This window comes from Apus apus, chromosome 13 (assembly GCF_020740795.1).
Source record: "Apus apus isolate bApuApu2 chromosome 13, bApuApu2.pri.cur, whole genome shotgun sequence".
NCBI classification, from domain to species: Eukaryota; Metazoa; Chordata; class Aves; order Apodiformes; family Apodidae; genus Apus; species Apus apus.
Genome location: NC_067294.1, coordinates 3,661,820 through 4,204,821, shown reverse-complemented (window position 1 = coordinate 4,204,821; position 543,002 = coordinate 3,661,820). Strand labels below are relative to the sequence as shown.

Below are 543,002 nucleotides of genomic sequence, written 5' to 3'. Positions count from 1 at the left end.
CCTTGTGCCTTGTCTCTACATCCCTCATAACTTATGCTGAAAGAAGAAAAAGTGCTGAGATCTCTCCTTTAAGTCTAGAGGATGTTTTCTTACCAGGAGGTGATGTGTTGAGGATATAATATCACAGGTTTTCTCTTTGCTTGACCTGTCCCCTGAGTTGGGTATTTTGCTGAACAGCTGTTTTTACACTTAACTAGTTCCAATGTTTAACACACTTGTTTCTGGCAAAGTCTTGCAGCTTCTGGTGCTGAATGCAGGAAGGTAGGGCCCTGTGCTGGGATTGTGCTGCTGGTGGGAGGCCCTGAGGTGCTGCTGCCGAGGGGCTCCAGCTGGTTTGGAGGTGGGGGTCGTGGTTCTGGCTCCCGTGGGGCTGTCCTGGGGGGGGGTGATGTCTGGGTGCTGACACAGGCTTTCTGGGCAGGACCCGATCCTGAATGGCACATCAGGTGGTACTGCTCTTCTGGTTCATTTCCAGAATGTTATTTATGATTACTTCCCCCCCTCCCCCCCTCTTTTTTTTTTTCCTGCTTCAGCTCTTTCCCTTTGTCCCCTGTGTGCCTGTGGTGTCAATGACAACAAGCCCTGCAGCTGGGGAGCACGATGCGGTCCCCGTACACGTGCTGGTGGCAGAGGGGACCCAGGGGCCATGTCCTTGTTCACACACCCCTGAGCTCCAGCAGTGGCTGAGGAGACAAGTGTCAGTCTAAAGGGTGGTGCAGAAAAAGGTGGAGGTCAGGAAGCACAATCAAGGACAAAGATCCCATCTTCACAGGAGGATAGATAGAGATTACAAGAGATTTGTCAGGGTGCTGTTTGTGCAGTGAAAAGTATCTCTAACCTGAAACAAACTTTTTTTTTTTTCAAGGCTGGAGGTAGCATTGAGATTTAAAAAGTATGTAGATGTATTAAGCTTGTACAGAAAACCAGCCTTAAACCCTCATCCATGAGGATACCTAAATCTGTGTAAGGGAAAAGGGACAGTTTTTTCAATGCTTTGTGCAGAGAAAGACAATTCACTTAGTCCCTTCCCTCTGCCCTTGTCTTTCATGCAAATCTTGTAATTGGGTTTGCCTTTGGGGGCTTTTGAGCTTTAAGGTATAGGCTCTATTGTCTTGAGTTCTGAAACTGAGAATTGGTTTTTCTTTTCCTCGATAGAAGGGAAGAGTCACTCAGCTTCCCATGTCCTCCTGTGCTGGAGTAGTGCTGGTCTCCACTGCAGTGGTTTTGACATTGCAACAGTGCTCTAAATAGTAATTTTTCTTATGCAGCAGCCATCTAAGAATAATTAACAAAAAAATCTCTGTTTTCTGTGTGTTTAGTAATGGTTGATTAGTATGTTTGATAGTTACTAATACAGCAAACAACTATTTCAGGAAAATATTAATAGGAATGGGTTAACATGTAGAATATAAAATGGAAAATAGTACCAGCTTCCCCCTGACTGAAGCAGCAGAAACAAAGGATTCCCTTCTGCCACAGCTGGTGCTTATCCAGTGATGCTTTGGGTTTTGCCAGGTGTGTGGCTGGAGATACTGGATATACTCAGACAGCTTCCCACTGACTTTCTGGACCTGCTTTTATTGCAATGCCTGTGGCTCTTTGGATTTGTTGGGTTGTTTGTTTGCTTATCTATTAATGCTGAAGTTTCTCGTGCAGGCAGTAATTTGGGTCGAGGCAGGGTAAATGTCTGTTTTCTCTCATGCTCTCAGGGTGCAATCATCCCCAGCCTGAGGAAGCAATCACTTCAGCCTAAACCTCTTTGAATTCGTGGCACTGGGTGGAAAACGTGGCAGGGACCTGCTGGGTTTCGTGTCGGGATGAGGTGCCGGGATGAGGTGCCATGCGGGGTGCCGGGATGAGGTGCCATGCGGGGTGTCGGGATCATGTGCGGGATGAGGTGCCATGCGGTGTGTCGGGCTCTGGGGGTCAGCACAGCCAAATAAATGAGCGCAGGGCTGGCAAGAGCCGTTGGCAGTGCAGGGTGTCTTCCTGAAAACAGTACTTGGGGGGGGGGGAAAAACCGGTGTCATTTTCTTCTCAAGCAGTGCAACTTCACAATCCTGCCACCTCTGCTTTATTTTGCATATAGATTGGGAGCAAAAGTGCTGCAATACAAATCTTCCCTGCTCTGTCTTCCAGCTTCATTGTGTCTGAGCCCCTCATTTGATGGCACATGTTGAAAACAACTTGCAGACAAGAAGCAGGAGTTCTTCAGGGTTGTTTTTTTTTTAAGGCACTTAGTGTGTAATCTCTATTCCAGTGTGAGGTGCTCCACAGGGAAAAAGGCATTGGCACTGGGAAGGCTCTGTCACAAGGGATCTGCAGGAAACCTTCTGGTCTGGACAGATTTTGGGGAGCAATCTCCTCCTGTCGCGTGTTTGATCTGCACAGAGTTGTACTGTGCATATAGCCAGGGTGTGTGTGTATAATGATAGATATAAAATGCAGATGTATATACAGAATTGCTTCCTTCTCTTGATAGAACTGTTCTCTGTCAAAATGCATGGGGAAGGCTGAGGAAAGGGATCATGTAGCACAGTAATTGGAGAAACTGGGATTCACACCAGGGCATGATGACCACCTGTCTGCTGGGCAACTGTGACTTCCCAAGCTCTTTTTCTGGCTGTTTGCTGCCCTACAGAGTTGTTCTAGCTGAGTGTTCAGCAGATGAGGGCTTCATTCACAGGGGGATCTCTTGGTTGTCTGGGTTACTTGAAGTCCCCTTTTATTTCAGTAGAAGCTGAGTTTTGCCCCATCAGCACTGCCCTCAAGTCTTGTTAGGGAAGAGAGACACCGTGCTGGAAGTGCTTGGTTCAAGCATGAACAGAAGGAAGCTTGCTTTTTGGAAAGAGTGATTTGGAGAGCCCATTAGACAAAGAAGCAAGATGGATGTTCTCCAGTTGCTGAGTTCTGGGATTCAGATCTAATAGGAACATAATTTAAATTTCAATCACAATGACATCACACAAAATACGCTCAGCTCTGTAAGTAACATTTAGACATTTCTGGAGGTGAAAGTTGAGCATGTACAGGTTGTTGCAGGGCAAATAATTATTCTTGGATGAAATTAGAGCCCCTTATTTGTTTCAGTATTCTTCCTGCCTTTGCTGCCTTTTTTAATTTTGGAAATACAAGCTCCAGAAATAAGGCCCAAGAGGTTATTAGCATCTCACTTTTCTATCACAGCACAGAAGCAGGCATTTCCCAGGAAAGGACTGATTGCCTGTGCTGTCACTGCCTTGTTGATGAACCAGAAAAGCTTCTATTAGTTTATGGAGATGATGTTTAGACTTACACAGAAGCTTGACACCATGCCATGTTTTTAATTAGTTTTTTGAAAAGATATGTGAGATGAGACATGCATACATCACTGGTTCTTAACGTGGCTGGTGAGGAAAAGATCTTTGGTTCTGAAATGTGTATATTTTTTTTGCAGTTAATGGTTTCATAATTGCCATTTAATCAAATTGGGAACGAATTCCTCTAATTTTGCTCTCCCTAGAAACTACACTTCTTCAGCTGGCTTTTAATGAGAGATTGTCCAGATTTGATTCCAAGTAAATGTAAAAGCATCCAGTAAAACCAAGACCTGACACTTTAGTTTTAGAACGAGTTGAGCCCTTTCAATTAAACAGTTTTCCTTGACATTTTTAATCCTCTGAAGTTACAACTGATTCCCCATATCTCATGATTTATGGATGGGATTATTAGTGAAACCTGGTCTTGTGGCTTCTTGAGGGAGTGACCAACTTTCTTGAGCCCCTTTTTGTTTTGTGGAAGGGAAGCAGCTTTTTACAGGCAAGTCAATGTGGGAGGGAAAAAAGTAACTTCCACTGTCTCATCACCTTAAAATATCCTTTGAAATGTTCATGATGTTTCAGATTCTGATAGATTACAAGATGAGAATTTGTCTTTTGGTTATGACCTTTGGTAAATCCAGTTTTAATTAACTGACATTTTAATAGTCCCTGAGTGGACACTGGCTTAAATAAAACTTAATTTAATTTGTTGGGCATGATTCTGCACACGTGAAGTCTGTAGCCTCGTGTTCTCACTGCTGCTGCAGCAGTGCCAGGCTGCCATTGGTCTCTCACAGTGTCATTAAGAGCTGGTCCGAAGCCCAGATAAAGGCAGGGTAAGACAGCAGGAGGCTTCACAAGCTCTCCATGTGACTGCAGATTTGTAAACAACTGAGGAGTTAGGTTTTTTTGGTGTGGTTGTTTTTTTAATAATTAAAAGACAGATTCCCTGGAGGAGTCATGCCTGGTTTGGGGTGGTGGCTGGAGGGGGGGTGCCTTGCTGTGGCACTGAGGGCTGTCATGCACATCAGCACAGCTCTCTCCTCCCTCCCTCAGCTTAATATCAGCCCCAACCAACTGTGAGGGACCTCCAAAAGACACCTCAAAAAGGCTGGTTTGCAATCTAGCAAAGGTTTGAGGCTGGCTTTCTAAAGGGATAGAGAGGGAAACCACCACAGCCTCAGTGCTGAGGCATCTCCAAATTGCTGAATCCTGGCTATGTCAGGGGGATCAGTTTTCTGCAGAGATAAAAGTTATTTGAATAATCTTCTCTAAAACAGATATTAGAAACTTAAAATCGTAACCTCAAGTCTCTTTCTCATTAAATATACCTTGGATTCCACTTTCTATCCTGCATCTGGGCCCCAAGCCTGGAATACAGGCCAGAGAAATACCCCCCCTGCCCCTTTAATGCCAGTCCTATTTGTCCTGTGGAATGAAGCTGTCTGTGGCTGAAAGATACACAGGAGATGTGCAGAGCATGAGCTGTACAAATGTTAGCACTTGAGTTAGAAGGCTTCTATTAAATTGGCCCACATGTATTTGCATGTGTATTTACCCAAGTCTTTCCTTTTGCCAAATATATTCAGCATGTCAGGGGAATGTTTCTCAGGTTTCTTGCTGGCAGGTCAGCTGCAGCACTTCTCACCTACCACTGGTGTTGCATCAGTCTCTATATGTTGCCAAAGGTGCTGATTTATGGAGAAGCTAAAATGCTGTGCTTGTAATGGAAAAATTAATTCAGTGACTTAGGGGAAAAAAAACAAAACACCACCAAAAAAATAAATAAATCCCTGTGCTTGACAGCTTAGCTGTCCTGGTCACTGTGCCTCTAGATGGAACAAATACATGTTTTTCTGTATACTTGTTCTTCTTAATGGCCAGAGAGTACAAAAATGTTCTATATTGCTGGCAACTGGTTAGATAATGTTATGCTTCATGTAATGCCTTTTTGTTCTGATTGTGCTGTAAGAAAGCTTGTATGAGCTGATACAGAAGTAGGTTTAGACTATTCATTTTTACATGTCTGTCCTTAGAGCTCTTGAAAGGCACATTCAACATCTGGAAGGAGATTATCTTCTATGGGAGGGTGGAAGAATCTTCTCAAGAACCACCCTCTGCAAGCAGGTACTATTCAATGTGTTGTAAGGAGAAATGGTGTGACATCCCATGGTTCTCTGTCATAGCTACAGTGACCAATCATTTGATGAGCTTGGGAAGGCCATGCCAGCCCTGGTGTGATGGCTTTGCTGTGTTGGGATTCATCACCTGTGTCACTTGGAGACAGTTTCTCTCAGGCTGGTGCCCTCGATGGCTGGTTTCCATCCTTCACTCCCCTGCTGTGTTGACTGATCTCTCAGCCTCCTTCCAATGGGGTTTATTTCAAACAGTAATAATGGAATTGGAATGTAAAGGAATTGGGAGCAACCAGGGAGCTTAAGGCACTGCCAAGAAAAACTATGGGATGAAAAAAAGAAAAAAGGCAAGTCTGCTCACAAAGCCCTGGCTAACAGGGGGATTAGCAAACTCAGCTGCTGACAGGTAGTGATTCAGCAAGTGAAACTCTTACCTCAGGACCAAGTGTCCTCTCAGGCAGCAGATCCCACTTCTCTGGTCATGCAGGTGGGCGGAGGATGCTCACCCAGCACCTGGTGATGCACTGGCAAAGCCCCTTTGGAGCCCCTCAAGGCCATTCACTATGCACTGGTGTTACAACCAAATACTTAAGTACTAAGATTTCTCAAATTTAACTCTTAGTGCATCAAAGATTTAGAGCAAAAATGAACTTCTTGACCCTCTTGGTGTAATAGTGCTTCTACAATTCTTCAGCAGAGATTGGGAAACCTTGTTAAAATTCTGGATATTGCAAAATGTTGCCTCTAACCATGCAACTTTTTAGCACGCAGAAGATGAAATTAATGAATCTGATGATAATGAAGGTATAACTGAATGAGATGAGCATTATGTGTAGAGGCTAATGATCAAGAAATTCAATTGAGGCTGCAATTATGAGATTAAGATTTGTGTGATAACATTGTTTACCTTTATATAAACCAAAATCCAATACTCAATAAAACAACACAAAATGAAGTTAAAGAAAAATAAAATATAGGGAGATTCCCCCCTACTCTTTATCTTTCACAAAGCAGGTAGATTTCATTAGCTGGATTTGTTGTTCAGAAAAGGCTGAAACAGAAGAAAATTTGCTTGATACCCTTGGGGAGGCAGGATCTCATCAAAGCAGGTGAATACCTGGTCTTTTTTTTGGTTCTACTACCCTGCCCTGTGCAGGGGACAGGAGGCAGCCATGGTGACAGTCCATGGAGCCCCTGGCTCTTGGGTTTTACCTACACATGAATTTTAGTAAAGCCAGAAATGTTCCCACTGGTGGTGACCCAGCTCCCACGCTCTGCTGAGGAGCTCTGCCAGCCCTGTCCTGCTCTCTGTATTCTCCCCCTGTATCCAGGAGGGTTATTAAGAAGCAGGATGTGGAAATGAAGGCATTTTCTCTCTTTGTCATTCACCCAACATGCTCACTCACACGCAGGGGAGGTTTTTATTCCTGATGTCACTCAGCTTTTGCTTGTTGATAGGAGAATAGCTCATCTGGCCTATGCTGGGACAGTGAAATACACCTTGTAGCAGGTGAGAAGTACCTGCTGCTACAGGGGCTGGAGCTGTAGGGAAGGGGAGTGTGGGCAGGAGGGATGGAAGGCTCCTTCTGCAGGGGTTGAGGAGATGTAGGTCTGGGTTAAGAAGGTCTGTGGAGGCCTTAGGGTAGATGGTGAGTGTGGCCATCTCAGTAGATGGAGGCTTGATATAGAGTCATAGAATGTGACTGTTTGGAAAAGACCTTTAAGATCATCAAGTCCAACTGTTAACCCAGCACTGCCAAGGCCACCACTAAGCCATGTCTACATCTACACAGCTTTTCATACCTCCAGGGCTGGTGACCGTTTTCCTGTGAGTTGGGATGTGTAACTGATCACTGATGGAGCAGTAGGGAAAGGTTTTGAGGAAGGGAGCTGGATCTGTCCGTACCTCTCCTGATCATTCTGTCCCCCAGCACACATCCACAGCAGAGCATCCCAAACATTCCAGGGGCTGGTACATGTCACAGCACCAGCCACCCTGGTGATGGGGACAAGGAGGATGGGGTGAGGATGCTCACTTTGGATGTCAGGTGTGGTCACACATTGCAGAGGAGGAGGCAGGACCAGACTTCTATGAAAGGATTGAATTTGGTGCATTGGAAATAAAATTGGAAAAAGGTGAGAGTGCAACATCTGAAGGTGATAGATAGGAGGAGAGAGATGCACAGAGCAGGGTGAGGGATATGCTGCTTTCCCTGAAAGAAGCCAAAAGTAGGGCAAAATGCCTGAAAGTAATGAGTTTGTGAGAGACAGACTCAGCAAAAGAGAAGAAATTGAGTCGTTTCATGCAGAGGGTGGGGGTGCTGGAAGCAGCTGCCTCAGTGTGTCCCTGGAAGCACCGTGGGTGCAGGTTTGGTGCCTCAGCCATGAATGAGGCAGAAATGAGTGTGTAGTTCCCATTTCTAAAAGCTTACACTTCAGCTAATTTCACAGTGCTGGAATAACCGTTTAGAGTTTAATAGAAATACAGATCTGAAGGCTGGGGGTCTGGAGGAGAGCCATAGATTTGGAATATAGTCACTGCTCTTGTAACACTGAGTTAGTCAAGGTTTATTTCAGCTATTAAAGAAGCCTGAAACCATCAGGAAAAAGTTTTGTTTTTTTTTTTTTCCCACCACAAGATGGCATCAATTATGCAGTGAAGGAAGGAAAGAATGCAAAGGGACCTGAGTGGAGATGAGTGGATTTGAAATAAAAACAACGTTTTAAATTTAATAGCAGACTGGTACGAAACAAGCATTTGTCACACAAGTGTCTCTGACAAAATTGTATTATCTAAGAGCTTATTTTTGGATGCATAAAATGAAATTACCACTCATCAGATTAGCCAGTGCAGCTGCTGACTGTGATACTACTGGCATGAACAGAATTTTGCTTGCAAATGCTTTTCTGCTGCTTGTGCATAGCAGATCTGAGAGGGTTTAATGTTCCCTCACAGGCCTCCTAAAGCCTGTCAGTTGTTAGCTGTAAGCTAACAACAATATTTACCCTTGTCTAAAACTCATCTAAGTTGTTGCTAAAGGTCTTTATTGCAGTCTGTGTTATGGAAGGTCCTCATTTAGATGTTCGATGCTTCACATGTCTTTTTTTCTTTTTCTTCCAGTCCTTTTTCAGGGCTCAGAGTTGTGGTTTTTTTGGTTTGGGGTTTGTGGTTTGGTTTTTTTTTTTTTTTTGGTTAAGTAAAATTTCTAAAATAATTTTTCTGCCCTGTACATGTGTTTTTTTTTGAAGAGGCAGAAGAGGCTCTTTGCAGCACTGGAACAGCCAGCCCAGGAATGGAACCATCCTTGGATGTGTTCAAGAAATGTGTAGATGAGGAACTTCAGGGCATGGTCTAGTGGCTGAGATTGTAGGTTGTGTGTTATGGGTTTTTTGGGGGTGTGGTTTTGTGGAGTTTTGTGGTTTGTTTTGTTGTTGCTTTGTGGTTTTTTTTTGTTTTTTTTTTGATTGGACTTGATCTCAGAAGTCCTTTCCAACCGTGACTTTTGTGTGATTCTGCATGGCCACATTTCTATAAAGAGCTAAGAAATCTCATTCTTTCCTCTCTTAAAGATATATATTTCTCTTTTTTGCTGATTTGTTTTATAAAAGCAGTAGTTAACAAAATGTTGTGCTGGAGACTATAACTCCTGGTGTCACAAGATGGTGGCAAGGCCCTTTGAGGTTTATCAAGTGCTAGCCATAGGTTCCCCTTCATCCTCTTTACAACTTAGAGCTGCCAAAAGGTTTTTCTTTTTTTCATCTGTCATATGTGTTGCTTCCACTTTTATAGGATTCATGGAATTCATGTTTTACTGTCTTGTTTTTAGAAAAAGTCAAGGGTTTTAATGTCTGACTTGTGTGCTTATGGTAGGAGCATAAGCTAGAGGATTGTCTTAGCAGCCAGTCCACTCTAACCAGCCAAGCTGTAAGGCATAAGTAATGTAGGAATTGATGCTGAGCCTCTGTTCAGTGGTATGGTAACGTGCAGGCTCTTGTTCCTCTTGCATTTATCTCTTTCTGAAGCATGAAGTGCTTTTAGGAGTGGTATTTTAATGATGGTTGTGCTTGATCTTGCACTTCACCCATGGAAACTCCGCTGAAGCCGACGGGTATTGGAGCTGCAGGGCTCCCCAGCCTGCTCTGCTGTTGCTATTTATGACAATATTCAGCCCCTTAAAAAACAAACCCAAAATATTTTGCTTGACTTGATATATCTTCAGCATATATATTGACTTGATATATTTTCAGCATGGCTGGTGCTGGAGAGTTGGACAAGATTAGACTGACACAGAGATAAGAGGCTTTTTAAACATGGAGCCACTTTCTGTAACAGTTAAACCCTGACTCCTCAATCTTATTGAGGTGGTCTCTGACAAAATTTCCAGATTAGCACTTCAGAATAACCAGGAGGTGGTTGCTTCCACAGCATTTTCCCCTTTGTCTCTTTTTCTCCCTATTTTCCTCTTTTTCTGCAGAATTTGAGGGGGGAATTACAGCCGGGGTGGCTTTTTGATGATCTGCAGCTGTAGATTCCCAGTCATATCTTCAGCTTCAGTGGGCTGGCCAGCAGCATATTCTTGAGAGAAGAATATCTTCATTTCTGGTGACTGTAACATTCCTTCCTGCAAGAAATGTTTCTTTTAATCTACCTCCTGGGGCATTTAAAACAAATTTAAGTCTTTTGATCTCAGAAATGTTTGACGAGTCCTGTTACCAGCCTCTTGCTTGAAATTTGCTGGAAATAGTCCTGTTGTTTCACCTTCAATTCTATCTTCCTTTCTTAGTCCATTTTAACTTCTCAATCCTGTAGCTGTTGTGTCATTTTACAATTTCCCCCTCTACGTGGCCACTTACTGGATTGTGACCCTTCTTAGTTCAGGGCACTTTTTATTCAATCCTTCCTCAATATTTTTTGAACACTTATTCTCTGCTGATTTTTAGAAAAGGAGATGAGAAAATAGAGGCAAATGATATAATTGCAAAGTTCTTTTGGCATCAAAGCTCTGGCATCTTTGGCAGAGATCCTGCAGGACTCTGGCACACGACAGCAGCTCCTCCAGCAGCATTGCACATTTGCATTCATGGCACTATCATGACTGGTTTAGGCACAGCTTAGGGCAGATTTTGCTTTATTTCTTGCAGGAGCACTGCCCCTTGGACAGCTCCTGCACAACCTTGTGTTTCATGCTATGACGGTTCACTTTGGTTTTAGTCAACTCTTCACTAGTGGCTGCAGCAAAGGCTTGGGTGGCTGCCTGTGGCTGAATGTGTCCCTCCTGGTTAAGTTGCATCTGATGGAGAATGTTTGTTTTTTCAAAATATGCCACTTGTTTTCTGACAGTACAGAGCATGTATTGCTTCTTGCTAACCCCCCTGTGCCATGAAATACGTGTTCATATTAACTTCATAAAATTCCTGTATTGGGACTGAGCGTGGTAGGAAGCAGGGCAGGTAATTTGGCTCTTCCCTCTTTCAATATTCAGGTTGTTGTTTTTTTTTTTCTTTAACTCCATTTGTATAACTACACCCTCATACATAAGTATTCTGAAAAATGTATTCAGGTTTGAGCTGGCTGAGCATGGTCCCCTGAGTTAGAACCAATGCTACTTACAACCTGGTACTCTGATGGGTTGTGCTGGGGCTATGGGAATGGATCTCCTCCAGGCTTGGGAACGGAATCATTACTTTCAAAATAGCAGGAGGAATTCCTGGAAGTGTTTATGGGCTTCAGAGAAGCAAGAGGAGAGCATTGTCAGGATTGGTCAATGTGCTGGCAGCACTGTTTTGTGCAGGAGGCTGGATGCTGAGGGAGATGCTGAGGTCAAACAGGGCAGTTTGAAACCTGAGGAACTGCTTGGAGATGCTAATTTAGAAATGAAAGTACTACTGGGGTAGCTGTAATTCTAAGGGTTTAAACCCAAAATAATTAGAAGTTTCTATGGGCTGGCACATTTCTACTGAGTGCTGTTTGCATTACACACCTGTATTCAGTGACCATCACCTGCAGTCATTGGAAGATGTTCTGTTCTTAGTTATTTGTTAATAATGAAAAAGAGCCATAGTCCTCCTTTGACAACTCCTTTGACACCTCCTCAGGCAGAGGTTTTGTGTTATGCAGTTTTGTACCCTGCTGCTGCCAGGTGTGATGGAGGTAGTACAGATGGTGCTGGCACCATGGTCACCAAGAAGCTCATCCAGAGTCTCCTCCAGAAACTGGAGGAGAAGGACTAACAGATCCCTCTGCTGACCTTCACTGGTCCCCTGTTTTGCTGAAGACCCCGTTGCTCGGGTAGAGTGGCTGTGATGTTTTCCCCTGTTGCTGGATTGGAAAGGAAAGCTTTTTCATCTAACAAGAGGACTTTTCCTTGCTAATCAGCAAGGGGCTTGGTCAATCCCTAAATTCTTGGAACTCACTTTAAAGCTAGAGATAGGCATATGTTTGTGATTACTTTATGCCAGTATCATTTTGTAATGGGATTGTTGGCAGTAGCTTTTATTGGGAAATTTCCCTGTATTAATTTAAACTGAGACTCATCCAATTAAATTCAACCAAAGGATGATGCACTCAGAGTTCAATACCCTTCCTCTCTTCCTTTCTCTGCTCCCAGTCCCACATATAATGTGAATTTCTGAGCCCCTTGGCCAGCAGCCTTGCTCCTGGCTTGGCAAAGTTTTCTCTTTTTGTGAGAGGAAGAGTTGCAGACAGCCCAGAGCAGTCCCCTCAGGCTGGCAGTGTGCACAGCACAGGCAACAGATGCTGGGGTTTTTTGTAAACCCAAAACCTAATTATGCTTGGAGCAGTCCCACAGGTCTGGAAAAAAAAAACCACCACAACAACAAACCAACCTGATTTATGGATTCAAGTCATCGTTGCTGGTTTTAAAGCAGCAGAATGTGGTTTTCAGTGGTGCTCCCTCTCCTCCACCCCAGGAAAGTGGGCAGGGGTGTCAGCTGAGCAGGCAGGGGATGCTTTTGGGGTCTTCCCACTGCAGGACTGTGCCTGGGGACTCTCCATCACCTGTGGGAACATGAGTCCTCTCTGGGGCATGAAATGGGAAACCTAGTGTTTAACAGACGGGCAGGTGTGGTCCCAACAGCTTCGTTCGGTAAGTGTCTGGGGCTGAGAAAGCTGCTTCTGAAGCACTTTTAAGGATACTTGTCATGTTACAATGTCAAAATCCAGCACGAATCTGCACAGCTTATTACTTTTGCTGTTCCTCCAAGGATACGTCTTGTTTTCATTTCTATTGAACAGACACTTTGTTCTTATCACAGCACCTGCCCTGCAAGCCTGGATAGCTGGAGAGCCCTGACCCTTTTCTGATCCAGGCTTCCAGAGACTCACAGCCAAAAATTCGGAAACTGCCTTTCAAGAAAACGTAAATTTTAAAGTGAATAACAATTTTTCCCCACCAGGATACAATTTGTGTATGCCTGAAGCAGGAGAAAAACTGCATAGAGTCAAAGCATTTCCCAGTGCCTTGAGAGGGCTCGCTGGCTCCAATCAGCTTCCAGTTCAGCTGGACTAACAGCCCATAGCAGCTTTTGGATATCTCTTGTGTCTCTGTAGATCTCATTTTCAGTGCAAAAGGCTACTAACAGATTTTTTTTTTTTGCATATGGAGGCTGAAAGATTGATATTCTGTGTGTGCTGCTTGTGGCTGAAGGAGAGACTTTGCAGCCTGTAGAAAAGTTCATTGGAATTGAACTTGCAAAACACATTAGCAAGAAGTAGAAAGTAAAACAGCCCCTTCTGGGTGGAGGTGTGGAACAGGACTCCCTGGGAGGTGACCCTGTGTGCTAGGGAGGTCTGCGAGTCACCAGGAGGGTGTGGGCAACTCCTCCAGCACAGGGTGGGCCTGAAGGTCTGACAACAGCTTTTGACATGAGGTCTTTAGGTAGAAGCATCTCTTCCCCCCTTGGAAGGGTTCAGGCTCTTGAGATCTGAAGCCTCACTAGAAGATGTAACTGAGGCAGGGACTTGGATTTTTGGGGGTAACAGCAGTTTGCAGAGGGGTGAGCACTGGCTGGGGTTAATGGCCAATTACAAATCTGCTCGTTAAGGAGCTTGTTTGCCCAGGAAAGCCACGTGCTGATGGCTGTGTCTGCAGCAGCACTGTGGCTTGCATGAAAGCCTGCTGTTGGAGAGAATCCCCTGATTGTCTCTGCTTCTCGTGCCTTGGCTGGCATGACAGAGACATCTCCAAGTGCATGGAGCAGATTCCCTTCAAGTCAACCCAACTGGTGTGAGCAGCTGGGTTATGCTCCAATGCCAATGAGCACTGGGGCAAGACATGGTCTGGAGCAAACCCTTGCAACATCTGTAGGTTGACCACTGGCCCCAGCACCAGCTGTCCCACTCTGCACATTCCATGGTAGAGCACTGCCATTAGGTACAGCCTTGACATGGCTGTAGCAAAGCTAATGCTGAGACAACAGTTGGACAAAGCAGGATCAGGCTTTTTAGCACCCTGGCATGATTTGTTACAGCTGAGTCCTTCCAGAAAATCCTTAAGATTTTCAGCAGCTAGAAGCTTTTGATAGCAAATCAGATTTTTGCACCCATCTGCTTGAGTGATTATAAACATGCATCTCTCAAGTTGGCTTGTTAGGTTTTGTCAGTATTAAAAAGAAAACCCATAATGTGCAGTGGAGTATTCATCTGTATCTGCTTTTGATGACTTAGGCCTCTTGCAAATGAACACAAATAGCCAAGAAAATTGGTTTGCATGTGAAATCCCAAAGACAAAAACATCAAGCACAGCAAAGCAACAGGTTGGGATGTTGAAAATATCAAAGCAAGCTGACCATGATTGCTACTCTGACTCAATTGATGCACTGTGGTGCAAAAAAATGCTTCTGGGAAATTGATAGTGAGCTGTTTGGTTTTTGAGGGTGTCAGGCATCCACTGGGCTTGTCAGGGTGACGTGCCTAACTTTTGGCATCTGTATCCAAAAGTATTGATCTGGGCCTTCAATGTGTGCCTTCACTGAGGGACAAGCAACACTAATTAATTTTCCTCCTTTCCCCTAAATTGAGCTAATTTAAGAAATGTCTCGTTGATTGTGATTTTTTTGGCAAGTTAAATTTGTGTTTTGTGCTCTGTGAACATAAGGAGAGCAGTTTGCTGCCAAGGGCTGCAGTCAGTGGGAGCATGTTGCTGCTCCCTCAGCTTGAGAGAGGAGGAGAGCTCTGCTTGCTGCTCCCTCCTGCTCAGCTGCTGAGGTTTTTGTTGCTTGGGTGCCTTGTTGTAGGTATTTTGGGCTGATTCAATGATCACAGCTACGAAGGGTCTGAAGGATTTTTACCACTAAAATCTAGCAGAGCAGCTGCAGGACAGTCCCAGATTTAGATCTCAATGCTGGACCAAGATACAGTCCAAACATAGACATAAACCAGGAAGAATTTGAAGCTTAGTCCCATTGTATTCCAAAACACTAGACATTTCTCCAGGTTAAGGTGCAGAAAGGATACACCTGACTTGGTGCAGTGCAAAAGGGGAAGAGCCTGGGATTGGTGTGAGGTGGCTTGTTAGTCTACATGTCTAATCTTCAGGTGACAGTTGATACTAACTTCTGATTTTGGAGCATTTAAAGTAGAGAATTTCTGATGCTCCAACACAATTTATTGCAAGAGCATTATTTCCACCAGGCAAAGAAATCAATGGAATGAATGAGTCAGGTTTAAACTTCTGTCCTCCCCATCCCTGTCCGAGGGAATTCTGGAGGAGTTCAAGCAAAATGTGGTCTGGAAGTGTACAGCTTCTGGCTAGCTGCCTGCAACTGTGCTTTAAGGCTCATCACCTGTAGGATCTAAAGTGCCAGAGAGGGAGACTGCCACATGTTGTGTGAGATCTTTGAAGGGGGAATTTACTTGGCAGTATAGGCAACACTTTCCAAGGCCTTTCAGCCTGCTCGGCAGTTCCAAGCTTTTTATAGCAAGTCAAATTTCTTCACCCATCTGCTTGTCTGCTTATGAAAATGCATCCCTCTGGTGCACTTGTTACATTCCATTACTGTTAAATAAAATAAGAAGTCAACACACCTTGCCTGCTGGTGTAGTCATCTGTATCTGCTTTGGATGAACTGCATCTCACATAAAATGAAGACAGATGTTCTGGACTTAAATATTGCTCCTTCCACAGTGTCCAGGCCCTCTAATAGCAAAATCAACTTCATTAATGATGAGTGTAAAGGTAATTCACACCAAACAGAACAGCTGCAGCAGGGAGCTTTCCAAGTGGAAATATAATGGATGCATGATGCAGATGTTGTATTTCATGAGCAATTAAATTATCCTTCCTTACATCCTCCTGAGAAGGAAACATAGAAAAGGAAGCAGTATTATTAATAGTCAGCTTTATTTCTGATTTCTTAAGTGCCTTTACTAAGATAAGAGTCAGCAAAAGCAGTCAGTAACAACATTTGAGTGGAAATGTTAGATGTTTGCTCCTGCCTCGGACACTCTATCAGAGCCATTTCCCATGGTCCCTCTGCAGCTCCTTTGGGTTGGTCCTCTCCTGGCTGGAGCACAGCAGCCCTGGTCCTCAGGGACAGCATCAACTGCTTGCTCTAATTTTGTCTCAGTGTCTTTAAGGTCTTAAAAATTAAGAAGGCATTTTATTGCTCTGTGTGTAAACAGTCAACCCCCAGTGGGAAAGTTAATTAAAATGGCCAATGCATCATATTACCAATCATCTGAGGAGTGCTCAGTGCTCTCTGGTCTGCAGCTTTCTGAACGTGATTCAGCCTGTACAGATGAACACAGAGTCTTGTAGGATGCTTTTTGTCATAGGTTCATCATGTGTTAAAATATTAGTTGTTGTTAAGACATCTCTGGTGTAGTCCAATACCCTGCCATAGACTATGACACAGCTAATGAAACTGTGCCTTAGATGAAATACTAATCCCTCCCCTTTCCTTTTTACTTTCACTTTTCCTATGTCTAATGATTTTCAAGTTTCAAGGCCCACTTGCTTGAGGTTAAAAGGACTTAATTTAATTGTTTTTCTTTCTATACCTTTCCATCATCTTAATGGTTTTTAGTTTTCTTTTTTATATTTTTGTCCTTTGCTGACATTTCCTTGGTGGCTAAAGCGGATTGTTAAGAACAGCTGTTACTGCTCACATACAGGCACTAATATCCACTCACACTGGCTTCCACTTGAGGTGAGAGCATTCTGCCTGCCTGCATTTCTTCATCCTCAGATTCAGGGATGGTGTCTCTTTCATCCTGAGCTGATTTGCAGCTGATCAGCTGCCACATTTCTGTGGCTGGCAAAGTGGTTCCTGTGGGTGTTTAATTGGAGCAGCATAGTGGGTTCCTTCAGTACAACATGCAAGTGGAGGGGACACCCTGTGAATGCAAGATGATGCTCTATATTCCTCAACTCATAAGGATCATTCTCTGTGCACAATCCAGTCACCTAAGTGTGTCTCACGGAACACTGAGTTTTATTTAACTCGATTTATTAGAAAGTTCTTACCCAAAGCTGTGGGCTGCAACACACACCTTAAAACCAGGCAGAACTAAAAGTCAATGCTACTATACATAAACTCACCCAGCCTCCCCAAACACAACTGTTGTTTTTCCTTTAAATAACCCTCCCATGATGAAGTGATGATCAAAGCCAAGGTGTCTTCATTAGCAGCTGGTGCTGCAGTCCTGCTCTGGGATGTATTCTGGTACAGTAGCCCTCCTTCTGCAGGGGGTAATATAGAAAGCTATGCCTGTGCTCTCTGTTTATTTATAGGATCAAGATTAATGTAGTGTGGATGAAAAACATGTTTATTTATAGGATTGTGTCTAATGGAGTGTGTGCATTCTACATCAGTAAACATTCATGAAAATTCCTCGCTGTGAGGCTGAATAAGCCACCAGCCTGGTGTATGGTTCCCTCATGAGGACACTGCAGTGGTGGCACGAGGTGGTTTTGGCTCCATCAGACGACCCCATGCTACCAGACCCATCAGGAGGCCAGAAGCCAATGTTTTCCATAGTGAATAATGACTTGGGGTACTGAGATGTTTATTGAGATTAACCTGGGATGACATTAAGCCTGTGGGATGGCACTGATAGTACAAGATCTGTTTTGTTTGTTGTTTTTTTTTTTTTTCATGTAGAACCCTTCAGAGTTAAGATATTTCACGTGACAAATGAAATCCTGAGTGCCTGGGGACTGGTATGGCACATATACCAGTCAGTGTGAAATGAGGTGGAAAGCAATGAAAGATCTGGAAGAATCCCCAGAAACCATGATAATGTTGCACCAGCCCCCAGATGGAACCCAGTGGTTCTGCCTCAGCCTGGGCTGCAGTTGCCTGTGTGCAGCAGGTGACCAGGATCCTCACTCCTGTGCTGGTTCTCCTGGCACCACCCTACTTGGGAGCTTAGGGAGGGAACAGGGAAACAATTGTTCTTGGAAAGTAGTTCTGGTCCTTGGCCACAGTTTGGGAAATCAAACAGGAGCTTCCCAAGGGTGGTTGTATTAGGGAACCTGGGAGGAACAGAAGGTTCCAGCCAAGGGACCCTGCTGCTGGTGAGCCCCAGCAGAGCTCCATCCTGGGTTGGGTGTAACAGCACCATGCTCCCTCGTTCCCCATTAATGTTTTATCCAGCAGAAGAAGAAAGTTTTCCTTTGAAGTTATACACTAGTAAATCAGCTTCTTGTTACAGCATTAAAATAGTGCCAGTTTTGCTTGGGGGAAGGGGAAGCAGGCAGCCCAGCTATAAATACTGTATTGGAGCTGTTAATAACTTTAGGAATAAGCAAGTGCTACAAACTAGAAATTTACTTTCTGTGGCCCCTAAAGCTGAACCTGCAACAGCTCTGATCTTGTTAGTTCGTTCTTTCATCCTCGTTAAGCCTAATGCAAGCCCTTGAGGGACAACTCTGGGGTTAGATAGTACCAAGTACTAAGGTACCATAAAAAAGGACATTTTAAGGATGATGTGCTGGACTGCTTGGGAACAGAGACAGAAACATACTGGGCTTAGACCTAGCTTTTTCTATCACTCTAATACAGGAAAATGTGTATATATCTTCATGGTGTAGTTACAGCTGGTCAGGCTAAAAGCTTGTCTGGGAAAAAAATCTCTTTCCTAGTGGACACCAAGGGAAGCACTTTGGAAAGTATAATAAAACCTGACCATCACGCAGTGTTGTAAAGATGAAAAGTGCTGTAAATGTGTTGCTACCTGTTATGGGATTTATATGAGAGATTTGTAGCCTTTGAGACCAGCTGCCCAGAAGGAGTAAGTACATTGGGAGTTTGGGAAAGGGGATTGTACTTACAAGAGGATTGGATGTACAGATCTGGGTGTAATCCTTCCCATGAAGAACTTACTTGAAATCTCTTATTAGTGGCAAGACAGTACAGTTTAATACAGACCCATTTGATGTCCAGGGCTATGTATTTCCAGGGTCAAAATAGATTGTAGAAGGGCAAATCAGCTGGAATCACAGAGAAGGAGTTGGGAAAGCCCTTCATTCTCTGGATCCATGCAAAGGCCCTTGTTGAGTCTGGGCAAAAGTTGGACTGACTTGCTGAGCAGGTAGGAAAAACATTCAGAAGCTTTTAATAAAAACTAGTTGTCCAAGCAGTGTTTTGCAATGAAATCTCTTTTGATGAGTTTTGCTGAAAAGAAAACTTCATGCTGATCAGCTGATGGCAAATTTAATCTCGCGTTCCCTCTGGAGGCCTTGTCTGTCCCATTTCATTATTTCTTTGCAGTTTGTTCATTTGGGAAGGATCTTGTTGTCGTTGCTTTTGTAACTGCATGTTTGCATAGCCACTGGCTTAGCCCCGGGTGGATCTGTCAATAATGACTATCTCAGAAAGTGCTAATTGAGATGAGTCCTGTTCAGGCACAGGAAAGGGTTTGGGTGTCTGAGACCTGATGCTGTTCCTGGCCAAAGCTCCTGCCCCTTTCCTCAGCCTGGCTGAGATCCCAGCTCTTTCCTGGCTCTCTCCAGCAACATTCTGGGGAGAAAAAACCAATATGATTATGCAGATTTCACCTGTATCTTCAAAGGCATCTAAATGTTTAGAGCTGAAAGCTTGGCCTGTCTTATCCCTTATCCTATCTAGTTAATGTTCTATCCTTAACAAAAACGAACAAGGTAATCCTTAAAGTTATTAACTTCAAGAATCAGTAATAATTCTAGATGCCACGATTTACTTTCTGCTTTCAGATTTGGCTTAGTAATCTACCTTCAGCTCCTCTGCTGGAAAATGGCCAGAAGATCCTCTTTGAAGTGACAAGCTCTTTTATGGCTTTTTATCTGCTGAGAGTATTTATAATCTAATGGAGAACAACTTTCCAAATCTGTTTGAAATATTTCCAAGCTGATTATCATGATGTACCATTGTAATCCAGCACTAATTCACATTAGCCAAGGGTTGGATTTTGATCAATAGTTGCAATATTTAAGTTTATTTTGCTAAAACATTGGCATTGGAGTTCATAAAATCCGCGTGGAGTTGAGGAGTTTTCTTCCACATTCCCCTTGTAACTTTGGACCAATTTGGTAATTCATGTACAAAAAATTAGAATGTATTTTCATTTTTATATTTTTTAGGTTTTATCATTGGGCTTTTTTGGAGTAGTTTGTTGTTTGCTTGTTTTTTTTTAGGGGGGTGGGGTGATTTTTGTGTTGTGGTTTGTTGTTTGTTTTTTATTTATTTATTTTTTAAAAAAATATGTGGGCTCTGAATTAAAACAAGGCACATATTTCCTTGGTGCCAAATCTTCCTCTCTTGCCTTTTTCAATCCTGAGAGAAAAAAAATAGTACTGGGACTGAGATTTCATGCTTCCTTGCATGTTTATGGCCAGACTTGCCCTGGTGGTAACAAGCCCAAGGTAAGGAAAAGTGACAATGGGCAGATCAGAAAGTGCATTTCACAAAGCGCCGTCGGGCTGAGTTCAAAGCAGCTCCTTTTTTACCATTTCATCCTCTAAATTACTTGAACAGGATTCACTCATTCTCCTGGCATTTCTGTGCATATTGCACAAGTGCCCCGCAGTACGAAACACAAATAAACATCAAAGCAGGGAAAATAATTTGCCTTCCTCATCTTTTTGGATGTGTCTTTTTTTAAAAAAAATACATCATTGCTAAAGTGGCCTGTGGCTTCTATCAAAGTGCAAGCATTTGAAATAAAGTGACTGGGGTTTATCTTCCTGGGAAAAAAGGAGTCTTCTAGTCTTCTCGAGTGATGTGATCAGAACCTGAAGTCTGAAAAAAAAAAAAATAAAAATTCAAGAATGGAGAACAAGCCTTAGCTAAAAATGGAAATATTCCTACTTCAATCTACTTCAATTGTTTTTCTTAATTTCTGTGTTATGGGTCAGGACTTTACCAGCTTCCCTGGGGAGCAGGTGGATGAAGGAGAGACCAGAAGCACCTGTAGCTCTTCTGTAGTTCTTGACCTCTTCATAACTGTCCTTTCACGGTCTCACACACTCCTGTTTTAGGTGGTATCTGTGTCCTGCCAGTAGCTGCTCAGGACCCAGGCAATGTTCCTCATTTCAGGGTGGTGACTGACATCAATGCAGCAAGAGTTTTATTTGACGTGGGTATCAGCAAGTGGTATTTTTATGGAAATGGTTCACATGTACTCATTTATATAGTGCTTTTAAAAGAAGTAATAAAGGAAAACTGGAAAAAAAATGTGCTGAGACAGTGTGAGGGTTTGGAGCAGGGGTGAGCATGGCAGGGCTGTTCCCTCTTGAGGGGCTCACTGCCAGTTAACCGTCCTGCTCCTGGCAGCATCAAGTGTGGGGGAGATGCACAGGGGTGGTTACTGTGCATTGACACCCTGCAGGAGAAATGGAGAGTGTTGGGCACTGTGCTGCATGGTGGGGTGTCCAAACCAGCTATTGGGGAATTGCTGAGAAAAAGGGACTTGTCAAGAACTTCCTCCTAGAGGAGAAAGCAGCAGAGCATCGAGCTCCTTTAGTACTCCTGTGCAGCTGGTGATCAGCTGCTGAGATTGTTTCTTGCCTTCAGGCTGTTTGGTCTGTGTTTGCATTTTCCCCATCACAGTTTAACTCCTTGTACTTCGCTTTGCCTTTTAGGGTTATGAATGTGGAAGGAAGCCTGAGCATCCTCTGGGGAACCTCTGTTTGTGCCTGCCCAGCAGCACACACATCTCACCCACGCTGCTCATGTGTCCCTGAAGCCCATTTGGAAACCTTTCAATGCAGGGGGGTGAGCCTGGGTCTGGCCTCCATGTACATCAGCACTTGCGTGCAGATGGGACGTGGCACCCTGTGGCTCCCAGCCCACCCTAGGCTGTCCCTGGGTGCCAACCCTCCTGCTGGCCTGTGGCCATGGCAGAAGCCCCAGGCTCACCCCCTCTGTCCCATGCCTGCTGCTGACCTGGGCTGTGCCTTCCCTTGCCTATTGCTTCTGCTCAGCAGCAGAACAACACCTGGGAGTCACAGCTCTCCCACAAGGGCACCTGGAGGAGCTGAGTGCCTTTGGGCACTCTGAACCATCCTCCTCTTAGTCCCATTTTCACATCTTCCCTGCTGCAGTGGTTTGGGCTGTGTCCTCCCCTGCTGGGCACAGAGCTGGCTCCAGGCTCTGCATCTCCACCAACTCACACCTGCCACCCCTTCAGCCCATGCACAGTTCCCCAGTAGCTACAGCTTTGATATCTTCTGGCTCGAGAAGCACAGAGTGATTTAACTCTAGGTGTTTCATTACTGAATTGCACTGGGGAAATACACTGTTTAATGGCTTTGTGTCACTTGATCTAATGGTCTCCCCCTGGGCCGTGTAACATGACCTATAGAAATGGTGTTGAATTTGCAGCCTACTAAAATTTTTCCTTGTCCTGCTGGGACTTGCTCTCTCCCATTGCTCACCAGTTTGCAGGGGGTGACACTTTGCTGCTCTGGTGAGGAGGATGGAGCTGTTCTGGCAATATCAGTTACTGCTCTGACCTCCTCTTTCCTTCCCATCTTCCTACAAGACAGAGTAGAAAATTAGGTGGCTGCTTTCCACAGGCAACTACAAGTTGGTGAAATACAACAACTCCAGTAAAGAGCAGCTTGTGGTACTCTGCTTTTCAGCTTGGCCTATTTGCTTGTTTACTTACTATTTATTTTTTTTTAGCCTCAGCTACTTGCAATGAAATCTCAGTTATTAGCAGGATTCAGCTTCTTGGCTTTCCAGAGCAGGCTTGTTTGCTTTTGCATAAGCTGTGTGTAAATATGTATTTGATCTGAATGTAAAGAACAAAAAATCTGCAACAAATATGGACGGTGTGATATATGCTGTATTGTCAGTGTAAATCAGTATATATTTTCATGTCAACCTCAACCAGATCAACCCACTGCAATGCTGTCATCTTTCCACACTGGTTTTCACCTTATGCTAACAGGAGCTTTCTGTTTAGGTCACCTTCTTTCCCAAATGCACTCCAGGAGCCATGATTTCTGGGCATCCAGAAAACAGCTTGGGGTTGTTAACCCTGATGCAATGCAGAGGGCTGGTGGGATTCAGCTGGGAAAATAATGAGAACTGCAAAGAATGCTTGATAAAATTAAGAAGAGGTTCTCCTGGTAGTGTTATATGTTCCTCACAGCTTTGTATCTTATTTATGGCAATATATTTGGCAAGGCAGATTAAATAGATTCTCCTTGCAATACTCAGATTTGGAGCTGGAAAAACAGTATCAGTGTGTCCATGAGCAGCTGCACATTGAATGCTGAGATTCCATGGGGTTTTCTTGATTTTTTTTTTTTAGGCAAAAAATCACCCCATTTTATATTCAAGTTAGCTTTGTGTATTTCGAAGACCTCATTTCTCTCTGACTTTACTGTTTGAAATAGAGGCTTTCAACTCTCATTTGGTTTCTTCTGTAGTGGCTTTGAAACCATGTGTTGCTCTTCCCTCAGCCCTGCTCCCAGGGATGCTTCTAGCTGAGTTTTGGGCAAGCAAAGGCAGTTTACTCTGACTGGGGCTAATATGGCTCTGGGAGCCAGGCACTCCCTTTCCATCTAGTGTTGCTGCAGCATTTTCCTCCAATGATAGCCACAGTCCTTCTGTCATCTCCAATTCTGGCAGGGAGGGATGTACACAGAGGGCAGGAGCTGGAGTTGTAGATTAGTGGGACATCCTACAGACTGTCATCTTGGGTTGAAGGCACGTGTGGGGTGCAATAGGGGGTGTTCCTTACCCAACCACGAAGTGTTTTTTTTACTTCTGGTTTGATTTAGCCAGAAAATGTGCAAAGAGCTTCATGGGGTTGGAGGGAGGGCAGTGTTGGCTCACACTGCGGTTTTATGCTGAGCTAGGGGATTTTAATAGCCAGAACCCAGATGTCTCTCTGCAGGGACCTGGGGTTTGGGGAGTTCACAAAGAGAAAATATCAGAGATTTCGTACCTGCTTAGTAACACCTTTAGCATCAAAAAGCAAAGGGACTCGTGGTCTGAAGACATTTAGAAGTGTAGAAAAATTTCACCCTGAATCAGATCTAGATTTTTTGAAGGCTGTGAACATGCCAGAAATAAATAAAAAATTTAAACCTAGGGGAGATCAAAACTAAAAGAGGCTGCACCAGCACCTGCCAAACCTATGTGAGGAAAAATACCAGTCTTTTCTGTATCTTATATCTTGTACATAAAATTTCCACACAATTTCTGCTTTAATAATAATAAACCTTTTTACCCAAGAGATTTATCAGGGCTCTGGTTTACTGATCAGCTTCAGACATTAGTGAGGTTCAAATCGGGTGCTGGGCTTCTCATCCTAAACAAGCAGAGGTGTGAGCAATGGTTGACAACAGACTGATTTCTCCCTTGACTCAAAAATATCCGCCCCCCCCAATTTCTTTTGGCATGCTCTGCTCTCTTTCTCTCATTTTCTGGCTCACCTGAGCTCTAAGAGTATTCTGGGAAATAATAAGAGAAAACATAAATAGTTGATTTAGTGCTTAGTAAATATTTGAAGGAGATCTGTGCATGTGATTAGAATTTATTTGTTCTGTGCTTATGTGGCAGAGGAGAGTTTGATGTAACAGCTGAGAATATATGTGGCAGAAGTTGCTGAAGAAGGTTTTCAGTGTTGACAGACTTATGAATTTAAAATTAGCAATTGCAAGTCATGGTTAAAGAATCTTTTATGGGGCCAAGAGGGATTTCTTACCAGTGTAGATGTGCCTAACTTCAACAGGCACGAATCCATGGTGAATGATTGCAGGCAATTTGAGGTGTGCCAGAAACACCCCAGGAAAAGCAATGGGGAGAAGTGTTTGGAGAAAGAAGAGACTATCCAGCAATTTTGAAAGTTTTCCTCTAGTCTTGTTGGGCATCAAGCCCCATTCTCCTTGGGCTGGGGAGCAGTGAGGGGCTGCAGCCCCAGAAAACTGAATTCTGACTTGGGCTGATAGTCTCTGAAGCACCTTCTGGACTTATGTGTGCATGTGAGAGGCTGAAAAAGCTGAGCTGCTTTCATGTCCAAGCTGCTGGTGCTATTAGCGTGTTGTGAAGCAAAGACCTCATTAATCTGTGGTGAATGAAATGCAAAAGAAGAGAGGAAAGGAAGGAAGTCAAGGGTGATGGGAATTGGAAAGAGAATTAAATAAAGAGTATTTAGACTATCCCTGTTTGAACAGATAGTCTTGTAAGAAGGTGGTATAAAAATAAACTTAATTTGCTTCCTAACATGACACTGCAGCAGCATAAGGTTGGAATGAATCTTGAAATGGTTTTTGGAGAGAGGATAGAGTAAAACCTGATCATTTTTGTGTAAAGAATGAAAGAATATGTATGAAAATTGAGTTTTTATTGAAGAAAAAGTCTGTTCCAGAAGGCAGAGAGACACGTGGCTCCAGTTCAGCAAAGGCTGCCAGTGATGCTTTCATCTCTCACTGCTGAGCATGAGGGGACTTTGTAATGAGCCAGCAGGAAAGAAGGTGCAGAGTCAGACCTCAGACCAGCTGGAAACTGAGGAATTGGGTGGATCAAAGGGACTGGGGATGCCAAGAACATGGCCACTGCTCGCTGGCTGCAGCAGGGACAGAGTAGCTGTGGTTCATGTGGCACCTCCAGCATCTTCTAGAGTTTGCTCCTGGGTGAACATTTTCTGATTCCCAAAGGGACATGAGAGCAAGGAACACATCTTTGTCCTGCAATTATAATATTGAAAATATACCAAAATTTGCTAACAAATTAATACCTCAAACATTTAAAAACGTTTTGTTGATTCTGGTTTTTGATTGCAACAGAATCTGAGAAACTAAGGAACCACAGTTGAAGTGAGATATTGTTAGCAAGGTACAGTGGTTTTTGTCAAGATTTATGTATGGCAGAGAAAAAAAAACAAGAGGGAGAAAGTATAGTGAGCCAGATGAGCTGTCAGACCTAAAAAGTGTCATCGTTCTGGGAGCAGCTGAAAAAAGTCAATAGAAGACAATTGACTTCAGATAAATTGTCAAAAAGCTGTCAGCACTTGAGATTCAGAGAAAGGCCTCTTGACAATGGGAACCTATGTGTTTCCATGATAAAAGTCTGTTAAGATTATTAGTAATGCATTGATAGAAAGTTTATAGAGCAGCTTTGAAAATAAAAGATGAAAGGCAAGTGACAAAGAGCAGCTCTGCCAGAGGTAGGAGAGCTACTGGTCTGTGGCAAAATTACCTCTGGTAGGGAGGGAAGAATGGAAAGCAAATCAAATATTTTTTTCCTTTATTTCCACTTTTTTCACGATCACAAAATGCTATGATCTAGAGTGCACAAGAAGTTTCATAGAAATACCTAATTCCTAAAAGAGAGGAAGCCCTATGGAAGTTGAGATACACAAATGAGTACTCTAGTAACAGTAGTGCTTGACCTCCAGAGATTCATTTTGCAATCTTTGCTTATAATGGTGGCTGTTTACTTGTGTGAATTGTCCTTTTGCTCTTTTCCATGGGCTATAAAAAGAGTGAGAAGGAAAAAGAGAGCTTTACAATATTTTTATTCAATAAGCCTGGGGTGCTGCAGTGCACACTGAAATTCATACAGAAATCCCAGGTGGCCCAGGTTTGTGAGGCTGTAAGTTGGGATACAAAAAAATCAGAGCCTTCTTTAACCTTCCAGAAAGCAGTTTGGGGAAAATGCTCTCCATGGGATTCTCTGCTCCTGCCAAGCAGAGCTGAAAGCAAGATGTTGATGTAGTCAAAGTGGTCCAGACATTCCTGTGGATGCTGTGAATATGTTGAGAGGAAGGGTTGAAACCATTAGTCTGCTTTGGAAAACAGGGCAAGAATTGTGGAAGGGGCTTAAATGCTCTTATTCCAGAGCCCTGAGCTTTGACAGCAGCAGAACAGCTCCTCACAGCCAGGTTCTTCTGCCTTCCCCTGCAAGAGCAACACTTGCAGAGAAGGGATGCAAACCTGAGTGGACTGCCCGTGCCCACCCACGTGCTGGTTCCAGGGATTCACATTTAGTTGGGTCCAAATTCTTTATGTGGGGCTTGCTCTGCATCCCTTGGAAGTAGATTTGCACACAGAGTAAGATACAATGGTTGAAGGACGCTGTCTTGATATGATTTATTTAACTCATGAAAAATGTAGTGAGACTGAGTTATACTGGGATCATATATCATATTGCTGGGTGAAAAATTAAGATATATTAGTGAAATTTAAGTGACTATTTTATCTCTTAATTTGCATTATGATTGGCCCAGCTGTCTCTAGTGTGTGTTGCCATGAGCATGAAGAAGAAAGCAGCCAGGGTGTCAAAGGGCTTTGGGAACACCAAAGCAAAGCACCTGCAGAGGGGGGTGGCTGTTATGGAGTCATAGCTTATCTGCATTTTGATATCAAACTTGATAGAGTGGCAGGAAAAAACTAAGAGGGAGGATTTGCAGTAGGGAGGAGAGCAGGTGTGAGGCTTGAAGGGGTTTGTTCTAGTCTGAGGAACAAAGGTGAGGCAAATTGCAGAACAAAGGGAAATTTCAAGTGTGTTCTCTGAAATACTGTAATTTGTCAGTAACAGCAGAAGGGGAGAAACAATTCCTGTAATCAGCAAGCGAGGAAGAATTCTTAAAAAAAAATCAAGGGTCTTCTTTTGCTTGTTAATAAAAATCAGGGAAGAAAACCTAGCTAATTAGCTCTGTATTTAAGGTTGTTTTCTAATCCTAATTTTCAGTTATGTATTTTAATTCTTTTTTCTAAATACTTTCATGTCCAGTTCCCAAAGGACAATCACCTCAAATAGAAACAATTCTAATTGGTTTTAATTGCATTCTATCATTCTTCAACTAATATTTTTCTACTTAGGCTTTCATGAGACACATTTTAATTCTCAAGTCTTCAAAACCAAATCTGTAATGTAGAAGTGGTGTTTATTAGTCTTACAGTCCCTGCTTTAGATCTTGCCCCTCGTGCCATGTGGTTGCAATTCCAGGTTTCTGTGCCTGTAAAATGGTAGGTAAATGTCATGGTTCCTGTTAAACCATGGCTGGATGCTGCTGTGCTTCCTCTCCCTGAGCTTTTCCCCTGGTGCTGCCTCCTTGCTCACACTGCTCTGCATCAAGGCCAGGTTTTGAAGAACTTCTTGAAAATGTCATGTAAGATGCAACCACACAAATTACCAATTCAAAGGTTATGGATAGAAAAGAGCTGTCCAAGGGAAAACTCCATCATGTTGGAAATCTAGACTAAGTGGCTTAAGAGGGCAAAATTTAATTAAATGCCTGGAGCCAGCCTGAACAGTTGGGAATAAATCTAAATTAAATATGATTACAAAGTGATGTAATAGAATGAGATAAGTTATACATAAATTAGACACAGCTTGCATGATAGAAACAAATCAGCAGAAAGTCCTTGAGTGTAGATCAGTCCTAGCACATTTTTATCACACAAATCAAAATAGGATGAGAATTCCTGACTGTTCTGCAGAAAGGAGCCTATAAACATGATTGACAAATCTGCCAACAAAAGTTGAGTCTGGGCAGGGTGGAGATGGATCGTGCATCAGTTTCTGTATAACATCCTCTTAGTTGCTGAGAGGTTATAAATTATTACAAAAAAGGCTGGGTTGCTGCTCGGGTTCTTTTAATGGTTGAAATGGTGGTAGATTTAAATGGAGAACACTTGATACAGAAATTAAATGTCACTCCCAAAGGCACACTTAATGGTTTTACCTCACTTTCTGCCAGGAAAATGTGGCTTGTGACCTCAAAGATAAGCTGGAGAAATTGTTCACTAAATTGGAATACTCTTTGTGATTAAGCCAGGTCACAATTAACAGAGTAATCCATGGATTTGATCACTGATAGAAACATTTTTACAGCATGTTTTTTGTGTTAAGAAAGGGAAACTGTAATTATCCTGTAGCCATTGCTTGAGTAGAACCAATAAATAAATTGAGGTTGTGGCTGCTTAACAAGTTTTATCAACAGAAAGACAAACCAAATCAAAAGACACCTCTTCTGTGACAAACATCAATGTTACTACAGCTGGCAAGAGCCAGCTCTTCCCCAATGAAAACAGCTTCAGAGAGTTCCAAGGCTTCTAACCTTAGAAACAGGGAATGTGTACAAATACAGCAGTTCTTCTTGTTCAGCCTGTTGCCCTTTGAATATTTGTGCCTTAATTATTATTTCTCTTAGCGCAGTGGTAGGTTTGGGGGAGAGAAGCATATAAAGAGAAGTCTCAATGGGAAAAAAGGCCAATTAAATAAAAAGTTTGAAATTTGACTATTTTAATGGTTTTTAGAAGGAACAGTGAGCAGAGGAAATGGCAGGAGTGCCAGGAGGCAGGTGAGGCTGAACATGGAAACATGGCTTGTGGGACAGCGATGTGCAGCTGTCTGATTCTGAATGGCAAAGCAGCAGAGTTAGCTGGTATCAGTCCACTTACTCCTAAACAGATGTCAGGATCAAAAATACACAGGATCTCTGTTAAAATCCACTTGGGAGGCTCTGAAGGTAGCCCAGAGGTAGGGTATCCTGGAGTGCTGTGGGCTTCAGAATGGCCCTTCACTGCAGGTTCTCTCTTTGGTGGTGTCAGATGTTGTGCAGTGGGAGAGAGGATCTTGTTCTCTATTTGCCAAGGGAAGCCAGAAGTCTTTCTGAGATAAAGATGACATCTGCTGCAAAGCTAGAAGAATACATCCCCATTCTCTGGTCTGGAAGTGCCATGTTGCTTGTGGGGATGGACCTTGGGATGGTGTCATGTTCTTAACACCACGATACCCACGTGTGGGTGATTTTTCTCATCCTGACCTGTACAGCACAGGTATTCAGCCATTCCCTGCTCTGAACCCGAATGGTGACTGGGAGAACTAGACCACACATGGACCTCTGAAAGTCAGTATAAGAGAGGTCAGGTTCCTTGTGAAATCCTGGCTCTTGCAGCCTGTGTTTCATTAATTGGTTTCACAGCCCGTTGCAGAGACTGATGGTCAGCAAAATAAGACTTCCAAGTCCCTCCAAGCTGTTTCTTTCTTTGGAGTAAAAGCACGAGGTTGCCTTTTATTTTTTAGCCCTTATCTTGTTTTTTAGTACAGTGTGACCTGGTGCAGGCTTGAAAAAACAGGATGGTTCCCTGAATCAGCAGCTATGGGTTTAAGAATAAATAGGGCTTCTCTGGGAATCATATTAGTCTTAGAAATAGAATTACAATGTGATGGATAAAATATAGAGGAACATAACCTTGTGCAGAGAAAATGAAGCAATCTTCTTCCCAGTCTTCTGCCTACTTCTCAAAGTTGATTCCAAACAATCTTGAACAACTATTTCCTCAACATCCTTTTAGTCATTTTTACTCTTATTTAAGACCTTTCTCCATTTTGCTCTGCCCCAGTGTCTCCCATGTCCTCAGCAACTGGGTGTGCTTGTGACAATGTCGCAGGAATAACTTCCTGGCTGTCTTTAGTGGTAGAGGCAACTGTGAGATGAGCATTTTTAAATGAGGATGACAACTGAGTGTCCTCTGCAGGAGGAGCAAGGGGAGCTGGACAGTCAGCAATTGCCATTTTGTTTCCTTTTCCTGGCTAGCATGGAATCTGCTCACTGCTCTGAGCAGGAAAAATGTCTTTTGGGAAAAGGCTTCACAAATCACACCCCCATAACATTAAGTAGCCTCAGGACTGGAATTTGTCCAGTAACTGACGTGACTTGATTTGTACTTTACTTGCACAGCTCCTCTCACTCTTATTTTAAGCCCCAGGCTCAGTGCTGAGCAGGTCAGTGCTGCTGTGCTGGAGAGTGATGCTCAAGCCATAGGGCTGAGCAGGGGGGTGGGATGTCCTTCAGGAGAGGTAGATGGAGGCAGCCCTCTGCAGTTGTGGGACCCGCAGGGCTGGACATCAGTGCTTCAGAGGTGCAGCTGTTTCTTCAGATATGATCTTCTTCTCTCTCGCCTGCAAGTTAGGGAGCTGAGCAAATGCTTTCTAATAGCTCACTTAGTTGACAAATGCAGCCTTTTTCCCTGTATGAGAGTCCCTAAGTCAGCTGCATCTTGAGTTTATGGTGTGGTTGATGGGTAGAACGTGGAATTGGAGCTGTGGTTTGTGATTGCTCACCAAACCCAGACTTTGCTGCTCAGCTGCCCCACCACATGTCCTACCATGGGGCTGCTGCCTTACAGCTGGCTTCAGGAGCTGGGTGAAGCCTTTTCAAGAATCATAGAGTGGTTTGGGTTGGAAGGGACTTAGAAGATCATGTAGTTCCAACCCCCTTGCAAGGGCAGGGACACCTTCCACTAGACCAGGTTGAACAAAGCTCTGTCCAACCTGGCCTTGATCACCTCCATGGAGGGGGCATCCACAACCTTCCTGGGCTGAATATTTGATGAAATCTCAGTTCCATGAACACCTGAGGAGAGAAAGCACAGAACTGGCACAAATGCAGCTGATATGAACTCATTCAAATATTTGCTGAGCCACCACAGAGACGTTTTTTATTGCTTTTGTATTGGAATCCCTTTCCTGAGACAGCCTTGTTTGTTAAAGATATCCATACATGAAAAATGCAGCCAGATTTACAGCTGACTTTGCTGCCCTCCTTTATCTGGGGATTTGTCCTTCTGTACTGAGGGAGGGGAGAATTGTTCCCAGTCAAAAAGCAGAAAAACATGTTCCTAGGTTGGCTATAAAATGAAGTTACTTGCAAGGCATTAGTCAGTCTCAGCATTTCTGGTAAATAATGTCATTGGTAAAGTTAACTATTCTTAATTCAAACCCAGTGAAAAGCCAGGATAAGTAATTGTTTCTTGTTTGCATCTTAATTTTGGAGCTCAGCTCAATCTATTTGGTTGCTTGTCTCATGGATCTAATAATTACTTTATTTGATATCCCTAGCCTAGTTTGTAATCATTCTGTAGTTCCATTACAGAAAGCAGGATATCAAGATAAGTGAATCAGCCTTTTCTCTTCATCATGGGACATCTTTCTCCTGCAGGGGAAGAAGCTCTTTGTCCCTTGCTACATTTTGGCATCCCTTAACTCTTTACATTTTGGGTTGCTGCTGAACTGCCAGCCCATGAGTTCACTGTCTTTGGTGCAGAAACTGGTGGACTTGGCAGTTTGTGGTTGGACTCCATGATCTTGAAAGTCTTTTCCAACCTCCATCACTCCAAGTTTCTATGAAGCTGTGGCACATGTTGTCAGAAGAAGCTATAGCTGCTGCCTCCGTTAAAAAGAAAATACTGTGCTGAGAGTGTCCCTGATCCTTCCCAAAGCAAAGGCTCAGGCAGAGCCTCCAGTGCCTGGCTCTGATGGTGCTGGAAGGGAGGATGCTCAGTCCCTGCCCCCAGGGGCTGGGGCTGCTGGCATTGCTCACTGCTGGCCAAGGTTTGGCAGCAGCTCTGCCCTGGGACCTGATTTCCATTTTTATTACTGCTGCACTTGGGGAAAAAAAGAAAGAAAGAAAGGAGGAGAAAAAAAGGAAAGTAGAGTCAGTTGTATCTGTGTTCGCATTCATGTCTCCATTGTTAGCCATGATCTGACAAGTAGTATTTTGCAGTTGCAGCACCCAAGTGAAATTGCATTTCTCAATAAGAAAACTGGGCTCTATGGAGTTTGGAAGGTGCTCTGCAAACATGTAATAACTGCCTGTTTACCTGTCAAAGTGGAAAGTAAGTTTGGTTGTTGCTTTGAGCACAATTTTTGCTGTTTCTGGGCCATATTAGACTCAGGTTTAATATTAAATAAATCAGGATTCATGAAAAAGGCTGCTCCTTTTTATAGCATTGAATGGATTTTGTATACTGTGCTGAACTGACAAAAATGGCACTGAAGGCAATGATTGCACAGACTGCAGACCTTTAGACTGCAATTGAAAAGGATAAAAATACATTTGAAAGTTGGTTTTCAAATATTTGTATATTTTCTTACTCCTTCCTGCCTCACTCTCTCTTCCCTCCCCCCTCCAAAAAAAAAAAGAAAAGAAAAAGAAGAAAATTTCAAACATGTTAGGAAAGTCTTGGCATAAATATATGTAAATTTTAAACCTGTTTTAAAGGGGATTGTCAAATATTTTTCTTCAGTTATTTCCAGCATCTTTGTTTATTTCTCTCACTTGCACAATTTGCAGAAGTGCAAAGATATAACCCTCCTTGACCCAAGAAAGCCTTTTTCCATTTATCAAACGTCGTTGATTTTTGTATTTCTACTAGAGCTTGAAATGAACAAATGTGCTGATAATTAAAATACAAATTATCATAGCAGTAGCCTTTTGATATGTAGATCACTTTAAGCATGTAGGTAGCTGTCTGCAGCCTTTGTGTCTCGTTTGTAGTCACACAAGGGAAGGAAACTGGATTAATGCAATTAACTAGGTTTTTTTATTGGTTAAGGAAAACACCCCCACCATTAATGAAATGTATTAATCAGCTGGGTGAAATATTTGGACGAAAAGCAACACTTAGTGACCACCCACCTCCCCTTTGCCTGAAGAGAGACAAGGCTCCTCGTGGGATGGTGGGACCCTGGTTGGCAGCAGGTTGGTCCTGGGCCTGAAGAGGGGCTGGTGGGCACTGGGGTCTGCTGGGGCTGTTTCTTCACAGCCTTCTGGCTTCCTGCAGAGCAGAAAAACCTTTTCCCTTTCTAGTGTGAACATTTGTAGGTGCCTTGCTGCCTCCCTGCTCTCTGAAGTATGAGAGACTCTGCCTCGATCAGGCAAGAGAAGTTCTGATGGTTTCTAAGGCAACCATCACCTGCACATCCATTCGGACACATTGCAGGAGGCAGAAAGGAATGAACCCCACCCTGCTTTTCCAGAGCTGGGTAGTAGAAAATCATGCAATGGTGTGTGCACACACATCACTGTTGCCTGAGCATGTTCAGGAGACCCCTCCATGTGTTAGCAATAGTGGTGAAAGTAAAGATACTGAAAATAGTTGCTTTTTTGGGCAAGCAGGGTCAGCTTCCATCAGGGGCTGGATGTGCAAAGGGCTGGTTGGGCTGGCTGCAGCTGCTGGGGACAGTCACCAGGACCCAAACCCTGAATTCCTTGCACTTTTGGACCTTGGATCAAGTTTAAAGAAAAGGTTTTGCCCCACGTGAAGTGAGTATTGATTTCCCGAGGGCAAGTGGGAATTGCACTATGGACACACTTTCTTTTGCTAAGATAGAGAGTGTGACTCTTCTCCTGGGCCCTGGTGTTTCTCTAAGCAAGCTCTCTGATGTCTTTAGTTGTTAAGTGGTTGGCTTTCAGTTTAGTAAGTGATGGAAATGAAAGTGTGATTTCAGTGTTCCCAGTTGCACCACCCACCAGTTCTGTGTCTGTAAGATTTCATTAACGTTAATAATACAATAAAAAAACCCCAAACCCTTAAGTGTAATAATACAGTAATGATAGAAAGGGACTAACTCAAAGCAACTCGGAGCACTCCTGTTGTTACTGCATCCATATGAGCTTCTCTTTAAGTAATTCAGAAAGCAAAGTTGCAGGATTCATTTGGTTCATTTTGGCACCTCCAGGACCGTATGTGCAACCCTGTCTGGATGGGGACGAGTTTGGCTCTCACTTGTGGTAACTGACACAATGGATAAATATGTCAATAAGCAGATTTCTGGCTGAGAAGATCAAATGAGTATGATTGAGCCCTTGCAGAAAACACTAAGGTAAATAAATAGTATGTCTTGAGAAAGACAGGAGAGGCACCAGAAGTGCACACAATGGTCTAAATGAAGAGCTGTAGGGTCACAGCCCACCCTGACCACCCCCAACCTTCAAACAAGGAGTGATGCTGCTGGTTCATCACTTCCCCCTGGCAGGGCACATATGTTGACTTCTTTTTCACAGCATGGTTTATTCAGCAGTCCAAGGCCACTAGGAAGCTGTTTTATGCTCTCCAACGCTTCTTGGAGATAAGGTTTTGTCATTACTGAGATTTAACACTTAATACAGCCTTGTCTTGAAATTGTCTGGCCCTGTTACAAAACCATCACAGCTGTCCTTTCACTGTGACCAGCCTGTAAAGATGATTATTTGTAATATATTTTTTGCAACAGAATTACTCACTCAGTGTGAGCGGGGAGTACAATTTTGCAAGGCTGATTTAACTTGTCTTCTAGTTTCAAGGACAGATATAATCCTATATTTACAAAGTAATTACATGGTCCTTTATGTACAATACTTAGTCTGTTTGTGGAAGCTATTCATCATATAATTAAATGAGTGGTGACTCTTTACAACTTCTATTTAACAGGTAAAGAGTCCTCCAAATTCGTGCACTGTCATATACAGCTTTACCCAACCTGCAGATGCTGGTTAAAGTGACCAACTGTTTTGCTACACTTTAATTATGTATTCTTTCCATTGCTTTTCTTTTAAATTAATTCAGGTCTGTGAGTATTTACCTAGACTTTGGGCTTTTTCCATTAACTGGTGTGATGAGGGGGGTTATATCTGAAACAAAAGATTACAAAATAATAATTTTGCATCCTCCTAAAGTGCCCACATCACTCCTGTCTGCCCTGTAATGCCCAAAGCCTTTGCCAGCTATTTAGAGCATTCAAAACAATGATAACGATTTTTCATTCATTTGGTAAAAGAGAGGGAGAAAATGGAGGAGATGAAACTGAAGTGACCTTTTCTGGTGAGCAGAAATGTGCCAATATTGAAACACAATTATCTGAAGAGCCCGTGGGTACCAGCTTCCTGTTGATAACCTGTGCTGCTAATTACCTGCAAGAATTCAGGACAGTTGTTTGTGACTTGAATTAATTTCGTCTTGGGAAAGACAGCACTTGTAGAGGCTGTTGGGAGGAAGTAAGACACAGGAGCAAGATGGGGAAGATGCTTGTGGTGATGATGAGGCCTTTTGGTTCTGGTTGCCACCGTTCTCTACCTGTGTGTTTGTGCTGCAGCCTGAGTGCCTCAGCCCATCTGAGATACCCTGTTTTATCACACTCCTTTGACCTTCCCACTGATCAGAAATGTAATTTTGTAACTTTTCCATTTCTTCATCTCTCTGTAGCCTTGCAGACCTGTGGGGCAGAAGCAAGGTGGCCAGTTAATCAAAATACAATGTACTGAAAAGGTCAAAATTGTAGAGCAGACTCAATATATTTTTCTAGAATGGGAGCATTAATGTTCTGTGTCTTCCTAGACCACAGTGTAATGTCAAGGACTGCAACATCTAAGCAGAAAAAGGAGAAAAAAAAAAACCACAATAAAGAAATGGATTCCCTTGACAAAGATTTTAATTAGAATGAATAATGATACAAAACTAATCTGGGGTTTTTGCCTGCCTCATTTTGGAAGATTCATGGAATTCGTTTAAGTGGCTCACAGGATACTTTGTTTTGAAAAAAAAGCCAACACCAAACAATTTGCCCAGTGCATAAGATCAGCAATTTTTGGAGAAAGAGGTGCCCAACTGCTCCTGGGCTGGAGGGGCAGCAGGTCAGTGTCATCTCTATGGCACGAGGTGCCCGTGGTAATTTTGTGCCTAAATCCTCCTTACTCGTTCCCTATAGCTGAGCTAATTTGCACACATCCTGGTGAAGAAATACACTGGCATTACATTTTAAAAGAGATTAGGGGGGATCAGGTTGTTTTTCAAAGACCTGGGTGCTTACCAGGGTGTTAAAAAGCCAGCAAACTTTTTTGAGGGCTTCAGTCCTACCACCTCTGAGCATCTGGCCATGGAGAGCCCCAGAAGATGCTACATAATCCAGGGATATTTTGCAAAGCTAATCTTTACTGCCACGGTGAAAAAGCAGCTTGGTTGCTTCCCCATAGCTGCTGGAGCTGTGCTCTGAGCTGCAGCAATGCTCTGCTGCCCACAGCTCAGCCCCTGCGAGGGCACCAGCGTGTCCGTGCACAGCGACTGCAAAGCTGGGGGAACTTCATTAGGTACCTCTGGCTGCTTGCTAGTGCAGCCTGACCCTGTCCTGAGTGGTATTCCTAAGGTCACACAAGTAGGCAAAGCTGGGATGGGCTGTGGGTGTGCTGGCACCGTTTTTCTGACCTGCAGCTCCTCTAAGAAGGTGTTTTGGCTCCTGCTCCCAGCTGATGCCCCCCCCACCCCCTTCACAGGGATGCAGCGGGGCGAGCAGAGCAGGCAGGAGGACCAGCCTTTCCTTCTGCCCTGATGACAGATGGTCCTTGCAGACAGGCCAAAATGTGTTATTTCTACTCCCTCTCTCCTTTTCAGGATGTCTTTTATTGATTAGTCCAGGCAGGTAAAGCTGAGCCTAAAGTAATTACCTTCTCATTGTTTCGTATGGTCCCTGGGCCCAATATATTTTAATGACTTTCCTCCCCTTTAATGGATATCAAATGACTCCTCATGATGTTCATCATTTCTCCTTGGTGACACCAGTGGCTGGCTACAGCTGGTTCAGACAATTCTGGGCAAGCAGGCCTTTTAAAGGTAATTAACATTCAAAAAGGTCAGTTATCCTGGCAGTTCAGCATGCTGATGCTGGCTGTGAGTAAGAGGGCTTTGCTGCCCTGTGTTACAAACACCCAACTAAAAAACCCTCAACACAGACCAATCCACCTGTAAGAACACCCCACACAGGTGTGGCTTTTTCTGCATGCTGTATGAATATTGAGCTTTTATTTCTCCCCCCCCCCATTTCTCCTACCAGCAAACTGCTCAGCTGTTTCAAATCCCTGCAAATTGTTTATAAAAATCAACTTCTCCCACTGCCTTCTGTTTGCCTGCCCCAGTGCTCACCTCCTTGCTGTAATATTTGCATTTCTTTGTCCCTTGACAGCATCAGTGAACATTTAATTAGGGCTTCTGGAGCTCTAACATACGAATCTAGTCCTTGTTCATGGTCTCCTTCCACGCTCCTTGCTCAATGAAGATCACTCACTCCTGCCCTGCACATTTATCAGCCCTGACTTGGCTCCTTCTAGCTGTGATTTATGGGGAACAGGTCCAAAGGAAATGTCTTTGAAGGTCAGATGGGAAGAGCCATTGAGCTTGTCAGGATAAGCAATAGTTAAGGCAGTCCCTTCACATCCTTTCCTGTGTGTATGTATATATATATATTTGCAAACACACACGTTATGTGCATATGAATATATAGGGCTGAGAGCAAGCATCAACCCAGGAAGATGTGAAGGCTGGAGGGATGGGTGCTCCCCTGAACTGCTGCTGTGAGGGGAGTTGTGTGTGTGCTTGGAATCCAGTGTCTTTACCAGAACCTATATATGGAATTGCAAGGCCTGAAAATGTCTGTTATTAGATGGTAGAGCAGTTTGGCAGATACTGTCTTTCTATTTTGGCTGAAGAAAATGGCTTGGTCTTTTTTATTGCATTTTTAAATGAGATTGAGGCAGATACAGATTTAACCCAAGTTGCTGAGGTGAAAGAGTCCCAAGACTGTATGGACAAAGCAGCTTTCCCAGAGAATGGTTGCTTCCACAATTTTTCATCTGAACCAAATGAAAGTGCCCATTAGAAACTGCAAATGGGAGCACTTTCTGAATGTAAATCCTCCTACAAACTGAACCTGAGTTGGGATTTTTGGTTCTTGAGAAAGCTCTGTTTAAAAAAATAATAATTTGTTACTGTTGTTGCAGCAGTAACTCATTAACACTGAACTTCTGTGCTTTGTTATTCCAGCACTACACGTTTATCTGCCAGGTATTTTCCAAAGGGGACTGCTCCATGGACATGGAAAGCAAAGGGAAAGTGTAGTTGTCAGGAAAGATGGTGAGCTCTGGCCACCAATTAAGTGTCATCATGTCCATTGTATCTTTGATTTTCTTACTGTTCAGCCTGTGCTTTGCTTTGCACAAAACTTTGTAGTTCTCCTGATTCTGCATCCACAGATGGCACAGCTTGCAGGCAGCTGTGGTGACTTCAACAGAGGCATCTTAGGCACCAGCAAAACCAGTGGAGGTGATGGGTGTATAAGGCTTGAGTAATTTGGTGACAGTCAGGGGGCTGTTCTCAGGATAGTTAATATCTGCATTTTGGAATTTAACGGTTAATGTGTGAGCTTACAGACCTATAAATAACAAAATGACAGATAAAAAGGTTTTTGTGCCATTTATCTCTTCTACTTCTGTCACTTCTGAGAAGATGAAACTCAGATCCTGGCCCCACCACAGGCCCTGGCATTCCCAGCCTTGTCTAGTGGGGTTGTAGAACAATGCAGCCTGACCAGGAGCCACCTGCCTTGCCAGGGGACAGCCCAGGGCTCCAGGGGTTTACAGTTTTGGGCATCCAGATAGTCCCAGCAATCCTGAGGGTCACAGTAAGGGGTGGTCATTTGAGAAACAGATGTGGAATTTGTTTTATTTCACAAGACAGAGCAAACCCATGAACACATGCAACCTCAGCTCCTTTATCCCTGCTGTCTTTATTTAAGCTACTGCTAGAGGTGAGCAGCCAAAGCTGCTCAAATTACATGGGTGACTTTGGGAAGGTCACTGCCAGCACCAGCCTGGACACTGTGTTACAGCAGGAATAGGTGTCACTTCTCCATTTTGTTCCTGCTGATAGTTATTGCTGTCTTCTGGAAACCTCCCTCCCACTGCTGGCTGATCAATGGGCTTGGCATCCCTCCCAAAGAAGTTGCAGGGCAGTAGTAAAACTGCAACAATTAGCAAGTTTGCCCTTTGTGCCAAATAATGCAGCATGTTTGTCCACCTCCTCCCTCAATAGTCAGCTTATTGAATTGTTCCTTTTTTTTGACACTAACAGATGGTTCCTAGTGGCTGGCATCTGCAAAATTTGGGAGCAGATTGATGGAATTGATAATGACTGGTTTCTGCAACAGATGGCTTATAGGCAGATCTCTGTGTAAACTGAGAATGTTGCATTTAAAGAGAAGTTTCCAATGAACCCACGCATTACAACTATGATCACAACATTATTTAGACCCTGAAAAATGGATCCAAGCTTAGCGTAAGAGCCTTGCAGTGTCTAAGACAAAGGTTAAGAAAGATTGATTAGATAATTAGCATCGCGTTATTAGCTTTTCACCACATCTGCACAATGCTCTTACATAAACATTCCCTGCCTAAAACTGCAGTGATGATGCTTTAATATTTATTATGCAGATAGGAGGGAGCTTGGTTTATTTTGTGAAGTACAGTTGCCTCAGATTTGTAAACCCCACTGAAGAGAATATTATGCACAGCAAAAGCAGAACATAGCAGGAGTGAGCCCCGTGCTGTGGTGGGGATGGAAGCATGTGGACTGCAGCTGTGGCTTTTCAAGCCTTCTCTCACTCATGGGAGTGGAGTAGTATCTCACTTTGCAGAGCAGACAGGCCTGGAGTGTTGCTGTGGCTGCAGTATTGCTCCTGGGTGTTGGTCCTCTGCTCACCAATAAGGTTCTCCAGAGCCTTTCAGATCAGCCACGGTGTGTCCCCATCTTTGGATAGCAAATGTAAGCACAGCCCAGTGATGTGGTGGTGCCAGCACTTTGGCAAGGGGTTTTGTGGCATGAGTGGAGCCCAGGTTTGGCAGCTGCAGGTATCTGAAATGTGGCTCCTGGGTAGTGAACACTGGCACAGATTGCCCATAGAGGTGCTAGAAGACCCATCCCTGGAATCATTCCAGGTCAGGTTGGATAGGACTCTGAGCAACCTGATCTAGTTGAAGATGTCCTTGTTCACTGCAGGAGGGTTGGACTAGGTGGCCTTTAAAAGATCCTCCAACCTGAATCATTCTCTGCTCTCCAGCAGGGTGGCCACCTTTGTTGCTTTTCTTCAGAGGCTCAGGCTGGAGCACTTTGTGCCGTGATGGAAGCACTAAGGGGTTATGGTCCCTCCCTGGTAAAACCCAGGGCACAGGGCCAGCAGCTGGTGACCTCTGAGTTACCAGAGAGTATCTTTGGAGTAAAGGCTGAGGACTCTGTCAGTGGTAAAGTGGTGACTGCAGCTTCGTTCATCACAGGCTCTCAGCCCATCAAGAACCCCGAGGCACAAAGGACAATAAGAATTGTGTGGGGTCTTGACCTTGCTTGACACTGGTTTTTCCTGCCTTAATCAAGGACTCTTGACTCTGTGAAACAAATCATTCAAACTTGTCTGGACATCTTAATTTGTGTTGAAGCTCTCAGAGGTCAACAGCACCAGAGCTGTGAGGCTGGTCAATGAAGATGCAGGGGGTGTGCACTCCTCGTAAATCCACCTGCCTAAAAAGCCCCATCAGGGTTGCCTTGAGTAGATGGGGACAGGGACAACTCTCCAGAGGGACTGTATTTCCATCCTTGCTGGTAAAGCTTGTTGATTGCTACCCTGGCATTGTTTTTCTAGCAATGAGAGAAGTGAGATATCACAGAGGGTACCAGCACACCAGGAACTCAGCTTTTGGTTGGTGCAATGGGCACTGTGGGATGGTTTGGTGTGTTTCCTGCAACTGTACTTTTAAATCCAAGCATTCTTCCTGTAAGCTAAACTGAAATAGTTTAACTAAAATGAGTGTAAAGTGAAATAAAAATGGAGAAAAATCCCTTAAGGAACAGCAGTTTAACTGAAAACAGTTCCTCTGGTTGAATTGGACAGACTTGGAAAATAACTGCATTGATTTAACCAGGTAGTCCTGGGAACAGGAGTTTTGTTGGTGTCTCACCATGCAGAAGTGCAGTTAGTTAAAGTCCTCTGAGCTCTCTGCCCTGCAGAGCTGCATGTCTGGACTGTACTTCCCAAGAGGCTTTAAATAAAGTTTATTCCTTCTGATTTTTCTTCCTTTTTTTAAATAAAAAAGGACTTTTAGAAACAGCTGCAGAGGTACAGGTGGCTAGGGAAAGTGTTGGGATCTTGCAGGAGTAACAGCTTCCAAACTGCCCTTTTCTTTGTGGCAATCTCAGAGCTTTTTCCAAAGTATTCTCAGCTCTGGCTCTGACACACACGTTGTGATTGATGGGCAATTTTCATTGGGTTTAAGTGAATCTGACAATTTGGTATCAACCTGCAATTGCATTGGTAAGCACAGAATTGAATTTGGCTGCAGCTATTTGTATCTAGCATCAGATTGTGGAAAACAGTTGTCCACCAAAGAAAGCAAAATATTAAAATCCTTGAAGCCCTTTAATCCTTTTAGTTCTTATTTTCTTCCTCTCATATGAGGTTCCTTCAGTGCAGAAAAACAAAACCCTTGTGCAATACAAATGTATCAAAGCTCTAAGGTTAGTTTATGTATATAAAGGCTGCTTTCATTGTCTTCTCAATATTATTTTCAGTGCAAATCACTGTTGCTTGGGTGTGCAGTGCTTCTAATGATTCAAAAGCTGTTATGGCTTCTGCTCCAAGGGATGATCTACTTCTGTAGCAATGCCCAGAGATATGTTCTGCTTCCTAATTGTTGCTCAAAGGCAGCTAATTTGCTCTTTTTCTGGTCTCAGGAAAAACAAAGCATGTTTGCTTTATATTTTATTTCTCTGGATTACATGGGCTAGGCAGAGTGAGGGAGATGGGGATGGCTGGTATGCATGGAGGGTCCTGCAGGTCCTTCTCAGCAGGCTTCTCCCCAGGCATCACTGCACCATCACTGGGGACATTTGGGTCCCTCCTCCAAGGCCCTGCCCTTGCTGGTTGCAAAACTGCTCACATGGCAGCTTGGGTTTGGGCTTGGAGGCACATTCAGGTCTGAAACCATCCTCCTGAGGATGAGAAGATCCTGTCCTGGGTCTGAGTTTATTCCTGTTCTGCTTTCTCATGGGTTCTGGCTTCCCACCCACTCAGGAAGGTGTTTTCAGCACCCACCTACCCTTGGTGATATTGGTCGGGACGTGTTCCTGGAGCTAAAATTGAAGCTCTTCTCAGTCTGCTGTTATCTTTTCGATCAAGCTTTAAGGAAACCTTGTTTTATCACAGCAATCACAAGTCTGCTCCTCTCCTTGTTACTGATCAAACTTTAAGGCAGTTCTGGGGAGGGATCTGCATATCTTCACCACCTCACCAGCAGACACTGTATGTCAGCATGTGGTGAGGTGGCTTATTCTCTGGTTTGATGAAGGTAAAATAATTCCATACAAGGATAAACTGGAAACTAAGATACTGAGAGCATTTTTTTTCACCTGCAAAAGTGGACCAAGTGGGATTTTACCTCATTTGTGAGCCAAGGATCTAATGTCATCTTTGCAGCACAGGATTTAACACTGGCTATGGTGTTTCTTCTTCCTGTATTTTAAGTGCTCAATTCTTCTTTCTGGCCTTATCAGATGACAGGCTCCCAGGCTGGGAAACTCATACCCAGAAGCAATGGGAAACTTGGGTTGATTTTCAGGAAGAAGGAGGGGAAACTTTTGACAGTAACCACCTCCTGCTGCAGAAATAAAAGAAAAAAAGGCTTGTCTGGAGCATCAGTGATGGTTTTGATGGTTTGGGGCTTTTAAAGGAAAACATACAAAGCAAAAGAGGCACAAGTAGAACGATTTCAGGCAATTTTCACAAATAAGATGTTGTTTGAAAACTGTGGCTGCTGCACTGGATAACTTGTGGGTGATCTGGTGGCCACATCCCACAGAGTTGGTGCAATCGCTGCACACTGCTCCCACCCCTCCTCACACACTCATACTCATGTGCAAACCCACACAGTTGTGAGCACACACAGGGGGGTTGAACCATCATAAAATATCAACAAGAAAAGGCTTAAACTCTATTGCAGAAGAAATTTGGGCTCCAATAAAAGCTAGAGGCGTGATGTTGTAGTGAATACTGATCTGTGTTCTGGGTTCCCAACTGACAACCTTGAAAGAGGGCATATTAAAAGAGCAGCCAGTTCTTATTACTTTCAGCAGATTTCAGGGACTGCTTTCTGGCTATCACAATGAATAACAAAAGTAGAATAATAATTCTATTTTCCTATTTGCTTCTTCTGTCCTGCTAAGTCCCTAGAGCACTGTGGAATTAAAGTGCATCTCTGCTTGATAGTGGCAAGAAAGCAACTGAATGGAATTTTTAAATTGCTCTGAGTGTAAGATTTATACTAAAAAACATACTTAAGGACTGTTATTTCTTGTTAGTGAAGGAATTTATGGTTTTAGTATGTAAATGGTGAGTGGCAGCCCAGCAGAATGGAGCAGGTCTCTGTAGGAGTCTTGCCTCAATGTGGCTGCAAACTAAGGTCCCAGGCAGGTCTCATTCAGGCTCAGTAAAGCCACATTTGAAGAACTCACAGGACTAAAGTTTTAGCAACAGATCTATTTTATTTATTTATTTTTTGGAAAAGACAGAATTTTACAATATGTTTCACTGGAACAGCTGTTGCAGCAAAGGGTGGTGAGACATTAAATGAGAGGCAGCTTTCCAATGTTTATTAGTATTGCACTGATTTCTTTCTGCCTCTGTAATGATCTGGGTAGGTACCAGACATCTCCTGGAAGGTTTATTCCCCTAGAAAATGTGTTCACATCCAGAGTCAAAAGGATTTAGGTAATTACAAATTATTCTTTAACTCTGATTTGTGTTTTTCAGATACAGCTGGTGTGTGCAGCTTTGGAAAGGGGCAGGAGAAAAGCCCCTTTTCCTCTTAAGGGCATCATCAATATATGAAATTGGCTGCACTTCTAGTGTCTCGAAAAGGGTTTTGTTTTAGATCCACCAGGGCAGTGGTACTTAATTAACACTTGATTGATAAATAATAGCTATTTTATACATATGTATAAATTTATCTATGTATAAGATGTCAGCAGGTCATGTTTTCTCTGGACATGAAATGATCTTTTCCCACTATGGGCCATGGGATAATAAAGGAGGTGCTTACAACAGAGAGGCTGAAGGTGGCAGAAAACCAAGGGTGATTTGCCCGCTCTATCTACTTTTATTTATAACTTGTGGCTTTTTTGTTGGGGGTAAAATGGATGTTTTGACTTTCCAGTTCTGGATTATGGAGTGAAGGGTCAAAGCCAAGTTTTGACTTGCTGATTCCATGACCTGCAATAACGTAAGAAGAAGAGCAAAATGACAAATTGCCCTTTAAAATGTATGCAGGTGTCACTGGGAGTAAATTGGGCACAGAAATTGATTTCATGGTATTTGCCTCCTACATTGAGGTAATGGCCTGAGCAACTTATTCAGTTTGTCAGTAATTTGGGGCACCTACATGTCTCCCCAGACTTGCAAAGTACCAGGTATATCTTATAAGTAACAGCCTTACATCCTCCTCAGTACTCAGGAACTAACCTGCAGCTGCTGCCCACAACCAGCAGCTTTAGTAAAATGGGACAAAAATGAGTATTTACTACTCATACAGCTTTTGGTGCTCTCCTGTGTGCTTGGGAGAGGACCCAGCAAGGGGCTGTCCCAGGACTGGGTGTGTCCCCTCCTTCTGCTTGCCATGGGCTGAAGGCACAACTTAATGCTCACTGTCACCCCTTGCTCTGAGTTTAACAGAAATGTTTGGAAAATGAGCATGTTTAATCAAGATTTTGAACTTTTGTACTGATGGGAGAGGAACCAGGTTGCACAGCTCTGGACTATCTTCTCCCAGTCTCTGCTCTCTAAACTGTCTTTATCAGCAAGTCTTCCTCCAGGTGGGCACTATTTGCCACATTATCATGCTAAATAGTGCACTGAAGCCTGCTAGAATAATTAATAGCAAGAAAGAGGTGTATGGTACCAGCATGCTCTGTGATAGATGGTGACGAGGCTGTACCTTTCTGAGGGACATCTCTTTTGTCATGGTTCAGGGTGCTGGGAGCATCTCCTGCCCAGTAAAAGCTCTTGTGTTGGTTTTGGTGTTTCTGGAGCAGGAACAGAACTCCTGAGATGGGCTGCTGGTTGCTGCTCCTTGCTTTACTGGAGAGGGATTCTGTCTTTCCTTGTCCTGCATGGGCAGAGCCAGGTGGCCTTCCCAGTGATGCTGGTGTTCCCATGTTGGAAAATGAGCTGTGCACCCAAAATGGCTACATGTGAAGGGTGAGAGGTAGCCTGGAGCTGTGTTCCAGCCTGGACATGTGTGCAGTGGCTGAGAAGGGAGTGGAGACAATGAAAACAGCTGCACTCCCACAGGGGCTGCTAATCCCCCTGGGGTTATAAGCAACTTCCAAAACCTTAATTCCCAAAGCTATGTAATTTTCCTTACTTGATCTAGAAAACGTAAATAACTGATTCTGAGATCCTGGCAAACAGAAATCATCATTGTCACTCCTACACTTCCTTGTCTTTGCCTGCCCACTCGGTGCTACTGAATTTAAAAAAGGACATTGGCAGGTTTCTGTGTAGTTACCTGGAGTCACAAAGGAGGGTTGTGCTGTGGTGTTATGGCAATCACAGCAGAGCAGCAGCTCTACTTGTCAGGCTGCCTCTGAAATGTAGCTTTTGATTCTGTGGCAAATGTATCTAGTTAACAGATTTTCTTAAGCAGATAAAATAGGTCATGTTTTTAAATGGTAAAGGGTGTTTTCCTCTGCTAAATAATGTTTTCTGATTTCAGTCATTTAAGAAGATTTGCACTATAGAAACTGGTTCCTAAAAAAAACCCCACACCCTCCTATTTTAAATTTATCTTTTATCATGACTTATTTTTATAACCGTAATAATATCCTCATTATTGTTCAATTTAACCCAGCAGGTCTAAGCAGTTATTTAGCATGACAAAGATAAATCTGTGTTAGCTCTTCACAAAATAGGTCAAACACATTAAAAGAAACCTTCTGTAATGTGACTTAATCTTCAGATACTGACCTGGCTTTATTAAATACAGACACTTTGGGAAAACAGCTTGGGAGTCAGAAGTTTTACAAAAGTGCTGCCTCACTAACCACAGGGTGGTTAGTGTAGCTGGTGGCAGACACGTATTTGTCCTTCCTGCTTGACATACGAAAGCTGTCTTATCTTCCCAAAATAGAATATCTGGGACAGAAACAGATGTGATCTCGTTTGGGGTCAAAACTTGTGGCTCTTGCCCTACCCGGAGGTTGTCCCGTTGTGCTGATGCAGCCAAGAGGTGGTGTTGCCAGGGACCTGCAGCACTTTCCCTTGGCCACATCCAGGGAAGTGCTCAGCCAGGTGCTGAATCCAAAGCTCACAAAACATCCCATTGACTCTCTCTGGAGAGCTGGAAAACACTTGAGTGACAAAGTGCATCGCACTGTTGGCTCAGACAACAAAAGCTCACACCTGGCTCTGAGAGGCATCAAAATAGAAGGGGATGAACCAGCTGTATTACACACACAGTCTGGATGTGTATGATATTGTTATTTAAAAAGTAACTTTAGCTGCAGTGGGAGTAGAGTGAGAGTCTGGGAACAGAGCCAGTGGCTTCTTGACCTTCTTCTGAAATGCACGGAAGTTCTGCAGCTGTTTGCTTGTTCGTATGTTTTGGTTTGTTTTCAAGAACTTCAATCTAGACTTGAGTTCTGTGGATGCAGTGATGTCCCCACCAGCAGCACAGCCTCACCAGCCTGTACCACAGCTATGGAAACCTGCAGGTGCCTGTAGCTACAAGTGCTTGTTACCCAGGGAACTTGGGGTTGCCCTGCCCCCTGTTCAGGGATGTGGGTACAGGGCTCCAGGGGTGCAATGTGAGGGCTGCTGGGTAAGAAAGTGTCTCTAAAAAGAATTGTAGAACCACAGAATCACAGAATGGTTTGGGTCAGAAAGGACCTTAAAAGTCATCTAGTACCAAGCCCCCTTCATGGACAGGGACACCTCCCACTAGACCAGGATGCTCCAAGCCCCATCCAACCTGGCCTATTCTGTCTGTGATAACCTCTTCCTCTGCAGAAGACAGGGCAGTGAAAGGTCTTCAGTCCTCCACCCAAGCGTGGTTTGCAAGGCAACTTACAGCAGAACCAACCAAAGGTCAAGCTAACAGAAAAAGACATTTATTCCAGAGCAAAATCCCATGGTGTTGTGCCTGGAGCACCCCTGGCTTCTCTCCATCCCACCCCTCTGCACCTGGATGTGCTTGAACCTGCTTCCACCTTCTCACCTGCAGCTCTGCCCATGGTAGCACCCAAGGGCTGTGTTGGGTGGGCAGGGATGGACCCAGCACAGGTGGGTGGTGCTGAGGGTGAGATGCTGGGGAGTTGTGGGGAAGTGCTGAGATAAATGAGTGGGAATTTGGCAATCAAATTGGCAGCCTCCATCACAGCTCTGGACGTGCACAAGTGGGACTGATGGAGTTTCCTTTGCCTGCTAAAGGAAGCATGAAGCAAATTATTTTATGTCTAAAGTTTGTAGTAGAGCTGTGAGGAGTTCTAATTAGAGAGCTAATATGCACTTTCCAGTGATTAGGTAAACACAAATTTTTGTTATTTATAATAGCTTCCATCACATGGATTCAACTAATTACAAAAACATCCCTTGTAGAAACCATTTACAATTTTAATTCCAATTATTTTTTGATAATTCGGAAACATTTTTCTTACTATTCATCAGAAAGCAGAAAGTTAATCCATTCATTACCACACTGAATGGTTGATTTGAAACCAACCGTGGATTGCAAAGTCAGACTGAAGGTGAAAAACAGGACTTTGCTGTGGAGAAAGTTGGGGGAGGAAACAGCTGTAGAAAAACCAACAACCCAATAACATACTCCTGAACAAAAATTAGGAATAATTTGCAGAACTACAGAAGGAAAGCAGGGTTACATTTGCAACATGGACATTTCTGTGTCAAATGAGCCCTTTTGTGATGGGAGCAATAGAGGGTCAGGGGCTTGCATGTCCCTCTAATACCCTCTCTGAAATTCCTACAGCTCAGGGATGTCTGTGCAGTGGGCATGAGTCAGCTCCCACAGAATCACAGAATGTCAGGGATTGGAAGGGATCTCTGGAGATCATCTAGTCCAAACCCTCTTGCCAGAGCAGGGCCACCACAGAATCTAGGGCAGGTCACACAGAAAGGCATCCAAATGGTCTTGAAAGTCTCCAGAGAAGGAGACTTCACAACCTCTCTGGGCAGCCTGTCCCAGGGCTCCATCACCCTCACAGTAGAGAAGCTTTTCCTCACGTTGAGGTGGAACTTCCTGTGCTCTAGTTTGTATCCATTGCCCCTCATCCTGTCACAGGGCAGGACTGAAAAGAGATTGGCCTCTCCTTCTTGATACCCACCCTTCAGATATTTTTATACATTAATTAGATCCCCTCTCAATCTTCTCTTCTCCAAACTAAACAGCCCCAGGTCTCTCAGCCTCTCCTCATAAGGCAGGTGTTCCAGTCCCTTCATCATCCTCGTAGACTCCATTGGGCTCTCTCAAGTAAATCCCTGTCCCTCTTGAACTGGGGAGCCCAGAACTGGACACAACACTCCAGATGTGGTCTCACCAGGGCTGAGTAGAGGGGGAGGAGAACTTCCCTTGACCTGCCAGACACATTCTTCTTAATACCCCCCAGGATACCATTGGCCTTCTTGGCCACAAGGGCACATTGCTGTCCCATGGAGAACGTGTCCACCAGAACTCCAAGGTCCTTCTCCACAGAGATGTTTTCTAGCAGGCCAGCTCCTAACCTGTACTGGTGCCTGGTGTTATTCCTGCCCAGGTGCAGGACTCTGCACTTACTCTTGTTGAACCTCATTAGGTTCCTCTTTGCCCACCTCTCTGGTCTGTCCAAATCTTGCTGAATGGCAGTGCAACCTGCTGGTGAATCAGCCAATCCTCCCAGTTTTGTACCATCAGTAGTGTCATCCTAGTAATATCAGATCCTCGTGGACTTCCATGGGGGCTACAGGAATTAAAAGGAAGAAAAACTGAGGCTTGTATGTGAAAACACTGGGTGCAGTGATGTGGAAACTTTGCCCAAGGGTCTGTTTTGCTCTCTCTGCACTCAGCCGCCTGATGGGCAGGAGGTGGCCCTGGCTGCCTCTGGGCCAAACCAGAAATGTTTTTGATGTAGCTGGTTTTGCACCAACCTTAAGGCAAGTGGCAGTGGTGGGTGGGATCCCTAAGGGTGCTGGAGGATGGAGCTTGTTGCCTTTACATCCCAGAGACACACCCCAAATCCCACAGCCCTCTGGTGGAAATTCTGTGTATCTGTCAAGTGATGGCTTTGCCTTTCAAAACAGTGGTTTTAACTTACAACATAAAAGGTTAAAAGTCCTTAAGCACTGTGAGATGACAGTAAATCTCCTGGGGTTCTGTCTGTTTCAAAAATTACAGGTTGGGTCCTCCTGGTATGCATCTCCAGAAGTTATATTCTTCCAGTGGAGCTGCACTGATTTATGGCCCTGACCAAGGAGCAAATAAATTTCTTTTAACCTAAATGACCTTTTTTAATGCACCCAGTCTAGGAATTAAGTATCCCCTCTGATTTCCCATTTGTAATGTTCTTGTAGAAAGCTCTAAGACATGCACAGATTTTCCTCTGGAAAGTGATTATGCTCTTCGTTAGTGTCATATAAAATCCTCAAAAATTTGCTCCCGACTCCCAGTTTTGTCCAGCAAATTTCAAACTGAGAGCCCTAGTTTAACTAGTTTATTGAATTCAGTTTGAAAAGCTTCAATTTCTGAACATAAATACTTACATAAATACTTCTTACAAGGCAGCTGCATGTCTTTTGAAGGCATAAATGCAGAAGGTCCATCTCAGCCTGGGTTCCTTAGCTGGGTGAAGCTGAGATGTTTGGGAGCCATCTGTGCTGACACCAGGGGACTGAGGCACCTTGGAAAGGGCTTTGCAGGGAACAAGGCAGAGGCAGGGAGGAAGAGGAGGAACATGAAGGATGTCACACATGAGCACAATGGGAGCAGATTTGGCTTTTTGATCCTTGAGAGACATACCCTTGGGATTTATTCCAAGCACTGTTACCTACACTCTTGATGGGTGCTCCAAAAATAGGCACAGAAAGGAGAAAGCAGGAGACAGCAAAGCATGAGGTCTCAGCCACTTCTCTGGGAGCACCAAACTCATCCAGCAGCCTCCACCTTTCTGAACATAAAAAATGGTTCCATTAACATCTGTTGTCTCACCCTCCTTGAAGCCTTTCAAGCATCCCCGCTGTTCTGTTTTGGTTTATTTTTCAGTTTGGAAAGAAGTGCCCCATCTCCCTGTTACTGGTGCAGTTCTGCCCAATTAACTGGGGCTTTGGTGGAGCTGGAGCCTGATTTGCTTTCAGCAGTAACAGCTGCTTTAACCTCCTTAACACAAATCCCCCCTCACAGCCTTGCTGGACAGAATAAATCGCATCACAGGAGGAAAATGCTCTGAGGCTGTAGGGGTTAAGAGACAGAAACCATGGAGGAAAATGAGTTTAGGGGCTGCAGCAGAGAAACTGCAGCTGGATTCCTGCAGAATAATGGGCCTTAAAGCCCAAGGGTGACAAGGTTCCCCCGGTCCCAAATATCTCTGAGCTGGCACTTCTGTGTATACTGTGCTGTGTCCCAACACATGGCTTGCTCCTTGTCTAAAGTACCACATCTCTGAAAACGAGCCTCTGACCCAAAGCAGTCTTGGGGAAAAGTCCTTTCATATTTCTTCACTCTGCTCTGGTCATGGTTGAGAATAAAACAGGGGAGATGATTAGCTCTGCACAGCTCAGAGCTGCAGATTCAGGTTGAATGTTGCAGAGCGTTTCCTGGGGGTGCTGGAAGCACAAGAGACTGTGCTAGAGAGCCAGGGCACGGGCTGCCCTGTACTGGCAGCTAACAGAGGCAAAATGATGGCTCAACACAGCTGAAGTGTTTGCCAGCACCTTGTCTGCATTCAGCTGGCTGACAGAGCTGTGTGAAGCAAGGGATGTGTCAAAGACGGCTTTCAAAGGCATGGGTGGCAGCAGGTCTGCAGGAGCCAAGCTCTGGACCTGGCATAGAGACCACAAAGAGAGCAAGTAGCAGTAAATGTGTTTGTTGTCTCTTCAGGTTTTTGGAGAGCCACCATCTGTAGGAAAGGCCAGAGTGCTTCAGTGAATGAATAAATGCAGGTAATGAGTCCCAGAGCAAAGCATGTTGGATGACTGCCTCGCTGGATGGTGGGAGGGTTTTGTGCTTTTTGGCACTGGCCTCTGAAGAGCTGATCCTCCTGCCTCACTGGCCTGGGCACAGCAGCCTGTAAAGATCCAACAGCAACAGCCTGACAGCAGGAAAAAAACCCTCACTGATGTTAATGATCAGAGGGATAGATGAGGCTGGAGCTGAGGGAGTGAATCTCCCAGCCCCACCTGAACATGGAGCCTCTTTGTGACAGCACTTTGCTGGAAAGGATCCATTTGCTTCACAACCAGGCAGGGAGGGCTCTTTCATCCTCATCGTTAAAGGTGATTACTCAGAAGAGAACATCATGTCTGGACTCTGCCAGAGCAGGCAAGGCTCAGCCCCCTTTTCAACCCTCTTCAGCAACCTCCAGAGGGACCCAGCACCACTGGCTGGGAGGGAGCAGCACTGAGGGAGCACAGATAATTTCCAAAAGTTTCTAAAACTCCCTTGGGAGGAGAGAAACCACACCAAGAACCAAAGTGGACTTGATGAGCAGGTCAGCAAACACTCTGGATGCAACGGGCATGTTGTGCATGTAAGAGACCTGGATTATAAATCTCCATAGGAAAAAGTTTCACAACTTTTTTTCTCTGTCCTAGAATCAGTGTCATCTTAAAATTCTCTGCAAACAGGAGAACAAATCGTGCTGTCAAAAAATAGTGCATTAGAAACAAATTATGCTCTCTAAATGCATGTTGGCAATGTAATTGATAAACTCTGAGTATGCAAAATAATTGAAAAAGTAGGGGGGGAACGTGCAGGAAAAATTACTAAAATAGGAAAGTAATGAACACATGTAAATAAGAGTCACAAACAATAAATATAAATTATGGTGTGACACACTGTAAATAATCAGAGCATTTCAGGCCTGAAATGTGATCCCTCTTCAGGGAAAACTTGTGTTGGCAAAGCTGCAAAAGCCTTAGAGAGGAAAACAAGAAGAGATGAGGTGATCAGGGCTCTTTGAAATGGCAGGCACGATGGATTAGCCCCTGGATTCATTACTCAAAACCTTCAGCACACTGTGGAAGTAAGATGTGTTACCAGCCCTCTTCCCACCTCCACCCAATGTACAAAGGATCCTGGTAGGAGCGATGCCACCAGCCTTTCACACCTCACTATGGATGGATTAAAAAAAAGGGATGGCATTTATCTTCTCTAATTTAGCCATTTAGAAGGGGATTTTGATGGTTAACTGTCCTCCTGGTTCACTCCACTTTCCCCTTCCCTCCCTGATGTCTTGGGAATCGTGGTGATATTCAGACTTAAATGGTCACTGTCCCCAGCTTCTCCTGCAGATGCATGTCTCAAGATGACTGTTTGTCCACTGTGTAGGATTTTAACCCATCTTTTTGTTTGCAGGTCCAAATGCCATTCCAGATCCTCAGGATTAAATTCTCATCAGGATCCTTCAGGGTGAACGGGGCTTCAGCCTGGACTGGGGAGGAGGCTCAGCCACTGCAGCAGAGGTTATGAACCAGCCAGAGACCAGAGCCAAGGCTGGACTTGTGGGAAAAGATTTGGGATTTACACCCTGGCTTCCTGGGTGACTCTCAGCTTCTGGAAACTGAGATGAGAGGTGACACTCAGATGTTAACTTGCTGTATCAGAATATGCATTGTCTTTAACTCCTTGCCCAGAGCACAGCAGGAAGGTCCCTGCTCACCTGCCTTCCACAGGTGGACTAAATCCCTGTGTGGTTGGTGAAGTTGCCATGGGTTTATGTCCAGCTGGCTGCAGGTGGCTTAGTTCTGAGAACACACTTCTTTAGTGGGTAGAATTCAATGAATATGTTTGCTGCTTGCTCTGGCTGAAGCTGGTTTGGGAAGCAGGCTCAGGAGCAGTGTTTAGGGCACAGATTGCACCCTTCCACTTTGCTGCTGCTGCCCTGCAGAAGGTATCATGTGGTGGAACTACATCGTGCTCCATGTCTTGGGGTAATAAGAAGAAATTATATTAAAATGCAAACTATTGTCAGTGGTAATTTCCATGGATGATCCTTTTCCATTTAATAGCACCAAATCCATCATGTTCTGCCTTATTTCAGCCGTGATTGCTCCCAAGGAAAGATGCAGGTCACGTCGTGTGGAGCTCAGTGCCTTTGGGAAGCTCGTGGTGTGGTTTTCAGGTAACAGGGAGGAGGGTTGCTTTGCCACTCTGTCTTACAGCTGTGTTGGCACTCACACTTGGCCAAAAGTGGTGGAAGAGGCTGGCAGCTGATATGGGCTGTGGGGCTGTACCAGTCCCTACAGCTTAAGCCAAGGCTGGTGGTGTAAAGCAAGAGTTTACAGCAGTTCTGGAGTTTGCAAACACCAGGAGCTGCTACAAGGGGGGTAGAGGGAAAGAAGAACGAGAAGGTTTGAAATTTTGGGGTATAGATGAAAACAAAGTTCACCTACAAAATTATGTATTTCTTCAGCAGCCCGAGAGACTCGTTATATTGATGCTGTGCCGTGACTTGCACCACAGAACCTGGGGAGATGGAGCAGCCAAAATGTCCTGATTTTAATGTAACCCTACAAGCAATGGTTTGGGACATAGCCTTGCTCCAGTTTATCAGAGGATTTAATGAGACTCGATTAGCAAGGTTATTAATTAATCAATTATGTAAAACAGATGAGCAATCAGATATCTCGTTCTAGTGTGATACAATTTATTGTTAAAACTTAATTAACTCACAGGCTTGGGGATAAAATAAAATAAAAAAAAACCTAGAAAAAACTCCCCACAACCTACTGAAGAATCAGTTAGGAGAGAATGATTCCAGTTTTATTTCATTTTACTTTCAGCCAGTAGTTACTTAGGATAAGTGGATACATGGCCTGTGATGGAGCAAAACTGTGTTTGTGTGCTCCTACTTGTACAGGCTTTTCCTCCAATATATCTGCATTAACTGAATCTGTGATACTCACCATTAAAAAAGCAGTGTCAAAACCTATGAATCTCTCCAAACCTGCAAATAACTTCAGAGGTAACATGTTTTCAAAACATAACCCACTGTGCTTCTGGCCTTTTCCTCTAACAGTGTGTTCTGGGGTCTATTTTCCTGTGTTTAAGGGCCAGGTTGCAAATGTATTGGCTGGGAATGGAAGCAGAGTCATGCTCCAGCAATGATTTTTATTGAGTAACTACAGATGAGAAAAGGCAGTTACTGCTTGGCAGAGACCCTGCATTTAAAGTTTTCTCTACCAACTCCCTCTGCCCAACCCTTTAGAGTAGAATTGCAGGAATTTATTGTGATATGTGATTGCAGGGATTTATGGTGATGTGAAGGAAGTTGATACTCAGGACCAATAGCTGCCAGACACCATATTTCTTGCTAAACTTGGTGTCAGCAGAGTGGTGTCCTGCCTGGGCTGCAGCTGGGGTGGCTGCACAGCCAATGAGTGCTCACACTGGAGCTTTCTACGTTGCTCTGCCTCATTACTGGGCTGACACAGTGCTGGCAGAATCTGAGCTGGCTTCTGGCCTTGATCTTCCCTCCCTCCTGGAGTGCACCGGGATTTTGTGTAGCTTTTTTAAATCCTAGTTTTCAGGGATTCATCTCAAGAACTTGCCAGATATTTCACACAAGGCATATGAGAAGTCCAGCCCAGAGTAGAAACCTGCCTGTGCAGTTTCTGGGCTGTGATGATGGGCTGATCCTGACGTGCTCCAGTCAGTGGGGATTTTCCACTGAAGAAAAGTAGGCTGTGTCCTGAAAACAGCAGATACAATTGCTCTGCCCATGCCCAATGGACCTGTCTTTCTCATTTAAAGCTTTACCCAAATCTATTTGTTTCTCCATGTATTTATTTTTCCTTTTCCCAAGACTGCACAAAGCCTGTGCTCTGCTCTGCTCCAAAAGATGGTCTAGCTGCAAAGATGAGAGTGCTCAGAAAGTCAAAAGCTTATTAATAGCTCTCTGCCTCTTTTTAATCTATTCAAAAAGCTGTACAGTGTGCAAAGCTGTTGTGACGTGATTTTTCTTTTTAATATCTCACCCTTTGGCTGTCAGTATTTAAGGAAAAATGAAACTAATCATCAGTGAAGGCTGTAATGTTCATGTTTTATGTAGCTGATGTGGATCTCAGTGGAAAATTTTGTAAGAGAAAATACCAGCGTGTGTGTGTGTGTGTAAATGTGTGCATGCATCTCCCAGTCAGGTTTCACAGACCAAACCAAGACATTGGCAAAATAATAGAAGGAAAATATGTATTGGAAAACAGAGGGGAAAAAACTTGCTATTTCTTTGAAGATGGTTAATCTTTTGACTTTGTCATGTGTGACCTTTTCCATGCAGAGGGATCAGCCCCTTCCCTGAGGCTGGCAGGTTTTACTGAGGATGCCAAGTAGCATGTGTGGGTGAGGAAGGACTCCCCTGTGCTCCAGGCAAGAGCCATCCCTGCTGATTGTTTTACCTGAAGCCTTTTCCCATTGCTGCAGCAGCATTTCAGCCACTCTTCAGTATCCCTAGGAAAACATAAGCTGCGTCCCCTGGCAGGGAGTTCATGACTAGTAGTCCAAGATCCTCATCCAAAATGGAGCACAGAATCATGGAAAAGCTACATATAAATCAATGCAGCTTATTAGGTGGGACATAATAATCTGTGACAAATCTTTTAATGTGTGAAACCAAAGTGCCAGTTCCCAGCATTTAGCCCAGTACAGGGTGTTACAGAAGAGATTAGCGTAGTGTGAGGTGATAAAACACCAGATCAACCCTGTACAAAGCATGGAAGGAATTCCCAGAATTAGACATCCCAAAACAGGAGTGTTTAAGATGATTATGTCCAAAGCAGGGACGTGGCAGCAGGAGGGACCTGCCAGATCCCCCAGAGAGTGTGTGTGAGAGTGTGTGTGTTGCTAAAAGGCATATTTAAAAAAAAAGGTAAAAAACCTCCAGTCATTAGCTCTTCCTGACAACTAAAAGCTCATTTGCAGCTGACACACTCTTAAACTTTGAATTTGTTCTTTGTTTTGTTTTATTTTGGTTTTTTGTGTTGTTGGTTTTTTTTTTGCCTTTCAGCCCTCAGTGCCACAGAACCTGACATCTGGCACAGCTGGATCATTTAAACATGAAAGATCAAACATTTCAAAGGTTCCCAGGGTGGTTTTGGAAAGAGAAAACCCATTTGTTCTCTGAGTCAGGTAAAGCAACACACTGGAAGTAACGTGTGGTACCAACAGTAAAAAAACCTAATGGATACAGTCAGTATAACAGGAATTTAAGGCAGGTTCTGACCCTGGGTGACACAACTCAGCCAACAAGGTATGGACAGACAAGTTGTAAATGTGTTATCTGGTGAGATCATAATTGCACAAATGTTTGAAAATAGGTTTCATGTTTTCATGTGGCACTTTAATATTGTGCATACAGAGGAAAGCTGATAAAAATAACATCTTAAACTCTGCAATTAGCACTGTAATAATGTTGGTTGTTTAAATTAGTTAATAGTATTACAAAGGAGCTCTAATTTAATAATAGAGACACAAAACCAGGTATTTCTAGGTGAGGGTGGATTCTCATCAATTATATCCAATATCATTTTGTCTTCATTTATATCACAGATAATGGCCAGTGTAGACTGTGGTTGTTTATAGAATTGCCCTGGATAACTTCAGAAGAGACAGGAAAACTGGGGAGGAAAGAAAAATGAAAGCTTCCACTCCCCTGCCCATGCTAGTGCCTTAAAAATCAATTTTAATGTAATTTAAAAAGTTCTGTTTTAGGTACAGTTATTACTTTCAGTTTAGTTTCATTTCTGCTTTTAAAATACAGCTTTCTAGAGACCTTACATTAACTTCACAGATTCCAGCTGACATTGAACAGAGCTATAAGGTATAAACCAAATATGAAAGACCATCCATTTCCATGCATGATTAAATGCTGACTCAAGGTACTGCAGGAGTTTTGATCCCCAAAGCTTAATAAAATTCAGGACAGGCAATAAGGAGTCGCAGACAAATTAAAATTTATTGACAGACAAAAATGCAACTATTTCAGACTACAGTTAAGCATTTACAGTTAACCCAAAGGTAGCGAAATGCTCACATTCCACTGAACTCCTTATGGAAAAAAGCATTCAGAATTTACTATGCAATTCTAATTACTATGAGAGGCTACATCCATCTACAGTAGGGACATCAAACTGAAACACATAATATTTGGAGCTCTCCTTACAGATCTACGCATTAAACAGTAACAGACATCAACAGCATTGAGAAAAGTATAAAAAGACCAAAACCCACCTACTGTAGAAAGGGCTTTTTTGATGTATAGGAACTGTACAAAGCAGTCTATGTATTAAAGGAACTTGAATGGCATACAGAAGGGACAGCAATAAAAGCCAACAAATGTAGGGAGCAAAGCTTGAGCAGTCTGGGGGTCTGTACCAGGTGGTGACCTTAGATCTATGTCATTTGCTGCTTGAGGGGGAAATGCTACAAAACTTCTAATATCAAAATATTCCCATGCCAGAAATGTACACTGAGACTAACAGACTAGGCTGGAGAAGCACTCACTAACAAACAGGGTTGTTTTAAATATAAACTTTACATTTTTCAATATAAACTGTAGAATAAATATCAAATAAACACTTCAAATTGCTTAAAATAATAGTACAGAATAGCTTAAAAAAAGGCAAAGCAAAGGAAAAGGATTTTCTGTGTTCACAGCAAAGGCCAGTAACGACCCAAAAAAAACCCCCAACTGTGCTGAAATCTGAACTCAAGGAGCTTTCGATTTAACCATAGCAGTTAAAAGGACACCTTGAAACATAAAGCAATGCCTAACAGTATTTCATAGTCTCTAATATGAAAAGAAAATGAGATTAAAAATTGTTTTTTGTCTCTAAAAGAATAGGACAACTCTGATTCCATTTTTCACAATGAGAAAATGTTTGGCAGGTCAATGACTTGATGTCAATGGGAAGTCCTGCTACAAAAAAAAAGAAAAAGGAAGGAATTAAATTAAGCTGGAAGCAAATTAAATCCTTTACAAAGCATGAAAAATGGAAGGGGCTTGATCTGGAAGAGCACTGGTTTATTTTAAAGAAGGGAAACATTTTCTTGACGCATCTTGTCAGACTGGACTCAGACACATGTATGCACACGGACATGTATCTATGTGTATAAATGTATATATACACAGCCACAGACATATATGCATATGTATATATAGGCTGCAGATAGCTCAGCCACTGGAGGATGCCAGTGGATCACAAAAGGGCTTTGCTAAATAACTTTGTAATATTATTTGGGAATGTGATGCTAAAACAATCCATGGTCTGAGCTGCCCTTCCCAGCTTGAAGCCTGTATGTCCTGCTCCAGACCAGGCTGGAACACCCTGGGATGGGACACTGTACTCGTAGTTGTACCCAACTGAACTAGTCAAGAAAATGGGGGTGTGTTTGTCTCTGTGTCAAGGGACACCTGCTACCAGGGGTCAGCAGAACCAGCCAAGGCACTTGCCCTCTTGCCCAGCTGTGCTTGGCACGGAGCCTTTCGCCTGGCACCCACAGCATGCTCAAGTTGGTGAGTCTGAGACCATGGTAACTATTTAATTATTTAAGATTTAAAACCAGCCACAATGTGTGAGAAGCAAGCTACTGATGGTGTTCTTATCCTAAATAGTAAAATTTTTGCTTTTTAGAAAATGATACTATTTAGAGAGACAGAAATGCAGGTTGGAGCTGATCCTCTTTCAAGTCAGCATCATTTTCTATGAAAGGTGAGCAGAACAAAGTGTGTGTCTGTGTGTGCTGTGCAGCTCTTGGACAGTGATTTTGTCAAGTAAATTGTCAGAAGCTATATGAAAACCAAAGGGCTTGCAGGCAGGGTGGGTTGGAGGCGCTTTGCAAATGACTGTGATGGCAGATTTTTGGGAGGATGGAAGGGCATGAAACCACACAAATTCCTCATGGTTTTACACATCCTTCTGCATTAATAACAACTATACAGCCTTGCTCTTTGTTCTCAGGTCATTGATCTAGATAACTAGGAAATGAAAGAGGAGAAAACAACTCAGCCCCTGTTTGGAATGAGTTTCTCTTCTGTATTGCTCTTGTGATTTTGACTGAAAGCAGAGGTCCTGCACGGAGTCCCTAAGAAGTGACTTCTGGCACCCAGCACAGTATTTGTGCACTTTTGAATGAGTATGTAACCACCATGGTTTGACTCCATACTCTCTCCACCTCTATATCCAACACTAACTCATAGGAAAAATAGAATTTAAAGTAATTATTTCCTGTGTGATAAACATCTCTTTTTGTTCTGCAAAATAACTCAAAGGCTCTGCTAAAATTCTTGTGTCTGCAGCCTAAAGCAAGGGTGGGTGAAGGGACCTCACTGCTTCTGAAAACAGGAAAAATAAGAGAAGATAACCACAGTACATTCCTGCATCAGAGACCTGCAATGGGAAAGGACATAATTTAATGTCAATATGCTGTGATACAGCTGCAGAGCTATGAATGTGTGGTAGATGCTGAGGGACGCATGGATTGTATTTTAATTTACATAATACACACAATGTTACGTGTGTGTATTATGAGTGTGCAGCTTTTCACACTGAGCAGAAGGGTTATGCTTTTGAAACGTGACCACCTCAAGTTGCTTTTTGAAGCAGGCCAAGTAAATATTTACTACTTAAAGAAATGACAGATTATTACTTTTAATGGTTAGTGTCTTGTACAGCTTTATAACTTTGAAATGCGGGATGGCTTAGAGCAACTGAAGGAGTTGGTGTGTGAGCAGGACACAGTGGCAGTGTTGGCACAGCTCTTGGTGCAAACAAGCTCTAAGAGAAGCTGAGGACCATCTCTTGAGGTGATGATGATGCTATAGATTCACAAAACACTCTTTCCTCAAACACCTTGAAAGGCAGATGGACTCTGGTCCCTGCCTGTAGGGCTTGGTCCATGATAGCTGCAGGTTCTCAGCATCTCTTAAGATCAGGGCCACGCTCCTTACCCACACGAGCAGTGCCAGTGAGGTGAGGAACACTCTGCTGGAGCTCTGCCTGCTGGACTCATTCGCAGAGAACATCAGGAAGAGAAAAACCCACCAGCGCGTTTCTTTCTGGATTAAATCCCTGCTGCTGGACAGCCAGAAGTCACTATCCAAAGAGACTTATTCTTTACTGGAATGTAACAAATATGGACTAGAAAATGAGGCACCTGCTTTCCTTCTTCAGGAAAGAAAAAGAGCTGTTTCTGACATGATCCAGGTAACAATTTAGCGCACAAATTCTCTAACATCAGAAGGGCTTCTAAGCCTTGTATTGGTTTGCTGAGCCCCTTCTGTGATTCTTCTTTCACAAGATATATTTCATCAGCTGTGCAAGTGAGGATTAAGACATGAAATGGTTTTGAAAGAAAACTCCTTTCCCCTGTGGATAGAACAAAAATCTCCCAAACCAACTGAAAAAGCTGTATTCCAAACAGTCCTTGCTGGAAAAAAAAGTCTTCCAAATTAAATACACCATACAAAACTAAACTCAGTAGAGAGGGAATATTTGTGCCAGGTACTCTCAGATACAATTGCAGAGATATGATGTGACTTGCAATATTGTGCAAAACGTGAGTTCTCATTCTGATGGGCACTACCATATATAACCAATTTCATCATCCTTATCGTCATCTTCATCTTCATCATCTTCGTTAGCTGCTCTTACATGAATCTTCAGTTTTCCTTCTTTGTCTTTTTTTGCTGCTTCAGGTTCCTCTTCCAAATCATCCAACAATACGACAGATCCACCACTGCCAAAATCCCCTGAGGTTTCTTGCTCTTCTTCTGAAACAGGTGAACAGGAAAAGTCATTCTCTCACACGAAACCAAATTCCTTGTTCATCACTACCCTTGCCATGTTACTTGTATAATTCATTGCTTCTGCTATCCATGAAGCAACCTCTAAATGCCAATCTTCATCCTGAACTAGGATAAAGATATCTCAATTTACTCTGAAAAACTGACTTGCATAAAAAACCAAACTATATATTGCGCTCATCCCAGAGACTCAGCTAGGGAGTCATTACTCATTTGTAAATACTTCCAACCCATCACAACTTGGTAAACCAGGCTAAAGATATTCCACAAGTTGACTTTGAGTGCATAAACCAGACTCTGCAAATGCAGTTATTGAGCCTAACATCTGGGATGTGATTCTGGGCATCTCAAACCTTCTTGGTCTCTGCTTTTTCTCTTCCTTCTCAAAGAAGAAAGCTGCACCCCCAACTGGCACTGAAGCACTTGGAAGGAATACTGCTGAATCTTGCTTGCCAGGCTGTAAACAGCTAATTTGTTCTTCCACATATCTACACAATATTGTCCTGTCAGCAGTTTTATTGGACTTGGTTGTTAGTTTATAAAATTTCACACATTTAGGCCTTTCTGTGTCTGGAAAGACACTATTCATGAGGTCCCAGTAACTGGGCATTGCAGAGTATACAGAACAATATAGTTAATAACCACATATAATCCCGGAGCCTTAAGTTTAACATCAAATACTACATTTTTCCAGGCTGGTAGGAAAAATGTCATATCTCCCCGCATTGTTCTACAGGACCAATACATATAAAAGGGCCTGATTTGTTGCCTGAACATAAAAAATCCAGGAGCATTTTGAACACTGGCAGTCATGTTTCCCTGTTGTCCCTTTTGTTATCGTTCTCCATTGTACAGCAATGGCAGGGCCTACAGCAGGGTTAATTCCTTTGTTGTCTGAGGAAAGCACGTCATTACTCACCACAACTCACTGTCCCTTGCTTTCTTGAGCCTGCTATCTCATTCCCATACTTATCAACACACCAGCACTGCCCTGTGCTGCCATGGCACTGCGTGGCTTTGTAATAACCTTCTTCATTGCACCGGGGGATGAAAGCACCTGCATAAAATATAAGGTATAATCAGTAACACAAGCCTTTGTGGGAGCCAGCAGGTATATGGAGTATTGTGAGTTGTCACTTAGTTGCATGAAGATCTTTATAACACTGGCAAGAAAATGCATGTGATTATCTGGTGCCTAAGGGGGAGCAGAAATTATATAGGATTAACTATTTTCAGCCAAGCTGGTCACTGCACAGTGGATAAATGTTTGTGCATATATACATAGGACATGAAGGGTGATGGCATATGGTGCTAGAGAGAGCTTCAGCCTGTCCCTGAATGATTAATATTCCCACTGAGCCACTTCCAGATTTAACTCCTGGTTTTAAACTTTTCTTCCCCACTGGATTATGACCCCAACTTCGTTAATTCTGTATTTCCCTCCCATTTGCACTCCTTCAGTGTTTATGATAGAAGTCTTTCCACAACACTGTAATTATCCCTGGAAGGTATCTGCCATCTGCTTGCTATTCATATTCATCTCAAGCAAAACTTCTGACTTCCTAAGAGTTCCCATGTATAAAAGGAGAAGTAATGCTTAAGCTTTACAGAGAGGGACAACAGGATTTGTAGTCAACAAGTCTTTAGAGTTGAAGCCCAAGATTTTTCTCACAATAAAACCAATATAGTTCAGCCTTGTAGAGCGTGGTTCATTCTGGCTTCTGCAGAAAGGAGAGCTCTCAGGAGAAACCTGTTTTATTGTTCCCACCATTTTTAGCAGATACAGCAAATATACTTCAATATGAAAAGCTCTCTTGTCCTTCGAGATGAGTTAGCTTTATTCCCAGGGGAGGTCAACATAGTCATTTTCCCTTCTTTGCAAATTGCTTCAATTTGAAACATTGCAGAAACCCACCCTTGCCCCCAGATTTCTTGACAAATGATTTTTGAGAAAGTATTTTCCTCCTTTGTCAAAGATACCAGTGATTTACTGGTCAGGCAGTAAGTTTTTTAACTAGTTTCACGTGTATAGCATCTCTTCAGACAGTTCACATGTCAAAGGAGCTACTTCCATTACATTTATCACAGAAAAAATGAATGATAAATGTGCTGTCCAAATGTCATCAAATTTCCCATATAAAAGCCACAAAAGTGGAAGTCAGTCAATCTGATGCACACACACACATCTATATGAAGCGAATCCTTGAATTTACAAACCCATCCCACTGCAGATCTTGTCTATTGTTTAAGAGCTGCTAAAGAGGGTCTGGAAGAGAAGAGAAACCTTTGAACATCTGCAGAAATCTTTGTAGGTCACATCAGTTTTGGAGACCACTTCACATCCATTAGTGAGAGGATTTGAAATAGCTCCAAGGCCTGATCTTATAGCAGGTTTGCTTATAGGCACCACCATTATATTCATGTACAAAGGCAAGCATTCTGACAGCTACCAAAGATCCATTTTTACTGTTCATAAATAAATTGTTTCAATAACCACATACATGTATTTGTCTTTCCAGGTTTTTGTAAAATAAAGCTTCATGCTCAGTCCTCTATTTCAATATTGATTAAGGTTTGTTGGTTTTTGGGGTTTTTTTGTTTGTTTGTTTGTTTTTTTCATATTTATGCTCAGGTTCTCTCTCTGTCAAGCACTCCAGGTGTTTATCAGACTCTACACAACCTCGGAAAAAGTGTTCAGTGCCAATTTTGTGCTGGTGTAAACCAGCAGAGCTGGACCCGTGTCACTAGAGCTCCCCAGCTACATCAGATGAGCACCTGGTGCCAGGGAAGAATCCAAGAGGGAGCCTCACAGCATCACAGGGTGAGCACAGAGCCTCATCTACATGTTACATTGTCTCTTTTTGAAGCAGTCCCCTCTGTGTAGTTTCACTGTGTTTCTCGTAAGGTATTAAGATGTTCCAAGCTGCCTGTAAAAGCCATAGATTTAAAAATAACTTGTGGCCAAAACTCCCTGCCAACATCACTGTGTGGGGAAAGGATTCACAGTTTGGGTCACTGCAAAGAGTAGAAGGTGCTTTTCCTTGGGAAATTTGTGCCAATTTGTATGTAACGCTGAAGCTCTAAGTATTTAGCTACACATACCAATGTCATGGTATTTGACAACCATCAGAGGGAAGATCACAACGTCCTCTCCCATGTGTGAGGTGCAGGCAATAACCTGGTGTGGGTAAAGAGGCCCTGGGAGTAAGTGTTGTACAGCGTGAGGATTACTCCTGTCAATCCTACACAAATCAGTCCCTGTGTTGGTTAGGAACAAGCTCTGGCTTACAGCCCTGCTCTTCTGGAGCACAGCAACCTGGCAGCCCACTTAGTGGGAACGTTTCACCCTGTAATTTGGTTTGGCATCAGGGAACACCTGCAGGGTTTGGAAGGAGAAAGGAGCTCACATTCCCTCTCCAGAGGTTCATGCACAGACTGTGTTTCCCCACAAGCGTAGAGAGGACTGCTGGTGCAACAGCTTTACTATCAAGCACTACAAAATGTTAGTGATTCTTCACTGAACTGCCTCAGGTTAGTCAATCCTGCTTCCCCTGTCTCTCTGTGTCCCATCAAGTATGTAAGTATTCCATACGAACTTGAACAGCACTGTTGCATCCATATCCTTTTTAGGGATCCAGACCTCTCTCTATATACTTTTTTTTTAAAAAAAATTATTATTTTTCCCCATAATTTCCTTATCTATATAATAATTCCCTCCCTCAGAGGATATGGGGAGAATAATTATATGCTAAAGATATTGGAGCATACAGGTAAAAGCCTGGCAGAATTAAGTGCTAGCCAGCACACAGCTCCCTGGGTTGGCTGTTATGTTAGCTGAATTCACAGGGCTGATACAGGAGAAAATAGTGATGGGAGCAGAAATTTATTACCTTAGTGATGTGGGAGAAGCATTATCAGGCTGCACAGTTGTATGCTTTAAAAGTACACTCTGCAGTTAATTGTACTCTAGATAAATCTGGTAGGAAAAGATGAATAGTGCTGTTTACTTTTTAATTCAGTCCCCTGGGATGCTAGACTGTATTTGAAAGCTTCCAAATTCAACGTATCTAATGGTAATGGCTTTGAAGTACTTTGTTGCAACTGTCATGTGTTTCAAAAAATATAGAGAGAACAAAATATCAAAAGTCATCATTTTTATCAATGGATACAGGTAACACGAAGAAATCTTTGTTTGTACTGTCCAGACTGCAAATCTTGTGGTCTGTATTTCAGGAATAGAAAGAATAATTAAAGGCTAGTCTCTCTGAAAACATTAATCTCTTTCTTCAATCTTTATTGTGCTACAAGTGTGGTTTTTGTCACGTGTAAGCTTTGGTTTCCATTTGCATGATTTTTCAGTCAGCGAAGAGGAAAGACAAGGTTTTCCACTGTATAAATAGCTATGAGACCAGATTAAAATCTCACCGACAGGTGCCATTATGCAGGCAGACTTTCAAGGTAGGTGAAGCAGAGTTCCTCTCTATATTATAATTTCCTAGCTTGTGGAACAACCTATGCCTGACACTTCCTGATTTGTGAGCTTAGCCACTTTCATCCTTCATTTTTTAAATACAGTTGACTAGAAGTTACTTGTGGTAAAAGACCGTTCTTACTGCTTTTACTTTGTCATTTTACTCCTGCTACTGTGGTCAGGTCCAGTGGCATGCACTACAACTGCCTGCATGTTGTACTATGGGCACTAGAACCATCATTTCCCCCCCACAAATGAGAACAAACCACTTTTGTTTCAACCAAGATGACATTCATTGCATATAGCCCATAACAGGAAAGCATTAAATAAATATGGGATAGCCAAAGCTATCTATTAGGATGTGGGCTTCTTGTCTTTTAGGTGGCTTTGAAAACTATGACACCCACAAGACAGGGAACATCGTGGTTCCCTCTGCCACGACCTGCATTGGAACACAAATGCAAAATATTTACTGAATGGAGCACACACACAACTGAGTGATTGATCCTCACTCACAGCCATAAACAGGAGCTATAACTCTGAAACAGCTTAATCTTTCTGTGAACTTGCTATGAAAGGATGATGGAACTAAACCATAGTCTCTGTGGCTTTGGGGAATGTTCATTCCTATTTTAAACCAACAAATCCAGGTTGGGATTGTTTGTAAGGAACCTGGACCTCGAGTCCAGCAGCAGTGGCACTGGAGAATGGCAGGGTTTGGCAGAGGTCAGCTTTGCAGGAGCTAGAAACATTAGACTAAAACCTGAGAGCAAGCTGAGAAGCAGACTGCCACCTGAGGAGAACTTCAGCAGAGCTGATGTGCATTCCCTGTGCTGCAGAGGGTGATGCTGTAAGAGCCTGACAGGGGATCCTGACGATGGGCCTGACAGCCCAGGTGGCAGGTGAGCCAGGCTGCCAGGGTGGAATGTGGAGCTTTCTGTAAACAGAGACTTCAGCCTGTGCTGATGGGCCTATGTGGTTTGTCTCTGTGCACACAAATGTGCTAGGACAGAAGTTTCAATAAGACACCACAACATAAACACTGGGCTACACAGCACTGTAGGGTTTTAGGGTATGGAATAAGGTACCTTAAATTTACTCGGTTCAACAACCTGAGTTTATGGCAATTAAATGGGGAAATGCCATATGGGGATTTATTTCACCCAATTTTAGATATCCATCAAAGCAGTGTAAGTTATGAATCAATTCAGACTCTCCTAAGAGCCAGTGAAGAGAGGGGCAAGCATTACCTTACAGCATGGAGCTGCCTGCAGGGCTGCCTGAAACGAGGTGGTAGGAATTCCTCTTTTCATATACACAGAATATATTCCAACATTTTCAAGGGTGATTAGACAAAATTGAACCCGAAGGAATACATGCATTGCAGCACAACTGGAAGAAGGCATGAACCCATTGGCTATGCACTGTGGTACCTTCAGTCACTTTTCAAAACCAGGAGCCTTGAATGCCAAGCAGCATCCCTCCTTCTTCTACCCTACGAGGTGATGAAGGCAGCATTAAGCTCTGTGCAGACAAGGCTTTACATTTCTAGAGAGCTGTAAATGAGTTCTGAACCTGTTGCCATGCTGACACCTGTTCTGGGTGTTGTTATCTCATTATTTGTTCATTTTCATAGTGTCAGGCCTACACTCCATGGGTGCACAGTCCTGACTCAAAACATTAGTCTCTAATTGAAATACCATGACTGTATACAAAGTTACAATAATCACAGAAGCTTTCATTAGTTGAGCAAATGGATAGCAAGTAATTGAACTTACCCAACAGACTCTTCCCTCTACTTAGCTTTTGAATTCTATTCATTTCGTTCTGGCAAGGAAGACCTAAAATACAATGTATGAGAATCAGTTTCCAGATGGTACAGGCCAGGCTCTGTACTGACTGGCTTCAATGTTGACAGGAAATGTCGACTACTGTGCACCTGGGAACTAAAGAAGCCCATATGCTGGTACTGTACTGTAAAACAAATTGATGTCATTAACTCCACTAATTAAAAATAAAAAAAAGCAGCACTCCGTAGTTGAGAATAGGGTTTGGAGGCCATTTTCACTGTTAAACCATTTCTCTCCTCAGCAAACTGACATAATGCCAACTCTTTATTTATGATTTGCTAATTGACTCATTTCTACATTAATGAAAGGGTAAGATCTTGAGCTTCCTACCAGCACTAGAGCTTATTTCTAGACTACGTGCACTGGCACTTTCACTTCTGTTTGTTTTAATGATCAAGGGATATTAATACAGTTAATTTGTGACATTAAATATTGTAACATGATGCCCTTTCACACCAGTGCCAGGCAAAATAAGCTTTTTTCAAGCAAGCTGACTGCTAATTACCAAACCACTTCTGTAAGTAGATCAAACCAACCTGGAACACAGGAAGACCCAAGCAACTTCTTTCTGCACTGCAAATTGCACAACTCACCACCTGGCTTCTGGAAGCAGTAGCACCATTCGTTGTTGGAAAGTTTTCCATCTTTGAAGGAGTCACAAGAGTTGAAGAGAGGCTTGACACAGGGCTCGTACTTATCCAGATAAATGGCACTGATCTCGGAGGGATCCAGCAGCAGGTCATAGTTCATGTCAAGTTTGTTGAACATCCAGCCTAAGGAATCCTTACAGATTGGCAGGATGCTGGTGTCAAATCCTGTAGGAAGACAGGGAAATATCCCCAACTGAACCCCAGCACACTCACTGCACAGCAAGCACTGCTAACCTGAAGCCTTTCTAATTTTTTTTTTTTTGCCTGGGCTTTGAACATCAACCTGACTTGGCCAAAGCAGAACAAAATTCTAAGACTGAACTTGTGCTCTAGGGAATCCTGCTGTAGAAGGGGTTGGACTAGATGATCTCTGGGGATCCTTTCCAACTCTGATGATTCTGTGATTCTGTAACTGATTGTGTAAAGCTTAAAACATGGCTACAGACTAGAGCAGCAATCATACTCCTTAGGAGCTGTGGGGTGGGGAGAGCTGAGATTCATAGCTGATTACTGTAATTCAAAGTTATTTCTGCTAAAAAAATTCTCACATTTTTTTCCTCTTTTTTTTCTGTCCACAGTCCAAGTGGATTGGCCTTCTTCCAAGGAACTGGGACAGGAACCTGCTTGTGCACTGTTTAGTCAGCTCTGGGCCACACCAAGAATCCTGTCGGGCTTTTCATTTTGCTGCATCTTTCATTGAGAGAGGTCATGCTTAGCCTTATTTGCTGTAAGTGTCAAGACCCATTTCAGAGTGCTGCTTTGTTACAGTGAAATCTAAGATGTTGCTAGAATCATACTGACAGTTTGTCTGAGCTCTGCAGCCTACCTGCTATTTTAACTAATAATCCAAAGGAGGGCAGTGCTTTGTGCTGGAAGCTGTGTTTTTTGTATGCAGCTGCAGCTGAAGATTGTCAGTGACATGGAGGAACAATCCAAAGGGTTAACTAATGGGAAGGTTTATGTCATTCATAGTACATGTTTCTCTAAGAAGGGAAGAATGTAGCACCATTTCTTCAGGGCTCAGGCAGGGAAGAGAGAGATTGTGCTGAACATTTCATCACATTTTTGCGTCGTTATCTCCTCTAATGTTATCTAATCAAGTTTGAGCACAGTGAAAAAGAAATAGGCCATGTGAACAGATGTAGGGAGGAAGCCTGCTTGCCTTGCTGGAGCAATTAGGACTATTGACTTCAATTATTTTATTCATCTGAACAAGGCAAGCAGGATTTGGTCACTTTGCAATCTCTTGTTGAGTGAAAGGATTTAAGAACTTGAGGATTTAACAACCCTTGCCTTTACAAAGGCCTGACTTGGTACATGGTTCAGCTATTCCAGTTTACCAGTTTCTAGGAGAAAAACACAGGGATTCTCCCTTGGCTGCTCTTTTCCTGCACAGATGCCCTTTCTGGTGATGGTCTTTACTCCTCATCACGACACTTGCTGCTGAGGTGAATAACTACCAGGTTTGTTGTACACCTACAGGGTCTGCTGTAACCCAGCTGTGCACGGCATGTGTTGCTCAGCCCTGTGGGTCTCCAAAATCACCTGCTGACCAGCAAGGATCAAGGCAGGGAGGAGGAGATCCTGGCAAGAATTTGCACCCGACAGTGTCTGCAGATCATTTCTGACTCATTTTTCTCCCTGCTGGCAACTCTTTATCTCTGAGTACAACACGAGTTCAGTGCTACAGCAGCAGCTGCCCTCAGCTCCCATCTGTCTGAGCAGATCACAAGATAGTGACTGATGTGCTTAGGAAGCTGCTCTGTGACCTGCCATCAGGGCTTAGGTGCAAGATACGATCATGAAAGGTCACTTACAAAGACAGTTATTTGCATTTGTTGAAGAGTTTTTAATTGTGATTTCTAATGAATAAAGGAGCTTTCACTCTTGTGACCAGAGATCCAGAAGAGGTTTAGTAAGAGGCTGTTATTACCCAGAGCTGCATTATTAGACAGTGTGCTCTGGAAGTCTTTAACTATTACAGTGGTTGGTGCAGCTTAGCTAGATGGTTATTAGGAATGAAAGGGTAACTCTTGAATTGCCCCTCAGTATGTGGCTGAAGGTGACTACCAATACCTACTTCCAATTCATAGGGTCTCCTAGTAAAAGCTGCTACCTGTAAATCACCTTTTGCAACACTGCATCTGCAGTCCAAAGCCAGCAATCCTGGGTGCTCTGGCACCCAGCAACTGGAATGAAAGCAGAGAGTGACCTGAGTGTGCAATGCAGGCTCTGACTCGGGGTGTAACCAGGGCAGCTGATGGAACACGGTTCTCAGAGCTCTTCTGCCTTCACTGGGAAGTCACTGCACTCCCATCAACCTGGTGAGGCCAAGGGATGCTTGATTAACTCCTTTAATTATCAATTAACTCCTTTCTGGAGTCTTTCGATATACTAGCTCATAAATATGGGGCAGTATGTTGGATGAAGTAAGCCACATAGTGTAGTTCTGTAATGAATTCTGTGCTTGTAGCCCAGCAGACCCAGCATAATATTAACCTCAGGAAGAACTTTTCTGCATCTTTCTGTGCACCAGCTCAGCCCTGAAAGGCCTATGGTGGGAAGCACAGGAACAGTACAGACTCTGTGTCCCTCCTGCTCTTGGCTCCTTGGCAGAGGATGCCAACTGATGTCCCTTGTGGTGGTGGTTGATCTCATTGGAACATGCTCACAAAGACCTGGATTGAGCCATCCCGTTTCTCATTCCACCTGAGAGCTGCTCAGCCTCCTAGCAACTTTCATTCACTACAGATCTGGAAGGAAATCAAACTGCTGACCTACATGTGATAGTCTTATATCCCATTAATACCTAAAATGTTCCACCTCCTTTGAATTAAAATTGAATTAAATTAAAAAGAGTCTATAAGTGAAAATCCTAATTAAAAATAAACACACCTTCTGGCACATAAAATTATTTCCTCCCTTCAAGAGTTGACTTATATAAGCCAGTTTTATTTTATTAAAGTACACTACAATTAAATTAACAGGGGAATACTTAACCTAATTTCCCCCATCACTTAAAATAAAGGGGAAGGAGAAGAAATGTTCACCAGGAAAAATCCTTTACATTGCTTAGATCTCTAGTAAAAGAAAACCTCCCACTCCAACCAAAGAGACTATGTAGATAGGATATGGGGATGTTGTGAATTCCCAACAGGCTCAGGAGAACTTTGAATCTCATCTTACTACCTAATTAGTTTTATTTTTTCCTTATGTCAAAGCATGTCCCCAAGTTGCTTATATTATTTATTGAGGAGATTTCAATTGTACAAAGCCTGCAGAAGACAAAGTTCCTGACCTGTGGTGGTTTGCTAGGATCTGGCAGATAGCTCATTGAATTAAAGTTTGAGAATTCAAACACAATGACTTGTCCTCATTCCTTTTCCTTCCAAGAGAGTTTAAAAAAAAAAAGAAAAAAAAAGGTCTACTTTTTCCTTCACCTGGGGGTGAACTTAATACACTCAAAAAGCTTATTTACACTCACAGTAACATCTTGAAAATTTAATGTACCATAGAGAAATCTCTGCTGGAACACCTTCTCTGGACAGCTGATGTGTCTGAGGCATCTTAGTCATTGCATCCCACCATCTGTTCCTCTCACTGCCCCAGGGGAATACCAAAATGGATTACTTGGAGGATGTGAATGCCTTTTAAGACTTTACAGACATAACCAAACCGGTTCTGTTTAATGAAGTGATCAGCCTGGTGAGGAGGGCAACACATGCAGAGCAATAAAAAAAAGGGCAATGTGTACATCAGAGCTTATTTCCAGAGCAGCATGTGTCCTGTTTGCCAGGATTCACACAATTATTATTTTTTTTTCAGCTTGGGTATGTGAACTTCACTTTGAATTATGTTTAAGGTGTCTTTCATTTTTACAGATGTTTGAGGTTGAAGGTTGAGGAAGCCAAATACTGCTGTCCAAACTCTGTGCCCTTTCAGGGCTACCAGAGTGAACTGGAGCTGCAGAATTTGACTCATGCAGATTAACTCCTGAACAATGTTGCAAACTTTAAAAGAAAAACAAGTTCAAGTTTTGTGGCATCCAAAGACTATTTAGGAATCTTAACTCATAAAGCATTTCCCCCCTCCCCCCTCCTCCCTATACAGAAGAAAATAAGAAAACGTGCCAAACTAAGTCAACAGTCTAAAAATGAACATTGTTGAAATCAAGTGTTTAGGATCATAGAGGCAGCCTTCCATAAAAAAGCTGTCAGGAATCAAACTAAGCTAAAAAGAGATAACAGCTCCTCTGAGAATCAGAGCAAACACTGCAGAATTACCAGGAATGTTTTTCTCACTGAAATTGCTTCAGCTAAAAAAAAAACAAAAACGACTAAACACCTTTAGGAATGAATTTGGTGTTTGGCCTTTGGTAAGCTCCTCATGAGCAGCTCACAGGTTATCTGCATGAAAAAAATCCTTTTGATAATCTGATGAAATGAGATTTCATGTCGTGCTGGGCCCAAAGGACTTCAGACAAAGTTTTGAGTCTCTGGTGTTTTCTGTCATGGGGCCTGAAATGAATTCACATCTCGAAACCAAGATTAGCTCCACATCCAGTTGTCTTTTTGCACTATAGTTCAGCTTCCTCTGCATGATAATATCCTGTTTTGGAGTACGTTTAAGAAATGGGTAGAACATATGGTTTTAAATATACTAACTTTGTTGTAAATATTAGTGAAACTACTTTGGAAAAGTTGACACGGAACATGGCTTGTTATACCACACAATTTTAAGGTACAATTACAGGGCATTAATGAGGTTTGATGCAGTTTTGAGCAGTAGAGCCTGTGGTATATACTGTCTCTTTTGGAATAGGTAATTTATTACTACATGAGCTCAGAAGTAGCACAAAAGGAGAGGGGCTGTGGAGACGTGGACCAACAGACAATGCCCAACCTGATGTGCTGGGTCAGCTCGACTGCGTGTTTGGCCTTTCCAGCCTCCCATGACAGGTAAACAAGGCACTGGGGTAAAAAAAACTGTAGAAGGGAGCAACTGACTGACCCCTTTACGTTGTGTGTGTGCAAACCCTGTCTTAAGGCAGCTTGTATCAGAGAACTGGGGCAGTGAAGCTGAGGTGAGTCACACACCTAGATACAACTTGTGCATCCTCCCTTGCAACCCAGGGGCCCACCTGTTTTGGGACATACTGTTTAAGAGGGTTCATGTGTCCTTACAGAAAATAAATGCACAGCTTCTCTCTGATGAACATGACCTCTTTTGATGCTGTTATCTGAATCTTTCTCCTCCCTGGTGGGTAAATTACATCAGAATCAGTCATTTTGGCTTAACTATGCCAGTTCTTTGGCTGCAATTCAGACGTTTTTATCCTCCTTTCTCTTATGTAAGGTGCTAGCAGGAAATTGGAAAATAAAATCCAGGGGAGGCTTTCCCAACATTGGCTTAATATTCCCTGTGATTGTAAGCCATGTCTTTGGCTCATGCCACTACCATTGGGTCAATGCTTGGCAATGAGCTGGGAGGTAGGCATACCCCAAGAAGCTATCTGGATGGAGTCATGCTGATTTGGAGGGTCATGGAGTTTAACTATACAGACATGAACTATGTCTCATGCTCGCTAACCTCAAAGCTTGAGAAAAGTCCCTGAGCAGATTTATTTACTAGTATAGATGTGACCTCCGTGGCCTTCAGACACAGTTATTTGCCTGATTAACTTGTAAAGGTCTCTCTCTCTCTGCCTGTCAGTTTTTAGAGCAGTTTGGGCAGAGAGAGAGCACAGAGTGACTGCAGCTCCTTCAGGAAACAGTGCAGAGATTTATTTGCTCACTTGCTGGTACCTGCTCAACATGCCACTGTGGCACTAACAGTGGGGCTCAGTTCAACACTCTCTCAGGCTAGAGAGCTGCCTACAACACTCAGTATTCAACTGGAAAGGTGTTTACTTACTGCCTTGGGCAGTCTCCGAGCTTGTTGGTTTGATGACACGATTTGCATCCTCATGGAGAGCACCAAACCAGTCTTTTAGTCGGGAAGCAAGACTCCTCAGCTCTTTGTCTGTACAAGCTGGAAAAAGAACAAAGGATCAGGCTGAGTCAAGAGCATGAGCAAAAAACCTTTCTGCAGATACTCTATTTAAAATATTGTTCATGGTTGTAAAATCCTTCTCATGAAGAAGTAAAAGAGAAGGTTAGGGAAAAAAGATGCAAGTTACAAAAGGACGTGTAAGTCAGTATGAATTATAAGTGGTACTTCAGCACCTTCTTGGTAGCTGACATGATTTGTGATGGAAGGAGCGACACACAGAGCTCCCTGCAGGTGCTCAATTAGACCTATGTGCCTATTTAACTTAAATGTTTTCACCTTTTAGGATTTCAGAGAAAAATATCAGTCAAACAGATGGGGAGGAGGGACGTACTTACCTAGGCACACTACTCAAACAAGATGCTAAGAATAATTTATAACCACATTTGGCTTAGTATAAGGCTATTATCACAGCAATAGGAAATATATATACTTATTTATATACATAACAAAGAAAATTGTTATGTTGCCCTAGTTCTACTGCAAATGAGACACTGCCACCTCTGAAGGTTGTCAATTCCATTTTGTTAGCTAGGCAAAACATTTCTCTTCTTACAAATTTTTACTGAGAAATGCATAATTTTTTTCCAGAAATTTCCTCCAAAAGATTAATGTCCAAATGAAGCAAATATTTTTAAGGAAGAAAGCTGCATTAGTCACTGGTTTCTGTCAGAAAAAATATTCTTGTTTCTGTATCATGTCTAGTGCTTAAAATTAAAATGCTCAGACAATTTTATTGTTCCTGCTGTGCACTCATTCTACATTTTGAATGACATTTCTAGGAATACAGAGCAAGATGTTATGGCACAGAGACAGACAGACATCCTTCCCAGGACAAGCTACAACATGTCTTCTCCAATTCACTGCACATTATTACGTTCCTCCTTCCACCTTATGGAAGAACAATTGAGTCCCACAGCTTGTCCTCCCAAGTTAAACTCACTGCTCCAATGCCTGCAATGAACTTGCTGATACCTCATGGCTCTGGTGAGTATTTGTTCTCACAGGGTTTTATTGGGGGGTCAGAAATAAATTTGAAGTTTTAAATAGGACATTTAAAAATATGAAGATCTCTACCCCCACTACGGCTGAGTCCAGGTAAGTAAAAATCAGATCTTAAAGAAGCAAAACCAACAATGAATGTAAAAGAAATGGAAGACAATGCCATGTTAACTGTAAAGTGGCTTGCATTCCTGAAAGAGCAACTATATTGTCTCACTTAAAGGAATATTGTATTTTACTCATTGTAAAGTATCTTATCTTTGCAAGTTAGGACAAAAAACAGAGTGACTGGATTTTTCAGCCCACCATGCCATCTGTTCTATAAGGAACACCTCATGTTGCTATTGTTCCTTGGCTGTTACTCACAAATAAATTCTTTTATCAGAGAAAATTCATAACAGAAGAATTAGCAGAACAAATTCCAGCATCCTGCCTGTAACAAGCCCCATCAGGAGATGTTGCCTGAAGCAGTGAGAGGGTAGGAAGAAAACTAATTCTACAGGTAATAAATATTCAGGAATGAACTAGCTCTAGACAGGCACGAGTGATTTCTTATTTTCTGAATTTAGATCCATAAAGATATAGACATTTCCATCATGCACCAATTTCAAGAGGAGCTGGGCACCTAAATACATGTTAGAAGTGATTGAGATACTTCTTTTACATGGGATGGGAGATGTTGTTCCTGCATCCCCTGTTGAATTGTCACCAGCTGATTTTCATCAGAAATAATTTTTGCCAAAATATTATTAGGCAACTATGGCCAGAGGAGAGACCACAGTAGCCACCTTCTCAATAACCTGTCTTCACAAATGTTTTCTGAGAAGGAATGTACTAATAATCCCATCATCTCTCAGAATTAAAAACAGGCAGTTTCTTTTCTTTCCTGCATCCTTGTCCTTTGAAAGTCAGTTTTTCAGAGGAGAAAAGAGAAATATAGTACATAATAAGTAAGTGTTGCTTAGCCAATGTGTCTTACGTGACAGGTGATCCATATGTTCAGAGTATTTCACAAATGCATCTCCAGTCAAAACTGCACACACAAACACAGCTTCGCCCACTGATTTTATCAAGTGAGTCAAAACAAAAAAAGAGGACTTATTTATCCAAGAAATGAGTAACGTAGCTTTTTTTTTGTGCAGACCTGAGACTTATTACAAATTTATTGTGGCACGTGACATCTTTAGGAAGCCAAGGCTGGAGCTCAACTACAAACATCCATTCCTGTGCCATCCTGACAGCCACATTGTGCCTCCTGCACAGGAACCCTGAGCGTCATGGGCTTGATCAACAAGTCACAGGGAAGAAGAATAATATCAAATAAAATACCATCTAGGGCTGCTTTCCTTATTCAGATTTGTGTATTTCTGATTCCAAAGACAACTCAAGACCCCACAGAAACCGAGGGCAAGTCAAGTGCACTAAGGGAGACCGTCTTTGCTCTCCAACGCCCGATGCTATCCCGCCAGTGCGGAGCGCCGGGCAGCAGCTCAGAGCACAATCACCTCATGCAGAATGGCCTTCCCACTGCAAAACTAACCTCTCTGAAATACATTTCACAAAGTGGAATTTGAATCCATGCTTTTTAGCTGCAGTAGAAAACAGGATTGAATGCACAGTGTGAGTGGAACAGAAGATGATTAATTAGCAGTAAACATGACTCGAAATGATTTTGCTGTCCAGTCCAGCCAATCAAATGTGTCAGGATCTGTAAAACAACTTTTTGTTTTCTGCTTCTCTGTAATGCTAGACATGTCAAGAATCAGTTTTTACCTAGTACATTTCTCTGCCATTACCCAAGTGCTGCAATCCATGACCCACAGCAGCTCGATGGAGCAAGAACTTTCAGGCTCTTCTGTGCCCCAGGTTCCCCAAAGGTTGCTTCATTCCCTCACTCTGAGGGCAGCCTTTTACAGGGGAGTCTGGATGATGCTTTCTCTTGTTTGCATCAGCAAGTCTGAAAAATGCCACAAATCCTGCAGCTTTCTTTTGGAATTTGGTCTGAGGCACAACTTGACAGTAAGCCCAAGACTGGAGTTTTCTGCATACTGGAGAGGTTCTTTTGTGAATAATTGAGATGTTCCTTAAGCATGTTGTTTAAGGAAGACTCAACAATTATGTTGAGGTTCTCTCTCAGGTCTGCAGGCTTTCTTCATGAGAGTAACTGCTGTTCCGTAAGTAAAACAGGGACAAAATATTCTGTTGATATGTAGTGAATAATAAATTCATTCACGAGACTTCAAAAATTTAACGCAAATTTCAATTACATTTCTATTCAAGTATTTCATACCCTCAATCTTACTTTCTCCTGCACATTAAAATAGAGGAACTGTTATTTGGCATTCCTTGTATTAAACTTTATTTTAATGCAAGATAAAAAAAGATTCTGCCTGTCTACCTACTGGAGCTGCATCCCATTTAATTTATTTTATTCTAGTATTTTCAGGTGTCTCTAATAATTCTGAATTTGTTTGGTTTGGGAAAAGTTACTTGGACCCTTCAAAGGGGGTTGACATTCAGAAGGCATGAGTTTAACACACACCAAATCTGGGTATTCAGGAGCCAGACCATTTACTGATAAAATTCTGGTGATAGACCCCATTAGTTACAAATCAAACAATTAGGAATCATAGCTCTGAGGAACCCCAGATCTAAGATACTCATCTCTAAATTTGCATTAGTATAAGTTATAAAGCATTTTTAAGAACCCTCTTCATGAAAAATGCAGTGCAAATGTACCTCTTTACTATTAATAGAAGTTCCAAGTAACATTTCTCAGATGAGAAGAGTAGGGCTGTAGGAGGAATAGATGTGATAATGGGTCTCTTGCTATTTGAAGATCTATAAGGAGAGAATACGTAGGTTGCAAACAATATGGATATTGATATGACTTGAAGCATTGATGAAAAAATTCGGGATGAGGAGAAATACCAAGGGAAGAACCTCTCCACAGCCTTTCTCTAGCAACTGAAATCTATCCGGTCAACGGTCAACAACCATGTAAAACTCTGCTGCTGTGAAAAAGACAGAAGTGCAAAGGTATGCAAATATGCATTTTCACTCTGCATTTGCCTCAAGATAAGAGAAGCTGGCTTCAATTCATTTTCTACACCTTCTGAAAAGGGAAAGAACACAATACTTCATCCTTGTTATTTTATGGATGTCATCAAAGGTCTTCCTGAGAAGCCCTCTGACACCAGCTCCCCACATGACATTAATTCCTGGACCCTTCACTGCTGATATGTTTCCATGCCATCATTTCACAGCCCTCGGCTCCCCTGCATGCAAGGGCTGGTGTTGCTGTCTCAGAGAGGAGTGGGGAGGCAGGTTGGGGAACAAGCAGCTCCTCAGCCTGACCCCAGAGCACAGCACCCTGCAGCTGAGGTGGCAGTGGGACTGTGAGCAGGGGCAGATCCTGCCAGCCCTCTGAGCATGGCAGTGCCAAGGCAGGAGGAGGATCCATGTGCTGCTGGACCCAGCCAACACCCTCAGATCTGCATCTGCAGATGTTATGGATCATCCTGCAGAAGTGATTTAATAGCAAGTACTGAAAGTGCAGATTTATTCCCAAGGGTGAAGCAATTGGTCCAGCAGTTATTCATTCCTAACTAAAAGCACTGTTGCTAAATACCTCTTCTCACCCAGCAGAACACATTCATCCGACCTAATGGAAAGCCATTAGCATGCTGGAGAGGCTCAGGTTTTTATAGGCATGCTTCCATTATGGACTCTGCAGATATTAATCTGTATACACGGGTGGTGAACATTAACAGTATAATATTTAATTTCACTCTTTCAGGGGGGGAATTTCAGAACTGCTCAGTGCCAGAATTCAACATTTAAACTGAATTTACCTGTAGAAACAGAAGATTAAATCAATATTGAATGTTCTCTAGCATCCCATTTTTACTCCAGCCTAATGCAGCAGCACTGTAAAATCTCCAGCCACAAACAAAACAAGCTCTGAAACTTATACTGCATTTATCTCTAAACAAAACTTAGTACCAAAGAAGTACAGAACTGCATTACTGCTTTAATGTCTCACTTGCTGCTGTAATGTCCTGGTACTGTGTGACAAGCAAGGAGTCCACACTGTCCAGAAAAAAGCTATAGTGATAAATGACACCTCGTTTCACAATAACCAAGCCATGTGACCAGACTCTCAGAACACCCTCAACCTGGTTTTTTCATCATTTGACTCCTCTGCTATCACTCATCTATCTGGCATGTATCTGTTGCTTTATAATTACTGTTGTTATTATTACAATCATCATTCTTACGAACAGCACTACACTTTAACCAATTACACATGGAGAGAGTGGGGGTTTTTTGGGTTTATATTATTGTTATACAATAGTAAATAGTCTCTTAAGTAGAGATTGAGGAGCACATTCCCTATTCCCTGAATGCCAAGAATGTATTTCTTGAGAGCTGGGCTAATTTCCACTGTTTCTGTGCTGCAGAGGAAACTGCAAACAGAGAAATCAAAAAAGAAATGTACTAAAAGCTTTGAAAATGCATATTTATCATTGAAAGCAAATGCCTTTTCCAACTGCCAGGACGGAATTCAGGTTAGAAACATGTCACTAATTTTGAGGCACCTGCTTGAAAAGATGCAAATGTCCTGATATGGAGCACAGCAAATCTGTTGGGATTGAGGTGGCCAACCACACGATGTAAATAAAAATTGGAAAACATTGCAAGAGAGTCCAACTCCATCCACAGTCTGCACTTTCAGACCTGGAGTTCCCTGAGAAGGAAGAGAAGTGGGTACATCAATGGAAACTTGGCTCACAAGCAGAAAACCATCTGTATTTGTAAAATACATCAGTCGTAACAAGCAGTTCTATCATTTGTCCTGTGAGCCTGGAGGACAAGTCCATTTAGTTTTGATTAAAATGTGATGTAGCATAAACCTACATGACATTGCCCAACAGTTGCTATTATATTCCTCAAATCAGAAATAGGACAGACAGTCTTTCAACAATTCAGAAGGAAAAGGTCTTTTTTTTTGGTATTTTTGAAGACTAACAAGACAAAGTCTTATGGTAAAATACATATTGAAAACCACTGTATTAGCACTGCATAGAAAGGTTTGACATAAATATGTCATAGTATGGAAGCTGATAGGAGATAATGCTCATCTTTTGTACTAAGTACTATTTTTTATATTCTTTGTACAAAAAGAAAATGTGGCAATTTTAATCATGCTTCCTCTGAGAAACATCACTGCATTTTTTTGCTTGTAGGTAAGTCCACAGCTTCTTTCACCCTGCTGTAATTCTGTGTAAGTGTGTGGATTACAACAATAGGCTTTAAACCTAAAGTAAAAGAAAAAAGTGTCAGCTTTTAGGCTTCGGGGAGTGAATCTGCTCCCAGTCATGAAAAATACAGTGTGTTCTGAAAATGCTGCTGCAGGAGCTGACTTGAAAATAAGCATCAGGATAAATTCAGAGCTGTGCTAACCCTCCACTTCAGATGTAACTGCACACACATGTATAGAAATACACACGTGTATTTAAACACACACACGTATGTGACCTGTAGATAACTTCAGTGTTTACTCTGATATTTTGGTGATGGAACTGTGGCAATAATGACCTTCTCAAATATTTCACTGCTCTTGGTCGGAAGAGACAATGCTCTAATTTGCTCTCTTCCTTGAGGCCTCAGGCAACTTCTTATAATAATAATAAACTAAGTATTAGGCAAATAATTGTATGAAGTAGAAAGGAATGGACTGTTTACTACTACTATAAGGAAAGATACTGCATTCAAATGTGCCTTGCTGGTTCAATAAATGAAGGTCTTTCCTTTAAAATCCCTCCTATAGTCACCAACTTTCACAGCAAGGTTCTACATGGGTGTATTTGTTGTCCACTGGCTATTCTTCCACAGGGCTGACACCTACACTGGTAACCACCCCTGATCCTTCTGTCACTTGTTTCACCTTGTCTTATAAATACAGCAGCAGATGCCAAGATCCAGCAGTTTAGACTCTGAGATGATTACAGGAGCAACTGAATTATTGGGAAGACAAAAAAGGCTTTGATCTGAAGCTCCCTTAAAATGGTACATTTAAACCACAAAGCTCAGCTAGAACTCTATAAACAAAGATTGAGAGCTCCACAGCTCACTCTCCAAAGCTGGAGGCAAAGGGTACATCTGCTTTCAAAGTATTTAATACTACTTCCTTTTGTGCTCACGTTAATTATGAAACCCCTGGAAAGTTCATCTTTGCCAGGTGCTTCATGAGCCTGGAGGTTTATTTTAAATACATCCAAACCATAATGATGCTGAGGGTCTGTCAGAACTGGGTGGGAAGGCCTGTGGAAGGCCTCTCTCCTGACATTTTGGCCATGTCAGGTACTAATTAAAATGCTACTCCCTGCTTGGTTCTTAGCCTCCCAAACTTAATTTGCCAGCTCACCCGAGTGTTCTTAGTCAAATTCTGCCATGTCACCTGAAAGGAGGAGGAGGAACAGTTACATCAACTGCAGAGTAAACCAGAGCAAAACAAAATGTCAAACTGAATGGACTTTTTAGCAGAAGTTCATGCTGTGCTCTGGATTAAAAGAGTCTTAGTAGAGTCATCACCTCTCGCCTCCCTTCCTTCCTCTCTGGTTTTTACAGTCTACTCTGAACAGATGTCCTTGACCTGACATGTGGGAATCCAGAGGTTGCTTTGCTCCACTTTCTAGAGCTGAAGAGAGAGAGACATTTTAGATTCTGATCTTCAATAAAAATGTTCTGAATTACAGTAGCTGGAACTAACTCAAGCTGTTGACGATAAGGGCAGCTGCTAGCTTCCATCATGAAAATGGCCTTGAGCTTGAAAAAGCAAAACTCAGGTAGTAAAATTAGTAGTTTGACAGTTTTTGAGAAGAAATGGGCAGATCTATGTATGTTCAATCAGAGCAGCAGCCAAGAATATAAAATAAAAAAATATATATAGACAGAAAAAAGTAAACCCATCAGATGATGCCACAGAATCCCAACGTTAGAGCTTTGCAAAAAATAAGTTGAAATTATGGCTACATGTGAAATTAAATGGAAGAGAATTCTAACTTTTACAGTTCTTGTGCAATCACTGATGGATCTAAACTGAATTAGGAAAAAAACCAACACCAAAACAATGTCCGTAGATAATTTTTGTGAAGCGTCATAGTAAACAGGGATATTCATTATTATTTGATACCATTTTTTAAAAATGCATGAGTTTTTGAGTGGTTCTTAGGATAAAATTGCTTCTTTTTTACAGTTCTGTTCTTCTGACACTACTCCATTTCTGTAAGTTTGTTAAAATCTCAAATTAATGAGCTCCCAGATGGTTATTGTTTGGTTTCTTTTGTTCATTTGCTTTCATGAGAAAAGGCATTATTTTTATGGCTACCAAGATCTCAACAGCAGTGTGTGTTGGACTGGTAGATGCTTCTTCTGAAGGCACATTTTGGGGTACTCACCCTTATGGTAATGACTTCTGCTGCTACCTGAAGAAACTATGTGCAGAACATTGTAGAGAAATGCAAAAGCAGCACGATGTGTGTCTATCACAGAGCAGGGAGCACAATGACTGATCTGCTTGCCCACAGGAAAAAAATCTACCCCACATCATTCCCAGAGTCCCTGCTGTGATGTAGGATTCTGCCTGAAAGCTGCAAGAGAGACCCAGGAATTTATTAGAAAGACACCTTTTTTGCCAGGCACTGCTACTCAATCATACATATAAAAGGGGGAAGCAACTGAGTAGATTCACTTCATTTCTGCTGGAGTCCACCATCTTTATTGGCTTCCTCAGGGACCCTTGGAAAGTGATAAATCCAATTTGCCCATGCTTGAGCAGGATGGAGAGAGATACTTGTGAGTCAGCAAATGCTGGGGGAAACTATTTTTCCCCCTCATTAACTTCTTTGCACATCGGCTGATTTTTATTTTTTACTGTGTATATCCTTGTACTTATTTCCTATGTTCCCAACTGAATGTTATCACATCTGATATAACCAGGACTTCATTAATGTAAAATGTTGTCATGTGGTGAATTATTCTTAAATGAGAAAACACAGACAATGTTAGAAGAGAAAATGAGTTGTTGGACAGCATGGGGCTAGGAGCATTTGAAGATGTCCCACAGGAATTCCTCTGGCAAATTGTTGGGAAAACTGATTGAAATTCAACAAGAAAGTGCAAATGAGATAACACAGCTCCCCAGTGAATTGCAATGATCCCCTGGAAGGAAATCAGAACTCTTTCTGCACTATTGCATCTGGCAAAATCAAGACATGCATAAATCCTGCCAGGAAATACAGGGTAGGGCAGCATGAAAAAAATCAGGTGAGGGAAAAATTTGAGCAAGGGAAGACAACATATTTTGAGAATGAAATTTGAATGGGTTTAAGATCTGAACAGGATTTTATTGGAACCAGTGGTACACCAGTGCAGTACCTTTAACTTCAAGGAGCAAATGGCAGTCAGTCTATTAGCAAACACATTTGTCTGGGCTGGTTCATCAGTGCTCAAATACATCACATTAACAAAGGCATTTAGAAAGACATTTCTCACTGCAGGTGACTTTGAAGATGCAGGGGTGCATCACAAGTGGGGCTTTGGCTTTTGGTTAGACAAGTCTCAAATCCTGTGTTCAGTTTTGAGCCCCTCACAACAAGAAGGACATTGAGGGGCTGGAGTGTGTCCAGAGAAGGGCAATGGAGCTGGGGTGGGGTCTGGAGCACATGTCTGAGGAGGAGCAGCTGGGGGAACTAGGGGTGTTCAGCCTGGAGAAAAGGAGACCCAGGGGAGACCTCACTCTCTGCAACTGCCTGAGAGGAGGTTGGAGGCAGCGGGGGAAGTGGTCTTTTCTCTCAAGTAACAATTCTGATTCTCTAACGGTCCCCTGTGGTATGAGCAACAGGGACTGTGGAAACTCCCCAGATGATGGGATCACCTCTGGGTGTGAAGTGAGGGAGAACTTCCTCACAGAACTGGTGCTCGGGAAATCTCTTGGATTTACACTGGCAAAGTGGTGAAGTGGCTCAATTTTTAACAAGCTTTGGGGCTTTTGGCTGAGGTAGTCACTGATGGTTCAGCCACTAGGGCCTCTGCTTCTGAATGGAACTGCTGGGGGGCTGCCAAAGCACCAAGCAAACTCCTCTGGGATTAACAAGAGGCTAGCTAAGTCAAGCTGAGTGTCAGGGAAGGCTGTAGATAAAAAAAGGCTCAAAAGACCCATGTCTACCTACAGTGACACGTATCTCCTATAGCTACAAAACTTCATTTAACAGTATGAAGAAAAGTATGAGATGAACATACTAATGAGCACCTGGCAGCTTAGCTGCTGTGAGAATCAATAACTTCACAAAGTATGAAATGGAGTTGCAAAAATCTCCAACTAATGCACATTTTGAAGAACCATTTAAGGAAATGTTGATTCTTTTCTCAGCCCTTCATGCACTTTTGTGTATTTTTATAGTCTTTTAGAGGGAAGATTGAGTTTTGTGTATTCAAGGATATGATTTATTGAAAAAGTCCTGATTTTTTTTCCAGTATTTGCACTATTAAAATATTTAGCATTAAAAAAAATAATAAAAAAGCAGATCAAAACCATCCCATGGCATTATGACAACCATAAGCTGAGCAATTCTGAAAAGGATAAAAATGGCTTGTGTGAAAGTAATTTGTTGGATTTTTTTTTTTGGTTAAAAAAATGACAGATTTGGAACTGTGGCTGAGAAAGCTTTGAAAGTGGCCAGGCTGACAGAGCGTATTGTAGGGCAGTTGTAAACCTTTGTAGAAGAATTATTATCATCTCTCTAAAGCACAAAGAAGTTTGCGAGCAAAAAAAGCAAAGAAAAGGAGGAAAGGCAGGCTGGGAAGCAGAGCCCCTTTCAGGACTAGATGATTACCTGCTCATGGCTGAAGCCAAAGTGAAAACAATCTGAAGCTAAATTAAATTTCAGCCATTCTGCAGAAAATTAAATAGCTGGGAATGCACCTGTGGAAAGGAAAAGACATTTACCTTGTCTGGAGAAGGCTCTGGGGACACCTTCTAGCTGCCTTCCAGTACCTGAGAGGGGCCTACAAGAAAGCTGAGAAGGGACTTTTAATAAGGACTTGAGGAATGGCTTTAAACTGGAAGAGAGGAGATTTAGGTCAGATGTTAGGAAGAAAGTCTGTAGTGTGGGGCTGCTGAGACACTGGAACAAGTTGCCCAGGGAAGCTGTGGCTGCCCCATCCCTGGAAGTGTTCAAGGCCAGGTTGGATGGGGCTTGGAGTAACCTGGTCTAGTGGGAGGTGTCCCGGCCCATGCAGGGGTTTGGAACTAGATGATCTTTAAGGTCCTTTCCAACCCAAACCAGCAATTCTAAGAAAGAAGGGGTGAGGGAAGAAAAATGTTCTGAGGGGGCAGGGGGGCAGTGGCACCCATCTGGATGTGAATCTAATGCTGTTCTTTTTGAATATACTGCTCAGTATCCCTTTGAAAGTAGCTTTTGTGCATTTTACATTTCATGATTCCTTTGCTGCTTCTTAAAGATGTAAGGATTATGTATTCACACTTTGGCTCTTTTAATTTTAATTTTGCTTTGTTTTAATTCACTACAGAACTGGAACTTACTTTTCCCATTTTGTCACAAATTCTTCGACATTAAAAGTAGGACGTGAAAATATCTGCAGGCTTAAAGGCCTTTAGTACAATATTTGCTATCCCTGTAATTTTCAGAAAAAGCAGACTTTAAATTAAAGGAACAAAGTCCCATCATTTCATTGTAAGCTAATAACTGGCCAGCTGCTTTGTCTGTGTCTCATTGCAAAGGATTAAAAAGAATTTCCTACTGTGCTTGCTATGAATGATCATAGTTATTTCTCTATAAATCTACACACTCAGTCAGTATAATTCTACTTTTCTAGTAGAAAAGTCCCAACTTTCAATTCTCCACTAGCCCATGGGCTCAGAGGGTAGCCAGTGGCAGAACTGGGTTGTTTGATTTTTGTGTGACTAACAGAGGATTGTAGTTTGGTTGATAAATTTGGTCCCTGAAGGACTCAGTAAATTTGATAATCAATTCTTGTTTAAGAAGTAATCTGTGGAATGGCTTAAAATATTAATGCTAAAATTGGATGAGTAAATCCAAATGAGTGAAACTACATATGAACAATCCTAATTGATGGTTAAACCTATATGTGAAGCTGGATAAATTTACCTAGTAGGCAAATTAAGACTGTTCTGAGTAATTCGTTTTGAGGATGTTTTAATGCTTCCCTTGATATTCTAGTGTTAATCTTTCATCTGGAAAAGAAACCCTGGAGCAGGGACACAGCACTTGTGCACTTGTGGTGGGCATTAACTGAACAGCATTTTGCAGTCATCTGTGGGGACTGGGGCCATGAACTGGAATAAACATTTTAACAGTGATGCCAAAGTATGAATTTTGTTTCTTTAAACTAAGTAAAACTCCACAGTTATGTCCTGTAGTAAATTCCAAAGGTTGTTTTCTTCATCTTTCTTCCTTTGATTTCTGGGCAAGAGATGATGACCAATAACAAGCATGCAAAAGATTTGTACAAGTGGTTTTAGGGGTGTTTACATAAACATTGATAGTAGTGGAGTTGGAAGGGTACTTTGGCGTTTATCTAGAAAAGCATTTACACTGAGAGACTCAGGTACCAGCTTTGAATGTTTCCCCAATAAGTAGCCATGACTGTAAAATGTTTTGAGGGAGTTTGGGGAGAAGATGTTGACTCATTGATGATGATGGATGTTGGATCAATTCTGTGAGGAGGAAGGGGAGAAAGGAAAACCAGGGTAATATTTTATAGACTTGTGATGGAGGTTTCAGGGTGTCTCTCCTGTCCTAGGGCTGTAACCTACAGTCTAAGTCATTAGATCAATAATTACCCACAGCCACACAGACTTGTAGCACGTGTTCCCTTTTCGCAGAAGCACTGGTGTGTATTTCTACAAGCAAACACAGCACAGCCAACCAAGCACCTGAGAAAAAACCTCTTGATACGCTTCAATGGCTCAATCACAACTATTTAAGTATCTGCACTATTTGTAAGTGAAAATATTTGCTTTAAACTGGGGTAAACTCTGTGGAAGGAAGCAAACATGAGCAATCTGCTGGTACTTCACACAGTTTGATACTGCTGGCACTTTACACAGTTTGTTTGCAAAACACAGCATTTCCTTTATTCCACAGTGAAGGTGAAATGCACAGAATTACACCACATATAGATCAAGTGGACTAGTTGAGATTTACACTCACATAAATTGAATAGTGTAGGCTTCAGCTCACTGCATAGTATTTTCTTGGTTAATTGGCTGTAAAATGGGTTTGCAAGTACTATAGTTGAGGCAGAGGAACTGTGCCCTTGTAACAGGCATTTCTCCATCCTGTTCCCACATTGCAGCAGTACCAAAGCTTTTCAGTGAGAGAAATGAAGCTTGACTTGTTTTTTTTTTTCAAGCATGAAGTTCTCTAATGCTTTTACAAATACCAGTTTTTGGAAATGTTTTGTTCATTTGCTATAGCTCTAAATAACTAAACACAGGAGAAATGTTTATAATGTGATAAAAATCTTAGATAAATCACTGGGAATTTTTTCTTTTCTTCTTCCTGAAACCATCAATGACAGCAGCAGGAGATTGGATTTAAGTATCTCTGTAACAACAGGTGAAGGACACATACATTTACTCCTTGGCACAGCAGGCAGAATTACAGAGCTACTGCCATACAAGCATAATGCCAAGAGGAGCCTACTTTAGTTGTCTTAAAGTCAGGTAATAAAGAGGAAAAAAAATATCCACCTGTCTGTAAAAAGCACTGCTGAAAGCCCAGTTATTCTGATGGATACTGAGGAGAGACAAAAAAATAAGGACTTATGTAAATTACAATGAAAGAACTCAATGTATTTCTAAAAGTGTCTCAGGAATTTACAGTAAATAATACTTTCAAAGGAAATGGTAATCATTCTGCATTGAAAGCTTCTCATCTTACCATCTTTACTTCTGAGCACATTAGTACTGTGCACCATTACAAGAACATGTTCTTTGAAGCATGTGTACTCCCCATCCTTCTTCAATTCATCATAAATACCCTCTCTGTGGAAGCACACTTTGCCACCGTGCACACATTTTTCTCCCTAAGATTTATATTCCTTTCCTAAAGAAATGTCATGCAGAAATCAGTCTTGCCAGTTCAAGTTCATAAGGCATGATTAATTTAGCTGATGATTTATTGACAACTGTGAGATAGAAAATAAGTGAATGTTGTTATTAAAAGCAACATTACACATATATAGAGAGGATGTTAATATTCTTTCATGAGCAAGTGATGCATTAAGAAAAGAAAGAAGAGAGCTTGCTGTGGTTCATGGTTGGTTTTCAGCTCCTATTCCAGCTTCCTCTTTGTACTCTCAGCTCATGTTATTGTATTAATCCTGAACTTTGCTGCTGTTGGTTTCAGTGAAAAACAATAGCTTGTAGAAAAAGATAAGAAAACAAGTGTCCTGCTATAGAAAATGTAATTTTGTTTGATATTCAAACATGAACAGTTCTTCAGAGAAAACGTGAAAGTTCAACCAAAACTGTATTTGTAGCAGCCAACTACAGTAGTTAATGGCTTGACAGCTAATCTGGAAAGTATTTATCTAAGCAGTGTCACACATGGGAATTAATGCTTCTCCTCCTCCTCCCTCTTTTCTGTCTCTTTTTCACCCAGTGCCAAAGAAAGCTGTGTTTGCAGCTCTCCAGACAGAATACATCTTGGATTTCTTCATATGACCTAGATATAGAACCTTTTTATTTTCTAATAAACGAGATATGCAGAAAAGAACCAATATGATTCTATTTTTCCTTGCACTACATATATATTATATATTCCATAAGCATGGTGGGATCCTAGGGTATCTCATAAAATAAAGATTTCCCCCGAGCTGTCTTCTGCTCTCCTATTCATCATGACTAGAGTAACAGAATGTGACATTCAACATGATAAATACTTTGGTGTCCCCAGCCCAGGTGCTGAATCATCAAAATTTTAGTTCAATGGCTCCTGGAAGAGTCCAAGCCCTAATGCTCCTGACTCAAAAGTACCTGCACACACCCTGGGCAGAGAGCACCTCATCTTAGCCAGAAGCACAGAAACAGTTTTGAAATCTTGCTTTTTCCCTAAGGACCAGGGAGCTGGGACTGACCTGGCAGAGAAGTGTCCTGTGGGCTCCAGATCAGAAGCCCAGAAGCCTTGCAGGGAGCTTGGTACACGGGGGCTCCTGCACCGTTTGAACTCCCAGAAAGCACTAATGAAACGTCACAGCACTGGATTAGAACTCGGTGCCTTTAACTAACCTATTGTACTAAATACTCTGAAAACATAAGAAAAAACAGCTCATGCATGAAAAGGTTCATGCTCAGATTTGCTTTTGGAAAAGTAAACCAAATCCTCAGTCCTTTATATTCCTGAGGAAATTATCTGACAAAGAGCAGGAAAAGAAATTATTCCCACAGATTTCTGAAGTGCAAAGTATGAGTGTTTGACATGCTTCATTAAACACAGATGAAAGTCTAAAGCATTTTGAAAACAAATGGTTGAATAGGATCTAATATTTCCACAGGACTCCATACAAAAAACAAACAAACAACCCAGGAAAAAGAAAGGATTAAAATCTGTCCCCAGCAAGGTAATTCAAACTCAGAGTAATACATTCCTTCCCTAGTAACCAGTCTGCAAATAGGATGATTTAACTGAGGCCCTCACAATCTCTCTAACAGAAAAGCAGGAAAACCTGATGAATCCAATTTGCTACACAGCACTGTCAAAATTTTCAAGTGAAAATATTAACTCAGCCTACAAGGCCTTTTTACTGTGTGTCAGGATTTCAGTAGTAATTTAAAAGAAAAAATCTCAAACATCCATATTCATGGAAACAAATATATTTTTCCTGTGCCAGAGCTCCACTGAACAGGAAATCCAGGAGATCCAAACTCGGGCACTGGTGTGTTTGCAGTGAACAGTCACAAGGTAGCAGCAGAAAGTATTAGTCTAAACAGTTCCTTAAAGATCCTCCAGAGATGGAGGTGATGTGGCATCAGTCACCAGGACACAGCTGGCAATGTGGAGGCAACATCACTTACTGCAATTAAGCACTTTGTGGGGAGTAAGTTCAGTGCTGGGGTAGCCTGTGCTAACCCCTGTGAGCCACCGACCAAAGCTCAAGGAAAAGAATAAAAAGAATGGCCTTTTTTTTTCTTTTTCAATTTACTGCAGATGTGAGATGTGTTATATGAGCCAACATCAGGGCACAGTAAGAGCAGGGAACAGAGAACGTCTGGTAAGGTCATGGAGTGGAAACTTACCCCTGGCAGTATCTCACAAATTGGTTGCTCAGTTCCTGAGCTGACCTGCTTTCCTACAAGAAATGATTGTTTTTCCCTTCCAGTACCCTATCTATGCATATTTTAAAAGAAACAAAAGGAAAAAGATGCATATATATAAATTCTCTACACATTACATCACGTATACAGTATGATGGAATCTGTACACATGTACAGTAACTTGGAATTCTCAAAAGCAAGTAAATTCATTGCCTAGAAAATAAATGTAGAGGTCACTAGGTGAAGAAAGATCAATAAAGTCATTCTTGAGCTCCTATGAGGGGAAGAAGCTCTCAGAGAGATGAAGTGAGATCTGCAGTGTAGCTGCAGTTGAACATTCACAGATTTTTCAAGAGCTGGATTTTTTGGCTGTTGATCTGCCTATCACTTTTTCTGTGAGAGGAAATTCAGTTGCCTGTATCCCTGTGAGCTTTTTTCACCCAGTTGCTTTTGTGGGAGTTGTGTTTGTTGTACATTCGCATCTTTTACGGCATCTCAGAATAAAACATTCAGCAGCTGCTGAGCTGAATTCTAAAGATCATTATTCTACTTGTTTAGAAAATGAAAATGATCCTTGCTTTTCTCTCACCTTACTCTCACCATCAGTTCACTTTCAGTTTGGTATATTTTACTCAATTAAAACCAACGTATCTTTTGCTAACTGGTGTTGCCTGGGCAAATGCTGCAGATGTTGCCAATTATGTCATTGTCCCTGTCACCACAATACATTTGTAGAACTTGCAAATAAAAGCCCTCTAGTGTGTGAATCACTATGACTTCTCCCTTTTAAAATGTGAAATCATTTCTCATTACAGTTCCCCCACAAACCCCAGGGACCCCCTCATTGTCTGAAAACTCACTGCACTCCCTGCTCAGTGCCTTGAGTCCATCCCACAGCACCATCCGGATTCCTCTCCTCCTCAGCATCCTCTTTCTGCACCTCAATAAAGCCAGATTTGTTCAGTTCAAATGGCCTGCGTCTGGCTAACGTTGATGCCAATTACTCTTCCTCTATTTCTTCAACTCTCAGCTACCTTCAACACAGTTTTCTCAAGAAGCTTGTTGTCCCATGGCTCTGCCTCCCAAGTTTTCCTGCCTGTCTCCTACCTGCCCCATTCGTGCTCCCTGCAGTCTGGCAGAGGTCCTCTGTCCTCATCCTGCTTTTGTCCTCCACAAACACAAACTCAGTTCACTTCCCAACACATGCACATGAAAGACTGATAGATTGACTTTTTCCCATCAAATTGAAATTGCTGCCCATGTTCCATGCACCTCCTCACAGCTGCCAACTTGTCAGCTTAGATCCCCGCAGGCAGAACTCATCTCGTTCTTCCTCTTTAGTGTTCAAACCCTTTCATCAGTGATCTTCTCTCACTTCTTTCTGTTACCTTTAAGTGGGGCTGCAGCCTTTCCTAGGGAGGGGTCAAACTTCAGCTCTGCTTAAATTTTTTGCAAAGCCTCAAGTAAATGACAGTTTAAAACATGACTTTTCCAATCCATTCTCACATGTAAGCAGCTTTCATCAGCTTTCCTCCTGACTATTCTCATGCTCTTTCCTCTGACCTTACTGAATCCCACCATCTCCTCTTCATATCCTTTCAAAACACTTAGGCAAAGATAATTTTGCAAAGAGAATGTAGCCCAGCTCCTCACACTGCCCATGCCATCCTCTGCTGCCTGCATTTTCCCACCAGCCTCCCAGTCCCCATCACACATAAGCTCTAAACCTCTGTTTCAGGACCCTTTACAGTTTCTCTCTATTTTACTTTTAATTATACCTCTACTAAGTCATCACTGACTTCTCTCTGTTAATCATGACAGCCTTTATTACCCAGTTACTAAATTCTGAAACAAGTATCTTCAGCTTTTCTTGTCATGCTTGTCAGATACTCTCTGTAAACACCCACAAAGTCATGTCAGAATTCTTCTTAAAACTCAGCTTTAACATGATGCCAACACAAACTCAGACAAATGCAGGATAATTAGGCACTGACTGTAAGATTGCCCATACTGCTGACCTGTACTGTCACATTTTTAATTAGCACTGCCAGTGTTGTTCCTTCTCTTCGCTTTAGGTAAGTTGTAAATTTTTACTTATATACCATCTTTTTTATCCCACTTCCATGAAATGGGCAGAGCAAATATCTAACTTCCTCACCACCTCAGGCAAGCAAATAGGTGAAAGAAAGCTATCTTAAAATAGAGAACTATATAACCCCTTCCAGATGTATAAAATATATTTTGCAAAGGATAAGAAAATAGTATAACAACTTGGTGTCATGTCAGAAACGCACTAAGTGGGAGGGATGAGGAACAGGTAAAGAGAAAACCCAAAATTTGTGGCATCATTTACTTCACTGTAAATCTGGAAAAAAAATCTAGCAGTATCAGTGAAATGATTCCTTTTTGTTTAAATGAGGGGTGCAGGATGCAAGTCAGCCCTCTGTGCTTGGCCCATCTGTACTTAGAAAAGCACCTTTCTCCTGTACCACACGACTCTGCTGTCAGACTCTGGAGCCGTTACAAGAGAGGCCAAGCAGTGCAGAGTGGCAGATGACAGCACATCAATGAGACTGTTAGCTCAGATTGTCTTCTCTTCGGTCCCTTGGAGATGCACTTCAAATCAAAATTACTAAATAAATCTTCCTAAGAACTCCTTGAAATCAACTCCTGATTCCTATTCTGAACATGTATTTCTACTCTTCTAAGGGAAGGACAAACTGCTACTGGCAGTCAATAGTTCTATATAAAAACTAGAAAATACATGGTCCTCCAAGTAACAGAACTAGCAAAGCCTGCTTTGCTTCAGATTGGTCTCTTATGTCCCAACACATCAGTCCATATGACTCTGTAATGCCACATTCCAAAGCCATCCTGAAAATCCCCCTACAATATTTCCCTTCCCACAAAACTAAATCTCCGAGGAGTGGCTGTGGGGACCTCCCTGCTGTCCATGTGGCTGGTCACAGCCCAGCCTTTCCCTTGGCTCTCTCTTTTCAGCCCATCTCTCAGTTCTATCCCAAACCAGGCAGGAATCACCACCTCTACTACTCTGAGTTGACTTCTCAGCTCAACAGGTATGAAAGGGAATCCAGCAAACAGGTTGTGTTGCCTTGGTTAAAAATGTTTCCAACACACCTCAGTGCAAAAAAGGAAAATAGTGCTTGATACAGACCATTGCTCTCTGTGGGTTTGTTTATTTTGAAATAGGGAAAAATTGTTTTGAAGCCATTAAACATAGATGTTGAGGCCTTTCCCCCCCTCTGAGATTGCTGCAAGGAAACAGTATTTCTGTGTGGAACAAGGCAGAGGAACAGCATGTGCAGCAGCACTTGCAGGTCTTTGCCATTGGATGTCACCTCCTTTCATCAGTTTCCTTGCCTCTTTAACACATCGACAAAGGCAGCTGCAATGAATTCATAGCTATCTATTCAGAAGAGTGGTCTGATACAAAGCATTACTGTCAGAGAGCTACATCCACACTGCAAAGAAAGCAGTAAAACTCACTTAGCCAGGAATTAATACATAATGAACAACTGACTATAATTATTTCCATATAGTGTTCCTGACCTGCTTCAACACTTCTTTCCTTTATCTCTAATCACATTGTAGAAGGTTTTGCACTTGATTTCTTAACCATACAGCACTTAGTAGTTTGTATTTTCCATTAATTCTCTATATAATTATAAGTATCACTTCCCTCTGAGAAAGAAATGGAAATGATTGCAGCTTTTTTTTTTAATAATGAGAATGCAAACCTTGTGACTTAGGGCTCAGCAGAGCTCAACACACCTCATGGACCTTTACTCTGATCAGACTTTGCTCCAGAATGAGAGAATTCAGTGAAGTGTGGTAGCTGTAATTAAAATTGTGTTATGGTGCTGATCCACAGGCAGATAAATTGTAGAAGCATTAAATTGCATTGGTTTGTTTTTAAAAAAATTGGCTGTTCATTTCCTTGTAAAAAACGACATCAATTTAAAGGTGATGAAATATAAATCTGAAATGAATTACAGTAATTTACAGGTTTCCCAGAATAAACAGAGTCTATGTACTCCCCTACCAAGAGACTTAACACTCTATGCAGAGTGCAGTGAACCAGTTTAGTAACAATTACAAGCTGAAAGGATCTACAGGCACAGATTGTTGATTGGTGGCATATTAATCCACTTTCTTCCATCCAGAGTATAAACTTCTTAATGGAAAATACAGAGATTTCTGGGAGCAAAGGTCACAGTTTTAAATCAAAATGTTACATTTGTAATTTTTTTATTTGCCATTCACTGAGACAAATTTGATTAGGTGAAAATAAGCCTGGCAACAAATGTCATGGGGTGGGCTCATAATCTGTTTGCTCTAATTTGAAATAAAATTTCTGCCTATTTTCCTTGCCTATTAATGGCCATATTTCATCATCGTTACGTGTCCAACCACAACGTGCTCCAAGTGGAATATTACAAACCAAGAACTCTGTTTATTTTTCACATGGGCTTGTAAGTTCCCAGAGACTGCCCTTTTGGAAAAAGTTATCCTTTATCACCTTTATCAGTCTGTGAAAATGAGAGTAAAAAATCATCTGATGTAATTGTCTAACAAAACACTAACACACACTCTCTCACAGCAGCAATTACTCACAGGGTTGTAGAGATAACGGGAAGAAACTAATTGAAATGACTTAAAATACACAAGCAAATTCTTGCGTTAAAATCAGATGGAAGTTAGATAAAATTGGAGCCATTTTTAGGCTGAAGCCATGTAATAAATTTGTTCTTAATGGGCATTCATTCCTTAATTCAGAAATGAGTATTAGCTCATACTGCAGAGCATCCCTCACTGATGTACCTGTACAATGACGTGAATAACATCTATTATATATTTTCTTTAAGTCATTTATGATTAAGATCATGGAATCATACAAACATTTAAGTTGGGAAAGACCTTCAAGATCACGGAGTCCAACTGCAGATGAGGAATAATATAGATTGAAGATTAGATAGGATTAAATGATTAGGAAGCAGGATAAGAGGGTTGAAGAGCTGGAGTAGCTCACAGGGAGAAGGGAAGCAGATGGACGTTTTCAAGAGAGATTCTATTTATGAAGTCTTGTGTCCGTGAGATGAGAGGCAGGATCTAACAAGTGGATGTGGGGAGAGGAGAGAGCCAATCTGTGTGTGCTCAGGTAGTTCCCTGGTTATGAATTAGGGCTTTTGGTGGCACATGACAGATGCTGAGTATAGGAAGAGTGAAATTTTTGCCAGGAGACCAGGTGGCTCTACAGCTGGGATAGCAGCGTAGGAGCCAGGGAGAGAGGACAGAGCAGGACGGTGACACACAGAGTGTCTGTGAGCCAGCTGAGGGGGGACAGAGGGAAAAGGAGGAGGCTGAGGTGCACAGGAGGACAGGAGCATGGCTTAGGAAGGAGGGTATAATAAGAGAGATGAGGAAACACACATTTCCTTTCTGCTTCTGCTTCATTGCCACACACACATTGCCTCAAATCTCATTTCTTATTGATTTTCCGACTAAAATAAACAGCTACATGTTTACGTTTAATGTCACCAGTTCTTGAGAGAGTCAACTGAAGTCTTCAATTTCCTCTTTTATTTAGACTCTCAAAGTTCCCATAGCTAACAATAGGGCAAAAATATGGAAATATGGGACTTTCAATTTGGTAATATCAAGAATTTACAACATTTTTCACTTTCATAGTTATATCTCTGGCAACCTTTCTTTCCCTGCAGGAAAAGAGAACATAAATGGGCATTTATTGCTGATACCTGAATGCCTGCCTTGCCCTTTTTCATATGAATTTTTCATATACACTCAAATCTTGAAGGAAGTTTCCATTCACCCTTATCTGTTGTTTCCATTTATTTGTTTTCTGGCAGATATCTGCCAGTTCCTTAAATATGTCATTTATTACTGGGCTTTTAAAAACTTTGTCTGCAAATCTATGCTTTTGTTTTACTGTGTCTTCCCAGAATTCTGGTAGAGTATCAGTAGGAGCTTGTTTAGACATGAAGTTATTTATGGACAGGAAAAGAACACATCTGCTTCCTCCAAGAATAATTCCATGTGCAGATAAACCCAAGGCTATACTATGTTCTCAAAGCATTCACAGAAAGTTAGCAGAAGTGGTGAGAAAATGCTTCAGGGGAAAGTATCTTGGTATATTTTTTAGAATTAGACAACAGTGATATGAATCTTTTCCTTCTTATCTCCATACCTATGAGACATCTGAAATACTACTGAACCATTTCTGGAAAACACACTTCAGCCTGCTGAGGAGAATACAAAAAGGTAAAATCCAGGTCACTAACGGTTTTGAGAGAGCAACTAGTTGCTCTCTTTTAACTCCACCCTGTTTTACCAACCTGTTTTTCAAAACTGTTGACCACAAACACCACAAGGCTACCTGTGAAAGTGTTTTTGTGGTTATTCTGCTGAAGTTAATACCTTCTAGAAGCAGAGGGAAATACAGGAATATCACTGCCATAGCTGCTTGACTTGTTCACCTGGAAGTCAATCAATTCTACTGGGTCAGTGAGGCTCTTTCAGCTCATCCCCATTACTGTGTACATTTTAGTCTCTTCCTCAGAATAACGGGAGGAGATGAACAGAGTGCAGAATAAGCACAGCAGGTAACAGGAGTGTGCAAGTAACACAGGCCTGCACACAGACTGTACATCTCTGCATTTGATTCTAAAGCATGGACCAAGCTAGACTCAAAGTCTTTGTTTTCTCCATCTAGAAGACTGTATGGATACCAACATATAGAGCCCATCAACACAGGAAATGGAAATTAACATTAAATTCCCCCAGGAGCCCAGGGCAGAGGGAAGTTTAGTGCTGCTTTGCTTGTTCTTCACCTCCAAGTCCGATTAGGAGGAGCTGTGCAGTGACACCAATCAGGGTCAGAGTGGTGAAGCTATTGGCTTATTTACATGTTGAATCTCTTAATTCCAGGAGTGCCAAGGTAAGATAGGTGCCAGCTTCTACCTGGGGAGTGTTCAGTCCTCAGCCTGAGCATGACCGTGCTGTGGATGCTGAGCACTTGAAGCAGCACAACACTGCACCAACCCAACAGGAGATTTGGTGTAAAAAGTAATATTTGAATAATTTCCCACTCTTGCTACAATCATCAACATAAAATCAATTTATGTTGTGACATTTTTAGTTCCCATTATAATCTCTGTCACAAGAGTGAGGTTTTTAATCCCCCATAAAGTCTTTAACACACAGCAGAATAATATGCACTAAATGCATGGTACATTTTCTAATATGACCTTTTCATGGTTCTTCAGTTTGACTGGTCTCCCCTGTTCTTTGGCTGCCTTACTAAGCTGAGAGGAACAGGTGGAATGTAAATAATCAAAACACTGAATCTTTAAAGGTTAACTGCTTACTCTAAGTGACTCTTTTATAGGTTATACATACTGTATGTTCATATTCTGCAACTCAGAAAAAAGCTAGGAAGAAAAGTAAATAACAGACTACTCCTGCTCACATGACGGTGATAAAGATTTCTCAGGAAAGGAGTAAGATGGCTGTGTGAGAGGTACTAATTTTATTCTGCCTGTAGTTCACATGTATTTAAGCAATGTGGAACAACTGGCTCTTTACAGAGATGTAGGGAGCCTTAGTCACCTTTAAAAGGTCTAAGAGCCTCAGATAGAGAATGGTTTTGAAATTGAAAGTATATTTTGACCCAAAGATAAACCTCTTGCTGCTGCTGTATTGTTTTTCAGTTTGGTGCTTGTTGTGGGGTTGGGGTTTTTGGTATTTGTTGTTGTTGTTTTGTTTGTTTGGGTCTTTTGTTTGTTGTTTTGTGTGGGTTTTTTGTGTGTGTGGGTTTTTTGTGGTATTTTTTTTTTTTTCCGTATGAAACAACTTAAAAAACCATCAAATGTTAAGCTAGTCCTGAGTACTTTGTAAAATGGTAAGTGGCAGGTAATCCTCCTTGTTATTGTTTTCAGCTGTGGCATTAACTGCAAAGGGACCCAAGGTCACACAAGGAAAGAGAGGATTGAAAGTGCTGTGAGAAAATAGGGAGAAGCCAAGATACTCCCTCAAGGAGAGCATGGAGCAAATGGGGGGGATATGACCCATCATCCAAGTGTACTGCATGAAAATTAGAGAACCTCCTTCTGTCTCTTTGGTGCTGCCCTGCCATTACTTTCCCATAGCCAAGCACAAGAATTCTCCCAGGAAAAGCAATGTGGATACAGGCTGAGGAGGTCAGTGCCTGGAACAATTCCTGTATCAGTAACAAACCAAACCAAAATAAACTTGTAAGAAGAGCTGGACAAACAGTATAAAATATGGAGTGATAATGTAACCCCACAATGCACTAATAGCTATATAGAAACATGGGAATGGCAGTAAAGGTGCAAATGAATTAACAAAAAATACAAAAGCCCTATATCACAAAGATGATCCTTTACTATATTGTGCCTTCCTTACAGGAAAATTCTTAGAAATAAACAGCAACAAAAAACCCAGAGAGAGAAAACTCTTCTTTAATAGGATTTTAGAAAGAATCCCATGATACAGAGAGAAGTGCAGCTGTGGCTGGAAGGGTCTTTGTGTGGGCAGAGCCACATAATGAAGTACTGCTGAGTTTGTCAGTGTCTGGCTTGAAAGTGTCTACGAAGCTCCAAGACTACATCCTAGTTACCCTAAGAAAGGGGTGATAGGGGTTTTTATGTACTTGAAACTCCTAAGCAAATTAACTCTTTGCTCATGCATCTGGGAAGACTTGCAGAAAGGGGAAAAAACCACAACCAACATTCATAGAAGCTACTCTATTCCCTACAAAAATGGTGATAATCTCTGTTGCCTTGTAGCCTAGAAAGCAATAAAGAGCTGCTGAGACTAATTAAACTCTGAATTAAACTCTGAGGCTGAAATGTTTAATTGATCACCAGTGCTGTGTTGCCACTATACCATTCATAAAGATTATTATATAGCAATTCAAATTACAAAGCAAGACATTTGTAATACCAGAAGGGCATTGCTAGTCAATTTTTGGATATCTATTTCCAGATATTGAGGACCTGCTTTTTCAACAGTATCTGAAAACTGTTAACAAGTTCATTTCATGCTGACTGTTCACTTCAGTGTGGGTGCTCAGCACTTCTGCAAATGAAGACTCAGAATTTCAAACCAGGAACCTGGAAAATTGGAAGATGCAGGTAGTGACCCTCTGTGAAAGATCTGGCTTAGCACAATGAGCAGCGTTACAGAGGAAACCAGTGCCAGGAACTGCACAAGAATTAATTTCTCCAGGGCAACACACACCAACATCTCTGCCTACGTGACTGGTTTTTTCTTTATTTTCTTCACCCTTTGCAATTTGCTACCTCTTGTCTGTAGCCTTGGAGAAATACAAAGCAATTGTTGCCTCCTCTACTGTGCAACCTGACATTTGGCCAAACCAGGATCATTCTGAATGGGCAAATGATGCTATGGACTAAGCACTAGACAAACATGTAATTAGGAACTATATCAGATTGCAGACAGAAGGGACTGAATTAATCCTATCTGAAAGATGGACTCGGCAACCTCCTTCCCTTTCAGGTGTACTTTGCAAAACAAACAGCTCTCTGAGAATTGTTTCAATTATCAAAGGCTTTAAAACCACATTCAGGAAGCTTCAAAATATATTTTTCTTGAAAAAAGTGAAAATGTGCTCTCACATAATTCCTGGGCTGCTGACATTCAGGTGTGAGATGAGAAGAGAAACATGGCAGTAAACCTTTGAATTAATGCACAAATCCTGCATATGTTAATGACACTTTTGCTCTTGCCTTCCACCCTAATAATGGCTAAAATATACCTTTAGGGTAGCTCAGGGAACATACCTCTGCATTATACATAATTCTAATTTTCTGAGAAGGCCATTTACAGCATCCTAAATATATATAATAGAAATGGGAAGGGTCCCACTTCCTATGAATTGGTTTGACCTGAGCTGCTTTAAACTCCTGTTCTTTCAGAGTTGGCTTTATTTCTGTTGAAAGAAGGAGTCCATCAAGCTGTGAATACTCCGGGACAGGTCCTCCCCTGATATAAATCAGTCCTGACTTTATGGAGCTGTGTGGATTTACAGCAGGCAGAAGTCTTGGCTGGCTGATAGTCCAGTGGGTGTTAAAGCACCTGACAACTCTACCATTTGGAGAACTCCACTGAAAACAGGTATTCCCTACAACTTCTGATTCTTAGCATCTGCCAGACCTATGTGTATGGTACAAATATCCAATACTGATAGATTGAAAGTGTATTTGAAGCAGAACAATCATGGCAAGACAGAGAAAAAGAGTTTTCTACAATGGTAACACCACACATTGTATACCATATATAGTAAATACTCTAAGCACTTCAGTAAAAGAAACATGCATTTCCTTTCATAATGTGGTCAAGCACAATATCTAACACACCAAAGTGGGAATTGTCACTGCAGCTCTTTGGGACTGATTACCACATGCTTCAACAAGAGAGCAGCAAAAGCTATTTTGGGAGTCATTTGAATCACTGATGTAGTTGGTCTGTGCAGAAGCTGGTTACATCTCCTTGAGATGGAAGGATAATTTGTCAAATCACTGATGGTGCACAGAGCAACTATGAACTATCCTTAGATTACTCCAGTGCAGAAGAGGAGAAATGGAGGTTTGCTTTCATGTCCTCTTGCTGGAGATATTTTGGCCAGGTGTCAAGGGTGCTTGAACTTGCATTCAAAGAGCATATGAGCAAAATGGAAAGGAATAATCAGCATCTTCTGGGACTTGGGGAGACAAAACAATTGCCTGGGGGACAGGACAATGGAAAATAAAATAATATGGAATAGTCAAACCATGGTTCATTTAGCCTAATGGTCTGTGATGATGGCCAACTCCCAGTACATTTAGGAGAATGTACAGTCCTACCTCTCCAGAACGTTCTTCAAATTTTCCTTGATTTTTTGCTACTTAGAGCAGAGAAATTAAAAATATGAACAGGAGGCTAAAACACAGACGTAAAGTGTCTCTGAAATATGCCAGGAACTGAAAAGCCTTCGTAAGGATGTGGAGTTGCATACAAGCAAAATCATCACCAAGGGAAAATAACTAATATCATGGAAGCTATTGCACTCCTGAGGAAAAAAGGATGACTACTATTATTATTGTTCTTATTATTATTTGGCATACAGCTTCTGGGCTGGAAAATGGGAGTTTTGCGACAATCAAAATAATTTACAAATTGGGATTGACAAGCTGAAGCACTGAAATGTTGCAATTAAACTTACTCCTTTCAAAGTGATGTCTGCCTCAAAAGCTGTCAAATATCATTTTAAAAGACTTTTTTAAAAGGCCTTTTACTTTACCATGAAGAATTACCCCCTCAAATCCTGACTTTCCAGTCAGTAAACTGAGAAATCAATTATTTGCACAGTACTGGTTTTAGGGAAAGAGGCCAGAAGAGAAGACAAGTACATACGAAAGCCAGAGGGGAATTAAATTGTGAGAGAGAATAAACAAGGAATTTATGCACAGGACTGAGAGCCTTACAAAAGCTATTCCTAGATTATATTTAGAAACTCATGGGAAAATGGGAGAAGAAGAAACTTTGCTGAAAGTGGAAAAGCTGGCAAGTGTCACAGGCACACACAGAACTCAAGTACTCCAACTTGGCAAGAGGGCAGATGGTCTCTGCAAATGGTATGAACACTTCTCAGCAGAAGACAGCCAGTGGAAACAGTGAAAGGGAAGTTGGTCTGCAACCTCTGAAAAGAAATAGAAAGTCTGTGTATGACACAACAGTCCCTGAAGCAAGGTAAGTTCTACACAAAAAAGGCCTGAGCAGAAACTGGAAGAGAGCCCTGGCAGACCAACCAAAATGTCGTTATATAGAAGACAATAATGACTGTTTTGGAAAGAAGCTGCAATTAAAGCAAGTGCTTTAAATTTCTGCTAGAGGTTTCCTGAAGCGTGTTACATGAATCTCAGAAACTGTGTGTGCACTTGTTTACCTGTGCATAAAAATGAATCCCTAAGGCAATCTGAGGTTGAATTAACTAGCATTAGCAAAGTGCATCAAGAATTCAAATAGAGGGGTTTGATAGCACAAAGTGTTAAAATCTGCATGACAGGCTTGATGTTAGTGTATAAAGCTACTGAGAGGAACTGGAATAAGAACATACTCAAATATCTAGACTGTGCTTACTTAGCTCAGATATTACAGGTTAACTGAGGAGTAATGTGAGGGAGCAATCACTGTACAACAAATATAATTTGTTAAGGACCTTCTGTAGCTAGGCCACATGGCATCTTTTCAACCCTTTCTCTTTATGCAAACCAAAACATTTTGCATAGATTGCCATGTTACTAACATGAGAATACACTTATTAACTACACAAATAACATAGAATCATAGAATCCTAGGGGTTGGAAGGGACCTCGAAAGATCATCTAGTCCAACCCCCCTGCCAGAGCAGGGTCTCACTTAGATTTCATGGATTATCCTGAGTTAGGAGGTGAGTGACTAGCCTTGTGCCTTATCTCTCTGTGTAGGCATTTACAGAGCACTTCTCATTGTGGCATCAATGCCACTCTTCATCCTTGCTATAATGCCTGGAATGTGTATTCAAAACAGTCATCTGTGAAATAAAGCAAGTTTAACTTTGCATCTGGGTGTTCTGAAAGAGGAGGAAAAGTCATTTGCAGAAGCCCAGGGCATTCTGTTCTACTGAAATAGAATTTCCCACAACTATCTGATACTGTAACTGCTTTGCCCTACAGCACTAAGACTGGTATTTTCACTGGAACATGTACACCCAGCTCCTTTGTAAGCACCAGTCTAAATTTGAAACCAGTCCTTTACAGCCTAACAACCTGCCCACAAACCCAGCTGACTGGACTGGTCCCTCCTGGCTACTTTCTTCTCTTCTCATCCATTGTGACCTACAGCTAAAGGACATTTTTCCACACTGCAGACCCATGGAAAAGACTCTTATAATCTTGTTAAAGGCTGGCATACTTGGCTTGCAATAGAGATCCCTGCATTTGCTCCCTCAGGGAAATAAATACTTTTAAAGAGGCTTTGGACTTCTAAAATGACTTAAACACAATGGCCATACTAGTAAAAAGTGAATCAGTTTTCTGCTTCTCACAAAACTGTCTGCAGTGAGGAATCTGGATTTTATGTGCCCTTAGACAAACTCATCTACAGCTTTATTTTTTCATTGCTGACATGTTCTCAGGGGAAGCCAATTTCTCTTTCAAGCAGCACTGACTTTAGTAAGTCAAAGCATCCGACTGCTAGAGGAGGGTTTACTTTACCTCTCATCACTGAAACCCTGCTGTGGAATACAATCTGTTTTGAGAAGAGCAAAGAGGTGAAGGACAAAAACAAAAGGCAATTACTCTGAGACTGTGAAGCGCTTGGAGACTGGTAGAGCTCTCACATCTGACTTAGGGTAAGAAAATACACTGGTCAAAATGTTGCCAAGGAAAATGCTCTATCACTGAGCATGCTGAAATTTGTCTTGCTGTCATCTATAAAAAGAAGCTGTAACATATAGTTTATAATATTTAAATTTGTGGGTATTTTTTAAGAAAGACTGCTTGTTATCTCTCCTTTAGGATAGATGTTAGGCAATGACATGGTAATATATTCATAGTTTTCACAGATAACTATAATTCCCTTATTACATAACTAAGAGCTTTCTTGCTACTAACACTCTGAGGTTACTCAATAATGAGAACAAGATTAAAGATAAACCTTTAGATCATACGTAGCACTCTCTTGTGCAAAATACAGGGAGAAATAAAAATACACCAACCCTCAGTCATTTCCAATCACCTTGTAAACATACATGTTACTGAGCAACCCCAAACTCTTTTTTTCTTTGCAACATTTCCAATCACAGAAATTGGAATTCCAATAATAATTGTAATACTATTGCAGATGATTTACAAATTTAAGGTGTAAACTGTTCTTAACAGTGGTGTTGTGCAACATGAAATATCACCACCACTTATCAGCAGGTTCTGAATTTCTTTGGAAATGCAAAGACCTGCCAATAAATCTTCTTCTCAGATGCTTAATACATTGTTTGCGCTCCCATCTTTATTGTCACTCTTTTATACCTGTACTTCAATTGCACACAGCTTATTTCCTTGATTGAGACCTGAAGTTAATCAGATGGTTCCATAAACCACTACATAAATTCTGTTTTATGAATTCTTTGTCACAAGAATGTAGCCAAATGCCTTGTGGCCCTCAGCAGGGAGACATCACCTTTGTACAGCTGTGCACACTGGGGTGGAAATTCCAGCAGCCCAAGAACAAAAACTCTGTTATCACTTTCACTGTGGTAGTTTTGGTAATGAAAATACAGAATCTAGTGATGTTTAACAGGCAGGTCTTAAAAAAGACAGTGAGAAAAAGAGGGAAACGAAATCAGTCTGGGGATAGAAGTTGCCAGGCTGTCCTTGCAGCAGCAGAACCTCAATAGTGTGAAAAGTTACAATGAGCTCACTTTTTCTGAGTCTCTTACAAGTAGCAGATGTCTTTCCTGCTTCCTCAAAGTCCTCACTCATTTTACACCCTAAACCATATGACTAAAAATAATTCCATAAAATTATGTGTGAAAATATACTATTTTTGATTTAACGCATATTGAAAGAATCACCTTAGAGCTCTATTTATACTATCATATAAACACCTACACCAGGCAAATGTCTTCATCACATGTTTTCCAAAGTGCTATAACATTATGTTTTAGGAGATGGGACTCTGTACCAAGCACAAAGAAGTCAGTGGCAGGGACAGCTTAGCTCTTTTCTTTACTGAGGTAAAGAAAAACTCACTTTCCTATTTCAGTTTGAACTCACCTCAGCTGAACACTGCTGATCCAGACTTACAAAAGACTCCAGAGGAGATATTACCAGTGTCCTGCAAAATATTACCAGTATTTCTGGAAATACCTTTCCTGACATACCTGAAGATTATACAAGCCTTTTTCACAGCTCATAGTTCTCACAGTTATTTTGTGACCAGCCAGCACACTAAGGTCATGTTCTCCTTTAGACAATTCTAACCAAAGAGATTAAAGCAGATGTTCATATTATTAGACCCCAAGTGTATAATTATGCATGTTGTGCTAATGAACTTCTTCCTATTTTTACTGCTCCAGTTCTCAAGGACATCCAATTGAAAATACAAAAGGGAACTTTTTTAAAGAAATGTGAAATACTCTCCAGTGTTTTGCAATCAACTCGATTCTTCACAAAAACATAAACTGAACAGGTAACACTTCCTCCCACTTCCTTCTATATTGAAAAATCTATTTTAATTATTCATCACCTTCTGGGCAACAGCATTCTCAAATGCAGTTCCTGTATGTGCTATATAGCAGTTGCCATATGTCTTTCCTCCTCAAACATTCAAAAAAATCAAAACACTTAAAAATTACATTTGCTAATAAAAATAAACTGTGCTGTAAAAACATTCATCTGTTTTGTTGGTTTTTTTTAGTTAAGAATTTCTTGTTTGCTTATGGGATTGTACTAAATTGAGGTAAGTGGTTCATAGATAAGCTTCATTTAACAATCTTAAGTGTACAAGGTGATGATGGATATGAAAGATTATTTATTTTAAACATCCAGAATGATAGTGTCAAATGAAAGGGAAGCATGATGCATACTTGATAACACAGTTCAGTTGTGTAATTTTGGCAATTTCCATCCAACTAATTCTCAGCTGCCCACCAACAATCTCATATAGAGATAAGATGCTTCATCTATGAGACACTTCTTCCAGTGCTTCTCCAGCCCATCAGGCTCTGCAGAAAGGACTGCAAAGAAGAGCAACCGTTGCAGCCTTACACAGGTCAATCTCCTGGCCCTTTGGAAATGAAGGTTCTCACTTTTTCTGAATGGGATCATCTAGAAATAAACATTGGGTTGAATGCAAAGACAAACTCAAGGTCTGCAAAGCTATGAATTCAGCATTTTTCAGGCCTTTAAGCTCTTAGCAGGAGAAATGCTACACTGGGGTCCTGGCACTGGGGACTGCTGGAGACAAAGATGTTTCTGGTGTTTCCTGGGTTTCATTTCAACTGAACGTACCTCAGGCAGAAGCTAATTCGTCCCACTGTGAAAACCACAGAAGAGAATGAGGCACCTTCCTTAACCACATCTGAATATTGTACCATAAAATTACCAAAATGTGCATTATGCTTGTGAATTACTGAGACATCCCTTTTTCAGTGATATATGACAGAAATCAACAACCACGGGTCATGATTGTTTGAAGAATCATGTTGCAGACAAAGATATGTGTGTTTGTTTTTTTTCCTCTCTTTATAGTCCTAAAAGCCTAATTTTGGTTGCCTCAAGGAAAACGCTCAGGGAACTATGTTTTTCTAAAATTGTATCCCATCTAATTTTTTGCATCTTAGACTTTCCAAGAACATTTGAAACCCTTTCAAGAGCTGCAAGTCTAAACCTGAATTTCAGTTGTGAAGGATGCATGAGGCATTTGTAACTTGTAACTCCCTGCCTGAAATGACTGTGACATGATTTTATTTTACTCGTTTTTCATTTTTCCTCTTGACAGGGATTGCCTGATAAGTGAGGACTTGCTGTGATAGACCATACTTACAATTTAGACAGTAAGAGAATCTGCCTGTTGTTTCTGTCTGATAACTCCTAGGCCCTGTCATTGTCAGCAAACTGAGACATAGGACGAGATGATACTTAAAATTACCTTCAGACAAGCAAGATGGAACCAAGGCCATAATTTATTAAACCTGAGAACATAGTGATATCTCTGTATAAAGTGTATTCTTGTAAAGGAAACTAAACTGTTTTTCCATAAACGTATCCTTCCAAACAAGCAGTCATTAAATGCTGTTTCATTTAGTGGAACACCATATTAGAAAACTGTAGTAAAAGCTAAGTTGGAAAATAATCATACAGTAAGCAGATTGCTTGGATGCAAGCTTAGCCACTTTCTATGTTAATATTAACTAAAAAAATAATAATTACAAGGGCATGTCTGAATGCTTGTAGGGTCTAAAGGATTGTAGTTCAGCTCCAAATACAGATCTGAACATTCAAGTTAGTGCCAAGGAGATCTCCAGAGATGCTGGACACCTGCAGGGAAGGTCAAACTGCAGTTTTGAGCAACCAATCCCAGCCTGCAGAGTTTGAGCCTGTATCTGAAAAATTAAATGCATAGACATGTGTATGTTGTAATATTTGGGAGAGAACGAGCCCATGCTGGTTGTCTGGAAGCTTCTCTAATACTGAAATTTATTTTTTGCGTTGCAGGATATTTTAGTGTTTTCTCTGTGGATGGTGAACTCCAGTCTGACAGAGACAGACTAGAGCCAAATAATTGTAATAACTCACAAATGCAGGTCCTGATTCTCATTCTAGACCATCTCTAAAGAGTGACATCTGCTTTACAGGAAGCAGATTCATTTTTTTTTTTAAATTTACACATTGAAGTGAACGACTGAAAAAAAATCAGTTCTTCAGAGGAAAATGAATGCACAGCTCTCCCTGTTGGGACAGTGAAAGCTGTAAGCTATGTAGCCCTATATAATTGGAATGAAGTGGTGATATGACAAATATCATCTCCTTTCTTCTACACTAACAAACAGCAAATTAGAAATAATTTGACACAATGCTGAGAAGTGCATAGAAATTAACAAACTCTCTGGAAGTCTCAATTAGGCTCTAGTATATATTAATTTATACCATTATAGACTAAGAATAACTTTAGCAAAGTCCACTGGCTCAACACTGTTGATGGAACTTTTCCAGATTTATACCAGAGTAACCAAAGATTAAATTAGTCCTTAAGATACCAAAGGGGAAAACCAAAACAAACAAACAAAAATCCCCCCCAAAACAACAAAACAGAGAAAGATGTATTTGAAATTTCAGAAGTCTTATATTTTCCTGTATTTCTTTGAAAATGTTTGGGTTTTTTGTTTTCCTCTCACTAGGGATGTTTTAGCTGAACAATGCAGTTATAAGCACTATAATTTATTTCACTGTCAGATTTCTGGAGATTTCACAAACATTTTATTGTATTGAATGTTAGAGAAATATTCCCCAAAATGCAGAAGTCAATATCCATAAGAAAAATATATATGAAACTGTTCTTATTTATTTATATCTATTTATGATGAGAGAGATTTTGCTGCTCTAATTATCATTATCAGCACACAAACACCTGCTGTTGCTAGATGCTGTTCCTACTAACACCGTGTGCCACTTCAATAGCTTACTGCTGGCAACCAAAAATCAAATTATTTCTTGTCTGAAAATTACTGTCACTTGCTGCTGCTAAGTGTTTACTATGTCTGTCATTTTCTAACCTTTTCTTTTCCTGGGGAAAAAAGAGATCAAGTTATTTTAACATTGTGTTTAATAAGTGTTCATGAAGCTCTGATTACCACTCTTACTGTGTTATGTGGGTTTATACACCCTGGTGGCATTGGTATCCTTTGCATATCAAGGCAGGAAGTTCTTGGCAGGGTTGGTGACACAATCTGTGGTTCTATGGATGAGACCCACCAACTCAATTTCTTTGGAATATTTCCATTTTAAGTGGTGACCACTCCTGGGCCAGGGGTAAAACCCATATCCTCTGACCAGCCTGGGGCAACAAGTGCAGCTCTAAATGCTTCTGAAAACAGAACTACTCGACTCAGGCACAGAGACCTGCCAGAGAAGTAGAAGCCTTAAAAGTTTTCTTTGAAAAGATTTCAAAAGGATTTTAAAAAATCCTGCCGTTTTGAATATAATTACACCATGACACAGGTATTTTTATGCAGTTCCTGTCTCCCGCTGCCATCTGGGATTAGGCTTTATTTAGGAATGATGAAGAGTTATGTCTCATGTCCCAGTTCAACCTTCAAAGTTAAGACAGGAATTCTGGCTCCACATTACTCTACTGGCCTGTTCCCTTGTTAAAGAGATGCATTTCCTACCAGTGCAAATCCTGCTGACTGATGTTGCTGCTACAGTCAATGTCACTTCAGCAAGCACCTGAAAGAAGCAAAGTGAACAGTAATGCTGCTTCTAGTGCTGCCTTTCCCTCCTTTCTGTCACTTTTGCCTCTAAAGCAGTTGTCACATTTTGGAGTCTGCTGTAATTCAATCAAATCCATGGGAGATCATGGATCATGGCAGAAGTGACAGGTAGTCAAAGGATGGCATCATCCCCAGCTTGTCATCTGTCTGGGGTCTGCTCTGATCAATGCTGCTGTGCCAAATGCCCGAACCTCTGAGCCAGACCAAAATGCAAAACAACTTCTTTAGGGGACAATTCTTTCTCCTGTTCAAGATCATCTCAAAGTAGGTTTCATATAGCCACCCAAATGTTTTCTGTTCATAACTGTCAAAACTACAAAATACATTTTATATATTTTAATTTATACTCTATGGTAGAAAATTATTTGGGTGTCAGAGGTTCAAACCTGAATTTCCTCTTCAAGCCTAACAAAGCCTTTTGGGAAGCAATTCTCTTGAACAACACAGCTCTGATGGAAGAGGCAAGAGTCTGAAAAGACGCATTTAATTTCTGTTGTGTTTTGCGTATCGAATTCAAAACCTCAGCCAGTGCAGAATGAATTGTGGTGAAAAATCCAACAATATTTGCTCCAATTGGAAAGTGATTTTTTTATATAAAGTTTGAAATTTCTTTATATTCTTTCCTTGTGACTGTTTAAGCCCTAGAACCATACCATTATGGCTGCTCACACCTGCATCCTAAAATATGATGCTCATGTATTTTTGAAAAAGAAATTTAGAGTTGTTTTTTCAGTTGCAAAGCTTGTAATTCAAATTATGGGTTGGCTAATTACACAGTCACAGTTGTAGTTGCAAACAGGAAAAATACCACATGAATTCTATAAATAGCTAAAGGCCTGGTTGTATAAATATTAACATCCTTCAGTGTAGTCAGATTCCCTCATTCACCACAGACAATGGATCTACTAACTCAAGCAGTAGCTCCTGAGTACAAATGTTCAGAGTGACAAGACTCAACTCACAGCACAAATTGGTAATCAAGTAATTTGCTTTTTTTTTTTGAATTTCAAACAATGAAAGAAGCTAAGAAATGCACACTTTCAGCTATCACCATTGGAAAAAATGCATCTTCTCAAAAAGAAATAATTGAGGATTATTTGCAAGGACCTAGAAAAATGCACAGGTTCAAAATGATAGTTTCGTGTCTACTTTAAATCTAACTATGTATTGTTCCTCCTAATTTTTCTTTTGGGCATGACTAATGTCTTTTGTTTATTGGTAGCTACCTTCTCCATTTCTTTTTTCCAATAGTTTCTTGCTAACTTTTGAATGTAGATACCAAGCCTTAACTTCTCCTCAAAACAAAGATTATTAAAACTGCAAAATCTTAGAGGCCCTTCACCATGAATGCTGATGCACGCAGCCCCTAGGAAAGCTGGCAATCCTTTCCACCTCAAAGTAGATATATCAGCTGGTTTGAGGACAGAATGGGACAATGTTTGCATACAAGGTTATACAGTGCTTTTTCCTTCTACATTTTTGTTGTTTTCATGAAAATATTTAAAAGCAAGCCTTACAAACTAATTTGGCTTCTGAGCCGATCTACATGTTCTAAATCTGCTTGCCTTCTTCAGGGAAGTACCAGACTTTTGAGGTGTGATAGATACTTATCAAAAGCCTTACAAGATCTGCAAGTGATTTATCTTTGAGGCTGTTGCAGTACCCAAAACTGTTCTGCATGATGACTTGTTAATTGTACACCATGCCATTTCCTTCCACCTCACTTCTGCAACACAGCAAAGTCATTGCAAAAATTGTGGATGCTTTTGAGGTTAAATTACATTGATTAAAGATGTTTCACTGAATTTGAAGGGGAGCAGTAACTATTATTGATCACCTCACTAGATGTGGGCAGCCTAGAAATCAACACAAAGAAGATGTATGATTAGATGTGAATGTAAGTAGTTTAATTTCAGAGTGATACATGAAGCAGCAGTTTTAATGCTTCCCATTCAGCAACATCTATTGCTTGGTTATAAGTGCTTCAGGACGAACAGATTTTTGAAAGGGACCAGAAAGAACCTTAAAAGTACTAAGCACATGGAGGACTTCCTTCCCAGGAAGTTACAAACACCAATCTTTGCTAAGGAACTCCCTGTTATTTGTGGATGTGGTTAAGTATTGACCCCACAATCACACCAAGGTTTTCTTCAGCAAGGAGTTGGGCCACGGCCTCTCAATCAAACCTCCTGTAAGGGCATCACATCTTTCTGAGCTACAGTAAAAAGCCTTGTGTTTAATGGGTCCTCCCTGAGCTATTCCAAGGTTAGTTCTGTAGATCGTTCTTGATAAAACACACCTCCTTCACAAATGTAGGAGAAGATAGCAGAGTGATGTGTGCAGGAATATTCAAAAGTTATCAGGAGAATCTAGCATCGATCAACCGACACGTCCTCATTTGTATTATTAGCTCTTTTCTCTGTTCCTTTTCAGCATGTGAACATGTTATTCATTTCACTCTCAGATTGCACATTCCACTTAACATTCCTACAAAAACACAAGTTTTCCCATGAAATATGCACAGGTAGACTGGGCAGCCTTTCCTTTCTAAGCACCTGTGAAGACATGCAGCAGACAAAAGCATCCCCAGCCACCATTGCTTTGCTGTTTCCTCTGACCTTGGCAAGAGCTTCATTTTGGTGTCTCAGTCATGAAGCTATTTGCTTTTGTTTCTGACAGGAGTGGGTGATGGTAAAAGCCATGCATGAAGAGCAAAGGCATCACCTCTTGCCTGCTTCTCACTTACTTTCAATCAAATATTAATTGGGTACAGCCACTTCACTACTCACAGACAGTATCTAGCACAAATGAAAAAAAATAATAATTCATGCTTTCAGGAAAGGAATAATAGACTGGTTTTGTATGAAAGCTTACAGGCAAATTAATAGTAATAATAACAGTAAGAGTTGTTGTAATTATTATCTGCAGATATGACAACTCAGATTTACTTGGGTAAGGTCATTTCATCCCATAACAGATTAAAAGACTGAATTGCATTATACATGCTGAAAACTCTTGAGAAAAAATATCAGATCCTGCATAGTTTAATGCTCATAGTCCTACTCTTTACTGAGGAAGTCCAGAGAAGAAGGATGTCAGTGGCTGGAAGACAAATACATTGCTGTGTTCCATGTCCTTATATCTCCCTTGCACTGAAAGTCACTCTTTGGTTTGAACAATTTCCCCTCTGTAAAACAGGAAAAAAAACCCTCCTGGTTTTAATGGGATATATTAAAGCTTTGAAATTCTTGTTAATCTTACTTTCAGAATGTTTTTGTTTTACCATTCCTAGCACTTAGACTCAAATAGGTAATTTAAAAATCTACCTGGAAATGCAGTGTCAGAAGTGTTTTTTCAAAGCTAAAGCCACAAAAGGAAAAAATCTTCTGGCAAATCACACTCAGGGACCAATTCCAGCTCAACAAAATTAATGAATCACACCTTCATCTTCACAAACTTTCAAATTATGTACTCTGTAGTCATGAAAGCTTGTGAATAGCAATTTGAAACTGCAATATTTGCTGAAAGGGGATTTCAAATGAAAGACTGGGTTCCAAGACTTAAATTCTTTTAGATGTCAGTCATTCAGGCACAAGCAGCGACACAGCTCATTTGGGATCCAAGACACTGATTTCTCCGAATTAACTTCATGCACTGAGTCGTATTTGTATAAAGAAATGGAATATTAGACCTTCTCATCCATCACACCAATAGAGCTGGTGGGTAAATACTACAGTTCATGTCTTAAATTATGCCCTAAACAAGGTACATTCTTGATCAAGCTTGCCAAGGCTTACTCTTGTAACTTAAAAATGTTCTCCTGGTTGCCTTTAGAAATGTAACCAACTTTCAGTATAATTGAATATTTTCTTCTGCCCATTGACCTTACGTTTCCCTTATCAAGACAATAACATTTTCTTAGAAGTTGCCTTGGGCATTTCTACAAGGTCAAAAAGACAATGCACAGATAGGGATAAACCTACTTTGAATTACTGCATCTGTTCATGCTCTGCTGGCTCTGCAACCCTGATGGCAACAAATCAAGACCAGGATGCTGGGACTATAGCACTCAGCTTCTTAGAAAACACAAAATGAGGGTAGGGTCAGAAAGAGTCCTGACACGCTATTAAACATTTCCTATCCTGCCTGAGCTACTACACTGCTAACCCATGAAGCAAGCAGGAGTCCCAGGCATGGGGGAAGCCCACAGAGCCATGTTATCTCAACTACAAATTCACATTTGTCAAGAGATTGCCCAGTCAGTGTACAAGGTTGTGGGTTTTTTTTTCGCTAGGATGCTCTGCACATTCAAAGGAAAATCCTCTCCTTTGCCAGTATGTTCTGAAGAATGAAAACTGGTTGTATCTCATCTGACGTCCTTTTTTTTTTTTTTTTGGTGGGGGAGGGTTTAGAAGTTTCAGCCAGTGTCAAAATAAGTTATGCTTGATGACAACTCTAGTTAATATAGCAGAACTTTAGGAAAGAGGTACCTGACAGCCACCAGCAGACAGGGCTCTGCCTTCAATAACTTCTGTCACCTAGGAGCCACTCAGAGTCAATTAACAGTCCGTTTCCTTTTGCTGAAATTATAGCCTCACTCATCTTACAGTAGTGGATAAAAAGGCACATAGGCTCCGAAAGGGCAGCTAACCTCAGGGCAGAGTATGGCTCAACCTTTGTCTCTGAGCAGCCAAGGTGAAAATCAGGACCTAGGATGGAAGCATACAGTAACACTGGGATACTGCTGTGGATAATGAAGCATATCCAGTGTTTTGATAAACCAAAAGTATATAAATGGACCTCAAAAAGAGGAAAAGCATTAGGGCAAGTCTTTTCCAAAATCCTCCATTAGTTCCCTCACAGAGTCCTGTTTTCTACCTCTCAGACTCTGACTCAAAATTCCATTTAAGAAAATGAAGAAAACATTCTTCCATCTCTTAAAAGATTTAACTTTATGGTAGAAAGATTATATTGTTGTTATTTGCCATTAAAGATAATAATTCTGGTGTAGTTTTCTTCTGCTAGAATTTCTTATTTTATTAATGTCTCCATAATACCAGTTAGCACTATAAAAGGAATTCCAATTTTTTAGCATGATTATTAGTCTTGATTTTCATCTTCAAAGCAGAGATGTTTTTGAAGGAGCCCAGGGAGGAGGAAGCAATACGAGTCAGACCCTGCAGTCAATTGTTACCTCTGAGCACATACATTAGATTGCTTTCCTTTGATGCTGCTGCCAGTTTTATTCACAAGCGTATAAAAAAAGGTCATGACATTTAGAATTACAGTACTCTGGAAATTAAATGTTCCTTTACATTTTTAATTTCTGAAAGTAATTTATTGTGGAATAATATTTGAATATGATGGAATGAATGTATAAAGATTAATGCAAACTGCCTTCAAATCGGAAGTTCAGAACCACATGCATTTAACCTTGTTGTATAATTGGTATAAAAAAGTTTATGTGGAAGCTCTAAGAGCTGCATTTCCATTTTGCTGGAAGCATTTGCACTGTAATTCTCCTTAGGATTTTTCCACTGACATGTCTGCACCAGGCATGAGGTTTACCTCTCTATCATTTTCTACTTAAGATTTTGCTGTATCTGAATGGACTCCACAAACCTGGCAACTAAATAAGGAGCAGAAATCGAGTCCCAGCTGTGTACATAATTATTTTATACTATAATTCAATCTACTGGTTTTTATACCAATTCAATATTAATGATACTACAGCACTACCTGAGGAAAATAAAACAATTTTGCATGAAGAACAGAGAGAGTGGTGAGCTACCAGAAACCAAAACACTACTCAGATTCTCCAGACTGAGATGTCTGGAGGTTTGGTGAAGGGGAGATCACTTCAGTGCTGCTGTCACCAGGCTTCAGGGGACTGCCATGCTCTGCCATGTCACATCTTAGACACACCACCTCAGATACTAGTCAGGGCTCATTTCTCCAAAGCTAGGAGACACTACTTGTTAAGCAAAACAGGGAATCTTACTTTGTGCAGTACTGTGGACATTTTTTTCTGTGGTCAGCAATTAGAATTGTAATTGTCCCATTAACCTGAGAAAAACTGGCTGGCAGAAGCACACAATACCAAATCCCTCTGCGAAAATTGCTCCTGGGTAAAATTTATACTGGTGTATAGAATTTACTCAGGTTTTCTCATGTGAACTTCTGGGAGCTCTTTGTTAGAAGACTGAAACTCTGAAATGTGCAGTTTAAGACTCCAGTACACTTGGTGGACCAATTGAAGAAACTGAAGAAATTGAATAAAGGAGACTGAAGAATAAAGGTAAAGGAAATATTTAACTGCCACTTAACTGGCACATTCAGAGATCCAGAAGAAAATTTAAGACAAAAAATGTTGGAAAGCCCCTCTCTTATTTGATTCTCAACAGCAAATACTTTTGTAGGCATTTCAGCACTTTAGCCCAGGAAGAAACAGACAGTGCTAAAGCAAAATATTCTACTGCTTTTTTGTTTTTGGTTTTCCATATACATACAGAGGCAGACACACAATCACTCCCATGCTTGTACAAGTACCTGGCTTGTGACACTATAATCAGGCCCAGGAGCAGTTCCTTTGCATACACTCGATGCAGGAGATGACTACTACCTGTTTTTTCCATACACAACTGCAATGTTTTCCCTTCTTTCCCAAGGGGCAGAGCCCTCCCTCATTTCATGCCACACTGAAGATGGTAGAACTGAGGCATTTCATATCCTTGTCACCAGGGCAATGGCAGGAGTAATGTCAGCTCAAGTTTGGCCTCTTGAAAAGCCTGCAGGAAAGTTGCTGTGCAGATCACCCAATCCATTAAATTAATGCTTTGTTGGCTGGAGTTAAAAGTTTTGAGTCAGGCAAAACAAAAGCTGGGGTTTCAGAACACATATACCCTGTCAAATTGCATTTATCAAGATAAGGGTTATTAGAATCTTTTTTTCTCTTGTGTGAATGAAATCGTAAGCATAAAATGTCACTGAAGATTTATTAATCTGATACTCTTTCTGATAAGGGCAAAAAAGAGGGCATATAGGGACCAGCTTATGAAAAGTATGTGTTTGTGCCCAATGACAAGAAATAGAAGAAATGAATAAAGCAATTTATCAGTGGGTATACTGGAACCAAAAGATTCAAACCACATAAAGCAATATTAGTTATATATTGCCATCTAAAATACATCCAAGTTTGATAGACACGCAGAAATATGTGAGATTTGCAAAGTATGGAATAAGCCTGAATTTTCAAAATCTAGGCTCTATAATTGCTTCTCATTCCTGGAAGTAGATGGAGGCTTAACCTGTGCTAGAGGTTATGGTGTGTAGACCACCACACCAGCAGGATCATCAGGGCTTTCAGCTGAAGCAGCAGGGCCTGAACTAACCCAAGGAAGTGTTGTTTGAAATTTTTTCCTTGTTTCCATGTCTGCTCCTGTCAGAATGTGTCCACAGTGGGGAAGAGCAAGAATTAAACGAGATTCTCAAACATACCATTGCCAAAGCTTCATCTTTTTTGTACTCCATGTGATGCATAAGGCACATAAACACATTTCACTGCTTGATGTGACAAAGCAAACCCTGTGAGAGTCACTGCTTTGGCTTTGGGAGCTGCTCATACAGCCAGGAGCTGTGGGACTTTTGTTTTTAGTCAGGGTCTTTTGCAAGACCTAATTCCCTTTGGATGAGGTCACTCTGAGACAGCTTGTGCTTACTTCCCTGGAAAAGACCTGAGGGAGTGAATTATCTCACTGGGCTTTCAGTCCTAAATAGAGAACTCCCCCAGAGCTGGCAGGGAAAAGGGCCATTTGGGCTGAGATGCCAACCTTCAGTTTTATATAATATCAATTGCAATGAGTTTGTAGTTGAAGCAGGATCATGTGTAAATACAGACATATCTATTTGACTTCTAATGAAAATGTTAATAACAATGATAATTGAGATCCCATGTAATATAAATATGTGACTTTAAATTACTTCTTGGTTAACACAAAGGCTACTGACTTTTTTTTAACTTACCAAGTAATGAACCGTCAAGTAGTACTTTTTTTCTGTCTTCCCTAATGAGGATTGAGTATTTTCATCCAAAATATTTTCACTCAAAAAATGAGAATCATTATCCATACACAGTTTTCCTATGAGACTCTGTCAAGTGGGTGTTAGTTTTGCAGCAGTTAAGATGCTTGAACTACGTGCTTAGAAAAGGATTACTTGTACTTCAGCTTTTCTCAGTGTTAAACACAAAATCTCGTGGTTAAGAACCATCTTTCTTACATTCTTCTAAGAAAACAGCAGGAACCAAGTAATGTGTTATAATTCCATGAGGAGCTCAACTTACTAGTTTTCTCCACCTTGTGTTTTGAAGTTTCAGGTCCTGGAAGGCAGGGGCAGGGCCCTTCACATCGAGCTGTGATGGTTTTGCCAGAAGTACATGCATGAAACTCCAACTTGCACTAGAATCACAAAAAAAAAAGAAAAAAAAAAAGGCAAGAATACATTTTGAATTAGGACAAGACATAAAAGCAGCAGCTGGGGATTAAATGAGAAATGTTAGCAGCAATGGCATTGGACAGATTGCAAAACTCCAGTCTCTATTGAAAATGCCATTGTTTTTATTATTAGAGATAACAACAATAATAGCTACTTCCTATGCAGGGTTTTGCACAGCACTTCTAAATGTGCCTTGTAAAGTGTTATTTCCTGCTTAAACATATGGAATCTGCAGCATAGAAGGTCGGAACAATTTCTTCCAGGTCACCTAAGAGATGTGCAGCAAAGATAGGAAGAAATTAAAAACCTCCAGAGTTCTGTATGTTTCCTATATTGCTCTACCAAGTTTTGGGTGTGAAATCTGCTGTTACCACTACTGACTTATTAGTTTGGCCTTTTGAGGAGCTCTCAACTTCCACTGCAAGCAAGTCTGAATAATATCACATTAGTGAGAACTGAAAGAAATCAGCTCATCAGCCAGTAAGACTGGTCCTGCAACATGTCAGCTTCTCTGAACAAGGAGGAAATTTTAAATGACTCCTACAGTGACTATAAATTGCCTTAAGAGTTAACAGCACCATCCCTAAAAATAGCCATCTGTCAGGCAATTGGCTCCAGAAAGAAACAAGATCGTAAAACTGAGAAGAGTGAGATTGATCCATGAGCAGTACAGCACTGCTCCCTGTATCTGCATATTGTTCCTTGCTCCTTTCCCTTCCCTAAAACCTCAGCAGATGGGATTTACAGCACCTCTGACAGTCACCACATTCAAACCATTTAGGACAGCAGGACACGTGCAGTACTGGACAAATGAGACCCCAGGAGAATTAATATTGCAAAAGTGTGCTAGTTAAAAAGCCCTGATTTATAACATACTGACTATTCATGGGCTTTGCTGTTTGCAGGACATATTTTAGTGTTGACTTTCCTCTAAGGGAAGTGTAGTTGTCCTCTCTGCAGTCACTGCCCCAAGGATACTTTCCCCAGTCAGTGCCCAGCAGCATGGTTGCTGGAGACTGGAGTAACATGCTACTAGAACGGAGAAAAAGAAAACAGCACACAGAAGCAGGAACACAAATCTGCAAGGTGGGCTCTTGGGCTTTATACCTAGTGAACTGAATTGAGTTCCATCTTTCATCTTCTTCAAGCCCTCATTTTACCAGATCAGAGTCTGAGGGCTTCTAAAGCAAGGGGAGGTTTTGCTGGCAGTGCTGAGGCTATTCCTCCTCCCTGCCAGGACTGCCTCCTCCCAGAGGAAACTGGGAACGTTGGGCTGTAACATCCCTTTGATAAGGCAGTTTCATTACAGATTTTTCATTTAAAAACAGGTTGGTGTGGTTATGCAGTGTGACACAATGTGTTTTGAGACGTGCAGCTTTTATGAAGACTGAAGGAGGCAGAGCACGAGGCCATGGTGTTACCCCAGGTAGATGCAGTTGACAACTGGGGCTCATCCTGCAACAGCCCCTGACAAAAATCACAGCATCATCTTCTGCTGTTTTGCTACAGTGGAAGCCAAGGGAACAGAATGCAATGACGTTACAGGATAAATGCCTCCTGCTTTGAAATAACAACAAATATCTTGGTTTTGCCTCTGTTTGTTTTTGTTAAAAGGGCTCATCTTTGCCAAGGCTTTAATCTAGCAGCAGGAAACCATTATCCTGTGCCTACATCCTTTTCTGCTGACATTATCTCCTGGTCATTCTGAACTGCAATGCACCCTGGTGGCTGCATCCTCTGTGTGATGTTCTGCCCCTCCTATTTAGAAGATGCACAGCCACACACAAACATGGGCAAGCTCAGCTTGTGCTTTACACTAAGTTCTTGCAAAACTGAAAGGAATATAAGTAATTATTTTTCATCTAGTTATTCCATAAATGCACTTAATCTATGCTTTTGGGACAGAACAAATACAGGACAGAAAGCACCCCAGAAGTAGAGAACAGGAGAAAGAACTCCCTGAGTGCACAGTCCTGGAGGCAACGATTCTTTCTGCAGCACATTCCAATAGTCAATATGCTATTAAGAATACAGGCATAAATCTTCTTCCTGCAGCTGGAGTTGATAATTTAATCCCTTACAGAACATCAATTAGTTACATATTTTATTATGCATAATAAATGTAAATTATGTATCTAAGCATTAGCAATTATACTTCAAATGCCACCTTTAAGATGGTAAGGCCTATTTCAAGCCCTTTATTATATGTAGTTAAGTAAGAGCTTTACACTTGGAAACAGCAAGGCAAGTTTTTCATTAGCTTTCCTCATGATTAATAAAAACGACAACCAAAGAGCTCAAAATAAACCAAAAAAGAAACTGCATTTAACTGAATGCACAGGGCAAGAAGAATTAATCTTGAAGATCACAACAGTGCAGTCGCATGTGAATAAATTGATGCATATGATTGACCACAGTATATTCCCACCCTACAAGCTTGGGATGTTTAAATATTAAATTAGGGTAATACTGATTACTTCTCAACACCTACTCACTGCATGTAACTGTTTTTCCTCTCCCTAAAGAAAGACACAGAGATACCATACTTTCCATGTGATGGTGTGCTTACTCACTGTAATAACCCACAGGAGCAGCTCAACTTTGGATTTAATGACATTGCCTGAGACAAACTAAGTGCTATTCAGAGGCAGAGAGGCCACAGAGATGCCTTGTGGAGCAATAATGAAGTTTTTGGACTATTCTGCCACCAGATCTACAGCCTAAAGGAGCCTGTTGGCTTCCCCCAAACCATGGACATTGCCTTTCTATTTTTATGGAGAAAATTCAAATGCTGTCTTTCCCTTTACCATCCTCATCTCCTTTCCACATGAAAATAAAAAGATACACAGGACAGGACAAATCATACTAAACAAGGGAGTCCAACCTATCCATCTTTAGCACCAAAAGGACACTACAAATTTTGCAGACATGAGCCATGAAGCTCCTTGCAGTAATTTTACACAGGACTCACTGGGAGCAGCCCCACAGTTTTGGGCTGGTCCCTTTGATTTCAGAAAACCCCTCTGTTTGGTGATATGACTGAATATGCCCTGACTCTGCTGAGCTCTTCCCCTAGCATAGCTCCCTGCCAAGCTTCATGTTTCTCTGCTACCTCCCTGGTGCCTTAACTGCATTTGTTTACTATGAACCCCAAGGTCCACATAAACATCTCTAAACTATTTTAATGCAAATGGAAAAGCAGCTCTGTTATTTGTTGCTAAATGTATATGGAGATCAATAAAATATATGAGGGGAGAAATGGTTGAACATATTCATGGAAAATTCATAAATTAATTTATTCAACTAAGATGTGGGAAATTACTGCAGAGTGTATTTTGGCTAAAGTGTTCCCCAGAGAATCCACTACTCGTATAATGATTCCCTGTTTATTGTCAGTGAATCTATGGCAATGTGTTCTGCATAAACACTCACATTTGAGGGAGAAAGACAATAGCTACATAAAATTCATTTGCAGCTATTTTATTCTTGTCTGTCAGTCTTCAGTTTGTGCTCCCTGCTAGAGGAGAACCTAGATTTCTTTTTAGTGATGCAATAAACCAGTTACCTCTCCTTTATACTGGCTTTCAACTTTTGGCAGCCAGGTTTGGATCTAACCTGCATGTAAGTCATATTGTTGAGTAAGTTACTGTGATCTTTGACACAAGGATGTGGATTTGACTAATGAATATCTACCTGGACAGCTCACATTCATGCCTGAAGAGCTTTGCATGCTGACACAAGGACTCGAGTATTGCTGCAAACACAGGCAAGGCAGGCAGCAGTGGGGTGGGAGAGGGGCCAGCAGCACTGGGGCAGGAGGACGCTGCTGCTGCCTGCCAGGAACACGGGCATGGAGCTGCCAGACGAGCTGAGCTGCCTCTCGGGAGCACAGGGAGTGATGTGCACCCCCCACCCTGCTGCCGAGCTGGACCTGCCTCCAGCAGGCAGGCACCAGGTGAGACAGCAGCTCGGGAAGCTGCTGCTGCTTCACCCAGCCAGTCCCTGGCAGTTGGAGGAGGGTGGACAGGAACACTGCAACCATAATGAAAGACGGATCTGCTGGAGCAGGTCCAGAGGAGAAGCAACAAAAGGTATGAAAAGGGTGGAGCATCTCTCCCATTGAGGCAGGCTGAGAGGGTTGGGTGTGTTCAGCCAGAAGAGAAGGCTCCAGGGAGACCTTAGAGCACTTTCCAGCACCTAACAGGGCTACAGGAAAGTTGGGGCAAACTTTTTAGCAGAGCCTGTTGCAAAAGGACTAAGGCTGAAGGTATTAAACTAAAACCAGGTAGATTTAGACTAGGCATTAGGAAGAAATTTTTCACCATGGGGGTGGTGAAGCACTGGCACAGGTTGCCCAGGGAGGTGGTGGATGCCCCATACCCCTGGATATTCAAGGTGAGGTTGGATAGAGCTCTGAGCAACCTGATCCATTTAAAGATGACACTGTTCACTGCACGGGGGTTGGAACAGATGACCTTTAAAGGTCCCTTCCAACCCAAACCATTCTGATTCTAAATGCAATAGCAGAGATGGGCTGTGTGCCCACAGCCAATACTTGATGCATGAACTACAGATGCTGGCTGAAGACTGATAGCTCACGCAGTAATCGCACCACAACGCACTTCTTAATTGTGATTCTAATTACAACATATAGAGTAGATACTGTCAGATCCTAGCCCTGATGGCACCTTTCATTGGCAATGCAGAGGTATTGGAGAACCTGGTACTGGTGACCCAGATGGCCTGGGACACACCATGTGCCTGATATTGCTCCTGTTCATAGGGCCAGAGGGAGGACAGAGAACCAGAGAACTTCCCGCAGGCTCATTGTTCTGGACCGTTTCACAGCCTTGGTGACAACCATCAGGGAAGGAGATGAGGAGGACATGCTGCATCCAGAGCTCAGCAGAGGGGAGGCTTCCCAAGACCTTGATTTGGTTAATACAGAGTCTATAATTTAACATTTCTTGTAGTTATGCTGACAAAGGGAAAAATGTTAGCTTCCAAACTTTTATTGCTTCTGTCATTAATTGAAATGTGAATTAAAAAGGGGAGAAGCAGATTTTTGTTGGTGGGAGTATGTAGGAATTAGCAGACAATAGACATGATGATGATAAATTACCATGAAATCTTTCTCAAGATAAATAAGATGGAAATTGGAGGTTAAATTTTATAGTATGCTAATTAAAATGTATGTTAAAATCTGAAATATTACATCTTACTAATAGCAGTTGCTCTAAAATTCTATTGTTGAACAGTGTTCTTGCCTGGAAGACATGGCATCGTTTTTAGCACCCTGCAGCTTTTTACATTTGCACTAAGAATTATTTTGGCGCAGTGTTTGTTTTATGGTGCATCTTTTGTTCACTCACAATATGTTTCTCCTAAACTTCTGTCACAAGTAACAAAAGCTCATTATTTCCAACCTTATCTTTCACTCAGTACCTGCCACAAGCTAAAACTTCCTGAAATTGCAACATATTTTTTAGTCCAGAGTTTCTGTATATCAGTAGCTTTTCATACCTATCTGTCTTAGCAGATAATTAGAATCCATTGGAATTCAGACACCCATTTGAGCAGGGCTGTTTGTTTACACGGTTCAGAGCAGCACTTGCCTCCATTGGTTGCTTAGCTAGGACTCTTATCAGTATTTCTTGTATAAGCCTGTTTCCAGTTTCTATCAGATGGAAAAAAAAATACTGTACTTGGAACATCCTCAGTCCAAGAGCTGTTTTTCCTTTTTTTAGCTTGTCACAATTAAATTGTTCAGTACCTTTTCTTCAAAACCCCAAAGAAATGTCACGTGGAGCGCTCCCATTGCGTCCTGCTGAACATGTGCATGAAAAAGCTTTAATGGGAATTCTGCAAACTTTCTCTCTGTAAAACCTAAAATCCTGAAATCAGCTGTTCAGCTGGCAGACAGCAAAGTCAACCTTGTGAATTCACATTTGTAAAAAGTCAGACACTAATGTAAAGTCCTGACATGAGTCCCAGATTTTGAGCTGTGTGACCAGGCTGTGTTCCCTTCAATTCCTCTCCTCCCTGCCACCCAGTTCTGCTGCCTCTTTGCTGCTCTGCAAACCAGAGCCGTGCCCAGGCCCTGGAGCAGAGGGGCTGCCCTGAGACCAGGCAACAGAGCTCCCTGCCTCAGTGGGGCACTGAAAATATAGACTGAGCTCTGTTTCCAGGACTGGGGGTTGGACTAGATGATCTTTCGAGGTCCCTTCCAACCCCTATGATTCTATGACTGAGCACTTGGGGAAGCTTTACACTGAAAACTGGCTGTGCTATGGCCATTTTGCTAACCAGTTCAGTCAGTTCATTTCTCTGGGCACACACTTGCTGTTCTTCCTGCATGAAGGGCAAGCTCTCCACAGCAGAGCTGCCTGCCCTGCACAGGCTCCACTCCTGGATGGGACTGGCTCTTGTTATTCCCATAAAAATAAAGGGGAAGCTGGAAAAAAAAAATAATGATTTGTTTTCTACTAGAATAGGTTTGAGGTGAACTTCCAGCTCTTCATCTTTGCAATAAAAGCTGTACCAAGATATGTTAAAATCCTGGAGATCTAATTAGGAGTTCTGTTCTCCTTATGACAACACATGGCTGCTCCTGATATCAAGGGGAGCTATGCATGCAAACCACTGGTGGAAAAACACAAACAATCCACTGTGTAAATACATTTTGAGCCATTTTTTAAACATGCTAGCTGTAGCTTTGAAACAGATGTTATAGCTGATTGGCTCAGAAATTCCCATTTCTGTAAGAAATGACACGAAGGACCTTATTGTATTGCAGGTAAACAAGTATTTGAGAAAGTCTCTCACTGCACACTTAGCTGACAGGCCAGTGGCTTCTCATCTGCTAGAAAAAGAGAACAGCTTCCAGGTGTGGGGTCAAGAAGAATGAGACCCAGGTTCTGGCACTGATATTAAATGGGCTGAACAGATTTACACAGCTGAATGCAGGAACCCCAAAAGGTCTCACACAGCAAAGCTCTAAGGACCACAAATCGCTTTACACTCCACAGCTCCTCACTCTGCAAAACTGCAGCTCTAATGAGGGAGAACTGCAGAACTTTGCCCTCAGGGTAAAACTAACTACAGAGGAGAGGGAAAGCAGGAGACCTGGGCAATCTTTAAATATCAGTCTTTAAGCCAGGGGTCACATCACTAACATAGCCAACCACAGGTGCCCCAAGCATATGGTTTAGGTCCCTGAAAGTAAGCTTGTTGATTTTAAGATTTTAAAATATCAGAAGACTTTTTTCTTAATTTTAATTTTTTACAGCTGTTTTTTTAATTTATTTTTATTTTTTGTTGAGTCCCAGCCATATACAATCAGTAAGTCAGATGGCTTTTGACATTGGTTTAAACAATGAACTCCAGAGCAACTGGAAAGACAGAGGGTTCATGTGGACTCCAGAAAAGAGCAAGCTGAGTTGCAAGAGGCAGCTATCATGAGATTCAGAATGGAATTCATTGCATATGTTGTGGCTCTGCACTGTAATTAGAACTGTGCACACTTGTCTAAAAATGGGTTTCAACTTCTCAGCAGAAGAGCAAAAAGGACTCCTTGTTTTCATCAGTTAAAGATTTGTTTAAGAAAACAAAGACCTTGACTGCCTGCATGAGGAAAGTCAGCAGAGGTCCAGCTGTGCTGAAGAAGAGTTCACACCTCATCTTTGCCTTCAAATTAATGCACAAGAGATCCTTGAAAGACAGCCTGTGACCATGGGGTACAAGTCCTACACACAGCTGGGAGCAGAAGAGGGAGGAAAGGAGCAGGGCAGGGGCAGCAGTGCCAACAGGCACTGTCAGGCAGGCAGCAGGGAGCCCTGCCCTGTGGTGGGGAAACCCAAAGCAATGGCACAGCCAAAGCCCCGACTGCAAAGCCAAGTATCTGACCTCCCTGCAATCCAGTACCAACTCTGAGGCGTCCTGACGTTAATTTGTTTCTAAAGAACTACCTGCTTGATCTGTCAGATTTGTAATTAGACTCAAAGTAGCCAAAAGCTTTGCATTTAAATGTTAAACCTCCTGGTTTAAACTACTCTAAAGACTTCAAAAGAAAAAAAAACAAGCCATTTCCCAAGCTGACTGGTATCTTAAGACTTAGTAGGGGGACTGTTTGTAGGCACCTTGAACCATGTCAGTGTTTGAACTGCAGGGCTGCAAACCAAGGAAATTTTTATGTACTCATGATACTGCAAACTGCCCTTATAGGCAGCGCAAAATCAGCTGATCTGGGGACTTCTGGACAGACCCCTGAAGGACAAAAATTCCTTTTTAATACACAAATTGCCCAGAGTAATGGGTGGCAATCAGCTCCAAGGAAAGCAAATTTTTTTTTTTTTTTAAATGCAGTTAATTACATCAGCTAGATGCTATGGCATGTAAGGTCAGAGCACTGGATACAGGAGGCAGAGGACACTCAAGGACCGTTGATTAATGCAATGTAACAATGAGAACAAGTGGTTAACATTTTGTGAACAAACAAGAAAATAGTCCTAGGTTCCAAAATCTACATGTCATACAGAAATTGAATTTGTTTTTTACAAGTAATTTGGATTCCAGTTCCAGAAACACCTAAGACAAGGGTGTATCTCAGTGGGTTTATCATCTTGTAAGAAACCCAGGTGCTTACTGGAGCAGCAGGGGCCAGGCAGGGCTAGAACTTGACATAGAGAAATCAGTTCTTAAGTGGAAACATTTGTACAATGCTGATTTTAAGTTTTCTTTCACAGCCTGAAGAGACTAACACAAGTTAAAAGGCAAATGAAGACAAAGTGTTTCTGTAACCATGAATGGCCAAGTCAAAATAAAGACACATCCCTCCTTCCTCCTCAGATTTAACACAAATACCAGCCAGTGTTGAATCAGCAAATTACCCCACTCTCCTCTGATTGTGCCCATTAGTTACCAAGCAATGGCACTACAACGTAGCCACCCACTTGTCTTCTTCCCAGCAGAGTGACATGCTTAGACTGAAATCTAGGCTTCAGCCTGTGGATTGATGTTCAGCATTTTTCAGCACCAGCATCATGCCCACCCCTGTGCTGTGTAAGCTGGTTCCTTGTGCACAAACACAAAAGCTGAGGTGCAGAGGAGATGCCACAAAGTCCCCCATGGCCACAGGGCAGCTCTGGCTGGCAGGCAGCACAGCAGAGAGCAGCTCTGCACTGAACCTCGGCTTGGCACTAACTCAGGTACCTCTGCAGGATGCTTCATTGTGTGGCATAATCATGCTCTATGCCTGGTAATTACTGCTGCGAACTGTCTTTGGAAATGCTAATTCTCTAGTCAGGAATATTTGCAGGATCAGAATCCAAATGGCAATGTAGGCAGCAATGCTGGCTTATTTTAAGAAGTTACAAATGTATAGCCCATCTCTTATATTCACATATACAAGCATTTCCTCTTGCTAGATGTCTATGCCTTTTTCTTCCTGCAGGGTTTGCATGATAGCTCAACTAATGATGACCATTTTGTAGCTGCACATGGGAGTTTTTGCTTTCCAGTACACTAGTCTACCACATCCTAAGATGTGGAGTTTAGAAGAAAACAAATGCAGCAGTGATTTTCATTTCTACATATATATTATATTGCTTTTGTCTCTGTGAAATCATTATCTATTCTAACTCTTGGTAATTATGAGCTGAGAGTTCATAGCTAATAGCGCTATTCAAAGTGGAAAGAAGCTACTTTTTTTTTTATAGACCAAAGCCATCTTTGTTTAAAAGTTTAGAAAAACCACAGGAAAGTAACTGGAGATTTGGAACGATCGATGCTGCTTGAGATGTACTTGCCATGTAATTGAGATGCATTCTTGTTCTGTAGCCATTTGCTGATCACATGAGAATGATGATTTGTCATTTTTACTTGCTTCAAATTACTAAAAGCAATTTAATTTCTCTCATGGACATGACATCTCAGATAACGTGAACATAATCAAGAGGTAACGATCTGTGGCTCTGTGCACATACAGATACTCCAGTTACCAGCTAAACCACTGCCTGCATATGGCAGAGGGAGGGCAGCACAAGACATTCAGATCCCCAAGCACAGGGTTTCCACCCAGGCAATGCTATTATAAACAAAGCAAATGAGCTGTGCCTTGCAAATGTATCAGTCTAGGTTTTAGATGAGGCAATGCTCCATCTACTCATTCCCATATCCATCTGTCCATACCTGGGCAAAAAAACAGCATCTGGTGACCACTGTTAAGGGCAGGCATGTTCCCATCAAGCTTTTAGGCAACTGGTATGATGGTAATTATTGTGGCATCTCAAAAATCTCCCAGCCAAAGCTCCTCATCAACTAGTAATTGCAGTCATGCACCTTCTGTAGGAGATCTATAGCACTAAGGATTCCAAAGCAAGGGAACTGAGTATTAGCATGAGGTGAGGGCCCTGAGCTTAGCACTGTATTTGCAGCTAAGGTGGCTGATGCATCTCTCTCACTAAGTATCAGGGGTGAGATTCTGACCACCCTGATTGTACAGGCTGTGGACAGCCCAGAAGAACAGTTAAACCCTCTCTCTGACTTATGGATTTTTACAAATGAAAGTGGGAGAAAAGCTGCTATTACACCTGCTTCACCTCTTGAAACAATGGTGAATTAGTCTCTTGAATTGGTTCTCTGCTGCCTATTCTTTCTCTAGCAACCTTGCCACAGAGTTACACTTGAAGGCCAGTCCCCATCTCCAGAATTGTTACCCCATTCCTTTCCCATCAGATCTATTGGATTAACTAGTTCCCAAAAGACACACCCAGGTTTCACTGATCATGATACAGCCCTAGCAGTGTTCATTCCTTGTTACTGATGTATGAATTGCACAGTGTCAAACAAACTTTCAGGTGTGAGATACAGATTTTGTCTGTTTATAGACAGAGCAAATAAATATGAAGTTTAAGTACTAATAGCAAATAAACAGCATTCTGTAGTACTACTGCTCTGACTGCTTTCAGAATAACAATAGGACTGAAGTGCTGAGAATACCAACCTATTTTTAAATTGACTTCTCAGGACTTTTATTTTGTGAAGAATAAAGCAAAACAAAAGCCAAACTGAAAACCCCAATGCTAAGAAGTATGAAACAAAATATTTGGCAGGTTTTAGCAAAGAAGCTCTGGGAATGTGTTTTGGAACATTGCAACCAAGGAAGAGTAAGCTGGCTTAAACTTTGAAGTTAAAACTTTCAACAATGCTTCTGATTTCTAAAGAAGACAATAGAAATAACAAAATGTTTTTAAAAAAGAAAAAAACAAACCCTAGGCCTAGTTCAATGTTCAGTGAACAGACTTGTTGTGAAAGACAGCCACACAAAGAAAGCAGAATCAGTCTCTTTGCTCGGAAATCAAGTAACCACAACTAATCCCTCTGCAGTGTTACCCTGTTTTGGGCTTTAATAAATCTGCTTGAAATTAAAGATGCACCCAAGCCAAGAAACACCTCCTTTGATGTTTTAAATGGCTCACATAAGCTGCTTGCTGGTAAAAGCTCAAAATATGAATTCTGAACCTGAAAGAAAAATAGTAATTTCTCTGTGTTAAGAGGCTGGCACCTCCCAGAAAAGGTCACAGCATTTAGGATCACAACTTTTAAGCACTTCAAGCATTGGTGCATCTTTTGCCCATGCATAAAGGGAAAAGATCTTGGAATACAAGTCTCTTACAAGCCAGTTATCCAAAAGCAACTAATCCCCTTGTTTTACAACCATTATATCACATCAACTGGATACTGGAACAAGGAATTTTACATCATAAGTGAATGCCAGCAGGGAGCATGGATCAAGGTAACAAAATTAATGCAAATGACATTTTTTATTTAAGCTTGTGTAATTAGCTACAAATTGGCATAATAAACCCTAAGATTTTCTTGTTTCCTCTTCCTGTCCAGAACACTCTTTTCAATGCTTCAACTTTGGCCGATGATTCATAATGTAAACAGAGTTTTCTCCTATTTGGACTTTTGCTGCAGAAAGGAAGATTTTTTAAATAATATTGGCTTTACACATAAAATGTGTGCACCAGCCAGACTGAACTAACAACAAAAGTAATCAGGTTGTCCTTATAACAGAGTTAACAGTAGACTAAGGAGTGTAATTGATGGGTCTTGAAGTTCCGACCATCACATGTCAATTTGTTTGACTTGGCAGTCACAACTGTGATTCCAATCAAGTTAAAAAAGGAGCCCTGTGATTACCATCATCATCAAGACTGGTAGCTTTCCCAAAAAGAACAAATTCTGCGTTTGCAGCTCCTACTTACTGCTGACTTCTCTTCAAGCATGTTTTCTTGCTCAATGCAAAAGCATTCATTGCTCAGGGCAAATCATCAACCAGCCACAGGTGGCTCCAGAAAGTTACTCAAACTTGGTTGCTTTATGGTTGGATCCTCCCCCTCACTGGATATTGCTTCAGATTTAGAAGGAGGCTTGGGAATTTAATGGACTTTTCCATAAGCTGGAAAAGCTGAATCCATGCAGATGTCACAGTTAAGTGCAAGGAAGAAATGTTCCTCACTGTTCGATGGCCTCTTGATCCTCTGAGGAACAGGACTGGCTCAACAAGGCGAATGGTGGCAGAAACTCACGTAGCCATGAAACAGCACCTGCTCCCATCAGGATGTGGCCACGGCATTTCCCTTGATCCTACAGAGTCTGAACCAGGGAGATGCAGGAGTTCTGTTCCCTTCAACAGGGCAGAAGACCCCTATCTCAACCATTTTTGGCAAACTAATCCAGCCCAGTAGGCACCTGCCTTCTAGGTCTATCTGCAGTATGAACTGACAGACAGTCAGGGAATACTACTGAAGGGGGGGGAAAAAAAATCGCTTAGAACATTTTTAATTACATTCACTGTAGAACAAATAAATATCTCAACTTAAGACAAGATGAATTACAACTTATTTTGGGTTCTTGCAGTTTTCACCTGGAGCAGTAGATATTATTTCCCTCCTTGCTGCCTTCTGAATTCTCATTAACCTTTCTGTCAAGACTGCATTAAACATGTCTTGTTAATTCACCATGTTCTTTGAGAAATCTGACATGGAGATGACAAATGCTTATCTAAAAAACCCCTCTGGTAAAGCACATAACAAGAAACCCAAAGTTCCAGTTTACAACACAAGCTTGATTGCAGCTTTGCTACTTCAGCAAGTTCAACAGCAGGACTATATGAATAGCTTCAGCATCTGTCTTTAAGGGAGAAGAAAAGGTTATGGACTTTGAAAAAATCTAAAGGCTTCAGGAACATCCTCCAATGCTGAAGATTTTTTAATATTCTAATAAGATTTTCTCCAGCATGCCTGCATCCTAATAAGCACCTTTTCAATTAATATACACTGCTCTTCATCTTACACTTCCCATTGGTCAAGGTGCTAAATTTCTGAAGAAGGTTTGTAAACTTGGGGGCATTTCAAGTGAGATGTTGTTGCAAACTTGGTGTAACACAAGGACAAGCACAAACATTTCTATTCAGGTAGGTTTTGTGAGAAAAATATTGTACTCTCTGTAAACACCAAGCACTTAACAGAGTATTTGTTAATCCTCAAAAAAGATCTCAAATCAGTTCAATTAACTGATAGTGATGTACTACATCTATCCTAGTAAATATTTTGTGCAAAATATTAATACAGACAATTTTGCAATGGAATTACCATTTACATGGCTCCTTTCATCTCCAAAAGTGTCAAAGTCCTACGTATTTATAAAAGTATTAATACATACTTCTGCTCAAGTGCAGCCAATTCTGCAGCAGGAAATATCAAATGCTCTGCACCAGCACACAATATAATGGGGCTGTACAAAGAGGGCCATGATACTTAAATCCAGGGAGATGACAAGACCCAATTAACCAGATTATAGTGTACTGAACATACACTCTCACACAGGGGACTTCCAAAATTTTATTTACTGGCTCCTAAAAATTCGGTCCATTGTACCACAACTTCAAGACTTCTGAAAATAGCTTTGCTTTTCCTACATACCTTTATTAACCAAGCAAAGTAATTCATTGACCCCATGTCAGATGCCCATGGACAAAACCCACTGCTTGCTTGAACACATAAAGCAGGCAAAGATGACTGCTTGTTTTGGAAACAGGTTCTGCAATATTTTTATATTAAGCCTTGAAACAATTTCTTGCTATTGAAAAAGAGCTGCATGTGGTTTCTGTCATGGTACCTGAGCTGTCCAGAGGATGTCACCTTTGAAATGCAAGGAACTGAGGTATCTTTGCCTAAGTCCTGCTTTTACAATTGAAACTCTAAGCACAGAGTCAGCCAATGCTCAGAGAGGCTGGAAAATTGGGTCCCAGAGGCAGTATTGACTGAATACCACAACATGCCTTGAAGAGACACTACGATGTCACTTTTTCTGAATTTAGAAAGGGTCTAACTCCCTGAAGAATCAATGAGAGTGACTGTCATCCAACTGATGCCTATTGCAATTAGTTTGCCACATAATTAATCCCCATAGTCACTGATAACAGGCATTTACAGAGTTGACACTCAAACAAGATTTGCTTTCCTCAACCTGCAGGCATTTAATGCCTTTCACAGACATTCAGTTCTCAGGCTGGGTATCCGTGTCTTTGCCACACACTCTGCAGACTAGTCCTCTTGGTTTTGTGGTGCTATCAGCTATCCTTTGAGCTGGGAAGACCATCTTTAACATCTGAAGGTTCAAATGTAATGTTAGTAGGGGTATTTTTCTCTTGAACGTTATGCAGACTGCCAGTACTCTGATGGATAAACATTCTTGACAATACAAGGATAAAGTGTGACTTATTTCAGCTGTTCATTAGCTCACACAATCAACAGGGTACGTCTGTACATATATTGAAAAATTAATTGCATTAAAATGCTGAAAACAATGTAAATATTTTAATTGCCACTACCTGGTACATTGTCTGAAGGTTCTAGCAGGAGACACTGAAGTGAAAATAATTGTGTTGATTTAAAACAATACACTTCAGAGGCTGTAAAATTTGTCTTACTTTGTAGCACCTGCTCCCTTGCCCTGCACTGCACATTTAGGGTGTCTGAGTTCTCACTTCCATGTGGAGGCATTGACTAAGTCAGTGAGTACTGGCCTCCATCCCTTGGGAAAGGCATTAGTCCCTTCTCATTCTGACCACAGCCTGACCATCCAGATGGATAAAGCCTCACAGCCCTTCAACATCCTCCTGGTCTCTGGATTGCCTCATCTCAACAGGGAGGTTGCTCCCTTCGCGATGCTGAAGGATGACAGCCTGCAGAGATCCACCGCAGCCTGGGCTTGGGATCACCAAGGAAATCTGTCCCCCAGGAAGCGCACAGGCTGACGGCTGGAAACCAAGGGAACAACTGATTTGCACACCTCCCTGGGTAGAAAAACATTTTAGAAATATTACATTGTCACAATTGCCCCTGACAAGAGTGCCTGTCTAGTGAGACCTTGAGCCTGTATTTTGGGCTAGCACTGTGCTCTAGTCAAGACCTTAAAAATATTTGCAGTACAGGCTGTCACCAGTGCTACATTTCACTGTCACTCTCTAAGTGTGACTGATTTGCCAAGATCAAGACTAAATTCACCATCAGCAGCAAGGGCACCTAACATGAATTTTACAACTGGCTTTCCTTCCTAGCCTCCTGGATAGGCTAAGGAAAATTCCTTCCCTGCATACATTGTGGCTTTTTATATCCACAGCATAGTCTGTGTAAGGGTGCATGACTGCTCAGCTCATCCCACTGGCTCCTCCCCACTCCCAAAACAAAGATGATGCTCAGTAATGAGGAGGAATTAGGCTATTGAATATCAAAGCCTGTTTTTAAAAATATATTGATATCATGGCAGTGTCTTATGCCCCAGGATAAAATGGAAAAAAGAGACAGGGTAGAAGTTGTGACCATTTTCTGAAGTGAGTTTAACACCAAGTGTTTGGTTAAAACAGGTCAGGGCGAAAGGGCAGTGCCTGATCAAAGAGCTTCATCAGCAGAGACAGAAGAGCTCAGCACTGAACTCAAGGGGGGAGAGAAATCACAGAACCAAGGAGATCAGCTGATTAGAGGGAAGAAGGAACAAGAAAGGACCTTCCCCTTCTCTTCACCTTCCCAAAATTATGGACACAGATGAAACTAAGGTCACTATACAGTCAAACAGCACATCCAAGAAGAGCCTGTGAAGTGATCTGCTTTTGACATGTCCAACAGTGGTATCTCAGAGCTGAAGAGAAGCAGGGCAATGACTGTTGATATGGAAGAAAGAAAAGGCTTAGAGAGGATGAGATTTTGGGAGATGGAAAATGAGGATACAGCCCAAAGGTGTAAAACAAGGGAGCCAGAAACAATCAAGGAGCAGAAAAACCCAGACAGTGCTCTCAGCACTCACAGCAGTGAAAGATGATGTCTTGAACATATTAACAAAGCAATAAATCCCAGAGAGTAATCTGCCACCCTGAAAGCACAGCGTAGGCTTAGTCTGGAGAGTTTTTGCCCAAGGGAAGGAGATACTGGAGTTTCACTGTCAGCTCACATCTCAGATTCTCTTCTAAAGGTATCTTTAAGTGGGTCACTCAATTTACTGGTGAACTGCAAGATTTCATATTGAAGTTACACAGTATCTTCTCTGAAGAAGAATTATATTATATAGTTTTAGACACTGATGGATTGGTTTTCTTTCCCCATGTCAATGTAGAGATAATCACTGATAATGAAGAAAGCTTTTTTCTAAGCTATTTCTACTGAAGTTTATAAGCTTCACCACAGACATTTACTTGGAAAACCATCAAGCTATTCAAAGCTTTCACATTCTGGGCTATGTGGGGTCTCATTCTTCCACTTTCAACTGAAAATTTATGGTGGTGCATCAAAAGAAAAACAAAAAAGCTTCTGAGTAATGAAAATGGAAATAATTGCAAATGCTGGGTTTTAAATTAACTTTTAGGAGAGATGCAAGAGAAAAAAAGTAACTTTCCAGTAACTGCTTTAGCAGAGATGGAAACTGTTTTTTTGCAGATTGAATTCAGATATGTCTTCTGCTTAATCCTAACCTGCATTCAAAGCCATCAATTTATATATTACTCATTTTATTAATCTAATATTAATCTAATATTTCAATGTATTTGACAGCAAAAGCTATCTCTGTGTATGACCACATGAGCTCATAAAATTCTTGCTTCATAAAGGCATTCTGAATTAATCTTTATGTGCCCTATTTCATATTTCCATTTCCCAGCTTCTCTTTCTTTTTATAGACTCTATATGGTCCTTAGAAATAGATTAGGTGAACACAGTAACAGTTAACTGCTCTCAACCTGCAGCCCATATCTTTGGCATCAGTAGGAACACTTAGAGCTACAAGATTGGATTCAGTATCTCCTGTAAGCAAAATTACTGCTGAAAAGAAAGCAGACAAACATCTTTGAAGACTAAAGTGTCCCCATCTAACCCCTGTGTTAAGCACCAGAATCTACAGGACAGCTTTATCAAAATCACTGATATCCTATCAAACCTGAATCAAATTTGGATGTGTAAACCCAAATGGTTGATTATAGCTTCTCTGGAGGAAGGGTGCGGAGTCCCACCTGACCTCTGGTGCACAAATGAAATGACAGTCCCAGTGTCTGGCAAGAGACACTGGCTAAAGGTCATTGAGTTAATAACACTGGCAGGTAAGACTGTTGTCCCATTGGAAGCTCCCTGCCTGCAGATATTAACCTTGGCACATCCCTTGCCACCACACACCGGGGTGCCTCCTGCAGGAGCACAAACCTTCACCCTGTTTGCCGTTTAGACCACATTCTTAGCCTCCCAGTGCCTTCTCCTGGGCATGCAAAAGGTTAGTCAATAGGTATGTCAGCGAGCCTGCAGGTGATGTAACTCACAGCCTGGAAGTACAGGATCGGGAATATCAGGTAAGTGCTCAAAATAAATACAAAAAGATTTAGAACATGCTTTTAGATTTAAGGAAAAGTACAGTCTTTAAATGACTGCTTTGGAATTTACTGGCTTAAAACAGAAGACCTTGTGACATCCCATCAAAGAGTTATAGAACTCTGAGGGGTTTTCTTTGCTCAGTGTTGCGTGTGGAAGACGTATTTAAGTAATAAAACACTTCCAATACTAACCCTCCTATACAAGCTTTATGATGACAGATTTTATTTTTGAAGATACAGAGAGATCTCTGTACAGGTTAGCATTCCTCTGCCATTCCCCTTACAGAAGCCTGTTCTGGTTATTTGCTACTGATTATTTGAACTGAAAGGCTTTTGATACCAGCTGCAGCAGAATTTCATCATGATGTGCATCCTGGGTTCCCAGTTTTGACATCCAGTACAAACCAGACCATCTTCCAGCCTAGTGCAACACATCACCTGAAACAGCCTTTTATTTCAGTGTCCTAGCATTTTAAATTGGTTACATATGATCTGTAAATATCTTCAAGCTTCACACTGTATCTTACAGCATTTAGTCCCCCTGGGTGGTGGGTGCCTCTGACACACCTCTCTTGAGAATATTAAACAGAGAGACTTTGAAATTGGAATTACTGGCAAGTAGCTTTCATTTGTGTGAAAGGCAAGTATTCCAGAAATAACTTGAAAATCTGAAGAGGGAAAAAGTCTATTAACGAGTTGAAACCTTCATCTACAGGAGGCTTTTAGCACTTTTATCTAATCTAATTTGTATTTAATAAGACAGGTGTTGGTTTTGCTTTTTTTTTTTTTTCAAACTGTGCATCCACACTGCCTGGTAAGAACCCCCACGAATGAAGTTAATTATTTTGTACTTTCTGCAGACTTCAGCTTAATATCTCCAGATATTCTGCTTGAAATTTATAGATAGTCCTGGCATTGATTTTGCCTTGTGATGATGTAATTTCCACAGATAATTAATCCTATTGATTACTTCTACTTTTTACCCTAGAGAGGCAGCTAAGAGGAGTAGTAACAGATTAGGGCATTTTTATTTGTGATATTCCATTTACAATTCTATTATAGCCAGGTCAAAATAAAAAATTTGCCCACAAAAATAGGCTGTTGATTATGACTTGGGTCAAGATGTCTTGCAAAGTGTTATTTATGCACTGAATCTTAACCGAAGGGTAGAGGCAAAATATGCTTGAAGTCATATCCAAACATGACTGAAGGTTTAAGGATGCCATTGGTTTTAAAGACAAAATAAACTATCTTATACTAATTTTAGGTTTAAAATATCTGGGGACATGACTAGTTTTCATTTCACTAGAGGTTCCTCTCACTTCCATGTGCTACTGCTGCCTATACTTTTGTAAAGATCACCTCCACCCTCAGATTTACCCTCACCTTTTATCATAAAGGAATTACAGGAGTCAGTCCTGCACACCCACAAGGGAATGAACTATCACCACCTATAGTATTGCCTTTTTAGTTTTGCTAAACAGTACTGTGCATTCCCAGACATACACCCTCACCATTGCCTCCATTTCAGAACAGTTTTCCTTGTTATTTTCTCTCTGAAAACACCATCGGTTCTACTTTAACCTTAGGGCAACATTAAAACCAAGTGTCACAGTGTCTGTTTTCTGCTTTCAATAGCATTGGTCTGTGCAGATACAAATCCTACAGGCTGAGGTAGTGTCTTTTTGTTGATAACCTGAGTTTTAAACTTAGGGGTAGGGCTAATTCCAGCCTCCACGTTAGAAAGACAAAGGGGGAAGATGAAAATAATCTCAATTTCTATAAGGTCGCTTTGGTAATAGTCTCATCCTGTGAAACAATGTTGGAAACATTCTCTACCCTTTGTCCTTTGTTCACCTGTGCCCAACATTTATACTAACTTGTCCTTCTTACAAGCTGAGAGCTTAAAGAACCGTCTTTTATTTGTTATTTATTCTCAATCTCACAACTAGTAGTGAAACCAGGCAAAGTTGCAACCAAAATGGAGCATGGTCCCCCAGCCTGTAAAGGGAGCAGTGCTGCAGAGGGAGAGCACCCTGCACCCCACAGGCTGCTGCTGGGGCAAGCTCCTTTCTTGGGACCTGCTGTTGGAACTCCAGCCGTGGACTTGAAGCCTTCAAATCTGTTTTCTGCTTTAAGCACGACGGAGGAAGAGGGCTGCTTCAGAGCAGTCAGTCCCAAGAGAAAGAGGTTTTTACAGGCATTGTGCTGTGTCAGGCTCAGCCAGGGAGGTGAGCACGCTGCTGCAGTAAAGCACTTCTCTCCTGTGACGAAGGACGCAGCTACTGATTAAAAAACCCAGACTCCATCTCTGCCTTTAGCTGGGCCAATCTAACAACTTCTGTCAGCCACTAAAGAGAAGTAGAAACACTCCAAATCTAATACAGAAAAGGAGACAACACACCAACAAAAAAACCCCAACGAAGCTGCGCCCGAGGGGCAGCAGCGTCTGGCGGCTGCGAGCACAGCTCGGCACGAAGACACAACATCAGGAGCGCCCGCCAAACGCCAAGAACCACGTGGGGCCCAGACAGACAAGGCTGGGACAAAACCACGGCCCTGGTGACACAGCCTGAGCCCCACCAGCAGCTCCAGGGCACGGCAGAGCTGGCAGGGCGGTGGGACGGGCGGCTCCGCACGATGTGCTCGCATTGCCCCGGGGCGCGGGAGCCACTCGCGGAGGAGAAACCGCGTCCTACAAGGGTTTCCTGCCTTTGCTATCCGCAGAAATCGGAAGAGACAGCTTGAGTAAACAGTGCCATCTCGCCTCTGGAAGCCTCTGCTTTTCTTTTAATGATTTCTTGCGGTTTTCAACTCATTCTCATCTTGAAATGCAAAGGAAGAAAAGGCTGTGTCTAGCCGCTGGCACAGAAAGCGTCACCGGCCCCATTCAAGTGCTGAAGTTCGCAAATGCTCTTCACTCTGCCGTGCTACCTGAGGACATTTTTCTTTAAAAGACGCTTCAGCACACCCTCCTCCTGAAATTATTTTATAAAGGGTCTTTTTCTACTTGAGAATGCGGTTAACTAAGTTGAGATGCCTGCTCTACCAATCTGCAGAAGCTCATACTGAGACCTCAGCCAGCATGACTAAAGTCTAAAGCAGAAAACTCCCCTTCCTCCTTGATTTTCATCAAGATTTCCTGCAAGAAAAAGCAAGTACAGCTGCCTGGACCTAAAATGACACACTTCACTTCCACCCCCCAATCTGAACATGTATCAACAATGGAAGACAAAGCTTGTATTAACAAGAAAGTATTTTCCACTGTCATGCACTTGGAACATGAGATACCATTTTCTTCTGGGGGGGAAAAAAAAAAGTATTTGCAGCAGAAGGTACTTTTACTGGGATTACATTACAGTAAACTAGAGTAATGTATTTGTGACTGCACCCTTTCCCCCTCCCTGTTTCTAGATGCAACAAAATAAAATGGGCAAAAGTAGATACCATTGGAGAACAATCCAAATCAGACATTTAAAATAATGGGTGTAACTACAAGGATTTTAAACACTCTTCTTTTTCCCTCTATGGTGGAAATAACAGATTGTGGTTTTGCAACTAGTGAAGCTGTTTCTGTTTTGTGTAGTATTATCTCTGTGGAAAAAACCCTCAGTGAATCCAAGGGCTCCACTTGTATCATCTAATAACCAGTGACTTGGCCCAGTATTTATAGGCTTGTCCTACAGACAGAAAACAAGTCTGATTTCTCTATGAATTTATGTCCCCTACATCTTCCCATCACCACTATGACATTCTCAGCATTCTTCTGCTCCTTCTCACAGACTCATATTCAAAGACCATCAGTTCCAAACCACTATACAGGCATCACTGCAATGCTCCCAGATTCTCTCCATAACCAAAACTCTCTCCAGCCATTTCCTTTGCTTGGATAACGTAAAGACCTTAACACAGAGTACCTGGAGGTACAGGGAGGAGAAAATGGAGAAGAGGATATGAACAGCCCTTGAAGGGAATAAACAAAGTAATCTAGTAATGGCCCAATCCTTATAATACTGCCAATTTGGAGGACTCTGTTCTGTCTCCTCCACCCCCACTTCAAAGCACTGCCTTTCTGCTCAGGAACAACTATCCATCTGCAAGGTGTCATTGAGCAAGTTCTGGCATTTCAGGCCAAGGGTGTTGATATCTTGAGGGCTACTACCATTCTGCCTGCAACAGCTATCACAGTATCTCCTCAATATTATGTGTAAAATATCAATGTGGTTTCTAACACCAGCTAAACACATCTAATATGCTGCAACCACTTTGTGCGTGACTCTGCACTGAGTGCACCCACAGAACTCAGTGTAGTTGAGCATCTCTACTGCACAGATATTTTCAAATCTGAGAAATGTATTCACTTGTGCACTTCATGCCATTCTGACAACTCCCTAAGTAATGTTAACCCTAAGATGTGTTTTCTAGTCCAATTGTACTGTAGGGGCAGGCACATTTGAGCATGACGCATAAAGATACACACATAAATTCCATTATTGTTAATGGAAACTATGTGCCTCCCACACAGTGTTTAAAAACTAGGCCTCAGAGTGATTTCAAATAACTCTTATTCTACACAGTACAAAACTGTTATCTAAAAGCTATTCCTTTGCCTACTCTATTATAAAGGGACAAGAGAGTTTATGAAGAGCAAGCCTTGCGGCTTCAGTCCTTTTGAGTTTCTAGTCTTTTCTTTTGAATACTAAAAATGTAAAACAGTACGTATCATTCAAATAATCTAATTTTCCAATTCAACTTCATTAACATTGCTGGCTGAAGCCAATTACAAATGCCTTAAGGCTTATAGCCTCATGAGCATAATGTGACAGGTCAAATTTTATTGTTTGCTCTATCCATCATTACTGACACAGTAATTCAAAGTACACAAGGCACAGTCTGCTCACTGCTTCTTCTTTCTTCCTGTGCATCTCCTGTAATTATTAATAAAAGTACATTGTCTTCTGTTACTCTGTCATTCAGTGCTGGATACTTCCACATGTGAGAAGAAAAAAACCTCAAGTTACACTTCTCTTCTAGCAGCATCTAATGGGCTCATCTTTGGGGTAACATGCCCAAACATGTCATGGCTGGTTATTGTTTCATCAACAAACACTTTTTGTAAGTCTAATGAAATGTGATTATAAGAATTAAAAAATAAATTTTCAGCCACAGAACTACCAATACTAGGAAAAAAAAAACCACAACCCAAAAATACCCAAAACCCAACACCCTTTTGGAGTGATCTAGAGAACAAACCATGATGTTCATTGACTGTGTTAAATACAGTTGATAGGCTTGCAGCTTCCAGCCTAAAGATGGGCACATAACTTCATTTTTCAAGATGTCAATGAGATGCAATCTCACTTAATTCAGTAAGACTTCAGCATATATATTTGAAAACACTCCCTAAAAAAAGGTTGCTTTCCTGAGTTTTTGGAATACTGAGCAGCCAACAGTAGGAACTTTGCATATTCAGACTTCTAATCACTGGCAATGGTTACCTGCATGCCTAAATAAAAACACTTCAACACTGTAAAAGCTTGTCAATGGGATGGAGAAAAATCAATGACATTCCAAACTTTATTTCATCCCTATGAAAAAAAGCATATGTGGATAAATCAAAAAGGCATAGGGAGCAAACCCTTACTGCAATGAGTTGTCCTTCAGCATTAATCTTTGCTGTGTAAGGAAAGCCTGTGTCCCTTTGCTTTTAGAAAACAAAACAAAAAACCCACAAGACTTCAAAGATAGAAAGAAACAAGAATTTAGGTTAAATTATTTTTCCATGCTACAAATTGCTGTAGCAAAATCCCAAAATGCTCGTTGTTGTTTGATCATACCTTGGTAAAGAGTGTTTTACACACAACTCACCCTCACACACCAGCCCTCACTCCCTCTTCACTTTTTTTTTTTTGGGGGGGGGTAGGGGGGAAGGGGGGGGGAAGGGGCTGAAAGGGGGCAAAAGGGGGCTGGAGGGGGGGGTCATCTGGTGACATGTAAACATGAGGGGCTGCACTATCAAAAGGCAGGTCTAGTTATTAAGAGTTCTAGAGACATGAGGTCTTGAGCCACAGCAATTTCTCATCAATTCATAAAACCTCAAATGTTGCAATATGACAAAACAGCCCTTACTCTAAAAACTGCCCAGAGCTCTTTGCTTTTTTTCTCTGTCTATTGATTCACTGCAGAAGCCTCTACTTTAGCTGTTCTCACAATTCATAGTATGCCAGATGAAAAATCTCTCAAACATGTAGGCATGTACTTATGGGGTTTAGCTGGGAAGCTGTGGCAGAAGCAGCCCTGATGCACAGATCACTGCATACGCAGGCCTTATTTTCCTCAGTTAGAATATAAAATTGGTAGAGAATTGTTTGTGATTTTGGATTTCCTATCTGACACCACTGAAAAGCAAAAGCTTCTCTGATTCAACATAAAGCTAAACAGGATTTGAGAGAAGCTCAGGCATTTGCTGAATGGCACAGTTCTTTGAACAGTGTCTGCAAGTCATGCTTCCCAGCTCTTCTGTGTTCAGCAAAGGTTACCCCAAGCAGGAAAAAGCCCAGGTCTCTCCATTCTGGACTGTTGGGGTTTTTTTGTGGCCAAACCACACCTGAGAGGTAGAACTGGTAAGAACACAGGAGACAAAAGCCATTTTTCAAATACATTAATCGACCAAAAGAGAATCATAGAATATTGTGAGTTGGAAGGGACCCATCAGGATCATCGAGTCCAACTCCTGTCTCTATGTAGGACACCTCTAGAACTACACCACAGGCCAGAGAACATCAAATGCCCCTTAGACACGAACTATCTTAAGATGCTGGCATGGATTACAAGGTGACAAGAAGAGATATCTACCTTATTCCTGAATATCTGCTTATTCCTTGAGACCATGTTGAGAAAAAACCCAAAAAATACAAATGACAAGATGTCTTTAGGACAAACAACACTTCAAATAACTTTGCTCACCTCGTGCTTCAAACCAAATAAACAGCAGTTGCAGTAGGCACAGTACAGAGCTCTCTGTCCTTTGCCTTCTGAGAGACAAGGTTTATTAATTATGACTTGATTATGCAGTAACAGCCTCACATAGCTTTTGAAAGTAGTAACAAGCAAACACACAAAGCTGCCTTAATTTTCTTTCTCCATGGATTTCTATAACCGCATCCTACCTTGACTTTTCCTGTCTTTCCTTTTTTTGCCCTCCCTCTGTCTTTCCATCAGGGGCTGAGCCATCCGTTGTACAATCCACAGACAGGGAAAACTGCAAAACCATAGCTGGGTAACAGCACCCCCAGCCCAGAGGAGAGGTGACCCAGGTGATGATGAAAACCCGGACCACTGACACTTTACAAGTATTATTATGTTAGTCGTGCTTTTGAAAACAGGCACAACACACACATTTAACTAATAGTGCCTTGTTATTTTGGTCATTAGTTTTTCTGCAGTTTCAAATTATTTCTCTTGCACACTCCTTAACATCAAATTTGTTACCTAATGTTATGACAACAGGAAGCGATTTTTCCATTTCCAAACAAAAAGAGACATGATCATGGGCTTAATTAGTTTGCAATGACTTAATTAAAATTTGCAGAGCAACAATGTACCTAATTAAGAAGCATAATAATTATACTAATGTACCTTGCCATCTTTGAAGGGACCATTAGTCATTGAGGTGGTATGCATTGTAATTTAAGATTATCCTTATTTTTATATTCTGATTAGTTAAATGCAGTCATCATCATGTTCAGGTAATTGCTTTATTAACTAGCTTAATTAAACTTTCTGTAAAACTGACAATTACAGAGTTATTTTTCTTGATGTGTTTTTAACAAAAACATTAACTAATCACATAGCAGTCTTTACAGGGCCTCCTTACCTCACAAGATTCATTCATTTGTACTTGAAAGAGCTTTGGAAACTCTGACTGCACCTACTGTGGAAGTGCTTTGTATTGTAGAGTACTGAATCCAGCTACATACCGAGAAAACACCAATTTCTCTGTACAGAGTTTTAGAATATGGGAGTGCCTGCATTTCAAAATATCCACGTTTCAAGCAGTAACTAGATATTCAGTGCAAAGCCCAAAGCCCATGGAATTCAAAGTTAACAGAAAAGGGTGAAAAAGTTTCTAAGGTTTCCAGAATTATAACAAAATAACGCGAGCCCAAAAAAGACCTGTCCTTAACCAATATGTTAACCTGAGCAAGGATCCATGATTCTGTGTCACTCCTTTTTAAACCACAGTATCAAGCTACTGAGCTTCCCTAAAGACATCCAGGCACAAAACCACACCACAGTAATGGTCCTTCAGAATACATCACGTAGCTCATTTCTCTGCTGGCCCATTAACGTTTCCTTTGCTGTCTTCAGATAATCCCGATTCCTTATAACCGAGGTGGATGGGTACAGTCAGTTCCCAGAATCACCAGCTCTATAATTAACATAAGCAAAATGCTTTCTTTCTAAAAGCAATCTCCACAGAAAGCACTAGAACAAAGAGCATAACAGTCTGAGGATTAAGCAGTGCAAAGCAGCAAGACGATAATGCTTTTGCTATTTCACCACACAGCCTTTATGAAAGGAAGATTTTATTATCCAGTCAGCAATGACTAAGGTATCATTTAAAAGAACAAATGAAAATGTATTTTGTGTTACTTTCCTGGAATAGAAACCTGAAAGATTTTTTTTAAATGTTCATAAAAAGGGAACAAATCAAAGTCCTCCACATTCCTCTGTTGAGCATCATTTCAGATCAAGGTCTGCAGCCTTAATTTTGCTTAAAGGTCTGAAATTACAATTTGAAGGGTAGAAACTTAAAATGCCAAGCAATGATTCAGGGAATACTTAAGACCTGTTTAAAAAAAAAATTCAATCCAAGTCAAAGTTGAAATGGAAAAGGTACAACGTGCTCCTTAAAGAGCAGTGCTTTGATGAAGCAGAATGTGTTAGCTCCATTATCAGCTTGCCTTATCTAGATATGGATTCCTCCACTTTTGCATAAGAATCCAAGAACCACAGCCTAGTATTTTGCCAAGTTGTAGACTCTTTAAAAGTACGAAAACTACAAAGGAGTAAAAGAAGGAACAGAACAGATCAGTCCTGCTGAACTACACCAATCATCCCAGCTCCTGGTAACCACTGGCTTAGAGACTCAGTGTGCTAGAGGTTTACCAGCCTGCAGTGGATCCATTCTCCATGGGTTTATATAAATGATACAAATTTATATAAATTTTTGGCCTGCAAAATAGTGTGCTGCAGTGAATGTCACCATTTGAATTGAGCTAAAAAAAAATACTGTCTTGGTTTTGAACATACCGATATATAATTTCATTAGATCTCATTTTATGAAGTACAACATTTCTTTACAGTATTAGTCATGATGTCACATAAAAACACTCTAGTGTTCTAGTTAATTCTGTGCTTCTTTGCAGATTCCACCCCTCTGAGAGCCATTACTGCCCTTCTCTGAGCATTTCCTATTTCTGCCGTGTCAACTTTGAGATGAAGTGATGATAACTGAAAGCAATGAGAAGTCTAGGCATTTACAGATAAATATAATCCTGTTTCATACTTGTTATCAATTCCTTTTTTTTAACTCTTAATTTGCATTTTTGCCTGGTAGTGATCATACAATGTCTTCCAAGAAGCAGTCAGAATTATTGCAAGATGAAGCAGCTAAACGAGAGCTGGGTTATTTTCTCTTAATGTGAATTACCCTGCGTTTACTGACACCAAAGTTCCAGCTGCATTTTATCCGCCAGCCACACTCCTGCAGCAGCATTTCCTTCCTGTTCATTTGGTTTTGCTTCAGCTAAGAGTTCAAAGCACAAGCAGAGCAATCCCTGCTACAAACATTGCTGATGGCGTTGACTGGCAGCCCCCAGTCACTACTGAAATGCTTTGATGCTGCTCTGCCAGGCCATCAACCAGAAGCCCAGGCCCTGTCTCCTGCCTAAGCCCCTGCTACATTGGCAGGAAGGGGCAAACATCTGAGGGAGTTGGGACTGTTGAGGCTGTTGTGGATGTGGATGTGCATCCCACCTGCCTGCCTATGGGACTTGTTGGCAAATACACGGTTTCAGAACACTCTTCCATCCCAAAATGTAGTGGCTACTCTCCGTCTTTTGTTTCCAAGCTTAGCAAGAATCCTTTCATGAGCCCAGCTGTCCTGACGTGTTCACAAAGCAGCTGAGGCAGAGCCAGACATGAACACACAGAAGCCCAAAGCAACCTGGTATTTGCCCACACTCAAATGTTCACCTCTTTGCATTTTCACAGCCAATACTGGAAGAAGCCAGCACTGCAGTGCCAGAAATAATACTTGCCAAAGGCACTGCACATGGAAGAATATTACCAAAGAGCTTTTATTTTAGTAGCTTAAGGGCAAGAAAGAGGGATCACATTATCTAGTGAAAACTCATGGTGAGTTTGAGGAAAGCAGTTGTATTCTGTTCATAAAAGATATGAGAAACCCATGATCACTACTGAACATAAAAATCTTATTTGTTAGGTCAATAAAATATACCATTTAGCTTTAATGCTCTGCCTAAAGTATTTTCACCTCATTTACCAAAACTTCTTATTTGGAAAAAAAAAATCCACAGATTACTGTAATAATACACTTGCAGCTCTACAATGTACTGTGTATAGCAAAAAATAATAGCACTGCTATAAACATCTCCTGATATTGTGTGAACATTAAGCAGACATGTATCCTCTTGCTAGGACTAACTGCTACAGAGGGACTACCAATCAGCATGGCACTGGATGAGCCTTCAATCAAAAAAAATATCTAGGCAAAGCAATTACAAGCATGCAGTGTGACCAACAATTGTTCCTGTGGAACAATACTCAGAAAGCAGTGAAACCAAACCCCACCTTCCCAGGCAGCAGTGGGGAACGTGGGCAAAATCTGTGGAAAAGAAGTTGCTGTACTTGAGACCAACTAGATGCTGCAATTTTCAATTGCCAGGAGAGGAGCAATTCACAGTTGATCACACAGTGAAGATAGGACAAAGTTGCTTCAGAATATAACTTCCAAAAACCTCCTTTAAAGAAACAAAACCACTCAAACAGAGGCAACTTCTGGGAGGTGTGTCTTTGGTACACAAGTATGTCAGCAACCAGAATTGTTTGATGTCCTCATTACAGCTGTCAGGCTTACATTGTAGTCACAATAGTTTGGTGAATTTATAACATTGGCAGATTTTCTGAAGAAAATCATTTGGATCTTATGATAAAAAAATGTATGAAGTAAAAAAAAAAAAGAATCCACTAAGGCAAGACACACAAGTTAGTTCAGTAGGATGACTGAATATGCAATGAAAGCTATTCAATACAAAGTATCTTCTACCATAGAATGGTTTGGGTTGGAAGAGACCTTAAAGCTCATCTAGATCCAACCCCCCTGCACAGGCAGGGACACCTCCCACTGGACCAGCCTGCTTCAAGCCTCATCCATCCTGCCCTTGAACACTTCAGGGATGGGGCAGCAACTTCCCTGGGCAGCCTGGGCCAGTGTCTTGTCACCCTCACATTAAAGAATTTCTTCCTGAAGTCTAACCTAAATCTCAACATTTATATATATCCCTATATATTTATATTCATACACCAATACTCTCAAGGGGTCAGAGAAAGAACTTTGTTTTCAGAGTGAGTCCAATTTCAATCCCAAGTATCAGTGCTAAATTACTGTATTACATGCTCCTAGAGAGAATTGAGTAGCTCGTTTAACTGGTAACTTGGAGCCTCTTTTCTGCAGCCTGTGTGCACAAGGATGAGAGATTTTGCCACTTTGCTCCTTTGGCCTTGCAAGCCCTTCAGAGAAGAGAGGCTTACATGAATTAGCCATGTCAGCATTTTGATATTTTTGTCCATTAATGGATTAACCATTCAAGATGTCCAGCTGAGAAGATAATGTAGCTGCAGTATCATTGTTATTACATCACAGCAAGGAATTTTTTCCTTCTGTTCACTTTGTTTTCCTGGATTTTTTTCGGAGATTATTTTTGTTTCTAAAGGATAGTTTTAGTGGCTGTCAAGCCTCATCCTGCATTTGGAAAGAGAAGAAAACCTTAGGAGTATTCCCTAAACTTGACTTCCAGTGCCTGAAGTGCTGTTATGGAACATGTATCTGACTGCTGAATGGCTGTCAAGCCAGTTTCTTTTATGGAGTCAGGCCCTAAGGTGATCATATTTTCAGTAAAACAGTGAGCCAATTTATTCCCACTGGGTTATGGGAACTTTTTTATGGTACCATGTATGCTGCATCTGGCCACAAGCATATTGCAATTGTGGCTTAAATGAAATGTAGCACATTACCCATGCAGCCTGGGAACAACCACTAAAAATTAAGAATAGAAAAATAATCACAGAACAATGACACTGCCAAGTTATTTTACTATTTGGAAATCAAGGTTTAAAATGACAACTATCCCAAAATCCCCTTGTCCAAACAAATCAACCTGATGAAATGAATTTTCTTCTGTTGCATCATCAATACTGAAAGTGTTTTACTTCATTATAAAGAATGAGCTATTTAGGGAAACATGAACCATGAAAACCATAAGATTCTGATTTGTCATTCTGTGATCCTGATTGGCTTTTTGGCATACATGTAAAAAACCTACACTTAGCAGCATTTTTTTTTTTACACAGAAATAGACTAAGAACTAAAGTAAATGGTAATTTAATGAAAGATACCTCATCTTCACACTGCAGCCTGGATGGCCACGTCTGATGGGGTTTCAGATCACAAGCAGAACTTACCTTGGTAGCATATGTGTGTCCATCAGATCCACAGATGGGGCTGGCATGGGTCACAGGGCAAGGTTTGCATTTTACTATGTTAGCTGGTGCAGTCCAGTGCTTCTGGGCCAAGGTCCCTTTCTTTTGTCGAAGGCTGTAAAATAAGAGACACCAAATTCAGGCTTGTTGGGGTTTTTTTGTGTTTTTTTAACATGCTTGTATAAAACAGAGGTGTGAAAGCTTCTTTGAATAAGGCAAAGCTGGCTATTCAACATGGTATTAAAGCAAGAAAATTAAATATAGTTCCCAGCAACACTTCCGTAATATGGCACGTTGCAACAGGCAATCTAAAAGACCATAAATTGATATGCAGTCTTAAATGTACAATACTTGGCAGCTTCATCTTGGCTTTAACTACAAATGGCTTCACTTAAGACTCTGGCATTTTGTTCACCTACACAGTCCTTGCCGGGAAGGAGGCAAGTCTTGCTACGTCAGGTTGTATCCAGAGACATTTTCACCAGGCCTGCTCCAAGTTGCCAGGTTACTGTTACAGGTGGGACAATCTTAAAACAAAATCCTTTGGAAAACATTGTGATTTATAGCACAGTTCTAAAAATCTCTAAAATTGCCAAATAACTTGGTGACTGTGGGTGCAATAGCCCTCCTGACACACTCCAGCTATTGAACAGCCATTAGTCTCAGATCACCCACAGTCCCTCCAGGAGTGCCATAAAGTGACACAAAACCCCTCCAAATCCACAAATGTGTTTGTGCCATGGGAGTGTTGTCCTCAAGTAATGGACTAAACAATTATCACATTAAAACTGTCTATGGAAAGACATCTGCTCCAAAAACTTCTTGCAAAGCATGTACAATTGTTTCCGATTAATAGCTCATTTCTCTGCCATAATGAACTACTTGACTGACATGAAGCAATTACCCCCACGCCCCCCAAGCCTGCTGTTGGAAGCTGATTAAAAGTTTGCTTTGGAAACCACAAGTCACTGTTACAGTGCAGATTCCTTTTGGCCACGTGTACTTGTCTTTCACTTGAAAGCATTTACAAGGGAAGGCAAGGCATAGCATCAGCTTTGCTGGAGACTGTAAGAAAAATAACTGCCATCTGTTCTCATCCACAGTGAAAAAAGATATAACCATTCAGCTAGGAACACATTTCAATGTGCCACTGAATGACTTTATCACAGTTTTAGAAAAATATATACAGATATTTTTTAAAGCAATTTCACTACAGCTTGCAATTTGCTTCACAATACTCACTCTGATGTAATGACACATTCAGCTGCTAGAATAATAAAAGTTCTATTCTTTCATCTCAGTTTTTTTCAAGTCTAACCTTTGTCCCAGTGATGAATAGTACTATTAAGAAGCTTGTGTCCACAGAAGGAATCCAATCATGATATCATAAACTATGAAAATAGAAGCGGAATATTTAAGACTAAATTCCCTTGTTATTTTGAAGTTCTGTTAATGTACAGAGCAGCTTTCCCTCTCTCAGATGCATTCTGCCTTGCAGAGTTCCCATTAAACCCGAACCGACTGCTACAAAAGAGGGGTTTCCTGGCTCTGAACCCCCAAACAGACCTTTGCAGATGTGCTGGGGCTGTACAAACCATTTATTTAGGTTTTCCAGAATAACTGACTTTTCAGCAGCCTCCTTGACTCCAACAGTGCTTTGCTACCAAAACTTAATGATTATCTTATTTTCTCGAACCATTTTGATAACAGGCATTTCTTTTGTCTTCTCAACTTGACAAGAAAATTCCCTTGTTCACTTTACTTGTGGCCCTGCACTCCAAGAAACACACAAGCCCTGCCTGGGAGCTTTTGAGATTCATATTGCAAAGCCAGTTTCTACTGGAAGATTCTTCTGGGGCTAATATTTTCCACTCACCCATCCTCAGTTAAAATAATAAATAAAGGATTTGATTTATACATTTCCAGTTATTTCAACAGCTGATCAAGCCTCATGGCCTTTTCCATGACTATATTAAGCATAAAAAAAAAAAAAAGAGGCACAGCCTTGGGCCTGAGCTCTGCTCCTGCTGCAGCTGCTTTGAAGCCAAGAGCAGACTTGGGTGTGAAGGCAGAGCCTCCCTTTGGCCAGGAACTGGAGTGGTTTCACCTGGGCTTCATTTGCAGCATCACACCTGCAGACACTGGGGGAAGCATTATTCCCTTCCTCCCCTCACATTCATCTTTAGAATCTTCTTTTGATAACAAGAGGAAATCTATTCTCTCAAAGATGGTGATATTTAATAACAGGAAGAATTCACAGTGGACTACATCTCAAAGCATTTTTCTTCTTTTAAAAATGATTAGTTAACCATTTCAGCAGCACTTTATGTCACATTTGTAAGGAGGCAAGTAACCTGCAGCAATCACAGGTGTGAGGTAATTGGCAGCACAGCAGCCATTTTGATTGTATGAAACATCTGGGGTTTCAAAATTTAATATATTATTTTCAAGCTACAGTTTTGTCAGAAGCCATAGCTCAAAATGTCACTGTATTTGCAGCAAGTCAAAAATAGTTTTTGTCCACTTGGCTAAGCAAGCAATAACTAAAGGTTTTAACTGGATACCCAGATCCTGCACCCCCATCAAAAATATCTGTAAGCACCTGTTTTCTAGGGAGAACATATCTTTTTTACAAAGTAATAAAGTATTTTTCTGGAGTGATATTTTGAGAGGCTGGATAAGACTTTTGGAAGCTTTTCAATCCTATAACCCTGAACAACACATCAAACATCCAAACAAACATATTAAAACCCAGACCAGAATATTGGCTGCCATGAGCAGCCAGCCTGCAAATCCCTTCTCAATGGAAGTGCACATTCACAAACTGGGAACATGTTTTGCTATGCTAATCATCTTGTTTTAGAATAAATATGCCAGGAGAAAGCCAGGCCAAAGCAAATTAGTCCTTGTTTGTTTGTTTTATTTTCCTGACAACTTAACCAACTTTAATCCTGCTTTAAGACTCAGAGTTGAAAGGATCTCCTACAAATCAGTAGAAAATAACAACTGTGCAGAAAGAACAAACCAGAAGCTCCCCACTGGGGGAAAAGTCTGTCACTTTTATAAGGACAAGAGGGCCGAGTATTTTCAATACCCCAGAAGTAAATAGACATTTAATGTCTCACTGCAGCATTGGACTGACAGGCAAACCCTACCTGCTTTGGCTTTTCAGACTGGTGAACCAATGCACCAGGAGGCAGAAGATCTAAGGAGCAGTGAAGCTGCACAGAATTCAGCCTCTGAACATTTTTACATACGAAGAAATTCTAGTGGTTCAAAACATTCATGCTTCAACCCAGGGAGAACATACCCTGACTCAACTTCATTACTCTTTACACAGACACCACTTACCACATACTGTGAAAACACAGGGAGACTGCATCTGTTTTGCTTGCAGAGAGAAAGGGAAGATGCAGGAGGGTTTCCAGATACCATCAGCCAGGCAGCAAGACCATACATGGTGGCTCTGGGCAGCCACGAGGCACAGTCTGTCCTAGAGCCACAAAGACCTTCACCTCAACCCAGGTCCTCAGAGCACTAAGCCTTAGCTGTGGAAAAGGAGAAGTGACTCCACCCAGCATTTAAAGGTTTCAGGTGTGTCCCAGGGAACCAGCAGCTCAGCCCCAGCAGAGCTGATGAGCACAGCTGGTGCCCTTGGCCCAGCTGGCAGCCCCAGAGACATGATCACCAACCTCTTCCCTGGCTGGGGCTTGGCTGGTCCTGGCTGGCAGAGTGGCTCTTGGCCCTGAGATGCTCTGTTGGGGAGATGAACTCTGCCTTTCACTCAGCAAAACCTTGCCAAACCCAAGGCTTCAAACACAGGAGTCAGCTTTGATTTTTGCCCTCAAAATTTCACAACCTTAATTCTTGACCAAGTCCCTGAGTGGATGACATGGGCTGTGATTTAGGGATGTCTGCATCTGTGCTTGTAACAATGCTCTCTCAATTTTACACAGGTCCTAGAAATATGAATAATTTCATTTTTATTTGCCTTGAAATACTCTTGGAGAAATAGAAATTTTAAAGGAGTATTTTAAAAAAGGCAATAATTTATCTTTTCAGATGCAACCTGGAGGGTTTCAGCAAAGAGCATCACAACCACAGCATAGGGAGTGAGAGTGGCTGTGAAATGGATAAGCTGAGTTCCAACCAATGCTTCCAAAGCATTGCACAAAGTTCATTTTCTTACATTTACTGAACTAATCAATATATTTTAATTAATTTACTTATTGAGAAGACAATGTTTTAGCTTCTGCTCTGCAGCTGATTTCTCTTGTTGATGGAATCCCTAGGTGAAGCTGTGGTGAATACGGTACAGTATGATTAGGTGGTCTATAAAGATGAGAAATTAAAAACAGGACCTTGTAAATTTGGTACAGAATGTGCAAATCAGGAGTATCAGTGTTCAATTTTGAGACCACAGCTTTTTTAGAAAACGTGGACATATTGTATTTTAATAAGTTGGGTAATATTGCTACAAAAGATAATGACTGTAACTCAGAAAAAACAATTGAGAAATTATAATGTAATTTAAAATGGCAAATTATATAAACTATCTTTGTTTCAGTTATTATTTGTCTTATCACTGCGACCTCAAAACAGCCAAAATATCAATAGATTTTATAAGCAAAAATAATTCTGGGCTTTTATGTACTTATATTTGATCATCCAAGTGCAAATTCAATTGAAGCTGTAAATGAACTTTATTATTAGTAAAGATATAACATGCACTAGCATCCGGACTTCTCATCCAGAAGCAAATTTACATTAAGAATATGTTACTTCTCTTGCAGACTAGTTATTCCCAAATGTACTTACAGTAAAGTAGCAGATGAAGCATTGATGGTTTTAGGGCAATTACAAATCAGGCTCCTTTGACTACAAGTCAGCAGGCTGTTTCCAAATCCTACCAAAGGTTTAGGAGGAAGGAGGCAGGAAGTAGAAGTTCCTCCTTAGGACTTTAGAACCTATTTAGTAATTTGATTGGACAAGAAAAAGACACTTCTTTACCCAAAGGAGTTTTTGTCGGCTGACTTTTCAAAGGTCTGCTACAAATAACAGCAGAAAGTTTCTCAACAAAAAACCCAACAAACAAGTTACACAATTTCTTCTAACTGTGAGTGTCAGGTAAAGAAAATAGAGAGCTTGGTACTGTCTCTTCTTGTTCTGGAAGTCACCATTTCAGTGACATTACAGAAGCGTAGAATTCGGTTCAATACATGTTGCAAATTACTTGCAACACTCAACTCTTTGCTTTTCTGCTGCCTAAAATAAAATATCTAACTTTAGGACCTATCTGAATAGTATTGAGCTGGTCAGGAATTCTTTTGATAAAAAAAGTCTTAACTACAAAATACTACCTTGACAAAACCAAATTATTTCATGGAGATGAATTGGCTTGACTGAACGTTTAATGACATTCATTGTCACTGGAGGTCTAAATGGTGTTGTGCCTGTTTATCTCAGGCTGCAAGTGTTGGTCCAAGGTTGGGGCTCTGCAGGTGCCTTGACATGTAAAGTGCTACAAGAACAGAAACTCTTGCTCATATTTCCTTTCCTCTAAAGCCAGAAGTCTGAAAGCCCCCTTCTAGAGACCTCTTTCATGCAGCAAAAGCTATCTCACCATCCTCGGGGTTTGCAGGTTCCCTGGAAAGCAGGTTGGAGTCAGACCTCCATAGGTGGGCCCAGCTGCTGAGGGATTCTCCAGATAACCTTGTCTTCAGGTGACTGCGAGTTGTGTGCATTAGTTTTCAGTTACTGCCAGATGGAGACATTCCTCAAGATGAGAGTTAAATTAATCCAGCTTGCTTACTTTCTAAATCTCATATCAAGCCAAAATACCATATGTCCCATACAACTAATTATCAATCAAGTCCTATTGAAATGCAACTAAAAAGTTCAGTGCACCAAGGCAGACAGCAAGTATTTGTGCTTCCTGAGGAGGTGCAAGAAGCTCTGACAGTGCAAACTGAAATGGTTTCTTGAAACTGGAACAATTCACTGTGGAAAGAGTTTATAATGTACTGTCTGTACCTTCTCTAAGTCTTGTGCACAGTTTGTTCTTGTTTCCCTGAAGGAAGCTTATCACACTAACGACAAATCCAACAGTGCCTGGCTGCTTCTGTCTTTCCCTTGCATGAGCTGTTTCTCTTGTTCTTGAGGAAGAGAACGACTGAACTAAAATTTGCCAGTATAAATGGCAATGCTTTCTTCTTTCTTGGTATCATTTTTGTATTCTGTTTATGAGAGCTAGGAGACTGGCCTCATTTCTACAACCTTTCATATTTTTCACAAGAGCTGTGTAGACCCTGAGCACTACCAGTCAAGATATGTGAAGAAAACAGTCCATGCATATTACCTTGGAATAAAAAGAATACTAAGCTTTTGAATGAGACACAGACTCTTTATTTAAAACAAACCCTCTAAAATGAGAACAGATATATAACTAGGGTAATTTTTCTAACTGGAATTTGCACCTTCACATAGAAAGAATAATAACATGTAGAGCTGCCCTGCAATTTAGCATCATCCCGTTGGACTTGTACACTGCCACTTTCTTTGATTTTTTTATTCAAAGAAATAATTTCAACTATCTGATTGTGCTAAGGCTGTTGATTACTTTCTCTTGCTGCCATCATATCTGCTTCTCGACAGATCTGGCTTAAAAGAGCCATAAGAAATACAAGGCTTTGGTAGATGTGCTGAGATTCTTAATGGGACCTGATGGTGACTGGGGACCTTTCTGGCAGAACGAGGCATGTTCAAACCCTTTCCCCCAGTAAATGGATACTCCAGGTGCTTGCTGTTCTTTCAAGCAATGAGATCGATAAGAATATATTGGCAATTAAATCTGTCCATTGCTGGAGAGCACCAGTAGCCACACGACCACACTCAGAGAACAGGCTGTATTCAGAAGATGGAGCTGGAAATGAAAAAATAGGGAAGAGGGAAAAGGACAATCCTGACTTTTGAGGTGAAAGTGGTTCAGGTGTCATTCCAATGCAATGAATAATAGGTATTTCCAAGGCAAGAGGAAAAGACAAGCCTATATTTCTTATCAAGAGTAAGAAGGCATGGGGGAAACAACGTAGCAGGAGGAATTTGTCAGCTAGATAGAGGGAAGGATGAAAGTTTAGGTATAGCAATATGTGTTGCAAAAAAAACCCTGACATATTTGCAGGGAAAATGCCCTGAAGATTCTTACATGGTTCCTACCAGGTTCAACTATCCACCACCTCTTGAAAGAGAATAAAGAGTCTTGGGGCCCAGGGTGTTCAAGGTTATAGGTTCTGCAACATGAAAGCATCTTTTTACTTTTTATTTTCTTATGTGTTTTAGAGGAACAGAGGATTTAGAAAAGCTGACATAGATTCTGAGGACCTACAGGGTCAGAAAAATTGTAGTCTGCTTGACTGATTTGATACAACTGCTGCAGGCAGCTTCTGAGACCCAGCAGTACTGAGTCAGAGAACTCCTGAGTGCAGCTGCTTGGACAGGGCAAAACAACAGCAAGGGCTGTGTCAAAACACCTGTAAAGTGACATTTAAATATGGATGCTGTTCAGCTGCTAAGACAACTTGCTCTGCACAGTATCAGGATCTCTCAGTACAAGCATCCTTTGGAGATGTTAGTACCTGGCTTTACTTATTCCTGAATTAAAAATGCTAAGCTTGTTATTAAGGCTGCTAGAGAAGCACAGGAATGTCCACCTTTCCATGCATAAATACATAAAAATGGTGTTTGAAAGTTCCCCTTAAATTCTTAGATATCAGATTATTGTACTTACACACAATTTACTTTTGAATCAAAATTCTTAATTATTTGCAACTTTTAGACCTACTACACACGTTCCAGCTGCACAGATATGAAAGCTGCCAAGGTACACAAAGGAAAGAACCAAACAAAAACATTCACACAAACATACAATCCCAATGTATTTAAAAGTCATTACTCTCTCCTGAATAAATAACACAACTTCTAAACTCTGCCTGTTCTCATGAATTTTCATAAGAGAATTGTTTTCCTTTTCATCGTTACTTTTCTACTAACATTAAAAAGAATCTCAGACATCCAACTATGTAAAAATAAAATGCAGTGCCTTGAATTTCAAAGGAGGAGGAGAGATAGCAGGAAGTTCATAATTAAAGCTGAAATCTTCTCTACCACTCCTCAGCTTGTAGTAATCTTCAGCAGCCACTTCTGAGCCCTGGATTTTGCATGCTGTCTGAGATGCTGGAACTTGGCACAGGGTGCTTAAAGGTGAAGTGCACAGCTAATTTAATTTAATACTTTTGTTGGCATCAGTTTGCTTTCCTTCCTCCTATGACAGCCTATGTGATTTTTTTCCCCTGTTACCAGAAAGGAACACTTTTTAAGAGGATGAAGGTACCTTTTCTCTGCCCAGGCTGTGATTATTTCATCTTAAAATATTGTATTGATCAGGTCTGCCTCCTCCTGCTGATGGAGCTTGCTAAGATCTCCAAGGAAGCTGAATTGCTGATGGCATGTGAGTTTAATCTGAGCTGTCACATTTGTTTAGGAAGCAAAGCTGATCCTCACTCACTATGCCCTGTTTTCTTGCAATTGGACAGCTCCAAATTTTTTCCCCAAACCTGGCAGAGCAGCCATTTCCCACCATTGCCCTGCTACAGCTCACATTTCTAGTTACCATGTGGTTGAGTAGCTGTGCAAACAGAAGGGTGCAAATTACTTAGCAAGGCTAAAAATCACAGCACATTTCTTGGCAGCACTTAGTTACACCAGAAAGTTCCAGCAGGAGGACGAATTTCCCAGGAGCTGTGGACAGATGAGATTTAAAGCCACCCTCACTCTTGGCCAAATGTGGGGATCTGTCAAGTTCAACACCATCAAAGCCCCAGTGTCTCATGTCTCTGCAGACAGTCAGCTGCTGCTGGGCAGGATGAAACTGCTGGGACAAACTAGTGTGCTGACCTAAGTGGCAGACCCACACTGGGATCTTTATTAGATCTGTGTCCTTCAGAATGGTTTGTAACCCAGCCTTTTTGTATTCTGGCAATGACAGTAGCTCAGTCACATGCAACACATTCCTTACTTCTACACTCTCAAAAGCTTTACTGCCCAAAAAAGTGTGAGTTCAGGTTGTTTTCTGAAGCAAGAAGGTTTAGGAAGCTTATTGTCACTTTGCAACTGCAGGGGAAAACCAGAGACCCCCCCCAACACAAGCATCTTTAGACAGCTCAGCTGAGTTCTGCCTCATTATGTTGATTTTGCTTTTCCTAAGGCAAATAACATGCAATCCTCAGAAAAACTGACATATTGCTGGTAGGGATGGGAAAGTAAATGCATTTTAAAAAATACAGGAATAACTCTTGCCCTTAAGGCACTAAACCAAATGTTTCTTTTATAAATGACTGCACAGAACTTCTGTTGTGTGAATACTTGCTACCATGGTACAAACAATCAGTTACAAGCTGTGCTAGCAAAATATTTGCCCCTTCTGACACATTTTATTATGAGAGAGGCTTATTAAATTCTCAAGAAAGCTAAAGCAGATTAAGCTGTTGAGGATTTTTACAATTAGCATCCATTACCTAAGAATTAATATGATTTCTGAATAGAATTGACTTGTCAAACAACAGAAAGAAACAAAATCAATCCCAAAGCCACTTCCAGAATATAGTGAAAATCCAGTATGCGAGGTTGGTTTGGAAAAATAATCAGAATGCAGTTTGCTGTGTCAGAATAAAATGAATGTTAGTGAAATGCATGCTAACCAAACCAGTTATAAATATTATAAGGAACTGGGTAATTTTAAAATCCCATCCTTTTTAGCATCTAAATAAGCTAATACTCCTGTTGCTTATTCAGCACTGCTGATTTATAGAGCTCAGTACTATGAATGTCTAAACATTCTGCTGAATTTCTCTGCATACTCCGTGCTGTCTGTCTGGTTATTTGATGCTAGAGATGGAGCTCCTAATATCTATGCCATCCCCAGCTTCTCAAATGAGGCCATCAAGAGCTTTACCCATCTTCTATCAGGCTATGTCTTAATGAGAGGTGACTGGAGCTTCAGGAAGATCCTAAACTGATGGACAGAATTTACATAATCACATTAATTTCTGGTAGTGACTGAATGCACATGATCCAGTCCAGAGACAGCACATGGTGAAACACCTTTAGGTAAAAATTGGAGATGAATGCAATCGACATACTTGCAGAAACTGTAAGATATACATTTCATGAGTCACTTCCACTGAGTTATTAAAATTTCACTTTGCTGTGACCTTGAATCATGAAGCCTAGCAACCATGCATTGCAAACCACCCGTTCTTCCCATCTTCTTCAAATACGTAGCTCTATAGGCTCTCCTGCCCACAGAACCTCCAGGTGCCATTAAAATGCAATGGAGCCACACATTTACACTTTTGACAGTTTCAGTATTTTATAGCAGCTTCTTCAAAAGCATATTTTACTGTGTGAAAAAGTGAGATTCAACCAGTGATATATTTAGATATACCATGTAACATTACCTAGGAGTTTTACAGGTTTTCTTTAAATAAATTTAAATACTTTGCTGCTAAGTTATTAAACAGGAATCAGTTTAATGCAGATAATGTTGTCTGACTATGTACCACCTTATTTTCAATCACTCTTTCCCACCTGAATTTCACTTCAGCATACATTCCCTTTTGTTTATCTTGCTGTGATCAACTATACATGTGTCCTCACCCTTCTGTTTTGTCTCCATTCATCCTTTGTGACTTCACTTATGAGAGACTAATGCACTGTCAAGGGTCAATCTGTCCTCTGCCAACTCATTTGGACTCTTCCTGAATTAACCAGATATCTCACTCATAAGAAATGGCTGCTTTTTGGACCATATTTTTCTTGTGTACTGAGCTCTAGTCCTCTGGTCTCACAGATAATTTCCTCAACAGTTTCTTTTTCAATCCCCTTCTCTTCCACCATCCTTCTCCTACTCGCTATTGATTCCTTGTATCTTATTCTTACTCTTTCTTTTGACCAATTCTTTGCTGCTCTGGTGAAAATCTAGGAATCACACTTCCCCCCTCTCCCAATTGCATTCTCTCAGGACCTACTGTCTATTGTCTACTTCTGCCTCACTGGCATCTGTGACTCTATTCTCCAGCCCTGTTTTCTTAAAATCTGGCTGGCTTGTTTAAGGACAATTTTATAAAATTGTGACAAAATTGCAGTGCCCTTTCTCACTCACTGTTGTATTTAATAATTTTGATTCTGCTCCCTCAGTCTGACCACTCTACTCTGACCTCCTCCCAGCCAATCTCCTTTTCCTCTCACTTCTCCCCTCCTGAATCTTAAACTTTCTTCTACTTTATTTGACCTCAAAAATGAGATCCCTTGGAGAAGCAGTTATCTCTTCACCTACTCTTAAATATTCCTTCCACCTGTCCTAGGAAGTATTCTATTTAATATTATATTTCCTCTAGATGGTCTCTCAATGTCATTTTGGTGCTTTACGTGTAATATTCGAGCCTTTTTACCTTTCTACACTTGAATCTCTGGAAACCTAAGAAACTTTATAGGTGTCTTCTCTGATTTAACCTCTATCTCTTTGTACTATTACTGTGATTTCTTCCCAGGAACATCCTGACCACATTAGAAGCTTGCTGTCTCAAAACCAAGTATGCAGTAATTCTTCTCACATTAGCTTCTCCATTTTTAGTCACTGTTTCCCTATAATCACATTCATCATCTGGACTCATTCTTTAGCCATGTCCCTCCTTTCCCTGATCCAAGCCATAGGACATTATTTTTCTGCTTTCCACTGTGTCCAAGAAGAATACATAATTAATTTAGCTATGTTCTGTATCTTCTTCCTAAAATCATTCCAGATCACCTGAGCAATCGTTCTCACATTTTGCTCATTTAGAATCTCTTCTTCTCTTATTTTCAGTCTGTGCACTGTTTAGGACACAAAATATATTTTTACCTTTAGACCTATCAGAATTCTGGGTCAGTAGCAAATAATACTTTTGTCGAGGGAAGGAAGTGTTTGTAAAGGGAAAATACGAAATATGAGTTTGTTTATTCCCAAAGCTGGAGAGTAATTTGCATCTCTGAGATGCCTTCTGCATGAGCCCATTTCCTTACATACCAAGGCAGCCAAAGGCTGGTTCTGTCTCACTCTGAGGGCTGCAGCACAGCAGCTGTGAGGCTCTTCTATATGTTGATAACTGTGCTCTGGATTCATGCTCTAATGATCTCATTTCTTCCCTACCTTTTAGAATTTGGCAGGGAGCCCTATAGTCAGGTGAACTGGAGCAATCAGACCACTGACTGTCAGGAACATTAAAACTTCAGCTTGTGTTTTCTAACTAACAGTCTAGGGACAATTTGTCTAGACTTAATCACGATCTTGGGGTGTCAGTGATGGAGCTCTTCTGTGTTCAGGTGGGAAAAGGGCAGGATTTCCACCTCAGCACTCAACATATTGGTGCTGTGATGTCAAGGACTGGGTGAAACTCAGGATGAAATGAATAGCTCGCATTGTGTTTCATCAAAAACTGGAAGATGAGTTTCTGAAAGGATGATGAATCTCAGTTCCACAGGCAGCTGAAGCAAAATTTCTGAACTAACAAAGGAACTAATTAAAAAAAGTCTCAGGCTTCTGAGCTCTTCCTTTGCTAAGCTAAAATATTGTTGCAAATGAAAAATTCATACACAGATAAAACACAGAGGCTCAAGAAATTAACTATGGATGAGGTGCTAAGTAGGAATGACCGCAGTGTAATTCAATTTGGCAGTGTTGGGCTTCAGGTAAACTGGATCAGCTAAGACTAAAAAAATCTGTCAAAGGACTTGAAAGAGATTTAAAACTAGATGACTGACCAGAATACTGGCAGAACAATGTACAGCAATGAAGATCAGGCAGGCTAATTTATACAACGAAACCATAAAATATCCTTTCTATTCAACAAGGACCATCAATTTTAATGCCAATAAGGTACAAAGAAAGAATTTCTAAAGAAGAGGAAATAAAAAGCAGAGGACAGAGAAGTTCTCTGTACTTCTATCTGTTGAATTGTCTTCTGATCAAGTCAAGAGACTGGATGCTAGACTAGAGGAGTAGGTTTGATTCTTTATTCATGTTTTCAACTCTTTTTAACTAATTCTGTTTTCTTGACTTCTTAACTCATTATTCAAATGAACAAAAACCTTGCATTATGCTTTACTATGAAGGTTAATTAGTCTTCCACAGTTGATGATCACTGACTGTAACAACCAATTAAAATGGTTTGTTTTGTTTCATAAGAGAAGATGGGTTGTGTGGTGATCAAAGCTAGAGGCTGGCTAAATCAGCAAAGCAAAATTCCCAACTGTCACTTCCCATACATATTAAGTAACATTTTCCTTGATATTATCATAATAAAGCTGTGACAGAGTTACAATAACAAAATTAGCATAAGCAGACCGTATGGGTTCTCACTAAACTTTATACAGTATGAGAGTGGATGGTCCAATGACAATTCTCTGTAGTAGCTGCATCAATACAGATAAATACAAAAGATGCAGCATCGCCAGAAGCCACCACAGAGCAACTGGAGATTGGGCTGGGCCAGGCAGTTTGTGAGACACGAGGCGTGCAGGGGTGCAAGAATACCAGCAACTGCCTTTTGGCAGAGTATGGGTTGCTGGGCATGCTACTGCCAAGAATTACTTGTTTGAAAGAGGTTTTTCCCTCTTTTAAAGCAAATTCCGACAAACATCAGCAATTAAAAAGGTGAGATGTTAGAAATACCTCTCTTTCTTTGGGTCATACATGGAGAGACACCAATTTGATAGCTTGGTGACTAAGGCACTCACCCAGGCTGATGAGACTAAATCTCTTCTCCAATTAACATCCAGAGAAAAAAATAAACCCTACAGACTTTGAGGGAAAGGAATAAAGAAAAGCCAATAAGCACTCCTCAGAAGATCCAGAAGATTGTTCTATCCAGGTCACAAGGCTAGAACTTCTCTTTTTATATTCTACATTCAAGGTTTCTTCACCATCCTACTCACATTTCTGAGGTGAGAGACTTTGTTGTCAAGAACTATTCGGTAGATTCCTAGGACATGTTGTGTTGAATTGACAAGAAAACCATTTTTGTCAGAAGACTCCAGAACATGCCTCCTCAATACTTTGAGCTGAAATATTGCTTTCCTTTTAAGCTCATTTCTGTTTCCACTTTCACAAAATGTTTCAGTGTGAAAAAAAATCTCAGCAGGGAGCTTGAGTGCAAACCGAAACCACAAAGACTATACAGATAATTCTATAAAGTTAAGAGCTAATCCAAGAACATTTTAAAGTACTGTAACACCAATATTCAATTTCACAGAGGTGGCAGTTTTAAACTGGCTGCAATACCAGGTGGTGTTTTTTTGTTCGTTTGTTGGTTTGTTATGTGTTTTTTTTTTTAATGTACTAATTAGAGTAGGAAGTAACTCTGTTGAATCTGCTAGAAATTTTGACTTTCTAAACTGCAGTCACTGAACATTCTGTATTTACTTGCAATGAATCTTTAAGGACTTCATTGTTAAAGTAGAGAACATAAATCCAATAACTGATAGCAAAATGAAGACCTGATAATTCTCTCTTAACTAATTTGAAAACTTGTTAATCTTCCTGCCCTCAATATTCCACAAAGATTTAACAGCACGGTTCTGTAGAACTGCTTCCTGGGAAATACGCCTCATTAATGTAACAGAATCTATCATTATGTATTTGCTATTTATTTATATATTTTAGATAGCACTACACTGCAGCCAGTTAAGTGGCTTAGAAAGATACACAGACCCTGATAAAAGATATACCACTGAATGTACAGATGGGAAGGGTGAATATGGATCCTTCAAGTATAAAATGACCCCATAGGCTTCCAACTCTATAGGCACATATGAGATGAGCTTTAATGAATCAGTATTTTCCTGCTGAGGAAGGAGAATGTTGGAGAACAACACCAAGTCCTGGGCTACTGGCTCACAGCCTCTAGACCATCAAATCCGCCAGGCCAAATTCTGGGATTCTCTTTTTGGATTTGAGGAGCCCTGAAGGGGCTTAGTGTGAGAAAAAACTGGATCTTTTGACTACTGGCTCTGAGAATTTAGCACTAAATTTCACAGCAGATTTAAGGGAGAAAGGACGAGGGGAAGAGCTCAAACCAGAAAGGAACATTTATTTCTTTTCCTTTTTAGCTTTTGATGTTCAAAAATCTCATCACCTCTTCCAGTTGTTAGGGAGATGACACAAGACTTATGCCTTGGTGATATGGACTGTAATTAAAACACACAATGACATGTTGTCTCCTTCCTTCCATCTCTTAAAAATGGCTAACCAATAAGAAGTATAAAGCATTACACAGAAATTTAAAGGCTTTTTTCCTCTCAGCTTTTTAAGATACAGAATATGATCATGGGAATGAAAATACTGTATATTATAAGACTGATTTAAATCTAGAGATGCAAGCAATGTATCTTTCATGAGTATGCTGAGGCATTACTCTTCCTGCCTATAAAGTTAATGGAACAGCCTTTGTTTTTTATAGTTCATTTGTAAGTGGAACAGTGATACCTGAACGGACATATTGAAAGAAGCAAAATATTTTGGGTTGATTTCTAATCATCATTAGTACTGTCTATGCACAGAGCTTTAAACAGACTGTACTTTGGTGGCTAATGTCCATAAATAATGTCACTCGTGGTTCATTGGTGGAATTTATCTGATATAAAATGACTAAATTGAAAATGTGTAGGTTGAGCTCTTGATGAGTTCTGGCAGAGCACTAAGCAGGCAATCATGAGCTTATTAATGAGAAGAGAATGATAGAAATTGAAATATTAAAGAAGTGGGAAGTAATAGATTAAAAGTTAATTTTAATAACATAACTTGCACCAAATAAGAAAATGATTGATGGAAGGAGCTCCTTTTCTATGCTTCTTTCAAGAGTGCCATTAGATGGAACTGTGTGGCTGTAAAAGGGGTAAAACACTCAAGACCACCTCTTTCAACTTATATTAGCTGTCACTCATACCTTTGTTGCTAATGTAGTTGGGAACTGGCAAACCTACGTGGCAAAGCTCTTCACAGCCTAAGTTTTCTGCAATCTTTAAGTCAAAAAGAAAAGCCAAGATACTTGCTGATGAATTCCTCAGTGTGGTCTTGGACATGGCTTCATGATTTTTTCTAGTGAAGGTTTGTGGCTGAAATGATGAAGGACGTGGAGGAAATTCAGCAGAGCTGCAGAAAACCATTTCTCTCTTTAGAGGAGCCAAAGTTTCCCAGAGAGGGCAGAAAGCTGTGAACTATGTAAGGCAAGAGCTGGAAGAGTCTGGCCCAACTCCTTAGAATTTTATCCTATTGTTATCAATGTCTTTCTCTGCTATTGAAAGGCTTTAGAAGCAATAACTGGAAAAGCTCTCAAGTGTAATGGTAAAAGATAGAAAAGTTTTATGAACAATAAAGATAATTCCTTGGTAGGTTTAAAAGTTATATATGTTGACTCCGTGTCATATTGAAGACACACAATTGTAAAAAGCAACAAACTGACTAGCACCAAGTGAAATGCAACGTTTTTGAAAGTCTAATTTGCAAAATTCATTCAAAATGTAGTGTTTACAATATCCACTGCAATTGGAATATATAATGCCATTTATCAAAAGGCAGATTTCAAAATGCTGCACATTTAATACTTTTTCCAGTATTGGGATGTTGGAGATTGAAGAAAAGCTTTAATAAAATTCCTTCACTGTAAACATCAGTCATAATCCTACAAAAGCATGCCTTTTATTAGCACTAAAAAGACTTTTCCACTGAACACATTCATGTCCTGGGGCTTCTACAGGAAAAACCAGCAATAAATTTAGAATCTCCAGTAAGCAGATTATTGTAGAAATACAGAATATTTTTCAGAGCATTGGACGTAATTTGTAAACATTAAATATCAATTTCTGACTCACTGGATTACTCAACAGATTTAAGATAGGGATAAACAGCAAAAATACAAACACCTATTCAATATCATAAATTTGTTTTGAGGAATTCTATGGTTAAGATTTTTAGCATATAGAAAATACAAAGAGCATGAACTGGGAAATAGATCCTCAAGCTACTGGGCTGCAGTAAACCCAGAAAGACTGCAGATTTCAGGTCCTGTGAGGTTTAATGCAGTCACAGAGAAAGTCAACCAACAGCTGCAGGCAAAACTACATTCATGTGTCCTAGAAGGTCAATGGTTACATATGTTACTGCTGACAGGTATGTGGGGAGCCTGTAGAACTGTCCTCTAAGGAGCCCACATCTTAATGTACCTGTTTGATTTCTAATAATAGGATAATAATGATGTGTTAAGATTGTTTGAAACAGCAGAAAGCATTGAAAATCCAAGAATTACAAAGCTACTCCATATGTGAAGCCTAAGGTCTTCTTACAAGACAAGGCTCACAGGCAGTGAGTCCCACCCACCTTGATTCATTTGTTCATATTTACTTGGCAAATCTCTTGACATTTGCCAAGCAGATGACATTTACACCAATTACTGTTTTCATTTCTTGCTCACTTCAAAGTGAGCAAGAAGATCTTTCCAAGCGACAAAAAAGCCAATGTTCCTTATGTTCTAAACAGCTCAAAATCCAAGTCAAGAATAGACACATGCCATGGAGGCAGTGATTGGACTTTTAACTCAGCCATCTTCCAGATACCTCATGGAAAACAGGAGCCTTTGGATGCTACCTTGGCTTTGGATGCTAGCTCTTGACAAGTTGGGAAGAACTGTATCAAAAGGTTTATATATGACCAATTCTGGAGTCAATAAAATAACTCACTAGATAGTAAAACTTTTAAAAAAGAAACAATGTGTTACCCTTTTTGTCCTTTATCTTTCATATTTTTGTGTTTTCCTGCTGGCTTGTGTTCCCTATGAATCTGTTGCACAAACTTCTCATAGAATCATTAATCCTGGAAATGACCTTTCAGAGCATCAAGTCCAACTGTAATATTCACACATTCACTTTCACACATGCATTTTCCATCATTATACATTTAGGTTTCCTATTGGTTCGATCCCAAGAGCTCTGAACACTGTATTTTACACAAAGTTTATATGCAGTGCTTAGGCAGTTATGGCTTGTATTTATTTAAAACTCCCTCTTCCTCCTTCTTTTATCATGAGAATAAAAAATGTTTTGTTCAGAGAAAAGTAATTTTGCCTATTGTAAGTTTCTAGTGTGGGTGAAAGAAACGTAGAATGTTATGTACAAATCCTTGAAGCAGCCAATTGCATATATATCTACCCAATTCTGAACTACAGCAAAGCCAGAACTGTTCTCCAGAAAGCTCAGTTGAAAACCCACCTGAAATACCAATGTCCACATTGCAGATATTCTGCTGGGACTCACAGGACAACAACAGGTTTAAAGAAGGTGTGGATAGAACAGGCATTTAAAAGAGAGGATTAATTTAAGAAATACAGCTTAAAATCCTAAAAAGCAATGGCTCAGAGAGAATATAATAGCTAAAGATGTGTAAAGGGTTTAAATAGCAAGAAGACAAAGTAATAATTTTGGGTTTAATTTCTTTGCAGAAATGCCAAGCCCAATAAACTATGCTACAAAGAATAACTGAGGCAGTCAAGAGAAAAGTCTTTTTTATAAGAAAGAGTAGAAGCATTTGCTTAGTCTACTAAAAGTACAGAAGGTCATTATTTCCAAATAAATACTGAGGAACCATTTAGGAAAACTCCAGAAGTTTTAGCTGAATTTGAATAAATTTAGGCTAGATGCTAGCAGGTTTCTAACCAGAAGGGTTGAGATGCTAAGGATTCTGCTAAGTGGAGTAGGGGGGCAATAAACCTTATTTTCATTGAGACAGAACTTGGTGGGCTAATGAAAAAGTTTGTATGATACTACTGCAGAGTGACTGGATTTAATGATCCAAGAAGTCACTCTGGTCCATTTTGATATGCTGCTACAATTGTATAATTAGAAATATTAAAAGCAGGAATATTACAAAGTGATATTCAACCTATCAAAAATATTGTCTTAAATACATAAACAAAACTATTTATAAATATTAATGAATGTGCAGAAGATAATAAGTTATTTTCTTATTCTATTCAATATAATAACTTTCTGATGATAGCAGAGGTATTGAGGTGGTTTTCAGTGAGTGCTCTGATACTGGTCTAAAAGGAGCAAAGCAGCTGGAGGATGTCTCAATAACCTTTGTGTTTTCTTTTGTGTTTGCAGCATCCTCTCAGTAGGAGAGGAGCTGCAGAGTAAAAGACAATGACCTTAGCAGTAGGAAGTTCACCCCAGCAGCCAGGAGCATGGTGGCTGTGAATAAAACCCAGTAAATCCCCTGTTGATAGCAGGGACAAGTTCATCTATTGCTATTGCCAAAGCAGACAGATGAGGACTACATGCTCTAAAATCCATTATAATAGAGCCGTGCACTATCATATATATCAAAAATTACTCATGTCCAATAGGAGACATTCACCTTGCACTACTCTAATGAGCTCTAAAACTGATGAAGCATGACTAGCAATGAGTTACCAGTTCTGGGGAGAAAAGTGCAGAGTGGCTAATTGGCCTTGGGATGCAGAGAGCTTCACATCAAGGTACTGGTGACAATCCCCATGTCAGCTGTCACACAATTTCCATGGGAGTTATCTGTGCTCTGCCTGAGCAGCCTTTAGCATGTCTACATCTCCTGTGCAAGTTTCAAAAGGTATGAGGCAAAACAAGGGCAATGCTTTGGCCTTTCAGCACATTTTGCCTTGGGTCAGGAACTGTGTATGAATTCAGCTTTAAAGATAACTGCAGTACTTAGGCTCTCTGCTTGGAGCTGTTCCTTCTGCATGCTGGCTAATGTTCAGGTGTATTTTACCTCTGACTTTTGAAATACACTGAAGTCACCAGCCTATCTAGAGCTTGGGAAAGACAGAAAACAGCCTAAAAGTACAGTCTTGTCTCCTGAGGAGAAATACCACAGCCAGCTTCCTCCAGAAAATAATTAACCGGGGGATTCTTTTGTACAGAAACACCTGGCAGCAAGTAGGTCACTCTCATGACTCAGAACAGAACTCACTCATATCATTCTGAGTGATGAAAGCCAGCCTTTCCACAGACTCTCCCTATGGTCTCTTTAGTTAAAAACAATTTAACATAGGCAGTGTTGAAACTGAAAAATGGAGCACTCAGAGAATGAGAGCCACAGTTTACAAATTATCCTGCTCGGTAGAGTGATATCTGCTTTTAAAACCACTGAGTGCTGCTCCATTAGTTAAGCATCCTCGGACTGAATCCTGGGCTGTTAAAGATGGAGACTGTCTTGGAGGAAAAGCTATTAACCTTTGGGAGTTCATGCTTTGATCATAATTTTCATAATCAAGATTTTAAAAATAACTGTAATAGGGAATCAAGTACAGTGCCAGAGTCTTAGGCTGTTCTCTCTTACTAGTCAATGGCCCCCTCGAGCACTTGTAGATTGATGGCACATCATGCCATGTGCCCTCTGTCTTATTAAAAGGCAACTTCACCCACATAAGAAAAACAAACATCCCTGATTTCCATGTGTCTATTGATTGTCTGCTGCAAACCCCACAGCTTTTCCACTGGAGCAGAGGCATGCCTTCCTTGTCAGGCAGCGCAGAGATGAAATGTTTTTAAAAGCTTTCAGGTTTTCTCTAAAGATCTGCACACACCACTTGCACTTGACATTCTGTGATGTACTTGACTGTGACCTCAAAGGCCTCTCTCTCTTTAATTTTCCTGGATTCACATTTATTTTTCTGGACAAACAGCATGAGCTACAGTTAAACTGTGCAATGTACCATGAGTGATGAGATATTAGAAAGAATAAAAGCCTGTACACAATAATGCACTGCAGTTTACAAATTAAAAAAAAAAAAAAAAAAGTAATTTACTCCATCCTGTTCATGTTTTGAACATTCATTCAGAGAGGATTAAAATAATTCCCCAAGATTCTGTCAGAAGTACCCTGGGGAATAATAAGCCTAACAATGTTATGTTGTAAAGTTCCATTTGGGATATGCTTTTTTCCCTGAATCGTACTTAATACACAAATGAACAACAATTGTTTTCTGAATCAGCATGAACATGAACAAGAGAATGGATAAAAGCTACGGATATAGCAAGGTTAACTGGGGAACAACCTGATGTTAGGAGATCCAAAGATAATTAATTAGCTCCCAGGTCTGGTTCTGCTACAACACCTGGGATAGATTGCTCACATATTCAGGCTTTGATAAACATTACCACATAAATCACTCAGAATTAAACAGCCTGAGTTTAAAAGCAAGCCCTCCTGCACATTGGTCAGACCACTAAGAATGTGGGAGTCAGGTTTTCCACTTGAGAAGGTATTGTCCCCAGAGGAGGGCTTGGTGGTATGCCAGCCCTCCTTAGCACTTACCAGCACTGGTGGAGCATGAAAGCAAGCAAGAGAAAACACAGACACGTGTGGGTCTGAGGGGAGAGCAAATCAACAGGGTTAGGGTTTATAGGCCCTATATTGAGTGCATTTTAAAAAGTAACCTCAACATTGAGGAACAGTGCTACTTAAAATCATTGCTTATGTCCACAACTTTTCAGTAAATCCCTAAAAACGCACTTGCTGTCATCAAAGGTTTTTCTGTCTCGCTCCCAAGCAGTTCTTGAAGGCAGGTGGGTCACTGACATCCTTGCAATTATTCATTTCCTTCATTTGTGAATTCCCTCTTGGATACAATTTGAAGTCCATGAATAGCCCATAGAATAGCAGTGCTACAAAAACGCCCAGTTCCACATGTGGGGATGTTTTACTAGACTTGTTTTCAACAGGGTCCCTCCTGACCAGAAATGGTGTATCAACAGCAGGATTAAGTAAAGAAAGAGGGGGAGATTCCTCTACTCATTGTAAGTGTAATTGCCAACATTGCCACATTGGTCAGACCAAGATTTTGATGTGTAATTTAGAAGAACAGATGTTTGAGCTGGGAACTCGTCCAGATCTTTGAAAAATATTAATGAAGAACACAGTAGTGGCCTCTTTTGTCAACAGCAGTAGCCTCAAAAGTATTGAAGAAATACTAGGTAAATAGCTGGACTTCTCAGTCACAGCAGAGAAGTAGAGACGTTGCATGAGACCTGTGTGAGTGACATGGTCAATGCAATGATGAACTAATTGCCAGTTAAATGGACTGAACAAAGCTCTGAACCCTGAACATGTTCACATGCCCCTTTTTTTTTTTTTTCCCCACCAATCCTCTTTTCTCATTCAGTTCTTTTCAAAAAAGCCCACAAATGACATCTCCCCTTCCTGTCAGCTGCACTAACACATGGAACGAAGTTTTAACAGGATTGCAAATGTATGAGAAATCTTTGAGAAAAACCAACTACTGCATTTCATGCAAAACCAAACTAATAAAGACCCTTCTTCATAGATCATGTCCAAAATGAAAGGGGTTTTAATCCACACAAAAGATTTCATAAGGCTTTATCGTTAGTCCAAGGACTATTAAGCATGTAAGAAGGTACCTTTAAATTTATCTTTTACACGCTCTTTAATCACTGCTCAGTCTTTCCTTTTCTCTTAATGCCCTGTCCAATTTATACCGTAAACGCCTTAGAGGATGTGCTGACAAAATGTTATTATCAATCTGAAATACCTCTCAGAAATCTTCTCCCTTATCTGCAAGAGCCCAGACTGCTCCCCAGGTGACTGTTTTTGGGAAGGCAGAAGAAGTAAGGGGGAGGCTGTGCAGGAGGGGTCTGGCTGTCCCTGGACTTGGAGAAGGGCTCTTTGGCACCCCTGGGGTAACCCACAGCTAAACCTCCTGTGGACCCACTCTGCATGCCCTGCTAGCTGGGACAGGGGATCCCACATCCGCAGATCCAAAAGCATCAAAGCCGCTTTTCTGTTTGTGAAACAGCCATTTCACTGTTTGTGAAATACATGACAGCCACGTGCTGCCAGATCCAAGAGCCTTTTACTCTGAAGGCATGAGACTTGCTCTGCCTGACAGCCTCACAGGACGAGCTAGCCAGCTGGGAGCCAGGGGATGAATAAATGTAAAACAACAAGGTTCCATTTGACTCTGTTTTATACCCTGTCACTGCATCCCTGCCGTGGTTTCTAAAGTGTGCATTCCAGCACAAAGGAAATGAGACAGCAACAGCATCGCATTGTCACTGGTGGTTTCAAAGTTAGCAGTGCCTGGGAAAATGCTGTTGCCTTGTGCTGCAGCTCTTCAGCAGGAGGGTTAATCAGGTGATGCAAATCGGCGTGGCCCTGTCTGGAAGCCTCAGCAGCAACACAAGATGTTGTTCTCCTGATTACTTGGTGATCAGCCTCCGTGCTTTGTAAAGCCACCACAGCAAGTTGATAATGATGCATGAAATGGAGAATCCTGAGCTCACACCAAAGCACTGTGGATGCTCAAAGCAGTCACAATGGTGCTGTGATGTTTGATGGCTCTTCCTACACGTGCCCACATACACACACACACAACAGACACACACCCCCGTGTGTGTATGTTCAGGCTTTCACTGGCTTAAATAGGTGCAACTCCACCTCTTGTAATACTTTTACTCCTGATTAACACAGCCTTAAACAAAACTGGAGTCGGATGTACAGCAGTATTCAGGTCAGGCACAGAAAACCAATCAGGATGTTGTGAGACTGAAGATTAAAATCTTTGGTGTTGTCACACCACTGATTCAAACCAGCAGAAATTTTGGCCTAGTTTCTGCCCTCATTGACATGTCTGCCCTCTGAGGCAAGGGTAGCTGGATATTTTGAGAATACAGCCGCTTTGGGGACATATGTGCCATTATCACACAATAGCAGTCATTCTTTCAGCATTACAAAACTTGCTGGAAATTGTTTGGAGAATTTTCAAAGTCAGTTTTCAATACTTTTCTATTCATCTCCAGAGTCACAGTGCTACTCAAAGGTTAGCTGAAATAGCTGCAGGCAGTGGAGGAATCACAGAGAGATCACATGAAACACAGCCTGGTTTCTGAAAAAAAGAGGGATATTCAGCTCCTCCTCTATACTACTACTCTGTACCATTTTTAACCACTTTTGGGACATGAAATACCAGGAATAGCTCAGAAAGCATTTGGCTCAACATCTCTGTCAATGGATCATAAAGACTACTATATAATGCAAGCTCTTTAGATCCCTCCTAACTAGAAAATGTAAGGTACATCGTGCCAAAACTGTCATTAGAATGTAAGCACTGCACATAGCCATACTGCTGACATCCTTCCAGGGTGCATTCCGTACTGAAAACCAAAGATTAAACATACTGCCTCCTGCACATTACACCATTAACTTTGTATTCTAAATCAAAGGCAATCTGTTTTGTTTTTGTTTTTGTTTTGTTGATTTTGGTTTTTTACTGGATTATCTTCCTAGAGATACTCAAGACTAGATTCCTTACTGATTCTATTTGTTCTTCTTCCAAAATAGGACAACATTTGTCTGCTTTCTCTAAATCTTTTTATAAATTTCTTCATTTTGAATGTTCATAGCGTGTTTCAACCTGTGCTCAGCAGGATTTTCTTTGTTTATTCATATCTCTGTTCAGTGAAGTTTTGTGGCTTAATTTGAACACATTGGCCAAAGCTTTTAACATATTAGCTTTTGCATTTGCTCTTAATTCAGCTATTCAACAATCACATCTGGAGCTTTCTGTAATTATGTGACTCCCTGGGGAGATGCTTCACAAAGTTCCACCAATATTTTTCAGTTCTTTACCAAATTTAAGCAGATGTTTCATATACTAAAAAACCAAAACACTCTGTTAATCTTTTTTAATTGCTTCTAATTAAATTACTGGAACTACGGATGTCTCTGACACAATGTTTTCATTTCATATTACAGGCTTTCAGATTTTAAAATATGCATATTTACTGCTGTCTGGGAAGAGGAATCCACTTCTAGGGCTGGGAGAGCATTCTGCTCTCCACACAACATGGTGCACCATGTTCCAGTTCATCTTTTTGCAATAGCCCCAGTGATAAATAATAGGACTTCAGGGTTTGGTGGGGTTTTTTGGGAAAAAAATGCAAACTAAACTTTAACAGAATGCTTTCAAATTATGCTTTAAATGTTCATTTTTTGTTCATGTTACTTCTTCTCATTGTATTAGATGTCTATAAAGACACAAAACCCTTCAAGAAGATGAAGTTGCCTTACCTGTGCACCAGCTGCTTGTGGCTTACACAAATAGCAGTTTCATAGTCGTGAGTGACACAGACCTTATGTGGGCTGCACTTCACCTTCAAACATGGATCCTTGGATGGATCAAGGGCTATAAAAAACCAAACACATTAAAAAAGAGAGTGAGAAACACATATAAAGTTCCTCTTGGCTGAGAGATGACATCTGGTTAGAATGAACACTCCTATAATAAATTCCATATAAAAAGTATATTAAACTTTGTCATTTCACAGTATGTGACGTTATTTTCAGGTAGCATCAGGATTTGGTCTGGGATCATCCTATGTAACACCAAGAGGGAGTAAGATGGTCTGAACTCAGTGGGGGCAAGAAGATTCTGGTGCTTTAGGCACTGGAGCAGACACTGGAGCAGCTCCCGATCACTACAGAAATTCGACTCAGGCAGACACGATTTGTCCTGCCAGTGTGCAAGCCTGCCAGCTCCTGCCAAGTTTTATAGACTGATTTACTGGTTTCCTTAGATCTTAAATGAGTGGTGACTTAGTAATTTTTGAAATGGCAAAAGAGGAGCAATACAATGCTATGCTGGATAGCACTCCTATTAGAGCACTGATCCCACCTGGGAAAATTGCTTATAAATACTTTTCTGCAATCAAGTCCCATTCAAAAAGCTATTTATCTAAATTCATTCTCTTACAAAAGGATGCTTATAAAGATCAGCAATAAGATGTATCTGCCAGGATGAATTACAAATATTAAAAAAATTGTTATGTGAATACTCTAGAAGAAGGGAAGCCACAGCCACATGGAGAAATTGCAACTTTGTTTAAGAAACGATTTTTAGACACACAATTTTGGACATTATTTTGTCATGGATTAGACTTTCTGTTTTCCGTTAATGTGTCCTCAAATCCCATTTTAACTCTCTCCTCTATCCCCAAATAATGGGCCACTCCTGGAAATATGTTTCATTTTTGGGACTGTAATGCAGCACTTACTGCACATTATAGCAACCGAGTTTCCCACTTTCACTCAATGATCAGAGAAAGCTTTAAAGTTAAGTACAAGAAGTTTCAGTTTGTTGTGTACCAAATTTCTTTATATGACAGCAAATGTACTTCCAACAAGGAGAGGATGGTTCTTTGTTCCTCCAGTGCTGTGGTTGTTCTGTGCTGGGTTGCACAGCTTGTACCACATCAACACCCATCACACAACTGTGATGGGCAACTGAGCCTCACGAGTGCACCTGTATTTAGTGAAATGCCTTTGGTGCAAGACAGGAGGTAATTGTAAAAACAAAAGTGTTTAAAGCTTTTTCTTTTAAAGCCATTAAAAACTGACAGAAGAGGGGAAGTGAGCAGGGAAGGAGAAAAGACCATCTGTTTCCTGCACCACCAAGAACAAGGCATTGCCATTAGCAAAATATCTAGGCAGTGTCTGAGGGACCAGGGTCTGTCCCACTGAAAAACCAAAGGCTGAAAAGGCTCCTCAGGGATGTTTTGCTGTTGCATTTTGGTCTCTTTTCCAAGTCAGACTAACTGGCACATGAGAAGGACTAACCCATCCCCTGCTCTTTACTCTCACACAAAGCAGTGAGTGAGATATACATTCTTAATCCTCTTACTTCCCTCTCACTGGAGATTGAGCTAGAGACGGAGGCAGATATGTGACAGGGAGTGAAATAGCAAGCCACAATTTCCTTCCCTATGTGTCTACCTAGATATTCACAATCTGCAAAACAGAGTGAGATACCTCCCTTTTGCAAAGCCTTTAATGAGGAAGTGCCTCTTGGAGCATGAAGGGTCACCAGCGTATAAGTTCAGTGAGCTGAAGAAATTCAAAGGTCATATCCACACACAAAAAAATTAATGACTAGAAGTTTTGCTGGCTTGCAGCCTGCCTTGCTCTTTTACTGGAGCACATGCACATTGTCTGCTTGTGCTGGTGGCACATCCTTCATGTAAAATGCTGCATCCACAGAAATCATTGTGCAAACCAGCTAGCCAGGAGCCCAGGGCTAATGGCTGCCAACATGGCTGGGCTGCTTGAGGGAACTTCTCTGGCCTTGTGCTCACAGTTTTCTGTCAGCCAGAGCCTGTGGAAGTGGGTTTAGCCTTAAAAGACTATACTAATTTGGCGTGAATAAGAGAAGCAAGATTTAGGCCCACATGGTCTATGTAACGTCATCCAGAGTTTCCACACTTGGTATTTTTTCATAGTGAAATCTACTCCAACTGAAGAATTATACCCATACTGCAGGAATTTGTTAGGTCTTCTAAGGCAATAAAAAATGCACACCCTCCTGAAGTGTGTGTGTTCTGAAATAGCATCACACAATATATTATTGTTAAAATAAACACAATGTTCAAATAGCGTGCAATTATAAAACTGTCTAGAAAGAGAAAAATATTGTTGAGTGGTCATTATTTTGAAGCAAAGGAATTGAAAAGGATGTGGTTGGAAATCCTGGTCACTAATTCCTTTTAAATCAGGCCTCAACTTCTTTCTACCTCAGTATCTTACTTCTAAAATCTGAAAACAATATGGGCAATAATAATAAATAAAGCTTTTCCCATCATGTGTATTAGATTCATTATTTCATTCATGGTGAAAAAGATCATGAGGATCCTTAAATGGAACATACTATCAAAATATCATTTATTCTTTGTTACAAGCAGCCTTTACATACAGTGCAAAGTAGTAGAAGAAAGTTTATTAAATAAGAGCAAAATTGAGGGCTTTGTCAGAATACAGTAAAACCCCCCTGTGATGTTGTTATTATTTCTTGATGTTTTTTTTTCACTTCTGCAGAGTGCGTGTTTCATTGAATATAAAAGGTCAAAATAGGGAATTATATGTCTGCAAAGTTCCTCAACATGTTAAATAAGTTTCTAAGGTTGTTCTACTGCTAAGCAACACAAGCCTTAGGAGAGCTCATAATAAGAAACAATTTCTGAAATATGCAAATCAAAGATCATGCTTTGTTAATCAGATTTCTACATGACTAGGAGCAGATGCTCATCATCTGCAGCAGAAAAGACCCTTGGGAGTAAGATGAAACGTAACAACCGTATTTGCCATCACAGTTCATTTTTGTCCTAAAGCAATGAGTATGGAATCTTTGAAAATGAAGAGCCAAAAGTACAAATAAATAAATGAAAGTGAGAAGAAGAGTGAGAGAAAAAAAAATTGAAGTTTTTTACTCTAAAGATCTTATATTGTCAGCTTGAAAGGAAAGCTACAGCCATCCCTTTTCTGTATCCAAGAGTCTGTACATAATAACTCAGGTATATCTGCACAGGAATAACAAACATACCTAAAGCCTGGCTTTAAGATGTGAACAATTTCCACTTTAGGCTGAGACTGAAGGTGAAATTTCCACAGTTAATGAATCTGACCTGAGAGTGGCTGAGGACTGGTCCAAAATTTTTGGAGGGGATACATGTCCAGCCAGTATCTGAGTTAGTTTCACATGAACTTAAATCTGTGCTAAAATACACTTTGGTCACCTTGCCTAAATTTTTTATTCCAAGCTTCATAGTCTCCTGTCTTGAGCTTTTCCCAGGTTCAAATCTCTCCTCACTCAATGTCCAAGGGAAGTATCCATCCCAGCAGACGACTGGTTGAAACACAGGGATATATGGGTCTCCACTTTTCTCAGTATAATAATTTTTAGACATTTTTAATCATGGGAAAACCCAGAATTTCTGGCTTTTTATCTTGGCTCAAAAGTCTTACTCTTCCTCACATAACACCAAGATGGTTCTGCTGCTGCTATTTGTTTTCTGGCCAGCTGTCCTGGTGCCTTGAGCTCTGAAGTCTCTTCCTGCCTGGCAGGGCACAAGGGGAGAAATGTTAGATGGGCTAAAGTTTCTGTTTTCTTGGCCACAACATTTTTGTAAGAAAATGGTACTCAATGGATCAGCTCATTGCCCTGCAAAGAGGAAAGGCTTTCATAGGTACACAGTGATCCAACAGCTGTGCTAGTCCCATTTATATGAAACAGAGGTGCAGAATCAGAATTGGTGAGACAAAAGACTTACCTTCCTGGTTTTGGTCAAGCTTTTATTATGCATAGCAACCTAAGTTCCCACTTAAACCTATAAGTCTCCTGTGGTTATCTCAGAGATACCAGAATAAGAAGTAAACAATAAACACCAGGGATTGCATTAGCAGCCTCCTTTCCAATACCAAAGTGAACTGCAAACACCAGTTGCATTCTGAATCCCTTTCCCTCCCAGCTCCACAAAGCAGATCAGAGAACCTTTGCCTATGAGACTTTCCTCTCCCCTCCCTGTACCACTCTCCAGAGGCTGGGACTTTCCAATAGAACTAAATCAAGTGTGGAACTAACAACACCTAACAATAGCATTTAAGATACTTTCTATTACGTTTAATGTTTTAATTTATGGCCACTATAAAAGAAGAGTTATGACTTGGAGGGAACTCCTAAGTTCAGACAATGGCAGGACAGGGAGGAGTTGCTCTAAGACGTAGCTCTGTATGTTGCAGCTGGGGGTCATTGTGTTAATCATAACAGAGGACATTTATTTTTCACACATTTGACTTTAAAAGGGTGATAACAAATAAATACTTTCAATATCTTGCAGCAAGGAATATGTAATCCTGCAGAAACCGTACAACTAATTCACAGCAAGATTTATGAGCTTGATTCTGTTTTTATGACCATTCTTTTGGGGGAAGGGAATAATTTCAAACTCATAGATGTTTAGTGGAGCTGAACCAAACTACACAATCAAAAAGAAATTGCATTATGTAAATATTGGGTTTTTTGTTTTCAAAATTGCCTGACAATAAGTACTATGATCACTCAATGACAAAAATACTTCTGCACAATGAAATGTGAAGAGCAGTTGCTTTCATACAATCCCCTTGGAATTGTTCTCACAATTGTGCAAAGAACGTCTGTTGGGAAAGGTCTTGTGAACTGGAAAATGGGACCTGCTGTCTTTGGTGCAGAGACCTTAGTGCACATTTTAAGACAAAAGAGATTGATAAGAAAACAAAGCCTCTGGATTAACTGATGCATTACATGATAGCTATGCATGGCAATATTATGTATGACTTGATTCCAGCCATACTCCACAAGCAAGGAGCAGAAGGCAAGCACAGCTCCTGGCTGTACCCACCAGCAGCCAGGGCAGGGAAGGGGAAAGCCACCAAGAACAGGGACCCTGGGGAAGGCTGATCCCTGGCCTGGTCTGCTCCCTGCTCAGCAGGAAGCTGAAATGGCAGCTCCTGTCAAACTTCAGACCTAAAAGGCCACATTGCAAACCAGCATCTTGTCTCCACCCACAGCCAAAGTGGAAGTTTGATCAAAGCAACCAAGTAGTGACTTGGAGGGATTTTACTCTATACCTCCATGAAAACCACACAGCAAACATGGAACAAGTCATGCAGCCAGTTTTAATGTGTGTAAAGAAAAATCTTTACACACTTTCCCTTGATTTTGCCTAGGAAAGGGGCAGGTTTTCAACACATGATGCCTTAAAACAGTCCTGGTTTTATGGTTTCAGTGATTCCAAGGAAACCTGGAAAAAGGAAACATTTCAAGGACTTTCCCCCCACCCCAGAAGGAGAGCTTCTGCTCAGCTTTAAAGTAGATGATGAATTTGTCCTTTTTTCCCTTGAGGTGAACATGGCCATAAATATTGACTTGGTGAGCACCCAGGTGAAGGTTGCTGTGCTTATCCATGGAAACACAGTGGTTTTCAGTGCTCCAGAGGTGAACTCCAGCCAACCCATGAAGTTAGACTGTCAGTGGAGCTTAAACCAAGTGCTATGGGACTACCCCATCACCCTTGTGTGAACAAGACACCCAAGTGATACTGAGATTGACTTCCAGGCTTTTGTAGCCATTGAGAAGGTTTCTGCCTATACACTTTTCCAAGAGTTTTTTATTTTACAGGTTGATAAGTGGCCACAATGACTTTAGGACTATGTTTATTGGAGTTGAGTGTAACTCTCTCAGAGTTAGTATGGCTTATAATTATGTTTAATTAAAATGTTATTTAATAATAGATTAGAAGTTACCCCAATGTTTTTTATTCTGCTTCTGTAAATCTTGGCATTAATCATTCTGCTCCACTAGGGAGGAAATTGGTGTTAGCCCTCCCCCAAGTCTAGAGGAAAACATGTCTTCGATTAACAAGCTCAGATATTTAAGTCTCTCTCTTGCATGCTCTTTCTGAATAATTTCTCAGAGCAATTTACATACAGAAATAAATTCAGCTGAAAATTAATTATCATAGGCTTGAATGTTTTAAACATGTGTGTGACTTATTTTCAGTAAATGGAATTTCTCAGGGGAGTTAAGCAGTAACATCTCAAACTGTCAGCATTTATTCCATCACTGCAGAGTATTTTTGTACAGTTTTGTTTTGGAGCACCCAAAGATCTGAGTGGCTGAAGGTGCTGGTGTAGTGAAAGGAAACATCTATTTTAATTTTTACAGGCAGTTTCAAAAATAATTTCTTACAACTGACATATAATTGCTTTTGACATTGCTGAGGGCCATCCACGCCAAAAGATGCCTTAAAGGGCTCTACAGATTTCTTTTCCAAAGCAAAGGGTAAGAATTGGAGTATTTAAAATAAATAAATATACAGAACTCTGATGCAGTGAAAAAAATGAAGAAGTAAAAACAAAGGTAGTACTGTAAGTTAGGAAATATGCTTCCACTGGTGGATGAGATAATCAGTCACAACCTTCAATGGAGGTTCCAGCAACGATTATACATGTAAAAGAGCAAATCTGATCTCCTAAAGAGTCATAGAAGGTCCTGCTTTGATTTCTGACAATGAATTGTTACGATTTATTTCTCAGTGTTGAAAATGTACCTCAAATACTTCCCCACACTGCAAAAAAGAAGCTATCAAATACAGCTATGTACTCACTTTGTTTTGCAGCTACCACCAGGTGCCCTGCTCACAAACAACTCTTCTCTGTCAAGGTGAAGGTTCAACCAAGATTCAAGTAGAGAGCCCTGGCAGGGGTTCAGTGAAGTGTGACCTGACATCCACACCATTGTGCTTCTCTGCATGCCAAGCACTTCCACGGGGTGAGGCTTTGTGTTTGTGCAGGTCATACCCAAAGGTACGTTTCTGCACATCCCGCTAAGCTGAAGGCAAAACAGACCTAAAAACCCCACAGATTGAAGGACATTGGTTGGTGTTCCACTCAATTAGTAATCCCAGGAAGTAGAGAGGGTACAAAAATAACCCCATTCTCCAGGACTTGTAGAGCAGTGGCATACGTTTGATGACAGCAGCTCTACAGGTTCTGTCTTAAAGTCCCCAAACCCCCTGGGGTGACCCAGCCTCCTGGGCTCAGTGGAACATGAGGAAACGAAGAAACCTCTGCTCCTGCCTTGCAGGGAGGACACAGCTCTGCAGTGACTGTCTGAGCACATCCCCCAGCTAAAATCAGAGCTGTTTCCTTCAGCTCTCTGCTCACTGTTCAAAGGAACCCCAGCAGCTCTTCCTTCTGCTTTAACAGGAGCAGCTCTTGCTGTAGGAGAGCAAATCTGGCAGTGATGGCACCTGCTGCCCCGCGGGCCCTGCGAGCCCAGCTGTGCCTCCCCTGGAACCAAACACACTCCCTCACACTCCCAAGCTTAATTTTCTAGTGAATGCATGTGAAGAAAGAGAGAGCAAAGCATTTGGATCTCCATGCTGGTGGAGCTGGCTAGCTGATAACATCTGGTGAAATCACTGTAAGTCAGGTTGCACTTCTGTAAGAAGTTCAGGCTGTGTTTTCCATGTCTGTGATTGACATTGGCTTCTGTGACACCAGGTGTTCCCTTAAATCTCCAGGTCCTGGTACCAGAACAGAACTTGACTTTTCTCTGCAAAAGCCTGTAGTATTTTATTCTTCTTGCTACTGGAGAAATACTGAACATACAAACTAAGAAGATTTAAAAAATTCAAAATGATACAAAAGACTCAAAATCATTATTAAAAAACCCCACAACAACAAAACCTATATTTAAGTGAGAAAACTATAAACTATATAACTGAGATTTCTGAATGCTTGGGCTTCAAAACCCTTTTGTAATTTTGAAATGACAAATATAATATTTCCAGCAAATTGACCTAGACTATCTCAGCTTTCTGTTACACTGGAGTGAATTGTAATTTATTTAGTGGGATTTCATTTAATGCAAATTACTTTACTCCAAGGCCAATGAAAACAAAACAGGTTATACCTTCTTCAGAAAATGGTATTTTAAATTATTCATGCATAATTAAAGATACACCTTTCCCATTTCAGATTAATACAAACATACATTTTTATTTGCTTGGAGGGAAGTTGCATCTTATGTCATTAAACAATTCTGTAATACTTCTGAGGCTGTTGTAATTTATACTTTAACTGGAGCAATAATATTATCTGAAAAAATTCACTGCAATTTAATACAGCTGGCTAGCTTGTGAGAAATGGAACCTTTTTTCCTGCTCTGATTAAGAACTATAATGAAGTGCAATACTGTGAACCAGGAGTGGAAAGAAATAAAACTGAAACAGAACTCCTCTCTATTTTTCACAGAGAAAAATCTCTTACCAATTAAATTTTATCATTCTTCATTAGGTATTTTATATTAAATCTCGTTTGAAAATAGTAACAAATCTTTTAATGCCTATATGTTAGGGGTAATGCAGAAGCACAAGTGCATCACTGTTGCCACTGGTTCCAGCAGGAAATGAGGACCAAGCTGCTGTGTTTATGAACCAGTATTTCAGGATGCACAATTGCAATTATTCTCTAACCCAGCACTGCAGAGAGCTGGGCAAGCAATAGAAAGTCGGGATATGAAATTTCTGAAAGGCTGATATGTTTGCTCTATTTGTCAGCAGACTAAATGTCAATGTTGTTACAGTTCCAGCAACTGCCAGCCAGGCACCCTGCCTATCTCTACATACAGTATTTAAATGTTAAACTAGATAAGACATTCACCCCTAGAAATGAGAAAATCTCTACTTTTTTCCATTAAGCTCCTTTGCTTATTTGCTATGATAAACGAAATAGAATTTGGCCCAAATCATTAACAACTATAAACTATAGCAACTTATTTTATGCTTAATTACTAAGGTACAATGTGGATGACATTCTTTGAAACAGTGTGCCATGGAGGGGGTACCAGCTCTGCACGTGTTGTGTGCATCTGAGGGCACAGGCAGTGGCTGGGAAGCAAATGGGACAGGAAGGAAAGGTCACTGTTATCCTGTCTTCTTGTTCTTCACTTCTTCATTTTTTGGTGACTTGGGATAAATGAGTCAGTCACTTCATGCCTCTCTCTCTTTGTAAGCATTTAAAATGGGGAGAGCAATATTTACCTGTCTGGAAATCACCCTGGGACACTCGGAAGGCACAACAGAACACAAGCACAGGGCCCCTGTGCATGACTTGTAAAGTAATGATTTCAAAACAGGTAAATTCTGCAGAACTAACAGCCATTTCATGTTCATTTCTGGGAGTCTGGTTGTCTCCATGGAAACATGGGCAAAACACTTGATTTTCTACATCAACAGAGGAAGATTTGTTTCCATATTACATTTGTTTTTGTGTGCACCGAGTAAAACAAACACAAATATAAAAAACTTTTCAAAGACTGATTTGCTTATGAAAAGACAGAAGTTTCAGTACTATCACATGGAAGCAGTCCCTGTCAACCTGAGCTGCAGTGGAGAACCTTGCAAGGTATGTCCACATGGAGACCTGTGATGAGTGGTGTTCCCCAGGGGTCGGTACGTGGACTGGTGCTGTTGAACATCTTTGTCAGAGACATGGGCAGTGGCACTGAGTGCACCCTCAGCAAGTTTGCTGATGACACTAAAGTGTATGGTGAGGTCGACACGCTGGAGGGAAGGGATGCCATCCAGAGGGACCTGGGCAGGCTTGAGAAGTGGGCTTGTGCAAACTGCATGAAGTTCAACCGGGCCAAGTGCAAGGTCCTGCACCTGGGTCTCACAGAGTTTACAGTCCCTCTCTTGGTTTTGAGACCCCAAGATTAATTTTGAACAACAGAAGATCACCTCTACAGAGCTGCTGCTAAAACAACACACTGCACAGTTGTGGTTTTTTAGTTCTCTGGCAAGTGCTAAAATTCTAGCCGTAATGCATTCCAAGGCATTTTGATACGTCTTTTGATAAGTGAAAGATAATAATTTTAAACATGTAAAAACTATGTTCAGAAGGCTTTAAATGGATTCACAGTTTAATTAAAATGCTTTATGTTGCTCAAAAAATTAAACATCGATGAAGATAGCATCAGACAGAGGAAAATGCTATTTCTCTTGCCAATACCTAGCTAAAATAATTCTGAAAGAAGATCCTTTATGAAGAATTAAAGTTTGAACAGTCCTTGTGGATACTTGAGTAACTGTCTGGAATAAGTAAAATGTTGTTTTGTCCTTTTCCAACAGAGAAAGAGCCAAGGCTGCCTCAGGCCATACAACAGACATTCTGTAACTTTGCACTCAGCATGGCAGCTAAAATCCACTTCTACAACTGAGGAACCACTGTGCATAAGAGAATTGCTTGGTTTCTGGAACACCTAGGCAAGAAATGCCTTGAAAAATAGTAAGCTCCCCGAGTTGGGAAGTAACACTGAATTATTCAGGGTTCCTGAAGTACACGTTACTTTTTATTAGAACAAGGATAAAACATAGAGTTCTAATAAAAAGGAACCATGTCTATCAGTAATGCTGAATAATTGGAACACAAAGTAGCAATGGAATTGGAAACTGGGTTTTACTCTCTTTCAGGGAATATGTATTATATATCCAGAGTCAACTTGTCTGATCTATCTCTAGACATATCTAGAGGTTTTGTCCCAAATCTGAGACAAGAATAATGTGAAGAGCAAGAATCAGTGTTATGGTGGTTTGGGGATGGGAGATGGGAAAGAGGGGAGGACACCAGCAGAAACTACCACTATTATTCTAAATGAATTAACTTCATTCAGTTCTGATCTGAAATGATGTAAACCTCACCTGTAACTCCTATCCCCCTTCTAGACTTCACTGTTTCAAGTGAATAGGGAAAATCCAGGAGGTTACCTGAAGGGGCCCTACAGGAAAGCTGGGGAGAGACTTTTTTTGAGGGCATGGAGTGAGATGACAAGGAGTAATGGATCAAAACTGGAAGAGGGAAGATTTAGATTAGATATTAGGAAGAAATTCTTTAGTGTGAGGGTAGTGAGACACTGGAACAGGTCACCCAGAGAAGCTGTAAGTGTTCAAAGGAAGGTTGGATGGGGCTTGGAGCAACCTGGTCTAGTGGGAGTTGTCTCTGCCCATGCAGGGGGTTTGGAGCTAGAAGAGCTTTAAGGTGCCTTCCAACTCAAAACAGTCTGTGAGTCCATAAGCAATGGATCTCAGACTGGAGGGCATACCAAACAATGGCAGATGCTTTTCTAATTTAAAGCAAGATTCTTGTTGAAAAATTACGGTCAGAGATAGAAACAGTATAACTGTGACCTTAATAATAAAAAGGAAAAAAAAATTAATGTATAGAAACGTGCTGTGATGTTAAGGAAACAGAAAATGGATTTCAGCATGATTTATCCACCCCACTGCTTCTTCTGCAGTGTATGTTTTTATTTGCTTTTAATCAGGAAATTAAATTGACGTTTTAATAAGTGTGCATCACAACCAAGAGGTCTTCCCTACTGCAATAAGAGGGCTAAGCAAGTCATAGAGTACTATGGGCTGACAAAGAAGGAATATTTCTGCTCCCTTCTGCCTCTTCCCCCCTCCCCTGTGGGCTTTGCAGTAGCCCCTTGTATTACTTGGGCTGACAATGACCTGGAAAATGAGTTTAGCTTGATTTTATCATAATCAAACATTAAAATCTGTTCAGAGAAAATGTGTTTGTCTGACATAATGACTGAATTAGCATTTATAATTTGGGCAAGATCATTTTTCCAACAGATTTCATAGTACTTTCCAGGTTTTCTGCTGTCAGAAAACCTAACTCAAAATTTTCATCTATTCTGAGTCATGTCAGATTAAAGACTGTAGAGAACCTGAATATACTAGGTGTGCAGGAGGGAAAAAATAACCAAGAGTTTCATGTTCTATGCTATGACCCATTCTCAACATCTTGGATATTAAATTAACCTTTTAAATTTGAGATATAGAGGCGGGGAACAGCTGTACAAAGGTGTAAGCCTAAGCATCAGTTTAGTCCAATTGACTGTAGCACAAGCCTTGGAAAGAAACACCATCACATCAGCTTCTGCTGTCACCACAGAGGCAGTCTTAGTACTCAGTACCCTTAAGTTTATCAACAACAGAGTAAAAATGTAATTCTGCCCATAATGCTTGAGAGCCATTACTGGAAGCAGCGAGCCAGGGTTTCAGTTCAGGGTATTTAATTCAGCTACTTAGAGCATCATCCCTTGCTCTGCCATACACAATACGTAAGCATACTAAAAGAGAGAAGACATTAAACCAACACAGTTAAAAGAAATATCAGTATTTAAATGTATTATTCCATGTGCATTTCTGATATAAATGAGCTATGAGGATATATCACGAGAACTCAGATTAAACTCACCAACAGCCTTTTTACTAATGTGCAAGACCTAATGAGGGTATTCTTTTCTCTCTTCCTCACGCAGTATCAATTTCATGCCCTATAGGTTTTTAAACGGCCCACAAATCTTCATGAGTTGTTTTTTTCTCTAAAGGAAGACTACCATAGCAGGCCTTTTAATGCGAGCTGAACGGTCAGTAGCAGCCAAGGTATTTATTAGGCATAAGAGGCTCCTTAAACATGGAGGAATCTGTATGGGACACAGCCACTAGTACGTGTGCAGCTTTTACTGCTGGCTCTCAGTATCTGGATGGTGGTACACTGACATTAATATATAGATAGATTATTTTAAGGGCTTGGCAAACACTTCAGAGCAGCAGGTGCCAAAGTGCCATTTTCACTGTTTTGGAAGATCCTCTTCCCTACTTTCAGTGGATTGTCACAGTAGTTGCTCCTCGAGGCTTTCTATTAGTTTTGTTGATTGATTGAGCAGTATCTCAGGCTGCAGGATTATTTGAAACTCAGCATGTTCTGCTTCTGGTAATTTGTTAGGGTGTCTAAATTTCACATAACTACATTTTCAGGTGGATTTCCAGATCGCTTGGTTTCATAACAAACAGGACAAGGCAAAAGGCCACGGCCGGAAGGGCGTTACCGACCCTTGCTATTTACTTGCAGCCTGAGAAAGCAAACAACTGGAGAGGAAGCTCAGCAGGCTCATCACTACAAATACAGAGGAGTGCTGGGCAGTTTTACTGGCAGTGGACTGCCGTGGCTTTGCAGTGAATTAAAATGATTGTATAGTCTTTCTTTTCTATGAGTAACCTCAAATAGGGTGTTCACTGTGCTTAAAATCCCAGAGTGTTATGCTGGAGTGCTGGTCCTGTAGATGCTGTTTACACTCAGCTTCCTCTGATTGCATTAGCTGGCAGCCTTCAAACATGCCATGGAAATGTCTGCATCCATGAGGAGCCAATACCTTTGGAACTTTGGTATTATCCTAGCCCAGCGGGAGCTTTGGTTTCTTTGGCATCAGGATCTCCCTTTCTGCTTTTAAATGGGTTTTGTTAAATGATTTGTAAGATAGGACCAATGGGAAGGTAGGGAAGCTCAAGGCTTATCTGAACAGCAGCTTTTGTCACTTGGAGGACTGAAATACTTCTACTCTACTGCTGACTTATTTGAGAAAAAAAATGCACAGACAAAAAAGAAACAAATAGAAATAAGCCAACAGTAGACAAACATTCTTGTCACCATGGTAAAGCTGATAGCTTGGTAATACATATCAATTTCATACTAAAATACTGTGTTCTAGAAAAAAAAGGAAGCCAAAGGCTGGGGACAGTTGGGGTCCATGACTCTATCTCTGCATGTTGCTATGGTTCCAGTATCTCTGTTGCTTATGCTGAATAGTGTTATCAGAAAGAGGAGATGGAATAGCTGGAATGTTTAATTCTGACCCATTATGGCAGTTCTCATGTAATGAATAATTCACATCTACATTATTTGCTTGAACTACTGAACGTTGGGAGTCACAACCAGATAATTAGCTAATAAAGAATAGTGGGTTTGTTGCATGCATCACTTACCAGTTTCTCCAAATTAATGTAAAGATGACAGTATGCACTCATACAGAACATACAAGCAATGTAGGAAGAAATCTTAAAAAACATCACATAACTACTAACATCTAGACAGTGCATGTAGCTTCAAAATGATGTTAACATTTGCCTGGTGCTACAGTCCTACATGTGGATTTGCCATATAACCTATAGCCCTGGATTGCCTGGAATGATCCTGCATCTTCCTATGGTTGAAGTCAGAGATGGAGAAACACACAACTGATCAGTCTTTTAGAATGGAAGCTTTTGGGCTTCTCCAAAAAGATAATCTGGAAGCTCTTTTGTTAGATCAGATTACATATTTGATTAAGAGTTACCTTATTAATCAACATTCAAAACCACTACACTCCTTTTACTGTTTCTTTGAAATTAAGGGTGTCCATTATTAACTGTCCAAGGCCATACCTTAAGAACAGGCAAATGGTGAGATCACACTCAGATTTAGTGGGAATGGATAGAAAGTCCTTAGGGGATTATTGCTGCCCACTGATGACATCTCAAGCCATGCCCACATTCCCATATCTAGTTTCTTCCCCTTCAGCACCATGAATTTTCCAAATCCAGTGTAAAAAAAATGTATTATATTTCATTATATTTTAGAAAGAGAAGAGTACAGGCATTATTTTGGTAACATTTGAAAGAAATATTCAAGACAGAATTTGAACATAACAGAGAGGGAGGGAACAGGGCATGAATTCATCTGTCTTCTGACTGAAACCAATACAAGCTTTAATAGAGTTCCACTGGGGAACTGGGTTCCAGCTTACAAAGGCTGGCAGGAACAGGAAACAAATGTGTCACATTTGATGAAGCAGAATGTGACTGAACCTCTCAACCAGCATGACTCTTAAATAAAAGTAGGAATTCCAGACTCCTGAGGCAAATGTTGAGCAGAGAACATCTACTGGAACAGCCCTCAAGGAATACTCAACGTTACATGAAGAAGAGAAGGCTCCATGTGAATCTTCCAGTAAAAAAAACAAAGCAAACCAAACCACCTAAAAAACACCAATCAACTAATGGCCTTGGAAACCCACCAGAGAGAGAGAAGTACTAAGAGACAGAAGTACCAGAAATTATTCTCTACTGTTGCAACTTCTACGGGCCCACTGATCCCACTGGTACCTCTAGCACATACATTACTTGAGAGTTTGCAAATGCAACTGAAGCACTACAGAAATACTGCTGTGTTTCAGCATCCAAGGATGTCTTGGCACTTGAATCACAGGTTGTGATAACTTAAAATGGATTAACCAAGTAGCTGAAGATCATGTGAACATATCCAGAGATTTCTATTGAGCTCAAGCGATGGGATCTTGAATCTACAGAAAATCAGAATTTTATTTTGGTACTGTAGGTAAAAAAAAAAAAAACACCAACAATTCCTCTCTTCTTAGCCTTAAATTTATTATTCTGAAAATTATTCAAGAACCTTATAAAATTGCAGAAGCTGCACTTTAGCCTGTGGGGCAAGGCAAAAAGGACTTTACCAGTCTTAGGCAAGGAAATATGGAGAATAAAAAGCAGAGCTAGACAGAACTCCAGTGGCCAGTTTTGTGCCAGTTCACTGGAATATGCCTCTCTTACTGTGAAACTGCCTAGCTGCATGCCCACTCTGTGTTTGCAAAAGCTGAAAGCTTCTGCGTGAACTGCACATGAGAAAGAGCTCGGTCACTGGGTGAGTGGCCTCTACTGGCTGTTTGAAGGACTGGTATTGACAGGATTAAAGAGAGGGTTATTTTATTTGTGCTGTAAACAAGAAAAATCCCTGTATATTCACAGAAATGCAAATAGAACCCTGAATATGCCACAGTAAATCTTCAAGGAGATGCAGGCTATACTCCTCATCTCCAAGCTCCCTGCTGATTGATTGCAGAGATGTTCAGTGAAGCAATTTCAGAGCATACTTGGTCTTGCACTGCCAGCCAAGTGGTGAATGGTATGGATCCTGCCAGACTGCACTGAGACTTGGGAGGAAAAATAGCAGGGCACAAATGTCTCCTGCAACCACTAGGTTTGGTGGATTTAGGGAGAAATTCCCACCCACCCAACTCTAAAAAGGAGAGAGATCCCTTAAAATCTGCCCTACATTCCCTGCAAGAAACTATTGAAAAAACCAGTACCAACAGGTGAAAGAATTAGAATTAATAGGCAAACTAGCATTCACATGGCATTAATAAATCATAGCAGGATTTGGATATAATTAATTTAATGGACATCAGCTACAGGAAGTTATAGAAAGTGAATTGTGTTGTTGAAGCCATAAAAAGACAATTTATACTCTTCACTGTCCTGTGATTGCACCAGTGTTTCATATTTGGCATGATCAATACACTTTGCAATTAGAAGCTGCAAACATGGGAAAAAAATATTTTCTAATGCTCAATTGAAAATAAAATTCCAAACTTCCTTCTCCCTCTGCCATGAAATTATGTTCTTTTTAGGTAACAATCTCTTCAAAAGGTGCTAGACAGAGAAATACACTTTCCAACAACTACTCCTGAAGTCAGAATTGGATCAGAAAATTTCTAGGCTGGCAGAAGCATCCCGATATCCCTGTATAGTACCAGGCTTTATCCCTAAGAACAGCTCCTCAATATGAAAGTTTATTATTTGTTGGTTATTTCAATTTTAGATAGAAAAAAATATTTCCATAATGCTCTGAATGCTGGCAGTGTAAGTATTCATTCTTTCTCTTGTTGTCTTTTTATTTATTTATTTGCCTCACACACAAAGAATTTTAAATGGCCTGAACAGTTCCCTTTGGGGAAACAAATGGTCTAAGCAAAATGCAAAATTATTTTTAGTTTGTTATACTAATAGTAAAAAAAATGTGATTACTGCTGAAGGAGATTTGTGTCCCTCCAAATCCTTCTCGTATTTATGCACATAGCCAAAAGGGCTGTGGTTTTCCCTTTGTGGAGGAAATCCTTCACACCATGGTGTAAAAACGAAGTCTGTATTCCCAGTGAGTGGGTTAAAGAGCTTGTCAAGTCCAAGGTTGCAGGAGGGGGATGTCAAGGAACAAAGCATACACAAAAGGCAGATGGAAGCAATTCAAAGGCCATTTGAAAATTCCCAAAGTCTCAAAGCAGCCAGGGGCACACATGTATTTCTTTCCCTAGGCATAGGCCAGAATAGAACTTTACTAGAGCTACCTGGTGTGCCTATGGACAATATCAATTAGCATGAGGAAGATCAGGATTTTGCTATGGAGGGACACATGACCACCCCAAGTGACATGGATTTTGGGAGATGCTCAGTACTTCTGGCTCTGGTACTGCCTCAGCTCCTTTGCCAAACCTTCCTACAGATTTATGGAGAAGGAAGCAATATGGTTTGCCATAAAGCAGTTACCCAGTCTCTGCATAAGGTTCCCTGCTGCTTTATTTGGCTTATCAGGCACAGCTCTGCCTGGCTCCCTGCACTGCTGTACAGTTCCATTACATCTCCACAGCAATCTGTAACAATTGAGTCTGAAGTGAGGCTATTAAGAAAAGACAAAAGCATCTTGCTTCAGAACTCCCTATAAATGAAAAACATATTCCTAATTTCATATTGGTATTTCATTCATGGAAGGCTCTTATTCTCTAATCATATAAATGGATAATATATTTCCATTTCCATTAAGCTTCTGATGTCAAATTTTTCTTCAGCATTAGGGTAATGGAATTTATTACTATTTTCCCGCACATTGCACTGAGGATATTTGGTCTTTCTTTGTAAATAAATGGAGATAATAACAGTTTGTAAAGGTCTGCCTGACTATGGAGTTGTCTCTGTAAGTGTTCTGGATTCTACCAAAGTAAATCTTGAAAGATTGTAATTGAAAGCTACTAAGCCCTTTGCAGGTTTTACACTGATAAAAAGGGCACGGTAATTAATCACTTGCCTTATTAGAAAGTTATGGTTCTTCACAATGATTAAAAATTACTATAAGAGCTGATAACCTGTTAACTCCTCAGGAAGTCTGCTTTGTGAATGCAAGAGACAATAACTGCAAGTTCTGTCAGCAGCAGAATACAGATGAACTGCAAGGGCAGTGTTAGCATCAGGGAAGGAATTATTCAAATACAGTGAAACCCACCTTCTGCTGAATGAAAGGAACACATTAATAGCACACGTGATTAGCTGGAAAAACACCTCAACAGAAAGCTAAGGCTGAACCCTTTCCTAATTTTGTCTTTCCAATAGAATCACATTTTTTGTTCCTTAAAGCACGGACCCACAGGGCTTACTTCTGGACTATTATCTGCTTAATTAATGGTATCTTTGGTTTCAAGACACACCACAGTTTCCTCCTCATCACCTTCTGCCTTATCTCTATGAACCACATTGTGCAGAGGACCCAAGCAAAATACAAGATATCTGAAAATGACCACCTGCCTCAAAACTCTGTATAAAGCAAAAACATTTTCAGCAACATTTAAGAAACAAACAAACAAACGGAGACCATTTTGCTATCTCAAATGGAAACAACAGAATTTTGCTCTGATCTGGTGATACCTGCTCTGATGAGTCATGACTGGTATGGAAATCCTGGATTATTAAACACTAAATTGTTACCTTTACGTGATTCTTCCCTTCTCTTGATTAAACAAGAGGGAAGAGGCTGAAAAGCTGGGATGCTGAGTTCGTTTAGGCAGAGGCAGCACATGTTTAAATTTATGTTGAAGCTATGTTGAATGTTGAATTTATGTTGAATACTATCCTAAGCAGAACCACAGTCCACCAGAAGTTTGAAAACATGCTCAAATCAGTACTGCAATGAAGCTCAGCATCTTACCATGGGTAATACTACCCTTAAACAAAACACTCTTGAATCTTTCAGAAAAGATTCTAAGAAGAAAAAGGATCCAGTTAAACCATTGCTTATTTTGGAAGCAATCTGATTTATATAATCAGCGGTTTTCAGAAATGAGGACACTGTGATTCTGCAATGATGCTGCTGTCTGACAGATCACACAGACTAGCTTTAATGGCTGACTCTGGGAATGTGTCTTCTTCTCTCACCTGGGGAAGAAATGCGACAGGAACATGCTTGGGATATTAACAACAGCAAACTACTTCAGTTCACACTTTCTGCTGACTGCAACTCATTAGCCTTGTCTGCCCACCCATGCTTTATCTCCTTGTAATTTCTTACTAATTATCTTCTACTTCAAAGCTTTTGGGTGGCTGTAATACTGTAAAATCATCTAATGAAGTACCATACTTTAGATTACATTTTATGTAACAGCAGGTTCACAGATGAATAAAATATGGTAGGAAAAATGCCCAAGTGTTTAACTGCTGGAGCTTGCTGTGATGCTCAGGACCCTGACAATAATAACCCTGAAATATTTAAGCACCCAACTGTTGGCATTTCCTGTAAGAGACTGCAAAGCACGCAGGTGTGGAGGGTGGTGGACAGTACCTACCAAAAGTTGGAATGTTAAGCCTGATTCAGGGCAGTATGTGAACAGGTAGAATAGTTGAAAAGCTGCCTCTCAGACCCTCTTCGATTCTGTACCCAAAAGCTTTGGTGCCTTTGACAAAAGAGTGTCATAACAAGTGTGAAGAAATCATGAAAGCGATGGCTCATCAAAGCTGCTCCTTCTCTCTAGCCCTCCATATCAGGCTCAGTAACCTCAAACAGACCTGAACTAGGTGGGCATTTTGCCACCTCTCCTGCTCTTGAAGCTGTTCCACTGGCAGCAGTCCAGCACCTGCCCTGCCCTGAGGTCCCTGCTGCCTGACGACGCAGCCAGCTCTGGAGAGCCAAGCAGGTATGGGAAAAAACAGAGATGACACTAAAGCATCATCTCTGTTGCCACTGGGAAAATAAATAAATAAATAAAAATGGCCCCATTTTCTGTTTTCTCTCTTGAGGAAGGCAGTAAACAAACACTGCAGAGAGCTTTCACAGCATGACAGGGGACTATCAATGCAGCAGATTTTTGCATTACCCTGTATTTGGCTTTCATAAGAAAGGTCTGGGATTAAGGCTGGCATCAGTGTTTCTTACTCTTAAGGCAAAAGCACAGGCAGGTCTTTTTTGATACAGCAAGAGGAATTTTCTCCCAGAATGTTTCCAGAAGTGAAGAAATATCAGACTACTTATAGTTTCATGAGTGCAAGACCATCTTCTTCAGTCATGACCTTTTTGCACATAAACACAAGCTCTTATATCAGGAAAACAGTAATTCTTTGCTTAGTTTCCCAGAATTCAAAACTTTGGCTGCTGTACAGAAATCCACAGGTAAAAGTGCAAAAAAAATACTTTATTTCTCCTGCTAACCTGTCCTGAACAGAGCTGCAGAATCACTGCCACAGGAAAGTGAGGAAGCTAATAACTTAACGAGGTCCCCAAAGGATCGGACATTTATGCAGATAGCAAAAATTCCTACAGCTATCATAACTAATCACATAAAGGGTTTTAAAGCTTAAACACTTCAAGGCTTAAGCCTGTCTCTGAGAAAGATCAGAAGACCTGATGGGGAGATCTGTGCAGCTGTGATGGCTGCCTGTGATGGTAGGTGTGCATGATTTGCTTTCTGGTTCACTTGCTCTCTCTACACATGGTGCCTACTGGCATCCCAAATGACTTATTGGCATATTAATAATCCATGTGTGCTTTGGCTACAGGAGGTCCTGTTTTCTCTGTAGCATTCCTGCTGGTCTTGTCTACAGCTGCAGGGCATTTCTCTGGTTCTGAAGGTAGCTTTGAGGTTGCCTTCAAAGGACAATGTTGTGCATGTCGCAAAGTCCTGCTTATCTGCTTACTGCACAATATTAACACATTTTCTGATGCATCTGCCTCAAGTCACTGTGAGATAGGAGACATTAGACTAGTTAGCTTCATTTAGAAAAGAAGTTCTGATTTTCCTGTGGTTTTTTTCCAGGGAGATACATGGTAGGTCTCTGCTAACTTAAAAAAATAAGCTGTTCCCAGTGGCTGCCTTGTTAAAAGGGTGAAACTGAAACTTGCAGAGACAGTAAAACAATTTTAAAAATGAGTAAGTCACTGGGCCTGTGCCTACTTATGAGAAAAACTGGAGACCCCAGCAAGAGGCCAACAGTCATGAAATGGGGAAAGAGCCCCCATCTCCTGCAGTGTTCAGCTAAGGCCAGCAACTACTGCCTCCCCTCGGGGCCTACCTGGCAGCTCAGAGAGCAGCTGTGGCAGCGCCCCAGGATCTCGCTGTGTTTCTATGTCCCGACTACAAGTCATTCCATTCCCATAAGCCAGTCATCCAACAAGGAAAAACATGCCCTGGTTGTCTCCAGCCATGTGTGTGCTGCAGTCAATCACCTGAAGCCTGTTCTGCACACGTTATTTTCAAGAGGCTGGACTGGAAGTGGGGCCCGTTAGATAACCAGAGTTAATTAACAACATTCTCTTTGCCTTTTATCTTCTCTGCCTTTCATCTGTGGATATTATGCTACAACAGATGCTGATGTACCTTTAGACAGAAGTAGTGTTACAGTGGCTTAAATATAATCCCCAGATAGTTTAAAAACATACTGACGTGGGTTTTTTCCAGGGTTTTTTCCACCTATTCAGTGAAGCCAATATTGGTAGATAGAGTATTGAAGCAAAATAGCTTCTTGTGATGTGCAGATTGGCAGATCAAGGAAATGTAATCACTGAACTAAATCTCTCTGCAAAGCACTGCAGCGTGCATGTGCTCATTAGAGTACAATATTGGTACTTGTCTAGCCTCTGAGCAATATTTAGAAAAGGAATAAATACAGTTAATGTGAACAGTTCAATGACTGGAATGCCTGGGCAATGCATTTGATGTGTTTTAAACATGAATAAGATATACCTTAACTTTCATTTATCTAAACATAACTGACACTTGAGAACCTGAGCAATGACTACAAATGATGGTCAAAACCAGTTTATGGTATTACTTTCTTTGCCCTTAGTGATTTAGATATATCTGATATTACTCAAGTTAAAATAAAATAAAATAAAGTAATGGAATCTCAGTGTGAAGACCTAGTCATGCTAAAAATTTTTATAAGGAAAATGCTTTGGTTAATGTAGTATGTGAGAGAAACTAGAGCTCAATAACTTGACTTAGCGTGGAGCTGGCTAATCAGTAAATCGTGCTAAAAAACAAACATCAGAATAAATATCCCCCTCCTCCTAGGTTGCCAGGATCTTCTATATAAGATACTGCTATAATATATTTTTGCTCTCTCACATTGCTATTTCTCTGTTATCTTGGTGACACAAGGAAAAACACTATTTCCTTCCCAGTAATTTTTCCATCTTATTCCCAAACCCTTAAAGACTATCTAATTAAACACTTACAAACATACATACATACATTCATACATATAAAGATAATTTTAAATGGCAAATTAAAAAAATATGGTAACCCCTGGTAGAAAAGACATCGACAAACACAGGCAGCTCTATTCTAACCTTTGTCTTGCAAAGCATTTGCTAAACAAAGCCACCCTCTGTTCAAGAGAAAAACCAAACCAAACCAAACCCACCACCAACAACTTGGAAGCTTTAAACAGAATCCTCCAATGTTTAGAGAAACTCACAGGCAACTACAGAACCTGTGTAGGCTCTTGGCAACTGAATGAGTCCTCACAGCTACAAATAATGTATAATATAAAGCTGTTACAGTTGAATAGCTGCCTGGTTCACTCTGAAGTTTTATCAGGTTGTTGACCACACACTTCCACCCCTCTCAACTCCCACTTCTGCTTTAGAGAGATGAAGCGGAGAGCTTAGAAGTTTTTGCAACTGATGATTCTTGCATCCAAGTGATTGGATTTTTCCAATCCTTACTGCAACAGAAAAGCAAACAGGATGTGTTTCATGGGCTTCAGAGATATTGGGAAGAATAAGGAATGACTCAAGAAGAATTAGAAATGAATTGATGCTTTAGCATCCATTTGGATAGACATGTAAGATGGGACTGTTGCGTAACCAAAATCTGAAGATACCAATTGCTGTGTCCCAAAAGCTGTTTACACAGATGATATCAGAGGCTCAGGATGAGGGTGTTGGTTTTGTAAAGCCACAGTGCACCTGAAAGGCTGGACTCTGATGTAAATCTCTGTATAAAGGAGGAAAATAACCTATTATTAAAATCTTGAAATTAAGTAATGGTCTTATGACCTTAAACTACTTCATGTCAATCACCAGTAGTTGACCTCGTGATTCCCTATAGTGTAGGTGCACAACGGTGACTCCTCATCCACCACACATGGTAAATACTGTCAATCTCTTGAATACATGATTAACTCTCTTCTAAATGGGTTTCTTGGTGAGAGAAGCAATAACAGTAACTCTGCATTTTCGAAGCATTACAAGGGCCCAAAGCTGCCAACAATCCTGTAGATATAAAGCAGGTTTCAATTTCTTGGCACACAGCTAACACAGCTTCATCAAATACTGGTGAGAAATTCACTGAGAATTGGTGCCCAAGACTTTTTTTGTTCACTTATGAAACTTAAGAAGTGTAAAGACTAAAAGCACTGAGAAATTTTAAACAAAAATTACTGTACATACATATTTCTATATGCCAACACACATACAGCACATGATAACCTCTTCTTTTGGTGACTTACACCATCTTTCTCTCCCCATGCCTTGCTGAGCAAGAATGAATTACATACTTGTTCCAGTCCAAAACCATTTTGAATGTTCTTGCTCCGCATTGCTGGAGAATGGTCTCTCTCGTGTGATGAGACAAACTAGCTCTAGAAGGATGGAATGTCTGACAGCACAGTACTACCCAAGTACCTCCTACAAAGGACACAGGCTTTTCCTTATTGAAAGATGATGAAATGATGGTCTCAATTAGTTTCATTGATCATGTCTCCCTAATTGATTGAATCTTCCTTTTTAATTCATTAAATTAGAGTAGGTGGATTAATACCATTTCAGGAACAAGAGGAAAAGATATCCACAACAAAGGAATGTTACAGTAATTGGCACTTGTAAAAAGAGAGGCAGTGCCTGAAACCTATTTTGTAAGGCCAGCAGACACCTGGGTTTGATCACACTGGTGAGTGTAAAAAGCCTCGGCTACAGATTTTGACTGAGTGCAGCAACAAAAAGAGCTCTAAGGGCTCTTGTGAAGGGAGCAGAGGAAGGCTAAACAAGCCTCAACTCTTACCAGCCTCAGTGGGAGTTAAGGACCCTTTGCATTGCCATGGATATCTGTAGTACTTTTTCAGAATCAAAGCCTGTAAAAACATACTAATTATTATAACTTAAGTATTTGCTTAGCTGCAGCTATAGCCATTTGACCTTTGCACATTCCTACAAATGCCAATGTCTAAAAGCCCAGAAATGACACATCTATCCTTTAATATTTACAAAGGGGGTTCAAGGACCTGTCCCAGCATATCATCCCCCAGCTCTCCTACCTTCCTATCTGCTGTAACACTGTTGTGTTATTGGCATAACTGTCATATCAAATCCACTTTGCTACAATGTATTTCACAAATAACCATGGATTGTGCCTTGTGTTTGTTGCCATTTTAAAAGAAGATCTCTGAATTTCATTAAATGTCTTACTACAAGCAATTTCTGAGCATGAAAACAGATGTCTGGAGAGTGGCATATTACAAACCCTGAGTGAAATAACAAATCAATCTTTTTTTTTTTTTTTTTAAAGAGATTGCTGGGGATATAGAAGACATGACTCTGTGCCAGCTAAGCAATGACAGCTGCCCAATAAGAACAAAAAAAGAGATTCAGTAAATCACTCCTATTATACCCAGAGAGAACCACCTCTGCCCTTGTCCTCCAGTCATGGCAAGAACCCAGTGGCAGGTGGCTTCTTCCTGCAAGGGCAAGAGAACACTGGAAAGGTCCTGTCTGGAGCTGTGCTGAACAACTTCCTAAAGGGGCACCTTTGCACAAGCAATATCTGTCTCTAAGCAGAGTGGGAGTCACTACATTAGGAGAACACAGAAAGAAGAAGATCCTAAAAGTGTTTTCCAAGCCCCATTGCTGAAACACAGTGATAACGCACCGTGACCTGGAGAATTCTGGTGTTCACTGCCATACCAGTGCTAGTCACCTGAACAGGAGAAAGGGAGAGAAGGTGGGAGGCAAAGAGAAAGAAAAAGGGACCAAGAGAGGTGGAATAAGACACAAGACTTAAGGAAATGTTTTACTAAGAGAAGTTAGAACCAACAGTGCAGTAAAGGATATAATTCTTTTGTGGCTTATGGAATCCCATCTCCTCACAAATGTTACACAATGCCACGGGGCTGGAATAATTTGCTTCCAAAGATTACCCACATATACAAGAGCTATTTGTGGGATACTCCTAATTAACAAAACATGCTTTAAACAGACTGATATTTTTCCAATTCAAACACTGACTTCAGTCAGGCCAAGAGGTTCTGTACATGCTTAATATATGTGAACCTACCCAACTGGAACAATGACCAATTATACTGGTATTTACAACACAGTAGAGTTCTTTTGAAACTATAGTCTAAAATATGCCCAGTCCTGCAGTTTTTATTCATGCACAGCTTCCACTGAACTCAAAATGCCATGTTAAGGCCCACTGTGAGCTATACCCTTACAGCAGGGATGTGTGTGGTCTGGAGAGGACACTCATGAAAACGGCAAAATTGGCCCCAAAAGGATCTTGCCAACACAGCTGTTCAAGCAGCAAATGTAAATTCTGTTCATACTCAGCAGAGAATAAAAGAAAATACAAATAGTAACTAGGAAACAAAGACAGTTGAATAGGAGGAGGTACAATAAGTAAAATCACAATGTCTTTCACTCAGCTCCTAAATTTATACATATTTTCTTGATTTATTACAAGGCACATAATATAGAGTAGCAATATAACTCCATCAGCACTAGCAGGATAAAATTGTAATGGAGAATAGTCTAAAATTCTTTACAAACTGAAAGAATATTAAGTAAAAATTAAAACATTTTCAATTTCTTTTCTATTTGTGGTCTTTGGATTTCTTGGTTTTGTTTCTTTTTTTCCTTGTATTTGAGGCACTGGACTGTGTTCCCTCCAACCTGGGCTCTATTCTGAGGAATCTTCAGACCTATAGATACAATAACTGAACCTCACTTCTGCACAGGTAGTATTATTATTCTTGCCTACTTTAAAAAATTATTTCATGAAAAGGTGTGAGAGGCTGTGAAGGATTCCTATATTACACTGACAGACACTGTGAAATCATTATATTTTAATAAGCTGAAAGGATTAATAGCCAAAATTGGAGTTATTGGTAGATTTCTCTGTTACGATGGTCAGATATGCCTTTGGTGAAAGCTTATATATAAAAAAATAGGCAAATAGTCTTATTTTCTTGAAAAGCAAAATCAATCAAACAACAAACAATAGCTTCCCTGACTAAAATTGTTCAACTCTTTTCTCAGTCAGCACTCTATTCTAAATTAATTTTTTCTAAGTACATATATTCTACGGGAGTCTTGACCTTCTTTTTCTATTGATCATTGTTGGGTTTTTTTGGAAAGACCACTAATTTCCACAGTAACTGTGTTCTATATCTTGCAAAATTCACCTTATCCTTCAAGTTATGACTGCATAGGAGAATCACAAAACAGTCTGCAAAAGACAGGCATTGATTTGTGTTTGATAGGAGGAATTAATTTTATTCTACAGGAATAAGGAGTCTGGAGAAGACTGCTGCCTTACAGATGATCACTCATTTTCCTCTCCATCAGCATCCTAATTCCCTAAAGATAACTTAATTTTATCACTAACACACTGGAAGTCCACAACAGAAATCTGCTTCTGTTTTACTTTCAGTTGGTTTTATCATTCTTTTTTTTTTCATGCTAATTAGTTGTTAGATGAATCATGATCTGTATGAACTGGTACCTCTGAACTTACCAGCACCAATGTGCTGGGCCCGTAGGCTGTGCTAAAATCCTGTATAAATTAATATTTGTTATTCCTTTGGTGATGGTATTCTGCCTTGCAAATGCCTAGTGAAGCAACTGAATTCCCTTGTAGAAAAGAATGGTATGTTCTGTGCCCAACAGAATAGCACAGAATACATTTAAAACAGAAAATTGATTTGTATGAGCTGCTTGAGGAGTTATATTGTTATCTGGTCACGCCTGGACAACACTGAATGGGTGGATAACTCTGCAAACTGAAACTATACAGGGTCATCACAAAATGCACATATTTTAAAAGTGCATGTTCACTTGCCTGAGTGCCTCAACAACATTTGAATATGCCTCTGGAACAAGAATATTTCTTTTTTATTTTCATGACCACAGAACAACATCACAAGACTCAAACACACAGGGCACAAACCCTCAGGGATTCTGCTGCATCATATTGACCTCCTGGGCTCTCTGTTATTCCAGACAGTTACCCAGCTCCTGCAACACCTGCTCTCCTCCCTGTGGGCTCTGCTCAATGGGCCAAATTTGTTCAACATTCCCTCTCTGGAGAGAGGAAGTGAACCCTGATCCTGCTCACACTTGGCACTGCAACTCTCGGTCTCCTCTAAATCAAATCTCCCTTTTCAGCAGATGCTCAGATCACTGACAGTCCCACAGGAGGAGAAACAGGAGGCACCAGAACACCAGTCCTGATGAAGGAATTATCCATAATTCAAAGGTTTCAGGAACCTGAATAGCAGAAGGTCTCTAGAATTTTCTGTTCTGAGTTTCCTTGCTTTGCAGATCTTTTTGACTAAGTGGCTGCGTTCAGAGATAAATATCTGAGCTGCACATGTTTATGGATTTTGTAGCTGAAACAATGCCATAAATCACAGTTACCTGACAGTGCACAGTGGGGAAAAAAGGTTCAATCCATTCTGTGTGACTTCTGGAATAAGCATTTATCATCTGAGCATTATTTTTCTGAAATGCTGAATTTGAAATTCTTTAGAGAAGTGAATGTGACACTTTTTTATGTTTGCAGGTGTTCACCTCATTCTACCAAAACTTGCTAAGAACTTTTTGTCTTAAAGCAAACAAAACTTCCACACTTGATTTCTTTCCTCAGGAGTACCTTCAAGTTCATTTATTCTAACAGCAATTCAGAACTTTCAGACACTGTAACTACCCAGTCAGGATGTTAGAGAAGAAAAACTCTGATTCCAAGTTAAAAGTCTGACACAATTCACCAAAACCAACAAAACATTTCTGCTGAATTTATTACATCTTTTGTTTTGTCTGTATGTTTTCCCTGTGCAGTGCACTTCCACAGCAAATTCATATTCAACTTAACAAAGATTTCCCTTTTTATTTTTTGGTATTTCAAATGGCCTGTTGCATGTTCTTACCTTCCTGTCCCAAAATTAAACTCCCTAGTGACTTTTAGAGATGTCTTTCTCCCCGTGGCTACTCTAACTACTTACTTCTCCCTGTGGTGCAGTTGACATTCCCTCTAGTGGAAAATAAAAAAAAGGCAAAAATGTTTTCATAGGTTCTGCTTTTCTTGCTATAAAGTTCAGAAAAAAAACATTTAATAAAACATACAAGGAAGTAACTGCCTACTACTCAATAAAACAACTAATCTATAGACATTCACTTTCTCTTTTATATATTACATCAACTTGGTTTTTTTTCAATTTAAAAAAAAACCCAACAATTCAGAAACTAACTGAATCTACTATAAAGCAAAAACCAGGTGAGTTTTTGTGCCACTTTCACCAGTTCAGGGATGGGTCCCCTGATTTTCTCACAAAGCTGCTGAACACTTTCAGTGCTGTAGGGGTTTGTGGACAGAGACTCTACTACACCTCATCAAAGCTGTACTCAAAGCATGAGAGCGTTTTTTGAAGAACAATGACAAACATCAATTTACTCATCAAAGGAAACATGGATATGTGACTCAAGTTGGAAGCTTCTCAATATTTTTTACAAAGATACACAGGCCTATGTGGTGGTGTTATCTTCATGAATTTTACTGAGAAGAACTGCTTCACCCTTAATTAATTCAGTAAACCAAGAGTTTTTTAATCAAACCTGCTACTGTAATGAGCCATGTGGACCAAAATACAGTTCTTACAAAGAAGCAGCTGATTAATCCACTAATCCTGTGAGTAGCTATCTCTAACTTGATTCTTTCAGGATAAATTAAAACATACAATATAACCACAGATTTTTTTTCCTCCCCAGATGATACCATGATGCCAGGTTTTGGTTTCGACTGGTCTATTAGTTAACTATTGGTTTTATATATACACATAAGGTACTGTTATTGTTGTTATTATTGTTAAATGTTATTTGCAATGGAAAGCATGCTTCAAAGTAAGCTAATGGAACACTGCATTTCCAAAATGTCAACCCAAAACATTCTGACTTTATCTCCTACACATAAGATGTCAAAACCCAACAACTTCAAAACACGACTGTCCATTTGTTTCTGTCACTTTTTCAATGAAAAATCTGTTTTCTCCTTGGCAAATCTCACTGTCAAATGAGACTCTCGTCACATTGGCTTCTTTGGCAAGCCTTAAATTCTTTGGAATCTCACTGGACTTGTATCTATTACAACTGCTAAGAGGAGATTGTCCTACCCCTCCTCTGGGGTTTTCTTCCATTGCAAGCAGGACTTAAATCATCACAAAACTCTTTTGTCAGCTTGTCACTTAGATGTACTAAGGGCAGGTCTGCTTGACAAGTGTGTCATAGGTGTTCAAAAAATTAATGAACAAGACAACTAAATGGGAACGAATAGAATACTAATAATTGCATGGAAGCTTAGAATGATGATCAATATTTGCAACTAAAAATGGAAACATCACTAACATTCTCCTAAATGCACCCAAAAGCAAAGATGCTTGCTGTGAGTCAGACATACTTATCTGCATTCTCTAATATTAATGAGGTCCCCTGTTGTTTCTGAATTAACTTCAAGTACTCTCCTTGTAATTTGTTTATAAAAAAAATTACATTCTAGTATTTCAATTTCCTTTTATGTGGGTTTTCATATTTCCCTTGTTATTTATTTTATTGAAAAAATCCCAGACAGTTGTATCAGGATCCTAGGAAAATTTGCTGCCGGATTCAGATTTTATAATTTGAAATTCATCTGTCTTAGAATTTGATGTTGTTAGCTATGCAATGTTATATATAGTTATCCCCCGAAACCCCAGTGATTGACTGTGGCAGTATAAAGCCCCAGCTAGATTACATGACTGAAAGAGGGACCAAAAGGTTTAACTCATTGAGCTACCATTTGAATCTGTATGATGGAAGCAGAACTAAGGGCTTATCATGACATAGCAACAGAGCCTACACTTAGAGAGCAGCGTAGTTTATGGCTTAGAAGTGCAGTAGAACACATTGAAACCCTTCTAGCTCTGCTTAATGGAAGATATAATTAATCCCCTTTTTATGGATGAAGAGAGTACACAACAATGCAGTGCCTTGGTGGGGACCAGGCAGCTCTTTCATTTGACACTAGACAAACAACTCTCAAGGTCAGTATTTTCCAGAGGCTGGGTCTATTAGGCTTCTCAAAGCTTAGCCTGGATTGCAATGTCAGGGAATTTTAGAGGAGTTAGCTCTTTTTCTTGGGAGTGCAAACGTGGTGGGGGAGAGAGGAGCAGGGAAGATGAGCAGAAGGAAAAATGAAGTCGTGGGCAGCATCCCCCCACCATCACCTGCTGCAATGTGTGTCCATGTGCCGCAGCTGTGCAGCCCACTGTCCTGCCACCTCCTGCACATCAGGACTGAATGTGCTTAGACCCAAGGATCTGAATGCTCGGGGGGGCTGTAGCAGAGCTGGGTAGAAGTCTTCCCTCAATCTACATTTTCAGGAAAAGTTCTGACACCTCCAAGCTGTTGATAAGCCACACATATCACCTAGAAGGCCTAAACAGTGACAGAAATTTCTGCATTCCACATATCCAGGACTTCTTTCATTTTAAAGGAAAACACAATTCAATATGAAAACACCATCTTTGAAAATATTCAAGACCTTTTCCTAAATCTGAGTTCCTGTTTAGGCACAGCTCTACTAAAAAAGATATTGTAAAAACCTCAGAAATTAAAATTATTTTATCGGAACATGTTGGAGACAAGAAAGGGTGATGACCAGTGATAGGACAAGGAGTAATGGATACAAGTTGGAGCATAGGAGGTTTAAGATGAATATCAGGAAAAATTTTTTTACTGTAAGAGTGACAGAGCACTGGAACAGGCTGCCCAGAGAGGTTGTGGAGTCTCCTTCGCTGGAGACATTCAAAACCCGCCTGGACGCCTTCCTGTGTGATGTACTCTAGGTGACCCTGCTCTGGCGGGGGGGTTGGACTAGATGATCTTTCGAGGTCCCTTCCAACCCCTGAGATTCTATGATTCTATGAAAAGAAACAAGTCAAACATGGTTTGCTGTCACACACTGACCATCAACAGCCACCTCCTGCTTAAAGGCCAAGGAACAGAACTGGAGATTTCATTTCTAAATGCACATATGAATGAATATTCATTAACTGCAACCCTTTCAAAATTGCTGGACAAGTGACTTCATTAAACAAATCAGCTACTGATCTGAGGATGTTGATTTAGGAATCTCATGTATTCAGATGCTTCCCAATGAATTAATCAAAACACTTGGCTAATTGAATTCCTTTCTGTAGCAAGATGCAACTCAGCTCTCAGACCTGGTTGGTGTTATTCCGAGAACTGATTATAGGTAGTTTTTATAGCTGCCTTGTTCTTAACAACTGCATTATCTGTAACGAAAATTATTTCCATTCTACTTACTACCTGAGCTTGAAGAGAAGCTGACTGTTGCTATCAGATGGTTTTTTTGAGTTCTCTTAGCAATGTTTGATACACTTCACACACATCTATTTACATTTAAAAGTCACCAGACAGATTGCTATTTGGGCTCTAGCTAGAATATTTTGCTGCAAGCCTTGATGGATCACCAAGTGAAATAAAAGCTTTGGGACCTGATAATGCAATCCATTTTCACAAAAAACTGCCACTGATGTCAGAGTAAGCTTTCTGTTTAAGGAGAGAAAGAACAGGTTCCTTTCTCTGTCATAGTCTTGCAACAATATTTTTTTTATCTTTAGGATTTTCTGTTTGTTGCTGTCCAAACACTGCTTTGAATTTTGTTGTTTTCCTATTAAAGCAGAAGTACTTTTAAAATAGTGTTTGAAAAATAACTGACTTTAATTTATTTTAATACATAAAATACGTTAAAACACTGGAATTAAAATTAATGCTTTTGTTAAAACTTTTATACCAACAGTGACATTCAATGAAAAACTCTAATTTCAACACATGCCTGAAAAAAGAACCCATTTCATACTGTTTTAAAGTATCATCTATATGGCTACATTCTTCCTAAATTATTTAATCAGAGTGACAGGTTGGGGGAAGAACTCTGGAGAGAAATATCTGAAGATGTCTAAAGATAGGACTCCTGATAGGTTTAAAAATTCAAATAAAGTTACTTAAATATTGTGCAGATAGTGCTACTAGCAAGGGATGAAATGGGAGGCTGTTATCTGTTGTTTTTCAATTCCATCCTCCTAGGAATATTGCTGCCAAATTCTAGAAAAGAATTAAAGGCTACTGCCACTTGGCAGCAAATTAGCTTCCTCGTGGAACTTCCTTTTGTTGTTTTGGCTAAATTTAAGATCCATAAAGCTGATGAACTGGTGTCATAGCCCTGGAAACTGAGGTTATTTGTGGATCCAGACAACTGAACTTATAAATGTAAAGCAAATAAACTTTATTGACATTGCTACCACTCACCCTTCCTAACTGAAAGGGCAATGTGGTGTCTCTATCCATTTAAACACACGTCCAGAGACTTCAAAATGTCATAAGCACAGAATAAAATTTTTCTAATGGGAATATTTATCCACTGAAAACAGCATGTTCCTTTGCACTGGGGTATGGTTTATGTTTTGAGAGAGGGTACATGTGGAAAAAGTAACATTAATCGTTGCATCAGAAGGTTTACACTTGCTCAAGCCAAACACCAAAATCTTCGGTCAAGTATACCAAAATCTTGGGATAAAACTTCCCATAGATCTAGGCAATAACTTCAACATAAATGCTACCTTTCAATGTTTCAGAATTAGAACAACATAAAGAAGACATGTAGCATAAAAGCAGTGAATTTCCCTATTATGTTTTTCTGTGCAAAAGTAGTTAATCATGCAGTTATGTTGGCACAGTAATAAATGTTTTAAATAAAGAAAATTTGAGTTCAGAAGAAATCAGCCTGAAGGAAAAAGGAAAAAAATATTAATTCTTTCAGAAAGATGCTTGGACTCTGGAGAACTTACTTCTAAGCATGACCTTTACACTGTGAGGATCTAGTCACATACTGTGGCTATACCAGCTGAGCTGGCAGCATAATTTGCTGTTACCCTGGGACTGTAGTTTTCCTATTATATAAAATTTCAAGGACAGTTTTTTTATTTTTCCTTTTACTGTAAGAACCAGAACTCCTTTTTGTTCTCAGCTATTCCAGTGTAAATTGAAAGCAAAGCCTTGAAACTTTGTAGCATTACTGCGGATTTACAGTTTTACAGCTGAGAACAGAAAAGTGGTTCTAAATATTCTAGGTTATTGGGGAAAGGTTTTATAAGGGAGAAAGATATTACTTTAAGGATGAAATAGAGAAATCAATAAAAAAGGATTAAAGTCAGAAAAATCTGCCACTTCCAATCAGTTAAACACTACAAGAATGAAATCAACTTGTCTTACCAGGGCTATATTACACTAATCCATTTATTAATTCTTTTTTTCCAGAGAAAGAGCTGTAAAGTAATTGCAGAACTAGCTTGATACCAAGGGTGTATTGCTGGGTAAGAAAAATAACCCACTGAGAATTTGTCCAAAGCTTTTTAGAACAAACCTTACTGCTAGGCAAAACCTGCTCTTTTGCAATGCAAATGCCTGCTTTCTGCAGGGGCCAGGGGGTTAGTGAAGTATAGGGATGTTCTGGTGAGCACTCACTTGTTCCTCAGACTTTCTGCAAAGATGGTCAAGAGTAACATCAACAGTCTTGCATGCTGATGGGGGGAAGCAGACAGCAGTAAGGAGAACATTGTGAGACCTCACAGTGTATCCCACAAAGACCTAAGGAGGAGCACAGACTGATCTGAACTGAACTCAGGGGGTTCAGGGTGAGGGGTTCACCTATCATCCTTGCTGCAGGTGGGAGAAGATAGTGAAAAGCCATAAAGACTCCCAACTTCTCTTCTCTTCTGCTCCCAGTAAACCTAGAGCAGCTACCCCACTGAGCAAAGCAGGGCCACAACAGAGCCAAAGACAAAACACTGTGATTAAAGCAAACTTCCCAAATTTTTCAACACATTTTTAGCAATCCAGCAAAAACCAAGAAAAAAAAAGAAGGTTAAAATAACCTATTATATTTAAAAAGAAAGTAAAATGTTCAGTATTTCATAAATTCTTTGCATGTGTTGCCAAGTCAATAGACTTTATCATTGATAGACATGGCCCCAAAAATTGTTCTATTGACTTCTTAACCCTTAAAAAGTCATTACTAAGAGTGTTTTAAAAAATAACGCACGCTTAAGCAATACTTTTTTAAAATCTGTATTTGTTGTATGTTCTTTTTATTTAAGCTGATGCTACCAAAAACCTCAAAGGTTTTGAGAAAACAATCTAAGCATTGTAAATTGAGATAAAGTACTCTGAAATGTAATGGATTTGCTCAAAGAGATAGAAGCATCCTAAATGTACTTAATAGAAGCAGCAAATAAAGAACATTACCACAGGCAGGGGATATAAAACTATTTTCATAGCAATTTGTTCAGCCAAGTATCAAGAGACTCTTTATCCCAACCTGGTGAACAAGATTGCTGGATTTGACTGAACCTGACTAAACATATGTTCCTCTATCTTAAATGCCTTCAAAGAACTTAATGTTGATGTCAGTAAAAGGAGACACAAAAATAAATATTTCAGGAGATCAGCACAATTGTGGAAGTGACAAAATATAAACAGAAAATGAATTTCCATTTGTTGACGTATTTCTCAGTTTACTTCTAGAGAAAAGCAAAACTGCAATACCACTGATTTTCAATTCTCTTTGATTTTCAGACCAATAAGAACATTTAGCTGGGGATGAAAGAAAAACCTTCGTTTAGCAGCAGTTTTACTATTTGTGGTTCCCTTGTCCAGCCTCCTTTGAAATAGAGGGAGTTTGTGGACTACTTAGCTGAAAGCCACTGTTACAGAAACACCTCCTGCAGGTAGATTAGGTGAGAAAAAAACATTCTAAAAGGGCTAAAAATACAACACTAATTGCAGAAAGCAAACCTAAATGTGATACCCTTGATTTAGTGCTCATATGTTACGACTTCTGATTTCTTGTTGTGAAAGGTTTGATTTTAATCTGCTCCTCCCTGTAATTTGCCAGCAGAATTTCCATGGGAAAATTTATTTGATACATATTTTTCATTTTAGAACTTGTATCTGTAGTATCATCAGACTAAATGTATCATTACATATAGCAACACAAATCTTGTTTCATTTTTTCCCTCTTCATGACCTATTTAGGGAAAAAACTACTTTATTTGGATATGCAGTAGGGCAAGGAGAAAGATTTCATTTTCCTTTCTCCCTAGAGTAGTGCAAGATACAAACTGATTAACCACAAATATTTTACACATTAATTTTTACTAGTAGACCCTCTAATGCCAATAACAAGTCCAAGGACCTGTCAGAGCTGTTAAAATTCTTTTAAGCCAGATTTTTTGATGGTGCTCATATACAAAAAGACATGCAAAACTGTCCTCTTTCTATCCTAAGGCAAATGAACACTTCCTGCATTCAGCATTCCCCATATTCCTACCCACTCCCTGCTGCAGGAGGATATTACCATATTAAATAACATCACTAGGAAGCTCTCTATCACAAAATGCTGTATGTTGTTTTATCTAAAAAAGCAAGATTAAGTATGAGTATCATAAGTGACTTATTCAGCATTTTACTATACTTCCTTAAAGTCTTACTGCCATAAACCAGGTAAAAATGCACTGATGATGATGAAGGTCCTCACTCTTTCATCACTCTCACTTCAGACTGAAATCTTTTTCCACCAGCTATTTGGAGGTCCTGCTTTCAAGCCTACATTACACAAAGCCTTGTGTATAAACTCCAGCAATCTAATGCAATAATCTGGGAAAACCTTCTGATGATAAGAGCATGTGTTACAGCTTGTGTTTTGGTGGTGGATGGAGAGTCTGGCATCTTTGCCATAGCTTCCTTTTATGTCCTCCTATTTAAATCTCACTAGTGCTCCTGCTTCAATCACTAATATTAGTTTCTGTTTGGAGTCACTGAACGTATCAGTGTTTTTATAAAAAATGTGCCTGCTAGTTATATAGGTTATATAGCAAAGGATTTGTTTAGCTTGCTTCCAAGTAACTGATCAGTCAGTGGCAATATTTCCATCTTGACAGGATTTCCAGGTTGTAGTTTGTGGGAGCCACTGACCTTGCTGGTTGTACTCCCTGCCAGCTTTCATGTCCTGCTTCTCCCTTCTGCCCGCAGCCACCCTGGCTGCTGCTGGCAGTGCTGCTGAAGCAGGCATCCCCCAAACGTCTGTCTTGCCAAGATGTGCAGTCACTGCATAGCAACTGAGCCCACCTATGGAATTCTTGTGCATTCACTAATTGCATGCCAAGAGATTTCTCTGTTTCTTATAGCTTTTTCTAATCAGGTCTTAACAATTAAATCCTCATTTGGATCTCCTCATATGCCTGGACAATATATGCTTAAACTCCCTGGGAGCAAATTAGGAATCCATTGTCTTTCCACATCCACACAATATTGTATCATCAGCTCTACACAGATCCCTGCATACTATCAACATTTTTTGCTTGCAGCACTGACTTTTGTCCACCTGCTAGACTGATCCCAAATGACATTCTTCAGCATCTGTATCTGTTGGCTGATGTCCAGTATGTGGTAAACTAAATTGCTAACATGCATTTTCCCTTCAATTTTCCCATCTGTAAAATTGATTTCTTTTGCTGCCATCACAGCAGCAAAATGTGAATCCTTACACTGGTTATTTTCCGTTATCATGTTATTTTCCACACTACCCACAGGTGTTCTATTGTCTTTTATCTACTAATTGTATGTGTCTATTTTTAGATAAGCTTTGTTTCAATTTTTCTGTTTTCATGAATTCCCTAACTTAATGAATTATCTCTGTCTTCTCCTTTTATTGTCTGTGTTTAGGATGAGCCTGCTTACCAGTGTTTTGGAAATGTCTAGAGATCTTGATATGCATTGGATAGGTTCTCTGAATGCTCATTTGATCTCCTTTGCTCTTATTATTAACCTATGAGAAATTAACTCATCTTCTAAGATTTCATAATTGCATGAGCCAATCATTTGGTACAGTTCAGCTAAACACTTCTTCAGTGTTTAATCAGGTCCCTGATTACCCAGGTTGAGTATCTTGTGACATCTCTGTGGTTTGCAAATATTCCTGGAGTGCTCTTAGAGCTTTTTGTGGATTTTTGTTTGCTGCTAACTAATTGCTGGTGGTCTGTGAAGTACTAAGTCTGCTCATGTTTTGATTGACTTTTCCTGCAGCACCCACTGTGATCTGAAGAATCACATTCAAGAGTAAACACATCCCATTTTGTGTCCATCTGCTCAAAGACTGGAGTTTGGTATTTTTCCATGAATACTTTCTGTTTTGCTTGCTTATATGCACCTGAAGGAGCAGCCTCCCTTTTAACATTATGTTCTCTCCTCAGCACAGGAAGGAAAAAGGATCAAAACCAGGCAATGTTTAGGCTTTGTGTTTTCTCCCGCTAGAGAAGTTTTCCACTCAACTTCAGCAGGCAAACTATCATACTCCCCATTGATTACCTCCTGACATAATTATCCCTGATGAAAGAAATAAATTGCTGCTAGAGGAAAATCTTCCAACCTCCAGCAAGTTTCCTGTGGCCCACAAAACTCCGATATTATGCTGCATTTTTAACCACCATCTGGTGGTTCTTTATCTGTTAATTAACTATCTACTCCTTGAAACTCTCCTGTAGCACTCTGAATGAAGGTTCCTCTGAATGTGGGGTTTGCACACACTGACAGAACGTATTCCATATCCAAAAAAGTCCTTACACTTCATCTGTCACAAAAGCAGCCAATTACAAATGATCTGGCAAAGCAACTTGAATCTAATCTGTTTTCATTTTGCTTGTCATTAATTTGTTAGACCAAAATCATACAGTTACAGAAAAGGCTTAGTTCACTTCCAAAGTAAAATCAGAAAGGAGAAGTCTCTAACAAAATCTTCCAAAAATCTGTGGAAGCTACTAATGCATATTTATACCTCCTTCTCTAAAAATGTTACAGCCTAACATGAGACTGACTGTCAGATTTCACTGGATTTGCTGATTGCTCATCTCTCTGTGTATAACAAAGGAAAATTTGACTTAGGGACAGAAAGGCTGTCAGGCAAGTCAACTGCATTAACTGGAGATCAATGCTAGAAATATGGAAATTATTACAAAGGCGTATGGAACCTTCCAGGGAGAATCAGAGCAAGCCATTCCCAGCCCAAAAGTCAGAAATATTATTTGCATTGCATTCATACTGGATTCAGTGCAGTTTGTGATGAGCAGTACCAAGTGTTACTGATTAAGGGCATCTATGTAAGATAAGCAGATCATCAAAAAATACAGACTGTGTTTTAGATTTTACCAAAACAGATGCTCAGCGTTGTACCAGTGGTGGAACAATTCAGCTAAAAGAGAAAATTGCAGCTAACCCAGAAGTTAATATTTTGGTTGGTTTATATTAACAATCTTGAGGCAGATTTTCCTTTTCCCCACTGGTCCTGCTGGCTCCGCAGGCTCCCGGCTCCCTGCTGGCACACAGGGCTGCCCAGGGATCCCCTGGTCACCCTCAGTCACCCCTGGGGTCTTGACTCCTGGCAGGAGACTTCACTTTGCTTGAGGTTTCACTTGCAAGACCCGACCCCAAATCCTCCCTCCATACTCAAGTACAGCTGAGGGCTTGTTGTTACAGCCTGGCTGCAAATGCTTCATGTTAGTTGTCCAAAACCTTTTGTGTTTCTCCCTTTTAATTCTGTGCAATTTTCTTCATGCAATTTTTTAATGGTGCATATATGTTAAGATCCATATGCAGTGGGTACAAGAATCATCATCATCATCATTTGAACTCATTTAAAACAGAGTTGCTTCCCAGAGCAATTCTAGAGACAGTATCACTAGAAATGATATTTTCTAGATGATCCTAGAGATGACTTCACTAAATCTGTCTTTAGGAGCCTAAGTACCATTGGTTTCAAAACTACCAAGTGGCAGATCACATTTGAAACCTGGACACGGTATCCCAAGTCACTCCTTTAACAGGGTTTTATAGGCAAATCTTTCAGCATTCTATTGACTGGAATGTAATTCCCACACCCTGCTCTCTATTCCTAGAGCAGTCATTAGACACAAGCTCAAAGGGTTGAGTCTGTTTGATGCAAAGCTTTCTACTGCTTTACATGAACAAATCCTTAAAAATTTAAGATAAGCAACAAACATGCCTACAGGAAAAGCCTTCATTATCTAAACAATTTGTCCAACAAGCTGCTTACATAAAATATGGGTTTTTTTCTTAATAGGAACAAGGCCAGTAATGTTCCAGCTGGAAAATCATTCATTCCAAATGGTGTGCACAGTGGTAGGTATTAAGATTTTTTGCAATACAAATCTGCAAAGCATGTTTCATGAATATTAACAAGGAGCTGTAAGTGCAGGTCCAATGATGTATAATGTTGGAATGGAAGATGTCTCCAGAACCTCACTGATAGTTGCAAGGGTGGAGATTGAGGCTGATACCACTGGCCCAGATGGTTACAGAGGTGTACAATTAATTAGGATGCTACATTTAATGAAGAAGTTTCCTTTTCAACGGCAGGCTCTTGATGGTAAAGAGAACATTAATTAAATATAGTAGCTATATGATTTTAATCACTTGATCTCTCAACAAATGTTGCCTTTAGGCAAAGAACAACAAGCAAATTTTGTATAATTTGAAAATTAGCAAAGAGACGTTACCAAAACCCACGCAAAGTTATATGCACTTATGAAGAGTTAAAGTAGGTCTAAAACCACTCTTGCTAATGAAGCCACATCTCCTAGACCCATGTTGCACAGCCACAGAGAACAGCCATTCTCCCAGAAGTGGAAATTAGTCCCATTGTATGTTGCTTTATCACTACCACAATGATGGAAAGAGCTACCCAGAAACAGGAATATCACCATTATCCTAAATCAAGTCTGATTTAGGAGGACAAAAAGGAGTTCTTATGGAATATTGCATCTCTTCCTGTTGCTTTTCCTGCTAATTTTGGTGAGAGCAATTATCATTCGAGACTAGAAATGACAGGATCTGTCAAAATCAGGCCCTTGAGTAATGATTTCACCCCATGAAGCGGTTTATGCTCTCAGGGCTTTACAGATGAGGAATAAAGAGGGAAAGTGCCATCCTTTTTAGCTTAGATGGTATCACTGTGTATGCAGAAGTTGAATCCTTTTAAGACATATCAAAGACATTTACTGCTTTGCATAAAACTTAAAAGAATAGTTTGAGGATTTCCCAGCAATAGATTTTAAAGTAAGGTTTATGAGAATAACAGGAAAAAAATAGGGGTTTTTAACTATTCAGTACATAGGACCCCAAAATTGATGGAAAGGCACTTCTGCACTACCTGGGAACAGCTGCTGTTCTTAAGTGTCAATTTCCATGAAAAAAAACCACTTTAAAAATAGTAGGAGAAAAACTATGTTGCTTTCTATACAATCCCAAACAAATATAATGTATCCTTAAATTGAGAGAGTTTCTGGGGAAAACATGTTGACTTCTGAAAACAAGTAGTGTCAGGCACACCTAAACTTCACTAGTGAGTGAGGTAAAGGAAAATCAGAACAGCATTTGCAAGAGCTCATCTTTCACCTGCCCAAATAGCTGACTTTGGGAATCTCTAAGCACTGTTGGGCAAACCTGTGCTTCAAGAGAAACAGTACATACTTAGTTCCAGTGAATACAGCTGTAACCTTCATCTCATGGTAGTGACCTCTGTGACAGATCCAATATTTGGTCATTCTCAAATCCTTCTCTGATTTAACAGAGTTAAAATGCAGGAGCATACTGAGGGATATTAAAACAAAGCCCTGACCTCAGGTAATGGCAATTTCTGGAGTTGCCCTAAACCCTGCTGTGGTGTCTATTTACTCTATAGACCACTGGATGGTAGTGAAGGTCACATCAGTTAAACAAAATAATTTATTTTTTACTTATCCAAGTGTCCCTAAGCTAACTAGAATTAACTACAACTGAAGAAAATGGAATAAATAAATTTCCATGTTTGCAAAATAGTGCATCTTTTATGAAACATCTCATACCTCTGTCCATTCATGGTTTTACAACTAATTAAAAATTATTTGAATGTTGCTCAAGCTTCCACAACTTTTTCCCACTGCCAAAAAACAATGACTAGAATACAGATCCATGAAACAGTTTTGGACTGTTGGCAGCCAAAATGCAGATGCCAGAAAACTCATACAACTCTTTTCTCCAAAGTTTTTATCATGGCTTCACAATTTTACTGCCTCCCTGCTGAAATATTTGGTGTGCACTTTTAAATCCTTCATGCACCTGAACAAACAGTTCCAGCAACACAGAAGATTAATAAAATCCTGAACAGATTAAAATGGCTTATATCTTACTTCTATTCTGCTGGTAACTTGCTTCCACAGCCATCTCAGGTCATTCCTTATCTATTTACAAACAACATGGAGTTATCCATAGCGCTTCCCTTCCCTCTCAACATTGATTGTATTTATGTTTTCCCTATTTTTCATTAATTTAATCATATCTGAGGAAACCCAAGTGATCAGAAGCTTGATTAACTCTGTCACTTAAGCAATGGTTTTATGGTAATTTGAAGCAGATCTTCCATCATGCAGAATGTATTACTGCTTTCATTCAATAAAAGCTGCTGCCAGAGCTCAAATACAAATAAAACTTTTCCAAATCAAGGGCCCCATTACATCAGTCACTTCCCTGGTTGCTCTCCAGGCCAACAGCCATTATTTATGAATAATAAATAATTCTTATCACCATGTGGTACAGTTTTAAAGAAGAGAGTTGTTAATGTCTATGGAATAAGCAACAAAGAAAGCAAATCTCTTTCATTTCAGAGGAAAGGTTTGGAAGTTGAAGAACTGTAAAATAACAAAGTGCCTGTCTTGCAGGAAATTTCAGTAGAACATCAGCAGCTCTCTTCCATGTGAAACTGAAGAAAAAATTCCAGACTAAATCAATGGCAACAGATCATTTTCCTGCAATGTCAATGTAATCCATCTATTTTTTGCCACAGCTAATTGGGAACTGTTTTCTTTCCAGCCCTCAACACTGTGCTTATCAGATCTTCAAACAATAAATGAATATCTTCCCATTCTGCAAATCAGGGAAACATTTCTGACATATTCAGAATCAGGTAACTTCAAATAAAGAGTGAACTTCCACGTTCAAGGCAACTCTAGAGCCATTGTTAACTCTGTTGCTGATGCTGTTCAATCACTGAAAAAGACTGCAATTGAAATTGAAGAGCTCATCACACCAGCTACCAAGCACCAACCTTTATCCTAGCTCATCTGCTGTCTCCTGACATGAAGCAGCAAGGAAGTTTCCTCTGGCTCAGTTTTCCTAGCTTAGTGGAAAGCTACAAGTGAACCTTACATGGCCTACAGAAGAACCACTGCTCTGACACTACAGCCTACAGAAATACTACAAAAAAAGTTCCTGTTGGCTCCACTGGCCCAGCATGGGACGGATTACACATTGCAAAGGGAAGAGGTGAAAAGAGAAGAGAAGGAACTCAAGACAATACTATTGAATTCCTTAATAAACAACTTCCAAAACCCTCATTTTCAACAGTCCCAAGCACCTGACATTCATATTTCTTCATTTGAAGTGTATCAGTTCAGGATTTTCCAACAAACTGAAGAACAAACTCACACACCATGCCCAGAACAAAACAATAATGGATTTTAAAAACAATAATGAGGATTTGGAAAGAGAACATTGAGATGCACAAAACTGAGTGATGAAGGCAGAAGAATTTTGCAGGCTTAAATACATTAGGGCACTGAGACCAAGCAAAGCAGGAATAGGCTTTAATGTCTCTAATAAAAATTTCGAGCTTTGTTCTGCTCCAAATTGTTTAGAACTTGAATGTGTCACAATATGACTTTTATGATCACACACACATTGGATCTGAACCCGAGGCCACTGAAATCAATGGGAATTTCTCATTTCTATGCTTTTCTGATTAGATGCACAGCAGTTCATTTAATACAAAATATGAAACCATTTACAAGGTTAATTTATGACCATTTTTTTCCAAAGTGTACATGTTGTGCAGTATATAACGCTCTAAGATGGAATTTGCTCATAATAGCTAGGCAAATTCGTAAAAAATTCTCAGAACCTTCTTGCAGAGGTAATATTACCCACCATTGACACCCCCTATACCTGAAAATTTGGATATATTCAGCTACTAGGTATGCTTCTAAAATTGGAATCAACTTTTAAAATGAATCAACTGTAAGAATCATCTTCTGCTATCAATATAGGGTGCTGGAAACTATTTTGCTAGACAGGGGGGCTAATAACAACTAGCTGACCTAGGAGTGACTTTGCAGCACAAACGTACCTTTCTGTGTGCACTTCTCTGATTTCAGGTGAGTCAGTTGCTTTTGATGGGTAAGAAACACAGGTTATTCTGCAAAGCTTCCACAAAAAAAGATTTTGGCTTGTTCACAGGCTAAGGAGTGGTAACAAAAAAAAGAAGAAAAAAAAAAAAAGCAGGCTAGAATTAAAATTGTGCTCAAAAGAATGAAAATGAGCAATCCTGAGGATTGCTTAAGACAACCCTATCAGTTGCTGCACACATTTCTGTTCAATTATACTGCCTTTACTTCAGAGTTAATAAAATTCTACTACATAATGCTTCTTTATGGAGATTGATGGACATGTTTCATGCTAATTCCTTCTTGAGTTAGTAAGCCTTTATTTGCCATGTCAAGGCAGAAATGATGGCAAGCAGCCCAGCAGAAATGCCAGCGCATACTTCAAAATGTCATTAAGTTGCAGACCAAATTAAACTATTGACCAAATAAAACTGTTTACCACACATACCAGCTACGTCTTGCTGTCGTTAAAGGCTAAAGTGACACCAGATGGTTATCAAAATGCATTTTACACAATTCAGACCTCATAGCAGAGACCATATGATAATGTGTCTGAGTGAGGAGCATTGGGGTTTTTTTCCCCATAGACTGAACTAGTGAAAAGAACAGGAAATGCAAAGAAAAACATCAAAATTTGCTGCAAATATGACTCACTTCAGGGTATTTCTGTTGATTTTATTTATCATACTGGAAGTCTGCTGATGTGGAGAAGCTGTAAAGCTGGAAGGATTTGCCGTAAGGAATATTTAGGTCCCTGCTGTCACAGAAACTGCAGGATCCATGGTACCATGGCCTACCACAACAAAACCACAGGCTGACTCCGATGATCACACCCTGTTTCCCACAGGCAGAGACACAGGGGCAGTGCACCAAGGACACACACTCAAATTTATTTTATGTACTGAGTTATCTGACTTGCATTACTTGCTCTATGCCTGTTGCAGCTATCAGCCTCAGATGGTTGATTTTCCTTACATGAAGTATCTCTCTTCTCGTTAAGAAGTTTTCAACAACTCGGTTTCTGATTAGGAAAAAACAAATGCAACCTTGATAAAACCACCTTGAGTTCTTCTTGTCACTTTGCCAGTACTGAGGAACTAGTACTTAGCTCCTAATGGCTTTGATATAGGCTTAGGCACTATCAGCAGGAAAGATGCTCAGTTCCCAACAGTGAGAACAAGGCTCCTGGGTTTTGACCACTTTGATAATCACTTTGCCAAACAGAACAAACATTACCCTGGATTAGCATCCTGTTCCCGTGGATCTGTGAAGCTGGTACATCTGTTCACTTCCTATGGGCTGCTGGGCAGTCTCAGAGTCTCCAGAGGCTCAGTCCTCAGAGAACGTAGGTAATACCAGGATAACTCAGAGTAGCTGCTAAACAAACAGCATCCTTCCCTACCCCCAACATCAACAAGCAAAACCACCCAGCCAGCATAAAATGCACTAAAATGTGGGAGTTTTATGTCATTTATTATGTTAGTCTATCTTCACACAAGGGACTTTTTGCTAATTGGCATGATTCAGTTAAATGAGGAGGTATTCTGAGATTAAAACCCCATAGATCAATTGTTTGGGTAATGGATGGAGACCAGGCTTATAAACCACAGAAATGAGGAAAGGAGCTGTCATGCTTTGGTGGTTGGAGTAAAAAATGATCTTGGGAAATGGGAGGAATTGAATAAGACAACAGTCAGTACACACAAAGTAGCATCATTACAAAATAGAAATCAAAGGAATAAACACAAAATGGGGATTGACTAGGTAGAAATAATACAAAAGAAGATCCCAGGGTGTCAATGGACTGCGGGCTGAATAAGAATCAAAACTATCAAGCTGTTGCAAAAGGGAACCTCTTTTTACTGGAGTGTATTAGCAGGAAACTCTTAACTAAAACATGGGAGATAATTATTCTGCTCTGTTAAGCATTGTTGATGCCCTCAGCTGGAATGCCCTCAGTCTGGATAAAAGTATAAACAAATCACACAGTATAACAGGATCAGATGAGAATAAGAGTTCACGGGGGAATAGTAAAATTGATAAAATTTTGAATATGAGTTTTAAGGAAATGAAAAAAGGGAATATATTCAACTAGTCAAGAAAGGAAACACTCAACAGGGAGCCATGATATACCTTGAAATGAGCAAATGCTTGTTATAGAGCAAGCAGTTATCCTTGAAGATCGTTCTCCATATCTATGAGGACAGAGCCAGGAACAAGAGACAAATTACAGCACGGAGGTTTTGGTGAAGTGGTGGGAGAATCTTTGTGAGGAATCAGACTACCTTCTTCAGAAGGTTCTGGTTAGCCTGAGCAAAAATTGTTAGACCTAGACAACCTCTTTGAGACCTCTGTTGGGGTTAGGTCCAGAAGAAGGATGAGAAGAAAAGATGAAAGCATCCCTTGCTGCCTTCTTGGCCCTAAAGGTTCACAGGTTCTGCTACTGAATTGCTCTCTTTAGGAAAGCAGTGAGAATAACCATTCCCCAACTCACTGGGAAAGAACATGACAAGCAGGGAGTCAAGGTAAAGGCTTGTATCTGGTGAGTTGGTTTCAAATGGTAGACATTTTTCTAATTGGAAAGAAAAGCATGCATTTCTGGGAGCCTGAATTCTGAAGAGACAAAGGGGTAACAAATTTTCAGTAAAAAAGCACAACGTGGAATTCCTTGAGGAGTAAGATTCTATCCAGTTTGAGAATGAACATGACATTCTCATCCTTCTTTTCCTGGTCATCTTTAGATATTTAATTCTAAATGTGAGACACAGAGGCTCTGGGGAATACATGAGAGATATTAATGTGTATTTCCATGCAATTAGTGTGTAATAAGAAGAATTTTTCTGTGACTGAAAAAACTGAAAAAGCTGAAAAAACTATTCAAGCCTTTCTAGCAATATCTTACTTATCTTATTGTCTGGTTTTGTTGAAATTGGTTATAACCCCATAACCAATGGGGTACATAAAAGTAAAAACACTAATGCAGCCTAATATGATGAATAAAGGACAATATGGCCAATGTCACTACAGCCATCTACAGAAAATGGCAACTGTCAAATCTAGTGACAACCTAATAAAGATACATATTCTTCATTTTAGAGAATGTTCGGGGTGACAATTACAGTGTAGAAGAAAAGAAGAAAACATTAAGAGAAACTGTATTTTTCTATGAGCAAATAAGGCAGAGTGGAAAAATGATCATTCCAATCAGGGTGTTCTGAAAAGACATAAAATAGATTAAACTGCTCTTGTCTTTATGTTTGACTACAGAAGGAACAGAAAGCAATTCAGTTCAGAGAAGCTGAAGGTAAATAACAGTAATTTCAGTTTCATTTTCATTCTGGCAGGTCTCCTCACTGCTGGTTGGCCTTAATTGCTTTTCTAGTTACCTAGTAGAGCATAATTGTGTGAGATCATATTAAACAAACTTACTGTATTTTCCTAACTCCTGCAGGAGTTTTTAGACCTGGAATGTGCAATTCTGACTTCCAGGAGTAAAAGGCCAACCTTCTAGCCCTTTTTCAAAAAAAAAGTAGTCTTCTTAGTATTTTCTGACTCCATACAAACATGCAATGTTTGACAGCAAGCCTTTCATTCATCATTCCCAGGTGTCCTACAGCCATGGAAGCATCTTGCTTCTCTGCAGTCATATCTTTCCCCTTTTACTCTGATGACTTTAAATGCTAGAAAAAAATATCAGCTGTCATGCTCACAATTTGATCTGTCTGATCACATACCTGCTCCTACAAAAACATACTGTCAAAACATTAATGGGAGCAACTGGCCCAGCTGATGTGGAGCACATCAGCATTTCCACATGAGTGAGAGCAATCCAAACTGATGCAGTAAGAACACATAGTAATAGTTGGAATGGAGAGAGTAAAAATTAGTAGAATAAATGAAGAGATATAAAAGGCAGAGAGAACAGAAAAGTTCACAGAAGCCAGAAGATAAAGCATCAGAAGATGCAACCAAAATTCTGAAAAAATTAAGCCAAACACCAGACTAAAAAAAAAATAAAAATCAATGTGCTTTAGAAAGTTTTGAGATTCCACAGCAGTTTTTTGCTTCTGAAGTGGTTCACACAAACTAACTACTCTTCACCAAAAGGTTCAATAGTAGCTGGAATTAATGAATTTCCAGTGATACGAAAAGTATACAGAAGAAAACCAAAACAGTGTCACACAACTGTTAAATTCAGGTTAAACACTGGAGCTGAAGTAAGAGAAATGTCACAAACAAACAGAGAAAATTAATATAGACAAAACTAGTGTGCAAGAGGCAGAAGCTGTAAAGAGCTGTACTCAACACTTTTTTTTTTTTTTTTTTTAAATGTGGCTTTCCTAAGGAAAATGGAAACTGTGCTCACTATATGACATCTAGTTTGTAGGCAGCTTTTGATGCCAAGAAAGTCTAATTGCTGTGCAATTGTACCTTTTGTGCTCATTATTGAGAGGAAATTCTGTGGAAGAGAGGAAATGCCCGGAGAAGTGTGGCATTACCTGCACACTCTGTCTTCTGCTGAAGTGTACTTAGCTCTGCCATCAGGAGCCCAGTTGGACTCTGCAGCCAAGAGTGGCTTGGCACAGAAATTTCAATCAAAGTATTGCTGCTCAGTCAGGTTTAAGGAACAGAGATCTTTTTCATCATACCAGTGATTCACTTGTTTGTAACTCAAAAAAGTCAGCCCTCCATACGGCAAAGAATTTTTGTCTTCCTTCCTTTTGTTTAATTGGATTCCAGAGGCCACACTATCTCAGACTGCACAAATCAAAGCACATAAGCTAAATCATCACCAGCATCCAGTGATTCAGGGAGAGAGGTGTGCACACTGAACACACTGAACATAAATCTTACAGGAGTGATATCCTGCAGGCAAAACAAATGATTTGGGGCATGCACAATACTTTAAAGTTCAAAATGTAATTTAAAGTTGCTAAATGCTTCCTGGTAATTCACATGCTTTCCCCCCCATCTATATCTACTATCATATTCTAAAGGAATTCTTCTCTAATAAAATGCCATAATTTAATGCACTGATGGTAATGCTGATTCAATATTCTGCTTACATAAATATCTCCTAAATCCATATTATTAAAAAAATATATCACTGGCCCTAGATGTAAAAAATCTGTACTTTTAGTCATCTATGTGGCCAGAATTAATGGTCCAGCAATAACTATCATTTGATAAACTGATCAATCACACATTATCTGCACTACCATAACATAATGCAGGCATTGGCTAATAAAAATATTACCAAAAAAATAATCTGTTGGTTCTCAGCATGGATTAAATTATTATTTATCTAGATGAAAGCAATGAAGCTGAAATTATTTCAAACAATATGGAAACATATTTTCTCCAAACTGAATACTAGAGACTCCAACGAAGAGCACAAGGAATACAAACACTGGGTTGCTTTATTCATGGAAGGTATGATCCTAGGAAAAATCCTAAATGCAGGAAACTCTGCTCAAATTCTGCTTAATCTTACATGTAAAATAAATGATGCAGATGAAAGATCAAACATGTTTGTTCAAATGCGTGTATGGGACAAACACATGAATGGGTATGTCCAGAAACAGTCAGATAAAACATAAACAGTACTATACAACAATAAGGATGTGCTGCTGGCCTGTTCATTCCATTACACTGATATTCTTTATATGTATGGTAATTAGTAGTCTAGTTTAGGAAAACCTTCCCAGATTTTGTGCCTGGGGCTTTAAAACAGGGTGAACACATTAAATCATACCTCAGTTCTCTGCAAATTATTAAAGCCACTCAAAGCACTCAAAAAAAGGTGGAATTATCAAGGAGGGATGACCAATGAACAGTATATTCCCATGCTTACAGTCAGAATTGTTGGTTTTGGAATCACAGACCAGCAAGACCAAGGGAATGGAAGAGTTTACTACCCTCTTCAGACCCATAACAGTGCATGATATATGGGGTAAAAAAAGTGGGAAGAGGAATGATAAAGATTTAATTAGTCTCCCTTGATAATATCCTAAATTTTTTACAGTTCCAGTTGCATGTGCACTGGACTGTATAATTAAGATCTTAACACACACATATCCTCCAATGTCCATATGCCCTGGAAGTAAGGAACCAGGAGCCATAAAGCATCTGGTGTGGTCCCTGGAAAACAACTCTGCAACTCTTCATGATAGAAACTGTGTTACCACTTTTATATCTGAGGAGGATGTAACAAGAATCTCTTTCAAACTATCTGGCTTAACTGGAAAGAACAGAATGTAAAAGTGCCATTTGAAATCCCACTGCAAATCATTCTTGCTACTCTGATCCTGCCTGTTTGCAAAACCAGCACCAAATACATTCACCTTGATTCCCACATGCACAGATTGTTCCACACACCCAGAAACTCTCAGGCATGTGCACAGGTGTGCCATTCTATACAGAAGATGATCTTCTAGTTCCTAAATGCTTGGTTTCTTGTTATCTGCTGTCAAGAATTTGAGATGTCCCATTTTGATCAGTTGAGGAGGCTACTAAGGCAAGTAATGGATCTGTGTGGAACAGCTAACAGATCTGGGGTTCAGATGAACAAGCAAAAAAACTGCAAAAAGGGAAATTCAGGTTACAATTCTAATGGATAAGAGTGCCAGGGGAGAGTACCAGGAGAAATTACTGAGGAGACCATGGAGTGTCCTGCACTGAAGGTCTTCTCAAACATGTTGAATTACTGTCAGGAATGATGCAGATATGGCTGATGCTGCCCTGCGGGAAGGAGTGGATTAGTTAACTCCCTGAGAGTCTCTTGAGATAACCTCACCATGTCATTTCCAAAGCTTTGCAAGTTTAGGAGACTGAGGAAGTGATGAACTAATTATTTATGTGAAAATGTGCTGATAGGATGACATATCTACTAAACTAAGATTTTGCTAGATTTATAGTTCGTTCCCTGTCATTTTCATCTCTAGCAGATGAGGTGTGAAATTGCTTCAGTAGAAGGAGGCAGCACATAACAGCACCAGGCAGCTTTCCGAAGAGCTGAACTACGACTGTCAAACCTTGGGATCATCCTGAGCTCATCACTACCTCTGGATCTGCAGGTTCTTCTTTATGACATATTTACTAGAAAACTGGAAGTCAGAGATCTGCTCATGTGCTCATTTTTCAATGGTTGGACTACTGATATTTTTTCAGTCTCTGCTACGAAGCCATCCCCTAGGAAACAGCACTGAATGGCAAAACTACAAAATAGGAACATGCACAATCCTCCTGCTTCATGTGCTTTATTCTCTTTGAAACTTCTTTCAAAAATATGGTCTTATAGTTCATAAATATTTGAAGAATGAGGCCAGATACCTCAGACACCATCTTATCATTCCCAGCTTAGCCCGCTTCTGCTAAAATAAATATACTCACACACATATGAGAGAGACAAGGCTACCAGAGTTCTGGTAACTGCTCAGAAGACCGTCTCCAGCAGCGCAGATGAGGAGATCTGAGGCACTGTTGTGGCTATTGTGTGAAGGGAGGACAAGAGATGAGAAAATGGCTTCCTAATCCCTCAAAAGGTTTAGATATTTCTACCAACATTATCAACATGGCTTTTGCATCTTGCCAGGGGAAAAACGGGCTTAATCCACTGCCCAAGACAAGCAATCCACCTTGATTTTAAAAGGAGAAACTAATCTGGCCCTAATTTATTCAACAATTCTCAAAATATACAATGTCTATATATATGCACATGATACCAGTAGCCAGATTTACATCAGAATGATTGAAAAAAAGAAATATCTGCAAAGCATGCATTTTTCATCCAAGTAATGCAGGCCTAAACTAAACTTAAATCACTGTAACTTCACCAAGGAGCCTGCACATAACTGAGGGCAGAATTTGACACTGATGTAGTTCTGCCTTTGTGTTCTACCTCAGTAATCCGTATTAAATCTATTTGTCATACATGTTTTCCAGTTTTAGAAGCTTAAAGGAATTTTTATTACTTCTTCCTCTCTCCCCAAAGAAAAAAAGGATGCAAAGAAATTAGTGAATCCAGAGTTAATGTCCAACTTTAATAGCCAAGATAGGGCAATTATAATTAATTAAAATAAATTCCATTCACCACACATATCCACACCCTAGGCTTTTTATGTCTCAGACACATCATGTAAATTCACACCACTCAATGGAAAATAAATGCTACAACTAATTTTTATTAAAATACTCTTTAATTCACATCTACCATAATTGAAATATGCGACAAAACATTGTTATTAGCTCCTTACTACAGACCATGCAAAGATTTTAATGAACTTTTTTATTTAGTCAGCATGTTGAAAACTAATTTTTCAAACTATGTTCTTATCATTGAGGAAATTGTCTACATAGGAGAATGGCATCTATAATTATTCAGTGCCTTAAAAAAAAGCCTGCTTATGAATATTTCAGACTTAAATTTTTAATAGTTTCCGTTTGAAACATCTAATTGTGCCAATGTACTTGAGAAACACATGGGTGGATACCCAAATAGAACTTAATGTAGACATCTCAAAAATTATTATCAGTGTTCTCATATAAAAAACCTGTGCTCCAGACATACCTTTAAATCTTCCTTTCTTGGCCTCTCCACCCCATAGGAAGCAACATTTCCACCTTATACTACCTTGCTCCAGCAACCTCCTGAAACCCCAACCCTTCTTTTGCTGAATATTAATTAAAAGTGAGATAAAAACTTTATATCTTGGGGCCTGGTGAGTCTGGCTTCAGTATTTTAATTCAAAACAATAATTTTTAATTTAAAAGCTGCATGGAGATCACAGAATTCCAGTTCTTTCAGAAAAGCAAGCAAAGGACCCTTTCCTCTTAGCTAGATTGACAAAACAGCATAGTAATGGACAGGTGAAAGTCAGCTGTGCCAAAGGACTGTCACACAGAGAATCCGTTATTAAACTGATTGCTTTTCAAAGACTCAAACATCATCTACTACACACTTCACTTTCACTTCTCTCAGCTCTCTCTTCCTCATCTCTTCCCAACTCAAAGGAAAACAGTAAAAGTAACAATATCATAAATTTCCAGTTCCTGCAGCCTTCACTCCAAAACACCTTTTTCTCACAGCCTATATGGCGCTTTGCCATATTCTTAGCTGCGTAATCTTCAAATGCTCTGGCTTTCACAAGGATGATACAAATGCTTAGAGGGGTGTGTTCCAGGAGAATCCTGCTGGTAAGGGACACCTGTCACAGCTATTTCATGTCACACATTTCCTCAGAAGTGGCCTGAACCAGCACACTGTGAGCACCACCAATGGCAAGAGCAAAGTCAAAGAAAGTGGACCAGTCACCAAGGAAGTGCTGTCTTTCCAATCCTATACCTAAGGGAACTAAAGAATTTTTGGGGATACTCAGAGGGAAGAGACACTGGAAGGAAGCCAGAAGAAAGGGGAATGCAAGAAACTTAAAATAATGGAGGGCCCTGCACCAGGACTGTGCACAACATGGTTGGTACCACTATGCTGATCCACCTGACTCTTCTGGACCACAGCATCCCTCCTGTGGAACAGGAAAGTCATGTAATGAATCACACTAGTAACCTGCACTTCTCTTCTGAATTGCACCATCTCTTCCACAAAACACAGAGGTAGTTTCAGTCATAAAATTCACTCAATCTGAGCTTCATAATCAGGACAGGATCCTCACAGATTTAGCAACCATTGTGCTTTTGACTTGTTCTTCTCTGGGGATGATGAGATCACAATGTCTAGAACAGGTTCCTGTATGTATCTTGCTTTCCCTGACAGGATCTGTGCAGTGCCTGATTCCATCAAACTTTAGCCTTCTAAAGGTTACTTTGTCTTAGCCAGACCTCAGCATGTCATCCATTCTATTACCTAATCTGAAACCCTTATTTCAGTGTCTGCTAAAAAGACAAAGTAGACAATTACCTCAGGCAAGACACCTGGCTTTCAGATTACTGCATAGATAAGTTAAGCATCTATGTTCTATTTAAAAGTGCAGCCTGTGAAAAGAAATGTGTTTGTTGCATCATTATAAAAACAGCATATATAGCTCTCAACTGCATTCCTCCTTTTGCTCCCTCTCTGCATCCACTAGAGAGTTGGCCTCTCTCTCTTCTTACATCTCAAACCTTAATTTTTTTTTTTTTCAGTTTTGAAAAATGAAGTAGCTGATTGACTGATACAAACAGGCCTATTTCCAAATCATACCAACAGCTCCATCTGTCAAAAAGTTCATCTCCGATGCAATTTCAAGAGCTGAGCTATCTGCACTAGGTGTTTGCAATGGTTCCATACATCAAGCATGCTACACACAAATGCAGTGAGAATAACAGGGGATACAACTTCCTATACAAAGGCAAGGGAAAGCAAAGTAATAGAAACTGAAAGGAGATAAAATGTTTTGTAGGTAGCGGAGCACCAGCTGATAGCAATTTCTCTTTCGAGCCACAGTACAGGTAATTTATTTATAGGCATTGGAAAAATGTTATTGGCACAGTCCAGTGTAGGAAAATACACTGGAAATGCCACTTTATGAAAAAACAGCTCAGAAGGAGAAACATAAAGAAAATGAAAAATGTTTGCCTAAATATCAAGTCACTTGCAACAAAAGAATGATGAAGCCAGAAGGAAAGTTTAGCAATTAAGAGTGAAAAGAGCCAAGTAGAGCCTAGACTGGCACATAGCAATGGCATATATAGAAGTTCTTTTGAGGAAGTATCTAAAGATGAAAAGTAATAACTCTTGATCTTTGTGAACTAAATTATCAAGACCAATATATGTATGTTTCTGATGCTGTGACATAATTTTGTTAAGATCTTCCTGGTATTTTTCAGAGACACTGGTGCATTTCATGGTTTTACTTACACATGGCTTTTTATGGGTTTATTTGGATATTTCAAATGGCTTGATCTGTGTAAAAGTTGTCAGCCCAAGTGGACATTCAGACACACAGGATGTTTTCTTACTATGCTAGCAAGAAAACAAAACACAACAAACAAACAACAGGAAAATAAAAATAAAAAAGAAGAAAAAAAATAACCAAAAGAACAAAAAAGATGTGGTTGCTAAGAAGCTTTCTGTATCTAGCATCAAAGTCAGATTTTAGCTGACACTCATCCCAGTGTGCAATTTGAAGGGTTAGAAGCAGCACTCTTCCCCTTGGTGCACGGTGCATTCAGAAGGACCAGACCTGAAGATCAGCAGCCTGACAATCTCCCATGACTTAAGAAAACCCTCACATAATTAAGCACAGGCTTTGTAAAAGCTCAAGACTATCAAAGTAACTTGGGCTTATTGAAGCAAGGAATTGTGGAAGACAGAAGGTTAACAAAGACAAGCATTTGGCTTTTGGCTGTATAAATAAATGGCTTTCAGCTGGATATTGTCTGTTGCTATTCACCCCAGCCAAGGGGTGCTGAGAAGCTTACATTTTAAAAGGGCACATCTCCTTGAAAAACTAGATAAAAATCTAATGCCTTTCGAAGGGCATACTGCAGATGATCATCATTTCATCTTGTTCCACATGGATGTCAGGCAAATTCTAGAAAAAACAGGAGGGAAGGAGAGGAGGAAGTACCTTGGCAACTACAGAAGAAAGGACATTTGCACATCTGCCATTAACGTCAAGGATCCAAGGTGGTGATGACTGGTAAAATCAAAGATGGAAATGTTGCTCGTAGAACTTCACTATTATCTCCTTTGAGATAGCTAAATATAATCTGGATTTTAAGGATAAATAGGTCCTCTGGGTTAGAGTGAATTTACTATAAAGGAAAAAAAAAAACAAGCCACAAACTGTGCTAGAACTCAGAACAGAATTAAAAACTCATGGTTACCTTTTTTCAGCCAACAGTGATTCCTTAGGTAGCTTTATGGTCCACTTAGAGAGAAGCAGACACACTTTTTTGTATGTCTGTATTTAACACTATGAGAAGAAAGTGTTCTTCCCTTTCCCAGTTTGCAGACTTCTGCAGCTTGTGTCAGCAACTTTTTCTTTCTTGGTTTTAAATTCAAAAGATCATTACAAAGGTCCTCACTGAAGAGAGAAACAGGTTCAGATGCTGCAGCATTCATAGCATTTGCATTTACAGATGATTACAGGCATTTTTTGATTTTTTTTTGTACCTCAGCAATTAAAAGAAAGGAGAAACTCCATGAACACACTGATATATCACATGAAAATAATTACAATAATGCTTACTTACATTGCACTAAAGTTTGCTGTAATATGCAGTGTGTAATGATCCCTAGGATTGCTTATCATTTATCACAGAGTTCAGTTTATCTGTCATTAAGGACAAAATGGCAAGTGAGGGACTAAGTGAATCAATCACTCAGTTTATAAATTAAAGCTATCCCAGGAACAGAACCCACTCATGCTGGAGACTTAATTCTACTGTCTTGCTTTATGGTTAAAGTGAACTTGATGGTTCCAGATTCTGGGGCAGCACTTCATCTCCGTGTCTCCCTCTTGTACAGCTAAGGAGGCACTGGGAGGACACACATTTAAGATGATGATGCTGTTTCCTAATCTTCCCTAGGTAAAACAGATCTAATCCTCAAACCCAGGTTTCGTGAAGGACAGTGGAAGAAAAATTCTGGTTTTCAGATATAGTCCCTGCACTTTAAAGGCAATGTACATAGAGTCAACAAGACCTTTAAAGAAAGCTGTTGGGCAACAACTGACAACAGAGACACAAGGTCCATTGATATATTGCAACCAGGGGACACCAAGAGAAAAGACAGAACATGATTAAATGACTAAACAATCCTTACCATACTGACACTAATTTTTGATGTACTATACTTAGGGAACTTTTTAGTGCGAACACCACCAGAATACAGGCAAAAACTTGTTTTATTCATCTTGCAGTGTACTGCCTAGCATCATTTTGTAGTTTTAAAGAACCTTTTCAAAGTACCAAGGACTGCAAAGCTTGAACACAAGCAACTTGACTAGAGCAGAAATATTATGCAAATATCTTTAATCTGAATTTAAAAAAAACAGGAGGAAAAATAGCTGTGATCCAATTAGGGGGTTGATGACCTGGGCACTTTGGTTTTTAGAACAAAGAGATCTATTTCCTAAATGCACACACATTCCCATGTTTTATCTAATGAATTAAGAGAGAATAATTAAATTATTTTCATCCAAATCTTAAACCTTCTGGTTAGAACATGATCTTTATTCCTGCCTGGACAAAAAACCAAACAACAAACACTAACACCCAAATGCTGAAACATCCATAGAAAGTCCTCCTGACTCTATAATAGAAAGGAAGTGAGAAAGGGAGATGCAGTCAGAGAAAATGGGCTGCTTTTCACCAGCCCTTGTGACAATCATTGTTAGTTTCTGCCTCGAAGTTTTATACATTGCTCCCATCAAATGAGAACCTGCATTTTTTCAGGTGGTGCCAACATGTCTGTCAAGAATATGTATGCATTTGTTTTCCTTTCTGTGCTTTGGTTGGAAATCTATTTTAAGAAATACCTCCTTCAGCATTTCTGCTGTGCTTTCAATAGAATTACCTGGTTCCCATTTATCCAAATAAACTCCCAGAATCACAGCACTAGAATGGCAGTTTTGGGAAGGATGCTCATTCCATTCCCCATCTCCATATCTAGGTTAGTTACCAGTGTGGCATTATCTGCAAGACATTTACCTAACATGTTTCAGAATGCCTTTAAAAACAGAGACTCCACATCCTCTTGAAAATACCTTTCCCAATGCTTGAGTATTGCTGTCATTCCAAAGACTAAAATTAATCTTCTTTGCTGCAACATAAAGATATTTCCCCTCTTATCCATGATGGACAGAGAACAATGCTTCCACTTTGCAGTTAATTTTCTGTATTTCAGAATAGGACTTGTTCATTGGTTTGGTTTTATATTGTTGTTTTGGGTTTTTTCTCTCCACAGAAAAAGGGCCCCTCTCCTTTAGTCTTTCTTTGCAGAGTATTTTTTCTGCAACTCTGATTATATCTGTTACTTTTCTCTGGGTACCTGCCAGTTGATCCATGCTATTCCAGAAGCCTGGTACTCAAATCTGGACAATATATTCCAGCCAAGGTCTTACTGGTGCTGACCAGAGCCTAAGGATTACTCATAGTCACACTATGCCAGGACAACATTTGCCTTTTTTGCAACAGAATGACATTGGTGACTCATGATCAATTTGTAATCCATTGTAATCCCCTACCTTTTTCTCTGAATTTATTACTATCCAATTGTTTTTCATCCTGTTCTGTGCAGAGGATTATTCTTACCTAAGAACTCTGCATCCACCCAGACTGAACTCTCAGATAATTTCTTAAACTTCCTCAGGCAACTGTGAATTTTGTTGCTGTGTTACATTTAATAACCATACTGATTTCAATATCTACAATTTAATGAAAATGGTGAATAATACTGGACACAAAACAGATCCCAGAGGAACCCCACTCATTTGATCTTCCTGGCCTGACATTGAGCCATGGGCTGTTACTACCAGAATGTAGTTTTCTAACTGATTTTGTATCCACTTTATAATTATTTCTTATAGACAATATTTTTTTTTAACTTGCTAATAAGACAACACTGGAAGCCAATGTCAAGAGCTAAAGTCAAGATACGTGACACTGCAAACTTATCCCTGAGTCTCAAGGCTTGTAAGTGTCACAGAAGACAATCAGTTTAGTTTGATGTGCACACCAGCTTTATTCACCCTCTTATCTTCTGGATGCTAACAAACATTTGTTTTCATATTTATTCCAGTACTTTTTTTTTCCAGGATTTCAGCTTCAAGTCACAGGATAGAATTTCCAATTTTATTCTTTTCTCTAACTTTTTTAAAAAAGCAGGCTGCTTGTCCTTTCCCAGCCTTCTACAATTTCAGAAAGTCTCAGTAATAACTACTAGTATCTCTAAAATTGCATCAGCAAATTCATGTAAAGATTAGATCAATTTCAGCTGATTTGCAAACATCTAGTTTACTCAAACCTATTCTTTCCCTAATCCAGAATCTCACACTTCAGTTGCAGATATTTATTCCATAGCCACCTGGGCACAGCTGACCTTCAAATTGAAAGCCAAAGCCAAGACATGTAACAATGCTTCGGCCTTCTCAGCAATGCCTTGATTTTAGCATTTCCACTGAGCAGTGAGCCACCAGTTTTCTTCATTTTTCTCTTCCTTCTAAAACACTTGTAAAACACTGTAATTCTTAAATCCTTTCGTAAGCATCTCATTTTGTACTTGGCTTTCTGAGTTTGGGGGCACCATTTGCACTCCAAGAGTTCAGCCTAGCTGCACTTTCTTAACTTCGCACCATTGAGGTCCCTAAAAGCCCTGTCATTAACCAAGCTTTTGGCTAGTTGGTGTTTCTGCCCTCAAAGATGAGGAAATGCCAGTTTTCTTTATTTTTCTTCCTTGAATTTCAGCCTCACTAATTCTCAATTTACTGAAATCTGATTTTGAAATAACATGTCTCTATTTTTATATTTTCTTCCTGAAACTAGTGCACAGTGAATTTTTATAGCCATTGTCACTCTGACTTCTAATTTTATTCTCTACAGGAGTTCCTGTTTTTCAATTACAATCAAATGACACTTAGTAATCACTTCTTAACTCACAAGCATGTAAGCAAGTTTAAATTCTGTGCAAAATACTCTTCTGACTGGCTAGTGATTTAAAAGTCATTCTGTTGTGCAGTATAAATCTAGTGCCATGCCATCCAATATTGAAGTCAAATAATGTTTCAAAGCTGGAGACTTTGCCTCTGATTGGTTTGGCCATGTTAAATCAGAATACAAAACAAAGCAGCTAGTTTGAGCAATACCCTGGGCTCTGTCTTGTAGTAAATAAGGAGGGAAGCTTTGCAGACATGTATTTTCCAAGCCAACTTCAGTTTTAAAAGTTTAGGTGGGTTTCCAAAAATGAACTCCTATGCACTGAAGCTAAGCAAAGAGGAGGAGACCCTTGCTCACTAAGGGAGGTCAATGAGAGCAGGGCTGGGCTCTGTGATATTCCAGAAATTTACTAACTTCACTGGGAGCTGGATGAGCATGGGGAGAATGAAATTCCCTTTTAAAATCATGTCTGCTTCCCAGTGAGTGAAGTAAGAGATATTAAAAGAAAGCCAGCACCATTACCGACAAAAGTGTTCCTCAAGTGCTAATAACATTCTAGATAAGCAACCTATCAATCATTGTCTCAGTTCACAGCACATCAGCCATAGCCCATAACAGGGTCCCCATCTCTGTCATTTCTGATGTCATATTTGATGACAAAATTGGTTGCTTACAAGCTTATAAGGAATTCTATATTATGCTTCTAGCACATGAAGACAACCACATACATCTGCTTGGAGGATATAAGCAGCTATATGTGCCTGAAATGCACTTGATGGGAGATCACATATTGCATGTGCTGCATCTCAGCTACAGGTTCCTGGTGATTTGGTTAGCATGTTTTAAAATTGTACTGATTTACTGAGGATTTACAAACATAATTCATATGCAGTTGTCCTGTGAATAAGCCTCTCAAACTAATTCAACCACAGTAAAAAAATAAATTGCACAATAAGTTATTCAATTGAAATCTGCCATCTGAGGCACAGTAATAGAAAACATTTATTATAAAACTAACATATATTTGTGGCTAGAGATGTGTACAGTATTAAACAACTCTTTGAAAGGAATTTATTCAGGCTTTTCTGAAGGAACATCTTAACTGGGCTAACTGAAAATTACATGTTAAAAAAAATAATTGTAGGTTCTATGATTTTCATGCTGCATCACAGGCTTCTCATTATCACCCTTTTTGTTTTGGAAGGCCTGTGTATTTTAGGCACAGCTGCAGGAAGCCATTTCTGGAGCCTGGATTTGCCAGTTAGACACTGGAAAAACACAGGTTCCATGCAGAAGGAGAAGAAGCACGGATACCAATACATCCCGCTCTAGATAGAAAGCTCTAAATTGGACAAATTCACTTCCATGGGGCTGCTGGACTGTGAAAGGCATAGGCTATGCTATGTTTCTAGACAGTCCCTTTGCCTCAGTGCAGGAGGGAGGGTCAGGATAGGAGTCTTGGGCCAGCTCAGTCCACTGCAAGCATCCAACAGTGTTACAATCAAAATAGGAAGAGTGAAACTTGCATCTAACTTGAGCAGACAATTCTAAGGTTCAGTGGATGGCTTAATGCACAGATCTGGGGAAAAGTTCAGCACTACAACAGGATCAGGCTTTTCTCCCCCACTCTTATGCTGCTCTTCAGTAGCTTTGCTGTTAATAATAATGGCAGCTCAATGGTCTAAACATTCCTGGGTTCAGAGCTTATGTATCTGCAATACAAAGTGCATCCCATTGCTTCCACAGTTCCTATGGGAAGCGATGCCTTAAAGGAAGCCATATGGCAAAGAAATTGGACACCATTCCAAATTGTTTCCAGCAACTTTAAACCTAAAAAAATTGCACTTTTCATTTGTGGATCTCACCATAAAACTTAGTATCATTTTTCTGACTGTAGAAGAATTACTACAGCTAATAAGAGGTGGCTTTTAGCAGAAATTCTCAACTAACTAAACTTTTTTAATTAACACTTTTCACTTATAATAATATATATCAAGTCTTAATGGTTAATTTTCTGACAAATCTAAGTAGTTGCAGAGTATCAGATACATTTAATTACCATAAAAAAATCTCTGACTTGAGAATCTTAGTTAAACTTTTTCCCCGATTCTCTTTTTTCTCCTTTGTTTCTCCCATGTAGATGGAGAAGACCAGGAAAGTACGGCAAGTTAGCTGTGAAGCTCCTTAAGAACTCTCAAATGACCTTGTCAGAAAAAAAAGAAAATTAAAAAAAAAGTGAACCCTTTGATTCATATTTTAAAATCCTGACTAACCTGCCCCTTCTGGCTTCTGCAGCTGTGGCAGAATTGAGTTCAATATTAATGACTAGCAATCATTTTTCAGGCTATATGCTCTCCTGCCTTCTGCAGGCCAAACGCCTCGTTAGCTTGGCTCAGGCAGTAAGATGCTCACCTTTGTGTTGGTTTCTCCTGGGTTCAGGATGAAGAAAAGACTGGGCTGGTAGTGAGGCTAAAAATAAATTCTCATCACTCAAGTACTCTCTGGGATGCTGCTGAACCATTCAGGTTGACTTCCCTTGAAAAGGTGTGTTATGCAAAGATACCTTGTGGGATTCTCTGGGGGTTGTTTCAGTGAAAACTGTGTGTGCTTTTATACATGAGGTATTTCTCTTCCTGAGCCTTACGTGCAGAGATCTCTCTGTGTGTTGCTAGCAGAAAGCAGACAGCTCGATTACACTGTCATTGTTTGTAAATGCATAATTAAATAATAAATCTGCTGAAAAAAACCACAACAAAACCCTTAAGTTTTATCTTTTAAGGAAAGAATATAGAGTTGCTTGGATCCAGCAGAGTCTTTCTTAAAACATGCAAATCAAGTCAAACTGCTGATATTCAAAACCTCTGGGCTGGTTTGTAAAGCTGTTAAACATACTGAACCTCCAGCTCCCCTTGCAAGATCTCTTCTGGCAGGTACTAGACACCTTCAGTTACTTTTAATCCTGCCCTCCCAGCACCTTTATGGTGCTTCTACACTCTGGCTTCCAGAGAAAGACTTCATAATTAGAATATTCAAACACAATTTAAAATTGAGAAATAGATTTTACACATTAAAATATTTTAAATCTGTCCCAAAGAGAGGGACACAAGTTAGCTTTAGCTTAGCAATGATAGACTCAGCTTTCCTATACAACTCAGGGAGAAAGACAGTTGTCTACTTTCATTCACCCACTGGAGAAGATTTTTCTCTTCAGTCACTGTAGGAAGAACCTTGGTGCTCTGAGGTTAAAATTGGCCTTTGGGATATTTCAAAATAACAACTGTGTGGTGAGAACACTGAGCTGCTACTGAGTTCACAGGAGCAAGATAGGGCTCCTTACCAGGGGATCTGCACAGGCTCTCTGGATGCAAGATCCCAAAGAATACAAAACAAAAAGATAGAAGAAGCTCCAAAAACATGCAAGAACATAGAGGGCATTTAAACACCCAAATACCAAAAGGAACAACATTGACAAAAACGTCAGGGGAGGGAGGATGGAGAAGTAAAGACTAAAGATGGATTAACCAATTTTCTTGCAGCTTGCACTGCATAAAGGGTCTAGGACAAATCCTTCTGACTATTCTTTGTTCTCTGCATGGAAAGTGACAGAAATTAATCTTGTGGTGGAAAACACCTGAAAAAGAAAAAAACATTCCTTCCTGCATCTCAGCACTTCCTATTTAAATGCTATACACATACATAGTATGTATACATTTATACACATATATGTATCTATAAAATGAGGATTAGTCTGGTCAGCCTCTGATTCATAAGGCCCAAAGCAGCAACATGCTGTGATTTCTCTTCATTTTGTGGGTGACAACAACATGGGGCCCAGAGGCTAAAGACTCCCATGCTTCATGTATATGTAACTAAACTAAGCAACAGCTTTCTAAGTTGAGTTTTTGTGTAGGAAATCTCTTTAGAAAGGTATGAATGGCTGTTTTGGTCATTCTAGTCAGCCAGAAATAGTGACATCTTTGTCAAAAATAAAGACCAATTGGCCAGAGAAAATCCTTTTGTAAGATCTAAATGTGACAAGAGGAGGGCACAGATCTCTGTGCAGGGGGATCATGCACAGACTGCACCACCTCATCTGTACTCTGAAGACAGACTAGACAGACTAGAGTCTAGACTAGTCTAGGAGAAATTTTACACTGAAAGAGAAATGATCCTTCTCTTTGTAAAGAGACAGGAATCTTCAACAGATGTACGACTGTTTGTATCACTTCAAGGTATCCGTGTGTGATTTTAGAGTCTAAAATGATTTGGTTTTGCCCAGAGTCAGACATCTCAGTAACACAATGAACAAGACAGTTTTAAAGCATGTCAGGTCAAAATTTTTTTTTGCAATATTTTGCCATGATTTACCTTTTGTTTTTTTTTTTGTCTTGGGATGACAGAGGGTCGTGAGGCCTCTGAAAGTGGTAGAATCATAAGCTCCATTTGAAGTCAATAGGATTTGTAATCCTAAATCCCTGAAATGCCTTTGACAATTCCTCAGTGGGTATCTGGCTTGAAAAAAACATCATCTTCCCCTTTCCTTTGGCACCACAGTTCCATTTCCATAAAGACAGAGAATCTATACTCTTCAGCTCTAACATGTATAAGCCCCCAATGATATTCCTGTGAGCTTCCTACAGACAATGCAAGGAACACGTTTGGCAACGAAATACAGGAATAGAGGTAAAGTGAAAATTTCAAAAGCACCTTCAGAGACTTCCAATGTATTTTCTCCCTAAACACTTCAGTAGTTTTGAAGATTCAAATCTCTGACCAGCAAAGCTGATCACTTTTATGACTCCTGTTTGTAAAATAAATGACTGCCAAAGCTCCAATTGAAAGCAACTAAAGAACACGTTATGGTTTAATCTCCTCCGCTGTTGTGTCATTTATCTAGTTACTTCTTCATTCATTTGTTCATGCCTTTCTTTCTCCTTCTTAACTAATTCACTCCTTTTCCTCATTTCTGATGTGATTCACAAGTAGAATTTTGTAGTATTTGATTTCCAGAGGCATAAAAATGTTTTTCTGTAACATATTTTGACTTTCTTTTTTAAGCAGTTATTAAAAATGTAGTAACTAATTAAAGATTTGGGCATCTCCTGCAATTATGTCACACTGATATAATCTACTATTCTGTAACCATTATCCACTGGTTACATCCCAGTGACCCTAGAGATAAGTCATACTTGGAGAAGGCCATGGAATTTCCAACTTCTTGCTTGCCTTTGGGTAACACACTGTGACTGTTTCACCATGACTTTTTTTTTTTTTTAAACAAAATTAAAAACTACCTGCCCACTCAATAATTTGCCTAATCAATTTGCTTGCAGGAATAAGTTTTCTGAATGTAAAGTCACAAAAATTTGATATCCAAACAGCCACTTCACATTCTTAGGGGCAATGGAAGTATCACACTCTGATTTGAACACAGGATCTGAAGGAGAGGAGGACTGTGCAATGGATCTACATGACTGAAATTAATTTCTATTGTGGCTACTATGTATCCAATAATTCCTTTCTAAATGACTTTAGGATAACATCTTTTGATATCCCTACAATTTTCAGAGCAGAACTAGATCAAAATTCATAGAATAACATTTTGAATAAAATCCTAGGACACTGCTGTTCTGCAATTTAAAGGCATGGTGCTGAATAACAAACCAAAGCTAGTGAAAGAAATCCAGGATCCTTAAAATGCCCCAAGCAATGGAAAAAGTCTACCATTTACCTGTGATTTTACAGCTCAAACCCCTTCACCTCATATGTGTTCTCAAGCAAGAGTTAGATGAGCTTCACTGAACATTACAACAGGAAAAATGAGCAACTGTCAAACAGAAGTGAACGGATCTGTGCTTTATACTGTGTGGTGTTATCCTCCACAAATCAAAAAACTGATCACTGGTTCCACCAAATTGAAAGAAGCTGTGCAAAATGTAATTTTTAACATTTGTCCTGAAAAAAAACACATTCTAGAGACTTTCAGAAATAGTAAAATGTAAGAGCCACATGGTTTCACATTACACTTTTGGAGGGTGCTCTTGTATGGAGCAATAGATCCTTAGCATCAGAGTGGCATATATACCAAATAGCAAGGTTAAAATACAATATTCTGATTTTAAGGACAAAATTATGGCACGCTACCAGCTTGCACTACTTTTCTATCCATCTTTCAGGTGATGGACTGCTGAGATTTCTTTGCATACAGTGTTTTCTACTCTTAACTCTCAAAAACAATCCGCCATACATAGCAACAGTGTTTCCAACCATGTTCAGGTCTGGGATTTGGCATGAACTACTCTTACCATCCTATCTGAAAAGCTGGTTGCTAGCTATGAACACCAAGCAGGGAATGCATGGAGTTGCTATCTGAGAACTCTTTTGAATTAAATAAATATCAAGTTCTTTTTCCTGGCGTGTCTGGTGTTTAAAGTGCTATCCAGGACACAAAAAACAGAGTATCTTTAATTGCTTTTTCCTTGGGTGGCTGGCCTGGTAACTGTTGAAGTATTGCCAGAACTTAACAAATCACCAAGACAAAGTACAAAATGTCATTCACAGAATCTGTATCCGTATCACCAGCATACAAACAAGACATTTATTCTGAAAACCAGCCCTAAAATTCATACATTATAACTGACTTCATAGAATCGGCCCCTGGAGTGTCAAGAAAAGCAGTAATGACATTTTAGACCTTATTATGAAAATGTACATGAAGATACTTGTTTTCAAATTGCATGTTAGACTGAAATTCATGGCTACAGAGAACCTTTTTAAGCGTATATATAACTATTGAATATGAACTGGAAAGGATGGGGATTAAGATAGGTGGCTGAAAAATACAGAGATGAGTCAAACTCTTACACATAAACCACCTCAAGCTGTGACTAAATTGGGAGTGAGATGTAAGTAGGAATGTAGCTCCACTAATGCATGGGACAGATGGAGGAAGGCATAAACTATAGGGACATATCACAAAATAGCAGAAGACAACCAGAAAATACGTACTAACTTTACCTTGATCAAAAGGCTTGTTTGGATTCCAGTTTCTGAAATAATCATCCTAAATGGGAAGGAAAAAAAAATGCCTGAGAAAACATACAAGTCTTTTCAGCACAATTTTACATAACCAAACTACAAGTGGATAAACTCATCTTTTGATCCTAACATATTTAGTTCAAATCAGATAAAAGTCTCAACAGACTATGTCCTAAGGAGTAGCAAATGCAGGTTAGAAATGTCAGAATAAAACACTCCTTGGATTCAGCACCTCAAATTTTTCTCCTAGAATTTTTTTCAAAGTATGCCAGTTATTAAATATTTTCTGATAATGCTGTATGATTTTGTATCAGTCTACAACTTCTGGTAAGAAAGACAAGAGCATATTGTTCAGATAACATAACAAGATCCACACCATCCTGGTGTGGTGGAAGGTCTGCAAAGACAATTTAAAAAGTTATTTTCATGTGGACACACAGAAATCCCAATGTAAATGTACAGAAATACAGCAATAATTTAATAAACATTATAATAAAGGTACAACAACATCCAGGAACGCAGGGAATGCTTTTGTTACTGTTCTCACTATTAAACTTTAAAAATCTTCCTAAATCTGATGCAAAGATATTATTCTGCTGTGAGACTTGTGGTTCTGTTTTACATAATTCTGATTGGACTTTCAATGGAGACGGCAATAACTGTCAGAGTGCCTGGCCAAATGATTATTCTCTTGCAAACAAGCCTCTCCACAGAAAAAATGGAAAACTCTTCTGTGTGTTAATTTGTATTCTATATGTGTAGCCAATATTTACCTGAAGGCAAAGTTTCCCCCACCTGAGTGCCATCACCACTAGTCCTGAAGAACTGGGACTCAAACCCAGCTGTTATGTTTAGTTTCAGTATATTCTGTCTGTCTTGTGAGGAAGTGATAACAACAGAATAATGTATTTGAAAGGAGGAAGCATGGAAGGTTTCTATAACAGTGGGATATTTTTCTGTATATTAATCTTTATTTCCTTTTTAATATATCTGGTACTCTATATTCATTCCTTGAGGGTTGCTGATAAAGAGATGTCTTTGTCAAGCTGTCCAGGATGTCCTAGATTTTTTTTTTCTGCTAGGGGTAACTCAACACCCATCACTCACCAAATTATTTCTTCCATAGGGCTTTGTTTCCCATTTCCCTCCAGTACACTGAATTTCACATGCTCTCATGCTATCCAATCACCCTAACCTGGCACATTTTGGAAACCGGGAAGGAAGTGTGTCTCACTTTCTGGGTTCAGACCAGCCTCACAGAACAGTTCTCACAGAACATCAGGAGATGCTCCTCACAGCAGCAGTTCCTTTCAGAGCAGTCCAGCCAGCATGAGGACCAGTAAACACTGACACTTCCAGCATGGAGAGTTGCAGCCAGTTCTCCCAGTCCTCTGCCTGCTCCGAGGGCAGAGTAGGATGGGCGTATTCCCCCAGAATGAAGGGGGCTGGATGTCATGCTGCACCACTATCAGGAGAAAATGTATTTTCTTTCTCCAAGTATATTCTTGCTCGGTGTCTGTACTGATTTCATGGACAGTGACAGTGTTCCACAACAACAGCAATTATTATTAACCATACTTTTTTTCAGATATGTTGAAAGTATCTTTGCTTTTTGTTCAGAAATAGAGGGCTTGGCAGCAGAAATAGAATCACAAACTTGTCTTTGAATTCTGCAGCTTTGTTAAGACAAAAAAACCCTCATTGTCATATAGTGCATTGCAATTGTCTGTAAAGTACAGCTAAATTCACCAAGCACTAATCACTTTCATGTGTTGGGTTTTAAGCTTTTTGATCAGAATATTATTTTTACAGCAACAAAAATATTCTTTTTTTGCCTGCTTACATTTTTTCCTAGGTGTTGATTTGCTGCTGGGTTTTCAGCTCAGAAACTGCTAAATAATTCAAACCCTAAGAAAGATTTCTTACGCTGTTGGCATATGGAACCAGGTTTGAAATAAGGATTGGAAAGGAGTTTATCTCAATTTCAGTGTCAAAGGAATATTTTACAGAAAATATACCTTCCTCACAAAAAACTCTACAAATCACCCAACTCTTCTGTAAGCTTATTTCTTCTCCTTTTCTCCTTTATGCCCACCTGTTTAATATTCCTTTTTGAGAACTGAAACTACATTTATTTTAGAATATGCCTAAAACCATTGTATGATAATACAGGAAAATACACAAGAAAAAAATATGGAAAAAGCCCTAAGAAGTAGAATAGAGAAAACTTTTGAGATTTTCAATTTATAGAACTCATTATTATTTATAGGCATAACTAATGACTATACACATAGCTGTGATACATTAGAATAGTATTGACAATAGCAGTTCAAAATATTTCCTGTCACCTGGACAACAGAAAATACAGCACTAGAGCTTCACTTCAGCATTGAGAGCAGCAAGAACTGTAACTGAATGGTTATGGCACTGTAAAGGTGAAAATCACCCTGTAGATATGGCTGAGCAGACACCCTATGTCTCATTTAAATACCACCTAAAGTTCTGACTTGAAAAATGGACAGGGCTTTGTATGAGTACTCTGCAAGGTGCTGAAATTTATACATTAATTTGAAGTGACTTCTGTTAGGAGGAGGAACTCTTCACATCTCTGAATGGGTACCATCATTGCACTGTACCTTCTCCCAGCAGAAAACCAGCAGGCTGAGATAGCACCATACAGTGCCTAAACATAATACTGATTTCCAGGTGTGTATCAGTCAATATAACATACAATCAGCTTGATTAAAGAGATTTAACATTCCCATTCAATGAAACACCTTCTTGACAAAATGACTGCACAGAAATCTGTGTGTTTCAGAGCTTTCTACTAGGACAGGTACTGATGAGCTTAAAATATCTATGCTGTAACATAAGAAACTTTTATGTCATTTTAATATAAACATGTTAATAAACTGATATTAACACATTAATTATTAACATGTATCAATATATTTAACTTGTAACAATATTAACAGTTGGTCATAAGAGTTTAAAGTATAATATGAATTATGATATGTTGTAAATAATTTTATTCACTCTATGGATATTTACAAGTTAAAAGTGAAAAACCTACCTCAACTTCCTGAATAGGTAAGCATTATAAATGAGAAAAGAAAAAAATAATGAAATAAACCAATATAAAAATATGTTAACATTAATCATTTTTCTCCTAGGCAGCCTGCTTAATGTGAAATCACTTATTTCAGATGACCTTCACCTCTAAATGAAATAATTCTGTCTCTTTCTTTTCTGACCTTTCCACCTTTGCTGTCATGCCTCAGTTTTCACCTGCTGCTCTAGCAGCCAAACCCCATTCTTTTAGCACATTTCTCTCTCGTAGAGCAACACAAATGCACTTTCATTTCCTTTTGGCTGACAAAAAACACCTGGAAGTGATTTTCCACATACTCATCTGCGACATACCTGATTTAAGAGATTATTTATTTATTTCCTAGCTGACTTAAAAGACTATTTATTGGATGGACATTTCAACACAATAGGTGATAGCTACTGAGAATTATCTGTGATGAACAAATATTTTAAAATATCTTCTTCCTTGCATAGAATTCACACTTGGAAGGTTTTGCCTGTGGTTCAGTGGCTGCATTTGACTAAGTCAATCTTTTAATTAACTGAAGGGACTCTGCACACCTAAAATCATGCATGAAAAGACAAGAATTGATACAGCAAACCAAGACCGGATCCGACTCCCTTAGCTCAACCCAGCGTTACATAAATGTGGCATATTGGCTTGCCCTTCCCACACAGCCAGGAATAAATGTGAACCCCAAACTCCAGAAGTTGCCTGTCCCTCTCCCGGACCACAAACACATTGTAGGGAATGGTACAGAGCTTACAGCAAGTCCTGTGACTCACTCAACAGCTCATCATTGACACCCACTGACCTAATTCAAGGGTGAGACTGGAGATAGGAGCTCTCTTTTCAGTTCTGTACCTCTTAATCACTTAGCAGCATGGAATCCTATTTCAAGATTTTACCCTCAGGAAATTTAACTGAGAAAGAAGTTATGATCAAATGAAAAAAATAAAATTAGAAAAGCAAATATAAATTGCTAGACTTGGGCCTTGAATCCTTATTGCATTTTTATTCTTTTGATTTGAGCAAACAAGATATGGGATGAAACACATTTTGAAGTGATTTAAATCCGTTTTGCTGTATCATGCTTAATAAATTATTGTTTCTTGACAAGAGAAAAATATTCTTTTATCACTCAATACACAGCTGTCAAATCCAGCCACCTTAGATTGATATGCCATCAACAAAGTCAATCATATGGTAAACTAAGCATGCAAAAGGCATATTAAAAAGTGCTAGTTTAAAAGCTCACTAAAGCTTTCCTGCCTTCTTACAGGCAGAACTATAAAAAATCTCATTCATCAGAATTCATAAATTAGGTTCTGATTTGCTAAAAAAAAAAATCAATAAAAATCAAACCTTGTGTCTGGCACAATTTCCTGTTAGTCATGTAAGAAAAGTTAGCAAATATAATAGACCCTAACACTGGTACATTGATATATGACTGCTCTTCTCTCCTGTTACCCTCCATATCACAAAAGCAATCAAATTGAAAACCTGAAAATAGTGGTACAACCAGATTTATCCTCTTTTCCCCTCACCAATTAAGAAAGTAAATAACAACTTCCTGTCCTCCTGAAATTTAAGTATTTAAGTTATTCCCACCAAACCTACTCTACTGTCACATTTTGGTACAGTTATTACCTGAAGCTTGGTATTTTGGAAGAGTTAATGAAGCATGGTTTATTGAACACATGAGCACACTCTACACTTTATTTACTTGTCAAAAAGAAGCTCTTGCAAGATGCTCTTGTTTATAAATAGAGCCAAACATTAGCTAAATGGGTGCATAAATATTTATATTTTGTTGCATTAATCAAGCTTATGAGTTATTTGTATGAATCAAGCAAATAGGAAATGATGACTGAAAATCTGCACAGAAACCCCCCTTCTTTTGTATCTTTCAGGAGGAGCCCAGTTCAGTTTCCTCCCCAAGGCCTGGGAAGACCACACTGAGCTGGAGGAGCCTGCAGGGTACACAGCCATCATGAAAAACCAATCACAGATCCTTCCAGAAGATATTCTTATGCAAAAGCATAACCCAAGGACTATCAGATACTCTTTTGGAGGTAAATCTTCATTCCCAGATCCTCCCAGCCAACAAGAGCTTACATTTCTAAGTATCTCCAGGAGGGATGTCTATTACCACTGGTTTGCAGCCTGCTTAGTATTTTGCTCTTCCATCCTCAATCTATGATTAAACCTTTTACCCTCATAAAGACCAGCTGGGAAAAGTGGCAATTACCAGCTCATTGTTTTTTTAAAATTAACTCCAAAAAGATGCAGCTGCATTTTCTGCCTTCCTACCTTGCAGTACAGAAGATCATTCCAACACTGAGCAGTGTGAAAGCACCAGCTGCTGCTTGCTGAAGTACTATGCTAGCCTGTACCATAAATATCTCCCTCAAGGCTTATTGTCTGCTTTAAGCAAATAGTTTGTGTCAGCAAATTACACAATATTTATTTATTTAAGAGGAAGAGAAAATATTTTACCCACCGAGTACCTCAGTGAATAAAGATTTCCCAACGGTAGCTGGTTCCCAGTCTGCATTAGTGTCAAGAGCTGACTCCAGCCTCTAAGCACATCAAGACATCTCTAACTACCTCTGAGATCTCTCCTGGGAATCAGAGAACATGCCTCCAAAGAGGATGCTTTTGTTTAGTGCATTAGTAGTGCTTGTGCTGGGGATCTTTCATTTTAAATTTGGTAGGAGAAACCTTTGAAAGGTTTCCCAGAAAGGCCAAGAATGTAGGGGGTTACTTGAAGAACTGGCAATGGTGAGTGGTGAAATTGGAAGAAACCACTTTGGGCTGAAGTACCACATGTAATGAAAGGTCTGAGGATGTCAGGAACTGTCTAAAATACTGTGGCTAAGTCATTAATAAAAATCTAATTAAATGTTTTAGCCTGGAATGAAACGGTATAAAGGATTCACACTGGACTCATATATAATGCTGAATACCTGCCTATTAATAATGGTATTAAATACATAAGTACTCATATATTTATAACATAGAAAACATCCTTGTGCATGTATAACAATGTCCCATGAGACTCAAAATCTCTGCACGTGTACTTATTGTTCTACTCCCACTAACATGTAAAAGAATTTCTTCTGCTTAGTATAGCACAGAATGTTGTTTGGTTGGTGTTGTTGCTTTTTTTGGTTGTGTTTTTGTGTGTGTGTGTGTGGTTTTTTGTTTGTTTCTTTCTTTCTTATTTTCATAACTCAAAAGGGGTTTTTGGTTGGCTGTTTTGGGGTTTTTTTTGTTTGTTTATTTTTGGTGCTAAATCAAATAAGCAAGATTTGTCAGCCCTTTTGTACTGGAAGTTTCCATAGGCAATACTAAGAAAGCAGAGGCTTTATTTACCCACAACCACAATGATTCATTGGGGTGGCAAAACTTTCAGAAATGAAATTTTAAAATTTGAAAAAAGTTTGAAAAGTCAGTTACCACTGAGCCCACATCAGCCAGAATAAAAGTTCCCATTCTTTAGAATTTAATCATACAGCCTTTTACACAGAAGTCTTCCAGCAGCTCAGTTGTTGCTTTTTTTGTCTGTTTTGGTGTTTTTAATAAAAAGACAAATATAGTAAGAATTAAAAATACTTCTTAAAAAAACCCAAACCCACTATTTATCTATAAGAAAGAGGCCAGAGGGTATGTCTACAATGTTGAGGGCAAACAGATACTCATTTACTCTGTTTGTGCTGCAAGCAGTTGGAACAGGGGCCAGCTCAGAGCCAGAAGCACAGCACTGGGCCGTTATACACAGCTGATATATTTGGGTGGTTGGAACAATCATACAACTGCCTACACTAGCTTGTGTTGAAATACCTAAAATTGAAAAAAAAAAAATTAAAAAGCCTTGTTTTGATTTTTTTTTTTTGGTGGGTCTTTTTAATACACTAACTTTAGAAATACATTATCACTTCTGCCCGAACTCTTCCTCTCATTAGCATATGCTAAAAAGCCTCTCAACCCTGCCTGGAGTTAAATAGCTCTTTCTGACTTGACTTTCAATTGTTTAAACTGTCCCACCAGCCACACCATGTTATGCTCCAAGCTGCAAAGCTTTCACAAGCCCAGAAAGGTAAAACTCAGACGTCTTCCAGGGTATGGGCTCGTTGAGCCTTGCTGTGTTGGATGTTCCACACTGTCATAGATGCTACAAATCCAAGACCACATTGAAACCCAGAACATTACTTGGTTGATTATGTCGTAAATTAACTGCACATACCCCCTAGCTACGGTGCCTCAGCCAACCAGAAGTGTCTTAGAAGCACTGCAGAGGCAGGTTCAATACATTTATTTCTCAAGTCACAAGTTCTTCTTCCATGATCTTTGCAAAAAGACTCCACTGTGGCCATCAGAGAGGCAAGCAAAGGGAAGGAGGAACCAGGATGGGGGAATATAGGCACTGGAAGCCTTCTAACAAGACCTGAGGATGAAAAGTTTTGTAGTGATGATTGTCCACCTCAGCTGGAATGGCTTCCTCAGACAATCAGATCCTGGGGCAATCTTCAGGGAGGCTCAATAGTTATTGACCCCTAAATAAATGTGTAAGGTCTTACTCTCTCCAGCATTTGATCCCAGACACTTGAGAGTTTCTGTACTTGGAATTTGTATAACCCAGGTAGAAAACAAAAGTGTGTCATGGGGCATACTCAAAGTCAATGGAGTTACACTGTTTTCAGAGGACTGGGAAAGTACAGTCAAGACCAATGGGTTTTTTTACTTCATAGCTAGAAAATACACACCCCCTCTTCCCTCTGAGTTTTGTGCAGGCCCTTGGTTTGAACTGTGACAAATGACTTCCAGCAGCTTCAGCATGGCACAGACAGAAGCAGCCCTGGGAACTGTGAGCTCCTCATCCAACACGGAGTGAGAAGCAGAGCCAGAAATTACAGAAATATATTCCTCCTCCTTCCAGGTGAAATTCCTTGAAGCAGCATTATTTCTGATCGCTGAACCAACACTAGCATGAATTAGCAGCTGGGTAGACAGGCTGACTCTCTGAGAGTAGTGATCCTTGTAAGGTTCTGCTAATGCACAAAAATAACATGAGTGCCCGCTGTGTGAACTGAAAATTCACAAGGTGAGAACCTGGCCTAGTGTTGTTTTCTCACATGATCATTTGCTTGCTTTCCACTTATCAAAACCACTGTGCCTTTATCGAAGATTATTACTGTGAATGTTGGTGAAGAATAGCCCCTGCAGGTTGTCTCTATAGAAAGAATAGTATTGCTAATAAAGCATATTCTCAATAGGTGTAACATTTAAAGTATACCTTGAAAGGAGAGCTACTAAACTCTTTCTGCATCACTATTTTCATTCCAAGGCTCAAATTATATACATAGAAAGCAATTGTTTTTGGGCAGCTCGAAAGTCAAACATATTAAGCTTGAAGGTTACAAAGCCATTGGCAACTTCACTTTCAGCATCCTTGTTGCTTTGAGAGTACATTTCCAGTAGCTGGTTGTGACAGATTCACTTCCCCTTTTTGGCTCAGCATTTGGGGTTTGTATCTGGAGAACAACATCCACATAACAGAATCCTAACACTATCACTGCTTTAATAAATAGGAACTGCTTTACAGAGTATAACAATCTGCATAATGATTAAACACTTCTTGTTTTGTTTTACAAGAAGTCTGCAGAAATCTGTTTTGTGTCGTATAATGTGTTGGGTTTGTTTTGTTTTGTTTTGTTTTTTTTAAGATAAGCAATAATTCTCCTAATATCAAAGTTCTAAAACAAAAGTGAGGTATGAAACCATACTGATATTCCACTTAGATAATGAAATCCCACTGGTTAAAATGAACAAGGAAACAAACAGCAGTTAAATAAAATCAGCTTCTCTAACTTGGATATTTAGTGACACAATTTTCTGAGATCTGTGGAGGCAAATTAGTTATTATGTCCTAAATCTTTAAAATTACTTGTTTAAATGCATAACTAATGACCAGAAAGAGGCTGTATGAATTATATTGAATTAAGAGCAATGAACTGTATGAATTACACTGAATTAAGAGCAATGAACTGTCCCTGGGAGTAGAATGCATTTGTTTTAATTTCATGTGTAGCTTCAAGGAAAATCTAGCTTTAAGTATTTTTGAGAAATACCTTTGCAAAAGATGGAATCAAACTAACCATGCTGCTGTTTAAAAGCACACCTTTGCAGCCAGTTTTAGCTAGTGTTTGAAATGTCTTAGAGCTGCATCAGGAAAAATCAGTCATGGTCAACTAGTCTATGAAATAGCCAGTTGCTGACTGTGTGATAGTTGCACACATTTCCAGATCAGAAACTTTGTGAGCCATTACAAATGTGTGGTTTGTATTCCAGTTTATAATAGCATTTCATTAATAATCTCTGGCATTTTATCCATTCTCAAAAACAAGGACAAAACCCCAAAACCCATGACGCAAAACTGACAGCAAGCTTAATGGAAAGCAAGGCACTAAATACTTGCAGCAGCTGCTGCAAACAGAAATCCTGTTCTCCCTCAAGAAGCACTCCTCACCTTGTTTGTCACCAACAATTTGAGCAAATAGTAGGTATTTTAATTAACTTGATCAGTTTATAAAAGTTATGATGAGATAAAGTTTTCCATAATAGTTGAGGCTGGCTGATTCAAGTCCCTCATGACTTTTTTATCACTGACAGGACTTGTGTTCTCTCTACCCATTTCCTGAAAAACCACAGGAGGTGCATTAACATAACATTTCACTGGAGGTACCTCATTAATCAATTAAACTAAGACAGACTATTCTGAATATTAAGAAACTGATTCCTTGTGTCATCTGTAAAGTAACAATAACAAAAATTTACATTTTCTGAATGATTGTTACTTGCCATCTGGTTAAAGCAATAGTATCTTTGAGTGAAAGTTTTTGTTTGAATGGTATTTTGAAGGATTTAGCTTAAATAATCAATAGGTAAAGGAAAAAGTTACATAAAAAGGCCAAATACACAAAATATTCTGGTTCAGACAAAGGATTGCTAAACTGCAGGAAGGCTCCGGTGGGATTTAAATGCCAAGGCTATTAGCATCCACAGTACAAAAATTTTCATATGCATTGATCCTATTTTATTTTAGCAGAAGACAGCATCTGACTGCACAATTTGTGCATAATTTGTTCTCAAGAAGTCCATGAAACACTATCGAAAGGCAACTTCAGACCCGTGCTGAACATTTTAAGCCACAAAAGTATTATTATGCCAGCTACACTTAGACCATATTTCTGTTTTGCTACAGAATGATGACAAACCATGGAGCAGAAAGATTCAAACATGATACATGGGTGTTACATGATTTCAGAAACTTTGAACATTTTGTTTATGCTTTCATTGGCTCTTGATTAATCATGCAGAATTTTTAAATGACTACTTAGTGTATTTCCTGCACTACACACTCCAGAAGCAATATTCAGTGTGAACATATGCAATTACTGACACATTCAGAGTTGCTCAGAAACAAATACATATTATATTAAACTTCCATAGCTGTGCTATTGATGGCAAAGCAACAATGAAGCTAAATTCTTCGACCAAATTGAGAAAACCAAGTGACCTTTCATTTTTCACAGTAGCATGATTCTTGGATCAAGGACAGCCATCTGAAAGTCTCCTGCAGGGAGATCTAATGCACTCTTGAACTTGCCAGAACATGCTCTTCTGTGAGCCAGTGACGAAAGGTCAGTGTGGAGTGTTGAACAGCATGGAATGAACACCAGCAGAAGAAAGTAGGAAAACTTCCTTTTACAATCTCAGGAGCTTTCTAAGCAAGCTGCTCAAGAGAATATACAGCTTCCACATCTCAAAAAGGCATTTTTGAACTGGTCAGCTGTAAACAGAAGCATGTTCCTGATCTCCAGACATGACAGTTGCTCAGGGATTAAATCATGACATAGGTCTAAAGCAAACCAAAACAGCATTTTAACAAAGAATAGAACCTGAAAGAACAAGCACTGAGAGCCATCTGAAGAGTACTGAAGGTCATAAAGACTTCCTAAAGCACAAAAGAACATTTGAATTTTGATCAGCTGTAGTTTGACACCTGAGGTCTAGTACAATTAGTTATTTGATTCTAACAACTAAGAAAATAGCTCAAAGATGCAGTGTAACTGATCTCCAAACCTTAGAGATGTAAAATCAGAGAAAATTTATATATTAGAGAGCAGCTGTTCTATGTATGTTCTACAGAACATAGAATTTTTAAGTAAATGTGCTGAGGATCTCCAGAAATCACCTCTAATTGAACCCTCCCTTCCACAGACACACATACACACATTTACTTTGAATTTCACACATTTACTAAAAAGACAGCGAGTAAACCTCAACATTAATGTTTTATTCTTAAAACACCCTTCTCCTTTCTCTTCAACACCATACACATTTACATTAACCCTTTAATTGGTTTCATGGATTGTAGTACAAAAAGGTTGGAGGAAGATGCTTTACAACTAGCCTACCCAGCTGTGGGGGAAAATACATTAATAAAATAATATAATTGTTTCTTTCTGATTTAGTGACCTAATTAATGAACACATGCCTTAAGTGCTCTTCATAAACAATTTTTCATGCCTCTAAGCCAAAGGTTGTAACAAGAAGTAGAAAGCTCTGTGAATCTCCAGCAAAATAACAGGTTTCACTAGCAAATTGTTAATGCAGATTTTTAAAATAAACATCAGTATTCACACAAGTTAAGAACTGAGATTTAGTCATCCTCCTGTTTGTTTCAATAGGTGCAAGAATGGGCTTTGAGAGGAGCTCATCCTATCAGGTTTAAGCAAAAGGAATGAGATTGAAATCTACCCTCTAAGAAAAATGTCCCAAAATGCTTCAATCTCACCTTTAACAAGTATCTGTGGTTATTTGGAGATAGACACAGATTTAGCATTATCATCACATCATCCAAGCATCATCTGTTCCCTAATTTATGTTCCCTTCTGCTTTCACTGAAGGCAAAATTCCCTGCTGTTGCGTCCTAGGAAGGTGATATCCTCAGCTGCAGAAATGGCTGGGAAAGCAGGTCGTGGCTTTTTCTCTTGTTTATAAAAAAGAGAATGAGAGTGGGATTTGGACAGTGTTGAAGAACTTACAGGAAACATTTTGAAGCATTTTGAAACACCCCCATCTTAAAGTATAATCTTAAAAATCAGCATCTTAAGCATCTTTAAAAGATACCCACAAAACTGTGAGTTCAGACAGTGCAAACACTGCAAGATTTAAAAAGCTAAATTGCCTGGCAATATAACATATTACAATGCCATATGGAATTCAGACAGGTTTTTATAAGGCAGATAGTTTTCATGCAAAAGTTATTTTACAAGGTCTGTTTTTAAGTCCTCTAAAACAGGTTTAATTCCTAAAAAAGCTCAAAATGAAAAGTACACTTCAAACATGACAAAATTCACAAGATTAAGTAAACCCCCACAAACTAACTGAATTGCTAATTCAGATATGTTTGAGATGTCTGAGGAACTAAGTAACAGCAGCTTTTGATCATTTTGAGGAGGTGCAATGGAGTTCAAACAGCTAATTAAAACACAGCTTTTCCTGCTCTAAAGCCACTGTTTAGTAGCACATTCTTCTTAGTAGTTGTACACTAGGTAATTCTCACTGTTCCCCCCATTATCTAAGGAACAATTTGAAGATGTGTTAAATGTGTCACTTGTGATGAAAAGTGACTTGTAACCATGTGTTAACAGGGAAGCACAAACCAGAAACTTTTACAATTACTAAAAAAACCCAAAACCAACAGGGGACTTGCCTAGTTCTAACTGAATTAAAGAATTTCAGGAATGTGAATGCTCAGCTGCAGTAGCATTCATTTAGATTATTACCTTGCTTGGCATTGTCATTTCTGCAACTGTATTTTGGCAGATTCCAGGAAAGTTGTGAAGGCCTTTGTCAGCTCAGTCAGAGGTAATATGAGCTAGTTCAACATTTCAACAGAGGTGAACATATTTTGACAAAAGTATTTGGAGAAGTGTTTGCAAGGGAAACTTGAAATCAAGTGACAAAAATCCAGCCTAATGAAAAATATGCCAGAAAACTTCAATAGTAGCTTGAGGACTGGAAAAATCTGCCCTACGTGAGACTCCCCTAAATCTCCCTGTTTGTCCAACCCTCAGGAAATTACCACACTGAGACACTGAAGCTGTCACTGCTTTACAGTGGATGCTTAAAAGGAAACTGAGTCCTTACTTAGCACCAATCTGGAGGCTGCGTGACCTTGTTTTCATGTCAGAGTCCTGAAATCAGCCAATAAAATGCATACAACAGTTTAAGATACTGTTTCTTAACAGTGGGTTGAGAACATCTGGTTGCTGAAAAGCACTGTGCTCTGTGACAGGGGAAGGACTGGACCCTTCACCAAGTGCAATTTGCACAAGCAGGTTTGCAGATAGATGTTATGGAAGGAAAGAACATATGAAATAAGCCTCCTACAGCGCAGACTCTGACATCTCCATCAACAAGCAGGAGGGTGCCTGAGGAGCTGATCTGCAGGATGGAGTAATTTAGGCTGAGCATCCAACATCTGCTCTTCACATGAAATCCACACTTTGCTTCAGGCTCACTCCAGTCTGATTCCCTGAACTGATCTGTTGGTTATTAGCTACACATATCTCAAAGCAGATCCCTTTTTTCCTTCTATCACTAAGGAATTCATTTCACATGCTCTGCAATGCAACGACAGCTCAGTGACTGGAGGCAACTGGGAGAGCTGCTGCCAAGGCATATTATGATGCACAATAAAATGCTAATGAAGAAATACCCTATGATCACTATACGCTAGTTTTAAGACCTTTGAGGACCAAAATAGATCCTGACTAAATACAGGATGATTAAGAGACTGGATCATGTGAGCTGGAGTGTTATGGGATGAGCAACATTATCTATAATGTAGACAAAGTGGTGGGAGAAAGTTTGATGCAGTGTGAGATTAATCCAGAAAGTGAATTTTAATGCAATAGCAAGAGGGCATGCAGGGGCCTCAAGAACCAGGTGCTAACAGTCCATGTTCTGGATTTTTAAATCACTCTCTGCCTTATGGCAGACCCTCCTCTGAGATTACATGTATAGTGTACAACTGAGAGAGAGTGGTAGATCCTGAAATTTGCTGGAAGGTATCATTATACATCTGTAACTATCCTTTAAAAAAATCAAGTGTCTTCCCAGACAAGAGCTGGGAAAAGCTTGAAGAAAATGGCCATAATGAGTCTCACATCTGCTCAGAAAGATGAATAAACATACCCAGTCATCCCTCCCCCTCCTCCCTTCCTGCGTGATTAAGTTTTGCTTTATTTAGCTCTGTTACACTGAGTATAATTCTCTCTTCCCTAGATCTACAAATTTCTTTTTTTTTTTTTAAATGCACACTAAGTCAATATACTTAGACATCTCAAATAATGACATTCAATATTCTGTGTGATTCTTTGACACTATAAACTGTGACCCTGTCATGTGCTTTCCTGGTTACCATATCTGTGCAACTGGGTTTTCAACTGCAGCCGTTTCCCTTCATTCAAAACTTCCTCCACTACCTGGTTTACAGCTTAGTGTATCTATTCTGCATGGTTAATCTAAAATTCCTGCCTCAAAAAAAATCATCAAAATCTTGAAATAAGGTGGGGAGGCAAAAAGTCATCAATCATAATTTTAGATTTTAAGACTGTCAGCACCTTCTGAGTCCCTCTTCAAATACACAGTCTCCTGAAAGTTTGCACTACCATTAAAGAGAATTACACAATTACCTGTATATCTTTTATTTCTTTCTGCAAGGTTCAGTGATTCTACATTTCGCAAACCCTGTAAAGGTTTCTCTGTGATTCCTGACAACTCCAGCAGCAGAAACAGAGTTCACTGAAGATTGTTAGCAGTCGGTTTTGTTCTGTGCCAATTGCTTCTACTTTAGTATGCAACTGCCTAAAAGATTTCTCATTACCTGTGCTTCTTCACCTTGTCTCTCATTGCCTTCTTGATTTTGCATTCAATTAAGCTAAAAACCCCTATGTTCTCACTAACTTGTTAGATTTCTCTCAATTTCATGCTGGTTTTCAGCTACCCACACAAAATTTTATAGTAAAAGACAATTTAAAGTGGCTGTTTTCTGTCTCCTTCCCTTTTTTATTCAAATATTTATAGTTTGAACTTCAGGATATGCACCCAAATTATTTTTATTTCCTCTTATTGTGACCTTACCTTGGCTTTTTGGCTTTCTGCAATTGGCATCTCAGTGTAGTCTCACTTAATATCTTTCACACTGGCATTTCTTCCACATGTGCTAGAAAAACAACTCCTGTTCTGCTTTCCATTTCACTTCTGGCTGTCATCTAGATACCAAGATTTTTCACTGTCTGTCCTGACACATTTGATGGATTCTCACTAGAGTTTCTGTCTCCTAGATGTCCTTGTATCGTTAATTACCTATTTCTCTTTGTTTACTTTGCACTCCCTGGGACAGATTATATTCTCTGCTCTATTCATATAAATCAGGAGTACATGAACTGAAATTAGCAGATTTGTGCAGGTGTAGAAGTGATAGAAATGAGAGCAGAATATGTACCAAAGAATTAACATCTATTTTTTTCTATATAAACAACAGATAATCTTGGCTGAAAATGTACAATGCTTCCTCCTAAGCTCAAGCATAACAGATTCCCTTCTAAATATATTCATCATCTGCAGCAACAGCACTGGCAAAAACACTGGTTCACGATTGCTGATGCTGTAGAGAAAAAACAAAGTTGCATGTCTGTTACTTATCTGACAATAAATTTTGAAGGAATTTCCTGAAAATTTATTTATTATTTAGGGGATACACACAAAATCTTGCCTTTCTTCACCCTCCTGCCACTTCCAAATCCTTCACATATTTTTTGACATTCTGATAAACACTCATTATTCCTACCTGTAGTACACATCAACTAGACAATGGATTGCCTCCTACATGATATTCCAAAAGCAGAATGCATTAGCTTTTAGAGAAATCCAAAGCAGATTCCAGTTGATTTGTTTGAAGACTTAATCATCCAGTAGGCTTATTGAAAACTGAGCCAAAGATTTACCTTCAGAAAGTTGGACAGTTTCTACAATGCAATCCCATGGACATACCTCAACGACTTGCTGTCAGTAAACTCAGAATATAAGACTCTCAGTTCATGGCAATTCCAGTACTCCCACACTGGATATACCAGAATCTAGTTTCAGTTCCATGATTACTTCCTATGTTTTATTTAAGTTGTCAGGTCTCTCTTCTTTTATGCTGAAAATTGCAAAACACCTTTACTCCTGTAAAAACACCTTTACACATGTATGGGAGGGCGAAAGATATTGAGTGTTAAGGTGTGTTGAGATGTGAAATGTGGTGAGGAGTTCCCTATGGCTGCAGGCAACGAGCTGTTAAGATGATGCTGCACACACCCCTACTCCCAGGTGAGGGTTCCTGGACAGGTTGGACTGGACTTTGCTGGCCCACAGGGCAAGTGAAGTAGGAGATGAAAGCAATGAAGGAGAAAGGTCTCTGATCTCTTACCCAAAATTTTTGGCCTCACAGGGTTATGGGCTGATCACACAGCTGTGATTTTGAAACTTATTTTTCTATAGATAGCATGGTAAACACTGAAGATCACTCTGAGCACCAAGTTACTACAGGTATTTCTTTCCAGCTCAGGAGATTGATAGCTAAAATACTGGTTTTAGTAATACCATATATATTCAACTGGCTGTTGCAGAGTATGACTAGGTTTCTGGAATGCACAGCAAAGAAGCCTGAGATGGAAAAGGGAAAGAACAGGGCCGGATGTACATGCAACACAAATATGCTTCCAAAGCAAGAATCACTTTAAACTGGCTGCCTTCCATAGCAACATTATTCATTTCAGCTCATCAGTCAAAATAAGGTAATCTTAGAAAGAATCTGGGAGGATGGTCTGAGGACCTTTCATTCCTGGGTCAAATACATATAAATCCATAAAATACCAGATTTGATTTAAAATTATTTTCTCTGTTTTGCAGTGTGACCACCTCCCCTTTCGTATGCTAAGCAACCTCTTCACACTGTTTATTTACTACAGGATTCTCTTCAGCAACTGGAGCAAAGTACCCACAGAAGCAGAGTGGCATGATGATTGATTCTACACTTGGAAGTGATTTGGAGCTGAAAAATTAGAGAGCATTGTTACATATTCAGTTGCTGTGATGTAAGGGAAGTCTGAAAACATTAGGTACAATCTGCATTTTTTTAATGGGTACCTAATTTTTACCATAACCAATTTTGATCCTTAAAATACAGAAGAACAACCAAAAAGTAAGAAAGCACATTTAGTTGCATTATTAAAATTCTTAGGGTTTTAATCTGTGTGTTTGCTGAGAGCAGTTACTCAGGTACTATGCCTCTGACTGCTGGAGCTCCAAACAGCCTTCTTGTTCCAGTGCATTTCCAAGCCTACCCAAACCCACAGCCCAGCCCTCTCCATCCCGTTGCAGCACTTTGCTGGGGTGGGCCAGATTAGCTGCTCCCCTGCTGCTGCAGGAAAATGCTGCAGAGTGGCTGATGGATAGATCCAGGGTGGGAACCAAGACAGCTTCTGCAGCCATCCATAAACTCAACTCATTTAAATCACCAGCTGTCTGCTACCTGAGAGCGGCTCTGGAAAAAGGGAAAGAAAAAGGCTCTTTTTATTGCTGTAAAGATATTTGTTTGGCTTTATCATCTGGTATGGCAAAGTGAATGACTGCATCCCAAATTGACCCTATGTGTCACATCTGATAACAGCTAAAGCATCTATTTCCCAACAACAAAAATAATGTGACAGGATCAGATTCCCTCTCCTCTGCAGCTCACACTCTTGAACAAACATCAGAGAGAACTTTCTGATTATGTCTAACCTATTAAAATAGTGAAAAGGAAATTTGTTTAAAATAAACAAACCAGGACAGAACAGTGAATATCTCATACTGCAGTGTTCAAAACGATGTTAAATGGTCCTGGAAACAAAATCTGCTGAAATCTTGGCAGCCAGATGAGGAGAGTCAACCAAACCTTGTACATACGAGTTGAGGCTCTATCTATGAACTGAAAGTCTGTCTTGGAGGTGTCTGAGTTCCCCGTGCAAAAAACATTTCTCAAGGATACATCATTACCTTTAATTTAAAGGAGGAAATCAGACTAAAGTATTATAACAGACCACTGTGACTGTGAAATCTATGAATTTATGAGTATTTAAAAAGCTGGCACATTTCCTGTGCACAAAAAGGGAAAAACTGACCTTTAACATTTTTTTTCAAAATTACTCTTTGCCTCCTGATGCAGGAACACTACAGTCTGTGAATTTAAAATAAAGTTTACCTCATTGTTATAAAAGCTCTGTTATGGCACTATGTCTTGCATATTTAAAAATTAAGGTAGCAGTTGTCCTGCTAGTAAAAACTTGACTGAAAGGTTATCACCTGTAATGTTAAATCTCAGTATTTTTAGTGTTGTACTCAGAATTTGTACACCTACTGTGGCCTGAACTTTTAAAAACACACCCAGTTGTAGTTTAAGGATTTCACATGACCAAGAAGTTGGATATCTACTAGTTAATTCCCACTGCTTAAGAGCATTATTGTTAGTCTGAATGTGTCTAGTTTTGATTTCTAAGCATCGACAGTGATATTCTGGTGTCTTTTGACTACCAAAAGAAATTGATTACCTTTCCTACAAATTTGAAAAAAGTGGCAAAATCTAAATCTGTTAAAATCTCACAGAACCTGAGGCTATATGTAAATTTGGCTGCTTGATGTAATAATAATATAAATATTGCAAGAATGTTAACTGCAGCAAATCTTCAAATCTCATCCATTATGAAGAAACAGGCAAACTTTGATGATAGCATGTTATTTGTCATTTACTGATACTGTAGGTGCAGATTTCCAGCTATATATGTATTAACAAAACATTAACAGACTAGCAGATTATATCTCCTAAATATCTACCTTTGATATATTTTACATTAGTGTTAATGTTGTTACTTGAAACATTATGTTTAATTGTTTGACTGAAATGAGGCAGGTAAAGCAAAGCATACAAAAATTTTCTATGATTCTATGGCTTTGGGGGGGGTGGGTTGTGGGTTGTGTTGTTTTTTTTTCCTGAAAAAAAGATAACAAATAGGGAATCTGTTGATAAAAAGAGACATTCACCCAAAATAGTATCAACCCCTGAAAATCAAATTCCTTCCCATCACCCCCTAACATGCATGGGTCAAGAAAAATATCTTTCTTTGACAGACAGTATGACAGAAACTAACAATCCACTCTCCTAGTTTTGCCACTGAGCTCTGGCACTTGCCCTGTACTCAGTATTTGCTGATTTGACTGGCACAAACCTGTGACATATAGAGTGTATTTTGGAATGGATGGCACAATCAATATTGATGTTGGCAGTCTGTCTCCAGCAAAGACATGAATACACAGCACAGAAGCTCTGGAGATGAGATCCACTGCTCTGCTATAGCCTGGCTGCTGGCTGGAACAGGAGAGTCCCTGAGCTGCTTGCAAATAGCTTCTCCAAACAGCTTCTCCATTCTCTTCCCAATGTTTTTCAAGTTACATTTGTTTCAAACTTTCTTGTACTTGAGTCTTTCTTCTACTTGAGTTCTGCTGTGCTTCTTACACAGCCCTAATTCTAGTTGGAGACCGGGATCATTCCTAGTAGAAAGATAATCCTGTGCAAGAGGCAGTGTCTGATTTTAACCATGCCAACAAACATGCACAACTAATGATGACCTAGAACGCCTCATGTATCTTGGCTGGACGAACAACCTTGGATATTTTGAGAAAGATCAGTTATTGTTTCTTCTAGTATTTCCAAAAGCACATTTAAGTTGTCAGGTGAATTAAATGCCTGTTTGCAAACAACATGACCAGTTCCTCAGGAACACCATCCAGCTGTTCTTATCAGAGTAACCTGCCTTACAGGTTTTGTGAGCACAAAGAACACATCCCCAAAATAAGTTGTTGTTCATTCACAAACAAAGTCACAGTACATTAACTTCTCCTATAGACAGCCAACCACTCTGTAGATAGAAAAAAAAACACAACAAAAACACCACAAAGTACAACAAAAAAACCCACATCAAACCCACAACAGAAAGTGAAGTGTCTGTTTGCTGTAAGACTGCCACACAGGTGCAAGACCATGTCCCAGGTACATCCTGAAGCACAGCACATTAATTTAGAAGTGAAAAGCTACTTCTGCTTCAAAATCCAAGCTATCTAAGCAACTTATGATAACATATGGAAAATGCACCCAAGGCTGCAGGAGAGAGAGATAATGAATTGAAGTGTGGAGAAAACAGAAAACAGTCTCCTTGTCCCCGTCACCATCCATTTAAGTCTCCCAATTTTCTCTTAATCACTGACATTGTGTTCTGTACACCCAATGAAACAGACACCAAGAAAGGTTCAGTTGCACTCATGCTGCCTGGTTAACACTTCAGTATAGTAACAATGTCACCAAAAGTACTATTTAATCCATTTTTCTAAGATAATGGTTGTTTTAAGATCAAATACAAATTGCAGAGGTTTAGCCTTTTCCTCGTGTAATTTAATTGCTATCTTCTCCCTGCTTTACACAGAACACAGAGAAATGACTTTTTGACTTATTGTTTTGTATCCTTCAGACAAAGCATGGACGAACATACTAAACACTAGAGTTGTTCTGTCCTGGTGAGAGTGAGTGGATTGTTTTCATGGCTTCTTCTGACCTGCTATGGAAATTTTAGCACATTAATAATTTCTGAGCTCAGTCCTGGTGTGAGGTGAGAGCAGAGTAATTTACTGTGTCTGCATTAGAATTTTCTTTGATTAGACTCTTATACAGCTCAATGGATGAAACGAATACCTATAAACTTAACAGTAATGTATTTCTGTTGAGGCTATATTACAGTTATCCAAATGTAGAAATGAATAATTAAGTATCTCTTAAATAAACATCCATCATATAATAAATCCTAAACTCATTTGTGCCATAAATTGAACTAATTAAATTAGGGATGTTTCTTCCCTAATATGCAACAGATATGTAAGCACTGAGAACAGTGATGTTCATAATACAAATGCCTATGCAAATTAGCCAAAACGGGCAAACAGATTCGTGGATAACATCAGTGGCAAAATAGATTAACCATGTGCTGGAACTTTTAGAATAAAACCTCCATTTTCTTTATTCATGATGCACTGTGCAATGTGCAGCTCTGAGAAGCTGTATGACAGCAAGAGCATTTGCTTCCTTCAGAGTTCCTGCTAAAACACAAGGAAGAAGTTTGAAGGCATTGCAAACCAGCATTGCACTAGGGAGGGAAAGACAATGCATGCTTCCTTACTGGCAAGGGTGGGGCACATTGCACAGCTGCCTGAACCTGGCATGGGCTGAAAAAATCAGCCCCACCCTCTATTGTCTATTTTTTCCTACACTGCACTGATTAACATTTTGGGTACAACTTCTCTTTCTGCTCTCTGCCTCCTAGTCCTATTCATCTTTCCCTCTCCCACTGGATCTACTTTGGGAATGCTGAGAACAGCTGAAACCCTGGTGGTGCTGTGCAGAGCAGTACCCAACTCCTTGAGGGACTTTTCTGGGCACTGAGATGTTTCTGTAATTTGCTACAGGGGCAGGTCCTATAGGTGATCTCAGAGCCCTCTGAAAAACCACTGGGGAGGGGAAGAAAAGCCAAGAGAGGAATTCAGCTCCCTCTCCATCTAACAGGATTCAATAATGCCACCTGCTTCTCAAGAAGATGTCACATCTACATGACTTGTGTCTGAAAGGAAGAGGAGCAGGAGGAGATCTCCAGCACCCTTGAGTTTAGTAACAGAATATTAAGGAGCTCAAAACAGGCATTCATGTTCTCTGTAATTATGGGTAATGAGGCATAGGTAAAAAGTTTTTTCTTTGCTTAAAACTATGCCTTGGCTTACAATGAAAAATAATTCACTATCACATAGAAAAATATATAACGTAGCAACCAACATTTTGTTTCTATGTACCCAAAAAGCCAAACTCACCAGTACAATCTGGCTGTTTTTATTGGGAAATGGCCAGAATAAGCAGAAGACGCTGAGAAAACAAATCCTCTATATTTGTCTGTAATTCTCCTTAATGCACCATGAATTCACACACTGCCTAGAACATACATATGTATCATTACTCTTCTCTGCACATTTGATTCTACTCACACCTTGGTGCTGCAGAGAATATCCTGAAGTGAACATCCAGACTCTGGAAGGTGTTACTGAGCAGGGACCTTTGGTCCTCATGTTTCTGCAGGTTGTGGGCAGGAAAATCTGACAGTGCTTTCACATGCCCCTTGTGGGATAGAGAGGTAGGAAATAAAGACAACAGCTTTTCTGCTTTAAAACGCCTCAGGCTGGTTTTGGGTAACTTCTGTCACTGATATCTTCCTTTTCACAGAAACTTCAAGGCTATTTGCTTCAACTTATGCAAAAGGAAAAAATCCCAGAAACCCAACAAACCCTTCACTTAAAGCACCACGCTCAAGAATCTCAATTGGAAGGGAGGTCAAAGCAGTCAACTTTTGTCACCCTAGAAATCACACATGAAAAGATTTGTAACAGACTGTGCTGAGCTATACTTTAGCTTATACCTCTCCAAGGACATTGAGAATGGTGTGCTTGAAACCCCCAGCCCTGCAGTACCCACACAACACGTCTGCTGAAAATGTAGCTGGGTCTGAAGACAATTATTGAGACTCATCAGAATGACAGCAGTAAATAGACCAACAAAAGAGGAAGGACCTTGAAAGGAAGAAGGTGTGTGTCTCACCCTGCTAAACAAACCTAACAAAAGTTTTGCCTGGTGTTTATGTGCTGTTTGTTCAGTGCTTGTTGTGAGAGAGCATGTAATGATGCTGTAAAGGGTCAAGTCCTCATTAGACTCTTCCAAAATTGTTGAAGATTCCCACCAGGAACACTGAAAAGAGATGTTGCAAGTGCCTGTTCTTACCTCCTATTTCATGACAAGTTTCAAACTTAGCAATGTTTCTGTTCAAAAAACCCCAACATTTAGGGTATTTCCACAGGAGGAACTCTGCACATTTTATCTTCTCCTACAAATCAAGCCCGGGTATCTTAAGGGAAGGGAGAAGAAAAAAAAAATCCGGGCAGAGATCAAGCGTAAAAAGAGTGCAATATGATATAAGTGTGTTAGAGAGCTATGAAAGGTAGAGGGGTGAACTGAACTGGAAACCGATTTCAGCTTCAATGCCAGGCACTCTCTTTGATATAGATAATCCAGTTATTTCTCATAATTCAGCCTTTCCATAAACAGGCAGGACAGCTATTTAAGTACTTTTATGAATGTTGTCTGATAGACACCTTTTCAAAGCAGGAGGCACCAGTGAGTGTTAGTGTTAATACATCAATATTCTATTGTTGACACTGGTGTAAATTCAGAAATGGAACAACATTAAACTTCCAAAACCCCACGGAAATAACTGGGCTTTCTCATGGTATCAATACTTATTGCACATACCTTGGGAGTGTACCAGACTCACATGACAATCTTCTGCTCTACACACAGTTTTTTACTGGTGCTTCCCTATTTGCTTTAGCAATTTTCTGTTATTTAAAATGCTGAATGCAAGTGAAACAAAAGGAAGTATGAATGAAAACAAGAAATGCCCCTTCCAGACATCAATACACACTGGCAAATACACAACTGTAATAATGAGTACATTATATATTCTTAATGTTTCTTATTAATCAAATCTTGTTTGTACTAGAAGAAGGAAATAACTGTATCCAAATTAACTTGCCAATATGATAGCCATTAATAATAATGCAGAGTGAAGACTCATGGAATGCAATTATGTTACCAAAGTAACAGTGGTACAAAAATAAAACATGATATTGTTGATACAGAGAGTGGAACAATACACATTCTCAGTTGCATATAGAAAGGAATTTTTGCAAGTGCTCTAATGGTAATTCCTTAGAACTGTAGATATCTATAGCCCACTTAACAGCTCAGAGTATTTGGTACCGTATATTTGGTCTGGATATGCAGAAAGCACACAGACAACTCAGTCTTTAATGTCTAAAGCTCTAGTCTAGAGTACTGGTTGATGACATGCGAAACAGATCTCTCTCAAAATGAGTGCAGGAAAACAACAGATTTAATTTTCCCCATCAAGGACTTGGCATCAGAAGACAACCTGCAGAGTGGTGGCTTCTGGAGGTTATTCTGCAGCATTCTTAGAAGACAGCTGATGTGTGGGTAAAAGGTTCTTGAGTGGTGGAGGGATTTGATTGCCATAAACCAACAAAGAAGAAAGAAAAAATTGTAGGTACGTTTCATTATTTCAGGGGAAACACTAGGAGGGACTCGAAAACCTTTGTTTTATTTAGACGGATAGAAAGTTCATTGCACCTCTTCACTCATGCTTTCATGGCTTAACATCCTCTAACTTGACCTCCAGAGGCCACCTTCAGCAAGTACTGGGAGTGCAGATCTCCTATTCTCAAGCATTGCAACATAAAACATATGGAGATGATTTTCATAGTGAATCCAATCCTTCTTAAGGTACAGGAGACATAGCAACAGACAAACAGCAATTTACTTCATGTAATTGGATTAAGAACAGAAATAGAACCCATCAGGTATAAAGGAAATAATCATATTTCATAACTACACTCAATTTTCTGTCTAGTTTCCTAAGCATACATAGTTTATACATTCCTTCTGTGTTAGGATTTGTTTACCAGTCTGAAAATCCCCTTTGCCACCAACTTCTGAACACATTGGCTGATTTGAAATCAATGTGAAAGAAGGGTAGAGGGTCTCACAGATAACTACATCCCAACAGGAGGGACGGATGAGAAGAGAGCTTTCCTAACTGCCCCTAGTAGAATACTAAGGCAGAGGCTGTGGTATGAACATGTATATTATTCATGCACCTGAGGCTCTGTGAAAGCTGCAAAATCTTTCACAAGGCACAAATCTGTAGGAAACCAAGGCTCGTTAGTTTGCTGCTCAGAGAATATTTGCTTATTCCAACCTAATTATCAGTGGACACTGCAGACTCACCTATCTTTTCCAACTCCACAGTTGATTCTAAGATTTTGGCATTTGGCCTACATCTGACAAAGGATGCAAGCAACATGAGCAGGCCTGATACAATTCCAGGAGTATTCTCCAATCTACAACCAATTAGTCCACTTGTGACAATAGTAATAAAAATAAAATAAAATAAAATAAATTTGCAACCTTTTAGGAAGCTTAATTATCTTTAAAAATACTTATAGTCTTACAAAGCATTTTGGTACTTAAATCAAGACACTCCTATGGCCCTCATGTTTTTTTCTTAACATTTTAGGAACAGAATTCCCTCTGTAACTCTTCTCTGAAAAAACATAATTATCTCATCTGGGAAAAAGACAACATAAATTGTCTGTGCTACCCTGACACATGGTAACCAATGTCTTGAACCCATATGAAGAAGTAAACTGGAGGTCAATATTCAGAACACTTAATGAAGAATCTTGACAAATTGAAGATAAGATTTCATGGGACACATGGGTGCCACTTGATAGGCCTGGCATTGTTTGTCTATTTTTCATTCATATTGCTGGAGTGGAAAGCTAATAATGACAGTGATAGCACAGAAATACTCAATCGGTTCCAGACACTACTCACTGAGCTACTCCAGGGAGGATTTTTCCACCTTTCCACATCTCATAACTAATCAAAATGCAAAACACAATGAACTCTGAGTAACAGCAACAGTAAGGCAAAGAAGGAAACTAGCTGAGCAAAATTCAAGTAAAAAATTAAAGTACTGCATTATTATATTTATGCCAGTAACTGAGACTCCAGGAGTCTTCAGCTCTTCTAGTTGGTTGGCTCTGTAGCTGAAGCAAAGATGTGAGGAGTACTCACTTATGGTCAGCAAATGATAGCAGGTTTATTCCCACTTGCAGTTAAAGGCATTCTCTGACAGGTTGCAGACCCCTGCTTTGCCTTGAGATTAAAAGTTTATTTGACTGTTGAGAATTTTCCAGTTTGCATAAGATCCTTAAATATTGATTCATCCAAAAGGCCAGACATAGAATTTTTCTATTGCCAGCTAGATAGAAAAGTTGGAAGTCAGCCCAAAAAATCCCTAACACAGGCTTTCATTAATATTTACACATTTTTGTAGGAAGTATAACAGTATTACCCAAGGAGTCAGAGAACACACTGAACAAAATATCACCGGATATCTCAGCACTGTCTAGGGATGTGAAGGTTAAGACTCTATAACTAGGAGAAAGATTTTGGCAGGGCATGCCACATCTTTGCTTGGATGCTTTCTCTGTTTTGAAAGACTAGCCCAGAAAATATTTTATTCTTCCAGAAATAGTCCAGTTTTTACTTGAATAAATGAAAAAACACACTTGCTGAACAAAACATTTCCCAAAACACAGCCCAGAAACATGCAGTAAAATGGGATGTAACATGGGATTGCAGGTTTTGCCTAGAGAAATGCACACCCCTCCACTAACTCTCCAGTACACTACAGGTTAAGATACAAGTCACCTGTATCTCCATTGGAGATAGAGCTGCTAAAAGGAAATAGTTCTCAGACCACCTATCTGAACTGGATGCCAGGGAAGACTATCAATCTAGGCCTAGTCTGCTTGTCAGAGATGCTCATTTGGGGCTCCAGCAGAGCAGTATCTAGTGCACAGTATCATCCAATAGTCAATCAATCTATATTTAAGTAAAGGCTGTTTCTGTCCAAAAAAGTGACTTCTTTCACACATATCTGCATGCACAGACATCCATGGATGACATCTAATTAAAATTAATAGTATTGGCCTGAGTTTTAAGTAATAAGAAATATGAGGAACTGCTGTAAGTTATTGTTATCCTGGTTAAATATATTTAATAATGTATTGAATACATTAATAATGCATTAAACACATAAATAATGTAGTAATGTGCGTGCTAAAGTTAATATTTTATTGTGTCAGTCCACTGGCATCTATAAAAAAGTTTTTATCTCATGGTACATGAGCAAACCCTACACTGTTACAGCTCATGAGTACGATGTATAACGGAAATTGACTGTGCAAATCTTCCTTGGTGTTTCAGGTAGCAGTTAAAATGTTCAATCAAAGGGTCAAATATTGTTGAAATCCCCAAGAAAATATCTTTTCAGTAATAATGATTGTCTTTCTAAGAGATTGTAACAGAGTTGTACATATATTAGAGTTTCAGTTTTGTCTTGGCCATTATGTCATTATTTGCTACTAATAAGTAGTAACTAGTTAGTTTGCTCTCAAGAGAACCCACCCATCTTGCTCAGCTCCTATTTTTCTGGGGTGAAAATGTGAGACTAGAGCATAAAAAAGTTTTCCTCACATTTTAATTGAAATAAATAAATCACAAAAACTGCTGTAAATCTCTATGTTGATACTATATTTGATGTGTTTAGATATTAGTGTTTACACAGACCTCAACTGTGCAGACAGCAGGCCAACAGAAGTCATTTTGATTTGCATATCTCATTATTTCATTGTGGAGGATCTTCTAGTCAAAAACCTCAGTGCATTCCCTTGAATCCTATGTGAAAATACAAAGTTATTACCACTGTTGGATGAAATACCAAAAGCGAAGGTTAACTCTAAATTTCACTTGCTGCTGTTCATTTATACAAAATAAACAAGATCTGCATTGGGCCAAGTGTGGATGTTCACCACTAGGCCAGAGCATCCCTACATTCTTGTTCAGTCAGGAGCACAGGTCCCTATCCCAGTGGCTTAAAGACCTTCGGAGTTATATTTGTTTCAGGATGTGTGATTTTACCTATTACACTTCTAAGTCAAAATCTTTTCCCAAAGCACTGAGATGAGGACAGGGCCTCTATACACTGGACTGTGTAACAGTCTCAGACAAGTGGCACATTTCCCACTCTGTCTTATTTTCTGGGTATGTGGGTAGGAGCACTCCTGTGCTAACAGTGACACAACAGGGCACACTCTACATTTTTCTTTCTTAAAAATATGGTTATGTGCTCATACAGAGGGTTAAGATTTATGGTGTTTCATGTCCACTATTTTTGCTTCAATCAGTTTTGAGTTATAAAGCAATAAAGCTCCAAGAGAAGAACTTATAACAAAAGAGTCAGACAGAAACTGCAGTCAAGAGTTTGAGTCCCTTCTTTAGCCAAGCACAGAAAGGGATGTTTTACTGACTTCCTGGATGTATCTAGAATTCAAATAATGAGACAGAGATTTCCCAACTCTGCTGCTAGAATTCCTTTTGAAGAGCTTTAAAATTGAATGTAAATTTAAAAGATTTTAAATAATAATGTTTAATGCTGTGAAATGGAATTAAACAGTAGAACAAACTTTCACCATCACGAATTACACCTGGGGACCCCAGGCCCTCTCTGCTGCTAAAGTTACTGACTGACCTCTTTTCTCCCAGAAAACAAAGCCCAGTCCTATACATGGCTGTTTAAATGAAGTGAGATTTCACCGGAAAGATTTATCACCAGAACAGAACAGAAGAAGGTAATGCCAATCTTATCAGCACAGTTTGGGCTCTAAGAGTTCCATTAGAATAGCTTGGAGCAAGCTGCCTTATTGAAGCTAGGTGACCCAAGGTCAGTATTGATTTTATATTTATTGATGTGGATTTTTCCTTGACAATGGTTCAGAGAATGACAAAAACCAAAGCTCAAAATCCTGCCTGAATCATCATCATCACTTGGAAACAACCCATGTGTTTCCCTTCTTCTGTATATTGGATAAACTGCAATAAATATCTAACAGGGTACCCATGACCCAAGAAATATACAGGCACTACAACTCAGAAAAAACATATTCAATTTGTCAAAACCATAATAATAAATAGAGGCCTATTCCATTGCAGGCATAATAGTACAGAAATATGTGAAGACCAGATATAGATATAACAAGGTAGTTTATTCATTTATAAGCAAGAAGCTATCCCAGTGATTGTTAGATACTTCCTGCTAAAGTTTGTCTGCATATAAAGAATAATACATGCCAAACTAAAGTGATGACTCTTGAATGAAATCACATTCACAGTCCTCAACTCCAGTGGTTGAGTTTTTCTGGTGGGATTTTTTTTTTTTTTGTCGTGGATACTTATCAACTATAGCATGTTTAGTTTTTAAGGATTTGGGTGGATAATTAATTGTCTGTTGCTCCCACAATCTGAGGATGCATCAACATAGCACATCGACGCTTTGTAAAGGACAATAGAGCAGATAATGTTTAAATCTTTCTTAGAAGCAAATAACTCTGGCTTGGCTAATTGTTAAGATTGGTGGTTTCAATATAATTGAATGGAAATAAAGCAGTTAAGCTTTAAAGACTTCAATAACCTTCCTAAAAATCAATATTTCTTTTAAACTAACCTCTCAGCCAGGCCCTAGATTTCACAGTGTTAAAGGGAGGGGGGAGAGGGAATCACAATGGTTCAAGTTTGTCCTCTTCACATAGGACCCCTATAAAATGTATGTGTGGTGAAAAATTGCTCAAATAATACAATCTTTGGAAAACTCTAGACAAAGTAAAAAAAAAAAAAAAGAATCACTGGGGAACAGAATGCACAATATGATTGCTGCTTGCATGCATACATGTGGCTGTCAAAGAGTGATTGATTGCCTAGTGGCCTGATGGTGAAGATCAATAGTTTCTCTAAAAGGAGACAGATTCATAGAAGCTATTGGATCCAAATAGTTTATTGGTTTGTGCTCATCCTTTTGTTTAATGGCAGCTCTCAGAGTCACCCAGGCAATTATTCTTTAGGTTGACTTCCAAGTAACTCACTTGCTCATTGCATGTACTCTTAAAAACAGTGTTCAAAAGCACCATTTCCCTCTCCCAAAGTGTTTAAAATATGAGTGATGTTACATCCTTCAGCACCAGAAGATGGCACTTAATAGAAGTTATGCTGTAAGGAAACATTACAAATGACTTTCAGCCTCTGGAACAATCCTTTACCTCTGGACTTTACTTATAGGAAACATGTTAGATTTGTGTTGCTGACTTTTGAATGTCAAAAGAGTTAGTAACCTACTGCAGTTCAGATAAACATTCAAATGTCTGTGGGCTCATCTCAAGATACCTGAGCTACCCAAACCTCTCTAGTTTACTTCAGTGGTCTGGAAATCCATATTCTTGTAGTATTATTTGATCATAATCCAAATAGTCATCAAGTGCAGTAAGTGGTTTTCATTGCTCCAGAGTTAGTGTGGTACCAAAATACAGACTTGCTTATTTCATAATTGCTTTCTAGCTTCATTTTCTAGCTTCTGGCTAATTCAGTTAGTCTCTTCAGACCATGCCTTTCCCTGCCCCCACACCCCCCATACCCTCCAGTTTTGCAGGGAAATGAAATGTGTAGAAAAAAACCCACAAACTTTCATCCAAAAATCTAACTAAAAAATCTGGTAACTCAGGTTGCTGAAAGCCAGCCTGCTTCCTTCCCTCAGTGTCTGCTGTTGTAAGAGGATGACAGGCCCCACCTGTGTCAGCTGGTTTGCTATAGCAGACTGGACTGAATTCTGGTCTCTGTGACTCTGGTGTCACATCAGAGTGAAGAGTGCAGCCTCCTGCACCTTTCATATGAACACACACATGAGGGAAGCTGTCAGCTCTTATTCCAGGGTCTCTTGAGGCAACACCAGGATGGGACTCATCAACAGTGCCTGAGCACTTCTCAGGCTTAGACACATCACACTGTGCTCTTCACTGCAAAGTTATTTTCGTGTGTGTGTATCAGTTGCCAAAACCAGTAAAGCCTTGAAGCTACTTATTTAAGCTTGCTTCACATTTATAATGATACATCAGAAGTAGAGAATACACATTTTGTCATTTTAATCATGATTAAAACAAAGCTAGGATTAAATATAGCATCAGAGGCTTGTCAAGGATTTTTAGCTGTGAGGATTCAGATATCATGACTTGAAACCATGGTGACTACCTGACAGACAAGCCTGTATTCTCTTGGGGGGAGAGAACTTACTGTAGTTCATGTTTATTCATTACTGTGGAAACAGTAGCAAGAAAAGCAGATAGTATCTTGCAACTCAAAAAACTTGAGAAAAGGCAGCAGCCATTCTCAGACTTTCTTTCTCCTCATCTGCCTAGGAAGCATGCATACATCCTGTTGGCACCACATTACACCCTTTGCATCAATCATTGCTCTAAAACTGTCACTTTCTCCACCCAGTTACTGGCTTCACACACTGCTAAGGGCTACCTCTAAGTTGAGGCTTTACCACTAAGCCAGAAAAGTTAAGTGCTCAATTTTCTGATCACTGTTCTATGAGACAAGGAGCAAAATACCAGTATGGAAGGAGTAGCAAGCAGACAAGCTGTATGCACTGCTGTGAGGAAGGAAGACTGCTAACAAATTTGATCTGTTATATGATATTCAAACACTACTTGCAATTTTCCCACATTATCTGCAGAGAAATAGAGGATACACACCAGGTTGAGAAGCTACTATCAGAGCCCCAACTTTCAGCAAAAATCCCCTCTTAGCCCACATATCCTATTGAGCTCCTTCCCCAGCATGTCCATTTTTCCCTGAAGTATTCCAGTCCTGCTCTCTTCCACATTCTGCTTCCCATCACCTAGTTATTTCTTCTCAACTGTACTTCACTGTGGATCTCCAAGTTCTCTAGAACAAGTTTAGCATTGTATATGGTAGATAAAACATTGTGTCTATTTGTGCTTCTTTAGAAGATTTAGAATCTCATTCGATACTAAATCCCAAGTAAAGCCATCAAATTTAATGGTGTGCATTATTACATGAATATAATAGAGATCAGGATGCTGGCTTTGTCCTGCTTATGTCAACAGGCTATCAGCTATCTGCTTATACCAAATAAATACCACAGATTAGGCTAAATTCCTTGCTCGAGCAATGTTTACTTAGTCACTTTAATTTGACATGAACCTCTGTTGCAAAAGAAATAGGAAACAGCGACTTAAGTATGTGTGTGTCACACTGAAAACTCATCTCTCTTCAGGTAGCCTGGTTCTCAGGCAGAGCAGTCCTTGGATATGACCTTCTACACGGTCACACAAAAGCTGGAGCAGCACAGGGCTACAATGACTCCTTACAGCACCAAGGAGAGAGATTTTTTTTTGGAGAATAAAACAACCAGGTAACCCTGGCCATAGTTCCACCATTGTGAATTGCCAATCTGTTAACACCCCAGCAGAAATACTGATTCCACCATGGACACACTCTAATGATGGGAAACAAATGAGTCAGTACTTCTCTAGGTAGGTATCACCTCTAGATTAATAATGGATAACCAGACTACTTGTGGATTCCTACTGTACACCCAAAAGCAATGTAGGACTCAGCTGTCTGACTTCTATTGCAGAGTTGGCCACAGCTAAGTCTAGAACACACTATCTGCATAAAAAAATAAACAGACATACCTTATTTTGCCATAGCTTATGTTTCTATAACCCCAGAACGTTATTAGCACTAGTAGCAAAAGTCAAATAAGTTATCATTAATGGAAATACTTGACGTAGCAGTAGCATTTTCTTTGTGTGAATTCAAAAGGCTTTATTGTTTTATAATAATATGGTTTTCTATAAATTAATTAGGGCTTGTAGTACACAAAATAAAGGACACGCCATTTCTGGAAGTTAGATTTAAATATGAAAACTTGACTTCAATGTTATTAATCTTCTTTTATTAATATTCCACTTGGCAAGAAAGCCATGGCTATTGTAATAGTTTTTCTTTTGTCATCATTTTTTTTTAAATCCTGTGAGAAATTTAACAAAAATGTTATTGTACTAATTTATTCACTTTCTATTGCATTTGTTTATACACCATCAACATGAATAAGCAGCAAGTCCTTAGAGAAATAAGTGCTTTGGCTTGTTCAAAATCAGTCAGAGTAGCTTGGTAGTCCATCACTGTATTGCTTTAAGTGGCAGATTGGCACCACTGGCAGGTGCCCTTCCTGTGTCTGGAACACGTATCTCTCCCATTGAATAAAAACAGTCCACTTCAACTTAGGGAAATATGCAATGTTTATTAACTGCCAGTGAATAGCTTTATCATCTGAGTGACAAATATTGCTAACAGCTGCAAGGGAAAAGTATTCAGATATTCCCAAAGGAATGCACCTTCTATCAGACAGTCCACTCTCATTATAACAACTGTTCCAGATACTGATATACAGGATCTGACTTTTCCAAAGAAAAAAGCAAAGAAAAGGGTAAAGAAATAATGGGAAGACCTAAAGGGTTCTGGAATCTATCTACCATCTACATTTTTTCAGTAAAATATTTCAGAAGAAATATGCTAAATATATATATTTATACAATTTCTTTTTGTGCTTTTTTATGGTCTCAGAGAGCTTTGTTGTCTGTTCTGTCCCCTCAATTTCTTGCCTTTAATTTCCTTCCCACTTTGCCCCCTCCTCCCCCAAAGGGCAAGTCTGGATGGGAAAAATGAAAGCTATCTTTTTGCCTAGTCTTATTTAGTCTGGAGTAGGATTTTGTGATCATTATACACTTCATTAATTTCTACCATGAGAAGGCCTTGTGCACTGTGAGATCAAACATAGTTGTTGAGGATATATCAAAGGGGTGTTTCCTAAACATACAACTTAGTCCCTCTCAATAAGGCACAAGGTCTAGTGACATTCATTACTAGAACAAGAATCAGCCCCAACTATGAGTGAGACAGAATTTGGTTCTACTAGGGAAACTGCATAGAAGAAGAAAAGTCACGTTTGGAACCTCTTTAACATATAAGGAACAAAGCATGAAAACAGCAATAGTTTCTACACAGAAGCAAAAACTGTGGCAAGACGGAGAAGAAAACTCTCTCAGGGCACAGAAATAACTGGAGAGATGTTTCATGCATACCTAGGCAAACCTGCACTTGGTTCTTTGCTCTTTATCCAGACTTTTGAGTAAAGGTCTGGGATAGCCTTCTATATCGTTCTATTTGGTCTTATGGCAAAAATATTAAAAATCTGTCATAACTGCAGGTAGGGAAAGACTTAATTCCAAGGTTTATTTTTTCCAGAAAAACTGGAGGAGAAAATAACTCTCAATAAGAACAAGACCTAAAAATCTTCCCCCCAGTAACTAAGATTGATGAATTCTAAAACAGATAAAGAGCTAAATAATCTGGCATCATAGTATCAGTTCTAGAAATTTTCACTGCCATCTAGTTTCAAAACAGTGATGGGTAACAGTTGAAATCAGTGCAGGCAATCAATAATAATTTATTGTCTGTATAACACCCTTTAACAGCAAAACCTCTTCCTTGTCCACATTTAATTAAAGCAGATATGCTGATTATTTTGCTTGTTAAATGTTTGTTTTCAAACTCTTAATTCACTTGGATATACAGAACTATTGCATCAGAAATCTGTTTTTATTTGGCCTGATTTTTAAAATTAATTTTAGGTGCTAAGAGATGCATACATTTCATTTAGAGCATCACTGCCAAAATTGCATTGATTTTTTAAATAAAACACAATTAGTGAACTTGAGTTAATAAATGGGAAGGGAACTGGAGACAGACAGGGAAAGCTTCTGGGATTGTTTTGAAATATAAGGTGAGTTTTGAAATCCTGATAGATGTTTGTCTATGTATTTTGGCACTTCAGGGTCAGATCTTGACCGTTGCTAAAAACAAGAGGCAACTGTTCCCTAGACAATTTGCAAACTGGGACACATCTAACATTATCTTAAGAAATTAAATACATGATTTCCAGATACCTTTTCCTCACCAGCAACTGCTAGGCGTAGGAAATACTAACTGAAGACAGCCCAGCAAGAACCCAGCAAAATTCACTGGACTGTAGCTGCAGCAGTATGATTAATTCCCACCCTATATCAGAACTGGAGGGCCAATTAAGCGTTACAGCTGGACAGATAAAGAAACTGAGGTACAATATATTTCACAAGGTGACCCAGCAGGCCAGCCACACAGCTGAGAAAGCAACCCACATATCCTAGCCCTGTCCCTCCATTAGGCTGTCTACCCAGAATATGCATGTCCCATGAATGCATTCTCCTTCACTCTCTTCCTCCTATAATTTTGTTTAACAACCTGCAAAAGGTCCAGCGTATGTAATTCTCTCTAATATTTACAGCCTCTGGTTAAAATAATTGCAACCTATTAAAGTCTGTTATAACCTCAGAAAAAATAACCTTGTACAAAAATCCTCTGCAGCTCAGTATCCCGAAATCTTACCAAAGAAAGGTAATTATTAGCAGTAATTTTCCATCTCCTCAAAGCATAAAAGAGCCCAACATCAGAAAATATTTCAGAATGTAGCCACACCAGGACAGAGTGAAACTGCTGTAGGTCTCTGCAGCAGGAAGAAGATGAGGGTCAGGGACCCCAGACACAGTTACATGGTTGAAATACAGAGAACAGCCACAGAACACACCATTCATAATGAGATGTAAACAACCAACATAGCTACTAATATTATCACACAGCACAACCTCTGCACAAAACACCCAACATTGTGAACACACTTTTTGTTCAAACCCCTGAGAACTAGGCTAAAATATGAAGGAACGTGAAAATTAACAAAGCCAGCTTCTTGCAAATTAAGATATGTATGAACTGCAGAAATGAGGCAAAGGGTGTGAGTGTAACCCCCACCTTTTTTTCCTCTTTTGTTTAAGTGAACGAGGCTATTTATACCAGCCCACTCAGATCACAGCAGCATAGAGAGTACAAGACCATTATTTAAAGAGGTATGTTCCAAGACAGGTAAGTCTTTGCAAGTTAAAAACATACTACTCCTCAACACTAATGAGCAGTCAGCTCAGAGATGCTGAGAGCTGTTCTAAAACATTGACTGGACAATCCTTCATTGAAGAAGTGGGCAGGTACGTTCAGAGCCTGCAGTACTTGAAAGGACAGCACTGAGTCTTGTGTACTACGAGAGTTTAGGAATGGCCAGTGAGAAGAAACTGACACCTGCAGTTTGCTGCCAATATAGTACATGCACAAGAAAGGGCAGGACCTATCTGTTGGGAGAAAAAAAATTATCTTGTCTTCACGAAGTCATCTGGTAAACAACCCAGCAATATCTGCTTTTTGACTCCTTCAAAAACTTGTCATCATTAGTTTCTAGTCATAAGGATTTGATTCTGATTATTTTGAAAATCCTGAAGGACAATAAACAGCATGGTTCACTGCACAAAATTCAAGGAAGGACCATTTAATATGCCCTTAGATGTGAAACTGTTTCAATAGCAGAACTTAATTCACCACAGAGGAAGCCTAAACCAGAAACTGTGCTAGTCGGAGCAGCCCCAATGACACTGCAATTATGGACAGAGACCTAACCTTGAAATGCTAAATCTGATATTCTGCATTTCTTCTATTTCACTTGCTTCCCACTGCCTCTACTGTTTCTTAGCTAATAACCTGATGGCATTTTTTGGAAATTGTTTTCCACATGGATCAGTTGGATGTACCACAGATGGCTCTCCATTTGGTATTTTCTGTATGTTTTATACCTTCCAGCTCCCTGTTCATTACGTTCACAGCTTTAGTTGCATATGCAGTTTCTCCTGCTCAGCAATGTCTGTACAGTTCAGTATTGCACTACTGAAGTAATCTGAGTGTAGTCCCATTCTCTGAAGCTCCCCCTGTCACCTGCTCCATTCCACTGTTGAGAAATCTGTCTTGCCCAACATAATTTAATGGATTTTTCTAATGGGATATGACAAAAACTTGAATAAAAAAATTGAATTAAATTGGTCTGTCTGCCAAATGATGACTTCCTAATGCTTTTGCCATGTAATATCTGGGCTCCTGTTAGAAAGATGAGAAGAAACTACTGCTAGTTTAGGGCTCCCTGTTGCAGTTAGTAGTTGCATGTACTTAAGCCTTCTAGGATTACACTGGAAAAGAAACTTTGCTTTGCTATTTTGTAGCCTCCCTTCTCTCAGGAAGGTCAATGTATGAAGATGAGTCTCCCAAACATACATCTTCAAGGTATGAAGATGACTCAGAAGATGAGTCTCTGTGCTCTTAGCTTCATTACAGAGAGTGAGGAATAAGTTGATAGACAACCCTCTGATGAGATCACTCATCCCTTGGCCTCCACGAGCTCCACAAAAGATCTGGAAAAAGTGTAACAAATTGTAACAGGAGGGATTGAGGCTTTTGCAAAAAGGAGAAGTGGTTCAAAATTGTGAAGTCTTGACAACACTTGAGAACTTTCCAAGGCATTTTTATCCTTGAAGGTCCTAATCTGACCTCATTTTTTTCATAATTTTGTGATTTTCTTCCTTTTATATTTCTAGTTAATAACTAAATTGTTTATTTGCCCTAGACAATCAGAAATTATTTTTTATGTTGACACAAATGATTTTTTTTTTAATTTTATTTTTACCCAATAGTTAAAATTCATAATAAAATAGGTTTCATTTAATACATTCATACATGCCATACAGATAAAAGAAATTAAATATGCAACCTAATAGGTGAAAATATCACAAAATCTTCTTTCCCTCAGACAAACCATGTTCTTTAGATTACAATTTTTTTTTTCCTTAACAGTTATTCAAGTTCTGAACGTACATTATCTTTTCCCCCCCTGCAATATATTTTTATGTTGCAGCTAAAATTATCTGCAAGTGATAAAAAGGGTTTCCTTCCATTTGCTTTCTATAGACACCCATCAATCAGAATGTGATATGCTTTTGCAGACCTTTTTCAAGAAACCTTGCCAGGGTAAACTAAGCATGGAAAAGATTTTTTCAGAATCTCCTGCTCCATATCTGGCTACCTCGAAGTCCAATTCAATAGACACTCAGTGATACCACAGAAAGAACTAAATGACCACAAATTCCAGAGTACAGGAAAACACTTTTTCAGGTCTCATTTCTGGACCTGAACTTGAACAAATTATCTCATAAGCCAGCTGGTCTCAAAGAAAGGTTACTGAAACTTAACACACTAAGGAGTCTTCAGTATAAGTTATATATGAGAAATACTTGTTGGGGAAATTGCAAGTTGAACATTTTTATTATTGGGGTCCACAAAACTGTAGGAAAATGGCTCACTAGGTCCATTTCAAAAAGGTGTGCTTTCCATACTCTCTTTCTCAGCCACATCAGGGCTTGAGTTGCAAGGCAGTGTAGATGAGCCTACACACATGTAACTCTTCAGAAATGTTGGGACAGTAGAAGATAAGTAAGAAGAATCACACAGACTAAATTAAGTGCATGTACGTGGATTACATGAATACTTTTTGACATGGCAACACCTTCTGTTTTTTGGTGTTGGTGGGATTTTTTTTTTTTTTTACAATTCTACAAAATCACTGCATAGCATGACTGTTTTGTAAGTCTAGAAGTTTAAAGCAGCTGGAACTGAAATTGAAAAGCAAGAATAGTTTTCATGGGAGCTGGGGGGAATGATTTTTGTTTAAAATCTTGGGCCTCTCATTCCCTCCTCATGTAGTGTTCAATCTTAGACACATTTCTACAAGAATAGATTTTCCCAAGGGCAACATCACACCCAAATGTACATTGAAATATTAATGGGAAAAAAATTAACATCTGCCTATTCTTCAGTAAAAGTAAATTCTTCATAGTGGTGTGATAGTACTATGACACATTTCGTTATAAATCCAAGTTTATTTCAACTAATATTAATCGCAGAAAAAGTGCAACTACTCCTTCTATTCAAGAAAAATCTTTAAAATATTTTCAAAATCAAGATTAGGGACCAGTTTCTTTCCAAAATGTTTGCATGTAGCTAGTAGCTGATACCTGTGGGAAATGGACATTCCCCAGAAGTGTGCCATGGACAACCCAGAGATGACAGTGAAGTTTTACTCCACTAATTCTTCCCTAGAGCTACCATAAAACAGTTCCCCCCAAATCACTATTTTAAGGGACTGCTTCAACAGAAAAGCCCAAAATTCATATAATAATAAGGCCCACAGGTACTTAAAATGTTTTATATGCAGAAATAAAGTATTACACTTGTGAACTTATCTTCACAAAGCTCTCAGTGTTAAGGGGACCTGTGCATAATGTCTCCAAGGGCAGGACTGGTCCTGAAGCTCTAAGCAGTAACCCACCACACAACATAGCTCAAGATGCACCTGATCTCTACAAACCCTTGTTAGTTCTCTGCAATTCTTTATGTTTCTTTCTTACTTTAAAAATGCAACTTTGCCTCCCTACCCCCTCAAGAAAAAAAAAGATAAAGAAAATAACATCTGCCATTTTGTCATTGATTCTCTTTAAGAAACTCTGCACTTTATTAATCTCTGTCAAGCATTTGGAAGCAGACACTCGTGTATCTCAACAATTGAATCCAACTCTACAGGCAGTGCCAATTCTTCTCCAACACAAGGGTGACATGCTAGACTGCTCATGGGTCATCTAATCAGCAGTGAAATAAAGAACTGCCAGACCTAATAAAATTTAAGCTATCCACCTGAATGAAGTGTGCTGCACATACCAGGGGGTCTGGTGTGCTAAACATGCACTGCAGCATTTAGAAGCCTGACTTTAAACTCATTCCAACTTAACTGCTTCCATTATAATGAACTTGTTTCTGTTTACACAGAAGCATTTTGTTTTGCCATCATACCATGATATGGGAAAACACATCAGGCTAAGCAAACATTTGTACTCATGCAATTTAATGTAATAGAGAAAATACAGATACAGAGCTATATTTTACCCCTACCTTTTTGTCTACAACTTCCAGTGGGGTTTTTTTGTTTGTTTCATTGTTGTTTTTTTTAGGTCAATGGATGTTTTAAACTCAGCAAAGGGCAAAATGTGGGTCAGAGTCACAACTGAAGAGATGTAAACAACAGAAATTAACTCGGATCTCCTTGTTCTTTACAGAGCATTCAAGGAAGATGAAGTTCTGCTAACAGAGGGCAGGAGAGGCCTTCATCAAGAGAATCCAGCACCTGAAGAACTTCTGACACCATCTGAAATTTATGTTGATTGTGAAGAGCCCCAGGGCCATGAGTGGCTCTGAGAAACCTGCTGGCAGCTATGGCCTGCAGTAAGGAAGTAAACATGAAGGCAAATGAATTTTGCAGTCTGCCTTTTTCTTTGCAGCTCTCCTGCCACAGCACAACCAAAGGTTAATACCTTCACCGGGCAACGACTAAAAGAGGAAGCTTTTGTCTTCTCAATAGCCTTAGTGAGTGATTTTGCTTGAGAGCAATCTATGATGTAAGGAAAGGATGTAACTGCAGCTGTCCTAGCAGCTAGACATTCTCTCTTTAACCTGATTCTTTTTTTTTATTTGTTCTTCTTTATCTGTTTATTGGGCCAGGGAGTACAAGGCTGGAATTGAATGAGAAACTCAAGGGAGTTTCAGTCTCAGTCAATGCAATTTTCCTCTCTTTAGAGGCTAAGCACAAAGCCAATTGCTCTCCAGAGTTCCTTAAGCTCTCATCCAACTATGAAACCACATTCATCATCTTCATTCCTACATTCTTCTCATCTATCACTCTGGTTCTTCAACTCCTACAGCCTCCTCTTTTTTCCAGAAAACTTAATGACACTCATGAAACTTCAGTACTGTCTTTTTTAACATGCAGCTAAACATAAAAAAGAAAAAAAGGTTTTATGTACATAGATTTCACATTTAACATTGCATATCATGGACCATATCAGGACATGCGGAATACAATTACCAGTCAATTAAGTGATCTCTGCTGCTGGAGAGACCTCTTCATAAGATACTTTACCGGAGCACCTCCTATACTTTAGTTGCACAAACCCTATCCATCCTAGTCTGTGCTGGCAGCCCAGGTTAGAATTTCCATGAAGTATTTAGCTGGTTAAGCTCAAACTCCAGGGTAATCAACAGACATACTCTAGACAACATTCAGGCCTTTCTAGGAGAATCAGACATACTATGTTTTAGCTAATCTGAACAGGCATGAAGCCCTGTAACAGTACTTGGGTATTTGAGCCAGGCTGCAGATAGCATCATTGCACCTTCATGTAAGTGGTGGCTTTTTCCTGGCCAGAGTTTTGTTCCCCCACCACATTTTTACTTCACATACAGTCCTGGATGCAGCTTTATGTTGTCATTCACAGTTCTGTGCTGAGGTCTCCAAGCCTGCTCCTGCTCTCACACACACTGTGTTTCCCTGGAACACGTGTACTAAAGCAAACAACATAGGATTTGGTTCTATGACATCTGTAACTGCCTTTTCTTCAGCAACTGGGTATTCCCTCCTCACTCTCTTCAAATGCCTGCTGAATCAGAACACTTAGTCAAAATATACGAGATTTCAAATTTATTAATGTAAAAATGTCTCTAGAGCTCAATTTATATCACGTTATATTTCACTGCGTTTTAAGCATATGCAACAACTATTATTCATGCAATCAGAAATGTTTTCCTGATTGCATTTAGGCAGTTTTCAAACATGTATTCTAACTGACCTTATTAAATATGCTGAAGCACCACTTACACAAAATCATGCAGAAGCACAGTTCCTCAACTGAACCTTCAAGTAGCACTTACAAGCATGAATCAGTGCTAATTGCTTCACATTTATCATCTCTGAAATCACAGTATGGGCAAGAGTTCTCAAACAAACAGCTGCATAGGTCACAGCTTGGCAACAACTTGCTAGGCAAGTTCTTTGCTCCCCACTCAGCCCCAGTTTTGTTCTTTTTTCTCTCTTTTTCTGCTTTTTAACTAAGTATTCAGCTAAATAATCAGAGGTTGCAGAGAACAGGTTCTTTCTCATTACCTCTACGTCTACTCTGAATTTATAAATATTCCATCAAAATTCAGTAACACAACACCATCACGTTAGGGTCTAGAGCCCTGAAGTTCAGGTTTTGAACAGTGCCATGTACTCACATGCAGAAATTCTGAGACTGTATGTGTTCTTGGTCATTTATCGTATGCCAAGTAGGCTGATGTTGTGTTTTTATGTGTGTTTATCCCAAAACAAAATCATTACTTTAAAATTTGTTTTGTTAAATAAAAATCAAAAGGAGAAAAAGTCAAAAAATTCTTTAGAAACATGTGCCCTTTTTCTTCAATAGGCAGAAATAAATTACAGAACTTGATTGCCAACAGCTTACATCCTTGTACAGTCAATGACCTTTTTAAAAGAGTTGCCACAAACATCCTTCAAATTCAGTTGGAGAGTGTTTTAAAACTGCTTTTAAAAAAGTGTAATGTGGTTCCATGTAATTGTGTCTCCTGACCTCTAGCTATTAGGATCACCTCATGTTGACTCCCAGCAGAAACATTCTGAATTATGTTTTCCAAGTGACATCAATTTACATCAGGAAAGCATCGGGTCCACAGTTGGTGGGCTTTGGGTTTTTAAAAATATTCAGCATTCATATAGCATTTGAGTATTACTTATGAAGTGAATGCTTGAGAATTACTTCTGGAGACATTTATTGAGCATATAATCAACAGGTGGGCTTTGGGAACCAAGACGTGCAGAAATGCTGCACTGCTAAATATCTGAAAACAGAAATAAATAATAACCATTCTAGAAATTACCTTTCAGAGCAGACAGACCAGTACAGACATGCTATTTTTGCCTGGAGACTGTACCCAGTCTGAAGAGGTCTGAAGAACTCCTTATGTGGATGTACAAAGACCTTGATTAAAGAGAGATGGAGCACCTCCCTTTCTCATTAAATGGCACACACGACGCTGGGCACTTCTCCTAACCATATTCCTGCAGTGCAACTGTCCTCTGCACTGTCCCTACCAAGCAAATGAAGACAACCTATTAAGTTTGGACAAGGCGGAAGGACTTTTAATCTTTCCTGATCTTGCAGAACACAGAGAAAGAAAATCTGTGAGCCTGTCATTTCAATTATTTCAATGAATTGCATCCCCTGTTCCAAATACATTCCCTTGAGCTAGACTAGGCACCAGAGTCACTACAGATGCACAAAGACAGTCCTAGAGGCAGGGTGAAGCAGCCTGTGCTGAGTGGGGTGATGCTGAGCCAGGCTGCCTCTTGTTTCTGAGCATCTTCATTTCTCTGCATGTCACACCACTGTCCAAAACTTGCATGTAATTTGGGACTGAAACTGTAGGGTGGTGATTGTCATATTAAGCCTGGGATTCTCTACGCAGCTATTTAGTCTCTGTAAGAATCCATCCCCACCTCAGCTGGTCCTAAAGGAGGTATCATTTACCTTCATCAGAAAAAGGCTGCCTGCTTTTGTTTGCTGCCAAACCACTAGAGCTGGCACATGTCACAACTGCTAACAGTGTGACTGCAGACTCCTGTTAAGATGTTCATGTCTTCCTTGCTTCCACAGAGGTTTATTCATCTCTGTAAAGGTACCAGCTTTCTTGCCAGAGACCTGCACAATTCAGGACAGGGCCAGAAAGGCTTCTGCATTTATTTCAGGCTGAAGTTGCTTTCAGTGTAGAATTTGACATACTTACAAGCCCTCCGACTCATTTGTGGGAGTGAAGAAAAAAGCAACTTATCCTCTTCTCAGACAAGAATGAGAAGAGAGTGTGAGTCCAAGAGTAGATTATTATCTTAACGAAGATACTTTTAAATAAAGGGCTGTATCACAAGTGAAATACAATGGCAGTGAGAGGGAAGCTGAATGGGCCTCAGAAAGCTAATTCTAGTTTTGCTTTCCCCTTCTTTTTTTCTGATTTATAATTGGGATTAATATAGTAGAAGGCACTTTGGAATGGACTGGTGAGCCACAATATTTTAAAAATGGGGATTACAGTTCTGCTTTAGGATTAGAGGTAAAATGTGGTTTAATATGAGGACGTGTTACATTGATAACAGAATTATTAATATTCTCACACTTCTTTGACATATATAATGTGACATGAAGTCCTTCTTGCAAACTAGGAGAATGATGCACATCTGATTTATCTTCATAAGTAATTTTATTTCTAGCTATAACAGCAAAGCAAACTACCTAAGAGTAATAAAACCAGGCCTGAATAGCACTGAATCCTCACTTCTAAAACAATCTGACAATCAGATGCAAGCCTTAAATTTTTCCCAGAGTTGCTTAAATGGCAATGAACATTACTTAACTAATGCTAACAAAGCTATACAAGGAATGGGAAAGTGAAAGGTGAGGAATAAGAACAGAAATTCAAAGCAAGAGGGAGCTGAAGAGGAATGAACCAAATGGCAAAATCACGTTAAAAAAAAAAATAGGAGAGAAGAAATCTACTTTGAAATGTCAGCTCTGCTCAATGGCACTTACTCAATAAAGAATATGCCAGGATAATACGCTGCAGTAATAAAGACACCAGAGTTCATAACATGCATCTTTTCTGGCATTTTGCTGAAATGGTAAAGTCACTGGTGCATTAAAAGAGGGCTTCAAATGAGTGATACCATCTTCCTCCATCATATAGAAACCCATTATATTCTTTTCAGCAATAATGAAATTCCTGTTATAATGATTTTTCCTCACTCTTGAGAACATGAATTCTGCCTGTGAAATGTTTCCCTGAAGAAACATAGCCAAAGAAGAGCTGTGCCTTAGTTACCTTTGTCAGCGCACTTACCTTGGTAATATTTTCCTTGGAAAGCTCATTTTAGATTGAGTTGATAAACTGTTTCTTCCACCTGCATTGATGCCTTTAAGTTCTGTAATTAACTGTAAGAAAATGTTTCACAATATACTGCAATGAAATGTGTTGCTTTATACAGTTACCAAAAATTTAATAGATCTAATTTTCTGCTCTATTAAGTAGTGCCATGATTGTTCAGAAATAAATAAATTAAAAAAATTAAAAATTCAAGGTATCTAATGATTCTGCATTTTCCATATTTGCATGGAATCATACTTCTAGAGCTCTTGAGACAGAAAGAATACTCTGGAATGTAAGTTTTATTTGTGGAAAGTCTGCAGGCCCTTATGTATCAGTAATATTCATAATTTTTATTAATAAATTGTAGATAATATAATTATATAGCACAATTATGACAACATACCAATACACCAGTTGTATATTAACAATTCACAGTATGTCTATAACAGAACAATTTTAACAGCTTTAATTAAAACCCTGCACCATTTCCCCAGGAGTCAACTCTGACAGCTTTGCTGATTTCACAGTTTACAGTGAAGAACTGAGCAGAGAAAAGCAGTGAGGAAGGATGTTAATTGATCTGTGGTCCAAACCAATAATCAAATGAGAAAAGAAAGAAGTATGAAAAAACCCCAAGCATTTAATCTTTCCTTCAATGCAATTTATGCCACCAACTCTTGACAGTTTTGGTGGTGTTCCTCAAAACACACCTTGGCGTTCCAATACATTTCTCACCAGTGCCTGGCTCCATTCACCAGCTCCATTGGCCCATTGAAGCTCCACACTGCCCTGGCACAGGTAGTCCCTAGTATGGTGTCATGAGAGAGGCTTGTATGTAAAATTGTCCAGGGAAGAGGGCAGGGCAGAGGGCACATTAAGCTAAGCCACTGCTGCCTGCTATACAGTGTACTGGTAACCCCAAAAGACTTATATGCTTCCTAAGAAAGTTTTCCAGGTCCCCAGAGACAACCTTCCCCTGCACTTTGAGAGACGCTCCGTAACTAAATGAGCTACTTCAAGTCAATTATTTATTGGGAAACTGAGAACTGAGAAAAAGTTTAACAAGTCTGGCAAGAAATGCCTTTAAATTTATGTTGTCACCTTTAGTGCTTTTCCCATCACTCCATGACAACATTAAGCTCTCACACATGAATGAAACTGGCAAGTACCTCATCAGACTCTCCTCACTAGAAGTTGCTATGACAAAAAGAAGGTTCATGTAGAAAGAGATTCAGAAACATCTAAAAAAAAAAAGCCCTAACAATTCTTAACTTAGAGACACTGATACTCTATGGAAACATAGTAACAAAATCTTTAAAGAAACATGAAAGACAATTCCTACCTATTCTATTTTCTCCAACCTGAATACCTGAGGACCTGAGGACAGTCATTTGAAGCTACACTTAAGAACTGCAACACAACTGAAATTTAAATTATTTTCAGAGATCAAAATGCAAGACGCTTTAGGTAACTGTACAGGAGAGGGAAAAAGAAAATAAACTCCAGCAGCTCTGCCACTGCTTTAAAACATGTTGGAAACAAATAAATAAGAGGAGGGCACAGGACCTCGACCTCACAGCTTTGCAATTCCTATCACAGAATCATATTTGAGTCCCTGTGTAACAAAAGAAAATAAATAGAATTATATCTAAGGAAGAAACTCCTTAACACACAGTGTTAGTCCAGAAGCACGTCTCTGAGCTCTGTTAAATTGAAGAGCTCTGATTTTGCAGACCTCAGCAGGAAGCTAAGATCAGCCTTTCAGCACAACAAAGATGCACTGTGGATTTGAAATGTCTTTCATTATCATGAATATATGTTAATCTCCTTAAACATCAAATACATGAAACAAACACAGATTCCTCCTTACCTCAATGAAAGAGAATTCCCAGACTATAAGGGAAAGTGCTTCTGAGGCTTTAACATATGAGAAGAGAGACTTAATGTTCAAAAGAAGCAGTTAAAAAGACAATGTCTTTTTACTCTAACTTTTCATGAAGCTGTTTGCAAACAGCTTTCTTTGCAGTGATTTTTAACAGCTGTAGGATTTTTTTTTTCAACCTTGTAATAACACAAGGGATGGATTTTTTTTTTTCTTTTTTTTTTCTTTTTCCCCCAGCTCCTCATTTTTCTTAGTCTATTAAGAATCACCTCTCTATGACACTACTTCAAAAACCTCATTTAGAAAGTCAAATGAAGCCAAATAATTTTGGAAGACAAACGTATCAGTCATTTGTGCTTGATACATTTCAAATGGCATAGCTCCTTTCAAGTTTTGCTCCCTCAGAGGATTCAGCAAATGAGCACGTTTTCAAAAACTATTCAGACCTTATTAACAATACTTTAATAAGAAGAAATAATAATGTCATTCAGGAAGACAAATCCTTTTTGTAAAATGAGCCAAAACAAATACTATCATCTTACCACTTAGTGTTGTATATTACTTCAATTTGTTCTTTATACCTCTTTGATAGTTACTAGATTTCAAGTCATGTTCAATCACTTTTAATAGCCATTAATTATTACTGCTAAAAAAGCATATTATCCATGATATGGTAGAGCCACTTGTGCCTCCAAAACTCCCACACAAATCTAGGAAGACTTTGCAGCCAAATTTACTTATGTTTTTTGCCATAAGGAAGAAGGTTTCCCTGCTGCTCCCAAGGGAATAGGGCAGCGCCCAGCTTCTCCAGGGAAAGTCTGCACAAGGTTATGGTTCAGAGAAACAAAGTCCATTTCCAAGTATAAAAAGTTAAATGCCATGTTTGTTTCATACTAATGCTGGCTCTAGGAGATCCTTTCCTTTTTGAAACTTGACGAAACCACAGATTAAAGGTAGGTCTCTACAGAAGGTGGGTGGCAGATTCAGGTAGGAAAGATTCTTCACTTCACTGAGAGCTGAAGTGGTAAGCTTAACACCAAGGCACCTTGAATTTGCACCTGGAAGAGACAGAGCCTGCTTTGCCCTCCCTCGATCGCCTTAGTGGACATGCACACGAAAAAGAAATAAATTTTACTGTTTGTGTGGCAGTTTTCTCAGTGAAACAGCCTATAGCAAAGAAAATCGTTAACTACTGTAGGAGAAGAGGGAAATGTCAAAGGCACTTAGAGGTACTAGAGTAGAAACACAAACACTGCATACAACAACTTCTGATGACTAGAGCCTGCTCTGGACCTCTACAGCATCCTCAGATCAGGAGCACTCTCCATCCTGGGGAGCTTGCAGTAAAATGCTTATACTCAACTTGCTGTTTTCTAAATTGCCCACTGAACAACACACAGCAAGGTTGCTCCATACTTGGCATGTAGCACAGGCTGCAATTATATTAGTGTTTCAAGTTTCTTTACAAACAAGATAAATACACTTTTAAAAATACTGTGTAGAAGTTATGTGACATATTTTACAAGATAATGTATGCCAATTATTTCAGCTTTCTTGCTGGGCTCTAACAAGATTCCACTTTTTAAAAAGCTACTATATATAAAAAATATAAATATATATATAAATACTATCACAACTAGCAGTAGTGCTGCCAAGAGCTGACTGAGCACAGAGAACAACAGTCTCAACATATCTGAAGTGTTATAAAGTCTCCTTTTGACCCTAACATTGCTTTTAAGAAAATTATTTAAGCTATTGATTCTCTTCCCCACAATCTTAATTTTATTTAAACTGAAAATTTCAGAAAGCCAAAGAATTCTTTCTTTTGACCATGCCAAGGTTTACATCTGTTATGTTGGAAAAAGGGCTGGTTCATGGTGATTCACTGTAAATAATTCACTTGTCATTATACATTGCACTTTTTTAAAAAATTAAATTTATATAGTTGCAGTAGGCAAGAAAATAGAAATTGCACACAGCTTTTAGAGACATTCAAAAACCGTTCAAGACACTGGAGAGTTGCACAGAAACATTTTTAATTATTTTTACAAGTACTTTTTTTTTTTTTCCCCATCCATTATAGTCAGCAGTAATTGACCACCAGCTTTTGTAAAATTGCTCACAGAGGTAGGGATGATACTTCTATGACTTAAACAGTCTATTAAGGTACATCTCTTGATTGTAGAGAGGAGAAAATAATCCAAAAGAATACTTCAGTGTGTTAGAAAGCAGGAAGGGAAAAAATACCAAAAACTGCAGAATGTTTTTATTAATGTTTTCTGTTTTCTGATATACTTTTCAAATCGTGCTTTAAAAATAAATTTTCTTCTATTAAAAAAAAAAAAAATCTAAGATCAACTTTCACACATGTATCTTCTGTTTGTTTTACAGCAACTATCACAGGTGCTAGGATCCAAGTGTTGGGACACACGCAACAGTCACTGCAACTAAAGACAAGCTAGAGAGCAGAGCAGAAAGCTTCAACCTGTGAACCAGATGGCTCTTGAAAAAGGGAAGCCTCCTCCTCGGATTTTGTTCCAAGTTATTTTGTCCATTTAAAATGAGGTTTCCCTGCCAAAATGACAGAGTATAACATGTCTTTGTGATATCAGTGCAAAACTCCTAGACATTCTTTGTCTTCAGGGAATACCTTTCCCACCTGGTACAGCAGTTAAGTCTTATTGAAACATTCCTTTCAGATAACGTGGCTCACAACTTTTCCTCAAAGACTGCGGGTCTGGTGTTGCATGATTTCAAATTTTTAACTCATCCTCGTCCGTATAATCATAGAATGGTTAAGGTTGGAAGGGACCTTAAAGATCATCAGGTTCCAAAGCCCCTGCTATGAGCAGGGACACCTGTTACATGACATACTTCACAACTAGATCCCTCTACATTTGATATGAGAAAAGGAGAAAATATAACAAAATTTTTCAAAGTAGTCTGGCCCCAAACTTGCTCTGATTATCTTTTCAAGGACTGTCCACTAAGATCTTTGAGAAAGGCCTGCAAATTGCTGGCTGCTTTGCCTCCAGGTACTCTATGCAGTATAACAGATACAGCAATCCCATCATCTCATGAAAAATATTGCATGTATCAGCAGACAGCACTTTCAGTATTGCTAACTCCAAATGTTCAAAGAGAGAAGCCAATATAAAAATGAAAGAATAGTGATTCAAAAGGAATCATAAAAACAATGAAGATTATGGTGTTAAGAAAAATAAATGTGTAAGCCTACCAGTTTCTGACTTATAGGTTCCTAACTTTTTCTGTACAGTCTTGAAAGATATAAAAGTTGTGATTCAGATATAACTGAATGACTCTAGGAACAGCACATTAAAAAGAAATTATCTCTGCAAGTGTCTAGTGCTCTTACATACCATATTGTGTCTTCAGGCACTCAAACTGGCTCTGTGCAACTAATATATCTCTACTTTTAGATAGTTTCATTACCTCTGAGCTATTCATAGAATCATGGAATGGTTTGGGTTGGAAGGGACCTTAAAGATTATTTAGTTCCAACCCCCCTGCATTTGCAGGGACACCTCCGAGATAGACATCCAACCTGGCCTAGAACACTTCCAGGGATGGTGCAGCCACAACTTCCCTGGGCAACATGTTCCAGTGTCTTACCACCCTCATGGTGAAGAATTTCCTAAGATATGTCCAAGGCAGGGCAAGGACGGACCAGAAAGGGCCATATTCTTGACATTGAATTAAATCTGTCTACACTCTGGCCCAAATCAGAATTAAAGTTTATGCTTGTTTTGCCACCCTCCAGAACAGCAATTCCAGTTCAGAAAAGAATAGTGTTTTCATTGCAGCACAGTACTCCAAGCTCTTTCTTTTCTGGTCTTCTCTAGAACTTCAGAATAGCTGTTTCTGATTGATTGTTCAATTTCATTTACATTAGAACAACCACTATTATTTTTGTATTTTATTTTATTCTATTAATACAAACATTAAGATAAAATTATTTTGGAATACACTAGAACAATTATTTTTTGAAAAAATATTCTAAATTGTTACTGCTGAATTGTGTTGTTCTTTTCAGGGGGAATTTGAAAGACAAAAATAATTTGTTAAAAGACATGTAATGTCCTAATAAGAACTAAACTACCTTTTAAAAGTCATTCTGCACATTAGAAAATAAAATTTCTCAAATTCTCAGCAGCAATTGCATATTTTGGATTATGGAATTCAATTTATTAGACAAATGGGGGAACTCAATCTGTCAAAACTTACTTTCAAGTTCATTATATTAGGAAATCGCTCTTCCTGAAGCACTTAAAGCAAACTTTTTATTTCACTGATGAAAGTAAGAAACAAAAATATTTGCTTTGAAATTCTCACCTTTCAGACAGTGTAGAATATGGAAGGTAACCATAAAAATACATTCACAAAGCACGTGAACAGAAAGATTTCAACATTAAGGAATTCTACTTTTCACCATCCTATTTTATTTTTTTTAAGAGTAAGGTATATTTTTTCCAACCCAGCTTCTCATTTCTGATCGATTCTATTAATTCTTAAAAAAATCTATAAAAATGTCACAAAGGTATTTTTTGTCCCTCAAATGGCATTACCATATAAATGAGGAAAAAACAGCAGGTATAGTCTTTGATTTTAGATCTATGTTGCTTTGAGAATGAAATGAACAAAGTTGTTATCTGGTGTGTCTAGAAAGTAGCTAGATAATGGATATTACCTTCATTTTAATATCACAATGCTGAGAATTTTTTGCCATCTATAGACTGAAACCTAAAATATATAAAAATTGCACATGTGGTCTGTCATAGCGAAGTTACAACTTTTCAACCCAAAGACATTGACTTAGTAAGATGAGGCACAATTTTAACTAGAAAATTCTTGTTCCAAACAGGAGTATATATTGGTTGAGCTTAAACTGTAAAAAGATCATGAATCAGATGATATCTGAATATTGACATGTAAAATAGGATTTATCTAATTTAGTTGCCTAGGTTTTCTTTATTCAATGGCCAGAGCAGGCACTATTAATCTCATTCTAACACAGCTATCTAAATTAGGTCAGATGAATTGCGTCTGAGAATTAACTGTCTGTTTCACTCCAGTAGCTCAATACAAGCCTGACCAGTTGGCTCAAATACAACTATGGTGTGGCTAGTTCAGGTTAGAGGGGATGAATCACACTTAAAGTTATCTTTTGCTATGTTAAAGCCTGAAAGACTACTAGCCTGGCAGAATTCTATAATGAAATATTGCTACACTGCTTACCTAGCAGCATGGACACTCACACCAATTCATTTACAGAGGTATTTTCACTACCTCTTCCTTCCAGGTTGCTCCCTGAAAGTAAGATCTGTCCTCCCCTTCAAAAAAATTGAAAGAGTTTATAGGTGACTTTGCCCTGCTGAGCCAACATATGGTACTTCAGTTTAATCACGGCAGGTGTTCCTCCTGGAACCCTGGTTATTTCAGCTAAGTATGGAATGATAAACAAGGAACAGAAGAATAAATGAGAAGCAAGTAAGGAAAGAAAAGGTCGGGGATAAGTCCTAGCACTTGTAACACCTGAGGTTTTAGCTTAGGGAAAAATTGATTTCTCCAGAGTAATTTGTGGTGTGAGGAAACCATTTTCTGCAGTCCACATAAGGTACTTAAGTGTTGCAGCATGGTGATCTTTGCAGGCCTCACAAATGCTGGGATACCATCTGCATGGACCCTACAGGAGTGGCAAGTAATTTTCTTACCATGCCAAAGGCTTTGGACATTAAGTGGGGGCCTACAGTAATTTGGTGACTTTGGTCCTGTAAGGAACCTGAAGGGACCTGAAGCAAAAGTCAGTTTTCTAAATCCCAGACCTGCACCTTCTTGATGGAACTGCCTGTGATGCAGTCACAGCCAGACTGCCACAACTGAAATGCCTATGGATTTGTATTCTTTGGAAAATGTTCACCACAACAGCTTCACAATGGCCAAGACAGTGAGATACAGACTTGGATCTATGCAGATGTAATGGATGGCTTTAACTCAGTACAACTGACATTTAAAACCTGCAGTTGCTACTTTAGCCCTGGATGACAACTAAGCCACTCTCACCTGCTTGCTATTCTTCAGCCCAGTCACGGGTAAAGATGGTAGATTTTAGTTACATCCTTGTTTCAATGTTGTGTACAGGCTGATTAATCAGGCTGTATGTGGAAGAAACTGGTTTCACTTGGAAAACTCAGTAACACAGTAGCAGCTGTGTTTTACATAAAACAGCATGACTAGGCTTGGATCTGTGGGTACACAAGAGCCAAACAACACCCTTTAGCTTGCACCAAGTCACTAGATTATATGACTAATAATATAATGATGTATTTATATTTATTCGTTATTTAAAATGCTATAATAAGGTATTCTGAACTAAAAGCAGTGCACCTCATTATAGGAGAGAGAGCAGCCAACTGAAAATCCAGAACTAAAATGAATTCAAGTTTTTCCTTGAACTGTTATTGTTTATTTTTAAGGCATTTTAACTCATTAGACATATTGCAACAGTGATATAGACAGTGCAGAGTCTACCTGTTGAGCTAGTGTGCAGAGTCAAGTCCTGCACTAGTTCAAATGTGAAAGCAGACAAGACTGCACATCTCTGTACACGTGAAAGCAGCAGTATCACAGTCATGGGGCAACTTACTTCCCTGCCTTTTTCTGGTCTGTCTGAAATTTTATAATTGTTTCCTTTTCCTGCTCGCAATAACATTTAGCAATTCTCACACTCCAAGTCTGGGATTTGAGAAAGACATCCTCAATGGGGCCAATTATTTAACAGCAATCACACAGAACAGAACATGTGCAGCTTTGAGGAGCCTGTGATCATGGTTTAAAGTGACTGATACCTTCCTAAAACAATTACATTTATCACTAAATAGAACAAAATGTTACATAACATTATTTCAGAATAATACAATGCAGCGTCATCTAATCTTACATTTCTCTGCTACGCAGCAAAGCTACAGGGCAGTTTTAGTTTACAGTATTTCAGGAAATCCAGTGTTCTTGTGACTATGACTTTTCCCAGAAAGCAGATCTCTGACTATTCCTGTCAGGGTTCAGACCACTATGTACTTTTTATTTCCTTACTTTACTTCAGTTCTCTCCATGTCTACATTCTGCAAACCTTATTGTCTACCCAGGTTTTCAAGTTTTTATCCTCTTATTACCATACTTTTAATATCTTGTTTTCACAGACAGTCAGAATGACTTTATGTCTTAGCATTAACACTTATCAGCTCTCACTTGTTTTTCAGATCACAGTGCGACAACTGTTTCCTCTGGTATTTTCAGGGCTCTTCTACATGAATTCTTTTTTTAACTTCCTCTCTGATACCATGCCATTTAGACGGATAAAGGCTGGGATCTCAGAGTAAGCTTTCAAAGGGTTTCAAATGCCAACTGTCCTTAAAATCAAAGGTTTTTCTAGCAGTTCTGAGCAACAAGTGGGAAAGGAGGGCAATGGGAAAACTGAGTGAATTCCAGACTCATTTGCATGTAGACTCTTCTGGCATTGCTCTCTGTTTCTGTAGTGTTTGCTTTGTTCAACATACCTATTATGAAAGCAGAATATATGGAGACAGTGATCCAATTCTTAACACTACCACACAATCTCCCCTTTAGAACAGGATTGCAATAATTGTCCCCACATGCAGTTAGAATCCATTAAAATATAGACATTTATACGAGTGAAATAATGTGATCAGTAAACAGGATACATTTATTTTCCTCAGCTCTAGGTTTAGTTATAAATATCAGAAGAATTAAGAAATAAAAACAACGGACAAAGGCATTTGATAAGAGTTCCTCCAAAACTGCTTTCTTCTGTTTGTGGGTTGTTGTTGGGTTTGGTTGTTGGGTTGTTTTTTTTTTTACACACTATTTTTTGGGAGCAGCTCTGAGTATATAGAGGAGTATTATTTTTAAAGGCTACTTAGAGTCTATGGAAATATTCCCCCCAGAGGTGTAACTGGGAAAAATAACATTCAATCTTAGGAGTTAAACGGAATCTTTTCTTCCTTAGTTTGCTAAGCCAGCTTGAAATGGTTATGTAAAGAGGATGCACCTGAAAGAACTGCACCACTGTCACGTAAAGAAGGGGGGGGGGGGAGGGAAGACAAGACACCCTAATACTTAAAAGCCACATTTCACATAAGTGACAAGCTTAGAAAATTACAACCACATCCACTGGAAAAGAACACCGTGTCTCTACTCCCACAGAGCACAACTCAGGAGAAGTCACATGCACCACAACTATTCATGCAAGCACTCAGTAAGGACAACAAATTTCAGCTACAAGGGACCATCAATGATTTTTTGTAAGGTAAAACACAGGTTTCATTGGTCATAAATATCCATACTTAGAACACTGTAGCAGGCAGCCCCACCTGATTTCCATTTGGCCCTTAAAAACAGAGTAAGAGAAGAAAATCCACCACAAATCCTTTTGGTTGAATAAGTCTGGATCAGGACATGAATCACAGAATCACCATATTATTCAGGTGGGAAGAGACCACAGGAGGTCTCTGGACCAACCTCCCAGGCAAAGCACAAATACACAACAAATTTCATATGGGTGTTACTGAATCCTCAACATGTGCAGAAATAAGCAGGTTTTTTAGATGAGTTTGTGATGTGGTCTAAATTTTTGGGGCTGCCTTCATAGTCCATTTCTTTAAAAAATATGTCTTGCAGCCATTTTTTCTAGAACTGGTTGTGGACACCTGGGCTCAATCACCTTAGTACCTGTTCCTTACAGGAGTCAGGAACTGTCACTCACTTCTTTGAGAGATGTTCTTCCCCAATTTCAGGAAACAAAATATTTTTTGTCTTTCTAGCTAGCTGCAAAGGTATTATTTCCAAACTACATATGAACTACATATGTCCTGAACTACATAGTAAAATGACGTTGACTGGTCAGGAGATAGTCCTATGTTTACACAGTGGTTTTGGGATTTTCCATATCATAATATGAAAAATATTATAAACCTACTCTTTGTTCAGGTGCAACACAAAGTATAAATTGACCCAGGAGAATAATGTTTATTTCTAATGTTTTATTGATCTTCACTTTTATTTCCCTGAATGCTGCTGAAACATTGGTATAAGCAAAACAGCTTAGAACATGCCCAAAGTCTTAGTGTACTACATTGCATCAACCACGCTGATCAATATTTTCCTTTTAGGCACTGCTGGTAAAGCATGAAGTTACCTTTCAGAAACTTCTGTAACAACTCATTAGGATTAAGAGATATAGGCTGGACTACTATGAATGTTCTTTCATGCCAGTGCACATCAACTTCTCCTATGCTTTCAAAGCATAGATTTTCACACTACCACTTGATGCTCCTTGCTAAGTGATATATACATTAATTTTGATTATGCCCCTTTTCTATGCTAGCAGAAAATCCGTATTAGTCATGAAAAATCTATGTGGTTTCAGAAAAATCAGAAATATACAACAATCAAAAGCATGTCACAATTTCAGGGAAACACAGTTTGTGTTCTCACAGAATTTGGAAAATATCTGGTTTACTTAATTCTGCAGATGCAGGATTATTGGAGTTATATCAGCAGATTTTTGCCTAAGAGCCAAACCTGATTCATCATGACAGTATTCCAGTGTTATGATTTGTGATTCTATTTCATTATTTCAGTGAAGTTACATTGGCTTGAAAACAACAATAGCTAATTAAGCTGAGAATATTTGAACTCCTGTAGACTGGCGTCTATAGAACTGGGTGAATACAGTTCTATACTGTATTCAGTATAGTGAATACAGAGAATACTAAAAAAAAAATAAAATAATAATAATAATCTGTAAATCATTAAGTAAATGCAACAAGAGGAAAATCACATTTTTAAGAACTATCCAAAACCATAATATTTTATTTCCAACACAAGCTACTGTTCAACAGGTATACAAAATCTTTCACTGTGTTCCCAATAATCCAGCCTTTGTCAGCTAATCATCTAAGTCACATGCAACATATTTAAAATAAACACAGAACTATCTGACCCCTTGAAAGACAAATAATCACTAGTTTAGACATGGTCTGGAAACTGATAACTTGTATAAATGGAAAACTATGAATCAAACACAGTTCCACTCAATTTCCTGTAGTAATAATAGAGTAATGCTTAATTCATTAATCACTTGAAAAGACAGTAGTGTTACAAAAGAAATACAAAGGGACGACTGTGCTAATGTTCACCATGGTGTGAGATTTATGTGTTGCCTACACAATAAGCAGCTAGCCAGTAATACTGTCATTTATAAAACTGAACCTTTTTTCTGTCTTGACCTTTTAATTCAACAGCCTGCCCTAGAAATCAAAGCTATAGACCACGTTATTTTTTCTGATCCCTCCACATCTTGGTTTGCTTACAAGTCACAACCCCATCTTTCTATGTTTTAAGCAGTGCCTTGCCAAGGTACCAGTGTCATAGGAGTGTTGGCCATTCATCCACTCACAGTCTCCCCCAACAGCCACTACAATTGGCTCCTGTGTGGTTTAGTGGCAGTTCTGAAGAGCTGGTCAGTATCACTATTTCCATATCTACAGGGTTTCTCGAGTTGTTCTAATTCCTTTTGTAATACTGACTTGGCAGGCTCCCTATGCTGCTTAATTGTCCATTACAGCATTTGTAATAAATGCTCAATAAACACAACATTTCCCACAGGCATCACTGCAAATCTTCCATCGCTCAACAGAATTATCACATAAACAGTAAGATTTGAGTGCAGTGACTTTCAATAACTGAAAGAAAAAAAATAAGTAATTACAGTTGCATGAGGAACATACATAAGTCAAGTAAAATTTAGCTGTCCTCAGATTTGCTTGCAGCTGGGTCAGCAAAGCCTCTACCAGTAGCAGGCTGAAAAAAACAGGCAGAGCAGCTAGAACAGGATCACACTGCAGAGACCTGAATTCTATTCTTGGCACTGTCCTTCACCCAGCCAAGTGTCAAAACCAAAAGCTACATCATCACTCTGCTTCAGATTCCTGAAGTGGAAACATACTTTGTGTCTGCAGAGAAAGCATGAGGTCTAAGAGGAGCGGTCTGCTTTTACTCCAACTTCATTGGGGGTGTTGAGTACATTTTCACTTCTGTTGACATATTAAGACATCTTTACATCACAGGAACAGTGAGAAAGTTTTGTGGTCCTATCCAGGAATAAATCAGAGTGCCCGATTTTCTACTGACTCATTTGGTAAAGGGCAGGGGCACAGCACAGCACAGTGAAAATTAAAATCTGGTTCCAGTTTTTAAATGTCAAGAGGCAGTTCTATGTAAAAGATCAGCCTTGAATTAAAATAATCCTTAGTCTCATATATCAGTGTTTGACCAATTAAATTACATCGTCAACTGGTATCTTCCACAGACTTCTGTGTTTTAATAAGTGTTATTTTCAATGATGTGAATTTAAACACTTATGGTGTCAGGAAGTCAGAAATTTGGAGACGAAAATACCAGCCAAGGGATTTCAAAAGGTAAGTGGATTTTACGTGGAAGGGGTTTGTTTGCCTTCTAGCTTTAGAGCATTTATAGTACATTTTATGTACATTTTAGTACATATTTATGACCATGAGTCAGCAGTGTGCCCTTGTGGCTAAGAAGGCCAATGGCATCCTGGGGTGTATTAGAAAGGGTGTGGTTAGTAGGTCAAGAGAGGTTCTCCTCCCCCTCTATTCTGCATTGGTGAGGCCACATCTGGAATATTGTGTCCAGTTCTGGGCCCCTCAGTTCAAGAAGGACAGGGAAGTGCTTGAAAGAGTCCAGCGCAGAGCCACAAGGATGATTAAGGGAGTGGAACATCTCCCTTATGAGGAAAGGCTGAGGGAGCTGGGTCTCTTTAGTTTGGAGAAAAGGAGACTGAGGGGGGACCTCATCAATGTTTACAAATATGTAAAGGGTGAGTGTCAAGGCGATGGAGTTAAGCTTTTTTCAGTGAAGACCAGTGATAGGACAAGGAGTAATGGATACAAGTTGGAGCATAGGAGGTTTAAGATGAATATCAGGAAAAATTTTTTTACTGTAAGAGTGACAGAGCACTGGAACAGGCTGCCCAGAGAGGTTGTGGAGTCTCCTTCGCTGGAGACATTCAAAACCCGCCTGGACGCCTTCCTGTGTGATGTACTCTAGGTGACCCTGCTCTGGCGGGGGGGTTGGACTAGATGATCTTTCGAGGTCCCTTCCAACCCCTAGGATTCTATGATTCTATGATTACTTACATTTTCAACTATTCCCCAAAATGTTGAAGAAAAAAAATGAACTCTAGATGAGCTGATCTGCCCTCAAGAGCTTGTAACAAGGACCAATTATCTTCAGATATTTGCTAAAACATACAAGACTGATGTTAAGCTACATTTCTCCTTCACATTCGGGTACCAAAGACCAGGTAAGGTCTGCTTAACAGCAGCCCTTATTGTCGTATTCAATGCTAACCCAGTATGGAATGCAGTATCCAAATTCTAATCCAACCCACTGTGTAACAGGACTCTTTATTTAACAAAATGACCACAGGAGTCCTGCAAGGACCCATGTCTGTAAGATGCTCACATCTTTCTTTCTGCCTCACATAATAACAATTAACCTTATCATCATACAGAACTTTGAAAGTATAATAAATAGTGTACTAATTAACAGTGCTAAATTGCTCTCTGAAGGCCCTTGCTCAGTGCTGGGTTCCCCTGGGGCAGTGATAGCAGCACTGTTGGGCTGTTGGCCTTGGATGGATATAACAAACAACGTGTTCCAGGCAGACATGAGCGCCAGGAGCTGACAAGAAGCCAGGCAAGTGTATTAGTGCAGTGACAGAAGCAAGCTGATAAAGCTGACTTCTCAGAGCAGGGATCACCTACACCTCACAGCTTTGAGCTGATCTGAAACAAAGCCAGAGTGACTTCAGATCTGCCCAGAATATACCATGTAAACTGTCCATTTGACAGGCACTAGGGCTCAGATGTCCTAGGCAGAAACTGCTGTTCAGTGAAACCCCCAAAGATCACATCTGAACCTCTTCTCAAAGGAATTTGTATATAACTACTGAAAACAACCTGCAACAGAAACAACCCTTGAACCAGGGATATAAAATGCAGGAATCACCCTTCCAGGTATTGCCTATGTTGCTGTCTGGATTTTCTTTTTTTTTAAATAAAACATTTTTTAAACAAAATAAGAGATTGTAATATAGGAAAATATGTTTAGAAACTTGAGTCTTGGGACAAATAAGTAATGCTTTGGGATTAGTCCAACACAGCTTACATATGGTCACATTAGTTTGGTTTCTCTATTTATTCCTCTCCCAGACTAGTTTTTCCAGTTATGTTAATAAAGCAGTGTAAAAGTTTTTAGGGAAAACATAATTTAACAGAAGAAAGAAAACAAGATACATCAGAAAAAAATATATGAAAAATGTGAACCTATAGCAAAAAGTAATTAAAATTGAACTCAATTATATAAAAGTATTTTTAAAGTTCTAATTGCTATAAATGAGGAAACAATTCATGGTAAAATTCCAATTACAAAAAGGAATTATCTGCTTTCCAGCAGATAGTTTTGTGACATTTATAATACACAAGAAAACATGAAGCTTAATTATTTGAATTTACCAGTGCTACAGATGCTGCACTGAAGCCTAATTAAATAGATCCAGTAAGATTTACAGATGGTAAACTACAAAGTGGGAATTTGCTGATCCATGCATTGTTTTAAAAGGAATTCATAATGACCTCTAAATAAAATGAGAATCAACCTTTATTTTAACATGTTACATTGTGAAAATACACTGCAAATCAAGAAAATATTTTCACCTTGATTTAATGTCCTTAAATCTATCAGAATGAAAAATGGGATATTTTTCTTGGCCCCAGAATACCTCTGTAGGAACACTATCAATTCCCCTTCCTCCTGCCCTTCCCCTCCATGTTCTTTATTTTCTCAAATGATCCAGTACAAGCAGGGCCACAGGTTTTAGAGACGTCCATAGATTCCTCTGTGACTTCCTCTGCCTTTTGAGCTTCCCAAATACATAATTTTCCCCACTATCTACAATTGTAATTAATTAACATAAATTCATAGAGACTTTGCAAGATCATCAGTCTGTGATGAAACAGATTTTTGCCAGAAGTGAAAGGGTATAGCTGCTGCATTCTTGGTAGTTTTCCAAAAATTACGTGGTTTCCCTGAAAAGCATGGTAGAGGAAAATAACCTACTAGATTTCCCAGAATCACTTTCCAAGGACCTCACAGTCCATCAGAGTTTTCTGAGGACGGACCGAGGCAGAAACAATACTCTGTGTTAAGTCTTCAAACTAGAGCTCCTATAATCTTCCAAATATTTGCACTTTACATGCTCTCCAGTAGATGCAAATGAACTGTCTTCCATTAGATACAACCAGTGTTAGTCAACACCACTTACCAAAAATAAATACAGTTCCATGTGATGTCCTTGTCACCTCTCTCAGCCCAAACACATCCAAAACAGAGGGCTCAAAAAACCAAATGGAAAAACAACTAAAAAACCCATACTGAAAACAAACCTACAAAACCAACCAAACAGAAAAACCTACCAAAACACAAACCAAACCAACCAACCAAACAAATCCCGAAACCAAACAAGAAAGAAATGTGAAAAGGGTTTGTGATGATGGCTCAGTTTTAGCCCTTGAATAATGGGGGTCATTGCCTAAACATTCCCAAACTCCATCAGAGCACTCAGGGTTGAATGAAAACTGAATATTCACTCTCTTACTCTTGCTGGCATGTTTAAAATGCTGCCACAAAATTCTTTCAAAATGGAATAAACTTTGTAGGTCCTTGTAGTTTCATTTATTGAACCCTTGGGCTCAGAGTTGTGTCTTGCCAATCTGTGTCTGATGAAAAAAGTTATTACAGCTTTATTGCTGTCTTGGAGTTCCATAAACTTGCAAAGCTCTTGCTGCAATAGCAATCAGTTACGTTTCTCTTCAGCTATAGGTTGTTTCAAATTACCTGGAACGTTGCTTATTATTATGCTATGCATTTGTATTTCTGATGCATGTATTTTCTGCCATAATTTTTTACCACAAACAGTCTTTTGGTACCAGTTTGGATCCCTGTAATGATTCCTAGACAGTATTTTTATTTACATTAACTGCTTATGTTTATGTTATATTTATATTAACTGGTTGATTTATTTTTTGGTGCCTCTCAAGTGAACACACTACAAACCTTGAGATTTTTATCTAGACAGAAGTTTGTTGCTCACGCTCAGGTCTCAGATAAATTCTTTTGCCACTCCAGATGCTTCAGCAAGACACATATTCAAAAAGGGATATCATTAGATTCTCCTTCCATACCACATGTCTCCAGAGTGATGCAATATTCTGCTGGACTAGAAGAAACAGAGGGTACAGAAATCAAGTCCTTGCTGAGCTTGCACAGATTAGCCTCTGTGGAATCAAGGACCTATAAAGGACATTTTTTCAGCCTTTATCCTGCAACTTGCACTAAGCAATACTTGGATCTTGCTTCTGCTTCATTCATTGCTGTTCCTTTCATAAAAAGCTGGCTCTAATTAAGCAACTTGTAGGTCTTTCTAGTTGCATGGCAATAGAGGAAAAAAATACCATAAATGCATAGAGCGGTTTTATTGCTACGATTCTATTACGTTTTGCTTAAACATATCACATTTTAAGATATTTTGCTAAAATGTGATCCAAGATCAATTGTTTGGGACAGGCTACTCCGTACTGCAAAACCTGAAAATATTTAGCACTTCAACCAGAACTATGTTAAGACTTCTGAGCATCAGAAAATGTGAGACGGATGAGTCTGCATGCTTTTGCACCAAGTGTCTCTAGCATTTGCTGTAGAATCAAAGTTAAATTCATTAGGCTGTAGACAGTAAAGAGCTGAATTTTATTGCATATGTTCTATTTCTTGTTGCAGGATGCTCAGTGACTACCACAAGGACTTAACAATTTGCATCAAAGGCATTCTCATCTGAAGTGGATTTCCCCTTTGGGTGTGAACCATGCAGTACACAAGACATGTACATGTTTCTAGATTGTGTGAGAGAACACATTCCACAAGCCACTCCAACTGCTGAATTTAGCTGCAGAACTCTGGACTGACTGAGTTACTGGATCATGGGGTTCTTTCAGTGTGCAGTACCTAAACTGGCTGTGACAGTACACAGACCTCTGTATTGCCTCACACCACAGGAACACTACAAGTCACGACAAGGAAATAACATGTGCCAGATTAAAATGAGAACTGTAGATGACAATAGCCCTGATTTTCTTACTAACTTCTCCAAACACACAAAAATTATTTGGCATCTCTTAGAGGCACCACAGAAAGCTAGCTAAAAAAAAAAAAAGTCCTTCATAATAAAATGCCTAATTTTAACTCTCTACTCAAGCCATGGACAGTTAAGTAGCTACGTTTGATAGAAAAGTGAGTGTTGGCACATAATTAATAATATCTGACAAAATGTTATTTCCAGTATCATCCAGGATAACACATCAACACATCAACAAATACCACAAAATGTTCTCCATGACAAAAGATAACCCATAGGAGGATCCTTTCAAATGCAGAAAATGTTTCCTGTTAACTGACAGCATGGCACTGTATAAGGGGAAGTGTCAGTCGTGCCCTCTTATCTGATGTTTAATGATTATCTACGTACACCAAGAAACCACACAGTAAAATGACCAAGGACAAGTGTATAACAAATCAGTAGCTACCTTAAATCAAAAAGTAATTATATGTAGAGGGAGGAACAAAATGATAAAACAAAACAATGAGGCATTTCAAAACACTGTGGCATCACTCATTAATGTCAACGCTTCAGACTTGATTGGAAAATAGAAATCTCCTTTCATAAATTATTAGGTAGCAATACTACTATGAAACAGGAATTCAAACTAGAGCAAGTATTATATAACCCATAGGGGCAGATCCAGGTAAGAAAAAACAAACAAACAAAACAAACAAACAAAAAAACACAGACACATTTCTACTGTTATTTTTCAGTCTTATCTCCAAGACAGTAACAACATAACTGAGTATACTTGCACATTTCTCACAAGAAAATTTCATGAGAATAATCACTTTTATGAATTGTTGCCATTACAAATTTATGCTTGAGGAATACACCATATATACCTGAAAGTACATAGTTTTATTTCTAGGAAGAGTAGCAGAATACACTTCTACTGTATACATCCAAGTATAACACAACTTAAGGAAACCTGGATGAAAAGCTTCAATTTTGCCATAGCAACCTCTTCAAAGGAAAACTTGGGAGCTCACTATGAAGAATACCAATTCGAACTCTGGCTTTAATATTCTCATCCAGTTGGCATGCAAACTGAAGCAGTACAAAGTACTATATTTGGGGCACTTTAGATGAGTTGTCACATGAAATGCTAACAGTAAAAATTGCCATGTCAAATGCAATGTCATAGGGAATAAAATCAATTAGAGAAGACTGCTTGTATCCAAAATTCCTCTGAAATACAGTAACAGAAAAAAACAGACTAAGTAGAAATACCAGAACTACCTTAGTTTACAGTTGCAAATTTAAGCAGATTAAAACTACTAAATCACAATCAAGGTAACAGCCTTCTCCCTGGCCCCCTTATACAGTTAGTACACATTATAAACAATGAAAAACCTCAAGATAGTTAAGGGTTTGGGGTCCTCCCTGCCTCCCCCCCCCCCTTTATTTTTTTATTTTCTTGTATTTAGAAGTTGTTATTTCCATCAATTTTTAGTTTATACTTTAAGAGTATTGGAAATGACATAGATGAGTACATGCTTAGGGACTCCTCTATTAAGGTGCAGAAAAGAATCCAAGAACTAGTCACTACAGTGATAACTGCTGTTAATAAAGGAGAAACAGCAACTCTAGATGAGAAAGTAATCTGACTTTTTCTGATAGGTTATATTTGAAGGGAAGGGGAGTATTGATCTTCATATCTATTTAGAGCCATGACATGAAAAACAACAAAACACACAAAAATAAAGCAGCTTATTTTATCAGCTGACAGCTTCAAATTGACCCTTCGCTAAAATCTATTTTTTTAGCTTTTGTTCCAAACGGATGAAAGAAAAAACAATACAATAACCAACATCTGCAACTGAGAAACATCTGTCACTTGATAATGATTTGACCATGGCAGGCAACTAAGAACCACCAGTAACAGCTCAAGGGTAAGGCAGCAGTCACAGCTGCAAGGCACGTGCTAAATCTGAGTTCTACTACTGAACAATTTCTAAAGGCCACTTGCAATAGTTTTCCTAGGTTCTGACTTGAAATGATATTTTTGTGCCCACATCTCTAATTTTTTACTTAAGGCTGCTGACATATAGCAAAATACAGTCATGTTGAAGAAAAATAGGTTTATTTTGATAGTATTATTTTCTTGTCTTTGGAAGGGAAGAAGCTTTAAATTAATGTATGAGGTTTAATGCTTTCACTGGGAAAACATGACCCCACTAAAAGTAAATTTGACTGACTTCACTGGGACCACAATTTCAACCCCAAACAACAGACACTTGAAAATTACAAATAACAGCTAGAAGTGGCTAAAAATTGGAAAACATTGGGAGAGTTTCAAGTTGAGGAATGAGCATTTGATTTTATTTTGATCAGCAAAGGGAAGAGAGCTGCACATCAGGTACAGAACCGTTCAATCATGTTCGACCATTAAGGTTAATTTAGTTATGTTTAAAGTGAAAGCTTCAGAGCACCAAAATATCACCAGGCTTCTTGAAAATAATGGCAAATCTCTCCCAGTGACTAATATGTCAGTCCTGCCAGCACTCAGAGTTTAACAATGCTGAAACAGAGAAAGAAAATACCATCACTTTGTCATTTTGAAATGGGTCTACAATAAAAACCATGGAAGTAGGTTCATAGAGAAGTATCAAGCCCACTAAAACAGAAGGCAAGCTCAGCTTCGATAAAAGTTAAGCTTTAAAATACACCTAGTCTCACAGAAAAAAAATACATTTTTTGTTCCATGGAGTAAAATAGAAAATGGCACATTCTGTATGTCCTACAACACTTAGTTGTTTATTTAGAATTGTCAGTAGTTTATACAGCTAATTTTCAGGTCTGCCTGCACCCCCACAGCCTCACACTGTGATTTTGTCAGATACTGACCCTTGCATAGTCAGGCTGGGTTAACTTTTGCATTTAAGACCAGCTGCTACATTTTACCCTGCAGAGAGCTGCACTTCAAAGAGAGGTAAAGCTTTTGGAATTTTATGAAATCTTAGTCACTAGAAGATTTTTCCCAAATCACGTTTTGTAGGATTCAAACATACCTACATCCTTGGTAATGTATGTATGACCTTATGGCATCAAAGTACAGTCACTACAATAAGCACAAAATTTCTGATTTTTTATAATCAAAGTAATCTTATAAGAACTGAATCACTAAATTACTTTTGCAAAATAAATAGCCTTCCAGTGAAAACAAACAGATTTTGAAATCTGCAACCATGCAACTATGTACTGGGGCTCAAATCTCAACCACTAGCTGATCACCACTAAATGCATCACTGAACAACTAAAATGCTATGGAAGACCCTAATTTGGAGCATGCATGCCAGCCAATGGGGTTCTTGATTATAACTCTTGCAAAGCTGAACGCCTACTTCAACATTTGCAGATGTGGAAGCTATAAAAATTCTATCTACATATTTAACAAAAGTTATTTTTATTTTGTTACAATTACCAAAACTAATAATTAATAGTTTTCATATTTACTCCCATTGGAAACAGCACTATGGAGAAGGAAATACAGAGAAGTAGAGATGGATTTGAAAAGACTGCTGCAAGTAAGCTGGTTATAAAACTCCGGTTGCTGTATCTTATTTTATCATACACAAGATAAGGCTCATAAGAAAAATTATCAGAAGGCAACTGAATAGAAAAATAACTTGTACTCAGTTGGCTGATTAAACTAGTAGAAAAGAGAAAGCTTATATTTCTTTTACTTCAAAGTATGAGGAGCCCAATTGCTTGAGCAGCTTACTGGGATCTATGAAAAGTCTCTTGGTTGCATTGGGTCTAAACATAAATTTAAAAATAGGCACATGGTAAAATTGTTGGACAAGCAGAACTCCCTTGAGGAGAAAGGAGAAACCACAGACTTCTATTCCTGTGGTTACAGGATGTGTATACAGCTGAAGTGGAAGGATACAAAAAACTTTAGCAGATTTTCTTTCAGAAAAAACAGAGTGGGACATAAAGAGGCACTGACATGTCCCACATGGAAACTGTTTTGACAGGCGAGTGACCAGATAAGTAGAAACTATGGTTTTACAGGAAGATAAGAGAACCTGGGGGGTTATTATGAATTTCTGAAATATGCTGAAACAATATCTTCAATCTGAACATTACTAAGACTTATCAGGGTGAGCACTTCACAACTTCCTTATAAACAGCAATTTGTTTGAAGCTTCAGGCATGGTGTTGAAACCTAACATACCTAATGCTGTCCAAGTAGTACTTGTGACTACAGAAATTACTTAATGTAATATTGACTTAATCAAAAGGACTTTTTAATTCCATGGTATTTTACATAATAATGTTATGGCTACTATTTTCCAGAGACAGAGTAACAAACTAAATTACTATTTGTAGCACCTATGAAATGCTGGATACTCAGTACAACGTGTTAACCTTGGCTTTCAAGCATGCTTTATACAAAATCTTCACTTTTTACATTAAGTGAATATAGGCGCTTTGGGTTGGTGTCTTTCCTTTGTGCAGCAATCCAAGAGACTTTGTTCAATTTATTTTCAGGGCAGAAAAAATTACACTTATTAATGATCTCCTGTCTAACAGAAAAATAGATGTCTTTAGCTAGGCTTTAAGCTTGCTGGAAAGATTGTGCTGTAGCTACACACCACTTTCTTAGGAACTCAAACTCTTTATTACTCTGGTATCTATGTACCACTAACTTAGAACTCCAAGTTTTTATGGACAAATGTTATCTTAAAACATTTGTTTAGCACCACATATTCATGGATATACCCAATCCTAACATACCAGGAGATTTCACCCATAAAAATGATACAACACAAGGAACTAATAATTGCAGCTCAGAGAAGGGGAAAAATACTGCAACCAACCAGCCACCAAAAAAACAACTAACAACAAAAAAAAAAACCTGAACAAAAAAAATTTAAAAGAGCACCAAAAAGTAACCACAGAAATGAGCTTAGGGTCAGCTATTGTACACATAGGAGAAAGAGGAATAGAAGGGAGGAATGAAAGCAGTGGTTCAGACAACTACCCAGAAGTGACACAGGAGAGTGACAGCAGAAGTGATGCCGTAGTCTATTCTGAACCTCCAGCTCTGCCAGATCACACAGCTCACTTCCCAAAGAGTAGGAACACCTATAGGACCACCAGGAACTGTCAGAAGTCAGTGTCACATGCTGTCATATGTTACCGAGTTGTCTCCAGGTGACTAGAAAGGTATATGAGCCCATTCCAACAGAAGAAAGGAATTCAAAAGCATATCAACAAAGTTTAGAAAGCACTACATCTCAGAAAGAAACCTTGCCTTGTTAATTAGGAATTAATAAGGAAAAAAGCATTAGATCATAAGAAAAGAGATGGAGAACAGCAACGACAAATACCCCATGAATCTGAGGGTCAAGTGTTAGATGTCAAGGTGATAGTGTGGCTCCAGAAACTACAGTGAATGACTTCAGGCAGCACACAGCTGGGGAGGAGAAAGTATTTGCACAGGCCAGGCATTCAGAGGGAAGGACAGCATGGAGGTCTGTGCGGAGCCTCATTGACCTTATGCACAAGTGCAAAAGAAATATTTCAGGATGTCAGATGCTCTGAGGTGGAAGATTTCTGTAAAGCTTTTTCAGCAACAGAGTTTATAGTCATTACCAAAACACATGGCTTCATTGTAATTTTCCATGTGAAAGGCTACCCTTCACTGGACAAGTGAGTCAAGTATAAAGATACTTCCAAGCAAATGACAGCTTTTTAGTTCATCTTTACATCCAACAATGACAGCTGTTTGCCTGACTCAGATGGATGATTCAACTGGTGTTGTCCTCCGAAAGGCAGTTTATTTTTAAGTATGCTTTGCTAAAAACATTTTGATGAGAAAGCCTTTAAAATGCTTTCCTTCCTTGAGAGCTGAGGGATAATCTATACTAGTAACAGCCTTTTCAGAAATACTAACTTAACCTTGTGTGAAGTAGAATATATCCCATCTGTTTTTTAGAGACACTTGTCTTGAATATAAAATGGTCCTCAAATAAGTAAATATCAGAGAACTAGTCACCATTAGGAAAAAATAAAAGGCATTTTATTGTTTTTACTCTCTCTAGTCCACACTTCAAAATGGAGGTAGGAAACATCCATTTTCCATTCTCAAAGACACTTCTATTAGCACATTAAAATCTGTATCTCCAGAAATCATGAAAGTGTGGCCTTGGTTATCACAGTCTATTATTTCAAAAGGAAATTGCAACATGTTATAAGGGATTCCCCCACAGCTTATCTCACTGCAAGTACAGTAAAGGAGCAAACAGAATACCAGTTATTTCTGAGAGGAAACTAAAACTGTACCATAGAATCATAAAAATATGTCTACTTCACTTGACAGCAAGGATAACAGTAACATAAACAGCTTTTTTTGCTCCCAAATATAACTTTGATGAGAAGAAGATTTTGGAGAATAAGGTAATTTTTTTCTAGAGATGACATCTTTATAAAATGTGCATGGAGATTCCTGAAACCTTTTTGAGGAAAAATATGAATGATTTTTCAGTGAGAATAAACAGTAAAACTTGCCCAAACAGTTTTTTATTTAGGGTTAAAATCCTACACCTGAGACAATAGATTGAAATAATTGCCTCTAAATGTGAATAATTTTAATACAAAAAATCTGCCAGAGCCATTTTTAATCTGAGTTGGTTGGTATGTTGTTTTAACCTCAGGTTTTTTTACCCTTAGAATCTCAGTAATAGATACACTAGTGCTTCATACAGTCAGAACTTCTAAAGTGCTCAAAAATGCCCATGGATCCTTTTCAGTCATGTATCTAGCACATTAGGATTCCTTTCCCAGAACAGCCATCCTACCCAACAGGGACAAGCAGAAAACCCAGTGCTCTTCTGAGATGAAATTGTCAGAAATGCCAAATGATTCAATGGCCTGGTCCACTTACATGCAGTCATACCCAGGCCAAGTACCAATGCTCTCTCAGGCACCAATCTAGGAGTCTTGCCAATTGTACTGGGATAAAAGCAGCATCAGCTGGATATTTTTTTGCTAAGTGAGGCTGGCCCTGCCTTTTTTTTTTTTTTTTTTTTTTTTTTTTTTTTTTTTTTCTTCACATATCCAAACTACAGTGATAACTCCCATTGCCTCACTTTTGAGAATTTAACATGAATTTTTGAAGACTGATCTAAGGTTTACCCCTGAAAAACAGCCTCTTTTTCTTATATTCAGTAGGATACAGACAAAACTTTAGAGTTTAAAACTCCATGTATTTTGCTTTGCTTTTCAGAAAGTGAAAGCTGAGAATAAAAATAAAACTGTTTATGTACGAAACGATGTGGCTGAAATGCAGGAGGAGGAGCTATTTCAGGAACACTCAGCTTTTGCTGTTTGCACACTGTGTTCATGTGAAAGCAAGAGACAACAGAAGCACCCTTAACTAAGCACAGAATTGAAATCAGGGTCAGATCTACAAGGAGTGATGAGCTGGAAGACGTGGACGAAAGGCTAGGTAGCTGCTGTGTTCTATGCAGGAATACAAAGGAAGTCTCTGTCCATCTCCTACCTGTGTGGTCTCTGCACACAGGCCCCAGTAAAAAGGATTTGCAGTACTCAGAAATGGTAAGCAGAGAGAGGCCCAGCAGTGCTGCTGACATATGTAAATGAGGTGGGAGGAGAAAGATCTGTATTATCACAGCAGGGTGTAAATGGTTCATGGTTTGAGTTAACACTGCATTTGCTTTGCCAGAAAGCTCAGGCAACCATTCTTCCAAATCAGATATTCATTCAATAAACAATGTTTTGAAACAAAAGTGAGCAACAACTTGCATTTTTCCTTTCCCCAGAAATATATATTCCCTAGGCAGCAACTGAAAATTTGCTTTATTAAATTCCTTTCTATTTTCCCTCCTGTCATTCCCCCAAATTGTTGATAATGAGCTGCTTACTCCTTGTTGTTTGATTGCAAGTGGTTTTCTATAACACCACACCAGCTGTATTTTTCACATTTTACTGCTGGGTAGAGTAACTTAACAATCCTTTTAAAAATAACAAGTCAGGTCTCAAACTCTGTACCTCCTTGTGGTATGTTCCTCCTGTTTTCTCAAAGTATCTGCAGCTAGTCAAGAAACAGTTCTAAGGACTACTTTGCCATTAGTTCTGGGAGAGTGGGTTAGGTAGTCTTCATTTCTTCCTCAGTTTTTTGCACACTCACACTAGTGCGAGCTGTAAGCTATCCTGAAAGGAACAATTCTGCAACTTAGCAGATAATGGTAAACCCTGTCATTGCAGGGAATGCTGTGGAATTCTTCAGCTTCTCAAGGCAGTTGAAGTTGCAAGGGTCACAGCTGCAGTAACTGGGTGATGACTCATTCTTTCTTGCTATTCCATATTTCAGCAGTTAAGAAACATCTGCTTCTGAAGCCATGAGCATTCAATTAAGAGTCATATATGTGAAGTTCAGGAAAAACTATGAGAAAAGGCATCTTAAAATAATCACCAACTCAACTCCAAAGATGAGGGATCCAGTAGGACTCTTCTGGGCAAAGTTCCTATGACTCATGAACTTGCTGGCTCAAGTGGTTAAAATAAGCTAAACAATTTTTGAAAACTCCTGGTCAAGGAATTGTTTCTGGCTAAAGTTTGAAATAGGTCAGACTTAGTTTTGTCATGGGATGTCTGAAATTATATTAGTTTTGTACCTCTTGTAGCTGAGTACTAAGATGACAAAAATGCTGTTACCTAAGAACATTATGGTGGTGACTGTTTTAATAATCTCTAAATTGAAAATATTTCATTAAATACTAAATTGAAAATACTTCAGCTAACTTAGAAAAGTCTATTCCTGAACGTGAGAAGTCAAATGCTGTGCTAGTGTTGTTCTCTCAATAAACTTAGCTGAATTTTCTTCCTATTCTGAGCAAAACACTCCTAACAGCAGGAGCCTACTGAGAAGGCATAGAGATTGTCAACAAAAAACCAGACCCCATATTGACACAGATTTTAATTTACTTCTTTTACTGACCACATCAATTGGTGATTAAGATTATTTGTATTATAAAATTTGTTTTGGTCAGCAGTGCTTGCAAAGGTGACAGTCTCCAGTGAGCTGGCTTCTGCATGATCAAGTATTTCTACCCAAAGATAGAAATACATTAAGATCTAAATACATTCAAGAATTTAAAAACCTCTCAATTGAACTGAATATGGACAAACAATTAAGTTAATCTGGTCAATGAAGAAACTGGCACAGTCTGAAATTTTAGTTTTCATACTGGAAAACTTTTGAGCCAGTTTTGAATGAAAATTGGAAATTAGAAAGATGTCTGGGCAAACACAAAACTACATATTTATTCTGTGAATTACTTATTGTGAGAAGATACAGGGAGTTTATGAAGAAAAAAGAAAACACAGTTCACAACATATTTAAATTTACAGTTCAGCGTAGGGAGAAAAATAGGAGCTATCAAAGATCATTTCACTAGCTATTAGATACTGCCCCAAATACTCCATACATAGAGGGAACAGAGGGAATGGCACCACTGTTTCCACAAGAAATATTTTATATCTGTATTCAGAGTCTTCAGGGAGAAAAAGTGATATAAAGTAGTTTCACAGACTACAGACTAAAAGAATACCCAATTCACTGTGACTTGAAGGTAAAAACAGGTCATCTCACAGAGTCAAACATCTCAACATGGGCTCATTTACCCTTAAAGAAAAGAAAAAAAAAAAAAGAAAGAAAGAAAAAAAAAAGAAAAAAGTGATCTTGACTGGATTGGATGGTTGCAATAACCTTTTGGATAGAGTATACCACTTTTTTTACTTATTGATGAAAAACATATTTAGAGATTTTTTCTCTTTAGTAACCTTCCATTTTCCTCCTTGCTCCTGCCTCTCCTTAAGATTAAATAATCTGAAAGTTTTTAATTTGAGGAATGGAATCACACGACTAATAAATCTGCCTTTACATTTGAGATCTCCTCATTCTGAACATTACCTCATATGAATCTCAGTGATTGTTCCTGCAGGGCTACCACTGCTTTCTAAAAAGATTACATGGGCCAAAAAAACCTACTTTGTTTTGCCCTCTGGCTTTCTATGTGAAACAAGTGTCACAGTGAAATGCTGACAAAATCCTCTCATGTTTTCTAGCTTTTAAAAGCCACAGCACAATACTGATGTTGGAATATATATATGGGGGGGGGGATGTGGTCAGTTTTGCTATTTTTTTTTAAAGCTACAGTACAATACTTTCCAAGATTTGAGCAGAGAACAGCTCCCTTCTACACAGAAATAAGGATGGGGAAAGGATAAATGGACAGTTTGTTACATTCACCCTATATATGAAAGCACACAACAGGTTGCAGCTCTGCAGGACTGGAATTCATCCTTGTGCAGCATGAGACACTAGCATCCAGGAGACATTTTTAAAGATTAGATGTTTTCCACACTCTATATATATCCTATACACTGGATTGCCAAGTGTTACAAATTATTTTCCTATGGTACACTGTATTAGAACACTATTCAAGGGAGCAAACTGATGCCTAAATAAGCTTGCAGCAGTGCATGAGTGCTCAGTGGATGCTCTGTTTTAAACCAAGCTTTTGCCATCTGTTCCTCTGCTAATTATGAATGCTACAGATATCCACAACTACATGGCATGGAAAAAAAAAGTTATGAAAGCACTTGTATTCTTTCTACAATGCACCTTTGTTGTTTATCTCAAAAGAAAAGCAATACCACCCACCACACAAGTCTCACAGCAGGAAGACCACGTAAGGGCAGATGTTTATAGCTTCTCACCTGGCAATAAGCCAGCAGTGATTGCTTGAGAGTCCAAAACGTATTGTGTGTAGTCAGGAAGAGAATCTTTATAACTGTGCCCAGAATCACACACGTTTCTTAAGTGGGTGTGGGTTACCAGGAGCTTTATTCACAAGAACAGCCACTGCGCAGGTCAGGGTCCTGCGGGATACTGCTCAGCAGCTAACTTCCAATTGTATACTCTCTGGATTCTTTCCCGCTCTCCTTGTCCTCTAACTCTAACACCATCATCAACCTACCATTTTGGAATCCACTCTGAAGCAGAACATGGCTTTCCTTATCTACCTCCTTCCTGTTCTGTGTGTTTATAAATTCATTACGTAGGTACACGGACGCATGTCATGTTCTTCATTTCCTCTTTCTGCCAGGCTTTTTATATGAGGAGAGATCTCTGGGCTTCAGAAAAGATTGTTCCAACCATGATTTCTCACCTAACAGAGAATATCTCCATCTGCTAAATGATCTAGCTCTTATTTGCCTCAGACACAGACTGTATATTTGGGAAATATTTGCTGTTAGTTTCTTGGTTTTGTTTTTTGGTGGTTTTATTTTTTTCATTTGCTTGCACCTGTAATTTCTCTTTTTAAGGAATGACTGAGAAAAACGTATTTATTCCATCACTGCAGTTTCAGCTTTAAAAGCTTCAGCTTTAAAATTAGCCACGAGCAAAGGCTTCAGCTTAGTATCTCATTCTGTATCTACATATCTCCTTATTGAGTTCAAATTTTATAGACCATCCTGCATCCTTCTGGTTGGAACACATCAACTGCACCACCCCTGATATATCAAGAATGGTATTTCAATAATGGATGCAGGTTTCAAATTTGCTTCCTGTTAGCAGATTTTTCATTGCTAATGAAAACTACAGCCACGCTGGGCACATGCCACATCTCTATTTGTACATTGCCCTGCTGTAATAGAATGTTACTCCCTCTTGATAACGTAAGGCCATATTCTACCACCAAACCATGGATGGAGTATCACAACTGAAACTATTGCTAGGGTTCTGCAGTTACTTTAAAAAAACCTGATAGCAGAATATGGTCCATAAGAAGTCGCTTGGATTTTTTTCCTTTACATACAGAGACGGGGCTATGTGTGATGGCAAAAGCTTCTTTAGAAGTCAGAGTTTCAGTATATTTTAAAATTGTTTATATTATCTTTTATGAAAGCTCAAAAATTGTCCATTTACACCCACTAAAGTTTCTTGTACTTATGTTCAGTCATATTTTCTCCTTTGCAAATCATTGCACCTGGATAGGAAATGCCTACTCACCATCTCTAACAGAACTACTTCTGGGCATAAATTTTATGTTTCGTCTTAGACTATAAGAAGTTCATTACAAGCTACAAAATCTTAATCATTTTAGCGTTTATTAAGACAAGATGCATGCATAATTCACTAAGCACCTCTTCATGAGAAAAGTCAATGACTTTGTATAGAGAAAAAGAGACTAGATATAAAAACAGACATTTGTGTCACATAACAAACACCATTTCAGTCCATCTTGCATCTTATTCCAATGAAAACAAACCATTAAACAACTTTTTATATCCAACTTAACTTTGTTATATAGCCATGAGGAGATTAATAAACTTGTGGCCACTAATCTGAATTACTGTACAGCTCCTCATGAGTGAATATATCTGGTTTAACAGTTTTCTTAATCCTGTAGAACTGTGATTATATGCATAACTGACATTTCTGCAATATTTTTCCTGTGTATGTTTATTCTAATTAAATTTCTTTTTGGATGCTGTTCTGAGTGAACCATAATGTAGAGATTGATGGCTGTGTTTAAGACAGACAATGCTGTATTTAAATTACTGATTATTCCATGCCTATGGATATCCTTACTGAAGGCAGCACTCCTGTGTTCTTTTAAGTGAAAACATACATTTTTTTGGCCATATGAAGCAAGTTTTTAAAAGATTGGTAGACTGAAAATTCTAAGTCATCAGTTTCACCAGATATAGTTTAATATTGAAACAAAACAAGTTTTGCATCATATCTCTCTTTTAACAGGAAATACCCAGCCCCCTTCAGTAAGATATCAAACTAGAATTGTGCCTACCTAGCATTACATGATCATACAAATGCTTAGCTAGCATCAAAAAGATTGGTTACCCTGGCTTCACTTAGAAAAAACAAACCAAACAAAACACATGACAAAATCTATGCCTTACATACCTTGAGTGAAGCTTATGTTAACAAACAAGAAATGAATCTGAGCCAATAAACACTGCTGTCAGATACTGGCATATATATCAAAGGAAGAATACAGACCTGTTAAGCTTTGTCTTTCTGTATTCTATCACAGTGCATAGCTCAGAAGTGGAGCACTGTCCTGGGACTTCCTTTGACATAAATTTTGTCATCAGATCTGGCATTAGCTTGATGAATAACTCTGAACTAGCTTTATCCTCTGCTTCCACACCTATCTAGTTTAGCTGTACATCTCCGTATGCCTAACCACACAGGGAGGTGCTTTGAGAAGCAGCAAAGTGTCCCGGAACGCTGACAGGGACGAGAGGAGCCTGCACGTGTTCAGCCCTGGACAGCTCCTCTCAGGCCGGGCTCCCGGGGCGGGTGCAGCCCTGGACAGCTCCGAGCAGGCCGGGCTCCCGGGGCGGGTGCAGCCCTGGACAGCTCCGAGCAGGCCGGGCTCCCGGGGCCGGTGCAGCCCTGGACAGCTCCGAGCAGGCCGGGCTCCACTCGGCAGGGCCGGGCGCTCTGCGCGTCCTGCCGCGGAAGAACACGGTGACCACAGCTCCCGAAAGAGCAAGAAGGCCCAGTGCTTACAGTATAGGAGGAATTGACTCATACACAAATACCGAAAGACTAACAGAGTTGTCCTAGAAATAAGTGTTCTAAGTACAGCAGCTTCCTGATAGCTAACAAAAAGTGACAGGCTTCTGAATTATCTAAAATTGATTTTTAGTAATATTTGCCAATCACAATAAAATTCTACCAAGTACCTCAACATCCCTAGACCACACAGAAGCAGTACTCTAAATTTAAACAATGTTTTCCACTCACTTCCTTGAACAAACAACAACCATATTTCTTCTTAATCACGTAACTAAAATTTTCAGCATCTCTCCCATTTTATTCTCCCAGTCTCCCAGTTCCAGTGACTCCAGTGGCCTCTACCTCGATACTCTGTTCAGGTTCAAGCTGCCTAACTGCTGCAACTTGAAGGCAGAGAGGACAATGTACAACCACTAGAAGACAGTGCTAAAGTGAACCTCTGGATAGGCAATGGAACTGAGGGAAGAACAAAGATCTCCAAGCTAAGATGCATGTTAAAACTATTCACAGAATATGCTGTGAAATTTCAAATGAAATTGTATACACAGCTGAATTGCCTGATTAGGCAGAGTCAAAATAGCCTGCAGACAGACAAGTATCACTACCTCTATCAATCCCAGTATACAGAGTTCAGTTATCAGCCATAATATCTTGAAACCTTTTTTGAAAACCAATCTGAATAGTTACACTAAAAGTAATTTTTAATAAAGCATTTTTCTATCTGTTCGGGAGAAAGCAATCAGTGAAGTGGATTTATGACACTAAGTTAATTAAGAGGACAGCTAAGATCACAGAATTGATTGATGCCCCTTGTACCTCTTTAATGAGAATGATTTTCTGTTACCCTGGATTACAAACCAAGTTATAGAAGTAACAGATAATGACCAATCTACTGCCTGTCAAAACCTCTCTTCAGTTGCTTAGCAATTTATCTGTAAACTGAATTTTGAATCATATCTCAGCTTTGAAGCTCATTAGACATTAGATGTTCAGCCCAAATGTGCAATTCTATTTTAGCTGCCAACCTGCAACAGCAAATCCACCAAGGATAACTGCTGCAGTTATCTGCCTGATGACAGACTACTTCATGAGTTAAGACTTGCTAGCTTAGCAGCAGTAAGACCCAAAGCTGAAACAGGGAAGTGTTGGAAGTAGAGAAATTCACACTGAAGACAGCAGCATTACCTTAACTTCACTCTGCTTCAACTCCATGTTCTTGTTTTGTTTGGAATCTATAAAAAGTGTACTTTGTAGACTGTAGATATTTGATTTTCAGATAGTTTGATTCTTCCAGGGACTTCAAGTGAGTTGCTACCATTTGTATTGGCCAGACACCTGATCTTTCAGCCTTTTCTAATTACAGAATGTCCTCCAAAAAACAGAAAGAACTGTTTAATCTAACTGGTCTTTCATGTAGAGTTGTTCTTTGTCTAGGAGAACAGGGAGATGAGGTGTATGAGAATCAGACTTGGGCCTCAACTAACATCTTCGAGAATTTGTTCATCAGCTTCAAAATAAAGAGGACTTCACTACAGCTTTTTTGGATGAATCTAATTTTTCATTAAACAAGGAAAAAATAATCAAACAGCCCTTGAATAAACAGATGTTATCTAAAAGAAGAGACTTGGCATACCCTCTATATAACATGTTATCTCCACTTCCCTCATGAAATCCTGCCTCTTGTAAAAGCAGCCCTGTTGCTCCACCCCAAATTCAGCACCGACTGAAATGACACATTTCCAGCTTTCTGGTTAAAACCATATACATAAAGCAAACAGTTAAAAATATCTGAGGCAAAACAAAAAAAGCAATAATCTTCCTGATGTTCAAAACATAGTATCATAACTAAACTTTAACTCTTGGCACTTGAGAATCATGAGCCTGATTTTCTCAACCGTAATTCTGGACAATTTAACTGAAGTTAAACTAGTATTAATTACCCATGGATACCTCGGCTTGATGACAGTGGTCACAGTAACAGACATCAGAACTAAGCCTCCTATGACTATTTTCAATTCACCCATTTTATATTACACTAAGATGGTTTGACATGATGAATAGTTACTCTAGAAGCCTATAAAACATATTAGTGAAAACTTCAAGTCTACAGAACTGCATGGCAGGGATATGATTTGTGACTGCAGCCTGCTGAATATTCCTGTGAGGAAAATATTCCAGACGTAATTTGAAACATTCAATGCAGAAACTAACACTATTTTTCTACTGACCTATTTAGCTTTGGAGTCTCCAGCAATTCCAAGGGAAGCTGGATAAGTCAGTTAATTACAAAAAAGCTGGCTCTCTGTACCTTCCAAGTTAATTATTCTGACATAAATGCCGTTATGTTTCCCCTTGTCCATTGCAGAAGGGAAGTATCAAGTTTGAGAAGGGCATTTTCAGTAAGCATATCTCTTCTGTTTGTAAGAAGCTGATTAAGAATTACATTTGCACAGATCCAGTCCCATGATTTGCAAGTTTTGGGAAGTACATCTCAGTTGTACTTTTCAACCACATTTATATTCCAGCCTAGTCCTTCTGTTGAGTAAAGACTGTCCAGAGAAACAACCTATGCTAGGAGTGTCTGGATAGACATACAAAGCACATTTCAACTCTGTTGTACTTCAGTCCAGATCCATTGAAATACATACACACAATCTTCACTTTCAATTAAATCTCAAGAGGGGCCTGGAATCTCCTGGGAAGCAAGCCTGAGATGCCTGTGTCCCATCATATAACCCAGTCACTTCACTGGGTATATCCATTACCTAGCTAGTAAGTATTCTTGTGTGCTGTCACCTTCCTTATGACCATCTTCTCTGCAAAATAATTAGCAGGGCGTGGATGGTTTCTCCAGGAGTACTGATCACTGAATCACAGAAAAACCTGTGCTTACATTTGAGGTGAAGAAAGTAGAAAATATGATGTTTTGGTAATAAATTGTTGGCAGAAAAATACTTTGTTCTGTTTGTAGATCTAAAGACAATATAGAAAAAGAAAACATCCCAAACTAAGTATCTTCCCCTTAGCATATAGTGTATCAGGTGGTATCTTGAAATTGGTTGAGTCCTTGATAGTGAGATCACATTGAAGGCATGTACCTGGCAGGGAAGAGATGGCTGAAAGAAATCAGCCTACACAAATGGACTGTTAGCTCAAAAATCCCAAAGGATCACAGGATTTTTGGGTACGGCAAATCAGGTTCTACCACGCTAGAAGCTGTATGGACAGGGAGCAAGACAACTATCCACTGGCTGGATGGCCATGCCCAGAGAGTTGTGGTAAACAGAGCCAAATCTAATTGGTGACCAGTCACTGGTGATGTCCCTCAGAGCTCAGTTTCGGAACCACTCTTGTTCAATATCTTTATCAATGATCTGGATGAGGGGATAGAGTGCACCCTCTGTAAGTTTGCAGATGACACAAAATTGGGTGGAAGTGTTGCTCTGCTTGAAGGTAGAGAGGATCTACAGAGGGACCTGGACAGGCTGGATTGATGGGCTGAGGCCAATGGTATGAGGTTCAATACACCAGGTGCTGGGTCCTGCATTTTGGTCACAACAAGCCCAGGCAATGCTTCTGGCTTAGGGAACAGCGGCTGAGTCACCATCCTTGGAATTATTCAAGAAACATATAGATGTGGCACTTCAGGGCATACTCCAGTGGCCAAGGTTGTGGGGGTTTTTGTGGGTGTTTTTTTTATGAAGTGTGCATGGTTTTTTGTGTTTCTTGGGGTGTTTTTTGTGTTGGTTATTGGACTTGGTGATCTCAGAGGTCCTTTACAACCATGGAGATTCTGTGATCTGCAAGGGGCTTTAAACCTAGTGAACAGGACATGCGATATAAAATTCCAAGGCCTCTAGAATCCTAAAATCCAGGTTATTTTATTACAGTTTCCTACATCATCATCTTTTTTTGTTAACATACAAGCTAACAAGTTGAAACTGAAGTGCTCATTAAGATAACTCTTTAAAACATAACTGTGGGTGGAGTAATAACCTTATTCCTAAATTCAGGAATGAAGTTATTTTTGTCACCAACTACCCACTTATTTCTTTATCTCAACTTCACACAAGGCAGCTTTTGCTGAAGCTAATCTACTTTTACACAATCAGCTCTGCGTGACTAAGCTACCAGTATATTATTTTAAAACAGGCTCTTTTCCCTTTTGATACTGGGAGGCCTTTGGCTCACCAACTCCATAAAAAATTCTCTCTCAAATTTCAGTGATCAGAAGTGCTCACAATATAATCAAGTATTCTTTCCTACAGATTGTATAATTTTATTTCTTCAACAGAATCAGAAATCTATAATTTTATGCATTCCTACAATATATTTGCTCTCCTCAGAGTAGCGTTACTTTTGTTACTTAGGATAACTTTGCCAATCAATAAAAGCACATAGGTTTTCCCTCTCATCTCTTTCAAGCTGAGCTGCCAGGACCCAGAATAAATTCATGTTAGCTCTCAATTCCATGACCTTCTAGTTTGTACTTTTAAATTTCATTTCATTTCTATTACTCGAGTTCTCAAGGTCTTCCAATTCTGCTTGCTTGATATTCCAACCCTTCTCAATACTGGTAATGTTTTCCAACTCTCTGCTATCCGGTTTCACTATCATACAATCAGAGAAAGGTAAGTGCAACAAGGAGAAAAGCAGTGCAGAAGTGTGAAGGGCCAGCCCAAATTCCAACAGTTCTTCAGTGGCAAAGCTGGAACAATACAGGTGCCCCAGTTCCTAGCCCTGTATTTGCTTTATCACCTAACACTGTGCTTCTGATAAGGTGTGAGGAGGAGCTCATAGGCTCAGAAAGGTGATGTGCATGAATAACTGACAAAATAATCCCTTCAGTGGATTTTATCCAGTATGGCAGTCTATGACCAACCTGGGGAATCTAATATCTAATATCATATAACTATTCGTACTCCTGATAGTTGTATGTAACTATTTACCCACAACATGTCTGAGAAATGTATACACTCAAATGACGACATTTCATGCCTTGCCTCTTAGGCTTGCACAGCCTCAAAACATCTCCAGGCATCTTGTGCATGGGGGTTTTAACATGATAGCCTGAACTGAAACTCTGTAAGCAATGAAATTTAGAGAAATAGCTTAGTTAATGCTCAGAACGTGGTCTGGCAGCCTGCCATGCAAAAACATGCACTGAAACCAGAGTTCATGGCAAGATTCTTAGCTTTCAACTTCCTAGAAATTCCTTGTGTGTTTTATACTAGATCTTCTAAGTTCATTTAACTTTTTTCGTCCTTTTTGCAGTTTAATCCATAGCTAGCTGAACTTACTACCTTTTTATATATAAACATTAATAATGTAATAGAGATAACTCCAAGAAGTAATAGAATTAGTCTGTTCATACAATTTTGATTAAAGACAGGCCTAACACTAAGAGGACACTTACTCTTCTGTGCCAAGCTTCTGTGAACACAACGAGATGCTGCAGTGTGATGTGTTACAACATGTATGGCGAGTCACATAACAAATGCTTTCTAAGACTCATAAGAATTCACTTCACACTCAGGTGTTGAACTCAGGCTCAAGCTTCTCTTAAGCCACAAGCTATCTATGGATTTGATTGAACGAGCAAGGCCTTCATAGTTGTTTTCATAATATCAAAAGGTCTAATTTGAGTCTCCTATCCCAGATGCCTGCTTTTCCAAGCTTCAAAACTGTACAAATGAAATAGCTGCAGCTCCTTCCCACAGACTCCAGCTTGCTTACTTTATTCTTTTTCTAGAAATAATTATATTGATTTAGTTTTTATGTTTTAAATACCTACTAAACTAGACCTAGTCAGTTACTTAAGTATGTATCAAGCCACATTCAATATATAGATTAGGTGAATAAGAAACTCCATATTACTAAAGATTCTGAGCTCTTTCTTTTTTTCAGCTTCAACACACAGTTAGGAGGAAAAAGAAATACTGTTATCTCCAGCTATAAAGTGGGACTCAAGACAGAGCCAAGATTTTGTCATTGGTCATACAGAAAGCCAATTGCAGACAAGGAAAAAGGAGTGGAAGACAGGAATATCAAGTTCAGATCATAAAGACAGGTTATTAATGCATCAGACATTCCACCATTATTGATACTGGAGAGTTGGGCAATACACAACATGTGCTTCACAACAGATCAGTTATATTGGTCTTATTATTCATTTATAGGCTGTGCTTACTTATAAAAATGTACCACTTGACTGTTTTACAGTATGTGATCACTTAATGCAAAATATTGTGTTATGAAGTATTGTTTTAACCAGCTCCTTTGAGGCCTTTTGAAAATGTTGACAGGTAATCATTTCACACAATTAAATTCAGTCAGACTTACAAATTTAGCTGGATTATGTGGATGTAACATAAGATTTCAAATGAGATATACTTCTGTGGTCTCTTTTCACAGAAGAGTGATGTCTACTGGGCCATTAAATGTAACTACCAAGCTGTCTTTGCCCAAAAGAAATATGTGTAATACTAATAAAAAAAACAATCAATAGCTGTCTTCTCAAATCAAGCCATATTGAACCATAGCTCAACACACTGACCAACCTAATGATTTTGAAAAGAATAACTGAAAAAGTTGAAAGAAGCCCAATTTAAAATTTTATATTAAATTATAAATAATCCTTTTTAAAAAAACAGCCCGTACTACATTATGACAGATTGATATGCACATCTGTCTGCACAGATGTTTGTGTTGCATGCACGTACAGTTTAAAGAGGCCACATCCAGAGCAATCCAACCTCAGCTCCGTATGTGCAGTGTGTCTCCTACTGCACATAAACACAGAGTTATGTAAATATTTGAGCAAATTTATTTATGTAACATGACATAAAATTCAGAAAGCTACTATAAGTAATTATGATAATTATTGCAGTATAGGTTCTGCTGATTTACAGAGCATGAACTAGGCCTTCTGCTCTGTAATATTACAATCTAAGACTCAAGAAGGTACTAACTGAAACACCACTCCTATACTCCAGCCTTCTGAGCAAAGCCCACATCAAAAATCTCATCTAAGTAATTGTGGATGTTTAGTTACAGTTGGAAACAAAGGGAAGATGTGAAGATTGTTTCCCTACAGTTCAACAATTCTGAATGACATGCTAATCTACCCCATACACAGCAGTTATTACTGTTATGCTGCATCTCACCAGGTATTTTTTTTTCACAGATGTTGTAACAATCTATCCCCGACAACACAGCCATGAAGGACCAGGTTTCCTCCAATGCCATCTATGCATGCAGGCAGCATCCTGTAGGTACTATATCTACTGCACTGGCAGCAACTCCACCTATGTGTGTCTTCATCTGTGGACACAAGACCTCTCCCAGAAGATGATGAGGCAGTACTCACTTTGGTTGAAGACAAGCTCTTAAGAGCTTAACTACATACACAAGCTTTTTATATATTCTTTTTTTGTAAAACACTTGGTATGAGGTGATTAGTAGTCTCTGTTAATAAGCCACATAAAATGTTTTAAGGATAATCATAGACATTTGTAACATGCTAGTTCTGAAGTAATTAAATAGAACCATTTTGACAGCTTGGTAGAAAGACACATAAACTTTACATGAACTTTATACTATTTGCTTTTGCTTGGCAGAGTGTTGGTTAGGAGGTTTTTCCCATAAAATTATTCTACCTGGGGAAGAGAGTTTTGAGGCTTTACAGTTTCTGTTAGCATTTTCAGAAAGTCTAAGAAAGCATTTTCACATGTGAAACCTTAAAACATGAAAGAAGCAATCTTCACAAACCTCTTCCACAGGAAGAAGAATAATTTCTCTGACAATTGTACTTGTGGGACTGGGGAAAGGGCATAAGAATAAAAGTTGTAAGCACTACAGGCATAAAAAACCCCCCCACAAACAGTATAAAATGAGGTAAGGACATTCACCTTCAAGTTCAGTTAATGCAAGGTTGCAGTTTGGAAGGAGACTGTTGAAAGATGTCCCTTGCTATAATTCTGTCCCTAGCCAAAAGTGGTTTTGCATTAATTTGAATGAAGGATTGACAATTTACCATTTTCAAACAATGCCAAATTCTCACATCAAGCTGGATGTAGAAATTAACAAGCAAAATCCTTGAGCTGTGTTCCTCAGGAGGCTAAACCAGATATTAACAATGATTGCCTCAGAGCCTGGTAAAAACCTGCGAATCCATATTAACTGTAGCAGCCCCTCGTTAAAATAGTAGTTACAGGGCAAGCATAGGCTTTTCTGGGCACCAATCATATGAGAAGTTCATCAGTCCCAGTAGGTGGATGTCATCACAGAGGCTGTACGAAAATACACATTCTGACATATCATTTGATACCATTGTTAAGGCCATGCTTTGTTATATTGAGATTCAGAGCACCACGATCTCTCAGACACAGAGATGACTACAACCACAGAAACACAAAGAGAGAATAAGCCAGGCAGACCTCACATTTCACTGCAATACTTCGGCTTCCTCTTTGCAAAGTAAGATACAGTGTTAAGACCACAGAGACAGACACATAGTATCAAAGTTTAGCTTGTTAGTATCTCATGAAGCACCAGGGATTCCTAAACAAAAACAGTCTTACAGAATAGTACTAGCAGAACTGATAGCCAGCTCTGCTCTTCCCTTTCCTGGAGTCACACTGCAGCCACAGCTCACAAATCCTCCACAGTAAGGAACACTTAACCTCAATGTGCTCACGATCAACATTAACAGTAACATTTCCCTCACCCAGCCTTGGGCAGGCTGAAGCCAGGTTTTCTATGTGCACTTCAAGGAAGCTTGTCAGCTCATAGACAACAGAAGCAAAAGGAGCTCATTGAAGATAACGTTTACCATAAACGTTGCATTTCCCTTTCTCCTGTCATTGACATGCAATTAGAGTCAAACTAGGGGAACTGAAGAATTAATTTTAAGCTTAATTGTTTGTTTTTGTACAGAGACGTGTCATAACACATATTGAAGTTACCCCTGCTTTCCAAACTGAAAAAAACATTGAGTTAAAGCATTACTTGTTCCAACCCTTATACCAGAGTCAAAGATCTCCATAAGCAGAACTGACAATAAAATGTTTTCCACCAAATCTGCAGGCGAAAAAAGCTTCACTCTTTACCACCTTGTGGCATGAACTGGTAAATATTCCCTTCTTAGACACACACCGTTCCATCATTTTACAGCTAACTAGCTTGTTAGGCAGCAAACCCAGAAACTTTGCTCCAAGTTCCTCCCCAAGGGAAAACTGAAGATGACCCATTCAGCCAGGCTGACACCAAGGCCAAGCTGCCCTGACCGAAGGGGCAACCAAGAATGCCAGGACTGCTTGCCCAGCTTTCAAACAGCTCTGAACACCCTTCATACAAGCAGCAACCCAAGCTGCACCTCTCATCTACTCATACTGAAAAGCCAGCAGCCACCCATGGAAAGGATGTGACTGTCAAATGAAACAAGAAGCAAGCAGTAAATTAAGAAGTACTTACATCCCGGAATTTGTTCCAGTATTTGTCTTTATCATATTGCGAAACGGTGCTCAGCCATTTGTCGTTGTCCAGGAAATTGCCATGATTGCTGTTAGTCGTGATGATTTCAGGATGCCGGCTCTCCACTTGCAGGAAGCACCAGGCAGCGATTACCAGAACCCCCGACATCTGCAAGGAGAGGAGAGGAGGGCAGCGGAGGGGAGCGGAGGCGCGGGGGCAGCTTTCCCAGGAGAGGAAGTTGGAGGGGACCCGCGCTGGGGCTCGTTTCTCCTGGCTCCCCTAACCAACTTCTGGGCGCGGAGCTTCCCAGTCCGCTGGAACCCCCCCCTGCCCGCCCAGCATGGAGGGGAGGGAACAGCGGCAGCAATCACGGTAAAACAGGTCACCTGGGGCCGGACATGAGACAGGAGCCGGGGCACAACGCAGCGTTACGGAACCCCAGATAAAGCTTCCCCGGGAGCAGCCAGCGCCGGCCACGAGAAGTTTGGATGCCAGGGCAGAGAAGCCCCTACCTCCAGCCGGGGCTCCCAGAACCGTGCGCGCCGCCTCCTCCTCCTCCTCCTCTCCTCTGAGCGGCTGCCACGGCTCGGACGCGGAGCCCCGAGTCGGCGCCGGCAGCGGCTCCGGCTGCGTGTGGCGGGGGCGCGCGCGGCAGCGGGGCGGGCGCCGGCCGGGGCCGAGCTCTGGCGCCCTCTGCCGGCCGAGCGGCGGCGGCGGCGGGAGCGGCGCCCGCCCCAGGGGAAGGGCGCGGCCGGGGGAGGCCGGCCCAACGGCCGCCGCTCGTGCGCCCAACGGCGGGAGGGAGGGCTGGGCTGGGCTGGGCTCCTCAGGGACGTCGGCAACGAAGCCACGGAATCATAGGGTGGCTTGGGTTGGAAAAGGCCGTCAAGAGAGTCAAGCCCAGCTGTTAACCCGGCACTGCCGAGGCCGCCACCAAGCCGTGTCGCTCAGCACCATGTCTACATGGCCTTTTAGATCCCCCCAGGGGTGGGGACTCCACCCCTGCCCTAGGCAGCCTCTGTCAGGTCCTGACAACCCTTTTGGGGAAGAAATTCTTCCTGTTCTCCAGTCTAAACCTCCCCTGTCACAACTCGGGGCCATTTCCTCTTGTTCTGTCACTTGTTGCTTGAGAGAAGAGACCCCCCCTCACCCCAACCTCCTCTCAGGCAGTTGCAGAGAGTGAGGTCTCCCCTGGGTCTCCTTGTCTCCAGGCTGAACACCCCCAGCTCCCCCAGCTGCTCCTCCTCAGACGTGTGCTCCAGACCCCACCCCAGCTCCATTGCCCTTCTCTGGACACGCTCCAGCCCCTCAATGTCCTTCTTGTTGTGAGGGGCCCAAAACTGAACACAGGATTTGAGGTGCATGTGTACCGGTGCTAAGCACAGGTAAATAAGTCTTCACTATTGCAGAAGTCTGAAGGTTACAGAGCCATAAAACTGGCTTTAAAAACAGAAATAACCCAACAAACACCAGCTTTTATAAGCCCTAGGTAGGATATGACTGGATTGAGCAATGGTTTCACAGTTTACAGAAGTTATAACGTTTCAAATGCATGGAAGTAATTCCAGGTTTCCTAATGTCTTCTGACAAGGAACTTTCCTCCCTTGGTGAACACAACCCACACTGTGAAGAGCTTCCTCTTCCCACAGCAGGTAAACTGCCCAAGCCTTCAGAAAGGTGTAGGGAAAAGCCATCTTCCATTTTTTAAAATGGGGAAAATGGTAGATGAGGGGAGGGAGCTTCATACTGGTGTAGAAACTTGGGTGAAAGGAGGAGACCTTCTCCAGCAAGAGAGGAGAAGGATCTCCATTGTCAACTGAGGAGGTGGGAGAAAGGGCTGGGTGATTTCCAACACCAAGATTTGGGTGTTTTTTGTTGTATCTATCCCCAAATGTAATGAGGAAAGCACTCTTCCTCCTTTTACTTCTGAGCATTTGAAATGATAGGAAGGAGGGAAGTTTCCCATCCACGATGAATTTTTAAATATGGAGGGGAGGTTCTTATTGAGGGTCTCACTCTCTGCACCTGCACTGAAGAGAGAACTCATCCCCTGCTAATTAATGTGATGCCCAAAATTGAGGACATATAATTTTTCTGATAATTTTAAATACATCTATGAGTATTGTTCCATGACATTTTTCAAATACAGTTAATTAAAGTGTCTTGTAAATACGGCATTTTCCCTCCAAGAAAACCATAAGCAGGGTTAGTTCCACTCTGTCCAGCCACATTAGGCATTTCTTTAGTAACAAAGAAAAGGGTTATGTCTCTTAATTTTTTACTGCTTTGTCTGAGTACTGAACTCAGTATACAGTTCTATTCCTAGATCTGATTTTAAATACAGTTCCTAAAATAGAATGTCACCACAATAAAAGCCTCAGGGACTGAAAAAAAAACAATTAGGTTTTATTAATTTTAACAGCAGAGAACAAGCACATAGGCACGTAAGTACCACACATTGCAGTCTCCCCTTGGTGCACATACAATCTAATGAAAGCTACATGCCTGCAGGAGGGCAAAATATAACCCAATAAAAGCAACAAATAGAAGAAATCCAAGCAAGAGCCCTGCAGATTTGGATGTAAATCCATATCCAAATGTCTTGGCTCCACTCTCTCTCCTATATTGAACTTCCACCTGGCAGGCTGAACACAAGCTTTCTCCTTTCTTAGATTAACAGACCACTGTGCAGTTCATTCTGTGTGGGTCTTTTCTCTAAGGCTTTCAACAACCAAAATTTGCCTTCACTGCACAGACATTAAAGATCTTGCACCATCTTAAATCTCATGGTTAGGGAGTTTCCCCAACGAGCTGACAGAAATTATTGCCATTCAGTTCCATGAACAAATGGAACTACATACAGTTCCATTTGACTCATGTGTTTCACCCCAGACATTGCTGCTTTTCAGCACCATCACACACAAACCACTACTCATCTGCTACATATTTGAGGACTTCTATGCACAAGGAACTCATCAGTGCTTACCAGTTTTGCACAGTTCCTACTTTCTTCATCCCACTGGAGGTCAGACCAACTTAATCCTTGGTTGAACTTTTCTTCAACTCAGGAATTGCTGGAAAAAAAGCAGCAGAACATTGTTTTCCCCAAAACTTGTGGAAGTTGAAGGATATATTTAAAGCAGCAGTCAGTTCATCCCTGTGAAAAGCACTTGTTAGAACAGTAAAACAGGCACAGCCCTTCAGAGACTTTGTACGGTTGACTTCCCTTACTAGGAAGCAGGCTGATAACCTTGCCAGTCAAAGACCTAAATGATAAATTACAGAAACATTGTGTAGAAAGAGAGTAATTACATTCTTATTTGTAGCATTTATGTCAGAGATGTGTCTTCATTTATTTAATTACTTTATAATCCCATATTCAAAACATGGCTAATCTCTCTTGATCCAGTAAAACACAGGCTTCCTGTTTAATCCTGATAGCAATCTCTCTCACTCTGCAGCTCCAGCATTTTACCTCTACACTGTTTATCATCCATGAATAGAATTGAAACACCCTTGTTGGCTGTTTTTTGTCTCAGGACAGTGCTATAATTACCTCTAATTCTGATCCACTAATATAGTATTAGAGATCTCTATCTACTGGATGATTCAATTCTTTGGTATTTTGGATGTAAAAATCTCTTTTGTTCCATGTTAGAAGAAGTACTGAAGAGATTAAAAACATTTTTATCATGCTTGCAGCTGTAAAAACTGCCACAGTGTTGATTTTGGCTATTATTTGATCAGAAGTTGTAATTACAACCGTGCCCTGCCAGCTTCTCCATGTCATAGCCTGTCCAGGTTTGTTGTGTAAGCAGAACTTTCTGGTGCAGGAAGCACAGCACACACACAAGAATCAAGGGCCAGATCTCAGCTCCAGCCACATTCCCCATGCAGAGGAAGGTTATAGTTGCCTTAATAGGGCACTTTGGGAGTCTCAGGTAACAGACAAGGCCAGACTTCAGCCCCAGTCTTGCAGGCAACGTCAGTGAAGCATGCTAACTTCCCCCTAGACCAAACCAAGGATGCCTGGAGAAGTAAGGCAGCCACTCCTATGTAAACTACACTGACCTTGTCCCACATCACAACCAGTAACCAGAAGCTGTGTACCCAGTAGGTCAAGGTCAGAACCAACAACACTTAAGTGTTGTCGTGTAAAGGATTTTGCTTTCCCCCTGTTATACTTACATGGCAACAAGACTCACTTTTTCACCTTCTTGATTGCTTCCACAGTTCTTGAGGCAGTGGCTGCAGCCTATGTAGTAGAGCCTTGAAAATCTGTGGACTTTTATTGATGGTTTTTCCTCTCTTCCTGTGAGGCACAATTCCATTGACTTCATTTTATTTTAAACATTCACTCAGAAAAGAAGATCTTTAAAGTAACAAACATTTTAAAGTGTGTTTCCGTACTTTACTGAGTCCTTCACTACTGGATTAGGAAAATTCAATTCTTGTAATTTAACTGGCTTTTTAAATATACCACTAAAAAGGTACATGCAGTGGCACAGAGCTTTATATAACAACCCTTTGTATCCTTTTAATGGACAGGAGTTTTATTTCCTCCTGTGATTCTCAGAACTGCAGATTCAGCTTTCTTAGCTCTGCTGGGCAATTGTGCAGAAAAAAACCAACTAGTTTAACCTATGTGAGAAGTGATTGTTGGCTGATACAAAGTCCTGAGACATTTGCCCATGTTTCAACAGACTGCCACTTCTCTTCTTTAAAAATACTACAAGTTCTGATTTGATCTCTGCTCGTGTTTTCTTCTGTAAATAAGACAGCCATCTTTTATAGCAACAGCACCTGGAACTTTGCAAGAATTTGCTAAATGGTCGCAACCAGAAGTGCTGCAAGTATGTCACACAACAGGGAAAGTATTTCTTTTTAGCAGGCAAAGTAGCACCAGCCACTTTGGAGACACTGCGTTTGGTGCAATCCCCTGTCTTCTCATGCTTCTGAAGCACTTAACCCCAATGTCAGTGATTTCAGTGTGAGAGAAAACATCCATTGACCTGGAAAGATCCTATAACATGTTCTGCAATCTATTTGCTAGTGTGTATTAGTTGTAATATCCCAGATTAAAGTGAACTGAAATACTGGCAGGTCCTGGGCAGAGGAAAAGCTGAACAGAGTTTATGGTAGAGAGGTATATAAAACAAAGCAACTCAAGCAAAAGAACAGTAAGAACAATGAATAAATAAAGTGACTTGTCACCTAGAGAAGTTGGAGGTGGATTTCAGGACCAAGTTTTTCCCACCTTGCAAAGCTGTTTTGCCCTCAGGTGTCTAGAAGACAAAAGAGAAAAATACATTTAAATTTGAAAATACTTCTGTTCACATTAAAGCATAATCAAACACAATACTACATTTAAACTGAAAAAAGAGATTGAGGCAGGTATGCTTAATATTTAACTTTTGCCTTCTCAGCCTAATCCTCAGTTTCCTCTGTCATCTGGAATAAGAAACAAGGTCTCCTGAATGATGTCTCAGAGCAGAAGTCTATCCATATCAGAACATTCTAAAGACTAAATGTTCAGTAGGAAGATAATCCCTGCATATTTGATGTATGGTTTAGCTTTCTTATCTTTCTAGTGGGTATAGTGATCATGACAAAGGAAACTTTATGATATTTCACAACATATCTTGTAAAATGGCAACATTATTTTATAGTGGCTTTTGTTCTTACTGGAATTTTACTAGGAATTGCATCACAAAAATCAGTTAACATAAATACAGCAGTGAAGAGCTCTCACTATTTAATGCCAGAGCTAACTCTGCCAATGCAGCCTTCATTTTCAGGTGGAAAAGGTTATTAGAATTCATTTTGCCTTCAGACTTTCTGCTTGGCTGGGATGAAACATTGGTATGAAAGTTTGTAGCCATGTTCAGCCTGGAAAATCTCCCAAGATTTGCCACTGTCTAGTAGTCTTAGAGTCACCTTAAGCCCTCTCTGAAATATATGAACAGAAACAGAGATTTGGAGATGGGCATGTGGAATACCAAATGGGTTTGTTCAACATTTACCTGCTTTGGATATCCTGAGACACTACAGCACCAAACAAGAATAAATAACACCATTTATGTTGTCAGATTGCAGAAATTAAATTTGCATGGAAGATGAAGCATCATTAATGACCGAAGTACAAAAATTAAATTTGCATTCAAATAAAAGTTAAAGAATTCTCAAATGTGCTTGTTCTTTCTCTATGTTACCCTTTTCTTCTGTTTAAACGTTCTCAGTTCTCTCCATTTCCCCTACTTTTTTCTTTTCTCTCTAACATGATTTTATGCAGTCTTTGCGTTTTGAGCTCTTCATGGTTGTTTATGCTAATTTATTCTATTCTTCCCTTTCTCCTTTCATTTACTTCACTCTTCTCATCCCCCTTTACTCTTGCTCATATAAACACATACTAAGATGCTGACAAAAGCAGCAGCTTTCCTGGAGATTACGGAGCCAGGCTGGAAGCAGTGCTCCCTGATGGACAAAGAGTCCCAAAACATCTTGCAGCTTCAGAGGCCAGGCTTGGCATCAGCCCAGTTACATATGGTTAACATCAGATTTGAATTTGCTGAGTAGCATGAAAACAACAAGAACTGGGGAATTATTGCACCAAACAATCTTCTGGCTCTCACTAAACCTTCTTTTCATTAAAGAAAATAAAACAAAAGTATTGATGTCTACAGATGAGGACAATAAAGATGAGCCACAGAGGAGCTGTAATGGTTTGCATACTCATAAACCCTTCTCAATCTTTGTGGCTGCAATGTTTTCCTAGGGGGGATCGTGTTAAGAATGTGCTAGAATGCAATACTCTCAGATAATGTAGAGAAACAATTTTCTTTCTCCCTGCTGCTGCATTTTAGGCATGAAGCTTAAGCTCTCTGGGGAACCTGATGATTCTCTTTGCACATAACTTGAACCCTTGAAGAAAACCAAACACTGTTTCACACAGTCACCAAATCCCTTGAAGTCTGTGTGCTTAAGATGAAGTTTGGGTAGGGAGGTAATTAAGTGTGGCAATAGCTGAGAGAGAGGTAAAAGGTGCAAGACAGGCTCAGCATCAGTGTCTGTTTGCACCCAAGGTTGCTGTAAGAAATTTGAGGAATGTGGACCATATGCCCCAGGTGCCACAGGAGGCACCTGATTCTTGGAGTCAGCTTCCAGCCTTGGGACACTGAAGGTGGCTGACAAAAATTTGGCCATTGTCTCAGGTCGGCTACAAGTTTATGCGTCTGTATCTACTCTACCCCAGCACAGTAATTCCTCAGGCATGGCAGGGGCAGGTCCTGATCCAGCTAAGCATTCCTGCTGCTAGAAACTATCCCTTCAGACATGTGTAACTTTAAGCAGGTCTTAACACCAGGGACAATATTCTGAGAAGGACCACGTGCTGGTCAGCAAAAGGACACAAATTTAAAAATAATTTCAAACATCTTCCTCTGCTTTAAAAACTTGCTGAATTGTCTATGACAACAGGATTATAAAAACAAAGAAAAATAATGCCCAAACCCTGATAATAAACTCTTAGGGGCAGGAATTCTAAAGGAGGGAAATTCCTTACTCTCAGTGAGTGTCTCTAGAAATGTGGAGGATGCAAAACTTCACCTTGTGTCAGCAAGCATGGAGACTGGCAGCAAGGAAGGCTGACAGACAGCGGCCTTATTTCTCACAGTAAGTGATTCTGAAGTGCTTGATGTGTTTTCAGTTAACTGGCTGAATTTGGATCTGTATTAAAGGAGTCTAAGTAGTACTTCACTCTGCATAGAAATGGAAGCAGACAAGTGTTAAGTATTTAAATGCAGAGTACAAAGAGAACAGAAGAATTCATCCACGTTCTAATGCAGCTCAAGGCTTTGCAATTCCACTGTGTGTGGGAGGGATTGAATCCACCATGGGAGGAGAACAATTCACCAGTGGGAAAAAACTCTGGTAAAGAGACTGCAGAAGACCCCAAATTCACCTCAGAGAAAACAATCAGGATCTGCCAAGCAAAATTTGTGCTACAGTGAAATTTATGGAAGGTGGGCAGTGTTTTGCTTCCACAGAGAGCAGAAATAATATTTTAAGAAAGTGTGCCTGGAGCCAGGAGTATATACATAAAGAAATGTCAAAGTCCACACGAAAAGTAGGACCTGGGGTGGCTGATGCCAATGGAAAGAAATGCCATGATGGCAAGGACTTACATAAGGTCACGTGCCTGGGAGAGAATCTACTGCATCAAAAACCTGGTAGAAAAAGTAAAAAAATTGATAACTGACATCAATTTCATTAGCTGCTCAGAATAAGTTCTTCATAGGAGCAGTGCAGAACACTGCAGCAGAAGATGGATGGACTATCTGCCTGAGAGGAACTGAGATGTATTCGTTTAGGTTGGATTTTGGAGCACAAGCCAATAGAATGCCAAATATAGTATTTTTAGGAAAAAAAAAAATAAAGACAAGAAAAGGAAAAGCAACAGAATAAGCTAAGTGACTGTGGCTCAGGGCATTTGAGGGTGGAGCTCACACATTCTCTTAAGAGCTTTAATCAAATCTGCAGGGACATGAATTTGAGAAAAACTACAGATTACATTTGCTTCAAGGGAAGATAAGCCTGTTGTTTGATTCCTGCTCTCAGTGATGCCAAGTCACTGGAAAAGCAAGGAATCCAAAATAAGTAAGGAGGATATGTCAGTGTCTTCCAGGAGATAGAGGAGGTAATGCAGAACACAGAAAAATCCCGCTAGTTCAACCCCTAGGAAAGTTTCTCTCCCTTTAAGGCAGTGATTAAAAAAAAGGACAAGATGAAAAGGGACAAGATGCAATGCACATTGCCAAGGGGAGGATTGCCCTGCTATGGAAAAAAAATAGAACCTTTTCCTTAATAATGGCCTCAAAGAAACTACTCACATACATTGGAAGTGTTTTTCATCAGGGGACAGAAGTGCTTGAACTGATACACTCTCCTGTGAATCAGCAGGCTCTGAAAAGGGTCTGAAGAGAGGGGGAAAAAAAACATAAGCAGACAAGATGCTTTTTTTTTTTCATCCTTCCTGAGGTTATTTTTTTGCTAGAGAAAGTAACAATATTTTTTATGACATTAAGGATATAAAGATTTTCATCATGGGCAAAACCACAGTATCAATATAAAATCTCCAGTCAGCTCTGAAAGTAATTAGAGCTACCAAACTAAGAGACCCTACAAATAAAATTAAGTAGATTCCATGCAGTATAAATAATAAATGAGACTATGAGAGAAGATAATAGAGCCAGGAAGATCATCCATTAATGCCATAAACATATTTCTCCAACACACAAAAAGAAAGTAAAAGCATTTCTTGAATTAATTAACTTCAAAAAGGTATTTGTGTTTAATATAACTCCTGAAACTTGGAAGATATAATGGAGATGGCATTTAACTTTCCAGGTATCATTGTTTGATTTGGACAGTTCTGGTTTTGGGTAAGAGAGCTGTGTTACACATGTAAGTACAAGTTAGCCCACATGGAAACCGGTTGCTCTGTCTCATGTACTACAGGCTTCCTACACCAACATCTACAGGGCTGACAAAGCAGGAACAGTGCTACTCTGTCTGGACCCAGTTTTGATCTCACAGATCTATCTTGACTTGCCAACCATGTCAAACTGTAACTGATTTTTAAGTCTGAGACACTGTGGTAGAGTAAACAAAGATAGCCATAGATACTTTTTCAAAGAGATGAGTCATTTATCTTACCCTACTCTGCAGGCCATTCTGTCTACAAAAAAGCCTAGTGGCAATATGCTTAGATAGAAAAGAGGTTTTTCACCTCAGACAAAGGTTTAATATTTTTCTTAAATACTTTGTGATCCTGAAGTCAGCTCAAGCTGAGTATAGAAAATGTATTGCCGTTGCCTGAGGATCTGGGAAATAACCTGTTGAGAAGCTTATTTTCCTCACCTACAAGTATAGGACCCTACGTTGCATGCACACACTGGAGCATTTGACAGATGTGCAATGGAGCAAAGCACAGACCTTAATTATATACCTGTTTTTCTAAATCCAGTTCACAAAACCAGCCTGTCTGACCTCAGATGAAGTATAAGCTGCAAGTTCCAAAGCTACAGCTGAGACCTCCCTGAAGAAAGAACTTAATACATTTACACAAGTCAGATCTGTGTGTTCCTGGCCCATAAATGTGTTTTTTTTTTTTTTTTTAAATGAGGTTATTAAATTGTTAAAGGGGCAAGATAGTGATCCCCCAAGGCTTCATAGAAAATTGTGTGAAGATATACACAAAGGTGACTTTAGACATTGAAAAGTCTAAGAAAAGGTCTAAAGTCTAGCCTCAAATGAAGCATTAGCTATTAAGTGTTGTCACCTAGACCAGCAGCAGAGACCACACTGAGTGAAAGAGCACATTAGGAGACAATTACCATCACATTGATGCCACATAAAAAAGAATTGCCTGTCCTCTGCTGTCCTTTCCGATAGAAGGATTTAACATTGACTAGAAACAACTAAATAATAGTTACACTATTCTCTGTCCCCCTCAGCAGCTTTCTTATAAGATGCTACAATTAAATAAACAAACTTATGTCTCCATTTGTCTTTCTAGATACGTAAATAGTGACAAGCTCAATCAGTTGCTTAGTATGTGTGATTTTAAGATATTAATTTGAAACGTGGCTTCAGACTCAGTATATTTCTTACCATTCATAGTCCAAAGGGTTGCTGGAAGAAAGTGTCAAAAGAACAAGGAACCTACTCAGACTGGAGTTGATTCCAGACAAAAATTGAGCAAAGCACAGGCCATCCCTTGTTAGTCTTTTGTGATGCAGAAAACTGAAAACCCATTGCCTGGAGTTCAAAAACTAAATCTCCACTCATCAGAGGCACAGAGCTAAGAAGTCCCAAGAAGAAGGTGTAAAGTCAGCAATCTGGTTTGGGTTCCAGATTGATCCCATACTCTAACTCAAGACTTCTCTGTCTATAACTCCCAGAAAGAAAAATACGAAGACACCAAAACCCAACTCTTTCTGGCTTACTCTGATAAATCTGTTTTTCTTCTTAGGGATGAATACAAACTTTTGTGTTCCCTGTAAAATACAAAAAAAAAAAAAAAAAGTTAAATTAAGACCAGATGTTTGCATCCTGGTTTATAAATGCAGAGTGACAGGGAAGCATATAAGAATAATTCAGCAAGATATTATTTAAGGTCATATGGAAGAGCACTGAGTAAAGTACTTCCCTCAACTGGATAGAAAAAAAACCAACAACCCTCCCTCTTTTAAGAAATCCAAACCAACCTTTCAAATGGAAGGGCATTTGTAGCAGAGCCACACTGCCATCACAACTGCTTAGACCATGTATTGCCACAGAAGACACCATAACCTTCAGCCTCTATGAATGAAGGGAAGGAAAAAAAAATGGGATAAAATATAAGGAAGAAGCAAAATTTCTGGTGACATAAAGTTGTCGATACTCAGGTACCTTTCAAAAATCAAGTTCAGTTTTATCATGGACCTAAATATCTCCCCACCGAATATTTAAATTTTATGTTTATAGTTTTAATTTAAATATGCATTTTTATTAAATATTACTTATATTATTTTTCTCACAGAAGCTGCATAATAATTTCAGATAAATTAGTGACAACATGATGAAAAAAGGTTTTGGAAATTTGCATTGAGCTAAGCAGTAATATAGTTTTTGGCAGTTTTGCATTCATTGGCCTGAATGTGTCTGGTTTTACTTAGACCACTTCATAGAAAAATTCATTCAGTTATTTGCATGATTATTCAAGAACACTGAGAATTTTAGTTTAACTCAGGATGTGTAGAAGGGCAATGAGACCAAGGCGAAAGGATGACCTTGGAAAGGTTGGCATATCTGGAAAAGTTATTCTTAATGATTCCCAGACAGGCAAAATATAAAGTATTTGTCAAAGTGGAGATGAATCCAAGAGCAGTGCCCAGTGGAAAGGAAGCATCTTTGCATTTATATTGGATATTTTTCCTGCCCTGTTCATGGTGGGATGTATAAACAAGTTATATCTTTAGTAGTGTTATGAGAGTTGCCAGATGGAGATTAATGGTTGAAAAAAGACCAGTGAATGTGTTAGTCAAGCTTCTGAGACACTGGCTGGCGAGAAATAAATAGTAAGCAGGTACAAATGTTAGTATTGTCTTATTTAGCACTTTCATCAATTATCTGGTATAGGATACTAAATAGGAAGAGATCAGGATAATGAAATGCAGAGAAGTCACAACACAAAGTTTTACACTGATGAAGGCAAATGAAAAAAATTCCTCATGACAAGAACGTGGAGTATTTTGGTTAATTTTACAAAACAAAACAAAACAAAAAAGTGTCATGGGAAAAGAACACATAGCTTATATTCTCTGCTTATTTAATCAACTCATACACTTCCTAAATGCAAAGTAGAGATTCTTGGAAGAGCCTTTGGTTAAAAGTCCTTACATCAGTCATACGTGTTACAACATGGGTACTAGATTCTTTGACAGAGACAAATATAAGCAAAATTAATTAATGGGAGATGTCCACAAATTAATGCCTTGACTGGATCCTGTCAGGAATTTTGAATTAAAATTATATTTCAGATTTAGCAGAGGAAACTGTCTTATAGAATGAAGCATGAAATAATTTTAAAAAAAACAAAAAACAATTAGGGCCCAATTTTTAGAGTTTTAAAACATCTAATAATTCCATGGGAGTGAAGAAAGGCTTGATGGTGATAACATACTTAATTATCCCAAGACCTGGACCCTCAGAAATTACTGGCAAATCCCTTCCTGTGTTCTTGCACTGGTGTAACAGGGGCTGGGGAAGGAAAGAGTCAGGAAGGACTCTGACTTAAAAAATGCAGGACAAATGTAAACAAGTACTGTGTAGCACTAAGAACTAACCAACTATGCAGTGAATTCCCAAAGGAAACATTGCTTGAGACTCTTAAGAACAGGATGATTAAAGCACTGGTGAGTATACTCAGGGGAGCTATCCTGCGGTGGCAGAGAAATAGGTTAGAAGACAAACCAGGTAATTTCTAGCAACTTCAAGACATGGAATGCCATTCCCAGCAGCCATTCAGAAAACTCCAGAGAGCCAAGGCTATTTCCTATGTACATAAAATTCGTGTATGGGGATCAGAAACTCCCATATTCAGCATATAAATGCACAGTTGTGTGCTCTTAACACAGAATACAAATAAACAGTGGCAGAGATGCTTAAGATGTACACACAGTGGCTGACAAGGTCTTGCCCTCAATATCTGAAGGCAATGGGATATGGCTGCTCTGTATTATATGCCTCTCAGTTTTTAAGTTTTTCTCCACTCTTCAAGGGTTAAACCTTTTTTGTCATTTACTTATTCTTGGTGTTAGAGAGTACCAAGGGTGAATTTACATCTGTTCCTTAATCCACATGGACTTTCTCAGCAATTAAAATGTATTTAAAATAAAAACTTTTAATATCATGACATTCAAAAGGCAACCAAAGGTTTCCACTGATTACAAGTAGAAAGAGGAAATAATGTATTATTCAGGCTCCAGAGCTTGCTTAATGCAAGATCAATTTTGTTAAGTGTTGCTTAGCAATGGATTAACAGTGCAGATCCTGAATATTAATGCAGGATGAGTATGGCAGCAATTCCTGTGAAAGAACACTTTGAGAAGGAAAGGATTTTCCTCCTGAACCACAGACGGATAAATACCTGCAGAGTTCCATAAATGAAGACAGCTCAGATCTTCTTCACTTCTTGCATCATTTATTGGTTACTAAGCCACATAGCAGGAACTTTCAGATCATCTTCTTTTTTTCCCAGGTAGGTACCCAAAATGCTGAGTCTGCTCCCAAACCCTGAGGCAGGCAGCACAACTTTACAACGGCAGAATATTAAGCCAAGTTTTTGTAATAGTTTTCTAGAGGATGTGAAGTTTCTTTGTGGTATTTTCTATCTGCAATCCAATCTATCAAGTTGTTTATATTCATGATAAACCTAAGCCTTTTATCTCCTCATAGACTGTGGTGTAGTTCTCCTTTATAATCAGAGCAAAGACCTTACTCCTTGGCATTTACCTGTTTTTAGTGTTGCTATAAAAGAAAGTAGCTATCACCGTATGCAGAAAAATCCTGTATTTCATTTTATCCTGCATTTTATTTTTATACTGTCTGTAGAAAAGATGACAAGTGGGACAGGCTATTCTGTGAGAATGATGGACTACATGAGAGAAACAGAAGTGCAGGAGCCACAGGGCCATGGAAGATTTGCACCTGAAATGGAAGTTCCAAGATAGGTTTGCATGGATTGAGATTCCTCACACAAAGTGGGCCTGCCTCATGCATATGAAAGCTGCCTGCCCTGACAGCACTCTAGCAAAGCACTAACAATGCTGCTTTGCTCTAAATATAGACCCCTTGCTATTTAAGGTTGCAGTACAGTTTGTAATGGAGACTGAAACTTTTGACTCCTGCTTTGGCAAACCCTGAAGAAGGCAGAATGTCATTTTGACCTTTAACATGAGATACATGCTCAGTTGTTTTAAAGTACTTATTTGAATGTTTTTGATTTTTTGAATGAAATTGAAACAACATAAAGATTTTCATAACATGCCATTGTTAAAAATTCCTGCATGTTTATTCTAAACCCTCATTTTAGTGACTAACATTCTCTCACTTCCAAGATTTGCTCATATAAGGTGAAGCACACTGAGATTGTTGTTCAGGAAACTATCAAATTTCCTAGCATCTGTTTACATGACTCTTTTGGGACTTTGATGGTATGTTCCTAAGTCTGTCTTTGCTAAAGATGTACATTTATAAGAAAGTATTTTTTGATTCTCTTTCATTATTGTCCAAATTGTGTGAACATTTTCTGCTTAATAAAGTAATAACTTTTAAAGTATAGATCTTTCTAATCCTCTACTTTCCATGCAGCTTGGGAAATCCTACTCACATATTTTTCTTTCCTTAGACTCAGCTTTATTTGCTGCATCTCATCTTCTTCACACGTGGCTTTAAATGAACTACAGATTTGGTTTTGTGCATCTCTTTGGGGAACCGGGGAGAAAAATGTTTGTTTATGTAGATGTGTGATGATCCTCAGGCCACTTCCAACTTTCAATCATTAGACTGCAAACTTTTCAGGACAAGGACAGCCTCCTAGTCTACATCTGTTAGAGCAATGGGATCCAGAAGCTGACTGCTACTTTCAGCCATAACATTAAAAATAGTTGCTAGTGTTTATATTATAACATCAACCAGGGATTTCAGAATTCATACATAAAATATGAGACAGTCCTTGCCAGAACCCTAATAGCAGAAGTTAGCTCAGCAAAATGCTTAAATACAGATATGACCTTGTGAGTAAACTTAGAGGTAACTTCTGTTTTGTTTTTACTTTTTTTTTTTTTAATTTTCCCCCACCTATTTTGTCTTTAAACCTCCTTAACTTGGCAGGGTGTTTAAGAACCCAAAAGAGAAGAATGGCAGTAAAAGAAACTCAGGAGAGATAACTATCTTTGTAGTAACTGTTCCTTAGCAGGAGGAAGAATCATTTGCCTTTTTATTTTAGAAATATTATACTGAGATGGAACATCAGAGAAGCATGATACAGTATCTTAACACAACCATTAGTGACTTCCTTCTTCGAAGTTCTGCTGCTCAACTGAAGTCTTAAGTAATTGACACTCAGAAATCCAATAAAGACCCTCAGAGACAGCTTCAGAGAAAGCAGATTCCTCAAGATCAGGATGGTCTGATTTCTCAGGTCTCAGACAAGCAGCAAAAAACCTGCTGGCCTGTTTTTTCATCCACTTTTCTGGACTGGTAAAACCTAGAGAGCATTTATTTTTCCTTCTATGTTTATGAGCTTACATAAGGACCTTTTTTTGTTTGTTTTCAGAAAGCTGCCTTCACTTACTGTTACTTTTGACATTTGTTTTCCAAGCGAGTTCTTGCTTAGGTTATATTTTCCTTATGTCTCGTACCATAGGAAGAAAGTGGAATGCAGTGTCAGTCGGTAACATGAGGGTAGAATTAAGGAGATGGCTACAGTGGCTATGCAGGGCCCTCTACTGAATGAGGTAGATACGTTCAGCTGTGCCCAAGGCTTGCAAAGGTAGGCACTTGGATAACTCTTTTCTGAAAGATTCTTCTGGCTCAGGAAGCACAGTCTGCATGACCACTTTGTCTGCAATATCCAGCAGGAACCCAGGTGTCGTTGTTCCAGACTATCTCTACCGTGTGTAAGGAACAAGAGTTTTCACAGCTCAAGGTAACCTGTGAATTTCTCCTCCCCAGCATCACTGCATTCCTTACTCACTCAGCACACAACTGCATATTGTGCCAGCACTCAGCAAGCACTTTCCCTCTCCACCCAGCTACATGGGTGTATCATTACAGGTAGGACTGTGCACTTACCAAAAGACCCAGTCGGGCCTAATTCTAGAATAAGTGTGCAACCTTATTAGTGAGAACAGCCTCCCTGAAGTCACTGTCTATACTCCTTTTAGTGAATATTGCTCAATAAATATAAGAAGAAGTGTTTAAAATGATGTGATTATTCTAGTAGATAACATTTTCCTTAAAAAGTATCTGAGTCTCTGACAAACAGATCGAAGCCTCTGAAGCACATCAATCTGAAACTAGGAAAGGCTGCTATGACCTTTAATTATGTGTGTCAAATTAAGACTGTGTCACATTGAATTTGCACATAATGAGACTAGATTGAAGAATCTAGCCCATTATTCAGTCTCTAGTCCATAACAATTATGTTAGAATTGGATCCCAGCGATGCTGGTTAGTGGAAAGACTTTTACTGAATCAGATCCACCCCTGTGTGAGTACAGGTCTGGTAGTTTTTTGCTGTGTCTTGAACCTAGCAAGGGCTAATTTAAGAAGAAACTATTCTCTACCACAAGAATGCTTCGTGGTTAAAGGATAAGCTTTAGGAGAGTCTCATTACCCCTGTGCAATGCTGCTGCTGAAGGAGAAGGTGAAGCAACAGGGCTGGATGTTTCCAGGGAAAAAATAGCACCTCCTGTCTTGAAATGCCATCTAGTACCCTATTATTCCAGGCTGGATTGTCAGTGGCTATAAAACACCACACATCATTCAAACCAACAGTGCTATGTTGATTTACATCTGCAAAGGATCTAGCTCTCTACTTCAAGGATCCAATCCCAGGTGGAAGTAGGAGGTAACACTAACTTCACTAAGAGCTGACAACTGCTTTCTGAGGAAAGATAGGCAGAGCTTTCCTAAAAGATAGCTCATGGCATACAGATGGATGGGTTGATAGGAAGACTCTATTGCTCATGAAAATTTCTTTCCTTGGAAAGGAAATTAATCAAGAGGGAAAAAAGGATGAAACTTCATGACAGGCAAAATTCAGAAGGGTAAAATTCAAAGGAATAAGAGTAAATATTTTCAATGGCTATAGTAATTGAACATGGAATAATTTTGTTAAGGATACTGGTAAAGATATAGAGCTTTGATGCAGAAGAGCCTGTGACAATATTCCATGTACATTCAACTGTAATGGGATTTTTCTGCCTTCCTTTAATCATATGGGAGTTTGATGTGATACAGTATTTTACTTATATTATCCTAAACAGTAAGGGTAGTTTCTAAACTGTTGAAAGGGTATTTATCTTTTTTTCCTTGAATTTTTTCTGCAGGCCAGCCCTGTGGTTAAGGTATGTGGCCCCAGAGAGGATGTGGAGACTAATATGCCTAAAGCCCATCCATCTCTCTTTGTACAGCTGCTTCATCATCATTGTTGAACAAAGACAGAGCCTTACAAGGTGATAGGGCACATTGTGTTGCACCAACAGAAAGAGTGTAAGCCTGCTAGCAGGATTCTTTCAGCAGACTTTCAAAATGCTGAATTGTGTTTTTTAGAAAGTGAGTAATAAACCAATGGTCTGATTTTTGCTGGATGGTGCAGGTGCTGAGGAAAGGTCATTAAAAATCCAAGCTTTTGTTGGTGTGCCTCCAACAGTGTCTTACCTTTCAGAGTCAGAAAAGAGAGAGAGACAAATCTCACCTCAAGTCCGTGGTTCCCTGTGGCTTCTCCTCAGACTGAAATCTGGATTAGAGTGATAAAGAGTAGGATATAAAATCCCAGAAGCTCTGTAAATAAACAATTGAAATGACAAAACCTTAACAGCTGTGGCAACTGCATTTTCATGATTTCATGATGGCAAGCATGGAGTTAAATAGAAAAGACCAATTATACAGACAGATGGGCAAAAGATAGAAAGAAACAGATGTAAAACTAAAACTTGAGATTGTGATAGAAGTGGTGAGATAAAAACAGGGTGAACACCTAGGTACATAAATGCAGTGGTTACTTGAAACGGAACGCTTGAGAGTGCTTTATTAAAATGAAAATTTATAATAAAATTATAAAAAACAGGGGCTTATTTAATAAGTATTACTCCTAAAGACTTTAAGTGTCCTCTGCCCATGCAGTCTGCATTCCAAGGTTATCAGAGGAACTGTTGCTAGGGGCTGAACTCAATTTAGCACATGCTTTTTGTGTGGCGAGTGGACGTGAAAAGGATTCAGCAACACAAATCTGTCTGTGTTCTGAATGTGAAATGAACTTTTGTTAAAGATCTTGCAAACCTCAACTACAGCTACACAATACTGATTCAGCCAGGCAAGAGAGGGTGACCTATTTGTGTCTCTCTGAACCTTGTGTTCATTTTTTGATCACAAGCAATGGAATCTGACCCAATACACCACACAGAAAGATGTAAGGAAGTGAGACCCTCTCTGGGTAATTACCTTGCTGTGCTGTTTGACTTAAGATTTTAACTTTAAGATTTTTCTCTTATATTATCTTTTAACATCAGAAAATAATCTATGCTCAGGAGATTTTTAATCATTGTCATGATTAGGGCAAGTTTGAACACTGCAGGCAGGAGGTTAGAAAGGCCATGCATTGTAATGCAAATGTCATTGTTAGGATCCACAGAGGTAGATGTCATTTCTCTAAAGAGGAAAAGAAATCAGATCCCATCATTATCTGGATACATGGCACAACACAGGATCATGAATAAGCCAGTTTGGAAAAAGGCCTGTCATCTGCCTACCCCTGGAGTTTGTGCCCTACAGTGTTTTTGCACGACATTATGACAGGAGATAAAGCTGTTGTATTGCCTTATGTGCAGATTGTGCAAGAACCACAGGTCTAAAGAGGATGTTTGCTGAAATGCTACAATATGGTCACCATAATCTAACAGCATCTAATGATGTTCTTGCTCCAGTTCAAATCTCTCTCCCACAGAGGAGTTCTGAGACTCAACATAAACAGCACCTTTTCAACCAAGACATCACTATAGGAGAGACAGAACAGGGCCTTTTGTATGGCCCCAATACACAAGATGCACCCTAACAAGCACTCTGCAGCTTAAAAGATACTTAGCAGAGCAAAGACAAGCTTTGATATTGTCTAGAAAGTCCTGTTAAAAAAATGCGAGTAAAAACTGAGACGTTTAAATATTTTTTTGTCAGTTGCTGAGGTTTAATATTTATATTTTGAGGCATTCTCATCACAGTTTGCCCCCGTCCCCCCATACAGGTACTCTCAGAACATGTAACATGTCCTTCCTTTGCCAGAAAATGCAAGAAGAAAGAGGGACATAGTTCACTTAATAAGGCAACAAAAGGCTGTCAGAGGCTTTTAGCTCATCTCACAGTTCTGATGATTATTTTCTTAGCTCAGTAGGATCTGGAGCTTATTGGCATTGCAGTCTCCTATTCACCTCAGGCACACATTCTAATCAACTCTTGTTATGGTCAAGTAAGTTGCTGGAGGCAGTTCGTCCCCAAATCCATTGGTTTTAGATCAGTTTCTATATAATCAGAGCTCCTATCTCAGCACTCCCAGGAAGATTGTTTCAGCAGCTTAGTTGTTATGGAGCTGATGTATTGCTTCCTGATCATGTGTCACAAATTCAGAATTACTCCAGCGGGTAAGAATGTCCAGGAAGGAAAACAAGGGCAGAGCAGAGCTTGCTTAGCTTGCTCCTTCAACCCCAGTGGTGCTCTTGGGCCTAACTCTCATGCTGGGGCTATCAGGTAATTTTCTCCAGCCTTTACCTTGAACAAAAGCTTCCATCCAATTACACACAACATTTATGGGATGTCCCATATGGGATAAGCCCTGAAGAGTACAAGGCTACACACAATCTAGAGTCAAAAAGGATCACCATTACAGTATCCATATTAAGACCTGTATATGCTGAAGAAACTACAGCAAAAGCCAACTCTTTCCTTTTTCCCCAGAGCAGTGGAGAGATTCTTTCCCCTGTGGGCTTTCTAACTTGATCATTTAACAGTTTTTCTGTGCCAAGTTCAATAAAACACAGCCCAGATTCACTGCAGAGTATGAGGCAAATTGTGTTCGTATGTCAGTCAACAGCTCACAAGTATTTTTGTTAGATATGGAGAGAATATCGTGTAATTACCAGGCTGTCACGTTCATGATCATTAAAACCAGAGTTCTATAAAACTCTTTTTCTATATTATGTTGTGATGATCTGTTATATTTTTGAGTATGCACCCACCTCAGAGCATGCCTGAGGATATCTTGTGTAAGGCAGGTACATTTCAACATTTAAATGAATAAAAAGAGTCTTAAATTTGGCACTTTTATCTTTTTATGCATGCAGTTGTACTGAGTTTCCCTCTCATATCCATGTAACAAAGAGAGCAAAGACATTCACTGGAATTTTAAGTACTACATTCACTAAAGTTAACTTATGGAAATCAAAACTATGCAGCACTAGGGGAAAAAATTCAAATTCTGAGAATTTCAAATCAAAAGAACATCCATGTATTAGGATTCTGCTGGAAGAATCCAGGTGTGAAAACAGAACTAAGGAGCTCCTGCCTGAGAAAGCAAGTGGTATAAAAGAATAGGAGTATTTCATAAGATAATGCTGCCACCCAGGAGCAGACTGTCACCAGCACCAGAAGGCATGGCATGCACTAAGGCACAACCTAGATGCCAACACACAAATGTCCACATGAAGTAGAAACTGAAGGGCAAGAGATAATGAGGTGAGGTGAGCAAGGTGAGCAAGCTGAATCCCTAAGAAGCAGGAAAGAGACAGCAGGAAATTACACTCAAAAAGGTGCAAGCGCAGAGCTAAAGGAGTGGAGAAAACTGCCTTGGGCCCTCCCAACAAGAGGGAGAACATAAAGGAGAGGAAGTAAACCTTCCAAGAGCCATGCAGGGAAATCATTGATTCAAAGCATCATTTGCTTTTCAAATAAAGAAAATGTTTTAAATGAAAATGTGATGTGGTTAGTAGGAATGAGAATTTCTCTTTTTCTTCCCTTTGAGCTCAAAGTCAACCCAATCACCCACTGGAACCACCAGCAGTCTTGATATCCAGTGGAGAAAGGCAGCTTGCAGGACTCATTCGTGGTACAGACACCCAGCCTGCAAATGACTCAAAGGCTCTGGCTCAATTCTGCCCCTAGAAGCCACAAACTTCAATGATACAAGATGACAATCAAAGTGTGGCAGGAGATAAAGGTGGAGGATAAATGAGCATGCAAATCTGAACTAAAATGTACAGGGAAGGTGTACCCTTTAATCTCTCATCTTTGTTTTGCCTGTGTGTAGCATGGAAATTATTGTGTCAACGACAAGCAAAGCTACTGAGAGGATGCATGTTCTGTTCCATGGCAGCTTTCAAGATTAGATGGTTTTATTTCACAGTAAGCAGGAATGGGACCAAAGCCCTGTGAAAACTGTCATGAAAAAGACAGTGTCAAAGCATTTGGTTACTGATCAGAACCTGAACATTTCATCTCTGGACATAAATAAATGCTGTCATCCAGTAAGGGCTTGTCTTTCCTGCAGGAGACTGAGTATTAAATTCCTGGCCTCTCTATTCACAGTGAATCTTTTTTCCTTTAAATCCTAGAATACACAATAATCTGTCAGAAGATGAACCCAAATCTTTTTCTTGGCATCCCACAGTGACCAAACAAGTTATTCTCAAAGCTCTTTTCCATTCTTATAGCACAGCTCTCCCTCTGTTCCGTACTATTCAGGCTTTCTGTTTAGGGGGTGGATTGCCCCAGAAGGACAAGGTCACTCAGCATCCATGTGCCCAGCCATGGGCACATACCCATTCTGTGCATGCCTCTGGAGTGTGGCACCAGAGGCAGTATATTCCTATCCACAGGGTAGCCAAAAGGTGCTTTGAAAGAGGAGCCACTCTCATAGGGTCACAGTTTGAATTCACCTGTTACCTGGAAGGTAAAAAAAAACCTTGGAGGGTTTTTTTGTCTCCATTTTGGAGCAAAGGAGGGAATTAAAGTCTCAATAGCACAAGAGACCCAGCTGTTTCCTCAGAAATGTGCACATCGTGATCAGGAAAATAAAAAGTTCAAACAACGCACCCACAGTTAATAGGCTCAGGCTATTTGGCAAGTTCTAAATATTCTTAGAGAATAGTCAGCATCTTTCAAAAACACAAGAAGTTTTTCTTTGTGAGGATTGCAGTTGCACACATATTGCAAGGCATCAAAAAGAAAGCAGCCTGGCATGGTTTCCTAGAGCTGAATTATTTACATGAAAGGCTTGTGAAATTAGATCCTCACTCCATCATCAAAGGACTAGTTACAACTGTATGAAACAAAATGCTTTCACAGAGTGTATAAGTCATTCCTGCATTTTATCTTCATACCCCATCTCCTTTAGTCTCATAGCATGATGTGGACATCAGTGAAGTCTACAGGTCTTTAGCTCTGCAGAGACACTGCTTGGAAAAAAATGTGTCTGAGATGAAATGCATGTTATAAGAAAGAGAGGTACTAAGGTAGAACTCTCAACTTCCTTCAACAGTTTTCTTCATTCCACTGTGCATGTGAACATATTTCAGCTACATTTCCAAACAGTGGTGTAAGATGGTACAGAAATATAACTTGAATCTTTGTTAGTTGAAGTAAGAAGGTTAGTCCGTGATCTAGTGTTCCTTGGCATACTTCCCAAAAGTATAGCACAGACTAGGTGTACAGGTGAAGGCTGCTCCTCATCATTAGAGCAGCATCATTTTGATCATCAGTTGCCATCAATCCAAGTCTCTTACAGAAATGTGGCGAACAGGAAAATATATCAACCCAGAATATTTGGTTTTCAAGTAACTAACCTGAATGAGCAGGAATCAGAGAAAAGTTCTGAGAATCAAGCTTACAGTGCCTAATTTGCTCCTAAGTTGAGATCAGAATTTGTAGGACTTTGGATCATCCTGGTTTGTATTTTAAAGTATTTTCCTCCACCCTCAGACATCTTTGTAAGCTTTCCTGTTATTTTGCAGTATTCACAGTACTGCATAGCTTGCAGGCAAACTGGATGTGAGCAAATTCAAACCACAAACTGGAAGAAAGAATTTGACCTTCTGAAGTGAGATCTCTTCAGCTGGAGTATTGGAAGCCCAGAAAATACCCATTTTCAGGGCACAGCTTACAATAGCTTTACACAGAAACAACATGCAGACATAGAGATTTAGTCTTCAGGAAGGAACATTTCTGAGTTCTCAGATGATACTGTCTGTATTTCTGAGAATCTTTCACTGTTGTGCAGTAACTGAAAGTTTATTGTAAGGCTAGTCAGAACTAGAGCAGAATTCTTTTCTTTTTTAACATAGCTTAATAATACATTGAGGCTCTTTTGAATCTTTGAAGCTGTCGGAAAAACCCTTCACACTTGGTCAAACAAAATATTTGAGGCAGAATCACAGAGTAGCTAAGATGCAGAGAACGATTATTCAGAAGTTTCACTTTTATTTTAGTCTTTAGTCACAAGATCTGATCATTTAGGATAGAACATTTACTTGAGTATTAAATGGATGTATTTGTTGTGACAAATGAAAGCTGTGCTAAACTGGGACATCTCTATGTTGGAGTGTTGTGGCTTGGGAGTTTTTAAAGCATTTTCTGAGCTTCCTCAGTGGCATGAAGGTCGACTTCTGCACATCTAGTTTGCACATTTGTCGTCTCATTTATGACAACTTCAAACATTTCCTTAATATCTAATGAATCATAGAGTGAGTGACGGCTCTGGTGAATTACCAAGAACCCGTGCCTCTGAATATATAAAGGGACAGGATGGAATGGCTTCTGTCTTGTGTGTTTCCAAGGGCAATTGTTCATTAGCTGCTTTCAGGTTTTGTCTGCAGGCCTTTGCGTTTTCAGAACGCCAACGGTCTCTTCAATGGGCCACCATCAGTCATCATGTCAGCTGCAGCCAGCAGGATTTTCATGCATTGTTTTGTGATAACTAGAGGGAACATTTGGGCTTGCGTTTAGTTGAAATTGTATTATTTCTGAGAGGATGATGACAACTGGCTTGGATGCAGCCTGCCTAAATTTACGGTGCTCGGGATGTTATGAATTTCATTCACACTGCAATAATGATGAGTGCTTAATAGAACAGAAGGAGGGTGCTGTATTTTCTGTCAGCAAAGGTGAGGACACAAAGAAAACAATTTCTCTGATACAAAAGGCAGTTAGAGATGTTCAGCCAAAGATGATTAAAAACCTTTCCCCAAAAGTAACACTTGGATACTGAGATATTTCTGCCCACTCATTTTCCAGTGGCTGAACTGGGCCCTTTCTAAGTAGCTGAACCATTGGCTGGTTACTAACAAGGGAAAGCACTTTTCACATCCCAGCCTTTCACAATATAGGAAGTAGTAGCTTAACATTTATATTAATCTTACATTTAATTTTCTTCTGTCAGAAACAGAAGCTCCACACAGTTTGAAATCTTAACATTTAATTCAACCTGGTTTGAAAAACTGTTATCACCAATTTAATGGGGTTTACTATAGAAGGCCTCTTAAAAAGGCAAAGAGAGACTATTAAAACTGAGCACAGAGACTGTTTTTTTATTCCCCAGCACTAAGATTCACTTCAACCTCATGTTTGGGACTCCCTGACCCAGCAATTCATAAGTTGTTTCTTCTAAGAATAAAAGCTACTTAATTGTTATTAAGCTGCCCTTCAAGGACAATAAAGGAATTAATTTGGACTCAGCTAAAATATAAAGACATTTGAATTTAAAGAGTCCAATTTAGTCTTCAAAGTCTGATGACTCCAATAGGGACAATAAATCCCCAGTTGGAGGTAATTGTTAACAGCAAGTTTTTCTTACATACTCCATAGAAATGAAAACATCCCCTTCATTCCCTTCCCATTCATGGATAATCAGATCTTATTCTGCTCCAAAAGAATAAGATTTTGCAAATCTTCATTAAATGTTGCTTGCCATTCTCAGAAACCTGTAGGGTTGCTGCAGAAGGAGAAGTATGTTCAGAGAGTGACAGTTTGGTCACTGGGTGAGGAGGGACTTAGGACCAGGGTTGATGTCAGTGGGTGGTCAGCAGCAAAGGCCTAAGATTTAAAGATTTTCAAAGAGCATTTCAGGGCTTATGATGGGCTTTGTGCACTTAGGGTAGGCTTCTTGTGGTAGATAACCAGCCTGAATCAGGCAGCTGGAGCTCCACGGTTGCCTAGCTGGGGAGGAGTCACTTGCACTGATTTGAATTGAGTTTTTACATTCCTCGCTGCATATGATGTGATGATAATAGTGGAAACAAAGAGCTATAGCTCTAATTTCCTAAAAATTCTGTTCCGTACTCTGTAAAACTGACTTCTGCAAGCAGAGTAGTTCTGAAAGCTACAGTATGGACAGCACACTTCAAACAAGTTTTACAAGCTTGCAACTGTGATGCCTGCGGCTGAGTTAAGCACATTCTTGACAGAAATATCAGCTCTACTTTCTCTTCCCTATTACAATAAAAATAATTGCCTTACTGGTGGATATGCATCCAGAGATTAAACTCAAATTCCCATGTTTTCTTGAGACATTTTACTGGATTAATCATCTTCCTTTGTTAATTAACTTAGCTTAGTACCATTAAATAACTATGTGGTTTCTGTTCATCCATGGAATCAAAGCTACTTGTTACTTGTTTGACTACAAAGAATCCAGCAACAGCTCCCCAGGGATGTTTTATGAGATGGACCATGGAAGAACTTAATCTTAGCAGAGTGATTTATATTGGACTCTTTACCATTGTTAACTTTGAGGTCAATAAAGCAAAGCAAAGAAACATGAGTTTGGACTCAGAAAACAGATTAGGAAAACAAAGATCTCAATCTGCTTTTAGACTTGAAGCATTTGTTCCCTTTATATAGGTAAAAAGTTTGAGTCTAGCTTAGTGGGATTCAAATATTAATGGCAAACTCTATTTCTCAGCAACATCTACAAAGACTAAATTGTGAAATATTGCTCTTCCTTCCCTGTTCAGCTCCTTCTAACAAAACCAGCAAAAAGGCATAATTAACCAAGTATCAGCCTTCCTACACGGAACCCATTGTCATCTTTGGTAATAATTGCTCTTCTAGTAGTGGATTTTATAAATAGTAATGCATGTTGCTTGGCAAACAGAGATGCTGTCTCAGCAAGTTTATTCCAAGCAACAGCAGCCCAGGAAGCACTGTTGGTATCAATTAGTCCAGCAAGAAGAAGTGAAAAATACATAAATGACAAATATTACCTATAGCAAGCTTTAATGCACCATCACTGCTTGATCTGGAATCCTGCCAAGTTTCACTTGGAATATCCACATTCCAAAATGCCCTAAAAAGTCTGTATGTGCATCAAGTTTATCAAGTAGGAGTCAAAAGTGTATGTTGGTTTTCCTTTAAAGTACACAGCTTCAGAGGAAGTAAATGGCTCAGGTCTGCATGGTTTGAACCAGCTTTCCAGAGAGCATCTTTAGGCACAAGCTCAGGAAGATACCTTGCTTTGCATCTTCAGCAGGTCTGAGACTGGAGTACCAGAAGTCAGGCTTCATAATACAAAAGTTTCAAGTTGTTAAAGTATTTCAGTCCCTCCAAAACCAGGAAAACAACCCCTGATCTTTACTGCAAGTCCTTTAGTGTTCTCAAACACAACATTGATCACAATTCCAATAGCCCTTCTGATATTTTGCCTTTCAACTGAAATACTAGGTGAAAGACTAGACTTCAACTGCAACTTTTACCAAATCAGAAAGCAAGTTTCAGTTTGTTCAGGTCTGACTTTACCAAACAGGATAATGAAGAATCCTGATTAGGTCTGAAATTCGGTGACATTCTGCCCTTCAAGAAGAAACCATTGGATTTGCATCCAAATGTTTTGATTTGTACCTTTTTACCTTTCCAAGGTAGGCTTTATTACTGTTGGGTTTGTTTCTTTGTTGAAGACACAGGGGTTTAGATTTTCTTCCTTTTCACATGGCTGAAGCGACTAATTATTTTTGGAAGAAGCTTTTCTGCTTCACCTCTTTTAAATGAACTTTTTAGCAAAAAAAAAAGAATGTAAAAATAAAGAGACCAAATAATGGGGATCCAACCTGGCTCCTATTTGTCAGCAATCTGTCTCATTCTTATAAGAGGCCAGAGGAGCCAATGGGTACTTACACCTGGGCCCCTTCCTCCCCTGCAAAAAGAGCTGAAAACCACTGCAAAAGAAAGGGGGAGGGAGGTGGGGGGGGAAAAGGAGTGATTGGTGGGAGATTCATTAGTCTGTTTTAAGAGAGGAAGAAATTGGGAAACATTGAATAGTCATTAAAAAAAAGACAAATTGAAGCAATTCTCTTCAGTCTCTACTTAGAAGTTTACACTAGATAATCCTCCTTAAAGACTCATTTTACTCTGTAAATACCAGAATGCTTCAGCTCTTCCCATATCAGTGGGATGCATCTACAGCTGCCAGGGCCCTGACTGCACTAGAATTTACTGAGACCTGCACTGGGTTTATGCCAAGCAGCCCAGGTGTTGGTTGCAATCCAGCTGAGAGAATTGGGCCTGATACTCAATTCTTTGCTGATATTAGAGCTGACCGAGGCTCCCACAGTGCCACAACAAGCCCAATTCTGCTAGGACAGCCACAGGTACAGCTCATTTAAATACACCAAGCAAAGACTTCAGGGGTTTGGTAGGTCTGTGTGGGAGAAGGGACACAACCAGACATACAGTCCTGCTTAGGGCATGTGCTCTAGTATGTGGGGACACCAGGTTTCTGTGGCTTGCAGAGTTGTGGTTATCTGTTAGTCTCCCTTGTGACAGTTATTTCAGCTTTCATCTAGTTCTAACAAAAATATGGAGGCTTATTACTGATTGTAATGGGGGAAAAGTGAAGATGGGGTTTACAGGGTTCAGTATTTAAAATAAATGTTTACCTTGGTAATTTGTGTAGCCTGTTCTCAGCACAGGGGCATTAAAAGAATTGTCCCTATTGCCCTCAGGTGGGTTCATTTCTGAAATTGAAGTTGGTGAGACACCAAAGCCATCTGGACAGCTCTTCACAGGGAAGCAACAGCACCCCTCTCCAAAATTGGAAAGACACAGGAAAGTCCAGGCTCAATGACATATTAATTCATCTCCTTCTAAAACTAGTAATCTGTTAAAATAAGAGTCAGCCAAAGCAAACAGAGGATGAGGATGTCTGAATACTTTCATATCATTCAGAACAGGAGATATCAAAGCTTTGTGTTCAACACAACTTTATATTTCATACAGTCTATGTTGAGGTAACAACAACAAGGTCACTCCAATAAAGTGGAAGAGTCATTAACATCTTAGCACTGTAATATTTACTTAGCAAGTCAGAAAGCAGCTTCAAGCACAGATTATTTGAACTAGTTGAGCTGAAATAGTGTCTTTTTTATTACCTCCACAACAGGACTTCGTGTTCTGCACAGACAGCTTTGTCAATCCCACTTGAACAGAGTTTTTCTTCCAGCTCTGCAGAAACCCATCTGCCAGGGTTATTATTCTTTTGTCACAAAGGAAATAACATTTCTTTTCCAGGCACAGCAATGAGTAACTATTTTTTAAAGCTAGCTCCTCATTTTTAATTACAACATATTTCCTAACTTAACACCCCAGAAAGGCTGCAAGAGTAATGAAAGATAATGCAGCTTTATATGCAGTGAGTGTAAATACACATTATTCATTCAGGCTTAAGGAGCAAACAGAAGTCCAAACCACTACCTTGAAAAGCAAACAATGGCTCTTTTTAATAAACATATTTCTTCTTCAGTGAGGAATGTTCCATTTATTAGAAAATCATAGTTCTCAGGTAAAAAAGGACATCTATGGCAGTTCTTTTCATTTCCCATTTTGCCTATATTATAGCCTCATAAGAAAATACTTGAATATTTTCACGGACTTTTTTTTTTTTGCATTATGTACTTAGTTTTCAAAAAAACCATAAAACAGCATAATGGTAAAGTCAAAATGGCACCATACACCACCATCTGGAATATCAAATTACAGTATTTGGAAGCTTTGAGTAAAACTATTTGCTACCTGCTGCAAGCTGCAGAAAATGCCACCAAAATGATGGAGTTCCATAAAGGTCATCACACAGACCTCATTCCAGGGATGGGCCAACTATAGTTTAGAAATGCATATCTTTGCTTCATACTAAAAAGGTCTGAAAGCTAAAGGAGGATAAAATAGGAACAGCTACTTATTTGAACAAGATTGAACTGACAAGCTTTATGAAGTATGTATTTTCTTCACGACCATATAGTCTGTGGTGGAAACCACAACAGGTCCTTTCCCACTCTGCTTGTTTGCCTGTGTGCAACCTGCCCTGCAAGATGCCTTAGAGGTACAGAGCAGAGTCAGGGTCATGCTCTAAAGTTTATAGAGCTGGAGAGTAGCAAATCTGGTCCCCTCTAGTCCTTGACTGATTTACTTCCAGGGTCTTGGTTTCCCTTCCTACCATTGATAGGAACTAGTGAGTCTTTCTGATGGGATCCAGCCCGGAGATGCAACAGGTTCACTCTGTTGCTTTGCACCACCCACATATTTCAGGTGTCTCAACAATTAACTGAATAGTCTGACTATCAGCTTTCCCACTTCTTCCTGGGTAGCTATTTTAGACACTGCTTGTAATTGTCTCCTTGAACATAAGTGAAAAGTGCAATTAGGTGTTGGTCCCTGAGCTGTAGCTGTGGGGGCTGTGTGTATTCTGACATAGATCCCGGCAGGAACAGTCTCCCTGGACATTCTCTTTTATTAGCCAAATTGTAACTCCCTGCAATCTCCAGATTTCTAGAGAGGACATGTAATGCATAGAAAATCTGCTCCAAACACCTGCATTGATTAACTCCCTAAAGCAAGAGTGCATAGAAAAAAATCTCATAGTACACTGGGAGGGAAGAAACGCCCAGGTTATATAAAACAGGAGTGGGGTTTTTTTAGTACACAAACAGGCAGCTATATCATACCAACTACATTTCTAGTTGCTTGAGTTTGCCTGAGAGAACTTTTAAATCATAAAAACAAATTAATAAACCTTCTAACTTCAAAAAAAAACCTCATGTCCTTTGGGCAGGATGAGAGAATCACCATTACCTAATGCTATCTGCAGAAAGTAATTCTGCCTGCTGTTGTGTGCTGCTGGAGCACTGTTCTCATTAGACAGCTGGAAACACAGGTTCAGATCCCAGCTACATGTTTGTGTGAGCACTGAGTACAATATCCTATATTGTCACCCTACAAAACCCTAAAGGTATTTGAGCTTTGTGCAACGTTGTGATAACTATTGTGTGTGAAACTTGTACATCTTTATATACTGCTCTTGAATATTGCAGTTCAGAATTGCATCTGAAACAGAGTTTATTCAGGATATATGTATAGCTGTATGCTCTTCATTATGAACTCCTTTGCAATCCCTGGCTTATCACATTAGCTGAGCTCCTTATTTTTTTAATATGCTTGAGGAGGACAGGAATTCCTTACTTCAAAAGAAAGCTAAGACTGAGAAAGAGAGAGCTGGACACCAGAAATCAGATTGTTAAAGTGATTAAGTTTGCAAAGAGAGGAGCCAGGTAGGGATTTTCATGAATGCTTAAGAAACTTTTTAAAAATCCCAGTGGACTTAAATCCATTTGTCTTGGGACATCTCAGCAGGGACTGATCTGATCTCACTCTTCCCTCAGCTCAACAAGCCATGTGGCTGTTGGAGGCTGGAAGCTGGACAGCTCTGTGCTCAGTGCTCTGTCCTTGCTGAGAGCCAGGAGATATTAACTTCAGTCTCACAGCCCCAAGTCCAGCTTTGTCTGACAGCTTGGAGCACAATCCATGTCTGGGTCTGTCTGGACCCTTAGGTCAGGTGCTCCTTAAATCCATGTCACTGAGGCATCTTCTTACTCAGCCAGTGAACCAGTCAATGCTGAAAATCCAGAAATTTCTTTAGGCTGCAACATGTGGAGAATGATTTGACCCTTTGATCTTCTACCTCTAGCTGCAAGACCTTCAGATACTACCGTGTTTTAATATAAGGATTTGGTGATCTGTTAAAAGCAAAGTGGTGCATTTTGTAAAACTGAAAATCACACTCAGACAGAGCTCTTGGGTACAGGGACTCCTGACTTTGGGGAAGACTTCTCTTGTTAAGCAAGTCATTGATACAGCTCAGTCAGGAAAAGTGTAGAGCCTAATTTGTTTGTGTTTAACTATACATTATTTAGAACAAGACCTATTCTTGTTTTTAAATCTGCAAAGTTTATGCAACTGAAGCTTCCTACGGGACAATGTGATACATTCTCTGACATCATGATCCAACCTACTGAACTTGCCTGCTCAGCCCTTTCTTCTTTTGTCACATTGGGAATATCTACAGCTAAACAGACCAAGAAGCCTCTGTTATGAGCAGGGTCACCCTTCAATTAACTGGTGGTACTGAGGATTCCAAATAAGTGACCTTTGCTCCTCGATAAGTTTATTATGTGAAAGAAAGGTTAGACATGGTAAATTCAGTCAACAGAAAGCAAGCCTTACCACACACACCAAAAAGGCAGTCTTTGGCAATGCATTGCTCCACTTAAAAATAAATTTTAAAAAGCTTTTAGAGATTTTGAGTACTCTGTGTGGACAGATAAAGATATTAACTTTCTGGAGCATTTTTGGTCAAAAGAGGAGTTTTGCTTTGGTCTTTGCAGAGACACTGTATCCCTCAGAGGCTCTCATGCAAAAAATGAGCGTGCCAAGGAGTAGAATTTTTTTTATTATTATTATTTTTGTGTGTGTGCTGATGAATCCTTCAGGGATTCAAAACACAGAACGAACTGAAAAGTGCTGAGAGCTTCCTGTAAGATGGCCTAACAGAACAGTGAGGCTTCTCAGCCCTTTATTACTTCCCAGGAGTTCTTCTCTCTCCAGTTCACCACACTATTTTGCTAAAAGCCCATCCTATTAAGTTAAGGGATTATACACACACATGTATATAGATCCCTCTGCACTGAGTAGGGAGACTGAGGAATGTCCCTGGATTTGTGAGAAGTGTACAAACTCAAATTAATTTCTGCAACTTGCTCTGCTGGTCTCAGTTTCCTCCCACCATAAAGGATAACGTGGTCTTTCAGCCTTCAAAATTTCTCAGTTTTCAAGAGAAAGAGAAAAATTTAATACCATCAGCAACCACCCTAGACATAGCTGGAACTTTGGTGCCTCATCAAAACCTCTGATGCCATCTGTCACTGGTGGATGTGAAACTACATAAACTTTTCTGCATTTACCTATGCAGTGACCAAGAATGTGTTTCAATATTTAGTTTATCTATAGCTGTTAAGTTCAGTCTTCTGTTTGATAATCATCTCTCCTCCTTTTCTCTGCACACGTGAGTAGCTACATCACTTACTTGTTGTTGCTTCCATATGAAACCCAACTCACATTTCAATGTTAAACAAAGGAACAGCATGTAAAGTTTTTTTTTCTCAGTATGTAACAGCTTCTGTAACCATTTCCTCAGCACTGATTTTTTTCCCAATTCCTTACTGCTATTGCAAAGAAAACACCACATCCAAACAGTCACAGTTTGGTCCCTTTTCAAGGAAATCCACATTTTATTGCCTTGAAAAGAGATTATTGTTGACTCTGGGCATCCACAGTCACATATGTGCCTGTAAAAGGATGTCACAGAGAGAGATGAGTCAATAAGACTCACTGCTGATCAGCAGCTGGTGTCTATGAGATCAAGGCTCTTCTAAAACTTTTGACTACTAACTTCTGAGCTCTGCAAAGGCAAACTGGAAAACTAGGAAGATTATCAGTGTGAGCAGTCACTAGTTGCTAAGGCTGCAGTTTGGCTTTAGGCTTGTTTAATGTCTATTTGTTGCTGAACAGGGTGGCCTCAAGCTAAGCAACTCATCTGCAGCCTGCAGAAGTGGTGGTGCAGGAGACACGTGAGGGACGTAGAAGAGGACTCCCCATTAGCAACTAGCAATTTACAAAGACCCAGGAGTTAATCAAAGGCATATTTTTGGTCTGAGAGTAAAAGCACAAGGAAGACAAATGTCTTCAGAAACAAACTAGAAAACTTGCACAATCTTTCAGAAAAGCAGAGTGTAGTTTTCAAATTGTCAGTTCTTGCAGCATTCCTTCAAAATATATTGTACTTTTCTTCAGTGTCTGGGTTCCTTAATGCCCCTGAGAATCTTAGCTGTCATTTTTTTTTAAATGCAAATTTCTGTCTTCTACATTGCTTAGATTCCCCTGTCCCCACAGCAGTAACTTAACTCAAAAAACTGAAACTTAAAAAATAATTTTAAATTAGATTCAATTGGGTCAAATCCCACAATATCTTGCAGTTCTGAGAAACTTGGTTCTGAAATTATATGGTAAATTATTCTTTGTATGGCTTAAATCCTAACAAAGACAAAGAGAGAGAAATTCAGAATAAGAGAAGCAGATACTGGTCCTTAAGAAGACAAGGATCATCCCCACATTGAACAGTCTGGATGAAGAAACAGGGACAGTGAATGGAAATGACCTATTATACAAGAGACCAATGTACACCTCATTACCAGAGTTCCTAATTCTGGTGCCCTTTTGAATCATCCATGCATCTTCCTCTAGACTACACAGGCTGGAAAAATATTTCAGTAACACTCAAGGCCCTGCAGGATAAAAATCTTTTATCTTCAACCCTGTTACTCAGTGTTAATCTTCAGTGGCAAACAAATGATTAGAAGAACTTCACGATAACTCTGTCATTATGAATTAAAGGGCAGTGGCAGGGAGATAACCCAAAGATTTGTTTTCTTCTCACATCAGTTCCCAGTTGATGCAAATGTTGAACACTAATGGAGTATACCAGAAGTATGCACCAGCTCTTTGTCTTTCTTAGACCTGTAATGCCATCTTTTGGGATTTTAGTTGTAAAACCTCCAGGTGGAAAAAGTCTTTAATGACTATAACATCATGAGACTAAACCTGAGGCAGCCCAGTGATGCCTCCAGCTGACCACTCTTCAGAAGCTGCTTCATTGAAGGCTGCTGAGGAGTCCACATTGGCAAAATATCAACAACAACACAAACCTTAAAATAACTAGTGAGAGAGGTAATGGATGTATTTCCATTTTAAATGTTACAGTAGCTTTCTATGAGATGTGAATATTATTTGAATTCAAACCCATTTCAAACATATTTGAAATAGTCACTTTTCAAGGAAGATCTGGCTGTAGGACAGCTTTCCACATAGGGAAACTATCTCAGCAGAACTTGTTCTGCAGCATTTGGAGATGTGAGGCTTAACTATGCATTTGAAATCATTAAATCAGTTTTCTTACTAGCATGCTGAATCAGAAGAATGGTGCAGGTCTGATTTATATGAGAAAACAGTCTGGATTTGCTATAGATACAAAGAGGAACTGGTCATTCTAAGCAATCAGAAACACAACATGAGTGAAATACTCTGTTTCTTTTCCCCTCACACACAGTTGTCAGAGGCAGTGTTTCAGTGGTTAGAATTAAATATTTTAGAACAAGTCATGATATAAGTCCTACCAGATGTAAGGCTTGTGTTGTTAGTGTCCTACAACTTCTGAGGTCCCTTTTTGACTTTGGATTAAAACATCATTCATAAAAAGCTTTGAGATGCTGGCTTACAGCATAGACAGCACAGAACTGCAGAGGACCAACATATGCAGAATATACTAATTTTTGGCATCCATGGCTTGTGCTAAAGAAGTAATCAGTTTTCAGGCTATGAGAGAATAATTTGGTAAGACAGTGTAAGTCTCAACAATAACAGCAGCAATGTTTAAATCACTAAATATTTGCAGAACTTCTAGCAAATATACTCTTCTGGCTACAGTGATTACCTGCCTACTTACAATGTTTACCTGTCTACTGAAATGTTTGCATACTTACCTGTTTTTAGTATCACCTTTTGTCTTCTCAGTGTAATACAATGTTGAATTATTTTTCAGTGTAATCTTGTAAGGAACAACTGGTGTTTGAGCTACAGCAGCTAAAACTAAGCTTAATTACAGAGAAGAAAAAAAATATAAACAAAGGACCAGGACTGAACATGACATAACTCTGTGGGAACGTTTGCCATGTTAGTGACTATCACATGGTAACTGAGACTGGCTTCAAGGTTGCCATCAAGATGAGACCCTCAACACTTCCCAAAGATGGAGCACATGAGGTGGGTCCTGCCTGCCTTTATTGAGTTATCAGCATGGTCACACAAGTGAAATGGTAGATGTAGGCAGAGGGCAAAAAGTATCTGCTCATGTGGCTTCTCTGGAAGTCTCTTTTCCAAAGTTCTCCAAGTGTTTATTTGTGTTTATTTTCTCAAATTCAGCTTCAACTTACGGCTTGTTCTCCTCCATGCAGGTTACAGCAGGTACCAATACAATGAACATCCTTCAGCAACTTAGAGAGCTGTTGCAGAAAGGAAGAGGAGCTCTGTGGGACTTTCTTCAGTGTATTTTCAGTTAGATCAGCTGTATGTAGCTTTTGAAGGGTGGATTAAATGACAGAGTCCCACTTCTCAAACCCCATTTACTTGACAGGCATTGAATCAAAAATCTGGATTTTTGTTTCTTAGATACAGCTCTGATAATACCTATTGGGTTTGAAATTGATGGACAGTAACATTCTGGTGACAGAACAATAGATTTTGACATTCTTGGAGCACATTATGCCAGATTCAATAAATAGACCATACTTGCCATTTACTGAACCTTACAAAAAGCAGATATTACAGGCCATTTTGTTTTGCCATCCAAAGGACTTGATAAAGCTGAAATGAAGATATTTCTGCTTCTAATACTGGTGAATTAGGCATTTTCAAGCACATTTTGTAGTGCTGTTTTTTTTTTTTTCACTCTTCTTATATGTGCAAGATCCTTTAATTCTTCAGTCTACCTCTCTCATCACTGCTGAAATACCTTTTTCTTTAGCTTGTCAAATGCAATTTCTGAGCACAAGGTTCTTTATCTGTTGCACCAGATGGGAAATTAGAAATTAATAATGATACACCAGTTGGAGCTTTTTTGATTAATAATTCAGCATACCTTTTTGCTCATGACCACATGCATGTCCCAAACCTTACACACTTCTAAGATGCTTGGAGGTACAGGGCTGGAGCCATGGAATAAATGTAGAGTGAAATCCCATCAAATGCTCCCATTTGAGAAGTAACACAATTTTACCCTCATTTAAAATATGCCTTCAACTAAAACCTGCACAGAGAAAGTTTCAGTGTTATTACTCTTATGGGAACTGTCCTTGATGGTATTTGCTGTCCATGATTTATAACAGTTTGTGTTGCAGATGTCTTATTCAGAGGGCAGATACACCAGAACAGCAGTATCAAACAAGTTCTGAAGCAGTGATGAAATACACTGACTGTGCATATTCTACAGCAAAATAAACAAGTTAGTAAGGAACAGACTAGCCCCCACTCCAAATATTTTAAATAAATTAAATATCTGGCTTGGTGGAAAAGCAGTAGAGAGACATGCTTCTCAGTGAGAATGGATATAGGGTGCAGTAAACAGAAACTGCCTACTTTGTATTTATTTGTTGTAACTTTGCTTTTTATGTTACTCTGAAGTCAAGCATTCCAAAACAGAAGCTTAAAGTACCACAGCAGGATTCAAACAGCAGAGATCATGAATTGTTTTCTCTCATCTCCCTTTTGCTGCCCTGGTCTCACAGTGCAGTGTCTTTCTGCATAGTGAAACACCTTGTCAGGTGAGGGAATCTTGGAGGAGCAACACAACTTTTACCAAAGAGCCTTTGAACAGGCATGCTGAGCAGCATCAGAGTGCTCTTGGAGTTTAGCAGGGGTGCTGGTAATGGACTCAATCCTCTCATGTTACCCCTGGTTCAGAGAATATTTCAAGCCCAAGTTTGTTCTGAGCATTAAATTGGCCTTGAGATGAAACAGTTGGCTGAGTTTCCTTGGAGGGAGGCCAATGGGCTATTAAGGAGGGCACTGGATAGCCTAAGCAATGTCCCTGATCTAGTCCTTTCATCTAGTGTCCCATGACACAAAATGATCTGTCTGGAAGCTATCTTGCAGTTTGTGAATATATTAGAGGTGCTGGTTGAACAGCTTCTCCTCTTTCCCCTGGCTCAATAGTCTCCCTATTTTTAAAGCAGTTAAAGCCACTCAGTAGCATCCACCTTGAATAAAAGCTTGTGGCCAAGACTGTGCAAATAGCACATTCTCAAAGTACCTCAGTGACCTAAACACTACCATACTGAAAAAAAAAAAAAAAGAAAAAAGGCAAAAAGCCTCAGGTAGTTAAGAACCAGGTGTCTCAGTCCCATGGCAGGTGATGCCAGCACCATCTCCCACCCACTTTACTCATAACACTCATCACAACTGGGTTGCTTGGTCTGCATTTCCTTCAATAATAAAACCCACAAGTACAGAACAAAGTCATGAAGTAAAATACTTCCATTTTGTTGGAGCAAAATGTAAAAATGCATGAGTATTTGTTCAGAAATTTTGACCTTTTCTTCAGATTCAATATAAAATCCCATTTCAGATGATTGCAGCCTCTAATGAGACAGAACTGCTGTCCTCTCTTCACGGCTCCCTGCAGCTGATTCAACAAGACATTATGTGTGATGGCAACAATTTTAAAAAAGGCAGGTTGAAATGCTGTGATACTTCTCTCACCAAGTTGGAATCATTCATTATTAAAAAAAAAAATTCTTTTAACAACCTCTGTAGTTTAGTGTTTATTAAAATCTAGAGATCATTGGGTTTTGTTAATATGCAGTGCCTGCGGGTATCATCTACCATCATAAAATAGAAGAATTCCTACAAGCTGTGTGCTTGATACTCAGATGAAAATTTTAACCTTTCAGGAGAAAGAAAATACCCTGGTGTCCCACATCCTGGCTTCCCTCAAGAATCCACTTAATCATATTTTGAAATCTAATAGGTTTTAGGAGTGATAACACTAGTTTTGATTGCAGCAATAGAAAGGAAGGGATTATTCTAACCTTTAACAAGAGCAAATGTGAAGGGTGATTAATTTGTGAGGCTTTCTGAGGTTGAAGATTAAATCCTACACCTCCCTTTCAAGTCTATAGTTTTAGCTTCTATTGAGATTGCACAGCAATGCTTGCACTCCAGCTCCTCTTTTACTTCTTACAATAAGCAAGTACAGCAAAGCTAAAAAAGCTGCCCCCACACCCAGAAAGGAAAGTAATGGTCATGATACATCTTTAAAAAGGAGTAACAGCTTATCGCAGAAACAGGATAAAATTTCTGTCCCAAGTCTTGCAACACATCAGAGTAGATTATCACCATGGTTCTCCTGGTTTTAGACTAACCCATGAACAGAGGAACCTGCTCACATGAGAATCCCTAGAGGGTTGGAGTATTGAGCTCCTGTAACAGCAGAACAAATAACATGCAAATAGCCTCTTTGAAAACCTTGTGCCAATGCCTGCTTTTGTTCCCACCAAAGGGCACTTCTCAGTAGAGGCTTTGATCAAGCAGACTTTGATGATAACTTTGAGTATTCTATTTCTTAGTAAATTGTTCTATTGTTGGCAGTAAAGGGAAATTGCCTGTACTCTCTTGGTTGTAAAGTTTTCCTCACTTCAGTGCATGCATTAAACACCATCAACAATGTGAGCTGGGAAGAGAAACAGGAGGGAAAGGACTGGGGAGATTTGGTGCAGAGCAGAGGGATGGCTTGGTGTTGTGTTCTTTTTGGGCTTGGGTCTCAGAAACAGAGGAAGGCACTGAGTTACAGAAAGCTCAAGTCACTCAAGCACTGTTAATTTTCAGAAATTGAATTTAGAGTGTAATTTTTAGCACTCTGAGCTGTTTTCTCATATGTTGTTGACTACATTGTTTGTAATTCTCTTCTATGTAGCACAATTATGCAAGAAAGTTCTGATATTTTTCCCATCCAAGTCACTAGAAATTTATGACTGACATAAAAAGCAACAAGAGCAATCCCTTGGTTATAGATACAAAAAAAAAGTCACCTATTATACCTACTGAGATAGCTCCTGGAATGGAATTATTTGTCTTTCTCTGTTTCAGATGTATCTTGAACCTTCACATTTCATTTTGATCCTCCTGAATACGTCTGGATTGAAACACTGCTGCAGCTACTTTGAATGAGATCCTTTAAAACCCAGAATTGTCAGAATTTTTTATAAATTGGGAAGAAAAGATGATGATATATCAAAAGGACTTAAAAAGCTTGGAAACTTTTCCTTTAAAGCCCTAAAGCAAAGGGAAGCTAGCTTGCAGAAACTTTGATGCTTCTGGGGAGAAATGCAAGTGATGGACAGTATCAAATCAGTACAGATATATTTTCTCTCTGAAACTCACATGGCACTGCAATCAATTTGTAGACATTTTACTAGCAAACTGCATATCAGTTATTCCCATGTAAGCACAGTCATTGCTATCAGAGAGGCATTTTAGGTAGTTTCTTGGACTTTTTTTCTCTTTAAAGCTGACTGTATTTAAGAGTTTAAGATAATCATGTGCCATATTAAAAAAATAAATGTTTCATTTTCTAATTTAACTTCCTTGTGACATGAAAAAGTTCAAAAGCTAATGAATACAGCTGCAATTCTTTTTTTCAGGACAGTAGCTCTGTAGTTTCAGACCTAACCCCCTATAGAATAGAAAATGTCACAGCTGACTGAAATGGGTTTGAGCTTTTCTTTTACTCTGCAGACAGCAACAGTGATCAAAGTGCCACAGGGTGGGAGGATGCAAATAGACCAGAATCCCACCTTGCTTGATACTTCTCATTTTTCTAGGTTTTGCTTGGGTTAACTTAGCTCAAGGTCTCATCTGGGAAGCATCAAACTTTGGGACTGTGCAATTCGGCTTCCTTAATTTTCCTGTGGGAGTGACCTAACATGATCTCTCTCTCCTATGGCTTTCATATAGGTTTGCAAAATGATTCTGCAGGAGAGCATGAAAAAGCCATGTAGGTGTGGTGTGTTGTGGCCACAGCCTGAAGTACTCTTGGCTCAATAATTCTTAGCATTTAACACCCATCTCTTTAATATTCCCTTTTCCAGCTTGTTTTCTCTGGCACACTGCTGCTCTCTAGCTTTCAAAAGCTTCTTGTACCCCCCACCTTTCTCTCACAAATGCTTTTTCCCCCCACACACTGATTTACTACCCAAATTAAACTGGAAACATACCATCTATGTCCAAGCCAAAGATGCCAAGTTTCTCTTGCATGTTTTTAAAATGCAGTAGTAGAAATGACACATCTCTGCAAAGAAGACTATCAAAAACAACCTATCTCCCAGGAACAAAGGTATAGGTGAGTCACAAATATTCACAGCACCTGGGAAACACACAGCTCATACACAGCACTGCACTGAGGGTCAGAAGGACATATCTACAGGTAAAAGCCATGGACGGAGTCACACATGTTCACTGTTTTTCCTGCTCACTGGAATAGCAGCAACTATCAGCTGTGCTGAAATCAGCTCCCTGCACACCTCAGTGACTCATTTGCTCAACCAGCAGCATGAAATCCGATTGCCAGTTGTTTCATAAGTATCCTCAAGGCTCCAAACTTGAGGTGTCTTCCAGAACATGCCCTTCCCTGGCTACTCAGCACTATGCAACTCTTGTCAGCAGCCTGACCAATTTATGCTGTACAGTTTCCAGGGTTACTGAACATCAGATCTGAAACTGGTTTCCCTCCATGGCTTTGGCATTTTAGAAGATGTAAAGGTCCTTTAGAGGTAAAAGATTCATACAGCACCATAAGTAAGCAAGAGAAGGGCTGATCTGTTGTGAACTGTTATTTGCTTACACTTTATGTACCTTCTTATGGAAACAGAAAAGACTGAGGAAACAAACAAAAAAAGTGAAGGCATTTATCCTGCTTATGAAGGTGTTGTCATACAGAAGTAATTGCTCTGCTACATCTGGATGGCCTTAGGAACGAATCTGCAGCTGCAAGTGGGAGGTGCTGGAGGGGAAGGGCACTACAGCAAGACCCCCAGAGAGCCCTGGGACTCTGGGAGCCACACATGGGCTGCACCCAGATTTACCTGGCTACTGGAGATGCTCTTGGCTTTCACATCAGGGCTGACAGGATGAAAGCAGCACTAGGAAAAGTCAGTGATTTCAGAACAAGTGAGGTTTGTAGGAGTAGGAGAGATCTGCCATGACTAAACACTCTTCCTAATTTCCAGGGCAGGGGTTGGACTTTTTGTAACAAGCTAAAGTCTCTGGTAAATCACCCTACTTATGTGAGGGAAGTTTGAGGACTGAACAGCTCATAAAAGGAACATTTCAAAACCTAGTGCAGGACTCAGGTTATGACATTTACTGCCCTACTGACATGGATGCACTTCTCTCCCCCCAGCAAACCTAAGGAAACACTCCTCCATTACAACTCCGCATGCTCAAGGTTGTGGTGCTAACTTGTAAATCACTGGGATCTAAAGACATTTGATCACTGAACTGACTTTCATTTCACAGATCTAAAGACAACTTCAGAAGCCTGAACTTTGGAGACCAGAGGTTGGACTTTATACAACCAAATTTGTCAGCAAGTGAGAACTCTTTGATCTGCATCACTTTGCAAAGGCTTCTCCTGACCTTTCCTCCCCCACAGGCATCTCTGAGGACACAGATCCAGCAGAGGCTTTTGAATTCATCTTCTTAGACCTTTTTGTGAGTTCATCCTCTACTGGAATGATTAAGCTGACAGAAAATTTGCTTACAACCTTCCTGTGAGAAGACAAGCTCAGTTTTGTTTTTCCTATCTGACTGTTGATTCCTTTAAGCCCAGGGATATTTGTAAGCAGAATTATCAAGTGTGGGAACTGCACCATGCAACTTTCAATTTACTAGTGTTTGAGTGTCCATCAACCCCAGTTAGGGCAGCCAGGGACAAGACTCCTGGACAAAGTAGAGGGAAATCCTGGGTGAGTTCTCTCCTCAGTAAACAGACCTTTGACATCCATCCCTGGCTGAGTTTTGTAGCACTCAATGTGTTACAAAAAGGCCAGGAACACTTGAATGAATCATTCCAGTAACGTGTAAATGCTCCTGAGCAAAGGCTCCCAGAGCTCCCACCAGTTACTTAGTCAAACGCAACCAGGGTCTCCTGGTAGCTTTTAGACTCAGACAGAAAAGAAAAGAAAACGCTACTTACAGCATAACGCAGCCAACAGTGCCCTCTTCGGGCTTCTTGCTGAATTTCTTCCAGTAAGACGCATTTTAAACCCTGTGGCTGTACACCGTGTCTGTGTGTATTTTGCAGTTACTTTGTCACTCATCAGCTGCTTGAAGAGAACTGTGTGCAACACTAAGTAGCAGCTGGGAAAGGAAACCAGGCTTAAGTCGTATTTGAAATTGTTACTTTCAATATTAGGTACTGGCTATTGGACAGCCTGTCTGCATCAAAACTGAAACTCCATTACACTGTGACCTCACTGCATGCTAGTTTGGATGCTAAATACTAAAGTACTTGGGTCTAGGTTCATTATCATAAACCAGAAAATCTCTGGACTTGGTTAATCTGAAAATGCCATTTGGCTCCCGTTTGTGGGGTGCAGTGTCACTAACAGAGGGGCCCTGTGTGCAACAGCTTCAATCCCACTGGAACACTCCTCTCTCCCCTCCCAGAGAAGCTCCTTCTCCGCCACTGCCTAGAAAAGTATCTCAGGAGCCCTGAAGCCCTTCTGAAATTCACATCCCTTGAAATATGGCTTAAGTGTCCTAAGCTGGATCTCTGTACCTTGAATTGCTCCTCCTTCTACTACTCTTTGCAGAGGGAAGTGCAGAGAGCTTCTCTAAGCCTTTCTGAGCAATGCTGCAAAATTAGTTTGAGGTTCACCTTCATGGTTAAACTCCGGCTGTTCTAAAACCTCTATAAATACTCAAGCCTGTAAAAAAGATCTCAGTTCTTCAAGTTTTCAAGGCTTAATTAGCCACAACAGCAACAGTCAGCCTTTTCACAAATGATCCAGCAACTCTATCAATCCTACACATGCACTCAACATAATTGAAAGAAAAGCAAAATAACTTGTGAGCAGTGGCAAAACAGCTGCTAACAGCGAGTAATAATCAAAGAGACAATCCACAGCTATGGAAGAAAAAACAAAATTTCCTGAGCACAACTGAAGTTCAAGGATAAATAATCACAAATTCAGACACCTTTGTGCAAATGCAACACCCTTGTGGCAATAGTAACAGGTTTTGGCCCATAACTACAGACAATTCTGCAAGAATCAATCAGAGAGGGCAGAAAGCTAATAAGAGGAAAGGAGGAAATCTGAGCAGGTAAGATTGCTTGAGTTACAAAAATTAGGGGGGTAGGTTGTGTTTTCTTCAGATTTTCAAGATCAAGCTGAAATGGAAACTTAGGATTTCTCCCTTGTGTGGAGAGGGGAAAACAAAACAGAATATCAAGGATTACTGATTGATCTGTAATAAAGCATTTTTTAATAAAGCATTTTAGTGCTGGATGTTTAGCTGTTCTAAGGGACATGGAAACATTGTGTAATGCAACTGAAGTACTTCATCTATGAAGAATCAAAGTAAAGGCATTTTTATTTTAAAGACTCTACTGCTGCAGCTCAAACAGGCTGGACACAATAGCACCAGTACAGGTGGCTGTGGCAGCTCCAGTGCTCACAGACATGAAGTCACTGTCTACAAGCAGGGGAGTGGGCAGAGCAATTATAGTAAAAACCTCCTGGACACTTGCTGCTCTGCATTGTGCAGATGTCCCTGGATGTTCTGCTTTAAAAAAAAAAAGATAATTAATTGCCTTGTTTGCTGTAATTTCTGTGATGGCCTGTGCAGACACATCATGCCTGGAAGCTGGGGAGGAAATTTCTTTGTCTCCCAAGGAAGGTGACAAGAAATTAGCTGAAAGTCCATGTGTTGGCAGAGACAGTGACTCTGCTGGTTATCTGTTCAAGATTCTTTTTTCCCAAAGTTCTGTGAAAAAGAACATTTTACTGTTCTCAGTGAACTGTTGTTCATTGCCAAGAACAAACAAAGCAGATCTCTGGAAAACAAGCAACAAAAAAACCACAAACAAACAAAACCAAATAAACCAAAAATCACCAAAGCACAACTATGACCTGTTTGCAAGCTCATGATAACAGATTATGGAGATCTCTTGTGGTTGGCTTTGCTTTAGAAGGCCAAATCCAACCAGTCTCTGCAAAGAAGAGATGAGGCAATGCCAGGGTGCTCTTTCCACCCCTCTGAAGCCCATTTTGTCTCAGAAAACACAAAAACTCAGACATCCTAGGGAAGCAAGTGAAGTTCAGCAATAGAGAAGTTTTACAACCACAGATGCTTCCAGGATTGTCAACACTGTGTAAATCCTTTTCACCTTCATCTCTTAGAAAACTACCCAAGTGCAAACATCCAGGATACTCCCAGCACTGACAAGAATGAAGAGTTCAGCTTAGACCTGACCAAAAGTATTTCCTCCACTGTGACTAGCACTTGAACACAACATGGTATGTCTTCTTTTCTACTGCTTTTAATACAGATGCTACACCCCCAAAGGAAATACACCACATATAAACACTGGTTCCACCCCACCCAAACTCCCACCCCATAAGTATTTCAGGTAGCTATGTAATTTTTATAAGTGTTTTAATGTGTGGTTTTTTAAAACTCCTGTAAAGAACTAGAAGAATAAAACATGCAAAGTAAGCAGTGTGTATGGTGACCAAAGTACTCAGTCTTCTGGTCATCATTGGGCAGGATTTTGTGGGATGAAATGCTGCTGACAGACCTGACATAGAACATCATTGCATCTATCGGCTATGAAAGTTCAATCACAGCGATGCTTTCTGCAGTTTTTCCATTGCAGGTAGAAGGGGGATGTTATTTTTAGCTCCAGGTATTTTACAGAGACATTAAATGCTGATTTTAGAAGGGCCAGCATGTGATTAGCTGAAAGCCAGACACGAGTGTTCTTGTAATGACAGCCTTCGTACTATGTGTCATCTGCAAATGGAAGTCTGGCTAAAAATATACAGCAATGGGATAAAAATATACTGTGCAAAAATTCCAGAGCTAGTGGAAACAAAAAAAAATATGGTAAGACACTAATTTTCCACAGCAGCAGAGTTACCTTAAACAGACAGAATTCAACAGAATTAAAATATAACTTATTGGAGAACATCGGAGGTGCAAAGTTTTGTTAAATCTTTCCTCAGCAACAAGGGACATATTTGCCAGGTTAGTGTGCAACTCTCCCACGGGATTTAGCCAGGGAGAACTGCTTCCAGGCAAGTCTCTAGGAAGTGGGCAGAGCAGCAGAGGGCACCAGCATCCCATGCAGCCAAACAAGATCAGGAACAGAAATCCTTCTGATGTGTTTTTCAGTAGGCAGAGGGGAAAATATTGCAAAACGAATAGTAATTAAGAAAATAAAAATCAAATTACAGTTCATCTGGCAAGAAAAACTCTTGATTTACACATGCTCAACCCCAGCCATCAGTCAGGGCCCTGGGGATGCATGTTGTTTCAGTGATGGAAGATTCACAAGTCCTTAAAAATCATGGAGTGTTTTTAAAGTCGTGCTGCCCACTGATCCTCTTGGCAGTTTCAGTGTTTTTGAGCAGGACAATAATTTCCCCCATTCTAAAAGGTTTTCAGAACTAACACAGTGGAAAAGAACAGTTACAACAATGGATATTTAATCAAACTAGTCTTCTAGCACCTGAAGAGTGGAGCAGCAAGGAATTTCTCACTGCTTGCTTCTACTGCTTGCTCACCACACCAAGCAGTATGAAATTCTGAGCTTATCTCCCAAGGTGACATCCCACTCATTACTCAATACCTCAGCTTTGTCTTGTCCTAAGATTCCTCAACACAATAATTCACCAGGTCTGACCATTTCTTGCAGCAGAGATGACTTTAAAAAGCCAAACCAGGCTGCTGCTTGGTACCTTGTGCTTCCTTGATAAGAAAAAACCAGGCAAGTCCGTGAGAGTTATAGTCATCTACTCAGCTGTTAGCAGTGTCACAGTGACAATGATCTTATTAGCTCATGACCTTTTGGAGCAGAGCATTCCCTGGAGAGGCAAAGCAGACGGTCTCTGCCCATCGCTTCACTGACAAGGCCCCCCTGTGCCCGGGGAGGGAGGTGCAGGTGCTGGTTAACGCGGCTGTCACCGTGTGCTCCTCCCCAGGGACCACAGCCACCACTTCTAAGCCTTTGCTGCAGGGGCTGGTGACAGTCCCAGCCATTAATTCTGGAGCATGGCAGATTTCAGAGCAGGGTACTGTGATGCTATTCCCACTGCTTTCTAAATATTCAGTTCATTCAGTGATGTTCTAAAGTGCAGGAATCACCTCAGATTAAGGTGCTGCACAGTTATTTGCCCTTAAGACATTCACTTTTTGCAGCCTCTTTCCATAGGCAACAGCTTCCTACATCATCCTCTTCTGCCAGTGACTCCAAGAATATATTCCTTAAAGAGGAGATGATGCAGAGGAGTTTGCAGAAGTCTTGGTCATTTTACAGCTGTAAGAATAAGATGTTTTATAGGGAAAAAAATAGAGATGCAATAATTATCCATGTCTGAAAATATACACAGACAATAGGTCACACATTGATTTCAGTTATTTGGTGAGGAATCAAATTAATTGATGCACTTTTGTTAATCAAAAGATTTTAAATGCGTTTAAACCGATAACTTGTTGGCAGTTTGCACAGAAACTGCTGAAAACAGATGATGCTGCCACCTGGAAGAGAGGGCAGAGACAGTGACCTTTACCTAATTATTTAAATTGCTTTGAAGTATGTGAAAGTAAACGGCAAGAAATTCAGTTCTAATCAGAAGTGTTGTTCTTCCATCTGTTCATTCAATATTCAACCTCAGCACCAAATACAATTAATATTCTCCTGCTGAATTAGAGAATTTTTAATAATGCATTAAATTATTCCTTTGGGTTCACTGAAACCTCATTGCATTTACAAGGGTTTTTCCTCAATGCTCGTTTACACAAAGCAGCACATTGATTACCCAGGCAGTGTCTGACCAACTTCACATCTTTACATTTTAAATTCTTGCACTTCATGGTCAACAGTCCCACTGTGACCTTAATTGTAGTGGTCAGTGCATACTAGTCTGGAGCCTCTTCATTGAACGAAGTCAAGACAGCTCTTAAAAGTGTTGGAGATGTTTTTAGAAAATTAATTCAATATAACATCCACCTAGAAGGCTTCCTCTTTCCCTTTATGAAGGGGTTGGTAGTGACAGGATGGGTGAGGGTGCTGGAATCCTGCACTTGCACCAAATGCCCCCTGGGTCGCACTGTTACTCTGCGGTGTGACCTGCACTTCAGACACGGAAACCTCTTTTCAAGCTATACAAAAACTGATAAACAAAAAACCTCTTCAGATGCCCATGGCAGTACTGCAGTTAAGAAAAATCCAGTGAATGCGTGTAAAGCATTAATAATGATTTTATTTTCCACAACTATGCTTCAGACTAAAGTTTCAGCTGGGTATGAATACTGGGTAAGTGGGCTCCTGGCAGAGTATCCCCGAATCATTTGTGCTGTACCTCAGTGCTTCTGACACACACTAACACTGCTACCCAGTGAGTCTTGTAAGTCTTTCAATCTCTGGACACGATTGCCATTCCTGTCTCAGGCCTGAAAGCAGCAGTGACAAAATGTGGCAGAGATACTTTAGCTAATTGTTTCTTCTTGCCAGTGAATATGGAAATGCTGGTTCCACAATTATTATTAAAGGAAATCATTGAGCCAAGACAACATGTGTCTGCTTCCCCCCCCACACCCCCTCTTTGTCCTGTTTTCAGAAGGAGACCTGACTACTGTAGTATTTTATTGCCTCTTCTAGAGCACTTAGTAGCAAAACAGCCTCTGCCATTTTCAGTACAGGACCTTCTATTCAGGAAATAAAAAGCCTTTAGTACTGAGACTCTCTAGTTCTGCTGTATGAAGGCAGAAGTTATTTGGGACCTTTTTATTCAGGTCAGAGGCTGCATGGATATCGCAGCACAATGAGACCAGCAGGGAGTCCAGGGCCACAAGACCTCTAGGTTTAACTAGAGCAATTTGGGGACAGTAATTTCTGCAGCACAGAATCTGTGGAGTTCCACTTGACACAGGTCTCTGAGACAAGGACACAAATCAGCTCTTAAGTCCCTGAGACAGGGACACAGATCACCTTCTACTGCTCTCCGAGGCTTTCTGGGACAGAGCTGCTTGGGAGATGGGGAGCTGTGTGAGAAGGAAGCTTTCTATTTGCTGAGGGAGAAATAGTGCCTGGAGAGAGGCAGGACTGGCACCCTGCACATCTCCAGTACTGCCCTTGCACATATAAATGGGTCTAACATGTGCCAGCCTGGAAGCACACAGTTCTGCTTTATTTCTGCAATATTTTAGCTGTGTTGCACAGAAATTTTACCATCTTTGCAGAAGCTCTAGAGCTGGCAATAAGGGAAAGTTACAGCTAAACCTTTTCTTGGGTTTCTTGAAAGGCAGACAGCAAAGCTATTTACATCCCAGCTCTAAGCCTGCCTATACACACTTGTAGAATCTTTCAAATTTCATTCCAGCTTTGAGCTACTCTTTAATTTCTTGTCATTCTTTTATCCTCATGGGATTGCTCAGATTTACTGGATTGTCATGGGTGTTTGCTTTTGCTCAGTTGTGATGATTACCTTTCCTATATATAGTACAGGTGGGCTGGATCTCTGCTGTGTCAGCCACACTAAAATGGAGCAAGTAGCTTGTTTATAAGCCACACTGTGAGGATGTGACATTAAGGTGAATTCTAAGTTTAACAACAGAGCCAGAACAAAGTATTAACCTTATAACCTAAGATTAGCTGTGCCACCTTACACTGTAGACCTGGGAAAGATGAGCAATTCTTAGTTATAAGGGATACTATCCATTAAAGTGAAAGCACATAGAAACTTGCAGATAAGAGATTAAGTTTTTAACTGTATGATCTCCAACCATCCTTTCCTGGGTTTCAGAAAGTTACACACAAGCTTCTGGACAGATATTACCACTCTTGCTATAATATAACTATTCTAGAGTATGAATATTAAATCAGAAACCTTTCCATTTTTACATTTGTTGTTTACTTTTTGATGAGCTTTTGCTTCTTGAAATGAAATCATGCATTTTGCTGCCCGCAAGTGACTTGCAAGGACTGTCCCTTCCTCACTGTGAACAGGGGACAGCATGTTTCTGCTTCACTGGAGACCCTGAGTTATTCCTCAAATTCCTATCTGGCAGGGAAGAGTATTCAGGGTAAGATGTCAGAAGTAGAGAATCAGGGACTAAAAAGTGAGAGGATTTGATACATTCACCCCAGGGAGTGAGTACACTTGACTTACTTGGTTTTGCCTCATGTGTCTTAGTGCAAAGCTTGCAAACCAAGCTGGGCTTTTATTAGGTTTCACAGCATTAAGCAGTCAGGTTTCATAACTGATTTCAGATTCAAAGGGTTGTTTTAACTCCTAAGAAGCAAAAGCATATCACCTATCATGAGTAGCAGGGGACCTGTCAAATAGCTCAATATTCCTTGATACCAAGAATTCACAGCAATCTCCAGGACTTTCCTCCTGTGGTAGGCATGAAGGTGTCTGAGGACATGCTTACTGCTTTTTGTTCATTAGACACTCTTACACCCTGAAACTTCAAATAGCATCTACACTTTCTGACAGGATACTCATTACCCAAAACAGAGAGAGAGTTGTAGATTCATCACGTGAGTGGAAATTAGCAGGGAACACGAAGGCAAAGATGCTATGAGCCAATGCTCATAGCACATCCCTGCTCTTTCATCAAGCTTTTAGTCTGGAGAACTACCAGAGTATTGAAAGAGAACTGAGAGACACGCAAAGAGGAGAGAAAGGTAATTAACACAAAACTAGTTGTATTTGGTTTCCACAAGAAAAATCACTGCCTTACCAGACATGCTGGCAGAATGAGCACCAAGAGAAACAGCAAACTTGACCTCACCCCACCGCAGGATATAGATGCCTGTCTCCAGAAGAAGTGGCTGGTTTTCCTTTGAAAAACCATATTCCTCTAAAGTCACAGAAAACAAGGGGTGGAAATGACCTCAGAAATGTCTTGTTCAATTCACTACTGGAAGCCAGGGTCAGGTCTCCTGCACCACTCCTGGTAGAGCTCATGGAGACCCCAGGTAGGGGATCTCGGCACAGAGCTCTGCTCAGCTGCAAAATACCTTCCACAACCACAATTACACTTTGTCATACCTCAAACTCCTTATTTCCATAACTGGGAATTTCATATCTCAGCAGAAGCTCCTCTAAGCTGGAATTGACTTATGGCTCTAGCTGCCTAAAATCAAACATCTACTGAAGCACCGTGCTGAGTCTGGGCTCAAATTAATTCCTACATCTCAGTCTTCAGCCTCCACTCGCTGCTTTCTTCAAATGACCGTGACAGCAGCGACCTCTGAGTACACACTATGTGTGACATTTTGATGGAATATAGAACCTACTGGTCAAGTAGTACAAATTAAATTAATTTCATTCGTGGATTTTAATTTACTTCCTACAGGGTGATTTTTTGCATCCCAGCGAGCAAGTGCCACAGTCGGTAATGACTGTCACCATAATTTCAACCTTTTGGTTCAGTTTCCTGAATCACATCTGCAAATCAAATCGATTCTTGCCATGAAATGTTTGTGTTAGTTATTTGATTAGTTTCTTATAAAGGCACTTCCATCCCCTGCCACAAAATTGCAACTAAAACTCATTAAACTGAAACTTAACTTGAAGAGCCCCTGTGGTAGAGGCTTTCTATTGTCATCCAACCCATGACTCCAGCTGAGCCCCAACCTGAGCTTGGTGCCTCCAGACTTCAAGCCAGCAGGTCACTACAGTGCTCTTGACCAAGCACACCGGGGTACCTGAGGACATCCATTCTCCATGGTCATCCCTATTCTGGGCTACTCCTGGCTGGTTTAAAAGCTATTGGAACTGCTAAGCTCTGCACATTACTACTGGAAAGCAGATCCTCAGGCAACAAGTCGTGGGTGCTAAATGCAGACTTGGAATAGAGCCCATGCCAGGGAGGGCTTACAATGCCAGGGTGCTCTAGTAGAACCTTTGTTCTCACAGGCTGGATTTCTTTGCTTTCTCCATGAGTGACACCCACCCAGCCCCTGAATGCAAAGCTGCACCCACTCTGTTCACCCCAGTCCTGGCTGAGCTCCAACATGGGCTCAAGCCAAGGGGTGTCTTGTTGATGTGAATGATGTAGAGAAAGTGAAACGTTTTTAGAGGAACTGTGGTGTTTGAATGATAAATACAGCCAACAAAGACATTATCAGTGATTTTCCTGCAAATCATACATACAGCTGTCACTCAGCAAAATAAAACTCTATTTTATCCCTTTTTAAAAAGTGTTCAAACAAGTCTTTTCCTGGTTGAGATATTCTGGCTATAGAAGCACAGTAGGAATCCCTCATCTTGAATCACCCTAACTTCAACCTTCTGATATCTCTGGGTCTCATGGCAAATATAAATTACATTCAAGGTCTGTACACTTTGTTCTCTGGTACAAAGACATTTGCTGGCATGGAAACCTCTTCTCTCTTCCTCTGCATTCTTTACCAGGCAGCACACCATTACTGTGTTTCAATTCACAAAATGTTTCAGCACTTAAAATTGATTTCTGTTCAAGTTTCCTTAAAACCCAAGAAAGTACATTGCCAGGTTGTAATTGAGCCATTTCAGATTCCCAGCTCTGGCTGCCAGTTGGTTTTAAAACCTATGGAGTAGTTTAAATAGGGCAGCAGCAAAGGAAAGGTGCTTTGCACCAAACCAAGATGATATGCGTGAGAAAGAGAATATTAAAAGCTAATCTAGGCATCACTAGAGGGATTTGATCTGTGGTTTAGTAAGAACATCCATTGCTCTGTACAAAGCAACCTGAATTATCTTATGGTTAGAGCTTTTCTACCAATACAACAAAGTAACTAAACAACACAGTAGTCCCGCTTTACCCTACTTCATAGAAAGCAGAAAAAGCAGCCAGGAAACATCAGAGCAAATTTATGTCACAGGGTAAGGTCCTGGACCCCCTGCCTTTTGCCATCAAAGTGGCTAAAGTTGTGTCCTTGAACTGCAAATAGGTAATAAGTTCATTAGTTTAGGGGTGTTGCATCTTTTCTCCTTTCCTGCATATTATGAAGTGCACATTGAACTTAAAAGCTCTACAGTGTTATTATAAAGATGACAAATGCCTTTGTCATGACTTTGCTTTTAATCTTATAAGGAATGCCTATAAATTGCAATCCTTACAATGCTGCTTCTTTCATCGTGCATTCACCTTGGTAGACCTTACAGCTACATCTACAGGGATGCCAACCAGATCATCATAGGTTTTTACTTTTCTTTTTGGCAGGCAAAATATTCTGCATTAGGGAGATTAAGCAACTTCATTGCATTGCTCATTCTCAGAGCTCGATGTGTAAAAGCACAAGTCACAGAACTCAGCTGCATTTAGCTAAACCATTTTCTAAGGTTTTGAACTTTCCAAGTAATCCGGGTCTGATTTACAGTTTCCCATCAAAGTCAAGAAGCCTTTCAAGGTTCCACATGCATGTGCCACTGGTGAAATGATTCCATTTAGTTTCATTTTGCTCCTTCTTGATCACTTTGAACCTTGATTATAAAAATACCTGTATGCATTGACTGGTCCTACTAGAACCAGATTGAACATTTCACCCAAAACTCTCTGCAGCTTCATACCATTCATTTTCAGACACTTTTTAATGTTCTGTAACCTACAGCACATGCATCATACCTTTCTTCTATGACCTCAACATGTCAGCCAGACACAAGACTCTCACTCAACCAGTGAACACCCAAAGCCCTTCCACCACCCCCCCCCCCCCTGTTCCCAGGGGACCAGATTTCCTCAGCATTTAACAGACACCAGGTTAACACTGCTGACTCCACTGCAAGTACTGCCAAACTGCACTGATGTTGCAAAAATCAAGATCAGAATCAATATTTATTTGTAGTTGTATGGGTTAGTGTTTAAAGGGAAAAAAACCACTGCAACAAAAAAAACAATCTGTGAAAATGCTGAAGACAATTCTACACCTCAGAACAGTGAGATAAATTATTTGCTGTTATTTCTCCTTTTGTTTTTCCCAAATCTATCCTAGACTTTATATCCCCTTCACAACATACTTGGCATCCTTCAAAACTGATTAATGGGGGCACTAATTTCCCTTCACCTTGGTCTTAATAGATGTCTAACTACCAAAATATTGTATTGTAATGTATTGTTGTAATCTATTGTAATGTAAAGTTGGATCAAGCTCATAATTTTGAGACACTTTTACCACTGCCCTGGCATCATTTTTCTGCAATGAGCACAAACCACGTGCTGCAGCAGGACACGTAGCCAGGAACACAAAAATATGGTGGAGTTTTTTCAAAATACCACACAACTAGTTTTCAAATATTTCAGCATTTTGAATTTTATAAATTAAAAAATTTCAGAAAAGTCCTCCTGACATCTTTCTCCCTGAGAGATTTCATCAACATTTTTATAATTGACATTTTTTTAAAAATCAAAAACTATTTTTCACAATGAAACATCCCCAACTCGAATAATGAGCTGTTCAGCTTCATAAATTCCATTCTCTGCATCTGGATTCTGATAAAAAATAGCTCCCAGGTACAATATTAAATTGAGAAAATAAATCATACTAATAAAGCTCTTAATTTTAGTGTTTTGGGTTTTCTCCCAGCTTTGATACCTCCTAATAAACCATTCTGTAGGAAAACCATGTCCTGAAAGAAATTAACATGTGTGATACAGAGAAATCTCAATCTGTCTTATCACATATTTCTTTCTTAATACAGAAGAAAATTATGGCTGTGTGACAAATGCAAGAGGTTGAGGAACATAAACCAAGTAAAGCAGCACTTTCTGTAGGAAACAAACGGTGCAGACTGCAGGCAATTCTATTTCTACATTCACTTGTGCATCCCAATAACTTGAAGTTTTAATTAATTACTTGTATTAGAAAATTGCTCTTTTAAAAATTGATAACTGGATGCTGAATAAATGGAGTGTGTAAAGCATGCAATTACATTGCTTAGCTAATTCCATTAAGCTGAAATAACTCTGTATATACGTTCTTTTAGAGTGACATCTTCAGACTTCACTTGCTAAAATAATTGTATTAAACAATATAACCTCAGTTTTAAACACTCCCAGTACCCAATTCAAAGTAGCATGTTAGGGCCCCAGAATAAGATTGGTGTCTTCCTTCTGATACCACTCCAGCAGGAAGACTAGGGTGGAGCAGGTGGAGATGGTCTGCTCACCAACCCTCACCTGAGCTCAGTGGCTGGGAGAGTCTGACCAGTGCATGTTGCTCAAGGCCATCTCATGTCCTCAGCTAAGTACATTCATATGGTAAAACAGTGTATTTTAACAACTGGTTTTTGATTAACTGGCATTTTCACTAAAACACAGATTTCAGAAAGACTCCTGATGCTGATGACAAAACCCTGATTTTTAAAAAATATTCCTATCCTCAGCACATTGTTCCAGTGGTTAATCATGCACACTGCTAAAAGCATCCTTCACATCTCTAGTGTTTGGTTTCAGGTTCCAGACAAGATTCTTCTCATCCTTTTCTCCTAGATTACAGAGTACTGATGGAGAAATATCTTTGGTGGGTAATTATGTCCTCTCTCAACTCTTTGAATTGAATGGAAAGAACATTTGTGAAATTTTCTCTCCAACATCACACAGATCCTGCAGCTTTTTGCTCTAAATTCTTCAGGTTTTGAACATCCTGTTTACAACACGGACAACAGGATTGCAAATGCAGCAGTCAAAATCTGCCTTTAATAAAGTTTTTACACTAGAAGTCTCTTATTATGTTTTGTCCTAATCAAATGTATCCATGATTTTCCAGTGCCATAGAAATCAGTATTTGTTTAACCTTGGAAGTGCATACAACATTGAGACTTGTCTAAGTTTTCCCCTCTTGATTATAAACATATGTTTCTATTATCACCATTACCACCAATTTCCTTTGCTGGGAAAAGTTCATTTTTGCTTATCCTAATAAGGAAGCCTAGATTTTTCCTTCTGCTGTTCTTTTACTGTGTTAGAAAACATTCAGCTTTGCATTTAGAATAGTCATTAATCATATTTTACTGGTGAATGCAGATTATTCCCACTATACCACACAGGAGCAGTATATGTTTCCACACTGGTAACACAAACCCTAGAATATTTATCCCTGTCTGTTACACAGGGAATTCCTGCAGTATGGTTTGGAATGCAGAGCAGGGAGAGAAGAGGTGCAGAGATGGGCAGGTGATGGCTGGAGGCCACCTGGCTCTGAGCTGGATTTTAATGACAGCTCCAGGAACACAAACACTGAGCAGGGAGCACCCAGACCATCTTTGCATTTCACAAATGCAATGGGCCAAATTCTGCTGATGGTCAGAGAGACCTTGTAACTCTCCTCCAAAGTGTAATTAAAATTATTCTCTGGGTTTTACCCCAATATTCCAAACAGTCAGACCCCCAACTTCAAAGCAAAGGGTCCAAACCATGAAGATACGTTCTCAATAAGTACATTAACAGGTGCACATAAGAGCTAGAGAGTGAGTTTCACTGCAAGAGGAAGAAATTGTAAATGATGTTTTGGTAAGATATTCTAAGTCTTGCCTTCATTTCAAAAGTCCTGCCAGAGAGGCAGAAAATGAATTCTTGACACTAACTAGAAACTGCCCTGGCATGTTACAGGAATTGTACAAACAGCTGCTGTGTAAATATTCAACATATGCATAAGAACAAGCAGCAAGACTGCCAAATGCATTAACAAATCCTGAGTGCAACAGTATGCTGTGTGGAGAGATTAATGACCTGGGACACAGCAATATCTTCCTGAGGAAGTGAAGCAGCACTCAAGTATGAATGCAAAAGAATCTTATCATTTGCATAAACCCTACTCAGGTTCCAAATTAGACTGGGTCAAGGTTTCAGTAGTTTGCAAGCACCTAGAGATGCTGATCCTCTGTTTATTCCTCCTCTTTTCATCTCAGTAAGGTCTGACCTCTGAGCCCTTCATTCATGGTTTGCAGAACCATTCTTGAAACAACTGCAAAATACACAAACAAGTTCAACAGAGAATACCTATCCAGAAAAAAGTGTTATAACTACTGTTTTAAACATCATTCTAGTCTCCATAATATAATCCTTACATTCATGTTTTTCTAAGTGAGAGCACTAAAACCACAAGCACATGTACTGAATTTAGCTGTAAATGTGTTTTATTAAAGTTATTGTAACATTTTTCCTAGGAGATGGCAACTCAGCAACCATCTGTGAATGGCTGCAGGTAACTGTAGATCCAAATGTTTATGGATCACACTAAATCTAACAATAATATACACAAGCCTTCATCATACCACACTTTATGGCAAAGCAGCTGGCTTTAACTGCAAAACCCAAGAAATGGGATGATGTAGTAGCCAAGATGAAAGGAAGAGTTGGGAACCTGGGCATTTTCAGTCCCAACAAGCTGCTCTGTGCAATACATCATGTGAGATTCAACTGGTGCAGAGGAACCACATGCATCACAAATTATTCAGAACATTCAGTAATTTGGTGTTGCTTATGACACAGATAATTTCTTCCTCTATAACACCACTTACAGTGGTCACAGTGTGATGCTCTCAAGCAGTAACAACCAGTGTCAGAAGGTTCCCACTGCAGATGCAGCCTGTCCTTCCCAGCTGCCCAGCTAAATAACTGCTGCCAGTAGAGCACTAATTCCTTGAAAAAAATTGTTAAGGATAAAACAAATCACAAAATAACAAAATCATGAGAAAGTGGTACATACACCTAGATGCAGCGTATGTCTATTATTTACTTACAGAAGAAAACTGAAGAACATAAATCCCTTATCCAAAATTACCCACAGGTCAGGATGAATGAGAGAGGTTTCTTACGTGCTTCATCCTGCAGCTATTTCTGTTCACCGTCTTTAACTGAAGCCACTCACTCAATTCCTTGGCCTTTCAGCTTTTTGTAGAGAGGCTTGGACCTATAAATACTTCCAGCCAAGCTAATACTGTGCAGGGCAGCAGATAGCTCTTGTGCACCAACCCCTGGTTTTACTGGCCCACCCTGGGCCCCCAAGCCAGCCCCACATCTCCCTCCAGGCTCTGCTGCATGTGAGATGCTTGGAGCAGCCCAATTATGTACATTTGTGGGGAGGGAAAGGTGGATTTAACAGGTACTCCACACAAACTGCATCGGAGAAGGACTCCTAGAGTTCTTCAGCTGCCCAGCCCAGTTACCTGCAATGATGATGGTAGAGAGAAAGGCAGTCATCAAAAGAGATCAGGGTCCAACTAATTATGTAGCACCAGAGTTGTAGGGTCTACAAAGAAAAGTTTACCCCTTATTTTCTGGCACATTCTCACATTCTTCCTGTCACCCTGTTTCTTTGGACTGACATCTCTGGGTTTGTTCCATCACTGCTAGAGAAAATGAACATGGAATAAAACTTCTAATCCAAATATTTCCCTAAACATGAAGAAAATTCAAATCTGGATTGAAATGTGCTACCTCAGGCTCTTCATTAAATGCAAATTATTCTCCTTAAAAGTAGTATTCTGAAGGCTGATCCCCAGACATACGACTGACTTGATCAAGCCTCCTGCTGAACAAAGCTATAAATATTACTATAAATATTCATGAAGTTCATGTAAATAAAATCTCCCACCGTGTTGCTGCTGCTACACAGGTGAAGTGCCTAAGAAATTTACTTTCTTAAGAAGGAGGTCAAATTCTCTATTACAGGGGAAGAAGAAAGTCACTACAAAATACAAGGAGTATCTAGGAATGAGTTACCAACAAGGCCAAAACACTCATGTAGGGAGAGCAACTTGATCCTGTCCAGCCCATATGACTTAGTTTCAAGTGAGAAGAGCTTGCCACCCTACCCATAGCAGAAGTCTGGTTTAGGTGCTGCTTCACATGACTAATTTAACACCAGACACCCCCCTGGAAGCAGCAAGTGATTTATTTTGCAGTGGTACCTGGTGTACACACCTGCAAGGTCTCTACACAGGAAGGGTGGTGGTGTCTCAGCAGAGAAAGGCTAAGGCCAAGCCAGCTCAAACCAGCAGACTGCAGCAGCAAATGAGCTGGTGTTCAGACAGCCATGGTGCCATAGATGAGGTGGCTCCTAGCTACTGCCTAAGCTTGGCTGTAGAAATAGGTGAGACATCCTTGTGTCCACACATATCTACTAAAAACAACTCCCTCACCCCCACACATCTTGAAAAACTTTTTTGGCACAAACAGATCCAGAGTTTGATAGACAGTCAAGAGCACCTTGCTCTTTCCAATCCAACCAGTCCTTTTTGTTGCCACATGGTGACACCAAGGTCAGAGAAGACAATAAGTTTCTTCCCCAAGGTGTGTCACCTGAGATGCTCTGTGCCAGGATGGCATCCATGGGCAGCTGGCACAGTCCCAGGGTTCTCATGAAATCATGATGAGCTGCAGATCAAGCAAGTCACAACTCAGGAGCAAGAAACTTAATGCAGAGTGAAGGGTACCTAGAGGTTTTCCAGAACCCTGAATTCAGTACAATTAAGATCTCTAAAAGACAAGACACAGGCCAGACAGCTCTTACTCCATTTCCTACTGCTTGAGCAACTGACTGGGAAGTTTTTCAAGTCAGTTTTTCATATGGCTTAGGGGAAAACTTTGTAGAGTAGGGATGGTGGTTGGACTTGGTGATCCCAAAGGTCTTTTCCAACCTGAATAGTTCTATGACTCCATGATCTTTCTGATCTGCTCCATATTGAAGGAGCAAATTCCCATATGGCCCCAACCCAACCCCTGCTCAGGAGGTCACTGAAGTCACATTGCACCTGCTCACACAAGTTGTGCCACATGACTGAGTGTTCCTGGGTTATTAGTGATGTGATTTTTAAGTTACTTTTGAATTCTACTTTGTCCTGTTTCACAGGGCTCAGGATGAGAATTAACTCTTTCTAGGAAAGAAGGAAGAGGGAATTTGAAGAGAAAACCTCATCAATAGCTCATACTGATAAAACTGCTCTGAAGCACTGTCCCCAAGGGAGACTAATGGCTACAAAAGCTTCACTCCTTATTTTTCTATTAAAGTTTGAAGCTAAAAAGAAAACTCAACAGTATGGAAGAATGTTAGAGTGGTTTTATACAGTGAGTTTTGCTTTTCTGTTTAGAAATAATAGAAAAAATACTAAAAGTTGTCTGCCTTGTTTGCATTCCAGTTTTGCTCTGCAGGGCAGCAATTTTTGGAATCCAGAGCTCTTCTGATCCTCCCCACACATGACAAGTTTCCTTAGTGATCAACAGGCAGAATATATATCTGTGAGTGACTTGCAAATATTGAGCTAGAACTCATTAGTGAGCTGCACTTTTTCATTTCCAAATTACCTTCTAAATATTCAGGAGCCTGATGTAGAATAAGCCTTGGCTACATGCCTCCTATTCACATCATTGAGGTGTCTTATTTTGAGACTTTGGAAATGTGTATATACACAGGAAAGAAATGAATAATTAGCATGATGATTGCCAAGAAATCAGAAGCAGAGCTCCTGAATGATAGCTGAGATACACAATGAGCTGAAGTGTCAGCTCAAGGCATGGAGAACAAGCAGCAGCAATCACAGCTCATCAGTAATGGCTCAGCCTCCACAGCCCTTGGTCAGGATATCCCCACTGGAAGATGGGCTGAGGAAACATTTTGTCCAACTAGAAAATCTCTGGGTCCCATTTTTCTCACACAAGGAAAGGGAAAGATTGCTTGACCCAGAACTGAGTGGTTACTCCTGGCATGCTGGGGATGCAGCTTGCAAGGGGAGTGCTCTGGTACTGTCAACACTTGGTGTGAGCTCCTCCTTGTCCCTTTGTCCATGGGGATCCCCAGCAAGAGGACAAACCTCTCTACTCACAGCTTTTGTGCAGTGGACTGGCACAGGATCAGAGGAGCTTGTGTTTGGTTTGACTTTTCTTCTCCATTTTTTAATTTGTAGAGATGCTGCTTTTATCCTTCTCCTTGCTGTGAACAGGGGGATGGTTTCTGCTACCCTTCTGCCACAGTACTGTGTCAGAACAGGCTTTGCTCTTGCTACCTATTAGCAGAGTTCGGGTTATTCTATTTTCTGGAATTTGGAAAGAACAAACGGAGGTGGCAGCCAGGACTGATTTTTGAAACCTCCATTCTTCCTCTTGATCAGAGCTGCAAATGTGGCTGTGCCTGATCACTTACAACACAGACACCCCCATGTCTGAGCAGCCAGAGGCTCAGCCAGCCTGGGAAATGCCATTTCCCCCATTTTCTGCTCTGCTCTCACCCCTCACAGCCTCTCAGATGAACCTGTCTTCACACTTTTTCAATAGCACAGTGAGTACTTAGCTGGATGCTTTTGAGACCTCTTACCAGAAACTGCCAAACCCATTTTGTAGCTCCCTAGATGGATTTCTTGAGTAAAAAACAAGCATTTCTTTCAGGGAGAGAGGCTCTGCGTTCTGTGACAGGTTGGCTTGGTGCCAGTCTAGAAATGAAGTGCTTCAGAGGAGAAGTAGGAAGATTTGAAAAAGCTGAAGTGAATGTTACTGCTAAATCATAACTAGCTCAAGTTCAGGTATTTAAAGGGGTTTTAATTCAGAAAGCAAATCAAAGAAAAAAATCTAGTAAAAGCACAAGAAAAACCCTATTGTAGGAGAATTATCTGAAAGTACTGATCACATTCATCCCAAATTACAATTATGGACAGGAATAAAAAGAAATCAGACTCTTAAAGATATGTTGATCTGGTGCAAGGCTGAAAGAAAAGCATCAGGAGAGAAATACAGCACAAAAAACTACAGAGATGTTAGTTTTGCACTTGCCCCATTGCACAGCCCTGCATCTGATAATTTAGTGTTACATTAAAAAAATGGGCTATGTAAAAGCTAAAAATACTAGTTATAGGCATAATGTGCCTATAACAAATAACTATAAAATAATTGCATGAATCTGAAAGTGAATAATTGCAGATTTAAACAGCAATACCAGACCACATGCTAAACATGGTCTGGTACAATATCACATGAGCACCCTGCTCATGCTTCTGTCCTCAGCTACAGAATTGCAACATAAACTGGGAAATATTTTGGTCCAGCTTCTCTTCTTACAATGCTTCTCTAACTTCACACAGCATTTAGCCAGAGGTATCACCTGCTGTAGATCTGGCCCTCACTGCTGAAGTTAAATCTCAGTGCAGCTCAGCACTTAAGCACCCAATTAGCTTTAAATATCTAAACACTTGAAATGGATTCAAAAAGCACATGTAGTTCCTGAACAAATCAAATGTACAATTACTTTTCAATTGTCTATGTACAAAGAAATTGTACCTGTTAGCCCAGAGGGAGTAATCCCAGTAAATCCATCAATCTGAATGTAAGAAGGGATAAAACACCATGTATAAAAGACATTAGCAATATCACTCCTAAGCTGGACTGAAGAGTTCTCACTAGTGTCAGCCCAAGATGCTACCTCACACAAGGCAGAGCCAGCATCCCTTTCAAGCACCACTCATTAACCACAAGTCAAAGAGAACAAAATATCCAGGTCCAGTGATACCACCTTTACATGGGAGGAAAACGTGGAAACCTTCCCTTCTGAATAGCTAGTATCCCTAAGCAGAAATTAAGGCATAAAGAAGAAACTCAACAGTAAATTACATTTTACTTAAGAGATGTTCTTCAGGGAGCCTATGAACCTTCCAGGACAACAGGCTGCCATGAGGTGGCAGGTGATCCAACTGACTTGTGGTCTGCTCAGTTGCCTCTCCTTTTATTGTTGAACAGTGTGGGTAGGGCTTAAAGATGAATAATTGGTAGGGTGGTTTTGTTTATTTTTTGTTCTCAGGTTTGCTTTTTTTGGTGTGAAGCATTGTTTTTCATTGTTTTGGTTTTAGTCTTATAAAAAACCAAAACCAAACCTGTTCAAGGTGGCAGGCACTTGTCTTTCTGTACTTCCTGTATTGCTCTCCTGGCTCTACTGCACTGCACATTAAAAGACAATTCCTTCCAACTTCTACAAGCAATGGGCTCATAGATTTACTCTGCTCTCTAATGCAAGAGAATTTGTATGAGACAATGTTCTTTCACCCAGGCATTTCCTCCTGGCTGTAACACTCTTGGCACCAATGTTTTTAGGCCAGCAGAGCAGAAGGAATCATTACCCACGTGCCCAGGGGTGCTCTCTGTACCCTAGTCCCCATGGCTACATTCTGCTTGTGTGGGAACTGGGACCCTCACGTGCTGGCAGGAATGTGGTGGCAGTGCTCCAGAAGTCCTGGGTCTGGAGAACATATGAGATTTACACTTATCTCAAGGCTGGTACTTGCCTAAGGAGCCAACCAGCAAAGCACATATACCCCTCAGAGCAGAACCCTCTTCACCTTGGCCAGTGTTGGTTATGCACAGGGTCCCACAGAAGTCAATAAGGAGTTGGCCCTGCACCAACCCGGAGTAGCAGGCTGCACAAACACAGCACTCTGGGCTGGGCCTTTAGCTGTCTTTGTCTCATTCCACCAAAGAAGCCAAACCCATTCATTCTTACCACCAGCAAAAGACTACAGATTGACAGTCTGTGGTGCTTTGTATGTTCAGTGCAGAGTCTCCTGCTAGAGGGAACAAATTATGTAATAGGATTTGAATGGCTTAATCTGTTTCAGAGAAGCTTTTCTCTGTTATGACTATGGACATTGTCAGCAGGAGGAAATCCAAGCTGGGAGGAGGCTTGTAAGTCAGTGATTCTGTCACACAGGGAAGAGGAAGATACACTGAAATGGAGTAAGAGGAAATATTGCCTCATTCTCCAGCACTCTCTGAAAGGTGCAAATACAAACCTAGCTACTTCACAGCTTCATGAGCAGTTCTCACAGCCATACAAGTGTATCTTTGGAAAGAGCACCAGGGCAAGGCAAGGAGTGAGAGCTGCCAAAGCCAGTTTGGTCAGCACAGACACTGGCTGGGGAACCTCAAAACTGAAATGGAGTCTCCCGGCACACCAACCCTTCTACTTCTTGTAGATAAGAAATCATTAAATACACTTTGCATGCACATATAAGGATGTAATTAATGCATGCAGCTCACTGAAGACCTTTAAGATCAAGCAAAACAGCAAGCAATTAATTTGGAGCAAAATGAGAGAACCAGCATTCCAGTCTTGTTCTGAAGGGATAGGTTGACACCAGTTTAATCGGACATTAATGAGTTTTGTGTAGACTTTACAGAGCAAAACTCCCAGTGGTGCTTGTGGCAGCTAAGCTGATTGCTAGAGCAATCTCTCCTAAATGAGCTGCAAAGTCCAATGCCATTACAGGTAAGGTCCACAGCACAGAACCACAAGTCCAGTTGATTAACTTTTCAATTTAGACTAAATAAATTTCCTAGTCATGATGAGCAAAATATTCTGCAAGGTGCTGAGAGGGCACCACTAAATTTCAAACTTGGATTCCCCCATGTGAGATAAGGAGATCACCTCATTTGACACTGATTAGTGTCTAAAAGACTCCACAGTGCTGAGAAAAACTGTTGGAGAGTTATACAGATATTTCAGCTTACTGTGCATTTGTGTACATTTTTCTTCAGATTCAGACTTAGGTCATAGTCTACAAATTACTTGTCCTGCTTGGATCCACAGGTCACTGCTCTGGAGGGAATCTAGAAAGCCTGGGTAGTTGGCTGGGACATTGCAGCAATGCCAAGTCAAATCCTGCAGCCTTGGGTCAGCAAAAAACAAGAACATCAGAGCACTGGGTGGCCATAATGAGTTCACTTGACAATGGCAAAGACAGAAGAAATGCTGTCATCCTTCCAGTGCTGTTATCATTACGTTTCATGTTTTACAAGGAAATAGAACTTCGGCTCCTGTATTGGAAACACAATGGCACAGTGAGAAAAATCACTGTCCAAAGATCTTAAAAATGAGGAAGGAGAAAGAAGGACACAAACACTCCAGAAAATTGCAGTGGGACCATGGGCAATGGAAAGAGGTGGTTTAAGCACATATATACATAAAATCTATAGCAGTACATATCAACACAGAGCTTAAACACTAGAGTTATATAAATTATTATTCCTTCACATTTTCATAGTGAAACAAAATGTGGAACTGAGATTGCTTTCACAATAACCTGGGTCACTCCTACTGTAGCCAGACAATACAGGTGGAGAAAATACAAAGGCCATGGGTAGAAGGAGAAAAAGAAAGCAAGCACATGAAAAGAAGTTCTTGTAGTAGGCTATAGGCCTTCTACCCCAGCAGCTTCCCAAAGCAGACAACCACAACCTGTATTAAAACCCTCTGAGCTCACAAGGTTCAGAGATGTTTAACCCCAACCCTCAGGGTCAGAGTTTTGCAGGTGGAGGATACCAGTAACTCAGCCAAGTAAAACTCTTCATGTTCTCCTCTCCTGTGGAAATGATGGTAATAAACATGGTAACTGTTTCTGTATTTTTTTTCTGTAATAAGTATCTGCAGATTGATGTGTTTCTTCAGAGGAAAACACCTCCTGCCCAGGTTATCACATGAGACACATTCTGCCCTCCTGCTCTAATACACCTTGGCACAGCCTGAATCACTGAGGATGAATTTTTACTGCTGAAAATCTTCAGTGATAGTCAAAGCTTGTTTCAGTAAAATGTACCACAAGGAGCTCATAAACATTCAGGCTGTGAAACAAGCCTGAACTAATACAATAGGGGTTGTTTGTAAGAGGAATGCAAACTGTGGCAGTTTGCTTCACAGGTTAGAAAATGAGGTTCTGTTTTATTCCATGGAGCAGCTGTTGCAGAAGCAGATGTAGTTTAACTAGTGGAATAACTCAGTCTGAGGACACAGCTCAGTTCCATGTTAGGAGCAGAGTTGTGATCTCTGACCTGCCTCTGCTTGAAGCACTTTATTACCTATGCCAAACCATGACAGCATAAGTGAGACCCCAACCTTCTGTGCTGCACACCCCACCTGGGAGGTCAGTCTCTAAAGCTTCAATTCCACCTTATGCAGACCCAGAGAATATTTTTTTTTTTACTTCCAAGTGAAGGAACCAACTAGCTATAGCACAGAGCTGCCTGGGGACCATCACACAGGGAGGAGAAAATTCAAGTTGCATCCTATCAGAGAAGTGACTTACAGACATAGCTTTACTATTAGCAAGTAATCATGAATAGTTAAACATCCATGAGAGTTAAAATGCTTTGAATACATTTCAAGTATTATTCTTCCACTCCAACATCTTAAGCTGCCCTTTGTTTAACCAGCTAGAACACCACTGCACATGCTACAGTGGTTTATGTTGTACAATTTATTATTGCTGTAAATGTTTGCTCAGTTAGCATGTTACAATGGATGGTGTAAAGCTGAAGGAAGGTTCTGAAGTCCTGTTAGGTTATTGTTCTAGTGAGAAATGTTTACAGAATTGGAACTCATACATATAATTGGTATCATGATCTCTCTACTGGACAGATGAAAAACTTAATTTCTCTATAATAGCTCTCAGAGATCTTGCTTATCACCATAGATAAAGACAAATATTCTACTATATTAAGGAAAAAGTGCCCACAATATATTCTTATTAAAAGTTTGTCCTCACTATTATTCTGATAATTGTATTTTTATTATTAATTTTGATTTTTTACATGTCTTTCTACAGCTTTTCACTTGTTCCCTGATAAAACAATGTGATTATATTGAAATGGTTTTGTACAGGAAGATCAGAACAGCTAGTGTACTGAAAGATATTCTGAAGCATTACTCCAAAACTGAATCCCCCATTTGACAAACTGCACCCCCTTCTTCCTCCAGGTTCAGCTGAGATGCCAAAGGAACCAGCTAGACCAGATAAGGAATTGATAGCTCTCAGTGCTGGCAGGAGGGGGCTGGAGGTGACAGTCTCCACTCCAGTAAAGGTGGGGAAGACAAACATGACCAGGGTAATTTTATGTGCTTGGGACATATGGACATTTATCACCCTTGTCTCCCAGCTGCAGGCAACCAACACAGAGCCTTCAAGCCAGGAAGCAGCTAGATGCTCTCCTGGATGGGAGAAACCCAAAAATAGTTCTTGAAGTAACTTCCACTAACTCCTCCTGAGCTGCTCCAAGCACCAAGTGCCTTTTCTTCAGCATGATGTATTGTAGGGTTAAAAATCACAAGGGAAAACCTCCCATTTCTCACTCACCTAGAATTATGAAATTAACTCTGAAATTACTTTAACCTTGATGATGTGGTGGAAGACGAAGGACTGCATAATAAAAATATAAAATAGACTATGCCTATTAGACAATTAATAATGTATACAGTACTTGCAACATTCATACAACTATAGATTTATTATTCTGCTTCAAAGAGAGGAACAAGGATAACATTAATTTTTATTACTGAGTGAAGAGAAAAATTACTTGGAGGTGTTTTCTCCAGTACTCTTGGCTTGCTAAGTTTGAATTATACCAAAGGGGCAAGTTCTAAATCAAAATACCTCTTGGGAATAAGGTATTTCAAAGTCATGGAATTTTTCCTAGCCAGAGAGCAAAGATTGTACATTCTTTCTGAATTTTCCTCTGAGTTATGTTGCCTGTTACTTGTAACAACTGGAAACTGCCATGACCAAGCTCTGGGCCAGCAGCACCTCAGATTTCCCAGGAATAGGGGTAGCTGAATAGGCTTATTTACCCCCAAAGCTGCATATGTGCATTTTTTATGAGTGGGAATAAAAGCTGAGCTGTTGTAGGACATTTTTTCCCCTAGAGGTTTGTCCAAGTGCTCCTGAACTCTCTTTTGACTATGTGATCTATGTTTGTTTTTATGAAGAATATAAACAAAAGGTTAAAGCCTTAGAAATTACCCAGCTTCTCCCTGGCTAGCTCCAGCCATCTGGGGAGGTGGCCACAAAGCTACCTGTTGCAGCCCATTGGGAATTTGCACCAAAGACAGGACTCAGCCGGGACAGAATAAAATCAAGGAACCACAACTCTTGTTCTGTCAGTCCTTCATCCTCCACCTTCCCCTCCATCTTTCTTCCCACACCACCTTATGCTTCATTAATCATTTTTCTGCAAAGGAGATTCCCCCCCCTCAGAGTGTCCAAAGGAAACAGAGAAAGAGATCTGTGACAAGCAGAAGTAGCAAGTCACCTCCCTGCCTCCAAGCCCATCTGCCTCTGACAGCACTGGCTACACTGAGCCATCACTAATGCCAGTGTAAGGTGAAAACAACCCCAGCAGGGACAATTTCAGGCCATGGAGCTACTTTCTAATCATGTATCTCCCACTAATGTCAGAAGAAATCACATAGCCAAAACCCTGCGAGCTCTTTTGAATATCTGAAAGTTAATTTTACAGTTATACTGGGGCAAAGAAACAGGAGTACCCACTGGCACACACAGTGACTAACAGAGACTGGCAGGACAGGAGATTAGAGACTGAAAAACACATCCCACTCCATTATCTCTCCCTGAAGGGTAACAGTGCTTTTGGCATCTCGTACATCACTGTCACCCCCAGCACACAGGGACCTTGCACAGTCCAGCCCTGCTCCCCTCTAGGGCAGGACACTGATGCAGGATCATTGCAAGGACTTCAGTGCCCAGACACTGCTTTGCTTCCAACCCCCCTGGCCAGCTTGTTGCCAGGCTGAGCAACTACCTGCAACAGCAGCCTCTGACTTCCTGGGCTAATTGCCAAGGACAGAGGCATCACCAGGCATCTTGGTATCCCCAGAAAAGGCCCTAACACAGCTCCTCTTTTCCTCCATCACCCAAAATAACCCCCCTGGCTGGGTGAATTTTGTCTGTGGCACTGGGCACCTCTCCATTTCTGCAAAGAGCAGGGAATGGAAGCATCACAGAATTAATTGCATTTCTAAGAATCCCTACAATTCCATCACCCTCAACATTTTAGCTCCAAGCAAGATGATACTGGAGTCTTTGAAATTTAGGTCTTGACACGTTTTTATTTCTGACCACTATAAATCTGAGCTGGATCTTTCTGATATGACACTGAACATTTATATTAGATACTACAATTTTCTTTACCTAGAAAGAAATGACTGTCCCTGGAAATATTACCAGCAGTGTGGCATATATTGGCACAGAGCTAGATAACAAGGACACTGTCATTTTAAGGAGCCATGTTCATTAACCCAACCTGTAATGGGCTTGATCTGCTGCCTCTATATTTCAGAAGTAGCTTGCAAACAGAAACTTGTTTGCCATTGACTATTACCTAAAATTACAGCAGTCTTCTAGAAAGCAGCCAAATTCCTTTCCACTTCAGACAGCCAGAAAAAAACATTCAAAAAGCATTCAATTATAAAAACACTTTGCCTTAAGGACATGCAGACACAAAGACGGTGATGTTTAGAGGGGAAAAAGCTTAGAAAATTCAAGTAACTAAGATTAATGGGCAGGAAAATAAGTCTTGGAAGTGCTCTCACTGGATTAGCTCATTTGCCAGTGGTGCAATGAACAAACCACCAGTGAACTGCAAAAACAGTGTGACAGCCACTACAAGGCTGCCTTTAGGAAGCAACCACTTCTGGTCTCTGAGAAACGAAAAGTCTAAGGAAGATTAGAGACTTGAAATTGTTAATTATCCTTTGTGGGCAGGCAAGGAAGACTAATACTTCCAGACTTCAGCTTCCACACATTTCTCATGGTCATAGAAAACATTACCTTACTTTGGAAAATGCATTTAGCGGACAAGTGGTTTAATACTGACCTGTTCTTTGTTAAAGTCCCAATTCTGCTACAGCTTAGGAATGAACATGCACCTTTAGATATCATTAATATAAAAGCATTTGCAGGACCAACTCACAAAATAAAAATTAAGCAAGCTGAATGCTTGTATTCCTGCTCACAAAAACAATGGAAAAATCCACTAAAAGCAGGAGCTATTTCACTAGGTTCTTCGTGTGGATGTTGACAATGATGATTTAAGTAGTTCTGCACATATGACAGCAGCAAGTTTGGCTCTAGTTGTGAATTTTAGTCTCTCTCAAGAAAATCAGTGATGGAGAAAACTGGAGCAGAGCTTTTCACATGTTTTATAACTGAGACAAAGGTAGTGAAGTTAACAATATTTACTTTACCATTTGCGCTGATTAGACTAAACAGAACAAGGACAAATCCATACCAGATAACATTTTTCAACACTCATTGCTGAAGACATTAATTTTTCCCTTGGGGTCAATATCAAGTTATGTTACTAAGTATTTGAGTTCAGCCAGAACTGAAAACTCAATCTGTTTCTTTGATCTGCCATTTTTATCTTGTAAACTTGACTCTTGTTGTAGACTAGAAAAGTAACTCAGTAATTTAGAGATTATTTTTTTTAAGTTTAAGCAAGAATTACACCATGACAGTTGAAAACTAGTACAGTTCTTGTTTTGAAGAGTCATGGAGTTCCCTTTATGGAAAAATGATCTGATAAGGAAGAAAGCATCTGAGAAGTGTCAATAGCTTTTTTCTAGCTGATGTACAGATAATCCACAAAATTCATCTTCTCTACAAAAAGAAGTTCTGAAATAAGTTTTTCACCTCCATTTAGAGGTATAAATGCCTTGAAGAAGGGGAAAACTGACATCACCAAGATGGAGGCCTCTTTATGAATCATTATAAGAAAACAGAAGTGGTTGATTATTTGTTAGAAGGCCTAGAATAAAAAATGGAACCAAAATATAAAATGTTGGCATTTGAGACACTACATTCAGCAATGCGTCCTTATTTCTTCTGGTGCCAGTTTTTGCCTCAGATGGCAGCCAGGATTGCATCTGATACACGCTTCATGTCACACAGGTGATGGTCTCTGGCAGGCAGTGTGCACTCAGGCTTAGCTTAGTGCTCATGTCAGCTGGCCACATGAAGTGTCCTTGCAAACTGGAACTAATCCAATGAGCTGGAAGTTATAAGAAATCCTCTCACAGGAGGGATTCTTATTCCTAGAGACTGGACCACACAGTTGGAACTGAACAGTCTTCAGGTTATACCATGTAACTTCCAGTTGCTATCACTGATTTTCTGCTGTTCCATAGCAAACAGGCAACACAGGAGCATAAAGCATGAAGGTCTGGCAGGCAATAGAATAGCTTTTAGAACTAGGAGAATGAAGAAAATGGCAATGATCTACTTTAAATACTTTACATACCAAATCTGCTCTTGGGCATTACCAGGTAATGTCTCCTGTGTGTTCACTGCTGGGTGCATAATTCTAGACCTTAGGAACTAGAAGAAGATGGATGAAAACTCTCAATAACACGAGTATCCAGGGAAGCAGAAGAATATGCAGATGTACAGTGAGAAAACCACCACAAGGTGCCTACTCTGATACTTACTTTAAAACCACTGTAAGCAGGAATTATTTTTTTATATATATAATGATCTCTCTCAGTATTTGGGTCATATTGTATTTCTGGTATAAATTACTGGGTTTTTTTTCAAGTTAAGGATAACAAGATCTTTATGGGCAGAGTCCTCCCAAGAGAGGTAAATGCCTTGAAGTCCCCAACCATTCCCACCAAGATAGATGTCTCCAGACTGACATATATTGTGCAGCTGCCAGGATTCCTACAAGAGCTGAGCTTTTCAGATATCCTGGTGTTCTTTCAGCATAAGCCAAGATGTTTTTAACAAGATATGCCAGGTGTCAAAATCAGGTGATTACTGGTTATAAAACTAGTAGCCTGGAAAAGTCTTTGTGTAGCTTGTTGTTAAATGACTCACTTTGAAAGCATTGTTCATCATCATATACAGTCTGTTACATGAAACAAAGCTTAGACTTTTAGTATTTAATAAGGATGAACCCATCCTATAAAATTATGAGCATTTTAATTTGAGGCACTTGACTATGTGGCTTTTGTTTTTCAAGCCTCTCACAAAACACAATGGAAACCCCCATATCTGGGCGTGATTTTCTACTAACATACACAACCTCTGAATAAGGTAGAAGATGGATTTCTTTCCTCTGATATATTAACATCTCAGTACCTGACTGAGAAAGGTTATCAGAGCCCTTCTGCCAATACCATGAATTATTTAGCTGCTGGGGTGTGACACATTAGATTGTACCTGGTTTGGTTTTGCCCAAATGAAGCTGTTTGTCATGACCACCTCTGCACGAGCACAAAGTTCATAGCACTGGAGTGCCTAAAGAAAACTGCTTCTGTTCTGAGCTGCTGCTCTTCTGCTTTGATCTAATGGTTCCCAAAGCATTAAGAACTCAATGGTCCCATCAGCTGCTAGGATCTACAGAAGTAATAAATGCTGCACTGAATTCTGTTAGAGAGCACTAATGAGTCCATGTGACAACAGAATTCCTGTGCAACTTCCAGAGTTACATTTCCAATACAGAAACCAAAGTCAACAACAGTTGTTCAGGTAATTTCTGTTCAGAATTCACTGCTGGTCCAAAGGAAGTGGATTCAGCTACAAAGCAAGTTACTAGTGAGCTCTGAGCACTTAGAGGATCACGAGAGCAGCAAGCTCATGTTGGTCGAGACTGAAAATAACTGATGCTCAGGACATTCAGTGGATCAGAGAGTCCATTTCCTTAGGCACCATCAGAGCTAGGCAGCCTGTGAACCAGCAGGAAAACTGCCATTTTGTCTTCATTTTTATGGCAGGGAATGTAGTCACATATTGAATACATGCAGGAACTTTGAAGATCAGAAAGTAGGTACAAGAGCTGTGAAGAAGCCTCCATTTTACTCTTCTGCTGCACTATTTTAAGTGGCAAAGTGAGCAGACAATTCAGACAATTACAGCATGTTACTTGCTCATATTCCAGAACGTTCGTTCTCTTTTCACATTTAATGTGCTGAAAGAGATGCACAATCATGCTGAGCAAGGTAATTGAAAATTAAACAGACAGAATTACTCACAACAGCAATATTTTAAATTCAAATAAGTTGGATACCATATGGCATTTATAACCCAGTCTAACAAAACATTTTGCAGTTGCTTATGTGAAGCAGGTGCTCTCTTTCCATACTGCTGGATCTGCACCTGTATTGTCTGAGCACAACTCAAGCCTGCTGCTACCTCAGGGACTCAGCTGACCAAACAGATTTCATATCAAAATATTTCATCACTAGCCTCATCCTCTTGATAGGCTCCTCACTGCATCTTAGATGCTAAAAAACATTAAACTACCCTCTTATAGGAAAGCTGACAACTCCAAAGCAAATTGTTCTCTAGATTTATAGGGCAGCAGCAGACAAGTTGCCTGCATATGCACCTATTCAGGCATTAAGGTCAAGAAGGAGGAAGGCAGATGCACCTCAAGAACAACTGGCATGACATCATCAGCCCAAATATTTTTCTTTCAGGGTACACCACCACTTGGGCATTTCTGAGGGTAAGAACTGTTATCCTACAGCTGAAGTGTTGTCTCCAAATACCAAGCAGACAAGGTACTGCCACAGTCTAACATTCCGTCTCTAATGTATGAGCTGAAGTTGGAGCAGTGTGTTCTTCTAGCCTCCACAATTTCTGGAGGTCACTCAGATGAACCTCTTCCAGCTCCTGATGCACAGACCCAGCCTGGCTGTTGCAAACATCTTGCTCACAGACACCACTAAGGGAAGGGTCCTGGGACATCCCCATCTTATTCAGTGAGTACTAAACTGATTTCTCAGATTTGAGGTGGACTGGAAGCTGCCCCTGCAGAGCAACCCACAACATGGAGCTGGCCTTATTAGGGGCTATAACCACCTCAAAGGAGACACTCAGAGAAACAAATCTTAAACAGCTCCCTATTTCATGCCTTTTCCTTCAATATTAACAGCAGGAATGTCAATTGCAAAAGCAGAGTTAACAGAAACTAATGTGTTTTGTCAGTAATTAATCTTTCCTTATTTGTATGCTTCAATACAACTCCTATAAGTGTGTTCATTCCAGAGATTATTCATACATGATACTTGCAGTTAAGATGCTAAACACATATATGCACACCTCACGTGTTTTAAAGAAGGTACTGGTAAAACACTTGTACTTCCACATCTGTATCTAAGGATTACTTAGAGCTGTGTTGGAGTAGATAGGAGAGATGCCTACTATATTTTGAGAGGCTTTGGGGTGTCAGAGGCTGTATTGAGTTACCAAATGTTTTACTGTATTTCCCAGGGTGTGGATACTCTGCTCTGATGACTAATTTCACTCTGCATACACAGTAACAACCAGGATTGCTGGGGAAAGACTCATGATCTTTAGATTCTGGGATTTCATGGGCACGAGGGAATGAAGGTGAAGAATGTTAAATACTTTAATGACATTTTCCCTCTGTCATTCCTCACTGTCTTTTTCCAAGGCTGTTTGATCTATTTGTGGGAAGCTCTCTAGCAGCAATGCTCCTTGGCTGGGAAACAATGAGATGTAGAGTAGAAAACTGATGCTCTTCATTACAGTAATTTTCAACCTGTCTGACAGCAATAGGAATTCAATTACAGTTCTCCAGTGGCAATAAGCTCTGTGCACTAGATCTTAATTGTTCAACCATTAGTTTGCAATTTGCATTTGTACTGTAGTGACAGCTGACTGTTTCCATCAGTAGCAGACATTTATATTCACAGAAAAAACAAATCTATCAGTACATCTAGCTAAGCAAGGAAACTTTCTACAATGATAAAACCAGCTTGCTGAAATTATGGCGATAGTTTGCAGCTCTGGAGTCTGAAATCCAGCTTTTCTGGTGTCTTACAAAGCAGAGGCACAGCTTTGTGCATTGTGAGTTATACTGAGCATTCAAGTTGCTCATGTTTTGATCTTTTCCGCCCTAAAGAAATTAAATTGAATAGGAAAAGTTTTCAGACTAAATATGGGTATAATCTGAGGACTACACTTTGAAAGTATGCCTGTTATACATTTGCACATGTATAAACACACCTTGTGAGGGTGTAAACAAACCCTTTATCTTTTGTATGTGTCCAGGGGTAGCTCAGGAATGCAAGTCAGGTCAGCACAGGTGTGTGGGAAACCTCCCCTAGTACAAAGCCTTTCTAGGACAACTGAGCTCAGTCTTTTTTGTACACACAGATTTGTAAGTCTGGTTTTCCAAGTGTGATATTCCTCCACAGCAGTAAAGAGTCCATACTTTCCTTCATAAAAAACAAAACAAGCCAGAAGACCCTAACCACCCATTCCTGACCCCAGCCAGGGTGAGGTGGGTCTTTGCAGATCACTGCAGTCAGAAACTCCTCCCAAGACAAGGCCTTGGCAAGAACATATTAATTCAATAGCTTGTGGCTTTCATCCCTTCCAGGTATTTGTTAACACTAATTTACAATCACTGCCAAAAAAATGGGGTAAGAAAACATGGTTATGTTACAGGGCATGCAAAGCAGACAGGTCCAGCACAGATAGGAGCTGGTGTCAGAATCATCTTAGTGCAGTAAGGGAAATTCAGGTCTGGAAAAGCAAAAGGTCAGGACTAAAATTCAGTAGCTGAACAGCATGAGGGAAATTAGGCAAAATACCTGCTCATCCATCACCTTGATTTGGCAACTTGCATCAATCTTCACCATTTTTTAAAAACTTATTAAGAGCTGGGGAAAACAATGACAACTTGATGCTGTGTCCTGCAGGCAGCTGCCTCACCCTGATGAATTGCTGCTGCCTCTCACTCCACACATCACTTCAAGGCATGGTGAGCAAGACCATTTTTGGAGGAAATATCAGAATTTTCTGTCCAGAGTTAATCCTTTTCCTTCCATGCAAACAACATAGCCTGAGACTAACAATCTCAGATGTTAATCAGCACAAATCTCTCAGTTTAAAGATGCTTTGCCAGTCTCTAAGGAATAATTCTGGCAGTGTCTATATCTGTGTTCAGGTTTTAGCCTGTACATGACAGCCCTTCAGAAGAAAGTTCCAATTTACTATAGTTTTCCCTATTGTGGGCACTGCTTGGTCCTTGGTACTGGTGGCAGGTATGTTTTCTGGCATCCTAAATCTAGATAGCAATTTGGTGCTACCAGTTCCTATTTTATGGAAAATACTGTACCTTCAAAAGTAGGAAAAAAGCAGCAGAAAACTTTCAGAACCCTGTTTGAACTGCCCCTTGCAAACCTCCCCTGTTTGAGCTGCCCCGTTGTGCTCCCCAAGGGTGACTCAGTCTCCATGCCTGGTTGGCTGCTGTGGACTCCCTGGTTCACACTGGGGCTTAAGTGGGGGATGGGGGTCCCTGAGCTCAGAAATCCTCCTGTACAGCTTGATTGAACCCCAGTATGCTGTCCAGAAGGGGGGAAAAGAGCCACCGGTATTCACAAGTGTGCAGGATAAATAGTTATCCAGGTAACTGGTTTCAATGGCAGACTACACTGGCAAAACAGTCTCAACAGTACTAATGATATCATCACCTCCCCATAGTTCCTTCCCTACAAAACCAGCACAGATGTAGAACTTTGCCTGGAACAAGCAGCCTCAGAGATGAGCAGCAAGATACTCTCTAACCCTTCTATCAGAGCACTGCAAGAGGGTTCAGAATGGTGAAGCTGCTGTTTTGATCTACATGATCACATTGAAGAGGGTGGATCTCCATCAACTCGAGGTGTGCAACATGTCAGATGTTATTGCCAGCTCTCAGCTGCCTGCTCTGAGCCTGATGATATCGAGGAGTTGTAATGAGTGTGCTGGCAGAAATATTACAAGCAATAAGCTCTAAAAATCAATGGAGCATGTTCCCTTAGAGCCAGTTTGGTGAGGTAGCAGCAAGTGTTATTTCAAGTCTTACTACAGCTTTGTATGCAACATTTAAGCTGATTTGGTAAGACAAGCTTTTTAAGCAATTCACCCAGCCCCCCTAAAAATACACAATAAGTATTATTGAACATAAAAACAAAGCCCTTTGGGATTTGCTTTGTGTTCCTTAGGAGTCAAAACTCTTATCTTCCCTCCTGCTTTAAAAACAAAAGCCTCTACATTCAGTGACCTTTTAAGACAGGAAGACTTGTATCTGTATTTTTCTCTTTGCATAAACATAACTCTGCTCGACTATGCACAAAATATTTATCTCAGGGAGCTTTGACTGTAGAAGACACTACCATGATTCATCACATATGTATGTTTACTAAATTTTATAAATAGTGGAAAATAGACCATAAATGCTGCATTATGTTTTAAGTCACTGTTTTGTCTAGCCAAAAATATCTCTGGAATAGTAGTGCTAAAAATTCAGATCATGAAAATTAAACAGGCATGTGTTTTCCCTTTATACAAACTTACACTGATGGGGCAGGAAATCTTAAGTGATTTGACTACAAAAAAAAAAAAGAGTAAGAAGATGGAAATGGCAGGAAAAGAGCCAGGTTTCACAGTCTTTGTCCTGAGCCAAGCTCTTCTATGCAGAGCAGCACTCAGAGGCACACCATCTGCCTTTCCCAGACTAGCAGGAGTAAGAAAAGCTCAGCTAGAATCTGCCTTATTTAAATGGACCATCATTCAACAGTAAAATATTTTGAAGCACAAATTCTGTTTCAGCTGCAGCATTGCAATGCCAACACCAGGCACTTCTTGTCACAGCAGCTGTGATCTTCCTCCAGGCATGGCCCCTGCCCAGCATGGAGGCTGCAGATGGATGGACAGGCAGCTGCCTGCTTCTCCCCATCAGGGCTGTGCCAAGGCAGGAGCAGACAACACCAGCCTGCAAGAAGATGCTCATGTTGGATTCACATCCCCCTTATAAATATAGATATGGACAAATCCCCAGACCTTCAGTGTGAACAGGGAGAGTGAACAGGGAGATGTCAGGATTTTTCAACAATCAGGTAGTTCCATCTTTTCCCTTAGCTTTTTTTCATGTGTGGATTGGGTGGATTTGGCAGTGCTGGGCCAATGGCTGAACTTAAAGGTCTTTTCCAACCAAAACAATTATGATTGCAGAGCCCTCTGCTGCCTCTGCCCTCTCAGGGTGCTGTTAGTGAGATACCTGGAGGGAGCAGCAGCTGAGGGAGCCACCACAATGTAGGCACTCACCATGTGCCGTGACAGTAAACTCTGTGGCTGCAAGCCAGAAGTAATCTGACAAAAGCCACCCTCCTTCCTGGATGTCAGAGCTTTGCTGTCAGTGGGCACATTTACATCCCTGAACAACAGCCAGAAATTCCTGTCTGAGTGAACAAGATGTTCAAACAAGCAGACATGCTAGGTAAGCTCAGGATCCCTTGAGAGAAAAAGGGGAAGCTTGGGTTGCTTTTGACTGTAGTTTGCCCTCATGAAAACTTCAACTCAGGCCCAAGAACTGCAAGGTTTCATATTTCTTGGTGTTTTTTACCAAGAGTAAACTTCAGAATAGAGCAAGACATGCATCTGAATGCACAAATTCTCACACACTGAGGCAGGGAATACAATTCCCAGTCTTCAGTGACTGGCTAGCAAAGATACAGGAGATGTGGTGGGGGAAGATAAAAATCAACAAGTGCTTAGTGGAGGCAAGAGTCATGAGGAAGTGTGGGGAAAGCTGAAGAATGCCAAGCTTGCTTTGCTCTCAAGATAGGTTAAAAGTGATGACTGCTGTTTGGTTAAGACAATGGGCTAACAGGGATGGTTCTCTGGTACAGATGGCTCCTTTATATGCACTGCAGCCTCCTGTGGTTTTAACTAGAATTCTCTTACAGCTTCAGTTTTTAATGTAATAAATTATTCCTGCACACAGTGTTTCTTCCTTATACAAGTGAAGTCATTTGAGTCTTGAAAAATATGCTATGGCACATACAGTGAAGTAACACACAACAGAAAGAAGGTGACTTAATGAACTACTGGATATTGATGGTAAGGAGCCTGCCAAAGCCCAAAAGACAGACCAGCTAAGATGTAAATAAACAGTATAACTAAAATGTTGCCAGTGGCAAATAAAAAGCCACCTCTCTTATGCAGAATAACTCTCCCAGAAAAGCAGTCTCTGTAAGCACAGGCACAAAGATCTCAGCACCAAGGGCTGTAACAACCTGGCTTTCCTTCATGGCTGGCTTGCCATTAAATTATCCAGTTAAATTTAATCTCATTCTTTATCTTGCAGTTGGCTTCAGGACCTGGGTCTAGAGTACATAAAAAAGACAGCATAATGCTGCAAGAGAGACCTGCTTCTCAGTCATAGCCCAATTTCAGCCATCAAAGCAAATCCCATCTCTGAAGAGCTGAGCCTTCTCAGCAATGGTCCACAGGCAGCAGAGCAAGTCCCACAAGAGTAAATGGCTGCTGGGTGCCTTCCCCACCATCTCCTACTCCACAGCAGCAGAACCAACTTGCTGCAATAGAGCAGGTTGATAAATTTTAAAGTATATAACACTCCGAGAAGAAAAATTCAGTATAACATGGGGGGGTTGCCACATTTAGATTAGGAAGAGGACCAACAACCAAGGTCTGCCATGAATAATCAGTTCTCCTATCTCAGATTTAGTGCAACTAGTACATATTTTGCTGTTGATAAGCTCCTCCATTTGTACACTCTTCTCAATCTCTTTGCAGCCACAGCACCTCACACATAGCAAAGGATCATGTCAGCAGTCAGAGGAACTACTCTTGTCCCCAAGAGTGTTGAGAGTAGCTCACCTCATTGGCAGGAGATGGACAAAGAGGAGGTAGTTCAGAAAGCAACAAAAACTGAGGCAGATGAAGGGGGACTGACTTATTAGAGAAGATTAAAAGAGCTAGATCTGTGTAGCTTGGTTCGGTGACAGTGTCAAGGGAGCACAGACAAGACTGTTAGGGCATAAAAATGGAAAACAGACTTTAGATTACATGAAGAATGTGTGGAACTAGAACAAGTGAAAGGGAAAAATAGAGACTCAAGAAATCACTCCATCAGTTTAGAGTTAGTTTGTACAAAACAAGGTTTGCATCTACTACACAGATCTTTACCAATTCCAGCACACTACAGGAATGAACTTGGCCTTCACAAAAGTTACAGTGAAGAATAATTTTAACACTGCATAAAAAGCTTTTCTGTTACTTGTTAAAACAGAAGCTGAGCATGAGAATACAGGTCTCTCTTCTAGGTAAACAGGACAATGTATTTGCCATTGGGCATCCTACCTAAAGAAATTCCTGATTTCCTGACAAACTCAACATCTTACCTCTCACCTGAGGTTTGGTTTAGTGCCTTCCTATCTACACTTTTTTATTTCAGTGGATTCTGATCATCCAAAAAAATCAGAAGTAGCTCCATTCCAAGCATTTCTCATGCAATTTAGAAAGGTTTGGATCAAAGCACTTAGAAAGAAAGGAAAAAGCTTATGTCACTTTGAGTTAGGCTCTAAGGCCATTTCTTACAGATAATGCAACAAGCTGGAGGTGACTGCCAGAGTAATTTACATGCCTTTTTTTATCCTGGAGGTCAGGGCAACTCTACTTTTAACATTAAAATCTCAGACAAATGATTCTGAAATGATTACAAGGAGCCAGCCTTCAGAACATATCTCAAATTCATGGCAAGCCTGCATAATCAAATATTCACTTTGAGTGCATCTGTTACATTAAAGGACACTACTGCCACCAGTTTATTGGTCTTTACCACAGAAAGGTTGTGCTTTGCTTTTCCATTTATAAATTGAGACCATTTATTGAGCTTTTAGCAGAATTCTGGCAGTAAAACACCCCAGCATATATCATATCATAAAATATGTGATCAAAGGAGAGTAGCTCCTACTAAAGTTATTCTTCTAATCTTCCCTCCTCAGGCAAAAACCTGCATGAATAGATAAGTTGGTCTCATGAGATGGATGAAACTTTCATAACAAAGCTTATGCTGCTTACACTGATACTCATTCAGGTTTTCTAAATTCCATGTATACAAAGTGATTAAAGAAACAAGACTTTACTTTCTTCCATCAGCCAAATATATTTTGTTCACAAAATAAAGGCAAGATTATATCCTGTAGGTTTCATGGGTTTTTTTTTAAATGTAGGAAAAACACCAATACTATCTCCTGTAACAGTTTACAAGGAAAAAACAGAGGTAGCAAAAGTCTTGTTTTAGTCTGTAGTCAAAGATAAGGGAGCAAAATAGAACAAGGCAGCCCAGGACAGCAGATTTAATGTATTTGCATAAGTAGCTAAAACACAATGAAACTCAGTTCACAAAGATCTGATGTGCTTCAATAACACATCTACCTGGGTGGCTTCATTGCAGTTTGCCAAGTAATAGGAAGATGAATATTTTAGGTACCTCTTTGCATCCTTCTCATCCTAAGAGACCTGAAAACTAGTCCAGAAACTTATGAATCCTTTGAGAAGCAGCCAGAGGATTCAATGTTCTTTTAAATATAGAGGCACAAGGGACAGACTAACTGTACTTAAAATCCCTGCCAGCAGTTTTCACAAATAAATACATGTCTTTTGGCTGTTACATACCAACCTGAGCTGAGGGTGGTGTCCTTTCATTCTACATAGATATACAGAAAAATCCCCATCTGCTGAAAACAACTTAAATAACTTCCTACTAACTAGGTGAAAATACCTACAAATTATCTCAAATTGTATGAAGTTTTGCTTGAGAAGGAAAGCCATGAAGTTGAGGTTTGGGCTCTTTTGTTTGTGGGGTTAAGGAGTTTATCTAGGAAGATTTTTGGTCAGACTGTTTTCTGACACTGGAGAGGCCAGGACTGAGCCTCACATGTCCTACATCTCAGCTCTCTGCTGGCTCATGCCCAGCCTCCAGACTGCAACCACCACTCAAAGCAAAATAAACAGCTAAACTAGAAGGTAAAAAGCCTGCTGTATGTGACAGAACACTCAGTTCCACCTTTGGCACAGTTCAAAGAGCTCACCTCACTGATTTCAATTTCCTCAGGCTGGTAGACTTACAGCAGCTCATTTGAACTACCAAGTGGTGCATTCAAGGGACATATATCTTTGCAATCCAAAAATCTATAAGCATTATAAAAAAGTATTTGTGTATCTATATACATATATATTAACTGCACTGCCTAAGCAGCTCGTTGAACAGAACAGCCTCTGCTTGTCTCTGCACACTCCAAGCTCCACAGGTTGCACTGTGATCCCCTGGGAGAGAGTAGATTTCTGCCCATGTTTCTCACAGCTTTCTGGCTCAGCAGTTTAATTCTTTGAAGTTTCAGCTATATCTCAGCATTCTCTGTTGCACATCACCAGGCAGGTAGATTTCTTTTGCTAGCATGAAAGATTTGGCCTTAGCACAGACCCCTGCAAATTTATGCTTTTTAGTGGCAGGTCTGAGTCTTGGCATAAGCTGCAGGAAGTCCAGCTCTAGTCAGGTATTTCAAACCCTGGTCAGTTTATAAGATGAAATAATTGTTATAAGGAAAAAAGAAAAGGTGCAACACCTGGGTATGCATCCCCAGGGCTTAGTCAGCTGCCAGATACTGCCAGCTTCAGTTGAACCTGGATCCAGCAGCTCCTTCATCCTGGGGCTAGTATCTTGTGAAAACAAAAAGCAAATCACTTTTTCCAGGCTCTGAAATCTGGGTATAATCTTTGGATTATCTGGTTGCAAAGAGAGCTGCCATTTTAACAGGATTTGCACTAATTACAGAAGTTATCATATAAAACAATGTTTAGAAAATAGAGCTGAAAGCCAGAAGGTTAGTATGCACACTGATTCTGAGCCTCTCCCTGTCCTGAATTTCCATGTAGAAAAATGCAGCTGGAATATGCAGTAAGGATGCAAGCCACAATTACTTTACAGAAATGATTACCAGCTCATCCCTAGGCAGCAGCTGTAAAGGAACATTCCCAACATATATTCACTTTAAACTGCTGTACAGACTACTCTGCAAGCACCTTATATTCCCATACTCCATTTACAGACCCTTGTATTTTTCAGTTCAGTGAACATACACTAACTACTCAAAATAGTTTGAGCAAAGCCCATGATGTAGTAGAAATTCATCTTGCCCAGATTCAGGTGAGTGCATCCCACAGCAGAAACTCACATTGCTCTGGTGGCAGAGTTTGGCCATTTGTGATTTTGTAGCTGTGTAACAGACATCCATGAGAAGCTGCATCCCTGAGGAAACATGTAGGGTCAGGAGATGTGATAAAAGCCTTCTCCTTTTACAGCAGGCTGAGAAAAGCCATTTTAGTCACTGCATCAAAAGAAAAATGCCTCTTCTCTTCCATCAGAGGTTTGGGATGCAAGTAGAGAGGCAGGTTTGTCTGCACTAAATCCACAGGTCTCCCCTCTCAGAACCAGGAGCAAAACAAAAAGAATTGGTTTAAACAACAGGCTTGGATTTATTTTTAAATGCATCCAAAGACTGAAATAGCAGTGAGAAACCAAGATCTCCAATTTTCAACAAAAGCAAACTTAACTGAACTACTACAAAATGATGAAATAACCTCATATTTGCTTAGCTTGTGCTCCTAAACACCTTGGAAAATGAGAAATCTATTGTGAAAGTTAAATTAAAATGTGCAATAAAATCAGAAAACTCCGGTGCAACCTCCTGCTTTCACCAAGGCTCCTTTCAGAAATAAGAATAGTCTCAGCAGAAATTTTAAATCAATTTGGCAAGTACCACCTAGGCTGTTTGTACATAACCTTGGATGACCATCCTGCTTCCCCCACACAGGGGTATTTTCCCCTCCCTTCTCTGCCTAAGGAGAAGCAGGACCAATTATGGACATACTGATTCTACTGAAAGCAAATGAGAATTCTGCCATCCAAACATGCAGGGGACACTTTTTAACTTGCTTCAAAATTTACTGGGATTACAGAACTGGTTTTCCCACCAGGTCTTTCCCAGAGGCAAGGTTTGTGGAATAATACTTTTGTTTCAGGGATCCATTTCCTTTCCAACATTAAGGAAAAGGTAACATTCCACTGAGGCACAGATGAGCTCCTGTGTAGTTCAGGGAGGCACTGGGAAAGTTTTTCCACTTCCTCTTTTTTCACTTTGTCTCCAAGTCATTCATGAGTAATTACACAGTGCCCACAGGAATAAAAGCTCCTTGGAGAATGTTCCTTAAGGATTAAGAAAGGGGGAGACAAATGAGTACAAAATGCATTCAGTTGCTTTGCAGCCCCATATGACTATTATGTCAGGTTCATTGCTTCAAGTATAAAGAAAAGGTGCAGTAGAAAACATCAAATTATGACAAAAGAAACTGCATCCCACCTTGGGCTCTCCATTGACTCATAGTACTCTGAGGCCACATAATCTCAGCCTAAGGGGATCTCTGACTGCCAAGCTGTGTCTACATGAGGAATTCTTACACCCAGAACAGATCTAAAAACCAGGGAAACACGCAAACAAAAGCGGAGTCCCTGTCCTGGAGGGGCAGTGAAAAACAAGCATTATTTGGGATGGATTGCAAGATGTACTGCCATTTTAATCTTGTTTTGAAATATGTTCCACGTCATAAAATTTAAACCAAGCTGGAAAACATCACGTAACTATAAAACTAAGCAGGAAAGCAGAGGAGCAGGACTCTAACAAGGCAGATGCTTTCTGAACTTGGCCAGTTCCACTTTTGCAGCTAAAATCCACCAGACAGATCAATGAAGAGAACCCCTGCCCGAGCATGCTGGTTTCAGACTTACAGGGCATAACATTTATTCTACAGGAAGAAATGAAAGGCACACGAAAACCATAACCCCGACATACCTGCTCACTGTGGTTGCTCTGCTAAGAGCTTGTAACAAAATGCAGCTTCACAAACCTGTTCTTGATATCAACTCCCATTTCAAACATCTTTACACAGAACCTTGATAAAGAGCCCATTTCAGGAGGTATGTGGAAAGAACTAAAACCTTTGAGAATGTGTTTCCTAGCAGAAGTTTTTCTGACCAAACAACATATGCAAGTGCTTCTATGCAGTTTACCCTTATAGTTTAGCAAGAATTTGGGTTTGAACAACCAGCAAGGAAAATTCTATAATGCAGGTGTGGCAACTTTCCTTCAGTATCAGGAAAACCTCATATCCAACAGGCAAGCAATGAAAAGCACATTCCTTAAAGCCATGTTTCTATTATAGTGACTATCAGCAGTATTAAAGAATGTGGTTTTGAACCTCAGAGCCACTAACAAAGCCAAGAGTGTGAAAGGAAAACAGAATCAGTTTTATCACAAAGGAAAACCCAGGACAGACAAGATGAAGGAGAGAGACACAAAGGGGATTGGTTTACTGGTAGTGTTTGAATAACTAAGAACCTGCCTCACCTGGCAGGAATAAAGCAGTTAGCTTATAAATACTAAGTGAGAAGAAGACTGCAAAATTACCTTCAAGAGTTATGGTAGAGCCTGCATGGGCTTGGATCCATTGTAAAATAAGAAAAAAATTGCAAAGGAAAAGGAAAAAATCAGTGTACCAAAATACTTCCTAATGTCAGTCTGTCCAGCTGGTAAATAGGTGGCAGCTGTGGTCCTTAGGCTGTTTTTCATAAAACAAAAAGCAGGGCAGAAAAATGCCTTGCACCAATAGCAGAAAAGAGACATTCCTCAACCAAAATGTCCTGTAACCAGCCTTACTTTTCTTGTCCTGGCTACAAGAGATTTACAACATTGTTCTGGAAAAATATATATATAATACACGTATATATCCATTGAACTAAAACCTGATACCTGCCCGAGAGAGCTTTGTTAACCTCACAAAAGCAAGTTTTGCTCATATTTTCTCTTTTCTAGCCAGACAAGCCACTGCACTTACAATGAATACTTTTGTTCAAAGTGTGCTTTATTGATTAACCACTTTACTCAAGAGCATCATCAGAAACTCATCTACTTATTAATTTCAGCTTTTAAGTCATCTTAACAGTGTCTCCTAGACACTAGAACTTCCTCAGGCACATCTGTCATTCCTGTCAAGAGTGCTTCCAATTAACTGGCAAGAGAACTTGGGAAGTACTGACATTGTGCAAAAATGACATTGATATGGATTTATGAGATGTGGTAGATACACAAAATAATGAACAGCAAACCAGAGGTAAATTGGTGCTCCTGACACCAGGCTGTGTCAGCATGGACATGGTCTACAAGAAATTCAATGCAGCACTAAAAGAAAGTGTGGGAAAGAAACAGCACAGTTCATGATGCAGAATTAGACTAAGGACTCACATCATGACAGCAAGGGCAGAACTTTAGAAAGATCACAAGCATTAGGCAATACCAGCTATGTGGAAGAAAAGCATCAGGGTTTATCTAATCTGGGAACAGACACTGTTTTGTTTCACCTGTTTTACACAGTTGAAGTGAGCAGAATGTTGGGTTTTTATTATTATAATACACAAAGAGCTACAGAGATTTGTTCAAATACACATCCAAACTGCACTAGACAGACAACCAGGTCAGTGCTGTTACACTTGGCATTTACCAGAGTCCTAAAGACTGAAGTTAAAGAGCTGACAAGCCAAGGTTCAACACTTGTCTCAGTATGCCAGCTCTGGAGACACAAGGCAGAGCCACATGAGACCACGCAAATTGTGTTGGCACATACATCATCTCAACGACCTGGGAGCAGGTTCCTCCACTTCTCCTTTGCAGCTCAGCCCCAACAGATCCCACAGCAGCAGAGATCCAGCACATCCCAGAAAAGCAAGAGCAGAGAGGCTGGGGGTGCAGTGGCAACAGCCTTTAACAGTAGCTTACATTGCACACTTCTTTTCAGCCTGACTCAGGCTCCTGCAGCTGATTCATGTTTGAAAATGCCACTTTGACTCCGGGTAATAATTAAAAATGCCAGAGCAGAGATCAGCCCTGCTCCTGCTGTTTCAGCTCTGCTCCATCACCCTGCTTGGCAAGGAGCAGAGGGCAACTCAGCATAGCTTTGCAGACAAAGGAATATCCTATTTCTGATACTATATTTCATCTTAAAACATGAATGCAAGCTACCACTACTTCATGAATATTTACTATCAAGGAACTCAGTAAATTCAACAAATATTTGGCAGGTCTCAGACAGTATGGCTCTCACAGTTCACATATTAAAGCCTGCAAATGCTTATATACAGCTAAGATGGCTCCTGAGAGCCATTGAAAGTTAGCTTTGTACTCTATTTAATGATTCCTATTGATGCATTTGAAGATTGATTAAACATCACATGCTATGAGAGATAAAGCAAGCTTTTTGAGTCTTTAGAGTGAGATTTATTCAGATTTCTAGATTAATGTTAAACCACTGAAGGTATTATTTTAATGAAATTAGATATTTATACTTAAAAGTATGTGGGTTTTTTTCAGAGCTAAGCTTTGAGGAAATAAAGCAATTAAAACTTTAATGACAGCCCATCTAAAAAGAAGCATGCTTCAAATATTTGTGTTCTTACTCTTAACTATTAATAATCTATACTGGAAAGGAAGGAGCAACCAGCTCCTCTGCAGAGCTATTGCTGCACATGCACACATGATTATTGCAAGAACTGTGACAAAAACTGTAAAACCAAAACCAAGAAACAAAAAGCAAAAATGAATGGTAGATATGGACTACTCAGGGGCAGATCAAAGCCAGGAAATGCTCTTCAGTGTGCATCTGTGTACATTGAACAGAAAGATATTTTGAATTTTTCAGTTTTCAAGATCACACTGGGGGGGTGCAAAGACTTTTTGGCATACAGATAAATTATATTTGCATAAAATGGACCTAGGACACCACAGCTATGAGGCCTAAATCACAGCAGCATAGGAAGGTGGTCCTCTAAAACATTTGATGGGTGACAACATGCAAAAGAGTTGACAGCTGGATAACAATCTTTTTCTTGTGCAGCATCATTGTATCATCACCAGCTGCTTTGTGAAGTAGCTTTTAGAACAGGCTGGGCATTGCAAATGTTGTAACACTTGGGCTGTTAACTCTCTGATTTGCTTTCTCAACTGAGCATCATCAATGAATGCGGGAACATACGGCTTTGAAAATTAAATAAGCTAATCTATAATTATGAATAATGCCCCCACTGAAACCAAAAGTTAACAAAAAAGCAAAAAAACCCTATTGTAATGGTCCTTTTACAGGAGCCCTTTTAACAGGGGCAAATAGAGATACATAATTCTAATTAATTTTATCAGATTTGATGATGGTTCCAGCAGCTCTCATATGCTCCCTGAACCTGAGAAAAGCAATGTGGGAACACAGGGCTGATAGCTGCCTCCCAGGCCCTGGAGTTGAGGCAACTTGTGTTATTACTTCCATAAATTAAGCTTACATTAGAATTTACAAGCACCTGGTAAATCTCTTTTTTTCAATCACTAACCAACATTCCTGATTACCACTTGACACATACTCCCACCTTGGAAAGGCACAAGAAACTGGTAACAATTTTCAGGAACACTGGCATTTCCAAAAAAAAGAGTAAAGCAACTCTTTCTTTTTGTGAAAAACACTTGTGCTCCAGTTGGCACTTGCAGCAAACCAGGAAGACTGAACAACATCCAATACATTAACACTCACAAAAACCTGCAGAGCTAAGAAAACTTCATATCTAGTTTGAGAATTTTTCAGATTAGAGTATCCCATTACTTCCTGTTCCTTTTAAACCAAGTCTGCTTTTGTTTAAAAGCAACACTCACTCAGCCATTACTTCCTAATGGGAGGAGACCCCAGGCTAGCACTTTGGAAAAGGCACTCCAGGCTCTGCAGCCAGCTCCCTGCAAGGATCAAAGTGTTTTCAGACTAAACTGGGGCTTTCTTAGAATACAAATCAGGATAATTCACTTTTTAAGCAGAGAAACTCAAGAGCATCTAAATCAGGAGAAAAAGAGTTTTCAAGCAAAAGGAGCCTGCTTACCTGGTCCTTGCAAGCAGGTCTGTGTCTCCAAGCTTGAGGAGGTGCTGAGCATTCAAGGCAGCCCTGACCCCAGCCCCATCCTGCTCTACCCAAAAACAAGCCCTTCCCCAGAAAAGCCCTTTTAAAAGAGTGCAGCTGGCAACACCCAGAAAAAAATACCCACAAGCCCTCCCCAGGACAGCTGCCTTGCCAAAATTAATCACAGGTGTCTTGTCTTAGGTTGGACTTGGTGATCTTAAAAGTCTTTTCCAGCCTTAGTAATTCTGTGATTCTCCACAGCTGAAGGAGAATTAATGGACTCTTCACTGCCCACACCCCCACCCCCCCTTTTAATTTGATTTTTGTGTGTATGTATCTGTGTATCTTTTTTTCCCTTTAAAATCTCAGATTTAGAGTATCCAAAAGCATATGTCAACATTTTGCTTTCTGCAATATATATGTTGGATTATGTGGTTTGTTTTTTTTTCTAGATGAGCTGAAGTTTTGTAGATTGTTTCTTACTAGATGAAGTTAAAGGAAATACTAAAAGCTGTGTGTCTTCCTAAGCATAATGTGCTCAAAGAAGTGTGGAAAAGTATCTTGGGAACTATTACTGAAGCAATGTCTTGGCAGTGCCTACGCTGTATGTGAAGGATATTGCTTGTCTAGCAGAAGCTTAGGGCAATGTAGTTATTTTGAAAAAGAAATGTACTCTTTCAAAGGAAAAAGAACCCCCAAACTATTGACCATCAGCTAGTTCAGTCCTTCTGTTTCTGGGTACTGAAGCTGCACCATGGTTAAGGAACACAGGACTGCCCGTGGTACAGCTAGAAGAGCTTAGCTAGACACCCACTCCCTGCAGAAGTGCTGGTGCTTTGAAGGAAAAGTTAAAATGTGATTTGTACAGATGATACAATTTAACTTTGAAAACTGTGTGGCACAACATTCAAAGCAGCAACGTGCTACAATATTGCAACTGGCTATTCTGAAACTGAAATGCTACACTGTATTCCTGCTCTTCCTCTGGGCTGATAAACAAGGGAAGTAATTTTACACTTACTAGAGGAAAGAGAGCCCTGGGGCAGGAGAAGCTCTTCAGAGGCTGGCATGTAAGATGAAGGAATTTTAGAAGCTGTTTAGCAGCTGCCACTGGCAGGGAATGGAGCCCTGGTGTGTTCCAGGTAACTAGTGTAGCAGCTTGGCTGGAGACTGCTCACCTGGCTGTAGAGAAGGAGAGCTGGAAATTAGACTGGAAAGTGACATTCTGCTTCGTGGCCTGATTCAACAAAGCATTAAAAAATATGTTTCAAACTCAATACTTAATCTTTTAATTAAGCATGTGCTTGAGTATTCTGTTGTCCTTTATAATCCTTTATAATTCAATAACAGCTGTAAAAGGCAGTTTGGATGTGAGGGATTATTGTACAGGTTCAGGTTTGTGGCATTTTGTTTTCTTTTGTTTTCTAGGGCAGGGGACGTTTGATGGAGAGAACAGGAGGAGAACAAGAAGCTGCAATAAAAGCATATAAATGAATAATTGAACTAAGCTTTCCCTACCTTGTGGGAAAAATATCAGAAAGGTTTTCCCACTGAGTTTACTGCAGGTTTAGAGACTGTGATACTGCCTTCCCCTTCCTTAACTAGTGGAGCAAATCAGGATATTCAGTTCTGGGCTTTTTCACATTGTGTCCTTCCAGTATTGCTAATGCAGTAAAACTCCATGGCACATGGAGCAGACAAAGCCCAAGCCCAACTGGCAGGCACTGGGATCCTGTAGGGTTGGTATTTTCCTGATGAACAATTAAGGCCAGCAGGCTGGAAACAGATGGTTACGCCATGGGAAAATTACTAGAATAAGATGTAAACAATTTTCATCCAAGCTCTGTTTTGCTTCTGCGTGCAGAGGCAAGAGAAGAAACTGAAATACAGCCTGAGCCAGGCTTGTTTACAAGGATTTCAAGGATGTTCTCCACTACAATTGCCCCCAGGCTATCGTCCAGTGCAGATTTTAGGATGGAAAGGGTGGCATTTAGCCAGAGGCAACTGCAAGTAAGAAAAGCAGTCCTGGTTCTGGGTGGGGTAGGGACTTAAGCTCCTAAATGAGAAACTACTTAGAGCTGAGGGTGCCATCAGTTTTGCTTTTCTCACGTTGCCTTTATGATGAATTCAACCAGATTGATGGTTTTAGTAACAAAACTGTCAAGCTATTATCAAGAAAGGTAGAAGGTGGAGAAATGTGATTCTTATTTATTCTCTTGACCCAAATTCACCATGGCAATGCATTTGTCTAATTTGCAATGGAGTATAAAATACATGATGCTAACATATCAGCTTAAATACTGTGCCCTGGCTGATCAAACAGGAGCTACAACAAGAAAGAAAACAGATGAAATACCCCAGCATACAGGAATGTCATCTATGGCAAACATGACTGACTGTATTTTGAAAAGCTTTCAACTTGGTCAGCCTCTGATTGCTGCTTCTTTAATTGCCTTAATTGGGCTCTTTCCCCTGGTGCTTATTGGTGTCTTTCCTAGCTGCCAGGGAAAGTAAAGCTTGTCATCTTCCTGTGAACAAATGTTTACTTTGTGCTGCCCCAGAGCACATTGGGTTTGTCTAATTCTCATTCTCCTTTTAATTTTTTTTTTCCTTTGGTGATAAATCTCCATGTCCTTGATCATTTTGCTCTTTCAGTTTCTACATGAGGGACAGTGGATGGTAACATGCCAGGTTCTAGCTCTTAGTAATACAAATATGGAAGAAACCCCACTCTTATTCATGCAAAAGGTCCAAAATACCCTTCAGACAAACACCACTTCTTTCATTTTTTTTTTTTTTTTTTCTTTTAGTAAAGACTGGTCTTGAATATAAGAGAAAACTAGCATGGCAGTTGTTACAGCTAAGAAAATTTCAAAAATTAGTCGGTTTTCCCCTCTCCGTATTTTGCTACCTTTTTCTATTCTATAGTGTGTTTTTTTCCTGGATAAAAATCTTCCTCCTCCAGCCTGTACAAAATCCAAGGAAGGCTTGTGCTCTGCATGGGCAGCTGTTGAACCTCACAGGATGGACTGTATCATTGTGCATCCTATGGTGATGAGTTAGGAACACTGCTGTCTCCTTGGGAGCACAGAGCCCAAAGAGCAGATAAAATTGGAGTGGTTTCCAGAAGGGAGGGGGATGTCTCACTCCTGCAGGAAGCCCTGCAGATCTGCCCAGGTCTCAAGCTCATCAGTCCCCTTCTGCCCTCAACCTACCTCACCTCAGAGGCACCCGTCCACCTCGTGCTACTCCTGTTCCCAACCTGACCTGCTGCTAGTGATGGTTCCTGGCACACCTGAGCCACCAACGATCCAGTGGCAGAGACCAAATTCCAGTATTCCCTTACAGACAGAAATGGGAAGCTGGGTATTCTGGACCCTTTACTCATCCCTTGTGTCTGCAGCAGATTTCTTAGCAACCCAGACCTTGAAAATCACCTTTTGCAGGAAGTACCTGTTTTAAGTAGTCATTTCTTTTTCTCCCTTCCCAGAAGCAAACTTATTTCCCCAGAAATAGAACCTTCCTCCTCCAGAGATTTCCCTGAGTTCCACAAGCATAGTTCAGTCAGCTGCACTGGCTTTGAAACAGGCAGTTGTTACCCAACATTGTGCTTTTTCTCACTTTCCAGAAACTGTTAGAACATTATTTTTACATAAATATTTAGTGAGTTTAATAGTTTAAAAAAGACAAGGATGCTTGCCCATTACTTCTACTCTTTTCCTTCCTCCTTTTGTCTGGTGCTTGCCCAACCAAGCCTTTCAGAAAGCAGAGCCTTGGGAATCAGAGCTTGTGATGGATCACCCTGTCTTACAACACTCGAAAGCTCTTCTGCACCATTAAATCAGGCTGATGGTCCAGATTTTATGATATGTGGTTCTGTGCTTCAGCTGAAAATAGGTGAAGCCAATAAAGTTGTCCTAGTCTTGCAACATAAGTGAAGGTGACATGCTGGAGATGGAACCAAGGTGCTTGTCAAGGTGGTCTGGAGGCATCTGGGGTATAACAAGTTTTTTTCTATTGTGCTCACCCTATACAGACAACATAAAAGTAGGAAGTATCAAGAATGCACCTAAGGAATTGCAGTGATACCAAATATCCCAGTTGTCTGTTACCCAGAAGAGAACACTTTGGAAGGATGGGGACGGAATTGCTCACTTTTTTGGCTCTGCAGTATAAATTTGGAGGCTTTCTGATTTGTATCTTACAATCCACGTGAGTGCACATGATACCAGACTATCTGAGCTTCTCCTTCCAGCGTGGCAGCACTTGTAACCACTTTGGTTTCTGGGTTTATTTTTCTTGTGCCTCAAATTGCAGAAGAACAGCAAACAATCAGGTTTGGATTGAGTGGTACTGGCAGTGAGGCAAATGGAATTACCGTGGGGAAAAACCTAAAGTTTTGCATGAAGAATAAAAGAAAGTATGTATTTTTAAATAGAATAGAGATTCTGAAAGTTCACATAAAAATAATCATTGAGCAGCAGTAGATCAGGCAGCATATTGTGCAGAAATAAGAAATCAGTTAATTTCCAGTTTTAAAGTCTTCTATCTAAATAACCTATATAGCAGTTCAAAAGACAAATTTATGAAAATTCTTTTCCTTCTACCTATAGTTTCCCTATTTCCAAGAGAAGTTTGTGTTTACTTGAACCCTGTGTGTGTGTGTACAGAGTGGCTGGAGCTTTGAACTGTTCTGCTTGTGGGCTTGAAGGCCATGAGCAGTGGCCATGAGATCTTCAGTACTGAACTGGCATGATTATACAAGATAAAATGCTAGTATTGTTCTAACTCAATTTTCTCAGGTTTCCCAGATGACTACTTAAAATAACAGGTTTCCATCTGTGAAAGGACAGAGCTCTGGTGAACATACAGGCACTTCCGTGCTCCTGGAAAGGACACAAGCTGTTTGCAAGGAGACAGCAAGGTTTTCTCATGGGGCTTGGTGAGGAGGGGTGAGATGTTTGTTTGCAGTACTCAGAGGAGAGAAAGAAATTAGTGATACAAATCAGAGTGGCCTGAAAAGCCCACCAGTCTGTGGTGGAAGCTGCTTCTCAAAAGCAGACTTTGCTGGGGTGCCTGGTGCCTTTGCTGCTGCTCAGGCACTTCAAGACCACATTGCAGGGAAACATCACCTCTGCCATTTTCTATTTGCATTAAATTAAATCAAGTTAGACCTAATGAGTAGATGGGACTTAATTCACACTAAAATTAATCTCTGAGCTGGTTGGTTCTATTGTTTCTTTTACGGTACATCTTTAAATGTCATCATGCAAAACACATTGCTGCTGGGATTGCTGAGAGGATGGTTTTTGAGAGTTAAGAGAGATGGGCAGGTGAAGGAATTATCTATGGAAAGATGAGTCCTGATGATGAATAAACTAATTAAAAATCTGAGGAATTACTTCAGCTAAAGGGTTGGTGTTTGCGTGGGTTTTTTTCCAGAGAAACAAGCATTCTCTTCAGAAAACTGGTAATGAGCTATAAAAAAGAAATACAGCTCATCTTGTTTTGTGATGTTTTTATTTCTAATGTGGTCCCTTCCAAGCAATTTTCAGAAGCTTTTACATTTTATGGAACAAAGACATAATTTGGAAATGGGCAAATGGGGATGAGGTTTCTTTATGATTTTGATATATACGTGACATGTACACAGTAAATATCCCTCATTTCTGAGCAGGCTGTTCTTCAGGAGGGCACACTAGCTTATTCTTCCATGTACTCCTCTCTCCCAGGCAGGAATTCATGCTGGCAGTATGTGACTAAAATAAATGACACCAAATCAATAGTGCTTCCAGCTTTTTGCTATGTAAATAACTGAATTTCCTCAAGTTTCACTTTACACACATGGGAAAATGGAAAGCAGAAAGTCTGGAGAAGGAAAGGAGTGGTTCAAAGTGGACAGAAATGTGAGGAGCAGGGTCTTGTTTACATGCACTGGGCAATGACTGCAAGAATATTGATCTTACGGGTCTTCAGTGGTACAATTTCTTTCCTCACGAGTTCCCACTGTGCTCCCTCAGTAAATACCATGGGGTGACATGGGCCTTCCTTAGGCTATCCTGAAGTGGGCAACTTTCTGCATGGTTTGCTACATCTAACAAAGAGAACTCGACCCCTTAATGCTTATAGTAGAGCATCTTTCAACATCGTATTAATGATGCTCTGAGTTTCACAAGAGAAGTTCCTTATCTAGGACAGAAAAAGCCTCACAGGAGGATGGTGCTGAATTTCAGCAGTTCCTGCCGGAAGAACATCCTGTGCTGCACAAAAGGCCAAACAGCAGCAAAGGAGAAGTGGTGAAAATATTCTCCTTTTCTCTCATGGTATTTCATCTGCTTGTAAGGGACAGTCCCTGTGTAAGGGCTCTTTGATCATCTACATTGGTGGTTTCAAACTGGTAGGGTCAAAATATATCTGATGCAGAAAGACTTGGTGCTAAGAAATTAATTGAGGCTTTGTCTTATCTGAAGCTGATGAATCTTGATGAGATTTAACAGACTTTTTTTAAATATGACACAACTGTAGATGAAATAATCTGCTTTCTCCTTTCACGCTGATTATGGGTAATAGCAAGAAAAATGCAGCTTGTGACACACTTTTGTGGGAGCTTGCCACCAGCTGATTGACAGGACTAGTCACTGGAAACAGAAATTACATACTGCAAATTAGGTTTTGCCTGGCTTTACATATCACTAGGGCAGTTATTCACTGAATTAAAAAAAGAGAAGTCATATTGTATGGGTATTAAGACAAAGCAGAAACTGAAAACAAAAATCTTGGTGAAGCATCACCAGAAAGACAAATAACCTTGAAAATAGATTGGTAAAATCCATTACATTTTTTTTTTCCATCTGAGCTCTGTATAACTTCCTTAGAGTATACCTGATATACAAACCATCACAACAACAATACAGTTCTGTTGTACCTTAAATGAGGAGGTGTGGGGGCTTAAGACAAACACAATAAAACAGAATTGCAATTATTCTCCTTTGATTTTATTTTTTTATGTCTAAGTGGAATAACAGGAAAAAATTACTGCTATTTTCCTAACAAGAGATAAGGTTAAAGAAGGGAATGAAAAACTCAAGCTTAGTTAGTTGATGAGCACATGATTGGGAATAGGAGCTGAAGGTCTCATGCTGGTTTTGAGTTTGTGTTTGACACAGCAGGGATCCACAGGGGATTCAGCTGTTCCACAGCCAAGTCATTCCTTTCAGGAGAAAAAAACAGAAAATTGTTAAAAGTTGTTGCATAGTATTACTTCAGATTATTTTATAGCTTCTTTAAAGGACTAAAAGACTACTTGCTAAGTGATGCCAGTGATGGGCAATATGCAACATTTGCTTTGGCCACAGATGTGCACATGCACAGTACCCTGCCAGTTCCCAAAGGAAAAGATACCAAGGTCATTTCTGCCATTTCTGAAAAATACTAGTGGGAAATAAATACTAGTAAGATAAATAAAGCTCTTTTATTTATTTATTTATTTATTTATTTATTTATTTATTTATTTATTTTTCTAATACACCTTCGTTTGTTTGGTTTTGGTTTTGGTTTTGCTGAAGGACCAACAGGCAACCTATACAATAGATTATCCTGTGTGTGGATGAATATGTGTGTTTTGTTTCTTTTCCTGATCCTTCAAAGTGTGTTTCCAGCTTTAGCATATTCATGGTAATATTGTTTGTTTGCTTTTCTAAGTTTTTTTCCTTTGGTTTGCAGAGGATTTTAGAGGCTATTAATGAGTGGCTAAAACACGTCCATGACAAGTGTTTGTCACTAGAGGTGACCTACTCTGAGAGGTGAACCTGCTCTGGTTCCTAAGCAGGAAAAAACAAGTGTCAACTGATGCGAACATCTCTGTCTTTGAGGTTATTTTGAATGTTACAAACTTCTTGCATTTTATTTGTCAGGCATGGCTAAGTTAATAGAAAATATTATCACTGGTAAACTGCAAATATAAGCTCTCCAGCTCTAGATATTGGAGTTACTGGATGGTCTGTTTGAGACTTAGGGTGATTCAGTCTGGGACTTTTTGGGTGACATTGTTAGACCCTGGTACCAACAGCAGAGAAATCCCAGCAGGCGCTCACTTTGGCAGATCTTTAATCTGAGAACTCTGATGTAGTGTCTGAATGGCAGTGACTGAATTCCAGTGACTGAATGAGACTCAGACTCTGGCTCTGCTGACAGAGACCCTTGTGTGTTCATCAGCTCAGTCCAGGGCCACGATTGCCCTGTTAAATATACACTACTCTTGCCAGTGAGGTACTCCTCTGATCATCTCTGTTCTTTACCTGCATTAGAGAATTAATCAGAGTTCCTTTGTGTTCATGAATTAAATTTATGTGACTCTTTTGTTCACTTCTCACCAACTTCCAGTCGTGTGGCAATTTTTCTTCCTCCCTTTATCCAGCCCTGCTTGGCCACCTACTTCCCATGCCCTCTGGAGTTTCTGGGCATAGTTTTTGCCTTTATCTCCCTCCTTTTCTTTTCTCACATTCATTGTGTGGTGCTGGCTGTACTTCATTAATAAATATTCCACACAATATTCTCCTTTCTAGTCTCTTCCCACAATATAAAATTACTATTAATCAGTCTGTCTGTGATTCTCATTAGTCAGAAGCAGATGCACACCACAGCACTGAGAACAGACTATCTATCTTACTTAAGACCATCCTAGCTCTTAAATAAAAGAGAGGTAACAATGCAACACACCCAGGGCTTCAGCAAACAAGAGAAAGAGAGTAAAAATGGATCAAGAAAAGCACTGGGAATTTTCCATTCAGATGCCTCATCCCACTGTTGGCAGTCAAGAACATGCAATGGTCAGAGGACTGGAGAACAAATGACTTCCTATTTCTTTCTCTTGAAGCAATCTCTTGTTCCAATATTCAGGACCATTCAGTTTTGGTCTTTATTTTCCATTCCTTCAGCTGTCTTGAAGCAGAGTGAAGATCAACACTGTCACATTATTGTGCAGAAAGAGACACAACTATTGTACCCACAAAAAATGAGATGAAGGTTTCTTGTAGGCTGTGCAGCAGGAGTTAATTTTCTCAATTTTCATTTGTTTTCTCAGTCTCACCTTAGTAGACCTTTACTCATGTAAGTAGTTATAGAATTTACACAGACAAACTTCATATATTTCACTGTATAAAAGTTAATCTACAGAGTTGTTACTCCTTGGGTTCTGTAGAACCTGGGCTCTACAGAAGTAGTTGGAAAATTATTATTCATTCAGAATTGAACTTTCACAATCAGAAAAGGAAAAGTTCTTATGGGTAACTTCAGGATACAGGCTTTAGTATTGATTTTGCTCTATGAATTTAATTTCCTTTTAACAAAGAGTCTGCACCTACATTTAACTCCATTTGTCTTCAAGGACCTTACAAAAGTCCCCTAGAGTTAGGGGCAAGCTCTAGTATTTTAAAGTTTTAGGTACACATGTGTTTGAACCATAAAACCTATTCTTAGTAAACAATCTCAAAATGTAAATGTAAATCACCTGCCTGAGGAAGGTGTGCAGTGATTGGTAGCCTTGGTGTACAGAGCCCTGATAAGCCTTGATCTTCCAGGCTGCCCAGGTGGTGGAGATGGGGGGGTTAAGGTTGTGTCTTCCCTGTTCTTTACAGGTTGTTTCTCTTCTAGAGCCACCAAGGGAGGAGCTGGTGTGAGATCACCCCCAGGTAATGATCTGATCTGACCTATGAATCTTTGCTTTTGTGAGTTGTAGGATGGTTTGGCCTGTATGTGAAGGCTGATAACAGTATTGACCATTGAAGGGTGATATGTAGGACTTCAGGAACAGTGTTATTTGCTCCAAGGTTGTTTATTGTTAAATGTGAATGAAGGCTGAGTTCCAGTAACTGAATTAACTTGTCTGTTTGAAATACATCTGTTTTAATTAAAAGAGGTGGGATATGTAAGGCTTCTTATTTTACTGAAGTGATGGATGGAAAAAGGAAAATCTTACAGTAAAGTGGATTAGTCTGAAGTTCTAATCTTTGCATATGTGCAGACACTAATTGAATAACAAGCAAAATTGTGTTTAACTCGGTGAGTTGCATGATCTTTTTAATGGGGGAAAAGAGTGCTTGCTAACGATAGCCCTGAATAATCAATGCTGAAAATTGAGAAAACTTTATAACCAAATTAATCTACTTTATTACCTGCCTGTCTTTGCTTAGTTACTGTAAAACACTTCATTACACTTCATTACGAGTCCTGCTTGACTGAAGTAATTACAAAAAAAGGCAAAGTAGTAATGGAAAACTCTAAAGGACTTAATATCATGCCTTTTTCAGTCTTTGGTTATAAGCTGTAACTTCACATGAAACTTTGTACTTTATGTATGAAAAAAACCTGACTTCTGCATTGTCCTTACTGCTCATCTCATAAATGATGATAGTTGTTCCTCATTAATTATGAGCTCTGTGTGTCATTGTTCTGCTAGGCAACCTGATGATCAGATTAATTTCTGGTAGATATTAATCAATTATTATGCCTTGCAAGTCCTTAACATCTTTGAATAAGGAAAAATCCATTGCCATCCTTGGAGTAATTTGCTCTGATAAATGCAATGAATTTTCAAAAACTGAATTTGTGGTGAGGCATTTCTCATACAAGATGAGAGGCTTTCATCCCCATTTCCTTCTTCCTGGTCAATTGTCATTTGGATTTTTGCTGTCTAAATCCACGCTGCTGTTGCTGGGTTGTCCTCTTGCAGACTTTTCCAGTTGATGCAATGAAATCCCAGGGTCTGATGTAAACTTCATCATTTTTTTTGGCAACATTTTTTTTTAAAGCTTGAAAAAAAACAGGAGTTTTCTTTTCCCTGCAAGCACAGTATTTGGCTTTCTGGTATTTGTCTTGATTTTTCTTTACGTTAGGAAAAGTGCTGCACAATTATACAGGTTGTCTTCATGGATAAGGTTATGGGTCCTTTACTCTTCATGGCATATTCTCCCCATTTTTTTATTTTTTAAAATAAGCTATTGCAACTTCTCTGTCACTTCCAATAATCTGTCCTCTCCAAAATAAACTTGATAGACTGTATCATCCAGATATTGGTACGTAATTCTCACCTTATTTCTGCTACAAGATTGCATATATCCATGAAAGGAACGAATTTTCTCTTTTCCTAGTAAAATAACTGTTATAGTTCCTTCTGCACCTAAAAACAGCAATTTGGGTTTCATTACTAGATTTAATCAAGTTATAATAGCTTATTTCTAAGAGTGTGTTTCTATAGCAAGTCATAGGACTTCCATTCCTGGTAATTACACACTCATTTCTTACCCTGCTTCACCAGTTTGTAGTTTTCAAAGTCAAAAAGGTATACTAGAAACACCTTTGATCTGCTAGGACAATAAGAAAGAGACTGAATTAGATGGAGCTCAGGCAGGATTTTATGGGGCTTTTATTTTTTTGTCCAGGGAATTGTCAGCCAGACTCTGTGCTTTGACATAACATTCACTACTTGCTTAATTAAAATTAAGAAATGCACAGCTGGTTAACCCACCTTAGGACTTCATAACAGGAGGAAAATGAAAAAAGAGGAAAAAAAAAGGATGAATAGGAGTGTTCCTTTGTATGAAACAGAGAAATTAGCTAGACTCCATGCTGAAAATATATTTTTTCAGTATTTCTTGCATATATATTACTAAACATGAAACAGAATGTATATATATACATTTTATATTTGAAGAGAAGGTAGTAAGCTCAGAGAAAATGTCAAATTGTTCCCTTGAAATAACTTCCAAGCTGTCTTTGGATCTCCTAAGTGTTTCCCATGGAGGGGATTGGTGAGGCCTGGGGAGCCCTGGCAGTGGGTGGGAGCTGGGGGGCAGCACCCAAGGGGCTCCTTGTGCAGTGCCAGAGCTGACCTGCTCAGCACCCTGAGTCAGAGCCAAGAGATGTGAGCAGAAAGAAGTGGATTGAAATGTCAAATCACTCAGAGCCCTGTGGAGCTCCTGTAGAAGAGACTTCTGTAGCAGAAGGCTGTTTTGATGCAGGAGTCTTGCTGTGTGAAATTTGCAGCTGTGCTTTGTGATGAGTAACCAGGTATAAGATCCAGCAAAATTCATCTCGCTGCTCAGATCACGAGACATCAGTGGGGATTATTGCTCTGAAGCCAAACCCAAACTACAGGTGTGCTTTTAAATTAATTTATTTGTATGAAAAGATTGGCCTGTTTTATGAGAGTTGAAGTCCATTCAGGAAAGAGGGACACGTTTCTGAACCCAGTACAAAGTCCAAATGCAGAATGAAGTAGCACAGACAGCAGAAGCCAGGGGCATGATATGCAGCAGAAAAAAACAAACTGAGCTGATGTCCCTATGGGATTTGTGGTGCAGCTAATAAAACTAAAGATCTGGTAATATACTCTGTCTGATTTCTAAAGAAGTAATTAAAACATTTGCTCCCATGAATTTACAGCAGTGACCCTGAATAGTGCAATCAATGGGGAGTCTGATCTTCCAGCTGAATCTACATTTTGCAGGGAATTTTAAAACTTGTTTTCTTGACTTCTTTTGAAATAAAAAAAAATGGAAGCAATCTTGACATTGATCAAATAAGAAATACAAACATGCATATGTATTTTCTTGCATGGTGGCTGATTGAGATTTGGAGCCAGGAAATATCTGCACTGAGAAGTTGGAATCACACTTAGCATTCATCTTTGATTTACAAAAAAGTGATGAACTCAGTACTTCATGGAGAGAAGGGTAAATGAACACATTCAGTGTTTTATTTGTCTGGGGCTTTTTTCCCCCCCGTTTATGGAGGCACTAGCTATGGCAGGCTGTTCTGCTTCCACTGAGAAATGCAAAAAAATCTGTATTTGAAGTTGGCTTCTTTCTGAACAGAAGCCAAACATTTTCCCTGAGGACAGAAAGCACTTGTGGGGTCAGAAAAGTAGAGCACATATTATATTGAAATATCAGGTGGTTTAGGGATTTGAGGAGGAACTGGAGGCTACGTGCTCCTGCCAGGTCCCTGTGTGCCTCAACAGGGCAGTGGGGTGAGCTGAATATAAAGCTGTTGGTAGCTCCTCTCCTGCAGTGGCCCTCTGACCTTTCTGATGGACCTGGGTCATCAGGAGGTGTTCCTGACAAAAGGGTTGGGTATGTTTAAGCATGCCATGAAGTGAGCAGTGTCTGCTGGTCCCTGATGTCTCCTGGCTCTTGCTTGGCTAAGCCATGAAACAAGAAGCTCTAAATGAGGTGCTGAGGCTCTCCAGACAAGCTCTCAGTCTGCACCATGCCAGACAGCTAAACCAGAAACTCTGAGCTTTCACAGAGCAGTTGGGCTGTGCAGGAGTAGATGCTGAGTGGAGTCCTGAACTTTTGTCCTTTGTATGAAAAGAGCAGCTGCAGTGAACCTGTTGGGTCAGAGCCCAGGTGCTTCTGTTGAGCACGGACGTGGCAGGGGAGGGTGGAAGGGATATTCACACATTCTCCCCCAGATGCATTGCTGCTTTTGGGGACATTTCTAGCAGCATTGCCACTGGATTGCAACTGGCCTCGAAGGTGAATAAATGCAGGAGGAAGTGATGAGGAAAGCTGGGTCAGGAGGTGTAAGAAAAGCAGGTGTGTGAGCAGGAGAGGTGTGAAATGAGCCTGGTTCTGTACTTGCCTCTGGCTGACAGGCAGCTGGGGCTCAGAAGTGCTCAAAGTATGTGTATGGCTTCACAATAACCAAAGTTTGGGAGAACTTGAAGTTTGCTATAAATTCATGCCAGGTTATGGGCTTCTCCAACGTTATTCCAACTCTAGGAAGATTCATTACTTACCTGACTGCTCAAGCTGTAAACTATCACCACAACAGATTTCACTTAACCTGGCACGTTAGCTACAAATGTTCTGGAGGAAGGACCTATTCTATTTTTATTAATAATTTTTTTGTGTGGTTTCAATTTGGCACTCAAGAAAACTTGATAACATGCTAATATCCAACTTGCTGAAGGAAATAGTCTGTCATGGGAATGAAAATGTGAATCACAAATGTCTGACTGTAGATGTTCAGCTTTGCTCTCACTAGTATATGGGAGGAAAAGTCTCTGCCACTGCAAATTACATTGGCATCTTGTCAGGAGCTCAGAGCTCACCTTGGGTAAGATGGGGAAAACAGCAATTGTTCTTCTCTCACATATCAAAACATGAGAACCTAGCACACAGTTCCCATCTTCAAACCCTACCAAAAATTATTCCACCCAAACAAATTATCTTGTGTGACAGAAGAGCTGAATTTTAGAAAAGCTTGAAAAATTGATTTGAAAAACTATGGATTGATTGCATGTTTCTACATCTCTTTGTTGCCTCTGCTCTGCCTGCCTTTAAGCACTTCTAAGAAACCTTAGAAAATATTTCCTACCCCTGCATTCCCCAAATCACATCTTACTGCAGGCAAACTTGTCCAGGCTTTGGACTTGGCTATGAGATATGTCCCAGTTTATGTGCTGTTCTGAAGTCATCAAAACATCCTGGATCAGCCAAAATTTGCTTGATAACTTTTGAAAACAGGCTGTCTCATGAGCTTTCTGAAGTTTCTGGCTTCCAGTCAGGCTGGAAATGCCATGGAAACAACAGTTGCAGCAACACAACTTCTGGCTGCTACCAGAACTCAGCCTTTGGGAGGGAAGAAAAAATGTCAAATTAATTGAAAACAAACTGTTGAAAGCTCAGCAAAGTTTCAGACATGGTTTTAAGTTGTTTCCAGTAATTCTACATTTAATCAGACCTGATTTTGCCTGCACCTTCTTTTAGGAAGTGGTGTCCACGTGGAGTTACTCTACTTCATATTTGTATTTTCAAGAGTGTTCAGTGATGGCTGAAATCTGTTTTCTTTAAAGCCAGTGGGTAGAGTTTGGACTTCAGTGGGAGTAGAATATTTTGAAAATCCTGCTCTGCCTGCTTTCTTGATTAAAGGCACTTACACCAAGTGTTCCTCAAGCAACATGCACACGTGATAACCAAGTTTCATTGCACTGCCTGTGAGACGGGCACACTGGTGGGGTGTGCCCTTCAGAAATCAAGCAGTTATGACTACTTAAATTTAAGGATTTGCCTCCTATTGGCATCAAAGAGAGAGAGGAAATTAAGGCATTGAGAATTCCTGTGCTTGACAGTCGAAGCTCTTGAGAATCTGCAAGTTGAGCTGAGATTCATCAAACTACAGGTTTCTTTCTCAGACTAAAGAAAGAAATCAGGACACAAATCTAAATTGTGGAAGCTTAAGAGGATTCCTTTTTCAAGGAAAAGCCAACTGATGAGCAATCTATTTGATAAGTATTGTGAGATTCTTTAAATCAAAATGAAAGTTGCTCACTTCTCCACAGAGCTTTCTCCTTCCCACACAATTTGCACTGCTCTTGGTAGCTTGGAGCTGGCATAATCTTGGAAGCAGATCAGCCTATTTTGCACCTTGTTGAGAAATTTTTAATCTCTTCTGGCATGAAGAAGGTGGGATTTAAACAGGATTTGGTGAAACATTCCAGCCTGAACACTCAGCTCCCTGCTTGTTCATGCTAAAAGACATATTTTGTAACAATGACAGAGAAGCTTTTACAAATGATTGAAATTTAAATTATTGAAATAGATTAAATGTAATAAATATGGGTAGAAAGGAAACACAAGGAGTTGAGGCAATGTATGTTATTTATTAAATGCTCTCTGGATTATCTGAAGCATCTCAGTTTTCTGAATACTCGACAAAACTGGGGCTGAACACCCTTCCCCCCCCTGCTGTTCCACTGTTTCTCTCTGGGGACAGATTTGTGTAACATTTTCTTGCTCCTAGGCTGTGCAAATTGGCTTAATCCAGATTTCAGGGCACCTTAATGGAGACCTTTGCTGTTTTTTTAAATAATTTGTCTTGTTGTTTGTTGCCTTTTTTTCTTGATACATAACACTTGACTTTCATCTAGGGTAACCTATGTAAGTTAAAATTACATTCCAAAAGTAATTTCAATTATATAATTTGAATAATGCTGTGTTTTGTTTTGTTATTTGTTGGGGTCATCTTTTCCAGAAAGGTTATATTCATCTTCAAAATGTTAATTCATTTTCTCAATTGAATAAAATACTTGGAAACATCAATATGTAAATTTCCATGGGAAAGGTCATGACAGCTGGTCAAAATATACAGCTCCCCACACAGCTTATATTTATTCTTTCATTTTTCTTTTTTAACCAGATAAATATCATGTGGATGGAGAAATAAGAGAAAGGAAGCATTGGTGATATCATATCAAAAATCATTAATTTGTGATGTGATGTTATCCTACATTTTGGAAGTGGGTTTGTTCTTGTCTTATGGCAGTGTACTTCAGTCTTCAAAAATAAAATGTGCTGTACCAGGCAGAGTTCTGCTTGGCAATGTTGCAGCCACACTTCTGTTTTGCAGACTTGTGCCCAGAGTTGGAGAACTAGCAAATTCTTCCAATAAACAGTTGTTGATAATTCAGGAATGGCAGTAAACACAGGAATTAATTTTAATTGAAGCAATTCTGAGGTGTCCTATCTAGATAATGATGCACTTTCTATGCAGGAAGATTGGACAGCTTTTTGCTATCCTAAAAGAGAACAGCTAAAAAAATGTATGATCACCATCTTAAGCTGTTTTTCGACAATAATTTCAGCTGATACTGCTGAATCACATAATGATCTTGTAATCTCATTCCAGTCCACCTTGACTCCTGAACATGTTTGTAGTGCTGGGGGTAAGTCAGACTCTGGGGCTGCTTATCCCCTGAGCCCTGAGGGTATGAAATGTTAAATTCTAGACCAAATGCTTAGCTTATCCCAGGGATATCTACAGCACAGAGTTGCAAGCCTGCTGCAACTGTTTGGAGGGTTTTCTTTTTGTTTTTGTTTTTACAAGACTTTCAGTATTCTCAAAATGTATCGTTGAAGGTTTTTTCCAATATTTTCAGGCTCCCTTCTGCAGTTTTGCAGGAAGGTGATTAATTAGAGCAACTGCAAAGGGCATGGAGATTTATTCAGGCATAGATTCAAGAAGTGCAAATGTCAAAAAAAGAAGGTGAAGAAAGTAAATGTAAGAACAGGCCAAAAGAAAGCAGCCATGGTAACAAGTTTACAGTACTATGAATCTTGCAGACACCATCCTGGGTGCTGATACCTCCTGGAATGTGCTATGGATCCAATTACTGCTTTTTTTTTTTTTTAAGCTGTGTTGCAGATAAATTCCATAATGCAGAATGTGTTTCGGGAAATATCTTGCCCAATGTGTATGATGACTGAAATGGAATCTAATTTGATTAAGTTCTTAAACATGTATTTGGGAGATTTGCACCTGAGCAACATGTCCATTGTATTTGAAAGCTCCTGGATTTCAGGTCATCAACAGAGGAGTCAGATTGTTCAACCTTGTGAAGCATTTTTGGAAAGAATGTTACTTTGAGGTGTGTGACAATGAGTGAGAAGAAGCTCTTTGCTGTTATGTCTTAAACACCACTTCTGTATAACTGATCCCAAGGCTCACAGGTCATATTGTCTTCCAAAAAATGGGTATGGTACATAGCAAAAATTCATGCTGTTTAGGCTGGAATGTTTTCATTGAAATAGAAATATTGTTTTCTTTGGAACATACTTCATTATTTTACAGACAGATTGACTGGTTAATTGTTGGCAAACTTGATGTGCTGTGTGGGTGGGTGTTTCTGGGAAGAGAGGGCTTGTTTTAAACATTAGATTCCACAGCAGTTTTCATGAGAGGAAGGCAAATATACCATAAAGAGAATAACTTGTCCCAGTAAACAGCCTCCTTTGAAGTAGCCATTGTGAGTATATGGAAGCTGAACCACTAACAAATTTTACAGATCATTTCCCCAGAGACCTTCTGGTTTGGCTTTGAATGAGCAAGTCTTCTCCTGTTAACATTGCTGCTGTGCTCTTGGAAAACTAACATTTATTGCTTCTTCCATCTCCTATCTCCCTTACCATGAGGGTGGTAAGCCATTAGAATGGGTTGCCTGAGGAAGCTGCTGATGCTCCCTCCCTGGAGGTGTCTAGGGCCAGGTTGGATGAGGCTTGTGCAGCCTGGTCTAGTGGGAGGAGACACTGCTTGTAGTAGGGAAGTTGGAACGTCAAGATATTTAAGGTCCCCCTTTCTCTCTTCCATATTCACTTTTTAAAATTTGGCCTAGGTCAAACTGGCTATTAGCATCCTGAGGTAAACTGAAGTTTTTGACAGAAGATAATTTATAGATGCCAGGTGCAGCTTTAGAGGCTGCAGTGTGCTGCTGTTCAGCCTGCCTGACGTTGAGGAAGGAGAAGACTTCAGAAAGCAGATGTGACAAATGACCTTCCACTCAGATGCAGGGCACTCAGTGATACATTTCCAGACACACTGGGATAATCACAAGTTCAGATCAATGATAAAGGATGTATACAAGGTTCATCTGTAGCACATGTGCTATAATTTGTTGGATTTTTAACCATGGTCATAGTATAGTTATCTGTACAGTGTATATGGCTTTATCAGATTACCTCTTCAATAATCCCAGATGCACTTGAATACTGGGCAGAAACTGTTAACTATATACTTGCAGAACAAGTGGAAAAGAGCAGGTCAAAGAGACTAAATTAATGGGATATGTTGGTCATAAACTTCATTTTACATGTTTGAAAGTTAGCTGGGTCAGGAAGAAGATCGTTTCTGAGCACATGGTTGCTTTATTGTTCTTGTAATGGTCATTTTCAGGATATTTACACCTCTGAAATCCATTCTGTTCTTTGAGGTGCTAGGCTGTAATTAAGGGGTCTGGATTGTGCATATGGCTATGGTGGCCCCTGAAAATCAATTTCTTGAAGTCTTCTATAGGATTTAACACTAAAGTTCCAGACTTGTACTGTATTGAACCATATCTTCATGCAGATTGAAGGTGCAGAATACAAATAGTTTTATTTTTGTCTCTGCTTGCATATCAAATGGATACCTCATGGAGGAGAGGTGAATGGAGAAGGTCTTCCATGTAGTACTATTTTTGTGTTCCTCAGATTTCCAAGAATCTTCTTTTTTGAGTTAAGACTTCAGACTTTATGGCTGGAAGAACATCAAGCAGAGTCCTGACAAAATCCTTTTTAAGTTTAGTAAAAAAAATAGCATTTCGGGCTGAAAAACAGAAAATAACTTCAAATACACCAATAGATGCGGTTCAGGGTTTTGGTTTTTGGTGGTGTTGTTTGGGTTTTTTTTATGAACAAAGTGTCCTTGATGCTTTCAAACATCTGCTGACAAAGTGAATTTAAGCTCAAGCAACAAGAAAAGTCTTTTAATCTTTTAACAATGTTCTTGTTGCACTAATGCTGGAGTGAAAGTCAGGGAGGAGCAGATCATAAAAGTCCCTCTGAAGTCCCAGGAGAGAAAGAGTCTGAAAAATTCATCTTTCATCTTGTGTTCAGGATGGCAGTAGAAGATCAAATTACCAGCTTCCAATCCTTGTGGCAAAATTTATACCTTAAAAATAACTTAATTTCCATGAAAGATTTCATTAGGTGTTGCTTTGTCCTGTTGTGCTGATGATCTGGTGCTGGGCAGTGATTGTAAATGAAGTTCTTGTCTTCCTGTCATCACATTGTATCAAACACACCAGTGAGCCCTGGGTGGGTTTTTGGGTAGTTACAATATAACTGGAAGGATATTTGTATCCAGTCAGTGAATACCAGTAATTGGAGGAAGGTGGGAAAGAATGAGGCACTGGAGCACACAGAAGCAAAATCATGTGCACGTTTGGGAGGGAGTTACAAATAATAAGTCTGCTGCTGTTTTTTTCCCCTCAGGTTTGACATCTGTCTCCACGTAGGTGTGTTTTTCTGGAAGAAATGGCTCCACAGGGTTGGTGACTGTTCTGGGATTTATCTTTGCAAGTAATTTCAATATTGTGGGTCCTACTGGAGGTTTGAAGGGGTCATGCCATTCAATTTGGCTGGAGACACCAATGCTTAAGATCCTCTGCTCCTAAAATTCTGCTCCTAACGTGGGCAGAAAAAGCATTAGGGAAACTAATCTCATAACTCTTCTTTTGTAAGATTAAAAGCAAAGCAGGGGAGTCGAGGCCAGAGGGACACTGAGAATGGCTAATGCAATTTATAACTAGTTTGCTTTGCTGTCTTGCAAATTTGTTTTAAGATGTTTCCTGGTCCTGTCATCTAGATTAGCATGCAATTCACCTTTTAGACTAAAAGGAATTTTCCACTGCTGCTGGCTGAGGCCTGGGAATGTGGCAGATCTGGGGTGCTCAGGGGAGAGGGTTGTGTCCCCAGAGCCAGGATCCCCTCTGGGAGGGGAGGGTTGAGCCATGCTTGATTTCTGGTTCACTAATGTTTAACAAATAGTTTGAATTGCCTTGAAAGGACACCAGTACCACCATTAAGATGAAGAGAAGTTTAGCTGCTTTGTGCTAATTTGTAAAATATCTCATCATGGAAAAAAAATATCAGGGGAACTAATTTGAGATTTTAGTTGGGGCTCAATACACAAGCTCAAAAATGAAGTGACCTTCCAAAGTTACTTGGTCTTCTGTATGGATGGAAAGCTTTTCATTAAGTTTTCTTCCAAATAAATCATAATATGAGCTATGTGAGGATACAGTAATTTTGCTCTAATTAAACACTCATTCCCTTGCCCATCCTGAGTCCCACATTGCTGTGCAATGGCAGTGGATAGCGTTTTAGGAAGTGCTTTAGAGCTGACAAGAGAGGCAGGGGTTTATTAGGGAATAGATTTTGTAACCCCCTGGCATCAGTTTGTGTCCTGCAGTGAATGATGGGATTTCTTGGCTGTGCTGTGTCCTTCCACTTCTCAACCCTCCCTGCTTCATACTCACTCCCCCCAGGGCTAGAGGGATGTATCAGTTCAGATGTTAAATGAAAAAAGTGAGTTCAAGAGGAAAGTAAAATTGGAAAAAAATACTTTTTTAATAGACAAAAAATGACTCCTGAGATTCTTTTTGTTGCAGTTTTGTTTGCATTTAGCTGAGAAGCTGCTTCTTCCCCAAAAATTTAATTTGGGGACAAGCTGAATCATTTGTTCTGTTTTTACTTGGGTGATATTGAAGTCCTTTGACCTTTTTTATTTTTCATTTTGTTTTCCATTTGTTCAAATGAGGGTTGTGAAATGCAGCCTTTTCAATCCATTGGAGAAAAAAACCTTTTCCTTTTGGAAGCAAAGATACAATGTCTTTTGATGTTTCTTTTTGCATCCATCTCCCTCACTTTTAAAATTAAGCTGTTCCCACTTGCCCTGAAAAAAAGCAGCTCCTCTTATTCTACTGTTCTAAGCCTTATGTTGAGATCTGTAATGGCCTGTAAATATTAATACCAAACAGAAAACCTTTTTCAAGCTTTAACTTCACCTTGCTGTCTAGATTTGTGCCACCAAACTAGGAATAAACTTAGCTCAAAATTGCCTGTGTATGGATTACAAATGCAATAGGTAAAAGGGATATTTGAATACTGCAGCTGCATACAATGAGTTTTGACCTGTAAGTGAACCTCTGGATGCACATTGTGATCAAAAGGTATTGCCAGATTCTCACTGTGGCAGTCTCTCTGCACAGTTTTTTGGTGCTGTCTCCAGGAAGCTGCTCAGGAGCCCCTTCCTAGACCCTCTCTAGCTGTGACTCTGTGTGAAGAATAATTGGATCTTATTTAATCTTTGGCAAACAAAGGCATACAGGAGAATTAAAAGGAAAATACAGCTTTTCCCTGTGAGATTGCTGCTCTGGAGGAAAATAATTTCTGTTGAAGAGACTATCTGCAAGGAGAATCACAGAGATGATCTGAGAAGAGAATCTCTGCATCTCCTGAGCCATTGTCTCAGAACACAAACAGCAAACTGGCTGCTGACTTGGATTTAGTGCCTTACAGGATGCTATTGGACTAGTTTTGGAAATGCTGTAAGTCATGGTTTCCACAGCAGAAAGGCTGTTTTCCAGAAACAGTTTTGCTTTTCTCCACCTGACAGAGCCTGATGCTGATTTGTGGGTGCAAGAGGTGCTTTGGCTCATGGAGTGGGAAAGATTTTGTAGGAATAACTCTGTATGAGCTGCAGGTGCTTCTTGCAGATCAGTTTCTGGTGGAGAGCACTTGGTATCACAGAATCACAGAATAGATGTGGTTGGAAAAGGCCTGTAAGATCATGGGGTCCAACCATTGACCTAACTCTACTGAGTCCAGTGCTAAACCATGTCCTTAAGCACCATAGCTACAGGTCTTTAAACACCTCCAGGGATGGTGATTCAACCACCTCCTTGAGCAGCCTGTTCCAGTGTTTGATAAACTTCTCAGTGAAAAAATTTGTTCTAATATCCAATCTAAATCTTGAAGTTCAAAGCTCAACAATCCAAATCAAGATGAAAAACCTTTGGGAAAACACAACTTGGAGGAAAATAGCTTTCTTATTCCTCTAATAATTGGAAGGAAAACCTAAAATGCAGGGACAAAACCTGAATTCTGTTGGTTTCAGAGAGTTATATGTAGTCACAACATTTCTTGGTTATTGTCTTCACCTTGCATGGAATGAGCAGTGGTGGAAGACCTTTCCATCTGGTCTCAACACAAGGAAGGGATTTGCAATGAGACTTCCTTGAGGATGTTGAAAGAGAAAGAGATTAACCTAAGTAATAAAATCAAACAATGAGACTCTTCTTCTATGGCTTTCCTTTAAGCCATTGAATTAAAGGCATCAGTTGGATAGGAAATTACACATTCCAAGACTTTTTTGAGGAGCAGAGCAGCCAGCCTTTCAGCTAGGGGTTGTTGCAAGGATGAAGCCTGGCTCAAACCAAGACAGTCTCCCATGTTCTTCTCCACCTTATTTGTAGTTTAATGTTGTATCATCCTTCTGTGCCCTCCATGAGGAATCTCATTTTAATCACTGCAGAAGTTACCTGTGGCAAGAAGGACTCAGTCTATTAATTTCATTCTCCATAGTAGGTTGCCACCACTGACAAGCATTATCAGCAGCTCTTGCAGTGCTACCTGCTGCACTTTCCCCAATAAAATCCAGTTTTAGAAGCTTTCCAAATTTGTGAACTTTCAAGCGTGTAAGAGGAAATTATCCACACAGAACTGGAAAGAGTTGAGACTTGTATTGTCAATACTGGAATCCATGGTGGAATTATACCTGTCCTGAGGAAATGTAGTTGAAAATGAAAACTGGGCATTTCTCATTTTGGAGATGGTCAAAACAAGAGATGGAAGACTAAGAGCTTCAGGGTATGCACCCTTATACTGATCTGTTAATTTAACTCCAAAATAATCAAATACTTGATGTCCAGCTGTGATACATATTTTGAAACAAATCTGCCTTTTCAGTGTCTGAGGCTTTTGATTTTGTTCCAGAGGGGAATGGGGAAATCCTGTGATACTGAAATCACTCCTTACACTGTGGTATATCCCTCCACTGCCATGAGAAGCAGGGTCCTCAGCAGATAGAAGAGCTCTCACTACTTCTGCACATTGACTTCCTTAGCGGGTAACTGTTTCCAGTGTAGCACACAAGAGCCTGGTAATCCCATTTTCTTTTTCCTAATGGATCTGCATTATTTCTTTTTTCCCTTCTTTCTTTTTTTTTTTTTTTTTAAATTCAGCAGCCTGTGGTGGAGCTGCAAGATCTGGCCTTTAGGGCTCTGCTGAAGGCTCCATCTATGCAGTTCAGTAATATTGCTTTCTACTGTATAATGAACTGTACTTTTGAGGGAATTAACTCACATTTCAGATAAAATTATTCAGAGAAAAATGGGGGTTTATGTTTCTTTTATGATAAATGAGACCGTTCTCTTTGTATTTGCAATTTTAATCTTAACACAGGAATAGTAACTTCAACAAGAGCAACAAAAAATGTTGCTTTTCTACATACTAAGGGAAATATAAAGTTAAAAGCATGAAATGAAAGTTGCCTTGGCCAATCCCCAGCCAGAATAAATTCTAGAGCTGAAAGAAATGAGTGAATTACACCTTACATTAAAATTTCCTCACAGGCTTTATCCATATGATTAAAACCAAAGTAATCTTCTCAAGAAATGTGTTTTTTCCAATAAACTGCAAGGATTCATATTGTGAAAAGAACATTTGGCCACCAAAGGAAGATGTTACTTTAAGTACTAGAAATTGGAGGGTTTTGGTTTCTTATTTGAAGTTTCTGCTTGTTTGTATTATTTCAAATAGTCATTTAGTAGCACTTGAAGAGTCTGTTTGTAACTGTCTACCTGATGCACCTAATTCAGTGCAGCTTTATTCTAAAAACTATGGGTATGTAGAGATATATTGGAAAAACTGCCACTCCTGTCAGCTCTCACATACCCCCTCTGAGATTAATCCACATCCCTGCCTGAAACTCTTATTTGCCTACGCATAAAAGATTAAAATTACTTTATGCAGGCAGACTTACCATGGTCAGCTTAATTTTATAATTGAATTTTCTCAAATGCATTTTCTATGCTCATTAACTTCATGAAAATTAATGGGAGTTAACATACAATAAGCCAAACAGATGTGTTTGAAAGGCTCTGCAACACCTACTTTGGACCTGCACTAAGAGCAAGAGAGCTGCAGTTTTCCTTTGTTGCAGAGCCCAGGGAAGCAGTGATGGAGTAGCAGGATTTGCTGTTTGGATGCTATAAAGCAGAGACAAAAGCCAGGTCCTTGCAGAAAATACTTTGAGTGGTAACATCCTCGTTTAACAATATTAGTCATGGAATGTTAATATGTATATTTATTTTTTGAAAGGCTTTCCCTAATCTTTGAAAAGAAAAACAAACAGAAGTTACACGTCTGGGAAAGCAGAGCATTCAGCTGCATCAAAGGCTAAAGCAATATAGATCATTTGCATGATAATCAAAGACAGCAGCCAGTAGCTTTTACCTTCAGGAGTCCATGGGGAGGTACAAAAACCGTCTGCATCTAAACGTTGTATGCAACTCTACATATCAGATGCTCACTCCACGCTTTTTCTTTGATCTTATATGTGGTATTATCATTGATCAGCAAACCCAGCTCAGCTTGAGAAGTATCAGATGTCTCACTTTCTCCAAAATCAGTCTGGAAACACTCCTGGGGATGCGTCTGCTCCTTTAATTTGCTACTGAGATGAAGAATTTTTGAATTAAAGCTGGAATAAATACTAATCATCCTTGATGCTGGTGTGGTAGAACATTTGTAAAACAAGTGGAAAAAAAAAAAAAACAAACCTCAAGGGTTGCTTTACTTTTAACCCTAAACTGTGATTGGTGACATGTAAAGAGGCCCAGTCTGTGCCGCAGACACAACCCCTCATTCCAATGATTTGTGTGCAACTGTTACATTAAATGGGACAGCATATGCCCATCTGAAGGAAGGTATCCTCACTTTCTTCTTCTACTTTACTTCCCATTCTGTTGCACCCACCCAGAAGCCAACTATCTGAACTTCTAGAGTCTCTGCTACTTCATATAACCAGGGGTACCCAGCAACAGTCCAAGACACTCTAGAATAAAACATATAAATTATGATTCAGTACTGAAGAAATATTTTACTTCCCTGGAACTTCCTTAAACTTCTTTCTCCACTGTTCCCTTTTCCTGTCACTTTCTGTACTTTTTTTTACCCTATGTAACATTTGTTTGAGAAGAGTTCCATGTCGGTTCCTCCAGCCTGAGCTCTGCAGGTTTAGCTCACCCTATCTTCTTCTGATTAAAAGTTAATAATTTCATTTTCTCTCCTGAGCTTTTGCAGCTTGGTGTAGGAGACACCTAAATTAGTTCTGCTTTTAGTCCCCCCTCAGAGCTTGCTTGTGCCTGTTCCTGCACTGTGACCATCCGTCTTACTTCTCCAAAGTACCCAATGACAGTGACAGCCTGGGTGACTTGGTGGCTGGGAGCAGGTCTGTGGCTGATGCCATAAGCCTTAACCAGTGAATCTGAGCATTAAATCTAGCTGTGGTGTGAACTGCAAACTAAGAGAAGGGGAAATGGTCCTGGGGGAGCCTGTACCTGGTTTTACAGGCCTATGGCCAAGGGGTTATTATTGCTGCTCAGCTCATCTGTGGTGATTTGCTCCAGGCTGCAGAAGGAGTCAGCAGTCAGTATGTGGCCAGAAATTGATATGTCTTGGGGTCTCATTTCTTTTTCTTTGATATGGTCTCTCCTTAGTAACACATAGGAGAGCACTTTTCCTGTCTATTCCTGTCCATTCCTACTGAGGATGTGTTTTGTTTCCCTCTCCTCACCCTTTATTTCCTCTGTTTCAAAATCCTCAGCTTATTTCTCGTTTCCATTCCCTGTAACTGGTTTTGTGCTGCTCACCTGTAAATCACCAAACTGCAGAACTGTTTTCCTGTCTTTTCAGCCTAACTTATTGGGTGCAGCTTTGAACCAACAGCAATGTACTTGCTCTGAGTAGGAAATACACAGAATATATAATGCAGACTTTCTTGGTGGTTAGAGACATGAAACCAGGATTATTGCAAATAAATCCTGGATCCTGGCTGCTTATTACTTGTCCCTTACTGTACCCAGAGTGGATGAAATTCTTGCTATTATTTTTTTCACTTTTTCTGGTGTTACATCAACTAGGAGATATGAAAAAAATTATATCTTAGCAAAAGTTAAAATTATTTAAACGCATTTAAAAGGCTAAAGAGGTTTGGGTTTGTATTTATTTCCTTTTGTTTATGCTCCAAGTGATCATGGTGCTGAGTTGTAAGGACATGGTCTGATTTGGAGTGACTGTCCAGGGGAAATGACAGGTTGTAAATGCTGTTGATTTGACTGAAATCTCCAAGGGACATTTGTGTAAGCATGTCCCCATTTTCTGCAAACAAGACTTTCTCATAGCATTATGCAGCTATTTGAAATAGGAAAATATAATCCCTTTTTCATTACCTTGGCTGTGTGTGGTGGAAGGGAATTGCATTGCAAGCCAAGTGGCATGACTAGTTGCCAACCTATAATCAAGCTCTGGAATATTAATGCAGTTCTATGCATTTTCCACCCCGGTGACCCTAAGAATCACTTTGAATTGAACCTGGTTAGTGCTGCTTGACAGAATAGATCCATTAGAACTTGGCTTCCTAGGAAAATTTTAGAGCTGCAGTTAGTTGAATCAGGAAAAAAACAACACCAACATTTCTCTGCAGCAGGTTTTACAAGTGGACTGAATATTTCTTAATAGCTGACTAGAGCTGGGGCAGGATTTCTGCACTCTGCCAGAGTCTAATCCCATGTTTTCAGTAATAGTACAATACATTAGACGTTGTTTTCATGAACCAAGTGCTGTGACCTTGAGAATTTTCTGTAACCTTCCCCTACTTTCCCACGCAATCTCTCATGCAATATGAATTTTTATTTTATTGGACAATAAGAACAAAGAGGTGGTGGGAAGTCAACATTGCAGTGTTGTTTACCCTTAGAAACTATTTTCACTTGATGCACTTTCATATGAATTTTACTCTTCTTAATTTTGTTTATTTAGTGATTTATCCTAAAATGACACCTTTTCTACTCTGTCCTGTGCAAGTACTTTGGGAGCAGCTCTAGCAGCTACACCCTCAGCTGCAGCTGCAAGTGAAAAACAAAGGTGTCAGCTTTTTTGTCACTGCAACAAAGGGTGAAGATGCACAGAAAAGCTTTTATTCAAATTGCTCTTCCCTTTTTTCTTAACCCTAAGCATTTATTTATTATTTTTCTTGACTTGAGGTGTTACTTCCATTTTCACTTTTCTGCTTGAGTGAGATGATGACTGGTGTGAAAGTGAGCACTGGTGGAACTGGGCTGACATCTTGGAAAAATAACCATTTCTTTGCCCATGTTACTGAAGAGAAAACTTTCAAACACAATACTATTTTAGGAAAATAAAAGTATGAAGACCAGAGAATATTTATATCAGTTACCTAAATCCTGGGTCTTGCTGATGGTTTGATACTGTTCTGCTGGTGAATAAGTGCTTTATTTAACAGGGATTTTTAAAATCTGTTTTCACCTGTAATTATTCTCATTTTTTTCCAACTATTCTAGGGATGTGGTTGGTTCCTGACTTACATCTGATGTTCCATGATAGCCAGAATGTAGAGAAGGTCTTCAGACTCCATCTCTTCTCCTTTTAAAGGTTTAACAGGTTTAACTTTCATATTATACCTGTGAATTGTTACGTAAGGAATAACGGTTGGAGGTTCTCTAAAAATTAATATTAAACTTGCCCACTATCTACCTCTTCAAGAACTTGTTTACAAGACATCCTTTCCCCTTTTTTCCTTCTTTCCTGCTGTATTTCTTAGCTACTCACACACAGCTGTTCACTTTCCACTGGTTCATAAACCTCTCTTTTCCTTTAGCAAGCGAAGGCCATCATCATCTGAGAGTGGATAAAACAGGATATTGAATCACTGCCACGGACATGAAAGTCATAAGAAAGAGCCAACTTGGATGCTAACTTGGTTTCTAGAGCCTATGGAAATACCTAAGGCTAGAGGAAAAATGCTCTTTTGGATCAGGCCAAGCAGTGAAAGCCTCATGCCAGCCTGCTAAGGGGCCCAGTTTGTACACGTCCTGTCTGGATGTGGGGCTTTCTCTGGTGTGTGCTGTGGGTCAGCTCTGTCTCCTGCATCTGCCATCCTGCCTGGTCCAGGGGTGAGTTGTTGGGATTTCAGGGCTTTCAGCTCCCTCTGTTAGCAGCACCTCTTGCTACTTGTTGAGGCAAGGGCTTTGCTTCTAGAGACCTCTCGCTTCCATTGCTGCTGCAATTACATCCTCTTCCTAGAGAAGTGCAAAGCCAAAACAGGAGAACACGCAGAAGGCTGCAAACTCCCTCTAATCACTGACTCTGGCAGCAGTGTCCAGGCAATATACCAAATTTTCACTCATGCTGCCTGGGTAATCCATAGATGGATTAAGATCTACTTCATACCTTCTGGTATGACCATGCCATGGGCATGCCTCATCTCTGCTCATCTCAATCTAAAATGTGTCTTAAGCTGGTAAGAAAAGCATCTTTTTATTCTTTAGTTTCCTAGAATACCAACACTCTGAAATCTTTAGTTTCAGCACCTCTACCTTGAAAGATTCTTGACTCCTATGCTCTTACTATTGTGAAAATAATCTATGCATTCATCAAGTTAGAAAAATATGACAAGAAGTGGGATAGCCTTAATTAAACAATTTCCTTTTTGTCTAGTCAGTGTGATTAACTTTTGTCTCTGCATCCCCCTGAAACCACAGCACTAACAAATATTGCAAGGCTTTTGAAGATTAAATGAAATGTGCCTTTGATTACATTAAAGATAATGCATTTAGAACTATTCCTTCAGGAGCTCTCTCACCAGTGACAGCACTGATCAATTTGCCTCGTCTTCCCCCGCAGAAGTCATCTTGGAGTCTCCTTGAGTCATCATTTGATCAAAGTGTGTTTGCAATTGGGCAATTTGAGCAGCCTGAATCTTCATCTTAGTGTGAAGGTCCTAAGGGAAAGAAAAATGAGAATGTGCTTCTGCATATGGTAATAAATTGATCTGAGTAAGTGGATAATTACAGGTAGGAAAAACCAAAAGGTTTGGGGAAGAAAACCCTGTTCTTAAAGGCTTGACAAAGAGCTGCCTGAGTTATTATTTTTCCAAGAAAACCAAATCATGACTCCCAATTAGTGCTACCTGCAGGTGTTTCGAGGGAAAAACAACTCCTGGATAACAAAGGCAGGACATCCTCTTATTTTTTCCACAATTCATAGTTTCTTTTTAAATAGAGTTTAAAGTCAGTGAGGATGGGAAAAGACTTTCCTGATTGGTACAAGAATAGCTTGTGCAGGTTTTGTCACTGCAGGTAGTACTGGCAAAGCTTATTCTCTTGCTTTTCCACAACTAAATGCTTGATACACTGGGTAACCCCTGAGGATTTTCTACCTTGGGTAATGGTCATTGTTCTTCTAGACAGAAAACAATTGCTATAAGTTAATTTATTAAACCTTTGTGGTTTCACTTCATCAACTTTGAAGTTCAAGTGCAGCTCTGACTAAAGCTTTGTGAAATGACTGTCACTGAGCACAGAAGTGTGCACTGTGGTTCAGGCTGGAAATCTCACCCTCTGATTTGAACACAGAACTTTGCTTTTTTATTCTGACAGGATGCTATGCTGAGTCCTAACGATAGTTCAAAGATTCCTCTGGATGCTTACAAAAGCCTCTTCATGAGCTAAGAATTTCTGTTTACTTTGAATTCAACCTCAAGAGGAGTCTGGGTGATTTTGGAAAAAAAGAAAATGCTGTGCTGTGCAATCTGTCAGTACATGGTGCTTCAGTGAAGCTTACTGAAACTGCAAACTTGCTACTGAATGGACTTTAAATGCTTTCTGGTGTGCTGGGTACCATCTTATTTCACTTATCTCCTCTAATAGGCAGGGTGAAACCTTCAGAAATATACCAAGAAAGTTTAATTCCCTGGTAAATGCTGTTTGAGTAACTTCTGTGCCAGCTGCTTGAATTCCTTGTGTTTGTTCTTTGGTCTCCTGTTTCTTCAGTACTCTGTAAACTCCCAGTAAATGCCACCTCACGCAGATTGATAAAGATACACTTTATTTCTAGAGGGAACCTCTTAAAAAGGGCTTGAAACATTTCCAGAGATGCACAAGTTACCAAAATAAAGAATTTCAAAAAGTGTTTTCTAGAGACTTACCAGAAGCCTCAACTCTTGCTTTGTTCTTGAATATTGGAAGCTGAGTTTTCAATGTCTCCATGAAAACTTATATTTTTTTCTACTGTAATTTCCTTTAAAAAACCCTTTCATTATCAAAAGATAGTTTTTGTTCAGTAGAATGCACGTTCTGAAGAGGCACAATCATCAGTCTTTGTCTTTTTTTCTGCATCTTTTTATTATCCATAAATAGAATTGAGAGTAACTTTAAGGTATGGAAATTTTATATTAATTTATTGTTAACATAAATTATTGACAAATTTTGTATGATATCGTGTGTTTTGGACACAACATTTAAAAAGAATGCAGAGCCAACCAACCAAAACCTTCGCATGAGAAAAATATTCAGAAAAGCTTCAGATTCTTTCTAGTTTCCTCTTAAGTCTTTCCTTCCTGGACTTCCTCCAGATTCAGGTTATTTCAGCAATAACTCAACTCAGGAATCTTTTCCTTGCTATTAAGTAAACAAAGGTGCCTTTTGCCAATTTTATATATATATATATATATATATATATATATATATATATATATATATATAAAAAAAACAACTTCTGATTAGAAACCTGAAATTCCAAGAGCAATTCCCTGAATAATGGGATGTCTGAAGGTGCATGTTGCAGGGGTTTCAGATATTGTCATCATACAGAGCAAGAGGGTTTTTTTCAGAAGGAAAATAGTATTCTCAACTACTGACATTAAATAATACAATTAAATGTCAGCATTATTCTGCTTTAGAAAACCCATTAAAATTATATTAGGAAAAAGTAAGTCTGGTTGGTCAGGTATGAGCTGAGATTGCTTCAAAGCAAAAAGGACTTCCCAGCCAAAATACATATTGAACAGAACACGAGAATAAATTTTAAGATGCAAAATAGAAGTCTTTAAGAACTCCTTATAGGTTAATTTTGAATTTACTGGCAGTTTTCAGGATGAGAAGTTTAGTATTAAGACTGCAGCTTGACAGATATCAGGGATTTGAAATCTGAAGCTTGAAGTTCTCATAAATCTTTCTATTAAGCTCTCTGACAAGTTCCAGAAATTCAGGCAATTGGATCTGGAGTTATTTATGTGCTACCTGACAGGAGTTAATAAGTGTCGTACTTCCTCAGACATATATAAAAATGTAAATTCTTTTGAGACTTCTCTAATTTATACATCAGCTTTGCTGATGTATATTTCACTTTTGCACATTATTTTTTAAAGTGAGCACTATGGCCTGGAGGGAGGAAAAAAACCCTATAAAATCCTCCCCTACCTTCTATATCCAGATAGGTTTTCTGGATGCAATTCTACCTAATGATTAATACTCTCTACAGTTTTTCAATGCAATACCCAAGAGCCCCAAGACTAGGAAAAATGGCACATTGTCAACATGAGAGTAATTTGTGCATTAACTTTAGTTTCCTCGTGCTATGAGTTATTTAAATAACAAGCTTCCCATGTCTGAGTAATCCTGCCTAAATCCTTGGGATATACTTATTGAAGGAGAAAACCAGGAGTTTTTAAATGAAGTATGCAATTTTTTCCTTATGTATATGTTGTGGCTCATTAATCCCTCTCCTTGCAACTACAACCCAGATGATATTTTGATTATCAGCTGCTGCCTTGAGAACAGAAATTGCAAATTCTCCCCTGATTGCATTGCTCTGGGGTGCAGGAAGGCTGGAAGAGCTGAAATTGAAGAGGAATTGTAGAAATTACTCAACCCCTTTGATCACTGCAGTGTGGCACTGGAGCGATCATGATGAAGAGATGTATGGGATATGTGGGATATTCCTGTGGGAAAACAGCTTTAGAAAGGGCTTATTCATCACCACTTTCTGCATCTCCCATATTTCTTTTGCCTGTTCTGCACAAGGCATGACTGCACCATTGCTACCTGGGTATAAAGAACACAGATTTCTCCCAGACTAATTAATTGAGTTTCAGTTTTTACACTGACATTTTCCAAGTTACTCATGGGGCTTTCCCAGTGGGATTTAGTCATGTAGTTCCTGCTAAATTACAAAATCCCCAAAGTAATTGGATGATTTTCCAAATCACAGGCTTGATGCTCTAACACTTATGATTTCACTCAGTTGGGTACATCATTTCCCCATACAGCTTATATTTTTCTTACCTGGAAAAGGAAAAAGAATCAGGTTTTCTTTCCTCTATGGTTAGAATTCCAGAAGGCACATTTGCCTCACAAGCTATGATTGGAAAAATATGAACATTGAAAGCAGTAACCAGAAGAAACTGGACAGGCTGCAGGATTTGGGTCTTGGACGTGTATTCCCTATTCCTAAAGCAACAAGGATGCATAAATCAGGAAGCAATTACATGCTCATAAGGTGACAACATGTTTGGAATGTCTGTTGCTTTTATTTTTTATTTTTTATTTTTATTTTTGATTTTATTCCCTGCCTGTTTTCCAGGCAGAGCAGTTTCAGGTGGTCAGTTAAGCATTCCCTCTGTGTGCAGTGATCTCAGAGGTGTGCACAGGCATCACTCCAAACAGGTTAATTTGTGTGGTATTTGTCTTTGTTTATTGATGCTGATACAAAGTGAAAATAAAGGGTAATTCTGAAGAGGAAAGGAATATGCTCAGTTGGTTCATAAGAGGGGAAGAGAAGCCCAAGTAGGAATCCTGTAAAAGAGAATGAGACAAAAATACTGAAAACCTTGTGCAATGATGCCAAATGAGCACGGATTATTAAACACCATCATATCAAAATCCCCACTTTGTTAATCCAAAAAGTAGGGCTAAATGAGGAAAAAAATAATACAGAGGTAAAATAGAATACATTTTTTTCCTAGCTGGAACACTCTGCTACTAGTTAAAAGAAGACCACTGAAGGCAAAAAAAAAAAAATCAGTAAAAGGAAAATTGGCTTCATCCTGGCTCAAACCAGGACATTAGTTCTGCTACACACTAAAAACTCACTCTGCACTTGCTGATTTCATTCAAATGGTGAAAATCCCACAGATTGTGGACAATATTATTGCATTTATGCAGGGTTATGTCTTTTTTTTGGGGGGGTTGAAGGCCCAAATTCATTATAAGGCAGAAAAAAATAGTTCTGTAATGAATAAAAGTAATTTATACAAGCAATACCTCAACCTGCATTTATTGAAACTAGAGAGAATATTCTCTTTGGTTTTGATGCAGGAGGGAACAAGTCTTTCATGATATGCAGCTGGGGAGCATAGAAATTTCTAGAAAACCTTTTATTTCTCTATACAATAGAGTAAATGAGAAATAGGAAGATTATGTTCCAACTTAAATGCAAAATCAGTAGAGAAATATTGATTCCCTTGTCTAACTAGTGGATAGTGGATTTCTTCCAAACAATCATAAACTGAATAAAAGCTGAATAAAGATTTTATAGGGAAAACCCCTATATGACTGCATCATACAACATTGAAGATACACTTTGCAAAGCAGCTCTGTGGGGAAATAAATGTAAACTGAAGTAAGCCAATGAAGGGTTGACTGAATTTGAAGTGCTTTCTATATTGTGCTCTTACAGACTAAAGAAGGAGTGTCCCCAAGGCCCCCTCCCCCCATCTGCCCTTAACTCACATGTGTTGAATCACAAGTGCATTAAAACCAAAAGTGTCAGCTCACCTGGGTGGGAATGGGACAAACCTTCCCTGGGGAAAACCTCTGTCCTAGTGGTTTCCACCAGGAATTGTCCAGCTTATGAGGGACCATGCTGGGATTTATCAGATGCTCACATCTTTGGGTACAAATCCTAAAAATCAAACTGAGTTTGAAGGAGGAAAACATGGGATGTACAAGCCTTGGGGAAGAGCCCTGGATCTGTTCACTGTATGGATATCCTCTGATCCTACCTGGTGTAACAACCACCAATGTGGAAGCCAGTGGTGTTTCTATGTGCATTCTTTCACTGCAGTTTGGTAAATCTCTTGCTTTGGGTGTTGGCATAAAATTCTGAAGGAATTCCTTGTTTTATTGTTAGACCTTTCCTTACAGTTGTCTTTGGTCAGTTGTTCTGGTCTGTGAGAGCTGCTTATCTCCTTCAGGAGCTCAGGAGATACAGGGCTTGGCTAGGATGGAACTGGAAGGAACAAGCATCATAGTGACAAATCTTCACCAAATAATAAAGGTCTTTCTTTTGATCAACTCTATTTATTCAATAACAGACCAAGACAATTTAACTCCTCTATTTACTTGTGGTATGGGGGAAAAAAGTTGCTTTCCAGCATTGAGGAATTGCAACAACTTTGTGTATTCTCTCACCAGAATGTCATTTTTTTCTCTCATCCTGCAATTAATCTTGTAAAAGAGCAAACAACGACGTTGAATTAATCAACCACTGTGACAAAAAGATTGTGATGGAAAGATGAACCCAGCTAAAATTAATCTTTTGAGCGACAGCTTGATGTTTAAACAAGTGGAAAACATAGTGCAAATTGTGCCTAGCTTCAAGAAAGGGATCGTAATGAGAAATGCAATGGCACAGCAATACTAATCAGTTATGAAAACATGATCCACCCTGGACCACTGAGTGAATATCTTCCCCATTTCTGCATTTTCCTTTCTCTCGTGTAACACACTGGAGGGAAGCACAGACTGTCCTGCCTCCAGCAACCAGGGCAAGTGGTGGAGCTGAAGTGCTGGAGATTTGAGGGAGCAATTAGGTGGATATGTGCAAACTGAGGCAATATCCTTTGGCAAAGGCTGTAGGATTACTGAAAACAGAACATGATTGAACTTCCCATGGCTGCTCTGTTCCTCCCTAGGCACAAGATAAACAGAAAGTGTCCTGTGAGCTGCCTTGATGTCTGTCAGCTGTAAGGAGAGCTGGGATCCTCCTGCAGGCATCACTGCAGCTGCCGCCAGGAGAAGCACCAGGCAGATCACATGGGTATCAGCTGGTGCTCAAACCCTTCAGCCTTAGTGCCCGGCTGTGCTACAGCAGATGCCATCACTGTCATATATTTAGAGATGTTCAGCTTTTATGTTTTGTTTCTCTGGGTTTGTTTGTGGGGTTTTTTTGATGGTTGGTTGAGGGTTTTTTTGGTGTGGGGTTTGTTTGTTGTTGTTTTTTTTAGAAGGGGGGTCATTTAGAGCTGAGAAATCTGTGTTTCTTATTTCCTTGAACCTTCAGAAAAAAAATCAGGTAACCTTTCCCATAAAATGCATGTTTTCCTGTATTGCCAGGGCTGATGGGATCTAAGGAGCAGCCTGAGTGCTCCTCCCTCAGGTGGCTGGCTGAAGGGAAATCAACCCCCCCCAGTTGCAGCTGAATTTCATCTTGAATAACAAAAGCGCTGGGTAGATCCCAGCTGTTCCTCATGTTCTGCTCAGCTCTTGTTTAGCTGCCTTTATCTTTGTAGTCCCCTCCAAGTAACTGAAATCCTGCTGATTTTGTGGTGATAAAATAGAAGCTTTACTTTTCTTTCTAAGTGTTTTAAAAATATTGGTGTTGTGGCTTTTTTTTTTTCTTTCAAAGTTTAAGAACTCGAGGGACATCCACAAGTGTACAGTTTTGCTCAAGGTAACTTCCTAACTTTTACATTTTTGTGGTTAAAAAGACTGTTTCACTTAGAGTTCCTTTGTGGCTTTCATCTTTTACAAGAGAAAGTGAAAAGCTAATAAATGTTTATGTAGTTATAATGATGATAACATGATTTCTTTTGGCTTTCAACTCTGTTTCAGGATTTGCAAAATCTTGATTTTAAACAACAAAAACAAACCCCAAAACTTGCTGGCAGTAGGCTGTCTCCTTTTTATAAGTTTCGTGCATGATAAACTCATTCCCAGAAAAAGCATTACAAAATAGTAGTTTTTTAAGATCTGTAGGAAGAAAGAAGTACTAAAAGTGGACATTTATGTGGAGGTGGAGATAAATGCCCAAGATGTTCACGAGATGCATATCAAGAGTGAATACTTTGAATTTTAGTCTCTATTTCTTTCCTGTTTCAAGCCCTATGAACTCTAAAAATTGGGGTAATTTAGTAGGAAAGAAAACAAATTTTGATGTCAGGAGTGATAAGGCAGACTCCCATGCAACACTATACTTAAGCTAGTGAGATTTTACTGACTTCAAAAGAAGTCCCTCCTGGCTACTGTGAGCAGAACAGGGTTTGTAATCAGCTCTGTGCCTCTGCAGCTTACTCCCCCTTCCCTTCTCCACACATTCTCATTTCTGCTGCATCTTTCCAGCCTTTTCAAGTGATGTTTCATACATACAATTAAGTGACAAAACCTATCCCTTACCCACCTAAGGTGAGATGAGCCATTACAAAGTAATTGCTAAACAAATGTGTTATATTCACCATTTTAAGTTTAGAAATTTGGAAGAAAATGAGATGCATCTAGTCAATGGCCCCCTCCCTTCCCAAATTTTAGTTCCTTTATTTTAAGAAGAGTCATTGTAATCACATGGAACAAATGTTTGTCAAAACAACAGGTAGGCTATGGCTGTGGAGCATGTCATGTTATGCTAATTTCCTTTTTTTAGCAGAGAGCTATTATTGTTTCCCTTAAAGTCTCCTCTATTCCAAGCTAGTTGATTTCAATTACTCCAAATGCTTGTTGCAGATTGTGTTTTCTACGTCTACAGTCATCTACCCTTTTCAGTTTAATTTTAAAGAACTGAAAGGGATGAAAAAATATGTTGTAACTGACTGAGACAACTGTGCTGACTCCTAGCTGATGCTGCTACAATGGAATAGTTACTTCACATGTCTGCCCAGGGATATTCCAATTTACACCTCTGAATATACTGGAGTTCCTTCTTCTACCCTGGCATATGTATGATATGAGCCAGAGTCCTACTTTACTTAAATCTCAGTTATTTCAGAAATGTCACCAGCTGACTATTTTTTCTTGCTCTCTGTTCCTGGAGTTCATATACTAAAACTTTGAGAAGAGCATGACCTCCATCCAACAAACCTCACTCTGCTTCTATTTTGCAACAATTCAAATGCTATTATTCTCTTAATAAGCTCATTCTCTTATTCCCAAATCCTCTCCTGTTTTTATACATATTCTGTTAACGTTCTCATTTTAGCTGTACCACTCAGACTATGACAGCATAAGGAAAGCATTTTAGTAAGACACAGGAACCCTCTTTTTTTAGTTGATTGTAATTGCAGAGAAATGCACTCGATTGGATGCAGTTCTTCATAATCAAGGCTGCCTTTAGACTCTCTCACCATAAATAACTTGGTCTGTGAGCTGCAGTAGCTTGTCTTTCCCAGGTTGAACAGTTGTACAGTGACATTGGTGGCTGAGCTCATCAGTTGAGGTTGAACAGTAACCAAGCTGGGAATAAGCTGAACTGTTCAATCTCTCTCCTACGCTGCTCACATAGCTCAGAAAGGAGCAAGGTCAGTGATGCTGGAATAGGGAGATATCTGTGAAGTTAAAACCGTCATGAGGATGGGTCAGAAAATTTTCATCTTCAAAGAAATCCAGCAGAAGTGATTAAAATAACTTCTTGAATGGGGAACTAATTTTAAGGTGACTGTAGAAATCCAACTCAAATTTTATTCAGGTGTCTCTTGAGTTTGTAAAATCACTTTACAGCACAAAAGATGTGATTATAATCTTCCTGCCAGTTCCACTGCTGTATTGATTTACCTGTCTCATCCTTCTGGATTTCACTCCCATGATTTTGGTTTTGGAAGTCAAAATATGAGAATAATTAAAAATGCTTATCTTCCCTAATAATTTCTGCAAACATCTCTCCAAATTATACTTCAAGTTTACTTCAAAGTTTGGGTTTTTCAGACCTTTCTAGAATTCATCAATGGGCAGCCTGGAGTCTGGCTGTGGTACCTGAGCTCCCAGCTCGGGACAGACATTGTCAATGTATCCTGTTCTTCAGAAAACTTTGAAAACTTCCAACTGGCTCATGAATGACCACTATCTTCTTCTACACAGTCCTCTTGGTACCAGCTCTGGCAGTGCCTTTGGCAGCGAGCATCTGGAGGAAAGGATGATCAGAACAAAAGTGATGAACTGACTTTGGAGAAAAAAAGTTAAATGAGTGTTGACTTTTAATAATCCACAATAAAGACATGCAGCTGTAGATCCCCTGTTACTCCAGTAGTGACAGTAGTTTGGAAGGAATGAGAGAGGGAGAAAGAAGGTCTGGGAGATCCCAGAGGAGCATGGCAAACATCTGCTGCTCCTGTCCCTTGCTGCCCAGCATATGGACCCACATGAGGACTGGACCTTCTGGTCTGTTTTCTACATATATTTGAGACCTCTGGGAGCCCCTTTGCTCCAATCTGTTATGGACACCTAGCTGTACGTGTCTTCTGCAACAGATGTTCTCTCCAGATGTCTCTGGGACTTAAATAGAAGTATATGTGACATGGCAGCCAGCTACACTCGGCTCCTGAGAAGAGGCTGTTGATGAGAAGAAGGCAGTGCTCCTGCTGCTTGCCTGGGTGTTGGCTCCAGCTCTGCTCTCCTGCTGCCTTTGAGGCACACTGAAAGGTTCTGCAGTCACAAAGGAGAGACTTTTCCCCACTCTGTCCATATCCTATGGTCACCACTAAGCTATGCAAGTACAACAAAGTGTTGGAGGTCTTGAATCAGATGGCTAGTTATAGGCTGACAGGAGACTGGTTGAGCACCACATAGCACTGTTGTATAAACCTTTTTGTATTTCCTCCTGAAATTCATGTTTGAGGCAAATTTTCTGGTGGTTAATCAAATATGGAACTAAAAGAAAAATCCAAAGTAGTTTTACCTCAAATGAAGGAATTCCATGGCAAATTTTCTGTTTAAAATCTGTTGTTAAGCCAACTGAAGGCATATTTATTAGTAAAAAGCAAACACAGCTTGTATGTAGTCAGTGCAAGGATCAGCAAGCCAGTTTCACAGCTGCCCAGGCAGCAGATTGTTGGGTCTTGATTTTGGGAATAAGGTGAGTGTGCTGCTGCTTCATCACTCCTCCCAATCTCTTCTTGAATTATTATTTCCAGAGTCCCTTATCCAGTCAATTAGTACTAATAGTTCCTGATGAACTTTCATTTCTTTGGTTGATTCTTCACCTCTTCCCTGCTTCTTCTGCTCAGTATTTCTCCCCCCACCCTAGTCTGGTAGGGCATGGAAATGGCTTTTGCACATGGGATATAAATGTTCTGAGGATGAGAGCAGCTGAGTAGAGGAACCAGGATAATAATTCATGGGACTCTCAGTTGTTCGCATGCCTTACCCCTATATAATTAAGACCTTTAGCTGGCTGCCCTTTTTCATATCTGTCCTGTTGTCAAGGTGGATATGATTACTGATCTGAGTAAGGATGGAAAGATGATCCTTATTACCCTTTAGGACCGTGTTTTAGTGTTACAGGTGGTCTGCAGTGTGCAGCTGTAAAGCCCAGTGAGTGTTTCTGACTGCATTTAATGTCTTTAGTAGGGTTTGGAGATTTTGACTAACACTTATTGCCTCTTCTTTGCTCAATATACTCCTAGTTGGTGATCCATGCTGCAGAATAATTAAAAAAACCCCACCTGGTGTATGTTCTTCCTGCTAAGGCAAGGAATCCTGTTTGTGCATCATTTCTCTACATCTCTCATGAGATTGTAAATGCTTCCACTTTGGGGGTGTTAGATTTTTGCTCTGTGTGGACTTCAGTAATTAGCTGAGCATGAAAGTGCTTCTTGGCACACACCGATATGAAGCTAATGCAGCACTTACGTTTCACCAGCACCTCATTTTGAGAACTTAACTGTATTTTATGTGCATGTTGGCCTTTGTATGAGGGGTGAGGAACAGAAAATTTCTCATGTGCCTAGAAATTGTTCTAAGCCTTAGACCAACCCATTCCTATAGATATATTTCTGAATGAACACAGCAGGGTTCAAGAAATAACAAATGCTAATCCCAAGCATTTTTTTTTTTTTTTTTGGTCCTTTGTTCCTAAAACTAGAACAAATAGATTGGATTGTATCCATGCCTGGACTTTCAGAATCTGCCTGGACATGTTCCTCTGTAATCTGCTCCAGGGGATCATACTCTAGCTGGACAGTTGGACTAGATGATCTCCAGAGGTCCCTTCCAACCCCTACCATTCTGTGGTTCTGTATTAGCAGTAACAGAAGGAAAAAAACACCCCACAATTCACACAGCTCTCACACCCACAATTCAGGATGTCAGCACTACAAGCAGACTGAGGATGGGTAAAAGAGCCGTGTAATTTTTTTTCTTTTTAGGATGTCTTTTCATGTGAGGTGACCTACATTCCTGCCATGTCTAAATGCACCAATACTTAAAATAAAAATACAAAGGAAATACAGCTTTAGTCCAGAAATAGTCTAGTGGAGTCAATTTGACTTATGATTGCTGCTTTGCTTTTCATCATGCAAGCTCCCATCAGCCAATCTGGCCATTCCTTCTGCTGGACCATCTTTCATATCCATCATCTGCCAACAACAGCAGACTCTCATTTTGAACAGTGGGTCTTTTGTTATCAGAAAACAACTTTATCTTCAAAACAGTTATCTTTTAAATTACCATCATGGAAAGGATGGGGGGTGTGGTGTGTGGAGAAGGTTTATTTTCCATTTTTTTCTCCAAGAGTTTGCCTTTTGTGCACAAAGCCTCTGGAAGGAAAGGCATCCTTAATGCAGCACCAAAGAATCCAAAGAAAGAATAACCTTTTCTCAAAGCAGGGATGACTATTTAATGAACAATTCACTTAATTTTTAGGCACCTTTTCCTTTCAGATGAAAAGTAATAGAAATACATGTGAAAGAAACCAATCCTGGCAAAATCTCTGTCCAAAAGGCAGAGTCTAATAGAAAGAAATGATAGTACAAAGGACTGAAAAAAGCAGCTCCTCTTTCTTTCTCTCTCTTTTGTTGGGAGTACAAAGGTAAGTGCATGGCAATCAGATGATTTTAATGAATACTTCAGTTGTTTGGCCTGGATGGTATAATTCCAGATGCAGTCTGTTTGAATATGAACTGGTTTCTCTCTACATTTTTCACTCCTCTAGCCGGAGTGTACTGCTGGCTCTCCAGGTAGCCCTATTGCAGTGGGTGCAAATAAAGATGTGTGAGAGGGAAAAAATGGGTTGGGCTGTTTTTTCCTCCCCCACACATTGCAGAAGTTCAGTTTTATAACAGTGTGCAGGGATTCTCTGGTTTGGAGTACCTACTCTGAATGTAACATCTGTGGTAATTATAAAAATCCCTAGGCTTTGGAGCCAAAAGTTTTCCTGTGTGCAATCAAAACCACCCATGAACATAGAGGCATCACACGTTCTTTTTTGTTACTCTTATTAGTTTGCTTTGGAAATGTCTGTGTGGCAGACGTGGTGTAGAATTGGGAGACAGAAAACCATTCATAGGAGTAATCGAGCATGATCCTACAAGGAGATTCCGTTGATAAGTACACAGAAAATCTTCAATATTCAGGGAAAATATCTAATGGTAAGATGGCAGGAGAAGTGGTGTGTTTTTACCAAATACATAATAAAAGGTCTCATAAAATTCCAGGTAAGTTTTAAGCAAGTCAGGATTTCTGGGCAGCACTTTCTGCTAGCCACTGTCCTCTCTCCTCAAACTTCTCCTCATTCCAACAGTCTTTTTGAGGATATATTTTAAAAAATCAGGCCTCAAGAGTTTTCCCTCAAGAGTGGACACTGTCACTCAGCAATCTGTATTTCATTGTTATAGTGGGGATTTCTATTACCATTTCAAACCAGTTTTAATTTCCTTCTTGGCTATATTTAATGGGAATCTATTACTACAGGCCATTTCCCCAGAGTGCCTTTTGTAACATTGCATGAATTAGAAGTATTTTCTCTTTATTACTTTGTATAGCTGTTTCATTTATTAATTTGTGTTGGGGAGAGAAAAAAAAAACAACAACAAAAAAACCTTTGGATCTGATTAGTTTGCTTGTAAGTAATTTACTGTGAGATGTTTTGCTTTATTGGATTCAGAATTAGCTTCCTAAATGGCAAGGGAAGGAATTAACTATTTCAGGAGAAATGCATATTTCGGTATTGCATAGATATATTTATGTTTTTACTTGGCTCCTAATTTCAGCTCTTGCTGTTGTATGATAGCTACAACAGTCTTCTCTGTATTTCTTCTGTGTTAGATGTCTTGGAAGAAGTAAGCAGGCCCTGGTGTATTTCTAAAATCTAAAGCTTCCCTAAAAATGATAGTAAGACTAGCTTTATCTTATCAAAACAAAAGCAGTGCCCTTGCAGCAGATCTCTGAGGTCATTTCAGGTGCCTAGAGATAATCTGAGTGTCCCCTTGTGTCTTTACTGCCTCTGATTGCCAGCAGGATAGTGGGAGAACAGAAAGCAAGACATAGCCCTGTGTTTCACACTGGGCCAGCTAACTTTGGACTGCAGCCAAGTCCTTCTGAAAATAAGGGCACTAGCACTGGTGTTGTTTATCTTACTCTAAGATCTTAAAATATCTGGATCTCCAAATGATGCTGGTTTTGTCTGCCTGCCTGGAGTCCCAGCAGTGGGCTGGCAGAGGAGGCAGCAGCAGCTCTCATCTTTTATTCCTCTACCAGGAGTTTCCATCAGGCCTTGGCTCTTCTACAGACAACTGCTCCTCCTGAGCACTTTGCAGGATGTTTTACTGAGCCAAATGTTGACAGACACTTGAAACAGCATCCCCTGGATTACTAAGATTTGGAGTCTCATGTTCCTAATTTTCTATATGCTTAACCAAATCTTTGGCCAAAATCCTCAGGCTCCTGCTCCCAGGCATGTGTCCCTCTCCTCACCTGTTGAGGTCTTGGGTAGGTGTATGGGCCTGGCTCTGCAGGGCAGCACCACTGTCTTCATCCCAAGGAAGAATGGGGCTCCACACTCCTCTGCTTTCTGGCCAAGAGCTGTGGGATCTGCTGGCTGCCCACATGCTGATGTTCCCCTGGGCAACCCATGTGTTTGTAGGAGGCACAGAACTTTGGTGCCACCTGCTTCTGCAGCTTGCTCACAGTGATGGACCTTCAACTGAAACCCACAGTGAAGTCTGACATTCTTAAGTCAAGAGGAGTCTGTTGGTGACCTGGCTAGGACTTGGGTGTAGTTCATTTTTGTGCAGTCAATGACTAGCAGACTGAGCCACACATGCTAATCAGTTTAAGCCTATTTTTCTTTGGGAAAAACTAGTGCAAGAAGGGCTGATTTCCAGTTTGAGAGCACTGGGTTGCAAAATCAAGCAATATGTTTAGTAAATGCCTTAGGACAGTGTCATGTTCTGTCTAAACCCTACAATCCAGCCTGGCATTGGACAGGTTCCTTTGAACAAGATCCTTTCCTCCTTTCATGTCAAGGTTAAAGCAGAAAGGTTAAAAAACCAAGAAGAGTCTTCTGTCAGGGTTCAGTGCCTGTGGGAGCCTCAGAGCACGTTTGTGTCACTGGCTGTGTTGGTGTGTTCCTGTGCTTCTGGGAGGAGTGTGGAAACCTCTGTCCCTGGGGAGGCTGAGGTGAGATTGCAGGAGCAGCTTCATTAAACCCTTTTATGTGTCTGCCTTTAAATACAGTTTTTCTGCATGCAATTTCCTATATTGGTTTAAAAGAAGGAGCAGTTTTCATGTCTCCTGCACGACAAACCCCTCCATCTATCAGTGACTCATCTGGCAGCTCAGCACAAAGACACAGCCTGGATTAAAAATGCTTCCCTGTCTGGAGCTGACAGACATTTGCAATGCTTGAAACTTTCCCATCACAAGAGACTTCTCGTTTCTCTTTTCTTTGCCTGCCACTGGCTTGTGTTATCACTCTTAATCTATTAAGACTCAGGGAAAGAACCTAAAGAAGAAAAATAAAGGTTTTTTTAACAGAAGAGGAATGAAGCAAAGTTTAGTGCTCTTTCCATTGCTGTCACAAACTCTGTTCCCATGTGGTTGCCGGTTCTTCCTGCTCTCTGTAAACAATGAGAGCTGCACTCAGTTTGATTCATTTCCATAGCCAGTTTGTGGCTGGTATCTGTCTCAGAAGGAAAAGCCATCAATTCTGACACCATTTAATTTACTTTCATTGGACTACAACAGAAGAAGTAGATGTTTCTGTATGGATCTGGTTACACAGAAAATTCATCTCTTTTACTCTTTCAATAAATATGAGCAGTTGCCCAATATTTCATGTTTTATTTTCAGGCTCAGACAGACTCCCTTTGATATCAGTCAAATTTTGCTATTTATCTCAAGGTGGCAGGTAAGCATGAAAGCCCTTTGGTTTCTCTTCCTTTACTTAAGGATGGCTACATGAGTATCAGGTGTTTATCTAGTACAGAAACTACAATTCTACATGTAATTTCTTACACAAGTAAAATCCTGTTACATACATCTGATTACCACGAAAACCATAGAAGCTCTTGCAGTTAGTTTTTCAACTTAAAATTATACAATTGAGGTGTATGAGCTCTTGCTCCTTAAGTATTATTAAATTGTCTCTTTAAAACTTCTTTCCACTAATGGCCAGGTTAAGAGATAATAAATACTTCTAAAATAGACATAATAAATAATAATAAGTGAATAATATCATTAAAGTAGAAAATAACCTGCTACTCTGAAAAAAAAAGAAAACAACAAAACCTTTAAACTTCCTACTAATTAACAGTAATTATAGATCCTGTCTTGCACAATCTTACTTGCTACATGCAGGGTATTAAAAAGTGTCCTGTTTTATCAGATGTGGATGTCATTGTTGCAAGGGGAGAGCTGCCACTCAGCTCTATTTCAATGAAAGCATGACCAGAAGAATTTAAATTGCAAAATGGTTAATGCATTTGAAAGGCAAAAAATACGCTTTGAGGCCATAAAAATGTGCAGTGTGGTTTGTTGTGGTTTGGGGTATTTTTCCTGTTGTTGCTCAATGAATTGCTCTGTGAAAGATACCTAAGGATGCACAATGACTTTCTAGAAACTTTGTTTTATCACAGAAAATCCTGCTGGTTTTTGCACTGTCACTTATTTTGGTAATTGTGTCAGCATGAGGATCCTGTAGCCACACTGCGTGGCACCCTACCTCTGGCAAGAGTTGAATGCCATTATTAGACTCTAAATTTACAGGTGGCTTTTCTTGGTATGTTCTTCTCCATGACTAGACTGACAGATGCCAGACACTGCATTTGGGACGTTCTCCTGCTGTCACTGAAGTGAACAGCAAAATGAATATTCCTTCTGTTTTGCACAAAATGGGTGGGAGGCAAGAATAGTATAAGTGACACATCAGGTCTATTAAAGGAGAGGCTGATGTTGGTGGCAAACTGTAGATAAATCCTGTCAGGGAGAAGCTTTTTAAACTGTTATGTCAGATGTTTGTCTCTTGCCATGCTGAAAATTTTGGGCTAGGATTCAGCAGGAATTAAGGCTACTTGATTTTTTAATCTCTTCAGATTAATCAGGAAAGCACCTTAATGATCATGTAGCTTTGTGATGTGAAGGTGACATCTCTTGTCTGTTCCCCAGCCAGAGCCTGGAGGGTCTCAAACCCCAGAGGAGGGGTCAGTGGGGAAGCAATAAGAAAAACCTCATGGAGGTGCGTCGGTTCTGTTGCAAATTCCCTTGTAAAGTTTTTCAAAGCAAGGAAATGTGGCTAAAACTTACCTGAAATAGTCCACTTAAGGTTTAGATGCTTGGGGCTGGTTTTCTGACCTGATGGACTACTGGTCCTCACCCCTTTCCTCAGAAGCTCACCCAAATGCCAGTGCAGCCTGGCATGGGCTCAACAGGAGATTAATATCCCCTTACATGCTCCTCAGAAGCTCACTGGGACTTTGATGGGGGCTGCTCTAGATATGTGGCTAAGAGCCAAGGGCAATGGGAATTCATCCCCAGTCCTTTGTTCAAAAGCCAGGGAGACGCCTGGTCTCCTTTTGACCATGCTATTCACTGAAAATTTCCCTGCTGAAAAAAGAGGTTTTAATAAGGTAGATTTTTAAGTCTGTGAGAGAAACTCAGTAACACTGGAAAAGACACAGAATTCAAGACTTGCTAAAGCTTTAGCTATGCTACCTGCTATTAACTCAGTAGAACATCCCTTTACCAAAAAAAACCCCACATGCCAAAATCTCCAAAATCAACACCGAAACCCCTAGTTCAGAAATTGCTATGGTCTTTAAAAAAACAAAAGCATAAAGCTGCAGTGGAGTGTTCTTTTGATTGTTCCCATTGCCCTGGTTGTGCTCAACACGATGGGGAAATTGAAAGGAAATGAAATACCAATTATACCTAAAAATTGCAGCATCTGTTCCATCTGCATAACCTAAACTGTATGGCTGTCAACAAAATGTCAAACCTCTAAACAGGCAAGGCTAGGATTTATAAAAAAAAGTGCCTTAAAATTGTAAATACAAGAAAATCTTCTAGTTCTGAACAGTAATTGTGTCATGGAGCAGCTGATCCACTTGCTGGGAATCAGGAGAGCAAGCACTGCTTAAAGAGATTGGGAAAGAAAAAGCTTTGTTAGTCACTAAGGAGCAGATAAAGCCCTGGAAACTGTAACAGACTGGTCAAATTTCATCTTGCATATTGGGTGTTTTAAATTATAGGTAATCCTTGCCAATGAAGTATTGATCTCTTTTCCTTCTGAGGTACCACAGCAGGATAAACCCCTTCCCCATGCAGCTGCTGCTGCTCAGTTCAGCTCTGTAAAGACCCAGCCCTTTTGACTGGAATTCCCTGTGTGCTGGTAGCTCAACTGCAGCTCCCTGTGGGGCAGCTTTACCTCTGCTGCTGTACATGTAGGTCAAGTGGCTGCCGTGGAGCATGTTCCTTATCCATAAAAGCACAGATCCTCACACTCAGTGTCCCAGTGTGCTGCATTTATCTGCCTTGTAAGAAAGCTCATTCTGCTGTTTGTTTTTTGTTGTTTGTTTTTTTTTCTCTTCTTCCAAGCACCACTAAGAAGTCTCCTGCAGTTTTGCCTCATCTCCCTGTGATGTTTGATTTATAGAAACCTCTGTGTCCCTCTTTGATCGAGGCATTTATCTTTCGAGACATGATTAGGGAACTGCAGGCTGTGTTTTTTTCCTTTAAAGCACTTAATTTTTTCCCTTAAGGAACAGAAATGCATTGACTGACATGTAACGCTTGAAATCCCTCTTTTCTAGGCATGACACTTTCTTTTTTACTAGACAAATACTTCACTTTCTCCAAAACACTTGTGCATCAATAAGAAAAAAGGCATATCCCTTTGGAGTATTTCCTGCTGCTGTCTGTAGACTTCTGGTGTCACTTCTCCTGACCACTTTCCTTTGTTCCAATCATTTTGCACAGAGAGAAATTCCACAGCAGCACTCAAAACAAAATCATCTTGAGGAGGGAACAGTTTTCTTAGGCAACACATCATTATCCACTCCTCATTTCATATGAAATTTATTTCCCCTTTCGGCTTATAAGGGGCTGCAGCTGTATCATTCCTTTCAATCTCCCAGGAGTATTTCAATGTTGGATTTGCTTTCTGGTCACTTTAGCAAAACAATTGAAAGCAAAAAAAAGTCACCAAGTTGACATATCTGGAAACTGCATCCCTAGAAAAGGGTGGTTAAATTACTGGCATAGACTTTCCTTTTTATTTACAGTAGTTGAAGAGCTGGTTCTCTACCCAGTGCAGCAGGTCCTGAAGTACATTGAGTTTGGCCTCAGGAAGGAGGGAGGTTGTACTAGAGGTGTTTTGGATTCCCCTTGCTGTGTAACAAGGTGAAATAGTCAGGCAGACTGCTAGAACAGGTTACACTTTCCTCAGGATTTCTGTTTGAAGGCAGGAACTGGCTTTGCAGCTACCTCTACTCCAACAGACTCAAATTTGATGCCAGTGTTCCAAGAACATTTCCATTCAAATCTCGTTGGTTCTGACAGACTGAAACAATCTCATAATCTCCGCATTTTTGTAAGGAAAAATTACTCTTTAATTTTTTTCTTTCTGCAGCCTAAACAGAATGGTTTGAAAGACTTACTTTGAACAAAACCATGAAATCTTCCTTGTTTACTTCAGTATGCAAAGTGAGCAGGGGCAGAAGATTCTTGCCCTCTCACAGCTAAAGCAGCAGGCTGAAGAAGCAGATTGACTGCTCCCTTTCTGAACAGGAAAAGAAAAGTTGAAAGTACAAAGCAGGCACAGTGAGCTCTGTCTGTGCAAATTACTGGTTTAGGTAGATTTCCTCTTCCTGAAAGAAAACCACCTTGAAAAGGTGGTGGATTTCCTTGCTGTGAACCTGAGCAGAAGGTGCTACCTTCTGAAGCCTTCCACAGAAGCCTGTTAGCAGAGGAAGCATTAGACTGGCTCTGGTTAGCCTCTTTGAAAATAAGCATGAGGAAAACCATATTTAAAATTTGCATTGTCAGAAACATGAATCAAAATACATAAATCTGTCTCTACTTTTCAACCTAACATCTTTATTTATGAGGAAAGGATGGACAGAAAAGCTTCTGGAGGAACATCATTTGCACTGTCTCTAGGAGCCATGGATAATCAGCCTCAAGGGAAGCCCTAGAAACTCCACGGTCTTTCTACCTATGAATTTAGGTTTCATTTAGACCTTTGGTCATATCCTGGTGCCACTGAGCCTGACATACTGCTGAAAGGTCCCCCGAGATACTGCAGCAGATGAACAAACCCACACATTATCCATTGAATATTGTCTTTATAATTCTGAATCGGTGAGGGAAATAAAGTTAGACACCTCTTAAAACTTGAAAAAAGATTTCTCTCCTCTCCCATTGTCACCCTGATAAATCTTTTTAAGATGCACCTTCTTGCCCTTCCAAGTTTCTCAGAATAGTAAAAAGCCAAACAGCTTTCATGAATCATCTCATTGACAGGACTGTCTATCTGTGTTTTGGGGAGATAAGGTCTATTTATCAGGCTTTCAAAAGTGGTTGTGGACTGACTGCATAGAGCAAACATTTACAGAATGTCCTTTTTTTACTGCTTTAAGCATATGTAGAAACAAATAAAACTAATAATAGAGGATTTACTTAATGCTGTAGCTTATGGATCTCAGCCACGGGATTTTCCTTAATACCATGAAGCTTCTCCTAAATTCTGTGATAAATTCTGTGATAAATCCCAGTTGTCTCATTCACATTACACCACTGATGAAATCAGCTTTTTTACAGTGATGTTGCTGACACATTTGACGTTGTTTTCCAAGTGATGGTTCAGAGCAGGTCTATGGGGATGACTCCAAGAGCAAGACAGACAGGCCTGTTTTCTTTTCTGCAGAAAACATTGGCTCTGTCTGCACATTGCCTGTGTTAGGTTGTGCTAACTTGGAAGCTGTGTTTTACCCTCAGGTTAATCTGTGCCACCCCCATAATGTGAAAAATAATCTGGCTTCATTTGAAACTTTATTGATTCTTGGGGATACCATCACAAAGCTGCATCTGATTTCAGACTAAGCACAAACTAGTGTTGTAAAGACTGGGAAAATCTGATCTGCCTGTTTGTTTAAATGATCACTGGGAAGAGGATTGCTGTTTAATAATCTTTATTCCAGACACCACTGGGAGGCCGTAATAATAGATGAAACATCAGCAACCATTTGTTATTCATTAAGTAATGCAAACTCACAGCTTATTGCTAACCACAAGTGCAGAATCCACAGTATTTAGATTTGGGTCATCATTTTTTCAGGAAATACTTTTGCACAGCAGACATCTAACCAGGCAGTTGCTTTCCAAAACACTAACTAGTCACTGGTTGGGATAAAAGGAGCGTTAGAATAACAAGGTCACCTGCTCATGCAGTTAGTTTGGTCACATTTTTCTAGAATTTATTAATTTATCTGGCTTAGCTTGGATGAGCCAATAGTGATGGGTCACTGACTGTTGGCTTTAAGAAGAAGGAGTGAAGGCAGCTTGAGGTTTGAAGTTCAGTTACCAGGACAGTGAAAGATTTAGGATGAGATTCTAACTACTGTAGTTCAGGGAAGGTCTAAACTGATCTAAAGTTTTGAAATGAAAGCCAAGGCAAAAAAGGAGCTGTCGGGCTTGATTTGTCTCAAGAAGACCCAAATAGGTTGAGTAGACTGTGCATTATCCTGTGCTTTTTTTGGAAGAAATGTGGAAATTATTCAAACCTCTTAAATACTGTCTTCTGGAGCTAAGAAAGATGAAGGGCATGTCTACATATGGTGGATAATGATTTTTTTTCCTAATATTAGGCAATTATTAACTCTCCAAACCCAGGAACACTTTGCTGTATGGATGCAGGAAGGATTACCATGCAGTGGCAAGCATCTTGAGCCTCTAAGAGTGGGATTTGCCTTTCAGACTCAGATGTCTGTAACTATAGCTGAAATAATTATGTACATTAATTTCTTGTCTGGAGGAGAATAAGTATGATGAGAATGGATCTGAGTGATCTAAGCAAGGCACATCTCACCCAGGAGCATTTGTTTCCTTCCTCTGTCAGCAAAGAGGGTCTGTATGTCAGGCTAAGGTTGTCATTGTATCTTCTGCTCTGTAAACCCCTGAAGTTGGGCAAGTTGAATCCCATCCCTAAGAGCTGTAGAAAGAAGGCAGATACTTGCTCTAGCAGGAAGCTTCTCTTGCAAAGCTCAAATTGAGTTGTGAGGGATCAATGGAAGCTTCTTTCACTGGGTGGAAAATGCAGAAGAAAGGATGACCGGCTGTGGGTGAAGGATTGCTGGGTAACTCCTGGAGGAGCTCAGCTAATGGAGTTGCAGCTTAATTAAATCTCGTAATTCAGGGCTTGTCTTGCTTGCTTGACTTGAATAGTAAATAGAGGAGGGAGGTGAACAGCACAGACTCTACCAGGGAAGTGGTATCTTCATAGGAATGAGTGTGAACTGTGCTGTGATGCAGCCAGCAGTGGGGCCAGGCTGAGAGGAAAGGGAAGTTCTTCCCCAGAATAGGAATGGGCTGGTCAGGAGGGCATTTGGCTGTAAGTACAAAGGAAACAATCAAAACCTGCTTAAAATATGATCTGGAGAGTTTTGGCTTTTTCAAGAATACACAGCTCACAGATACTGCCAGGCCAGCAGGGGCAGGTTTGGGTACAACAATGTCAGTATGGAGTATGTGTGACCCCATGAGATTCACTCTGGGCTCATTGCTTTAATCTTGGGAGAAAATTAAAACCTGGGGTCTAAAGAAAAGGCTCATAAATAGTCAAAACAAAGCAGGTTAAAGGAAGTTTGCCCTGGCAAACCCATGCATACATTGCCAGGCTGTCATCTGCCTGAGCTCTGTGTGAGACAAAGGAATCTTCTTTCATTTTTTTCCTGCTCTTACCACATGCAGCAGTCAGCTCACCTACCCGTGTGGTTCTGGCATTGCTTGAAGAATAAATAGTGCATTTAATCTTGGCGTCCAAGTTTAATATCACAGGAAAGGAAAATAGGTAAGGACACAAAGAACCTGTTTTTCACTGTTGTTTCAACTATGACATTTTTTTGACAAATAAATGTCTAGTTAAAGAAGAAAATGTTCTCTTATTTATGTTCTTTAGCTGGTACTATCACTTTCTGAAGGGCAGGGATGGCAGTAGGTAGCAGAGCTATTAAATAACTACAGATGTGTTCTAGAAAGTATTACTGTTCCTGGGCTCAGTGTGTGCTCTTATATATTGCCTTATGCTCGGTGTGCATTACACTTCAATAATGATGTTTTACAAAAAGAGTTTAGTGCAATAATCAATCCACTGTTGCTCCAAATATTTGTTTCTGTGTCTCCATTGTTGATAGGTGAAAAAGTTACTCAAAGCTCAGTGATTTCATGAACGATTCGTTAGTGTCACAGTTGATCATTACATAGATTAAAAACCAGAGTTACAAGCATGAAGTACTTATCTTACCAGTTAGGCTCACAAAAGGTATGACATGAAATCCAGAATGTGAAAGGCCAGAAAGATTTCCAAACCTTTCAGCACTGTTTGAAAGGTATATAATGTTTTTACCATTTTCCTGTGCTAGTGTAGCTTGGCTAGTCTCTGTTCTTCATGGATCTTTCTTGCATCCTTCCTTGTAAAATAGAAGCATGACTAGTATAATTTTAAATGAATTACAGCTGTACTTGACATGATGGAATGAAAGACCTATTTTCCTGACTCTCAAAGGTGATAGTATTGATATTTTGTTTTTAGCATGATACAACACATGCAGTTTCAAGCATGCTCAAACACTCTTGCCTTTAAAATAAAGTGCATTTCAGATGCTCTGAGGGGATAATTAAAAAAGCTCATTTTCCAGAATAGTAAACAGTAGGAAATTCGTGCTGTAGGCACATGAAGAGAAGAAAATACATCAGGGGTAATAAATGCAATGGAATAGAAATGTATTTGAAGGCAATTGGCATCCACACTGACTCACTGGCGTGCGTGCCCTGGCCCAGCAACGTTACAGATTACTTCAGTCCCCTGTTGAAGGAACTTGCATGGTACTTAACCCCTTCATCCCCAGGCTGCTGCACAGATGTTAAGAGGCTGATTTGTCTTTGATTTGCTTGGGTACCAGGCAAGAACCCCAGCGATGATAATACCAATGTGTGGCTGATTACCAGTGATCACAAAGGTTTAGAAGTGTAAAATCTCCCACTCAACATTGCTGAGCTGAGGTGTGCAACAGGGTTTCTGAGCTGCCATGTTATGGTAGAGTTAAATAACTCCCCGTGCTGAATATGATGCCTCCCATCCCTGCCAGTATCCTGTAGAATATAGGGATATGTGCTCCAAGTTCAGACTTCACGTTGCCTGTGCTGAGTCATTGATGAAACCATGAATGACGAGGGAGAATCAGTGATGGTGATAGGAGGGCTGCAGGACAGGGTGGTGCTGGGTGCAGTCCTGGTTTGCAGCCAACAGGGGGAAGATGCTCTGATGAAGGCTGCAACTCCTTAATCAGAATATGGAAACCCACTGAGAGCTTGAAACTCTTATCTCTGAGCTTACCCCATTTAGCAGGGACAGCATTGAGAGTGATAAGAGAGATAATTTAAGTTTTGGTGTACAGCACAAAAGGTGAGCTAAAGGAAGAGGAAGAGCTCTGTTCCTTTCTTGAGCTTCTCTTATCCAAGACAGCGGAAGCAAAGGCAGGAGCAAAACTAGAAATAGGTGCTTAAGAAAGGCAAGTAATTGAGTCCTAGCCTTCAAAAAGAGATCTGATGTGAATTTATTATCTGCAGTATTTCACTTATAGCATATAATAGAATTGAGTGTGGGAAGCCAGGTATCCTGTATCTAATACTGATAACTATTTAAATTATTCTCCAGATTAATGTTTATGTAATACCTTCCTTGTGTGGGTGTTTTTCAGACAGATATAAGGTTATCTTACTGGACAAATAAACTTGTCCTTGGAAGAAAAATAGACTTTACTGAATTAGGAAATAGACTCAGAAAGATAACAATCTATGTACAATGTCTCTCTGGCTGATGTTTGTGTCACTGAAAGTAAGGATTTTGTTAGGCACATCTGAAGATCAGAGTCTAGATGTCATGTCATTAATATTCTTTATTAAATATTTCAGAAGGTTGAGTGATTTGTTTATTTTCTGCAAACAATTTCTGACCATTGACATAAGAAGGTGCCTGAACACTTTGCCTTTTGAGGATAATCACTGCATGAAATAAATTGTCAGTCTTTGAGTCATCCCAAATACATTTCAATGTTCTTGATTATTTCCTCACACTGCCACATTGTAATTAAATGTATTAGATGTTTTGAAATTGTTTTTTTAACAAAAGAGAAAGGTCCTCATCCCCCCTTGTCACCACCACCTTGATATGCCCATAAGTCAAGGTTTAGAGAAGACAACACTCCTTGTTCTCTCCATAATAGCACAGATTAATCTGAGCTTTCCCAAGTTTCAAAAGAGATTTTATTTACTCAGTTTGTGCTGAGATTTGTTTCAGGTTCTTCCTCAATATCACATGTAGACTATTAATTCCTTTTTAGCACTTCTGTGGGCAAGCTGGTAGTGTAGGGGACAAAGTGAACTACCCTCTTGTAGTGAGGATACTTGAAGCCCTCCTCCTAATCTCCCTTTTGTATTTACCAAAAGCAGGAAATTTCCCAGCTTTGACATATATATGTGTGTGTTTATTACTATTACATTCATTTTATGCAAGTATCAGATTGGGGAACATATTAAAATATTGCTAAGTTCTGGGTGGTTTTGAGATTCCAGAAGATCTGACAACGTCCATGTGTGAGCTTGACAAAGCCAACATGGCAGGACATTGGCAGGGTCTCACCAGACAAATCTGAGCTGTGGTGTTTCATATTTTTTTCCTTCATCTTTTCTTCTGTACTGAAAATACCAACTAAGACAAGGGATCCACAAATCTAAGCTGCATCCTGCACGTGATGCAACGTTACATGGAATAGCCCTTCTGTTGTGGCTTTTATTTTAAGGAAAGAAAAATGGTTAGAGATGAAAGCTTTTGGGATGGAACGTCAAAGACAGAAGGAACAAATGAAATAAACCCAGTGCCTGGAGCCTGTTGACTTCAACATACTGGGGACAAGGAATTCAGTAGTGGTTTTGTGAACTGAGCTGGCATCTTTGTTAATTTTCTCTTTTGTTCAATCAGTGAGTAGACATAATATGTCAAACACTTTGGAAAATGCATGGGATTGCTCCAGGCTAAATTTGGTGCACTTAATAAATCTTTCCATCATCATCAGCTTTCAGTGGTGGGTCTGCCTACCCAAGACCTCAATCTTTTCACCTCTTCCTCTTGACTCTACAGGCTGCTGAGAGGAACTTCAGTCTCCTATATGAAATTGTTTGATATTTCGAGACTTGTTTCCTTCAGATAGAGAGACTGACATGTGTATGAGCCAATCCTTCATAGTTGTCACTGTTTTAAAGCCATAAAAGGCCATTGTAGAGCCTTGATCTCAAATAGTGCTGATCACACTGTGCTGTTCCCAGGAATAACCATTTTTGGGGGGTTACTGACAGTCCTGGATAAGTTTCTAATGACTTTCTTAGTTCTAAAATATCTTAAATGGCTATTTCAGATATTCTGTTTTTTTGAGATGAGGAGTTTTTTAAGTACTGCTGTGAAGTTCACCTTCAGCTGCCTTGCTGTAGCTGATAACTCTGAGCACACTGGCATCACCTCAGCGTCCACAAGCAGATGTGCTTCAGAAAAGCTTGGGCTGGTGATAACACTGTTTACAGCAATCCTCCAGAGAGGAAGAAAGGCCAAACCAGATATGTTTTCAGATATTGTCTCTCAAGGCCAGGACACACGGTATGTTGCTTTAGAACACACAGGCTGCTACCTATAGAACTAGCAGTGTTGGTGCTAAAGTGTCCCACATTAGCTGTCACTAGCACAGTCTGAACTCTGTGTTTGCAAGTCCTGAAGTGAAAATTTAATGAAACCCCTGATTTCAAGGGTGCAGCTTTTCCATTTTGTAGCTTGGAGTATTACTTAAGGCTCTTCTGAATTAGGGTAAGATTGAATGAAGATGATCATCACTTGTCCTACACTGTATGGTTTCCAGTGCCCAAACATTTAGGTGGAAAATCATCTTTTAGACAAGCACAGTTAATCTTGGTTCTGTTTCGTGGCTTCCTCAAAGGCTTGAAGAAATTGAAAAGCCATCCTGAAGGGTTATCTAATTTCCTCTGTGAAACTGTGAAGTGTAGCTGTCTCTGGGCTCTCGGGACCTTGTCTCTGCACAAGAGGCTCATGAGGACCACACTTATGTTCTCTTGCTCTTTGGCCTTGGTGATGGTCCCTGTGGGAGTTCAAAGCTACACTCAACTACCCTGCAGCACTAAGTTACTCCAAATTACCCTTGATGAAACGTTGGGGAGGAGAAAACTAGCTTTGATATTGTGACTGTTTAACCTCTGGTTGCTGGCTGCAGGAGAAGCATGGCCCAGCTGAGGGTTTGGGTTGGCATTGGCAGTTTATGTTCATCCCCAAAGGGGCAGCACAAATACAGAGTTTTGGGAGGGCTGGGAGCAGTGTGTATTTCTGGGGGGTTGAAAAAGCAAAGAACATTTTTGTTCTCAAAATTTGAACCTGAACTGAAAACTTAGTGTTGAAATAACAGCTTCCAGAAAGTGGCTATTTTAAAAAAAACTTGCTTAAATGTGCTTTAAAAAGATGTTATTACACAATTATTTTGCATTTTTCCACTTTATAACTATGATATTTTTGAAGATTAAGGTCAAGAATCAGATAGTATCAATAAGTATAAAGTATCTTACCATCATAGAATCAAAAGCGTTTCTCTAGAACTACAATTAATGGCAGGAAAAGTATCAGTTGTGATTTTTGTAATTCTCTGTTCTGCAAGAAAACAATTTCTGAAAATGGAATTTCCCATTTTGCTTGGATTCTTACACTGGATATCTAGGTTTATTTGATGTCTCTTTTTTCCCCCTTTTGAAATATTCCGTATATAAAGATTTTTTTTTGGTTCTCTCTAAACAACAAAAGCACATTCTTCTTTTTCAGGGCTCCTATTTCAGCTCTTCACTGTGGGTATTAATTCCCATTTAAAGGAAATAGTAATAAGCCTCACATTGATTTTTCTGTCTATACAATGGTTCAGGGAAGATTCTTACCAATAATCTTGTCCATGGGAATACTTGTAAGGCAATTAAAAAAAAAAAAAAGAAAAGGAAAAAAATCACATGATGACTGTGAATTCTCTCTGTACTAATCACACAACTATATGCAATTTTGTAATTTGTGAAGTTCTTTTCCCACAGGTACTTATTTCATTTCACAGAGGAAGGTTTGGCATTAATGGACGTAAAACTTCTTGCAATTAGAATAAAATCCTTTTTCCTTTATATTATACCAATTTACAATACTGTGAACAAAGGAACAAAAAGATGAACAGAATGTTATAGGGAAAAAAAGAAAAAAGAAGAAGATCTGAGGGAAATAAACTAATGAAACAGATAATTAACTGTACCTGGACATAAAATCAATATTCATTTCTTATACTCGAGACATTTTCTCCTACTGCTCCTCAGTTCCTGTATCTTCCTTCCTCATCAAAATTTTTGCTTGACTAAATCCTTCTAGATTTGTCCTGTTATATGATACTTCTGGAGGGGATAATATTTAATTGAGATACAAGTAATTTAGGATAGATTAGTAGAAAATTTGAGATGAGAAATCATTGTGAGTGCAAGACATATGCTCTGACTTTCAAATGCAATTAGAGTGGGATCCAGAAAAAGAAGGTATCATGGGGAAAAATGGCCATGGGGTTTGAAATCAAACATATTTGGGAAGCATGCAGGAAGTGTTGCATGAAATCTGATTTAAAAAGACAGCAGAGGGAAAGGATTCAGAAGGGAAATGGGAGATGTTCAAGGTTAAATTAATATACACCCGAGTGTAAGAGTGACCATCTGGCAGCTCATCCCTAACCTTTACCCTCAGGGGAAATGAAGCAATGGTTGAGATGCAGAAAAGGTGAGCAAAAATAATTAAATAGCAAATAGAAATAAGGTAAAGAAAATCAGAAAGGTTCTAGAAAGCTTTGGTTAAATTTGTGAAGAAACCATCCTGACCTTCAGAATCAGCAGGAATTCAAAGTGTAAAGAATTGGTGTCATTACAGAGAAAAGGTCTGTTCTTTGTTGTCATACACATGCATCTGTGTGGCTTTGAACATGAGGACAAACCTGAGTATGGCTTTGAGCAGACGCTTGAAGTTAAGCATCTGTTCATTTGTTGTCTTAAAGTTTAAGGAAACATGGAGAAACTGAAACACTTTTTTGATAAACTGATGCTTGAGGTTTGCAGATGTTCAACATCATAATGTATGTATGTTGCAAATCCTAAAATATGTGCAGATGTACTTCTGTGAGCAGCGAAGATATACACCAGGCAATGTCCTGGAGAATAAAGGACAGTAACTGCTCTTAGAATGAGCATAAAAAAAATATAAAACAGGCACAATGTTCTCTGCAACCCTATCTACCAAGATATGTATAGAAATACCACTGCTATGTGACCTGGACAAAACCTAATAATAATTTTTTTAGAAGGAGATGAGTCTGTAATATAAGAAAAGGCACAAGTTATGTCTAGTAGAAGAAAGGAACAGAATTTCTATCTTTCCAGTTTAAACTTCCCCAGCTTTTGAAATTGCAAAGCAATATTTTTCACTATATTTATAACTTTAATTTATAATGGGAATGAGGTTCTGTAAGAAATTAAACACATTTATTTGTACTCTAGCGTTTCTTCTGATTCAAACATTAACTGTCCAATTTATCAACAAGGCTTCTCTTTTGACATGTAAGGATCATTTACTTTTAATGTCTGATTATCATATAAATTGTACTTGAAATAAAAATGGGTTAAAAGAAACAGCCACTGGTCAGAGCAATCCTATTGCTGGTAATATCTTTAATCAGCTCATGATTTTTGTTCCCCTGCTGCTTTTCTTACCTGAGGGATCACGTTTGATCAATTTTATCTTTGTTGGGGTAGATTTCTGCTAGACTTAGTAAAGTTCTTGTGAAGTTGTTAGGTCAGTAAGAGAAGCAGTTAAAAGAGAAAAGTGAATAAAAGGGAATAAAACAGTGGTTCACAGCTAGACAGAGCCTGAGTAATTACACTGTACTCCACTGATTATGTTTTCTAATATGAGGACACTTTGGCATTTATTTCACTGTTTTCATATGGAAGGATATTAGATGAGATTGTACAGCCAACAGGGTTACTATTCATAGATACCTGTGAGCTGCCAGTCAGCATCACCAGTAGCTCTGGAGAACAGAAAATTCATGAGATGGTAAAAGTAATATAAAGATATAAAGGAGTATTTTGCCTTTGGCACCTAGAAATACATGTTAGATGTTTTTAAATTATCTTATTGAATTTTTAAGGTTATGGAGGATAGGCCTGTGTGCTAATATCTAATTATAAGTAATAGAAAGTTAGTGCAGCTAGTTCTATGTGGACTTGGTAGGGAATGAAATACGTTTTTGCTTGCCCATGTCTCTTGTAGTTAATGTTTTAATCTCAGCTGAGATGATTAGTTTGAGAAGTTGATGCTCAAAACATGTATTTGAAGGATCAAGTCAAGGTTATCAGTGACTAAATAAATCGGAAGTCTCTGGGGAAAAAAAAAGGGATTTATAATGAAAAAATGTTTATTAATGGAAGTGAAGGTTCTTCTGACAAATCCTTGCTGAACTTCCACCTGTGTTCTGGCCTGTTCTGGTTGTGACAGCAGTAAAGGGGTTGAACAGTGGAAATGGTTGAGAGAGAGCAGAGAGGTCACTCCTGAAGTACTAGAGTATTAAATACTCTGAAAATGAATCAGAAGTTTAATACCATGATTTCTGAGTCTTTTTGTTCCATTTCATTTAACCTGTCCCCCCAAAAAAACCTTTTCTTTGGTATTTTTTGCTGGCATATGAATAACTTCTGAAACATCAGCCCTGAGCAAACAAAAGTAGAACTTTACATTATTTTTAAGGCTTTCTCATGCAATTCTCTTCCTGCAATATGTCTGGGAGTGCAATATTTGAGGAAAAAGAATACTGAGCTCAATGAGAATTTAAAAGCTCTCAGAACTACAAACCTTGAGAAGAATTTGAAGTCTCCCTATTTCTTTCATTCAATGTCATGTCATAACTACACAACTCCACAACTTCTAAAATGGCTTCATTGTTTCCTTATTTTTCTTCCTGCAGAGGAACATATGCTTGCTTGGTTTTGTTAGGGTGCAACATTTAACGATACAGGTGAAATGAAGCAGATAACAAATCCATTATTTCATGGAAGAATGGTTCTTGCCCCCAGTGAAGACATTTTTGGTACAATGTATAACAATGCAAATTGTTGATGATGTACAGAAGAAACCCCACAAGTTTTCTGTAATTCGTTAGTCAATGAGACTCTAGTCAGAAGGATTTTGTATAATATTAGAAAAAGATTTCTCAGCACACCCTTTTTGTATGAAACTGTTGCAAGAGCAAAATGCAAAGCTAAACAAGAAGAAAGACAACTTGTTGAAGTTGAGAACCTCATGGTAAATGCATGGATATTACCAGGCTATAGACTTCCTCAATTTCTCTTTTCCTCTCCCACTTTTTCCCTTCACATGCATTGACCTAAGATAATTAATTGCAATAGGGAATACTGTCAGTATTTCATCAGCTGCAGATTTATTGAGTAAGCTCTTGACTTAGAGATTATTAAGAAGGTCCTTCTGATAATTCTGAGAGCTGGCCATTTCTGGGGCTTGAGTATGTTTTTTAGAAAAATAGATTTGCTGTGTAAGAGATCTGTCTGTGTAACAATGGAGCATTTCAAACCTATTTCAACAACATGAGTGAGTATATAGCTGTGGAGTCTCTCTTTTTTATATTTGTATATTTTTTTCTTTTCACAGGATGACTTTCCCCAAAGGATGCTGCTCTCGCCTGGACCAGGTAGCATCCAAATCCTTCTCATAAGTTTACCCAGCTGGGCCCTTTTAACTTTCTCAGCGAAGCCATAGGTGGAGGCAAGGATAAAGCAGCCAGTGCATTTTAGAGGAGAGGACAGTGTCAAACCAGAGGACAGTGAATCCTGCAATACGGGTGCCTCTCACAACAGTTGGAGGTTAATACACTCTCCCCCTTGTTCAAGCCATATAACCTCTAGATAACAGCGAAAGGCTCACCCTCCTCACAGTTGTAAGCACATCTCAGACTGGTGAAGGTAACTTAACTGTCTGGGGATGTGGGATGAAAGCCCTGCAACAACTGCCTTTATGGGTTTCTGAAAGGCATAGTCTGGGATGCTCTTCTAGTGCTGCTACCAAAACCACACCAACCTCTCAGTGGCTAAAAGGGTCAGTACCCGTGCCTATCATTATCCTCTGGTGTTTTAATCAAATAACAACTTCAGCCAAGTTGATTACACAGATTTGAGATGGAAAGCTGGTGAAAAAATCTCCCCTTAATAAATGCCCTCACTTCACCCGTTGCTGTGAGGGGGTGGGAGAGGGATGACTTGAGGGAAAATCAATATCTTTCACTCTACCTGTGTGCTGCTCAGAGAGCCCTGCACCTCCCACCATCACCTCTCCAAGCAGAGAGTTTCCTTCAGGCTTAAACTCCTGGAGGCAGCATGCCAGGTGAGGCAGCTGGTGCTACTTGAGGGTGTGTGATGTGGTGAGGATCCCCACATCCAGGTAAGGAGGAGCAGGTGGGCAGGGGACTTGCATGGATGGGGAAGGACAGGGAAGGTCACGGGCTTGGGGAGCCCTTTGTGGCTTGGAACTGTGCGGGAGGAGAGGGGGGTGGGGGGACTGGTTGTGAAGATAGTGATGGTTGTGGGGATCTGAGAAATAACAATGTGCTCGTACAGCTCGGGACAGAGAGCAGAAGGGTGCACCGGCACCACCAGCTGCAGTTTGAAGTTGGTGTTCTGGCAGCCCTCCTCTGCCGAGGAAGAGAGGGAATTGATTGCATTGCCTGATTATTTTGCTTATTGGTTTAATTTCCCTCTCCTCCTCCCCCCACATCTCCCGTATACACCCCTCCCCGGCCATCCCCTAAGAAACAGGCTCTCCTAGGGAAGGTAGAAAGCGATCTCAACCTGCCCACGGGAGACGGGGAGAGGCAGCAGTAACCACTCCCAGCGGAGGGGCGGCACAGCCGGATGAGGCAAACGAGAGGCTTGTGAAGGGAGAGCCTCCCGACAGAGCCCCCCGCCCCGCTGGGCAGCCTGCAGGCAGCCCTGCCCTCTCCAGGAAGGCTTTCTTGTCACGCCTGCTCTGGGGGCAGCCCTTGGGAGGGCGCCGGGGCACTCGCCCAGCTCCGGCAGAGAAGGAGGAGAACCGAAAAAAACCAAACAACCTTGGACCCAGCCCTACAGGAGGATAACGGCGTGGGGAGAGGGGGAGGGAAGACGGGGAGGACAACGCAACTCACATGCCAGCCTCGCAGCAGGCGCTTCCTCCAGGAAGCGAAGCCTGAGCGCTCCCGGGGAGCTCTGCCCCAGCGGCACCGATAAGGGGATAAGGATGAGCCGCCGTCTCGACCTTTCCGCGGGCGGCTCCAGCAGCGCCACCCGCGCCCGCCCCGTCCGGCCGCGCTGAACGGCGCTTCAGCACCAGGGACAGCGGCGTCTCAGCACCGCGGACAGCGCCATGTGGGGCCGCCCCGCGCCGCTGGAGTGAAGCGGAGCCGGCCCCGGCGCGCACATGTAAGCGGTGCCTGCGCGGGGAGCGGCGGGAGCTGCGGGGCTCTGCCGCTTGCAGCTCCTCTGAGAGGTGCCCTGGCTCTAACGCCGGTCCAGTGTTATGCGCTGGGAAGTGTTGTTGGGGTTTGAGGTGTCTCCTTGCCACTCGGTCTCCTACAAACCTGAGTACGGGCTGATGTGAAGTAGGTGGGTGGCTGCGTCTGAAATTGGTTTGGCTTGGCTGGCTACCCTCGGCATTTGTGCAAACATGCTCGGTGTCAGTGTACCTCGAAGGGCTGTTGTCTGTTAGCAGCTGCAGGGTTTGGAGCCACCCTTCTGACTTCTCTTGGTGTGGGATGAATGTTGTAAGGGTTTGTTTTCTCTGGCAACAATGTGGCCAGGATAAAATGAGGAAAAATGAGAGATGTAAATAAGGGAACCCGTGTCATATCTGTTGCAGTTTGCTGGGTCTAACGGTTGTCAAGAGTCCTTCTAAGATTTGTTTATTGTTGTTGTTTTTTTTTTTGTCTTGAAATAATTATGAAGTGAGCAATGAAAAGGCAAAAATTTAAACACAGGCAAAAATTTAAACACAGCCAGAAACGAGATTACCGGTTCTTTTCAGAGCTTTTCTTTATTTTTTTTTAATGCAAGTTTGTTGAAGATCAACGTTACACTGCCCCCTGCTTGCACAGTTCGAAATATTTTTCATTGCTCAGTAGTAAAAATTTATGAATGAACAGATATTCCTCTGTTGTATCCTCGGTATGATCTGAGCCTGAGTTTTGAAGTGCTTCAACAGTGAGGGTGAATTAATCCTAGTTCCAAAGCCAGATTTAAAAGAGTGGGACTCGTTCTTGGCAGTTCATTTGGTGGTCAAACATGTTAATGAATGGACAGTGGAAGAGAATATAAAAACAATTTTTATTTGAATACATCTATCTCACGTGTTCTATGATTCCTTTGTAATAATCAGTCATCTTCACAACCACACATGAAGTGGAAGCAAGGAAGGTAGGAAGGAAGGAAAAAAAACCAACCAGTACATATATTATAAAACAAGAAGAACCTGAATACCAGAACCAAGATGATTGTTTTTCAGTCTGTCCTGTTAGAAAAGTCTTGTATTGGTGCATGAGGTTGTGTCAGAACAGGAAAGAAAATGTTGATGTTTAGTTTATAAAAATGAGAGGGTGAGACAGCTGAGAAGTAGTGGATGTGTTTTTTTGTGAAAGACAGCTGGTTAGAAAGCCAAACTCCATTTCCTTTTTTCAAACAAAGGGCAGAGGTGCCCCCTTTCTCACAGAGATCAGGGAGGATGTGAAGATTCAGATGCTAGTAAAGATTTGATCGTCTGTTCTCAGTGTTTCTAGGTTAGTAGCCTCAGATATTACACTTAATGACAAGAAGAGGATGGGAGTGTTAGTATGTATCATTCATCAGCATCCTCTAATGACACGAGAGGCATGGTTTGTCTTCCTGAATGTGTCTAACCCTGCTGTTTCTTAGAGGGATTTGAGAAGGTGTGGTTTTGCTGTCTGCACCTGTATTTCCACAGGGAGAAAAACCTTTTTTCAAAGTTTGACCTTGAAAGATAACTTCCCATTATTTACATGAACAGTGGGAGTGGTGGGGGGAGAATATTGCTTCCCGCAATGGATTAAAACTGGAAGAGAGGAGACTTAGGTTAGACATTAGGAAAAAATTCTGCAGTGTGAGGGTGGTAAGACACTGGAACAGGTTGCCCAGGGAAGTTGTGGAAGCTCCATCCCTGGAAGTGTTCAAGGCCAGGTTAGATGGGCTTCTGGGCAGCTTGATTTAGTGGGAGGTGTCCCTGGCCATGCAGCGGGCTTGGACCTAGGTGATTTTCAAGGTCCCTTCCAACCCAGACCATTCTGTCATCATGATTCTATTGCTTCAAGGCATAGAACTTCTGAAATAAGCTGCTGTCAATCAAAGGCAACCACCCCAAGTGATATTGAAAGTACATGTGTAGAAGTCAGCAATATGTGAAAAAGGACACTTAGCACTTTTCTCTTAAAGGATAATATCTTGGCTTAGGTGAGATTTAGAAGAAATTGGAGAAAAATTAAAGAGGGTATGAGAGTGCTCTGGTAATATGTGCCTACACATAACACCAAAGTAGCCTTTTCCATACAGGATCATGAGTGTGTGCAGTTTGTGTTCAGTCTGTGCTCCTGACCTGAAGTTTGGAGTTTGATATAAAATACATTACAAATTATTTAACTAAAAGTCACAACTATTTTTGTTCTGAACCATTACTCTTTTAAATGGATGCACTTCTATATTATTATGTGTCTGCTTGTAGAACTTAATTTCCTTACTTTTTTTTCATATTCATAGCATGTCTTGGATGATCAAGATTTCTGTGTTGGAAGCAAGGGTCAGTAGAGGAAAATACTCCATTTGATATATAAGAGCTGTGGTAATTCCAAAGAGGCCTCAGGAAGTCTGCAGCCTTTGAATAATTCTTTATAGAAATTTTGGTGTAAGTAGAAAGAAAAATAGTAAGTGTCAATTTGACAGTTCCTGAAGCTCTGCAGGAACCAAGAGCAGTGATTTCAAAATGGTTTTCAAAAGCCTATATTTCCTTTTCAACAAGACAGATCCAATGTCTCATCAAAGCCTACTCTGATGGTTGCTTTACCTGACGAGGACATAGTAATGGTTACATGTCCTAAGCTTCTGTAGTTTCTGGACAAAAAAGGCCATTGAAAGGGCACAGGGAGACTCCTGCCAAGTTCTCTCCACTGAGTGAAAGCAAACGCATAAAGCAGTCAGAGACCATAAGTTCTTAAAGCTGCCTTTGTAAATGCCCTGCTCAATTTTTAGGCTTTAAGACAAGGAAAGGTTGACATCACCTGAGAATTCCAGAACTGCTGCAGTGCCCAGTGCCCATTGATTTCCATACCTATTCAGACTTAAAAAACCTCAGACTTCAAAAACTCAGATACTATTCAGCCTGTCCTATGTGCTTTGAAATTTCTGGTTTAAAGCTCTGAATAAAAACTCTAATTCAGCTTTTAAGGCATTTAAGCCTTTGAAAGCTTTCTCTAAGCCTTAGCTCTAGGTGGTAGCCCTGCCCCTCCAGAGGTCCTTGCATGCAACTAGAGAAGCAACAGAAGGTCCTGCATGGCATGATCTGGAGCACTGTGGAACAGAGGACTGGGGAGAAGAGACATTTGCTGGGGTAGGCTCAATATTAAGCAGCCCAGCTTCCTTCCTATGTCTCCTTTGTCCTACATGTCTGGCTCTCAGAGCAGGTAGGTGCGTGTGGCTGCACAGCCAGAGAGCTTCACCTTCAGCAGTGTTTCCTGAGACACATTAAGAACAAATGTCCTGTTACTCCATGTTCCCGTTTCAGCTGTTGAGTGTCTTAGTGCCTGGTACTGCCAGTGCCTGTTGCAAGGACCTCGTCTTAGCCACTTTATCAGAAGCTGAGATGCTCCCAGAAGATTATTAGTTAAGAGCTAAATCACTTTTCAGAAATTGCTGTTCTTCTCTTCTCACTACAGGAGTCCAGACACCTTACAGCTGCCCTGGCTGTCTAAAGCTGGATGCACTTTGCTGCAAGCAGCACTTGGGCCCTGAATCTTTGTGTTTTGTTTTTCCCAGAACATTTTCTCTCCAACACCATTGCATACATTGGCATTCTTTCCTAGAAAAACACACTATTTAATTGCAGGGCCTGATGAATTTGATCACGAGCTGTCTTAATAAAACATGCAAATATGGAGTCATTTCAATGCAAAGCACCTTTAAACAAAAATGGTAAGATAAATGAAATCAAGTTGGTTTTTGTTTTGTTTTGCTTTTAAGGGGGCACATTACATGCACTCAGTAAATATGATTAGTTCTAAAACTGCCTGCACATAATTGAAAAGCAGAACAGAAAAAGTGTCAAGTACAGTCATGACATTACAGTAGGGCTCAGTCTCCAAGATCTTCAGCTACTGCAGAGATTACTCTGCACTGTGCTATCACGATTCAGTGTTCAGGTCAAATATAATTATAACTTTCTTTTCAGAACAAGAATTCAATGCTGAGCATTTCTCATTAAATTATTCCAAGTTAAAAGTATATATATTTTTAATTCATCTCCTGTTCTCTATAACAATGATAAAGTACAATACCTGAGATACTGCTCTTCTCTGCTCGTGAGCAAGAAGGGGGCATAGTTCATCTGAGGTGGAGCCCTCTGAATTATTGTGCTCTTGCCCTTACCTGCAGGCAGTGAGGATCAACTCTGCTGTAGGGAAGTCCCTGCAGAACACTTATTGTAAGACAAATGCTGTATAGTCATTATCTTCTCAGAGAGCAGGTGTGCTTTTCTGTTTCCTCTTTTTCTGATGCAATTTATGTTGCTAGGAACAGTGTATGAAACCTGTTCCCCCTCTGAGCTGCAGAAAGTGAAATGAAGGTCCTTTTTTTGGCATGTTATGTATACAACAAACTGGAGTCAATTAGCTCTAGGCCAAACTCTAACCTCCTTTCCTGGTCAAAAACCTCAGAACAGGGCCAATGATAATATTTTGTGTAGCTTTATGTTTACTTTGGGTATAATTGTAAGGTTATCCTTCCCACCTATCTGGATTCTCATTTAAAGGCAATAACATATTAAGAGATAAAAGATTTCTAAGAGGGAAAAAACAAAACAAAACAAAAATACCCAGACAAAATTATCCAGAATTCTACTTAGACATCAGGAAAATATCTCCTCACTCCTGGAAATCTTCCATATTTCTGAGCTGCTTCCAGTACTGGCCATTAAACATAACAACAAATATAAGGTTGCCAAGTATCTTACCATACAACATTTTTAGAACATAAAAACAAATAGCTTTTGAACATCAGAAAAGCTCAGTGGAATTTCTCCAGCTTGCAGAAGTGATTCCAATTATCTGCCCTAAAATATGTAGGCATGTGCAATCCTGCCTCACTCATGGGTCATCACTGAGCTACTGGAGGTGGATCAGTTTCTCCTCGAGCCCAGCAACAGTTGCTTAAGTCATCACCAGCTCATCCTTTTGGGTTGCTAAACACACAAAATTATCATGCATGAAATCCCAGGACTGCAAATGTGTGAAGTGCTTTCTGGTACTAGAAGTCCCCATTTAACACAGTGATTATCTCAGAAGTGTTTGTTTGCACAGCTCTTACCTGAACTCAGGAAGACTTCAGTGCAAGTTTAAAAATGAAATGCTGTCCTGAATATCTAAGGAAATGGGCTCCAGTTTAGATAAGCACCTTGGCATGTGGTTAAATGCTTCATTTTAAGCACATTGGTCCTCTTGGCCTCACTATTTCTGAGCTGAAAGATAATTGCTGGGGACATGGGGTGTGGTTGCAAAAGTTGGACTCCACTGCGATCAGTGGAACTTGTGCTGCTGAATTGAAAGAGGTCCCAGTTTTACCCCAAGCATTTTGGTGCTTTAGAGACCTCTGTCTCCTTGGTGGTGTTAGATACAGGAATGTTATTTTTTTTTAGCTGTTATTGGTTTTTCTCATAGAAAAAAATCTTGCAGTCTTGAGAATTAATTTACTTAACCATATCTTCTTCTTTATTGTTATGTTTCTTATCTCTGTGTCCTTCTTCAACTTTCAACCACATTGGAAGGGATTGCTTTTCAGATACATGTAGCACTTTATCTCTCAGCAGAGCATGGGATGATTGATATGTTCTGTTTCATTCAGCTTTTATTAAGTCATTATACTGATATATCAAAGCTTAGGGGGAGAGATTCTTATTCCTGAACCTCACTTTATATAGTCACAAAATTGCTTTTTTAGGTTTTGATTTTAGTCTAGTTGCTACATATTTGCTGTAAAATTTGTTTGAAACTTTTCAGTAGTAGCTTTCTGTTCTAGATTGGTAAAAAACTATGAATTGAAGTGATAGATGTATCTATATAGGTTATTTCCATAAAAAACCGCTACCTTGAGAATGTCTTTGTTCTGGCACTTTAGGTATTTTGAATGTTTCTGATGCCTTCTGTTTTCCCAGCTTTTTGCTAGATCACCTTACTCTTTTCTTCTCCCAAAGAACATGTTATTGAAGAAAATGTACTTGGTCCACTTCATCCCCTGGCACCTTTCCCTCTCATCATTCAGACACTTTCAAACTCCATTAGTATTTTTTTCAGAGCAACATATGAACTTTTCATTCGCTGAAGGTCAAAAATGACTTGGAGAACAGATGGAGCATGGCAAGATGAACCTTTGACACCTGCTGAGCATTGACACCTGCTTATTTGTTACATCTGCCCATTGCATCTTAGAGGTTCCTGAAAATTTTACCCAAGTGATTTAGGACTGACTGCAAGTGCGTTTTTGTGAGAGGTGTTGTTCGTACCTTTTTAGTCAGGCTGTACATTTTCTGGGCTTAAAATGACATTTGACTCTAGGGACTTAGACTCTGAGAGACTATGATTTTGTTGAGATGCTACTGCAATAAAAAGAAAAAAGAGCATCATGGAGATGACACTGAATGAGAAGTATGAATGTCTGAAAGAGACAGAGAGATCTGGGATATCAGTTCATATTTTACAAATGGGTGTTTACCCCTTGAGGCCAGTAGCATGTAACATAGTTTTCTTTGAAGGTTCCAGAGAAGGCAGAGTATGACTGGTCTGTCCCCATCCCACCAGCTCCATATGATGGCATTTCAGCTACATAATCAGTGGGAAAACTAATGACCCATTCTGCCTGCCTTCTGTTTGTGACCCCATAACTGCTCTCTTTCTGCAGTAGCTCTCTGAAAGATGCTTACTGGGGTGTCATGTGGCACTAAAGTAGGAATTATCCCTGTGTTTTTTCAAGACTGGCCTCTGGATTTGGGTACTTGTATTTAGAGTAGCTGCCCACTGTATTTCAGTGAGAAAATTAGAGTCATTCATGAAACTGCTTTAGTTCAGGAAACAGAAAAATGGTAGCATGAAAAAGGCAGTGAGTGAATAGGTGGTTTTCTTGTACCAGCTGAATCTTAGCAGAATATGCACTATATTTATCCTGGTTACTGTGTGTTTAAAATTAGAAACGTGTTTTCTGGCTTTATGGAGCAGTTTATTCACCTGATCTGAGGTCTATTGAAAAGGGGAGTCTTGCTCACTTTCTTCAGCCTACCTTGTGCCCTCAAGGATGAAACTCAAGAGGTGTAATCAGGAGAACCATTATGTTATGGATCTCATTCCTAAATACTGTGTAATGAAGTTCTGAACAATGAAAGTGGAAAACAGTGTTCACATATTATTCTGGGTTTTTTTCCTATTTCTCAAGTGAAGAATGTGTATTCTTGTTGAAATCCAGAAAGGTGTAGAAGTCAGAAGAGAAACAAACTGTTCAGAAAACTGACTTTATTCCGTGTGTACTAAATTGTTTTCAACAACAGCCCCAGAACACATTGTGCTAGCAAGGTCTGATCGTAACAAGACATTTCTAAACTTGTTTCAGGTTATGTGAGATTATGAATCTCCAAGAATATAAGCAACCTTCCTTTCTGCTCTTCTGCAGGTTGAGAAGCAGCAGCTCTAGAGCCATGCACCGGAGGCACACCACGCTGCGGGAGAAGGGCCGGCGACAGGCCATCCGGGGCCCGGCCTACATGTTCAATGAGAAAGGCACCAGCCTGACTCCAGAGGAGGAACGTTTCCTGGACTCTGCAGAATATGGCAACATTCCTGTGGTGCGCAAAATGCTGGAGGAATCCAAAACCTTGAACTTCAATTGCGTCGATTACATGGGACAAAATGCCCTACAGTTAGCTGTAGGGAATGAGCATCTGGAAGTGACGGAGCTGCTCCTCAAAAAGGAGAATCTTGCCCGAGTTGGAGATGCCCTTTTGTTAGCCATCAGCAAAGGATACGTGCGCATTGTAGAAGCAATATTGAACCATCCAGCATTTGCACAAGGGCAGAGACTCACACTCAGCCCCCTGGAGCAGGAACTGAGAGATGACGATTTTTATGCCTACGACGAAGACGGAACTCGGTTCTCCCATGACATTACCCCCATCATACTTGCTGCCCACTGCCAGGAGTATGAAATTGTCCACATCTTACTTCTAAAGGGCGCGCGGATTGAAAGGCCACACGACTATTTTTGCAAGTGCAATGAATGTATCGAGAAGCAGAGGAAAGATTCCTTCAGCCACTCTCGATCAAGAATGAATGCCTACAAAGGATTAGCCAGTGCTGCTTACTTGTCCCTTTCCAGTGAAGACCCTGTCCTCACAGCTTTAGAGCTTAGCAATGAATTGGCCAGACTAGCCAACATTGAAACTGAGTTTAAGGTAACTTACCCCTGTGCCTTTTCTCTTGGGCTGAATATATTCAGGATATTGTATGTTTGATCAGGTCTTGGTTTGGCATTTGAGGGGGTGGGAGAGGAAGCAGAAGTTACAAACACTGCTGGATGTGTTGGCTACACACAGATTCAGATCCTTGTGCCTTTTCCAGTTAATATATATTTGAAGCTGAATATTACATGCTAGAGCAGAGCCAGCCTTACTCAGTTTTCATATTGCACACTGTGATTGCTCAGAATCTCATTTGCAGCAGGAATAAAAATGAGATTATTACAAAAATGGAGACTAATTTTTTGTAAGAAAGGTAAGTCTTTTTAATTGAGCCATCTATTATAGAGGCAGAGCTCTGGAGGTTGTTTAATTGAATAAGAAACTAGTACATCTAGTTCTGTTACAATTACAAAAGGTATAAATTAAGCACATTTGTTTCTCTGTAAAATATTTTAAATTCCATTGCATCTTAATGGTTTAGTACTGCATCTGTATATGATGAATTTCAAGAAAAAAAGGGGGAAAGAATGATCAAGCAGCTGTTAATGCAGTTTATCTTTGTGCCAAACATAACAGTGGAACTTGCAGAACTTACAAGTTATTCAAGGTTTCCATTATCATTATGCTTTATAAATGTCCAATGTCATTTGCATTACTTTTCTAAGTTAGTTTCTATGTCATCTCCATGACATAAATAGCATTGTCTCCCTTTCTAAAATAAATTAGTCACAAAAAACCTCATTTTCAGTGGCTCAGTCAGCAACATAAGGCTGCTTTCTGACTTATGACTATTGTGCAGCTACAATCACGATCAGTGACACTGGGGTAATGAAATAAATGTTGTGAGTAAACTGGGGTAGGATGCCTGCCAGGAATCCATTATTTTTCATTTAGAAAATTATTCAAGTGTTAAAGCATTTGTTTCAGGATTTGTAGCTATACTCTCTGCAATTTAAAATTGACAAGAAAGCATGTTCTTAAGCTATTGCCTTTGCAACTCTGTAGTGAGTCTCTAATGGGAAGAACTACTCAAAGCACTGAGCTCTTTAGGCAATAAAGTCAGGGCAAAATCTTGCAAAAACTCTTTTTACCCATGTAAATCAGAATTGGAAGGACACAGCCACTAAAGATGAAGTGTTTACTTGCACAGTGTTTAGTCCTAGTAAAGCAGCCTGGTTGGGTTCAGTGAATCTGGCTTCTTGAGCTGGGGTTACTCCAGTGTGAAGGTGCTGTGGGCTCACCCCCCCACAGGTAACAACATCCATATCTTATTAATGTTCCAGCTTCTTTTCAGTAGAAAAATGTATATTATGTGGAGAATGAGCCAACTCAGGATTGCATGCCCTGGCAGTTCTGGTAAGTTTCTTGCTGCTGAAAATGAAAACTGCTTCTACCAGGATCCCTCCTTTTGCTCCTAGGGCTGCCAGCCTGGTCTAGACTGGCACTGGTGGGTACATGAATCCTCCAGGAGCAAACAAGCAATCAAATGTTAAATAGTCTCATGGTTTTTGTATCTCCCCAGCACTGACAAATGGATTGGGGTTAATCAAACTATGAAAATCATTAGAAACTTTGCCCAATTGCTGTCTTTCCAGGAAGGCTTTCCCATTTCATGGCTTTGTTGGAAGGGTCTGTGCAACGCACAGCTATGTGTGTCAGTGAAGTACATCAGGAGTACCCACACCACTACTGAGCTTAAAGGTTTCATATTCCTTTAGTTTATAAATGGTTCCAGAAATAAGAATCATCTCAAGATTATAATGTCCTCTCAGTAGAAAAAAAACTTCTCAGATATATGTATTTATGCAAAAATGCTTATTAACATAATCAGTGTGATGTAGAATAGGTATTAATAAAACAGTAGGGTTTTTTCAGAGAACATGACATTCTGAGAATTTACTTCTAGAAAAGAATGCAATTGCTTGAATTGTATTTAAGAAGCCCACATATTATGAAAATTTATTTAATCAGACAAGCTCCAGAGGACTCTTTTTTTTTTCTTTTTTCTTTTTTCTTTTTTTTTCTGCCTTAAAATAATGGTTTCCTAGACTTTTGGATTTTTATTTTAAAGTTCTGTAATTAGAAATCATGCCCAGATTTATACAGTTATCAGCTGGGGTTATTGCAGAATAGTTAGTTATAAGCAATCTTAGCAATACAATTTTCAGGAGGTACAAAGAGTCCTTGGAATGGAAGGACATGAGTAAGATTTTAATAATGTAGGAAGACAAATAGTAATTAAGGGCTAGATAACCTACCTCTGAAGAAACTCCTAGCATGAGATAATTAAATTAGCACTGCAGTGCCTCTCACCTGCTGCTTGCTGCCCTCAATCCCTTATGCAATAACACCATGCAGCACACCAGACTGAGGAGCCAGTGCATGCACCAAGTTTTCAGAGTACATCACATACTTTAGAGGAATTATATCTTTGTATAGATACAAAAGGTGAAACAAAACAGCCACCTAAACCACTCTAAAGGAGAAAAGTTGCATTATCCTTGGTTGGTCGCAGTTTGAAAGACTCCAATATAGATTGGTAGGTGGAAATGATTTATTAATTCTTTTTTGCAGTGGCAGAAGCTGAGTAGATTGATCTCACCCTAAATTGCTAAAGTTCAGTTGTGTGTTGCAGTTTTCAGGAAACATCTTTGCATAAATACCACACATCCCAAAGTAGTCTGGGAGTGTCCTGAAGGTGAAAATGGAAGTCTGGACACATGTTAGCTCACACTGCTGGCCTTTAGCAGCTTTTCTGTTGACCGACCCACAGGTCTTTAACAGCCAGGAGATGTTCTGGCTGTCAGTCTGCAGCAGATATCCTGCCCTACTGAACTTCCTTCCTGATGTGTTGATTTTGGCTCAAAAGCAAGGTCAAGACAGTCAGCTGCTATGTGACTTCCCACATGCTGAGAGAGTAATAATAGTGGAGGCTTGGAGAGGGAATAAAGAGGGAAGATGTCAGAACTGAGTAATTCTGATGGGTTTACTGGAGCAGATCCTTTCCTGGGGCAAATCAGCACTTTTTCACTTAAGCTTACATGAGGCCAGAGAAGATGAGAATCTGTCCCTGCATTTACAACAATTTGTATGGTTTGGATCAGTGATGCTGTGTCATTATTCCAAGAAAATGTCAGCTTCTGCAGTGCTTATTGATGAGAGGGGAAAAAAAAAGTAGGAAAATGTTACATCCACATAGATACAATTTCATTTTTTTTCCCTTAAATTCTCTAGTGTCAAAATGTTGCAAAAAAGTTTTCTTTTTTTGCCTACAGTCTGCAGAAGCATGGTGACTAGTGGCATGCCATCTTGGAATTTAGGCAAATTGTAGATTTAGACTTCCCAATCAGTTTGTATATGTCTCATACTATGTTAAGATATTTTACAGCTAAGTAGAGCTGAGTGTTAAACACAGCTGACTGCAAAACGAGATGTTAAGCATCTGAAGATACTGGACCATGCTGTGTATTTACTCAAATTGAAAAAAATCTTTGTATCCTCCCATTCCTTTAAAAGTTGGCAGATCCTGGGCCTGAGTCATAAGCCAAATAATCCTTCTCTTATCTATCAGTATATTCTGGCTGTTCTGCTCATGCAAGTAAGCTCGATGTTGCTTCCCATGTGGATAAAGTAGCCAGGATTTGTCCATATGAACAGGTCCTCACGCATGAGCCAGGCTGGTGAGAGCTGCTCTCCTCTTTGCTCCACAGAAATCAATTTTCCTCATGTCACCTTGGTGTGAAGCCATATGCAGGTGTGTTCACAGCTACCAGCTGTCCTCAGTCAGGTGACTCATTCCTAAGACTGGAATATTAAAAGCAGAGTCAACAGAATCATATTTATATGTCCAGCAAACCTCTTAGGAGCTACATTTCCAGCACAGTCTGCAGAAAATGCCCTTGCAACTGTCTGTAACAGCAGCATTAGGCTTAATGTAACAATATAACTCCTGAAAACAGTGAGTACAATGCCAAACAATAGTTCTGTTTCCTCTTTTTGAAAGCTACAACTATGCGTTCCTGGTGAGATCCCACTCTACACTCAGGTCTGTTTTACAGCCTTGCACACTCCCAGATTAGACTACATGCTTGTGCATGCCCAGAGATGTCCTTGTGATGAAGACAACCAGCAGATCCATTCCATTTAGCAATCTAGACAAGTTATACAGTTGCAAAGGAGGCTATTAAAAGATCTCACCCACCATAACTGGTAAATAACATCTCGGCTCCTGTTGATTAAAATATTACTGAAGGTATGATGGAAACCACAACCTGGAAGACATACGGTGTGTGGTCTTTGTTTATCAATCCTACCAACATTGTCAGTTCTTCTACTACAGCAGAGCATGTTTTGTTCCTAAATTATCTGCCTTTTGCTGTCAATTTTCTTTTTACTGTTGTCCTTTCTCTAAAAACAACCCACTGGAATCCAAAAGCAGCCCCTCACCGAGAGCCTGCTCCTGTGGTGAGCATCATGCTCAGACTCAGCTGGCTGCAACCCTTTTCATGGGGAGTGGTGGCTTGTGTGGCAGCAAGTGAAGTGTGGAGATGCTTACAGAGATATGCCTGCTAGGAAATGCTTGTTGTCTCTCTGGGGCTGCAGCAATGTAAAACACCTGAGGCTCCAATCCCTAAATCCTGAAAGAGAAGCAAAACAGCCCTGGAGACTCAGTGACTAGTGTCTGCTAGAGATGACCCGGCACTCCTGCAGCCCAGCCCTTGCTACAGTCAGTCAGTCCATCTTTTTTTTTTTTTTTTTCCTAAAGATCAGTTGTTAACTTCACAGGACGTGCTTGGCCTAAAGAGAAAGGAGAAATGAGTTCATAATTTTTTTCAGTATTTCTGGCTTTATCTCTGCAAATGAGGAGTTAGGAACAGATCCTGCACCTTAAGCATGACACTGTCCCACTGTTGCAAAGCAGTAAGTACTGGAATACCTGGTTCTATCTATTGTGAGGTATCCCTGCCCATGTCAGGGGGTTGGAATTAGATGATCTTTAAGGTCCCTTCTGTTCCATGATTCTAAACTTGGTGAAATTTGGTTTAGTGGCAGGAGTGTAGTTCTTCAAATATAAAATAAATGGGAGGGGTGAGGTAGTTTATTTTAAAATTTGTAAGAAAGTAAGCCTGGGTGGTATATAAAGAAAAAAAAAATATAAATAATATTATAAATATATTATGTATATATTTTAAGGCTTAAGAAAACTTGAAAAGAAGAGTTGACTACAGAACTCTGCAGTTCTGACTGGTAAACACTTTAGCATGAAAAACATGATAGAGTTAAAAATCATAATTAGGCTATTGCTCTTTCAAACAAGTGGTAAGAAACAGGAAAGGGCAGAAAACATTGGGAAGTAAAAGAGGAGGAAGGGGAACTATTTTTATGAGATTGAAGGCTAGCAGTGAACTTAGCAAGAGAAAAAAATCTTGAAACCCATCAGGCTGCAAACCAGTGAGACTGTACTTAGAAATTGTTTCCTTCCTGAACTGAACAAACTCTTAGATTTGTTTACTCTCAGTTTTGATAGAGCCTCTGAGATTCAGCTCCCATTAAAATAATAATAATAATAATAATAATAATAATAATAATAATAATAATAATAATAATAATAATAATAATAATAGTTGTAGGAACCTCCCTAATTAGCCCATGAACACTCCTGTAAATCAATAACTTAGTTTTTCCACTCTAACTCGTTCTTCCCTGACTAATCCTTTTATCCCTTCCTAATCTCTCACCTCAACACACCCTCTGGCAGACAACTTGCTTCTGATATGTTTTGGAACACTTTTATGAGTCATGTTTATTATTTCAGCAAGCTGGCTGATGGCTTTGAGGTTTATTGTTATTAGCTGGTCTCACTTCAGATTTTAATTTTAATTTTCCAGATTATTTTTTAATAATTTTTTTTTTCCTTCCAGACAGGGCTTGTACTGTTTATAAGGGTGTCTTTTTACTTGTGCATCTTCCTTTTTTATGCTGTTTCACTTCCCTGGGTTTTAGGAAGAGAAGACAGAGGGGAAATTCAGAATTTGTGCCCTTAAAATTCTGTTTTTATTTTCTCCTGCACAGTTATCATCAATCTTATTTCACTCCTGTTTTGAAAATGAAGCATCACCATTATAAATACATTTTAGCATACAAATGGTCACTATTCCCAAGAGATTTTCTCTTGCTCCTGTATGTGGCTGTGAAGCAACTGCTCTTTCTCCTCCTGCTTTTTTCCCCAAGTAGCTGCTAGGGAGGAAAAAACACCTCTTCCCATTGCACCCCTTTCCCCTACTCCCTCTTGTGACTTTCATGGCTAAATTTCTCACTGAAAGAGCAGGCCCCTGGGTTCTTCTGCTTTATCCTAAATTCATGCCTGATGGCCCTGGGCTCTGATCTGGCTGGGCCAGAACTTTCCTTTCAGACCCTTTTAGTGTTGCAATTCCTGTTCTAATTAGCTTTTCTGCTTCTCCTGTTGGCTCTGTGCTACTGCAGGACCTTTGGCTTCTCCAAGGGAAGTCCCTGCTGCCTTTGAAGCCATCTCAGTACTTAAAAGCAAAAACTTGACTGTCTTTCTGGATTTTTAATTAAATATGCATGATTCATGAGAAAGGACAAAAAAGTGTACGTTACTTGATGCATTTACTCTGCCACATGAAGTAAAAAGAGTTTAATGCTTCTGCAGAAAAGGTAAAAACTGTTATCACTAAAGATACTAATTGATAACCTTTTAGAACTTTTTAAAAGGTTTTTTGGATATGAACTTTTCCTGGTCAGTCTTTAATGAGAAGATTGTTTTTTATTAGTGACAAGGTCAGAGATGCAGTTTGGTGTTTTTTCAGCCTTAAAAAAACACTGTTTGTTCCCTTTTTTTAGTTTCCCCCTCTCACCTAAAAGACCATTTTCTCTGCTGCCTTGAAAATGTGTGTTTAGAGCTATGATTCTTTCCCCCACACACACATGTACAACACTAATTCATATACAAGTACAATCAATTACCCAAGTGACCATACAGGAAAGAACTGAGGCCCAATGAAGAAGAAAAACAAATCTCCCGTTATTAAAATTTTAACTTATTGTTGGAACAAATAAGGTATCATAATTAGAAAGGAAATTAAAATTGATAATGGAAATAGCTTGGGAGAAGGAGAATATGTTTAAACCTTGTGCTGAAATTTATGTCTGGCTCACTGAGTGGGACTCCCTCTGCACATGAGGAACACGTTCTTCATCCTGTTCTTTTTCAGCGACAAACCCACTGATAGTAGATACTACATTGGATTTGTCCTGAGAGCTAAATTAACTAATTGCAGATTATTTTTTTTTTCTTTCTATGGATGTGTAGCACACACTGTGGAAAATGAATGTAGAAAACCCTCCTGACCTTAAAGAGAAAGCCCCTGAATTTGTTACTCATGTATTCTTCTCTTATAAATATTTATAAATTAAGAAATACCCTCTGTATTTTGAGAGCCCTTATTGCAAGTGCTCTTTCTGTGTGATTAAATCATTCTTTGCCTGGCACATTGCCCAAACAAAACAGTTTGAAAATGCTGCATGAGAAGAAAATCTCAAAAGCTTTTCAGGGTGGTTTAGAACTGGTGCCAAAGCTGCGAAGCCTGGAAGAGTCTTGAAAAAAATACAAATGTGTATCTGCAAATATGTCTACTTGCAGTAAGGCAGAGCAGTAGAAGTTGTGATTCACAGTGAAGGGTGTAACTCAGCCATCTACAACCCACATCTGCATCTGGGAAAAATAAGACCATTATTCATGGAAGTTGTAACTCCAAAGGCAGCACTAGCCACTGAGCAGTCACATAAAATTGGATCCTGGCCACTGCCTGTAAGGTTATTTAGCCTCCTTTATGGATGGTTGAGTGACATTGTTGTTAAAATCTCCCAGGTAACTTTGGTCAAAAAACAACCCCAAAACTGTAAAAGTTGAGGAAACACTTTCTGCAGGAAAGTGTTTTCACTTTCCCAGAGAAACAAGCCCCTGTCTCTCCTCTGAAAGAGTGGATGGGAAAAATGCTTCTCTCAACACATTTCAAATTGGAGACAATGCATCAGTGTAAGAAAAAGTAATATTTTAATTAATGCCTTAAGACTTTTGCTCCCTTCAAATAGTTCTTTGGAGGGAACTTTCAGCTTTTGGAGATGTCAAGACAGAGGTAACCCTGGAAATGCTTGAGTCTCCCAGAGGATGCAGCTGGGATGCTTCTGTTTCCTTTGATGCCACTGCCAGTGAGACTTTGGGCAATGCCAGTTGCCCACCACCAGTGCAAAGTTTCTTACCCAGAAAACCAAAAAAGGGGAAAACCCAGCAATGTTAATGTGTTTGTTCCTTCCCTCACAGAAACATCTGGTATTAAATTTCTGAAGCTGAAGCTTTGACACCCCAATAAAGGGGTTACACCAGGGGCTGTCTGTGAGCTTTCTCTCTGCATTTATGGCTGGTGACTTTTATTCTCCTTCCTCTTGTAACTTGCTGCAGTGATTATATGAAGTCCAATATTTTTGCATTGTTCTTTAGCTCTGGGTATGATGGAGGAATTTAGAAATTAGTTTTTGTTATGTAAGGTGACTTTTATAAATCATTCTGAACCTCCAAGACTTAGTGGTAACTAATTTTACTGAGCCATGATTTTCAGGAATTATATTTGTGTGTGACATCTTATATAGAATAACTTGAAGCACACTGAATATGTTTAGAAGAATGGGGTTTAGGCTTGAGAGATTTCCTTTTTATCTGTTTTGAATAAATAGGAGGGGAGAGTAATTTACAGACAGTCTATATTTTGTAGTCAGGGTGAAGCGTAATAAAACCTGTAGCATGTTAATCAGAAATGTAGAGTGTTTTGACTAAGTAGAAGGAAAAAAAACAACTGACATTTTGAGATAATTTGTTATGTGCATGGAGGTGATGAAGGTAATGTTAAGGCAAGGTTAATGAAGGTAAGGTTAAATGCAGGGTTATATTAAGTTAAAGTTACCGTGATAAAAAGGCACATGAAAAAAGGTTAAATGAAATGAATTTAGTGCCCATGTGTGTTGTGGAGTGATTAGCTGTGAGTCAGTGATTAGCTGATGTGAAGATTTAAGTGGCATTTAGCTTTTGGGAGCTCTTTTCTCAAAAGTGATGCTGTGACACCTTTTCCTCACTCTGTTTCTGCTTCTCAGAGACGAGGAGTTAAGAAAATTGGTTTTAGAGATGACTGTTGCTGGGAATGAAGATGATTTGTCTACACTGTGTTAGACTGCTGTGTGCAGGTACCTCTCTCCTACAACAGTTTTTCTGAATACAGGTGCTTAGAAGGGTGAATCCAATGGTTATAATGCCCCTCACAAACTCAGCAGACAGGCAATGAGTGGTTTAGAAATAATTTCACCATTTATTTAGTCAGAAAAACTTAAGCTTATCACAATGTTATTACTTTCACATTTTGTATTTTATAGCAGCTTTAACATGGGAGAAAAGCCTCAGTAGTTGGCAAAATCTTGGCTCATTTGACCACCATGTCATCTCTGGATTTGTTGAAACCATGATTTCACCCTTTGAAAGAAGTATGCACAGAGAAGCTGCTGAACTAACTGGTGGGTCTGATTGGAGGCTGATCACTGCTCATAGGTTCCTCTCTTTGTACAAACGAGGAGTATCAGATGGTACCTTGGGTTAAGGTATCAGTAGGTAGGGTTTCTGCTCTACCACAGCCTTTCCCAGTTATCTGGGCTATCCCACAGAAATTTGCTTTTGCCTCTCCAGGCTCTAAGCAGTAAAGAGGAGACAAACTCCTCTGTGCTGCCTCTCACTGCTCTGCTGATGGCTCAGCCCAGGATCCAGGGGACTTGCTGGTCCTGCAGGGAGATGGAGGATGGACTGCGCTCAGCCACAGCCCTCCCTGCCATTCTGGAGAACAGCTCTCTGTTCCCTGCCAGATTTGCTGCCAGCTGCTAGTAGCACTGGCATAAATAAAGGGAAGGATTTGGCCAGTTGCCTGTGTTTAGTGAACAGTGACAAAGTGTTTTCTTTCCTTGCTGAGTGTGCAAGAAGGAACAAATCCTGGCATTCCAAGTGGACTCACCTACTGGCTGGTGAGGCAGAGAAGGTTCCTGCTCCCACAGCTGCCTGCTTTGGAAGGAAGAATTTTTTACTCTTCCCATTCTTGATACTGGATGCTCCTCAACCAGTACAGAGCTTGTGTGACTGCAGCTTGCCCTTCCTAACACCCTCACCTCATTCATCTTAGAGAGTTTTCTTAAGAGCACTTAGTGGTATAAAATTCCACGATTACCCTTCTTCCTTCCCTGGGCAGGAAATGGCTCCAAGAGGGGTTATGCCAAAAGGCAAAGACATTTTTCTGAAAGACAAAATGGAATTATTGGTGAAGAGAACAGATGGAAAATGATGCTATCATTTATTGCAATATCAGTTCAGTACAGTCTTGATAAGCTTTTTATTTAATTAGTATCACCAAATGTCCAAGCATTCAGCTAATACCAGCCTTGGTTTTTAGGGAATAGTTAGGAGCTGAGCAGTTTATTATGAGTAAGATGACTGGTTTCCCAAGACTGCTGCTCATTGTTCATATTGGGCAAGGATTTCTGATGCAACTACAAATGAGCATAATTAGGGCTATTGCTCTGAATAGAATAATAATACTAGATCAGCAGATGGGAGAGTAGAGTCAGGTACATTCATCCAAGGCACTGTAGGGAATTAATATTGTAATAATGAATGTAAACCAAGTAACGGATTCTGAGGACCTCAAGTCCAACATTAAAGAGGAGGCAGATGGGAAGTGATTTAGTTAATCCTCCATTGTGTTGCTAATGGTTGTTATTATAGATACTTATCATGAACTGGTCCTCTTTGTGTCTAGGCAGACTACCCACTGGATTGTGGATAAACAGGAAAGGTATACAAACAATTTAACATTGCCATGAAACAGTGCTGGGTACTTGAGTGTCTTTGGTTTTGATATTTACATGATCAAAAATGGCACTTTCTTGGGATATAATCCATGGCAGAGAACTTTACACCAGTGCAGTGTGGAAATGACTCATTGCCAAGTGTGTCATTTCAGTGTCACTATCCCAGCCTCAGGTATTGGAATAATTTCAGGACAGAGAAACGTAATTATACACTCTTTTATTTTCATATTTCTGCTTAAGAAAGTCCTCCAGCATCACTTCTAAGTCTGCTTTTCTTAGAAAGAGGATTGATGTCCATATGGTCAAGAGTGCTCAGTGCCAGAATGGCATTTTTTCTGAAGTGCTCTGCTGCTGCTTAAGTGTTGTGGGGACCACAGTTTCACCCACTCTGGTGCTTGTGACTAGTTTCCCAAGGAGCTGTTGTTGCTGGGCATCAGGAATTGTGACAACTGGGTGTTAGAGATCTGGAAGATATATGGTGATTTTAGTTGCTGATGTAAGTTACACCATGGCTGCAAGAGAAGCCAGCATTCCCTTGCAGACTGGATTTAGGAGGAGTCTTTTTCCTGATGTACAGGTGCAGTTTGTAGCCAAAATTCCCATGAGAGACGGGACTCAGAGCACATTTGGACATATAAATGAGTTCCTTAAGCAAGCTGAAAGTACCAAATTTAGCTCAGCTTTGGGGATAAAGGTGGATGTGTTAAGCAAATAATTGCTTTAAATTTAAATCACTATTTTCCTCTCTGTTTCTCCCATCTGGTTTTCAGGAAACATAAGGGTTTCAAGCAGCCACACAGTTGAAGGAAAGCAGCTAATGAACTTAGCACAAGGAAGCTATCTATTTAGTCTCAGATTGTATTGAAAATGTGGATCTTCCCCTGTGGAGCTTGTAACAGACAGATCAGAAAAGTAATAGATATGAAAAAATGCCAGAGAGGGAAAGTCTGGATGGCATGTGAAATGATAAGCTGGGCCCAGAGGTAACTTCTGTGCTCTGACACATCTGTCACATCAGAGCTGCAGATTTGCTGCCAGTTGTCTCATGTTTAGGTGCTCTGTTGAAAGCAGAATAGGTGACAAAAAAAAAAGCAGTGAACCCCAACGGTGCTCCTACCCTTGTGAAGTGCAGCTGGGGTAAAAGAGAAATCCTTTCTGCATGATGATACAGTAAGGTTGAGATAAAGATTTCTCTAATGCAATTTGTGTTTTTAAAAATATAAAAAGTTGTTTCTCAGTGTCACGTTGCCACATTAGGAGCAAGCAAATATTTGGAAGTCATGAAGAGGGACTGGGAGTCAAGCACAGCAGCAGCATCAGCTTGACTTTTGCTGCTGGCTTAACAGATCCTAAATGCTTCTTCACCAAGAAAATGAGCAGAGTATCATTTTGAAATGTATAGTGTGTATTTAATAAAGAGAAGCTGCTGATAGGAGGCAAGGTGGCAGACTGACCTTCACTGGCTGTGTATCCCCTGCAGTTGACATGCCAAAGCCTTTAGTTAATATTCTGCATTGCCTGCCCTCTTTATGTGACAAGCAGGGACTTGAGAGCTTATCTTCTGAAAACAGTTGTTTCAGTGTAAACTTTCAAATGAGCTTGGGAAAAAAACCCACCTTTTAATTAACTGAGGAATCAAAAGTGTGTGATTTATTTGTGAGGTGGGTTTGGAAACCAGCTGAGTTGGTATGAAGAGCTACATCACCATCAAATGCCACCTTATGCTGAAAAGCTGCTCTGCCGACCTTGAAATTTTAAATAGCCTAATTTTAAAAAATTGTCAACCAACATAGTTTCTGTTCTATGTGTATTTAAATGTCTCTAGAGATTTGGAATAGGATGCTAGTTCTGTGCTGAACAGCACTGATGTTCCTGCACACAGGTGTGCTGCAGAGGGGCTCAGTAATGGTATTGTCAGGAAGAAAAAGTGACACTGGGGGAAAGGAGTGGAGGAGATAGAGGTGTTCTTATGGCAGCTTCCTGGTTGTATATTTTTAAAAAAAAAAAAGGTTTTACTTTGTTCAAGGTGGGAAGTTAGAATAAGTCAAGTGATTCCCTAATTTCAGTGAAGAGTTCACATGTACAGGAAACTTAAAATAAGTTTCAAATAGGAAAAAACCTCAACATAAGTAATAAAAAAGGTTGAGAGTGGACTGACTCTGAAATGTCTTGTGCTAGGGAATCTAAACTTTGGCTAAAGAGTCAGGAATTGTGTTCAGGCTGAGTTCTTACCTTTCTCCTAGAATTATTTGAATGGATTTCTGCCTTTATTTCCCCAAATAATCCATCTACTTTAACAAATTGTGTTTAAAAAAAAAAAAAAAAAAAGATAGTTTGTTGTTGTTGTTGTTTTTAGTTGCTTTTTTTTTTTCTTCAAGGGGATATCAAAGTGAAGTATTTTTGAAGCTTCCAATGGGTTTTATTGGTGGAAAGAGCCTGCAAAATTTATTCATTGGTTTTGGTCCCACAGAAGCTGTGTTTGTCACAAAACTGAACAATTGCCCAGAAGTAATTATTGGTAGATGTGATAGATATGTAACAGCTAGAGGGCAAAAGAGTAGAAACAAAACAGGGAGGTGCAAACCTGTCCTTTCTGCTGCTTTTGACAGTTTCCACTCTAAAGCTCTTCAGATATTTTTGTTGAAGGTGACATGTACACCTGGAGCAGTGAAGGGTGCTGTAAAAGCACAGTAATAAATTTTAAGGGATATTCTAACTCCAGCACAGCACTCATTGACACCATCTTGGTGAACTTCTTTAATGAGTTGATGTATCTCCCAGTCAATAGGTATAAGGTGAAATCCAGGTCTGGTGATTGATTTCTTACTGCTCTGTCCCCTTGTCTCAGAAGTCAGCTTCTGTGGTGCACATGAAGAGATGAACAGCAGCTAGAAAGCTGTCCTGATTTGAGGACTAAACCAGGCTTAAATCAGGACAAAAGCCTAACCTGCCAAGGAGGAAAAAAGGCACTAAATAATTTACCTTATGGTAAATTAGTGAATGCAAAGGAAATCCTTGGAGTGATGCAAGGGGTGTTATTTTTCATGGCTCATTGGGAATCACAGTTTTTAGTCCTCAGTCAAGCTTACCAGTGTTTTCTGGGTTTCTTTGGCCAAAAAGTAGTGTCAACACAGACAGCACTGCCTGTTTTGTGCTTGGGCTCTTTCACTGGACACAGCTCTTTGTGTCTCCTGCCAGTCCCTCACAGAATTCAAGCTCAGCCTTTACCTGCAGGAACTGCTGCTCTGCTCCACCACCCCACAGCCTGGCACTCTGCAGAGAGGGAACAGTTGCCATGTTTGCCATGACTCCATTTAGAAAGGTTGGAATTGCTTGGAAAACAACAGACACACACTTCTGAAATGTCAAACCCTTGTATTTGAACAGATTGCTTATTATATTATGCTCACCGGAGGTGAAGAAGTCAAGGTCTGGATCATTGAAAAAATGAACCAGTGGTATCTGTTTCTACCCCCAGACATCCTCAGCAACAGGCACCTGAGCAGTGAATCGATTTAAATGAGCCCTTGGCTCTATTTTCAGAGACATGCCCAATGAATGTGACACAGTACACCCAAAGCTCAAAAAAATCACTGATGTGCTGCCACTTCAGCAACAAGGGAGCATCAACCAGCTGAATGCTGTGCTGTCTGGAAAATTAACTGTATGGCTTCAGCCCAGGCTGTGCATGTAGGCATTTTGTCTGGAAACAAAAGGAATGCACTGGGCTGTGTTCAAATGTGTCAGCAGGTATCAGAACACTTGACAGAGATCTTTGGGAAGCATGCTCAGTGCATGATGGTTGCATGAGCAGGATCAGTGCAGGGCCCTTTCTCAGGGTCTCCTCTTGTCACCTTCACTCCCTGGGGCCTTGTATTTTTTTCATTCCTGAGCATATGGACAGGAACAGATAGAGGGGAAATGCCCAGAAGGAATTTTGTCCAACAGCTTCTGAACCAGCTTGTGCATGTTTCATTGGTAAATATTTATAAGCGTTTTGAATATTTGAAATGATGGTTTATTTAAAAAATTCATTTCAAACCTAGTGTGTAATGTTACCAGCTTTCTGCCCCCTCCTTTCTCTCACCTTTGTTTGCTTTCTACAAGTGTTCTTATTTGGGAGATTTTCTGTTCCTTTTTACAGAATTACTTTTCTGTTTTATTTCTTTTTTGCTGTTTCTCCTCAAAATGGTAATCTAATCCATGCAGTTTTTCTATCCGTGAGCTATGTGTATGTGCTGTAGATTAAATGTAGAGCCAAGAGTTTCAAGGAAACAAGGACAGGCTCTGTGCAGCACAAATTCACACAGCAAATGTGTTGCTACCCAGAAATGCCAGATTTGCTGCCAAGGACACAGCTCCTGCATCCCTCAGACAGGAGGTTGGATCCAGCAGATTTGATCCATGAAGTTCATCTGTGAAGGTGCTGAGAGCTGGCAGAAGCTTTCTGGTGCTAAGGTAGCCCTGGTCACAAGTTCTGGATCTTCATGTCTATTAGTACCATTGGATTTGTGTGGAAACCAAATTCCAGTGGAGCAGATTAATAAAACTGAAGGGAATGAGCCCTTGAGAAATGGTTGGTTTAGTATAGAAGTAAGGAGTATATAGCAAATTAGTAAATAGCAAATCCTTTTAGTTTCTGAATCTGGACTTCTACTCCCTGGAAGTGCTCAAGACCAGCTTGAATGGGGCTTGGAGCAACAAGGTCTACCAGAAGGTGTCCCTGCCCATGACAGCAGGTTGGATCTGGATGATCTTAAAGGTCCTTTGACACTCAAACCAGTCTGTGATTCTACGTGATTCTGAAGCATTGGCCCTGTTTCAGTTTCTGGTGGAAGTTCTGCCCTGAGAGGTTCTCAAACCTCATCACTATTTGTTGCAGCATCAAGGCCAGACTTCTCCATGGACCATCCCAAATGCACTTGCAATGCTGGCATTTCAGAAGTATGATCCCATGGATGAAGAAGTTCCTTTTCAATCCTTGGCTGTGATTGCTTTTGAAAGAGTTATTTTTTTCATTAACCAGCCAAGATACGTTGTTGCTCTTACTTTTTCTCATTTTGTTCAGACTGTATCTCTCTGACCTGAAACAGCTCTTTTCTGAAGGAATCTGGGTGGTTTTGCACAGATGTGGAGACATGACAGAGTTCATTTAGAACACAATCAACTGATAATCATAGGGTACTCAGAGAAATTGCAGTGAATGACAAGTACCATCAGCCTTTAGAAAACAGCAAAATTAGGCATTTTTAACTCCACATGCACAACAGTGTTCAAAAAAGCAGGAAATTACTAATTTGGAATCCTTTTATTATGTTCTAGTTTTTAAAAGATGATATTGTAACATTCTCAAGTGTTCCCCTCATCATTCTCCCCTCACTGTCTCTGTAGGAAGTAAAATCCTGTTCCACATGTTATTTGGAGTAGACTTTCTCCTGTGTACTTAGTTGCATCCTTCATATTCCTCCCTGAGGCTTGACAGTGCTCAGCTTGTTAGGATGAGGCCCCAGCTTCCCTCATGTATGATTTGTGGTTTTCATTACTGTAAAGATCCATCTGTGCTATAAAACTCATACCCTCAGACTTCTATAACGTGGAAGCTAATTGGAGTATTTGGGAATGTTTAGGTTATTGTCATTGCCTGGGTCTGTTTTCATAATGCTGCTGAGAGGACTGAGTTGGATTTTTGTTTTGTTTTTATTGTATCCCTTATACAGCCTCTGTCTTGGGTAGGTTGGGTTGCTGCTTGTGTCTACTTAGAACTTGGAGCAAATAATTTTGAACAGAAAAATCATTCATAGTCTGTACAAAGGTAGAGAACCAGTCAAAACTTAAGGCTTGGAGATATAAATAAAGTCAGGTCTTGCTGGAGTTTGTGAACTGGGAGTCTGTCATGGACAGCTGGTTTAGAACCACTTTCCTAGTTGCTGCCTAAATTGGTTTCCTTAAAGAAAGTAGAAGAGGAAAAGTAATCTAAGCTAATAGATACTACTAATTGCTCAGATTATGTGGAAGCAGCAATGCAAGTTCCTTGACATGTGCTGCCTAAAAGACAAGCTTTTCAACCTCACAAACAGTACATAGAGAATGGTATCAAAGCTTAGCAGAGTTCTCACCCTTGTTGTTTTTAAACCTGCTGGGCTAATTATGCTTCTCCGTTAGCTGTGGCAGCTCAGTGTTTCATTCCCAGCCTTCACCTGTTCTCAGATCCATCTATATTTGCTGCCCTTCACATTTCCTGATTGATATTTTTGTTTGGGCATCTATTCTCTCAGTGAAGAGACAAGCTGTCTATTTATTGAAATTTATCCTGTTTCAGTGGAGATTAAAGCACAGAATTGGTCAGAGGGCAGTGCTTCAAATCCATAAAGGATGATCTGTCTTTCATTTACGTTTCAGTCCTTACTTCACCCCATATTTCATAGCATTCACTCTACAGGCTCCATCTCCACAAAATACTTAGGTACTAGATTTAGATTCTTATGTCTCCTTTTAATGAAGATTTGAGGTTCTTACTCATCTCCATTTAGGAATATCCCAATCAGAACATGCCATCTGATTACAGCACTCAAGGAGGAAAAAGAAAACCCAGATTTCAAACTTTTGGTACGTAAGAGGCTGTAACCTTACAAACTTGACCTTGCAGAAGGTCTCACCACTAAAATACAGGTTGGTTCCCAGCTCTCCTCCTCAGCCCCTTCTCCTAAACACCTCACAGAAATGACACCTCCCTGTTTCTGTGAGAATGCTCCAACCCCAGCCCTGAAGGGACTTCTAGTTCCCTGAGACCACTGAACTTTTCTTGGCTGAGTGAAACAGCTCTCCCTGGCCTTCAGCATTCAGGACAACACAGTAAGCAAAGCTGGGACACACACAATTAGAAACAACCACAAACTTATGACAAAGTAATTAAATCAACTTATTTAAAAAATACTCAATATTAAGAGCATCTCAGTGCTGAAGGGGAAAAACGGTCCAAAGAAATTCAGCCACCTCTAACAATGTCATATTTTAGACACTGGTGCTCTGCCCAACTAGTGAATATTTGCACAGGGCATTGACAAGGAAGGTTAATATGTTGCCTTATGTAAATGTTAGAACTAATAATTTGGAAAACATAGGAGAACAAAGCCAGGTTACCCTTATCATTTCATTAAAGCCAGGTTTATTTTTTTTTTTTTCTGCTTGCTTAATTTGATAAGCTGCTGATTTTAATTAACTCATCAAACCTAATTTGAAAAGATCTCTCAAGTCAGTAAGAGCTTGTGCTATGCTTATTATTTCTATTTGTTGCATTGAGTCTTTAATACCACTGTTATTTATTTATTTTTATATATTAATGGTAGCTTAATTGTGTCCTAATTTATTGCATTTATTTGGATGGTAGCATTTTGGTCACATTTTAAGGGTCAGCATGTGAAAATCAATCACAATTTAATATAAGGCAGTGAAATTGCTCTTCTAGTCCTCTATCAAGTCAGCTGCATCCTATTTCCTTTCCCATAAGTGTAATTTCAGTTTGCAAGGTGAAATATTTCATAAGAAATCATGTTTCTGAAGTCCCATTTCCTGGAGAAGTGTTATTACAAAAATTATCCTCTGGGTGCTCTTGTGGTTGTGTTTAACCGAATTGTTAGGTAATGAATTTGAAGCTGAAATTGATACTAGAACTGTAGAATTGATTTGGACACATCTGTGTGTGATGCCACCGTTTGTTCCATCAGAGTGAAACTCCTTGAAAGTAAGTAAAAAAAATAATTAGTAGTGAGGAATAAAAATGGCAAAAATTGCTGTAAATTCTATCCCATTAGCAGGATCTTTGGACACCTTTTCACATTGCTGGAAGATATGGCACACAGAGAGGAGAGGTCAAGTAATTACTTAAAATCAGAATTTCCCTCGAAATTATTTCTTTCTTGTTCTGTAAAGCATTTCCTATTGTAATGTAAAATACGTTGCTGATAAAACATTGGTAATTAATTCTGGTGTTGTTAATGTATATTTGTGAAAAGCCAGCTACCTCCTGGGTGAAACCAAGTGCTTTTGTACTCCTCGAGCCAGCAGTTTTGCAGGAGTAACCTTGCTCACAATTCCTCTCTCTTGCTTTTTGGGTTGGTTTGTTTGGGGTGAGCTTTCAAGTGCACAATGAGACAACTTGTGTGTCTCTCTTTTCCTTTAGAATGACTATAGGAAGCTATCTATGCAATGCAAGGACTTTGTTGTGGGGGTGCTGGACCTGTGCAGAGACACGGAAGAAGTGGAGGCGATTCTGAACGGGGATGTGAACATCCACCTGTGCCCCGAGCACCACCGGCCAAGCCTGAGCAGGATTAAACTCGCCATTAAATATGAGGTCAAAAAGGTAAGCTGGTTCTTTGGGTCCCTGGTGGATACACTATGCTTCCTTGATGTCACCTGGAAAATAATAAATGAAAGATAGACTTCAGTAGGGACCGGAACTAGAGTGGTTTATGACATGGTTTGCGTTTTCTCACGTACTTCAGTGTGGAGAAGGGTATTTTCAAGGGATGCATTAGAACAGGTCTGGCATGTATGTCAAGTGACAGCCACGGGTGTGTGCATGGCACAAGGGACTGTCCACAGTGCTTCTTATGCAGGTCTGGGCTATGTGAAGGTTTCAGTAGGGACCAAAATTGTGACCATACCAAACTGAGGGTCTTTCTTCCTTCACTGTGATTTCCATGAAGGTGAGGGATAAACCAAGCTGATGTTGTGGCATTTTTGGACACAGATTATAAAACCAGATAACTCAATGCAGCTCCTCACCATTCCCCAGCCATCTGTCTTTCCTTCAAACTAAATCTTCTGCTTAGAGAGAGGAAATAGCTGGATTCTGGAGCCTGACTGAAGTCAGCAGAGCGAGTCTGCAGTCCCACTTGTCTGCTTTCAAGTGCTCCCTTAGCACTCAGCTCTGACTTACAGCTCGATTTCATTTCCAAAGCCACTGGCAACCACCCCAAATGTCCCCTTTTCTGCAATGTTACAGAAAGAACATATACAAAAAGTAGCAATTTTGTCATAGTCAAGACCCTTTACTGCAGTGTGATGGAAAGTGGGATTTAATTTTTTTAAAAAGAATTTTAGTCATATTTATTCTGAATTAGATCAAAACCTCAAAAATCAATTGTTGCTTAGCTTGGAGTTGTGGTGGTTTTGTTGTGCTGCTTTTTTTTTTTTTTTAATTATGTGAATTTAGATAAACATGACAAAAAAGTTCTAGATTCCACCTTCCACTCTCCTAAAGCTCCAGGTCCACATTCTAAGGGTTCAGATTTCCATAGAATGTACAAAAGAGAAAGCAAATGTACATTTAAAGGGAAAACACGGAGACTGAATTAATTTTAGAAGTATTTTAAACAAACATTTAGCTTTATGGAAGTATGTTCTGTGAATGGAAAATTTGATTCTGGCAAATCCTAGGCCTGGGTGGTCTCAATTCATTGCTCCTACAATATGCATTGATGAAAACTGGGCTCCTGCTAGGGGATTTGGAGAGCATTCCAAATTTACAAGCTAACATCTGCTCTCTCCTTCCCCTCCCAAAGCCACCACCTGCTTCAGTTTGCCTCTTGACTGTGTTGCTGTGCTGCCCAAAGAAGGTCTTTTCCTGTTATGAAAGCCATTAATTAAAGAGAATCTTAAAATCTTCTTTGCAATGAATGGCTTTCATGCAGGAGCACATGATACAGAGCCAGATATTTCCCCATAGGATGGCATGGCTCTGCAGTGATCCATCACCAAAACTGAGCACAACATCTCCGTTCACTCCTAGATGACTTTCAATAAGCTGAGTCAAGTTTAGTTATTGAAGTTTTTGCTTTGGTAACAGGAGGCCAACCTTGCTCTGGTGCTCTTTCAGAAAGTGAACTCATCTGAAAGACACTGACAGTGCCTCCTCAAGGAGTTGTCCCCACTGATTTCTGGACTGAGACTTACCATGAGTTTGGACAGAACCTCAAGCCTTTTCACTGCATGAAGTCTTCTGCACTATTTTGCCTGTTTATCCTAAATATTTCCATCGTTCTTTAGATACCAAGACTATTAGCCAGAGCTGAACTGCATTTAGTTATTGTGCTGCTTTCAGCATGCTCATCCTTGCTGAGGTGGTTTCAGAGGAACATTTCCTCTATTTCTTACATTTTATATCTCTGCATCTTTTCCAACTGCATGCACACTGACCTAAAGCAGCTGTGCTAGGTCATTACAGTTAGTCTTTTAACTTCAATTTCCCATGCCCAGGAATGCTGAGCATCCTTTCTGGATCACGACAACTTGCTGCTCACTGATAATAACTCTTAAACTAATTACAGAACATAAACACGAGCATTTGTCAACCCCACCTTGGATGTCAGGTTATTCTTTTCAGATCACTCTTTTCAGCAGGCAGTGTCTGTGTGTGCAATGAGCATTTAACTGCTAACCCAAAAGTAAGATAGTTTCATTTATGGGAGGCAGAGACACATTCAGACAAGTGGTTTTGGTTATTGGCAGTGACTTATGATAACAGGCTGATATTTATCACACTTGCTGAATGAAGAGGTCGTGTTATGGTAACACACTCTTGAGCTTCTTAAGAGGCAATAGATTTCAGGCACAAGTTTTTTACCCAGCTGAGAGATATTCAGGCTTACGTATACAAACCCTGTGTTTTGAAATCTATGTTCATTTTAAGAAAATCCTGCCAAACAGAGGGGTCAGATGGACCTTTCCAGGTTTTTAACTACACTCTAGGTCCAGAATGACACAGAAATAGTTGTCCTTGCCTTTTTTCCTTTGTCCTGGGTGTTTAATTGGCAGGGTAGGACTAATGAAGGGACTGTAGACCTTTGTCTGCCACCCCTGCTACAAAACCTCCCTGTCTTTATTATTAGCATCAATATTCACGTGGTCAATTTTGTATTATCAAGCTCAGCAATAAAGGTGTACTTACTTAAATGAATATAGAGCTCCTGAAGTATTTTATATTCATGCAGGGGGGGTTGGAACTAGATGACCTTTAAGGTCCCTTCCAAGCCAAACCGTTCTATGATTCTTTCACAAAAAAGAATCTTAGACAAGACAACATTTTCCTTTGTGCTTCTCGTTGAAGTTCCCTCTTAGCTGGACCCTTTGCTACTCCAAAAAAATTGTTTCTCTATTCAGCTGAAAGGACACAGCTTTTTTTTGCTTATTATCTTTTTTTTCCTAATATACAAAATCTGAGATAAATCTTGGAAAGTCATTCAAGAAAGCATCAAAAGTTCCAAATTTCCCTTGTCTGTCTCTCTTTGTTCCTTCAAAGCATGTTACTTGCTGCTGACATAGGAGATGCTGGAAAGAAAACAAGTTTGGGGCTTTGATGTAATTGAAAGATTTATAGTAGGAGGTCACTGAAGAATTAAGTGCTTGTACATATTTCACAGCAAGGAGAAAGTTAAATTACAGTTTACAAAGTGGTCTTTTAAAACCCTGTATTAGTCTAATTTCCTACCTCCCTGAAAGAACTAAATCATCATTCTGTACCCAGGGATTCTTGGAAAACTGCACTCAAACGTCCTCCATTCAAATTTTCTGGAGTCCTTTCTCCTTTCATATTACCTGTCTTAATGATTCACAATTCCTCTAAAATTATTACAAGTGGAACAGTTTGTCAAGAACAGAACAAACAATTTGCAAACATTTGAGCATTTACCAAGTCCTGGATTCTTTTCAAGAATGGACTTTTAGCCTGTGTGATGGGATTGTTGCAAATTTACTGCTGCCTCCCCTGACATTATTTAGTTATGCTTTGCACTTTGCTCCAGTCAAGAGCTGATTTCTTTCTCCTCCAGCTGTGCAGGGCCTGAGGCACAGGGAGGAGAAAGGCTGAGTGCAGGGAAAGCAGCAGAGCACCCTGCTGATGCTGGAGGAAAGCTGGTTTCTTTGGATGTTGCAGGAAATGGTTAGGGAAGGTGTGAGAGCAAACAGTTCTGGTGGAATCCAACATGGAAATTCCAATCATAGAAGTGATGGAATTTAAACCAGCATTAAGGTGAAACAGGAATTCTTTAGGTCAGGTGTTTCAGGTGACTTGAGTGGTTAAATTGGGGTTCTGGTTCCAAGGAAAAGAAAATCAATTGATCTTGAATCTCTTGAGCCAAGGACACTCTCAGCTGTTCTTGATGCAGGCTCACAGCATTGAAGTGAGAGTTTACTTCATGTTCTTGCCTGGAAACTGCAGAGTAATATTTCCTCTTTTCTGGAAATAGTTAAACAATTTTGTTTCCAACCAGATACTGGAGCTACAAGGGTAGCACAAGTTCCTGTATGTGAACTCATTTCTAACGAGCCAGGGTGTGATTTCTGCATGTGAGAGGCAGAGGTACAGAGGCTGGGACAACTCTGTCTGGGACTCTTCACTTGGACAGCCAGTAGTGAGGAAATGCATGTTCTGATGTAGCACAACAAAACTGTGTTACTGGTGTATATCAGCTTTACACAGCCCTTCGTGTTTTCTATTCTCGTTTTTGTACTGCTGTGTTCCTTTCTTGTCACCCTTTAATGTTGGCAAGGGGCTTTTATTTCTACATTTACCTTTAGATCTAAAGCTGTTCCTTTTCTGTAGGAGATGACATTCATTCTCCTTCTTTCCCAATGTCAGAATTATTGTTGCTGTATTCTTTTAATGGAAAACATTGAGTGTCCACCTCAGTTTTCTCAGCAGCTCAGCTCAGAGCCATCACAAAGCCAGAGCACCTTTCTCTTTCACGAGTTTTAATTTCATAAACAGTAAGACACACAAATTGCGTTTGAAAAAGAAAAATTAATAAGAATTAAACAGAACACCAGATGGCTGTGTAAATCCTATTTAATAGAGAGCTGGAACAGGAACTTTTCTCATAACTGTATTTTTAATAATTAACATATGGAGGATGCTGCAAACAGAATAGTCATGGCTGCATTAGATTATAGTTTTTCCCTGCATTGGTCATGTGGCTCAGATATTCAAGGACATGAAAAGTCCCAGCTCTCCTCAGTGGCTGCAACAACTCAAGCTCCCCATTCATTTTACTCTGCAAAATATCTTGCTCATAAAATGCCTTCCAGGGTCCTTCTCACCATTGATTGAGGCCTCACCTACAGCATCTCCACCCTGCACGGGAGCTAGAGGTTTGTCCCTGAATGGGCAAAAGAACCAGCCCAGCTCCTGCTGGGAGGTGCCAGCTCAAAAGGTGCAGTGACAGACACAGCCCCGAGCATGGGCTGGGGCAGGGCTCAGCTGGCACATCTTTAGGAAGATACTGGAAACACTTGGTGTTTGCATGAGAAGCACAAGAAAACGTTCTGGAGATCAGAAGGCAAAGAGGATTCCAGGGACAACAAGAAGTTCTGCAACTCCTCCTTTTGGAGGGGAAGGAGTGTATCTGTGCCACTGTGGGTAGCTATGGCTCTGCCAGCTTTGTGTGCTCTTGGCTTACTGTTGTCCTGCAAGGCCCTGCAGTGCCATGCCTTGGGGTGGGATGGCTGGTGGGATCAGTGCAAGGGGCACTGGGGGCACATCACTCCCAGCCTCTCACACAGCCTGTGCAGCCTCAGCACACCCAGACAACTGTGTTTCAGTTGCCCAAATGAGAAGTTTCAGCTCCACAGCTTTCAGAGCTATGTAGGTCTCAGAAAATCTCTTTTGTAGCTGTTTGTCTTTCTTTGGAATGAAATGAAGTTTAGAAATTTCCCACGGCACAGGAAGTGTTTTCAGGAAGTTGAGGTTTTAAATTTTGTTTCTGTAATCCCTGGTTATTACTTATTTATTATATTTATTTCCACTCTTTAGTTAAGGAATATTTAACTAAGGTCTTGAGGAGCCGTTGATGGCTGGAATTGTGGTGGTGGGAAGACAAGTGTCTCTTGTCTTCATCACTGGAGAACCAATTGATGCTGTACAAACGTAGTTTAATTTCTGTGTGAGCAGTAGAAACACTGTGGTCATTCTGGACTCTTTAGCTTATCCATGTAATTTTTCTTTTTACATTTTTAATTGCATTTTACAGACACTTTGTCAGAGATTGGAAAGGGAAGAAGTTACTTCTGTTCCCCACAGAAAGTGTTTCTGTGTCTCTTAGTATTTCATTAGCAAGGTTCCTTCCTCCCACTATAATCTGTGTTTCTGATTATTTCTTTTTGCCCAGATGTTTTAATTTCTTTTATTTTCCAAGATGAATCTCATTTTGTCATTTCCTGCCCATACATCCATCCTCTCAAGGCTTGAATGAATCATTTCTCCATCCTGACTGGTATTTGCAATATTCCCAATTTACTGTAACATACAGACTTAATTGTTTTCATTTGCAAAGTGCCAGAGGGTCACAGGCCCATCAAGACATTGACAAGGGAGCATGGAACACATCAAACCCATTGCATGGTGTCCATCACAGATAAAAGGCATATTAAATTACCTTTATTAATATTAAATTTCTCTTAGAAAAGAGCCAGTAATATTAACTGCTATAAACCTGACCTTAGTTGCCCCCAGTTTTGGCTTAATCTATCTTCCCATAGGCAGTAGAGATGCTAATGTGGATTTTGAATGGAAAGTCATATAGGAACAAGTACAACCCCCCCCCAAAAATAACAATATTCAGAATTTCAAGTTACTGAGGGAATTTTCCTAAGTGGTGTTCAAATTTGGTTTTCTGCATGTGTAGTGACCCACAGTGTGGGTTTCCTATGTGGGGTTCTTGTCTTGTAGGTGTTTACATTTGAGCACTTACTGGAGCCTCTACACTTCATGGTGAGAAGAGTCCCATCCTATGAGTGTGTCTCTCCATTAGCTCTGCTGGAAATGAAGTCATCTACATTGGAGGCATCTAAGTTTGAGCACCAGCCTTCCCTCAGCACGTAGCCAAGGGAAAATGGATTACCAAATCTCCTGGGGAAGGAGGAGACTGTAACATTTTAAATTTCCCTTTCTGTGCCCACTGTGTTTGGTTTTTTTAATAGATACCAAAAGGAGCTTGTTGTTTAGTAGCTCTAAACTGTGGTGTGTTTTCAGATGAATAATTAGATAATAAGGATTTCCAGGTGGTTTTGAGTCACAGATATGAAAAACCTAGAAAGTCAGAGGCTGGGACTTCCAATTCATTTGCTAGTTTTCAGATAAATCGTTCAGTGATAAGATTTATTGACACATATGACAAGAGGAGAAGCCAAACATCAGCAATAAATCTCTTCAGAGAACATGCAGCCCACTAGAATATGAAACTGAAGCTTGAACAAGAGCCAGCCACCCTATTCACTACCCTACAGAAGAGTACTTAGCACCAAAAAAAAAAAAGAGCATCTATCCTTGTCTCAGGGAAGTGAAATTCTAAAGAAGGTTTAGGCAGAACAAGTTTTAAACTGAACCAATTCAAGAATTCATGTAAACTCTGTGTTTTCTAGTTATACACCAAAAAAATATCAGCCTTAATTTTATATCACATGAACTGAAAGTGTAACAGAACAACAGAAAATCCCCCTCTATTCCCCCCAGTGCTAAGAGGTTTATTCACTTTGTGCTTTCACTTAGCACTGGAGATCAGTTCTATCAATAGGCAAATTGCATCTGAAGTGGTCCTGGCAGTTTTATTTACCCCATTGTTTTTGTTTTCTATTAGACTAATTCATTTTTATTGGGTTTTATTTTGTGCCTGTTCACCGTTCTGGTGCCTGATCAAATCCTGTTTGCACCCACATTGCTTATTCCAACAGGACCACACGTCTCCTTTGCAGACCTGCCCTGAATGGATTTTAATCATACGTAGGTACTTAGGTTTTTTCACAGCACACCATGGGTGGTTCAGGTCCCTCCTGGGTTCTCCTGCCTGTGTCTCCCCACTGCTTCTCTGCTCCCTGGTGACATCCCAGCAAAGTGGGAAAAGCCAGGCATACAATCCACTTGACACTCCCCTCATTTTGCCTTGTAATTCAGCAGCATGAGGTGACAATTGACTCATCATGTGAATCATCACAACAGTTTTGGCTTTTTCAGGTCTCAAGCATTTGAAGCATCACCCAGCCAGCCAGAGGTTCCTGTGAGCAGGTGCTGCACCTTGTAACGTTAACATTTAGGAAGCACCGAGCTACACCAAAAGACAAATGTTTAATAACGACCCCAGAAAGGTTGTCCAAAGGCCATGAATGCAGTTACATGACCGAAAGGAAAACGGCTCTTCCCTGCCAGTGTCTCTTGACATTACCAAAGTTCATCTGAGAATCTATTTATGTAGCTCCTTTTCCAGCCCTCACTCACTGATGAAACAGGCCGCTGCTCCCCCAGTTGCAGCTTTTGTTTGCTGAGGTTTGTTAGCATTTGTTCTAAGCTTTCAGCAAAGGGACGAGCAGGAGGGGACACGATAGGACAGTCTCTGTGAAAGCAGGACATTAACCTCACAAGTTTCCATTGCTCATTCTGACCTGCAGGTTTTTAAAGTACTTTCACTATTTCGCTGATGAGATTTTCCTTCCCACCTCGGCCCCCTGCTACTTAAGCACAGGGTGCAAAGCAAGATGATCCTGTCTGAGTGCTTAATTCTTTTGCCTCAATGGTAACTTCTGCACTTGTAAATATGGAATTATTTCAGTAATAGAAAAGATAGTGGGGGTTTTCTACACAATTAATTCCACTCTGGGGCTGACCTCTGCCTTTCACCTGTCTTGCCATTTGTTTCCTTATTTCTGCTGACAGCATTTTTCTATCAAATACAGGTTTTTTTATTTTAATTATTTTTTTTAAATGTCTGTACGTTTTCTGATAACTCTCAATAACTTCCCCTGTTTGCTTGTTTGTTCACTTGGCTGGAGCTCATCTGTTGTGTGTTGCAGGCTAAGAGAGATGCCTTGCAGGTAGGGAATGTGGGGTATTTTGGATGGTGATTTAAGCACTGACAGCTTGGACAACAGCAGTGCTAGCAGTGAACAGCAGCAGTAGCCAGGGTCCTCACACAGACCTTTTCTCCGTCCAATATAATAGAAAATAAAATATGAAAGTCTCTCTGTTACAGTGTTTTCTGTCAGAAGTAGCTTCTTATGCAGTCATTGAGATATAAAGGTACTTTATTGTCAGTGCAGTGAAACTCATGCATTTCTGAACAAGTATGCTGAGGAAAAAAATCTCTCACTCTCTGTCACAAGAGCTGTAAAGTGCTTTCCCAAAATGCTTATACACGAGAAGCTACGAGAACAAGGTCTCATCCATCAAATGAGACAGCAAGATGGAAAAGTTACTGTTCTATGTGGTATCCACAGCAGTCTCTAAAACATTCTTTCTGCTTGTAAAACAGTTCCTTTAGGCTCTTCCAGTTCCATTTGACGGCTTCGAGAGATTTTTTTTCCATATCCTAGAAAAAAATTCATCTCAATCACTTAACTCCCTGTGGCACAGAAGGGTGGCATTTGCAGGTGTCAGTGCTTTCCTGAGGCTCTCATTGCCTCTCAAAAACACCACTTTGGCAGCTTCATTATTTGAGCTGGCTCTTCATACTGATGTGTAATTTTATATTTTTGTATTTATTTTCAGCCTTTTTAACTTAAAGAAAAAAACTCATGTGCAATAGGCTTGAGGGAAGTAAAATTTTCTTCCTGAATTGGGTAGCTTTGCACAGTACAGGGAAAAAATATTGTCATCTAGTGAGGTCCCTGTGCCACATGACCCGAAAAGCTCCCACTGCTGCTTCTGAATGCAGAAACACTGGAAAACATTTTGCTTGAGATCCCTGATTCTGTTGCATTACTTCTAGCTGCTTGGAGAGGATTCATTCTGCCCATGAGATAAAGCACTGGGTGTTTTTAGGTGGCTCTTTTTGGCCTCACACAATCCCCTCTGCTGCCAGTGCTTCCATTTCAATCAGCAATACCTTGTCCTTCTGCACAGTCCTGGCCACGCTGCTCTTGCTGCAACATTTCCTGCCTTTCTCCTCTTCACAGTTTGCCCCTAAAAGCTTCCTGGCTGTATTTTCCAGTACTGAAGAAAGGCAAATATCATTTAACTTTGAAAAAGCATTGCAGTATTCAGGCCTCTGAAATTCAATAGACCACATCCCCATTTTTCATTGCACTTTGAAGCATTCTGCCACTGAGCTTTTGTCTCAAACTCGGTTCTTTTCTGTGCCTATGACACTAAACAAAACGTTAGTGTAATCTTTAGCACTGTGTCTTCCCAGGGAAGACAGTAAGCTAAATGACTCTGGAAGGTCTCTGATGAGATCTAAACTCAATTTCTGAAAGTTTGATAGAGAGAGGGTTGGCATCATCTGAGGATCACTGAGTATTTCATTAATATCTGATGGAGCAAACATAATGAAAAACTGTACAGCTGGCTGTGAGCAAACAACACAGCAAAACTCATTCATGCTCTTATCTTTCTTATCCTGATCTTATTTTTCCCTCATTTTTGTAGTAACCAGGGTAAGATGAGCACCATCAAGGCTCTATGGCACACTGTCAATCTTTATTACCTAGTACAAAAAAATTGTTCCGATGAGCTGAGTTTTATGGCTATTCCTTCTCAGTTCTCCTGTATTTGTATTTTCACTGTAGCTGTTCCCAGACAGAGTGAAAAAATGAACAGATTAAAATGTCTGATGGATTCTCTGAAATGCCAACTAGCAAAAGTCTTTGACTGCCTCATTGCCAAGGACAACTGGATTTCTTTGTCGGAATCAATTCTCATAAAGTGATGAACAATTAAAAAGCAGGAGGAAGCCTGGCTGTTGCTTTGGCCTTTCATCTCAGAAGTCTGCACATCTACCAGTGTAATTTTCTTTTCCATCACTTGCTACAATTGCTGTTTAATTCATCATATCTGAAAAGAAAATTTACAAAGTGAATCAGTTCTCAGTCTAGTTTCCTTCCACTTCATCTTTTGGTTCATTTGCCAGAAAGACAACAAGCCCAGGCAGCATTAGCACAGACACAAACCCTGGGCATTAGGAAATGCCTCCTTGCAATGCTGCTGTCATCACCTTGAGCTTAAAATTCAAATGCCCCGAAGAAGTAGGACTGATGGCTTATAGATTATCTTTTTTGCAAGTTCTCTTGCTTGTTTGTTTGTTTTTTAATGCTGCTTCAAAGGAAGCACATTAAAATGGTGATATCAGGAAAAAATTCTAAAGACAAAAGAGGTTAAGAGTACCTGTCCATTTTCTTTATTCTAATTAATTCGGTGTAAGTGATTTAGTCTTACTTTCTACTTTTTCTTTTTGAGAAACGCAGGCCCCAAAGCCTAATTCATCTGAAGCAGCACATTTTAAACAGCTGCTAAGGTGCTGTTGAAGAGGAAAGTGGCTATTCCACAGCAATCCTAATTACTGGGCTGGATTTCTTTCTGCCCTAGCAATAAACGGGATCATTGAAACTCACACTAACTGTTCTGTTACTCTGCAAGCATCTAGAAAACAGTCCAATAATTTCCTGACTTGTTCATCATTTCAGACAGTGAAAATGAAATCCCAGTCAGAATTTTCTCTGCTTTTCCATCCCAACAAAGCTACAGACCTCAGCTGACATTCCCCCAGACGTTGCATCTGGAAGAGCTGGAGCAGAGCAAGGAGCAGCTGCCAGACACGGTCCATGTCACCGAGCTCCCTTCTAGCCTCTGCTTTCCTCCTGTGTGTCTCTCTCTGTCCCCCTCATCTTCCCCCTCACCTCCAGAAAGTTCTGCTTTTTGAAAAAGTGGAGGTTTTTAATGTTCCCTCCTAAGAACATTTATTCAGCACAAAGCTCCTAAACAAAGCACTCCATTTTGCTACTGCAATCAGCTGCATTAGCAGCATATTTATTTTTCTTCTTTTCTTTCACTTAGGTTGCCTTTTAATTATCTTCCTTTGTGATTAAAGATACTCACGTTCTAAATTCAACCACTCTGAAGAACAATAAGAAATAAAAAAGTGCCTTCTTTTATTATAAAATTCTTCCGTAGGATCCAGGGGTGCTGTAATTTTACCACTAAGAAATTGCCCTTTTCGCTTGTCTGCTGCTTGCCTTTTCTTTTCCCTCTGAACAATAAACTGAAGAAGAATCTCACTTACAGGATACAAAACATGTACTTGCTGTACTAGAGCAGCACAGCTTTTCCTTCTGCTTTTAAATTTCTCTTTTTGTCCGATGAGTACAGAATGAGCTGTCTTTTTTTTTTTTTTTCCCCTAAAGGTAATGTGAAATTAAACATTTAAAGTAGCAAAATACCAGGCAGACCTCTCACAGTTTACAGCAGAACTGTGCACTTTGGGTCCATACCAGGGAATAGAACAAAGCAATGTCAGTGCTGTGTTGAGCTCCTGTTCCAATGCCTGATGTCTTTAGCAAGTTATCCGAGGGGTTTTCAGCTTGGCATCAAAGTGCCTCTCTGTGTCTGTTCTAAATCTCAATGTAGACTGTCTCAGGTGTCAGTGCTGACCCCAGAGAGGCTCTTTGTCAGTGCTGGCCACTGATGGATATTGAGGTTTGGCCCAGACACTCTGCTGTCTAACAAAACTTTATCTAGAGAAGTCAGGAAGCAGAAGGGAAATGTGTTGTCAGTACCTGGGGATTTTGACTGCCTGGTTTGTTCTGTTTGTGACATAACAAGCTATGTTGGGCAAAAAAGGCCCTATCTCCTTCCACTGGCAAGTTCAGCAGGTTGTTCACTGAAATCTCAGCCTCTTCCGATAGTGTTACTGACCTTTTTGTTTCTGTTTCTCTTGCAGTTTGTTGCTCACCCCAACTGCCAGCAGCAATTGCTCACCATGTGGTATGAAAACCTCTCAGGCTTACGGCAGCAGTCTATAGCTGTGAAGTTCTTGGCTGTCTTTGGGGTCTCCATTGGCCTGCCCTTCCTCGCCATAGCCTACTGGATTGCTCCCTGCAGCAAGGTACAAACTCACGAAGGTGCAAACTGGTTTTATGGTCATTTCTATCCAGGACCTGGAATGTAGACAGGTTGTGGGTTTTTTCTGTAATGCTATTGAAAAGTGATTGATGGTGTCCTCTTAACATTGCCCAGAGGAGAGCAAGCATGAGGTGTTGCTTGATGGAGCTACTAGACATGGTTTGAGGGTCATCTTTACATGTAGTAAAGTTGTAGTGAAAATAAGTGAAGAATTTAAATAAGCTTTAAAACTAAGGGGGAAAAACAGAGGCAAAAAACCAAAATAAAATAGTTTTCCAGCAGAAATAAGAAATTATTGAAAAAGTTATTTAGTTTTACTTTCTTGAGGAAGGTATATTAAGATTTTAAAAAATGGGGGGAGGAAGACTCTTCGTCAACTGATTTCATTACACTAAATCTTTAGTGCATTTTTATCTTTCAGTGTCCCTTTCTTTTCAACTCATTTTAGACTGTAAAAAAACCCAACATATGTGGCCTTCTATCATGAAGTCAAATTGAAAGTTCTTTCAGTTCTTTCTTTCTGTCTTTTTATGCATGACTTTGCATTGATCAGAACAATGTAGTCTTGATTTTTGACTGGAGGCTGTGATAGAAATAACTAAAAAATGAATGCATTTCCCCCCTTGATGTGGTATCCCACCTAAAATTGTCATTATTAGGTTCAAGGGCTGAGGGTTGGTGCATGAGCCTCTCTCAGTGTTAATACATTTAATTTTATCTAGGCAGCAAATCCACTGAAGAGAGGCTGCTGTTAACAGGATATTTGTGTGTGCTGTTCTGAGAAGCCCAGTTTTGTCCTGGTCAATTTTACAAGTGTTTTGTTTGGTTTTAAGTCATGGAAACAATGTTGATGTTACACAACTGGATAATGGAATAATTTTTCCATAACGACAATCAGTTAAAATGTTTAACTTAAATCAAATCAGACCCAACTTAAAAGACACATGGATGCCTGGGCATGAGTCAGGGACTCATTTCTGGGCTGAGAAAAATGAAGGAAATCTCTGTAATATGGAATATTGCTTACAGGAGCTGTCCTGGTCAGTACTACTGTGTAGCACGTTCCTAAGATATATTGGTCAAATTCTGCAGTTTCATATGGAGTAAGAGAGGAATTCTTATCTCCAAAGAGTTCCTTCATTGGTATCTCTTAGTGAGGAATATATTTTCAAGCCAGAAACAGAAAACTTTCTTTAGCAAAGCTCTGTTAATTTAGAGTATACTGTACCAAATACCACCCTTGAAAATGTAGTGAACAGTATTCACTGGCATTTGCAACTGAACTCTTGGGTCTTCTTTCACATTCAGTTGCACAGAACTGTCTTTACTAAAACCAGTTGTAGTGTTGGTCATTCATTCACCCCTGGATGCACAAAGTGTTGACAAGGCCTGCAGAGTGCAAGGCCATCCTGTCCTGAAATATCTGTGTTGGCTCATCCATCTCATGGAGGCCGTGGCTCTGAAATGAGCTGGGCTTGGTGTCCAAAGCTTGTTTCACTGGTGACCAAAAGAGAAGATAACAGAATGGAAAAATTGCACAGTCTGCTGCCCCAAACTGTAATGAGGGGAGCGAGTGGAACTGTTTGGGCCATCTGTAAAATTTCAAGATGTATTTTCTCACTTCTCTGGTCAGTTGAAGTGCACATTCGGATATTACACCACTGACATTTCTACCTGGCTCTGCTTGCCTGGGTTGGGGTCTCATTTTGATTCAGTGCAATTATCTCATTGACCCCAGAAAAAAAAAAAGCCAGCATGAAAAGAAGGGCTTGGGGAAACAGTAGATTGATTGATTGATTGATTGATTTCCATTTTCTGTATTGGAAAGTCTCCAGTTTTTGTAGTAATTGTGAGACAAGACTATCATACCAAATCACATTAAAAGCATTACTAAAGAATCTTTACACAGAAGGCTATTTCCTACCCATTGTTAATGAGCCAAGAAGTCAGCATTAATAAAAGATACTAATATATAACAACAGTGTAAGGATGGGAAGTGGGGCCATTACAGGGATTAATATTGACACACAGGAGAACACTCATATAACATGTATACACACAAACATGTCTCATATTAATGTCCTGTCTCTTCATTTTCCACTTACCAGATGGGCAGGATAAATAGGTATTATACATGGGTAGAAAGGAACAATGTAAGATACTGCCATGCACAGGAAATGTTCCAAAGACCATAATTTGAACTGCAATGCCTAACGTCTAGTAATATCAAATAAAACCTTCAACAAATCTAAACCCTGTTTAGCTCATGATATAGAATATATCTCTGAATTGTTTTCACCTTGGGCAACTGGTTCAAACTTTTATAGGAAAAAAAAAAAAACCCAGAAGGTGGATGAGGGAAAAAATAATCTTATGTTGTGTTTATGTTTCATTGCAGCTGGGACGGACCCTCCGAAGTCCTTTCATGAAGTTTGTGGCACATGCAGTTTCTTTCACAATCTTCCTTGGACTTTTGGTGGTGAATGCTTCAGATCGGTTTGAGGGAGTCAAAAACCTCCCCAATGAGACCATCACGGATCATCCAAAACAAATATTTAGAGTCAAAACAACTCAGTTCTCATGGACAGAATTGCTGATCATGAAGTGGGTATTGGGTAAGCAAAGCCAAAAATGCCTACAGATCCTCTAGGGAAATTCAGCATGACTGAGGAATAGCATGATAGACCTTGACAAGGCACAGGATAAAAACCACAACCAAACAAAAACTCAAAAACCCACCATGAGGCTAAATTCGAGGTTGGTGGAAGTATTTTGATTAAAACAGGATCAAAGAAGACTTTGATCTTGGTCAGTGCTTTTGAAACTATTGAATGATGCAAATTGTCACTACCCTGATTTTCCACTTCCCATGGCGAATGCTAGAGGTGTCTGTTTGCCTCTGTTGGTTTAATCATGCATCTTAAATATGATTATATAGTCACAGAAACTTGTCGTTTCACTGCAGGACATTGCTCTCTCTAAAATGAGCAGACAGTGTGTCCACTGGCACAAGGGTGACCCCCAGCCTGTTTTATTACCCTGCCATGGGTTCCTATTGTAATTCATTCATTCTCTGCCAAATGGGTATATTGTTGTTTACTGTTTTGACTCTGAGATCTAGCAATGAAAACTGCTAGGTGAATAAGTGTTGGATCTTAGGAAATTCATTGTATGAAATTGCTACTGGTGAGAGGACAGCACAGCACTCAAATCCTTGAAAAGAAATTAAGTTATCGAAAAAATTATGAAGTAGGAATTCAAGTGGGTAAATCCTTCAAATGCAAAAGTATGTCGTCTGCATGAGTTAAACTACCAGGGATTTTTAGGCAAATTCAGATGTATTACTTTCCTACAAGCACAATTTATTCCTGGCAGGTCATCTACTTTGAACCATTAATCTAAGCAAGCTCAAAAGGATTTATTGGGAAATTGCATTTATCAGTTCTGCAGAATCTTTGTCTATCTCTTCTGTATCTATTTTTACTCACCACCATGATTTTAGTTCTTTTCTTGAAGCAAATAATCCACTGCTCTGCAAGTACTGATGGCATTAAATGCCCCTAAAAAATAGGATAGGGATTCTCTATCTGATGACTTCCTGGCCACTATCCCTTTGTTCCCTGTCCCTGCAATAATCAGAATCCCATACAGGATATTAAGCTAGAAAATACTGAATAGATGCCAGACTGGATAGAGTAGGTCTGTAAGATATATTTTTAAAATTATATTAAAGCAGTTGGATGAGATGATTAGATTTTAGACTAGATATTCTTTTCTTATAGGCAGTAGGTATCTGTCTGCCTGGTGAGCTCCTGAGAGATGAAGAAGAAAACATTTCATTGAAAGTGAAGGTTTTTAGTTTTCTGGGAAGAGAAAGGTGATTCATTGCACAGACTTCTGAGTATAATGAGATTTTCTAATGACTGGCTACATCAGCACTGACAATTGTCTCTGGTCATTTTACCTGTCCGCCTTCATAAAGCTTCAAATAATGTTTCAGCAACACGAAGGTGAAAGTTTGGTGCACGTGGCCTGCAGACACCTGGCACAGGGGCTTGGACACTTGCTGAGCCCCATCTGTGACCCTGAACTTTAAGGACTGTGAGAGCACTGAGGGTGGCAGCCTGCCCAGCCTTTTGGCCCCAAAATCTTACAGATACAATAAATACGTATATGTAAGCAGAAATATAATTAAATAAAAGTAAATGCTACAGATAAATATCCCAGGTAAAGTTGCCAAGACATGCTTTTCCAAAGAGGAAAATATAAGTAGACAGAAAGTATATGTTAAAGTATAATAAATCTTACTCTTGTGTACTAAATATACATAGCTATATTGAACCCCACTTGGCAACACCTGCAGTTGCTGACTTCAGACTCAACAGTGTAGGTGTGCTGCCCATGTTTCAATTTGTAGTACAATCCAAAGGTGTAATTTTATTTATCTGTAGCTTGTAAAACCCTTCTTCTGTTTCTGTTCTCTGTCTTTCCTCCTCCATCCTGTGGCAGCAACGCTGAATGCTGATGACACATTCCCTGATCCAACCAGAACAGACCATTTTTAAGAAATAATTTTACAGGTCCTGATCTTTTTTCTTTTTTGGGGGAGAAAATGTCTGTTATGGCTTATGGTTTTGGCTGTTATGATTATCAGTTATCTGATACCAGCCATAACATGATGATGCATGCTCAGAATAACATTATTTGAGGATAATGTGCTACATTAGCATAATGTGGCCATGAATGAGCATGACCTGTAATAACAGTCCCTACAATTCATCTTGCTGGAGGTATGAAAATTGATCTATGTGTACGTATTTTAAGAGAAAACTACGAGCAGGAGAATTTTCACTGGAGTTACGCAAAAAGATCCCATTGTCATCTCCTGCTCCTGACTATAGTGCAGGTGAGTAATAGAATAAACAGAGCAGAGGCAATCACCTTCAGCCAGGCAAACACCCCATCCTACTCTAAAAATCTGCATCAGAGACTTTGCTTTCCATTAGCTTGTCCCTCCGATGTGGCTGCAGAGCATCCTTGGATCAGCCAGGTGTTGTCCTTGCCCATTTAACATCCCAAAGAAGCAGCAGTTGAGCTCTGGGTAGATGCAATCTGAGCACAGCGTCCTCTCTATCTTAATCCAACAGCCTTTGGTGGAGCCAGGGAGGCTCAAAGGCAGCTCTCCAGCATCAGCTGCTCCTGATTTATTTACCAGGCCAGTGGATATAAAAATCTGACCATTTATTTTTGTGCTCAGATGGTGAAGAGTACTTCTTGCACACTTTTATTTTCCTTCCAGATGGGCTGTGCCTGTAGTTTGACTCTTCTTTCCCTGCTGAAACCAGAAATGCCCATCAAGGTGACCTTCCTGGTTATCTGCTGTGGGAGAACAGGCATGAGGGACCCACAGAAGCTGGGAAAGTGAAGCTACTCATATCCCACCTCTCTGTGCATCAAACTCAGGGAAATGATCTCTCCCAGAGCTGTCGGGGGCCTCAGAAGCATCATCCTGAAAGGCAGTGACATCCTGGCAAATCTCTTCTGCCTTGTTTCCCTCCCTTATTTCTCTTCTTACAGCCCATCTGACATCCCATCCCCTGAATTTTAGCTGCTTTTTCTCTTCTTAGGATTTTTACTTAAGGAGAAGCTTTGAATTGCTCTCTCACAATGGATATACAATTACCCAGCAGTACTGACCAAATAATTACTGCAACTTGTCCTGAATAGACATAATTCCGTATGTATGGATAAAAAATGATTGCCACAAAGTTGGTTAAAATTATGTAAATTACAGACTAATGGTGTAATACTTTCACAGAGTGATTCTAATTTTAGTCAGTCTAGTCGGTTTTAGACGTTCCTTACTTCATTAATCTGTGACTAAGGTATATTAAGTGACCAAGATTAGAAATAAAGTTGGATGGGAGAGTTAATATTTAAACCAGAAAAGACATTTCTGGGTGTCAGTGAGTAAGTACTCTGGTTGGCAGTGTAACCATGTGTGTGATATTTCCTGAAACGCTTTAGTGCCTTTTTACAACACACATGAGTAATGTGTAGGGCTAATGTCTGCTGCCTGTCACTTCTGGGATAGCTTTTTTTATCTAGAAATGTTTCTTTAATATTTCATCCTCGCTCCAGGGCAGTTCCTGAGAAACCAGTTCTTCCACCTGCTGCCTTAGACTATTTATTATTAAATCTGACTCATGGTGAGTGTTGGGTTAAGATGAAGTTCCTGGTTTTACACAGCCAAGCAACTTTGGAAATGACAAGAGCTGGAAGGCTCCTCTCCATCCTCCCTCTGGCTCTGCTCAGCACTCAGCACACCTCAGGCTCTCTCCCAAGAAAGATCTATAGAGGGTATAAATTATCTGAGGGTCCAAGGACCTGCCTGGAGATTCCAGAACTATGGAGGTCACAAGCAAGCAATGCCTTGGCCACCAGGGGTGTGAATAGTTTGGCTTTCCCTTTTCTCCCAAATCCTTCTCTGTGCACAAGGGCTGGCAGCAGCAGTTCCTCATCCCTCCAGCTAAATTCACACTGATTTGTTTCCTTCCCTGGAACCCAGCCTTCCACTGTGCCTCCTGGGACACCGTGTGCCTCCAGGAGTCTCTGAAGTAGCCCAGTAAGTGTATTTACATGCCACACCATGAGACATTCCAAAAAAAGAGGATGGATAAGAGTTCACAAAAAGGACAAGGTTGCAGGAAACCACATGGAAATTGGCAGGCGCTGCTCCTGCTTGATTTAACGTGAATTTTGCTGCTGCTATGGAAACAGGATTGGGGAGAGTGTGGAAAATATTTAGCAGTGGGTTAAATATTCCAATATTTTAGCTATTCAGAAACAAAATTTTTACCTTGGAGCCCTGCTGTGGTTGATGGGTTTGACCAGAGCTCTTGGCTCCAGATTGCCCCTTGAAATCACCTGTCCTCCCCAGCAGAGCATGGATGTAAAAATGTTTTAATTTTCTGGGGCTTGCATTTATGTTTCTAAGTCTGTAGTCAGAAATATTCTAAATTCAGGTTAATGTTTCCAGCATAGCAGATCAGACTTCAGTGTATGGAAATTCGTTATTATTTAATATCTAAAACTCCATGAAAAACACTGCAAGGGCAGAGTTTCTGTTTTACCTTGCCTCTATTCTGTACTAATCTCATACAGTGTTTACTCCTAGGTCAGATTTTCTCACTCAAAGATCTGTTTGCACAACCAAAAGAGACCCACCCACCATTTTAGGGTAGGAGAAGAACCTTAGCAGAGCAAGCAATGCCATCTTCAGTGGCACAGCTTAGCAAGGAGATTTTGGAGACAAGAGAGGAAATCTACATCTTTTCCAAACACATCAGCAGTAGGATTTTCAAACATCTGCAGTATTTATGACCTGTGCTTTCTCTGACATCACCAGAAATCTACTTTACCATTGACTGAGTGAAATTCTGAAATTTCTACCTCCTGTGCACAAAAGTACATAAAAGCTTAAACGTTTTAGTAATTTTTAAGAGAAGATGACACAAACTATTCTCAAGAGATGCAGATTAATTGAACAGTTATTTGCTTTGGTTAGCCATGTTAGCCATGAAACAGGTCTGTCTGAACACGAAAAGCACCTTCTGTGTCTGCCTGTTAAACGTGCTCTGGTCTTTCCACAGGCATGATATGGTCGGAGTGCAAGGAGATTTGGGAAGAGGGTCCACGGGAATACGTGGTGCATCTCTGGAACCTGCTGGACTTTGGGATGCTGTCCATCTTTGTGGCATCATTCACTGCCAGGTTCATGGCTTTTCTCAAAGCCACTGAAGCACAACAGTATGTAGATCAGTACGTTCAAGACGATGACCTCAATAATGTCACCCTTCCTCCTGAGGTTGCTTACTTTACTTATGGTAAGATGCTTTTTGCTATTTAATGTTTTCTGTCCTTTTAGACTAATGGGTGGCAGTGCTGAAAGCAGCTTTTTATGTGTGATATTGATGTGGGTTTTTTTTCTAATTGAACCATGTTATTTTTCTCAGATCTACCCATTCCAGCCATCTTCCTAAACACGAAAAAGGGAATTGAGATCTGAGCCTCATTCAGTCTCTGTTCCTGTGCTAAGGCTGCATTCAGGTCCAGCACAGCCTGACAAAATAGCCTGAGCAACAAATAACCAGGACCTGGGAGTGAGCAAAATATAACTTAAATTACAGATCGATTAACCTGCTTGGTTTTCCAAATATGAAAGGAGAGAGATGTGTGAACAAACATAGGATCTGGAGCTGCCTTTCTAACTGTTGGTGCACTCTGCATCCCTGTTACAGCCAGCATTTGTCTATATGAAACACAAACATAAACTACTCCCATAAGGTGCTGCTCCTTCAAGAGGAAAACCTTTATTCTGGAGACCCTGTGTCATCTGTAAATGCTAACATTTGGAGATGTAAGCAGTAGTGTAGCCTTCACATCATTTTTGATGGCTGAAATGTTTTTTCTTTGCTATTAAAACATGAATTGAGCTTTGCACCAAAGCGTGGGGCCTGGATTCATTTCATGCCTCTGCAAGCTTGAGATGGAACCCTGAGCCAAATCTATATGAATTTTTGCTCACAGAGGGGGTTGCAGGAGCTAGAGAACTGGGCACAAAAGAGCACCATTTGCTCCCCAGGGTTGTAAGGTAGATATTCTAGTGATGTGCATGTGCTGGAGAGGAAGGCCTGAGGCAGGAAACTTCATCTCAAATGATAGAGAACAGATCATCACAACCAAATCCTGCAAATTCCTCCATCTGCTGCTTTTCTTTTGGTTCAGATTACTGGAAATAATGCTTAAGTTTGCTGTTGTGTCCTTAATGATGTCACATGTTTTAGCTCTGAGTCACAAACTTTTCCTCAAGATGCTCAGTTGATGCAAGGATGCTTATAAGATAGATATATAGATACAAAGATATATATATATACTTACATTTTTAGTAGATTAAAAAAATTATGTGTATCTGGTATCAACAGGTAAAAATATTAGACTGACCAGACTGCAAGAACTGGTTTTAATTTAAAGATAACATAAAAATTACAAAGTCGATGGTTTTATCTACTTTATCCAAATAAATCCTAACCTTCTTATCTAATGATAAAGGTTGAAATCCCAGTCTCCCTAGTGTTTCCTTTCCAAATATTGACACAGGGCCATGTATCCAAACCTATAGCTAAACTCCACTGTGTTGTGGGTTTGGTTCTCCATCTCAAGAGCTTCAGCTGGAAAAGGCACAGCACAGTCAATGCTCAGCTAAGGAATGGGAAATTTATTAATTTATTTATTTTTAAAATCCATGCTTTTTTATTTGCTGTGTGACTTTGGTAAATCGCAGTAACTTGCTCATTTCTCATCTTTACTATGTGAAAAATACACTTCTTCTCACCCATATGTGTACAGCACACTGAGGACTTTAGTGACCAGAACAGGTTGCCCAGGAACGTTGTGGATCCCCCCTCCCTGGAAGTGTTCAAGGACAGGTTGGACAGGACTTTGAGCAACCTGGTCTAGTAGGAGGTGTCCCTGCCCATACAGGAGAATTTGAACTAGATTGTCCCTCCTAACCCAAACCATTCTGTGATTCCATTATTTTATGACTGGTTGTTCCAAACTTTTTTTTTTTTCCCCTTTAACTTCAGGCCAAAAACCAAGATCCAGTCATGGAAAGGGGTCATTTATCATCATAACTTCCACCTAACACTTTCCATTACTAATACCTAATGTACGTGTATTGTTTTAGCCAGGAACAAGTGGCTCCCCTCGGATCCTCAGATCATTTCAGAAGGACTGTATGCAATAGCTGTGGTACTCAGCTTCTCCCGCATTGCTTACATTCTTCCAGCCAACGAAAGCTTCGGCCCCCTGCAGATCTCTCTGGGGAGGACTGTGAAGGATATCTTCAAGTTCATGGTCATCTTCATCATGGTGTTCCTGGCCTTCATGATTGGAATGTTCAACCTTTACTCTTACTACCTTGGTGCAAAGTACAACCCCGCATTTACAACGTGAGTACCTATGGAAGAGCAGCTGCTCTTGCAGGGCTCAATCCACTCTGCTCCATTGCTGCTCCAAGGTAGTTTGTACCCCAGCTATGTGGGGAAGTCACATCCAGGCTTTGCCAGGGAAACTTGTACTACAGCCTTCAACCATGGCTGCCAGTACAAGGCCTGAGTGCAGGGAGATATTTAATTCAGAAACAAGTATTTCTGGAAATCAAAATAAAAGATAAGGAAAATGTTTTCTGAGATGTTCCGTTTAATGGGTAAGAGAAGCAGTGGAGATGATGTTAGACTGTTGTTCTTAAAACTGCAAGCTGAAATGAATGTTAAATAAGGGAGGATTTTGTTTATGTGAGGTCAGGATTAGGACGGCTGTGATTATCGGGTGCGCATCTGCAGAGACAGCTGCTAGTCAGGATGCTCCCCTGTGGGGGACAGCTGAGGCCCTGAAGGAGCTTTCAGAGGAGGGGACAGCCCAGTGCCCTCCTTGCATCTTAGGGACATATCCCGTGCAGCCCCAGGAAAGCCTCTTCCTTTGCACTGCCATGTGACGCCAGCATCATCACAGCATGGCAGTCAACTTCATGTCTCACAAAACTCGCGGGACTTGCTGTAGGCACCTGGTGGGGACCTTCCTTCCCACACATCTGTGAGGAAAGAAGAAGCTTGGCATGATGTTCTCCCCTTGCTGTGATGGGACTTCCAGGCAGCTATGGCACCCTTGCAATGCTTGAGCCCACGGTGTTTCCCAGAGGCAGAGCAGACTGCAGCTGGCATTTGACGTGTCATTTCTCTAACATGTCACATGCCAAATTGGGGGCTTAGCTTGTAGCTTCTCTAGGAGAAATGACCTTTTCAGTATCTTTGCTGTCCTCATAGTGGCTGTTTCCTTCCAAATGCCCAGGAGCCAGTTTTATCACACCACTTTCTTGTGCAACACGGACCTTCTAACTTAATGTTTGCTTTCTCTAATTGAGCCGAATCTGCCTTTTAGACTTCTCCTGTAACCTCAGGATACATTTTAATGGAGGGATTTATGAGGCTAGATGCAATTACATTTATCTGTTCTTCTTAGTAATGTAGAAGAAAATTGAGTGTCTGGGATGTGACTTGCTTCTTATGTGAAAAGGAGATGCCCTTGAAGCACAAGAGTTAATGAGAAGTTGAGTCCATAGCTTCCTTGATTTCCTGGTGGCACAGAAACCTTCAGTTCTGGTATCCCCCAGGCAAATCTCTGGAGCACTGACAGATTCCAGTCTCTGATGCAATGACTCCCTCATTAGCACTCATTACCTAAGTGGATCTTCCAGCAGTTACTATCTTTTGATGCGAATAATGAGCAAACATTGACTAAAATGATAACTGCTCACTGGAGTAATGATTGTTTAAATGCCAGAGGGATGTTTGGATTAGGGAGAGTCTTGTCAAGAGGCAGTGACCTTCCTGCTTAACTTCAGCCTGGTGACTACTAATCCTGTAGGGATTTCTTGTTTACTTGAAGCAAATTTTCCATGAGCAGAAATTTTCCTTTTAAGAATTTGAAAGAGATTTAAAACAGACCTTCTTCTGATTATTTAAACACACAGGGGTGTCAAATGGTGATGAGTGAAAATAAGTCTTTTCATCACATGAAACAAAGAGAATAGATTAACACTCATCCTGAAAATCCTCCTCAGATATCTCATTCAACAAGCTAGAAACCCTGAGCTATACAGTCCCAAACAATTGTAATAGTATTAATAATAACAATACATTGGCAGGGGGGCAGCTACCAGCTTGAGCATTGTTTCCTTCTCTGGTTTTCCAGCTGCCTGTGGGTCTTGCTGAAGGTGGTGGGTCCCTGCTGCCATTAACTTATTTGTGAAAAGCAGGAAGGGTTTCAGTATTAGAGCTGAATGGGGAACTCAACAGTTCATTCCCTGAAAATTCAGTGAGGCAAAGAAGAATAAAATTTTGATGTCCTCGTGACTGTTCTGTGGCTTCAGACACACCACTGAATGTGTCTCCTGACAGGTATATCTGTGAATTCTAATGAGGATAGGTGACATTTTTACAGAAAGCAAGCTTTATATCCAGAAATGCGACTGTTCCACTATGGGATCTGATTCTCAGAAGTCACTTGGCTTGTCATGACAGGAACAGATCCATTGGATTTGTGTGTTTATTGGCTGTGATTGGTTCCAAAGGGTGTTGAATTGGCAGCTCACTGGATAGCCTCAGTGAGAAACCTTGGACAACCAGCTACTCTCTGGAGTAACTTTGAATTACACATTTAAGAAAACCAGAGTTTCCCAGGGCAGTGTGTAGGCAGAAAAAGGAGTGTACATTTGTCCAGATATGACCCAGAGGGAATTGCTTGCTTAGTTCTAATGATGATGATCAGTGAATGTTTAGTGGAACTCAGCTTTCTCCTTGCCTTGCTATTGCCCTTTTGAAATCATCTGCTCTCTTTAGCTTGTGTTGCCATCTACAGAGCAAGCACGTAGCACCCTCAAGGCCTTTGAACTGAGTTATTATCCAAAATTTCTGTCAGTTCTTCTATTTTAATGTTCTGTGTGCAGAGGGAATAAAATGCTGTGGACTTCACTTCCCACAGTTAAATGCAGAGATTATTTAACTATCCACTGTACACTTCCAAAATGTGTGAAAGTTCTTCAACATTGAGAAGCAGACCATTTCCACCACAGTTGCTACCGACCCCAGTTATGTTTATCTGTTTATGGGCTGTGTACAGAACACAGCTCTGCAAACAGCCTGTAATTAAGAACATGCTATGCAAACAAACTCAAAATGGAGGCAGGACTGATTGCGTTTGTCCCGCTTCCTGCATCACAAATCAGGCTCAGGGCTCCAACCAGGTTTTCTGTCTCCCTCTCCCCAAAGGGAAATGTGACTCACTGCTCAGTGCCAATGTTCCTTCGAGACTTTTTTGCTTCTCATTTTGCTTTGTCAAAATATGACTTTTTAATATTTTTTTTTAAATGATATTGAGTGCATTGCTTTTTTGCAGTGCTACATCTCAGCCAATCAATTCAAGGAAATAACTCCCTTGAAAGGATGTCTTCAGATTTCTGAAAGAGGCAGATACAAGACTGACATGAAATCATAGCCTTCCTGTGATCTTTGTTGATGAACAGCCCAGGACCGATTACAAAAGCAAGGAACATCTGCAACCAGATGATTGCCAATGGTCTATTTTCTTCCTTGGTGTAAAAATCTTTGTTTAACAAGACTATGTGTATTGAAACACACAAAAGAAAAAATCTCTGCTCTCTCTGCACGGCAACAGTTGGCTCTACCACAGCAGAGAGAGAGTACAGGTACTCATCTCTAGACAGAGCATCAGTCAATCTGCCATGGCTAGATCCTCCTGCTGCCAGGAGCTGTCATTCTGGGCAGGACTCCTGCCTCTCCTCCATTCTTTCTTTCATCTGCCTTTGAGGAGGATAAAACACCCGCTGACCTTGCAGGAAGGGGGCAAATTGCTTTGCTGGCAATGATGAGATGCATCAGCACCCTGGAATGTTTGAGAACTTGGCTCCAAATGTCCTCATCTTGTGTTTTAGTGAGATAGTCTGGGGAAAAAAAAAAAAAGAAAAACTAAAAAAAAGAAACACCTGATGTTCCTTGTGACCTGTGCCAAATCTCGTGCAATTTGGCAGTAATTGAAAAGGGAGAAAGAGCCATCCAGGCTGGTAGGGACAGACTAGCACAAGGTCTCCTTAGAAATGTTTCCTCTACAAGAGGGAGACCTGTCCCTGCCTGGGGCAATTGCTGAGCACCATTTCAGGGTTCTAAAGGTCAGGTCCACCTCTCACACCACCTTCCCAGTCCCACCACCATGGACACTGGTCCCTTACCTGACACAGGGAGAAAGGACTATGGACATTTGTGGTGGAGCCTGGTGCCCTGGCCCTCACCTGCCTCCCCTGCAGTGCTCAGGGTAGGCAGGGCCACTCACAGCACCTTCATTAACTTTTCAAGGTGCCTCTGGCACAGCTTCAGAGCAAAGGTTAATGCTTAAGCTGTGGAAAAGGAGCAGAGTTGACACGTTGTATTAAAATCTACCTGCAGGGTGGAAAACTAAGGGAAACTTTCTAAATTAAAAAAGAAAGGTTAATAGCAGGCTGCAGCTGGGATCAAGGCTGGGGGTCATGGTTTCATTAGTTTGTTAAGTGGTTTAGGTGGCAGGTTTCAAAGCCAGAGTTTTTTGGTGTTATATGTGGTCTTGAACTGGAAAGAACAACATTTACTAGAATAAGCACTGACCAGGTTGCTACCATGAAAGTGCAGAGCATGTGGCACATTAATGCCAGCTGCCCATCACTACAGATGAGGGCAGGAGACAGGAGCAGAGTGTTACAGGAGGGAAAACATCCAGCAAGTGGAAAAGTGGTGGCACTTGTTGGCATCACAGTCATAGCACATCCCACAAGTCAATGCAGTTATGGTGGCTGAGAATGTTACCTAACTATTTACTACAGCCCTACTACTATTTGTAAATGGAATATGGAATGCCATAAGTTGTGATGGGAGATAAACACCAGTTTGCTGTGGCAGGAAGGAATTGCTCAATGCTCTGCACTAGCCTTTTGAATGGTTGAAATTAATTTATTTTGCTTCTAGGCATGGTGTAATTGATACTGGAGTTGATGTAAAGCTGGTTGTTCCCATAGGATATGTGGTCCTTTGTGTTCATAATCTGTTTTTATTAATAGATTTAGCAGGCTAAGGCTACCACCCTAGTAAAAAACTTTTATCAAAGTAATTTGTCAATGGTATTGCTTTCTTACAAGGCATTTTCCTTCTGGCAGGCATGAGGAGAGTTGGGGCAGTTAACTGTTAACATGCTAAGGATTGCTCAGTGAAGACAAAATTGCTCCTTAATTAAAAATTAAGCAAACTGTTTTCAAAAGTTATCAGCATCTCTCTTCCTCCTTTCTTTTCAGCCATGGCTTCTCCCCTTCTGTTTCTTGAGGCTTTGACTCCTCTGACCCAGACTCTCCTTTTGCTCTGCCAGTCCAGCCACACCCTTTCCAACCCCATGTCCCTGTGTCATTGGCTTATTCCTCTTTTCTTTCCTAACTTTCAACTGTTTTATTTTTCTCTGATTTATTTCTCCTTTCAAACAAGGGTAATAATCACATCAAAATGCTTCTCTGCAATGTCTTTTGCCACTCCTTAATTCCAAATTTTGGCTACAAATGCTTGGGTGCATCTAATTTGTTTGCAGTCCTAAAGTAGGATAGCAGGAAAATCCAACTATGGTCTGGCTATATTTGCACTCTGTGCTCTTTATATTAATGTCACAAATCAGAACTTTCTAGTCACTTCTCCTGGGTAAAAAAGAGTATTTATCTTCTGCCCTGAAAACTGCACATAAGAAGGTCAAATTCAGTTCTTTCTTGCCTTTCCCAGATAATTTCTGCCTGTCTTCCCTGAATGAGAAAAGAGTGAGTAGAAGTAAAAAGCCCTACACAAAAAGCTTCAAACTGCAATTTACCCAGGAAAAAGTCCTTAATAGGGACACAAAATCCAAGCAGCAAATAATCCACCTGAGAAGAGCAGATAGAGCAAATAAGGGGACACTAACTATACAGTATTAATCCAAAATCGTATTTATTTATCAATAATCAGGAAATATTATTTGGGACATCCCTGGGTGATGTACAATGACTTGCTATGACTGTGCATCATCTTTATGTTAGTAGATTGCTACTTTTATTACTAACATTAGTCCTGTCTGACTTGGTGTCAACTCTACAAAGTGATGATGTGCTTTATTTTTTAGGGTAGAAGAAAGTTTTAAAACCTTATTCTGGTCAATATTTGGCTTATCTGAAGTGATATCTGTGGTGCTGAAGTATGATCATAAATTCATTGAGAATATTGGATATGTACTCTATGGAGTATATAACGTGACTATGGTGGTGGTGCTGCTTAATATGCTAATAGCCATGATCAACAACTCCTATCAGGAAATTGAGGTAAGATAAAAAATTAGATTGCAAACTCAATGTACTTAATTATCACTGATAATGAAAATGTTTTAAAAAAGGAAGCTGTAACTTATTCCATGAGCAATGTAAGAGTGCTGTTGGAAAATAGATCTTAATATTGTGTAAAAGTTAAGGCTGTGTCTGTTGCCAGATTATGATTTAATTAATCAGTAGCAATGGATCATTTCTAGAACAACTCCAGCTTCCTTGTTTTTCTTGCCTGTCTGTGAGTAAACCTCATTTCATTTACATGCATTTCATGAGAGCAGTTTGTGATTTTTTTTTTTTTGCTTCCTCTGTTGTTTAGGATAATTTATCCATGTGTGCTGCCTCAGCTGCATTGTTTGCTTATGAAAGAGTGATATTTCACTTGGCTTTTTGCCCAGCTCTCTACTGTTTAAACAGTCAAGCCCATATATCTCTGTCTGGAGTTATATGGCCTTATTCAAAAATTCCATATTTTCCAAATACCAGGCATACAACATCGATACAGATCTTCTTTTGAGGAGTGTCTAGGTCTGCAAAACATAACTGCATAGGCAAAAAGCAACTTTTAAAGACAGGCCTTAAGGAATATGAACAGGTTTCTGCAGAAAGGCACCTGCAGGATTGACCCAGCCTTGCTCAGTAACATGGCTGTTAGGAAACTAGATTTAGTAAATGCTTTGGACATAAACAGCTCCCTGCTGTTGCAAATAAAGGCAGGGGGAAAAAAATATTTGGATAATGTTGATGCTGAGTCACCTCTTGCTTCTGATTTGTTAAATGTCAAGCTTTTGTAGTTGTCTTTCTCTTAATTATTTGTTCTAATCTCCTTGCAGAACCTGACATTGCAAAAGGCCAGAGCTCAAAATATTTTCTCACTGTAGTTTCTGATTTGTCCATGTCGTGCAAATGAAACTCTATGTTGTACATCCTGGAGCTGAGTTGAAATGTCAGAGAGACCTTATGGTCTTTGCCCCAGAAAGCTTTCCTGCATGCAGAGTCATTTCCCTAAAGGTTTCTAATCACTCAAGATCAATCATTTTCTACTGAAACAAGATTTACTCCTGGGGGTCTCAGCTTCTCACTGCATTTTCTAATTTATTGTAGTAGTTAGAGATGCTCTTGATAGTTTCTAAAAATACCTGAGTAGGTGAGCAATATTAACTTCCTAGTCTAAACACTGTGATGACCATTTTCCTGGAAAAAATCTCTATCATCCTTGTTGATTGTGTGGAAGTTCTCAAAACTTTGGTAAAGTTACTACTTTTATCTACCAGCAAGCAAAGCAATAGCTGCACCTGTGACAGAGTTAATCTCTGTTGTTTCATGCTGGTTTTTGACAGGGTTTCAGAGGTACAGAGTAATCAGAAGTGCTTAATTTCAGCAGAACACAGATGGACATGAGTACAGGGTGTTGGCAGACCCACGCTGATGCTGACCTCCAGAAAAAACACAATGAAAACAGCTGTAGAACAGCTGTATCTCATCCTTCCTTTTGCCTGATAAATGGTCATGACACATGGCTCTGACCACCCTCCTATGGAAATGCCAATCAGATCCATAAAGTATGTGCTCACCTTGCCCTTGTTGCTTGGAAGTGTCCCACCTGGACAGCTCAAGGAGATGCACAGGCACTGAGTGATGGGTTTTTTCTTCATCTTCAACAGTGGCAGGAGGTGAATAGTAAGAGAATTAAGGCCTATTGATCTAGAGGTAGGTGATGGTGAATGCAGGCAGGATCCATGAGTAAATCAGTTAATGATAGAAGAAATCAGTGACCTAGCCTATTTTCTGGGGGATGACTGGCCAATGCAGTGGGAAGAGTCCCCTAGCAGTTAGATAGCATTGCAGTTAATCAGATACAGTCTTTGTTGTTTTGCACATAAAAGTTTCTTCTGCTTTCCATAACTTTCTATATGTTCTGACACATACATTAATCAGATTACTACAAACACCAGATTGTTACTGAAAGACAACTCCTTTGCAATCCAAGGAAATATGAAACAATTTAGTATTTGGAGGAATTTTACACTCTATCCATTGCTTTGTTCATATTTTCCTTCTTTTCAGATTACCCAAGAGAAGCCTACAAAGACAAATAGTGTGCAGGGGTCTTGGCTTGGCAAACAGAATCTGATTCTAGTTAAACCCTGTCTGTATGTTTGTCCTTATTGTTTAATTCCTCCCTATTTACTGATTATGCATTGGGGGGGGGGGTGTCTTTTTTTGGTTTTGTTTTTCTCTTCCCCAGGAGGATGCAGATGTGGAGTGGAAGTTTGCACGTGCCAAGCTCTGGCTCTCCTACTTCGATGAAGGAAGGACTTTACCTGCTCCTTTTAATCTAGTGCCAAGCCCTAAATCATTTTATTATCTCATACTGAGAATAAAAATGTGCCTCATAAAACTCTGCAAATCTAAGGCCAAAACCTGTGAAAATGATCTTGAGATGGGGATGCTGAATTCCAAACAACGGGTATGTTTTATCTTCACTTTCCAACTTCTTTACAGAAAGGATTCATGCCAGGGGCCCTTCTGGAGGGGCTGAATGGTCCACAGGTAGAAGAGGGACAGCACAGCCTCTTACTCAGCCTTCTCACTGTGTGTAATTTGTATTACATTGCAGCTAGAGGGTCCTCCCAGATTTGTGGCCTCATTGTACTGGGCACTGTTGAGATAAAACAACTTTTATAAAAGCACAGCCACTTCTGCAGGGGAGTTTCCAAGGTTTGGGAATAAGTTTCTAAGTGCGGGGCTTAAAAACACCTCCTAAATACCTACAGGTATAATTAGCCTCTCTACTTACACCTGCCTAGTGATCCATAGGGACTCATGGGTAGATCCTGCCCCAGCCACTGCTCCTTTGGCCATTGGAACAGGAATCTGCTTTGGAAATAGCAGCTACACAGCAGCACAATTTCCTCAGCACTAGTAGGAGTCTGCATGACAAAGCAAGAGAGATGCAGGAATGTACCTGGCACCCAGACCCTTCCCAAGACAACTAACTTTGCTCTCCCATGGGAAATGCCAGAGAAATTAGAGAAAGTTATGCTGTCTGTGGAAATTAACTGCAGCTCTGTGCAGAGCATCCCTAGGATGAAACATTCCTAGTGCATACATTTATAATGTATTTTGTGTCTCTTAACACCATCTTGTCTAAAACTTTATGACAATACCATTTTTATTCTAGACAATTTAGAATCCAATTATTCCCAGTAATTTGTGTGGTTTGACCCTTTTCTGCTTTTCAGAAGTTTACCTTTTAGGCCTTGATATCCTGGTTTTTATTCTATTCCTACACTGAACGTGTTCCTACTGTTTTTAATAAAGCTCTGTTTAGTTTGGGGCTGTCCGGGCACGAGAAGTTGTCATTGTTTTAATTGTATCATGATGTTTTCTGATTTCAGAAAGTTCGTTTTCACTCTAATACTCGAAATACAGATTTTTTTTCTGGGAAGAACGCGTATAACAAGCCCACGAGATACCAGGTAATCACAGCATGAAAGCAGGAGCCAGGGAGGAGATGTGTCAGGGAACAGCTCTTCCCTGCAAGGGTCGTGTTTGGGTTCTTCCAGTCGATGCCATCCTGTGATGTGCCAGGCTGGGGCTGGGGCACTTGAGAGGCAAATGCTGCCTGTCACCCATGGAAGCACACATGGTGTCAGTGTTTGTGATGTTAATTAATTCCACTCAAGGGCGTTTAGTTAAATACAAGAAATATTGAAGCCTTTATTCTCCAGTCTTGCCTTGACAGCATTTCATTTGTCATGACACTGCATCATCTCCCCAGCCTTTCCATCAACATTTGCATGTGCTTTCTCTGGCAGTGACTGGTCCTTCCCAGCTTAACCTGCAATGTGCTATGGTTCAAAAATCCCTGGGGCAGCCCAGCCAACCCAGCAACTAACTCAACTGTCTGTCTCAGCAGGTGTATAATTTCTTGTGCAAATATGTAGCAAGGTACGTGAAGTAACGTCAGGTAAAAAGGAATCTGATGGTGTGTGATATGGCTGAAGGAGCAGACATGAGAGAAAGTTGAAGAAATTAATAGTTAACTTGGATAAAATGTGAAATGGCAATTCTAGAAGTGGTTTGGCTTGTGCTGGTACAGCATCCAGCACAGTGGGCTCCTAGGCTGTACAGCAGAACAGTCACAAATTTCTACTTGTTTTAATTGTTATTCAGACTTTTGTGCCAGGGTAGTAGGAGTGTCTAAAAAAAAATCTAGTGACAAATGGGATGTTTTCATGCTGGCATCTGGAGTTAGTTGTGTTGATACCATCAAAGGCAGAGATTATTGTGTCCCACTCAAAAATGGCATTTCAGAGTTTCTGGCATTTTCCTCTCCACTCAAACCTACAGGTAAGAGGAAGATGTCTCAACCTCCACTGGACTCATTCTCCTCCTGTAGCTATTAATTCTAAAGAGGCTGCCTAATATTTGTGGTAAATTAGACCCCTAGTTCCAAAGCTGAAAAAGTCAAAGACAGCTGGGAATAACAGATAGAGAAGTGTAACTGCCTGGCTTTTTTTATTTAATAATGTTCCTACTAGGTTTGTCTTCAAATGATCTTAGAAAGTTTCAGCTGTTGCAGGAAGAAATTGCCTGAATAATGTAAGGAGAGTGCAATAGTCTTGATTAGCTAAATATAAAGATCAAACAGTTTGATCATGGAGGCAGCAAGCTTCCTTTTACAGCTGGGAAAACCTCTGAAGCAGTTGCTTCTTGCTGGATTGTTTTCTTTAGTGGTATTCATTAAGTGATGTATCTGCAGTCTGTGCACTTGGACTACACACAGACAGTGCTCTCGAGGGATAGCAAGAATATACAGAATCTAAATGTGCAATAATTTGAAAAGTAGGAAGAACAAGTCAACACATAGCTGCCATAATCTAGGAATAAACTAGTCCAGGCAAAACAAACCCTTCATCAAACCTCTTGAGCTGAGGCTTTAAGGAGCATTGCTGAAATGCTGTGCTGAGCTCACAAGTTTTTCCCACTGTCAGCACTGCAATCTGTCATGCTATCCACAACATATTCAGCTACAAAACTCAGGAAAAGATTTGTCAGGAGAAAAATAGAAGGAATAGATTGTACTTTTAAAGGATCAGAGGTATATTTATTTGCTGTTTGGACAGACAAAAATAGCTAAGAGGTAGGAAATGAGGTAGGAAATGAGCAAGTTCTTTTGCTTGCTTCATTGTCAAGCTCTTCTACTGCCTGACTGATAATATTTGTATCTGACATCACCAGGTTTGAGACCTGATATCCCAGTGAGCAGCTGTCCCCTCTGATCACTGCTGACTTTGGTCTGATTTTGACAAGGGATATGAAGGTTCAAACCATTTCCTCCCATTTCTGCAGCCCATAGTTGAACCAGAAACTGAGCCCAAATCTCATGAGTCCAATTTCGGCACCTTGGCCACAAATCTGTTGTTTTCTTCTCATTTCCCTCTGTGCTAGAAAGTATAGAAGGTGTTCAGACAGCTGATGGCTAATGCTAAGCTTGAAGCCTGTGCCAATAAATACATAGTCAAGATTTAATTCAGTGCAAAGTTATAATTTACAAATGCCTGACCCGTTCCTAAAACCTATTCCCTTAAGACCATTTTAAGACCAACACTCAGTAGAGTGTTGCATAATAGAAAAGATCTTTAAGACCTGAAAAATTTCAATTAGCTTTTAGAGAATAGCAGAACAGAACTTCATAGAAATCAGACACATTTGAATTGGTTCAAGTTTAGCATTCATTACCAAGAGACTGGCTGTAAGCTTTGTTCAACATTTCCCTGAGTAATCAGGATTATTTTGCCAAGAGGGTATTTCACTCATTACAGCTACAAGGAACAGTGCTGGGCAGAAGGGGAGAAGCAAGGCTTGGAAGCCTCAATACAATATTGAGGCAAAAATTATTTACTTTCCTAGAGCTGCTGGCAGAAATATCTAGTAAGTGGCTAAGCAGACTCTTGTTAAAAAGTGGACACATTTTTAATACCTAGTTTCTGTAGGTAAATCTGACTACAACATATATTTGACAAATTAGGCAGCCTTAAACTTGTGAGTTCTACCACACGTATCAGTTAATATAGGACAGCATTTGAGTATGTCCACCAAAAATACAAACTGTGTGGAAACGGGAGTAGATAGATGTTCTGGTGTCATATATTTCCAGGTAATAAGAGCATTTGCTGTGTGCTGATTCCCTGGTTTAGTCTAAATTTCCTCTGTCATCTGTCTTGAAAAAAAAAATTCTTTTTGGATCCAGGATTTCCCTACTTTCCCCAAACATTACTTCATTTATGTTTTCTCAGGTGACAACCCTACCTCCCTCTGGACTCTACTACCTTGGCCACCTTCAACACACCGTACGTGCGCTGGGCCTCATCTCTCTTGCCTTAATGACTCCTGGTTAGCCAGATGCCTCCTTGATACAAGGACAGTCTTAGACATCCCATATTCCATGACTGCATGACATAGATAAAGGCCTGGATCCTTCTTTGATATTCACATGCCTTTTGCACTGCTATACTCTGTATTTGGCTGCTAAGAAATAAGAGCAGGTGTACTGATTTATTAATTCATATTTTACACCCTTTGCAGCACTTCTCAGTGATATTCAAGGCAGAGACATTAAGTCCATGCTGGGAAAGACTTTTTCCATAGCAGTGGCCATCTGGGCAGTGAAAGATATTAGTGTATCTGTTCTTGGATGCTCACTGAGCTCTCCTCCATTTGCAGAGTGCACCTAAATCACTGTCTCTGACAGAATGATTGTTTTTATGTTTATCACAGCTGAGATTTTTTTTTGCCCCATTGATGGGTGTCTTTTCTGCAGTGAAGAACAGCCACACTGCAGCCTTCACCTGGAATCCAGTCTCTAGCCCAAGATTGCCAGTTATTTTCCTTCTAGATAAATGTAACTTAGGCATTTTTGGACCAATATCACATTGCAAGCTTGTATCTATAGCCATCTTCTACTATTTCCATATACACTGCTCCTTACTAACAATCACCTCCTATTTGATAAGTCTACATGGCTCTACTTTTCCCCTCTGCATGTTCCTTAAAATCTTCCAATTCCCAAGAAAATCCTCTCACTTAAACCAAGTTCTCCACCTCTTTCCTCTGTCCTTCACTGAATTTATTTTCTCTCCTAAACCCCAATTGCAAGACAGAGTCTTTCTGGTCAGCTTAGGTCAGATGTTTAGTTCATCATCAAGACTGAGTTTGATAAAATCAGTAATTAACCACTTCTTTCTGTAAAGCTTTTTTTTAATTGATAAATTGAACAGCAGCATTCTAAAGGAAGGCTTTGGATCCCCTTAGCTTGCTCTTGAGTCATCTGTGTTGTCTTCCTGTCTGTGGGATAATACTCTGCACTCATGTGCATCCCACCAATTACCCCAAAGTACCTGGAATGTGGGCTCATGGAATGGCTGTCAATCAACTCTTGTACTTCCAAGTTCATAATATAAAGTGTAAAATAAATGGGAAATCAATAAGAAATCCTCTCTGCATCCACTGAAGCCAGGTTTTATCTGCAGTGAAATCAGGTGTTTGAATTGCTCATCAGGAGGTTAGAATGAAGGCAGTGTGGGCAAGCTGATGTCAGGATAAGTGTTTCTGTTCTCTTTTCAGAAAATAATGAAACGTCTGATCAAGAGGTACGTGCTGAAGGCTCAGGTTGACCGAGAAAATGATGAGGTCAATGAAGGCAAGTGGATTTTTTTAATTGACAGAGTAGAACATGTGATGTTATTGCTGTTGATATGACCAGTGAGGGGGATGAGCTCAGACAACATCCTCTGGAGAGAGAGTGTGTTTGTGCTGCATTAAGGCAGGGACTTTGAACCACCTTTATGCCCTTGAAATTTTGGGTCCTTAATTTTAGAGGAACACGTATCTCACGGGATCTGTCTTTATATAATCCTGCTCTGCCCTACGGTTCTACCTCTCCTTGCATTACGACACCCATGACATTGCCAACACCTAACCTTGTCTTGGGGTCTAAGTAAAGCAATTCCTGACTGTACTGCTCGTGTCTGCCCCAAGGACTTTTTTGAACTGGGTAAGGATTTGTGTGGTCATGGTGTCATGTAAGACTTATGTGCACATGGAAAAGAAACTCCTTCAAACACTTCTTCACTGCTGCCCTCCTCCAAATGCCCTGTGCATGGAGAGATCAATATGTGGAGAGACCTTGAGATAAATGAACCTTCCACACATAGCTTCTATAGCTGCCAGCACCACTGCTGCAGGTTATTGCTTATAAGTCAAATATTAAGTGCATAATTGACTTCATATAGAGCCACGCACACATTCATGACCAAGGACACTGGAATTAATGCTTTCTCAGGTCTTAAAAGCATAGAGATTAATTGATTGGTTCAATATTGCTAACAAGAGTATTTTCTTCCCTTTAGGAGAACTTAAAGAGATCAAGCAGGATATTTCAAGTCTCCGCTATGAGCTCCTAGAGGAAAAGTCCCAAGCTACTGGTGAGCTGGCAAGGCTGATCCAGCAGCTGAGCGACAAATTTGGGAAGAACTTAAATAAGGACATTTGATGGTGAACACAGAGAAAGGCAACTGGTTTTCCAAACATTATTCAGTCCCAACCAGCATCTTAAGAGGGCAAAACCATGCAAAAGATGGGTCCTGCACTCTCAGCTTTTGCTGACTAGCAAGTACTGGTAGGAGCACTTTGCATTACTCCTGTGCTTGGTGAGTTACCAGTTACATCTTTTATGATACAAAAGTGACTTACTGGTAAAAATATATGCCCTTTGACATCAGAAAAAGATGCACCAGGGGAAGGGCACCTCTAGTTTAAGGCAAAAAAAGCCAAATCTTCAGTCATCTGGGCCTACTGAAGACAATGCAACTGTGCTCATTTGTGCCAACTGAGACTGTGCTGACCAGGACTGGCTGAAGGCTGAAGAAAAAAATATGCCAAACATATTCCTTGAAAGATTTTTTAAAATTCCTATCCTTGGGTGTGTGCTCTCCTTTCATGTTTACATGAGCATCCATGAAGATAACTTAGAAC

The 543,002-nt window shown here is 40.0% G+C and overlaps 2 protein-coding genes across 4 annotated transcripts; one reads left to right on the top strand and one right to left on the bottom strand.

Annotated features, from left to right (window-relative positions):
• Nucleotides 1–57,659: 57,659 nt before the first annotated feature.
• On the bottom strand, nt 57,660–327,558 carry SPOCK1 (SPARC (osteonectin), cwcv and kazal like domains proteoglycan 1). 2 transcript variants are annotated; one of them, XM_051631488.1, is made up of 11 exons: nt 327,454–327,558; nt 326,942–327,109; nt 240,918–240,963; nt 174,412–174,526; nt 149,184–149,316; nt 118,347–118,461; nt 74,412–74,528; nt 68,442–68,663; nt 67,777–67,839; nt 62,447–62,584; nt 57,660–61,494 (listed from the first exon to the last, which is right to left on the bottom strand). In XM_051631488.1, the coding sequence occupies exons 2-11, from the start codon at nt 327,107–327,109 to the stop codon at nt 61,304–61,306; spliced, it is 1,308 nt and encodes a 435-aa protein (XP_051487448.1). In that variant the 5' UTR covers nt 327,454–327,558; the 3' UTR covers nt 57,660–61,303. The 2 variants fall into 2 exon arrangements, with proteins under 2 accessions (XP_051487448.1, XP_051487447.1); XM_051631487.1 differs by lacking the exon at nt 327,454–327,558 and adding an exon at nt 327,328–327,447.
• A 150,299-nt stretch (nt 327,559–477,857) lies between these two features.
• TRPC7 (transient receptor potential cation channel subfamily C member 7) lies at nt 477,858–542,725 on the top strand. 2 transcript variants are annotated; one of them, XM_051631478.1, is made up of 13 exons: nt 477,858–477,875; nt 485,382–486,159; nt 505,265–505,447; nt 517,785–517,949; nt 520,365–520,581; nt 525,619–525,852; nt 527,715–527,979; nt 533,765–533,960; nt 536,209–536,430; nt 537,362–537,442; nt 540,266–540,319; nt 541,593–541,668; nt 542,378–542,725. In XM_051631478.1, coding segments are annotated over exons 1-13 (2,616 nt in total). In that variant the 5' UTR covers nt 477,858–477,873; the 3' UTR covers nt 542,521–542,725. The 2 variants fall into 2 exon arrangements, with proteins under 2 accessions (XP_051487438.1, XP_051487439.1); XM_051631479.1 differs by lacking the exon at nt 540,266–540,319.
• Nucleotides 542,726–543,002: the final 277 nt, after the last annotated feature.

What these genes read in the sequence shown, in the direction of transcription:
- SPOCK1 (XM_051631488.1), bottom strand. Translation starts at nt 327,109, where the DNA reads ATGTCGGGGGTTCTGGTAATCGCTGCCTGGTGCTTCCTGCAAGTGGAG. An exon ending in ACACAAGGTGGAGAAAACTA is followed by an intron (nt 74,529 to 118,346) that starts GTAAGTTGAGCT and finishes TTCTTTTTCCAG; the next exon opens with CTTGTACAGACAAAGAGCTG. An exon ending in CTCGGAGACTGCCCAAGGCA is followed by an intron (nt 68,664 to 74,411) that starts GTAAGTAAACAC and finishes GTCTTCCTACAG; the next exon opens with GATTTGACACCAGCATCCTG.
- TRPC7 (XM_051631478.1), top strand. An exon ending in GGTTGCTTACTTTACTTATG is followed by an intron (nt 525,853 to 527,714) that starts GTAAGATGCTTT and finishes GTATTGTTTTAG; the next exon opens with CCAGGAACAAGTGGCTCCCC. An exon ending in TTGGCCACCTTCAACACACC is followed by an intron (nt 540,320 to 541,592) that starts GTACGTGCGCTG and finishes TTCTCTTTTCAG; the next exon opens with AAAATAATGAAACGTCTGAT.